Raw genomic sequence first — 547,570 nt, forward strand, 5'->3', positions numbered from 1 at the left:
AATGAAAGGTAGATTTGTCCAACAGGAAGAGATGTTCTGTGATGGTTATGGCTCCCAACAGGTACGGGCAACTATATGATCCCCTGGTGAGGCCATCAAGGAGAGTTCTTCTTAAAGCATGTATATGGGATAAAAAAGTGTCTTTATTTTAAAATAAAGAGAATGTACTTTAAGACAACGTTGTCCTATACTGATATTCATGGTTGCCAAATATATATTGTATGTAATAATGTAAAATGCAAGAAGTATATTATATATGTATATATACCCCTCCTTATACCCAATATACCCAAATTTCTGACTGACAGAAAATTGAATAGAATTTTCCTCTTTAACTGCAACATACGAGCAAGTAGATTTTGGTAATATACACTCTGAGTTATGACCAGCCTGGGCAGGGAATGAGACAGACCACACCACTCTATTTCTATACATGTGATTTTTTTACCTCTATGTTTGCTTCTTAAGAACACCTTCTCTGTTTTCTTGGGTTTGGCAGCCAGCATCTTTATATCACTTTATAGTACTTATATCTGGAGGTGGGCTGAGGGCTGGAGGAGACTGAGGACTTTTTCTAACATACAGGGGGTCAGAGGTGACCAGAGGACCTGAGATTACTTATTTTAGGCTACTCTTAGTAGTGAGTGGCTGAGATGTCTGTGGTAGTGAGTAACGGCCTCTCAGAGATCTCCATGTCCTAATTCCTTGAACCTGGAAATGTCACCTGATGTGGCAAAAGAGACTTTGCATTTGTGATTCAGTCGAGAATCTTGAGATGGAGAAATTATTTTGGATTATCTTAGTGGGCCCTAAATGTAATCACCAGGATCCTTAAAAAGGGACACAGAAGATCAGAGTCAGTAGTAGGACATGTGAGGAAGGAAGCAAGGGATCCAAGCGGTGGGGGCTGGAGACAAGAAGGCAGGCAGTCTCGAGAAGTTGGAAGGGCCAGATTCTCCCCTGGAGCCTCCGGAAGAAACAAGCCCTTCCAACACCTGACTTCAGTCCTGTTAAGTCTCATTTTGGATTTCTGTCCTCCAGAACACTCAGAGAATAACTTTGCTGTATTTTAAGTCACTACATTTATGGCAATTCATTACAGTGGCAACAGGAAACTAACAGTATTTTGTATGTTTTCTATTAATTTAACTTCTTTCTATAAATCTAGCCTAAGAACATTTGTTTCTGTGTCAGATATTCCTGGGGTGCTGTGAGAGGGAGGCAGATTGAGGGCGTTTACATTCAACCATGCAGTAGTACATGAAACTAAATTGTATCAGTCAAGGTCTGTTAATTGCAAGGTTCAGAAAACAACTCTGACAGATTAAAGCAGAAAACGAATTTACTGAGAGGCTGTTGGGAACATTACTGACTATAGGATTTGAAAAATAAATAGGAATCAGGGCGCCAGGCATGAGCCAGGACCAGGCTGAGAGCATGCCCTAAACGAGCCCTGTGGAGACACTGCTGCTACCGTGGCTGGCACCGACCGTCCAAGCGCACGGCAGCTCACCAAGGCGCCACAACCCAAGCACCACCCTGCTGGGCTGTCCCCGGTGTCTCTGGAAACCAAATGTTTTTGCTACTCTTGCCAATCCCTGCCAATGGAGTGGAGTTTGTACGGCTCCTGCATTTGGATCACTAATTCCTGTTCAGTCTAAGTTGGGTCAATCTGATTGATCAATTCTGGATCACAAAGCCTTTGTGAAGGAAGCTGGGAAATGACATTTGGCGGTTTCATCTTCATCAGAGAGGTTGCTCTGTTCCTCATGACTGGTAGCATATGAATTCCCAAAATGTAGGGAAGAGTTTCAAATGATGAGTGGCTTAAAAAAGTACACATGCTCATGACCTAAGTGTTAAGGGAGATTGGTATAAAATGCACTGATACATGAAGAAGAAAATGAACATAAGAATATAGTAAAATACCCATAATAAACATGATATTTAAAATGTGGGGGAGAGTGAGCTTAAAACAAAAAAACCCTAACCAACCAACCAAACAAAACCACAAATAGAAAAGTATCATTAACCAAAAGTAATAGTAATAGCTAATATTTATTAAGTGCTTGTTATATGCCAAGCACTGTTCTAATTCTATTAATCCTTTTAGGAAAGCATTTACCTCATTTGTAGGTAAATAAGTGAAGGCATCAGGTATTTAAATGAGACACCCAAGGTCACACATCTCAAAGTAGCAGACCCAAGCTACAAACTCAGCGGTCTGATCCACAGCTGTAATCATGAGTTTGTTGACTCCTGAGAAAAAGACCTGCTTCTTTAAAAGAAACAAATAAACAATAAACCTTTAATGGTTTTTTAATTTAAAAAGTCAGGCATGATTATCATGGAAACAACAAGCAATAGAGATGTTTATTTGGAGCAGAAAGTAATAATGCTCTTCCCCCTTTCCCCATAAATTCCACACCACAGATGGACATTTATTTGTGTAGTGCAGATGCTTAAGGTCTCCAAGTTGAGTGTGAGGCTGCCACTGTATTGTATAAAATCCTCTGACACTGAGCCTTGTTAACCTCAGAAGACAATCTGAACAAGGATAAAAGGAGAGAGAAACTTCAGTATTTCTGATACAGAAAGCTTCTGTTGGGTTTTTATTCTATCCGTTTTCTTCCTGAGCCCTGTCTTACAGACTTGGGTTTTGGATAGCCTTTATTTGAGCTCAGGTAATGAGCCAGTGACAGCGATACAGTGCAATTAAATTATACTCCCATAGTTTTTGTTTGTAGAGGTGGGGAGCTTCAAGGCGGTCTAGTGAATTTGCTGACTCTAGCCTAATGAATTAAATGATAATTGAGGACTATAATAGAAGAATCTCAGATTAAGACTATAAATCTTGCCCTCAGATCTTAGGTTAAGGAATGGAGTTGGTGAGCTCTCAGTCTGCACTACCATGTTGGAATCATTAACCCTCTTCCTTCAGGTAAGTCTCCTACTTCTTTGAGGATCTTGTAGTAAAATGTGCTTTTGGTGTCATCTGTAGATGTTGTCAACATTCTTTCTCTTTCATCCTCTGTTCTCATCCCCTTCCAGGACCCAGGGGAACATCAACATCTCTGGATGAAGAGATCCAGATTTGTCCCATCCTTCAGGTGCCTCATCCATACTGACATCTTCACCTTCTCAGTCACTCATTTCTATTGCTATATTCTGGACCAGATCATCACTCAGAACTGGTCCAATCTATCACCTCAACTTTTAGTCCTTCCACCTACCTCACTCAGTGTATCAGTCAGGAATCTTTACTGTAAACAAAATAATCTGGTCTGGATAGTTTAAACATGAAAAAAAAAATTAAAGTATACTGGTTTGCTTAAGGAAGCCATACAGCATGTCTAAATGCCGGAAACCAGGGATGGTGTTTGATCCCATTAGGGGCTGCTCTGGTGAAAATATCCCTGCTGCCAATATTCAGTGCTACCAGTGTTGCTGGTACCAGTGATGCCACTGGTGGCATTGGATGCTCGAAGCTCCCAGCCAGTTCTCCTGAAGAACCGGGTATCTTTATTGATATAGTTATTGGGAAGTGAATCCCTCTGACCTGTTTTCCCACATTGCACACATCTTAAAGTTGATGTCGTAGCATGATGGACCTGGTTGTTGTTCACATGCCGTACTGCTGTAGAATAGATTTTTCAGGGAAGTTTCTTGGTTTCTACCTTGGCTAAACAGGACTCAGAAGGCAGAAACTACTCAAATATTATACAGGTGTTCAAAAGGTTCCTTGAAGCCAAAAAATACTACAAATAACCAATGTATTAATTACTTCTTTTCCATTGGTTCTGCCTTATCAGGAATTCTTATACAGATGCCTCTACCTTATTTACACATTTTCCATTTTCATATCATCTCCAAGCTAGGTTAGATTTCATGATGCAGTTTTTAGTCAATCCCTTACATGTATGCTGAGCTCCTTTGACCCATTATTTTGTCACACAGACTAACCCAACATTGAACAAATCTAGCTGTTTCCTTTTTTTATGTCTGCATAGGGGCTGTGCAGTATTGTTGGAAGTAATTACACAATCAAGCAGATAATTGTCACTACATATTTAGGTCCTGGGGACCTTACTAACCATGCCCTTAAGGTTATCCAGGAATTCTACTGTTACCTCTGTCAGTCTCCCTTTCTCCACAGGCACCATTTCAAATGTTCTATTGTATTCTTAAACCTCTCATTCTACATTCCTATTAAACCCCCTCATATTTTGGGCAAATAATCTTGACTGTTACTTCCTAAAGAAGATAGATCCATCAAACAGAACATTTTCAGTATGTTGCATAAGAACTATAAACCTAATTATGTATATTGATACCAACTTTTTTTTTTCTTTTCTACCTAATAAAACGAGACAACTCTTTGGAGTTTATCCTCTTCCATCAGGGTTTAAACACACTCATATAACTTCTTATTAAATTAATTTAAGACATTAAAAACCAAGTAAACAATTATGTAAATAACCACACCCACTCTATGCCAGCAACTATGCCATTGTCTTTATCCTTCACAGGAAACCTTCTTGATTTCTGCCTTAACTTTCCACCAAAACAGCTTTTATAAGGTTACTTATTACCTACTTCTCTTTTTCTCTGTTTATTTCTTTCCTCTTTTCTTCCTTCCTTCCTTTTTTTTCTTTTCTTCCACTTTCCCTCCTGCATCCTTCCTTCCCTCCTTCCTCCCTCCCTCCCTCCCTTTTTTTCTTTCTTTCTTGTGAATGCAGGATTTTCTGACCTTATCTTACATAACTTCTGTAGGTCCTTAAAAATATGACTTCTTCCTACTTCAACCTCATTATCTGGGACCATGGGAAATAGTATTATTATCTTGGATTTGTTCTTAGAAAAATGACATCTGGTAGATTCAGGATTAAAACTCAAGCATGTTTGAATCCGAAAATGTATTACAAATTCTGACAAGGTTACACTCCTCGAGTCCTTCTATCATAGTCTGAAGAGTCTGGTTGCAAGGAACAGGAACCCACTAAAATTAGCTTAAATAAAATTGGGAAAATATTGGAAGTATTCATTGTTGCTTTGTGGGACTGACCAGCTGGAAGTGCAGATGGTCCTCAGGAGGGCCTGGAGCCAGGAGCTGGACAGCGATGGCCTGGTGTTCCTTGCTCCATCTCTCAGGGTCGTGAGGTCTCTCTTGGTGGTTTTTTCAAGCAGGTCAGCTTCGTTGCCTATAGATTGCCTTTTTCTGCTTCTCAGTGCACATGGACAGCTGACTTTGGATTTTCATGTTATATACATTAGAAATATGTCTTAGAGATTTCTTGGTTTCCAAGGAAGCAGGCTTTTTTCTAAGTCTGGTATCATCTATTCATCCTAGTTACGAATTATTTTCCAATCTCTTGAGCTCTTAAATCAGTATTTCACTTGTATTTTACTCTGGACTTAGAAATCTTGCTCACTTGGCCCCTCTTTTTCTTCCTGCTCTAAATTTATTACACCATATCTTGGCTGATGAATGCATTCAGGTGTTTTTGTGACCTTGAACAAGCTCTCTTATCTCCTTTCCAGTTTCTTCAGGCATTCTGCTCTCCATTTTTCTAAAATATTCTCTTCTTTACCCTTCACATATTTTTCACTTTTATTTTTTAAACAATTCTCAAAAATTTTTTTATCCTCCTATAATCCTCTTAATAAAACATATCCCAGGAACCATAACTTTAAAAATGAAGTGATTATTTTTATAGTCAGTAAACATCTTTTAAATGCATACCATGTATTATATGATGTGTTAGGCTCTGAGGAAATAGAATGCATGAAATTTACTTCTTGTCATCCATCTTCTACCATTCTCCATCTTGGCCAAAATATTAGCAACATTATCACTATTATTTCATAAATGAAACATTTAGTCTTGGAGAGTGTAAGCAATATTTGCCCCAGGTCCCATGGTTATAAATGTAGAGGCAGGATTCAAACTCACATCTGAATCTTCAGAATCTGTGTCAAATGCATACGGAAATCTTCAATGGTGGCAGATCTCCATCTTTTTTGTTTGATGGAGAATTAGATTCAGTGGAGGCTCCCAAAAGTTATTTGCACCCAAAAGCAATAAGAAAGATGTTTTACTAGATTGATATGTATGATAATCACAATGTGAATATAAAATTATAGTTTTTAAATTTTGTTCTCAGAACTTGTATAAAGGCAATTGCACAAAAAGTTCCAAAAATATTTTGACTAACTGACAGCTTCCCTGGAATGAGTATATATTATAGTTTTTCAGGGTGAAGGATACTCTGAAAGATAATTTTTAATTATATGTACATGCTGTTTGGTTTCAAAAGGTATTTTATTAGTTTATCACTAATTAATTTATTCTGGAAGACTTTCAAAGGAGAAAATAACTTACTTCAACATCCACTATTTACCATCACAGGCCAATTAACTTATAGTATCAATTTCTGTTACTTACACAACCCGGGGGAATGAGAGGACAAAGACTATTCAAATACTAAGCAAAAGACATTCTGAAACAATAGGTTCTACCATAAAGTTGATGTAAATGTGTTTGTGTGATTGGGCTAGTAAAAAGGTTAAGATCTGTAGCATCTCAAAATGTGTATTTCCTATACTTTGATTTAGGCTTTGAGTCAACCTTCTTTAGATTATAGTGTTTTTAATTGAACGCAAATGTACTCTTTCCTTTTGTAGCACATACGTTTTACTTATCCTCATTGTTGACTCACCATGTTATTCTAAAGGCAGTTTTCTAGCCTTTCATATCTTTCTGGGTACCACTTCAAATACAGTAAATAAGCATCTCTTCATTCTTGTTCACAAATGCAGACAAATGCCATCTGTTCCTTGAATTGTTCCAGGTACAGTGACCACCTACCGCTCTCCATCTGTCAGATGTACATTTATCCACGTCGGCCTTGCTGCCAGTGGAGTGTACACTTTAATATGATGGCGATAGATTTTTGCATCTCATTTTATGTTTGGTAGAATGTGGGATGTTGATTTACAAATGAAATATGAAACTATAAAACAGGTGACTTGCAAGAACATTTCAAAGGAGAATTTCCAAATGTGGTTGCAGCAGCACTGGTGTATGTGCATAGCCTTTAAAGAGAATTATTTGATAATGGCACCTACGTGGATGTTTACTGTGTGGTAAGTGAAACTATGAAAATATATCTTTCTATTTTATTATCATGACTGACACAAGTAAATATTATAATAACAGCTATATTAAATAAACTTAAATAAAGGTAGGCACTTAAGTAACAAAACATTAGCATTTCCCTCCAATTTTAAGTAGTTTTTATTGTAACAAAAATTGTAATTTTAGCAACATTTACATTGAATAGTTTTGCCTCAAAATTTAAGTTAAATGTAGAGGAGAACCCCACAAATCATAAGGCATTTGACCACAATTACTAGTCTTTTAATTATACATTAAAATAATTCTATCTATTTTGTCTTTATAGTTGAAGTTAGTAGGAATGTAAAAAAATTTGTAAAATATACTCATAGGAGGAGTTCACGAAATGAAGGGCCCTCAAAAATGGCAGAATAAGAAATCTTGGCCCTCATTACCCCAAAGCAGCACCAATTTAACAATGATGTGTGGACCAGAATAACTTTATGAGAAGTCCAGAATCTAGTTAAAAATTTGATATACCTTAGACAGGCATAACACCACCACCAACTCCAGTGAAATGAGTCAGAACAGCAATCTCACTTTACCCGCATCAGCCCCTCCTCACGACAGCACAGCTCAGCCCTTGGGAGGAAGGAGAGAGTGGAACTGGTGGTTTGGTGCGCTGTGCTAGAGGTCAATTTCTGTCTCACCTCACGTGGAGAACTGATGGAACTGACATGGTTCAGATGTCTAGGTTCAGTTAAGAACAAAGCATACCATATGGTATTTTTCTTTCTCTTCCTGGCTTACTTCACTTAGAATGACAATCTCCAGGTAAACTGACACAATATTGTAAACTGACTCAACTTCAGTAAAAATACATGCATACAAAGAAAAAAAAGAACGAAGGAAAAAGAGCAGGTGACTTATTGTGGCTGACATGACTGTATAAGATGGAGATGAGGCACAGAACCTGAGGCTTCCTCCCCAGGAGGCAAGGAGAGCTGTGGAGCATGTCCCCTCCATCCTCGTCTTTCAGTTCATTGCAAATGATGTATCTGACAAGGCGCTAATATCTAAACCATACAAAGAATTCACACAACTCAATATAAAACATAAACAATCTGATTAAAAAATGAGCAGAGGATCTGAACACTTTTCCAAAAATACATACAGACAGCCAACAGACACATGAAAAGATGCTCAGAATCACTAATCATCAGAGAAATGTTAGACTCACAACAAGATACCGCTTCACACCTGTCTGAGTGGCTGTTATCAAAAAGTCAACAAATAAAAAGTATTGGAGAGGGTGTTCAGAAAAGGGGACCCTTGTGCAATGTTGGTGAAAATGTAGATTGGTGCAGTCACTGGAAAACAATATGGAGTTTCCTCAAAAATTTTATAATAGAACTGCCATATGATCCAACACTTCTACTTCTGGGTGTTTATCTGAAGAAAATGAAAACACTAATTTGAAAAGATACAAATACTCTTATGTTCATTGCAGCATTACTTTCAATAGCCAAGATATAGAAGCAATCTGAGTATCCATTAATGGATGAAGGGATAAAGATGTAGTGTATATGTATGTGTGTATACTACTACTCAGCCACAAAAACGAGTAAAATCGTGCCATTTTTGACAGCATGGTTGGGCCTAAGAGTATTTTTCTAAGTGTGATAAGTTAGAGGGAGAAAGCAAACACCATATGATTTCACTTATATGTAGACTGTAAAGAGCAAAACAAAGAAACAAACAGATGAAACAGAAACAGACTCATAGAGAACAAGCTGGTGGTCACTGGAGGGAAGGGTGGCAGGGGGTTGGGAGAAACAGATGAAGGGGATTAAGAGGTACAAAACTCAAGTTCTAAATAAATAATTCATGAGGATGGAATGCACACCACAGGGAGTATAGTCAATAATGTTTTAATAACTTTGTACAGTGACAGATGTTTGCTAGACTTATCATGGAGATCAATTCATAGTGAATTTAAATGTCGAATTGCTGGGTTCTGCTCCTGAAACTAATGTGATATTGTATGATAACTTCACTTCAATAATAAAATAAAAAGGAAATAAAAGCAGGCAAAATGACGCAAAACTATCAAAAGGGAGAAAGAAGGTCATTATATAATCATAAAGGGGTCAATTTACCAGGAAGACATTAACAATTATAAATACACATGCACCCAGCATCAAAATACTCAAATATATGAAGCACACATTGTCAGCACTGAGAGAGAAATAGACTGTAACAAAATAATAGAAGATTTCAATATCAAACTTTCAATAACAGATAGAACATCCAGACAGAAAATCAATATGGAAACGGAAGACTTGTACAACTTGAGATTAGTAACTTTATATAGATTTGCTGGAATTTTTAAAAGCTTGAAATGACCGCATTTATATTTCTCCTTTGTTTACTGTCATTTTCCACAACTCTCCATCCAATCTGCTTTAGTCTTATACAGGAAAAGTTGTATCTCACTCTTGCTGGTGAAAGTTAAGTGTATTATAAATAATAGTGAATCAGAGTACACACAGCTCAAGAAGGATTTTTATTCCACAAGTGATTTACTCTATTGAGAGTTAAAACAAAGAATTCTTACCAAAGACTTCAATATTAGGGCACAGATTATCCAATTTGAAATGAAACTCTATTGACCTCATAACAGCAGGAGCTGCAGTATAAAAGACGTTGGGTGTAAACAGACAGTAACAGTATACTGAGAAATGTCTTGTCCCCCTGTAATACAGAATTAAAAGGAAATTCTTTCTATAATGCAGGCCTAGGATGAAATTAAAACCCCAGGGAATCTCAATTTGGTTTCGATATCTTTAAAGAATTATTTTTTTATTAAAAAAACATGTATTTCTTTGGGTCTTATCTTTAAGCACTAAGTGAACCCTTGTTACTTCTCCCAGAAATATTAAATTTAAATAAAACCATTATCTTTCTATTATGAAATCTAGAAAACAAATTCTTTTTCTATGGATAGGCAAAGGACACTAGTAAACTTAAAAACAGATGTCTTTTTCTTTAAATTTCCTGTTTTCTGTAATAAGTTTAAAGTCAAAATCAGGCTCTCAGTTGGCTATGAAAGAGCAGGCCAATGTTCCAGTTAATGAGTCTGCTTCAGACTTCTGTTCTTAAGCCCGTGAAAAACATTTTTAAAGGCATAAAACACCATTGAGGTATAAAATACCATTGCCGGCAGGATGCTAACTTATCTAAATATTATATTCATTTGTTTAAAAATGAAGTTGCTGCCCCATCTTCCTCAATTTATGATCTCCAATCTCAGCATGGGAGGACTAGGAAGACAAGTCTAAGCAGTTAAAAAAAAATGGGTTGAGGATATTAAATGTCATCACAAAGAAAACATAGGATATTACAAATATAGTCTGAAACACTATATATAGAAAGCTCACATTTCACTATTAATAATGCTTTCCAAGAGGCAACTTAACCACTTTTAAATCTTATAACTATTACTTCTCTGGTTGTCTTTATATCTCTAAATAATATCCTCATATTTATATGCCTCATATTTTGATTTCACGCTATGCTGGCTTATCTGCACTATCTCATCCCCCTTTCTCATTTATTTATTGAAGAAATATTCACTGTGTGCGTCCTGTGGGTCCAGTCGTGGGGTTACTACAATTAGTGAGACAGATGAGGTCCCTGCTCTCAAAGAGCGTATAGTCTTGTGTGGAGAGAGATCAGCATGTAAATAAATTAATGAGAAAATTCAAATGTTAATGAAGTGAAATGAAGACCATAAAGCCTGGTGGCGGTAAGGAAAAATGTGGTCGGAACCACAGCGGTACATGGACGTGTCTGGGAAGGCTCTCTGGGGAAGAGATCTTGCACTGGGACCCGAGTAGAGGGATTCCCCTCGTGGTCAGTACATTCCAGACAGTCAGAAAAACAAAGCAAAGGCCTTAAGGTGGGAATTTCCTATCAAGCTTAGAGTTACCTATTACATGCAGTTTAACACATTTATATATTTAAGCAATTGTTTTGCTCCATTTATATTAGGCAGCGTATCTTTATTTTTCAAATATGAGATAAGGTTTTCAAATTTCCCTTTCATCTTTTCCATTTAGGGTTTGTCATCTAAGCTTTTGAATTCTTAATGTTAATAATATCTATATTATGCTCTGTAACCAAAGCTACATTGTTTGATTTTCCACAAGTGCATTTAAAAAATTCAGAAGGAAAGCAGTGTTTACATTATTGTGAATGGTAAAATCTAGCTATTTACAGAACCAGTGGTTTACCATGAACTTTTCTTCTTTTGTGTACAGTTTTTTACCTTTCCTTAAGTTTCTCTTGCTTTTTCCTTTTTCCCTGTACTATTTGGTTTATCATATTTTCATTTTTTAATTCACTAATAAAGCATTCAAGTAACTTCTCTTTTTCCTTAGAGGCTCTTTTTCTAATTTTTTTCTGGTCTTGCTTGCCATCTAGACCTAGTATATAACTATTATCTTGAGACTTCCTCTAGTTTTCATATTTTATCCCACAATTTCCTGAGTCTTACACCTTTTTCTTTGTATCACTAGAATAATTTGGATCACAAGTAACAAATCCACACCTAGGTGACTTAAGTCATGACAAAAATCATCACCCTACACAGAAGAAGGCTTGAGATATAGTGATTCTAGGGTTGTTTTATTCAACAATTAAATGAAAACAAGGATATAATCGCTTTCCATCTTTTTTCTCTGCCACCCTCAGTGCATCATGTTTGTGCAGGTGTCTTGCTGCTGTCAGTATGACCACATGGATGCCACAGCTCTAAGCATCACACATAGGTGTGCAAGTATCCAGTCTCATTATTTCTCTATTTTAGGGTTAAGAAAACCTTTCCTAGAAGCCATTGTGCAGACTTCTGCTCTTGTCTCATTCCTAAATGAATTATTGGCAAGGACAATGGAATTAGTATGATTGGTTTAAATAATCAAAATTTGCTTATAAGGTAGGAACTAGGATCTCCATTCCAAGATCATCTGGGAGAAGGGTAGACACCTGCCCGTCCCCAGCCCTAACCTCAAAAAAACAAAACAAAACAAAACAACAACAACAACAACAACAAAGGGAAGAATGGAAAGATTGTCTATGGAAATGTGTCTGCTGCGTTGGTTTTTTTTTTTTTTTTTTTTTTTGGCTGAGACCTTTATTGATCGGGACCACATTGCCTTAAAGAGTATCCTAAGGAAAAGAATCTGGAGGTAAATTTTTGGGTCCCTGCATGTGTGAAAATGTCTCAATTTTATCTTCAAAAAGATTGATAATTACTAACTTTTGGACTCCTGGAATGAAAAAATGGTTTCCCCAGAACTTGGAAGGGTTTGCTCTATGCCAACCAGGTTTCAGTGATGAGGAATTTTCATACAGAACTTTGTAAGTGATCAGCTTAATCCCTTGGAAGTTTTTAGGATATGCTCTTTATTTTTGGGATGCTACAGTTTCATAATGCAATGCTGTTTTTGTTTTATAATTCATTGCTGTTCACCTTTGAAGTCTAGCATCTTTTGTCTTACTTCCACTGTGATGTTTGGTTTCATTGTTTAAAAGACAATTTCCTCCCTTTTCTTTTCTTCAGTCTCTCCTTCGAATTTCTATTAATTACATGTTTGATGGCATAAATTAGTCTTCTAAGGGTTTTTTCTCATTTTTTTATCTTTGCTCTTATATTTTCATCTCTTCTTAATTGTTATGATTTCTGGGAGGTGATTGCCATTTTATCATCTAATCGTCAGCTTAATTTTTATTTTGGTAATCACAGTTTTAAATTTTCATGATCTTTTTTATTTATTCCCATTATTCCTTTCTTATTGCAGAGTGTTCTGTTTCAGTTATAGACACAACATCTCCTTCAGTCTAAACTGCGTTTATACTGAAATCAGCTTCTCTCATTGTTTACTACTAACAGACAGATAATGTATTTCCAAACTGACAAAAGGATTGAGGGGAGACTTTAATGGCTCTATTTCTATACAGAGATATTGGCTTTATAAAGCCATTACTCCTCAGCTGACAAGACTAATTCAGGCAGAGCGGAGAATGATATATGCAAGGACCAACAACATATGACAGCTGGGATGCTGATCTCAGTGGTGTGATCTTGGGGACACCATCAAGACTTGCCATTGTCAAAGCTGCAAAGATGCCGGATTTGTGTTGAGTGTTCACTCAGTTCTTTTTCCTGTTTTAAATTGGCATTTTCCCAATTTTCTCCATCCCCAAATTGGTCACAGCTTTCACATTGCCCACTCTGAGACTCTGCTGAAGTCTGTCTTTCCCCAAAGTACGTCTAGTTTACTTATACTATTCATTTATTAAATCTGCTAATCTGTAACATTTCAAAATTAGCTGATTAGTTCATGCTTAGATGAGAATGATAAATGATCTAAAGAGTGATCTTGAAAACTCAATAATCTTTGATTGGCATAACTGAGAAGGAAGAATATTTTTGAGAGCCTTTCCAGGGTCTGTCATTTCCTCTAGGCAGACTTTCAAAAGCTCTATACCAGACACTTTAAAACAGTAATGAGTACTTTAATATCTTAATCCTGAAAGAGTTTTCTTGTATAAAAATGATTTGTAAATGTATTCACTTGATATAAATCTACATACACATTATATAGATCATCATAACCATCCTCTGTTTTTAGGCAGAAGAGCGTATCTGTCTTTGCATGTTTTTCAAGATCCAATGCAAAGTATAGCCAATCTCAACGCAATAAAGTCTTCAGAGAAAGTGAACAGATAGTTATTATACCTGGTATCTTCCTTCTCAAAAACATCCAGTATTTTGACTGTAACCTGAAGTCCTTTCTTACATGGAATAAAGGAATTAGCTAAAGATAAATGAGAGTGTTGCACTTGTTGTTATGTACTGATTACTGACTTAGGAATGCAATTAGAAGCATATAACTGTTCAGGCTGTTTACTGTAAACAAGTTTGCAATATATGAACCACAGCTACACTGAAGAATAAAAGTTAGTTGCATGGCCAGAACAGAGCGAGGTAACTAGCAAGATACATAAGTATGCACACCCCAAAACTAAAGGGTTTCCTTTAGTTGAACTACCCTCAGTTAACTCATCATCATGGAATCACAACATATCCCAGTGAGAAAATGGGCCCAGGAATCTGTGTCTGTCAGGTCAAGGTCTCTGCTATATTCATGCTGGATGTGCTGATTCGCTGGTCATACCTGTTGTGAATCATCAGTAAAGCCTGGTGCTGGATAAGACTTGTGCTTTGAAACAGTCTATTTGATGTTCTCAGCCTTTGTGATCATGCAGTCTGTGTAAGCACAAACAAGTACTATTCATAGTGTCTTTTAAAGAAAAAATATGTTCAGGAAAAGACACACATCCCAGACTATATTTGAATACAAGCACAAAAGAGGAACAATTGTATAATTTAAAGAATAAGGACTTTGGAGTTGGACCTAAGCTTGAATCCCATTTTGATAATTAACTAGTGTGTACATTTTAGCAAGTTGCTCACCTCTCTGAATTTCAGTTTCCTCATTAGCAAGAAGAGGACGTATTAGTAATCTTAATAGACTGTGGCCATTCAATGATACAATTTATTGACTGGTACTTTGGTCTTGTCAGATAGTGGAATCTTAAAAAACCTAATTTTCTCCTTCTCTTTATTTCTCACAGGTCACATTTAGACACTAGTCTTTTCTGGCACATCTGTTACACTGCTGCACATGCATGTATAGATCAGTGTACCCAGTTATGCACATATCCAGGTATGCACTTAGATTTACTGAGGGGGGGTTTGGTGAGTGTAAATAATGATGCCCGAATAGTTAAGAAGACAGAAAAAGAAAATTTTCTTCACAATGTGAGAATCAGTAGTAAGCAGTATCAAATATCCAAACCAAATATCCAAGGCTGAATATTAAATAAAGAACCAAGCTTTTGTATTACAATACAGGTGTCACAGGCATGTGCTTTGAAAAAAATCTAGGTTTTTATTTTGGAATTTTTTTGTATTTTATTAATTTTTCTCCATTATATAAGTTACAAGTGTTCAATACAGTGATTCATAATTTTTAAAGGTTATATTCCATTTATAGTTATTTAAAAATATAGCCTATATTCCCCACATTATACAATATAACCTTGTAGCTTATTTTGTACCTAATAGTTTATACCTTTTAATTCCTTATTCCTATATTGTCTCTCTCCCTCTCCTGTCTCCACTGGTGACCACTAGTTTGTTCTCTGTATCTGTGAGTCTGCTTCTCTTTTGTTATATTCACTAGTTTGTTATATTTTTTAGATTCCACATAATTGGTATCATGCAGTATTTGTCTTCCTCTGTCTGACTTATTTCACTTAGTATAATGCCCTCCAAGTCCATTCATGCTGCCCCAAATGGCAGAATTTAATTCCTTTATGGCTGAATAGTTTTCCATTGTGTATGTGTATATGTATGTGTATGTGTATGTGTATGTGTATGTCTATGTCTATGTATGTCACATCTTCTTTATCCATTCATCTGTTGATGGATAGCTTCTAACCTCGCATGTTATGCATTTCCATACATAACCTATTTGCAGGTTATGTGTTAATCTCATGTCTCTGTCCCTCTCTGTGTAACCTGGGACAACCCATTGCCTATAATGGCGTTTAAGTGCCTATCATACAACTATAGCATGAGAGATTTTGATGAAGAAATTTGTTGGTTGCTAGTCACAAGCATCAGGAAACGTCAGTAAAAGATAGAAAGAGTATTTGTTGTTAGTATCATTGAAATAATACTGATGTTATTGATGTTTTTTGAAAAAGTTTTCTTGACATCACTTCCAGAAAGATATAAATCTAAAAATTATAAATATAAATGGTTATATATTATATAGCCTAGTGCCTAGAGGTGTATAATATTTATAACTTTACATGTATGAATATATTTAAATATTTAATCATTTCCAATTACAATTTTATCAATATTGTGTGTGTTTAACAATTTTCTGGTAACTCTGATAACATTTTTAAAAATCCAGTTTAATTAACTTAATGAGGTTTTGATTTTGACTGATATAATGGGAATTCTAGCTTAAGCTCAAACAATATTCATATCTAGGAATCAGACATATATGGACATTTCTGGAGAACTGGTGGGACAATCATTTGGAAATCCATTTTTATGGAACACAATTAATCCTAAGAAGAAGGAACAATGCACAAAAAAGGCTTAGTACAAAACTTAAAAGCAAGGGTGAATTCTTCTTTGTGTAACATCAGATTATATGGAATGTTGGCATTTTGAAGATGCAGTGCACCTCCTTTGGTGGATACAAAGTGGAGATTAGATACTTTAAGACAGCAGGAAAGACCTTGAGTGCTCATGTTAATTTAGAAGCACTGGTGAAACAAAAACTTGAGTGGAGCACAGCTGGCATGATATGGAATGGAATGATAATGGATAATTCAGACCTTAGGAATGAATTTTAATTGGTTCTTTACATGGATTGAACTCAGTAGGGTACAACCAGGAAACAGATTTTCTCCTAACACCACTACTCGAACACAGTCTCCAGGATCAATCTTTCCTCCCTCTTCTTGGTATTTTGGAAATATTTCAGTTTTCAGTCATTTTCAAATGTTGAAAAATGAAGTCTAATGTAAATCAAAATTCTAATTTTACCTGCAATTTAAGGCTTCTCCCATTTCCTTAGCTCCAGCCTAACTCAAGAACAGGGATGGAAAGGAGAACCAGAGAAAGAAAGAGAGAGAGAATGAACATTACCTAAGCAAGCACCCGAGGTGAGGTGATGATTTAGGAAAGAACCTCCTATCGGTGCAGAAAAATCTCCCTTTAGAATGACAACAGTGATATTTACAACATAGTTTAAAAAATTGTCCAGACTTTTCTGCATCATAAAATGCAGCTGAAATACATTTTATTTCTTCTCAAACCATTTCTCTTGTGGCATTGTGCAAAACGATTTAAATGACTGATAATGAGAGCAGGGGTTTTCATAGCATCTCAAATATTTAGAATGTATGTGTGAAAACATAAATAAATATACCCTCATCCCTGCAAAATCAAAGTGTGGAAACTGAGAGCTTGGAGTGTTGATATAGATTGAGGGTACCCTGGAGAGAAGTAAGACATGCTAATAAATATTTATGTTCTCAATAAGTAGTGAAGAATTTCAACTATGGATATATATAGCTGAAATTGCAGTACCAAACTCACGTTAGAGGCAACAAAGAATTTAAACATCTGAATGTGTTCACCATTCAATTGGAAATAGCTGTTTTATATGCACTCTGATGAGCAGTTCCTTTCAAAAAATAATTTAATGTTGATGTCATGATGCATATATATTTAAACTTCTGTGATTTACTGGTAAAACTTTGAATTAAAAGTTATTTATTTTTCTGCTTTTAAAAATTATACATAATTATGTACATTATATTAAATTAGAAAGAATTTTAAAAAAAAATTTAAAAATTAACACCTGAAAATCTACCATCTAGAAATAACAGCTACTGCTAAATGTTTGATGTCTCTAGTTTCTTTTTCTATGCAAATATAAATTTATATACATAGTTTACAAACATGGCATATGGAACATATTTTTAATTTGAATGTTTTTAATCACATGCTTTTTAAAATAAGTTAATGTCATAAAATTTTTGCTGTTATAAATAGTGCTACAATAAAGATCCTTGCACATATGTTGGGTACTGCTATGGTCTGAATGTTTGTGCCCCGCCCCATGCCCAGAGTGGTATGCTGAAATCCTGACACTCAATGTGATGTTGTTAGGATGTGGCACTAGTGGGAGGTGCTTCAGTCATAAGGGTGGAGCTAGGGGTGGAACCCTCATGTATGGAATTAGTGCCCTTATCAAACTCCCTCGCTCTGTCTGCCATGGAAGATACAACAAGAAGTCAGCAACCTGGAAGAGGGCTCTTATCCAATCATGCTGGCACCCTGATCTCATGCATCCAGCCTCCAGAACAGTGAGAAATAAATGTTTGTTTTTCATAAGCCATCCAGGCTATGATATTCTTTGATAGCAACCTGAAGGACTGACCTTCAAGTTCATCACATATGTATGAATTTTGCCACAACTTATATTTTGTCTAAAATGAACATACTACCTCAGCTTTCTTTTGATTAGTTTTTGCAAAATATATCTTCTCCCATCCTTTTTCGCCCAATATGTGTATATGTGTATAAGTTTGTATGTTTGTGTATGTGGGTTAGTGTTTTAGATGTTTCTCTTGTCAGCACTGTAGAGCTGGATTTCTTTCAAAAGTCAAACCCGAACAGTTTTTAATAGCTGGATTTAATTCATTTACATGTATTGGAGCAAATGATTAAAATGAATGGTTAACAATATGGGTTTATTTTTGCAATTTATCTTGTGTTTTCTGCTTTTTATATTATTTTCTTTTCTTATTTTTCTGCTTCCCTGCCTTCTTCCAGATTGTTCCTTTATATTCCTCTGTTGTTTTAGAAATTTCATTCAGTTCAGTATTAATTTGGTGTTTTATATTTTATATATATTAAGTGAATTATATATTAACTAATTCTTTCAAATATTTCCATGAGTTATGCATCATTAGTATGTTGATTTTATGGGTAAAGCAAAGTGAGCCTTAGAGAGATAAAATAATTAGCCTGAAGTTACACTCAGTAAGTAAAAGAATGAGAATTCAACCCAAATGTTTTTTCTCCAGACTCTGTGCTCTTTCCAACCACTGGGATAAATCAAAGCCATGGAGAAAAATATATATAGAGTTTTGGACAAGGCTGTGGGATATTTTGTGACCATATTACATACCATAGCAGTAAATAGCATAGTAAGAAAGCCTTCATTCAAAAGGTGATATTTGAGCAAAGGCTTGAAGGGGCAAGGAAACAAGTTATACAGATATCTGAAGAAAGACAATTCTAGGTAGAAACAAATACGAAGCTCTGTGGTGGTGGCCACAGACGAGGAGTCCTTGTGTCTGTGAGCAAGCAGGGATTGAATTATGACAGTGAGCAAAACAGAGGCTAGGTCATGTAGTGCCCTGTGGGTTACAGGAGAAAACTCCTGTTTTATTGGAACATAGACACACCCATTCATTTGTGTGTTGTGGAGCCGCAGCACAGAATGATTCCAGCAGTGACTACCTGGGCTGCAAAGCATCAGACATGTACTGTCTGGCTCCTTCCAAAAAAAGTGTGCTGACCTCTGTTCTACTTCAGAAATGTTTGTTGAATGAATGAACACATTGTTGAATGAACTTAATGCTGGTGCTTTCTCATAAAATTATATTATCATGGACTCCATAATGTATATTATATACTATACACTGGATGTATATTAAATACATATATGGAATATATATTTACTCATGCAAATATATATGTAAATATAATATTCATGTTACATATATTAGATGTATATTAAAAGTATGTTATATATTATATAAATAATATGTAATAGCATACCTTTATATGCTATACAATTCTATATAACTATATAACAATATATAACAGTAGCTTTGTATAACTTAAACATACATGTATGTGTGTATATTAAAAAATATGTTTACAACTTTTATTCCCCTTCCCCAGCTAAATTCTAAAATAGGAACTATGCCTTATAATTTCTTTATTACTATGTTCCCAATTTAGCCTGGTGCTAAAGTGTTTAATAAATACTTGAGTTGGCATAAAATTGTTTTAGTTATATTAATTCTTAACCTACTGACCTCTTATAATTGTTTGCTCTTAAATTGGAAGCTTATGTGAGAGATCTAGAAAAAAAGATGTGAAATGGATAAAAGAAGTGATTCAAATATAAATCAGTAATTTATTACTGGAGCAATTATATGTATGCAGGGTAAGTACACTGTCCTCTTGAGTTGTGAATAAGTAAACTCACGGAGTTAATGAACTTCTAAAAGTACTCTATGCTACAAATAGTTATACATGAAGGGTAGCTAGCTTGATGTACTATTGAATCAGAACTTTCTGTGTTAGATTTGTATCCTTCTTTTCCACAGGGGTTTTGGTCCATTTGAAAAGCTATGGACATTGATGGGTTAAAAAGTAACATGGCCAATGTGGCTTGAAACCATGTAGTCCCAAATTGTATGCTTCATTGCAACAGCTTAAAGTAGTGTAACTCTAGTTTAAAAAGAAAATGTAAGTAGGAGAAATGAAAACAACTTGGAAGAAGCTAAATCCACAGGTGAAGGGCAGTGATGTGTGCTAAGTTGGGAAAAGATGCCTTTGATAATGTGTTCTGAGAGCAAACATCTATAGTAGAGTTATTTTAGAGCTAGCTGTCTCTTCAATTATCATTTGTCACTAGCTACGTGGAAGTTTTAAAGTATTATAAATACTGCCTGACAATGCACAAAATTAAAAATCTCTTTGTTACACAATGGACACTATTTGTATCAGTGTCACTTATCCAATGACTCTGTAAAGGATATAAATGATATAGTTCATAACTGCACAAATCTTTCACAAGGGAACATGAAACAGCAAACTTTTATTGGGTCAGTTTAAATATGTTCTAGCTAATTACATGGCATAGTGTCCATCTGATTGATACTCTGAGATCTCTGAAAAAGATGGAAATTTAAATCACAAGTTACAGATTAGACTTTACTGAACCAGTTGATTACTTGAGCTACCAACAGTAATATGCAGACCCTTAGGTCTCCCACTCCTTTTCATGTGCATTTATATATTTTTGGCTGCGTAAAACTCAGTGGTCTCCTCCAGTGCCTGCAGAGCTAATGCATTTCTCCTTTGCTTTTATGGAAAAAATACTGCTTAAACACAGTCTGTAGAGTTTGGTGAGGAAACACTCTTTCTGGTCTTTGACTTCGAACGTGACCTGTCAGCTCTGGATCCTGTGTCCTATACTCTGATTTTTATTACACAATAAACAACAGTTCTCTCAAGTGTGTAAATTTAAAATTGTGTAGGAAAATTTTGGCTGAGGCATGAGGGTGGGAATTGATAAGGGATTTGTACTAATCTTGTTACTGGGAACAAAAGACAAAAAAAAAATCTTTCTTTGAGGAGGAATTGTGCTCTTTTCTTCTGGGAACCATGTGAGATTTATTTGTTTTCACCTTGGGAAGCAAGAAACAGAAACCACTTTCCTTAATAAGTCTAAAGGTCTGTGGAGAAAGAAATGCTGGTTCTCAGCATACGAGAAAGGAGAGAAAACTAAGAGTTATTGAGAATTAAATGTGCCTGACACTGCGGTAGAAGCTTTACAAACATTATTACATTTAATTATGACAAGAACTTTACAAGTCAGAGAACTGAGCTTGAGAGATATTAATGACATTTTCCAATTCATCCCATTATGCTTTGGTCTGCATCTATCAGAATTTATGATAATAAGGACTCACATTGCATAAAATCCAAAGCTAAAGGTGAGTGAGCTTCAGTGCTGACTGATTAACTGAACCAAATATGCTATCAAGGACTCAGTTTCCTTTGGTCTCTGTGCAGCCAAAAAAGTTTGGGTTTCAACCCAAGGCCGGTCCTTTCATGGCCATAAGATGCCTGCCAATAGCAATTGAGTTTCATGCTTCCTTGTTCACATGACAGTGGAGTGAGAGAGAATACCGCTTTCAGAGGCTCTCTCAGAAGAGGAAGGCTGACTTGCCCAGAACCTTCTGACAACAGCAAACTTTCCCTCATGTAATCTCATTATCACGAAACACAACTAATCTCACCACTAGTAAATAGCTGAGATGATCTTTACTGGAATCAGGCCCACCTCCAGGGGCTGGTGGCAGAGTCAGTTCCCTTGAAAGTCAGGGGCTGAATGGGGTAGAGAGAATAAAATATTAAAACTGAGTTCTGTTAGAGTCAGATGGTGGAATAGGAAACCGCAAACCTTCCTTCCCCCATGGAGACTGAACAACAATACACAGACTAATTCTCTTTGTGAGAAATCAAGAAACCAGTTAAGAAGTTCCTGTGCTCCAGGCAAGTGTTTAATCAACTACATCAAAGTTGGTAGAAAACGTCCTGGCACTCATTCACCACAGTCCACCCCCTCCTCCCTGCACAACACAGGGTGAGTGGGAGGAAACTCTAAGCGCCTTGCTTCTTCCTAGGGAGAGAAAGACCAGGCTGAGACACATGCCTAGCATTCAGATTTTTCAGGTCCTGTCCATGGGGCTGGGTTTTGTCTTGTTTGAATATACGCATTGACAGATAAGGGCACCAGGTTGAGGGCCTCTGAGAATAAACACGACAGTTAGACTAGCACACACTCGCTTGCCATAACCCCTCTCCTCAGCTCACTGTGGGATAAGCAAAAGAAAACCCTTACATCCTGGCTTCTCCTTGGAGAAAGGAAGAGTTGGAACATGCATATAATGTTCCAGATTTTTAGGGGGTTGCCCAAGAGAATGATTTCTGTCTTTCTTGTCTTGGAGTCCTGACAGGACTTGCATATTTAAGATGCCTGGGGGGTGGGGAGGGATTCTGAGAATTAAAGTGATTTTACTGGCTTGCTGCTCCTCAAGAGGACTTGCAGTACAGGAGACAGGGGCTGGTACTGCTTGGTGGACCGTCCTTGGGGATGAGTGGGAAAGAGGGGGAGAATACAAGAGCGGACTGTGCATCTAAATTTCCAGCTTTTTGGGGGTCTGTCCAAGGGACTAGTTTCTTTCTTGCCTGACTTGGCATGCTGACAGAATCTGGCATACTCTAGAAGCCTGGAGGCCACTGAAAACAAAAGAGGGTGGCTTGTAGCAGCTTCAGAGAATCTGCAATATTACAGACAGACAGCAGAGGAAGCAAGAGATTATGAGGTGCTGAAAAAACTAACTGGCAAAATTCTGGGGGTATTCACCTACACAAGTCCAGAGAAGATGCATCAACAGGAAAGTTTTGAGAGGTTACCAGAATCTATAGCTAGCTAATTGGTGAAGGTTTTTATGAAGCCAGTTCATAAAGACTGGGAGAGATGGCTGTCAAATGTGTGGATCCCAACACAAAGTTACAAAGCATATGACAAAACAGGAAAAATTTGCCCAGTCAATGGAAAAAAAAATCTCCAGAAGTTGACCCTAAAGAAATGGAGGTACAGAGAATTTAAAATAACTACCATAAAGTTATTTTAATGCATAAAGAAAATAGAATAACAATAGAGAAAGAAAATATTAAAAAAAACAAAATTTAAAATGAGAATATAATAACTGAATTGAAAAATTCACTGGAGTGAAAAATTCACTTGCTCAGCAAACTTGATCAAGCAGAAGAAAGAGTCGGCAAGCTCAAAGATAGATCATTTAAAATTATCAAGTCAGAGGAGCAAAAATAATTTAAAAAGAATGAAAACAGCTTATAAGACTTATGGGAAACAAAGTAAACCAATATGTACATTACAGGTATTGCAAAATGAGAGAGAAAATTCAGAAAGTTTATTTGGGGAAGTAGTGCCAACAAAAAATCCCCCAATCTACTGAAGAAAATGGATGTCCAGATTAAAGAAGCCCAATAGAATTCAATTAGAATGATCCAAAAATAGCTACACTGAATGACATTATAATCAAGTTGTCAAAAGTCAAAGAGAATTTTGAAAGCAGCAAGATAAAAGGAATTTTTCAAGTACAAGAAACCCCTCATAAGACAGCAGATTTCTCAACAGAAACCTTTCAGGGTAGAAGGGAGTGACATGATATATTGAAAATGCTGAAGGAAAAAGGCTTTCAAATATTATATCTACTAAAACTGTTCTTCAAAATTAAAGAAATAAAATTTTTCCCAGATACACAAAAGAAGAGGGAGTTTATTACCACTAGACTTGCTTTACACAGAATGCTAAAGAGAGTCCTTCAAGTTGAAATAAAAGGATTCTAGATAGCAACATAAAAACATATGAAAGTATAAAGCTTGCTAGTAAAGATAAAAATAAAAACATACATAGAATATCGTAATGCTGTAATGGTGGCAGATAAATCATTTTTATTCTGGTATAGACTTTAAAAGGCAAAAGTATAAAAATAACGATAACTCTAAAAATATGTTAATAGATTTAAAAATAAAATGTGTGATGTCAGTAACATATAACATGTATATAGAGGGGTGAGAAATAGAAGAGAAGGGTTTTTGTATGTAAATGAATTTGTTAAGAGCTAAAAATAGATTGTTATAACTATAAAATATTTTATGTAAGCCCATGACAGTACAAAGAAAATGCCTACAAAAATACACAGAATAAAATGGAAAGAATTCAAATCATGTCACTAAAAAATATCACAAAACACAAAGAAAAGAGCGAGAGAGGAAAAGAGAGACAGCAAATATATAAGATAGACAGAAAACAATTACTAAAATTGCTAGCGAGTTCTTCCCTATCCATAGTTATTTTGAATGTAGATAGATTGAACTCTTCTATCAAAAGATATAGCGTGGCTAAATGCATTAAACAAAAACAGATCTAACTATATGTTGTCTACAAGACATTCACTTTAGATTTAAGGATACATACAGGCAAAAATTAAAAGGATGGAAAAAGATATTCCATGTAAATAGTCACCAAAAGCGAGTAGGAATTGCCATAGCTGTATCAGACAAAATAGACTGTAAGTCAAAAACCATCATAAGAGACAAAGAAAACATGTTATGATAAAAGGGTCAATTCACCAGAAAGGTGTAACAGCTAATAAACTGCACCCAACTTCAGAGCATTCAAATATATGAAGTAATTATTGACAGGACTGAAGGGAGAAATAGACAGCAACACAAAAGTAGTGGAAGATTTCAATACCCCACTTTCCATAATGGACAGAAGACCCAGACATTGGATAGATCAATAAGGAAACAGAGAAGTTGGATGACACTAGAGACCAAATGAATCTGACAGATATAAAAAACATCCCACCCGTATACATTCTTCTCAAGCACACTTGGACTTTTCCAGGATAAATCTCATATTAGGGCACAAAACAAGTCTTAATAAATACACGAAGAGGGAACTCATACCCACTATCCTTTCGACCACAGCTGAATGAAACTGGAAATGAACAGCAGAAGGAGAACCAGAAGATACACAGATGTGTGGAAATTAGACAATACACTCTTAAACAATAAATGGATTAAGGAAGAAATCAAAAGGGAAATTAGAAAATATCTTGAGACAAATGAAAATGAGAAGATAACATATCAAAACTATGGAACACAGCAAAAGCAGTACTATGAGGGGAGTTCATAGCAATAAATGCCTCCATTCAAAAAGAACAATGATTTCAAATAAGCAAACTAACTTTATACCCTGAAGGATTTAAACAAGAAAGACAAACTAAACACTGAATTAGCAGAAGGGAGGAAATAATAAAGATTAGAGCAAAAATACTAAAATAAATAAATTAGAGAATAGGAAAACAATTGAAAAAATCAATAAAACTGATTTGTTTTTTGGAAAGATCAGCAGAATTGACAAACCTTTAGCTAGACTAAGAAAAAACAGAGAGAAGACTCAAGTAAATGAAATCAGAAATGAAACAGGAGATATTACAACTGATGCAACAGAAATAAAAGGCATTTATAAGACTTCTATGAAGAATTATTTGCCAACATACTACATAACCTAGAAGAAATAGATTAATGTGACCTACAAATACTGACGCATGAAGAAATAGAAAATCTGAACAAATCTATAGCTAGTAAGGAGATTGAATCAGTAATCAAAAACTTTCCATGAACGAACAAATGCCAATCCTTCTCAAAATCTTCACAACATTAATGGAACAAAGGATCAAAATCACACAGTCAATCGATGAAGAAAAAAACATTTAACAAAATTCAACACACTTTTATAAAAAGCATCAACAAACCAGGAATGGAAAGATTTATGTCAGTATAGTAAAGGCCATGTTATAAAAACACACAGCTAACATCATTTCAATGATGAAAATAGAAAGGTTTTCCTCTAATAATGGAACTTGAGGACATTATGCTAAGTGAAATAAGCCAGTCACAGAAGGATAAACACTGTGTGATTCCACTTGCATGAGGGGTCTAGAGTAGTCAAGCCCGCAGAGGCGGGAGGTAGACTGGTAGATGCCTGGGCCTGGGCATGGGGGTGAGGGGGAGTCGCTAGTCAGTGGGTACGGTTTCAGTCATGCAAGATGAAAAAATTCTAGGGATTTGCTGCACAACAATGTGCGTATGGTTAACAATACTGTACTGTATGCTTAAATATTTGTTAAAAGGGTAGATTTCATTTGATAAGTTTCATTTACTACAATAAAAACAAATGCAAAACTATTGAGTTCTGTTAAGAAGGAAGAACAGAGTTAGATTCTGGGGAAGTAAACAATATACTCCATTAAAACAGGATCTTTGATTCCTGAGGAATCAAGACTGTATTTTGGCATCAGAGGCTGGGATGTGTTGGCCTATGACCAACCAATTTTCTTTTAAAATAGAAAATTCATTTTGGGGAAAAGGAATGTATGTTATATTGAGCATAATATTATTAACTACAATTTCTTCAGTGCATGTCAAATACTTATCTAAGCTCTTTATATGTGTTACCTAAATTAACCCTCACAACAATCTTATTAATGTAGGTACGATTATGTCCATTTACCGATATGAAAATTAAGAGCAGAGAATTTAAGCGACTAGCTCCTGCTAAGTAAGGTGTAGAAGAAGAATTCAGACGCAAGCAGCATAATTGCAGAGTCCACTCCCTTAAAACGTGTGAGAGAAAATCCAAAGAGGGGTTTATTATGAGGAAATCAATGTTGGAGTTAACCTGCCTCACATGATTGACAAAATCACTATAGCCTCTCAAAATCTACAAAAATATTAACGTTGATTCACAGCACCTTCTGTGATCGCTTGAAGATAAAGGGAAGAACTAGGTTCATTAATAACGTCCATATTTTGTCTCTTCTGACGTGACCCTAATGTATACTATTCTCCTTCACCGTTTATGTGTGTTACACCCTTGACTTTCTGACATAAAAATGTGAATTTTATTGGCCTTAGTTAATGCAGAAACAATTAGAGACAATATTTCCATCCATTTCTTTTAACATCTGCCTATTTTGATAGACACAAAATACAATTAAATACTCAAAGAAGTGATCATAAATCATTAAGTTAATTAGGTATGCACCACAGAAAATTCAGCTCTGTATCTCCTTAGAAGAAATTGGGAAAATTGTCTTGAGTGACTAGGATAGCAGATTCTTCAGGGGACTTATAATCTCTTGTGCTAAATGTTGCTTGTGTCACTAGGAGTAGGAGCAAGCCGGATGTTTTTTCATCTCCATCTTTACTTTTACATTTTTATTTTATATTCCTTTCCCTTCACAGGTGGCATGTTGAGGGCTGTCACACCTATACTGGGGTGCAATCATAAAAAATCTAGAGTCATTTTCCTGCGTCACCTTTCCTTACAGTGCTGTAGAAGGGTCTCAGAGCAAAGTAGTTGTCCAGCATCATGATTTTCAAGGTCAAACTTGTCATTTTTCTTCTCAACACTGTATTAAATGTGTACGTATTCTCAGTTTTATTCTTGAATTATTTAAAACAATATTCTCTAAGTTCCATTAAAAGATCTTAAATTCAGTGTGCCAAGTCATAGTATATAGAATTTGAAAATAATATATTCAAATTGTATTTTCTTATTTCCCCTCTCCACATAGTTCTTTCTCACCCCTTGTCCTGAGAAGGAATTTAAATTTGTGTTTTATATGCATAATTTGCCCTTGGACTGTTTGGTTAGCCCATGGAATAATTTGAATAATCAGTGAACATTTTGAAAAGTGGAAGTTTTGTTTATTAAAAGGGGATAAATTTCAGTAAACTATCCAGGTCTAACACTCTAAGAATTGTAATCTTGGACTTTCTCCAAAATTATCCTCTTGTCAGCATCATAAGGAACAATTCGCTTGAATAATTTACCATCTATGCTCCCAAGTGTGTGTTTCAAAGTCCCCTTTATTTTTCTTTAACTTTTCACTATGAGGATTTTCAAACATACACAAAATTAGAGAGAATAGTGCAACAAAACCCCTTATATCCATAACTCAGCTTTGACGATTGTCAACTTTATCCCAATTGCTTTTAAATTTTCTATTACTCTCCATTTCTTTTTCCTAGCATGTTTTAAAGTTAAATCCCAGACGTCATGTTATTTCACCTGTAAATAATTTCATTTGCATGGAGCTCTTGTTAAAGGGTAGGAATTGTGTAAGAAAGACATTCAAATGAATGTGAAACTCGCAGTTGTCCCTCGAGATACGCTCAAGTAGCAGAGAGTGAAAAGGAGCCTGGCCGGCTTGTAGTTCCCCTGAGCCACACTCCTGACTCAGGCACATATTAACAACAAGATCTCTGCCATGCGTCCTCATCTTCGTGTCCCCAGTTCTCATTTCTAAAGTGGAAAACTTAAAATGTCTTTTACTTTAGAGACAAACACTGGGTTGTTAAAAAAGATGCAATACACAAAGACTGCAAATTGACTTTGTATACCTCAGATACAAAGGCACCTTTTGTAGAACCTTGAGCATAAAAGCACAAATAAATATGAGTTAGATGGAAGAACAAATATGTAAAAAATGAATTAAAGACATTATCTGTACAATGTCAGATTGTTGTATGGAATGTGTAAGGTCGAGTCACTTCACAAATGTTTCGCTCAGCTAGTGCTGAGTGGGTGGCTCTTTAGTAACAGTGATTGAATATATAGTGTACAGAACAGATACCTTTAGACCATTTGACGTTTCAGTCTTTTGTCAATAAAACCCCATATAGTTGACAGATGTTTTCATTCTTCATTTATTATTATGTAGTAATAGTAAGAAAAACGCTATATTTGGCACATTACTGTTTATGTTAAATGTCAGGTCTTTTCATCTAGTTTGCAACCTGTGAGTTTAGGGCCTCTTGCTGCCTAATGTGGTGACTATGTAGATCTTCTCACATGAAACCTTGTTGACCATTAGTTGCTCACGGTGACCACAGTGATTTACTGTTTGCAGGGAATTATGATTTTCCCTAAGTGATTTTTAAAAAGTAAGAATATTTTGGAGGGGTTAAATTAAACTCAGCTCAATTAGACACAGAAATACTGAGTTTTGTCTGCTTAGAGAGTACCATACGTTGTGGCTGTGAGGAATGCAAAATGAAAAAGCCATGGGCACTGTCTTTTGAGAGCTGGGAATTCTGTCGTAGAGAAAAATATGCAAAAAACCCACTGCTGCTGGACAGAATAACACATATACTGTAATAGAGGGTCGGATAAGCAAGAACAGAAGAAGGAGCAATTAAAACTAGAGGAAAAGAAGAGTGGGAAAGAAACAAAATGTTGGACAGGTAGGTTGCAGTTTGTAAAGAGCCTAAAAAAAATCAAATATAAGGTAATATATTTTCTTAATCCAAGAGACCACTAAAAAAATGCAAGAAATAAGTGTGAAGTCTAAAGAAATCAAGATAGGTTTTTCCTTTCGTCTTTTTATCTACAGCCTCAAAGGAAGGTTCATAATATGTAGAGGATTTGTAATTGAGAATAGAAAAAAAAAAAAAGAGAAAAGAGGATTATAATCAGCAGTTTTTAAAAAATATACTGTATAACGTTGTAGAATTAAATAGTTTCTGTGGAAAAAAGGTGGCGTAGAATTACGGTAAGCTTTTTAATCAGAGCAGCTGCTCTCGTGATTGTGTGAGATTTACTGAATTCTCACTGCCCAGGGAGGTTTTTCAGGCACCGCAGCGTTTGCTCTTGTCCCATCACACCACAATGCTCAACTGTCGGCATAAACCGTAAGAGGTTGACAGCATCGAATAAATGGAGCTGATGAGATTTACGGCCGTTGCTCTCACCACTCTAGTGTTACGTAACAAACTGTGTAGAACCTGAGAACTTATTTTTTCTGTTTTAAAAAATGCTTCGGGGGGAATCTTTAAGTGTATCATAGCCCATAAGGAGGACGGGTTGTGGCGTCCCTATTGCTGTGACAGGCGGTGAGGGATACATCGACACAACTCTTCAAAGGCACGTAGATAAGCTTTTGTCCTGAGGAATGCGCACTACCTGGCTATAATGGGAAAGGGGGTCTCTTCTGCTCTGCACCTAGATGCTCCCCAAGTGCAGTCTTCTTCCATGGAGAAGCCTTGGATCTCCCTGGGACCCGCACCGCACAGAGTTCCCTCTACAGTACCCTCCTTAGGCCAGCTGGCACCTAAGTGGACTGGGGCATGAATGTGGGCTCTGTTTCTCCCTTAGCTGTACATTCTTTGAAACCATCCACAGCTTTCTTGAACTTCACTGCAGTGCCATGTGACTTACCAATATAGCCCATCTCTCTCCCCAGCCATCTTCATAACTCCGCCGTCCTAGACAGTGAAGGGGGAATCTTGCTTATCACACAGATAGACTCGATTGATTTTCATTCAGTGTGAATCATGTTTGCTTTAACTGGTACATAATCAATGTCCATTCTACTAAGAGAGTCAGGATGCTCTTTGATGAATTGCTTTTAATTTTGCTCTGACAGTTTCTGGTAGATTCTCAAAAGTGAGATTACCTTATTCATTTAAAACTGGAAATTCTCGATCTATAGCCACATAACAACATACTGACATTAAATCACCCTCATTGGAAAGAGTGTATTACTAACGCTTTGTATTCTCTGTGCCAGCTTCCATATTGCTCTAAGCAAAGAAGGTAATGCATTAAAGATACTAATAAAAGACACAGAGTCAGAGAAAAAAAGACTATTCAATTGAAAAGTGAATTTCTATCTAAGATTGAATCCTTGTGACATGAATTGAATTACTAAGAGTAAATTTAAGAGTGGGTTTTAAGATACCATTTATAGTTGAGACAAATTCATTTTCCACTTCAATTTTATTTAAGAATTAAAATTTTCATTCAGTAGCAAAATCACAAAACAAACCAATTTATAAAGAGAATGTAAAAGGTATTTAATCAAGTTATAAAGATAAATACTATTTCATTTATTCCCTTTTTACACAACTGAATAGAACTAAACAAACCATATTGCTAGCTGTATAATCTGCGAAGCATTTGCACTTCACATAGATTCTACCTACATTTAATGTTATTATCTGAGTAGAGGATTTTAAATTTAAAAGAAATGTTAGAAATCATCTGACTGAACACTTTTACTTTATAAGTAAGAAAAAGTGGTTAAGGGAACTTAAATAGCCTAACCTACTTGTACAGCAAGTAAGAAAGACATAATTAATGTCTGGTCTCTTGACTTTGACACATGTAATTTCTACCGTATAGTTCATAAAGCTTTTAAAAATCTGTTTTAAATTACTGCTATCATAATATTTTATTTGATATATTTATTTGAATTTTTGAATCCATTGATAAACCTGGTATATTCTTTAAACCAGAAAACCATATGGTGTTATTTATTAATTCAACATGCATTTATCACATGCCTACAAGACAAAGCCCTAACTTTACAGAACTTACACATACTAGGGAAGAGGATAAACAAGGAGAAAGCAGGTCCTTACACTGGAGCATGATATGTGATACAGTAAGGTTATCGTGCAGTGTTATAAGTACAGAGAAGGAGCATGGGCCAATCTTGGACGGAGGTGGGTGAGTCATATGATGAGGTTGATTTAAAGTTAAGCCCTGAGTGATTAGTAGTTGTTACCTCCACAATGAAGAAGGATAGAAGTACATTCCAGGATTAGGGAGCAGGGAATGGATCAGAGTGTGGAACAGAGTGTGAAAAGGCTCAGAAGCGAGACTGTGTGGTACTTTTACTTTCAACGATGTGCTAGGAGACTGATTTTACTGAAGCTGAGTGAATGATGAAAGAAATGAGTAGAGAAGTATGCAAGGGTCAGATAATACTCGGACTTTAAACTGAGAGAAATAGAGATCTGCTGAAGGGGCTTGGGAAAGAAATACAAAGTTCACTGTCAATGCAGGGCAGGGACTGGCACCACTGTGGCTAGGGCAGTTGTCTTCCTCTGTGACTTTCCTGCTTTCAAGCGTGTAATGGCTTCCATTCTCCTTAAGACAGAGTCCAATCTTATACAGTTTACAGGGATCTGCCTCTTGTTTTTTCTACCTTGGTGTCAAATTTCAGCCACCCTGGAACAGAATGACTCATGATAAGAAAACTGGCTTATGGGACATTGAAAATGGTGCTTCTTACCTGGAGCACTCCTCCTCTTCCTCTTTGTTCAGGCAGCACCTACTCGTAAGTTAGGTTTCAGCTCAAATGTTACTTCTTCCACGAAGCCTTTCCTGAAATCACCCAGCCCTACTCTAAGCTGATTTGCATCTATTCTGTGTTCAAGACCAACCATACTGTAACTGCCATATCATTGTCATCCATGATACAGTTGCATGAAAATGCTTGTGTTCCTAAAAAATATTGAATGTGAATAACATGTATGTGATACAACATGAAATAAGAATAATACAGCTGACAATGCTGGAAAGATAGTTTGTGATTGTAAATTTACTTATCTTTCTCCTCACTGGCTAATAACCTCTGCTCAATAAATGCTTATTGAACAAATAAATTGGTATAAAGCTGGGGCAATGAGACTAATATGAGGTGGTTAGAGACGTGATACGATGTAACCAAGGGAATGGCAATGACAGTGGAAGGAAGTGGGTGGTCTCTAGAGCTATGAAGGAGGTAAAGGGGAAGAACTGACTGGATCAAGGGGTCAGTTGTGAAGGATGATGGCAGCACAGTGGTTGACCTTCAGGTTTGCCTTATGCTATGGCTTGATGAGGGTACCAGTCACGGAAATAGGAAGCATCAAGGCAGAGTACTTAGGGAAGTTCAGGATGAAGACTTCAGTTTTATGCATATTGTATTTTTAGACTTGAAGGATCTGCAAGGAGAAATATGCTCAAGACTGTGGTAGGTGGCTCTGGAGATCTTCAGGGAAATTTGGCTAGACGGGTGTGAGTCACTGGCATAGGAGTGGCAGCAGAAGTGTATAGAGCAACAGGAAAGAGCTGAAAATGCAACTCCGCAGAACACAAACATTTTAGGATTGGGAGAAGAAAGAATAATGAAACTACGAAGATGCAGAGCAATGATAATTATAGTTAACATTTATTACGGGCTTACCACATACCATAGACAGTGCCAAGTGCTTTATCATTTAGTTAATCTGACAATACAATAAACTATATTATATCCCTATTTCTCACTTTTTCTTCTTATTTTATAGCTAGCAAAATATATGTGCTTTTACAAAATTCACAATGATATAAACGCACAATTTAGAAGGTAACTGTAGTATATAATCCATCCTACAAAATAATTTTTAGTAAAGTTTAGTGCATATTCCTCTAATTTTTTCTATTCTGTGTATATTGATATTGCTGCTGATAATTCTTTTTTTTTAAAAAAAGACCGTATTACTTTTGTGCAACCTAATTTTTCTAGATGATCACAACTGATTTACTTTATATTTTAAAATAGCTGCCAGGTATTTCATTGTCTGGATACAATAAGCAGTCTGAGTAATGCTGCAGTGAGTAATCTTTACAGTGAAGAAAATTAGACTTATAGGTAAAAATGGGCTTAGAGTAAAATTGTCAAGGGAAATGGCTAATATGTAGTGGAAACAAGACTCAGAAGAGGGAAGCCAAATGAATATCAGTTCACAAAAGCCCAGAGATGGGTTGGTATGACAAGAAATGCGGGGATATTAGTAGTGCAAATGTTACAGAGATTAAGTAATAGTTGGGCAAGAATTTGTTCATGACAACCACTAATGCATGATGAATACAATTTTAATGAAGCAAGTCAGAGGGCATGGTTGGGGGTGAATGGAGGGTGACTAAAAGGAGATGGTGACTTTAAACAGCCTTTTAAAAAAGTTTAAAGGAGAGGAGAGAAAAGAGGTAGGGTGGTGGTTAGAGAGGTTTATGAGGTTGAAGAACCCCATAACCAATATCATTTTAAAAGTCCAAAGCCATTTTGATAGCTCATCAAAATATTTTTCTTTGATTTGCAATTGGATAAATACAGAAACTTCAAAGAGGATGGGTGACTATGTACCTAAAGACAAAATCATACTAAATAAATGTGCATCACACACCTTGACCTATTGATACAAGTCACTAAAGTATGTCTGTGATTGAAGCAACTCTGATTTCTCCTTTCCTAAAAGCTTATTGTGTAGAAAGAAAAATATCATATGATATCACTCATGTGGAATCTAAGGAAAAAAAAAAGGACACCATAAACTCATCTACAAAACAGAAAAAGACTTGCAGACTTAGTAAACAATCTTACGGTTACAGGGGAAAGGGGGTGGGAAGGGATAAATTTGGGAGTTTGAGATTTACAAATGTTACCCACTATATATAAAAATAGGTTTAAAAAAGTTTCTTTTGTCTAGCACAGGGAACTATGTTCAACATCTTGTAATAATCTTTAATGGAAAAAATATGAAAATGGATATATGTATGTGTATGCGTGACTGGAACATTGTGCTGTACACCAGAAATGGACACATTGTAATTGACTGTGCTTCAATAAAAAAAGCTTATTGTGAAACATTTAAGATAGAAATAGATAGAAAGTATATTATGAGGTAACCCTTAGCCACTTGTACATTAAAAATAAAATAGTGCCAAATTACTTAAAGCCCCACTGTATTCCTCTTTGGTTTTATTTTCCTGACTTTACATGAACAGTTACTAATATTATGAATTTGGTGACTCCTCTGCAGGAGGTAAACTAAGAATACATTCTCATTTTGTCATTTTCATAGAAGTAAGATGGCAGCTAATGGGGATTAGCAGAATGCTGATCTATTATTGGACACTACAAGAAATTCTCAATTTTGAAAAATTTTAAAGTATATTTTTATGCAAACAGTCAAATGAACTTTAGAAGGTGGTTTAAGCCACATCAGCTAAGTAAATTTTCATGTAAACCAGACAGTCTGGGCATTATAGTGAAAGATAAAGCTTTTGAGCTCAATTCTAAAGCTTTTGCTTTGACTGATGTTCTTATTTCATGCCATTTCCTTATTCTCATGGTGTCTAATATGATATTTTATGCTCAAAATGATTTTTTCTCAGGGTTAAGCCTCTTAGGCTGAAACACCAGTCTTCCTTGTGAATTATGCAGCTCGTTGAGTGGAAAGGCTGTGCTGTTTGTACAAGTGGGTCTCTCAGCAGTACAGGTCAAGACACTGGCTAGTGGTGTGAGACGAAAGGGGTTAAGACAGGACATATTTCCTGAAGCACATCACCAGATATTGATAAAGTTCATTGCTACTCCACATGGTACTCCTTGCCCATCTAGTAACTTAAATCTTGGTCTCATTAAAATCACCCTGTCACCAGAGTACAGCTAATCATTTCCTATAAGACAGTATATGGTCTTGTGCAGAGATAGCTTCAGTAATTTTTAGTGTTCAAACAAAGTAAAATATTTCAGCTTTATATTAATGAAGAGATGTAATTATTTTTACCAGATTACTTTTCCCCCTCTTTTTGAAAGTCTCAACTACATTTTGATTTATTGATCATTTTTGAAACAAATATATAGTTCTTGATGCTCTGAAAGTCCCATTGCTTGTCTTTGGAGAAAAATAATTTTCAGTTTCATAATCACAAAATATCAAGACGACATACACATCCAGAGCAGCTCCTCTGAGACACGCAAACATCAGGTGTTGGGAAATCAATATAAATATGATTCGATCCTTTTCTTCTTCCAGAAGCCCATCCTTGTGGATACAAGCAGACACAGTTGTGCCTGTTGTTTTCAGGCCCTTTAAATCACGGCACATTTCAAAGGCTGCGATTACACTCAAAGACACATTTAACTCAAACATTCACTGAGTTTCTGTGAACTTCAACTGCCCAATGTCCCCGTTCCTTTGCATGAGACAGAGCAATGTCCCGGAGTCTCTGCCCTCCCTTTAAGAGTCCAGGCAGTCAGGTAAGGCAGACCAGATGAAGCAAATGGCTGGCTTCCCAGGCTGCAGACACCCTTAGTGACATCCAACGGAAAGTACCTCCTGCATCCACTGCTCCTGTTTCCCTTCACGGCCACCCCACACTCCTGCAGCCAACTCTCCTGCAGACTTTTGATCCCCTGACCTGATGGGTGTGGTGCCATCAGCATGAGTCTAGTCTTACCAGCTCCTTCCCCTATTTCTTCCCTGTTTTTCCCATTTCTGGTATTGATGAAATAGGCCCTGTCTCTTCCTGTTAAAGTTTCTTTCTTCCCCTCTGTAAGCAAGAGGCTTCCCAACTAAGCCTGCCAGATAAAATATAGGCTATCCAGTTAGATTTAGATTTAATTAATCTTTTTTTTTTTTAGCATAAGTGCATCTCAAGTATTTCATGGGGCATATGTCTGCTAAACATTTTTATTTCTTGTTTATCTGAAAATCAAATTTATCTGAACATCTTTTGTTTTGTTTTTTCTAAATCAGGCTACCCTACTTACAACCGGCTTTAGATAGCCCAGACCCCAAGTGACCACTGTGCTTTTGGCCCCTGGATGTTGGTGGAGATCTATCACGTCTGCGGCTCCCTCTGCTGGGAAGACAGACCGCCTCTTTGACTCCATCTCCACTCTGAGGCTGCCAGCAAGGAGTAAGGGTGGCACTAGAAGAAAGTGTATAAAAATTAAAGGGATAGTAAGTAAGTCCATTTACATGGAACAGAGGGTATTTTGAAGATTTGGGCGGTAAATCATTTTTTTCCCTCAGTTGTTTATATTTTAGGAATTCTTTATGAAGTCACTTATTCTTTAATTAATTTTATTCTATTTTCACCAGTATTTTATTTCTTCTGCTCCACAATGAGTATACATCAGACTCTTTTAATATTCCCTTGTGACTTGGGTCCCAGGAAACTTGCAACTATCTTTGTCTCTTCTGAAGGGCTGCAGGATCAGAAGATGGAAGTGGAATATTATTTTCAGTGATTAGTGTTCTAGCAGTAGACAATCTGAAATCCCTAACTGGAGAAGATTGCTACTAACAGTTTTCTTAATCATTATGCTGTTATTTTCTTATTATATTTTGCCTCCTTGTGAGAGTTCAAATCTTTTTCCATAGTAACTCGATTGGCCCTTTTGCTGCAAAGTTGCTCAGGTGTGGGCAAGTATTCATAGTAAATGTGTCTTTTCACCTTTGCAACCAAGTAGTGTGAAAATGGACAGCTAGCGCTCTGAGCCAAAAGCCAGTATTACAGGGCAGAGTATCCTGGATATTATAGATGGCTTGCCATCTGCTGGTCAACACCAAGCTCCTCATCACTTTCTTGAAATGTGAGAAGAAACTTGCAGAATCCAGTGAGTGGGAAACAGAAGGCCTATTCTGCCTTATTCAAGGTATGTTCTCCCTTGACTGGTAATTTTGATAGACTCAGGAACAATGTTGGTTGGATGAAAAGAAACATGGAGCCAGAAAATCCACTCTCTGAGATGCTGCTGGCTCCAGGGCTTCTCCAGAGGGACCTGTGTCTTTTCCACACAGTGATGGAGAAGAGACATGCTCTGGACCGTGATTCTGGAAGCAGTAGGTCTGAGGGTCTGGCTGTGTGTTCAGGCAGTCAAGGTGCAGCCTCCCGTGCTGAGAATGCTGGGACACCATTCATAAGTCAGAGAGCTCATGGTCAACTTCTGGAGAAATTGTCTACTGAGGACTGATGCCTGGTTTCAGATACAAGGCAATGTTCCAGCCACAAGGAGCACGGCCAGAACCAGCAAAGCAGAACAGCAGATGGTGAGTCAGTGTGGGAGCATCTGAGATCTGCTTCAAAGCTCAGTCCTGTGGACTGGGGCCACCTGTGGGTCAAACACAAGGGAGTTCTGAAGGGCTGTGACTTGGGGAATGTACAGGAGTGAGCTTCTTGGACACCATGTCCCAGGAACTTTGGCTGTTAAAGCTGAGGTGGGGGGAAGATCAGTGGGGCAATGCAACTTGAAGTGGCAGCAGTCCACAAAAGCTCAGGTTTGAAGCACGATAGAAGAATAACTTAGGCAAAAAATATTAGCTTATGTCAAGAGATGAGAACTGGCAGCCCAGCAGGTGTTTTGGAGGCTTGCACAGTGTGGAAAGACATCAGAAGTTCTGGAAGTTTAATATGGTCTCAAATTTGCCACAGTTACCAACACTCCCTGTGGCCTTACACAGGCTGCTCCACATTTTAAGATACCCAGCTGCTGGGTCCCTGATGACATTTGAATTTGGAAACTCTGGTTGACACCTTACTTTTGTTTTGATTGGTCTAGGAAGCTGAGAAAGGCCAGAATCTCCAGAAGCAGCTAACATTGGATTCAGCTGTGAGAAGCTGGATCAACCAGAGGCAGAGAAGTTAAGGTAGCTGCTGACATCGCTAAAGAGAAAACTGTCATCAAAAGTACTATCAAAGACATCTAATTATTCAGACACAGAAACTAGCTAAGCTTCACTTGCATTGAGGAATCCAAGGCCAGTCACAGGGAGCCAAAAAATGCTCTCTGTAAGGATTCCAGGTGGTATTCTCAAGTAACTCACTCGTATTTTATGTTAGACTTATTTAAGTGGAAGAAAACTAGATAAGCAAGATTTCCGGGGATTGCACAACACGCAAAGGTACATCTTATCTATAAGTTCATGGAACAATATCTAAAACATGTTGAGAAAACCTGAGTTAAGAAAAATTTAGCTGCTCCTAAAGAGATGCTATAAGGTTGTTCTTTTGGTTACGGTATCAATTTGAAAAGTCACAGTATCACTGGTAGCGATCATTATCCTGGAGGACCCTGTTTGGGTTTATAGATCTGTACTCGTCCTAAACTAGAAAACATGACCTTAGCAACACAAGCCTAAAAATGGGGCTTTTGCAAAATAATCCTCTAACAGTCCAGGCAGCTACAGTACATTCCACAGCGCTGAGCTGAAAATGAAGCAGAAGGATCTACATCATAATTGATAATAAATATTTGGTGAAAGAATAAATGAATTTGTAAAGAACTGAAACTCCATCCCCAACTTTAAAAAACACTTTTTTTTTTTCGAACTTCATCTGAGGATCAGTCCATGACTTACCAGAATGATTTTTTAATGCAATCTTTGTATCACTAAGAATGTCATTTTAGTAATCCATCAACACATATCCAGCTGGACAGTTTCAGGCTTTTTTCTACCTCATAATCCTCGTTAGTAAGCCAGAAGATAAACAGTTTGGGAAAAGCTCCTGAATGTCTGTAACTGCAGCCTGGGAGGAATTGAACCAATGGAAACCTAAGGAAAGCACTTTCAAAGGATGATTTAACTGAACCACAAAAGAAATCCTAGAAAACCAATTTATAGCATCCAGTCAAATGTCAAAGACAACTGCTTTCAAGTATCTAAAATATTTCACTTGTATATGATGTGAACTATTTTCACTTTAAAAAACTGGCCTATAGACGAAACATGCAGGGATTTTTTTTTTAACCTTACAAATCTTACTTACCTTCCACTTGTTTTCAGGTGGCCTTTTTGAGCGTTTAATGTACACTGAGCACTGGGGCTGTAAGCAAGGCAAACATACATATGGTTTATGTGCTTGTTGTGCAAAATCTTTTTCAAACTTTCATGATGTTTAGCTAGTTATGTTATATTAGAACAAACCCAGGTCCTGTTTGATGATTATTAACAGATACGATGCAGTAATAGGATTGTCAGTATTTTGGAGAACAAAAATGAAAGAGATTCAAGTTTGAGCAGTTGGTGTGAAAATATGTTATAACTGAAATTATATGCCTCAAAATAAGAGCAATGAGGCAGAACTGGATTTGTTCTTATCTACTGATGAGACCCCACCAACAGGGTGACATTTTGTCACAGGCATGTTCACTGCCACTGACAAGTCTGGATACATCTGTGTTTATTTAAGAAATGACAATTCTGGGAAATTCAGCAAAATGTAGTTTTCCACCTGTTTTTCTTTTGAAGTATCTTCACCCTGACAGACTCTTCGGTATCACAAATTGGAGGACTCATTTTAATGGGGATTTAGTGTTGCTTGTAACAAACTCCTGCCTAGGGAGTGAGTACCCAGTGGCTGATTGTGTTAAAAATAGCTAAGGTTCATTTACATCCATCCAGACCTTCACCCCTTTTAATTTTCATACACGCTTGCATGCGTACGCACACAGACAGCCTCTTAAACCTTTTAAGGAGTGTGTTTCCTTGAGGTGGCCCTTAATGATTATTCTAATCTAGTTTCACCTGCACGGATATATTGAATACATATATATTGGCACATAGAATTAAGTGACCCAGACAAATTGTTTTAGGAAAGCCTTCAGTAAAAGTAGAGAGCAACTTCGCAAAATAAAATAAAATAACTAAAAAATTAACCTAATAGATATCTCTGATATGAAGTAATATTAAAATAGTCAAATGTAATACGCATATCAATTTAATACAGCTTGTCAGGCTGATAAGATTTAATGTAAGCACCTCCTTGACTACATTTACTTCTCTGAAAGAAGGGAGAGCAGTACAGTCACCTTCACGACATCAAACAGGGTCTCTGGGAAGCATCTGTATTGTCAGGGGAATAGCTGGATCAGTGTCCTATCACTGGTTTCTGTGAAGGTGTGATATCACTGGTAATGCATTACTAAGATGAAACGAGAATTTGTCCACTCCATCTGCAGCACCTAGTCTGGGCGGTGCTTTTAAAGGCCATACCCATATTTCAATTTTTAACTTATCTGATGTACTGCCCAGATATGAAAAAACCAAAATAAACCTCTGGAGGAAAGAATTTCGCCTATTAACTACCTATAATGGAGACAGTAAACTATCATTGTGACAAAGGACATCGTAAAAATATTATTTCAAAGTTCTTTTAATGCTTCCGTGTGTTGATGAGGACTACTCATTCTGAGTGCTCTGATTTGGAAGGAAGAAAACTCTAAAGTCTTTGGTGCACTTAGATATATTAGGGGCCCTGGTCTTTGGAGTTAGGGTTATGGAGTTCTCATAGAAGTGGGTGTGGCTGTAAAAGGGCAACATGAGGCATCCTTGAGGTGACTGAAATGTTCTGTACTTGACTGTATTGATATCAATATCCTGACTGTGATGTTACCATTGTGAGAAACTGGTGCTAAGGGTGCATGGGACTTCTCTGTATGATTTCATGAAACTGCATATGAATCTAAAATTATCTTGAAATCAAAAATTAAATAAATTTCCCAATTTTAAATTTTAATTAAATCAAAATTTAAACCTATACTTTTGGGATCAGCTATCACTTGCCTGTGAGTGAAATTTACAGATGATGAAGTAAATATGCACTTAAGAAATAAATACTAAAGGGAAAATTCAGACATATGTTCTAATGCTTAAGTAAATTTTTGTTTTTTCAAATGAACATATGAGGTCCTAGGAGTGAATTAATAATGCATATACGATTCCTGCTGGTAAAATAAGTTCACATATCTCTTAATTATACACTACAGATATAGATATGAAATTATGACTTCCAGCATTAAAAAGTTGTCTACCAGTAACAGAAAATTTGGAAACAAGTTTAAATTATCCTGTCTTCTCTTAAGAAAAAAAGACTCAGTTTAGGTATTTTGGAGATCAGGTACTCCTGCTGAGGACGTCTAAAAGTAACAAGAAACAAAAACAAACCTTGCCTGAAGATCTCAGACACAATAATATAGGATCAGAGGGAAGTCAAAGGAGGTAAATCCAGTATTAGGGGTCTTTTTTCCCTCGGGGCACTTTATGATTAAAGAGAGAAGGGCTTAGAGTTTGAGAGTCTGACCAGTAGTTCTGACTGCTTTGAAAGTCTAGGGAATAGTGTTGGTGTCCAGGATCCCCAAAGGGAAGTATGTACTTGCCCTCATTGAGACTGCTGTTCAGTTGCAAATAATCGCATCCCCTGAAACAGGATTACATTGATCTGCAGTTCTAGTGCCCAGTGGTCCATAAATGTTAGTGTCCCCATGTGACTGATAGAAGCCAATGTAAAAACTCTTTGTAGTAAGATAGTATCATCCTAGGCCTTAATTTACTCCTGTAAGTAGTTTTTTAAGTGCAAGGACCAGGATGTAATGTCTGTAAAGCCAGATTCTTGAGGAGATAAAACAATATAAATGAAAGCCAGCAGAAACAATAGATAAAAATAATGGATACTAGAGAAAATTCACCAGGGACCCAGATGCTGGAATTATCAATTTTAAAATCACTGTATGTGTAATATTCAAGGAGATAAAAACTGAGATGAGTAATTATAACTAACTGACACATGTGTGAGTATGTCATCTGTGTGTGTATTACGTAGAAATCCTAGAACTAGAAAATACAAAATTAAGGAGTCAAAGAAGAAGAGAGTCAAGAGACAGAACAGCAGATTAAAAAGAACTGAAGAGTGATTTAATGAATTGAAAGCAGGTTAGACAAAAAATATCCAAAATGAAAGATGAAGAGGAAAAAGAGTGAAAAACGCAGAGGTTACAGTAAGAGATAGAAAGGAAACAATGAGGAGACACAACATATATAGAACTGGAATTCCTGATGCAGAGGAGAAAGAAAATGAAGCTGTGTATTTGAAGACATGACTTAGATCATTTCAAAATAGATCAGCACCATTAAGATAAAGCCATATAAACTCCAAGCAGGATTTAAAAAAAAATGTATAAAGTAATATAAGAATAAAACAGTGGTAGAAGAGCAAAACGATAAAAAAGATTAATGTTGTTGAAAACTAAAAACAGGAAGAAGAAATAAAATCTAGAAAAAAACAGAGATTAGTTTCAAAGTAATAACAAAAAGACTAATAGCTAACTTTACACAGAAATAATACAAACCAGAAAAAAATGGGTCAATACATTGAAAGTGCTGAAAGAAAACAGCTGCTAATCTAGAATCTGATACTTAGCAAAATATTCTTCAAGGCTGAAGGTAAAATAAAGCGACTTTCAGGTAAACAAGCAATTCATAACCCTCAGGTCTATAATAAAGGACATATGAAAGGGTGCTCTTCAGATAAAAGGAAAACAATTCTATATGGAAACTCAGCGATATAAGAAGACATAAAAAATAACGAAAAGGATAAATATATGTGTGAATCTAGAGTAACAATTCTCAAACTTTAGTGTAAAGTAGAACCACTGGGAATGCTGGCTGTGGGATCCCTCACAAGGATTTCTGATTCAGCGTGTCAGGGCTGGGAATTTACATTATTAACAAGTTCCCAAGTGATGCTAATGCTACTTACTGGTCTGGGGCTTACACTTAGAGAACCACTGAGAAATACTGGTTGTATAAAACAATGATGTCTTGTGGTGCTTAAAATTTATATTGATTTAAAATCCATGCACATATGGACAGTTATTTTATGAAAATGGTAGCATGAAAATGGTAGCCCTTCTGTTCAGTAGGAAAAAAAGATAGTCTTTTCAATAAAGAGTCTCAATAAATGGCGCTGAATCAGTTGGATATTCATATAGGAAAAAGCAATACTTGATCTCTCTCTCACACAGTGCACTAAACCCAGTCTCAGGTCTAAATGTGAAAGTCAAAGACAGTAAAACTCCTAGGAGGTAATATCAGCGACTGTCTCAGTGATCTGTCGAAATATTCTTGAAGAGGATGTAATAAACACTATTCATATGGGAGAAGTTAAATTACATTAAATTTTAAATTATGTTAATTAAAAGACACTATTAAGAGAGTGAAAAAGCAAGCGACAGACTGGAAGAAGATAGTTGTAACACGTGTAACTGACAAGGGGCTCATATGCAGAATCTATAAAGAACCTACAAGTCAATAATAAACAATCGACTACAAAAATGGGCAAAATTCTTCAAATGACACTTCACAAAAAAGGTTATACAAATGACCAAAAAACATGAAAAGCTGCTTAACCTCATTAGTAATCATGGAAATGCATATGAAAGACACCATGTTCAAAATCAGAACGGACACAGTTAAAATGATGGACAATAATAACTTATGAGCATGTGGCACAGTGAGAAACCTCGTAGATTGCTGGGGGGAGGCTGAAATGGCACAATCATTTGGAAAACAGTTTGGCATTATTTACTGAGTTTGAAGATGCATATCCCATACAATGCAGAAGTTTCATTTCTAGGTATATCCATGTGCACTGAAAGACTTGTTCCAGAATAGTCATACATCATGATTTATAGCAGCCCCAAATAGAAAACAACCCGAATTTCCATTAACAGAAGAATGAATAACTATGTTGTTTATAAAATGGAATTCTACACATCATCCCTGGTTATGGATGAACTAACTATACGCAACAATATGGATGACTCTTACAAGCATAATATTGAATGCAAGTGGCCAATCACAAAATTACATATGAATGGTTACATTTATTTCAGTTAAAAAACAAAAAACTAATTTGTAGTGCATGGTTACTTAGTTTGTAAAATTTTAAAGAAAAACTAGGAAGTGATTACTTTCAAAACTAAGACAGGATGGTTTTCTTTGTTGGAAAGAGAGGTCAGTAGTTATGAGGGGAAGAGATGGGGGCTTTTTGAGTATCTCCAATGATCAGCTCCTTAACCTGGGTGGGTATTTCCACATGTGTTTGCTTTGTAATATATCACTGAATTGTATATCTTGTTTTGTGCCCCTCTTGGTATATATATTTTATTGAACAATAAATGGGATAAATTGGTTTTAAAACATAAAGCCTTCAGTCTATCCATTTTTAAATATAGCAGTAAACCAAATAGTCCTTTCAGGTTGCTTGAAAACACCTGAAGTCTTTGATTTAATTATTTTTCAATAATACTTTAATTAATCCTTTTGTTTGGTTAATTTATTTTCATCTTTTAGTTCCTACATTACTTTGCATTAATTTGGCAAAGTGAGTTAATACTGACTGAGAATCAAATGCTCTGGTGTCATCTGGATAAATACCTTGTTTAATTCTTATGGCTTTGCATATTTATTTGGGTTTCATAACTGATTTAAAATGTACAAGGAAGAAAGAATAAAAGTACAATCATTGAAGGACTTAATAGTTTGTAAATATAACTAACGGACGTACTCCAACAATGCTACTGCATGATAGAGGCTATTTAGATCATATATTGATATATTAAAATGAACCTTATTTGAGGCAATTCTATTATTGATATATAATGAAAATACCGTCACTAAATATAGGTCACACCATGCCAATGACTAACAAGTTTAATTTTAATAACTCCTTTCTAAAAATACAATCTAATATTTCTTTCTCAGAGAACAAAATGAAGCAATTGTATTTTAAGCACCTTGAAGGGTTTCAGATTTAACCCTACTTGCAAGCTAACAAGTTAGCTGGCCACTGTTTGATGGATGAAAAACCCCTGGATTAGAGACGAAAGACTCAGGTGCAGCAAGCATTCAGAGCATCTGCATATTTTGGGCTGGTTTCCTGAGCCCTGGTTCCCACAAGCCTAAGAGAAGAGGCTCAGGTTATATTTACACACAGTAGGTGGGTTACAGGAGAGTAGCTCTGAGTTGAAGGAAGCCAAATAAGCCTACTTGCCCTTTGTTCAGGAGAGAGACAGTATCTCTATCTTCCAAAGCTCTAAGCAAACCTACCTTTGTTCAGATGGAGATACCATCTCCGGCTTCCAAGGTTCTTGCAAGGCTGTTCACTAGTCACACAGCCTTGACAAGATAGTCTTGAAAAACAGGACAGCTAGTGCCTTGCTTATAAGACATACAGAAAAACAAGCAATCTGTGTAGAACTATCTCCATGTTGCTGATGGCTAAAACCTCTCTATACAGTTGATATGAAACATTGTCTTCAATTTCTAGAATACTGGCCTAAATGGAATTTTTCAAAATTTTTTTTCAAAATGGGAACCAAATTATTTAAATGGTTCCCACTGGATTCAAAATGATTTTGAGAGTCATAATCACTTAAAGTTCTGGAAGGACCTTAAATATATGTAGTGTGTGTGTGTGTATATAAAATACATGTACACATATCTATATGGTTTGTTTTCTGCCTCTCCCATTTAAAAATGTAAATTCCTTGAGGATAATGACTTTGTGTGTGTGTGTAATTTACTTGCTTATTCTGGTTCCTACATTATCTTGTGTTAATTTAATAAAGTGGTAGAGAGCTGCCATCCCTCTTCTTCCTCTTTGTCAACACCATCATCATAACAACAACAACAACAACAAAAAGTGTGTGCCTGTAATGTGAGAGTTCTAATAACATCATTCAATATGACAGTGTTTTCTTACCTTCAAGACCACCTACCCACGGATCTGGGACAACAGCCCACACATAGTGGCGCTCAGTTAATATTTGTTGCATTGAATTGACTTGAATTCAGGACCCTGCTCCACAGTTTGGAAGCCAAAAGTTGCTCTTAGTGACATGCTCAGTAATACATGCTGTGCTTTGAAAATAGAAAACAATTCCTTTTCCTCAAACCCATAGACAGTCATCTTAAGCTCGAAGACTTTGGTTCATGTATGATGATTCTAGCATACGGATGGATAAAACTGAGGGAACCACCATACGCGTGGTCTCCAATAATACGTGCTTTATTAGGAGATGGGAAGAAAGTTAAGGAGTACCTATTTTTCCTTCCTCTGAGAACTAGTCTCCCCCACTCCCACCTCGTGCTGATTTTCATCCTCTTCAGTAGGAATTTAGCAGCTAGAGTTTATGGTTGAAATACTATGCATATAAGTTCCTCCGGAGGCTTAATCACCAACGCAGCGGTTTGAAACCACTCTGGTCTTTTATAAATTCAACATTTCTGTCAGCAACAAATGGTGAAAGTACAAAATGTTTCCGTACTCCTTCCACATCAAAATTACCTCCTACAGGAACTAGAAAATGTGTGTCAACGTGAATTACCATCTACAACAGCTACTCCCCTGGCCGCTCTGGGGTCTTGCACACAAAGGGTGAGAGAGAGGCGTGGGGAGGCTGCAAGGCGTCGTGCCCGCCTGGCCAGGTGATGCTGGCCCGAGTAACCAGCCCAGGAGTGGGGACGAGAAACAGGCTAAACTAGGGGCTCAGGATATTTCAACGCCACCGAAATTGCAGTCCTACCCAAATGAGTCTGGGAGACAGGAGCGGAGTGCGTGCGCGAGCTGAGCGAGTGCTTACGTCGCAGCGAGATCTGTGCTGGGATAATTAGAGAGGAGTTGGGCTGAGCCGAGTCCTCTTTTAGCAGCGGCAGCCGGAGCTGCAGCAGCGGCAGCAGCCCAGAGGGGCGCGCCTGACTCCGGCGGCCGGGAGCGCACGGGGTGAGGCCCGCGCCCCCAGGCAGCCGCCCCGCCGAGCCCACGGCCCCGGCGGCTCCGGGCGCACAAAGGCGGCGGCTGCTCGCGTGGCCTTCTCCACCCCGGCGTTCGATTCCCGCTCCCTTCCTTCTCTCCCGAAGGCGAGAATGGCAGGGCCGGGCGAGGACCTGGGACGGCAGCGGTCCTAGCTCTGCTCCCCCCACGCCTCCTGCGGGGAGAGGTAGCGGGCTGCTCGCGGACGATGCGGTGGCGGCTGCTCCCCAGCGCGTCTTCCGCCCGGGGCCCGGCTGCCGCCTCTCTTCTCCACTCGCTTCATCCCACGGGGAGTAGTTGATGCTGCTCATCGCCGCCGCCGCCGCCACGGAAGCCGCGGCTGACGGATGCCAGGGAGTGCCGCATTGCTTAGGGTCCCCGCCTCCGGGTTTGCTGGTAGGAGCGGCTGCTCTTTCTTCTCTCTTGCTTTGCGGTTTTATAGAAAAGGTAGAGACATTTTAATTTTATTTTCTGCTCCTTTTTTCCACCCTCTCCTACCCCAACCCCGCGTTTGAAATGTACCTTCCCGGAGAGATCCCTCCCCCCACCCCCTCTCCGCAGCAAGTCCGTTGAAATAAAGGGCTAGAGGAAGGCAGAAGTTGGGGGTGGGGTTGGGGGAGCCCACGCTGGTGCCAACGCCACCAAAATCCCTTCTGGTGTCTTATGAGATCACGGCACATCCAGGAAGGGAGGAGGGAAGGTGCGCTATATGCAGAGTCTCCACCTAATTGGACCCTAATCGTTTTAAATAAAATCCCACAAATGTCTTTTAGAAATAGTATCTTTGAATAAGCAGAAAGAGAAATAAGCTCCGTTCCCCCTCTTTCTCTTTCTCTCTTTTTCCTTCTGGCAAAGACGCTCTCTCCCCGCCCTGAGCTCAGCGCTGAAGAGCCACCTTATTATTAATCAGAATTTCCATCGTTATCCCTGGCAGGAGCATCCTTCATTAGGGACCGCAGAAGCATCCCAGTGCCGGGGCTGAGATGTGCGTGGGGGTTGTTTTTGTTACATCTTGGAAGAGAAGAGGACAGTGCCAAGATGAGCACCACCCGTGCCGGGTGCAGTTAGGGGTGTTTTGTTAGGAGGCAGAAAGGACAAAAAGGGGAGTGCTGGGCCGCCAGAGGTCCACGTCCCTTTGAAGGAAAGGGGAGAGGGGACCAAAGTGGGAAGTTGTTTTTAGGGAGTGGGGAAAGAAGTTTATACCCTTCATAGAAAAGGTGTGGGAAAGCAGGAGCAACAGGGTGCTGATTGGCCACCAAGACAAATCATTTCCTGTGAAGAAGAGGAAGCAGGCAGCAGTGGGGTCTGGAGGCCAGAGTGCAGTGGTGGCAGGTGGAAGAGTCAGCAAGAGAAAGGCAAGGCTCAGGAACAAGCAGAACAATGACTCATTTACAAGCAGGTCTCTCTCCTGAGACCCTGGAGAAAGCCCGCCTGGAGCTCAACGAGAACCCAGACACCCTGCACCAGGACATCCAGGAGGTGAGGGACATGGTCATCACCAGGCCGGACATTGGCTTTCTCCGCACAGACGATGCCTTCATCTTACGCTTCTTGCGGGCCCGGAAGTTTCATCACTTTGAGGCCTTCCGCCTCCTGGCCCAGTACTTTGAATACCGGCAGCAGAACCTGGACATGTTCAAAAGCTTCAAAGCCACTGACCCTGGCATCAAGCAGGCACTGAAGGATGGCTTCCCTGGGGGCCTGGCCAACCTGGACCACTATGGCAGGAAGATTCTAGTCCTTTTCGCTGCCAACTGGGATCAGAGCAGGTAAATCCACTACTAGGGATTCTTTTACTCGCCCATTTTCCAGCGTTTATCTTGAGTGGTGTCATCGTTTTACAGCTGTGATGTTTTTGTTTATTTGGCTGGGGCAAAAAGAGAAACAAACACTAAGAAATGGGTTTTTGGTAGGCACCTTGGGGGGACGGCAGGAGAGGGCCTTTATTTTTACCTTTGAAACTTTTACTTCACTCCACCCATTTTCTCCTGCAGCTTTAAGTACTTTCTAAACCTTGTTATTGCACTTAATCTAAATCATTCAACTTATAAATAAAACTGCTGAATTTTTCAGCTTCTGAGTAAGTTTACTGCTCTGTGGAGAAAGGAGTATGAGAATGGGCATAACTTATCCTCCTTCTTCCTAAAGAAATTCTTTTTTTTTTCTAAAGAAATTCTTAAACTAGATTCTTCTTCTTCATCATCATCATCATCATCATCGTCGTCGTCATCATCATCTCCCTATTTAGTTCTGTGGTTTTATTTATTTATTTATTTATTTACTTATTTATTTATTTACTTATTTACTTATTTATGAATAGCCTGGCATTCAATCAAGATCAAGGAGTTTTATTGCTTGGGAACTTTTCTGCTTGGTGACGTGTAGATGAAGGAATAATATGATGTGTGTCACTTCAGTAAAGAGGAAGAGTTGGACCCTCAGTCGCTGAGCGTGCCTGCCTGCCGACGCTGAAAATAAAGGCTGACTGGTGTGCCTGTTCTGCACCTGTTACTAATCTAAAGGGTGTGTTTCCTGTCTGTTGGGATTTTTCATCTTTTGGAAGGAAGGGAGAGATGTCCAGATATGTCAGTTGGTAGACTTTTTGAGCTCTCTTGCTTCTTAAAGGAGGAGAAATAATATTCTTATCTCATCTATATTACAATAGAAAAATACAGACAGTGACTTTTCTACTTCCTCAATTGGAATTATTTTCTCAGATTGAAAGGTTCAAGAAATTATAAAAGACTCTTGTGTAAGGTAATTTCAATTAAGTTCAAAGTGAAATATATTTTGTGGAGCTTAAAAAAATTACCAAAATTATGAATCATAAGAAGCTTGTTAAAACATCTGTGTATTTTCAGTTCTGTGAATGTTGATTTTTGATGCATCTGGTTAGTTTAAACCATCTCTGGAACAATTTTAAAAGACTTTTACAGTTACTGAGAACTCTTATAAATCTCCAGATAGGCTTCTCAGAGTCTTGAGATTTTAGAATACAAATTAATATCTTTAACAGGGTTTTAACCCTTCAGCTCATCACCTTTTCCCTGTAGTTCTAAGTTGAGAAGTACTCTGATTATTTTTTAGGTGAATGTAAAGATAAACTATTGCCTGAAGAATCATAAAGCTGAAAAACTCATTTGAGTTAGCCGTTGAAGGGGAATGGAATTCTGTTTCTGTTGCTTACTTTAGTTAGTTGGTTAGAGAGATTTTATTCCACTTTCCATAAGGTAGCAGAGTTTAAAAGGATCATGAAATGCCATCCTTTGATCACTATCTCTTTAAAAAGTTTTTATCTAAGAAGTACATTGTACAGTCATGCAAATCAATTATTGAGTATGTCAAAGTTGAAAAATGTTATTCAAGAAAGAACCTAATATTTCATATGTCAGTTAGATGGGAACTTTGTTTATTTAGCTACCATGAAATGAGAACGATGGAAATTGTATATTTAAATATGTCTCAAAGTCTGCTGGGGACATCATAAGGGAGACAGATTGCACTTAGAGAGACATGAATATACATCAGACCTATTTTCATTTATTTCTGTAAATGAGCTAATATTCACGTTGATTTATGAACCTAATTAAGATGAAAGTCACTCATAGTTCTCATGTATTTGGGAAGGTGATTATTCTGGATTTACTAAAGATACTATGTTTTAGTTATCCATCTTATGATTTCATATAAAGGAAAGGTTACTAGTCATCAAAATATATCTCCATAGAAATTTACAATGGGAGGGGATTTATTAATTGATACACAGAACTATTTATTTAAATCTGCACAAAATCTTACATATTAAAATTTTGTACATGCAACATTAAAAATGAAAAGCTACATCCTATAAACACACTTTATCTGGCCCTATAGACTAATAATTGTGAATTCTATTTCTATGGTTAGAAATGAACAGGAATAATCAAGAAGTTATAGTACATCTAGGTCGAAAGGCATACAACTTATTTACAGCTTGTTTAAAATTCGGTTGAGTTTCCTCCTTTTATATGCTTTAAAAAAATCACTCTCTCCTTCTCCCCGCTTGTCCCCCATCCCAGATCTAAATATACATATACAAGGACTATTGGATGAATAGTTTCATCTTCTTGGCATCCTCTGTAAACCTTAGTCAGTGGGAGATGTGCTTAGGAGCTGTCTTTGCCCTGCTCTGAAACCTGCAGGACAGCTGCCTTTCGTCTCTTTTCCTCCCTTTGGCCTGAATTTCTTTCTTTCCTCCACTCTACAGTTTCAAGGCTTACCTGACTTGATCCCTGCAGAAGTCTCTGCCACCTTCCCTGGGTGTTTACCTCACCAGTGCTCTGTTAGGTGGATATGCTGCAGGCCAAACTCTGTTGCTCACCATCCCTCCCCTGTTCTGTAAGTCAGGTGTTCTCACCTTCCTGCTGATCCTACCAGTCCAGACAACCTGGGTCCCTGGAGAAGACTGCATATCTGAATATAATTCTGACCATCTTCCTTGAGTTGTTCAGGGAATTACCTGGCTTTCAACAACTTTTTAAAAAAGTAACATTTTAAAAAGAAATGAAATAACATTGTTTTAAAGAAAGAATAGGTGGGAATTGTCCAGGGTTAAACAGGGAAAATCTAGAAATGAGGTAGAAAAAAAATGTTGATTTGAAAGACAGATTATTTCCAACTTCCCAAAGGGAAAATCAAGATTTCTTTTGTGACTTTTGAAAAACTTTGTAAAGACTCCTGGAATAATTGATCTGTATAACAAAAAAGACTGTCTCATGTTATTATAACAGCACCTGAACTAAATTAATGTTCAATAAATATTTGTTAAGTTGAATTAAGTTACGCATTTTAAAAAATTCTAAGTAGGAAGTTATCTGATATATCCTTTCTCCTATATTAAATTTTCAGGACAGTTTTTTGTGCTTCTCAGTTGACTGGAAACAGTAAATGTGTGTGAAATGGTGACTATAAATAAAATAGTATCTTTTTCTACTGCAATATAGTGCAGGTCAGCACCAGGTTATTGCAAATAACTAGACTATTTCCAAAGCCTTTACAAGAAATATGGAATCTTCAGGAAGACTTCAGAAAAGTAAAATAATTTACAGTGTACCCACCTTCTAATAAATCTGAAAAATAATTGAAATACTGAAATGTCAGTATGACTTTCGTTGTGATCCGTGGTTCTTTTAAAAAAAAGGTAGAATAGGTCCAGATGATTTATGACATTTATTGAGCAGGCTATCCTTGGAAAAGATTCACACAGTTTTATCTCCTTTCTTCCAAATTGTCCAACATAATTTCTAAAAACAAAAGTAAATTCCACAAAATTAAAAACAATTGGATTGTTACACTGCCGCCCTTTGATGCACTAGCCCTCCATGCGTTACGTGCTGTATTTCTTACCTGACAGTGCCCTGCTTAGGACTCAGCAGATACCTTCACACTGTCCACCTGATTTCATCAACAGAGTGTGATGCCAAAGTACTAAGAAGTCAGAATAGATTACATTACCTTAAGAAAAGGAAGTTTGGAATGCAAGTACGTTGTGCTCTAGACCCTAGGGCATGAGAGCAGGTATCTGAGATGTCCAGATTCGCTGGCACGTAATTATTGGGAATATTCATGAATAAGTTTTGTCACCTGAAACGTAATGACGAGGTGTATTCTGATAGTTGGCCTGTAATTTAAAAGTCAGTTAGCCTGCAAGTAGTATTTTACCTCCTTAGACTTAAAAAGTAGTTCTCTATGCTTAGTTCAACAAACAACCATTTATCTGGAATCTGGTTAATAACCACCAGAAAAACAATGAAATACAGTGGAACTAAAATAATTCTAATACAGTGGAAACTCGGAAAGCACTGATCCTCTTGTACTGAGTTTGGCTGGTCATAATGGACATTGGTTATCACTTACAGTCCAGAGACTCTGGGAGGGCTAGAAGACTGACTGGTGAGACAGTGCTATGATCCTCTAACTTACCCTGGAATTTGCCTAAAAATGTGTTATTGTCTGTTCCTATTTTGTAGCTTTTTCATGAAAAGGAAAATAGTATACAAATGGCCAGCTATTGGAAGCCTCAGTTTGAGTTATGATTATGCTCTCATTTATTAAAATAATGTGGCCTATTTTCAAAACAAGAGAAGGTTATGAAGATGGTAGCTTAAAATTTAAAAAATAGCCATTGACTATATGCTTTTGCTTTATTCCCAGCCACAAAACTTTACTCTTTGGTGGAAGTGCACTAAAATAAAATAAATAAAATATAAAATAAAATGACTAGAAATAGATTAAAACAGACAAGGGTAATTAACTAGATAATTAAGGAGAAACACTCTTACTTGGCAATTTTAAAAACAAGAAACAGGCCAAAAAAAAAAAAAGAGGCTTAATTTTTGGACTGACTTTTCAAGACTTCTTGGCTCTATCTATTAAAATATTTAAATATTTCTTAACTTTTTGTTTCATATATTCTGGTAGGGTCAGGAATCCTTTTGTGCAAAATCCTGGAGGCACTCCTGGGCTGTATTATGGCTGATTTTGAGATTAGGTCAATGCTAGACATGGCAGGTGTGGATTCCATGGGGCCTCTGTCCCAGCAGAAATTTTGTGTTGTTTCCTTATAGAGATACTCTTTAAACAAATACTCTCGGAACTGCAGTTTATTCCAAACTATACCCTTGGTTCATATAATGGAAAATGAGAGAGAAAAAAATGATCCTGAGAAATATTAGCAGAATACTGGAACAAATCTCTGAAAAAAACAAGACGGTCTCTAAAAACTAGGACAATTATGCAGTAATTAGTGAAATAATCCTGAAATAACAGCAGTGACCAAGAGTCCCAACCTTCAGTTGGACGTTGATTAGGTCTGGCTCAAGGCAGGCTATGTTTATGTTTCAAATATGCAACTTTAAACAAAGTTTGAAAGAAGCAAAGGATTTGATGTTACTACAGTGCCCTGAAAGGATGTCTCAAAAGAAATGTTTAAAGATATTTTAAAACATGAGCCAACAGTTAGTAAATTAATAAATTATCTGTAGTAAGTTAACGTATTTCCTCCATTCTGGGAAGAAGATTGAACTCTTTTACATCACTGAAGGCAGGTACCTAACACAGGAAGCAGCACTATTGACATAGTAATGTTGGTTGGGTCCTTGTAACATCAAATAAACTGAGTGAATAGTACTTGATTCAAATCAATATTTTAAAAAGTACACTTTCATCCAGCACTTGCTACATATGTAGAAATATGATAGGTGGTAGGGGCAAAAAAGACACATAGTACATTCTTTGTACCGTCAAGGGACATACAGCCTCCCGAGGAGGAAAAAACATGAAAAGCTAAATAGCTACCAGAGAGGTGGTAAGTGCTTATTGAGCGTACTGTTTGCCAGTGCTGGAAGTTCAGGGCAGGGGGCGGCGGCAGGCTGCTCAGTGTTGTGTAGAAAGAGCATTGCCTGGTCAGGTAAGGTGATTCAAACTCTATTTTTTCATTTTAATTAATTCATTTAAAAACGCTTTTATAGCATATGCTGTGTGTTAGGCACTATTCTACGCACGTTACAAACACTTTATTAAAACTTTGTCACAATTATATGAGGTAGGTCCTGTTAATATCCATATTTTGCAGGTGAGGAAACTGAGGCACAGAGTGGTTAAGTATTTCACCCATAACCACACAACCAGGAAGTGCATTGGACAAAATTTTTTGTGTGTGTAGACAGTTCAGTAACATAAATCTGGGTGAAAACAATTAAATATAATTATGTCAAAAAAGCAAGCTCTGATAATTAAAAAAATTCATCTATGGTTTAGAAAATCTTGATTAAACATCAGAATATAGACAACTAGGCACAGAAAGTTAAGTTGATAGAATAAATATTCGGAAGGCAAAGACTGTACTAAGAAGCTAAGCAAACACTTGCTTACAGTATTCTGCCCTGAGGAAGAGTTGTCTTTCTGATGTTTGTATTTTTCCAGCACAACTTTTATTTTATTTTATTTTATTTTATTTTATTTTATTTTATTTTATTTTATTTTATTTTATTTTATTTTATTTTATTTATTTTACTGGCAGTATGTGCACATTTTTAAACCTTTTTTTTCAAAGAAAGACATTTTTCCTCTAGATATTTCCTTTCCAGTGATTCTCTTGTTCTCACTCACCTACATTTCCATAGCAGTAGAATTACAGCAAAGCTGAGGCAGCTAATCTGTGCTTAGTGATACAAACGAGACGCAAGGATATTTTGGAGATCATATTTCCTCCAAGATTTATAGACTTGGTCATTTTGCATCCTGGCTTCTATGAATGTCTGGTATGCTTTTCCTCTACCGAAGTCCCCTGCTGGGACCAGGCTGGAGCTGCCCTTGTACCTGGCCTGGGGCCATGTTCCTACTGACTTTCTGATCCATCTTCTGACACACATTCTGCTGCTGAGATGTGAGAAAGGAGAACAGCTATTTCTCAGACTCTGTTCTAGGCCTAGGTGCTGTAAGGAGTGGAGGGCAATATGGGGTCAGAAAAGACCCGGCTTCTTATCTAGGCTTCCTGTCTTAGTCCCATAGTGATTTTGGACAAACTGTCTAGATTCTCTGAGACGCTGTGTCTTTATCTTTAAAATTCTTTGAGACCTCATCTGTGTCCTCATCTCCAAAATAATAGGAGCTAAGCCAAGCACACAGACTTTGGGCTTATTCTGAGATTAGGATGATGCATTTGAAATTGCTTTGGAAATCTTAAACGATTACACAGATAGAGATATTATTATTACAGCTCAGTAATATAAAATACGTTGATGAATTCATCAACTTTAGCACTAATGATACCCGAAGGCATTAATAAATGTAATTCTTCCCCTTTGTCTCTCCCCCTAGTACCTTTCTAACACAAAGTGCTTCAGACATTAGAAAATGTGGCTTAATGAAAACTGAGGGTTAGGGGCAGCCTTAATGAAGAATTTAATAATGGCTGATTGATTTCGTGACGAAAGGAAACTGCTGGCTGTTGTGATGCACAATGTGATGCCAAGATGCCAGTTTTTCCTTGTCAGGCTAAAAGAAAGAGAGAGAGTAGGAAGGAAATGGCCTGCTTGTGGTTTAGTTTGCTCTTTGCACTGACTGTAGGCTGTAGTAAAGGATGAGATGTTATGAACCCCAGGAGAGAAGCGCAGGCCAGGTAGCTCCCCAAAACCTTGCAAGGCTGGAGACAGAAGAGGAAGCCTCCTGGCTCTTGATTGCACAGGTAGTAAATAGGAAAAATTTTAAAACTGTGCAGCAGATTTAGTTTCTCTCAAGAGTGGTGGTCTACATAGTCTGCGGTCCTTATTTCATCCTCTCTAAGTTGATTTCAGATTTTGGCTTTACTGGATGCTACTTTGGGAACACAATCCAGAGTCAAGAGCTGCATTAATGTGCTAGTTTGTTGTTGATGGCTTTCTCTCAACATAGAAGGGAGAAATGGCAATGGTTGAGCTACTGTAATTAGGTTGTAAACCCCAAACGTGAACTTGTGAAATACTTATTGTAGTGACCTCTGATTTGTAAAATATAGCAGTTAAAAATAATTTCAAAGGGAAAAAGGAAAGTAGGATTCCTGAAGACAGAAAATTCATATAATGCACCATTTCTTTGGAAGATATTTCAGAGACTTTGGCAAGATCTCATGAAGTAATGTTCTGCTTAGGAATACCTGCTGAGCTGCTAATGGTAGTAACGTGACGTGTTTGAGAACAGAGGATTGTAGTGTCAGGAGTGGCTTTGACCTGTCCTTTGAATGCAGTTAGCTAGGATGCTTTTATGTTTCTCATTATTAAACTTATACATTAATATAATTTATATAAAGATCATTTTATTCTCTTTTTTGAAGAAAATATTAAATTAAAAAAAAAACCCCTTGGTTAGATTTACTCTTGAAAACTTTGCAAACCTGCTTTTCTTCATTGGTAATCCTGGGATTTGCCTTATTTTATTTCCTTTGGAATAATGACATGTATGTAAGTTTTTCTCTTGCTTTGACACAGGTTTGGAAAACCATACCTAAAATGCATTACTTAAACCAACTCGCCACTTGTTTTCAGCCCTTACTGGTGTCAGTTTATTCTTACTACATACAATGTGTCATCCTTCCAAAATTGGTTTCAGATTCAAGTTTTACTTAATGCTATTTTGGTATTAGTGCTATCTGGTATTCTTATAGGTAACATAAGAATGATCATAAAGGTAGGAAAGTTCTAAGTTGGCTTGTTCTAATTTTAAATTTTCTTAACCATGACTTTATTGTGAATTTCAGAAATTAAAGTGAATTTTTTTTAGAGGGGTTCTAAATTTTAACCAGAAATACAACCTTCTGCTCCAACTTTCCAGTCTGTGCGGGTTTATAGACTTTTGATCATAGTACTGTTAGGCTATTATATTTAAAAAGGAAATGAGTCTGCCATGAAGTGATAGATAAAGGAATTCAGCTATACACAGATTGCACAGATTTAAAGACATGTAAGTAACAGAGTTCTACAAAAAGTTTTATCTTATGTATTTATGTAGTATTTTGGGCTGCCATATCCTTAGGCCTATAAAGAGCCTGTATACTTTCCAGAGATTTAAAAATAATCTCTTGATCCTTGCCTTTCACAGTATTAATAAGCTATCTAAAGCTCATCATTCATTTTTAAGTAAAATTTACAAACAGATATTCTTTAGTTCTGATGATACCCTGCCTAGTATACTGGGTCTATGGTCAGCATTATAATGAAAAGTATGCTGTGTGTGTATTGCAGCCCTCATGTACTGAACTCATGCTGTATACCTAGCATTGTGCAAATGCTTTTACCTGATCCGTGTCTTTATTTTCCTTCCCTTTCCCCCTCCTCCCATCTCGCCGTTGCCAGTGAGATACAGGTGAGATAATCATAGGTACTATCATTGTTTCATGTGAGGGAACTAAGCCTCAGAATTACAATAGTCAAGGCATGGAAACAACCTAAATGTCCATCGACAGATGGCTGGACAAAGAAGCTGTGGTGTATTTATACAATAGAATACTACTCGGCCATAAAAAAGAATAAAATAATGCCATTTGCAGCAACATGGTTGGAGCTGGAGAATGTCATTCTAAGTGAAGTAAGACAGAAAGAAAAATATCATATGATATCACTCATATGTGAAATCTAAAAAAAAAAAGACAGAAATGAACTTATTTACAAAATAGAAACAATCACAGACATAGAAAACAAACTTATGGTTATGGGGGAAAAGGGGTGGGAAAGGATAAATTGGGAGTTTGAGATTTGCAGATGCTAACTACTATATATAAAATATATAAACAACGAGTTTATACTGTATAGCACAAGGAACTATATTCAATATCTTATAGTAACCTATAGTGAAAAAGAATATGAAAATGAATATATGTATGCTTATGTATGACTGAAACACTGTGCTGTACACCAGAAATTGACACGTCATTGTAAGCTGAATATACTACAATAAAAAAAAAAAAAAAAGAAAAACACCAGTAGATGTGTTTTTGAGGAAGCATTCAATTCACTGTGATGATGACAATGATTTCTCTGAGCAATAAAATAAAATTCATCAGGAAAAAAGAAAAAGAAAAATCATTGGCACGTCCAGGGCCACACAGCTAATGAGGGACAAGGAAGAGTCCCATCTTAAAGTCTTCTGACATCATACCCTTTGCTTGAGTGATGCTGGGACCCAAAAGAGATTCTATTCCAAACTACTGATGTCACAGATGAGGAAATGAGGTCCAGAGAAAGTGAGGAATTGCCCAAAGTTTCACTCTTAATTATTCCTTCCTTTCTGAACTACTACGCTTTCTCCATGTGCCTCCAAATGTTTTTAAAAGTAAAAATAGAACAACTCTCTCATATGTTCTCACTGTCTCATACTGTCTTCCTGGTGAGCCCATTGCTTCCACAAAATACCAATGATTTCTACTCCTAATCCATCACCCTCCCCTCCCCACCTCTTCCCTAAGGTCAGGATTTGTTTCTCTAGCTTTTCCTGGACATCTCCACCTGAATGTCTGAGCAGAAAAATAAACTTGAAATGCAGGCTGCTAAAAATGGAAAGTTGTTAACATCTTCCATAAATTTACTGATTCTTCTTGAAACGCTGGGATTCTCTCCTCAAATAACCGTCTCCTTTTCCTCTTAGCTCTGACGGGCATTAATCACCTCTCTCACTCCCTGGAACTTAGGAGCTGTATGCTTCTGATTCTGCAGTTCTCACCCTTGGCTCTCTCCTGAGTTTGGGATTTACTTTTTCAAGATGTTTACTTGATATGTCTTTCTGGGTGTACTACATGTTTCTCAAATATGACAGATTCTGTTCCAGATTCTGCATTTCCAGCTGTCCTCAACTGTATCCTCTTTTTGCGTTATTGATTTTGATGAAAGATTTTACCTTTTACTCAGGCTCCGAAGTTAAAATCTGTGTCATCTTTTACTCTTCCCTCAAACTCTTAGTCCTCACATCTAATAAAGGATTAAATTTTGACAAGTTTACCTCTAAAATACTTCTCAAATTTGGCATCTTTCCTTTGTTCTTACTTTCATTGCCATAGCTGAGGCAGTGTCTTCATCTGGACTTGGTGTCTTTGCACTAGACTTGTAGCCTAGTTCCATTTTATAGGAAAGTGAAGCACATTTATTGGGTTTCTACATGTGCCAGGCATGCTAAGTTGCAAGGCAGAAAAACATAAAGACTCAGCCCCTAAACCTTGATGCCCTAAATTATAACAGGCAGGCACATTTTCCTCGTATTTTCATTGATCTCCCTTTCTTTCTGTCCATCCTGCCTTTCCTTTTTTCCTTTCTTCTGCCTTTATGATATAAACTCAATACAAGTAATTAAAATCTGTGGACACTTTTAACCGTAGTTGTTTACATACACAGTGTTGTTGTTTATTGATGAAACCCCTTCTTATCTCATTCTTAACTTTTCCATATGTGAAGATATGAAACGTCAGTACTGCTGAGAGCTTTCTTGAGCTAGTTTCAAAGTACCATGCCGAGTCTTTAGGGCTGTTGAAATGAGATTTTATAAAATCATAGGAAGGCCTGGCAGTAAAGGAAATGGTTGTAAAATATGAAACAAGCTGTAGTGTTTTCAAAAGCACTGCAGTTTGTTTTGGTAGAATGCATGTTAAATTCTAATACATCCCCTGAGTATAACAAATACAGTAAATGTCATCTTAAAAGAAGATTTTTAAACCAAAACATCTTCTTAACGTTCCTGAGGTATTCTAAAGGGAATTTTTAGGATGCTAAAAACTTTCTCTAGTTTTTACAAAAGTGGCCATCAGATTTAATGCAGTGCTTTTCTGTGGCTGACAGGTACACACTGGTGGATATTTTGCGTGCCATCTTACTTTCTTTAGAAGCCATGATTGAAGATCCTGAGCTTCAAGTGAATGGATTTGTTTTGATCATAGACTGGAGTAACTTCACCTTCAAGCAAGCCTCTAAACTTACACCAAGCATGCTGCGATTGGCTATTGAAGGCCTTCAGGTAATGATTTACAAAGTACCCCGCTTCTCAGCCTCCCATGTTTGACTTCTCTTACATGCGATAGAATAACAAAATGTCTTCCTTAAGGAATAATAAAGACACATTTAAAAAATAGTTTTCAAGCACAAACACTAAAACACTAACTGGACAAAGGATTATAGAGGAAAAGCTAAAACGAATGAATGGGCGTTTGTGATACTTGGCACCAGCCCTTGCTATGTCTAGATGTAAATGCCAGCTATGATCTGGGGTTTTTATCTTGATAATCAGAACAAGCAACATTTTCTGGATTTTAATTATCAGCTATTTGGACTTCTGTTTGTTTGTCTGTTTCCTTTTCCTTTTCTGTGTGTATTTGTTAATTAGTTAAATATTTGCTTCATTATTCCACTTAACCTGGTGAATTTGGGATATGATTAGCAATATCTTCATTTTGCCCAACAACGGTTGGAAAGGGAATCAATCAATATGTTTTTTGGTATTTAAGATATTGAATCATTGTTCTGAATTACTTCTTTAGATGTAATTGGGAGTTTTGTTGCTTTTTTTTTTTTTTTTTGTGGAAGGGCCATCATATAAAATTGACATAGGAATGGTGCATCTTCCAATGAATGACATTTAATTGGTTGGGAATTATAAAATGAAAAAATCAGTTATTTAGTGACATGTCATAAATCTAATATTGACAATTTCTTTTTAACTTCTAGGAGGTTCTTCTGCTCTATTTTGCTTTCTACTACTTTATATACAATATTCATGGAACAAAATTTAAATTGTTAAGAAGATTTGCAAATTTGAACATTCTCGTTATGTTCAACATGCATTTTAGAAGTTTGCAACAGTTAATTTTTATAACTTTTACCACTGAAAAGATCACAAAAATAACTAGTTTTATCTTTGTCATTCTTTAGACCAGGATGTTCAATTTTTTTTTTAAGTTGAATAGCCAAAATTTTCTAGATCTATGCTTCATGGTAATTTCTGACTGTGTCTATAGGCACCTAAATTGATGGCTCATGACCCCCTAAAAAAGGGTCACTTCTCCAAGCAGCAGGACATTGTCACCAAATTGAATTCACAGTTTGGGTTTTGCCTTTGGAGTGACTAAGACACATTGATCCTTTTCTCTGAATAGATTTTTATTTTTTTGATGCAGGTTTCCTGACTTGCTCTTGGTGAGTCAGCTTTGTGCCTATCATATCTTGAATAATACTTTTTTTTAAACTCCATAGAGACAGATAATAAGGGTTGGGAGAGGGCAGGGGGCAACGCAGTGTTTAGATGTGTATATAATGTAGAATCAGTACTAACTCTGCCCTACTGCCAGCAGCGTGTAAAATGTTCTTCACTTTGTGGAGAAAATTGGTTCCCAAGCCATGTTACTTAGCACAGAATGGTAACAGCCTATAATAATTGTGATCCCTATTTAACCAGCATGAGGGATAGGCTGGGCCTTCAGCACACGAAGGACTGGAGAATTCATGTTATTTCAAAAAAAGCTGAAAAAGAACACCTCAAGGATAGACTCAGTATCTTGCTATTTGCCAATTTACTCACTTTATGGAGTCATTTAATAGCAATGTGGTAAGTCATTACTGGAGGCAAAAACCAACCCCTCGGGCATGTTTGGGAGCTTCCCCACTACCCATGGCCATGATCAGAACTTTTTTTAAGTTCTGAGAGTCAGCGCAACAGGAACTACAGTCAGATTAAACCTCTGTGCTTGTGTTAGAGAGGGAAATTGTCCCCCCTGCCTGCAAGAACCATGCTGAACTTCCCAGTCTCTATTCCAATCTCATCAATGTCTCAGTCCCCTTTCCTTTCTCCCAGGACCCAGACTGAGTAAGCAGGGTTGGTTTTTCCTAGTTACTAATTGGGAAGTCACTTAAAAGAAGGGAGCTTTTCCTAGGAATAAATTTGACATGTTACTAACTTTTAAACTCAACTTTTCTCTAGTTCCAATTGATTTTTTAAATGCCTTGTGTCTACATCCGTGTCTATGTCTATACTGACATCTGAAAACAATGGTGATTTTGAATAGGAATATAAGAAGGGCTAAAAATGTTCTATTGTGACGTGCGGAACTTCATATTTAGTCTTATGCTGAAGTAACATCTTCTGACTTTTCTAATCAAGACTTTTTAATTTTGCATTATTTGCATTGTGAGAAATATTGTGTGTTGATACATGTTTCATGCAGAGCATGAATAAGCTTTTTTTTTGAGATTAACATAAGACCAGAAAATTTTTGAACTACAGATATATATGCATAATTTTAGGCTGTTAAACACAACTACAGCCATCACCTAGACCACCACCACCACAGTAATAAACCCCTTCCAGTTAACCCAGTCAGGGAAATTAAGAGGTGAGAATATTTTTAATAACTCAGTATGATTTATATCATTCCATCATCCTGCTATAATATGTTCCTTTTAGTTTGACAAACATAAAAAATATTCTAGGAGATTGTATCAAAAGTAAGGAAAGCTACCAATGAGTCTAGGGCCAGAGAGGACACTTCCTTTAATGATGTGTATTATTAATGGGATGTCACTGTTTTTTGAAGACGACCCGTGTTGCTTCCTTTTGAGGTGACTGTATAACCTGTCTGTCCACACACAACAATCCCCCTTTTCCTCAAGTGAAAGAGTATTTTGAGTGAACTAGCTAGAGATAGTACCTCATACTTTGGATAAAGACACCTAGACCATGGCTCTGAGACCCACCACAGTACAAGGGCAATAGAGAGATGGTGTTGAAGGGTGGAACCAGAATGGGCTATAGAGGCAGACAGATCTGGGTTTGGGTTTGGATGGCAACTCTGCCATATATCAAACATTTGGGCAGATTACTTCACTTGTTTGGGTGTCAGTCTATCCATTTATACCAATTTTAAACCATTATTTTAGAACCGATATATCTTGAGCATAGCAGGTAATATTAATGATGAAAGTAATTGATGTGGATAAGCTCATTTTTCAGGTGGCATGTTTTTTCTGTATCTGTGCTGGTTTCTCACAATTCGGTGACTACTTAGACTGTGAAGACTTAAAGATGATTGACTTTGGGAATCTGAATAATATCCTATTTTGCTTTTAGTGCTCAGATTATAGATACCCAGATGGCATTTTTTAAAAAATCACTTCACTTTGCTGTTAAATAGCATCTAGATATTTGCATGTTAGATGCAAAAGAAAAAATGAAATTGTTTCACCTGGTAAAAATTAATCTTTGCTTCCTTTGGGAGAAGCTCCAGGCTCATTTGAAAAGGAGGTGATTATGGAGATAGCCTTGGCCTTGAGGGATGAGCAAGTGTTTGCTAAGTGGAAAAGGACAGGAAGAACGTTTTGGCAGGAAATCTTTGGGGAGGTGATTTGAACAAACATACAGCTATAAAGGGTTGAAAAATATGTTCTAGACCTGTTTTGATATGGCTGGAGCGAGAAATGAATTGAAGCAAATGACCAGAGACGATCTGGGAAAGGTCAGCTGACCCCTGGCTCTAGGGGATGGAGGGTGACATGCTAAGTGGCTTGGGGCCTGTGTTCTCCAGACGTGAGGATATTTGGGACAGGAAAGTGACCCGGTCACTCCTCTGCTTTGGAAAGATCTCTTGGGAAGAAGAATTGACTTGGGTCAAAGGAGGAGGGATTCGGTATAGAGAATTCCCAGACCACCTTGGAGATAGTTATATTGATCCCATTTTGTAGGACAGATGATGAAACTCCAGGGAGTTTAAGACACTTACCTGAGTTTCTCAACTGACATCACATCAAGGCTTGCGGCCAGGTTGTATGATTCCATAGACCAATATCTTTCTTAAATCTTGTTTCTAATCTATTTTTAAATTAAAATTTTAAAAAAATTTTCATGGAATTTTTAAAGGTTACTTTTTATTTATAGTTATTATAAAATATTGGCTATATTCCCTGTTTGTACAGTATATCCTTGAGCCGATCTTACACCCAATAGTTGGTGCCTCCCACTCTCCCTGCCTTGTTGTTTCCAGGGCTGTGCCTAAGAAAAAGTGGGTAGGCTCAGGTTAGTAACTTCCCTCTCCCACACCAAAGCCCTCTCACATTAATACAGGTGCAATTTCTTTATTGGGATAGTGCAATACTAACATAGTCATAAATGGCTGGCCTTGTACTTTTTTTTTGACACTGACTGGCAGAACCACATTCTTCTTCCCACTGAGTGGTCTCCTTGAGTGACTACCAACCCCCCAATTCCCCGTGATGAAGGCCAAGGGCAAGGCGCTTCTCTGATATCCAAAGAGAACTTTTATCAACACAACCACTGCTTGGTAAGCCATTCATTATATCAATCCAAGGCAATTCTGTATGCTTTCTCTGTACAGAATCTTCAAACATTTTTTAAAAATGAAAGGCAGAAAATATTTTTACCAACACAGTGCAGTTCCTTGATAGATAAGAGGCAACGTCAGATATTTTTGTGGGCATAAAGTATTCAAGCTTCGTTGGAAAGAAAAGAGAAGAATTGTCTTGCTTCTTACAAGGACTTAATTGATTAGGGTCGTCATAGTCGCAGGAAGCATCTTAGAAAATCAATACAAGATTAAGTGGCTGTGACTTGTTGACTCTAAGGTATCTGCCTGGGAATCCAATTAAAACATGAAATGTTTGAAAATACCTGGAACAGCTTAGACTATTTGAATTTACAATGAAGAGATATGCTTTTAATATTTTTTGGTTGCTATTGCTCTATTTTTTCTTGTAAAATATTACCATTCTTAAACTCTTTAGTAATAAGAAACTCAAACTCTCTTATACATCCATAATCTCTTATTTGTGATTAAAAACAAAACAAAACAAAACATATCCTGACCCTCCTGGGTTGTTCGTGTCCCTTTGGATGTATTTACTTGTCATTCCCCCTTAGCTATGTCCTGCTGAGTCTCTGTGCTTTTGCCTTCACAGTCTCACAGGCATCCCCAAACTTCATCTGCTGAAAAGTACATAATGTTGTCAAGATGTAGCTTGCTGGCAGAGGGTTTGACTGTAATAATGAATTGAACGGCTCTCTGAATCGCTACATGAGACTCAGACGTTGGGCCATCACAAAGTACCGTAATCAGTGCCAGATATTGTAAGAGCCCTTAATAAATAGGACTTGTGAACGAATAAAGAAAATGTAATCAATTCCCAGTAGTACTTAATCTGGCCCTTTCTTTTGACTCAAGGGTCCAGTGTTACGAGCAGCCACCAGCCGGCTGGCTCTGAGAGCTCTGGCCATTCACGTGGAAGGCAGAAAGTGCTGCCACTACAGATTCCAGCTTTGACTGTTTGGACGCCTTGTCCTACCTAGGGATCTTGCCAAAAACAGAGGCGATGCTAATGACTTGGAACATCCCTGTCCAGGGCCAGTGGGTGAGGAGCTCCATTACGCAATCTAGCATTAGCTTCTTCAGTCCTCCAGTCCCACAGTATCTGCTAGCTTTGAAACTGCATGTGTGTGTGTATGCATGTGCATATATGTACGATGGTTATGGGAGAACATTAAATAATAATTCCATGAGCAAATTAGGGGTTCATAATAAAACAAAATGATCCTGTTTTGCAACAGTGTTCTTTGCAATGGTTGTTAACCTGCCAATAGTTTTCAGGCTCATAATGCTTGGGACAATAGCAGAAACCTCTTGCCTGCAAGCTACCTTGTAAATTTAAGGCAGCATGATGGTGCATTGATGGCAGGGGCCTGAAACAATGCCTATCTTTTTTTGAAAATGAACACACGGACTCATGAAATATATTCATTCAGACAGTCTGGAGGTGGGAGCATTTATTTCCACATTTTGTATGCACAGGCAGAACCATATTGAGAAACAGTGACAAGGGCAGTGTAAAAAAAGTGACATTTTGTTCATCACATGCATAGCTGTCTGAGCTAAGTGTGCTTCCTTTTGGTTGCTACTTAACCTAAAACAAAATGAGTGAAAGCCCTAAAGTTGCTTTATTTCATGGCATGAGAATGTGGCTTGGCTGAGAGGTTTAGTCCCCAGAAGTAGGACATTAGAAGTCTTTTAAAAGCTGACAATAGGCATTTAAAAGCCATATATAATATTCAGTTCAGCAAGCAGGCTAGGGATTATATAAACTGTACTAACAGGCTAGATTAATTCTGCATATGTATATACGTGTTTACACATACACACAACACATATATGTACCTACATATGTGTCTATATGTATATATCTGTCACCATCTTTTCTTGCATGAAAACTGTTGGGTTTTTTTGATTAAGGGATAAATCCATTTAAAATGTCTAGTTATACGATGTAGCTATCAACCTTGACAAAAATGAAGACATGGATGTCCTAGACTTACTTAACATGCATGTACTGAATTACAGAGTATCAGTAATTGTCAATAAAATTTAGTACCTCTACACTTTCAACCACTGAAAAAGAGACTAGTTATCATTTTTGTTCATATAGTCAAATAATTTAAGCAACACAAGAGAAAGAAGCAAATAATCTTTCAGTTTGAGTCATCGAGATAATGATAAATGGATAGAAAGTAATTATGTGTAATGGAAAACTGAACAAACCGTATGAGCTCTTCCACATTTCATTTTATTGGCTATGTTTAGACAAGTGCTTAACTAGAGAACAAAAAAGATGAGTAACTGCAAGTTCTCTTTTATTCTTTTTAGTAGCAATGTAAATGCATCTTGATATATTCTTCTCTCCCAGCAGAACTTTGTTTTTTTTGACTCCATATCAAAGCTGCAAAATGTGAACGTTCATTTATTTATTTTTTTTAAATTAGTTTAGATACAGCCTTTAAAAAAGAAAGAAATCCTGCCATTTGCAACAATATGGATGAACCTGGAAGACATTATGCTAAGCGAAGTAAGCCAGGCACAGAAAGACAAATACTGCATGATCTTACTTATATGCAGGATCTAAAAAAGTCGAATTCATAGTAACAGGGAGTAGAATGGCGGTCACCCAGAACTGGGAGGTGGGGGAAATGGGGAGATGCTGGTCAAAGGGTGCAACAGTTCAGTTATATAAGATGAATAAATTCTGGAGACCTAATGGACAACATGGTGACTCTAATAATAACGTATTGTATACTTCAAATTTGCTAAGAGAGTTGATCTCAAATGTTTTTACCACACACACACACACACACACACACACACATATACAAAGGTAACTACGTGAGGTGATAAGTATGTTAGTTAGCCTGATTATGGCAGTCATTTTACAATGCATGTATATACCAAAACATCATGCTGTGTACCTTAAATATATACAATTTTATTTGTCAACCATATCTTAATTAAACCAGAAAAATTAAAGACCCCTGTGCCATCAGATTTTTCTACAGATGTTGATAAAATTGACATGGTTATCTTTCAAATGTTTAGTCATTTTACCTTCATAAATGTAACTTTATGGACATCTAAATCAAAATCTTTTGAAATCTCAAATTAAGGTGTCATTTTTGTTTTCTTAAATTTTAAAAATTCTGGTACCATATTGCCAGAATCTTGGAGGTGAATGATTCTTCTCTCTCATCCATGGGTAACAATCTTATTATATTGTCTTAAGACTGATCTGCACATTAAAATACTCTTTATTCTTCATTACAACTATTCTGAGGATCTGTTTTTAATGGGCTTAATTTTCTTCATATCTATTGTGATCATAAGAGGAATGCCTTCTTGGATTTATCCTGGGCTACCATTTGATGCACTATTAATAATAGTGTGCTTCTACGGCTTAAAGTGAACTGCATTTTGAAAGGCTCAATCAGTTGCAATTTTAAGATGAGAGTGAGTGTGAGGTAGTCATATGAGGTAATGATAGCTGCTGTAACAAGCAAATTGAAATGTGTGCATTAGCTCAACCATCTCACTGCAGAGTCAAATATGATGCTTTAATCAATGTATGGTGCTTCTTCCAGTGAGTCAGTAACCCACATTCCTTCTACCTTGTTGCCCTACCATTCTCTGTGTGGGGTTTCCAAGGTTACTTTGCTCAACTTCATTCCATTTCCCTGTAAGGTGAAAAGGCCTGGAAGATCATATGATACATTTCTCTAGGCCAAACCTGAAAAGAGTGTACATCACTTTTTTTTGAATTCTGTTGGCTAGAAAAGTCAGTCAAATTGACGCTCATAGCTACAACGGAGGCGAAGAGATGTAGTCTGTGATCCTAGGAAGAAGAGGAGCGGTGGGCATCTCGTCTCCTTCACAATGCTGACTCCTAAAATAGCTTTGATGACTCTTCAATCGGCTGTTTATAGCATGTTTGCTTATGTTCTCTGAAAGGAAGAGGTGATAATTAGGTGGTGTTTCAAGGAAGTTTAGTTCCTACATTCAAGCACAAAGGAATAAATGCATCTTTCGTACAGTTCATTCTATGCACTGTTGCAATCTGTACCTGACTAGTTTTGCCTAGGTAGGGGTGCTGGCAGTTTCTATGTACCTGGGCCACTATAGCTATATCCTGTAACAAAGGTAACAGAGCTGTGATTCAATCAATTCAACTTTCCTAAGATAAGTATTTCCAAACATCCTGAATTTAAAAGGAGAAAAAAGTATATTGTTCCTGTAGTGTCTTAAGACTGTGTGTAAGACAACTATAGTAATGTGTTGTTGTTTTACCTTGAAGTTAGAAATCACCTGAATTGAGGATTTATTTTTCATAAAGTGAGAATATGATATTTTAAAAATTTGAGATGACCTAACTTGAGAAACTCCTCAAACAGAATACTCGGTGCTAAGACATGGAAAGGATTTCACTATAGAGTCCTGTCGCATAGGCTTAGAGACCAAAGTCACTGTCAGACGTTAGGATGCAGAGTCCACCAGCTTTCACCATTTTGTCAATAGCTATCAAGTGCTCTAAAAACAACTGGAGTTTTACTTATTGTTTAGTTATCTAGTGAAAACATGCGTAAGTCAATATAATTTTAGTCAGTACAGAAATTAATAAGATAAAGGTGGTATTATCAGTACCTAATTTTTCAATCATATTTTGTACTGTAAAGAATCCACTTTCCTCTTGAAAGTATTCTAGGAGCTCTTTATTTCTTTTTAAGATTTTTACCTCTTGTTTATTAGGTCTATTTTAGAGCTGTCATTATAGAAAATGTTTAAATTTTACTGCTGGTATATTTGCTGTTTCTTGGATTTCTTTCCTCAAGTCCTTGAATTCTTTTCTCTTTTTTTGGTTTTCTTTTGATATACTTATTTTTTTTTTCAACCTGAAAGATACAAGGGAGGTAAAATTGCAGAGTACTTGCATTCTCTCAAGTGTGTTTGCTTTGTTTTCACATTGGTTGATATTTTTGTCTAGATATAGAAATATAGATTCAAAATAATTTCCCTTAGTACTTTGTAATCATTATTTTATAGTTGTTAGGCATCCATTATTTCTGATAAGAAGCATAGCTTCAGACAAATTTTGTGACTTTATAGGTACCTGTACTTTGTCAGTAAAAGATTTTAGGATCTTTTTATCATCTTTGGTGTTTGCAAGCACGCATCTGGGATCAGATCTTTTTTATGTGTCAGCTAGACCTTATTGAATCCTTCAGTTAAAAAAAGAAACATTTTTATTATTCTTTCCTTTTAATTTTTCTCTGATTCCTTTTCTGGTATTCCTATAGTATGGACATTGTATTTGTGGTCTTAATCCTCTGTGTATCATAATGTTTCTTTTTCACATATATTTTTAATTAAACTTCAAATTTTGATTTTGAGTTTACTATAGATTCATATGGAGTTGTAAGAAATAGCACAGAGATTTTATATATATTTTCCTCAGTGGTAACATTTTTCAAAAATATTGTACAACCTCATAACCAAGATATTAACATTGATATAACAGGGATGAAAGTCCTGGCTACCCACTCAGTCTTCTCTTACATCATATTGTGGGGGGTGGGGTACCTCATAACAACTTGGTGTGGGTGCATCTCTCATCCTTTGCTGGTGTGGGTGGAAGTGAGGTCACATGTTTGTTTGTTTGCTTGTTTTCCTTTTTCTCTTGTGTTCTGCTGGAGTAGAGTAGTTATTGCCTGAAAGTTTTATGTGTTGCTAGTTTGCACTTTTCCTGGTCCTTTGTTCAGTGAGAACAATCTTTAGCTAGGGCTTTTTTTTCTTTCTTTTTTTTTTTTTTTTTGCCTGTGACTGTTGGAGTTTCCAGTTGTCAGTTTCCTGAGTAATAATTCTGAGATATATGAGGCAAAATCAAACCCAGGGAATTTGCTAGCATTTCAGTCATTGGGTCCTAAAGTTTCTTCTCGTCACCTTCCATAGTCTTCTTATGTTTGTTTTATGTTTAATGCCCAGGCTTCTTAGTTTTACCTAATGGGAAGATCAGGGAGAAGTATAATTATTCCATCTTCCTGGAAGTGAAAGTTAGAACCACATGTGTTTTTCATCTTGTAAAAATCTTATCAAATATCTGATTTAATTAAGTTACTCTGCCACATTTAATTTTCATTGCTGTTGTAAATTTATTATAGTTTTTATTCTTTACTGTTATATAAATTTATGGAGGAAGTAAGGAATTGTGTCTGTTCAGTCTGCCATATTGACTTGGAAGCTCCCTAACTCCTTAAAGCCAGCCATTATCTAGTTTATGATCACAAGATGATAGAAATTAAGGTCATGGGCCATCATTTCTACCTTTATATAAGGATCTAGGTGAAAAATTCTTCTTCTATGTAGTAATAACTTTTTATTACTATTATATTTGTTGACTCTCCAGAGACATTTTTCTAAGGTAAAATATGAGGTACATTTATTTTCAGAAATAAAAATTCCTAGAGATACACTAATAATTCTTTGTGAATCAGTACAGGCTTGCTTGAGCTAAGACTCTAAAACTTAGAAAACCAGGTTTATTTGCATGTGAGAAGTAATTCAGGCAGATAGGCAATTTTATCATTTGGTTTTAAAAGAGGACCTCAAAGAGATGCTCCCAGTCATCCCTTTGATAATAATCTCTCCTCAGATGGCCAAGAAAAGCTAATTCTACCCCACACAGGACAATGGTAGGTTGCTACAGAGCCCTTAAACAAACTACCTTTAGTGGTATTTGAGGCCTGCTGTCTCAACAGCACCTTAGTAATTTACTACTGTATGCTAAGCTTAGAGACAATTTAATCAGTGAAAGGAGAGTAAAATTACTCTGCTGTAAATCATAGCAGTCTGTCTCCTAGTTTCATAAATATTTGGATCTGGAAAGCACCTTAACTCAAAAAAGAGCTAATGTGGCTTCAATAGAAACCATCAAGCAAGGCTTGGGTTGATTGAGCAGCACCACGGAGAGCTCCCAGAAAGTCCACTGCTGTGGTTTCTCTTTTCTGCTTTGCAGTTCTGATTTTCTCTGGTCTCTGCCTCTAAAGTAAGCCCCTCTACCTCGTAGAATAGGTCACAACCCTCACAGAAGTAGAGATTTCCTCCATTATCCCTGAGTCTCATAGTCTATGTGTTTGAGTCAGGCTACGTTTTTATTTTCAAATGGCCCAAATTTTTCTTTCAAAGGCTTCTTTTCCTATATTATTTAGTTCCTGTTTTCGGAATTGTTTATTGGAAACTCATGTATAGGCATTGGAATTAGAATTATCTTCTCTCTTTCTTTTCCTCTGGAATCTCCCTGTAAGTTATTTTATATCTTAATTTTTAAAAACATAAAACATCCCTAAATTGGATATATGGTAAGAGAAACGACGCTGTGATTTGTGTTTCATCATAAAGCCACATAAGGAAGAAAGAAATTGCGTTCTTTTACCCAAGAAAATTGCTGAGAAAGTCATGTTTTGATTATCTGCTTTCTTCATAAAGAGTTACTTGGAAAAAAATTATATAGGACATAGTCAAAAATAAAATTGTCTCTCCACCTGATAACTACTAGAATAGGTCAAACTTTAGAATCAGCCTTTCTGGCTTAAATCTTGCCTTAGCCACATCCAGATTTCAATTTTAGATAGGCTACTTAACTGATCCCACTCTTTGTTATCACATATAAAAATGGGGTTAATACCTTCCACCAGGTGTTATTATGAGGACTAAACAAGATAACATATATGAAAGAGATTGTCATGATTCCTAGTCAGAGAAGTCACTTGGTTACAGTCAGAACTATCCATGCACTCTTCCCTGCCCTGTGCTCAAGAAGATAATCTAGATAAATTATGTAACAAGAAGACTACTTCTTTAGAACAAAATACAGCTGTTATGTAATATAATCAATCAGCCTAACTTGGCGGATCATACAAAACTCACCAACTGAAGTTAGGGGGGAAGAAATTTCTCCCACCCCCATTTTCTGCAAATGATGCACCTTTTAAGAAATTAAGTAGGTAATTTTATCTCAGAAGTTTATAGTTCCTGCCTTTGTTTTTCCTAGTTTTAAAATAATGGTTAAATGCAATTATAGTAAGTATTATGCTTTATAACATGTGGAGCTCATTGGTTTGTTCCTAGGATGTAAGACCTTTGGGATTTTTACACTTGGGGATATCACAGATATTTTCTGTTGAAATACGTGAAGAGACTTGTGTGGACATTATTAATATGCACGTCTCTCCTCACTGTTCTCCACTAGATAGTGAGTTCCTCAATGGCAAGAAAACATTCAGTTTGGTTAGATAACTCACCAGCTGGCTGGCAAGGAGGATCATATCACTGGTCCTGGGTGGACAAAAGGCATGTTACAGACCTTCTTAAATTTTTCACCTGTGGTGAAATGGTATGGGATACTTGGAGAGCATACATTGGAGGTTGCAATACCTCAGACATTGAAAAGACTCAGGGGAATTAATAATCAAAAGGACTATGATAAAGAAATCTGATATATCAGAGAAAGTCAGTGAAAGGATTTCCTGAGCAATGGGATGACAGGATTCAGAAATACCACCAGCCAGGTGATGGCATTTAAACACCAGAAGTATGCTTGGCGCAATTATTATAATGATTGGCAAGGCTGGAGTGGCAACCATAAGGGCCTGGTCCTTAGGGAGCTATGGAAATTGTTATTAATCATGGTGTTCCTATGGGAAAGATAGATGGGAAGACAATAAGTGTTACTTAAAACATTAACCAAAAGAAAGAAGAAGAATGAAGTCAGCTATCCCAGTATATAATTAGAATAGCATGCCTAGTTTCCTGACCTGAGACAGTTTTCAGATTCATAATCCATGAACTGAAGGAGAAAATAGATTCCCATGAAGAAAAACCCTGCAACACCAAGTAGTTTCTATGATGGATGGTCTTTCAACTGCTGGGAGTAATGTTTGCAAAGAGTTTGCAATAATATGGGCAATAGTTACGTGTAATGTTAAGTGTATGTGATAGACATGAATGTAAAATACAATCACATTTATGTCGATAACGTTAAACAAAGAGGAGAAGACAATGCATTGGAATGTAAACAGAGATTATATGAGAGTGGTGGGACTATGGTGAAATCTTTTTTTCCCTACTTTCTGCATTTTACACATTTTACCATTGGGAAAATAGCATTTTTATCATTAAAAAATTTTATTTCAAACAGGCATGATATACAATAGAAAATAAAGAAAATTATTTAACAAATAAATATACAATGTGCCATGTTAAAAAGGTTAGCTTCTATTTTAAAGTGATATTAACATAATCTGATGAGAAAATTAATGAAATCAGCCAGCTGCAGCTGCTCATCCTAAGAAAACTATGCAGTCCTAACACATATAGCTCTGATGGGTCACATTTGGGGACCAAAAAGGAAGTTTACAGTAAGACCTAGGAAAGCAAAGTCAGTGGAAATGTAAATATGCGTTGGAGTTAAAGATCAGACATGCTTAAAAAAGCATGTTGTATAAAGTTACCAGGCTGATATATAATTCAAAAGATTATGCTAACATACCTGGTATGTACTAACCAGTTTTTGGTAGGAGCAAAGAAGGAAGTTAAATTATTAAACAGCCATCAACAAGCCCTATTTAAAATATTTTAATGCAAATCTGAATAAAATAGCCATGGATGAATGAATTAAAAGACAAAAAAGTGGACATAAATTACACCTTATAAAGAAAATCATGCTTTTAAACAGTACATCTTATTTCTGCCTGTCAGCCATATCCTTATATTAATTAAAATCAGGTTTATAAATGACAAATTTTACAGATAGAAATTGTTTAATAATTCAGAAGACGGGATTGCAGTGTGTGGACCAAAATGCTGGACAGGTTTTATGGAAGTTAAAAATTGAGCTATATCTTCAAGGGTGATATGATTTGGCATGTAAAGAGACATAGGGAGGGAAATAGCAGAGGTCAGTATAGGGTGAAAATTAATATATTGCATTCTGGTTATGTAATAAGTCTAGGGGGTCTGATGTGAAGTGTTGATGAAAGGTAGGCAAGAAGGATGTGCTGAAGACATCTGATAGGTTAGGGTCAAAATGGGATGGACTTTAAACTATATTTTATGAAGACTGGAGAATCAATGAGTATTTGAGTATTTTGAGTCAGAGAACGAATTGTGGAAAATGGACAATAGAAAAACTAATGTGACATAATTCATTTGTTCATGATTTCAGCCCACACATATCTATTGAGTGGAATAATTTTAAAGAAAGAAGTTGGAAAAGAGGGAAGTGAAGAGACTTTAATAGCGATCCAGCCCAGGGTTGCTATAAGTCCACATTAGTGCAGGCCAAGTGATAATGAAAAAGAACGAGGGTACTTTTTGTCTGTGTTCTTTCCTATTCACATTTTTTTCTGTCTTCATTTAAATCTTTGTTACCTCTTACCTTGGTTATCTCAAAAGACAAATCAGTGGCCCTGCCTCCAACTGGCCCCTGCCCAGTGCCTCCGCAACATGGTGATCACAATTGTCTTTATAAAACATGATCTTGTCACCAGATGCTCTCCCCTGCCCTACGTCTTTGCTCACATTATTCTCTTTGCACAGACAAAAAGTAAGGGCTCTGTCATGCTGTATAGACCCAGAGCTTGTCAGAAAGACGTACCTTAGGTGGAACAAACCAAAGGTTTTGGCAAGGCAACAGTTTGGGATCTAAATTAGAACGCCATTTAAAGATACTCTTGAAAAACATTAAATCAGTTGTTATGCATGGTAAAGTATTTCGTGAAAAAGATTTCCTTGAAAAGCTTTAGACTTGCATTTTCTCAAGAGCTGATGATAAATTGTACATAAGATATTAATGTTACCAGGCATTTACAGAGAAATACATTCTGTTTTTTAAGAATTTTTAATGAAACTAATTTTCTTCTAAAATCTGATCAAATGTTGGCCAAGTATAAACAACTATTTGCGTACTTCAAATATTTAAGGGTTGCAGATTCACTATTGGATTCTTTTTTCCTTACATTTTCTAGACTAATACCTAAGTGCAAGTGAATGGAATATTGAGAATTAAAATATCAAGAGCATCCTCATGTGATCTCTCTAATCCAATAGGGATGCTATTTCTTGGCATTTTATGTGATTCTAAAATGGGCTCATGAGCACTCTGTGTAGATCTAAATTGGTTTTAGAGGTGCAAGACATAGGAGCATATTGTCAGATGCTGCTGTGAAAAGCTTAGAGTAGACATGTCTAGGCTCTTAGAATCTTAGCACTTGAAGGACACATAGAAGTCACACAGGCCATTTTATGTAAGAATTACTTCTGTGGTAGTCTTAAAAGATGATTCTGCAGCTTCTGTTCATACACATTCAGAGCCTGCTAGTGTAGCATCATAAAAGGCAGTCCTTTTCTTCTCTAAGAGTTTGGTAACAAAGCTCTTTCTTAAATTCAGCTAAAATCTGCTTCTTAATCGTGTACCCATTGATCCTTACACCAACTCGTGATGACAAGATCAGCATTACTGCAATTGGTACCTAGCCTTTTACATACCAAGATTTCAAAAACACAGAGTGTCTGTTACTTTGAACATTTGGAGCTATCTGATATTTTTTCATTTTATGAGTTTATTTTCCAAATACATATGGCCTGTTCCTCCATCCCTTTCTCTCATAACAAAGTTTCTAAATAGTGTATCATTAGTTGTCTTCTTCTAAATTCAAAACGTTTTTTTTCAGTTTATCCCCAGGTGAAAAAATAATTACTCCACATGTGTTTGGGTCAGTGTGGCATATATTCAAATATTTATCGTTATTAGCAAAGTATATTATTAAATAGCCAAAAGTGATGTTAACTTAAAATCACAAATGCCCTGTAAAAATGCCAAAGAGGAAGAAAGAAAAAGGCAATTATATTTTATCTAAGGATATGGTAAAGAAAAAAATGTATCCATGTAAATAAAGCCTTGGAAAGATTTTGACAGAAGGGAGATGCATAGTTAAAATCATTATATGCTGAGGAACACTTGGTGGCAAAAACAGGTGAATATGTACATGATGTACATGATGGGTATTAGCAAGTAGATTAATTTAATTGTATCTTAGCATTCATGAAAAAGTAAAGTAGGAAATAAGGCTGCAAAAGTTAGTTAATACCTAATAGTAGAAAGTCATGAATGCCACTCTAAGGTTTGAATGTTTTCTGTGGATGAGCAGTCAAGTTTTTGACTTACCAGCGTAAGTGAATTTAAATAGAAAGATCTAGTGGACCTGTGATAAAGGATGAATTAAACAGAGGGAAACATTGTAACAGTTACGACATGCTGTTGGTTCACTTAAGCATATTATCAACCATATTTGTAGCAAATACTGTCTGATGATAGAATTCACAGGCAGCAAAGGAACCTGTGTATTAAAACACAGATTGTTGAGGCAGTTTTTGTTCAAAACACTGTGAGAGTAGTTCTCATGCATTATCTTACATGGAGAATGCTGTCAGATCTGAAGATGCACACTTTCACTTGGTGAATGCTCATAACCTCTGCACACCAGACCTTCAGCAAGCCACGCAGAGAGCAGAGTCAAAGCTCTGCCACAGCTCTGCAATGCTGACTGTCAAAAAAAGGCAGGAAGTTACAGTTTATCACCATCACAGGGTTGCCTTATAATATCCCAATGTCTCCTTTTATATCATTTTTTCTTGTATCTTTGAAATAGGCTTTAAAGTTGGTTGTTAATAAAAGCGTGTGAATTTAGTTCTTTACTTGTTCAATTCTGTCTGTCTGATCTTTGATCTCATCTCTGGTCCTCTGGAGCTATTAGAAGAGACAGATAAGAGACTGGATTCTTGAATTCATTGGGTAATGTTTAATCTTCAGTGGAGTCCCAGTTCTCCATGAACCTTATCTCCTGTTCTGTTTTAATGTTCTCAGTGCTACTGGCGTGAGAAACAGGAATGAGTCATGTTGAAGTCAGGCTTTGTACCACCAAAAGTATATGTTGTTCACACTCATATGACTACTTGGAGAATTGCTCGCTCCTTGCTGGCTAAGCATAAAGGTCAGCCCTATCTTCAGAAGCATTTTCTTTAGATCTGCTTCGCTTTATTTTTTTCCATAGCCCCAACCTGGACTTTGCTGTCCAGGTAGTATTGGAGTGGAACCAAGGTGTGCAGGTCCAAATGACATCACATACTTTCTTCTCCACGTTAGTATCTGAGACTAAAACTTGCTCTGCCAAACTACATGGAGTAAATCCTAGGGCCTTAAATGCTACTATATCTGTTATGTGTTAGGATGGGGTTGAAATAATTTTGTAAGGAGAATCTTAATCCTGCCTGAAAGGTTATCATTCAGCTCGTCACAGAGTAGAGGAAGGATGAACTTCTGTTGTGCTAGGTGTCTCTATTAGGCCACCTTTGTTTTCACAGGAAAATGCCACGTCTTACTCCAGCTCACATATCTGCTAAAGAATCTGATGAACTTTTCAGTGACTGTTTCCAGAAGATTGTCAGGGAGTACAGTTCCAAATTCTGCTACTAAAACACCCAGGGATGTATCTGTAGTCTGCTAGCAGTGCATTTTTTTTTTATTGTATTAGTCTTATTATTGAGCATCTTGGCCTTATTTTTCCTTATTTTACACTTAACTCTGCTTTAAAAATATTATATCTAGTAAGATACTTACTTCTTAATAATAAATAAAATATGAGAGCTTATAACTAAAAGTAAAAGACCTTTCCCCACTATTTCCTTCCAGTATCTTATATCATCTTTTCATAGTGTTTACTCATGAAATTCTTCTTATTCTTTTAAAAATTATTTTTACTTTAGCCCAGTCATTTCTTTTCTAATTTGTCTAATTGCTTTCTAGTCTTGATATGTGGCTGCCATCCTGGATTGTTTTTTAGTGGATTACTGGTTGAAAGACACCATTTCTTATTTAAAATCTCTACTTCTTTCTTCTTGTTTCATGCTTATATTTTTTCTGTTTTATTCATTAGACTCTTACATCCTTTTACTATTCTAAAAATGCTTTGAAATAATTTATGCAATCATTTTTTTCCTCCCTCCACTTCTCTGCCTATTTATGGCTTCATTTCCTTAAAAATTCCTTTCCCATCAGTTTAACGACGTCTTGGGAACAATGGAGACAAACACACGTGATGTCTGTCATTTTAAATCAGAAAATACTCATCTGCTTTTAAATAGTTTAATATATCAGAGTAAGCCACCAAAATGCTCTCTGGTAAAAGAGTATAAAATTTTTATTTCAACTAAATGACAAAATCCATGGGTGGCAGGGATGGTATCTTACTCACCATCCCTAAGGGAATGGCAAAAATGGGGCTTAACGAATGTTCCTTGAATGAATATATCATCAATAAAATATGATGTGCTTTTTTTGCCTAAACCAAGAACATGATAAGGGTGGGTGCTGGTTGTAGAGTGACTGAAGCAGTGTCACTCCTGCAGGAGTTGGGCAGTGTTTTCTTTGTATGATACTTGACTCTAATATTCAAATTTTGATTCCTTTTTCACTTACTAATGAATAAAAAAATAGAGCCGAGTGGACTAAGAAGTAGATTTGAGACTATGGTAGGTCCATGCTTACCTAGACTAACAACAGCTTGGTGAAAACTTCAATCCTTTAAGAACTTACACTTTCTGTACCTCAGTTCTCTCAGTTTTAAAATTGAGATCATGCAATGACAGGCTGGTTCAAGAGACTATGGACTTCTGTAAATCGTAAACTACCAAAAGTTTATATGCTGTCTATTGTTTCTTTATCTATGTCGTATGTTAAAAAAACATTATTTCTTAGTTGTGTCTTTTTTCTAGTAATTTTTCTCAGTCTTTAGATATGTATTTTTGTGGTTTATCTTTTTCATGTTGGCATATTAATCTTTTTTTTTTTTTTTTTTTTTTTTGCTTTAACAGAAACATTTTGAATTAATACTTGGATCATGAAATTGAAAGGTTTAAAATGGCAAGTTAATTTTCAGCTTTTCTAGGGAAGGAATTGTTTTCTTAAAAATCAACTTTTATTTCTCTTTCAGAGAACAACATAGGGTTATATTTGGAAAATACTTTTAATTTACATCTTTAGAAGCAGTAGATTTTGTTCTTTTTGGTGTCAAGTCTATATATCCACAATAATATTAGGTAGAAGTGTTAGAATGTTGAACTGTTAGAGGGATAAACACACAGGGAAATGGAGCAGAATAGAGAACCCAGAAATAGTCTTACACAAATATGTCCTGATTTTTTACAAAGATGTAAGGCTATTCAATGGAGGACATATAGCTTTTTCAACAAATGGTGTAAGAATTAATTGGACATCCATGGATGAAATAATGAATCCCAACTTAAACCTCAAAATTTATGCAAAAATTAACTCAAAATGGATTATGGAATTAAATGTAGAACCTACAACTATAGCTTTAAAAAAAATTGAAGAAAATCTTTAGGATCAAAGGCTAGGCAAAAGTTTCTTAGGCTGGACGCTGAAAGCACAATCTATAAAAGAAAAAACCAAATAAATTGAACCTTGTCGAAATTAAAGAAATGTTTACTCTGTGAAACATCCTGTTTTAAGGATAAAAAGGCAAGCTGCAAATAGGAGAAACTATACCACATATCTGAGAAAGAATTTTTATCTAGGAAATATAAACAATCTTTAAAAACTCAACATTAAAAAAAACCCTCCAATGATGAAATGAGCAAAATAAATGAACAGATACTTCACTGAAGATATACAGATGACAAATAAGCACATGAAAGGTGTTCAGCATCTTTGCCATTAGGGAAACGCAATTAAAGCCACAATGAGATATCACCACATAACTATCAAAATGGCTAAGATAAAAAGAAAAACAGTGAAAATACTAAATGATGGTAAAGAGGCAGAGAAACCAGATCTCTTACACATTGCTTGTGGGAATGTAAAATGCTGCAGCAATTCTGAAAAAAATAAGTGGCAGTTTTTTTTTTTTTAAATAAAACTAAGCATGCAACCATATGACCCAGCAATGTCACTCTGGAGCATTTATTGCAGAGAAATGAAAACTTATGATCACACAAAACCTACACACAAATATTCTTAGCATAATAGCCTCAAACTGGGACCAACCCAAATGCCTTACAATGAGTGAATGGTTAAAACTGTGGTACATCCATATCATGGCATATGACTTAGTGATAAAAAGGGGAAAAACGACCATTGATGTACCCAACAATTCTGATTTACATCAGTGACTTAAGTCCAGGAAGCACAGAGAGTTCCACACAGGATCAACCCAAAGAGGAACACACTGAGGCACATAGTAATCAAACTGACAAAAATTAAGGATAAGGAGAAAACATTAAAATCAGCAAGAGAAAAGCAACAAATAACATACAGGGGAACTCCCATAATGTTAGCAGCTGATTTTTCAGCAGAAACTACAGGCCAGAAGGGAGTGGCATGATGTATTTAAAGTGATGTATGTCAAGGGCATTATGTAAATGAGAAAAGCCAGTCTCTAAAGGTTGTACACTGTATGATTCTACTTATATGAAATTCTCAAAGTAACACAATTATACAGATGGAAACAGATTCATGATTAGGCTTAGGGATACGGATCAGATAGGTTGAGTGTGACCCTGAAGGGGTAGCAGGAGGGGGGCTTGTGGTGATAGATCATTTCTGTATCTTGAATGTGGTGATGGTTACACAAAACTACACAGATGATAAAATTGCACAGAAGTACATACATACAAACTCACAGATGTGTATGTACTTGTAAAACTGGTGTCATCTGAATGGCTCTATGGATGGTACCAATATCAACTTCCTGGTTTTGACTGTTTATTCTAGTAAAGCAGTATCCCATTGGGAGAGGCTGGAGAGTGGTACAGGGGGTCTCCCTTCAATTTTGCAGCTTCCTGAGTCTTTACTTATTTCAAAACTTAAAAATCAAGGAGTCAATAGAGAGATACAAGTACCTCCTGAATGATGAGAAAAGTGAAAATACGGAGTCAGTCCTGCCACCAGCATCCTGCAAATATATAGTTAAAACAACAAACACTTGAGAATTGAATGAGAAATAAACACTTTTATTATCTCTTTTGAAGAACACCGTAAGATAACATTCAGAAAAGCACTTTTATTTTGCGTCATTAAAAGCAGTAGAATATTTTTTGCTATTTTGTTTTGTTTTTGATCAGATCTATATGATGGAGACTATTCGAGAGAGAAAAGCAAAACTCTTTCAAGTAAAATCCATCCCTTTGGTAATATTTATTTGTAAAGGAATTTTTTGATGACTTTACCTAAATGTGGGGATTATTTTTCCAGAGTTAATATATAAACCTTCATATGAAATTTTCCTTCAAATACACAAATACGTATTTGCTTGAACACAGGTAAGACCCATGTTGAAGGAATAGTAAGTGGATGGTCGGAAAAAAGCATTACCATCAAGACCTGATCCAATGACAAACTATGTGGTTGGGGTGGGGAGAGTGTTGAGGTTGGAAAAAGGGTGTAGCTCTCTGTGTTTTGTCTCCAAACTCTCTGGAATCCACCTAAATTGTAACTCACAGTAGAGCTGTGATCTATTCTAAAGAGTAGTGAGTGAGTTTTTAAAAATTGCATACATCAAAATAGCAGCCTAAATATGTCTCATACTTCAATTTTTAAAATGATATACATTGCCCCAGTCAGATTTACCCATTATGTAAAATGGATGTTTACCAGCTTTGCCACTAGTTCAGAATTGTTGTGTTCACTTAGGTTTCAAGGGCAGGTGAAGGGCAAGGAATCTAATCTCCTCTTACTTCTACTCATGAATTGCAAGGGGGAGGCTGAAGGGAGGGAGCTCCCTTAAACACACAAGCATACATCCATACACACAGCAATAACTAGAAATAACATTTCTTTATTCAGAAAAATCTGTGCTTCCTTGAGATTTTATGCAACTTTATGTGGTGAGGCTGGATACTTTTTTTTTTTTTTTTTTTTAGTGTACATGCTGTAACCTGCAACAGATTATGGAAAGAAAGACTTTGGGTGTGTGTGGTTGCCCTGATATGGATGCTTGGACAAGTGGTGGTGCTTGCATATCTTATTCATGCAAATCAACAGACCAAAGGCTAATAATATGAACTCTCCAGTCCCATTGCAGGATTCAAGAGTGAATGGAGACCTTGAGAGTGTAGGAATGCTATTGGGGGCGGGGACAGAAAGTGCTAATCATTGGAATCTACACTCTGACGCGACGAAGTGCACCATGGTTCAAGGTCGTGTTGAATATGACTTCCTGTGGGGCTTTCTGTGTAGGATGACTTTGCAGTAATGTGAAGGGAAAGTTCCAGGTAATGGCTTTGGGTGATTACTATTGCTAATAAAATCACAGGGGTAAAGCAAAAGGAAGAAGAATCCTACATGGGCCACGTGAATTTCCTGGTGGTTTGATTAGAATTTTCTCAAATTAGCCGAAATTGATAAGTATCTTTGATTTTGTAATACATGCAAGAAAAGCACTGTGAAGTCTCTGAAGCATTGAATTAGAATTTCTTTTCTTTTCTTTTTTTTTTTTTAAAGAGATAAATTTGTTAAGTGTTTTTGGATTTTGGAGGTGGGTTATCATCCCAAGCTGAACCCTTGCCTCCTTTCTGTTGTGAAACTTACAGGTAAGAGAAAGTAAATGTTCCCAGATTAGACAAATGCAGGCATCCTCCTCCTTCCTCCTGGCCTTGCCGGAGCCGTTCAGAGACTGCCTGGGAGTTCTTCATCGGCAGTGGCAGGAGGAGGGGCTGCCTCCACCCCGATCCTCCTCTGCCGCGCTGTCTGTCACGTGTGCTTCTCTGAAGGACACGTGCCTGAACATCTTTAGTCCCTCTCAAGCTATCTTTATAACCCAGTGCCTCACTGTCCATATGGACACCACACAGTCTTGGAAGGAGCTGGTGGAGCTAAAAGTGTTCTGGAGAATGATTAGAAAACATTACTCTGGCTTCAGTGACCTTTCCTTTCCAACTCCTTACTCAAGCCAGCAACGTGATATTGGTCAAAAGCTTAAATTAGGGAGACAAATGGGTGTTATTATTATTATTTAAAAATGTACAGATGTCTGTAGCATTTTAAAATGTTTTTCCATGTATTCATGAATCTCAGTTTTTTTGCTCTGTTTCTGCTTTTCTATGTCTCTACTCGGAGCTATCCAAACTTGGGGACTTCTCCACATGGCCTACTGCCACTTGAAATTCGACATCACACATTTCCCCTCAGATACAATCTTTTTTCTATTTCAGTTTCTGGTTCAATTAGTGGTCTCTCAACTAACCAGGATTAAAGTGTGCCAGCCTACTTCCCGCCGTTCTCCTGTATGCTCTCTCTGCATCCAGTCATAAGTGATATAACCTCTGTCTTTCTCATATTCCTAACATGTGTACCTTGTTTTCCTTTTATAGTTAACATCTTAATATGACTCAGATTCAGCTCTAGTTGTCTGCATCATGCTAATAGCCTTGACCTCATGTCTCCATCTTCACTTTCTCCCTACTTGAAATCAAATAAGGTAGGACATTTTGCAAGGCTTCATCAAGTGAACCAGGCAGTTCAAAACATAAAATCACTATTTTTTATTCCAAGAAATGTGCACCAGAGACACCCATGGCCCTTACTGCACCCTTACCTCCATTAGTTCGCAAATTTTACTCCAGCCCTGTCCCATCCCTCACCCTCACCGCTTTATCCCCGCTGTCCAGTGGTGGGTGAACCTGATGGGAGGACTTGGTGGATGGATGTCTGTGTCACACATTACTTAGTCCTTAAAAAACAAAACTAAAACTCTAGTTGTTTTTTATTTTTAACCTGAGACAGAATGTCTCCACATTAAAGCGGTTGTACTAAAACATAAATATTAAAATGTCAGATTTCCGTAACACACTACACACCCCTACTTGTGTCATGTTCCCATAGCACAGCTACAACAAGCGACTTCTCGAGAAGGCTCAGTGCTAAGATACGCACAGACTCTTCTGCAAGACGACTTGGATGGTCCAGCAGACTTCAAGACCATCATCCCGGCACTTGCTGCCACCACTTCTTCACCCTTACCTTCAGCTCCAGATGAACAGTCTTGACACCCGTGTCCTACAGGTGGCCCAGCGTCCCCATCTTTGGTCCTACTGCTCCTTCTCTCTGAGACACTCTCTTCTACTCCCTCCATTGCCCCATCTCCTCATCCACAGTGACCAGATTCTCATGACACCTCAAGATTTATTCCAAATACTACCTCTTTCGGGAATTCTTTCCTCATTATTCCAACTTCTGTTCCATCCATCAGTCTTTCTCTCTTTTAAACCTCATAACACCTCGTGGACATTATCTTTCCTTGTTTTACATTACTTATTCTCTTTACCAGGATATAAATTCCTTCAAAGTAAGGACTCTGCTTCACTTATATTCCCCTTACGGTTCTCAGGCTTGAGTAGTTTTCAGTAAACACTTTCTAGAATTAATCAATGCTCACAGTTCTATTTTTTGTCTTTGTGGTTTTTTTTTTTTTAAATATTTCTAAGTGTGTATGCAAAGGTGTGTGTGTGTGTGTCTGTGTCTGTGGTATGTGGTCATTTCAGAATATTTGAAAAACATAAAATATACAAAGAATAAAATGAAAGTCATCTATTATTCTATTATACAGAGTTAACCAGGCCAATATTTGATGTATATTTCCAAATCTTTTATTTTTGGTAAAATAAGTTGCTTTTATAGTTGGTAAAAATAAGTTAAAAGTTTTTCCTGATTTGTTTACCTAATATTATATTTAGATTATTTTCTGCCATTAAGAATTATTTGAAAATGCCACTTTAATGGCTCTTTAGTATTATACACTGTAAATACATTATTCATTTATTCACTCTTTTGTTGACATAAATTTAAATTGATTCCAGTATTTTCCTCATTACAAAATATGTACAGAACATTCTTGTACATAAAATTTCGCCTCAATTAATGACAAAGTTCCTTATAATTGATTTCTAGAATTGGCATAAAGGGGACATAAAGTATTTATTTTGAGGTGTCTTTCAGGAATGTTTCACCAGTTTGTATTCCTTCAGCAGAATGTGACAGGCCCTTGCAGCATTGAGTTTCACCTTTAAAAACAATCTTGGCTCTTTTCACCTGCCTGATGAAAGCAGGAGTGTCCTGAAATATCCATTTAAGGACTCTGCCTAATACTTGTTATAATTTGCTCTTCTCAGTTCCTCTAGCTGTGGTTCTGCTGTTTCACTCCCTGTTGGTGATTTTGAATATGAGAATGTCAGCCCTTCTGGATGTGTGTTACTGAGGTAGTTTAAAAGTCAAGTGGGAGACCTAATTCATTATTGACGTACTGGCTGGGGTAAAAGCAGGGCTGTCTTGCTATAGCTAACACAGAGAGGACTCAAGACACAGGTCATAGAAAATTACTATATATTCTGTTTTAATTAGAAATGGCACAATTATTTGTTCCTTTTGCTTTGCATTTAGTTTTAATAAAGGAACCTGAGTTAGGAACGTGATAATGTAGTGTTTTTATAAGGTGGTAGTTTTCACTTTGCCTTCTCTCCTGCTGTTACACTTGATTGAAATTGGTGCTTCGTGGATTGTGAAGAGGTGTGAGACTGGCTTTGTTTCCTGTTCTCCAGGCTGTCTCACCCGTGGGTACCAGGCGCACACCAGCAGCGCCTAACTTAAATAAGCCTTGTGTCTTTGTATTAAGGCTCTGTGGCTGTGATTTGTTTTAATCCGTTTGCAACCTCCTCTGACAGAGAAGTAGCTGGGGAGAATACCAACTTATTTTGCTCATGAAAGAGAGATCTTCTTGCTCATTCAGTTATGTGATGACTGAACATGTTACAAATTAACTTTCAGAGTTGATTTTACTTTAAGAAATATTTTTAGCTAGGTAGCACTCTTTCGAGGAGGAATATTTTATATAATATCCCATTTTAAGTTGTCTATATTTATACTCAAGATTCAGACATTCCCTTCTGTATGGAAAGTTGATGTCACTGTGTCACCTGTGTTATTTGAGAGTTTTATCTAGGTATTGGGGTTTATCCTTACTAATACACTAACATCCTGTTCCAGGGTCCCTCACAGTATGGGAAGGGCTGTATTTGAAGCTAAGTTAACCAGCACCAAGTGCTCAACGATAGGCATAGGAAAGCATTAATAAAATAATGATTTGTCTGGAATTAGAGTTTACCTGGGATTTTGAGAACTATTAGTCAGTTCCAGACCACAAGTTTCAGAGACCCTGATCATACAGCCATAATGGACTCCTGTAGATTTCTCTCCATAGTAATCCCTCTGGTCTGCTTAGCAATTCTGTCTATGTGGCTGGGAGGGAAGGGCAAGGATGCTTGTTGCTGATGGAGGCACATTGATCTAATAGGTAAGTGGATTTATCCCTGAAACCTAGAAGCTGAGAGTGTTATGGATTACTTCAATACCTGTGTTTGAAACCTAGCAGAAATAGGGAAAAAAAATGGAATAACATTTGTGTTTTTTCCTGTGGAATCAATATATAGCCATTATTTACAAGAGATAATTTACTGGTGAGAGATGAAAGGAGGTTGTTCTCTGTAGACTGAAGCAAGCCAACACTACTGTTACTTAAGATTTTTAAAACAAAATTAAAAATTAAGAAATGGTGGTCTAAATGAAGATAACAATGATAAAAACATCACAAAATTCTCATTTTCCTGTGAGCTGATGATAATCATACGCCTTCTTGGATGAGGAGAGTCTCGCTCCTTCCCTTTCGCTGGTCTTGTACTCCATGAGCTGGAGCAGCCCTTGGCCACCGCTGTGTTCTGAGGGTCCCACAGAAGATCCCACCTAGTCCTTCTGAGTAGAAGATGAAAGACTCTCTCAGCTCAACTAGTCACCAAAGCAATGCAGTCAGATCCCTCTGTCTTCAAAACACTGGCGTGAGACCTGTTCTCCCACAGCACGTGTCCTTGCACAGTTTAAAGGACATGATGATTTAACTCCTTAGAATCCTATGGCGTTGAGAAGATATAGCCCTCCAGTAAGTCCTTCTGAGCTTTCTTTTCTGTTCCCCAGAAAGGGGAATATCAGGCCACATCATTGCACTTGCGCATCATTTCTAATTAACTTAAAAAACTTCCAGAGGGCACCCTCAGACAAGACTGAAAAAGAACAAAGCTAGCATATCTCTGTAATGGGAACTGAACTTTATAAAAGGAGAGTGACAAGGCAGAAGAGAGATTTCTTAGGAGTCATAGTGTCATAAAGTCTTCTTTAGCCAAATGTCGATGCATATAGGATGAGGGAAAGTGACTATTTTTTAAATAGAAATGTCAGAAATGATATGCACTTGCCTTTGGGTAGAGCACATTCTGTTGGTCACCCTTAAGAGAAATACATGCTGACACACTTGTATTCATGATAGATGGTTTAGACAATAGCTGACATTTTGCCAGAGGTGTTAAAACAAACAGATGCTGTGAAGTATGCAAATGCAAATCTAAAAAATTTTCAAATGTAAACATTTAACATAAAAAGTTATCTATATTTTAATGCATGTTTGTACTTAAGATTTTAACCTTTAGGACAAAATCATTTCAAAACGTATTCATATCTCAAAAAATTTTAATTCTAAAAAGAATTTTACCTACAATGCCACATATTAATGGGAAATTAATGTATCCTATTCATCACTCTTTTAAATGATCCATCATGGTTAATCCATGTTGCTTAAAACACTTACTGAAATTAAGACATTGTTTTCTGAGGAATCATAAGAATTTAACTCTGTAATTTACATGTGTTTTGTTTCAGAAACTGCTTATCAAATAAAAAGCTGTGCTAAGTGCATATTTTGAAATACCATGTGATGTACCTTTGAAGGCTGACTTGTTTTCTGTAACAGGAATTGACTAGTCGTTTTTTCAACCATTCAATTATTTTTTTTTCTCTTTAATGACAAACTCCTAAGTGTAAATAAACTGGTTGTAGAAAATGTTAATCATTATTGTTTCCCTATAAATCAGAGTAATTACTTTTTTGGTGAAATTTTGTTTCTACATAATTCTTTGCATCTAACCAAGTTCCTTTATTGTATGCGTACCTGAATAGCATGACTTTAATGGGCAGTTAGAGGTTAAGAGGATAGAAGTGAAGCATCCTCCAGCATGTGTACAATTCTGTACCAGGGTCAAGAGCCTTTGTTTTCAATATGTTATTTGCATTCATCTACATATGGCTTATTACCAGTTGAGACCAGCACAGAAATACATTCTAATTAGCTGGTAATTGAATACTTCCTGTCTGTCTTCTATTTGGCAGAAGACACTAGTTAGAATGTTTTGGTAAAAAATTTTTTTTCCCTCAAGAAAGCAATTGAGTAACCTTCCTGGATCTGTCTGCCCACTATTGATGACGCTAAATATATGGAATCATAACTGCAGTTCCATTCTTTTTGGTTCCAGACACTTTTTGCACTGTCTTAACTATGATTTGGTGCCGGCCAGGTCTTCTGTATCTAAAGGTGTATCCAGGAAATCCCATGGCATCGTGTGTAAGTTGTGTGTCTACATGTGCATATTCTTTTATTTTCAGAATAGAAGAAGCATGACATTCAGATTATTCTCAAAGTGTAAAAATCACTGAGCTAAGATTTTTGGCTTAATAACCTGGTAGCTGGTGCCCATTCAGTTTTGTCGTAGAGATCAAATGCTCACTGGGAGTCTATTTTTAAAGCATATTAAGTAGTTCTGCTTTGGGTAGTGCTGTAGGTTAAAAATTCCTAAAGCTCTGCCTGCTGTGAAACACCAAGGTGTTGGATAAATCACAATGAAAATATTTCTGGATGCTTTACTGAACCCTGGGGGACATAAGACAAGTGCCCCTCAGAGTCAAGCACACAGAGTGTAGTGGAAAACAACAGGAGAATATGTGAAGCTTGTGTGGTTCTGGAGGTAAGTGTTCACTGCAGGAACCTAAAGTTTTAAAGCATAATGATTGCCTGGGGTGCAGGATGGGCAGGAGCAGAGATGAGGCTTGCACACACTGAGGGCAAGTGGGGGACTGGATGTGAGAACCTGCATTCCTCCAGGTGCTATCTACTTAGGGAAGGCTTGTGCTAGGAAAATCCCTGCTGGCCAGAAAAGCTTTAAAGAAACCTCTCTGCCTCTCCCATATCCAGGTAGAAAAATAATAATAGCAATAATAATATTAGTATTAATAATCATGATGACAGTAGTCTTCCCTGATAATCTGAGGTCATAATTGTCTCATAAATTCTGAGATTTGAATATACACTGCAGAGTCAGAGAAACCCCCAGATAAGAAATTAAATTAAAGCCAAACCTGGTTGATAGCACCTGGTAGGAAGTGATACAGATCTTGTCTGGAGAAAGGCATCCTCAAACTAGCTTTTTCAGGATTCCCAGTGATTAATATTAGCCAAATGTGAGCTCACAGTAAACAAGATAGAATGAGCAAGATCAGCAGAGACAGCAAATTTAGGCACTTAAGGGCTCAGAAGTAAAATACCTCTGTGTAAAATGGTTATGTTGTCAGTGTTATTAATGATGGAATTAAAATAAGCAAAAACCAAGCAACTAGCAAATTTAAGCGTCATGAGAATCTATTTTATGCCCACTAAATTGGCAGAAACTAGAAAAATTGACAATACCAAGTGTGCTATGCAGAACAGCCAGAGCTTTCCTGCATTACTGAGGGAAGGAAGAGTATAAATTGGTACAATTTCTCTTACCAATTTTGTAAAGTTGAGCTACACACACACTGTGACTCAACATTAACGCTTTTGGATGGATACCGTGTACAGACACTCGAACGTGCGCAAGAGACGTATCTAAGAATGAGGTCTGCAGAGCAGCTGTGCTGATGATAGCAAGATGAACACAAAATTTGGAAAACAACGTGCACGGACAGAAGGAAATAAATTAACTGTGGTGTATCATGCCATCATATACTGCACAACAGTGACAACTTGTTTAAACCTCAAACACAACCTCTAAAACATTTTGTGACCACACTTACTGTGATAACATTTTTATTAAGTTTAAGTATTTAAAAAACTTAACAGTATTTTTTAAGAGGGATATGTATACATATGTATATGGCAGAAATATAAAATTTAAAAATAAATAAGTAAAATATAAAATAATATAATATTTATGTATTTATAATGTTTATAAAATAAAACATAAAATAAAAGCAAGGGAAATGCTTATATTTGAATTATAGTATGAAATTTTCAAATGTAAGAGAAGTGAAAGAATGTATAAATAGTGAACCTTAAGGTTATAAATCATATTCTATTTCTTAAGTTGAGTAGGGGGCATTTCTTAGTATTCTCTTTATTGTATATACATTGTTTGTCTTCTTTTTATGTATGCAAATGTCATGATTTTAAAGCATACTATTTCTGCATTTCTATCTGATTCACTTCTATTTTGTAATAATCTCTTAATGAATGAAAACTACAAATTTATAAAAAAAGTAAGACTGACAAAAGAACACAGATTTTACCAACTTATTTATTATTTGAAGTATTGTGGGTTTTGTGTGTGTGTGTGTGTGTGTGTGTGTGTGTTATTCTCAGAGATAGAAATTACTTTGCAAAAAGAATTCTGTTGACTCTGAAAATCAGTATATAAAATCCCTAATTAGTTTCTAACGCTCATGTGTCCCCTAAAAAACAAAATAGTTTAATGGGGTTATACTGTACATGTTTTTAAATCTTTTGAATCTTGTTCAAGAGAAAATTTAAATTCAGAAAATGCATCTATAGTTATTTCAGTTTTTAAACTTTTCTTTTGTTCCTGTTCATGCTCTAAGTAGAATCCAGAAGTATGCCAATTATTATGATGCCATTCAAGAGACACTTCTAGTGGTACAGATTTTTAAGGAAGACTTTTGTCAGGTCAGTGTGGAATTTTGAACTGGTAGTGAGAACTCAGCCCATTTATATGGAATCCATTGCACTGTCAAATGTTGCAATTTATTTGGTTTAAGGATTTCCTTCATATTTTGGGGTGGACTTGAGATGCACCTTTTTATTCAGAGACAGGAAGAACACGCCTCTCTACATCATTTCAGATGCAAACCATACTCAGGTGAGTTCTTGCTGAAGAAGAGGATGGCTTTGCAATAGCTGCATTTTCCTCCTGTGGGGTGAGCTCAGAGGGTCTGGCTTTCATTTAACCTGCAAATTTCTTACATGGTAATTCCAGGTTTCTTTTTTGCTTAAGAACATTTCCTTTTTTAAATAATTGGAATAAGGAAAGGACAGTGTTTATGGTAAAGTTGATAATAAGATAAAGAGAATAAAGTGAGTTTTGATATGTGACAGTTCTCACATTACAGATGACTACAGTGAAATTTAATAAACCACTTTCAATACACTTTAATATACACTTATCTAACATAGATTCATTATTTGACAAATTTCTAATATCTTTTAGTTATGTTTCTTGGCCTGAAATGACTGTTAGCAGTTTGCAGGCTTAAAATGTGGCACTCCTAAACATGCTGAAACTCTTATCAACAATCTATTCTTGACAAAGATGTGCTTTATTACATATTGTTTCAGTTTCTGTATGAAAGTTACAATGTTTAAGGCAGTAAGATTCTTTTTCTCTTTTTCTCCTTAGGTGTACAGATAATCTCATTTAAGTGTGTGGAATAACATGTTTGTATACCATATGACCTTCCCTAAACCTTCTCAATGTTTTAAAGCACGTTTTGATTTTTTTTTGCCTCCGTGTTACTCCAGGATAGCTTCCCAGCACGATTTGGAGGAATTCATTTTGTCAACCAACCATGGTATATCCATGCCTTGTATACCGTGATCCGGCCTTTCCTAAAGGAGAAGACTCGGAAAAGGGTATTTGTTTGTTTTTGTTTCTGTTTTAAATCTCCTTTCTCCTCCCCCATTCAATAAATTATGATGTATACTGTGTATGTAACACTAGCTATGGTAAAATGTGCTACTATATTGAATGTAACCATTCAAGATAAAAGAGATCTTACAAAATTTAAAGATGTTGTGATTAATTCTGAGCAGTGTTATCTGTGGAAGAAAAACAGAAAAGCTATGTCTCTTGCTTTCCCACAAATGGGGAGAACATTTTAACACATTCATTATATATTAAAGCCTCTGTTTAAAGTAAAAAAAAACCAAAAAAACAAAAAACCCACGTTACTGTATTGTTATTGGTACACTTAATTTCAAGTAACGTTAAAAGAGCAGTTATAACTTTATATGTTGATAAATGGGTGTTAATTATCTCACAGTACGTGTTACATTGAGTATAGTGAATTTTGTGGTATTTAATATAATTTTGTGGTGACTGTCATGATCAGTCACATTTCAGAAAGAATGCTGATGTGTAGGAAATTTAATGTTTCTTTAAATTACAAGTTATTTGAATTCTAAGATTCAGTTTTATCTAAATAATGAGGACATTAAAAATATGTACCAAATTAATCATTTTTTCTGAGAATAAGATAATTTATATAAGTCATTTAAAACAGTTCATGGCACATGGTAAATACTGAACACATTTATCACTTTTAATAAAAAAAGATTTAAAAATGCACTTTAATGTACATCATTCCATTTTATCCTCCAAACACATCTGAAAAGTAAGCTTTGTAAGCATCAACTCCTGTTTCAAAGCTGAGGAAAGTAAGTCTTGGGATGGATAAATAACTTGCTTACTCATTTTCACAGCTGTAAAGTTGTAGAGTTAACATTTGAATCCAAATAGCTCCACATTTAGAGATATTTTTACCACTGTGCTGTGGCCAATTTCCAAATGATTAGTTCCACAGTAAAATATAGTTACTTCTAAATCCACACGGAAGATAATTTTCCATGTGTCTCAGTGAAGGAGAAGGCACTTCTGGTATTTCAGGGCCATAAAATCCCTATTGTGAGTGTGAAAGTGAAATCATTGTCAAGTATGTGTTTGTGTCAAACATTTGTGAAGTTTTCTGTTTGTGAATTTTGTTAAAAACGTTTCAGTGGTTGAGGAAGAAGAATTCTGTAAATAATTATAACTTATATTAGGAATTGTCTACCACCAAGAATCAAAGTAATGTACATTTTATAATTCAGAAAAATGTATGGACGTACCTGAGCAATAACACTTTTAAGCATTGTCTTATGAAGGGATGATCAGGAGAGCCAAAACACCTGCTGGGGCTTTTAGTACAAATTACCCTAGTGAATGCTTGGTGGTGTTCACTCTCCGCCACATGCTGTTCTAAGTACTTTCAGTACGTTAACTCATTTCCTCCTCATAATAAGGCTTTAGGGTAGGCATTGCTGTTTTTCTCCGTTTTAGATGGGAACACGAGGCACGGAAGGTGAAGCCGTTTGCTGCAAGTCACAGCTAGGAAGTAGTGCGGCGGGATGCCGAGATTTACCGGAAAGACTGCTCCAGGCAGAGGGACTAGCAAAGGTGACTGGGCTTAGGTAGAAACAGGCCTGGGATGTGTGACAACCAGCAAGGAGGCCAGAAATCTGGGGCCCAATGAGCTACTGGGGAGAGTAGTAGTACTAGATTGGGGGAAACATGGGGTGTCAGCTCTTAGGAGGCCATGTACACTGTTGTAAAAATCTGGGCTTTCAGTCAGACTGAAGTGAGAAGCACTTGAAAGACTTCGAGGGTAGGGGTGATATTGTGACATGACTTAAACACGACTCTGCTCTGTTGAAAAAGACCAAAGAGAATCAAGTCTAGAATACAAAGAAAACCCCTGATCTGGGGGTTGTTTGATTGAACTGGATGATTTTGACAATGCCTGCAAGAATTCATTGCGAGCACTATTCCAGATAGAAGTGAGGCATCTGAATCTTACCATTTTAATTAAAACAATATGATGTGGCAATTTGCATATGAGAAAATAAAGATGAAAACACTTAACATCTACTTACATAATCAATGCACAGTGCAAAGCTATTGTATTTCCTTACTGGTGTCCCAGGTGATTCAGTGTTACATTACTCAAATGCCTTATAATACAGATGCTATAAATCTATGTTCTAAAACTGGTAAAAGAAAACCTAAGGAGTAGTTGTGTATCTTCTTTCACAATAAATATTTAGTTTTTCATTTTCTTAAATTAAATTAAATCAGCTTTGACTCTCCAACATGCTGGGCTGGTGGGAAAGTCAACTGTAGGTGTTATTGAGGTCTATTCCTCTCAAAATTTCACAATTATCTGAAATTTTTCATGCAGAGCCTAACTGCCTATCACAGCCACTTTTCACATGCTCATTGTCCAGACTAGTATTAATTTCTTGAATTGAGGTTTCTTGCTTCCAAGCATCTTTACTGAAGCTAGAACCCCATGGCTAGGCTTTAATCCACTACCCCAGGGCACTCTTCAGCTGGTCCGTGGATGTGGTCCTGTTACTCCCCAAGAGCTGATAGGAAACAGGTTTCCCTGCTTGTTGGCACAAATTTCTACTTCTTCCTTAGCATGAAGGACTCTCTCTTCTACTCCTTGCTAATTCTTAAAAATATTTCACCATCTTCCTACCGTAATTATGGGGCACCTACCATAATCTTTTTAATGGCACAGTTTAGGAAAATAAAATTAAAAAATTGAAGTATTAGCCAGGATAATTAAAACTGTAAGGTAATCTGAGGCAAAGGGGCCCAAAAGGACCAGATTTCTTGTGTGAAATGGAGGGAGGAAAATATATAAGGGAAAGAATATAATAAAACTTCAATAAATGAGGTTACTACACAGAACTAGAGAAAACAAAAATCTAAGTGCAAAAATTTAATAGTTGGTTAATTGTAATGCATTCTTATTGCCTGGTCCAGAGGTTCAATCTCATTTAAGAATTCTAAAAAGGAATCTTCATGTAATATAGGCTTTTCAACAAATCTTAGATTTAGAGAAATGATGGTATTATATTTTATACATCCTCAAGCACTATATGCAAAATGTAACTAAGTAAATTATATAATATTTTAGAGAGTGAGAGCTACTGTAAAGAAACATGATGTAGGAAAAGTGGACAGGGCTTTCCAGGTTGAGCAAGGTTGCAGTGTTTAACAGGCTCACCAGGGGTGGCCTTCCTGAAAGGGGACTTTTAAGCAAAGGCTTGCAGAATGTGGGAGAATAAGCCATGGGAAGATCTGGAGACAGAATTCTCCAGGCAGAAGATACATCCACCGCAAGTGTCCTGAGACAAATGTGCGCATGGCATGTTTCAGCAGGGAGTAAGCAGTAGGAGATTTTTTTCAAAGAAGGAGTTCACAGAAGATCTTAGAGGATTTACTCTAAGAGAAAAGGGCGCTAATGGGGCATTGTAGGCAGACTAATACAATCTGCCTGATGCTTGACATGGTCATTCTGGCTGCTGTGTTGAGAACAGAGTGTTGGTGGCAATAGTGGAAGTCAGGAGAGCAGTTAAGAGGCTAGTGCAGTAATACAGCTTGAAGGATGATGGTTACTGAGTTAAGGTTGTAGGGGTAGAGTTGGTCAGATGTTTGAATTCAGAAGAGATTTTGAAGGTATTACCAAAAGAATTTACTGACAGCTTAGATTATGAGAGAGGTAAAAGATGAGGCAAAGGTTTTGGCCTGAGAAACTAAAAGTATATTTTTATCACTAACTTACATTGAAAATAGGGAGGAGTTGATTTTGGGGAGAAAATTATGAATTCAACTTTGGATACATTAAGTTAGAGGTGTCCATTGACCATTTAAGGGCAAATGTGACCTAGAGAATGGGAGTACCAATGCGGAGCTCCAAAGAGAGGGCTGGATTCAAGGTATGCATTTTCAGTGTATGGACAATATTTAAAGTCACTAGACTGAATGACATCACTAGGGAGTGAGTATAGTTAGAGAAGAGAATAGATCCAAGAACTGAAGCCTGGAGCTCTCTGATGTTCAGATGTTGGGGAGATGAGGAGTAACCAGCAAAAGAGACTGAAAAAAGCATCTACCAAAGATAGGAAACCAAGAGAGCCTGGGAGAAAATGTTTCACTGAAGAGAGTCATCTACTACATCCAGTGCTGCTGAGGGCTTAAGAAAAATGAGGACTGAGAATTGGACACTGAATTTAGCAGTGAGAAGGATCTTGACAAGAGCTATTTTCATGCAGTGGTGGGAGGCAACGCTCATTTGGATTGGATTCAGGAAAAATGGGACACAAGTACTTGGACAATGGATACAGATAACTCCTTTGACGAGTTTTGTGATAAAAGGAAAGAGAAAAATAGGATAATAACGAGGTGGAAGTAGGGTCAAGAGAGGTTTTAAGAATCTGTATAGGAGTGGGAGGGAAGGGTAGAGTCGGGAGGTTTATTCTCCGATGGAAAAGCTCCAGAAGAGAGAGGAAATTTGATGAGACAAGAGAGACAAGAGAGAATTGCTTGGAAAATATAACTGAGTGGAAGAGAGGATGAATTCTAGTGAGCAGGTGGAGAGGTTGGCCTTTGTAGAGTTTATTCTTCCATTGTGCTAACAGCAAAGGCAAAGCATATGGACACAGATGCTAGTGGGTGGGTTTCATCTGGTTGCCCTATTTTTTCAGGGAAAGAGGAAACAAGGCCAAAGCTGAAAGTGATGTTGAGGGAGGAGGTGACAGAGCACTAGTGAAAAGAGAGGAAGCAGTGTGAATTGCATTTACTTTTCTAAGGATTTATTACCATATTTCTTGCATGACTAGAGAGAGAAGTTTTCTTACATGAAGTAACACTTCTGATAAAATAAAGATTGTATTTATGCAGTAATGAAATAAAGTAAGGATTTCAGGTGCTAGCATTTAATTTTTCCAGGAAAATTCTAGGGTGTGTGTGTGTGTGTGGTGTGTGTGTGGTGTGTGTGTGTATGTGTTTCTGGGTTGCTGTGTTCTCCAGACAGGAGTGGCCAGGTGTAAAGTTTGCAATTAACTTGATGTAACTCGGGGCAGACAGTATCTTCCACCTCTGTAGACCCTACATTCTGTGTTCCAGGCAGCCACTTGCTGTGATTAATTTGGCTGGTGACCTGCTCTCATGTCCTTTTTATCTTCCACAATTTGTGGAAATTACTTGTTGACTGGTGACTCCCATCCCTCTCATTTTATCTAGTACAGGCTAGTCTTTCTTTGTTTTCCTGTATGTTTACTTCATCAGACTTTAAACATATGGAAAGCAAGATGAATATCATAGTCTGTTCATCTTGACTCTGAAGTATGAGATTATTTCTATGCCATTTATAAACTGTAATGTTTAATTAAATACATAAATTTATGTGAGATGACAACAGTGCTTTATCAGAGAGGACCGATCTGCAGTTTTGAGATTCAAATGAAAGAAGAGGAAAGAGGTAGCAATTTATGGAGGAACAAGTCTTGAGTATGTAGCTGAAACAATTCTCCAGTTTAACAAAAAGCTCTATGTAGACAGTAATAACAATAATTAACATACACATGCAGCTTTACAGTTCCAACTCATTATTCCATTTCCTATTTGAATGATAAGCATGGAAATCTCTAGCAGAGAAGATGCTGGCAACATTACAGAAAATGAGTCCTTTGGGATGTGAACCTTCTCTCAACCTTTCATTATGATGATGGTAATCTACTTTTATTTACATCACATGCTTTGCCTTATAAAGCAGTAATTTAGCGGTTACAGTATTCTTATTTTTATTGATGATAAAGAGAAAGCCATCCTGGTGACAGCTTTTGGGTTTAATGACCTGAATGGGCTCTGCAGTTGATGAGTCCCTGAAGAGAAGGGTCTGTTTCAACAGCATTCATTATGCACAGCATCAGCTTTGCACAACTAACACCAGGATAATGTACAGATAAACATGCATCTTAGCTTTTCATGTTCCCAGCAATGAAGCAGGAAACCGAATTTCTGGTTCCAGCTCTTTAACCCAGTAACTATCTGACCTTCTAGAAACTTTTTAAAATCCCTGAGCCACAGGAGGTTTATATGAAATAGGATTACAGTACCAGCCTTCTAATTTCACAGAGTGGATGAGGGGCTTCAATATTTTCAGAGACATAGAAAACTCTATTTTCACTCTTCCTATCCTCGGTGCCCCCACAACCTGCCACCATCCTTGGGATTTGGGTGATATTTATTCTCCTCTGTGTGTTTTCCCTCACCCTCTTCTTGTATTTGTAGATATTTTTGCACGGTAACAACCTGAATAGTCTACACCAACTAATTCATCCTGAGATTCTGCCCTCTGAGTTTGGAGGAATGCTTCCCCCTTATGATATGGGCACCTGGGCGAGAACACTGCTGGACCACGAGTATGACGATGACAGTGAGTACAACGTGGACTCCTACAGCATGCCTGTGAAGGAAGTAGAGAAGGAACTCTCCCCCAAGTCCATGAAGAGGTGTGTTGGAGGTAACTGGGAAGTGGGCGGGGCCAGGGTGTGGACACGGCAGATACAACTCCAGATTTTATGTTTTTCTGAAGTAGATATTTGGTAGGATTTTAAAGGCATTCATGCTCCTGTGATTGGATGTCTAGGAGTTTTAAGTCGAAGATAAAGCCACTCAAGGCAACCTCAAGTCAATGCACTTCACATTCACCGACAGTCTAGCTGAGACCTTGGAAGTCACCAAGTCCAGTGGTTTTTCAAACTTTAAGGCTGGTAGAGTGCTTCAGGGCAAGCAGGTGGGGTGGGGACAGTGCCCATCTCCTCCTCTGTGGTGAGAATGTCTCTTCTTTTTTTTTTTTTTAAATAATGCTCTACCATTTATGTTTGGTATATACATATTTTACAATTTATTTAATTAATTAATTTGGTTTTGAGGAGGAGGTAATTAGGCTTTATTTTGTTTATTTATTTAGTTTTTAATGGAGGCACTGGGAATTGAACCTAGAACCTCCTGCCTGCTAGGCATGCGCTCTACCACTGAGCTACACTCTCCCCTCCAATGACTCTTCTTCTGTGTAGGCAATTTATTAGGCTTCTGTTTAAGATTTCATTTGAAGGAAGGACTCCACAGCAAACACACACACACACACACGCATACACATACATCAAACACCAACATTCAAAGCTTTTTTTCTTTTTTCAGTATCTTTGCCAAGTTTCTGTTTAAGAGTTTCTCTAGTCATTCTTGGGGAAAAACATTCTATTTCTCTATAGCTTTAATCTTTACAGAATTCATTGTTGAGTCAGAATCTGATTCCTTGCTTTGACTCTCATGGTAATTGTATGCCTGTTTTCTTTCAATCCATGTGTATATATTGAACACATGCTCTGTAATGGGAGCTTTCCTAGGCGTTTTGGATCCAATGTGAATAAGACTATGGCTGTGTATGTCCAGCGATAGTCTAATGGTGATGGAGGGCAGGGGACTTGCCACACACAGACAAATTCATAACTACCTCTGAGTTTGCATTCTGTAGCAAACCAGAAGACATCTAATTCTCATGCTACCCCAGGCCATACCAGCCTAGGATTCATTTGGATAATGGTAACAAATATTATTTCTTTTCTCATTTCCTATGTCAGAAATATAGGAGACAGACAGCTCCTGCAAGTCTCTCTTCACCTAGCTCAGGGAGGACCCAGGGGCATCTCACATGTCATCCCAAACACTGTCTTGCATCCTTCTCTATAAAAGCCTTATGGTCCTTTGGTCACCGCTCTGACTCATAATGGTGCCCCTGTGCTCTGAGACTGACCTCGTTTTTGCTGCTGCTGCTGTTGCTAGTGTTGGTGTCTGTGTAACGCCCTTCTCTCCCCAGACTGCTCTGCAACTCCTTGGAGAGAACAGAAAGGCCAGTGACATCTCCAGCTTTAATTTCTCCACCAATCAACAAGCTTATGTTTAAATCAAGTTCAGGCTTCTCAACTCCCTTCTCTTAAAAGAGGGCTTCCTAATTTGAGTTCTGTGCCCTCCTAACCCAAGGAGTTCATTAATGGGCTCTCAAAGGGGTCTGTCAAGTGCTAAAAGCTGTATTCAAAACTGTGTGTGTCCATGCAGGAATGTACATAGATAGAGTCCATTTTTCTGGAGAGAAGGCATATAGTTATCAAATTCTCAAAGTTTTCTAAGACAAAAATGGTTAAAGGCCATTGTCTAAGAATAGGTTCCTTCTGATAAAAATAATAATCCTAATAATGATAGTTATTATAATCCCCCATTTATTATATGCTTCCCACAAGTTAGGAAACCTGTTTTTGGGTAACATTTATTTTTTTAATCCTCACAGCAATCCTGTTAAACAGATATTTGTATCCACAGAGTCACATAGTCTATATGTAATGGAACAGAGTTCCAATCCAGGAGGTACAGTCCTTCATGTTGTTGAAATAAACCTTGTCTGCTCCTCTCTGACGGCATGACTCAGAGGGCCCTGGCTCTATCAATGAGCTGTGGAAGGATTTGGAGACAGCTTTCTTGGGTCTCCCCCAGTCCTTTCCTTTGCTAGATAACTGTGTGCATTTCCTTCAGCCCCTCCTTCAGTGACTTGTTAACCAGTGTTGTCCCCTCCTTTGAGCACATCTTTCCATGTTCTCTACAGCCTTAGCTGCAGCCCCGTCACCTCCACTCCCTCCAAAACTTCCTACCTTCTCTCTCTGCTTCTGCCCTTACCTTGCTCCCCTACCCTCTATTCATTATCCATGTGTCAATTGAAAAGATATTTTTAAAATATGATTCAGATCATTTTACTTTTCTGCTTTGAATTTTTAAATGACTGCTGAATATACAATGAATATAATCCATTCCATAGCGTGGCTTACAATATGCTGCACAATCTGATCCTGCCCCTGGCTCTTCTCTAAGAATATTTACCTTCTCTCTCCTCCTCTACCTCTCAGACGCAGCATCCTTCTTTATTCTCCTTCGGCCTCTCCAGCTTGCTCTCATCTATGGGTCCTTATACTTGTGACCTCTGGCTGGAATGCTCTTTTCCTACATCTTCCAATGGCTCATCCCAATCAAAGGTCCTCTTCTCAAGGGGGTCTTTTTGGTCTTAATCAGCTCTATTTCCTCCTCATTCTAGTCAACTCCCTATCAATCACCTCCTCTATGTTCTTCATGGCTCATCATTAATCAGTGAAATGACTGACCTTATTTAATTGTATATCTCCCCCACCCTGCCATGTAAGCTTCATGGAGATTTTAGTGGCTTTGTCTGTCCTTTTCTTCTGAATCCTCAGTGCCTGGAGTAGAGCCCGGCACGCAGAGTACTCACTAGGTCCAGTTAAGTGAATGAAGGAGTTGTCTGTCAGTGTCCCCTTTTAAGTGCTGAGTACTGCAGAGGTGCCACCCGACTCCCGCTGCCTGCGTGGGGGTTCCCGAGCTCTGGCTCTGCAGGGTGACCTCTCTGGCTTCCTCTGGCTGCTGCTGTTGTCATGATGCTGTCGTTCAGGCAGCCAGAGCACAGTGCTGACTCACACTGAGCTCCTTAAGACACTGATCGCTTTGCTCGCAGACCCTTATCCTCATAATTCTCTATTTCTGTGCTTAGCTTTTCCCTCCAAGCACATTATTTTAATTGATTGACATCATCTTGTTAGATTTGGCTCAGGCAATCCACCTTTTGAAGTCATTTTTGGATCCTGACTTTCTTCTGCAGTTAATTAGGCCATTTTGTCCCCTGCAGACTTGGCTCACAGCACGATGACTTCCCCAGCCCTGAGTTGCTTGCTTCCGATGTGGGCCGATTAGAATTTCAGACTTCCTTTGTTTGATGTAGATTTTGTATCATATGAAGCTTATATTGGGTCTATTTGAAAACTCCTGAAGAATGAGATTAAGAAAGTTGTTTCACTTGATTCTCATCCTCTCTGTGGCAGGGAATGGCAGTTCCCCAACAAGAATGGGCGAAAATCGTTCTGAGGTTCCACCGTTCCTCCATTTCCTCTTCCAGTTTCCTGTCGTCCTTAGATTGAGAGGGGAAAAGTCATCCCTTCACCAAAGATTTGTAGTTAACTGTACTTTTGGGAGAATTTAACTACATGTATAGGAAGAGGACTTTGTTCCCTTGTGTAAACTTGTGGAGGGACAGCACAGGCATGTGAAAGAATACAGCACTTGCTAGCTGGTGGTTTTCTCAGACTGGTGGAGTGCCTTTTACCTTACGTCTCTATTACCTAGGATAGTGCCTGGCACATAACAGTTGAAGTGAGCATCAATACTAAGGTTGTTTTGGCAATATAAGCTCCCATTTGATTAAAGAATATTCAAAATCTATTGTTACTACATGGTAAATCCTATCTAATGCTTTGTATATATTGACTCTTTGCTTCTCTAAACAACTAATAAGGTAATACTATACCCATCTTGATGAGGAGATTCAGATACAGAGAAGGTAAGAAACTTGTACATGTCACATAGCTACAAGGCAGCAATGCTTATATTATTAGCAGGCAGTAGTGTTCTGTAAGTCATTTCCTTAGCCTCTGCCATTTACTGCCTACCACAATCAGCACCGGGGGTTATGCATGCGTTATGGTACTTGGTCCTCAATACGTCTATATGATGTACGTGTTATGTTCCCCATATGACAGATAATGAAACAAAACCTTAGTTTAAATAGCCTCTCCTTGGTCACAGAGCTAGTAATAAACAGCAGAACAGGAATTGAAATCCATTTCTTTCCAAAATCTAGTCTCTTAAACACTAGGGTAGATGCATAATTGCATAATGAATGAATAAATGATACCTGAATAGTTAAATTTAAATCACAGGTTTTCATGGAAAAGTTACTCATTGCAAAGACAGTAGAATCTGGAGACTGCTGTGATGTGCTGTGAGTTAATGACAGATAACTTCTACTGCAGCTGAAACAGACCAGTTCATTAACAGTTATGATCCTACACAAATAACCGTGTTGTTTTGTCTAAGAGGGCACAAGGACAATCTGGACTGAAATACCGTACCCTTATGGCAATTAAGTTTCAAAAAAAAAAACCCCTCTTAAACGGAAATTGTTTCTGCCTGGCTTGCCTTATTGGAGACTTGGTCTGCATCTGGAGCCAGCTTTCATCATTCCACAATTCTGACATCTGTAGTGCGTGATAAAAGCAAACTAGGAACTTAACCCCAGGTTGAATAGTGCACTATAATTTATAATATTTTATTAAAATTACCATATTCTCTAATAAGTTCTAAAAAACAGTCAAGGAACAAAGACTTTGAAGATTGTGTGTGTGACTTTGTTTATCTATTTTATATATAGTAGTTAGTATCTCATTGTAAATCCACTATACTTCAATTAAAAAATAATAATAAAAAGAAGAAAGTGGTTGAGCCAAGAGATGAGATAGTAAAACTCTTTGCAAAGGGGAGAAATAAAGATTATGTGTGCACATGCACGATGTGTGTTTATTTAATAGAACATTATTGCAAATGCTTAAAGTGTGTACTCTGTGCCGCCTGAAGAGCTTTGGTGTGTACCCAATGAATATTATTAGGATGTGTCTCAACGCTTATGTAATATTTAACTTTGTGAGAATTTTAAAATAAGCTTTTTGCTAAGAGTTTCTTTCTTCACAGGATAAATGGCTTTATCTTCATTACTCTGGTTTGAATGCTTAATAACCAACTTCTTTCAGTATGGAAACCATTGAGTAAAAGTTAAGACATTGAAATCTTGCTGTGTAACAGACTCTGTGATGCAAATTGTGTTCACAGCAAGGAGAGCTCCTGCCCATGGAACTTACAGTCTAGTGGGTACTAGTTGTCAAATTAATGCTTTAAAGCAGGACATTGAATGAACTGTATATTTTAGCGTGTATTCTTGGGAAACGAGTTATTTTAGTTGAGTCTAAGAAAAGCATTGTTATAGGTCTAATTATTAAAGTGCTTTATGCAGTTGTCAATCGTGTTAAAATATATTTTATTCATGTACTTTTTCTGAGATAAATTATCATTGCTTCTTCTTCTCTCTCTCCATCTCTCTCTCTCTCTGTCTCTCTCTGTCTCTTGCTCTCTCTCATGCACACACACACACAACCCATACACACCACATTTACCTGTAGTCAGTCTCCATTCTGATATAGGCACCTATTATTGAGGTAAAACAGGGAAATGACTCAGGAAATAAACCTCCCTATTTTAATGTTCCAACCTTCTTTTTCATTCCCTCTTTAGACAGGAATTTAAGTTCATTTCAATGAAGGACTCAGTTTATCAGTTAACCCTGTAATTATTTTTGCTTTGATAATGAGTTCTGTTGGTGTTCTTTTTCATCAGCATGTACGGCTGTATTTTAGTTTATAGTCTTTCTGCTTGAAAGTTAATGAAGTCTGCTAAGAGGCATATTGCCACAGCAATAGCCAAATAGCTGGGATGCAGCAGCAGGGGAAAAATTCATTACCGAAGAGAAATTTAAAAGGGCAGCTGCTTCTTTAATGCCATAGCCATTAAGATGGCAGCTTCCTGCCACATTGACTTCCCTCCTTCCCGGTTTCATGTTGTTTCCTAGTGATAAATTGAGATATAATTCCCACCTGCTATCAAATGCATGTGTAAGGGGTTTGCACATTATTTGCTTTACTAATGATAAAGGACATCTGCCTAAACAAGAGGGATTTGTGCTTTTTAAAAAAGTTTTAAAACATTTCATGGATTTTCAAGAGTAAGATTGATTTTATTTGGAAGTTCTAGTGGAAAAATTTAATAAAACTCACATTGAAATATTGAGTTTTCCCTAATGTGCTCATTAACTATAAACAATGATAGTTAAAAATGCACATTTCTGTCATTTTATAGAGCCCTTTAACACAGGGATCAAGGCTTCTATCATTTCCACTTCATTTCTCATAACAATAAGTTCACTATGCAGCTTCCCCATTTGGTGATGTTCTCTTGGAATACATCTGTCCTGAACTAGAAATTCTCAGTCTCAAAGAAAAGTCTCTTGCTCGATTGTAAAGAAGAGAACTTAAGCCTATTATTGTGTATTTAGAATCCTCTGCTGTGCATTATTCTGTTTAGAGGCCAGAGGGGATTGTTTCCTCTGATACAAAACATCCCCGTAAGTGTATCTCTCTCCAAATGTGCAGCATTCTCAGTTCACAAATCCCTTGATGTAGGAGAAGTTAATCCACATCCATCAGAGAAATAATAAAGGAAAAAAGGCAGAGAAGAGAACGTGATGATTTGGCAGTAACTCACTGACACTGGCTTTATTGTTCCCAGATCCCAATCGGTAGTGGATCCTACAGTGCTAAAACGCATGGATAAAAACGAAGAAGAAAACATGCAACCTTTGCTCTCTCTGGACTGATAACTTCTCTACCCTCCCCATGGATTAGAAATGGAAGGTACTTGTTTTCAGGACCAGGGCCAGCACCGTGGAAGAATTACCAGCTGGACACTTATTTATTCATGTTTATGTAGCATAATACATAATACAAGGCATCAGGCTTTCCTATTTGCCTGAACCATGGGTGCCCTGGTCTGGATTTTTAAAAAGTCAATAATTTATTCTGTAAGTGCCAAGTTCTTTGTAAATACAATGTAATCTTTATGTCAAGTTTGTAAATTTTGGTAGTAACTTAATTTGGAAGATTGGCTCATGAGTCCATCCCAGTGATATGAACTATAACAAAAACAGAAGAGACACATAAATAATCAAAGCTAATTAAATGTAGCCCTGTTTCCTATGAAGCCATATTTCAGCTATCATAGTGATTGTTTCATTGTTTTTCTCTGAAACTCTGTCACATTCAAATGTACGTTTAATGGGCACAAGGGACTAGATGATTCTAGGAAACTATTATGATAAATGTATTTCCTGTCTAGTGATTTTCAGTTCACAGAAAATGTGTTCTAGTGACTATCACCGGCCTTGCATTTGGGAGGCAAGAAATGGCAGATGAGCTGGTAAATGCAACACTCAAACTCTTCTGTTGTTTAATTCCTGGAGTCTTGTGAAAAAATATGTTCCCCAAATTAAGATGTGAAATTCTGAAAGAGAGTGGATTGTTTTTAAACTGCTGTCTTCACAATGTGTCCTTTATTCTAGACCCCGCTATATCCCTGTCTGAGGTACTTTAAGAACCTTTCCCCCCAGAACTCTTTGACCAAGAGAACTCATCTGTAAATAGGGTTTGACAGCTAATTTTGAACATAAAATTTGCCAAGTACCAATAAGGGGCTAATTTCTAATTCCTAATTCTTGTGCACTGGTTGAAAAAATTATATATATTCACACACACATATATATTTTTACTGAGCTCTAATAAGTACTTGATGTGACAGGCTTATAAAATAAATCATACATATTCAATTCGCTTAGAGATGTTATAGATTATTATATGAGATGCTAACTCTGGAAAACCACCTCCACTAAAGTTAATGAAAATGAAGTACAATGAAACAGACTTTCAGTGAACATTTTTAAGGAAACTCAGTTTCATTTGTAGCGCAATATTGAATCTGTGCCATTTTAGTGAAATATACTTTTTCTTTAAAAAATACCAAACAGTCTCAACCTAGCATGGGCAGTTTCAGGTGATGGAGAATGATATTGTTTTTCTCAAATTCAAGTTAATTATCCTAATGGTCCTGTAAGTACACATTTTCTTCTCAGAAAAGATTTTAAGAACATGTCGCATTCAGGAGACATAATGAAAGCATCTGAGGACATCTGAGATAGTATATTACAGTTTAAATCTAGATTTGGAATCCTTATGTTAAAGTTTTCATTTCATAAAAATTTCGCAATGTTAGTACATTTAAAAATTTTAACTTTAAATTTCAAATTCTAGTGTGAAAAAGCGAGTTTTTTTTTTACCACCCTTTCAGAGTGGTAATTTTTGAGATTGAGGATTTACCATTGAAATATTCTTTTGAAAGAAAAATATCTCAAGGAACTTTTGGAAACCAAGAGAAATAAAGGCATGTAGCAGCCTTTATATACTTTTTTAGCCAAAAGCTTAAAAAATTCCAGTTACCAACCAAGAATCTTAAAATCAAGGTCAGTACGCCATTCTGCAGTATCACCAATGGAATGTCTAGTATTTGTAAAAATAAACAAATATACATAAATAATATGAATCAAAGATATCTTAAAAATGCTGGCCTCCAATTGAGTGCAGAAAAATAAGGACTGTCAGGTATTCTGCTCCACCCATAAATGTTATAGAGGTTGAAATGAACTGGAAGAAAAAGCCACAGCAACGCTTACCTTCTTAAGAACTCTAACCAATGGTGTTCTTATGTTTTTGCCTACCTGACCTACATTTTATAGCCTGGGGCTTTATATACTACATAAGCAAGTATTAAGCAACATGATGCATTGGAATAAAATAGAAACAAAGTACAGAAGGCCAGTCAACTTTTCATTTCCACGAATTTCTTTTGATATGCACCATTCATTGCCAATTTTCAGAATTCTACCAACTTCAGATGTCAACCAGCATTGCCAGCTTTTTTCCCCTGTCATAGACTAGTGTCATATATAAAAATAACTCGGAAGGCATATTTTATGTGTATACCTAACTAATTATAAGTATCATTCACACTGTCTCCCTATCCAATGTTTGGAAACTGAATTGGCATTAGATGCTCAACTACTCTTCCTCAAATGAGCAATTGAGAGTTGGCTAGATTGTGTAAAATATTTTTAAATGAATGAGCAAATTACAACAATGATGTCTTTTGAAATTGCTGTATCTAGTTCAGTCTGCCTGTATCTGTTCAGTCTGGAAAAAATTTATTTTCCGGTAACGTTTCTGAAGCTGCTTTGTCAGGGGATATTTGATCACTTTATGAATTTTCCCCTCAGCACCAGCTAACTAACATCATTAAGAAGTTTTCTTTTTCCTCATGTGGTTTGCTGTGTCGTACAGCTATGTCTACTGTTACATAATTTAGTAAATAAGCTCCCTTCTATTCTTTTGACTCTATTGCGATGCTACACTCCACTCACACATCCACACAAACACCAGGCTCTTTGCCCTAATGATTTGCCTTTCTGTTTTGGGAGCTACGCTTTTGTTTTTCAGTTGTCTTGTTTCTTAACACCTGTAGACATCAAAGAATGGTCACATTTAATTTGGAAGAGGCCAGGAGTTCATTTACTTTCCTTACCCAGCCCGTCTTCTCTTCTGTTTCTCGTGTCATTTCTTTTCTCCAATATTTCAGGGGCAGCTGCTTCCAAATTTGGTTTTAAAATAAGTAACTTCCCTTATGGTGTCAGTGATATTTGCACATACTTTTGACTGATATTTTAAAAGGAGGAGATTATCATAAAAATAGAATCTAAGAACTGTGAAGAAGTGCCTCTTTAAAATGGAATAAAGCAGTGATACTAGAATATGGGGTCTATTCTCTCTTCCAAGAAGTAAATACATGCACCTATGTTATAAGGGTGAGATACACCTATCATTTGAAGGAGGAACCTGAGGCCTTGCTGTGAGCATTCTCATACAGTATTACATCTTTATTGTGTAAGTTCAATGCAGTATTTTGAACACATGTTATTGACAAACCTGGTACTATGCTTAACAGTGTACAAGTATTAAATTGAGTTCTGCAAGCAAGTTTTTGAAGTGAGCTTGCATGATTACTTTTATTTCAATAGTAGTTTGCATAAGTGTAGGCAGAAACATTCCTTAAGTGTTTTCATATAAAATGCTTGTTTACTTTACAGAACTGAAAATTTATACATTCATAAGCAGGAAAGCCAAGGAGCTGGGTTCTCTTTAATATTAACTAGGTCACATTTGACATTTCTGTGATATTCTTGAGGGAACAGGGGTCCCTCTAATGCATCAAGAAAATGCAGAGTTGTTTTAGAAATCAGGAAATATGTTTACTACTCTTCACATAAAGAAACTTTTAGAGCCATGGCAGTGTGTCTTCAGGAACAGACTTCCTTCCCTTCTACAACCCCAAAGCTTATGGGTGTGTGGATGGTCCTTTAGAGAAGTTACAAAAAGAAAACCTGCTGAAAGGTTGTACAGTCTTTTCTTTTCTTTCTTTTTTTTTTTTATATCTAAGCATCTAACTGGTCTGTTTGGATAAGAATATCTCTTTTGCTTCTTATTTGGTGTGTATTTATTAATGATTACTTGAAAAATTGCCATCAGCCATATGGACATTTCAGAATGACTTGCAACACACAAAACAAAAGGAGCAGAGCTCTGGCACGATATGGGAACCTTCAGGTATAGTACTTACATTTTCACATCAATAAGCTAATAGTCAAATGTTCCATTTTATATGTGCTATATAGACATACAGCCTATCAAACAGTGATGCAGTTTAAATTTATGAGGCTAGTAGATCATGTAAGAACCAGCAGATTACATAAAATATATTGGAACAAACACAGTAGATTGGCTAAATATCCAGGGTGTGTAATTATCTTTGGTAGTGAAAAGGATTTGCTTTTTGTTTTTATTTTTGTTTTAGTTGCAAAAACTACTTTCCCATATGCTGTTGGAAACATTTAGCACTATTACTATCTGAAAGGGAAAAATAATAAATACAAAAGAAGGCTTGGCTTTGAAACATTATTATGTCACAACCTTAATGGCTTAAAGAATATAATTTTTTCATGAATTCAGGTTTTTATTCTGTAGACATCTATAGGTTAGCCCTGCACATGGAGATAATATTATAGAATCTATTCTGTACTAAGTGTGGGAATTTATTCCCCTGGACTATAGGAAAAAAATATAAGATAGCAATTCACTGGATTGAAACACTCAAGTTGTACTATTTTTTTTAAGAGTGCAGATGATACTGTTGAAATAACAACATTATTTAGAAACCAAATAAGTATAGGATTTAGATACAATAAATGCACTTTTGTAATAAATAGTGAGCACTGTTACAGTTTAGAAGGTATTTGGTCAGTATTTGACTTAGTTTCAAGTTTCATGCAAATATTTTTGTCCTTAATGGTATCAATGCATTTATTCTGTCAAAATTACTTTTTGCGGTGAATGAGAGGGTCCTAGATGAAAATCAAAATAAATTTTAACTATTAAGAGGGAACAAATTCTAAACTATATTGAAAAATTGCAATGGATTAATTTGTTTACATATAATAGAGGTTCAATGCATTGTCTTGTTTCTAATTCAGTTTTTCAGTTTTCATACTTGTTTAAAAAATGAATAAAACTCCAAAAACCAAGCAATTTTTTTTTCAAAACTCTCCAGATTAAGCAAGATGTCTAGTAAGTAATTATACAAATCCTTGATTAGAATGTCTAAGCAAACTGCTTACTATTTGGCTCAACTACCTTTGACCTTTTGAGGGAGTTGCTTATTCCAATTCAATATTATAAATGGTATAACATAATTTTGAATAAATATGCATTTCTGCTTTTAAAAAAGCCTTTATTTTGCGTATGTTGAATTTGGTAATACTGGATCTGTTGCATCTGTGACATGGAGATTTATAAAATGTCATCTGAAAATGGACAACAATAACTTTATTTTGAGAGAAATTGTAATTAGGTATTTAGTGAGGATACCTGAAATTTTTCTAATATTTGAATGTTTGGGGCTTAAAGCGGTAAACACATAACTCATTTCATCAAAGTTACATTTGCAGTATTCTGTAATGTCTAGGCATGCTTTCAAAGGATACCTTGAGTGAGGAAGTAAGTTAATTTTTATGTTGCATATAGCAATGGGAATGATCAATACACGAAATAACCTGCACTTTCACATTTTCTTGTAAAGTTATTGGATTAGACAAGTGACAAAATTCAGAAATTTGAATTAGGAAAAAAACAATGATTTAAATAAATCATAAAATAATCTCAGTTCAAAATATTAAGTAAAATAAAAATATTCATCCTGACTTGAAAAAAAAAACTTACTCAGTAAATACACATTTGTATCTTCTGTGAATTTCCCTCATTTATTCTACTCTTGTGGGTGAAAACTCATCTAATGAAAAGAGACATTTAACTAGAATTCTCTATGATTTTCTTCACGACTTTCTTTAGGTCAAATGCAGATGATTTTCTGGTGGATGGCATCCAAGATTATCAAGGCTCATTACTGCCACCTCTTCCTAAAGCCCTGTCAGGAGGAACCCATGTTTCTAGTAGCTACTGTAGAAGCTTCTTGAGGGGGAAGAGACCCAGGGCAACCAGAGAATACACAAAAAGAGCCAGAGATATGGTCTCCACTTCTTGTCACTTAAAAGTGCATTCAACTTTATTACTAATTATAAATACAGAAAAGTATTTCACAATGTCAAGTGTTTCTGATAATCAAGAGTTCAATACTTAGCCAATAAGAAGCAGCCATGGGGATGTGATGGTCAGGGCTCTGATGTGTGTAGTCTGCCTTCACACAGCAGCAGCACCCAAACCCCTTCTATATGAGTATCACTTTTCTCTAAAAATAAAAATAAGGATGCTCTTATTCCCCTTTCCCTAACTGGAAACATATAAGGATCAGTTAGAAACCATAAATACTTTGTTATCTTTTAAGAAAAAAATGCTACATTATACACACACAAACACAATTCTACAATTCACTCAGATGCATAAAACTGAAATATTTGCATGCTGATTTATAAATTCTTCCCAAAAGTTTTAAAACATATATAATTAGATTTTAGTGCTAGAAAATTATTAAATGTTTTTGTACCTAGAATTCATGGAGAAGACTGGTAATATCCTTTCCGCTGAATTCATATATCTAAACATTTTACATGGACATTCAATGGACACCTCATGTTTAACATTTATAAAACCAAACTTCTCTTCTTTCACCCTGAACATGTTTCTCCTTCATAGCCTTTCCATCTCACTGAGAATCAACTCTGACCTTCCAATTTCTAGGGCTTAGGTTTTAGAGTTGTCCTCTCTCTCTCCTCTTTATCTCAGAACCACATCCAATCTGCTAGCTCATACTGTTAGCCCTTTTTCAAATTATGGTATCCACACTCTGACCACTTCTCTAAATTTCATCATCACTACCTTGGTCCAAGACTTCAACATTTTCCACCTGGAATAGTTTAATAATCTGAAAACTAGTCTCCCTGCTTTTGCCCTTGGCCCCTAGCATCCGTTTACAACACATTAGCAAAGGTGAGCTCAGATCACGTCATTCTTCTCAAAACCCTCTGCGAGATTAAAAACCAAAGTCCTTCTCTTGACGTTTGAGGAGGATTAATATGAAGTTTGTAAGCACCAGTATAGCAGAATAACATATTTTCTGATTGGAGCTGCATTTTTGCCAGCACAATGGAATTGCAATTGTTAAATAGTTTCTTGCTTCTAAAGTCCTAGACAGTGTACTCTCACCCTAGTCCATGATTTTCCTTAGATCATCTTTTCAGAATCTTTCCTCTACTCTATTGTCTTGACAAATTGGCTTCCTTGCTGTTCTAGGAACGTGCTATGCATTCCTCCACCTCAGAACTTCTACATTCTGTTCCTTCTGCCTCTTTCCCCAGATATCCACATGATTTATTCCTTCATCTTCTTCGGATCTTTGCTCAAATGTCACCTTAGAACTCTCAAGATTTCCCTATAAAACTACATGGCCCTGTAGTTCCTTATATAATTTTTTCTGCTCTATTTCTTCTCCATAGCTTTTATCACCTTCTGATACACAATAGAGCTTATTTATTGTGTCCACTTTACATTTTCCCCAATGGAATATGAACTCCACACAGGCAGGGACTTTTGTCAGTCTTGTTTACTATTGCATGACTAGCACCTTGAATAGTGCCTGGAATTTAGTAGCAAATCCAAAAAGATTGCATGAATGTCTTCAGTTGTTTCAGCAAGTTATATATTATCCAGTAGTATGCATTTTAGGGCAGTCCTCTTTTCCTTAATAAGAAACATTTTTTAAAAATCATCATCAAAGGGGGAATTTTTACCTCTCTGATGATGATGGAATCATGAGCCAAGGATTATATTCCCCTTCCTCCCAAATCTGGTCTCTACCCAGGGTCGAAGGTTTTCATCAACATTTGAGCTTTATCTTTGGAAGCTATGATCAATAGATGCTGTGTCCATTTATTCATAGCTTATATTTACTCCTAGAGAAACTACAAGAAAGCTCAGATGAAACATAATTTTGAGCTCAAAACCATAGTAAATTTTTCTTCATTGATTATCCTAGTTAATTCCAATTTATAAAAAATTGTAGGAAGTTAGTAGATCACAATTCCTCCAATATTGGAAGCCAGATTAAGAGAATATGGCCATATACTTACTTTTCCTGGAAAGGAGAAGGAAAAGAGGCTGAGGAAAGAAATTATGATCACCTTTTCTCTGAAACAGTTATGAGACGAATGGGGAAGTTTATTGTGTTTCAAAGATCTTCCCATGATCTAGAAATCTATATATTACAACCTCTCAGTCTATGCACCCTCTTAACAGAAGTCTTATATCAATTGGGTTTTATATCTGATATCTTTACATACTTCTTATTTTGAAAATTTATAGTTCTGGCACCACATGATGGGATCATGCTCATATTCTAACTGGCTTTCCAACCTGCTCCTTTCTCCTCTGTTTTTTACTTGAATCTATCATTTTCTGAAATTTACAATTACATTTTTTGTCCTTCACTCTCCCCATACTTTTGTTTTCTTTTTGGACTGACTTCTACGTAATTTTAGTAAGCAGATATCTTAGATATTGGTTCTTGGTGTGACAAGTTTCCGATTTTTATCCTTTGCAGTTTATATTTTCATTCCTACTAAACCTGTGCTGTTCCTTTTCCCTTGCTATACTTCTGTGCCTTTCCCTACATTTAATAATTCAACCCTTCACTTTTATAATATCCTACCAGGACTTCTCTTAAGAAGACATTGAAAATAAAGGATTGGCAGATGGTATTGAAGAAGGAACTAAACCTGAAAAATAAGGAGAGAAATGTTTCCAGAAGACAACCAGTCTTTAGTGGATTGTGACAGATACTGTGTAGCACGTTGATAATCAATATTGATCATGTTTCTTGTCAATTACATAAATACTGGCAATCAGGGTTAATGGATAATTCAGAAAACCTTCTTTTATAGAGAAGAGATTAAATGGTTCTTGTTCAGAAACAAGGCAGAATTTTCTTGTTTCTTACTATTTGATCCTTGACAGCCTATCCCTTGGAATCCATTTGCCTCTGTGGCACCCTTTTATTTTTTTTTGCCAGTCTTCAAGAATGTGTTTAGCACCACTTCAGAAATAAAAGGTTTAAGCTCAAGTATGCACAGTACATAGAAGATTCTGTAGTTCATGTTACCTTCTACTCAATTTTATTTTTTTCATGAATTATTTTTATGACTGAATCTTAAGAATATGTTCTTTGATAAATTTTATTAATCATATACACTTTTTAATGGATTTAGAAATTTTACAAAACAGGGCACTATTTGTTATATTCTTAAACCCACAGTATTAATATTTCATTTACTGTCTAGATTATTTCTTGTCTTTGTTGAGTTCTGAGGACAAATGGAGTTCTATTAAGTAAAATGTTGCTAAAAATGAAATTTCAGATTAAGAAATGTGGATGTGCGTATATGCCCTTTCAGTCTTTTCACCATAAACTAAAATCCTGTAAATTTAGAAGATGCATTATATCGAAGAGCTATGAATAAATTTGTCATTAAAATATGGAGACATGACATTGGTATTAGTATTTGGAAATATAAAATACTTTTAAAGGGACTGTAAACATGTGTGGGCATATTGTATTTTGAATTTACTGTTGACTTAATCAAATACAACTGATAAAATTGTTATAAACAACAAATCACTAGAAAGAATTTCCTGAATTCCAGAATGATGAGATAGAGATCCAAGCCAATGCTAGTTATAAAGTCCTCCCCTTGAAGCAGTGAAGTGGATTGGATGATGATTTCAGTTTACTTCATTTTTTGACATTAAGGGACATTTATTGAGCACCTACTCTGTCCCAGGCACTGTTCTAGGTTCCAGGGGTACAGGAGTAAACAAAACAAAGCCTGGGTCCTTCCAAAAGTCTCATTCTGATGATGACAGATAAAAAGCAGATAAGCAAAATCAAATACTGTCAGGTAGTGATGTAAATTTACTAGTTTAATTTGTATGACCTCTGGCACTGTTTCTTCATCGGTAAGATGGGGCAATAATTGCACCAGCAATATCAGCTAGGCTTTGTTATATACCTTATTGATAACCTGGTCCCTTACTTTTCATGGAAAAATGCAATATACTCTTTCCACATCCATGCTTTTTGGGGATGGCTATCAGGATTTTTTGGTTCCTTCCTTTCTGCTCAGCCTTGACAGTGGTTGCCAAGGCTGCAGATGCTCATGGAAAGTGCATCTCACAATCTGCCTTTTTGGATCATCCAGAGGTGCCAACTCTCACCCAGTTTTGTCCCCTTTAAGGTAAATTCCATGCTACTTTAAGACATTGTAACTGAAAAATAAACATTGATATTCATCAGAAAAGGAGACAAAAAAGAACCAAAGAGAGATGAACCCTGATAGACTGCACAGTTTAATCTTTCCATTTAATCTGTTATTTTCCCTTATCCACAGGGAGAACCACAAGCCCATGGTTTTCCTGAATAGGTTTGGGTATATTCTATGTGCTACAGTTAAAGGGAGCTCTGACCATGTCGATCCAGAGGTATTAATTTAGGTAGTTTAACAGGATTACTTCCTGCTGGGGTGTGAAAATTAATGAGTTTTGCTTCTTATGAAGTGGTCATATAAAATACTTTGAGAAACTTATGGGAAAGTCTGGAAGTATGCAGAGTAGAGCATGAATATTGATTATAACTCATCTAGGAGGAGCTGTGAGCAAATAAAAATGTTTCTTATGAAACACAGAAAAAACAACAAACAACTTCCATCTTAGGGAAACATGAGGCTTCTCTATTTCTGTTCCTACAGAAAAATCACTAAAGGAAAGTGCCTACATTAGGGCAGGCTCGATGTTGTGAACAGGAAAGTTGAGTCTTCTTTAACATACTGACTTTCATAAAGGAATATTTCAGACCATCAACAATTGATACATTAAGTTTATGAAAAAAACAGATAATCTACTATGGTCATAATAAACCATCTTGTTTTTGAAACCAGGAAAGTATAAGAATCTTTCAGATTGCCTTTTTTGTGAACTGATGTGTTTCTGAAGTCTTAATAAATTTATTTTCCTCATTGATTATCCTAAAGATTTTAGCCAGTTTTTAGGGAAAAATGGTGATTTTTACACAACTTATATACTAAAAGGTATCTGAAAGCAACTTTTCTAGATCAAAGAATTTTAAACATTTTGCCACAGTTGCTCTTTTGTCATTTAATGGCCATTATAAGCATGTTTTAAAAAAATGTTCTCAATAGTAAAACAAATTATAGATCTAATTAAAGACTTTTTAAAAAATCTAAGGATATGTAAGCGGACATATTTTTAACTTAGAATAATTATGAGGATATTTGTTAATTATTCATGTAATTAATGGAGACAGACAAAGAGACAATTATCAACACCTGAGTAGAAAAGCAAAAAAAGAAGCTTTCTTATTATTCCTTAGACATGGCCTCCCTCACCACTACCAAAAACTACCTTTCTTTTTTGCTTTGCTTGAGAATCATAGATGCTACTTCTAGAAGATTCCTTAGAGATTAAGTAATCCAATTTGCTCATCTTGTTAGTATACAAATGGAGACCTGTAAGGTCTGTCTTCCTAGAAGTCACAAACCTAATTAAGGGAGATGTCAGTATTAGAAGCAAGAGTCAACCAATTTGGTGGTGTTGTTGTGCCTTTTAATAACCTCTTCCTTGCTCTCCTAACCCTTTTTGATTTAACTCTGTTCTTCCTGCATATGACCCCGTTTCATTTTCTCCATACCACTTACTGTGCTTGGAATTCTCCACCTGTATCATATTAGGTAAACACCTACCAACGCAAAGAGCATGATGCTCAGGGATATTTAAATTAGAAACAGACTCTATGTATCCACTATTCCCAGCCTTTCAAAGGATCGTGGCCATCAGTAGAGGTGGCATGAGCCCAGTCTTGCAGGAAGATGAAATTTATCAGACCTATGTCTAAAAGTAACAACAGTCACCCAGTGAAGCTAACTATCTTGCATTTAGAAGCATGTGCTCCGTGATTTCAAGAACATGGGATGGGGAGCATCTTGGCACAACTGCTAAACTTAACTCTTGACTATCTTTTCTACATTTGCCAATGATTTAGGGCATGTCAAAGTCCAGGATGTTGATGACTTTTCCTATTATGAAGGCTGCCAATCAACTCTGTTATCAACGAGAGCTGTGGTACTGTGTGGGAGAGAGCTTCCCATAGGCTGACTCAGGCCTTTTCCCTTACAGTGTCAACTTAGTGGCATGCTTTCCTCATAGGATGTACTACATGAATTTTATGGGCTGGAATCTTTAATAGATTGAATTTTCTCAAATCTTAAGAAAAAACTGGAGGGAACTGTGGATCATAATAAATTGATTAATCTAAGTACACAAAAATATATAATTCAGTTTACTGAAAAGGAGTAGACAGCTCTGCATCAGGTTTTACCTGAGATGACCTCAGCATTGCTGTCGTTGGGTTTGGAAAAGGGTGGCTTTGAAGTTACTTGGCCACTATCATTTTACTTGACTTTTTAACTGTTTTTTTTTTTTTTTCCAATGGCTTTTAAATTAATATGTATGTGAAAACATTGTGTTGGACCCATACTGAGAATATAAATGTTACACAGAGTCAGCTATCTTAAAATAATGCATTTTAAAAACCAAAGTATTTATAATACTACTGTATTCTAGGTTGAGAGTAATCTAATTTAAACATGATTTCTCTTTGGGAAACAAAATTATGATTAAAAACAGCATGGCTTCATACATCATACCACATATGATAAGCTTCAAATGCAAGTTGTTTGAAAATCACAAGACAAATGACAATTGGGGAAAATTTTCAACTTAAATCACATAGAGCTAAGTTCTCTAATACATTAAAAGTCTTCTAGAAATTGATAAGAAAAGGAAAAACCCAATAGAAAAATGGGCAGTTGATATAAACAGATGGTTCACAGAAAAGAAAATAAAGCATCTCTAAAAGTATGAAAATATGCTGTACCATATTCAAAATGAGAGAAGTAAAAATTCAGTAGAGTATCTGATAGCACACTCTCTCTGAGATGAGGGAAATAGGTTCTTCCTTACACTACTTTTAGGATGGATGACAGTTTGGCAATATCTATCAAAACTACAAATGGAAGTGTACTTTGACTCAGCCATTCTACTTCTGGGAAGTTATCCTTCAAACATACTTGCACATGTGAGAAATATTTTATAGGATGTATTCACATATATTTCCAGGAATATTCATAGGATAATTGTTTACAGGAATGAAAAAGTAGAAGAAAAATGTTTAAAAATATACGCTTTATCCATAGAAAAGATACAATACAAATCTGCTTAAATAAGCCAGAATACCAAATAAACCTAAAAAATGAGGAAACACTTTATGTACTAAAATAGAAAGATCTCTAAGATACATTGTTCACAAAAACAACAAGGTACAGAATATTGAACAGAATATGTTATGTTTAATGTAAAAAAGTGGGAGAAGGGAATAAAAATAAATATACACATTTGTTGTATATTAAGGAAATGCAGAAGAACAAAAAGAATAACATTGGGTGTCTGCTGAGGGAGTTGGAAATTGGGTGGGTTGAGCAAGGGTGGGAAGGAAATTTTCACCTTTCTCCTTTTTACATTTTTAAAATTGAACTTTGTGCATGTTTTATTTATTGAAAGATCAAATAAAACCTTAAATTGTTATTGGCTAAAACTATTTGACATTGCTAATAGTTAGAGATTTTGTTCTATACATAGAGCATAACAGAAGGAGTACCCATATGTCCACACCCCAGCCCAGGATACAGGCCATCACTGATAGCGTTAAATCTTCCTTTATGTCTCTAAAGGATGCTCGCTGATTCCACTTAAAGGTAACCATCCCAAATTATTTTGATTATTAATTTTGTTTTCTCTATAACTTTACCACTTATGAATATATCTATTGAAAAAAATACAGCATTGTGAAGAGCAAGATTGGATCTTCTCTTCTTTGAATGGTGAACTCAGTTAAAATTCCCCAAGACTGGTATTTTTCCTTATGTAAGTATTTATACTCTTAATAGCATATCCTCAGTGAGTTTAGGACTATTGCAATTTTCAGTTTCTGGTTGAGTTAGTTTAGGCTATTGTGCAGGCATTCCTCGTTTTATTGTGCTTTGCAGATATTGCAGGGTTTTGGTTTTTCTTTCTTTCTTTCTTTCTTTTTTTTTTTTTTTAATTAAAGGTTTATGTTAACCCTGCTTTGAGCCAGCCTATTGGCTCCATTTTTCCAACAGCACTTTCTCACTTCATGTCTCTGTGTCACATTTTGGTAGTTCTTGCTATATTTCAAACTTTTCATTACTATTATATTTGTTATGGTGATCTGTGATCAGTGATCTTTGATGATGCTACTATGACTCACTGAAGGCTCAGATAATAGCATCTTTTTAAGCAGTGAAGTATTTTTAAATGAAGGTATGTGCATTTTTTTCTTTAGACATAATGCTATTGCACGCTTCATAGATTATGGTACAGCATAAACATAACTTTTCTATGCACTGAGGAAAGCTAAAAATTTGTGTGACTCTCTATATTGCAGTACTCTATTGCGATGGTCTGAAACCCAACCCACACTATGTTCGAGGCATGCCTGTATTTCTTTTTCTAGGAATTTGATCATTTTCAATAAACTTTCAAACTGATTTACATACATTTTATAGTAATCTCTGTTTTTAAAAATACATTTGCTGCATTTGTATTCACTTTCCCTTTCTGCTCCTCATATTATTGATGTCTTTTTTATTAGAATTGCCATAGGGATTCTTTATATAGCTCAGTCAAAACGGTACTGTGCTTTGGCTTCCTCTTGCACTAACTCTACTACATTATTTTTTATCTGTCTCTGTCTTTGTCTTAAATTTTGTGGCTCTTATTTTTAAAAAATATGAATTCTTAATTTGGGCTCTAAACTGTTAATTTTAAATCTTTTTTTATTTTCTAATAGTAAATTTTTTTGCGTGCATTTTCTCTTTAGAAAATACTTTTTTTCCTCTTCTTATCAAAATATTTTACATTTTTGTCTCTCGCATTTAATCCTTGATCTGTGTGGAATTGATGTTTGTATGTAGTGAATGGTGGAGATCAAATACCCTCTCCCCATCAAGCATCCAACCTTAGTCTTGATTGCATTTACTGTTGTGTGTTTCACATGCTCTAGCCTTGTACAGGGTCCCTGCTTTATCTCCTGTACTTTCAGTAGCTTTTCAAATTGAAACTTTAGATGAAACAGGAACAGCAAAAAAATCCCAGGTCAACAGCCATTATCAGTCTTTGAAATCCTTCCTGGGATTCCCACACCCGTCTTGTGTTTATTACCTAAAGATTTCCCTTAACTTCTTGCCAGTTTGGCATTATTTACATAGTTTTTTTAAATATAGCATTTCTTTTTGTTTTGTAGAGGAAGGAATTGTCACAGTATCTACCTGTCAATAGTGCAAGAAGTCTTTCAAGTTGACTGCCATTTTAAGAACTTTTAACTCCAACAGAATAAAAGCATTGGAATAATAAGCCTAATTTAGTTTTTAAGAAATATATATTCTAGGAACTTTGCTATTCCCATTGTGATGTGTTTTTTTTTTCTGCCAGCACTTTTGACATGTGCCTCAACACAATGTGTTCCAATATTGTACATTAAAAGAAAGTATTATCTCTGTAGGAAGCTGAATACCCACTGATTTAAGAATAAATGCTCTACGCACTGTAGATGCGCATTAAGTCAGGCATTCTATATTGATTGGAGTTGACAGGAAGTTTTCTTGGAATCACAATTCTTAGTCATTTATTTTTCTCTTGCATACAATTTGCGTATCGGTCTAGGCAAAATCAGATTTCACCTGCTGCCTATGTACTTTTCCGTAAATTTAGACAGAGTTTTCTGAGGTCATGGATATACAGAAAGTAGTCAACAAGGGGTCTGTCATTTCCCATGAATTTCTTCTGTTTAAATAATCACCTGGCAAAGATGAAATTCTTTCAGGATTTAAAAAGGCAGTGTTATGGTAAGCAAAATACTCAAATGGGATTCTTTCTGTCTCGAACTTTTCAAGTGTTCAGAACCACCAGGTTGTTTCTAAAACCGTTTCTTAGCAAAATCATTTTATACCTTTTGGAGCAAGTATTCCAGAATCAGAGGTGATTTCTTATGCCTTGTCATTTGTGAACCAACAAGAAATCTATCACAAGTTACTAAAACTAAAGTCACTTTTAAATTCCTAAATACCCTCTACAATTACCCGGTAAAAAGATTCAAAGTGAGTATTAATACTATAGATAGATTAAAACAACTCATACATATTAAAAAAAATCTGGGAAAAACACAAATAGCCATGTGAGCCATGACACCCTAGAATAATGGTTAACCTTGTGGCCCCTCAGGTCAGATGCTTTAGTTTTAAGTCTTTCATGTAAGTTTGCTAGCGCTTCCTTATCAAAATACAATAGTCTGGGTAACAACAGAAATGTATTTTCTTATCACCATGGAGGCTGCAAGTTCAAGATCGAGGTGTCTGCATGTTTGGTTTCTCCTGAGGCTTCTCTTCTTCACTTGGCGATGGCTGCCTTCTCACTGTGCCCTTACACAGCCATTCCTCTGTGCACTGGCACCCCTGGTGTTTCTCCATGTCCAAATTTCCCTTTCTTTTAAGGGTATGAGTCAGACTGGATTTGAACTCACCCTAACAGCCTTATTTTAATTTAATTGCTTTTAAGACCCTATCTCCAAATGCAGTCATGTTTTAGGTACTGGGGGTTAGGGCTTCCAAATATGAATTGGCAGGATGCAGAGCAGGGGAGGATACAATTCAGACTGTAACATCCTTGTTTGTCATTCACCAGCTGTGAGACATCAGGCTAGTTTTTTTTTGTTGTTGTTGTTTTAAATCTTTTTGTACTTATTACAATGCTGTGACTAGTAAAGAATAAGAAACATGCAAATCACTTAGGATAATGTCCGTAAATAGCAAATGTTAACTATTAGTGTTAATTATGATAGAACGGAAACTTTACACTTCTACATTTAGTAAAAAATTATAAATATAAAAAGCTCTGAAGATACCAAGTAAGTATCATGGGTTAGTGTTCATGTACTCTATTTCCTTGTTGATCGCCTGTCTAGTTGTTCTATCCATTTTTGAAAATAGAGTTTTGAAGACCCCAACCATTATTGTTGAATTGTCTATTTCTTTCTTTAATTCTGTCAGTTTTTTGGGGGGGCTTTACTATTATGTACATGAAGGTTTATAATTGGTATGGCTTCAATGGATTGACCCCCAAATCATTATAAACTGACCTTAGTGTTAAGGAGAAGAACATCCATAACAGGAAGTCATAAACTCTTTTTACCTCTTTTGCTCCAAATTCCTTCACCTTTCATGTTTATATGTATAGTAGCCTTTTCCTGGCCTTGGAGCCCCATTTGAAGAGAGAGGAAACTACTGCAGTGCTTTTGTCCGGTGTCTCCTGCCACATCCATCCATACGTGCTCTTACCTCTAGGAACTCAGGCCCATCAATGGCGAATGCATCTGATCAAGGCAAGCGGGGAGGTGGAAAATAGTGAATGTCATGAAACTGAACTGGAAGCCAGAGGAGACCAAGGCTTCTCAGTTTGACTTGAGTGTTATTAAGCAACATTGAAAATCACGACAAAGAAAAGTCTCAAAATACTGATGAATATTGAAATAATATTGGTCATTATGTTCACTATCAATATTGTCAGCAGTACAGACAGTGAAATGATTATTGATTGATTGATTACTAAAATCACTAAAGACAATCCATTATATTACTTTACCTTATTTATACCTTAATACATAGATTATTAATTAATTAAGAACTCGTTAAATGTTCTTAATAAACATGGAGAAGAGAGAACATATTATGTGCCAAGTACTTTTTTTAATGAAAAGAAGCTGTTTTTAATTCATACTTCACTTTGATGAATAAAGATTTTGTGAAGATGAGTCAGAGTAATAAGTGGAAGAAGCATGATTTGAAAACACGGTTATCTAATGCTCAAGTTATTTCTACTTCAACATTCTGCTAAAGACATCTTGACATTACCCCAAATTCGTTTAGCCATGGAATTCTGCTTTTTAGAATTCTAATTAATAGAAATTTTGTAACTTAACATGTGTTATAATATGAAGTATATCAGGCATGTCATATGTAACATGTATTGTGTAATCTAAACAATTAGATTGTTTAAGTGTTAGTGAAACTGGTTTTGTCATTTTATAGTAATAAAAAACTCCTTTCTATTGTGTTTATTTGGTGCAATGACACCATTCACCATTGACACATTTGCAAAATGTGTCAATAAAAAGAAGATCAGAGACACACAGAAAGTCTCATGAAACAGAATTATCCACATATGTTGACATAATTTTAGTACAAGGTAGTAACATATGATGTTAAAGTTCTGGTGGGCAAATGTCACTATTGTCAAAGGCAAAGCTAAGTGAAAAATAGGAGTTGAAAATAAAGATGGACATTCTCATAAAGGAGATTCATGTATGTTATTTCAACATGTGTATATTATCTCAAGCTACTTGGAAATGATCTTCAAGAAATGGCTTCTAATGTTCTTAATAACAGAGGAAGTGTGGCATGTGTTACATATGTTAGAGCTTTTTAAAGATTTGTTTTTAAGCGGAAGTATTTTATAAAAGAAGAAAAACATGAGGAATCTAACCTCTAATGACTTACTATTCATGAATAAGCGAGTTACCTAAGATATAATGATCTCCATGGAGTACAGAGTGGAGACATTGGGAGGGTCTCTTAATCTCTTCTTTCACAGGTCAGGTTTGTTGAGTGAAAAGAAAGTCATGTGAGACGCACTCAAGTGCTTACTCTTATCCTTGTCTCCTCTAATTGTAGAGAACCACTTACTTGACTCTCTATGTCTGGTCCTATTGTATTACTCATTCCTTGAGATGATGTAGTTAAAAAAAAAAAAAGATGTTGAACAGATTTCTGGGAAAACTAATACTTGAAATAAAACTTAACTTGTTTGATTCTACTAACCATATGGCATCTACCAGTTTCTCAAGAGAAAACGAGAACAGAGGTTTTGAAAAGAAAAAAAGGAGCAAAAATAGAGACATGAGATATATAAAAACATTTTGGCTGATTTTTAAATTTTTTTCCTGGATGGTCTCTCTGGAATAAGAAGTGAGAAATTACATAGACTGAATCATCTGGTTCTGTCTGTAGCTAAATAAGTGATATTAGGAGAGGATCAGCTGGAAAACGGCCTAGAAAGATGTTGTGTAGGGGACACAAAAGCATCATTGACATAAACTGGAAAAATCTAAATTGTCCCTGCTCCCACTTCCAAGTAGTGGAGATGGGGAACATTTTTTGTTAACACAATATCTCAGTTGAGTATTTTTTTTTTTTTTTTTTTTTGCGATTTACATGACAGCAGAAATTTGGCAGCCAGTCACTGTAAGTTGAAATTCTGAAAATAAATAATTCATAACGAAGTGCTGTTTATGGGAAATTAATCTGAATTTTAAACCCTTTGTTATGCCTCCCAAGTGATTTCTGAATAGAAAAAAATGCATTAAAATGCTGAAAAGAAAATAGAAACTGAAGAGCAGAAAGCTATTTATTAATTTTTTTAGACTGTAAATCCTGCTTGATCCAATTAAAGTGAATCAGTAAGTGAATCTATTTGATATACAATACATACAAATAGAAAAGCAGGTCATCCACTTATAACAATACTTATAAGCAACAAAATAACTAGAATGATTATAATGTTTTTTAACCTTTTAGAATGCATAGCTGAGCAAGCAAAAAAATAACTGAAACATTCAAGAAAGTAACGTATCAAAGCCCTTGAACCATACTGGGTGGTGGGTTTGTGGAATGGAGGGGTGGGAAGTATGTGGAGAATGTTGCTATTCTATTTTTCTTGGTTTATCAAAGTTTCATGAGGATTGGGTCCAGGGAAGGGGTGATGAATCGGAAATCAGATCCTGCAGGAAGCTAGCCCTCCACCTCAAGGGTTATATTCTAGTTAAAAAAATGGAATAGCTACTCCATCAGGAAACTTACCCTTATAAGGAAATTTGTAAGTAGCAGTCTGGACCATGGTGGGAAAAAAAATAAGTGTCTCCCCTGAGAATTCATAACTATGTGGATTTGGGCTTCCAATTTATTCTAAATGAGTGATCCAGAAAACCATCATCAGAAATACACTTAAATAGTCTTAAATAGAGGTATCCCTAGAGTGCCTGGCCAGAGCAAAATTACAACCACTCACAAGCCAAACCCGTATTTCCTAGGTCTTCAAAGGAATCTTGAAGATAAATTGATAATACAAAATTTAAAATTCATAAAGAACAAATTTACCATGAGCAGAAATCACCAGATATAACAAACAGCAGAAAGGATATCAGTTCCCTTATAATTGCAGATATTGGAACTACCAGGTAAAGATGATAAAATTAGCAAGCATGCCTACAAATTTATTTATTCAGTATTCTTAGTAGAGTAATACACCTTTTTTTTTTTTTGGCATTCAGTAGGTTAAGAATTCAAATGTGAAAATGAAACTTAAAAATTTTAGAAGACAATAGGTGTGAATATCTTGATGACAGGATAGGGAAGGAGATTTAAATCCCCTCTCCCAAAAACTGTGAAGGAAAAGAGAGATATATTTGATTATACTAAAATTTCTCTGTACAGCAAAAGGTAAACTTAACTATAAACTGTAAACAGATTTATTTATGATGAGCTAGAGACTAGAAAATTCAATTTGCAATGAATATATCCAACAAAGGATTTGAGACTAGAATATACAGATAACTTGTCAAAATTGATAAGGTAGATAATGAGATAAGGTAGGAAAATGAGAGAAGGATTTAAGAGAAAAAGAAGCCTGAACTGCCAATAAATACATACAAGATGCTCACCAGAGCGCCGGAAATATGAGTTAATATGATGCTAACATCACATACCCAAAGACTGAAAAAAATGAGAATATTTTTAAATTAAAAAAAACCATTTTTTTTGGATGGGGAAAGTAATTAGGTTTACTTACTTATGTACACATGTATGTATGTATGTATGTATGTATGTATGTATAAATGTATGTACTTAATGGAAGTACTGGGGATAGAACCTAGGACCTCATGAATGCTAAACATGCACTCTACCACTGAGCTATACTCACCTCCTGAAAATATTTTATAATACCAAATTTTGGTGAAGTTATTGGGGGAAATACAAGTGCCACCATTTTGGAGGGTGATTTGGCAATATTTTGTAAAGCTGGAGATATGAGAACCCTTCACTTTTAGCGGCATATTCTTTTTTTTAATTGAAGTATAGTCATTTATAATGTCTCAGTTTCTGGTGTACAGCATAATGTTTCAGGCAGACATATACATACATATACTCGTTTTCTAGGGGAATACTCTTGATGGGGTTCAGGACATGCTGAACATGGCATCTTAGCGTACTGACTATTGAGAGAATTTGAGAAAACAGCAGAAGAAGGAAGGTCACTATGATCTTCCCCCTATTCTGGAACAGGTCAAAAAGCTCTCATGTGAGAGGTGCCCTCCCTATACTCAAGGAAAAGGAGCATCCTTTTCTCTGAAGACAAAGGCACACCAAGAAGACTCTTAACACGGTCCTTGCTGAGTTTTCCCTTTTGCTACACTTACCTCATACTCCTTGACCTATCAGGTTTCTCCACAACTGTCCACTCTATTAAACCCAGCATAAACTACTCAGCTTTAATCACTTCTTTGGGGGACTCTTCATTTCCTTATGAAGGCTCCCGTGTCACATAAAACTTATATTAAATAAATTTGTGTGCTTTTCTCTTATTAATCTGTCTTTGTCAGTTTAGTTTTCAGACCCATCCAGGAACCCTAAGGGAGTCAAGGAAAACTTATTTCTCCCCTAGAGTTTCTAGAGAAATTTTGAAAGGCACACGAGATAGATGTAAAAAATCCTTCATCAGTGTTGTTTGTAACAGTCAACAAATTGACAACAATTGAAATGTCCATCAAGAGAAGAATGAATATTTACACTGTGATATAGTCTGCTCTAGAATGCTATACAGCAATTAAAATAAAATAGCTGGAGCTACACTTATAAAAGGAAATTTGGGATTGATACTTATATTATGACGCCATTTACCTGATATTTAATAATAAGAAAAGCAAGTAAACAAAAGCCGCCACCACAATCAGGTCTTGAGTAGGCCTCGCGTTCAATCAATTAAAAAAAGTTAGTGTTTGAGTTTTTAAAATAATATTAAAGTAATACAAAATGACTGTCTTTTCTCAGACATGAGTAAAGTTTTGTCTTTATTCTTTTTTTTGGATGATTAGATTGTTTGAACTGAAAGTTAAAATGTGGTATCAAGGTTTAGCCTGAGGAGAGTTGAGCCAAAGGAATGACTAAATAAAAAGAAATGAATGATGGTAGTGACAGCTAAAAGAACATTGAATTACTGTGGAAACAGGCAATGAATATAATACTCTTAATAATATCTCCCAGCTTTTGAACACTTATGCTGCACCTGGCTCTGTTTTGCCTTTCATACACCGTATTCCATTTAATCCTTAAAACCACCTTAAGGGGTGGATACTAAGATTGACCAAAATTCTCAGATGGGAGACTGTGGTTAGTGACATTTAACCTGCCCAAAGACACGTAGCTAGTAAGTGTCAGGATCTGAATCCAGTTCTGTCTGATTCATAAATCTGTATCTTTAACTGCCACAACATACAAAAACATAAAACATACAAGGACAGAGATTACTTTTAAGGAATGATGAAAGTCAAGGCAAAGGGTTACATTCAAAATTTCTTGTGCTTTGTCAGCAGCCAGAAGAGAACGAAGCTGAAGACTGACTGTTTTGCCACGCAGCATTTCAGGACACTTTGTACTCCGACTCATGTTTGTTGATGACTCAGGGTGGCTGACCTTTCTGTAACACACCAATTAGAGCAGAGCAGCAGGGCTCTCTTCAAGCCGAAGCTGGCCCTCAAGGTAGTGTAGGCCAATCAGACCTAGACTTAGAGGACTCCATAATCAGATCTGGGAAGTCTGGAAGGAGGCCAGGCATCCTATTCAGCAGGAGTGGGCTGAGATTCAGATGTGAATAGAAGAGAAAGTCTGCTGTGGCAGTGGAAAATAAAATCCTGCAGCCCAGGATGGCCGATTTAGCATAAATGCAGCAATGATTCATCTCTGGGTTGATAAACATGTTTTCCAAAGTGAAAGGCAGACAGGATGTGTTTCCCAGCTAGGAGGGCTTCATTACTGGTTTAGTGGCTTCTAGAGAGAAACCACTCGGCCCACACCTCCATGATGCTGGAAATGGATTGGGGCATTGGTGCTAGGGGCACAGCTTTTTTTTTCCCCAGTAAAATGCAGACAAAGGGGGAATTCTAGCAGTTTGTCATACAATAGCTTGAGGTGGGTCTTCAGCCCTTTTTTTTATTATAGTTCATATAGCGATGCAGCCCAGCATCGTATCTCGGGCTCACACTGACAATAGGCATGTAGGAAATGCTCACTGACTCACTGATGTGGTCCCCAATGTGTTTCCAGTCCTGGGAGAGAATAAAAAGGACCACAGATTCAGAATTTGAAAATGTGTCTGGCATTGTTTACTGTGGATCTACATGTAGAAAAACGAGGCACACAGCTACTAGGTAGATGCAGGAGCACCACCAGCCATGACACTTACTTTATAGCTTCTCTTTCACATGTTAGTTCAACTCAAGCTCACCACCACTGCCACCCCCAGGCTTTCAAGAATTACTGTATAATTCACAGGAAAGAAAGAACCTTGTGCTCACAAGTAAACACATTTCCAAAGTCTGTTTGAAAGAGAACCCTGGTAATGAGCGTTTGAAAGGAGTTCAGTTACATTTGAAAATAAGAGTATTGGAATTTGTAACCAACTGATTACGCATGAGCTAATTGCCTTTTTATTATCTAACAGTGTCAGGCAGATTGAAGGAACATCATTAAGTTTTAAATAAATATACAATTGAACAGTGAAATATCCAAATGGTATATGATTTAGGCATTTGGCTATTGGTTTAGACTTAGAAGTTGTGATAGAAATATAAATCTGGTTTATATTCATGATTTAAAAGGAATAGGAAGATATAGGTACTTAAAGAATGAAGATAGATTCAAATATGTAGATGGCCTAGATCTGAGCCCTACATAATTTCAGTATTTAATGATCTGGTAGTGGAGGAGTTGGCAAGCATCACTGGAAGGGACTGCCAGAGAAATAGGAAGAAAAATAAGAAAGTGTTCTGTTAAAGAGGAAAAGAAAAAGAGGATGTTTCAAGAATAGGAAATTGTTTGTTGGCTTGTGAATCTGGCTGAAAAATCAAACCAGTTGTCCTGTGATTTAGCTATTTGAGTGGCATTGATCTCGTTTACAAGAGCAATGTTCTAGAGTGGTAGGGCCAGAATCCAGACTGGAGTAAACTGAAGAGTCAGGCGAAAGTGAAGAACTGGAGAAAAAATTCTAGAAAGCTCTTTTAAGAGAGGGTTTATTGTTAGATTCATCTAGAGCTGAGATTTTCTCATTTGGGTGTAGTGATAAAGGAAAGGACAGGGAATTAGTTTCATCTGTAACAGGGTAATAGAAATAAATGTCTATGGAACTGAACCTGTGTAGGCAAAGACTTTAAAAACCGAAAGGCTGTTTGATATAGTAAAAATGGTAAGGCTAATGGACTGCCGATCTCAATGAGCTACATGAATAACTGCTTCAGGGGATACAGGGAGGTACCTGGCAAGCGGCTGGGGGAATGGAATGCTGTGGCCAGAGTGGGATGTCTGATGTGGGTACTTTGGGAGTGGCTGAGTTTCCTGAGATGGCAAAGTTCAAGTTGTGATGGAGGGAGCACATGGCTGAGGGAAAGTGAAGGAGATCATTAGGAAGTTCATTAAATACAGAATCAAGATGTTGGATGGTTTGTCCATATGGCTATTTTTGTATTTACCTGGATGATTACAGAAGCTAAGGTGACAATGAAGATTGTGCTAAAGTCTTCACGGAGGGCTTGGAGGTTGAAGTAGGGGAGAGGACTGAAGCTGGAGGATATGAGTCTCACAAAGTCCCAGAACAGGGGGATTTGGATGCAGCTTTTGGAAACCAGGAGGACACAATCCCCCTGCTTAGCCCAATGCTTAAGCATTGGAGGTGTGGGAGGGAAAAGAAACAAACAGATAGTAAAATAAATACACTTTGCCTGAGTAGAATAGAGAGGAAATTGTGTTTTCTGGGAACGTCTAGGTTTCAGTTAAGGTAATTTTTGAATAACACATAATTCAGGGCAATGTCAGTGGTCACTGTGGAAGGTTTGAGAGAGGTTAGAGTGAGATGTTAGAGAAAACGTGTTTACAGAACAGTGGGGATGAGAGTTGAAGAGCTGATTGATCTGAAAGGCTCAGACTCTGGGCAGTGACTATATAAACAGGGAAGACAGGTATCATATCCTCGGTTCTGACTGTGTGCTGCAGGCTGGTGATCTTATGAACTGGTGGAATCAGCTGCAGTCTGGAAGCAGGGCCTGGCAATTGCTGTGCAGGACCAGGGTTCAAGTGGCTGACCGTTGTCAGCGGCAGTGGGCATAACAATGCCGGCAGCAGCTGTCAGTGATGCTTCACTGGGAGTCAAGTGATTCTTAATGAGGGGCAGCTTGGGGTTATATGTTGGCAGCAAGTCTAAGTGGGTCCAGCAAAATTTCTATATTGTGTGGACATCCCAAAGAATTGATCGGAATTCTCCATGGCTTTCAAATGGCTGGGACCAAATACTCCTTGAGGCAGCCTCTGGGGTCCCACCACATCCACCTGTGATGGTTGTCACCTTGGATCTCCAGGTGAGAGTAAGGTTTTGGCAAACACTGGCTTAGCCATATGATAAAATATCCCTTTAATTTTACGTACTGCAAAACAAGATTTTTGTTATATACTGAATATAAATTGGAGAGATTTTTTGTTGAAATAGCAAAAACAGCTGGACAGCAGTCCCTTTTATCATGGCTACATGGGCTTGTGACTTCACTCACAATGATCTGACTTCTCATTTTTCCCACTGAATTAGTAACGCCATAAAATGCAGCCATAAAATGCAACAGGAAGTTTTCTCTACTGAAAATTAGGGTCATTATTTCAAATGTATATCATAATAGTACTTAAACAGATTTCTAAACTAGTCTTTTTGAGTGAAGAAATAGTATTTCACCTTCTACTAACAAACTAGAATTGCCTAAAACAGTTGTCCCTCAACGTCTATAGGGGATTGGTTCCAGGACCACCCACCAGTACCAAAATCCACTGATGCTCAAGTCCCTGAACATAAAATTGCTGGTACAACTGACCCTATATAACATAGAAGACAACCTTATGATTGCCAAAGGGGAAAGGGTGGGGGAGGGATAAGTTAGGAGTTTGAGATTAACAGATACACACTACGATGTATAAAATAGATACACAATAAGGATCTACCGTATAGCACAGGGAACCATATCTAGTATCTTGTAATAGACTATAATGGAAAATAATCTGTACAAGAATAGATATATATGTATAACTGTTTCACTTTGCTATACACCCAAAACTAACACAACACAGTAAATCAACTATACTTCAATTCAGAAAATTAGAAACAAAAAACCCAACAAAACAACAAAAACAATTGACCCTCTGTATCTGCAGGTTACACAGCCACAGATATGGAGGACCAGCTCTAACAGCTAAAAGCAACTGCTTCTTGAGATCTTCTCTGGAGAGGTCAGTATGAGGAAGTGGTAGCATTTCATTGCTTAAGATTTCTCTTGAAAGATATGCTTATTTCAGTTTATAACAACTTACCTTTTTTTGATGTCAATATTTGAACACTGGGTCTGTCAGACTGATGTGTTATTAAACTAAGAGGAAAAGAATTAGAAGACAACCCTTCAAAATTCAAATTTTACTGAGTTGTGTTGTATTTATGTTCTATATTAAAATAAGGAATTAGGCAGTTTAAAAAAAATATAGGTCTGGCCTGTCTCCCAAACCCTATCACATCCAAGGAAAACCACCTAGAAAATTAAATCCAAAGTTAAGATTCAGACATAAGTAAGTAAGTGGTGCTCCATAGCATTTGAGGTATGGAAACAACGTGTAGCTGTATTACCCCTGGAGGTATTAGAAGGCCCTGAAAGACTTTTTCTCCAGACTTTGATAAAAATTAGTCGAGATTTATCCAGGGCATTATGTAATCATAGCAGAATTTCGTTTACATTGTCTGAATAGATATTAGCCAGGAGTGGCACAGAGGGGCATGTGGTTTATCCTTTTTTCTGTGAGTCTTTAGAGTTTACGATGCTTGACCTTGAAATGTAAGAAATATTTATTTCTTCCTCTCATCCTAAGAAGGTGTTAATTTTTTGTGATGTCTTGCATGTCACTCCAAGTTTTGATTAAAAACAATTTTTGTTTTATACAATAATTCTAAAAAAATTTTTACATATTGCATTATAATAACATCAGTTCTTTGCTGATAACTATCAAGTTATTTAAAATGATGTATTACCCTAATTTAAACGATTTGGGCCATGAGTAATTAAAGAGCTCAAAGCTAGTGCCTCAGCTATTGTAAGTCTGTACTCAGTAACTATTTGTTATATGAAAAAAAATAGGTTGTAATAATGATTACATCATTATTATTTAAAAATTTGCTCTTTAATTGCAAGTACTTTTTAAAAAGTTATTTTATCAAATTGCAAGTCACAATACTAAACACGTAAAAGGAAACACATCTAGGTAGCTTGCATGCCCACTCTTGCTCTTGCTTCTGTAGAAGAACAAGATTATTATAGGGCTAGACTCTTTTGGCCTCCTTTGTAATTCTTATAGATTGTTGCATGATTGATTGCTCTGTAGGTTATCTAAATAAATAAAACCCAAGGGCATGGAGAACTCAGTTTCCTGTGACAAGCTTTCATTTCAATTCAACTCAGCAGATGCATATTGGGCATCTAACATTTAGTGGATCCCATCCAGTTGCTAGGATATGAATATGAATAAGAAACAGTTTTTATCTTTGAGGGTCTTATAATCCAGCAAGGGAGGCAGTTGCACAAGCACCGGTGAGTGTCGTGCAGCATGAAAAGTGGTAGAGTTGTATAACGGAAGCACTGATAAGGATGCAATTTTTTTTGAGTAAGATTCGAGAGTTGGGAGTAAAAACAGGATTACAGATAGCTGCAGAGATAAGATAATGTTGTGCCAGTTTTTGAAGCCTGCAAAATCATTTTCCAGGTGGGCAAATGGAGAAAGACATTCTAGGCCCAGGGAAAAGCCTGGTCAAAGTCATGAACAGAGGACCTGTGTCTGATATATTTTAGCAATGGTGACTCACTTGGAATGTCTATAAAGTGAGTTTTGGTGGGGATAGTGTGGAGGCGAGACTGGGAAAGCAAACTGTGACCAGGCTGTAGGGTAAAAGGGGCAGGTGGTGGGTGGGGCTGGAGAGGTGAGCAGCAGTGGGGGGTACCTGCCCTTCCTGCTCTGGAAGGTGGAAAACAAGCAAAGGTTTTTAAATCAGAAGCAGATAGGATCTGAGTTCAGATGCAGACAAAGCATCTCAATCTATTTATTCTTCCTTTCATTACATTCTTTTGTATTTTCTCGTAGAGAAACCTGCTTTTCATCTGGCTATATTTTACTCAAAAGAGCACTTACCTGGCAGTACTCTCAGTCAGAGACTAAACATGGGACAATGGGAAATCAGGGGAGTAATTTATATAACCAGGAATTAAAGGGAACATTGAAAGGTCATTGTTCTGTCCTTTGTCTCTTGAGGCTGGCAAGTGTAGGCACAAAGAATCAGAGCTGACACTTCTAGCCTTAAGGACCGTGATATCAAGATTCTTTCACAGCACACCCTGCGCATCCCAGGGCTGCTTGGCAGACAAGTCTCAGCCTTTGGTCCTCCTGTGTATGGACCCTGCACTTCAGTCCTTCAGAATGAATTGCAAGACTTAGAATTCACTGAGGTTTCTTTCTTCTAGGCCTTTTCATATACCAATCATTAAAGTTGTCTTTCCTCTAAAGCTCCCCCACCCCCACAATGGATAGTAATTATTTATTCTTTAAAATTCAGCTCAGTTATAATCTGCTCCAGGAAGCCTTTCTTGTATGTTTTGAATCTGGGTTAGACCTCCCCTTATGTGCCCCAGTGCCATCCTGTATATGTTTTGATATCACCACTTTTCCATTGTATTAAAGTTGTTTAACTTTTCCTACATGAAACTGCAAGCTTTTGGTCAGCAGCTACTCTAACTTCCTTCTATATTCTTGATGGCATATGCTTAGAAGATCCCCCAAACGTTTGCCAAACCTAAGGAAACAGAATGGAATGAAAGAAATGAATAGATTAATTGAACTTGATTTTTTTAAATGAAACCTATATAATAATTTAATATTACTTATTGTTCGATGCTACAGTTTTCTCACTCTTTCTCTCTCTCCCTCCCTCTCTCCTCTCTCTCTCTTCGTTCCTTACTTTCTTCCTCTCTTCCTTCCTCTCATTCTTTCTTTCTTTCTCTCTCTCTCCCTTCCTTCCTTCCTTTCTTTCCTACTTTCTTCCTTTCTTTCTTCCTCTTTCCTTTTACCTTGACTCTTATACAAAGAAAAGTAAGCTAAAGTACTCCTCCATAACTAAGACCAAAATGTTTCTGGGCCAATAAATTTGGGTGAAGCATAAAGGAGGCAGGTTTCCCAGGCAGTTTCAGATTCAAATATACACAAGTGCACATACAGGAAATGCGCACAATACATGATATGTGTACATATATGTATATGTTTCCAAAAAGGGAGAATATTTAAAGGTTAGGTGTAGGTAGTGCCTGTAAGAGCCTAAGACAAATGTCACTGTCATTCCATATCCTAGTTTCCACTCCCCTCAATTTTGGGATTGGACATAAAATGTAAGCCCTAAGTCCCTGCATATTCTGGGCCTCAGCAGCTCCTGCCCACCCTCCCTGCATGACACACACTGTTACCACTACCCGCTCTCATCTCTGCTGTAGTGCCTCCATAAACTGCTGCTGCTTTTCCTTACTGCTCTCTTCACCTGCATGTTCAGAACTTCTTTGTGGGTTTTCTATTGTTGTGTAATGAATTACTGCAAATTTAGCTTCAAATAATTTCCAAAGATCTGGAGTCTGGGCACAGTTTAGCTGAGTGTTCTGCTTAGAATCTCACAAGGCTGCAATAAGGTTTTAAGTTTGGGATATGCCCTCATCTAAGGCTCAGGGTGCACTTCCAGCCTCACTGCTTGTTGGCAGAATTCAGTTTCTTGTGGCTGTAGGACTGAATCACCCGGTTCTGAGAAGTTGCCCACCACTGCCTGCCACATGGTGCTGTCCAAAGCATGGCACTTTGCTTCTTCAAGGCCAGCAGGAGGCTATCTCTGCTGCTTCCAGTCTCTGAACTTTGGATCCTTTCTAAAGGTGCTGACCTGATCAGCACAAGCCCACCCAGGGAAAACTCCCTTTTGACTAATTTGAAGATAACTGATTAGGGACTTCAATTATAGCTGCAAAATCCCTTTACCTTTGCCACATAGATTAACCTAATCAAGGGAGTGACATCCTATCATGGTCACACTCAGGAGAGGGGGTTTACCAGGGTGTAACTCTTTGGTGGTCATCTTAGAATTCTGCAGACCTTACTTTGATGTGTAATTTCATTTGTGATAGTATTACCTGATCCTAACACTTATTAAAACTGTAACCCAATCAAGGATGTAACTCAAATGCCTACAGTGCCTGACAGCCTTTGCTAATGAATAAAGTGACAGTTGGGAGTGGTAGAGAATGTGTGGGGTCAGAGAGCATCTAGCCATCTAAACAGCCCATCTCTCCTCAGCTCAAGCCAGTCATTGTCTTGCAAAAATTCTGGCCCAGTGAGTCATATCTGTCTTTTAAGTTAGGAGACCAAATTTCTGTACGTGTATGTGTATGTGCCTGTGTATGTCTGAGTAGGCGATCTTCTGGTTCATAAATATTGCTACATAATTCAAATAATAAAAAAGCTCTCCAGGCTATGCAGAATAAATAAATGTAAATGCATACACTATTTATTTATTTATAGTATATTTATATGTGCTATTACTTTGCAAATTTTGTCTTATGTGATTATTTGTGCAATGTTTTTTTAATATGTCTGACCCCTCTAGATCATAAGTGTCTGAGGTCCTGGATTATGTCTGTCTCATTCATTCACATACTTTAGCACCTAGCACAGTGCATGACACATAATATATGATCAATTCATATTCATTGAATGGATGAATAAATGAGAACATTGTGAGCTCTCTCCGCAAGGTAGACCTGGGTTAAAAATTTGACTCACCAACTGGGCTACTTAATCCTTGACAAATTGCTTAACATTTCTGAGCTTTAATTTCGTCATTTCTAAAATGAGGTTACTCATAACAACAGTTGTGAAGACTAACGAGAATACCGACTATAAATTGTTTAGCACAGAGGTTGCTCATAGTAAGATAATTTTCTTATGAATGGCTCATGGTTGTGAGTACCATCTACATTTGTATAGTTTCTATGTTTACATTGGTGGGTGGACTTGATCAAATTCACATGTTATATAGAAAGCATATGTATATTAGTGCACATACCTGGAAGACATATAAATGTGAATAATTGATGTACATATATGTGTGTGTGTATACATGTGTGTATATATGTACATATTTATTCACGTGTTAAAGGCTGATGTGTCTTGGTTAAGGGAAGAGAAATGGAAGAGGGCATTTCATGGATCCTTGGCAGGAAGAGCAGGGAGCAGGGAAAGGTATTTGCCACAAGGAGAATGAAGGCAAAATGATGTATGCAGAGCCCTTCCTCTGCTCCCACATAAAAACTGTGGAAAAGGAGCTTCTCCTTATTACTAGTAAATATTTTAAAAGGAAATGAAACCCAATTTGTTCTTAAGTGCTTTATTACACAAATGCTAACAAGAACTGAAATCTGTATTGCTCATGGTGAGTGAATTAAATTATGGATTTTAGTATTATATTTTTTCCAGGGATAGTTATAAGCATTCTTTGTAAGTGGACAATTATAGATAGCTTATCACTCATTATTAAAGGGTGATAGAATGGTGGCATAAAATAGAAAACTTATGTCCTCCTTTAAAATAATGACTGCTTTTGTTAAAATGATCAGATAAACACACAGTAGCAAAGAAAAAAAAAAAAGCTACAAGAAGCAGCCCTGCAGAAAGAACCTTTCCAGAATTTATAAATATCCAATGTTATTGTCCTTATTTCATTTTTAAGCTTCTATTGTGTCTGCAATGAAAGCTATTTTATTTTGCTGTACCGCAGATGGAGATGAGAATGTGCTTAAAGGAATTTGACCGAATTAGTATTACACTGCTGACCTTTAGTAAAGGATACATCACATGAATTGAAGAGTAGGACTGAAATGGGTAGCTTATACATTGCATGTATTCTAAAGGATCAAAAGTGTAAAAAAATTTACTTTGTGATTACAAGCAAGTGCATTATAAGATTTTACCATCTGAATTGTTCATAGCTGTCGGGCATCATTTCAAGAAGCTCTCCTTAGGGGAGAAATACAGTCAAATGAAGCTGAACCATGTAACAAAATTAACAATATGCATTTGGTAAATGACTTCCTTCTAAATGTATTAGTAGCACCAGGGCTTATCTCTCCTACTGTCTGCAGAAGATAAAGCCTAGAAGAATAAATTATTTCCACAGTTGTTCAATTTGCATTATTACAAAACTTGCAAAATTATTTTATAAATCACTTCATAAGATGTTATCTTCATAGTCATTAAAATTGTTACATGGCAATCTGGTGTACTTTTTAAGGTGAAATATTAAGTGTAGATGAAGGGAAAAAAATCTGGCTACAAAAATAGAGCCAAATAAATTTCTGCTTTTTCTTTTACTCAGGGTCATCATAATTCAATTTCTACCCCTTGGGAGTACGGCACTAGAACTAGGCCATGAAACATAATTTTGGGTACATAAAATAGAGCAGATTTTGAATTAAGAGATGGAGAGTTTAACACAGGTGGACCTCATTTTACACAGTAAAATGCATTTCCAAAACTATACATGGTTGTGAACCAAGCAGGGAATGATTGATGCATATAAGCAATAGTTGAACTGGTAAGTGCCAGGGAATATTTGTATCCATCCTGGCTCCAAGGGAGATGTCCACATTGATCCCTTAGTCAATGTAAGAAGGTGTATCTACAGTGGCCCTTGCTTCACTCATAGGAAATATTTTTGGCTGCTCACAACACGGTATTTTGGAATCAAACTCAGGTGATAAGTTTATGAAGTAATTTCTAGGGGGTGGCCTGTCTGATTTTCACTTCTGCTCCAGTGGCTTGAAATGTGGCACTTAACTCATTCCCCAGTGTCTTTGGATCAGATCATTCACACTCTTAACACCTTTCCATGTGTGTTGTAGATCCTGGCTTCTGTTGCCCTACTCAAGGACTTCACTCCAGAAGTTTTACTTCTTTTTGCATCACTGTCTTTTCCTCTTTGTTGGATCATTCACATCGGCAAACATATATGCTACAGCTTCCCTATCTTTAAAACACAACAATCAAAAATCATTTGGCCTCACATTCCCTTCCATATGCTGTGCAATTCTTTATTCTCCTCTACAGCAAATCTCTATAAATCTCTTTAAAAAGAAATTCTAAAGTGGGCTCCACTTCTTTACCTTATCTCTTTGATTCTTTCTGTTTTTTTTTTTTTTTAAATCTCTACCTCTTTACAAAAGTTACTCCTGTCAAGGTCACCCATAACCTCCATAGTTATAAATCCAAACTCTAGTCTTCATCTTCCTAGACTTTTCAGCAACGTTTGAAATAGTCTCTCTCTCTGGTTTTAACATTGTCGTGTTTCGTCTTCTAGGATAGCAGTCTTCAGTGGCTTTTCCTGGATCTGATTCATCTTCCCCTCAGCTAAACATGGCTTGCTCCAGGCTCAGTTCTCAGTTGTCTTCTCTCCTGAGCTGCATTTATTCTCCTTCATTCTCACGACCTTAATGTCATTTCTATGCTGATGTCTCTCACATTTATATCTTCCCTGACTTCTCTTCTAAGCTACATTATTTGTCTCTCCAAATCCCAACCTGATAGAAAATAATTATCCCAAATTAGCATATCTTAGAACAAATACTTGATCTGCTTTGAATCTAGTCCTTGTTTATTCAAAAGCTATAGATCTCAACTGGGGATAATTTTGTGCCAAAGGGGACATTTAGCAATGTCTGAAGACAGTTTTGGGTGTCACAGCTGGGTGATGTATGCTACTGGCATCTACAATGCTTAGGCTAGTCTCTCACACAAAATCTCTAGTTTAAAATGTCAACCTTCATCTTCTCCTGCTCTCATCTTCATATCCAAATGATCATCACATCTTGTCAAATACTTTCAAAATATATCTGGAATTTCTCATCAGTTCCAGAGCTACTTCCACAGACTGGGCCATCATTACTTCTCACCCAGAATAGCTTACCTCTTATCCCAGATCATCTGTCCCTTTCTATTAGTACAGATGAAAATGCTACACGTTAGCTACAGTGATCCTTTTGAAACAAAACTAGGGGCCCCAAAGTCTTTTTATCTACCTTATAATAAAATCCAAAGCTTTTCGTTTTATCTGTAGCTTATTTTGTGTTTGTTTGTTTTTTTATCTGTCTCTCTTGGCTAAAGTATAAGCTCTGGAAGAGTAGTGATTCAGTTTTGTTTGCTGCAGTAATCCAGAGCCTAGAACATATTGTACATAGTATGCACCCATATGGATTGAATGAATGATCTCAAGGTTAGTCTTGCCTGATAACCCAACAGCCAGTAAGAATCTTTCAAGCACCAATGTGTGGACAACATTAACTACAGAGTAGGTAATGAATGAGGTTGTATCAGAGCATAACTTTTAAATATCCTTCCCAAGCTAAATAAAATATTAGTATATATCTCTTCCATTAAAAAATATTATGAGTGGCTTATGAAATAAAATTCTCGAAAAACTAGTACAGATTATTCTTGATCTTATTATTCCCATTTTGTCTTCTACCACACTAAATTAGGAAGAAATTATTTCCTGTCTGAATTACTTCAAGATCCTCCTGGCAAGTCATAAGTTCCCATCTCTTTTTATTAAATTCACCCTTCCCTGCATAAAAATCATTTGGTTTGCTTATTGTTTGTCAAATATAGGCAGATTCTCTTTTTTGATACTGGTGTTATTAGGTTCAAGTGATTTTTCTAGTTTTAGTTTTAACTATTCCTTCACACAGATTCTAAATTTCAGCCACTAAGCAATTCTATGTTAGCTTTTAAGTCCATTTCCCTAACTCCATGTCTTAGGTTATCATGTTCTCTCTAGGTGGGGTGGTAGAATTTCTCCCTCGATCACCGCAACATCCCACACTTTGATATTTTCCTCAGTCCTTGAAGTCCATCTCAAGTGGCATTTTCCCTTATAAATCCCTCCCTTTCTGCCCTGAGAATAATTTTTTCTTCCCTTGAATGCCATAGAACTCTCTTAGTACCTCCTTTGTGCTCTTATCTTCCTCTAAAAGGTTGTTGAAGGAGATCATGAAGAGGATGTGACCACTGGTTGATCTGAGAGCTGGACCGGGCAACAGGAGGATCCTCACCCGCTCCTCTGTCCTTGAAATTTACTTCTGTCCACCATTTCTACAGTGGAAGTCATTTTTAAGGATGCAGCCCTGATAGAGTAATGTGTTGCTGAGATCATCTGGACAGTGTATGTGACTGAACCCCGGTAAGGTCTCTGCCAGCAGACTGCTTTCTGACTCGAACTGCAGTTCCTGTCTGGCTCTCTAGCCTGACAGCCTACCCTACGGATTCTGGAATTGCCAGTCTCCACAACTGCATAAGCCAATTCCCTAAAATGTCTCTCTCTCTTTATATAGGTATAGATTATAGATATAAGTGTAGGTATAGGTATAGCTATAGACATACACACGTCCTATTGGTCCTGTTTCTCTGGAGAATGCTCTCTAACACAGTCCCTTCCTTGCTTCTCAAATTGCTTCACTATGGCTGTTAGCGATCTCCTCTTTACTTACTCTTTTCAGACTGTTTGAAATTTCTGCTACCCTTTAAATATTTCTAGACTTTGTTATCCTTTGACTTTATATGTTTTCCATCAAGTCTCATGACTTCAGCTGACACATGCATATGGACAGTTCTAAGAGCCATCTTGGATCTCTGTCCTCAAACATATATGTCTACTTCTATGCCTTGGTGTCAAAAACTGAGCGTGAATCAACTTTCTCTCTTCTTGTTCTTTCTACTTCAGGGAATCCTCTCCCCATTTACTCCAAAACTGATGTGGGAAAACTGTGAGACCCCAACAGCCCTTCACCAACTTCCACCACCAATCAGATAAGAAAGTCACTCAATTTTAGTAGTGTGTGCATTGGTAGAATTCTAGATAGAATTCCCACCTCTAAAGATGATATTCCATTATTTTATGGCTTCTATTATTTCTGTTGAATGGGCAACTTCCATTCTTATTATTTCTCTTAAAATATTCAATAATTCTCAGGCTACTTCGAAGACCTTTTTTTTTATCTTCAGTTTTAAGCAGTTTTCCTCTGATTATTTTTAAATATAAGTTCTTTTTGTTTTTTCAATACTGTCAGTTTTGAAAAATGTTAGGTCCTTTTTAAGTGATTCATCTACCTCATTTTCTTTCTCCTACAACCCATTAACATGTATCTGACATTTTCATGAAATCATGTGTCTTTTAGACTTTTTTGATATATTTTCGTTGTTTCCTCTTCATGCTTCAATTTGAATGTTTTTTACTGACCTATTTTCCAATTGAGTATTCCATGAGTAACAGGCTATTCAACTTGCCTACTGAATCCTGAATTTCTGTTATTGTATTTTTTGTTTGTTTTAGAATTTTACTGCACCTTTAGTTACTTGAATATATTAATCACACTTATTTTAAAGTTTATGTCTAATTACTCTAAATATTTATCACTTTTGGTTCTTGTTCTGTTGCCTAGTCTTATCCTCCTGTTTTTCTTAACTTAGTTTTACTGGCAATACATTTTACTGATTTACACGTGATTTTCTTTTAATTCTGTAAGAAAGACTAGATTACATTAATCCGATCTTAGAATGAAATGATTAAATTCTATGTTTTCTGTTTTTGTGTAGATTTATCTCTTTCCAGTTTTCCTTGCTTCTATAGTGTATCCTTTCAGGTGACCCTATTGATAGTTTAAGTTTTATATTTTATGTCAGGAAACTTTTATATTAAAACAAGTTTCTTTAAACAACTTAGATGAGTGATGGTAGAAGATGGCGTTCAGAATGATAAGTTGAGATTGGCTGTAATGACTATGAATGCCTTCTTTGAAGAAGACAGCAGTGACTGCAAATAATGGTGTTAGCTAAAGAATCAAGTAGGGGTATTAAGTCAAAAAGGCTTATATTTATTTTCTCCTAAGTATAAGTAAGATTATGTGGTGTACTGAACAGAAGAGAACTCAGAGGAGAAGATTTGATGTAAAATTTAAGTGCAGACTAGAGATGAAGATGATAACCTTTATATCAAAAACTGGACTATCACTATATCTCCCTGAGACACCAAGAAAGCAAACCTGAGATTTTTTTTCTTCCTTTCACTGCTAGAACAGTCCCAGAAAAACAAATGCCTTACACTGCATTATGTCAGAAGCAGTACAGAGATATCTCTTGGCCTTATAGAGCAAGAAGCAGCTTGTTTACAGGGTATGTCTCCTCTAAATATGGGCGGGTTTTCTTTCATAGAAGCATATGTACACGTGTGTGTGTGTGTGTGTGTGTGTGTGCTTTATCTGTTCAGGGTGGAAAGTAAGCTAAACATGTGAAAAACGATAGTATTAGACTTGGCTTTATCAGTACATAGTATCTGTCCTGTAGAATTTCAGTTACACTAAGAAAATTTCTTTGCCCCCAAATAAACACACAAGAACTCATGATAGTGCTAACTTGCACTTCTAGAAATGTTCTTCGGGAACTGAAGATTCTTTTGGTCAGCAAGAATCATTATAATACTCCTGGGAGATATTACTATTGGACAGTTGATATTTTAAAGGGAATTATCTTGCTTCCTCAATTAGTGACAGTTAAGAGAGCCTGTTCTATCGGGACTAGAAAGAAATATGCCTCAGGTGAGGAGTAGACTTACTAGGAAGGACGGTGAAATTAGCAAAGATAACTTGATCTATTTCACAGTTTTGCTTAGGGCTGGCTCTGGAAAATGGCCTGTTGCTGACACACTATAATTCTTTAATTTTAAATGACAGTTTTAGGGAGAAGACCACATCCAAGAAAGCACCGTTCCTATATTTACACAGCAGAGACGGAGAGCAGGGCCTGTCCTCTATTCTGTGATAAGTTAGGGCCCATCTTCTCCAAGCCTTTGAATCTCATATTCCTCATGCTTCTCACAGAAGGAATGATTCCCTAGTAAAAGACTATGCTGCCAAGAAACTTGCCATAATTCCTCTACATTTTGTATAAGAAAAGGGGGTGAATATTAAAGTGACTGAGATAGTCAACGCTTCTTGAGTTCAGTAAATACCACCTGTACTGTAATTGACTTGGTACTTTTTTCTGATTTGATCTTAAGTTGACTCAATTTCTTTACATAGTCTTACCCTAAGAATTGAGGACTAAGTGATTTCTATAAAATTATTGTGGCCAGCCACATATAACATGACCAGAGACAATTAAATACATTAAAATATGTAAACTCTCAAATGATCTCCTTTGAAAGTAAAGGACATGTCATACTGCCCTTCAGCAAACTGTGCTACAGCACAATACCTTTAAAATATTTTGAATTTTTTCATACTCTAAACTTTTAGAAGATTTACGTTTTCCTTAAGTGCTGTGTTGCTTTTGACTGCTATTTGTGGATTATTTAGCTAAAAATCAATTAGTAGTTGAAGCTGTGCATTCAAGCAATTGGCATTTCTGGATGTAGCCCCACCAATCTCCACCATTTTTTCCAACATTTTATTTAGCACCAAAGACACTATTCCAAACCCTTTCAATGCTTTCCAATATTATTTATTACTACATATTGCATATTATTTAATCTGTGTGATGATCTTAAGGTATAGGTCATATACCCCCCTATTTTAAAGATGAGGAAGATGAGGCCCAGAGGGGTGAAGTAAATGGCCCAAGGTCACACAGATAATCAAAAGCAGAGTTGTATTTCTAATCCAGGTTTGTCTAACTCCAAGGCTCATTCTCTTTATACTCTCTTTTTCACTGTATTACTCAAATGAGTACCAAATAATTCCTTTGGTTTTTTTGTACATGCAAGGGACCTGTTGTTCATCACACAGGGAATAATTTCAAAATAGTGTGAAAAAGCTTCTCTCACAACTATAAAGAGATGAAGAGAAATTATTAAAGCATATTTTCTTAACTAGAATTGTTTTGGTTTGGCAGAATGAACTAATAGCCACAATTACTGACTTAGGAAAACAAAAGCGGGTGAAGTAGAGAGTAACTTGTAAAGTGGTATTTTCACCAGCAAAGGTGGTCTCTTCTCTTCAGCACACTTAATTATTTTCACTTAATTTTACGGAGAAAAGCAATTTCATGAGTTTAGTGCTCTGTAATTAAGGGCCCATATTTTTCTCAAGGTGCTAATTTTCCATTAATGAGCAGGTGCTCTGTTTGATTTGCTTTAAATTGAACTGTATACTTTTAAATTAGTTAAAATGTCTGATTGCAATTGTAGCAGAAGTTAACATTAGACACCTAATGAAATGATCTATTGTTTTCTTTATTAAACACAATTATATTGCTTGATAATATGTACTAGTCATCAAGAGTTCTACTCACAAACGAAATCTTGGGGCTCATAGATGGCTTCTTGTTGCTAAGTATGCTCTTTGAAAATCAATAGATTTTTCAATGTGGAGTTTAAATGTAATGAGGCTGGTTTTCATGTGTTCTTTTATGCTAAAAATTAGTTTAGATATTTTTGGAAAATATTTCTGTATTATGTTCAAGCACTGGAAAACATAAATTACAACTGCAATCATGTCTGCTATATTAGAACATGAAGCAAAGTTAATTTCCTAATTTAATATTTCCTTCCAGATGGAGCTACTGCCCTGACTTGCATCAGCATTTCCGTTTAGTGAGGCTGAAAGTAATAGTGACCAAATCACTAATAATCACTAATAGAGGTTATAGGAGTCTCAAGTTCATCCTTCAAAGGAGATCCCATCTAAGTTGAAACGTGATTAACTCCCCCTGGCCCAAGTCTGTCTCAACGTGATGGTGCTCAATTTTCAAAGGTTTCTTCTTTCCACTTAGAAACATGATGGTGGACCGTAATGATATGTTACAGGAGTATGCCCTCTTTTTTATTGAGGTATAGTTGCTTTACAGTGTTGTGATAGTTTCAGGTGTACTGCAGAGGGATTCAATTATATATACATATATATATTCTTTTTCAGATTCTTTTCCACTATAGGTTATTACAAGATATACATAGTTCCCTGTGCTATACAGTAGGTCCTTATTGTTTATCTATTTTATATGTAGTAGTATGTATATGTTAATCCCAGACTCCTAATTTATCCCCCACCTTTTCCCCTTTGGTAACCATAGTTTGTTTTTTATTTCTGTGAGTCCGTTTCTGATTGTAAATAAGTTCATTTGTATCACTTTTTTAAGATTCTACATAGAAGTGCTATTGTATGATATTTGTCTTTTTCTGTTCGACTAACTACCTAATATGATAATTTCTAGGTCTACCCATGTTGCTGCAAATGGCATTATTCCATTCTTTTTTATGGCTGAGTAATATTCCACTCTGTGTGTGTGTGTGTGTGTGTGTGTGTGTGTGTGTGTGTGTGTGTGTGTGTGTGTATGCCATATCTTCATTATCCATTCATCTGTCAATGGACATTTACTTTGTTTTCATCTTGGCTATTGTAAATAGTGCTGCTATGAACATTGGGGTGCATATATCTTTTCTAGCTATAGTTTTATCTGAATATATGCCTAGAAGTGAGATTGCTGGATCATATGGTAACTCTATTCTTAGTTTTTAAAGGAACTTCCATAGTGGTTGCACCAATTTGCATTCCCACCAATAGTGTAGGATTATGTTAATCCCAAACTGTCATCTTGTATAAGTGATTCATCTTAATAGACCTGAAGCTTCAATTCTATCTCTACACTAGTATTAAAACCTCATAGCATTTATCAAATCCAGGAACAGTATGGGCACAGAATGTCATGTCTATCACTACTGTTGTTTCCCTCTTTACTTCTGGCATCTGGTGATGCTTCTTTCTTGCCCTAGACCTAGGTTACTTACAGTGTTAAAATGTTTATTTGTTTCTTTGTTTATATAAGTATTTACAGTGGGGCTTGTTATGGGGAAAGAGAGGATTCTCACATTTTCTAATGAACAGAATTGCTTTGCTTCTGTATTTATTCATCAAAGTCTTAAAAACATATTCTATGAAAGTCTCTGAGACTAAGGAAACATTTCCTAGTCTGCAACTCATAATAGTGTGCAAGAAAATCATAATAACCACAAAAATATGATGTGATAGGTGCTATGACAGAGGATGGTAAAGCTTTCTACATAGCAGGGCTGCCTGGGTCACGCTGAAGAGTATGACAAGACTGACTTCCTAGAACAAGTAAGCCAATTAATTTTGAATTGAGGACAGTGATATCATTTTCCAAGGAATAGAGAAGTAAGAGAAGGCATGAGGCAGAAAATGATAGGCTCCTTTTCGGGTGTGTTACCCTTGAAGCCTTTCCTGTGTTTTACTGTTCTTTTAAAAATCATGCTTAATTTTAATTATTTTTTTCTTCCTAATGGTAATATATGTACAGTATAAAAATTATTTGAATATAAAGTAACATGTAAGGAAGAAACTTGTTCAGCCATGATCAGAACCAAAATTGTCATTGTGACTATTATATTTGACTCCATGTTCTTTATAACTATATCTCTGGTTCCTAAACCTTGAGACTCCTCATAAATTTCCAAACATGACTCATCATAAGAATGTTCTATCAGATAATATTTTCCCTTGCAGTTCACAGGAAATCATTTGTGAACTCACTTCTCAAGATTTTGAACTAACAGATCTGACAGTAGGGCTTGACTGTCTGTCTGTGTACGTATCTCTATAGTTGAATCTTATGTACACTCGGTTGGGACTTTAACTTCCTTGAAGAATTTATGCTTCAAATTAGTTTTTAAAATACATTACATGAGTTTATAGTAGCATTTCCTTCTAAGTGTATCTCTTGGATCATTGGTTCTCTGGGATATAGTCTTTCAATCAGTATGTATATATTGCATCTTCTGTGTGACAAAGCACTGAGGATTTGGAGATGAAAAACACAAATAATGGTCCTTGCCTTCATGCAGCTTTTGAACACACATACATAACATACTGTGATAAAGGCTGTGATAAAAATGCATATTATTGTGCAGAGAGTGGTAAAGAAGGCTTACTTTGGGGTATGGGTCAAAAATTATTAATGAGCTAGTTCATCATTCACTTGTGAGCAAAAGAGGATCTACCCTTTGCCTGGTTAGTTTCTTCCTTCCACACCCTTGAGAGTTTTGACTTCATAGACTGATTCTTAGTGTTTCCATGGGCAAAATGCTAGAATGGAGAGATGGTGACAAAATGAGAGAGATGAGTAAAAAAGAAGTAACTAAAACTTAGAGGTTAAATTGATCTGCATAATGGAGTGGGAGAGAAGTAGGGAAGAGGGAGTGATTTGTTCAGGTGGTGATGATGACTGAGGTTTTTCCAATGTTTCTGAGAATCTGGAGTGCAGCTGCAGGATGTAGAAAAAATAAATAAAATACAAAAAGAAATGTGCATTATATATTTAAGTCCCCTTTAATATTTTGAGCCATATGAATAATAAATTAAATTTCTTTAAGTTAGTTTTGTTTGTTTAAATATGCATCTTGAATATAGCATTCTTGGACACAAAACTACATAGGTCTCTGATTTAAAGGAGTTATATTTTTCGGGGCTTATATATTTGAAGGGACTTTTCTGGAATTGTGGACCTAACATAACCAGCTTTCTTGATTAAAATCATCTTTTCTGCTAAGATCATATTTTCACATAATCACCTGAATATGGGAGCAGTGGTGCAATGTGGCAAAGATTAATCAGATCTGATCACAGATAGCCACTGAAATGTGTGTGTTGACTTAGACACTGTTAAAATGACTCTAAGACCAGAAAATTGTTAGTTCTAGGAAAATGCACTGTTCAGGGCTAGATGTAATATCAGGTGGGTCAAATCTATGCAGCGCTGTGTAAATTTATCAAATTGAGTAAGACTAAAACACTCTCCTAACATGATGAGCTGAAAATTTAGTTCTTCCTGCATTCAGTCAACTGCCCCATATCAATATTTCTTTAGATAGTGTAGTATTTTTTTGCACAGAGAGAGGAAATTTATATCTGATTTGCTACTGTGAGTTTTAGGTTTTTACTTAGATTTATAAGCCATTGCTAACTGTAGGAATTTGGCTCTGGTGTGGGACTCACAATTAATTTTAGAACTCCTAGAAATTGCTAGATGCTACCAATATCCTGATATATTTTCAGAAAATAATGTACCAAATTCCATCATAAGTGTGTTGAATTGGTCCTAGGGCATGTCACATTATTGATGGTGTAAGGATGGATAGGCTCAAGTTCAGAACATTATTGATATTTATAGGTGATTTTGCAAGAAGGAACCTACTCTCAAAGTTATTATTGGAATTAAAGGCAAAACGGTAGACACTACTGCCTGCATTAGAGTGAATGTATGGCAGGGTAGTTAGTGACTACAACTTTAGTGTTAAATCCTTAACCACAGTCAGGATCCAAGGGATCATGCCGTTTCAATAGTCCTTCTGATGACTGGACAGAAGGGGGATATTCTCTGTTGTAATTTGAACAATCTTCATAGCACCTTCACCAGGAATAGATTCCATCTCAAGAAACCACTTTCTTTGTTCATCCACAAGAAGCAACTCTTCATCCTTTCAAGTTTTATAACATTTTGAAGCAATTGAATCTCATCTTTGGGCTCCACTTCTAATTTTACTTGTCTTGCTATTTCCATGATATTTGCAGCTATTCACTCCACTGAAGTCTTGAACCCCTTAAAGCCATCCTTGAAGATTGGAATCAGTTCTTCCAAACTCTTGGTAATGTTGATATTCTGATTACTTTCCATGAACCACAAATGTTCTTATTGACATCTAGAATACTAAATCCTTTTTAGAAGATTTTCAATTGACTTTGTTCAGATCCATCAGAGGAATTACTCTCTAGGCCAGCCATAATATTACAAAATGCAATTCTTAAGCCATGATTTGTAAGTTAAAATGATACCATGATACATGGGCTATAGGATGGTTGCTGTGTTAGCAGGCATGAATACAATACTAAATTCATTGGACATCTCCATCAGAGCTCTTGGGTGACCAGGTACATTGTCAATGAATAGTATTATTTTGAAAGAAATCTTTTGTAGGTATTTCAAAAGAGGCCATTGTACGGTTATTAATTGATTTAATTTCAGTACTGTTGTGTCTCAGGAAATAAGGAGGCCTGAGGAAAGGAAAAGAGATGGGAGAATGGCCAGTCTATGGATCAGTCAGAACATACATGACATCTGTTGATTAAGCTTGCTGTCTTATGGGCACAGTTTATGATGCCCCAAAGCAATTACAATAGTAATATCAAAGATCACTGATCACAGATCACCATAACAAATATAATAACAATAAAAATTTAAAATATTGTGAGAATTATAAAAATGTGACACAGAGACACAAAATGAGCAAATTCTGAGGGAAAAATGGCACCATAAGACTTCTTCAACATAGAGTTGCACAAACCTTCAATTTGTAAACAATGCAGTATCTGTGAAGCACAATAAAGTGAAGCTCAAATAATACATTGCTGGTGGGAATGTAGTTTGGTGCAGCCACTGTGGAAAACAGTATGGAGATTCCTTAAAAGACTAGGAATAGACTTACCATATGACCCAGGAATCCCGCTCCTGGGCATAATCCAGAATGAACCCTACTTCAGGATGACACCTGCACCCCAATGTTCATAGCAGCACTATTTACAATAGCCAAGACATGGAGACAGCCTAAATGTCCATCAACAGATGACTGGATAAAGAAGAGGTGGTATATTTATACAATGGAATACTACTCAGCCATAAAAACTTACAACACAATGCCATTTGCAGCAACATGGATGCTCTTGGAGAATGTCATTCTAAGTGAAGTAAGCCAGAAAGAGAAAGAAAAATACCATATGAGATCACTCATACGTGGAATCTAAAAAAACCCAAAACCAAACCAAACAAACAAAGCATAAATACAAAACAGAAACAGACTCATAGACATAGAATACAAACTTGTGTCTGCCAAGAGGGCGGAGGGTGGGAAGGGATAGAAGGGATTTCAAAATTGTAGAATAGATAAGCAAGATTATACTGTATAGCACAGGGAAATATACACAAGATCTTATGGTAGCTCACGGAGAAAAAAATGTGACGATGAATATATATATGTTCATGTATAACTGAAAAATTGTGCTCTACACTGGAATTTGACACAACATTGTAAAATGATTATAAATTAATAAAAAATGTTAATAAAAAATAAAAATAAAAGGTATGCCTGTATGTAACTGTGTCAGGTTACATTTTCCAAATACTGCTACAAATTCTCACATCTTACATGCTTTTCTGAAATGTGAGTTTAACATACCGCATCGAGCAGGAGAGATATGTTCACTCCTGTGGAATTTGGTCAGGCTTGTATATGCTGTCTGACCAACAGAGTACAATGGAAGAGATGCTATGTGACTTCTGAAGCTAGGTCAGAAAAGACTAGGTAACTTCCACCTGTTCTTCTTGGGACACCTGCTTAGAACCCAGTTGCTCCCTCTCAGAACACTGCTGCCATGTTATGAGAAACCCATAGAGAGGTAGCAACTTGGGGTGCCAGTCAATAACTAAGACTTTGAGTTATTCCATCCCACATATCAGAAATGAGAAAGGAAAAGCTTCTAGCTCAAAGCTAGCTGAAGTTCCAGTCATTACAGAGCAGACACAGCCATCCTTATTTAACTCCACTTGAATTCCTTGCCCAGAAATCTGTATTCATAATGAAATGACTAATTTTTATGCCGCTGATCTTGAGGTGGTTTATTATGCAACAATAGATAACAGAAGCAGTAATGCTGTACATTAATATTCTTGTAATGATCTTGATGAGATTTAGTAAAAATAGAATTATCATTTAATTACATCTGGCTGTTGAACAGATCTTATGGAAAGTTTTGTAGCTTAGAGACTGCACCATCCGGGCTGGATATTAATGTAGTGAACTTCAATTTCAGTTCAGCTCAACTACCATTTGTTTAACGATATGCATGTAGAAAACACTCTCCAAACACTCTAATCTTGATATTATCATCTGTTCAAATTGCCAGACTCTACCCAAGTAATGTTATTCACATAATGGTCCTTAAAGGGTCACCTTGGAGTTTAAAATTTTAATTTATAGAAAAAAATTCTTTATGATCATTCAGATATTCTTTTGATGTAAACTCATTACCAAAGCTTGTGACATATTGTGATCAAAGAATTATGGTAAATATGCCTTAGGAAACTAAAAACTTTTGATCTCTCCATTATGTGTGGAAGTGTGATTTGTGAAAATTCAATTTACTATGAAAATGCATCTTACATTTTTGTGCAAATGTTGAACTTTTATTAAAATTCATTTGTGATATTAACAATTATTTTCATGTTAATTCTCAAATTTTATTATGCAAGTTTTTTCTTCCACAAATTGCTGTTCAAACTTTGTAGCAGTTGATCTGCTGTTTCTCATTAAACCTCCAGAGGTGGGCTTTTATTGTCTTCCATGAGAAGGTTGTCATCCATATCTAATGGAACTCTGATTGAGGAAGATTGTTCTGATTATAGAACCAAAGTGGGCTTTATTCTTCCAGAAAATCAGAGGGCACTGGCATGTCACAATAAATTCTGAAAGTCTTGTTAGACCCCAGGGCCTCATAAATAAAATTTCCAATAGTATGCTCAAAGAACAGATGGTATACACTTTAATATAGCCCCCAACAGGCACATCAAGAACTAAATATGAAATCACTCTATTCTGCATGAGAACATCAAGATGAATCAGAAACCAGTCTTATCTGACTTTGGAAGCCATTAAAGAATGTTTTTTCTTCAAATGAAAACATATTTCTTATCTGTACAGTAAAGTCAAATATTCTGAGTTAGTGTTAAAACAGACAATTCAGTCACTCTGGAAAAGAGGCTTTTAGTGGGCAAATTTTGACAGAGCATCAAGACAAAAAATAATTAATGTCAATTGAAACATTCCCAGTATATAAAATAAGCTATAGTGTTAAAACAAAAATGTAAATTTTCATATAAAGTATGTGCTAAAACCTAGTTATTTTGCCCACATGAATTTCCAATATTGTCTCCAAAAGTACAAGAATGACCAACACAAATTATATGGGTTCAAAAGTAGAGTTGTGATCAACCTCTTAGATATATAATATATAAAAGTGTTTTTTTTAATACAACAAAAAAGAAGACATTTACATAGGCATGTAGGGGCAATGTTGTGTGTATCTGACTTTGTTGTGTTATTCCTACTGGATCTCTGGTGGCCCACCTAGGCTTTTATTTGTAGACTACTGTAGAACTTGTATTTTGATTGCTTGGTCAGTGGTACATGGAAAATCATGAGCTACAGACTAGATTGCCTGTGATAAAATGAAAAAGAAAAGAAAAGAAACTGAGTTGGGATCAAGTTTGGGAAACTGAACACAAGCCATACATGTTAAACCATGAGGTAATACATGCAGAGCCTAACTTGCCCCCATTTCTGTTATTTCCTAGATAGAATTTGAGGCAGGGTGTGCTTTGGTTGGAAGTACTGCCCCAGGCTGTGTGGACATGAACCAAAGTGTATTTTAATTGTAATGGAGCATAGAATTGAGTTAACTCAGAGGGACAGTGAATTAGCCATTAAATAGATACTCTCATGATCACTTGGGCACTACAGCTTTGGAAGAGGAGGGCAGGTTAGCAATTTGATTAAAAAAATGCAATGGAGATGGTGTGGAAAAAAGGGAACCCTCCTGCACTGTTGGTGGGAATGTAGTTTGTTGCAGGAGCCAGTATGGAAAACGGTATGGAGATTCCTCAAAAGACTAAACATAGACTTACCATATAATCCAGCAACCCCAATTCTGGGCACATATCCAGAAGGAACCTTAATTCAAAAAGTTACATGCACTGCAATGTTCATAGCAGCACTATTTACAATAGCCAAGACATGGAAACAACCTAAATGTCCATCAACAGATGACTGGATAAAGAAGTTGTGATATATTTATACAATGGAATACTACTCAGCCATAAAAATAATAAAATAATGCCATTGCAGTAACATGGATGGACCTGGAGAATGTCATTCTAAATGAAGTAAGCCAGAAAGAGAAACAAAAATACCATATAATATCACTTGTATGTGGAATCTTAAAAAAAAAAAAGACAAACAAACTTATTTACAAAACAGAAATGGTCTCACAAACATAGAAAACAAACTTAAGGTTACTAGTGGGGGGAGGGGGTGGGAAGGGATAAATTGCGAGTTCAAGATTTGTAGATATTAACTAATATATATAAAATAGATAAACAAGAAGTTCATACTGTATAGCACAGGGAACTATGTTCAATATCTTATAGTAACTTATGGTAAAAAAGAATATGAAAATGAATGTATATATGTTCCTACATGACTGAAGCATCGCGCTGTACACCAGAAATTGACACAACATTGTAAACTGACTATACTTCAATAAAAACATGTTAAAAAAAGAAAAAATGTCTTATAGTAACCTATAATGTAAAAGAATATGAAAATGAATGTATGTATATATATGTATGACTGAAACATTATGCTGTATACATAACATTGTAAACTGGCTATACTTCAATAAAAAGAATGCAAATTAAAAAAAATACAGTCTCATCCTTCTGGAGTTTATTTGGCTGGGAAGTTAAGACTTATATCTAAGGAAAATGTTAAACCAGCATATTTAAATTTTCTAATTCACACAATTTGTAAATGTTTAGAAGGAAAAATGAGCATTTATTAATTAGAATATACGTTCTATAACGACAGGGGTTTTCTGTGTATTTATTGCTGTTCCCTAACATCTAGAACAGTGCCAAGCATAAACTGGTCAACGAGTGCATGTTTGTTAAAGAAATTAAATTACATAAAACCACGTAAAATAATGAAAATTCTTAAATAAAAAAGTTTCCAGATGTAAAGCTGAATAAAGTAGTAACAGAAAGTGGGAAAAATTGCCTCATTAATCCCATTATATTAGAGGCAGTCAAGGAATAACACTACCAGCTGAATGATTACAGCATTTTGTTTTATTCTCTGTGAAATATGCCACTAGAAGAATTCAAAATGACAGAGAATTTTATCATTTTAAAAACAAAGTATATTCAAAGTAGTCCTCAAGGGAGCCCTAAAGGCACCATGTCTAAGCATTAAAATAATGTTTATCCTTCCACATTCTAAATTAAATTAATTGTTTACTCTTTTTTATAAGTAGCATGGGTCTAAATTGTCACTTTAGCTGAACGAAAGACTTCAGCATTCTGGCTATATCCAACATCAAACTTTGGTGGAAAATTTAAGTCCACTGTGCTCTATTCTAAGAAGTGGTTGAGATTTCTTTTCTGTATTTGTAAAAGTATAAATCGAAGATGTGTTAATTTGTGCTAAATAGAAAGGGAATTATCAAATCCTAATAGTGAAATTCTTAAAGATTGTCTACTTCTATCCATTTTTATTTATCTTATCAATGGGGAAGCTGTGGCCTGGAAAAGCCTAGATGACTCACAGAGACTTTAAAATCAGAAGGACTCGTATATGAATCAGTTCTGAACATTTCCTGGGAGATCCTGAGGAAGTTCCCTTGGCTTCGGTTTTCCCATCTATAAAGTGGAAATAATATCTTCCTCTTAAGAGTTTTGGAATAAAATACAATAATATATGTAGCATACTCAGCACTGTGCTGTAGATATGTAATCCTTCAATAAATGTTAACTATCCCACATAGCGCTAATATTAATTACTATTGTTGGTAGCAGCAATGTTCAAAGCGACACACCTTACATTGAATGACTGGTACAGTTGGAAGTTGCCCCTGAGTTAACAACTCAATTCTTAATCCACTCATTTTTTTCATTGATTAATGGTTATAACAAAGTATTTACAAGTGAATAAATAATAACACATACTGATCAAAAACAAAACATTTACATTACTATATAGTACATATTTCTAGGGAAAAATTATAAAATTTTAGTATTGAGTACTCTCTCTAACTTTGACCTTAAGCCATACATATAAATCTCAAAATACTGGACCAATATTTCTACTTTCTTCTTTTGTTCCATTAAAAAAATTGCTGGCTTCTGCTTGTTGTCCTAGCATAATTATTAATAATGCCTCCTATTATCACAAAATATTCCAGTTAAATAATACATTTTAAAATCATCCTAGGCTTAAAGCAAATATATGCTGTCTAACACACAAGGTTTATTTTTTAAAAAATTCTAATCAGAGGCATGTCACAAGGAAGAAGGTGCATTAATATGGCCTTATTATGAATTATAAAATTTGATCGATTACATTAACCCACTTTAGAGGCCAAATCTCCATTGAATTGAAAAAGTTTAATATTAAAAAAAGTCTTCAACAACAAGCTATGGGAGGTTTATTAATGATGACTAACAAGCTGAACCATCAAAGCTTAAGTGATAACATCCTTGCATAAAAAGAAGCCTTCAAAAGAGATGGTTTATTGGTATGTAGGCATCATGAGCCCCAAAGTCAACTAGACAAGGATATTTATTTCCTTTTAAATGAGAGTTTACCAGTTATATATTAATACCAACTGAAAGCTACAGAATTTGCATAGATACACCTTAGGAATATAAGCTATTAAATGAAGTGCTGTCAAACCAAAACAGCCCGCCTGTCATTATCAAGCTGGCTTTTTGAAATAGTTGGCTGCTTATAATAAATCAATGGCCAGGTAGATAAAGGCATTTTTCTAAGAGGTTAGAGCCCTGCATCCTAGTACCAAATGTATTGTTAGCTAAGGACTTGTTCACAATTTTAAACAATTCCAGTTTTCTTTTGTATGTGGAAAGTGAATATATATTTGAGGAAATGCTTTGGAGAGATTTTGTGCTAATCATTATTCTGTTTCATGTTTAGCTTTTTAAAACTATCTTAAAGAAAACTTTCACCAACAGCCTTCAAATGATTCTTTTTCAATAGCAACTTTACCCTGTGAAACTAGATGTTAATAGAATAAACTGTAAATAGGCATATTTTACATGCAGAAAAAAAAATCAAGAAAAATAGCCTAGAAAATGGGTGATCTTCTTTCTTTTTTTTAAACAGGAAAGCAAATTTCTGTGTTATGTAGTTAACAATAGTAATCATAATAATAATACTATCACAGGCTAGATGCTGGAAGAGCACTGCATTACTGCAGAGGTCGTCACAGCAAGCAGTCATTTCTTACAAAATCTTAAGCAGTGGTTTAGCACTAACAATTTAATTCTCTAGCAGAGGCTGAAGCTCACAGGCACAGAGCAATAAAGGAGCAGACCAACGTCATAACTCTCAGCCCTACACTGGGCTCCCTGGATATCTGGTGAAGGTCCTTCCTCGTTCTCTCTCCATCACCAACTAGAGTAAGCCTACTTTGTCACATCTAAGAGTTGTGCAGCTGTATTTCCAAACTCTTTGCAAAATATCAAAGCTTTCTATGTCTGTAAGTTTCCTAGTCCCCTTTGTTTATGTAGGCTTCTATGCCTCCCAGCAGAGCTGTCAGAAGTCAGTTTTTAAAAGATTACACATAAATGGGAAAGCAAGAAGCCAGAGCAATCAAGTTACCATCATTTTTTTATTCAACCACGTAAAGAGTGATACTGTTAAGGATCTTAGAATATGTTGACTAGAAAAAGAGAAAGAAAAGTGTTAGCTTCTGCTAAATAGCTGTAAAAAAGAAGGCATTCCTTCTTCTTCCTGCTAAGGGATTCATCTATACATGTTTTATAACCAGACTTGGTCTTGCAAAGACAGATTTTTTTTTTCCAGGTTTTGCATGGCTTGAAGTTTTTATGTTTTAGGAGCCTCTCATTTTTATTTTTTTTAGATAAATTTAGATAAATTTAGCATAGATATATGTGTGCACACACATATATTTCATCTTCTTTAACCATTCATTTATGAATGAACACTTAGGTTGCTTCCATGTCTTGGTTGTTGAAATAATGCTGCAATAAACATTGGAGTGGATTAATCTCTTTGAATTAGTGTAGTGTTTTTATCTTCTTCAGCTAAATACTCAAAAGAAAAATTGCTGGATCATATGGCAGTTCTACTTTTAATTTTTTTGAGGAAACTCCATACTGTTTTCTATAGTGGCTGCACCAATTACAATCCTACCAACGATGCTTGAGGGTTCCCTTTTCTTCACTATCACACAAACACTTGCTATTTGTCATCTTTTTGATAATAGTCAATCTGGCAGGTGTGAGGTGGTATCTCATTGTGGTTTTGATTTGCATTTTTTTGATGATTAGTGATGTTGAGCATCTTTTAACGTGTCTGTTGGCCATCTGTATGCCTTCCTTAAAAAATGTCTATTTAGGTTCTCTGCCTGTGTTTTAATTGGGCTGGTTTTTTTTTTTGGATGTTGAGTTGTATAAGTGCTTTGTATATTTTGAATATTAACCCCTTTCAGAAATATCATTTGCAAATCTCTTCTCCCATTCAGTAGGCTGACTTTTCATTTTGTTGATACTTTCCAGCACTTTGCAAAGCTTTTTAATTTGATCTGAGTTATGGCAGCATCTGGAATCTTGTCTTCTTGATAATAGCCATTCTAACAGGTAAGAGGTTCTATTGCATTGTGGTTTTTATTTGCTGTTCCCTGATACCTACTAGTGATGTTGAACCTATTATCTGTACCTGTTGGCCATGTTGATGCCCAATTTGAAAAAATGTCTATTTAGTTTTTCTGTCTGTTTTTAATCAGATTTTTTGTTATTAAGCTGTGTAAGTTCTTTATGTACTTTGGGTATTAACCTTTATCTAATATATGGTTTGCAAAAATTTTCTCCATTCTATCGACTGTCTTTTCATTTTGTTAACTGTCTCCCTTGCTGTATAGAGGGTCTTGAGTTTGATGTAGTCCCATTTATTGATTTTTGCTTTTGTTAGTATTTTTGCCCTCATGTCCAACATATCACTGCCATGACCAGTATCAACGAGCTTCTTCACTACATTACCTTACAGAAGTTTTATGGTATCAGGTCTTATATTTAAGACTTTGATTCATTTGAGTTAATTTTTGTGTGTGATATAGGAGTCCATTTCATTGTCTGCGTGTGTTTCTTCAGTTTTCTCATCACCATATATTAAAGAGACTATTTTTCTCCATTCAGTGTTCTTGGTTCCTTTCTCAATGACAGATTTTTTTTAGAAGACAGTGTGTAATTCAATGATGTGCCTTGTAAAAATGATGACTTTAAGTATACATTCATAGTTTGAGAATTCTCTTATTAAATTCTATGTGCTGTGTGCCAACTGATCCTTGTAGTTGCTTGTTTTGCTTTTGCATTCCTCTCTTTTTTACTTTTCACTCTTATCTTTGGCACTGCTGTTTTTATTCTTATTTCTCTCTGATCGGAATCATTCCTTAATCATAGGAAAGGTCAGCTAGACCCAGCTCACATTTAGGAGCTGTCCTTGAAGTGTCAACTTCCTAATCAAAGAGGGTTGATGAGAGCATTTCAGCGAATTCTCCCAAGGAGAACAAGCAGTATGCAAACCTCTTCTTTTTGAAGTCTTCCCTGACTTCCCCAGCTTCCTTTAGGTGGTCACTTTCAAAGACTCCCAGGACATAGCCCTGTTACAGCACTTTTTGTATAATATTGCAATAGGTTGTTTACTTATCCCTCTTCCTATTAATTAGATTTATGCTCCATGAGTGTAGGGATTATATATTTTCTTCACTAGAATATTTGAAATCTTGATTTGAGAAATATTATTTTCAATGAAAATATATTTGAAATCTGTGCTAAACACATAGTAGACTTTTATAAATGCTTGTTGAATAAAGAAATTAAAATATTGATTAATTAGCTAACTAATAAGCTACTGGAGATAGTACTTCTGATACCTCTTTCCTCTCCTGAAATATGGGGACTAGTTGAAACTAGTATTGTTAATAGTTTCTATATTACTATATGATTTCATTTGTTTATTGACATCTCAATGTATAACATTCCATTGTATATTGATAATGAAAGATATTTATTGAATACCTACCATGTATCAGGAATTATTTTAGGTACCAGGGTAAGAATGGTCAACAAAACAGACGAAATTCTGTCTTCAGAAGCCCAAGAAGTGATATAGAAAAAGAAAATCAGGATAATAGTGTCGAGAATGACAGAAAATGCTATTTTGGATTGTAAGTTAAGAGGAGGTATCTCAGAATAGATAATCATTTGAACAGAGCATGAAACTCAGGGATGGACTGTGTGGATACCTAGGGAAAGAGAGTTCTTAGCTTTCATTCAGAGCAAGATAGGAAATGATTGCAATTTTGAGTAGAAGACTACTGTGATTTAAATTTCATGTAAAAGGGTTATTCTGAATATGCTGTAGAGAACAGATGGTTGTGGAGCAAGAGCAGAGTCAAGAAGACCTCTAGAAGATACATGACAGTGGCTTGGAATAAGACAGCCAGTGGTGGGGGTAGCAAAATGTTGTCAGATTTGAAATACATTTTGAGGAAAGAACCAACAAAATGGACAGGGTATACAGTGTGAAAAAAAGTGAAGAGTCAATGTTGCCTCTAATTCCCCTACCCCACCTCCCTACCCACCCCCCACATGCTGAGCAACTGGGTGAATGGAGGTGGTATTTATCATGATGGGGAATGCTGAGAAAATAGGAGTCTGGTTACTTTCTGGTCAAGTCTGAGGTGACTATCAGACATCATAGTAGAGATGTTGACTATGAGACTGAAGTTAAAAGCTTAAACATCTGGCCTGGAGGTATAATTCCTAGTATCATCAGTATATCCATGTTATTGGACCAGAAAGATCACCACCTGGAAAATGAGTATACAGAGAGAAGAAGTCAAAATACTGAGGACTGAAGTCATATACATGGTATTCTTTTTCTCGTGGTCATTCTAACCTCCAATTAAATATTCTATTTTGTTTTGGATTTTTTCATTTTTTTCTTGGTGCTAGTCCCCCCCTAAATCCCACTTATTCTTAATCTCAAATTAAGTAAATGTCATTTTCTTATGGAAGACTTTCCTGACCTTCTACATGGATCAAACACAATTTCTGTAACTCCAATACCACTCTTATTACTACTTAGCCTTGTATAATACAATCACCTTTCTATAATTTGACAACTGATATTATACTTCATGACCCCTGAGGTCAGGTATTGTATTTGTCTTATTTTTAGTGTATCCAGTTTTTAATCCAGTGTAAGCATATAATGGTTTCTCAATATCTTATTTGTTAAACTCAATTGAATTGTTAACCAGAATCCAAGCTCTTCTGAGTTTTGAGTAAGTGGTCCATTATGTCACTAGATTATTATCAAATAGTAGTAACTGCAGAACTAATGTCTGAGTCTTTAACAGAAACTGCAGTTCTCTGCATTCACATTTCCATTCCACTGCCATTCCATTCCATTGCCATCCTGACTGAACAGTGCAATTACATAGAGTGTTAATTGTCTGCTAATAGGAGGAATAATGATAAAATTGCATAGTACATTTATGTAATAACACTCAAATTACTGTTTTAGATTTCTTCCCAATTTATAACCAAGTTCAGTGATACTGATCCAATTTTTCACAAGCACATTAGCAAACAGTGTTGATATATACAAAGTATTTTATTAAAATTCTAAGTGTAAAATATATACTAGAATTCAGTGAAGTAGCAGGAGACAAAGTCGACACACAAAAATCAGTTGCATCTCTATACACTAACAGTGAAGAGTCTGAAAAGGAAATAAAAACAATTCCACTTACAACAGCATTGAAAAGATAAAATATTTTGGAATAAACTAAGGAGATGAAAGATTGTACAAATAAAACCACAGAAAGTTCTGAATGAAATTAAAGAAGACAGATAGAAAGACGGATTCCATGTTCATGGATTGGAAAATTTAATATTGTAAACATTCCAATACTACCCCAAGAGGTCTATTGAGTTAATGCAATCTCAATAAAAATTCCAGTGATTTTTTTTTTCATAGAAATAGAATAACCCATCCTAAAACTCATACAGAATCTCAAGGGACCCCAAATAGCCAAAACAATAGCTAGAGGATACTCATTTACTGATTTAAAAATTTACTACAAAGCTATAGTAATCCAAATAATGTGATACTGGCATAAAGACAAACACATAGAGCAATAGAATAGACTAGGGTACAGAAATAAATCCTCATAACTATGGGTCAAGATATTTTTGACAGGGTATCAAAACCATTCAATGGGGAAAAAGTACAGTCTTCAAAAATGATACTTGGAAAACTGGATATCCATATGCAAAAGAATGAAGTTGGACCTACTTAACACTATATACAAAAATTAACTCAAAATAAATTTATGACCTGAATGTAAAGCCTAAACTGTAAAACTCTTAGATGAAAACATAAGGCAGAAGCGTCATGACATTGAATTTGGCAAAAAAAAATTTCTTGGATATACTCCAAAGGCACAAGCAAAAAAAGAAAAAAATTGACAAATTATACTTAATAAAAATTTTTAAAAATTGCACATCAAATGACACTATTACAATAAAAAGGCAACCCACAGAATGGGAGAAAAATATTTCCATATTTTAATATTTAGAATGTATAAAGAACTCCTAAAACTCAACAAAAACAACCACTTCAAAAATGGACAAAGGACTCGAAAAGACATTTCTTTAAAAAACATACAGTAGGCCCTCTGTTATCTACAGGTTTGGCATTTGTGGATTCAACCAACCACAGAGAAAAAATATTTGATAAAAAGAAATTCCATAATGTTCCAAAAAGCAAAACTTGAATTTGCTGCATGATGGCAGCTTAGTTACATGACACTTATATCTTATTTACAACTATTTATATTGTACTAGGTATTATAAGTAATCTAGAGATGATTTGAAGTACACAGGAGGATGTGTATAGGTTATATTCAATGACTACCCCATTTTATTTTAAGGATTTGAACATCCAATGGATTTTGGTATCTGCTGGGGTCTGTAACCAATCCTCCCACAGATACTGGGAATAAATGTATACAAATGGTCAATAAACACTTGAAAACATTCTCAATAACATTAGTAATCAGGAAAATGTAAATCAAAACTACAGTGAGATACAACCTCACACTCATTAGGATGGCTACTATCAAAAAAATGCAGAAAATAAATATTGGTCAGGATGTGGAGAAACTGGAGCTCTTGCACTGTTGGTGAGAATTGTAATGGTACAGCAACTTGAAAAACAGTATGACGGTTTCTCAGAAAAATTAAGAACAGAATTACCATGTGATCCAGCAATTTCGCTTTTGGGTATACATGCAAAATAATTGAAAGCAGGGTCTTGAAGAGATAGTTGCACACTCACATTCATAGCAACATCATACACAATAGCTAAAATGTAAAAGTATGAATGGATAAGACAAATGTGGCACACACATACAATGGAGCATTATTCAGCCTAAACAAGAAAAGAAAATCTGACACGAGCTACAATATGGATGAACCCTGAGGACATTATGCTAAGTGAAGTAAGCCTAACACAAAAGACAAATACTGTGTGATTCTACTTAGAGGTGCTTAGAAGTAGTCAAAATCATGGAGACAGAAAGTGGAATGGTCCCAGGGGCTGAGGGAGGGAGAATGGGGAATTATGTTAAATGGTTATAGCATTTCAGTTTGGCAAGATGAAAGGAGTTCTGGAGACAGATGGTGGTAATGATTGCACAACGAATATAAATGTGTTTAAGCCACTGAACTGTACACTTAAAAATGGTTAAGATAGTAAATTTCATGTTATATGTAGTTTATCACAATAAAAGATAGGAAAAATATGCATACTGGACTTGAATTTGGGCATGATTTGGAAACAGGGAGAATTCAGTTGCACATTTTTAAATCTTCATTTTAAATAGCTTTTGTAAGCATTAAAGATAGGATTTGTTATTGGATTGGATATGACATGTGGCAGAAATTTTTCCCCAAATTGTTTACGTGTGAGTATTCTCTAGATGCAAATGGACTTTTCAGTGTAAAAAGTGGTGGAGCAGGGATACTGAAGTTAATTTAGTTGTTGGACACCAATGTATATATCCTAGTGTTCTTCTGGTTTTTATACCAGAGCCATCTTATTTTGACAATGCATGCTATTTATATTTCTTCTCCCTACTTTTAAATATTCTAGAAATCTAACCTTCTTACAGTATTCCTCAGTGGTATGTAACAATTCAATGTACCTCATGCTATTAAACTGTAAATAATTCAAGTACGTATTCATTTTTGCCTACAATCAAGTAATCCTTTTAAAACAACACTGATATCTGCTCTCTTCAGAAATGTCTCTTTTTATCCGCTACTAATGGATACAGATTGAGCATTTCAGCCTGTATTCAAGGCCCTTCACAGTCTGAATTTTGCTCCAGTCTTTCTTTCTACCTTAATTTCTCACTATTTCCAAACTTAAACTGCTTAAACATCATCTCACAAAAACAGACACATCCAATTTTCTCCCAAACACACTGGTCCTAAACCTTACTCTGTACTTTTACTCATGCTAATCCCTCAGCCTAGAGTTTCTTTCTTTCTCAAATTCAAATTTCCAAGCCCTCTAGGATGAAAATTATGAAGCTATTCCCACACATTCCCTCTTGTACCTGTGTCTTCAGTCACTGTGCTACCAGAGGGTTTGCTATTTTAATGACTGTTTTTATTCATTCCATGCATATTTATTGACCTGTCCAGTTCAATTCAAAATTTATTGATTATGTTTTGTGGGTACTTTGAAAATAGGGATCACATATTATTTTTTCCCTCACAACGTCCATAGAATTTGTTCATTCCCTCAATAAATACTTGATGAATGAACAGATGAATTAATGTACATTTATAGATTTTGTTCTGATTCAGAAGATTGGTGCAGTGGATACCATTCGTATCCTGACTGGTAACCTACTATCCACTTAGCAAGTGCCCAGGATAGTGACTAATGTCTGACATATGTGATCCTTGCCTAGACTGGCCCTTGACCGATGGGTACAACCTCATCTGGAGAAGCCTGGAGACTAACCATGGTCCCCTCTGGCTAGTGGTTGTCTGATAAGGTGGCCCAAAATCCCAACAGCACTTTCTCTAAAGTGAAACACATCTGTAGAACAATGTACAGTTGAGAGCCTTTTCTTGTCACTATGCTGCCCATCATCAGGTCAAGGCGAGACTCTACTTGGGACCACATTTTTTACTTGGTTCTTCCCCCTCGCTCCTTACAGGTTCATCTTGAAGCACACTTCCTTAATAAATCATGTACATGCAAGTCCCTCTCTTAGATTCTGCACTAAAAAGTCCAAATAAAATTTCTGGGCAACCCAGCCCATTTGTTACAGTTTGGACCATTTTGTTCATATTTCAGAGGCCTAAGTGGGGAGTGATGCTGAGAACTACACTGAGGCAATGTAGTCTTGAGAACACCAAAGTTTGTTGTTCGTCTTTGATTTTGTTTGTTTAAATAATGTAGCCATTGAAAATTTTTGAGATGGGCGAGGTTTAGCTACTCCTTCAAAAGCCTCCCTATTAAGTTATAATTAAAGGTCAATCTAAATTCTACCATCTATATGACTAAACATACTGATGTTTAGCATTAAATGAACATGGATTAGTAAACACACACACACACACAGAAAACCTGGAAAAATAAAATATTTGTGAAAACTGTAAAAGTGTTCAATGATTTAACAAATGATAGAATAAATAAGAAGTGAAAATATTGACTTATTTGATTGCCTGAAGAGTAGTATCTTCTGGCTCATCAGGATAAAAGTGGCAATACTTAATAAATTTGAATATATGGACAGAGAAGCTGTATTAGGGAACTATGATGAGTTCAACAGTGTATCCTTGGACTTCCAGCATATCATTGGAAACATATAGTGCTTAGCTCAGTCCAGGATTATGAAAGTGGTGAATGTTTCTGGACTGAAATATCTTATCCCAACTTGAGGCTCTGTGAGCTTAGCTAGGTAGAGTGTGTGAAATGAGTAAGGGAGATTAAACCCAGGTAAATATTAATATTATGGGACTGGGTGAGCATGAGGAGCCACAAAGAAGATTGATAAAGGGCAGGTTCTCAAGCTAGATGGAAGATGTGTAGAGAAAAGTGAGACAGACGTTAACAGAGAAAAGATTGAAGGCTGAAGGCTGAAGGCTGAACCCTGACGGCTGCACAGACCATGAAGATCGTGCTCTGGGACCAACGAGGAGAAGCCTTTCCACTTCTAGAGGCACCGAAACTGTGACAGGACTCAAGGGATTGAGGTCACTGCCTCAGCTTAGAAGATGTCTTTTTACCTACATATTTCACAGTGATAATTAACACAACAATGATTTCAGTTTTCAGCACTGCAATTTTACAGCTAATATAAACTTGGGGAACATATAGTGGCATAAAAAAATAAAACTGGCAAAATGTCTTAGAAGAAAGTACCACGGAGAAATATACTCATTAATCATTTCCACAAATGAAATTAACTAGAATGGAACAATCACCCATTAGAGACTCTTGAAAATTCTGATGCATTTATCTTGAGATTACAAATACCATACAGGAATAATGCAGAAAACAGGAGGCCAAGTACAAAAAATGACCATAAAAGATGTTGGGCTTCCTGCTGGTGTGTGTATAATTTAGTTCCTCAAATTACTTTCCTCACAATGCAACATGCAGAGCAGGAGTTACTTTTAAAAAGCAGACTTTGCATATCCTATGTTCCATTGACCCAGTTGGTAAGAACTTTTTGTATGAATTTCTGAACAGTCAAAAATAAATGAATTAAAAAGTGGCAAATAAGGAAAAAGCAAAGGCAGGGCTGAATTATGCAAACACAAATAAGCTTATACACAAAATACAAGCCATGAAGTGTATATTCTTGTGAAGGATGGTCCCCAAATTTAATTACAAGTTTTCTAGCAGTGAGAGTAAGGAGAGAAAGACTTCCAGCTATGCAGTGCAAGGTGATCAAAAGATGAAAACCGTCCTATTTCTTCAGAGAAGTACAACTATCATTATACAATACACAGGGAAATTTCTTACAGGGATCGTCGTAGAAAAGATGTTGTATAAACTAGCATAAAAATCTAAACGTCATTTTTATAAGTGGCATTTATATTAGCAAAATGACTTCACATTTCACATCAAGGAATGTAGAAATTGTATTAAGTTTGGTCTTTTATTGGCCTGCTTCAAAGATATTTAGTGTACTGGAAGCCACTTTGAACATTTATCATGAGAGCAAATGCAAGGTGATTGTGAAACATGTAGCCTTTAAAACCCTGAAATATCATAGCCCAGACAGATGTCACTGCTCCGTGATGACTGCAAAAATGCCAGAACAGGTTCTTGATTTTGTTATGAAAATAAAATTTCATAACAATGACAATGACAATGACAATCACTGCTGGTGAGAATGCCTTTTTTGGGGTTCTCTTCAGTGGTCGTGGAATCTAGTGCGTCAACTTTAGAAATTCAACAGAATTTTTTTTTTAACACAAGCAGGCTTACTATTCTCTTGCTTTACAGAAGAATGAAATAAAAGAGCAGGCTGTCTAGCATTTTAAACATACAGCCTGCCTGGTTCTATGTACTCTTGTTGCTTATCAGTCATCTTCTTTCTGTCTCCCTCCCTCCCTCTCCCTCTCTCTCCCTGCCCCCTTTCCCTCCCTCCCTCCCTCCATCCCTTCCTTCCTTCCCTCCCTTCTTCCATCCCACATCATTCAGTTAACACGATTTGAGTGCTTAGCTTGTGCTAAGTAAGTCTTTAGAAAAGTAAGCAATTTAATAGCAAGTGTTATGAGCTAAAAACACAGTTATATTTTGTGAAGAATGGAAAGTGGGATTTTCTAGCTTTTTCTGGGACCGTCAAGAAAGACATGACAGATGCATCTTCAGGGATAAATAATGGCTCACCAGAAAAATCAGATAGAAGAAACAGGATGTGACAACTCAAGAGGTTTGAAAGAGCACATGATGTGCCGGGAACTGCAAGTGTTTGCAGTGTCTAGAGAACAACAGGCATATGTGTGATTGCAAATGATGAAGCATTATTTCCATATTGCTGACCTTCAAATTTGGTTTATTGATAATTGGGGGTGATTAAAATGCTTAAAGCAGGGTGTTGGCATCATTTTATATATATTTTATATATATATACACACATATATATACATATATACATGTATATATATATATATTTTGATGGTGGCAAGGTGTAGGAAAATTAGCAGGATCAAGCCTGAAGGAAGGAAATTTCGATAAGAAACCAACATAAAAATGGAGTATGATGGAGTGGAAAGAGTATGGGCCTTAAAGCAGATGCTTAATTATAAATCCACTAGATAAAAATAATAACTAAGGTTGCCATGGTACTTCATAAATTATCAAATATTTTACATATATTATCTTATTTAATTAAATTATTTAACTATGTTTAAGAGGCTCTTAGCATCTCTGGAATGTGTTAAAATCCAGCTACTATCTTCAGTATACTGCAAAATTCTATGGTCTAGCCAAGCAATATTCTCTAGCAGAATTTTCTGTTTCTTAGTAATTCAACCTGGAAAGGGTATTAGCTTTACCCTCTTGAACAAGAATAAAAATATCAATATGATGAATAAAAATCATTTCTCTTTCACGTAGCGTACAAATATGTGAAAAATAACAAATGTAGAGTTTAGCCTTTTTATGTTATAAGATAGATGAAGATCTTTATATACTCCCTAGAATATTAGTTACTTCTTAAAAGTAACAACATCCTTGAAAACCTGATGTACAGGTGTAGGAGTTATCCAAGGGAAGGTAAGTTATACCAGAAGTCTCCTTAGTGAGAAAGAAATACAATCAGGGGAAAAAATTTTATGCTTCAATTATTTAATGTTTTAATTTTCACATAAGATTTGATTTTTCATGTAATTTGAATAGAATAGATTTTAAATACATAATTTAGGAAAAAAGTCCAAGAATTTGAAGTTAAAGCTAGGGTCCCCAGTGACCTTTCAATTTTAGAACTGATCTATTGGTGAAGAATGGCTTTGTTGTTAAAGAACAAAAAAAAAATCTAGATTTCTGGTTCCAACCAAGATGGAAGAATCTGACCGCATCCTCGCTCTCTCACTGATGGTAATTTAAAATTCTAGAGAAAAAAAAGATAAAAAGAAACTATCTGAGAATTTGGAAAAGTAAGACATAGCAGATAGATTGGTGTGGGAAGGCAAAACTTGAAGAATAACCAATACAGCTGTGAACAGTTTCCTGTTTGTGTATGTTTCCCCTTTTTTATCTCCTGGCTTTGATCCAAGGGTAGGCCAAATTGGGGAACTATGTAGCAAGTACACACAGCAAACTCCAGGAGAAATTTTCTTTCTGGTCAAAGGTCTGGGGGAGTAAAAAGATGCTGTGAACCAGAGAGCATGGGGAGAATTCTTGCTCATTTTTTCTCTATTTTCTTATGTATGCTTGCATTGGGGTCAACTTCAGTTGTCAAACAAAGAGGCTATGTTACTGTAGTGAAAATGTGGGCATCTAAACGACCTTGGAGAAAGCTCTTCCTTCTGGATAAGACCATAATTGTCTATCTTTGAGATTTTACAGGATGTTTTAATATCTGGTAGCTCTTATCCCCTAATACTACTCTTCCCCCTCCTCTTTCCAGGGTTTTCTTGAGTACTCTAGCAAGTATGATTTCCACCTGAAATTTACAACCTACTGTGGAGACAAATGGGGCAGAGGTCAATGTTACTAGAAAAGAATTTTTCTAAAACTAGTGAAAAGAAGGGGAATAAATAGCATGACTTATTCATCATTATTGTGGATTGAATTCCATAATTAACCAATTAAAAGGCAATATGAAATAAGAAGGGATAAATTCGGGGGTTTGAGATTTACAAATGTTAGCCACTATATATAAAAATAGATTTAAAAAAGTTTCTTCTGTCTAGCACAGGGAACTATGTTCAATATCTTGTAATAACCTTTAATGAAAAAGAAAATGAAAATGAATATATGTATGTATATGCATGACTGGGATGTTGTGCTGTACACGAGATTGACACATTGTATGTGACTATACTTCAATAAAAAAATAAATAAAATAAAATAAGTTAACAGTTATTTCATGATTGGATATGCATAGATCTTGGGACTATGTATCAATTACTGTGGTAGGCACTGGAGACATAATTTTTTGAAAAAGATAGTCGTCAAAAATTCACAGTGCAGTGAGAGCAGTTTATCCAGGGAGCTATAGGACTGGCTATCGCGGGGAGTCAATTTACTCATTTTTGAGGATAAGAGAAGGTTTCTTTGAGCATTGAGCTATGAAACTGATTCTTGAAAGATAAATAGGAGTTAAGCCAAAAAAGATCTGGGGAAGATACAGATTGAGGTGTTAGGCTATGCTAGAGGAAGCACGGACGAGTTCTAGCTTTGCAAAAACACAGAGTATGAGAGAATGGTTACAGGCAGTCTGCGCAAGAAGGCTGAACACAGACAGTGAAGGGTGGTGTATTCTCTGATGACTTTGGACTATATTCTAGTGGCAGTGGGAAGCTATCAGTGGGAAACAGCAGTAGAATGACATAATTACACTTTCAGGTAAAAGACTTCACTTTGATGACAGTATGGGATATGGTTTGAGGGGTCAAGACTAGAGGCAGAGAGACACTTAGAACACGGTTATGGTTACCAGGTGATGAATGTAGGTAATTTGAACCGAGGAAATAGAATTGGAGGTGAGAGAAGTGGATGGACACTGGGAAGATAGAATTGTCAGAACTTGGTTTGGGAAGTAGTGACTCAGGAGGAAAGGGAAGGTGATAAGGAACAGCACGTGGACAAAGACAGATTCCTAGCTTGAGAATCAGTATCTTTGCAAATAGTTTTCTTCTGAAGATGTACTTGGAAACTATTAAACCAGATAATGGAAAACTTCAAGGCTTTGAACTGTTCAGCTAAAAAATAGCAAATAGCCCAATGGTGTGAAGTAACAGCATTGTCAAATTAGTACAGCCCATGAATATGTTTGAGAAACTAACATTTACATAAATTATACCTTAGTGGGTTTGCTTTTACTTATTTTTCCAGTCAGTTCAGTTCTGGTTGTGGGAATAGGAGAATGTTTGCATCCCTAGGAACAATTTCCATCAGATACCACTTGCATGCAGTAAATGAAGACAAATTGTCTGCAACACTTAGGAATTATGGAAGGAAACATCACTGAGAATCAAAAGCAATTAATTTGTGTCTGTTTCAGTAGATCATGGTGCAAGTTAGCTTGCATTTCATAATTTAAGTTCACAGTTTGGATAATCAACTAATAGATATTATTGATTCTTTTAAACATTCTGAGTGATGCAATGTAGTCTTCTTCCAAAATTTAGATGGCAATCAATATCTTCTTCCTCAAGAATTTCACACTCAATCACCAAAGCTGAAACCCTGCTACCATTTTTGATTGACTACTTCATGCTCCTCATTTTCTTACCACTCACCCTGTACTTCCACATAGTGCTTCTTGCTGTCCCTTAAAAATGTCATCAAATTTCACATTTCTACAACCTCAAGACTTTGTTGATACTTTTCCCTTCACTGAATTGCCTTCTCCTACCTCACCTTCTACCTTACCACTGTCAGGTCTCCCTTTAAATGTTCGCAATCCCTCCTCTTATGCCACACATGGCAGAATTTAGCATGTTTTCTTCCGGGCTCCCACAACAGATAGTAAGTGACCATTTTATATGTTTCACATCATTGTTTTACGTTTGTTTACAGATTTGTCTCTTCTCCTTGACTTCAGATGCTTGTGGGCAGAAACTACTGCTTACTCATTGGGGTAACCTCAGCCCTGTCATCCATGCTTTGCACCTGGCACACAACTTATGTTCATCAGATGTTTGTAAAATGAATTGATGTGACATTGTTGCCTAGAATTCTTATTGGAAGATCTATAATGTATAATCTCTGAATTTTATTCCCCAGGCAACATGAAAATAACATAGTAAATGTGTATTGGTATCTTTAAAAAGAGAGACAAGGCTTGGCTTTTACTGGTAAATGAAATCGGGTAGCTATTTTGGGACATAATTCTCATAGTTAAAGCCACTAGTTAGGGTTATAACTTTATAGCCCTCTAATTGAAAGACAGGCTGAGTCACAAACTCTTCTATTATGCTGGCTTTCAATTTAGAGAAGATGACTTTAATCAGCCAACCATTAATTCTTTTGTTAGGAACTTTTTTGGCACAGATGAAATTTTCTCCAAAGAAGGGTAAAAAAAGAAAAAAAAAAAAAGGCCTTATCTCTTCTGTGATGATGATTTTTCTTGTTAAGAATGGTTGCAGAGTAATTGGATGCATTTGCTAATTTAATTTAAGTAAACCACTTATCTACCTCATCATTAGCATAATAGAGTTTCCCCACAGCTCTGTAGAAATTGAACCAAATTGGGGGAGGGGGTGTTTCTAGGAGATGGCATCAGAGGTGATGAATTGCAAGAGAGAAGAAACTGGCACGTGCTGATTAAATTACTTTTCTTAAAAAAAATCAGTAGGAAAATGCTTCACCATGGCCCTTGCTTTAGAAAATGCAGCACAGACAAGAGGATGTAGCATCTCCAGAAGTTAAGAGAAAAAGTGAGGGTGCAACACCGAGACTCTAAGATTGAAAGGATAGAAGGATGGGAATGGATTGATTCTCCCAGGGAATTCTTGTGCAAAATGGGAGTATTGATTCTCACCGAAACCTAAAGCCCATTACTATACACTGCTGTAAAAGCTAAAGTCCAAGTAGAAGCATATTGGAGGAAGACATTTTGGATTACTTCATCTTTTGGGGAACAATTTATGAGGTCCAATAAGGATGTGGTTATTTTTTTTGCTGCTCCCTTTTAACATCCCTTTGGTCTTTCACATCAGGAGGTTCTGTCTGTTGCAAAAGCTTAAGTTCTTTATTGGGAACGCTTGCTAGATTCAATGACCTGCTTCCTTGTGACAAGAACATTCAGGAGGAAGCTGAGTGAGAACTGCATAGGTAACATTATTTCTAGAACACAGGTAAGTTACCTGCATTAAAATAATTTATTGTTCCTGGGCTTAATTCTTGGCAGAGTTCCCAATTACTTAGCTCTGGGAAAAAAACACAAATTATCTCTCAGTGAAAATATCCTTCCCATTTTCCTCTTTCAAGTTTGCCAAAGTCGAAACAATAATTGTGGAAGACAGGGGCAGGGAAGGAAAGCGAGATGAGAGCATGAAGGTGAGGCTGTGAGAGCAGATGCGTGGGCAGGCGTAAGCACTGGCCTGTCCCCAAGAAAACCTAAAAGATGATGCTGGATGTTGGGAAACTCATGACGAGCTAAATCCTCATGTTTAGATTCAAATCCAACAAACATTTCTGGATAGTTGATCAAATCATGTTTTTCCCCTGGGCAAGTTTGGTCTAGTGTGCAACCATAAAAGTGGTTTATTACTTAATTTATTATCTCAGGGTTAAAATTGCAGTGACATTATTGAAAAAAAAAACTCAGAAAGTTGTCTCACAAAATTTCATATTCAAACCAATTACTTTTAATATCTATTACACATTAAATTATAATAAAAGCCATTATACTTTTCCTCAGCGTTCTAATTTCTATAAACTTGCCAATTAGGCTATTCCCATTAAGCGAATATGTTTTTAATGAACAATAAATTCATCTCAGGGTGAAGATAGTTATACCCAAGTGACTTTATTTCTAATTTTTTTCTTATAAAGCATATTTTAATATGTTTTCTTTGAGTTTTGTTTCTAGCCTCACTCCTACCCTACAGGAAAACTTCGGGGTGTTAGATGAATGAAAATCTTTTTTTATCTCTTATTTCACTCTTATACCTTCAAAATTTGCATAGGCTCAGCCTGAAAAACAGGGTACCTTGGCTCCTCCTCTAGCTCTCATATCTTCTTATACCCAACTTACCTACCACTCTCTTTCTTGACCCTGTTAACCAAGTCATTTCCCTTCTGAGATGGTTCATAGGGCTATGATGAAAAAAAATTAGACCCAAAGAGGCTGGGCTGACAGTGCTGATAGACATTCTGTAAAAGACATTCTGTAAAAAGTTTGAGTGGGTTTTGGGATATCCACTTCCAAACATAGTGGAGTAACTGGTAGCTACTTGCTCTTGCACCACAGGCAACTAGGAAACTAATAAACATAGATGGTGTCACTGTCTTTGAAACTGGGGAAAAAGGCTTAGCAGAACACTGATTCATGACAGAAAGGAAGCGAATGGTATAAGAACAGTGATTTCCACATTCTTCCTTTGGGAGGGATGTTTTTGAACAATGGTGCATGGAGGGGGAACCAAGCAAAACGTGGGAGGCTTACTGCATTAAGGAGACAAGGACAGGTTCAGATAGACTGAAATGACAGGACTTTGCACAGTAGACTATCAGGAAGAGGTACAAAGAAAAAGAGTTTCAATAAATATGCATGGAGTCAGTTGCTACATACTAATGTATGCTCACCTAGAGTGGAATTCCATAATTCAGGGCATATAACACCTGGAGCATTGTATTCTGAGCAGTTCCCTGAGCATTCTCAGTGCATTCTGACCAGCTAGAGTAGAGACTCCTTGCTGAACACCCAGGACATTTAGTGGAGACTGTAAAGGGTAGAAGACTAAAATAATGGATAATGAAAGATAAGGATAAACCTTAAGAAGAAAAGTGATCATAAATAATGTGGCTGATATCCGGAAAAAAACTGAAACACTCTTTAAAAGAAGACAAAAATTGTAGAGCTCAACAAGGTAAAAAATATCCAGCATCAATTACATTTACTAGACATGCAAAGAATCAGAAAAATATGTCCTGTATCAGTGAATGGAAAAAGATCCAGAAATTACAGAAGTGATGGAATTAGCATAAAATGACTTAAAAATAGCTATTATAAGTGTGATAAAGGATTAAAAAGCACTAGCATAGTGACAAAGTGAAAGATAAAAAATAACAAAAAGGAACATTTAAAGAAGTATAAAAAATGTGAAATGAAAATCCACTGTGTGTGCTTCTCAGCCCATCATATAATATAGAAGAAAAGATCAGTGAACTTGTAGACACAGTGACAGAAAATTTCCAAATGGAAGCATAGTAAGAGAAAAGACCCAAAAGTGATGAGCAGAGCCTCAGTGATGTGTGAGACAACATCAAGTGGTCGAACATATCTGTAATTGGAGTCTCAGAAGGATGAAGGGCAATAAAATATTTGAGGAACTAATGATGGTATGTTTCAAAATTGATCAAAACCATAAATTTACAAATAAATGTCTTCAATGAAACATGAAGCATGATTAAAAAAAAACAAAGCCACCATACCAAGGTATACAAAAGAGATTTTAAAAATGATAGCAAGAAAGTCATAAAGGCAGACAGAAAATACACACTGAATATGAAAAACAAAGTTTGAAGATTCTTCATCAGAAATAGTGCAAGTCAAAAAACAGTAGTATGACATATTTAAAATACTTAAAGAAAAATTCCAAAGTAGAATTCTATATTGCTACAAATTAAGACAGAGAAAATAAATTTTAAAACAAGTAAAAACTGAGACAATTTGTTTCCAGCAGATCAGCAATTAAAGAAAGTTCTCTAGGCAGAGAAAAATAATAAGATGGAAGCTTGGCTGTTTTTTTAACAAAGATAAACTACATTTTATGTATTATGCAGAAATTTCACTTCTAGGTGTTACCTCAAGAGGAATGAAAACATGTCCACTAAAGACTTGCACATGAATGTTCTTGACATTTTTATTCAAAATGTCAAAAACTTTGAGCAACCTAAATGTACATCAAAAGTGAATGGATAAACGAATTGCAATATAATTAAACAATGGAATATTACAATAAAAAAGGAATGGAAGGCTGATAAAATATTATGGAAGAATATGTCAAAAACCAAACATTCCCAAACTTTCTTGTGTCACAGAGCCTGTAGTGTCTGTCATTTTTTCATGACCCTTAGATCAAAAGAAATATGTAAAGGTTTTATTAGATATTTAGGTTGAAGCAACTTATAAATATTTATCTGCTAACAATTTAGTGGCTGTGTGAAAAATAATATACATTAGTTGAAAGAAAATATTTTTTATTTCACTCTTTATAAGACCACAATTATTTACCACTTGGATCTGTGCACTTGTTGGATGCTACATGTCTTACAGATGGAACAGATAGACAAAACATCAATAAAGATACAGAAAATCTGAACAACACTAGCAACAAACTTGTAATTAAAATTTATAAAGGCACTTTGCAAACAACCTCCTTTTCAAGTACACATAGAACATTCACTGAAATAGCCATATTCTGGGCCATGTAAATAACCTTAACAAATTTAAAAAATTGAAATCATAGAAACTATGTTCTCTGACCATTACAGAATTAATATAGAAATAAATAACAGAAAGATGTATGAAAATTTCCAAATATTTAGAAATTAAACTTCTAAACAATCCATGGGCCCACGAATAAATCAAAGGAGTTTTATTCAATTCAGTTGAATAAAATGACAACAGTCATCAGAATTTGTGGGATACATCTAAGGCAGTGCTTAGTGAGAGATTTATAGCATCAAACCCTCATAGTAGAAAATAAGAAAGGTTTTAAATCAGCGACTTAAACTTCCAAATTAGTAAGAGAAAAAAAGAGCAAGTTAAACACAAAATAAGCAGAAGGGAGGAAATTACAAAAGTTGTAGCAAAAAACAATAAAATAAAATATCAAAAAACAATGAAGTCAATGAAATTGAAAACTGCTTGAAAAAAATTTTTTAAATTGATAAACCTCTAACCAGACTGATGAGAGAGAGAGACTAAAGTTACCAATATTTGGGATGTAAAAAGGGTCATCACTACCAATCTTACAATTATTAAAAGAACAGTAAAAAAAATTACAACTTTAGATTCATAAATTCAACACCTTAAATACAGTGGACAAATTACTAGAAAAGCACAAACTACCAAAGCTCCTACAGGAAGGAACCGGCAACCTGAAAAAGCCAGTACCTACCCTAAAGATAGAATTTTTAGTTAAATTCTTTCCAACAATAATAAAACTTACAGCCCAGATAATTTCACTGGCAAATTCTCTGAAACAGTTAAGGAAGACAAATCAGTTCTGCACAAAACTTTTCCAGAACATAGAAGAGAAGGGCCCACTCCTCTACTCATTTTATAAAGCCAGCATAACTCCAATACCAAAATCAAGCAAGGGCATTACAACAAAACAAAACAAAACAAAACAAAACAACAAAAGCTAAAGACCAGTATCTCTCATGACTTTTGATGCAAAATTCTTTAACAAAACCCTAGCAAATCAAATTCAGTGTTGTGTTAGTGTAATGGTAGATATACAGATATCAAGCAAAAAATAAAATGGGTTCCAGAAGGAGATCCATACATGATCAAATAATTTTAGAAAAAGTTACAAAACCAGTTCTCTGTGAAAAAGATAATCTTCTCAACAAATGATAGACTAACTAGCATTCATACTAAAAAATAAACTATGACTCATACCTTGTACCATATACAAAAATTCATTCAAAATGAATCAGAGACTTAGATGTAAAAGTCAAAACTATAAAATTTGTAGAAGAAAACATAGTCAAATATCTTTATGACTTTGGGTAAAGCAATGATTTTTTTTTTGGATATTACTGCAAATGCACTATACATAAAAGACAGTACTGACAAATTGAACATCTGCTCTTTGAAAGGCACTGTCAAAAGAATGAAAAGACAAGATCCAGACAAAAGGAAAATGTTTGAAAAACACTTTTATAGTAAAGGACTTGAATCTAGAATGTATACAGAACACTTAAAAATCACATAAGGAAACAATCCAGTTTTTAAAAGTACAACGTATTTGAATATGTACTTCATCAAAAAATAGACGAGTGACAAATAAACATATGAGAAGGTATTCAATGTCATTAATTACTAGAGAAATTCAAATTAAAAGTACAATGAGATACAACTACATGACTTTTAGAATGGCTAACCATTTTTAAAAGGAAAAAAATCATGATAATACTAATTTCCCAAATGATAGATAAATTTGAGTCACAGGACTGACCCATAAAGCAAAATATTTTCTTCTGTAGATTATAAAGGATAAAGAAATACTGTTAACATGTAAAGTTTAACCCTCTTTCTTTAATGCTAATCACACTAAAAATCTTTGGTCACACACAGTAAAATCAGTATGAAAACATCAATTTAAAAGAGCACTTCTTTTCCAAATGGTGGCATAACCTTTCCTGATTTGGAATGAGTTTCACTGGAACTTGAAGTTTCATCACAAGCAGATTATTGGACAGCATGGCTATCATCCTCACACTCTTTGTCTACTGCAAAACACTGCTTGACTGAGGGCTATTTAAGATTATTTAAGAAAAATGTACAATTTGTGGCCAATAGAGAAACACTACAGGGGTCCTTCTTTTAAAGTTTAAAGAACATATAATTTAACTTATTTAGCAGAAGGAAACATTAAATTTAAAAGAAGAAACTACAGAAATTTTAGAAAGCAGTGGACATCTTAAACAACACATAAATAGTTTTAATAACAAATTTGATAAAACATAGCAAATCTTTAATCATACTCATGTCATTAAATTATTATTATGGAAAATAAGATTAGGTAGATCACCAAATTTTCATTTTGCTAACTATGTACTATCCAAAATCACATCATATTCATCAGTTCTGCTTGGAACAAACTTGTGGTCTTGGGAAAGTCAACAGACTGCTCCGAACTTTAGTTATCCTGTTTGTCAAGTTACTTGTTTGTCTCTTTAAGCTCAAAATTTCTATAATCACAATATTTTTCTCTAGGCATTTAAAGCTATTCATAATTACTTCACTGTTTTTAAAATCAATATGATTTTATAAGTAAGAAATACATGATAAGCAAGTTTCTTAGATATTCTTTTTTTTTTTTTTTACAATTTAATGTAACCAATCATTTCTGATTTCATTTATATGAAGGTCAAAACAGTTAAAACACTTATTTGATGATAAAGTTAGAATAATGGTTATCCAGGGGATATTAGCTGGGTGAGGCATGAATGAGGCTTCTGCAGTGCTGTTAATGTTCTATATCTTGTCCAAAGTGGTGGTTTCATAGATGCTTCTAGCTCCCCACTCAAGATGTGTGCATGAGTTACGTCTATCTACCTTCATCTGTCAATATAAATAGGGAAGCTCCGTATGTACTGGTATAAACATATAAAGATACATTAAGTGAAGAAGTAAGGTACAGAACAATGCTTATGATCCGTAATGTTTGTGCAAGAAAAGTAACAACATGAGAACATGTATTTGTTCACATTTAGATTTTAATAGGATGATACACAGGAATCTGTAAATGTGATCAGCTGTAGGAAGTAAAGGAGTGGATCAGGAACTGAAGCAACAAGGATGGGGTGAGATGACACTTTCCATGTATTACCTTTAATACCGTTTTGACTCTGAACAAAGTTAATACATTCCCAGTTTTAAAAATACTTTTCCATACTCAGATATTTCAAAGATGAAAATAATTACATTATTTACTTGCCACAGTTGTTCCTCAAAATTGCTGGACTTCAGAATTGCCTTGTCTTTTCTATAAAATATTGCCTCCTTTGTAAAGAGTGCACCTTCCATTCATATAATCCCAATTCTGTCTATGATGGTATCAAATACATACAAATATACAAATAATTTGCCATTGAGTTCTTAGTATGAGAGACCATTTCCCTAAGCCAAGACATGTGTTAAATGTTTTAAGATGCAGCAGTATTTATTTTGACACTGCCTTCACTAACTTACATTGCTGAAACACTTTCAGACCTTCTAACAGATGTTCAATTCTACGGTAGTGTCTGGGGTATATGAGTCACCTCAGCTAACCACTGAGAGCACCACTTTTCCACAGATATCTTACAAGTTCTATGGGTTCTCATCCTGTGGTTTGAAGGATATTCTGCTGTCACTGATTTATAGCAACTCTATTAAAATGATACAAAGCAGTGGCTTTTTTTAAAAGCAAAATTGTTTTTGCCAGTGGTGATTTTCCCATTTTTGTGCTTGGCTCATTCAGGTCTGGCTTTCATTTGCTTCTTTGGCTCATGCCACATAGCAGCACTAGGTCTCCAGTTCAGAGCATAGCTGGACCACTTAAAAACAGAACCAGAGGGAACTGGAAAGATCTTGACAACAACATCACTTTACAAGGTACTTTCCCATAACTTTCCTCAGTAAGGATGAATGTCCTTATGCCGTAGGAACATTTATTTTTATTTAGAGATGAAGAACTGAGGGACAAAGGAGATGAATGACCACAAATACTCTTAGAATTAGAATCTGACCTGGGGTGTGAGGACCTTAGACCACGGGGCTCTCCAGCACAGCACACTTGTCCTAAAAACACATCTGGCCTGGAAACTCTACTCAGAGATACAGAGTACACTCCTGAGCTCTTCTTAAGTTACTTAAGAAAACTGGCTGTAGTACGAGGGAAAAAGTAAAACAGCACTCAAGGCCTGATGCAAGCAGCTAGTTCCTGATAAAGGTTCAACATGGAGCACTGACACAAGAATCGTGATCTTGGAGAGGACACACGGCCTGGAGCTGAATAGAGCTGTGTGAGAAACCATGGGTTTCCTTCTTTGCTATTACTCTGTTAACGTGCTTCTTCTAGAATTGGTATGACTCTTAAACACGAATATGCACTAATTCACGTCATCATTTATTCTGAGCTTTCCTTTAGTGTCTAAACATTTTCGTAAGCACATGGTTATTTTGTTAACTTGCATTGATGGATGAGTTGTGATGAATTTAAAGAGAGTTGTTTTCTGTTTTCTTTTTATTTGGGGCAAATATTTGGGGTCATTCAGTGACTTACGTTTTTTTTTTTACAGTCAAATAGTGTGGGGGAAATAAAGCTGTTTATTTTTATTCACAAAGGAAAGCATCCACAGGAATTTCTGAATGTTTTATGGATGCATATGATTAATGAGGGGAAAAGGTACAGGGTAGCAGTGCACAGGCTTGAAAGGAGCAGAGCAAACTGTGTTCTCAGGAGGCCAGTTCCTTTAAAGTTGTGCCAACTTTCCATGTCTTAATGAGTGTGTAAATCATAGAGGCAGCTCATGGCGGTGGAGATGTTATATGGAGTCACACGGGGTGGGGGATATGCAGTGGATTAGAAAACAGAAGATTCTAGTTCTCAGTCTAGTTCTGTTACTAGCTAGCAGTGTGACCCTTTGGCATGTCATGTAACATCTCCAAGATTCAGCTTCTTTCTCTCTGAAGCAAGTGAACGAAATTTGCTCTTAAGATTCTTGTCGGCTGTCATGTAGTCTTTCCATATAGGATTACATTTCTAATACTGATTGTAATTCAGAAAATGAATTTTGAGATGCTGGATAAGTTAGCCAACACTTGTAATAACATCCTGATACCTAGTTAAGGGCATTTGTGATCCAGCAGACTAAGGTTCTAGGCCCGGCTTTGACACAATTGGTGACTTTGGGTAAATTTATGCCTTTCTCTAGGGAATAAGTTCATTTTCTGTATGCGCTGGTTGGGCTAGATGATCCCTGAGTTTTCTATCAGTAGTAATATTGGTTATTCTCTTCACCTTTTTCCAGTAAAATAACTCAAAGAAATAATCTGAGCCCCGCAATACAATTTTAGTTTCCAAAATATTTCCATGAGAAGTTTTGACAGGGATATACCAGAAAAGAACAATATACTGGCATTTTTCATGGGAATTATTCAAAAAAAATCTTGCCCAATTTGAATGATGATTCATTAGGCTTTATGAAAACTAAACATAAATTAAAAACCTCAGGTAGGTAGTTATTTTCTATAGACCTTCATCTATTAAGAGGAGATAAAGTGTAGGGGAAAGTCAAGGGTTCGGGTGGCTAGCTCATACCAACTGGACAAAATGAAGAACTAAAACAATTACTAAATACTTACATGTTCATAACCAATAGGACATGAATTGTGACTGAATACTATTAAAGACAAAGACTTTTAACCAACCATTGATCTTTTCATTTTAAAATGTAAAGCACAAACATGAAAGGGCTAGAAATACTTTATTTGATGGAACCATACGAACAGATGAGAGTTCAGTTAACATTTTTCATATGCTATTATCATTGTAACTTTAAGCAGGTAACTTTAGCAATTATTATCAATATTGTTTACATCATAATTGGTTTGTCTAATTCTAATCACAATAAACTGTCATTTTTTTAATCAAATAGTTTTCATGAGAGTGAAAGAAACAGTAACACAACGGAGGAAAGCACTCAGGCAAAAGTTGTGCCACATCCAAAAGTACTATTTCAGAAAGTAATTTTGATGTCATGTTTGTATTAAGATGTTCTATCAGTCTCCACAGTACGCCTGTGAAGCATCAAGTTGTTTGCCTTGAAATTGCTACTTTACATATAGGGACAGAAGCACAGTGTGCTTAGCAAATTTTCCAAGGCCACATATTGTGTCAGGATGGCACTGGGAATAGAATTTCTCTCTATTTTTCTTACACAGTCCAGTGCCTAACACAGTGCCCTAGAAGGAGTAAATGCTCAATAAATAGTCATTGAATGAAAAGAATTAATGGATAGACCATTCTTTTCTATGAAATTGAAAAAAGCTATCGTATTTCCTCTCTATTCCTTCAGTAATTAAGTTGGACATGCTGGAGGAACAGGTGAGTAATAACTGCCTGCCCACAAACTCTCATTGCTACATGAAGGGGCTTTGCAAGATGGTACCATCTGGTCAGTACTGAAGTTATACACTTTCAGGCCCCACCATAAGGAGTGTCATTAATCTTGGCTCATTGTACCATTGGCTCTTGTGGTGTGAGTTAGGTCCACCAGCCTGTGGCCAAGACTAAATTTTCATGAAAGTCACTGAAAATCCATTATTAATAATGCACATATTATGGATGCCCTAGCCCAATGACATTTTAGTAAAACGGTGTTCTGTATCTTGGACGTAAAGAACTTAGTTGCAGTCCTTGAAAATAAAGCACTTGGCTAGTGTTGGCTCTGGCAATTCAGACTTTGCTGAAGATACTTACAAAGCCAGAAAGAATAACTCAATTTATTTCCTGAGTTAATGTGTCATAAGTTGAATTGCAACTGTAAACATGATAAAGGTCACAGTGACATGACTTTTAGAGTCGATAGAAAAATGTGGTAAAAAAAAAAAAAACACAAGTGTTTATATCACTGGGAGACAAAAGGATGGTAAAACTAATAGTCATTCCCAGTGATGCATCGTCAAGTAAGTGAGATTGTCATCCATTTCATTGGCGCTGGTAACCAATTAACTAAAAAAACAAGTAAGACGTCTTATGAAGCACTTATGGTTAAAATGCATTCCTTCCACTTTGATGACATTCATATTTTTCCATTTTGAGAAATAAAACCTGTTTACCTCCGTAGAATGATCCTATTAAAGTGAAACGAAAATACTTTTGTATCTGTCACCCAAATTAAGTGATTGATCTAAAATTTCACCCAGGTGACATTTTCATTAGGGCACAGTCTGGAGAAATCTGAAAATTCTACATCTCATTTGCTTATATTTAAACAAATGATTCGCCAGACTTGCCTAATTGGATGGTGTATTTCCACTGGAGCGAATGTCCTCATTGTAATTCAAGACAAATCTTAGAGAGAAGATTCATCAAACAATTCTACTCCATCATGTCATGTCTAAAAAGTTCAGAGATATTTTGAGCTCTGAAAGAGCATCACAAAGAACTTAATAATATTCTTTGGTGCAACTGTTACCCATTTTCAGAGCATAGTCACAACTAAAATAGAGATAGGCAGAAATAAAATTAAACCATTAAACACTAACTTATTGGGTAAACTGAGTTTAGATACCCACATGGTGCAAAAGAGCAGCATTTATATAAGCTCCTATACCCTTTAAACTTAAAGCATAGTCTATATTTTCACTTAAAAATAAATATCTAACTGAAGCCAGGAATTTCAGTTTGTAGTTGTGTCAGTTATGTTTAAAAGACTATTATTAAGTAAACTTTAAATTCATTTGCGAACAACTCTACAGTGAGTGGAAATAGAAAAATATAAGCTCTCACACCCAGCAACAAACAAATGACAGATTCTTGACTGCCAGACTCTTCATCTTGTCTGCTTATCATTCAATCCCCTTGCCTGCCCTTTCTCTCTACACCAGGCAGAAGAGTAAAATATTTTTAAAGAAATTCCCCATACTATATGATTTCAACTGCCTGTGCCACTGTGGACAAACAGAGGATCCTATTTTCAAAGTTAAAGTCCTTGAAGGGTCATGCACGTGTATCTACGGTCTTTGTTGTTTCTGTCCTGGAGAACCTGGCTGGCCAGAGCTCTCTCCAGGGCTGTGTGCAGGAGTGACAGGAAACTGAAATCCGTAGCCATTGTATCCATCCAAGTAGACACATTGGAAGAAACTGATGGGGCCTAAGGAGTAGAGCATGAATGTGATCAGGAACAGAGGTAAAGCACAGCGAGGCAAGTACAGCACAATGCGCGCGGACATGGGTTCGCAGTCAGGGACCTCGGCAATGACCAGCAAGTTTCTCACGTGTAAAATCAAGACAAAAACAAAACCCTCATAGAAATGGTGTGGAAATTAAGTAAGTTAATATATGTGAATCACTTGAAATCCTTCTTGGCACATAATAAGCCCTTAATAAAATGCTAATAAAAAAAGCCTGGCATAGAAAGTCAAAGTGCTTAGTTTCTAGGAGTCTATTAATGTGCAGAGTCTTCATAAAAGCTGTTACGTAAGAACAGGTTTCAAAACAGGAGTTTGTCAATATACAAAGTAACTGAAGTGTGTGTGTGTGTGTGTGTGTGTGTGTGTGTGTGTGTTTATAACTCCACAGAGAACTTTGCGGTTTCTGAAGTCCTGCCATTTACTCTGGAGGCAAGCACTCTCCCTAGCTGGCTCAGTTACTCTTTAGGGCAGCATCTCCAGGTAGCAGCTCTGTGGTCGGAGCAGACAGCAGCCCAGGAAAGGAGTTGCAGCCTAGAGAGGCAGTGTGCACGCTGGATACAGCATGAGCTCTGGGCCAGTAAGCCGGGACTCCCAGGGGGCAGCTCTGTTAAGCAATGGCGAGCTGAGCCCCTCCACACAATCCTGGGCCCTGACTGACTCTTCAGCGTCGTCCATTCTACTCGTTTGTGTTCTGTCAACCAGCCACAGACTTTTGCAGATGGCAGAAAGAGATTGACAATTGCAGCTAGTGGTACATGGAATAGGAAACTGGCCAAATCCATATGAGCCCAAGGGCTCAGGAAGTAGCATAAAGCAAAGTGTGGGTAGAGGAAGCTGAGGGAAGCGACAAGGGGTCATTCTGCTTTGATCAGCTGTGGTGTCAGCTGACCTTAATCACTGGGTTCTCAATGATGAAAGGAGTTCAGAAAAATCTGAAATTTAGTTCTTCTCCCATCTCATCCAGAATTATTTTCTATTTTGTCCTAGCCTCAAACAGAGTCAATAACACAAGCTGCCCCTAACCCCCAAGGTTGTAGGAACTTGAGGGGTGGACAGGCAATAAAAAAGGGCCTGCCTTAAGGGGAAATGGCTGCACCAGCACCAAAGGAGAAGAGCCCACCAACAGCAGGCTGCCTTCCAGCTGAACCCTCTCAGACGCGGGTGCTGTTCTGACACATTTATTTTATACACGTTGGATAGGTTATCAATGAAAATATCATTATAGCTGCAAATGTTAAAGTTATACAAAAGGCTCATGAATATCTTACTATAAAGTACAGAATTGCTCTATAGTAAGACGAAAATAGAAAATATTGTTTAGCTACAGTAAGTCCCCCAGATGAATTTAAAATATTTGATATATTTTACTAAAAAATTGCATTGTTTTACTTATTTACTTATTATTTTTTAATTGAAGTATCATCAGTTTACAATGCTGCATCAATTTCCGGCATGCAGCATGATGTTTCAGACATACCTGCACGTACACGTACTCCATTTCATATTCTTTTTCACTATAGGTTACTACAAGATATTGAATATTGCTCCCTGTGCTACACAGTGGGAACTTTTTGTTCATCTATTTTATATATAGTGGTTAGTCTTATGTACTTGTTTTTAATTAAACTTTTTATTTCGAGATAATTGTAGAGCCACATGCAATAGTAAGAAAGAATGCAGAAAGAGCCAATATATCCTTCACCTAGTTTTCCCCAGTGGTGACATCTATGCAAAACTATACTATGATATCCCAACCAGAAAATTGACATTACTATAATCCAGCTGTCGTGTTACATTTTAATATTTATGAAATAAGAGATGTCAACTATTGTGTGATATAGCCACAAATTGTTATAAGTAGGTTAACAATTGGGAAAGCATTGCTATATAAAGGAGAAATCCATGCTCAGATTGACCATTGATTTTGCAACAATATGTAAAAGTACTGTTAAGACTGCTTATTTCCCTATATTTCATACAACCCGATTATAAGAAGGGTTATAATGAGCATCTAAACTGGGACTACTGTGCTTAGAACATAGTAGGCACTTAATATTTGTTCAATTAATCAAGTATTACTACTGAATAGGAAGCATTCACTATTGTAGAGGGCATTTTTGTAATTTCCTTCAGAAATAAGTTTAAGAAACATGTTTAAGAAACACTTCAGAACCCAGAGAACTTTACTGACATCATTTCCTCAGATAAGTGTCTATTCTTTACTTTAAGAGCATTATATGGAGCAAACTTCTGTTATACCCATTTCAAAAATTGCTTCCTTTAGTCTGTCCAGCAATGACTCTTATGCATATGTGAATCCAAGAGGTATTGCTTTACCATCTGAAAAAAAGAAGTCTAATTTGGAAGTACTGGAATAATGAGAATCTTGGACACTGGATTTTATAACCACATATGAATATTGATTTCATTCTAAAATCAATGCTCCCAAAGATTGAATACTAAGAGCCTGCATATATTGAGAAAAATCAAAAAGAACTTTCAATTTTTGAAGTGAGTTTCTAAGCAATTGAATTGCTGAGACCTATTTCTACATTTTTTTCTTTTTGATATAAAAAAATTTCAGCATATCACTTCAGTTTTCTTTTTATAAAGCAGACAGTAACACATATTTAAGCACAGATTCTGTGAGAGTGGTCAGGATCAGAGCTGGGTAGAATGGTTTACAATAAATGCCACTTCAGTCATTACTTTGTAATTCTTCCAAATATGTGCCTTTTTTCCTGACACAAAATGTGAAGGACTTCTCTTTGAAATAGTGACCTACTTTAATGTTCTTCATGTCTGTGCTAAAAGTCTTTTTCTTCTAATATTGGTCTTCTTGAAAGAGTCTAAAGCTTCAATTTATATGTAGCATTTTTAATACAGAATGCCTTAGTTTTAATCTTTTTTCCAAAAACTTACTTTTTTGCTTCTTTGTGGAAGGCACGTCTTCAGCTTCTTCTAGTGGATAAAAAGTATGAAGGTAAATAACTTGTACATTCACTGCTGTTACACAAATAGAAAGGGAACTGAAAATGTCTTAAAAAGGTGCACAATATGAAAGAAACAGGAGCTATTTGCCCTCCTTATAATATGTTCTAGGTTCATATTCAGATTCTGTTCAGTCTTTCACTATAAAATTTAGTAGGTAAAAGCGAGTAATTGAAGAGGAGGCAATTAAAGAAAAGAATGGGAAATGCTACAGGCAATTATTCAGCTAGAAACTGGTCCTGATGTGTTGGATGTTAATGGAGGGCTAGCTGACACCCACTCATTTCTTAGAAGAGGTCTTTGATGCTCAGTTATAATATGGTAAGGATGGAATCTAGCTACAAAACAAACATTTTAGTCAAAATAACTTTAAATTTGTGAGGGACATAACCCTCACAAGAACTCCTTTCCCTAGGTTAGAAGTTCTTTACTGGTGCCCATAGATGAACTTTCACAGGGTTTGCTGTAAACTCTGAAATGTTAAGCTGTAAGTATACGTATGTGTGTGAGAGTGTGTGTGTGTGTGTGTGTGTGTGTGTGTGTGTGTGTGTTCCACCTAAAGCTAGATTTTAGATTTCATCAAATTCTAAATGAGTTCAAGAATTTTCCTTCTCAAAGTGTGCTCTATGGACCAGTAATTTCAGCATCACTCGGGAGACATATAAACCTGGTTCTTGGTCCCCCAATCCTGACTTATTTCATTTTAGCAAAATTGCCCAACGATTTGTGTATAAAATAGTTTGAGAAGCTATCATCTAGAAGTAAACAACAAATTAAGAGTTACTGTTCTTAATAATTCACTAAAAAAAACAAAACCTAAAAGTTTAGTATTCAAAAAATACCTTAAGGCAAGTGTAAATCGTTTCATAAGAATCAGGAACCTATTCTCGGGTGTCTTTTCTCAGAGCACTATTTTCCACACTGTTAATTAATTCCAGGCACTGCCACAGAACTTATATTTTGATGACAAGAACGTCTTCTAGGCAAACTCTCATTGTCCACAGGCAAGTTTAGAAGTAGAACAGAAAATATCTGTCATATAACAAGCCAAACTAGGAAGCCAAGACATCCTTCAGGGAAAAATGCATTAAATTAAATTAGCTGAAAACATTACAATAGAGATGAAGAAATTTAGTCCTGGAAATACTCGCCTAAGATCATGTATCTGGTTGTAGTGAATTTTTCTGAGGTTTGAGGCCTTCCCTCCCTCCTTCATTCCTTCCTTCCTTCCTCCCTTCTTTCCTTCCCTTCCTCCTTCCTTCTTTTCTCTATGCTATTGCTGCTAGTATATGCGAGTTATCTCAATTTTTCTTACTAAACATACATCAGTTTCATATTTAAACATTTATATGGTCCTCCTGCCATCAAATAACATCCCTGTAGTCCTTGGTGAAATGACAATTTTGAAATTTTACTCTTGTAAGCAGATTGGCCAACAAATGCACTTAATAATTGCTTGTAACTAAATCAGTGTCCAATTATTGCCTTCAAATATGGATATATATACTTTTTTCCAAATAATGTACAAAAGCTGTTTGTTTTAAAAAATAAGCCTACCATCAAAACTTTGCCTAGGTAAAGCTGAGAACTAAATCAAGAGTAGTTAAATAAAACAGACAAATGAAATATTACAGCCTTAAGAGAAAACTCACAGTGAACTGAAGATAACAAGCTCACCTTTAGCTGTCTTCGAAGCTGGTACATCTTCAGAATCTCCTAGAGAGTAAAGACAAGACATATCAATTCATGATCTGGTTCCCAGATTTCCCAAGGAGGAAATATATTGTATTTAAAAGTCTTTAAGAGATAGAGGATCTCCTAATCTCTAAACTCAGCATCTAGTTTCTCTACAAACAAGAGCTTTCTGACAAATAAGGCAACTGCTCTGATTCGGATAGAGGGTGGGGAGGAGACAGATTCTGTGCTGGGACTGTGGTCAGCAGGCCAGCAGAGGCTGGCTTAGGGTGAGGAGGGACTTCTGTGACCCTCCCAAACATGCTTCTCCTCCTCTGACTCCTAAAACTGCTTCCCCAAACCACAGTCACTTTGGGAATTTAGGGAATTTGAGGTAAATAAATTCATACACACACAGTCGATCAAGAGGATTGGCCCACCCACATATTTTATTAGCTGACTGACTTCTGACAATTGTAAAGACAATTGAAAGACATTGTGGTTGCCAAGGGGGCAGGAGGTGGGAAGGGACGGACTGGGAGTTCAAAATTTGTAGATACTGACAGGCATATGCAGAATATAGATAAACAAGATTATACTGTATAGCACAGGGAAATATATACAAGCTCTTATGGCAGCTCACAATAAAAAAAATGTGACAATGAATATATGTATGTTCATGAATAACTGAAAAACTGTGCTCTACACTGGAATTTGACACAACATTGTAAAATGGCTATAACTCAATAAAAATACTTTTTTAAAAAGTGAAAAAAAAAGAAAAAAAAAAGAAAGACATAGAAGGTTGAACGGAAGTTTGGATACATAAACGATGACTCAAGGTGCAGTGTGTATATTGTTTGTCTTTTGTGCACTCTACTTAAAAGGTACACAGTGGAATAATGTGGCAGTAATTTTAAGTCAGAGATAATTCAAACACAATATAATTAGATGATCTTTAAATTTTTATATCAACTTTTTAGCACTGGTAACGATCAGAAAGAGGGTCCGTTTTGTATTAATTATTCAGATTTTCCATATCAGCTGTTCATAAATAAATAGAAAAGGGATAAAATAGGTCAGCATGCAAATTTTCTCTAACAGGAAAGAAATGTGACCTTTAGGAGGAGATGTTGTTATGTAAAAGAACAAAATGGGAAAAAGAAACAAAATAACTAGCATTTTAATGGTGAATTATTAAAGTTCCAACCTGATTAGTTTTAAAAGTATTTATACAGTTTTAACTCAATTAAATACTGGATTAAGTGACCATGTTCTTAAACTGCCCCATCAACAGGTATAAATAAAGGAAAGGTATAAATGATTACATGCTATTTTGAAGTAACTTAATATCTAATTTTAAAAAATAATTTCAGAGTTCTTAGAATCAAATAATAACTATATTTAATTGTGTCGTAAAAATCTGCTAATTTCCATGTAGGATGTTTACAGAACTAAAATGATGCAAAGTCCCTGTATGCCAGGAATAGACATTTTATTTTTGTAGATAATAGCCACTTAAAACCAAGGCACCTATTCTCTGGATTTATTTGTTACCCCCGGGGAAATAAACATGGATGAAATAAAAACCTTAGCTTCTCTTCCCCAAATTCTGTATTCTGACCCAGAGTGAACTAGCTACAGGTGTTACAAGCTGGTGAGAACGTCAGTTGCTCAGGCTAACCAGGAGAACAGAGGAACGAGGTAAAGTACAGGCCTAGGGCAGTTGCTGTAGAAATGCAATCTCTGTAGAAGCAACTTAACAGTAACAGAAATGTACTGAACTCGGGATAATTCTGCAATTGTCACTGTTCAAAAAAAAAAAAATAGGAGTCAGGCACTACAGTCGATTTTCTCTTGAACCTTCTGGCTTGATTGAGCAAGTGATGGTTTGGATAAATGACTTGACTCTGAATAGATACAGTCATTATTATAAAATAAGTATCAAACTATGCCAAGGGAATTTTAAGGAGTGACTTGCTTTTTTGAGAAGGGTAGTCGGAGGAAAATGTTTTATATAGGAAGTCTAATTTGAAATGGGCTGTGTAATATTGAGGGAACTTTGACTAAAAGAGATGGCAAGTTTAAAGAGAAGACAGCCATATGAATAAAGACTAGATCCAGCAAAGGACAGAGGCTAAGAGAGGAGCACAGGGAATGCTGAGGAGGGCAGGAGAACCACACCTGGAAAGGTTGGATTAGATTATCATGGGGAAGGTCTTCGTAGGTCAGGCTGAGTAGTCTCTACTTAATGTCCCGGCAAGTGAAGGTTGTTCAAGAGAGAAATAGTAGTTTAGATGTGCTTAGTAAGAATAATAAGACTAGAACATGAGAGAATGGATTCAAAGAAATTAGGAATGCATTTTAATAGTCAACATAGAAACCATGATTTCTGCAACTAGGAGTCACTGAAGGAGTTGAGCATAAAGGCAGCTTTGCAAGTAGAATTGAATAGAATTGAGTACATGTGAATGCAAGAGATTAAGACAACGAGGGATAACGTCACACATTATTTGAGTTTGGAGAAGATAGTGGTACCATTTCCAGCAATGAGGAAAACCTGAGAGGCACTCAGTAGCCAGGGATCATGAAGTTTACTTTTTTATGAGTTCAGTTGCGGTGTTGACTCATCCTGAAATTGCAAATGTCTAACAGGAAGCAAGACAGAAGGCAAGATGTCTGGAAAACTTTAGAAGTGATATGCATTGAGTTAAAGGACAAAACCGGGAGAGCTGAGACATCACTTTTAATGATGGCACTAAGTTAGTACTTCTTAGCACTTACCACCTGCTAGGTCTTATGAAGTCATTTCACATATGTTAGCATATTCAGTCCTGACGACGCCACTATAAGGTGGGTGCTCTTATTTTAAATCTCCTTTATCGATGGAGCAGAGAGGGGTTAAGTGCTGCCCAAGGTCATAAAAACGAGTGAGTGGCAGGGCGAGAGCATGGACCCCAATCTGGGATCAGAGCCACTTGAGTGAGGACTTACATTTATTTCAAAAAGAGCACACCTGCAATGTGCCAGCCACTGTTCCGAGCACAAGTAGTAACACATTCCCCTTCTTCAGCAAACCTGTGAGGAGGGTACTATTACTATTCCCATTTTACAGAAGGGATCATTGAAGCCTGGGAAGTTAAGGTCCCAGAGCCAGTAAGTGGGGAAATCAGGATTCAGACACAGGCATTCAGCTCCAGAGGCTGTGTTGTTAACCACGACGCCGTTTTACCGCTAAAGAATGGCCTCCTAAACTCAGTAACCTCTGCTCTAACCTACGTGCTCCATTGCCTACCAAGTGTTTGCCAGCAGGCAGTCTCGGACAGGCTTGAGTTCTGCACGAGCCACACTCTTGTGCAGAGCAGAGATGAAACAGAGTTCCTCTAAGCATGTTCCTCTGCTCTTCCAACAGTCTGTTCTCCTTCAGGGGGATGAATAGAAGAGTTACCTAATTGTCTTTGGAAATGGTAATGACAATGCAAGAGGAAAGTGTAAAATCTGTTCTATTAATCAAATCACTATAAGAAATTCAGCAATCATGTTCCAAACAATGAAAACTAGAAATATACTGTCTTGACTTTCAGACTGTAGACCCCATCCTGTACTTACATAGAAACTTGGATTCCAAAGGAATGTAAGTACCAGTGGGTCCTCCCATCCAAAGCAGACTCGTCCACCATAACAGAGTCACTGAGCAGATAGGAGTTCTTGTCTGCGCGGCTCCCTTTTCGATATTTTAAACATGTTGATGTTAAAGTCTGGCTTTTGCACAACTCTTTGTACTCACTGAATTGGAGCTACTGACACAAGGGTTCTTTAAGGGCTATTAGTTTATGAAAACAATAAACGATCATGATAGAGAGGCCTAGGTTTTGTATTTTTAAGTGGTGTTTGTGTCTTCTCATTAACCGAGAATTTATCCTTTTTCCAATTTCACAATCTGCCTCATCTCACATAAGTGCCAATTCCAACACCTAAATGTGTGTGTGTGTGTGTGTGTGTGTGTGTGTGTGTGGTGTTATTTTGTGATCAAGTAGAATGTACTAAAAAAAAATACAACCCAGTTCTTTCTGTCCTTTGCCTGAAAGTTGTTGCTGAGCTTCAAGCCTGATTTCCAGCCATGGATCAAAAAGAGAAAGCAAGATGGATTTCAGAAAGGTTCAGGTGGTATGTCTTTGTCTGCATGGAGACCAACAATGCTGAATGCATCGCAGAGGTTGAGAATGGGGGAGAAGTGAGAGAAGGTAGCTAAGCTTTGCAGTTTGGAAGTCTGGGTTGAGCCATTAGAGCACTATTTCAGGGAAGTGTCAGGGTTAATATTCAGACTGCATGGGGTTAAATCCTGAAGAGGTGACAAAGAATTGGTGGGAAACTTAGTTCAGAAGTGTGGTTGTACAGACTCATAGACAGGAAAAACAAACTTATGGTTACTGGGGAGGAGAGGTAGTGGGAAGGAATAAATTGGGAGATGTGCAGATACACACTGCTATATATAAAACAGATAAACAACAAGTTTCTTCGGTATAGCACAGGGAATGATATTCAATATTTTGTAGTAAGCTATAATGAAAAAGAATATGAAAACAAGTATATGTATGTTCATGTATGACTGAAACATCACGCTGTACACCAGAAATTGACATAACATTGTAAACTGACTATACTTCAATAAAAAAATAGTGTGGTTGTAAATGAAAGCAGAACAAAAGCACAAGAGCTTCAGGAACAGAAAGGGTCAGGGACATTTCATTTTATACAAGGGAATTGTCTGAAGATGTCTGTGAGCAGAGGGAAGAGGATCTCTCAGAATGAGAACTGAAGATGAGGGACTGAGGGAGCAAGAATCAGAGGAGGCAAGAAAGGATGCGGTCAAGGAGGAGCATGGAGTGATAAATCTTGGGAGGGTAGTGGTGGGTGAAAAGAAAAGAAAATGTGAAAAGTGATTGCTATTTGGAGACAAGGACAATTTTAAAGAATCAGCATTGACGGCATAGAGCGTTAAATTTATTTTTCTTATTTTTACGGATAATAGTTTCCTGCGTAGTGCCCAGTCTGCTCTGCATACTCTTAGCAAACAGGATAAATAAGCAAAACCTACCTAAATAATGCATGTGTGTGTACCAGCAGTTACTGCATGTTTATTTCTACTAGAAGTCTATTCTGATTTGTGCAGTTTCAAGAAATACTCATAGGTAAACATCTGGGCTCCTTAGGTACAGACACAAAAGTCACTTAGCATGGATTTTTGTATTCTTCACTCTTCTTGTTCCATCTAATTCACTGCATCACCTTGTGTCTGCAGTAATATTGAAGGCTACAAATTATTTCCTCAACTGATTTGCTAGATTATGTATAAATAACTTGATGTAACATTATATTCTAAGAGTTTATTTTTTTTAAAGAATCTTTGTTAGTTCAAGGCAACAATTGACAGCCAGTTTATTTTAGCTATCAGGTGTAAAAGCCTCTTCTATACATGCTATTATTTAAAATAGTCACGAGTTTTAAAGAAAATTAACCGCTACACTGAGCAATATCCACGGATTCTTGGAATTGACCGCAGGGAGTAATAAAGTATGCAGAGACAGTTCACATTTGGAATTTTGCACACAGTGAAGCCAAGGGTATTCAGTAAACGTATGCAATCCTTTCTGAGTGTCTGTCCTGTCACTCTAAGGATAAGACACGACTGTCTTGAGGGCAATGTCAGAACAATTTAACATCATCAGTAAATGAATGAGGCCACACGGCTGGTACCCAAAGACTAATAATAAACAGTGACAAACATTTCACCGAATATGCCTTATCCACAGACTTTCTCCGGGGTCCAGCAGAAGGAGTGATCAGAGCGGGTGAGCATAGCAGCTAGCACCTATTTAGAAGGTTTTGGCCATAAAGTAAGTGCTCCGTTTTTTTTTCCTCCTCGTACAAAATCTCCATGAATTTAATCATCCATGTTGTAAAAATGTAGGATTGTTTTAAATCTACCCTATAATAAGTGAGAAGTTCTTTTTTATTATTATTATTTTTGATCTCATTGTTTTATCCTTTTTGACACAAAAGCTTATAAGCAAAACTCATCTCTAACTAGGGAAGTAACATTATCATCATTATCACCATCATCATCCTCCTCACAGGCAGCAATTAATGATCACTCACTATGCACTGATCACTTAGGTACTCTACTGGTTTATCTTACTTAATCTGCCCAAAATTTTGATGAAGTAACATTATTATCATTAATCACATTTAAAAAATAAGGCTTCTAAGCACAAAGATGTTAAGCAGTTTATTTTAAGTCATAATCGGACCCAGTCCATCTGAAGCCAATTTCTGTTACCAGCCACTACCCTATGACGATTGTACTTCTACCATGAATTTGGTGCTGATTTGTTTTTCCTGTTTCTTTGTTTTTATTGAAGTATAGTTAATTTATGTTGTGCAGCATAATGATTCAGTTATTTATATATAATTTTTCATATTCTTTTAAATTATAGGTTAGTGCATGCGATTGAATACAGTTCCCTGTGCTATACAGCAGAACCTTGTTGTTTGGTGCTAATTTGTTTTTAATGGAAACTACACCGATGTTAGTATCCATCAACATTCCATCCCAGTAAATGATCTCCAACAAGAAAAAAGTCAGTCATTTTACCCTGAATTAAGCTTTCATCTATATTCTACAAGAAAGCATGTTTTCTTTTTTTCGAAAGTTTGTTTCTATATGTGTTAACTGAAAATGATTTTGTTTCAAAGATTAAATTTAGGATTCCATGATGAAGAACTATCTAAAATGTTAATAGATTTAGTTTTATATGGTTGCCTGGAACTAAGATATCAGGTACTTTACTTTTTAACTTAGACAAGTAAAGCATGAACCTTGGTTAAAACAAGATTTGTGGGTGACATTAAAAACAACTATTAGACTGCAATACTTATAATATAGACTACAAGGACAACTACAAAATCACACCTTTCATTTGCAGTGCTGGGCTCAGAGGAGGTGAAGGAAACCTCCAAACAGAACCCTCCCTTCTGCCCCAGGAACGGGTTAAAAAACCCTGCCGATACATGAAAAGTAAGGTCATCCTGAGGACAAGGGATCATATTAAAACTGAAATTCAAAAATTAGGTGTGCAAGGAGCAAAGTGGGGGTGCAGGAGCTGAGATCCCTTGTCATGTCAGGGACGGCGGGATGAAAAGAGAACTGTCCCAGGGGATTCTGAGACGCTAGAAGCAACACAGTATTTAAATCTCCTCCAAATCCCCCCATAAAAATAGATAGCAATATTAGCAGTAATAGAAAAGCCATGGACAATATTTATTACAAAATGAAGTGATCGCTAAAACACACGTGGATGGGGACAGTTGAAGAGTCAAAAACCTACCAGGTATTAGTGTTTGTAGAAGAGGAAGCAATGGAGATTCTGAAAGACCCCAAAATAGGGAACCCCACATGGCCAATAGATATTTTCTGAAAAGTGAGCCAGAATGACTTGAGATCATCAGCTGAAGCTGGAAGGGACTTTGCCCAGTCCATTGGCAGGTGAGCATAAAGGGTTCATCAGGAGGACTGAGTGCTGATGCCATCAGGTGCCCTATGACCTCGGGGACCTGATGAGCCAGCACTGACTTCCAGGACAGGGCCTCTCAAGTGGTAAGAAACTGCTAAGAGTGGAACAAAAACTGAGCAGGACAGGGACAACAAAGATAAAGAAAAGTTCAGATAAAAATGAGGGAAAGAAAAAAATATGAACTCGTAAGTTCCACACATGGAAAAGAAAAGTCCATGATGAGTGAAAATCTGAAGAACCAACAAACAACAAATTTATATCACAAAGGACTTCAAGTATTAAAATTTTCATATTCAAAATTTAATATATGAAATGTTTTAATAAATAAAGTATAAATTTATAAATAAGGATGAGCAACAGATTATCAGAATAACCAGTAAGATTTGGAAAATGACTATTATAACAAAAATACAAATTATAAAAATCTCACTAGATGAGTGAAAATTATATAAGGCTCAAGAAATAATTAGTGAATATATGTTAAAATCGATCAAATTACACTAAATATGGCATGGAGACACCAGGAGATGAAAAATGTGAAAGAGATATTAAGAAGATTATACATACCTAACAAATTCCTAATCAGAAGAAGGAAAAAAATGAAGAGATAATATTTGAAGAAATAGTAGCCACAAATCCCTCAAATTGTTAAAAGAAAAAAATAAAGCCATGTGTCCTGAAAGCATTTTACAATAAAAAGCTCTTATTCCAATAAACCATAGAGAAACTGCAGTAGAGCAAAGGCAAAGAGAAAACATTTAAAGAAGCCAGAAAGAAAAGACAGATCACATAGGAAGGGGTGGCAATTCAAGTATAAACAGAAGCCCCCCACCTCAGTGGAAGAAAGGAAAACAAGAATGAGGAATAACATATTGAAAATGCTCAAAGAGCATAGCTGGTGACCTAGATATGTGCCTAGAAGAAGGCTTTTGGGAATGAGGATGATTTAAAGACATTGTCAGATAAATAAAAACCGAGAACATTTTCCACCAATAGGTTTTGCTCAAGGCACTTCTAAAGATGCTGCTGCTGGAAGAAGTATGATGTCAAAACAAAGTCAGAGATGCAAACGAAATGGTAAATAATGACATTGGTAACATGTGGGTAAAGACACACACATTGACTGAAAAAATAGTACTGATGAAAGCTGGCATTCAGAGTTTTTAAAAAAATTAGAAACAAAAATACTGAACAAATTAGCCTGTATATCAGGATTCCAAGGGTAACGAAAGTAATAGAAATAGTATTATTTCAGTAATAGTAATAGAAATAGAAACAGCACTATTTTCAGACCAGTTGAGGCTGAAAAAAGGATAATAAAAATATTTAAAAGGGAAAAGCTCTCAATTTGTACAAGACAATAAATAATATAAAGAAGCATTGAGAGAGTATGAGAAATGTTGAACAAAAAGTAAAACGGTAATAACTAAAACTAAGATATTAAGAATACAACAAATGTAAGTAGTCTAAATTCATCAAATTAAAAGTAAAGGTCACTGTACTGGATGCAGTACAAAAATAAAATTGGAATAATTATAATATCAGACAAGATGCTAATAAGTAAAAATCTCACTATTCACAATCAGATAAAAATGTTATAAGGGATTTAAAAGCTGACATCAGAAGAAGATGTCAAAGTTATCTTTTTCCATTGAATCATCTCACGAAATGTTCTTACTACATCACCCCTTTTAAAATACTCATTTTGAGGGGCAAGACAACCTAACTTTACTTAAATGTTGACTACTAGGAAATAAGATCAAAAGAACTATGGATTTCTATAAAATCTCTTTCCTTGAAAACCCAACAGCCATTGCTATAAATATATTATCAATGTCTCAGCTAAGTCAAGAGTCTTGAAACTCTTCTAGGTACAAGCCTTCCCGTGGCACCTGTTACTTTTTAATAATGTATTCTCTCATCCTTTGTTTCACTTCATGTTTAGCCTTTGGGCAAGTTCCTGGGGAATGATATTATAGGAATTTACAGTTTTCTTTCCAAAGAAAAAGCTTTACAAAGATTTAAAATACTAATATCAGTAAGAAATGGAATGTGAATATTTGTTTTGCTTTTAATTTTTAAGGTAATAAGTCTTAAATATTATAATACAATCTAAGGGATGTCTTCCTCCAAACCAAGTAAAAAGCTAATTATTTGTTATTTTTACCGTATCGGCAAAGAAAAAAGATACAGAATGAAAATTAAGTGACTATTTAGAAATTAAAAAACTATGTCCTTTGAAAAAGCTAACCCACAAACAAACATTGATTAAACCATAATCATCTGTGAAACACGGAAAATTTGATTTAGCAACGTTATTTTCATTGATGTAATAGAGAAATGTTCTTGCATTGCTGATTCTTTTTTATCCCTATAATAAAACCCTAGATATTAGAGAATCCAGTCCCCTGGGATAGTTTCAAGATTCTCAATCAGAGCGAGTCACAAGAATTCAGAAAGAGATACCTACCCTCTCTTTTGCATCAGTCTTTTTCCAAATAGTAACAATATCTACCAATCCTACCAAAAAAAATCTGGGAATGAATTATGGTCTCTGTGCATCCAGCACCAAACCAGAAAACATGACCTCAGAGATGGAGAACCTGGTCCTGCTCAGAAGACAAGTGATACAGGCATTAGGGTAGAGGATGTGGTTGGAAAGAAGCAATGGGCTCAAAGTTGGAGGTATTTTGTGAACCTTCTTTAGTGAAAGACAAATAAATAACTGAAAATAAATTAGAAGTCTGACAAAAAACCCAGCATGTATATAATGTTGAAAAAGATTTCGGAAAAAAATACAGCGATTCCTTAGTTTAAATTATCTTTAGTCTGTTCTATTTGATAAATATCTCAGGCGGGTTTTGATGATTGCCCCTGAAAAGGCATGATTAAACAAAAATATGTGCTATAAAAATATAACTTCATATACTCAGAAACCAACTTGTTAAATGTATCATTTCAGGATGCCCTGAACATTTATTTCATATGATCCATCAAAAGCAATACACTTTTTTCCTCACATCTTTCTCTTTTCAGTTAGTACTCTTATTTAGACTTCCCGACAATTCCTTCACATTCACTCCCTTATGTAAAGCAAAGCATAGCCTTCTGTGGCAGTAAGTCTAAAATCCTTTCTCCTGCAGGTTCTCTGCTTCCTAGTGTCATCCTACAGACCTTACTTCTCACTGCTTTCTTGATCCCCTACTGTGAAATAACGGAAAATACATATATTGGTCTTCGCTCCCGGTTCCTGGCATAGAGCTCTCAGAATTTCCTGGGTGACAGGAGAGTCTTTTGTTCTAATTTTGCAATGCTTGGAGGGCCCCTGGGTAGGGATTTATCATCAGAAGGACCAAGCCATGATTAGGAGCATGGCACTTTCAGCCCCACCCTGCCCCCTCCAGGAATGGGAGAGCGCTAGGGACTGAGTTAATGAGAAGAGCATGATGCTTATGAGATGATTCCTCCATGAAAGTCCCAGAAGTACGCAGTTCAAGGAGCTTCTGGGTTACTGTAACACATCTACATGCTGGGAGCGTGGCGCGCCCTGACTCCATATGGACAGAAGCTCTTGTGCTGGGGACCCTTCCGGATCTTGCCCTGTGATCTCTCTGGCTGTTTATCTGTATCCTTTATCATGTCTTTTATTATAAACAAACTGGTAAACCGAAGTAGCTGTTCCCTTGACTTCTGTGTGCTGTTCTAGCAAATAATTTAATCCAAGAGAGAGGTGTCATGGGAACCTCTAATTTGTAGCCAAGAAGGACAGAAGTTGTGGATAACCCGGGGACCTACTATTTTAGACTGGCATCTGACTTTGAGGTGCCCCGTAGGGCTGAGTCCTTAACCTATGATGTGCTAACTTCAGTTAGTATCAGAATCTAATTGCATTGTAGGACATCCAGCTGGTGTCACAGAGAATCACTTGGTGTGGGGGGAAAAAAAAACCCCTACATTTCTGGTGTCAGAAGTGTTAGGATCATGGTAGTAGTGAGAATAAAGGAGAAACACACAGGAGAAGTGAATTTTTCCTTACACCCTCTTTCTTCTTTTCCCAATTATCCAGTCCTAATCATTCTTCAAGCACAAATTCTGGAAACACCTCCTCCATAAAGTCTGCCCTGACTATCTCTGGCCGTAGGGGAAGGGTACAGAGTGAGATAGTTTCAGAGGGATTTCCAGAGAATCAAATGTAAGTTTTGCTCTTGCATCCGTGAAACAATTCTGTACCCTTGTAATTATTTTCCTATTCAAAAAATGCCTGGAGCAAGTCCACATAGGGCTTTAGTAAGTCTAGTCAAAGAACTTTGAATGAGATACCTCGTGAGAACCACATTTAATGATTGTCTTGTATTGTCCTCAGTACTCACTAAATATTGGGCACAGTAGAAGCACTCAGTAAACACTGAGACTTGCTCAGTCCAGTGCAGTATTCTCTGACCACCTGGGCTGTAGGGGATTAAAATGTGGCTAGTTGAATTGCAGTACAAGTGGAAACTACACACACAATTTCAAAGGCTCAATAAAAAATTATGTAAACTATCAATACATGTCTGTATTGATCATATACTGAAGTAATATTTGTAGATAGTTAAATAACATTATTAAAATTATGTTCACCTGTTTCTTTTTATTCATTTAAGATGTCTATATGAAAATTTAAAACTAGGCAAGTGGCTCACATGATGAGTTTGATAGCACTGATTTAAATGATTTGTTTTCTTAAATCTGGAAATGTGGGGAGGAAAATTGCTATTTCCCAGAATTTTCAGAACTTCTAGGCAAATTTAGAGTTGTATCCTGTATATTTTGAGCTTCTATCAATACCTCGATCTTGATATTTCAGAGAGCGTTTTCTGAGCATTTGATCTGTTTATGATATATGAGACTAAATCCACCCCTCATTATGTATTCTTTTGATATATATAATTTAAGGTTAACGAACATTAGAAAATAGAAGCTAAGAAAACATTGCTCAACCATATGCATTCTAGAGTAAATTTTTAGTGAGTGAGCAGGATTATTTTGTTTTATTGTTTCATATTTTGTTTCAATCACTAAAAAGATTTATGTATTTGAATGCAAGTCACTAACTTCAGGCTTAAGAACATAAGATATTTTTGCTACAAGTTAACATTTCAAATAACTTAGTTTTGTTTTTAAGTTTCAACATAAGATTAAACATTATCAAATTCCTATCAGAGGATTTAGTATGAAATGACTCAATCCCTGAACACATTAAAAAATAAATATTTTATGAATTTCAGCCTGAAATTCATACTGTGTGCCAAAGAGAATTTATCATCAACGCAAGAAGTACTTACCTGACACTCTTGCAGGTTTTTCTGCTAAAAAAAAAAAGAAAAGAAGTTTTGTTTAACTCAGGTAGAATGCAAAGAAATTATACATCAGTAGACTATATAAAAGATCTAATATCTGTTGACTTTCTTCCTTATTGTTTAGGAGTTAGTGAAGAAATGTAGCTCTCTATTGCCTGAGAACATGGGTCTTTGAGTACCTTAATCTCCTTTATGTGAGACATTAAAAAAGTTATTAATCATTACAGGCATCATACACTCTTTCTAAAATCAGCAGGATCCCTGTTAATTTGTTTTGGTTTAACTATAATTATCCTTAACTCCAGTGAAATTACTTTGTATGATGTAATTAATCTAAATATTTGCTTTAAAGTTTCCAAATACCATAAAATGTATTATTGAGAATTATTTTCCTTTCAAAGATGAATAGAGACAAATAGCTACCAATTAGACTGTAAAATATAAATCTTAAAAAACAACATGCAAAAAACAGTTTAATTTTTCATAATTATTTATTTGTTAGTTTCAGTGAGAGACTATATTTCTCCAATATGTTTTCCCATTAAACTGTATGGATATAGGACAAAGATATAAAGTGAATAGTTGTCCCAAATACTAGAGCAGAAATTCTAATTTTCTGAAAAAAAGAGGATTGGTAACATCTATATTTCATTAACATTAGTCTAATTTAAAAGGCTAGGCTTGAAAATATAATTTTTAAGATGTCTGGCTATCGTGTTTTCCTTTGAGACTAGTAGAGTTTCTGATATAACCCTAAGAATTATAAATTTATAAAAATTAGGTTATGGCAACAGAAAGGTTTTTTAAAAACATTTTACTTTGGGATACTTATGCTTTTAGGAATATAACAGCAGCATATCTCATGTATAAAATTGCAAAACAAATAAACTAATTCAGAAAAATGCTTTAGAAAGGCTGATGTGTTATTATTTTTCCTTTAAAAATACTGGCATTGGCTAAAAAGACAAGAACTTAGAAAGGAATAAAACAAACATTTACTGAGATGCAATGAACTATTTGTTGAGTAAAGGATGATTAAGAATGTGCCTGCATTCTCAACTAGCTCTGGGCTGACTCGTGCTTTTACATATAATAATTTTTCTCAGGTGTGTGTTCATAACATGAAGACCTTAGAAACAATGGACTCACAGAAAGGAGTAAAAAGGAATATCCATTCAATGTCTGGATCCAAGAATCCTTTGTACTGCCTTCTAGTCTTAGCTCTAATAGACCACTTCCTTGTGGATGAAGTGGGGTACATTTTATTTGACTGATGGAAAGCTTCCCTTTGCCACTGTGTGATAATATAGTAAAAAGTGGTTGAACTGGCTCAATTGCGTGTTTGGCACCAACTGGCTTGGAGCCAATTCTTAACTCTACCATGTAAATGCTCTGAGATATTAAACTTCCTTTCATCAAACATTAGCTCATCTTTAAACTGGGGATTATAGTTGGTCCTTATTAAGGAGGGAATTGAACTAAAAACTGGATAGGAAATAGCTACGGGTTTTCTAAGTAATCATTTCTTTTCATTCTTCTGGATTATTATCTTAAAATACATCAAGCAATATTTTGGAGAAAGTTTCAATATAAAAATTGCAGTCCTGCATCTTTCTACAAATTTGATTTGCTCTCCTATTTTAAATTTTACCCCTTAATATTACTGATAATTATGCCTAGATTTGTCCTGCCCTTTCAGATATACATATTACAGTAAGCAGCAACAGGGAACCAGTGAAAAACAAGACCACCCTCAACAACACACACACACACACACACACATACACAAGATCTGTGTATTTACTATGAATGAAAATTCTTGCTCAACATGGCATGTTTCCTCAGCAGTTTAGAATTTATCACCCAGATTCCATAATTCAATTGTCCCCTTATAGTTTTTATGATAATATCACCACAATTGGTCATTCTCATTTTAGGTAAAGAACATCTACCTGCCATGTGCATGTTGGCATCTGCCCTCCACTAGCCACTCTGTGTCTTCATTGAATTAAAGGACCAATTTATAAATAATAAAAATATATTCATGACATTAGCTATCTATGTAGTCATAGATAAAATGAATCTCAGCTCCATCTGTTTTTAACCATCCTGTCATTGACTATAGGCTTGCTGCAAAAGCCTTTTGCAATAAAACTTTTCTTCTGCTGTGTACTGGAATACCTTACTGAATGTTTGTGTTGTTACTAGTTCCTGTTTCTCCACATTTCCTAGTTTTTTACTGAAATGTAAGCTTCCTGCTAGACTTCCTACCTCATCACGTCCTCTGCTGTTATCAGAAGTATATACCTGCTAGACTTCTTTGCTTTAAAAAATTTAGTGTTAACATTAAGTGACAACATAATTCAGGCACTTCCACATCAACATAGCATTTAACGTTTACAAAGTTCATGATTACCTTTTGTCACATTGTGTGACTGAAGACTTTCTTTTCTTGTTGGTACTATATATAAATAAAAAGTAAATTGAAATACAAATTTTAAGCAAATTTTCATAAAAATATTGACTTACTTTAACTCTAAGCTTTAGCAACATGAGAATAATTTAAAGTTGTTCATATTTTCTCAGGGTGATTTAAAATATTTTTCTTCTACTAATACCTAACAAATATAAATGTTAGCAGTAGAGATTGTTTTGTTTGCATAAATAAAGATATAACATGAATGCAATGATTACATAGTATTTCAATGATTTAGAATCCATGGGCAGTGGGTCATTCTGATTATCTGAATTTAAGGATTAAACCAGAAAAGAAGTGTCTTCTTTTGTTATTAACAATCTTCTTGACATATCAAAGAATGCTTTCCTCTTGACCCAATAGAGTATTTAATAATTAAGGGCTTTGTAAGATTTTTAGATAACTACATGGAAATCAGTGAGTATCATTTTATATTTATGTAGTTTACTACATAAATAAACACAATATTTTTTTTAAAAAGCAACACTGCAATGCAGCTTTTAACCAGTTGCTCACCAATGACACAACATGAATGCATATGGCAGGAGCGGCCTGCCATCCACTGCTCTTTGACACTGCCATTACCACATAGCCACCTATTATTTACCACGTTTCTTCTTTTAATCATCACATACATAAACAAAAGTTCTGTTTAAAATTGAAATAAACTTTGACTCAAATTATTTTAGCTTCAGGGCTTTTTAATCTTTAAAACATTACCTTTTTCTCCTTTAAGATGTTTCACTTCTGCTTTTTCTATAGAGATAAAATGGTAATTAGAGTCATACATTTATTCGTAGGTCTTCCTAAGGTTTGGAATTACATACTGTGTAGTCAGTATTCACAATCCAGGACTTGTGTGAAAAGAATTCTGTGGTGTTAATTTAGTAATAACAGGTAGAGTTTGCTCTGGGATCTAAATTCCTGTTCCCTTTAAATATCTAATAATCATACAGCACCTATGCCACTTGCATGTATAACTCAACCATGAGCTGCAATTCAAATACATGGTTTAAAATCACTGTCCATATTTTCATGAATTGCTTTTAAGGGACATAATTTGCATAATTACATATTTCTCATTCCTGGTTTTATTGCTAATTTTATATACATGTCTTAAAATGTCTTTACCTTTACTTTCCTTTTCAGATTTTTCAACTTTCGTCTTCACTAGAGGGAAGAAAAATAGTAAGAAACCACCAGGTTAAAAACACATAATTTTCTTACCCAATCTTGGAATAAACATTTGGAGATGAAATTTAATCCCATAAGTATAAAGGGGTCAGGTCTCTGCTTTTTCAAAATGTGAAGAAAAAGTCTCCCTCCCACATGTGAGAACATATATATTTTTTGTTATCTGTAGTAACGTATATATTTTTGTAATCCTTTGTTATCCTCTATAAAGCAGAGCCTCCTCCCTTTGATTTTTGGTTCTGTTTTTTACATGCTTGGACGTAAAGCTAGAGTAAACCATGCATTTATTATGTTTAAACGAGTAACAACAGGAAAAAACATCTAAATTTTATATTGCTATTTTTAGGAAATGAGAATTTTACTGGTGCTACGGATGCTAAATAAATAAACTCTTGGTCAAAAACAATGTAAGAGTCACAACATATCTTCAAACAAAATGTAGACACATGCTTTCCAAAACAGAGTTTTGGTTGATTGATGCCTTCCTTCAACTATAATTATCAGACAAGAGTGAGAAGGGAACCAATATTTAATAAGTGACAACCAAGTATGTAGTAGGGATGTTATGTGTATTATTTTATTTAATACTTATAACCAACCAGCCTTTTGGGAAGTCATTATGCTTGTTCTATAGATGAGGAAACTGGGAATCTGAGCTATTAAAGGATTGTCCCAAATGTTACACAGATAGTCAGGGACTCAAATTTATATGCTGTTCCCATGGATCTATGTTACCTCCCCTGGGAAAGTAAATATTTACCTGACTCTGTAACTTCTGATGTTTCCTCTTTAGGAAAAAAAAAATAGAAATAAAGGGAATAGAAATAAAAGGAAAGAATAATTTTGTTTTTAGTAACAGACAGTCAAACTTCATCTTCAGATATTTCCTATTAAATTCCAATAGTAATGACAACAGACACATACCCAAAGTGGTAAAGAAACATACTGGTAACTAATATTTCTTAAAACTGTAACTAGAATCCATTCTGAAAATAGAACTACTCTACACACTAATCTTAAGCAGTCTGTATATGGTAGAATAAATCAATTTAAAGTTGTTTAGGTGATTTTCTCAGTTACAAATTAGAAGTCTTCATTACACACATTTTTAACATGATCGTCACATGCACATGCATGCATTCATCCATTAAATATTTAAAAAGCAACTTGTGTATGATATTGTATTAAGTGCAATGGATGGGGTTATGAGATGAGATTTAAAAAATCACAAAAATAAACCCAACTCATGGTGATTACAGTCAGAGAAGTGAGACAAGATATAAAAATGTTATTTATCTTTAACCTATAGTAATGTAGACCCAGTCTTTAATTTTGCTCCTTCAGTAAATTCATAGACCAATTATTTTTTAAAAATTTAACTTGGGAGACTTTTAAAAATTTATCTTTCCTCACAAATCAGCTCAAGTAATAACATTCTATAAAAGTGATACATTTAATTGTCTAATATAACTTTTTTTGGAAGCTAATTTCAAAATTCAAGGAAAATTAATTAAAATATTTTATAAGAATAAAGATGTAAAATATTCCATAAACAGAATAGTACTTGCAAGTAATTATGGTGATATTTCATATTAGCATTCTAGTTTTGACTTTCAACTCAATTTTTTGTAATACCATTCGTATTAGTAGCAATAACATAAACTAAATACACGAGAGATTTTTAGGTACAATTTCTAGATACACTCTTGGCTGAAATGCAAATATTTTCCTTCAGGGTAATATCTGGGTCATAATTTAACAGTATTAAATAGACAATTTCATTTTTATGAAATTACATAAAATTTCATAAATTGTTATACTTTTACTATTGTTTGAAATGTCAAAACAAAACAGTGATTCTGAAATAGTAAAACAACTCACCTTTAGCCTTTGAAAGAACATAAAAATAAAAAGCTAATATGTTAAGATTACTATTCTGTGTTCTGAATTTTTTTAACCCAGCAGTGACTATTACAGGGATCTCCATACTGTGTTTACTCAATACATCCTAACAACTGAAAGTATGTAAAAGAGAGATGCAACCATTTTTTTTCGCACAGATATTACTTAGGGTAACTGTGACAGATATGACAACAGAAGTCATTTTAGGCATTCCCTCATATACCCTGGTACAGTGTAATGTATCTAACAGGTGCTCAATAAATACATGTTCAAGGATTAATGAATACAATACGCACAATATTCCTTGTTGATCTGTCAGAACCATCTATATTGGCAATGGCATAATGGCTCCTGCATTAATAAACATACCGTACTTTTTGGGTTTTTTTAGGTTAAGGATATATGGTAATTTTTTGCAACATTCTTGCAACTATTCTCTAAATCTGCAATTGCATCAAAAATGTGAAATTTTTTGTTTGTTTTATTAAGATGCACTTGGAAAAAATAAAGTGTACTAGTTTCCTTGAGCTGCCAAAACAGTATCAAAAATGAGTGGCCTAATAGAAATTTATTGTCTCCCAGTTTTGGAAGCTAGAAGTCTTGTAATGGAATCATTCCTTGCCCATCCCTAGCTTCACGGTTTGATGGCAGTCCTTAAAATTCCTTGGCTTGCAGCTGTGTAACTGCAAACCTTGCCTTCATGGTGTTCTCCCTGGGTGCCTGTCTTCACACTGTCTTCTTATAAAGACATTGATCATATTGGATTAGAAGCCCATCTTAGTCCATCATGACCTTGTCTTACCTAATTACATCTACAATGACCCCATTTCAAATAAGATCACATTCTGAGATCCCAGAAGTTAAGTTCAGCGTATTGGTTTAAGGACACAGTTCAACCCATAACAAACTGTAAAGAACAACTCTTATTGACATGGAGAGAGATTCTCTCTGTAAATATATATTTATGTTGTAGTCAAAGTAAATGTTACAAAAATAAGCGAATTTTTAATGGGTCACACAATAGAATTACAGTATCGAAGATATTTCTGCCTGAGGTCAGACAGCAAGCTCACGGTAGCCAAAGGAGCTTAGGTCTAATCATTCATGGGATGATGCCTCTGGACCTCTGTGTCGTCTATGTCAGAGCCCATGCATGTCTCTCTGTGTTCTCCAGTTTCCACACCATGTTTGTCTCAACAAGTATTATGAATCTAATAAAAACCTACCTACTCCTAAGCTCCAAGTCCTCCTATCTTGATGATTCCTTATGTGTATTATTGTCTCTCTTTGTCTTCAAGGCCCCCTTGTACCACCCAAATCCTTCTTCTCAAAGTTTTCAGGCTCAGGTGTTTTACTGCATGTACAACTTAAAGAAATTATAAGATTAAAATAATTAAATAGTAAATTCTTAAAATTCTAGAACGATTCACTTACTTGAAGTTGGTTTTGGTTTGTCTAAAAAGTAAAAAAAAAAGAAAGACAAGAAAAGAAAATCAGTGATAATTTTCTATCTGTGGGTGAAATATCAGCCCTTTATATTTCCTTATTCTGTTTGAGTTAAATTGGGAATAGGCCCAATTTATATTAAAATGAGCAATAGACAACACACTTTGAGAAATTTTTACATCATATTTCCAATGAATTCCCCAAAGAAGTTGTTGAGCATCAAAGCACAGGAACTTCTTGGTTTCTTCTTTATCTCTATAAAACTTCATCTTTGATTTGAAGCAGTATGAATGCTCATGATAATCTGAACTCCTTACTGTTTCTGAATGGCATAAAATGCATAATTTGCCATTGTCTTTTCAGAATACACATTAATATTAATAAATATTAATTATTTAAATGCTTCCCATCCAGTATTTTGAATGAAGAGGCTGAATTTATGAAATCTCAGGGAGAATAAGAGAATGGTAGGTGAAAAACACAGAACTATAGCATCTAAATACATGATATCATTCTCCAAAATACTTTATCTTCTAACATTAACTAAAAGCATTCATTATGAAGTCTTACATGTAAATATCTATTTATTCATAAAAAACTAGACAGCATTTCCTCATGATTGTGAGGAATTTGAACCATCCAAAAATAGGTCAACTAACTAATTAACAGTGGGAATACAAATCAATACAACTTTTTAAAGAGAACAATTAAAGATGTTTATAAAAATTACATTGAATATATCATTTCACTAAAAGTTTTACTTTAAGGAATTTTACCCCAAAGATAAATTTACAAAACTAGACAAGAACTTATATTTATTATTGTATATCATTAAAGAAAGCTTGTTAGACCACTTAAACATAGGTCAGTCAGAGACTAGTTAACTGTGTACAACTATACAATGGAATATTATTAATAAAGAAATGTTTTATGTGCTGATACAAAAAATCTTCAAAATACGTTCTTAAATGGAAACACTTAGGGACAAAACTGTTTATAGTATGTCATGATTTGTGTAAAAAAAGCAAGAAATATATATGTATGATTTGTGTATAGGCATGTATATATATAATATATGTGTCTATATTTTATATATATTGCTAGAAAGATATATTAAGAAATAGCAGTGATTACTTATTGGGCATTATTAGGTATTTTGGGAATGGGAACTTGTAGAATAAGAACAAAGAGGAGAGGGAGGGATTTTTCTGTTAACCTCCTATATGCCTTAGTATTGAACCATGCCAAATATTATATAGTTTAAAAATTGAATAATATTTTAAAAATATTAAACCTTTATAGAATGGAATAAATTCTATTTTTAGACGATATACCAAGTTGAAATTCATGGTTAGTTTTCAGTGAAATGTAATATGTATAATTTGATAGGATATTTTATAGTACTATCAAGAGTAAATCAACTTTACAGACAACGGTGAAATACTGAATATTTTGGAAGGGTCTTGTGAAGCATAAAAGCAAATACTATTGTCTTACTGCTGCATTACAAAAGCATTTTTGGCAATCCATATATATTGGTTACAATATTTAGCAAAATGCTCGTCAACAGTATCACAGCCCTTGCGTCAGATAAACTAGATTTTACTACAAAACCACAAGACTAAATAGTACAAGGAAATAAAGTGAAAAGCACTTAAATGCTTTGCTTTAATTTTCAAATTTAATAAAAATAGTGATATAAGACAGAATGCAAACCAAAAGGGCAAAAACACCTGTTTTTAGAGATGGAGATTCTTTTTCCTGATGTTCAGCTTTTTCTAGAGAAAGAAACGAAAATTAACTGGCAATTTGTGGATTGTTTGTGTAGCAAGCATTTCTTATTTATATGTTTGCAGGTGATCCTCAGTTTATATGGGAAGCATGCCCCCAAAGTCATTTGCATGTAACTTGAAACACACAAAGCATATTGCCATAGAAACACATTATAAACAAGGTCAGGTTCATTCACAGGGCATCCTGTAGCATACTACAAAGGTGCTAGGCCTCTTGGGGCCATGTGGTATAAGAAGATGAGAACAGAATATGACAAAGAGGAGAATAATAATAAGAGGATTTTTCTTTCTTTGCTGAAGGTTAAGTTATTCTTTGGGGATGTTTTAAAGCAGATGACGTTTTCCGTTGGCATTTTACAAGCTCCCTTTTTACCTCTCTGACTCTTCCTAGTTTGCTTCTTGCCAGGTCAGAGGCAATTTGGTGCTGGTCATTATTTTCCCGCTGAAAATTTAACCAAGACCTCCCTTATTCCAGAAAGTACCACCCCTTGGATTTCCATTTTTCTGGACCACCCTCTCTTCAGGTCCAGTTAGAACTCTCACGGATGACTCTCAGCTGAATCTAGGACATGACAAATGGAATCAAAATGTGTAATTGATATTCCTCTTAGCCCTCTGGAAAATATTTGAATTAGAATAAGTTTTAGGAGATCTCTCTCTCTCTTTCATCAAAAGTGGAATTTCAAATAAAGCCATGTAGGGTTGGATATTTTCAATGGAATTGAGAATATTTAGAAATAGAGCAGATCACTGCTGAGTGTTAACTCTTACTAATCACCTCCAGGTTTAGTTCTCCTGAACCGTTCTCGTTTGTCTGTCCCTTCCTTCTTTCCTCCTGAGTTTAGAGGTTCTCTGAAAGGGCTCCTACTTTCTCCATCATCTTGCACCAACAGTGAAGTAGGTGGGGAGATGTAGGGTCTATGTTGTCGTAAGACTTAATTGGATATTTAAAAATTAGGAATTGATGGCATTCAAGGATGAACTTCCATGAGCCTAAATTGTGTAAGTTTTAATGTTAAATAAGCATGCAGAATAAAAAAAGCCAATATTCAAGTTATTACACTATCACAATAATAGCACTGCACAAGCATAATAAATTAAAGTAAAAATAATAATATAAAACATATACTCAAACTACATGCAATAGGTTCTAGGAGGTGACTATGTTCTATTTAGATTTTGTGTATTTTGCCATATCTCCTGGATCATCAATATGGCCTCCTAACTGGTCTCACCCAATTCATCTTTGGATCTAGTCGATCCATTTTTCATACAGGAGCAAGAGACTATTTGACAAGCAGCCACTCATACCTTCATCTAAGCCTCTGTTTCAAAACATATATCATTCAAGAACCAACATCACAATTTTGACACAATTTGGACATATTTACTACCTGTGTGACAACGGGCAAGTGTTCACAATTTTCTGAGTCTAACAGTCACCTTTTAAACTCTCTACGACCATAACATATGTGTCACCCCTGAACAATAAAATGGATGGTCTTTAAAAGCTACAGTCATGAGAATTCCATGATTTGAATAAACAAATAGCAAAATGTTTATAATTCATAAAATTATGAGGATCATAACACTAAGATTACCTATAGTATAATTTTTGCTGTTTAAAGCAAATAAATTGAAAACAGTATGTGGCTCATAACACCAAAAATAGTATATCATTTTATTTTCCTTTGTTATTCGTTATGTACGTTTAAAAGATTCCCCATATATATTGTATTACCCAATAATAGCAGTACAACTTCCAGAAACTTCATTTGTGTAATTATGGTGTATTATTAATTAGTAGTGAAAGACGAAGATGTCAAATCAAAGCCATAGCAATGACATTAACTTATCACCTACAGAGGTACTTCAGCCTTAGACAATACTAAAAAAAAAAAAAAAGTGTTAAAAAAAGCAAGCATATTGTTAGAGTTGAAATGGCCAAGCGATACTTTTCAGATTTTATTTTCATCTCTTACTTGCTGGTTTGGGTTTGACTGTGGAGAATGAAAGAAAGTAAACAGCATATGATAAATACAAATCACGGAAAAAATAACACTTCAGCATTTGTACTTATTTCTTCTTAATTTTAAATTCTCTTCTTATCTTCAGCTTAATGCATTCTCTCTGTGAGCACTATCATTTCACTGTCAGCAAATATATTAATCACACTGTTCACTGAAAAACTAAGACACACAAAGTTGTATATAAAACTTGAAACAATCTGTATATTTGGGGAACAAATACATTGGGCTAGTTTCTTCATAATCTCCAAATACCCATATAATTAAATGAGATACTTGGGGGTCATATTAACACCTTAGGGTCCAAATTAGATGAATGTTAACTAAAATTATGAGCCTAGTCAATAGTTAGAATACAGTACAATGGTCCAGTGGGGTAATGTGAAAGTAGCCTTATGAGGTTTCTTTCTCATGAAATAATAGCCCATAATTTCTATAAATAACCAGTTCTCTCCTGAATTCTATTATATTTTCCCCTAAGAACTGTATTTAAATCCTGATTATCATGATTATCTCAGCTAAAAGAAAGAAATTACTTGACAAGCCTTTTCTTTTGGAATGATTTAAGAAATGGGGCTCTATTCATGGCCAAGGTGGGTAGGATTTCCATCTTGGGATCAAATGGAGGAGATTTAGTATTACAAGATGTCATTTGAGATGAAGACTTAATTTTGTTCATCCTTGTAAGAAAGAACTTCAGGATTACAAGAGCGTACACTCCTTTTTTTCTCACATGAAATAATGCTTTGATATTATATGTTCTATCAATCATTCTTTAAAGCAGATTTTTAAAAGTTATACAATCACATAACTCTCTGTGGAGCTCTCATGAATGGAAATTATTTCATCTAATACATGAACAGCAGACAGATTCAGATTTCTGTGATTTTAATATTTGAAGAAATGTGGTTTGAAAATTAGATTAAACACCTACTAGGACATGATAATCAATGCATGACATGAATTTCTCCGTAAGTGTTATGTAAGTTTAGGTCAATCACACTTTAAAAAAATAGTTATGTCACTCTAGTTTTCCACTGTTAATTTTTAATGAGTGTATCTTTTAGTTATTTACAAGAATCCAGAATCTTAGAATTTATGGCACTAAAAGTGAACACACTTCAATGAACTGCGTGTGTGTGTGTGTGTGTAGGGGGTGGTGGTGTGTGTATGTGTGTTTGGACCAAAAGATAAAACTGACACACAGAAGAAAAATATGAAGTATCTTATTTACCTGTTTTTTCTATTGTGGTAGCTTTTACCTGCTTGGCAACTTTTTCATCTGTGATAGGAAAAAATGTTAACACAAGTGGAAATTGTAAATGCCTCAGCATAAAATAGTCACATATTTCAACCCTGATACTCTTCGAGTTAACACCAATACTGAGAAAAACTTAGCCGTTTGTTCAATAAGACAGCAAGTGATGTCTTTTATTCAAATCGGATGGGAGCACAAAGAAAATACGTTCAGCTGCACATATCTTTGCATCCATCTTGCCGTAGAAGTGCTCCTGATCTGAATGGTCCCCTAACTTGCCAACGCACACTCTACCCTTTGCCTTCCCTGTGTGTCACTGTATTGATCTAGACAGAAGTACATGTGAAACATGTATTCCTTTTTCCTCACTGAAGAAGAATGGGAAGAAACAATTTTTGATCTTTCCTGAGCAAGACCCCTCCCTGAGAACTGAGGGTTCCCTTGGAAACCCTAGTTTTTTATGGTATAAGCTGGGAAGGGCAAAAGTGGTACATTTATGGGATGTCTTCTGTGCTCTGTGTCTTTATAAACACAGTCAAAGGAATGTGGGCCAAAGTAGAAGGATTATCATAATGATTCTGTATAAAATTAAACCTTTTGAGTATTCAGCAGTGGACATGAATCAGTTAGTCAAACATCCTAATTAGAAAGTTTCACCAGGAAACAGAATTTGGAGTATGAAGGTTATCACTGAAATTAAAGGAAGGTGTGGCTGGAGGGCAGTGCATTTGTTACACGCTTGGAGACTAAGCTCTCTCATTCTCTCAGTATTTCACCACAAAAAAATTGTCGACATTTGGGACAGTGAAGAAAGTAACAGTGTTTATTATTCATTCTATTAGAAGGTTCTAAAAGTTGTTTCTAAGGTTTTGCTTATGTCAATACAGACATCTGTTCTCACCTCCCCACAATTAGCTCTGCTTTCTCTATTTTTACAGTTTCTGTAAAACAGAAACAGGAGGGGAGAAATGTTGATTTTTTTCTTAGGATTTTTGGAATCTAAGATGATCATGTTTGAAAGAGCCATTATGAATTACAAGTCTTTTAGGAATATCTTGCCCCAAACAGAACAAAACAAAACAAAATATGAAGCCCATTCACCTGAATGCTGGCAATGATGGTCTTTGTGCTAAGCTGTCTCTGATGGAAGAGATCACGAGCTATCTAGATACACTGGGCAGGTCCAGTTCTCATCTCAAAAAAACACTGTGAAGATGACTAAAATTAAAGATGTTCTAGGAGCTGAATGACTTAAGACGTGAATCAACCCTAACAATTTTAGATTTAACTCTAAGCTCCTCATTCTGCTAACACTAGAACATTGAGAGATAATTTGATACTACAGTACCACCTGCAAAATACCTGGTTTACCCTGAGAAACAGCCTTTTCTGGTTTCACCATTTCTTGTTCTGAAAATAATAACAAGAAAATTTTTTCAGATATTTAGAAGCTTTATAAATTAACACATAGTGAATTTTCTCTGTGACTTGTTCCAGTGATTTGTTAAGCAGAAAACAACTGACAGATTTTAACAAATGTGCTCATGAAGAAAAGCTGCTCCTAACTTTTCATGTCATCCTCATTTAAATAAAAACTTAAAAGATTTTGGTTGCATAAAAACAGCATATCAATAATTCTTATTCACATTCAAACACCGATAATTTCCAAAGCACGGGCTGAAATAAAGCATAAATACAAAGGCACAGATTGTAAATATATTATTGAAAATATTTAAAATATTTTGTAAAAGTTCTATACAAGTTTTATGATTGAAATAATATACATACTGTGTATTTGAGCTTTTTCCGATAAAGCTAGAAAAGAAACATTTTAAATTATTAAAAAATTCAATTAAATTGCCTGTAAAATTATAGTATGTAACAATAATAAATAAAAATTTTAAATAGTACTCGGCTAAGTTTTAAATGGTATTGGGCTTCTGGTAAAGAAAAAAAGGGGTAAAATGCAAAATGTTTATATCTGGTAACGTATACTCATCTGCAGCAAATAAATATAGTCAGAAAAATAAATCATAATGCAACAGGCATTTTTAAGCCTTGATACATTAAAAAGATATAATTATTAGGGAAATTAGACTCAAGCTTATGATCAGTCACTAGGTGAGCTCTGCTGAGAATTAAAGGCATAAGATTGTATTGTATATACATCTAGAGTTGGATTCCTGAATTTGTTGTTATTTAAGAATCTTGCTACATAATTTTTGATAATGAAGAAGTAGGATTCACAGAGCCTGAGGATTTTTTTTAACCTGCCTCAGGTGAGTAGCTGGTTGGCACCAGAGCCAGGACTTACACACTAAATAGCAATGCAAACTTGGAAAGATTGCCCTGATTTTAGGTCAATGTTGCCTCATAATAAAATGATCATTAGTCTGGGACAGTCTCTTAGTGAGAGCACCCAGGGTTTTGAGTAAATTAGACATGGGCTCCAACATTTAACTTGAAAATCTTGGAAAAATAACTTTCTACACTTGCTCTATTGAACTGTTTCCACAGATATTAAATATGGATAATAATTATCATGTTGCTTGTCTCTCAGTGATATGATAAAAACTAAAATCCTGTGCTATTTCTTAGCTCATAGCAGATGCTTTATAAGCTCTTGTCCCCTTTTCCCATCAAATCCCAGTAGTCTATGATTTTGTGAATTTATAACTCTGGTGTGTTATCAGAAATAAACCCACAAACTGAATATGATTATACTAGGCTTTGAAGAACCACAAGAAATGTTTCCTGAAACCTGGAGTCTCTGCTGAGGTCCATTTAAAACCATATTCTAGATGTTTTTGTCTCTGGAATAGCCCCACTCTCACGTAATCCAGTACTGTAAAACCATGGTGAGCAACGGAGTAAGGAAAGAACAAGGATCTAGAAAACGCTAGTGAATCCTTGGTGGTGGGTGGGAGGTACGCCTCTTGTAGTTCTAAGATGAAGGCAAAATCAGCTCTGTAACTATTTAGGAATAAAAGTATTATTACCTGGTTTTGCTTCCTTTTTAACTTGTGACTCTGAAGGGAAAACAAAAGACAGGATTTTTGTATCTGAAAAAATAAACTAGAGCACAAATTCATTTTGGGAAGTTATTTTACTTGATTTACCATAATTTGAAAAAGCAGAATTTAGTAAAAATTATTTCAGTTCCCTGCTGGCTTTTCACTACCAGACAATCTTAAACACACAGTAGTTAGAATCATAACATGCATTTGTCTGCCATTAAATTGTTGCTACTGTTAATTGATTTCAAACTGAATTTTCTGTTTTCTCAAGATTATTGTTGTGTCTCTTACTGTTGTTCCAGTGTCAACATAAGATAAATGATTTGACGACAGGAGTTGGATGAGTCTTTTTGAAATGTATTTAATTGGGTTTGATGTGATTTAGAAATTTAGACCAAGTTATGGCTTGAATTGTGTCCCACAGAAGATTTGTTGAAGTCCTAACTCACTGTAACTCAGAATGTGACCTTATTTGGAAATAGAATTTTTTTAAGATGTGATTAGTTAAGGTAAAATGGGGCCACACTGTAGAGTAGAGTGGAGCCTTAATCCAATATTACTGGTGTCCTTATAAAATGAAGAAAAAAGACACAGAGATAGAGACACACTGGAGAAGACAGCTATGTAATGATGGAGGCAGATTGGGGTGAGCCAACTCCACGCCAAGGAACAAGGACTGTTGGCAAACACCAGAAGCTAGAAGAGACAAGGAAACATTATCCTCTACAGGCTTCAAAGAGAGTGTGGCTCTGCTCACACCTTGACTTTGGACTTTCAGCCTCTAGAACTGTGAAAACAAATCAAATTATTTTTTTTAAGCTACCCAGTTTGTGATACTTTATTCCAACCACCCAGGGTAAATAATAGCTTTTGGTACTGGGAAATAGGGTGCTGCTGTAAAAAATACACATAAATGTATAAGTGGCTTTGGAATTTGATAATGGGTAGGAGCTGGAAGATTTTTTGAGGCACTTGATTGAAAAAAAAACCTAGATTGCCTTGAAAAGACGATTGGCAGAAATACTGACGTTGAAGGCTATTCTGGGGAGAAGTCAGAAAGAATTGAGGACAGGCGTAAATGAAGCCTCTGTTATCTTAGAGAAAACATATATTGTCAGGAGTAGATGTTGCTAGAAATGGAAATGTTAAATGTGCTTATGGTGAGGTCTCAGAGGGAAAAGAGGAACATGTTATTGGACACTGGATGAAGGGTGATCTTTGCTATAAAGTGTCAGAGGACTTGGCTAAATTGTGTTCTTCTGTTGGGCGGAAGGTAGAACTTGTAAGCAAAGAACACGGATATTTAGCTAAGGAAATCCAAGTAGAAGGTACAGCCTGGTTTCTCTTTGTTGCTTATTTAAAAATGTGAAAGAGAAGATAAATTGAGGAGTAAACTGTTACGCAAAACCAGCACTTGATGGTTTAAAAAATTCTCAACCCACCTAGATAGTGTACCTTTGTGTCTGGACAAACTCATAAATCCAACCTACCACCTCTGCAGAAGGCAGAAATAGAAATGTGATTATCCAGAAAGATCTGAGGAAGACCCTCTTGTCCTAAGGCTTGGACCTCCATGAACTGGATTCAAAACTAGTCATGGTTTTGAAAAATGTGTACAAGTAAAAATAATGCTGGCCTGGACAGAAATGTACAGAGACAGGATGAAATGCAGGAGTAACAACTCTCAGGGCAGAGTCACAGATTCAAAGTCCTGGGCTTAATGGACCTCCTTGGGTAGAGAGAGCAGGACTGCCACCCCAGTGGACCTAGAAGGCAGAGAGTTATCCTGCCAGCTCCAGAGGACACAGCACTGAGCTGAAGGGGACAGTCTCAGGTCTGCACACCCATGGACATCCATGGGATTTTCCCTGCTATGGTTTGGATTTACCTGGGACGTGTAACCCTTTTATTCCCCCCAATTTCTTCCTTTTGGAATGGAAATGTCTATCTTAGCCTGTACAACAATTTTATTTTGGAAACAGGTAATTTTTTTCTGGTTTCACAAGTTCACAGATGGAGAGGAATTTTATGCAGGAAGAATCATATCCCAAGTTTCACCCATAACTGATTTAGATAATGAGATTTGGGACTTTGATGAAATTTTGGACTTGGTTGACAGTAAAACAGTTAAGACTTTTAGGGTTGTTGGATTGGGGTGAATGTATTTTGCTACATGTGAAGGACATGAACTTTGGGGGGCCAGAAGATGGACCTTTTAAGTTTGAATTGTGATGTCCCAAGAGATGTGCTGCAGTCCTAACCCCCAGTACCTCAGAAAGTGACCTTATTTGGAAATAGGACAATTGCAGATGTAATTAGTTAAGATGTGGTTATATGGGAGTAGGGTGAGTTCTTAATCCAGTAACTGGTTTCCTTATAGGAAGAGGAGAAAAAAAGAGAAAGATAAAGATACACTGGGAGGAAATGTTCACGTGATGACAGAGGCTGAGATTGGAGTGATGTATCTCCAAATCAAGGGACACCAAGGATTGCTTGCAAATACCAGAAGGCAGAAGAGGTAAGGAAGGAACCCTCCCTACATGGTACAAGGAAACTTGCCTTGCTGACACCTTGATTTCAAACTTCTAGTTTTCAGAACTGTGAGAGAATAATTTCTGTTGTTTCTAGCCCCTAGTTTGTGGCATTTTATTATAGCAGCCCTGTAACACTAATATAGTTAGGAGATGAATACAAATTTTAAAAGTCAGACTGCTTTGTTCTCTTTTTAAAAAGTTGCTGCTGCCTCTTGCAGCCCTCAGAAATGTTCATCTGACTCAGGAGCACCCTCCTCCCCTGCAAAAAATAGAAGAGTGAAAGCAGCTACTTTTCTGACAGGATGTCTGTGTCCTAATCAGCAAAAATAGTCAGTCAGTCAGTAGTTTCTTTTGAACTATGTACATTTCTCAGTGGCTTCATCTTTGTAAATAGGATTTTTTTTCTAGGAACAGGTAGTGTAGATAAAAATGTTTGTTTTATTTTAAAAAGTTGATCAAGAATAAAATTTTGGTATAATATTTGCAGTAGGACACAACATTTGCAAAAAGGTATGCTATTTATTATAAATACGGAATGTAAGTATGAATCTACATATGAAATATACATACCTGGCTTATCTTCTTTTTTTACTTGTGGCTCTAAAAACGTGGGCAAACATGAGTAATGATGATTATACAAAAATTTATTTCCTGTACTCATGTATATTTCTGTTATATACTACTCATTTTTAATCTTCCATATTAATTTTCTTCTTATGATTGCAGCATATTAATACAAACACAAGCAAAGGTTCCCGTTATCAATTACAATAAAATTATTTTAAGAAAAATGGAAATGGGAACTAAAATTTTTAATGAGAAGTTAATGAAAGATATTGGCTTGTACATCCAGGGAATAAAGGATGAAGGAAATTTTCAGCATAGGAAGTTCTCAGAAATACAAGTAAGATAATCAGCACATTGTCTGCACAAGATAGCTAAGCCTTTGACTTTATGCAAAACACTCAACAACAGAATCAGAGGATGAGTAAAGCATGCTTTTAAGATTTTTTTTTTTTTTTTGGCATGCACATAACATACGTGGAGACTTGGGCTTGACTTCTTTGCCTGGAAAATGTTTAAAGATTATTAAAAAAATAATTCATTCCACTGTTATTGAATCAACATTGTATATGATAGAATATTATATATTTGGAAATCAAAATCAAACACTGTAGACCCCAACTATCTTTTTGATTGAAATTTTTCCAGGATATGTAATTTAATGTTCAAGTCATTACTAACTGAAAAAATATTTTAAATAATAAAACGGTTTAATTACATTGCACCATTAAAATATAATTTGCTTACAAAGTCTTGTGTGCAATGTTAACTGTTTAATCTAATATTAAGATAGAACATGTAATTTTATTTTGAGAAATTACTTTTATCCTTTCATTATCCAAGAAGAAAAATTCAAGACTACTGTTTTCATTTCCATTAACAATAGCAATATGTAACCTGTCCCAGAATAATATATTAATAAGTGATTGTTCCTGACTCTGGAATTCTTGATGACTGGAAATGCACTATATGTGTTTATTGCATATTGGATTCCTAGTGCAGGGGTTGGTAAATTTTATGTGAAAGATCAGATATATATTTTTAACTTTTGGACCATATGATCTCTTTCACAGCTATTCAACTCTGTTGTTATAGCACACAAGCAACCATAAGCATTATGTAAATGAATAGAAATGGCTGCATTCCACTAAAACTTTATTTACAGAAACCGGTTGCCAGTCTGCAGGTCCTCCAGCTTTCTTCTTTTTCTTCAGTTTTGTGTTGGCTATTCTGGGTTTTTTCCCAATCCATATAAACTTTAGAATCTCTTAGTAAATATCCACAAAATAACTTGCTGAGATTTTGATGGAGATTGCACTGAATTTGTAGGTCATCTGGTGAGGTCCATGGGCAGGTTTGATGCTGGAGTTTGGGGGCAGGCAGATCTGGTGGCTGGGTCAGCAGGTGGGCAGGCCTTGTGTGTAGGTCCACAGGACTAGCTTGGTGCCTAGGTGCATGTGGACCAACCAGGTGCTAAGGGCCATCAGGTTGGGTCTGGCATCTAGGTCTTTGGAGCTGCCCCAGTGCTGGAACAGTTTGGGAGTCTGGTTTCACAGAAGCCAGCACAGAGGTCTGAGCCATGGGGGCTGGCTTGGTGCCAGGGCAGGCCAATAGCCTGAGTCTGTGGGAGCCAGCTATCGGCTGGGGCCTCAGTGGCTGTCCTGGAGGTTGGATCTGCATTGCGGCAGGCCAGGAGCGTGGGTTCACAGAGTCCACTTGGAACCTGGGGCTACTGGGGCCAGTTTGATTCTGGATTATGCTGGAAATCTCAGTCTGTGGGAGCCTGCCTGAAGCTTGAGGCTGTAGGTGCTGGCCTAGCACTGAGGCATGCTGGGAACCTGAAGTCTATGAAAGCCAGCAAGTGCTGGGATGGGCTAGGAGCCCCAGTTTGTAGAACCTGCTAGAAATCTGGTGTCTGAGGCTGTGGGAGCTGGTAGGTGCCAGGATGGGCCAGGAACCTGGGTCCATGGGAGCCCTCTGGGATCCTAGTACCCTGGGACCCACCTTGGGTCATCCTGGTGCTAAGACAGGCCAGCTCTGGGGTCTGTTAAGTTGGGTGTTCACTTCACTCCCCTCCTCCCATGAGGATGGTGTCTCTTTCTGAGCTGGGCTGCCCAGGCTTGGGGAAGGGGATTGGGAATATAATAGATTCATTTTTTCTGCTCTCCTCATTGTGTCTTTTCTCATTTCTTTGCTTCATCCAGGTGTTTTATTCCTTCACATGGAATACTTGGCTCTTGTGTAGATATTTTCATGCACAGAGAATAGTTTAAATTGATGTTTCTCGGAAGAAATGAACACTAGAAATTCCTGTAACACTGTCTTGCTAATGTTAATCCTAAATATACTTTAGTTCTTTTACATTCCTAGTTTCATGATCTCATACATTCAGTTATGAGAGTATATCATACCAGTTTAAAAGCTGATGAAACCTCACAGGCAAATACATCTGCAGATATATGAATGAATAAAGTACATGTAAATGTATTTTTATACATGGTCTAAGCTTATATATCCCCAAGGTCCAAATTTAGGCAGCAATAAGTGTAGAAACAAGTATAGAATGTTTATTAGAGGAGAATTCTGTTAAGGAAGTGGTTGTCAGACAGCAATATCATCTAGCAACTTAGAAATATAAATTCTTAGTTGCACCCCTGATCTTCAGAATCATTAACTCTAGGTGTGGGCCATCCTGCCAGGTATATCTGACACATGCTGAAGTTTGAGAACCACTGTTTGGTAACCATGGCTACATTTGTTAATAGCATTTATGTAACAAAAAATCTAGGACTATTTTTTACAATTCTGAGTTCCAGCTAATTGCATATGACATATTTTAGCAAATCTGGCTTAATTAGAATCAGAGAAAGCTTTCGATCTTCTGAGACATAAATGGATAAAGCTAAAAACAGAACATGCTTATGTTGATTATAGTGTGTCAACTTTTCAACATAGATGACAGTAATATTCTATTCAGATGTTTGTGACTGAGATCTGTAAAGGATGTGATGTGAAATCAAATTCATATAACACAAGATTGTTTTAGTTTTACAAAGGAAACCAAATCTTTGTAATCTTGATGGTCTCATGGAAGTAGTAATGGGTTCCATATTACGGAATATATTTCAAATAGTAAGTAGTAATATAGTAAGTATATTCATACATACATATATTTTTTTTACTTATAGGGATATTAGTTTTTATGTTTCTATTATAGCTTTTATATTTTATGTATTTTCTAAACATCTTGAATTGTATTAAGACAAATAAAATATAAATGCAGTATTTTCCATTTCTATCCTTCCTATGCATAGACCAAAAAAAGTCATATTCAGTAAGTAAAAAAAGAAAAAGGAAAACAATTAAGAGTTAAAATATTCTAAAATGTTAGACACATGAATGATAAAAATCATAGCAGTCTAAAATTATATACATAAAATAAAAGCCTGTCTACATCTATGTATATTCAAGAGTTTTGAAAATAATATCTGACAAAATTAGTAAAATTTTGACCCAGTACAATCAGAAACTATTTATCATGTAATACACTGAAACAAGCAATAGATAGATATCTTCAGTGTTGGGTCTAATATCATTCAGACACTCATTTACTGTGCAACCTTGACATGGCTATTTAACTTGTCCAGTTCTTCCAAAAAGAAAAGAAAGGAAGGAAGTTAGATTAGATGATTTCTAAGATCTCATTCAGATCTAAAATAACATATTTACACTAAATATTAATTTAGATTTAAATAGTAAATCATTTAAAAGGGAGACAGTTTAGATAACCAACCTGAAATGTTGCAGCATTAATTCCTTTTAGGTTTATTATTTTAGTAAGACTGTTTATTCAGTTCCTGATAGATTTTTCTGCTGTGGAAGCATGTTTAAGTCTAAAACAGATTAATAAGCCTTGTTCTTAAGACCAGTTAGTCTGATCCAAATATAACATATCTATATACACAGCTATGTAGTACAGAGCAAAAGTTGGCTATGTTGTAGGTACATATCTTGACCAGAAAGAACTAACAGGCACTTTACTTTTTAAATCAACTTATAGGTTAATATCTATGCTTTGTGCTATATATATATTGAATAAGCAAGCTATTTGGAGGAGGCAAGAAAACATCATAAGAACTTTTATGGGATGATTGAATCAGTTCAAAGATCGTATTACATTTTGCTAGAGGCCGTTACTACAAAGCTACAGGTTTTATGAAATTGTCTAATCTTTTATTTCTCAGAATTAAAATGGAAAAAGTATAAATGTTAAATATGTAAAACATATTATAAAACTCTAAAGGAAAATGTTTTCTGATTTGTACATGAATTTGGGTACAAATGTTCTTTTCCTTCTTTTTTCTATTTTAAAAGCTGCAATACTTGGCAGTATATTAAGATTGTGTTTGGAAAGTTCTTTAAGGTCTACTGTGGTCATGTGGCTTCCTGGATCCGTGAACCCAGTGAAATTTGTATACAGAAATGAGTTTTTCACTGGTTTTGCATCCTGCTAAGTTTTCTAGACACAAATTATTTTGTTAAGCTTCTTGAGGCTGTACTACAATATATTTTTATGGACTATTTTTAGTTATTCAAGTATCCTACCTTTGACCATTCTGTTCTCACAATCCCTCTCAGACAATTATCTTATATTTTGCCTCAAATGTCTGGTGAGGAACACTTTGGGTCCTAGTTCCTGATGTTCAAAAGGAATTAAAGTGATGTTGATGTTTAGCAGCAAATGTTTTGTTTGCACCATGACCAGGTATGAGAGATTAGAAGTTAAGAGAAGCAATAGAAAGATAGAAGAGGCTAATAAGAACCATTACTTTGGAGTCTTTTTTTTTTTTTTTTTTGGTACAGAACTTGATCTAGCCTTGACAGTACACCATCATTACCAAACTATTCAATCATTCATTCAGCAAGTGTTGACTCAGCCTTTAGTACATGCTAAGCACTTTGGTTTCCCAAGAATATTTAGCTTATACAGTTTACCTAGTAACTAAAACTGAATTATTATGGACAAGTTTAATTCTGGTGACAGTCATAGAAATTCGATTTGGTTGAAATACTTATGCTGGGTTCATTTCTTTCAAAGGGTATAGAAAAGTATATCCCTTCCAGATATGATACATATCCTTTGAAAAGTTGGATAAGAATAGAAATATTTCCATGTATAAATATCATTGTGTTAATCTACTAAATTGAAAAACAAAAATATCTTATCTAAGAGTATTGTTTTAAAAACTGGACAGTATATTGAGTGTTACAATAGTATAAAATTATCTTATAGAAGTACAAAAATATTATTCATATAAGAAAGAAAAAAAGGAGATTGAGAATAAGTTCAAGAAATTAATAAATTCAGCATATTTTAGAACAGCAAAAAAGATATAAACTAAGCAATATGTTAACAATGGGGGAAACTGGATTTTTGTAAATCTTGTAGTGTTCTGTCAGAGTAGCCCACATATTAGCTTGGAAACAGAAACCTTTCTAATAGAGTTGACTTCTTAACAGGCAAGTGTCTAAAAAGCTCCTGAGGTTTTTTTTTTTTTTTTTTTAATTTAGAAGAGTCAGATCAACTTCCTCTGTAGTAAGTAATAAAGTCTTCATTAGTGAATTGCTTTTGCCACCTTGAAAGCTCTCAATTCAAATCTCATTACTACCTCCTTCCTCAATTAGTGTTTTGGAGTGGGTTGAAATTGGGAAGGAGGATTTTCAGTGAAAATTTTATGTAAAGGGCAAGAAAAGAGCATTTAAAAAATTCTCATTAATTACAGAAGGAAGAAAATCTTTCTGAGAAAAATCTTAAAACTAAAAATTATGACTTTTGAAGGAGTCTACCATATACATCACTGAGGAAGTATCCAAAGAAGACGAAATCTCTATTTAGTGGTTCTTTGTTTACACTAACGCGTAAGTGGAGTTTAGTAGTTTTAAATGAGATATCTTTATTCTTCCTTTTTCTCTTAATAGAGAGGACTTTCCTAGGATCCAGAGGGCTTGCATCTTTCCTTTCAATCAACTGAGAAAAACTGTCCCCATCAGAGATTGATTCAGAAGTTACTAATGGGACCGTGCTTGACTGATTCAATTGGCTAAGAAATATGTCATCTCCCAATCTCTAGCAGATACATTTCATCAGAGAAACTTTTAAGCCTACAGTCCTCAAGTCATTATTATAAATAAAAAAGGGAAAATTTTAGTACAGAAGTGGTCAACATTCCAAGGTTAAGCAGGAAAAGGGTTATATCTTTTTTCTACAAAATAAAAATTGCTTTCATTTCTGTAAACCCAAAGGCTATTGATTTCATTTCTTTCAGATTTTGAAAGACTATACCAAATTTTAATTCTGGAGAGTTATCTCATGTACTTATTAGCATACTTTATAGCTAACACACTAAATGTTTCTTCTGTGCCCAGAACCATGCTAAGCATTTTAAATAAAATACTTTAACAGTTATAGTAACCCTTAGGTCAATTTCTCATTTTAGCAAAATAAGAAACCCAGCTTCCAGGTCCATTTGGTAGAATAACTAAACTCTTACTACATTTGTTCATTCAGAGACCTTTACTGAGCTTTTACTGTGTGCTAGGAACTGTTTTAGGTGCAAGTAAAGAATGAAGTAAAGCAACAAAAATACCACTGTAAAGAACATGTAATCTACTGCCATGATTTGTTATTAGTATCATCTCGATTTATCTAAGGATTACTTAAGGCTTCCAATTCAAAATATATGAACCATCATGCCAACAGTTTGTTTGTTTGTTTGTTTATTTATTTTGCTTTCCACCCCTGCCCTTATCATCTCTATTTATATTTTTCTGAAAATAGAATAATAGTATATCTGAGGTTTTAAATTTGGCAGTAAACTACATCTGTGACATGTTGGCAAGAGGAATGTAGATTACATTTTATGTTACCTTGAAGTCAAAGAGAACGACACATGACATTGTCTTAGAAATCAAGTTGAGTATATGAGTGTGGTCATTGATATGTTGAAAGAAGCTAGATCATCCCACCTATGAATTTTCTAACCTGGGAATTCATTTCATCTTTATTTCAGCTTCCTTGCCTGTAACTTGGGGAAAATAATGAAACCTAAATGACAAGATTATAATAAGACCAAATTATATATGTATGTGAATAAATCCTCTTAATTAATTGATTAATTGCTCCACCAATATTGGTTATTTTTTCATTTTCCAGACTTTGGATTAGTTAGCATTCAATAAATGTTCTTACTACATAGTAAAAATAATTTGAATTTTCTCGATTTACTTTAGGCTTCCTTGTGGTAATAAGCCCTCTCAGCATATTATAATGACACATACCTCGTAACTACTCAGTAAACATTAGTCTATAATAGAAATAGTGGTTGACCTTCTGAATTGACATGGCTGTCTGTAGGGAAACTTATGAAGTATTCATCACCAACGCCACTTGCTAGCAACTACACAATTTTTCATGTCAGCCTAATTTTAGTAAATTTTTTTGTCCTGAAAGAGAATGATTGCTCTACTCTTCAAGAATTTACAGTAGAATTTTTTGTCTACTTTTTTATGGGAAAAATAAAATGAAATTTTGAGATAGCAATGACTGGGTATGAATTTATTATTCATGCAAGGATATCCTCATCATTCTAATTGCAATATAATCAGACATTGTTTCTAGTCTTCCTCATTTAGCTTTTCTTCTTTGTTAGACATGTATAGTCACTCATTTTAAAAATTTTATTATCTTTGCTCAACTGCTTTGCTATTGGATAACAGAAAAGATTCTATGTTGAATAAATTTGAGAAACACTGAGAGAAAAAAAGTTCAGCAGGTCAGACTGTTAGACTTCCATAATGGGTTTATAAATATGATGAACTCCAAGGGCTTTTCCTAGATTTATTTAACTTTAAAACTCTTTTATGTACCAATAATCATGACTAGTCCTCTATGCAAAACACTTTGCAAAATACAAGTGCAAGAAACAGCTTACTTAACTGCCCAACATCCTCCCCTCTTTACAGTTAGAAAGAAAAACTCTGTAACAATAATGGTATTGATTTTTATTCTTAGCTGAACTGTATAAAATTATATGGTTTTTAGAGGAAGATGGACTTAGTTCAAGGTTTTAAAATTAAAAATGGTATCATGTGAACTACTGGGGAAATACAACACAAGTGAGATTGAGTAATGAATGAGGAAATCTGAATTGAAAAGGAAATGGTTTGATCTCCGTGGTGATTAAACAAAATAAAATCCTTTTAGGCATTATAAAAATAAATCCTTTATCTCTCAGGCCTTTAAAAATGGAATTTGTGTATGCCTTAGTTTTTAGCATATTTACATGTATTATTGCCTTTTATAGATATGGCAATGCTGTAAAATTGTAAAGACAGTTGCTGTTAAATCTCTGATAGATTAGAAACCATTTCAACTACAGTTTTCTTGGTATTACTTCGCCCTCTTTTTACACTGCCAAGCTGTTTTCCTAGATAAACGCACTCTCTTTTTGCCTTTTCAGACAAGATTTTAAAATAATAGCCTACAAGTTACACAAATTATACAATGTATATTTTCTGGCCCCAATTCCTGACTTCTAATCAAAGGTCTCAAAATACAGTAATTTGGTTTTCCCCCTCCCAGCACCACGGAAACTGCTCACAAGATCATCAATGACTCGGTATTATATATTCCAATGAATACTTTTCAGTCTTTGTCTTACTGTAAATTTCTGCTACGGTTGACACTTTGACAGCTTCCTCCTCCTTGAAATTCTTTCCTCTCTAGCTTCTGAGACGCTATTTTGAGCTTCTAAGAGAATGTTTTTAACTTCTTCAGAGCATCCTTCTCCCCCTCCATCCACTTCTCACATACCAGTGTCCTTCCTGGTTTGCTCCTTCAGTCCTCGCTCCTTCTCCTGCATCACATTCCCCTTGATAGATGTCAATAACTCATTGTTTAAGCCAGCACATCTTTGTTGGAAACTTCCAAATCGACTACTGTGTTTTCTCCCCAGGTGCCTGGTAAACACTCCTAAATGCATATCCCACTTCTAATTCAACATGTCTCTCTCTCTCCCTCATCCCTTCCCCAATTAGATGATAAGGTCTAGGAGGACAGGAACTGGACTGTGTTTACCAATGTATGTTTGCACTTACCATATCGCGTATCATATAATAACTGCTCAACAAAATTTGTATAATAAACATGTCAATAACTTACTTAAATCTGCCACTTCTTTTGGAAATTCCAATCACACAAAATAACATTATTCCAAGACAGAAACATGGGAATTATCCTGGATTTTTTCAACACCCTCTTTCCATAGTATGGCAATTTTACTTCCTAAATACTTCTATAATAACCTTCTTCCTTCCTACCAATGCTCTGTAAAGATCTGATAACCTAGAGGCATCAGTGCGATAGTGTCATTCCCCAGAAAATTGATTTCCTGAAACTACTGTCCTGAAACATCCTCTTTATCTTCAATCTCTGTAATTAGCCAGAATGAGCAATTCAAAACTCTAATTTAAGCTGTATCTCATTTTGCTTAAACCTTTGTAGTTGTTCCCAATTCTCCCTAGGAAAAAGGACACAACCCTTACTTGGAACACAACTGTTTCTCTCAAGCCTCACCTAATCCTACCCTCCAATCAGACCTTATGCTGAGGGGAGGGTGAAATCCTTGTAGCTCTCAACGTCCCTCACTGCCTCCAGCCTCTCCTGGGGCTTGTGCTGTCCTCCTGTCTGGAATGTCCTCCCCAGGCTTTCTTCACCTGGCTAATGTCTACCCATCCTGTGAGACTACTCTTTCTCTTACCAGATTTTGTGAAGAACCTTCTTGCCTTTTGAAGTAAGAGATGTTCTGCCAAAGTTCAGCAGGGGTTCTGAGCTAGTGGGTGGGTCTGTAGATGTATCCCTTGGTGCATTCATGGGAGAGGGTGAGCTCAGTGTCCTTCTGCTCTACCACCTTGGCACTCCCCCTAGAGACCACTCCTGTATTCTCTCCTTGGGGAATTTTTCTCTGAACCAATGGTCTGGAAAAATAAAACTTTCCTCTGTTTAGAAAGCTCACTCTGAATATCTTTTTCTTGTTTGTTTGATTTTAATTACATATTCCCTTTTTGTTAATATGAGCTCTTTATTTACTGATCTCTGCCTGGATACAATATATTTCTTGAGAGTTTAAGTTATTCATCTTTATATCCCTAAAACCTAGCAAAGTATTTAATGAATGGTAGAAATTCTGTAAATACTCATTAAACTAAACTTAGCTGTTGATCCTACCATAACTTAGTTTTAATTAATGAAATTTAGATTTAATTATCTCTACAATTTATAGGAGCCCTACATATTCAAATATCCAATGTTTTCTAGTTAACTTAAAGTTTTATATAAAGTATGTAAGTGGTTTGTGTGCACATGAGCACATGCACATGTGTGAGAGAGACAGAGAGACAGAGAGAGAGATAGAGAATGTAAATTCTCCTATCTATTCTGTCAAAAGATTCAGTTAATAAAATTTACATATATATATATATATATATAGGATCACTATGGTAACTTTTGAATAGATATTGAAATATATTTATTTTACATGATGATAGACATAAATTGAATAAAGTAACCAATTGGAAGTAAGTTCTTTAAAAGATATAAACCAGAGATCCTTTGACGACTGATAGCTATGAGAACATACTGTTCTTCGCTGACTAAGTCATTTACCCATGGTGTCAATATCATAGCCAGCTGGTAAAATACGAAGACAGGTAACCCTGGACATACATGTTCTTCAAGCAAAGTATAAGTTTATTTATTCCTCCCAAGATCAAGTGAATTCATACCCAGAACCCATTTGCCTATGCTATGTCAGGAGAAAGGAATGGCTCAGTCATTTCCTGGATGACCAAAGTCCAGAAATCGCCCAGCAAATGAGGCAGTGGATGGATAGTGCCCGCCAGTGCTCATTAAGTGTGAGAACCTCTCTGCTAGTTAGAAAGCAACCATTTGAAAGCACATGTGCATTTTAAATTAGCCAAGTTTATAAAGAGAAGCTTGATATTATTCTTTCCTGTAGATATGGGCAACAGTAGATGTTTATGAATTCTCTGATAATCTTTTTTATTCTTTCCTGTAGATATGGGCAACAGTAGATGTTTATGAATTCTCTGATAATCTTTTTTATTCTTTCCTGTAGATAGGGCAACAGTAGATGTTTATGAATTCTCTGATAATCTTTCTCAAATTTTAATGTGCATAGTAATGACTGGGGGTCTTGATAAAATCCAAATACTTATTCAACAGTTACTAATGGGACCTAAGATTCTGCATTTCTAGTAAGCAACCAGGTGATGCTGATGTTGTTCTGTGGACCACCCTTGGAACAGCAAGAATATGGATGATAACCTTTTTATATTTTTCTGCTTTCATAGCTCATGAAAGCACTTTAACATACATTATATCACATGATTTTCACAATAAGTGTTAGAGTAGCAGAGAATATATTGTCAACAGTAATCCTACTTTACAGGTAGAGTTAGGGATATGCAGAACTTAGGTGATTTGTTGTAGGTCACTCTGTATCTATAGGGCTCCTCCCTCTATACCACTCTGCCTCTGTTGAACTTTTACATTTAAAAAACTAGCTCTACGTGTGCTATATCATAAAGCCAAGGCACATGTCAAAAATAGACATTTTAAAATAATTACTAACCAATGTCACCCTTTCCATAAGGATAATTTTATTGACCTGTTGTGGCTATGGTGGCTTTTGAGTGATTTTCTGTCTTAGAAGTTAGAGAAGAATGCACAGCTCACAGCAGCAATAATACCTGAGCTGAGACACAAAGTTAGAAGAAACCCATTCAACAAACACAGGTATTACATGATATGCTACAGGAAAACATATGCAAATAGACCAAGGCTGGTGAACTAATGGTGTGTGTTTATAGACAGAGAACAAAGGCTGGGTGGGAAAATAAGTTGCCAAGATAGCTAGCAAGGTAGACAGGGGGAGATGCTTTTGATACTGACCTGACTTGAATGGAAAGTTTTAAAAAGTCACTAAATAGATGAAAATCCACAGAATTGGTGATCTTTTTAAAATGTCTGTGTGCTGGGGAGACAGATTGTGGTGGTGGATTAAACAAATGGAAACCACATGAAGAAATAAGTTAGGGGAAGTATAATGGAGTGGCAGTGAACCTAACATTGTTTCCCTACAGATATCCATTTAGAAAATATAGCTGGTATAGGCTTATGGTAGATCTTTGAAGAGGAGATGGAAATAAGATGATCAAGTCATGGGTTTGTATATTTATTCAGGCAAGAGAGGATGAAAACTAGAACTAGGGTCTCACCAGGAGGGGAAAAAAAAAGGAGAGATCAAATTTGGGAGACACATAACTTGGTTCTTACTTGGACATGGGGCTCTAAAAGAGAAGGGGAAGCTGTAAATGAGGGAGACGCTTAAATCAATGTAACTGAATGCTGAGTCATGAGTTCCATTTTTTGAGATAAGACACAAAAGAAAAAAGAATGTAAGGAATATTGAGTTCAATTTTAAACAAAGTGAGGTGCTGGCAGAATAATCATGTGAAGATGTTGATTAAGCAATTAGAAACACAGTTATAAAACTCTGAAGATTTTATTTGTGAGTGTTAATTTTCTTAATAAAGAAGAAAAATAAATTATTGCTTATTACTTATGCACAAATCTTTTTTGTTTTTAATCACATTACTACTTAAAATTAATGTCCGTTGCTTCCCGAAAAGAACACTTAGCTATTCTTCAATTACCTAATGAAATGCATTTCCTGTTTGCCATCATTTTCACTGAAGGTAAAAAAACAAAGAATTTAGTGGCTAATAATATGGCATGCTAAAATAGACGATTGCTACAATGTGGCTTCAGTATTTTAAAATGTAGTCAGCTTTTATTGTTGTTTTATTATTAACACTGTGGGTTAAATGATTCAGTTTCTGCCAAAGAAAAATTTTTTTGAGAAATAAGAGATGGTGAACATGGTCAAATATTATCTAGAGGTCGCATAATACGAAGCAAGAAAACTGCCTCCGGGATTTGACAATGGACGTATTAGCGGTCATCTTCCCGGAAGAGATTTTAGGAGGAGGTCGCTCAACAGGAGTGGCTTCATACCCACTCAGCTTTATTTTAATCTATTCTTTCATTATTTTCTCAAAGCTTGGGGGAATTTTTTTCCGCTTCGTAATTAAGCTGACTCCCTCCGTCTATAGTGTGTGTCCCGACATGTCATCTCTGGGGCAGTTCTGTCTGAATTAAATCTCCCTCTGAGATCCTCCTCTCCCTGGGATGCTCCACCCTGTCACACGAACAACACCTGGTTCCTTGACTCCTCCTGCTGGGATGTAGCATTTTACCTCCCCTTAATGACAAACTGCTGAAGAATGTAGCTTGTGTGCTGCCTCCACTTATTACTGATAAACTCTTTTATTAATTCCTATAAGCTTTCTACTTTCACCAATTTCCTCTCCAAGAGGTCACAAGATGACAGATTTTTGTCAAAGATAATGGTTTTTCTCAGTCATCACTTCCCTGGACTTTCCTAAGACATTGTTACTGCTGATTTTTCTACTTTGTCTTGGAAGTGTCTCCTCTTTGGGATGCTGATAAACTGTGTGTCCTGATTTCCCAGTCCTTTTACTTTTCCAAAAAGCTGCCCTTCATTTCCTTCTCTATTTTTTTTTTTTCCTCCATGTTCCTTTTTCTTGAAGAAATTCTTTTTTCCTTTGGCTTCTAACTCTAAACTTCTAAACCCATGAATACAAAACCTAGTCTGAGGATTCAAAGTGATTGTTTCCAATTTCCAAGTGTCTCTAGGACACCTCTATGTGGATGTCCCACCAGCATCCACCCCACCTGCTTTTCCTTTGCAACTTCTACATTTGATCACTTTCTTCATCCTTTCATGCTTGAGACCTTGCAGTTATACGTAGCTAATGTCATCAATTTCTTGCCTTTTCCTGTGAAACAGCTTGATAATTACAAAAGCAGTGATAGTATAGAGACTATGATCATATTTTTAAATTGTATGTATTCATATACTGAAAGGATATATAACAAGATGTTATTAGTATTTTTCAATGGGTTGCTAGGTCCTGTGATGGTGATTTTTAAAAACTTAATTCCTAATAATTCCACACAGAACATTAGGATGGCTATAAATAATCTTTAAACAAAATTCACTTCCTTATTGCTGCCTCTCTGTACCTCCAGGTATCAATTTCTCCCATCTCTACTTTATCATACTTAGATTACTATAAAAGTTCTTGTGTCAAATCTCCAATTCAAAATTCTTTCTATAGGATTTCACCCTGCATAACATTATAAGACTCATGATACCACTTTCTTCTCAGTCACCTTTTAAGACTCCTAAATTTTTCATTCTGGCTTCCTAAGCCCCCTTTCCTAGATTCCCAGAACCACGCTCACAGGGCTACACATCACTACTGCAGTCATACCATCTTCTGAACTCATGTGACCCCTGGAATCTCCTTTGGCCCTTGGTCCTCTCCTCACTGTCCTCTGCTTACGCCATGAGCATCCCTACCTCCGGCTTAGCTCCTAAATACAGCTACCATTTACAGAAGTTGAACCCCTTGGCAAACAACAACCCTATTTTTTTATAACCTCCCTATCAGGTGGGTATGATGACCTTTATTTAATAGAGAAGAAAACTGAAGCTCAGAAATGTTAAGTAAAGTTACACCCCTGGCAAGTGGCAAAGAGAATGAAATTCATGTCTTTCTACTATAAAGCTAGTACTTCTTCCACCATGCTTTATAATCACCTACCTGTCTCAGATGCTTTTGCGTGTCCTTAAAATCCCAGCTTAAGCCATTGTGTCCCTGAAGTTTTCACTGACTACAGGAATGCCCCCCTCCCTAGACAACTCGAGCACTCTTCGCTAATATAGCTAATTGCCTTGTAGCCATCTTTCAATAGGTCATGTCCAGGAACTTGATCATACTCTCTTGGGATGGAAATAGTAGCTTATCACCTGTTTCTAAATTTTGTGTCACCAAACACAATTCTTGACATACAGCAGTGATTTTAGCATAATATGTTTTCAATAAATTGTAAATTATTTGTATTTTATAGTAAAAGCTACCTTTAATGCTGATTTTTCTTTCTTTATAGGAAGACTAAAAATAAACATAAATGTTTAATGTAAACTAATAATAGGACATTTATAGTGCATGCATTACTCTTTCCAATATATACCCACAGTAAAGTAAAGTATAAAATACAATGTTATCCTTACAGAAAGGGGCAACACCATGCATCTTTTTTTACCTGATCAGCAGTCCCTCCCTGACTCTGGTAAGAGTGCTAACAACCGTGTAGAGCAATTTTTATACATCGTTTTTCCTTCTCTGCTGATATATCTAAAGCTCAATTATAACTTTTGTTATATGTCATTTTGTCAATATCATATATTTTTCCTACTGTTTAAAATTGCTCATTTTTCCATTTATCTTTCAGAGAATGCATACTTTCAGATTTTATTAAGTCACTTAAAATGACTATGTTCATTTACGAAAAGTAAGAAAACACTTGAACAATTCCTTTTGATATGTTGGCAGTAATTTCAGTAGAAGTGACAATAATTCACATTAATATTTAACTGTACATAAAAGGGTAAAACAAGAATTAATTAAATATATGTTAAAATCTGTAAAAATGACTATATGCAAATATCTTAAGACCAATGATATGAGTATCTGGTATAGATACAATTCTTCTTTTGCATATGTAGACATAGACATATAAATATACAAAATATTTGGGATAGTATCAGCCCTAGAAAGATTGTAATTAATTGGAATTTTCCTCAGGAATTTTAATCTTTTTTTCTGCACTTTATTCTGTGATATTTCTTTTTCTAATTTTTAACACCTGTCTTAAGAGTGACCAGCTAATCGCATCTTCCTTTCTTATAGAAATTGTTTTCAGGAAATCTCTTTTAAAAGTATTCCAATTTTCAGATTAATTGTCAATAAGACCATGGATTACCCCTCCAAAGAATATCCGGATATTTAATTAGTGGGAAAGAAAATGGTTGAATCTGTTATGTTGAACCACATTAAACTGCTGTTTTTAAGGTAAAAGATGGTTGAGTATAGGTGATTTCATAAGGTTCAACAATTATAAGAATAAGGTGTAGGCATTTGTCACAATCTGGCTAATTCCTCTGAAATTCAGATTGTTCCCTTAGCACATTGTAAACAGTGTTCAATTGCCCAGTAGATAAATAAGGAGCAGCGTATGCTAACAGTTTTAATGCTTTGACAAACTTACCCAAAATTTGCTACCAGAAAACAGAATCTATATTAATTTTAGCATACATTTGTTTACTGCTTATTACAATTAAAATACTTGGGGTGGGTGGGAACACAAGTATTTTTTCAATGTTTTCAGCATCTCAAGGCCTTACACAGTCCTGATTATAAAACAAATCCTGTTCATTACAAACAGAATACATATTTGTATGTAAATCTTACAAAGTGTTCTTACCTGCTTTGGACATCTTTTCTTCTTTTTTAATTTCAGGTTCTGGGGTAAAACATTTACATGTACACACACAAACAAACAAATAAGAAAAAAATAAGCACGTAAGGAAAACAGTGGAACAATAGGCAAGTTTACTAGATTTTTTTCATTTGTCTTCAATTTCAATCATAGTTACACACTTTAATCAGTATACAATGGAACATGTTATTTGTAGCAAACTTTTTAAAGTAACTTAAGCGAAAGAACTTTGATTTAAAATCCAGTTTGCTAAAAAAGTGTTTCACTAATCAAGGAATTTGGCATTTTGTCTTTAATAAGAGCCCATTTCTTATGATTAATAAATTCCCTAAGTGTTGCAAATAAGGAAATGAACCTAAACTGCTCAGGAAAAAAAGTATTGTAATTTTTCCTAATTTGCCCAATTTAAGCAATTTTCTATTTTTGACTACATACATTAAGTTCATGGAGCGCCATCTGGTGGTTAATTTAATCACTTCAAATTTGTATATTTGTTTATTCTAGTATTCGTTATTAATCTTGTAAAATAAATTAAATTGGCTTAACTTCAGTATGATAATATAAACACATTAAAATCAAGTATTTTGCTTTATTAGTGTCCTAGGACAATAGCTTTTGTCCAGAAACTCTGCATTCTAACTTCATATCAGTATAGGATAAGTACATAGTTTTTTGAGCTATCCAAGGAATATTCATAACGCTATCCCAACCACCGTAATAATTGACTATATCTTCATGTCCCCAAGTCCTTCCTCTTCTTTAAATAATTTTGCCTTGGCCTCATAGCTCCTCTCTCTTGGCATAAAGTCCTGTTTTGATTAATGGGAAGGCTCTGGTACATTACAATTTTTCCTTCCTTCAAACAGCAGAAAAACTGATCTCATGGTTAGGATATCACTGAGTGCAGACTTTGTGTCAGGAACAGTGCTGACCAGCTTTATTTGGGTTTTAGCCTAATAGAGTCTCAATTTCCAGAGTTACAATAAGGAAAAATAAAAGCTCATTTGCTTAACTGTAGAATTTTATATAATAAAGAGTTACATAGCCCTTCACAGTCTGCTTCTTGTAATGCTTGAATGCACATCCTGTACAAAGGGATTTATCTGCACTATTATTGCACTTCCACTCTCCCTGGCACATCTCTCTCTCTCTTTTTAGTTAACACAGTCTACTTAACTGGGTAGGATGTAAGCTCTTTTAATGATTTCTATGTGCCTTAATGCTATATAAAATTTTGGTCTACAATTTTATTTAATTTTTATTTATTGTCTGTATCCCCTCTTTAGATTTAAGTTCCATAAGGACAAGAGCTGGGTCTTGTTTACTACTCAAATATCAGCATTCGGTCAAATATCTAACACATGGTATACAATCAATAAATATTGCAGAATGAATGGGTGAGTGAACAAAACACTGAGTGTAGAAAGAGGAAATGCCCCCTCTTGTGTATCTGCAGTCCTAGGAGAAATTGATTCATCTCATGCCTCTAGAATTAGAGATAAAAATTCAGTGCCCTCGGATGGGGTCCGTAGGCATTTTGCTCACCACGAAGAGCTGTCTATTTGAAAGAGCTTTGCCCCTCACTCTGCACCTGGTTCCCTCCCTTGTCAATCACACTGCCACTGTAATCTTGACGTGGAATCATTTTACCCTTAATGTTTGTCAAAAGATCTTTTGTAAAAAGTAAAAGCTATAGGGAATATTTTTTATCAGCTATGAGCACAATACAATCAGAAGCGACTTCTGCCTTGTTCATAGAATTTTATAACCACTCTTATTCAACATGCACATGGCTGTGGACCCTCTCACAATGATAGACCTATTACCTATTTGGTGTTACGTGAACAACACTAACAAGATAACCTCACAAGTTACGAGTTCCTAGACAGTGTGTAAAGGAGGCTCTTGGATCACAAAATCTGACTTTAAAAGCAAGCTTGTTTTCTTAGTTCTGTGACTGTGGGTGCTATTTAAAACTTCAAGTCTCAATTTTGTCACTGATGAAATGGAGAAAACAATATTGTAAAATTGATGTGAGAATTATGTATGAAAAGAGCTTACCTATGTTAAAATAATGCTCATAAACTTAAATGATCTCTCAATGTAATTTTCTTTTCTTTTTATAGAATTGGGGCTTTACTCTTGAATATGCAAAGCAGGAATTGATATATGAGGATTTCTAAAGTGAAATCTCTCTTATTAGTCTATTTGGTCACTAAGAACTCAGTGCCCTCATTTTGCAGATGACTTTTCTACTGAAGTTTAAGTCCTTAATTTTTGAGTCATATCTGGATGCCTGTTCTTAGTTATATAAAAACAACATCTATATATACATCCGCATGTATATATAGAGATACATATATACATTTTTAAAGTTAAGTCAAAAGGCTTCATTGAGAAGTTTCAGGAAAACTAAAAACAATGATAAATGCTGAAGGTTGAGACCTGGAGGCCAGAAAGAAGGATTGGGAACATATTTTCAGCCAAACTATACTGTTTAACATTTTTATCATTGATTATTATTGTGTAATTTTAAAAAAATCTCGTTTCTGTAAACATTTTTCACTTGAGCCCTTCATTTTTGGCTCCACACACAAGAACTGCAGAACCATGGAATCAAGCAACCCCCATGCTGAGTGGTTGGGGCAGGCGGCCTGCCATTTCCTATGCAGCGCTGACTCTTCCAGGCTGTTGATTTCACTTATGAAACGTACATTGCTGATGGGCCTGGGGAGGGGAGATTCATCAAGGATTTTTCAATGTCATCAACACTATGGTCTCAAGGAAAGCAGGCCAAGCAAAACTTCAGCACGCACGTGCTGGAGCCAGAGGAGCGCAGCAGTGGAGATCAACTCTGTTTAGGAGTCTCTGCTGTGTCTTCATAAAATGAGAAGAAAGAAATCTACGCAACATACAAATTCCAAGAATATGCATTCTTTTAAGAATGTCTCCATTTTAAATACTTTGCAAGGTAGATGCTGAATGCCACTGCTTTTTCTTTTCCCAATCTTTTTTGTTCTCATTATCACATTCGCTTCTTCAGCACAGCCTTATATGTGCAATAAAATATAATAATAATTATTATTGATTTTGTAACTAGCGATGTTTTGTACTTTCTGCATATACTAAGTGTATATCTGCATCATCTAGAATTTATTTATAGAATATTAAATATTCATGTGTTTGTTAGCTCTCTAACCCCAGTAGAATATCAACTGCTTGAGTCCTGGGATGAATTTTCATTTTCTCTGCTGTATGGTAGTGCCTAGATCAGTGCTTTACACAGACTAGGGATCAATAAATATTTGTTGCACAAATGACCAATTACCTTATATAATCCTCGTTTACCACTCCTATTAAGTAAATACTAGTATTATACCCACTTTACAGATAACAATACTGAGGCTTAATACTCATCTAAGTGTGTACTCCCTACGAAATGGAAAAACTGGTATTTGAATGCTGATTTTTTCCAACTCCAAAACTTTAAGCACTTCTAAGCACACCGCTATAACCACCGGTTGATAGAGATAGAATGAAAGCATTTAAACATTTTGTTCATAAAAACTACATAGTAAGCCACGTACTACATCTTATAGGTACAAACTACTAACAGAGTCATTAAGATTGTGATTGACATGAGCAATTAAGTCACTGAGGTTGCTGATTTTTTTCAGCCAGTCATTAAATCATGAATCATATAAACAGTTTCCTAAATCAAGCCAGTTAAATTAGATAAATTGGATACTGATAGCTGTCTCACTCAGTCCTGGAGTAGTACTCGATATTTAAAGGCATGAGAAATTTCACATTTAAAAGCAGATCACCAAACCTACTTTTGTAAAATATACAAAGGAACTTCAGCATTGTTATCCCTAGCCAACTGTATGTGAGTTTTGGTCCTATGGGATCTGGAAAGCTTGGTGGCAAAGGAAGCAGGTCACATTGCCAGGCATGAGTTCCAAATCCACCTCAGCTGGCTGTGTGACCTGGGCAAATCACTTCCAGTGCTTCAATTTTCACAATAATAAAAAAAAAGAATTGCTGTGAAAATTAAATTGAACACGACATGTGAAGGACTTAGAAGAGAGTCAGATACAAAGCAGTGTATGTTAGTCTCTTTACTGATAATTAAAATTATTTTTCTTATATTTTTCTACCATCATGTTAAATAAAATACATTTAAATATAAATATTTTTTTAAAAAACAAAGCTATATTAAAGTAATATTTATAAACTTCTTCTAAACCCATGAGTCTGACATCATTTCAGTAACCATTTGCATTTTTTGATGAAAATCTGCTACCACTGCTATTACATACACATGAGCACATACACAACTTTACTGTGTCCTCCTTATATTATTTAACAACAAATGGTATGCAGAACACACCACACACACACACACACACACACACACACACACATCCCCTTTCACATTTTGTCTTCTGCTTGAGGCATTATTGCATGGGTCAAAGAACTGTCACAGCAATCAGCCTGGCTACAAAATTTGGGAGTTGGGAGAATCCTCATTGAACTCATATTTCTTCTTAACCATGTCTTAAGAAGAATTTGCAACTATGAGGTCTGTTTTAATAGGGAGCATTTGATTTCATCTGCTGTGAACACATTACTCTGTGATCCGGGTAAAGACAACAGTGAGAAAGACAAGACCTGACCACCTTTCAGTTTGATCTGGAACTTCTTCAGTTCATAGACTTCCAAAAGAAAAACCTGTCCTGTGAGGTCATGCAAAGAATCAACATCTGACACTCTCTACTCCACAACCTTCCATCTTATTTCTGTCTTCCTCTCCTTCAGTAGTCCGTGGAATGTTAGTATTTCCCCTTCCTCTTATTTAACCATGTTCATATGGTTATGAAGCCTCATGTATTCCCTATGCTTTATTTTTCCTGCTTGAGTTTCTAAATCAGTGTTAGCCTTGGTTGGAACGGAGGAACGCCTTCATGCATGATAAAGGGGCGAGGTGACAGCGTGCTCAAGTATCGCCCAGCCTCATCCAAATCAAGGAGTTGCAGAGATCATTTTTGCACTGCAGTTGGAGAAAAATAGACACAAACCAGCTGAACAAGAAATTCCTCAGTTTAAAAATGTATCTCCCTATTTATTAACCAAACGATCTAATGTAAGACATCTAAACGCTCTAAACTTTAATTTTCTCATCTTATGAAATGCGAACAATGATAATTAGCTGGTGTATCTGTGGCTATGATTAGACTGAATAATTTAACAAATATTTCCTGAGTCCTCATGTACTAATACCTAAATCATAGGTATCCACGGATTGGATAAAACCATTACTATGTCTCGTCTGAGGCATCATTGGAGGCCACTCCACTTTTACTCTTTCTTGGCTCTCTTTTTTAAGTATTGTGAAATCTTTGAGGACAGGGATTTTGTCTTGTTCATCTCTGGAGCCTCAGGGCCTAAGACACCCCTAGAATATTATACTAACACTCAAAAATTGTTACTGATACAAAACAATTTAAAATGTGGTTTCAAAATGCCAAGAACATCAGACTTAGAAGCTTCCCTTCTAGATGGTGTAGACCAATATATAAAGTGGAATCCCCGTTGCATTAACCAAAACTTTACCTGGATGGAAAAGCCCGTTAGAACGAACCCACTAGGACACTTGACACTGCTGTATATTATCTGCAGATTTTCATATTTAATTTGTTCCAGTCAGCTATAACTAGCCAGAGTAACTAAGTGAATTAACTAGTTTGTAACCGGTAATTTCAAAGCTGAAGCCAGAGTCTCAAATAACTGGGCACAGTGCTTTTTCCATAACACATATGCACACACACAAATACCCTCCCTCAACACACGCTCTCTCTGTGCATTTGTGTCTGTGTGTGTCTGTCAGTCTCTCACCTCTCATTCCCATTAGGTCAACAAGAAAAACCAGTTACGCTTTACAAGCTGCTATAGGTATAGTTTTAAAATAGCTCTAGTTTGTAATATAAGCGCTTAATGCATGACTCAATACTTTCTGCCTAAGACCTGATTCTGCAAACCTTTCTTGGCAAAATTCCCATAGGACTTTGATGCTTACAGGGAAAGTTTGCTGAGCGGACACTAAAAACACAAAATGAGCCAGAGGGCATTCTCTCTTTGCAGTGCAGAATAAATGCATACATTTTCCCTGCCTCATTCTGTTATCATTTCATTTTCATGCTCCTTTGTCTTTGGTATGTGCTAAATACAATGTACCGCGGTCCTGATCATGTCACTCTGCCTTTATCTAATCTTCCTTTTATGTCTTGCTATGCGTGCCTCATTATTCTCTCCTTCCCTGAAGCTTCCCAACATGAAGAGTGTGCACTGAAATAAGTAAGAAATAATTGGAGGAGGCTGAACATATTTTAGGTCACACAAAGAAGAGTCAGTCAGAACAAGGTCCTGTGATGTTATTTGAAGGTGGCAGGAGAGCTGGTTGGATACATTTCAGGTAATGAGCCAGTTGACTTTAAACCAGTCAAATGACTCAGAAACTTGTGCAAAAATCACTTGCCAAGGTAAATAAGAAGACATTCTTTTTTTTTTTTTTTATCAAGGAGGAGTCAGTTTTAAACTAGGTTCTTACTTATTTCTCTGAGCATCTGCATTCATTTTCTTTAATTTGAAGTGAGAATAATCAGTTATGTTAATAAAAGGTCAAAGGTCACAAGTATGGCTCATCCTGTATCTGATTAAACAAATGAAAATAATTTCAAATGACCTTATTTGAAAAATAACACATTTCAAGCTTTTTAAAGTGTGAACAAGAGAAGTAAAAATAAAAGTAAATTAATAAATAAAATGCTATGACATTTTTAAAAACTTCCCATCAAGGAGAGAAGCACACTAGAATATTTACATAAGGTGGCTTGGAGTGACAAGAAAAATGGACATGCAGAGTGACAGTGAGTCATTCTCTTTCCACTCTGTCCCTCTTAATGAAGGGTGAAAAGGAAAGCACGCCAAGCAGGAATATTGGGGCTTTTCACTTATAATCGTCCATATATCTCACATATATATTGCTATTACATATAATATTGCTATACATTGATTTTTTTTTTTTTGGATGAAGGAAATAAAAAACCCCAGTGCTTGGATACATTAATTTTGTAAAGCCAATGATTATAGAGAGAATTCTGGCAGTCTCAACTGCTTTTCTTACCAATGCATAACCCTTTTCCATTCCAAAATTCTATCAACTTGGCATTTGGACAAAATGGGCCCAAGAGGACAAGCGTCACACTGTCAGTCGCTGCTTTAGAGTAAAAGTGCTGCTGGTACTGGCACAGTTTTTGCTTAAACAATTCTTCAGGAAAAAATTGTCAGTCATTCTTTAAGTGTTTGGTAAAATTCACTAATGAAGCCTTCTGGTTCTGGACTTCTTTTTTTCCCTTAAGAGGTTTTTGATTATATTCTTACTTGTTATTAGTCTGTCCAGATTTTCTTTATGATTTAGTCTTGGCTATTGTATGTTTTCTAGATATTTATTCATTTCTTCTAGATTGTCCAACTTGTTGGCATAAAAATATTTGTAGTAGTCTTTTATGATCGTTTTAAAATTTCTGTAGCACCAGTTATAATGTGTCCTCTTTCAACTCTTATTTATTTGGCTCTTCACTCTTTCTTTTTTTTTTTTTTTAACTTAACCAAAGTTTTGTGCGTTTTGTTGGTCTTTTTAAAAAACACCTCTTGTTTTGTTGATTTTTCTATTCTCTACTTTATGTCTGCTGTAATCTTTATTTCTTTCCTCCTGATAACTTTGGGCTTAATTTCTTCTTTTTTTCCCCCAGTTCCTGGAAGTATAAAGTCAGGTTGTTTATTTGAAATTTTTCTCCCTTTTTACTGTAGACGTTTATTACTATGTACTTCTTAGAACTGCTTTTTTTTTGCATCCCCTAAGTTTGGTATGTTGTATTTTCAATTTCTTTTGTCTAAGGATATTTTCCAATGTCCCTTTTGATTTATTCCTTGACACGTTAGGTTTTCAAGAATATGTTGTTAAATTTCTATGTATTTGTGAGTTTTCTCATTTAAGTGTGAATGATGTTACCGTTCTGTCTGATGCTCCTTTAGTGGACATTAAATGAAGCCTTTTAAGAATCCCTTTGTTTGCTTAAAGAAGAGATGTTAAACATTTAATCGAACAAGATTTCTTTTAAAATTGATTTCTGTTTTAGCAAGGAGTCTTTGAATTGTAGCTGTTCTGATCTATGTGAGATGACGCTGACCCCCTTTAAGGAAAGAAAGCCTAATGTGACCCCACTGGTCACAGGTGAAAAGTGAAAGTCTTTGCATATCATGGCTACACTTTCTGTCAAAATGTGCAAGGCCTGTCATTCACATTTAGCGCCACAGGCCTGAATTTTGGTTGTTTGGAGAAAAACAAATGATGAAATTCCTTGCATAAAATTTCAAAGCTCCAGTGATATTCTAGCACATTTCTAACAGAGGTCATGGTCACTTTAAATGGCAAAATAAAAAGGCTAATTAAATATACTCAAGTGGTTATTTGGAGCCTCAATTTCTAAAAGAAATAATAGAGCAATATTGACAATAGCAGTCTGGGTGGGCATTTAATTGATGCTTTATGCAAACTGTTGTCGACACATACTTGCCATTAAAAAATTAGGAATTAGGAAGAAAATGGTACGGTAACATAGAAAATTCAGTATTACTGGAACGAAAATGTAACTTTAAAAATGCGTCTTTTCCAAAATGCTGCCTTCCCCACCACCATTATCTGTGACCATCACTGGCTGGTACTACACTGACCTCCTGGGATCGATGATAAAAAAACAATACCTGGAAAGATGGAAGGAAGAAGAGAGAGGAAATCCTTTCCAGTGTTTAAAGACTCAAATTAGCATCGTGTGTTTTTAGGGGAAATCTAAATTATTATTTTTTTGTATATATATTCCACATACATTTCTATTGGGGGAAAACCCTTTGCACTGCAATTCTTTTATAAAAAATGTGGAAATTTATAATATTCCTATCTGTTCTTCAATTTTGATATTTCTATCTTGGATTGGCAAAGAATTACAACATTATTGAACGACTGAATTACTTGATGGCATCAAATCTATTCAATTTAGACTTTTACCTAAATTTCTATTGCAATCAACAATCTGATGATGTTAAAGAACTCTAGAGTTATTGTAAAGAAATAAATTAGTGCTTAACTAAATCCAAAGAAATTTCATTAGTCTTCACAATTGATTCATCCTTTAAATAACACAGTGTAATAATGTTTTGCTGCTTATTGGACATTTTGCATAGTATGAAAGAATTCTCTTGTGAGCAAAATACCCTAATTTACATATTTTGCCAGAATAACATAAAATTGCATAAACACCAAGATAACTATTACATATGTGACAATAAAAATAAAATTGGGGATATGATGATATTTTTATAAAGTGAAACATAAATGCCTTAATGGGTTTAGAGTCTCTGTTGCTTTAAACATTTGCTTTAAAAAATCAAGTACCTATGTGGGCTGAGAAAAAAATCATGTTTTGCTCTTGTGTTTCATTAAATAATAATTTTGTTTAATTTAAAATTAGTTGCAAAATTAAGAAAGTATGACTTAAGGGTATTTTTTTTTACATGGCTACACTGTCTAATGGAGCCTCTCCACACATCCTTCATTTCTCTTATTGAGTCTTCCGTCAGCTTCCCCTCCCACTGCTCTTCCACAGCTCTCCCAGCTCCAACACATGCTTACACAAGTTCACCAAAAGTCTTTTTTTTTTGAAGAAGAAAAACTCAGTAAATTGGAATTTTTACCACTAAGTTCCTATATATTAGTTAATAGTTAATGCAGCTCATCTCTTCAGGGTAAATGTAGAAACAGGCTCTATTTTTAACAGTCACTATTGCAGGTACATTTCATGGTTTCACTGGTTCATTAACATGGTCATTTTGACAACAAGAAATATTGGACAATTGGGATTATGTTACCATGCCCACAGAAAGTACTGGGATATTATGTTGGACTTAACAAACTTCCTGATATTTTGGGGAACATAACTTGGTGCACGTAATATCAGAATCCACATGACTCTGAGCCTCGTATAATAGGAAGGCTGGAGGTGCCATAAGATGCATTAGCAAGATCACAGGCTTGATTTAGGAGATCAGAGTTCTAATGCTGGTCTGCTGCAAATTACACTACCTTTGAGAGGTTTGACTATTTCAGTTTTATTTATCTATAAGATGAGAGCTTTGGACAATAGTTTATCTCTAAGTTCCTCCTAGCTATACAATTTGTTTAGGATTTTACTGTATCTGAACTTACAGAATGGCAAGCTATCACTGAGAAAGTTTATTTCTTAGTATCTTAAATCTTTGGTTTCCACGGCTATCCCTAATAGGATTCACCTTGGGATATTTATAAAATGTAGTTTTCCACTACAGACTGTGGAATCAGAACAGCACATACATTTTAAAAGTTTTCTTAGCATTTCTGACACAGCTACACTTTCCTTTGTTGTTTCATAGTACAATTTAGAATTTTATAATAGGAAACAAGTTATTTTTCCTTAGCTCAAGAGCCTAGAAGTGCATATGAAAGTTATAGTTTTGAAAGTATGAAAAATAAATGATGTATTATTTATTGCAAATTACTGCATATGCTACAGGCAGATCAATGTGTTTTCACATTTCATTATAGAGTAATACCTTTTTCCTTTAGGGAAGCTGGAACTTTCACTTCTTTCCCCTTAACAGGTTCTGGAAAGAAATATTGAACATTTATTTAAAACCAAGATCAAAAGATTTGAGAACACATATATAATGGAGTCAATGAGCTATAGTAAGGCGAACCTGGATGGAAATAATATGGTGCTTTCTTTCAGAAAGCAATTTTAATCATACAGAGACAAAGAAAGAACAGTACAGAGTACAACAAGCTGTCCTCTAACCATTTTTATTTAAAAGAAATGTAAATTGTTGAATGGGTATCAATCTATATGTTCATTTAAGAAGATGAGTATTTGGATGGGTAGGAACTTGCTTTATCTGTAATTTTAAAAAGTACATGACTTCAGCATCCAAGTCTTCCAAAACTGTTAAAATCAGCACTTAGTTTATCTCTTTCAGGCTATGTTTTTTTTTTTTCAAGAAAAATAAACAATCAAGTGGAAACTCTGCATATATCATGTAAATGTGGTGTTTTAGTCATCAGACTTAAGTCAAACAAATTTCAAGGATAAGGCTAAAGTAAATTTTGAGACAGTTTCATCTATGAATTCCCAATGTCTTAAATATGTGGTCCTTAGTTAAAGTAAGTCAAGCAAAACTTCATTTATCCTACTAGGTTCAAATACAAAATGATCCTGATCATATTATAGGTTTCAGACATACATATGAGCAATGACATGAACATTATACTTCCTCAACAACCTATAAAAATTAATGATAAAAACAGTTTTGTGCCTTTTCTGCAACATTAAATCTCAGTATCTATTTTTCTAACAAAAATGACATACAATGCAGTGAGAAAGGAAGGAAAGGAAGAAATCAATCCTTCCAGCCATTTTTTCTACTCCTACCTATGGTTTGGGGTGGAATGCAGAAAATATGGTAGGATACTTGTAAATGGATAAGCTACTCAAGCAATCACTTAGAATTCACTGAGTCCAGGTGAGTTTGGATTGTGTCAGGAATGGATTTCCAGGCTCTATGGAAAGGACTGTGCTCCTCAAAGCAAGATTTTTTCGGTAGCTAAATTATAGCCTTACATATCCATATGCTTGTAGAATTTTGAAAAATGGCTTTGGTGGCAAAGAAATGTCTGTGTTGCCATTTATTGTGTTAAGAATAAATAGGGTCAATTTTTTTCTATATTTCAGCATGTGAAGATGAAATCAAGAGCCATGAATTGAATAAACACACTGAGAAGCTTCGTTAACTTTTTCCCCCCAAGCCAATGGGGGTAATTTACTGCTTTGCATTTCCTGGCTAAACCAAAAATAATTAATGTATTGTGAAATGAGAAGTGATGGTGGGGACAGATGCCCAGTGGTGGGAAAGCATAATGCCTGGAACTTCAGAATTCAAGATTCAGCATGTTGATTTAAATGGGTGTCTGTATAAGATTCTATGAGGGTAAAGTAGTTTTAAAGTACAAGACCAAAGCAGAGGGCACACAGACTGCTTTGATTTTGGTGGAGAAGGAAAGAAAGGGTGGAAAACCAGAAATATTTTATAGGGTATTTTAAGGTCATAAATCCACCACTTTAAATTTGGAGAAAGTCTTCATAAAATAGAAATGATTTTTATTTCCAAATTTGCTAATGGGAAGATGCTTTTTCTCCCAAGCTGGGTCATCTCCTACACCAGCTTCCTTGCATTTCGTTTCTTCTCAGTGTCCTTTTTGACTTCGAAGGGTTTGACCTATTTAAGAAGTATGCAGGCTGGTCTGAGCAGCCCCTAACTACCCAAGGATATCAAATATGACCTAAAATGTGGAGAGTGTTATATGGGAATTCTGCACTTCTGTATTAAGAAGGATAGATACACCACTGTTTTGGGTCAACTATTGGTGCATTTTTCAACTCATCTGTCTTATTTATCAAGAGCAAAGCACTGGAGAGCACATTTCGTGCATGTGTTGTTTTTACAAATATGGTAGTTTCTTTGCCTTTGATCAAGAGCCCCCAGGAAAGCTCATGAAGCTTGATTTTCAGATCTGGAACATGTGTAAAGTTGCTGGGACATAGCTTGGAACTCTCGAAATAACCCGGCAGGGAGGTTGAGATGGAGAAGTTCACAAAGGAATAGGAAGATCATTTCAGGTTTCCCTTCCCCTACATCACCCCCAGTGACAAGGGCAGTAATGAAAATGTGAGTGTTCATGACAAATAAATTATTGAGGATCAGCTTCAAAGTCCTAGCTATTTTTTGATGAGCGGGAATGGCTAACAGGAAGTATGGTGAAGACAAATAGAAGCCGGGGTGCATGGTCCTGAGTGTCAGAATATGAAAGAAGGTAAGGTTTGCCGAGACTCCTCTGGCATTAGATTCAAGTGTACAAAAGCCTGAGTCATAAAACTGGTCAGTAATTCTAATGTCCATCATATGACCCCAATACCAAAGGAACTTAAGGGCACTATTGTTGCATTTTCAGTGGAAGAGAATTAATCTCCTTGTTGTCTTATTTGGGTTTGGTTTGCAGCTCCTTCATCCATGGGTGAATCTTGCAACCTCACTTAAGTCAGACCAGCTTAAGAAGCAAGAGGCAATAGGATAGGGGTGGATGCCAGAAGGAATATAACCATAACAGGGGTGGCTAATAGGGTTCACTAGTTTCTGGGTGGTCTCAGTCACATAAGCAGGGCTCTGCCCTCTTTTGAGTGTGTTGAGAGGGCCTCTGTGAGTCCAGGAAGGTTAGTAGCTGAACCAGCAGCAAAAGTCAGCGAGATGTGTCTTTCTCTTGCTTTTTTTCTTTGGAATAACCATCCCCAGATCTCTCTCTACCTCCTTAAACAAAGGGACAAGCCTAATGATGTTTCTCTAAATGCCTAATTTACTCATAGTTATCACATCTCCAGTAAATGTGGCCCCAGGTGATTTCTGTGTAATAATTCTGACTTTAGAAATATAGCATTGCTTCAGTACAGGTTCTAATGTGTACATGCAAGTGGAATCCATGAGAGGCCAGCTAAGGTAGGCGACCTCTGAGCTGCTCCAGTGAAATAAAACCGCTGCATTCTGATTCTGCCACAGCCCAGCAGCGGGCTTCCAAGAACCTCTCTAGAAATAATAATACTGCAGAGGTTAAAGTCCCTGAAATGTTATAGGTAATACGGTACTTTTTACTTTAATTTTTTTATGTAATGAAAAATTATATTCAGAGAACAAAGGGAAAGCGGCAATACAACTCTCCTAAAATAGTACCTAACTTATATATAACAAATATATTTGAGGGCATGACCGTAGCTTGAATTAAAAAAGAGGTGCATTTTAAACAGCTCTAAATCAATAATCACATGCAGTAGACCTTTATATACATGAATTTCTACTGATTGTGGAGACATCTTGCAAATAGTAGAGAATTTAACACTGAGGAAAAAGTTTTCCCTAGGAAATTGCCTGCAATTGCACTTTAATAACAATAACAACAATAACAGAGATTCCAGGAGCCTACTTAGCAAAGTGGTCCACGTGGATTTAAATCTCCCCAGATAATGTTTTCTGAGACAAATGTTTACAACCACCATTTCCAACCAGTTTAGGCTTCAGCAAAAGTGAAGTCTTTAAGTAGTAGTATAAATTTTTGATAATCATCTGTGCCTGAAAGGTAATTTTAGAGGTAAGACTCAACTTTTCTGCTGTGTTGTTTCCATGGTGAACAATAATATATGGTCCACGTATTCTTATAAGTGCTCACCAAAATAAGTGCATTTCATACTACGCTGAAAGGAGGGAAGGTTTAGATTTTGCATGTATATATTCATGTTCCTGGTAGTGTCTTTCAATAATACCTTTAGTTCTCACACAAGCAAGGGCAATGTTTTTGCTAGCTATCAGATAAATTGAGAGTGGAGGATAAGAAGGAGTCTGTCTGTAAGAACAGATAATCACTGGAGAAAAATGGACTGAGCCCCTCTGTGGAAATTAAGGGAAGTCACCCCAACAGTAGAAGGTCTAAGACTACTTTCCACAACACACAGCCAGTGTGTCAATATCAAATGGATTTTCAAACTTATGTAATGAGTTCTACACTCAAAGCAAAAGTGCTCTGAAGTATACAAATACAAAAGTCCTATTACAAGGAGCAAGGAGAACCTGTGTTAAAATGAAATAAATGGGCATTAAAGTCCGACAGACTTGACTTTGATTCTTGCCTTTTCCTCTTACCCATGGTTTGACACCGACACCAAGTAATTTAAATTATTTATACCTTGGCTTCTTTGTTTATTAGGATAGAGATACCAAGCAAAACTCGCAGAAACAAAATAAATTAAGTAGGTTTCAGTGTGTTTGGCAAAGAGCAGAAGCCCTGCTGCCGTGCTTGTCCCGGACAGCCCTCACGCCTTTGCCTGGCTAACTCCTCGTCTTTCATGCTTGAATTTAGTACACTGCAGGAAAGCCTTCTCTGATTCCCCAGACTTGATTAGGGAGTCGATAGAGAAAGCTTGACGCTTAATATGGACATTATTCTTAGAAAGAGGCCCGAAATTTGGACAGACAGAGAGGAAATTCAGTCCATTCAGGAGACTGAAATAAAAAATTCAAATAAGAATGTCATGCTTTTTCAGAGCAACAAGGAACCTGACAAGACTGAGCAGACAGAATATGATGAAGAGTCTGAAAACAACAGAATTCAGATCTCCAATCCCCAAGTCTTCCTCCCACTGTTCTTAGCTTCGCCATCTTTGTTTCGCCAGTGACTAGCAAGTGCTTGGAAACATTACACACTAAATACATGTTTAATGAATGGGTAGAAAGGAGAAAAACAGAGGGCATGGAAGCAAGTCCTTTCTATTTTCCTTTTATTCTTTTCTTTCCTTCTAACCTTTTTTAAAAAACCTTTTTATTCTTTAAAAAAATCTTTTTTTCTTTTTTTTTCCTTTCTTTTGGAAATGATAATCAGAGCAGTTTAAGGTCATGAAGAACTGAAAGAAATTTGAGGGACAGGTAAATAAACACAAGTTTTCAAATATATGTGGGTGACCTGTGCAATTTTGACCTGCAAATCTGTAAAGGAGATAATGCTAATTTACTGTGGACTCATTCAGATGTTTTTGCTAATAAATTTCTTATGTTATGTTAAATTGATTCTATTACCTTTAGCCTTCAGAACTGAAGAAGTCTTCCCAGATCTTTCTTTTCTGATTTCTGCAAGAAGAATTATAGGGGAAAAAAGGTTATAAGGAATAACAGAGAAAAAAATGGCAAGGTTTTATGTGTTTTGTTCACTGAGGCATAAAGAATCAGAGGGGCTCTGAACTCATATTCAAGATACAGGTGTCTAATGGGCTAAATTGCCTGTAACGTATTGAGCTAAATATGCAGAAGACAGAGAATAAGCCCACAAATTATTGTTACAAGGGGAAGGCTATGGTAGACACAGAAACGCACAAATAAAATGCTATGGGCTTTGGAGAAAGACGATATAAGAATAATAGCTAACATTGTCTACTTACTATATGTCACAGGAAATGTTCTGTACTGGTTGGTCATTCAACGTGCAAAATAACCCTGTAGGGTACGTAGGTCCTGTTCTTATTCCTGCTTTTCACATAAAGGGATTAAATAACCTTCCCGAGGGCATGTAGGTCTTAAATGGGAAACCTGGGATTTGAACTAGTCTCTCTGAAATCAACCACAAAGGCATTGGCTCTGGTAGCTCAACGATGGAATCCAGAAAGGCTTTGGCAGGTGATACTGAAGCAGAGCTTGAAAGATGGAAAGGAATTAGACCTAGAGAAAAGAACTGAAAGGATATTTTAGGAGGACAGAAGAGAGAATGGGGAGGCATGGGCTGGGCAGTCTGTCAGTTTGGCTGTGTGAGTCACTTGTGACCAACAGGATACAGTGGAAGTACCGTTGTGGACTTCCTCAGCTAAATCAGGAAAAAGCATGTGATTTCTTTCTACTTCACTAAGGACACTAGCTCTGGGGGAAGCCGGCTGCCATGTAAGTACTCCAGCTGTCCCTGCCATGCTGGCAAGATGACATATAGGCCATCCAGTCAACAGCTCCAGCTAAGCTCCCAGGCAAGAGCTAGCATCACCTGCTAGCCATCTAAGGGAGCCGTCCTGGACATCCAGAAGTCAGGGAGTTTAGATGTCTGCAGCCCAAGCCTGCATCTACTACAATCACACGAGATATCCCAGTGAAAACTGCTCGGTTGATCACTCCTGACTTTCAGATCCTCTAAATCATGAACGAGGTAAAATCAGCTGTAGTTTTATACCACTAAGTTTTGGAGTGGTTTGTACACAGAAACAGTGCAGGAAACAGATAATAAACAGCAAAATATTGCACCATGCACAATATAAATTCTCCAGTAGATCTGCACAAGTAACAGAGAAATGATTAATTCTATTTTTAAAACTGGGGAAGGTTTTCACTGAGAACATGCTGTTTCAGTTTAGGCTCCTAAATTGACTGTAATCTCACTGGCCAGGAAATGCTAATTTAATAGTATATCCGGGTGTAGGGTGTAAGTCAGATTTTTTTTTTTTTTTAATTTAAAGCTGAGGATCAGATGAAAAAAGAACTCCTGGAGTTCTTCCTTGGTTTACAGAAGGATACTCTACCATCAATTGAAGTATGGAATATAGGGATCAGAGTTCTTTGGAAGAAGATACTACCTTTGTTTTGAATATATTGTGTTTCAAGTGTCAACAAGATACCCAAAAAGGAAATGTCTAGCAAGCAGTGGAAAATACAGATGAAGTGCAGATTACATGAAAGCACTTCACAAGCAAGGCAGACTGAATTCCCATTTGTTAATGGCAAATATCAATATGCCCAGTAACATGATTTTTCTAAATGCCCCAAACAAACCTTATTTCCTTTGTTCATATAGATAGACTTGGTCTAGTGAATAAACTAGGTATACAAAGGCAAAATAAACCAGAAAGTTAAAAGTTATTTTCTTAATAACATATGCAATTAAAAAAAACTGACATCCTGTTACTTTTTACCTGCATGTTTTAAATCCAAGCTCATATAATTTGCCTATATTGATATATAATCATATACTGGTAGTAAAAAACTTAATTTTACAAATTTTGCTGTTGCCAGGTGTTTAAAAATGAATTGCACACACAAACTGAGATCAAAATAGCAATGCAAGCTAAATTTTTAAATAAATTATTGGATAAAAACTATTCATTTTAGGAGAAAAATACTCAATTTCAATAAATCCAGGATTCTTTAAACTTAGGGGCCTGAATATATCTAACTAAGAAAAATAAATAGAAAATAGCATTTGCTTTTTCTTCTAACATTTTCCTGTAAAAGAGAAAATGTACATATAACAATAGCATTTCCTTCTACAAGATTTTTTTTTTAAAGCCCATGAAACAGACAAAGTAAAAAACTGAAATAATGGACAATCTTGTAACAAAAGAAATCAGCACTAGAGTTCTTCCTCAGCACATAAATATTTTGAACCTCATACAATGTGTTTAAAGGAAATGGTAGTAATTAATAATATCTTTGATTTGGCTATTATTTATTATTCATTGCTCTGAAAGATCAAATTCATTGTCAATTTATTATTAGTGCCATTAGGATATTACAAAAATATTTCTGTTGAAATATTTTGGCTTTGTCAATGTCAAGTATAGCTAGATTGTAAAAAAGAAATTGGAACTGGAAGGTTTAAAATATTCTAACAGAAACATCAGGCAGTCCAGATCTCTTGGCTGTGTGAAGAATCAAACTCAAAATTCTTAACTATTCTTACTCAGCTCGTTCTACTGAAGTGCTCAAAAATATCATTTCAAAAACCTTCTTTCTTTCCTCTTTTGAAGATACATAATTTGCCTGCTGATTTGAGATATTGTTCCATGAGCATAATGAATAAAATCAAAATATCAGTTTTTTGGTTTGTGTTTTGATGGAAAGAATAATTTTAAAGAACCATACAGAGAGCTCTCTGTAAGTTCAATGGTATGAGATAATTTCTCAGATCATGACTATTAATGTGCATCACATGGCACCAAGAATGTTAAAATTGTTTTATAACATCTCTATTGCTTCCTAAAGTGATACTATATTGCCCCCAAAGTGATTTAATTGTGATTATTTGCATTATTTTTAAATGTTTAATATGTGAATGCCCTACATGCATCTGTCATTCTTTTATGTTCATTTGGACATAATTTTTGAGAATCAGCGATATTTTAGAAAAGATATTTTACAGCATTTTTATATCTTTTCCAAACTCCAAAATATAAATTTTATAAAAAAAATACAGAGAAAAGAATTTTTAAAGTGTCTAAATGGTTTAAAACACTATGCTTATCATCCCCATAACGAAAAATATAATGTATGGATGTTTATGCAATACTAATTTTGAATACTAGTCAAATGTTGTCAGAGTTTAATTTTACTCAGGACACTGTCCATTAGGTTTGTAATTAAGTATGACTTAGTTGGGAAGCCATCTTTAACTTTTTTTGTGTGTTAATGATACATTTAATCATTCCCTATTCTATAAGCTAAAGACTGGCACACACATATTTAAACATTTTAAAATATTTTCCTCTAAAAAATCTGTTTAAAAATCTTAATTTAAAACATTTCCAATTCAATTATATTTGTAATTTGGTGTCTTTCTTTTAATCTTGGAAACTTCAATGAGTATTTTTTTTAATTAAAAAATGAATATAATTTTGTAAACTACATTATCTTCTATCTCTGGACAATCTAAGTAAAAAGTATAATATAAAATTTGCTTGAATGACATTTGAATAGTGTTGTTGGTACTTGAAGACTATGGTGAGTTAGTCCTCAAGAAATTGTAAATATGTGAAATCAGATTGTTCTCTGACAGTCACACGGATAATCAATACAGAATAAGGAGAGTTAGTGAGTCTGAAAACACCAACTATATAATACTATCTAACACCTTGTATGTACATCTCTGAAAAGCTTCCTTCTATTTTTCAAGCACTGTGTAGTTCCAGCAAGCTGGGCTATGTTAGCATGTTAAAGTTGTGAATTCAAAACAACTAACAAATACAGAACATGCTTAATGCGTATCTTGCCATCACCATGGGGGCGGAAGTCTTGTCCAGTGGACTAAGTATTCCAGTTCTTTTGACAAACAATTTCGTATAATAATATAGTTCTTCAAATTATCTTAACTGAGGGACTCCCTGAAATCATCTAAATATTCTTTTCCTTCCATTGAACTCTGATCAAACTTTATAATTATGATGCTTTGAAGCTGCATAGCTTGGCTGCAAGAAGAGAATGCTAATCAGAATTGTGGAGTGTACCTCAGTGGGGTGCATTTTACTTTATCTCTGCCCAACTCTTTTAGAAAAATCAGCAATATGCAATTACTCAAAAGAAATTAAAATGAGCACTCCTTTATATATTTAGGAAGTGAGATAAACTAGGACACCCTATAATTAGCTTTCTGAGCACTAAAGATTTTTGTTTTTAAAAGAAAATGTTGCTAGCTGTGAAATTTTCCTCATGTAATCATGTTCAATTTAAGATGTCAAAGTTCCCACGGTTTTTCAAGAAAAATATCTTTATTACAAAACTGTGATTCCCTTGAGGGCAGGCAAAGCTAGGCCTTGGTCATTCCTGCATTCACATATAATGATGAAGTGTTGTTTTGTATGGCTAGGTACTTTTACATAAAATCTTGCTATGAATAGTATGTTTGGGTCAGCCCAGAATTCACACATTGAAGCCTAATACCCAATGTGACAGTATTTGGAGGTGGGGCTTTTGTGAGGTGATCAGGTTATGGGGGTGAAGCCCTCATGGGTGGAATTTTCGCTCTCCCTCCTTCCCTTTCTCTCTCTCTCTCTCTCCCCAACCCCTCACTATAACAGGATATAGTAAGAAGACATCTGTTTGCAGACCAGGAAGCAAACTGGCTGGCACCTTGATATTGGACATCTGAGCCTCCAAAACTGTTATAAATAAATTTCTGCTCTTCAAGTCACCTAGTCTATGATATTTTTGTTTTAGCAGCCCAAGCTGACTGAGGCATCTCTTTAACTCCTCACCAGTTCCAGTGAGGCAGGTATTATCTAGATTTTATAATATGATAGTAGCTAAGAGAGGTAAAAAACTTGCCCACCATCGCAGCTACTATATAGTAGTGGGAAATTTGAATCTAGACCATCAAAATAAAAGTTAGAGCTGAACTACCACAGTAAGTGCTGGGAGCACAGTGGATTATACAGTCAACAGCACCACAGATGCCTCCTAGAAGTGACCAGTGAGCACACTTGCATCACCACCTTATATCAGTGTTCTTCATAACTGCCAGCCTGCCATAGCTTATCAAATACTTTTTCTGAAGCAGAGACCATGTTGTCTGGCACATACTAGGAAGTCGATAACTGTTTTTTTGCCATATTTGTGCTGAATCTTAGGAAACTTATTTTTCAGGAAACTTATTTTTGAATCGCCTAATAATCATATAATCACCTTTCATGGTTAGTTATTCCCCAAATTTGCAATCCCAACCTGGCTAAGGTATCAAAGTAAAATCAAATTGCCAGTATTTGACAATGTTCATGGATAAAAAAACAAAAATGTATGTATTTCAACCTAAAATTTACCTAGCATTTTGCTTTTTGTTATCTAAGAAATTTTGGATGATGAATTTTCAGTGTTTAATAATCTCACACACCTATATTTATATACTTAATTTTAACTTTTTTTTTTGTAAAAATCTCTAATCATCCATTGATTTTAAATGTAACACATTCTCCTTTTTTATGACAATCATGTTTATTGTACATATTCTATATTGTCTTTTGAACTTCTTTTCTTAATTAGAAATCATCTATAAACACATTTATGTGGGATCTGAGAATAAGTCTCATATAGTCTAAGTGTTTAAACATGAAACTTACTTTATGAGAGGATATACATAGAAAACTTGAAGAAATATAATCAGATATAAGAAAATTTTATGGTAAAAATAAATAGGATTTTAAAAATAAATTCTTCTGTTATTCATAGTATAAAATCTCAAAATATAGTACTTTGAAATTCACTTAGTGGATTAATTCTTTGAGATTTCCATACAATTTTTTTAAATTAATAAACTTGAATAATTTTAGAGCAGATTAAAGTTTACAGCAAAATTGAATGGAAAGTTCAGAGGTTTCCCACATATGCCCTCCCCAAACATACCCCATCTTCCCTATCATCAAATCCCTAACTAATGTTGTACATTTGTTACAATTGGTGAACCAATACTGATACATCATTATCCACCAAAGTCCACAGTTTACATTAAGATTCATTCTTAGTTTTGTTCATTCTATGGATTTTGACAAATATATAATGACATACATATACCATTACAGTATGATATAGAATAGTTTCACTGCCCTAAAAATCTCCTGTGCTCTATCTATTCCCCTCTCTTCCTCCCAAATCCCTGGAAACCACTGAACTTTTTATTATCTCCATAGTTTTGCGTTTGCCAGAAAGTCATGTAGTTGGAGTTTCATAATATGTAGAATTTTCAGATTGGCTTATTTCACTTAGCAATAGAATTTAATATTCTATATCTTTTCATGGCTTGATAGCTCACACATTTTTAACACTGAAGAAAAATTCTTTTGTATGGATGTACCAGAATTTATTTATCCATTCATATATTGAAGAATATATTTGTTGGTTCCAAGTTTAGCAACATGATTAAAACTGCAGCATTTGTGTGCAGGACATAAGTGTACATAAGTTTTCAACTCACTTGGATAAATACTAAAGAGCATGATTCCTCGACCATATGCTAAGAGAGCACTAAACTATCTTCCAAAATGGTTGTATAATTTGCATTCCCTCCAGCAATGCATGAGAGCTCCTGCTGCTCAACATCCTCCCCAACATTTGATGTTTTCAATGTTTTGGAGTTTAGTCATTCTAATAAATGTGTAGTGGTATCTCATCGTTTCAATTTGCAATTTCCTAATGATGTATGATGTTGAACATCTTTTCATATGCTTATTTCCCCTCTGTATATCTTCTTTTATGAGGTATCTGTTCAGACTTTCTCCCAATTTTTAAAATGAGTTGTTCATTTTCCTATTGTTGAGTTTTAAGAGTTCTTTGTGTACTCTGGATAACAGTTATTTATCAGATATGTACTTTACAAATATATTCTCTTATTCTGTGTCTTGTCTTTAAATATTTTTGATAATGTCTTTTGCAGAGCAGAAGTTTTTAATTTTTCATTCATGGGCTACGCTAAAACATCATCTCCGCATCCAAGATGACCTATATTTCTCTTATGTTATATTCTAGAAGTTTTATAGTTTCATGTTTTACATTAGTTCTATGATCCATTTTGAGTTAATATTTTGAGAATGATGTAGAGTTTGTGCCAGGATTCTTTTTCTTTTTTGCTATGAGTGTCCATTTGTTCTATTACCACTTGCTGAAAAGACTATCCCTTCTGCATTGAATTGCTTTTGCTCCTTTGTCAAATATCAGTTGACTGTATCTTTGTGGGTCCATTTCTAGGCTCTTCATTTTGTTCCATCAGTCTATCTGTTGAGTCCTTCACCAATACCACACTGTGTTGATTACTGTGACTTTATAATAAGTCTTGAAGTCCAGTAGTGTCAGTCCTCTGATTTTGTTCTCCTTTAATGTTGTATTGGCTATTCTGGCTCTTTTATTTTATTTATTTATTTATTTATTTATTTATTTATTTATTTATTTATTTATTTATTTAGGCTGTTATTCACAGTATCAGTTTGCCAATATCCTCCGGGATTTTTTATCATGATTTCATTGTAATCTATAGGTCCTTTTGGGAAGAACTGAGATTTTAACAATTTTGAGTCTGCCTACCCATGAACATGCGATATCTCTCAATTATTTAATACTTTTATTTTTTTCATCAAAGTTTCTTAGTTTCCGTCATGTAGATCTTATATATATTTTGTTAGATTTATATTTAAGTATTTCTTTTTCTCATGTTAATGCAAATGTTATTGCTTTTTTTTTTTTTACTATGTTCATTCCAATTTTTCATTGCTGTTACATAGGAGAGCAATTGGCTTTTGCATATTAACTTTGTGTCCTGCAACCTTGCTATAATCATGAATTCATTCTAGGATGTTTCTTGATTCCTTTGAATTTTCTAAAGAGATGATCATCCCATCATTTGCAAACAAAAACAATTTTATTTCTTTCTTCCCAATTGCTATATCTTTTCTTTCCTTTTCAAGTCTTATTGCATTAACTAGTATTTCCAGTACAATGTTGAATAAGTGTGCTCAGAGGGGACATCCTTGCCTTGTTTTTTTTATCATAGTAAGAAAGCTTCTAGTGTCTCATCATTAAGTATAATGTTAACAGTGGGTTTTATTTTAGATGCTCTTTATCAGGTTGAGGAAGTTTCCCTCTCTTTCTAGTTTGCTGAAAATTTTTATCATAAATGGATGTTGGATTTTGCAAAATAATTTTTATATCTGTTGAGATGATTGTGGTTCTTATTTATTTTGTTGATGTAATGAATTACATTGATTTATTTTCAAATATTAAACCAGTTTTGCATACCTAGAATGAATCATACTTGGGCGTGGTATATAATTCTTTTCATACATTGTTAATTTGATTTGCTAATGCTTTAGACTTCCATGAAATTTTTCAGATATTTTTAACAGTACATTAAACTTTGTGATGAATATGTACATGCAAAAGAAAACTGAGACTCTCAAAATGTCTTTCGTTGGAGAACAAAACAAAGCTAATGTCATTTTAATAAAATAGAAATTATCTTTCCTACAGTACTAAGTAATGTGACAAAGTGATCTCCCTGCAGAACAAGAACCCCAGGTCTGTTTCAGTTCCTTCACTTGGGAACAATATTTTAAAAGAAGAATACATTTTTGTATTTTAAAAAAGTAAACTTGATCTATTCAATGGATATTTATTTGGCGTCTCTTTTGTGTTGGGAGCTGGAAAAACAAGATGGTTGCATGGAGTTGGGTCAATACTGGAATGCATCCACATATACAGATTAAGTACAATGGTAGAAACACATACACAGGGCTCGGGGCCCATAGCAGAAGGACTGACAAACTCTACCTGATGCAATGAGAAAAGACCCCATAGAAGCACCAGCATTTATGGGCAGTTCTGAAACTGAATATAAAAGTTGTCATCAAAGAATTGGAAACAGATCTCCAACATAAAGAATGGTGTAAGAAAACAAGGAGTGTGAATGTTGATGTGGCTGTTTCGCTGGATGTACAAATCAGGGGAGAAGAACGTGAGCAAAGGCTGAAAAATCACACTGAGGATTGTTGGTGGAGAACCCCACAGTCCCCTACTAGAGAATTTAAATTTACTTCTTTCCAGTGATGAGGAGTCTTTAAAGATCCTAAATCCAAACATTTTTTCTGTCATCCTATAAATGTAATTAACAAAGTTGTGCTCATAAGAGAACATGATGCATGCTGAACTGATGGGTAATACTTAGAAAGTCATTGCTATTTTGTTTGGAAATAGCCCCAAACTGAAACCACCATTCACTCATAGTTGTATTATCCACATTCACCTGTCTCCTGAGGCAACAGCTTCTTCTGTTTCATTCTTTATAGATTCTTTGTGTGTATGTGTCATGGGCCTAATTTCTACATCTTGTGTGCCATTATTACTGATTCTTATGGCTAAATTAATAATTAGAGAAAGTCAGTAAGAAAGGGAAAAAAAAAATCTCCAAAGAACAATCTTTGCTCTGACCACTTAGCTTTGTAACATAGCAGCTTACAATATACTTTCTATTAAAAATCCCTAAGGGGAAAAAAAGAATAAACCTGTATGTGGTTTCAGGATAACAGCCAGAATAGAAGTGAATACTAATAGAAAAAAAAAGACATAATTAGCAGCTTAATGTTCCTGAGCTTGTAGGGAGGTGTTTTCTTGGTGTGTTACATGGTAAACACTACAGTGCATTTCCACAGTCTTATATAATTCAGTGTTAAAGAAGAAAATGAAAGTCAATTTTTCTCTCTGGAGAACAAAATTGTAATCTTCAAATATTTATATTAAATAATTAAAATTGTTTTTACATGCCAAATTCTGGTGATGGTGATCAAAATTCTATATGAGGAAAAATAAGATTTGTAAGAGAATTTTCATTATAAAGAGAATGAAAATGGTCTTTTATAGATTTAAGGATGTCTTAAAGAACCATCCTAATATTATGATGTAGACCATGAGCAAAAATATACACTTTACATTGCTTTAAAGTTATTAAATTATATGAAATATTGTTGAAAGAAATAGGAAGTGCATTGTCATTGAGTTCAGAAATCATATGACAATTTTTCTTCATATTTACAATTTGATTGACTATGCTTTAAGGAATGGTTTATCATTGCATTCTTAGTTTTACATAAAGATTGTTGGAAGTTAAATCAAGACAGTTTTAAGATTATAAGATAGGAGAGCGAGAGCACACACTTGATGTAAAAATTTGTTGCTTTTAAGAACCTAAAACATGGATAACATTTCCTTTAAGAAACTACTTTGATGAATCACGGAGAGGGTAGAAGGTGGGCAGTGCAGGAATCACACATTGCTCCTAGGTATGAAGTCTGTTCTGGTAACATCAGGTAACTTAATTTAGCCCATCTACCAACCAGTTCCTCTGAGTCAAAAGTTACTGAGGTCAATCTGATGGTAAAAGTGATGAGCCCAATGCGAAGGGCAGTGGGAGGTTCCTGGGTAATCTTATAGTTTAAGTGTACTTCTTTGTGAAATGCCCAGAGTCTGTGAAAAGGAAAGAAAAGACAGCCACAGAGACCACAATAGGTAGAGGAGTGGTTCATTTTTATGATAATTGAAAGGCAGAACATTGCATGGAATATGGGCATTATAATTGTCTGTCTGTGTGACTCGTACTTGCCTATCCTGCTTTAAGTAAGAGTGATCAAGTTACATATTAACTTGTTAGAGAAAAAGGATCATTAATACAAAGAACCATTAACTTCTGAGGGAAAAGTGGAGTATGAATGTATGTCTTATAGTATTACCTCCTAATCTTGTCAACGTCATTGGCACACACTGCCCCTTTTCTGGGCTGAAATATGTAACATTGAACGACATTCCTACCAATAAATGTTTGAATCACAGGAACTAAGTGTTGCATGACTGGACGTGGCACCCTGCAGGAGATCAATGCAACAATACAAACTTTTCAAACGTGTTTTTCAGCTGTGTTACTTAGCATTTAGATCTGTCTGTTTATTAAAAGGATGAAGGAAATGGGGAGGAACATGGTGAGAAAGGAGAGACTAGAAAGAAATTTCCATACATGAGATTAGAAGATTGTGAGAATATTCTAAAAGTATTAAAGACTAAGAAGTAGAGAGATGTGTTATGTGAGCAAGTGAGACAGTGGAAAATTGCTAACGGTTCTCCTAAAAACATATAAAATATATAAGCAAGCAGAGTACGCTCATTTTTACGGGTGTTGCATGGGCTCTGTTTGTAGACCATCTTCCTCTCCGAAGCCCACGCCAGGCTCCTCACAGCCAGTCCCAGCGCCTAGTCTGTTGTGGGCGCTCAATAAATATTAAACAACCAAAGCACAAACTATTGTCAAAAAGTTTGGAATTCACAGGAATCAATAATATGGTTATTATCATTTAACATTTATTGAGGGTCAACAGCATGACTTAGTCCACATGACTTAGTCATCATCACATATTAAGCAAATAATTAAATACAATATGTATCAACTAAACTTTCAATTTCACTCCATTGATCTTAAATGTAAAATTGTTTCTCTCTTTTTTTATAATGTTGACACATCACGAATTATAAACATTATTATTTAAATAAATAAGTTTCCCTTAGAGTAATCATTACTCTTAGATATTATTAACATTCACTTGAAAGTATGGATCAATCTACAATGCGTACACATCACAGATTCTAAACAGACCAGTGCATGTACAAAGAACAGAAGAATCTGATAAGTGTATCAAGACAGTGACAAATACACAAAGCATATAATAGTGACTGGGTTTCACTTGCTGTTGTGACAATTGAAAACACTAATACAATTAAGTAGGGTACCATTGTTTACAAAAGAGCAACAAAGGCAAAGAAAGACAGAAACTCTTTAAATGGACACAAATTAGTGCACAGATGAATTTAGAAATAGTTCTTCTTTTAAAGCAAAATAGAATTTTTTATTATCGTAAGTGAACTGCATTATGATACATTTATGATCCACATGCTCCAATTTTACCCTTAATAAAATGATTACTAATTGTGTTCAAATTTATTCTCAGTGGTTAACAGGCACTCAAATTCTATTTAATCTTTTTTCATGAATATTTTTTCTGTCAGGTTTGTACTTAAGTGGATCTTAAAGTGGTTTTTAATTTTTGTTAAGAGGATGGAAAGCTATACTTAATGTTTCTGTAATGAAACTTTCAGTGTAATTTTGGGATACTAAAATATCCAAGTTTATAAAGCATATTTTCCCTTAGCATTTAAATCTTAGAATCTTAGAAATGAAAACTTTCTAGATCTGCCTTCTTCCTAAAAAGGGAATAGCTTTTGTATTCTGACGTGAGGAACATACTACTTAAAAACGTCACAGAATAAAATTTTTTTTTATGATTCAAAGGAGTAGAAGATCACCTAATTTAGGCCTATAATTGTAAAACTAAGAAAAATTGGGGATAAGGTCTATATGTATATGTATATTTCTATATTAGACTTACATGTTGGCCTAATCAGGCAATTGTTAAATTTTCTCTTCCATTTTAAGTTTTTTTTTAAAAAAAATCATAATATAATAGTTGTAATTACTAAAATTTAATTTAGTCAATATCTTTAACAGTTCACCACACCCAGTTTTGTTTATGTAAGAGCACCAATTACAAAGATCATAACAATAATGATGTAATTAATGACTAGTGCATATTTAGTAATTTCCTTCACTATTTTACTTTAAAATGGAGGGGGGGGGTCGTTAAATAATTTAATCACTTATCTTCTGGTTTCTGAAATATTTGGCAACTTTTGATATCAGAAATCACATTTTGATTTACTAAAATAGTATCTTAATTGTACAGTGTTTAGAAGCACAGATCACTGAAATCTGGATCACCCAATATTCTTTTCTCCAACATTTCTTCAATGTTTTTATGCAATCCACAAATATTTATTGAATATCCTCATGCCAGCACTGTTACAGGCCCCTAGAACAAACTCTTAAAGAAAGCTTTAATCGATGCCATGCACAGATGTGAACGAAAGAAAAAGAAAGGTGATATGCAAGTGATTTAACTTATCACTATTTTCTTCACCTTTTCACTGTGGGATTTAAATCACTCTGAAGGAAGAAATTAGAAACAAGGAGATGCTGGACTTTTAACTCAGATCGTTAAAGTTAGCTGTCTTGACTGGTCTCCTTTCCTGTTTCCTTCACTGCCCAGCAAGTACGAAGCCACTGGATGCTCCCCCAGAAGGACCATTTTGATCCTCTGACTATTAACAAGCAAATATTATCAAAGATTTTCTTCTGAGAGAAAGCAAGATTGAAAAAGAGAGGGGGGAATTGAATTTAGGGGAGCAGGTCAATTTTTAAAAGGAATGCCAAAGAGGAAAAAGTACACTAAATATGGAAAATTAAATATTAACAAATAAATAAACTAGGCTTCATGAAATGTAAGGTACTCTTTCCAGGTACAATACACAAACAGGTAAAGATGAATCCTCATGCAGTGGCACGTGTTGCAATGTTTTATCTTTGGCATTCCTTGGCCCTCACTATAAGAACAGCAACGTGTTGTGGAAAATATTTGTGTCTCCTGATGCTTCTAGGCAATTGCTTTTTAAATAAGGAGAAATAGTTAATGTGTGAGTGTGTGTGTGTGTGTGTATGTATGTCTTTAAAGTGGAGAAATTTATAGAGTTTCTAAATACTCAAAATTCTGGTCTTGCCAATTTAAGATCTTCATGAGCAGAATAACTAAAAAACATATGAACCATCATGAGTTAGAGATAAAATAGAGGTACATTTTTGGACTTTTGCAGAAGTTAGGTTAAATAATTTCTACTTCTTACATGATTTGAGGCCTAGTTTATTAAATTACATTAACATAAAATTTATTCGGCCTTTCACTAAATGAATTTTCCATAATGTGAAATTTAGCTTACTCAAAGTTTTCCAATTACAATGCAGACTAGGTTTAGAGGTTCAATATACACAATTTTACATAGATCACAAAGTTTGTTTGAAATCTATTTAAGGATTATGAAAATCATAAAGATTTTCCTCAGTACAAGTCCATAAGATCAAACTTAAATAAACGAAAATAACTTTGTAAACTAATTATACCACAATGCCTTATGAATTAGTTTTATATTATAAAAGGACACAGCTTTATAATATTTAAAACTGAAATGATTTACTAAGTCAATATAAAAAAGCCATTGAAAGAATCTTGTATTGTTTGTACCTAAGCCAAGAGCCTAAGTATTTATAAAATAAACGGCATTTTTAATAAAAGAATGAATTTTAAAATCATTTGAAGGGGTAAATTCACATCTCTAAGAGCCATTCCTGGTCTTCTATCTACCTGAGCCAACATGATAGAATTAATGAAACTGATGCCAACATGCAGGTAAGAAGAAAAAAAAAAATCTGTGCTCACATCGGTTACATGTTAGGTACTATTATTAGTGTGGGCATTTTGTATTCTAGTCAATCTTCTCTTAATTTGCTGTGGCTATCAAAATAATCTGCAAATGCCATAGGTGAGTAATCAATGCCTTTATCCTAGAGGGAAGAAAAACTATGAAGCTTAGTGAAATCAAAGTGATTTAATAGTTTATCTCATCTATATTGATGCTGATTTTATAAGGAAATATGCCTAAGTAAATGCTAGATACTTATTTAGGAATTTATAATTGCTCATATCCTTTCACATGTGTTTTCTTCTTTGAATTCCACATCTTGTTAGACAGGCAGGTCAGGTATAATTAACTCCATTTTTTAGAGGAGAAATTTAGGCTCAGAATTTTGCCCAAGTAAACAAGTTGAAATTGGGATCCTGTCATCCTACTCCCCTACTTTATATTTTAGAGGCTAAAGTACCCTCTTCAAAAAGAAATTGACAGAAACATTCTATTGCATTCCAAAATTCCAGGTAGCCCCCAGAAGCCAAAGGAATTTGAAAATTTTTTCAATATGATTTACTGTGATTTTTATTTTGAAAAGGCCAGGGAAATAAATCCTTGACTAATTTTTAACTTAACTGAAACTTTAACCTTAGTTTACCTATCTGAAATGTGAAGGATTGAAGGATTTTCTTGATGTATTTATATAAAGTATCTAAATTTCTGATACTATGAACTTAATTGAGTATCAAATTTAAAAGGGGCAATTGTTTTGATTTCATTCTTGACAAAATTATTGCTAGTTCTGATTTTATGTATTTATTATAACAAATAATAAATATTATAATATATAAAAAGCAGAAGAGTGAGTGGAGCAATAAAAATTATTAGCACTCTGAGCTCTAACAGAAGACCCAACATCACTTCCAATGTTTTTACTCTACTGTACTGTAGCACTTTTCTCAAGCATATTCTGGAGTGACATATTAATATTAAAATAGCTGCAAAAATAAAAATGCATTATTTATAGCATTATGATTTGTAACTCTGAAATTTTAGACCTCTTGGGAGAATCAATTGCTGAAGTCGTCATATAAATTCAAATAATTTACTTTTACTGCTGTTTTTTTGCTTTGTTTTAAAATTTACATATTTCTTTTCAAGCAATAAAAATAGCTTTTGCATAAATAGAGTTGTGTCATCTTTATTCTTTAAACTATGGTCAGTCAAGTGGTATTAAAACCACAAATCAGACAGAAAAGAGGTCTGCAAATTGCCCTGGATGATTTCCGTATTCCCAACAATCTTCAGCATTTTTCTTCATGTAATGAAGCAGTCTGTGGAGTTTTCCTGTTCTGAACTTACACTCAAAGTTAAGTTATACAAAACAAGGACACCTCAGATTGCCACCTCACATTCTCCCTGGCACAGAAAAACATGCAAGGACAGGGACAGGGAGCAACAGATTTAAAGGTTATTGTCTTCCGCCTGTCTGAAGCCAGTGCTTTCCTCCTCATGTTGTTGTCTTTCTAAAGAAGATAATGTCAACCTCCTTCATTTTTTTTTACCTTGCTCCACTGTCTTGCTTGTTTTCTCTTCCTTCTTTCCAGGTACAGCTGCAAGGCAGAGATAAGGTTCAAATAAAAGTTCCGGATGGAAATGCTGCTTCTGCTCAAAATGGCATCTTGTAACTCATTCAAATGCCAAACATTTCTTCTAAACAAGCCTATTTTAAAGCTTTTTCAACATTTCTCATTTCTCTATAATCCAACTGAAACCTACTATCATAACTCTAATCTTAAAGAATTAGAGAAAAAAAAAAAAACCCTTGTTGCCTCTTTACTAGTTTTTGCACATCGTTTTCTAACTTATCCTTCTATACTCTGCTTTAATAAGCAAGCTCTACAAAGAATTCCACTTGACAGGATTGTGATTAATCAACTTACATCCCAGGTTATTGCTGTAGCCACTTAGCTGAAAATGTCAACTAGACACTCCTTTAAAATTCAAGCTTAATATCACTTAATCAACTGAAAGGACAGTTTAGTCATGCTTGAGGTTCATTTAAATATTAAATGAACGCATCTCAAATCACCAGTAGCCAAAAGAGAAATAAGATTATCACGTAGGTGCTGTTTCCCCTGACCAAAACTTTTCTGAAATTTTACTGCTCTAAGTGGAGCATTAGTTGCTTACCTGTTTATTCATCAAAGCAATAGAAAGGATTCACACAAAAATCAGTGTACCCCACTGAAATAACTGATTCCAGGAAGGATCTTCAGAGGATACTAGCAACTATCAGATGAAGGATGAATGGGGAATGAATATTCCCATCACATCTAAGTATCACCCCACAGAGTTGCATGGGGAAAAGTGTAACTTTGAAAGGAAGAAATGTGGTTGTCACCAGCCTAACCCACTGATGAAATTTAGAACCATTCACTCATAATAGGACATCCCGACTTTCTGTGCTTCCTAATGACACGCAGCGTGGTTTACACAGTATGACCTCTGACGTATTCTTGCCAAGCATCCAACTGGAATCAAGCTAAGCCAAAGACTCAGCTTTCAGTTTAATCAAATACAAGATACAGAGAACATATTAAATAATATTCTGAAGAAACAATCATAGAAATCAAAAGTGTCTACAGTGTGACTGACCATGATCTTTTCAAAAAGTTAATGCCATGGACTAGAGAGAAAAAGGAAAAAAGCCTTTTCTTTAACATTAAACTTGCTAAATTCACTCAGTTATAGTAGTTTATCTGTAGATTCTTTTGAATTTTTCAAGTAGATAATTTCATCTGTGAATAAAGCTTTGGTTTTTTGCTTTTCTATTTTTGCATCTATTACTTCTTTTTCTCACCTATTGCACTGGCTAGGATATTTAGTACAATGGGTAATAGAGGTGCTTTGAGCAGACATCCTTGTTGTAATTCTCAGGGAGAAATTTTTCCCTTTTTCTTCATTGAGTATGATATTTGCTAATGGATTTTGTGTATATCTTATAGACTAGAGACATTTCTTTTACTCTAATATGAAACATATCAAATGCATCTACTATGATAAGTATATTTTCCCTTTATTTTGTTATTCTGGTTAATTACACTGATTTTTTTTGAAATTGCATTCCAGAAATAAAACCAACTTGGTTACTTTTTATCTTTCACATATATTATCAGACTGGATCTAATATTTTATTTATATCTGTGCCTCTATGTTCACAAGAGAAGTTCCCTGTATGATTCCTACTTTTTGTTTCTTGCTAGGTTTTTGAATAAAGGTTATTTAGCTCCATAAAATGAGTGAATGTTTCCTTTTACTCTGTTCCTGGGAGGTTTGGTGCAAGACTGGTGCGAAGTTTTCCTTAAATATTTGAAAGAATTCACCAGTGAAGCCATCTTAGCTAGAATTTTCTTTGGGAAAAATTATAATTATGGATTCAGAATGTCAATTTTATTAACATTTTCAAATTTATTGGAACTGTTTTTATTTTTTAATTATCTGTAGAATCTGTAGTGTTGCCTACTTTTTATTTTCTGATAATGTTTTGTGTCTTCTCTTTTTTCTTAATAAATTTATACAGAGGTCTACCAGCTTTATCAGTTTTTATAGAGGTCTAATTTTGACTTTTTGCTTTCTCTATTGTGCTGTTTAATTTCTATTTCATTAGCTTCTGCTTTTACATTTAAAAATTTCTCTTCCTTCTGCTTTCTTTGGATTTCATCGAAAAATTAAATTAAAAAAAAATTTCTTCCTGAATATTTGTTTTTCAGCCTTTCTTCTTTTCTAATGAATATTTTTAAAGAGTAGAAATTTCACATAAACACTGTTTAGGAACATATTTCCAAAATTCCACTGTCATTTTTTTCTTTGACCTATTTGGAAATGTTTTGCTTTTGTTTCTCACAGCATCTAGCATTATTTCAGACATAGCAAGTGATCAATACATAATTGCTTGATGACTAAGTGTATTAATTGAAACCCAAACCTTCTAATGCAGTATATTGAATTTGAATGCTCTCCAGATGACTCAGATTCTGTTGAGCTTAAACAGCTGCATTTCTTCAGTTTTTCAACACTAACTTAACCATCAAGCTATAATCACTAGTTTTAGTTTACGGCCCTAAAGGAACAAAACTATTGGCATTAGAGCACTGAAGACAAAGCCCTGTTAACACAGATATTACAACTCTTGTTCAAAATGAGTTTGTTTCCATATCAGTGAAATAGTAAAACCAATAAACAGAGCTCTTCTATAAGCACTAAACAGTATGTTAAGTGAGAAACCTTAGCGTAAAGAAGCTATAGTCATGACATCTTTTTCTTTCAGCTGTATTTACCTTTTTTAGTTGAGGCAGCACCAACCTCTTCTTTGGCTCGTTCAGTTTCTGTAAATTCAGACATTAAAGAACGAGAAATGGATATCAGACAAGCCAGGTCGGTATCTTAGGGTATTCTAAGTCAGACAAGATGAAAACTGCCCAAAGGCTAAACTATACGTGGCATCTGAGAGCAAAGCAAGCAGCAGAAATCCACGCCATAATGTGCTTGTATTTTTTTAACTTATGAGCTTTCTTAAGTAACAATAGAGAAACTCTTGCAAGATACAACCCTGTGGTGTTAAATTTTATGCTTATATTACTTATGCTTGTAAGTAATGACCATAAAAGAAGGTGGCTTATTCCACAAAATCACACTGGAACACTAATTTATTAGATTATAATCAAATCTTAAATGATGCATGAGTTGTGGGGAAGAACACTTGATAGGCCTTCTTTGTTTGTTTAGCCTTTAACTACAGGAATGGCCAGCCATATTTGGCCTCAATCAATCACCTTATAGTATAAAATATTAGCCATAATGTTACAGAAAATTCCATTTGAATATTGCTTTGGGGGGGGGGACAGATTAAAAAAAGGCCAAAATGGCTTCTTGGAGTTTTTCTGAGCACCTAGGGTGGAAGATAGGGGAACTCTCCTGAAAACATGATCTGAAATGTGCATCCTAGTACAAAATGTTACACCTCAAATTAAGGCTAATTAAAGTTGAAGTTTTCTTTGATCCACAGGAAAATAGAAAATGACAATGAGCTGGTAAATTTTTACAAAGTTTAGTTACTCATTTTGTTAACTTTATTGTTTGAGGCTGTTGCCCTTGGACACCTGTATTTGTATTTTTACTTTTATTCTTCTTTGCATGTGTATATAACCCTGTTACTCATTTTACAGTCAGTGGCTAAGGCTCTAGAAACAATCAAAAAAAGGGTCTTCATGCCCCTTTGACTTCCCTGTGCCATAGATCTTGGGCTGTGAGAGAGATCAAATGTCAGGAATAGACTTTCACATCGCTTTCAAGTTTTAATTCCACAGTATTAGATACCACACACTTCATAATTTGAGCCCAGACAAGAAGCCCTGGAAATATCCTCTTCTCCAGGCTGTTTCAGGATCCTGAGCTCCAGGACTAAGCAGATCCTTGGATGTTATACAGCTTTGAGGAAAGACTAGACCAGTGGCTCTCAAATTCGGCATGCATCAGTCACCCAGGAGAGCTGTTCAAACACAGATCCTGGACCTGATTCAGTAGGTCTGGGCATGCCCTAAGAATCTACATTTCTAACCAGTTCCCAGGTGATGCTTATGTTGCTGGTCTTGGCAATATTTTGGAAACTAATTACCACACTTCCCCTAAGACACAAGAGGACTGGTCCCCCTGGAATCGTCAACCTTCACTTCAGGTACTATCATGAACCTAGGCTTTGTATTTCTCCTAAAAACAGACTCTTTTCCAAAGTCTTTCCACTGTGACATCTCTCTATCACAGCTCGGCTCCCTATATCCTCAGCTTCTTCTCAAAATGTGCACTTTGCTTTCTTCCTTTAACCAAACTCTAGTTCCCTAAGGACATTGCATCCTCTGTAGTCTTCTAAAATTGGGAAAGTTTTTTTTCCATCTCTTACTTACCAAAGTGCTTACTTCTGCTTTTTAACTAATGTATTAAATTCTGTTTACAACTTCTCTTTACTTCTTATTACCTCTAATATGACCTCTTCGCTTCCTCCAAATCCCGCCTGTTTTGAAGTCCATGCTATCAGGTTGCACCCGGCTCTATCCTGCTCTGTTGTTGCCCTTAACCGACCTCGTGCCTGTGCCCTATTACTTACCCATTTCTACACATAGTTATCCTCTCTGCTATCACTATTGTGACTTTTCATTAAGAACTACTCTCAGTTCAAGCCTCACACTAGACTAAGCTGGGGAGTTTTTATAAATCTATGAGATTAAAACATAGTGGATCCGGGGTGGGCTTCTGATTCTGAGTTAATGAGTCTGGGATGAAGCCTGGCCATTTGTCTATTTGTAAGCTTGTTTCTGTCATACATTTACATGCATATATTCTTTTTCATTATAGGTTACTCTAAGATATTGAATATAGTTCCTTGTGCTACACAGTATAAACGTGTTGTTTATCTACTTTGTATATAGTAGTTAGTATTAATTCTTGTAATTTTCTTCCTTCAAATCATGTGCTGAGATGCAGTGTTAAAATAGTTAAGCCAGACAGCCCTTAGACTTGGATAGCATTAGTGCTTTTGGTGGTCTACATAAACAAAACAAAAGCAGTCAACTAGATTGAGTCAACTAAATTTTTCTTGAATCAAGAAAATGATACTCAAGAGCTACTATCATAACAGCCAAATAATGAAATTTTCCCAAATAAGGCAATATATGTTATAGCCAATATGTTTTGGTTTTTTTTCCTTCACTTCCATGTCACCTCTATAACTTTTGACCTAGCTCCCACTGGTGGAATGCTCTCAATCTTTTTCAGTTTTTTCACTGCCCTACTTGTTTCACTGTTTACTCAAATAAGCTGTTTAACTTTTTACATAAGCAATGCTGATATGAGGAGCTGTGGTTGATTGATTGAGCTGCTGTATAGTATTTCACTGAACACATATTCAAATTCTAAATTATGCATCCATTCTCCTGCAATGAACACTAGGTTATGTCCAATTTTGTGTTATTATAAATAAAAACTTTACTTTTTCCATGGACTTGCTCTAATCCTGTCTATCTCACCATTCTTTTTTAATTCAATACCACGAAATTGTATCACATAAATAATTTATGTTAATTAAACTATATATCTGCTCTCTCATTTCCTCTCATAATTTAAGATAATGTAAAATTATATCATGAATATTCAGGTTATATACACAAAATTGTGTGCCTCATACTATATGGGTGACTGAAGGAATTTTTCGAGAGTATTTGTAATGATATGCAATTTTCACCTTAGGCATTAACTTTATAAATAGCTTACTGTATATGGAAGTTATGTAAAACTTCTTCTGCTGTATGGTTTCAAGACCAAAAGAAAAAAAAAACAGTTTTTAGTTGGGGAAATGGATGGTCATATTGTTAGCAGAGATTTTAAACAACTTATGAGTTATCTCTAATTAACTTTTATATTGCGAGATAATGCCTTGTTAAGTTCAAACCTTTCAACCATATAAGGAGTTGAGTATTAATTCTTCTGAAACTTTTATATTGGGTCTAAGATGATTTGGCAACTAAATTTGCTAATTTCCTGCAAAAGATGCTGATCTCTTAAAAACTTGATTGGATAGTGTGTTTCATAGACAGCAGAACTTACAGGGTTTTTTTTTTTTTTTTTTTGCAAATGAATATTTTTATCTAAATGTCACATTTTTCTAGGAAGAAATGTTCATTTTCAGAGTAATCTCCAATCTAAAGTTCTCTACCAGTACTGCAAAATTATCAGTTTTGTTTTATATATTTTCTTGATTATGCATTCTACAGACTAAGTATTAGCATACTAAATACTCCATAATAAGAAGTTCTAATCAGTTTTGTATTCAACTAAAATTTTTCATGAAAATATAAATGGAATTTTAGATTTATGTTACCATCTCTCCTCCATAATGTCTTTGGAAACATGTTCAACTGTAATTTTTTAAAAGACATTCCCACCAAGCTACTTGGTATTATATTTTCCAATTTTTCTCTACTATATTCACCAATGATATACTCTGTCTCAAAAATCTGGCAGCAAATAAAGAAAGCTTGCATTTGCGTTTTGTATTAGTACCATCATTAATACTTATGCAGCTCTAAATCGAAAGGAAAATATAAACATAATTACATTGTGCATAGAAATGAGGTTTGATCATAAATCTTATATACAAAGTTTAAAGAAGCTACAATAATATTTTTCTAAACTTAAATACACACCATTATACCTAAAATAATTTTCATTAATGGCAATTTATTAGGTATTTCATCAAATTGAAAAATACCAACAAAGAAATATGCATTTACCTTTAAGCATATTGTCAAAGCTACTAGTGATGCAAATGCCATGGTATATTATAATTATCAGTCAATATTCATAATCTGAGGATAAAAGCCTTAAAAGGAAATTATGATATCGCAGGAGCAGTAGTTAATAAAATTGTTGGGGGTTTCATTTCATTAAAAACACAATAGCTTTCACTGGTAGACAAATTATGTTGCCTTTTGGTCTGATCAAGTGATTAATCTTTAGGAAAATTAAGTTTAATTGTTTAATAAACTGAAAGATCACTTATCACCTGCAAAATGGAAAACAAAAATAAAAACAACTCAAAAAGGGGTTATGATCTGGACAAATTAACAGTTACAAACGAAAGTTTGATATAAAAGAAAAGGTTGGGTAATTATGCATGTTATTTGAATACAACAAATAACCATAGCAAGAAACATTTGGTAAGCCAGCCTCAAAAATTAGCATTAGCATCGTCAATAGCAGAAATTTAAATGAGTAAGCTGCTGAAATACACTTTTTGTTTTTTCAAGTTTTATTCAACATACTTGCTTTAACTTGTTTTTCACTTGGAGCTGTTAAGAACAAGAAATAACAAGATCTAAATCAATTATAAGTTTACTTATGTCTCTCTAAGTAGTTTTAAGGTTATTTTCATTTTTTTAAAAGACTATATTATAAACCTGGAAACTAAGGAAAAAAGGAGGTCTGAGAAAGAAAATACAATGCTGTGCTGTTTTCTTTGCTATACTTTAAATATATGCCATGAACCCAACACAGAATGCTCATTCACGACCGATTCATTTTGTTTTCCATTTTAGATTATCTAAGAATCTGATTGTTTTAAATAGAAGTCAACGCAGTTTCCTTAAAGTCTACAAAATTATATGAAAAGAAGGGAGTGAATTGGTAAATTATCCAATGGTTTCAATTCTAAAAATACAGCTAATTACTGCTAAGTTGCTATACTGTAATAACATCCTGGAATGAACAGGATGACTTTAAGAAATCTGAATTATTGGGTTTTGTCAGGTTTAATCTTGGATAATAACTTTTAGCTATTGAAACTCTCAAAATTGATTATACCAATGGTCATTCTTTATGTCTCTCCATGCTTATATGTATCTGTGATCTATGCTGTATTTCAGCTTTCTGCATATGTACATACATGAGACTATGTGTTATGGCCCAACTGTGGAAATGTTAGCCCCAAACACATAATCTGTTCCCTGTAAGGTAGATAAAAACATTCATTCCTTCCCAAAGGATAAGTAATATCAGTGTAAATGTGAAGTAGTGAAATGTGTTATTATGTCATATAGTAAATTATTTAAAAGTCATTCATATTTAAATTTTTAAAAATTATGATTATTCTATTTGATGTTTCTCTTTTCATCCAATCAAATGTTATCAAGTGCCCAAAATGTTTCTGACATTATAATAGGCACTCAGGGGATAAAGATATAAAAAACAATCTTCGTTTTCTAATTTCTGACTGTTTAAAGTGGAAAAAATAAAAGGTAATTATGATTACAACAGTATATTAAGTGTTTTTATAAAAGAAAGAAAACGATGCTATTGGAACTAGTTGGAGAGACATCTAAATGGATTTGGGTCTTCTGAGGAAGTCTTATAAACCTGGAAGAAGAGTAAGAAACTGTGGCTTCGAACCTGTGGTTTGCTATGGTCTGTGATGGGGTGGGCGTCTAGTTGAGCTATATTTGCATGGTTATTTATGTAATATTATAATTGCTATTTTAATGCATTGCCAATGTAAAAACTATTTCCATTTAAATACAAAAAATGGGAGGAGTGCCCACTAGACATTATATGAGGCTATGACCACCTACACACACACACACACACACACACACACACACACACACACACATACACACACGCAATCAGTAAAGTTCCTTGAGCAGAAGTTTGCCAGATAAAACCACAAGTGATGTTTTGAAACCAGGTCAATAAAAAATGTTTTCAGAAACTTGCATTTATTTTCATTTGAAACAACAAATAGGGCAAGTAAGTTAAATGCCAGAAACTTTTAAGAAAATCATTTGATATCTGTACTGACTACATTCTTAATTTTTGTTTGTATGTGTGTTATTCTGATTGTACTATTCTTCATTCAATTTTGTCTCTCATTTGAATGTAAATATATTGAGGACAAATTCTACCTCTACTTCCATTGCAACTCCCCTGAATACTCAAGATGTGTCATTAAATAACATTTTGAATAGGGAAAGAATATTTGCTGTAACCAAGTAGTTAGCATATTTTAAAAACAAAGAAATATCAGATGCATTTACAGAAAGGGTTTTGTTTTTATTTTTGTTTCTGTAAAACAGTGTTCCTCAAACACCGCTTTGACAAATTAACTGGGGATCTCAGGAAGTTGAAAATTCTGATTCAGTAGGTCTGGGGTGACACCAGAGATTCTGTATTTCTAACAACCACTCAGGTGATCCTACTGCGGCTGGTTCACAGAAAACACACTGAGTAGCAAGAGTGTAATGTATTATTTGGCTTCCATTTGCAGAAATTGCATTGCTGTTGACTCTATGTCAAGAACTTGGGAAAAAAAGACATCTCATAAGAGGGAAGAATCCCCTGCCCTTCCCTGCCATGGCCCTTACCCCTGTCTGAGGCTGCAGCACTAATAAATCTTGGACATCAAGTAGAGAGACTCCAGCAACACCAGTCTGACTCACCTGAATGTTCCTTCTTTGGCAACTTTGCTGTATCAGACAAGAGAAGAAAAAAAGTCAACATTCCATGCCGTTTGATCATAATTCAATATTCAATTGCAGGCTGGTATCTTGAAATTAAGAGGATAGAGGAATTTAAAAAGTTACCTGGTTCCACATGTTTTTCTTTCTTTTCCTGTTCTGAAACATTATTTTTTGTTATTATTATCATTATTATTCCAATTTTATATGTCACAACTTAATTGTTTTAAGATAAAGAAACATGTATATGCTAATGCTGGATTGCAGCCATGAAAAGACTAATATTGTATATTTAAAACAAGTTTTTCCATTCCCCCTCAGATTTCCCTCACAGAATAGCAATAAAAATATTCTGAATATTAGAGGCATTAAAATTTTTCATGGATAATAAACCAGAAAAATAAAGTAGGGTCTGTAAAGGATGAAAAAAATTAAATCTGCTTTCTCATAAGATCAACATGAAGTAAATTTGGGATCAAAAGCTAGCACAAAGGATAAGTATTGCAGCTGCTTGAAAATAATTCTCAGATAATGATGAACACATTTCCCATAGACTTCCTCTTCTAAGGTGAAATTTTCTTATACTGAGCAGGTATTTGTGTAGCTAAGACAAAGGCTTTGCTGAGGCAGATTTAAGACACTAAAAATAGATTAATAATTTTCAGGGGGAAGCAAAACACATGTTCCTTGTTTGTAGGAGAAATGCTCCTTATAGAGCCCTTTTCAGGTAGTGTTTCTTTATAAGAAGTCATTTTTGCTAATATTATATGAGACAAAGCATTATTCTGGCTTCAAGATTAAGCTGACATTTATATTGTAATAAGCACTAATTTTATATGAAGTGCTATTATCTACATTTCTATTCTTATTTATTTAGCCTTGACAAGCTTGTCAAATTAATTCAAATGAAGATTTTCAAGAAATGCTTTAACATAGACACATTATCTTCTGATTTAAAAAAAATAATGAAGAGATGTCTTCAAGTTTCATTTAATGAATACATTTCAGTGACTAGCAGAGTTTTATGCTCAAAGAATTCTAGGAACTATATTTTAGAAACAGAGTGTCATCAAATCTTCTATGGTTATCTCAATAATCTCTCAAGTGCACAATTTTCTTTACTAGGCTTGTAGTTGTGAAGATATAATGAGCCATTTATTTACTCCCAAGATAGCAGGAAGGCAGTAAAACAAATAAAACAAATGGTTTGAACAAGTATTACAAGTCAAACAGAAGTAGTACAGGTGCCTTAGCTGAAATTAAACACAGTTAAGAACATTAATAAAAGTTGCCTGGAAAACATGGAGTAATCAAATGCATTGTTAAATTTATTGCCGAGCCGAAGCACTAATCATAAAAACATTTCTAAGAAATTTGTAAAGTGATGACAATAAAAAAAATACTGGAAGTTGATTTGGGTATGCATCAAAATCAAATTCTAGCTATATGTGAAGTTTCTGAGTTAAAATAAGGGCCTTTCAATCGTATCAGAAAGTCATTATATAAGCAGAAAAATACCTGTGCTAATTTGGAACAATATACAAGAAAAGGTTGTCAAGAGCATTTACTGTATGGAACAGTTCAGGATCTAATTATTGAATTACCTAAATAAATATAAATTAATTTACCCTTTAATTCTACAGGGACAAATCATACTTATGATGATTTTTTTTTTTACTTTTTATTCTGAAAAAATTACAGATCACAAAAATTTGCAAAAATATGTATAGGAAAGTTGCATGTACTCTTCCCGCTTGTTCCCCCATCATGATTTGTTTTAAACTGGAAAAAAAAAAAAAAAAAAAAAAACCCTTTAAGTTGTGATAACTAGAAAAGGAGAAGAAAAATAAGAATATAGGGTTGGAGACGTATAATTGAATAAAGCAATCTTAAAGTTACAAAAACCCCAAAACTGAGTTCAACAAATTCAAAAATATGACCATAACAATAGTAATAGCAAATCCAGATGATAAACTAGAGCAAATATGTTAATTTGAAAAGAATTAGTCATAGTTTAGAAGAAAACTCTTTTTTCTTCTCCCTATTATTGCCCAAGGACAATCCACAGAACTTCCCAATGAGGGAAGCAGTTAGGGTGTAAATGAATGTCTGGGAAGGCGTATTTATTTACCAAATATATCAATGCCCTGAAAATTGCCAAGGAGCCACAGTGTGTCTGTGAGAACTTTTAAATCACATAGACTGTAATAAAGTGAGGGCCTTCAGGTTATATATATATTATTTAATACCATTTTTCAGATCTCCAGTTGCCCTCTATTTCCCTGCTGGTGCAATGGTTTATAGAGTGGTTTGTGTATCCGTGTGCCAGCGCTCGCCAGCCGCTGTGCACCCACGTAAATCTGGGACTGAAGGATCACGTACTCTCTATGGATAGATTGCTCCCCCTGGCTGAGCCGTAGTACAACTTCATGATTCTCTCCCTGGGTCATCTTAGCGCACTTTTATGACAGAGAACGTCTCCATGTCCTAAACTTGCAGGACCAAAACACACATAAGTCTTTTTCTTTTTAATTGGTATATATTTTAAAACTTGTTTTTAATATCACTAGGACTTTTTAAAGCTCTACATACCTGGGAATTTGATGATTTTTAATAGCTAGTTGAGTAGGGTTAAGTTGGTATTTTTTTTGTTTGTTTGTTCAATATATCCCATTTCTTCAAAGAAGAGTATATATTTGCAAAAAACACAACTTCAAAGCATCAAGCTTTACTGAATTGTTAGCAAACAGCTTTAATAATATGTGTTAAAGCAACAGTGAATGCTTCCTAAGATCTGAATCCCAAGCAATGCTATTTCAACAGAGCTCATAGTGCTTGTAGGGAAAAAGAATCATGAATCATGAGAACACGCCAAAATATTAATGAATTACAAGAGGAAAACAGAAAAGAGATTGTAAAACTAGCTTGCAAAAGAACTTCTGTTCTATTTTCTAAGTACAGAACTAACCAGATTAAAGAGACTAGATTTACACTAATATAATACAGTTTTGGTTAATGGAATGCAGTTATATTTTTCAGTTATGAGACTGCAGATAATAATATTAGATGATTGCATGAATTTGAAAAAAAGACTCTAAGACAGATAGCCACGCTTTTCAGTCCACTCTGACCATGCTCCTCCTCAGGTTGTCTATTCCTTCATTCTGACAAAAATATAGAATTCACGTGCGTACAACATAGAAAAGAGAGATTCAAAACCACAAGTTTATCAGCAGGCCAATGGTAGTAGTGAGAAAAAATATGCACTCTGCATGCATTTCCTTACTTTTTCCCTTGTGTGGTTCTGTTGAAAGAAATATAAACAGAAAACCATTGCTCATAAAACCTTTAAGGATAAAATTTACTCCCTCAGCACTTGGTTAGACTGTAATTGTTCCAATCCCTCTCCCCTGCCCCCAATTCTCTCCCCTTAAATTTCACAGTGAGTGTTGCTCTGAGGTATTGCTGCTTATCATAGGTGTTTCCATAAGCCGATTGTAAAACATTATTCAACAGTGAATTAACCTAGGATTATACTGTTTAACCATTTTAATGATTTATATCTTACAGTCTTCTTAAATGCATATGAGTGCAGAAACACATTGTACACATAAACACATATGAACAAATACAGAAGAACAGGTATAGCTGCCACATGATTTATGATTCTATTCAAGACTTAAAGGAACAATTCAGTTCCACTGATGCTGGTGTGTCTAAGATTAATTAAACTTATGCTTTCCAGCAAAATAAATGCTCTATACTGAACATTGTTCAATTCCTTGTCAAGCAAGTATTTCTTTATGAGAAAATAATTACTATGAAAGGTAAACATAAGCAGCTTTTGTTTTTCATTACTGCCAAGTAGTTCTCATAGCATTATTGTCAGAAAAAATTCTACACTCTCTTTTTTTCTCACTCCTTGTCAATATTTTTCTCTCTCTTCTTTATCCGACATATAGTTTTTTTTTTTTCCTATGTGAATCCTTCAAAAAGGAATGATGGTTGGGAGTTTATCAAATAAAAGACAGAAAAAGGAAATATGCCTAATACCTTCTGCAGGTGTTTTTGTTTTCTTGGAATCTGAAAGCACAAAAATAAATTATTGATAAAACAGGCAAGAAAAATCAAAACCTGATGAGCTCACAAAAACATGTCCATATACGCTGAAATCATTTTCAATGAAATGGATTGATTACATGATGCATTTCTAGAATATGGGGCTTCAGGAGAAGTTATTCTGTTTTTGAGAGGATAAGTATCAGATTGAGGCAGAAAGGGAGAAACTTTTGACGGACAAAATATAGAAAAATATGAAGGAAAATATCCACATCTAATTTGGAAACATAGATTCTTACAGCACAACAGTTGAAAGTGTGAAGTGGAGAGTTCAATGGCCTGCACAAGTTATCAATTAACTTGACTCCAGTATAACTAGGATAGGATTTCTGCCTGCCCAAGAGGTCATGTGATCTTTTGAGCCCAGAATACAGCCAATATAGAAAACATAGAAACATTATGGTGGACATATAATCATTCAGGAATATAATTGAAAATAAAGCTTGGGAAGAACAGCTGAACAGTGAGAGGATGAAATGTGGCAGATTAGGACAAGATTATTTTCCAACCCCTCTGTTCTTCACCTAGATCCTGGAATGGGTTAGGGGTGAAAAACTAAATACATTGTAAATTTAGGAGTTCTGTTGTTTTTAATCTGTTTTTCTTTTCCCTAGTAATAAGAATTGATAATGTATTATATTAGACATCAATTGTTCTGAAACAAAAGAATAAAAAATAATGCAAAGTCCAAGGTCAAGTAAAGTACATCACTTATTGAGATAAAGAAAAATATTTCACAAAGTAGAAATGTAAAAAATAGCAAGCCATGATCTAATCAAGTAGGTCTTTTAAAAAGTTAAATATATTTTCAGTAAGAGCTGGGAGCTATAGTGAAATATACTTAAATGCCATCATAACTTCCTGTCTTTTGGTTAGGAGTCAACAGAGCAGCAGACTTACAAAGGTAAAAAACCCAAGCAACCAAAAAATACAATGGTTGTAATTGAAAGATCACATCCTGACCCTGAAGAGCTATTAGTACCAGTCCTTAATACTCATGCTATTAAATTTCATTATGCCCTCTTAGCACTCTGCTGCAATGGCTTAAAAATAGTCTAAAGGTTTAGTTGGTGAATATACTTCCCTAAAGACCATCTTCCCAATAATCTGAACAGTCTTTTATTAAGAAAATGGAGACCCACAGCAGCTGTGATTTAAAATCAGTGATGTGTTTGCAATCTGCTCATCACTCACTCATCTTTAGCAATGTATCAGGTATGGTCTATTATGTTCATAAATGATGCCAGAGGAAAATGAAATCCCAAGTAATACTGAAGGTAAAAATGAACTCCTGATAGTCTAATAAATCAAGTAATGAAATACGCCATTTTTGTGTGTGTGGAACTTGCCCAATTGACATCCTTATTCAATTACAATACCAGATGTTTTGCTTTGTTTTTCAGCATGATTCCTCTTCAAAGCTCAATGATGAAGCCCTAAAATTTAAGACTAATTCTCACATGCGTTCAACTCGAATTGTTCTTGCCCTAGTTATAGTAAATAATAAATCTCATCTGGCTGATTCTCAATGGAGCTGTATCCTTCAGAAGATAACCTGTGTTGAAATACCCACAGGCTTTCCAGCCCCTAGAACTTCATCAATGAACCCAAGATTAGATGAATGAGATCCAGGTAGATCTTCCAGTGAAACTCAAGTAGCTGCTAGTGATCATATACACCTAAGATGAAGTTGTCAAGAATTGGCTATAATTTCCCTGACCTAAAAATCTCACTGTAATGTAACTCCCAATTAAAAAAAAAAATCCTTCTTTGCTTGTGACATAGAAAATTGAGTACCTACTCATATTTCTTATGGCTATAATATTTATCCTAAGAGTCCAAGATATTCCTGATTCATTCAATATTTGTTGAGCAGTATGCAAACTAAGGAAATGTGTTAGTCCTTCTAGAGGATAAAAGTGAATTAGACACGGTCCCTTTAGTCAAAAGTCTTAAAGTCAATTAGAAGGAAAATGATGCAAGTAACACGAAGTACAAGGTGGCATGAAATAAGCAACAGTAAAGAGGTATACATAAATTCTGAAGGGAGATTATAAATGAATGAGAGAAAAAAGAACAGAGTAAGATCTATCACAGTAACAGCAGGAACAACGGCAAGACAGCTCATTGTATATGCAAAATTGAGGCAGGCTTAGTACAGATAAAATATGTAACACATAAAGGACAAAAGTGGGTGGGACTATAGGTACAGGCTCCACCACAGTGCCTTGGTGGCCTTGAACTGTCCACATATTACATTCAGACAGAGGTTTCAACCATAGCTAATTCTGAGTCTGGCAGGATGCCTTGCGATCCACATGAGGATGGGCAGTCTGTGAGGACTTGCTGTGAGGCTATCTTCCATATGCCTCTCTGCCTCTCCTGGGAGACCATTGTGAGATAACGTCTCATCACCTCTGGGTTCTCCTGACTAGAACCCTTTGACTATAGAGCTGCAGACCACAAAATCATTCAGCTGTTGTCTAGATTTGAGTCTTCAGCAATAAAGTTTCCCTAACTTGTGTTGCATTATCTGGCCATCACTTTTGGCGTGTAGGACAAAGACCATGAAGAGTTGGCACCTTTAGATACTCTTGCTTTTGCTGGCCATAAAAGTAATAAATTGTCTCAATCTCGAAAGAGATCATTGTATCTTTACTGGTGGAATTTTCCAGTCCTTGGCTTTGACTTTGCCTTGATGTATGCTTGATAAGAGGTCAGGAAAACAGTCTGTGGGGACTTGAATCACAGGCTAACGCCTGTAGACTATGTTCTATGGTCAGTGTGGAATATTTTAAATGGATAACGACATGAAGCATTTCATGAAGTCTGTTCAATACTTTGGAAGAAAATATTTAGAGAAAATATTAGGTCAGAGATTCTCATACTTTTTCATCTCAAGACTTTAAATTCCTGACAATTGTAAAGGACACCAAATAGCTTTTTATTTATTTAGGTTCTATCTATGACATTTATAATTTAAAAAATTAAGGTGATGAATTAAAAAAATATGTATTTATTTATCTAAAAAATTAAAAACCCGTTACATGTTAATATGAGCATATTTTTACAGCAAATATGTTTTCCAATATCCAAAAAATGGTAAGATGAGGAACTTTGTTTTACACTTTTGTGAATCACCTTAATGTTTGGCAAAGGTAACTTTCTTCTTAAGTATTCAATCTGTTTAAATATTGTACGTTTATGTAGCTTCTGGAAAACTACAGCACACACTCATGAGAGAATAAAAGTGACTAAAATTATGAAAAAATTAAAAAAATTCATATTTTTACAAAAATATCTTTGACCTGGCAGAACTACAGAAAGGGTCCTCAGGGACTTCCAGGAGTCCTTGGCCACATCTTGAGAACCTCTGATTTTTGAGGTCATTGTCCTGGTTTAGATGAGAGGTTAGTAAGATGAATGTGAGATCACAGTGAGGGTGTGAGGTCACAACTGGAGGACTAGAGGTTGTGAGTGAAGATTAGTTTTTCTAATCATTTTTGGAGGGTATAGCTCAGTGGTAGAGTGTATGCTTAGCATGCATGAGATCCCGGGTTCAATTCCTGGTACCTCCACCAAAAAAAAATTAAAATAAAATAAATAAATAAACCTAGTTACCTACTCACACCTTCCAAAAAAAGCTTTAAAAACTTCTCCAAACAAGAGATGAGAGATAATTTATGAAACTCTTTGGAAGTGATAATTTAATATCAATAATGATTACAATATTAATATTAAGAAATAGTCCAGAGTATATGGTTTATATGTGCTATCACTGGTGATGGACACTGGTTTACTTGAATCTCCATGGGCAAAGCTCTGCTCAGGCTCCCAAAGCTCTTTCAAAACCTGTACACTGAATATGGACAATTTCTCCAAAAGAGAAAAGTGAAAAAAGCCACATAATCTAGGAAAACCAGAACCAAGCATAGCAATGAGGGGAAAAAAGCACACATAAAACTTATAATGTGTTATAATTTGACTACTGTTTCATGTACCCAAAAGTTTTTAATACATCAGATTGAATGTCAATGAATGGATAAATAACTGTTCATATTACTCCTTTACTTAAACTGAATGGTAAATTATTCTTTATTCAGAAGAAAGAAGGGTGGAGGAAAGATAAACATTTCTGAGGGCTTACTGTCAGAAACTGTGCCAGGAACTTATCTCTTTTTTCTTGTAAGGTCTCTGTATTCTCACCACAGTGTTGATCACATAAACAACATGCTTTTCAAAATACACTGAAATATTTGCTGTGTGTATATGGGGAATTAATACTTCTATGTCTTGACAATAAACTAATTGATATGTACTAGTTGATTTTAGTACTATGGGTTTTTTCTCTTTAAATAATAACCAACTAAAATATTTTCTCCCTCTCATATCTGTTGACTCTTAGGTTCCTGCTTAACAGAGGCAGAATGTGACTCCCAAGATTTTACGCCTGTGTAAAATTCTGATGATACTAAATATAAAATATAATATTTGTTTTCTTATTTTTTTCTCAGATCATTAGAATATAATAAATATAATCATTTTCAAAGTTAGAGGTGATTGCTTATGTTTATATGCTATTTTTACTGAGAAAATAAGCCTAGATGAATACACAGTGGTGATATCTAGAGACCTTGTCTAAGTGGAGTCAGATGTGCATTAGAAACACCTCTAAACAGAATCACAGTGACCGAGAGGACCTGAACGTTCCTCTCAGCTTCAATAAACTTTACCCAGGTTTCTTCTTAATTATAGGCTCCTGACCTCCATTTTAACAGAGCATTTACTTTAGAAAACTTGCAGCTGTAAATTCTTTCTCTGTCCCTTTGAAGCACAAATCTTCCAGAAATATCTTTCTCAAGACCTGTAAGATGTCTATTTGAAATGTAATCATCGAAGGAGCTAGCAACTCTATATCCAAATTTCTGTGGAAAGGCAGGCACCTAACTTCATAAGCAACAATTAGCCAGCACCGATGGCCTCAACAGGAATTATTTTTTAGTCAGCTTCCACCCCACATCCAGCAACATCCTCCAGTACTTTTCTGCTAGATCACCCAAGAACTTAAAAACTTTCATTTCTGCTTCAGTGGAGTTGAGTTCAATTTCTCTTATTGTAAATGGACTTGACCTCATTGCAGCAGTCTTGAATAAAGTCTTTCTTGCCTATTTAAGTTTTTTAAGGTGAGATCTTTCTTTGACAGCAGGGAATAAATGACTCTACTTCAGGACATCCTGACAAAAGTAGGTGGTGCACAAGGGATGGACTGATTTATTTGCAACTGAATAGAACAAGTTAACATAAGCTGCTTGTCGGTGTCAGAGATGTAAGTAGCTAATATAAGAAAATGAGCCTGTATTTTGCATATTTTTGAAATTTGATAAAACTGCTAATGGAATAGGAGACCTGATATTTTGAGAGGCTGTGTTTTATCCCCTATATGTTGAGAAAGATTAGATTAAAATTATCTTTAGAAATATATTTCACCCTTTTGTGTGAGATGAAGTAAGAAAAAAAACACATTCATGCAAAATGTAGTCACATAATAGAGCCAAAGTGAATACAGACAAGCTGGCAGTCAAAACTCAACTATGATAATGCTAAATTGTTCACACAAAAAGCATAGTGAAACTTTGCATAAAACATACCTTCCTTCTTTTCATCTTTTTTAGTTGCTGCTGAAATAAGGGAAAGAAAATAGTGTTAAAACTATTAAATAATCATTCCTCAGAAAACCGGGAATATGAGAATGTAGTGCATGTCTTCATAAATTTAGTGGTTATCTTTGCACAGATTAATCCATCCAAATCTGAAATAAGAGAATAAATTGAAAATATTATCTCATACAAAGTGTTTTTTTATTCAAATATGCACATAAAGCAAAAAAGAGAATAAAAAATATCATTCCATAAGCAAGAAGTCAAATTGATAAGTATGTGTTTAGGATAAGTTCATTTTAGGTTTGAAATTGTTCTATCTGAGCAAACCACACTCACTTCTAAAATAATAGGACTAGATCTACGCAGGAAATAAATGGAGGTGACAGCCCATAAATTATCTGTGCATAGTTACTGAAGAATTACAGTAATAGTGTATAAAACGTGTCATTTCGCAGAGTTAATGAAAATCCCACCCTCCTTTTAACAAGTGTATACCATCGCTTACATAGAGAAAAGGAATGGCCCACTTCAATTACCTTTGAGTTCTGACCTCTTCCGTGGTGGAATTCATCTAACCCTAGATCACGAATCTAAACCGGGATCCAACTTGTAGCTTATGTGTGTGACTGGAAGCATTTGGGGGAGGTATTCAGTCAGCTTGGAATTGTTCTAAGTAAGGTGACCCTTGGTTCTGTGTAAAGTTCATTCAGGAGCCAAACCTATTCAGAGATGTCTTTAAGGCACACTAGTTGAATCAGAGATTGTGCACATCCCCTACAGGTAATACCTTCTGAGTGTATGTGAATTCAGGGACCACTTACAGTCAACATCACAGACCACATTGGGCCTATACTCTGTGCTCCAGTTGCCACAACACTTTCATGTACGTCCTCTCATTTGGTCTTTATAACAACTTTTAAGAAAGAAAGCCCAGAGCAAGAAACTAAGGCTTAGAGACATCAAATGATTTGCACGTGCTCATGCAGACAGCGAGTAGCAGTACTGAGTCTAAAAATCAGGAACAAAGGACTGAAAGGGAATATATTTAAATTATTATTTTAATGTATTACAAGACATTTTTCTCTCTTTTCTAAATGTTATTAACATTCTATTATTTTGCAGTAAAAAAGTATATTTATTTATAAGCAAATTAGTTCTACTTGTGATATTTGGTTTTTTTAATGGAGTTTTAATTAATAATATACAAAATGTGTGAAGGATCTATATCCATAGTGTTTTTAAGTTAAGAAATGTGTCTATTCCAATGATACAATGAAAAGCGTCACAAATATAACTAAAATGAATTCAAGGCTATGGACACTGCCTGATAGATTTCAAAGTCACCAGGCATTTCGGCAAGCCCTTTGAATTTGACTCAATAGAATTACTTATATTTCTTTGCTTTACAAATAAGGATTTTCTTCAAGAAGTTTCATAATTCAGCAAAGTTTCAGGATACAAAATCAATCTACAGAAATCTGTTGCCTTTCTATACACTAATAATGAACTATCAGACAGACAAAGCAAGAAAACAATCCCATTTAAAATTACATCAGCGGGGAGGGGATAGCTCAGTGGTAGAATGAATGCTGAGCATGCAAAAGGTCCTGGGTTCAATCCCCCGTACCTCCATTAAAAACAAATAAATAAGAAAAAACTTCAAAAAATCATATCAAAAAGAATAAAACACCTAGGAATAAACTTAACCAAAGAGATGAAAGACCTATACTCTGAAATCTACAGAACATTTTGATGAAGGAATTCGAAAATGATACAAAGAAATGGGAAGATATCCTGTGCTCTTGAATTGGAAGAGTTGATACTGTTGGCATTTCATTAAGTAAAATTATAAAGAGTTAGTGATAACTATGAAAGATTGTTGTCATTATCGAGATATGAGATGATAATCTCAACTAGGATGGTGCCAAAGACTTTAGAAAAATGCAAATAAGATGAACATTTTGAAGACATATTATTTGATAAATTGTACAGAATGAAAAAAAGAAGGGAATAAGGATGGTACTGAGCTTCTGAGCGCTGGTGAATAGGATGATTATAATTGTCATAGTGGTAAGTCCCATAGAAAGGAAACAGCTGTAAATGAAAGAAGAGGATTCACTTTTGGTCAAGTTTATGTTGAGCAAATGGAGGGTCATCCAGGCAATGATTTTTCCGTAGCCAGTTAGAACCTAGACGGGAGGTCAATCTAGTTAACAGATACTACGTGGTAAATTGTTCTGCAGAAATGGAATATAGACCAAAATGGGAAAGGGAGGAGAGAAATATGGAATTACTTTTGAGTTAAGTGCAACAGCTGGGCAGACACCTATTTGAGAATGAAATGCCTGAGAGAGGACAGAAGCCATAAGAAACTCACCTTAAAAGATGAGTCTATATGAACCTATGTATTTCCTGAGTATTTTTTTCCTTTTGGACTCCTAAAGCAAGCTTTAAAAGTCTCCCATATATTATAGAAAAAAGAAAGAGAACAAAATAACTAAAATAAATTACCCATTGCAATCTCAAGTGTGCTTTGGCAATTTGGAGTCTTTTGTGGTTCCATAAAAATTTAGGATTATTTGTTCTACTTCTGTGAAAAATGTCATGGGTATTTTGATAGGGATTGCACCAAATCTGTAGATTGCTTTGGGTAGTATGGATATTTTAACACTATTAATTCTTCCAATTCAAGAGTACAGGATATCTTTCCATTCCTTTGTATCATTTTCAAATTCCATTCATCAATGTTTTATACTTTTCAAAGTATGTCTTTCACCTCCTTGGCCATGCTACAAACCCAAGTCAAGTCACTCTTCACCCATGAGGAAACCTTCTTACTTAAAATCACTTTGTCTTAATTCTTTAGCATTTATTATCTCTGCAGTTCAATTAAGCACTGCAAGATATTTATGTTATTACTTAAAGTTCTCATATCTCCAATCTGTAATCTCCTGTAGTGTAGAGACATTTATTTCAGTCTTCTCAGTGCCTTAAAACTTTTTGTTAGAAAAAACTTAAATGTACTTCCAAAAAAGCATGCTAAATCTTAATTATAATTAAATATGTACACATACACACAGAATTTATATAAAACTCAGTCTTAAATATTTTGTTATAAAAAGTAAAAAAAAAAAAAAAAACAGATACATTCTAACCTTTTAACCATACTACAGACATGGCTGTTCATTTTGTCACTTTATCCATCAAAAATATCAGTCTTTGCTACAACAATATTGCCATTTTGTTTAAGCTGTCTTCACATGGAGTATTTGCAAATATTAATTACTTCCATGCATAATTTAATTATGCAGCTGTGGTGTTACGAAACCTGTCTACGAAAGATCTACTGAGTGTGTACACAATGCAAGTGACATTTATTCTTGTTTGGTGTGTCCCTGCTTCGATGTGTCATTACAATTTAGAGAACATGTATTTATAAGCCCCTAACTCTTGCCTTGTACACTGTGCTAAATCAACACTCTCACCTAATCTCCATAAAGGACAGTTCTAACAAGACTTTGAAACTCTAAGTTAGCATTCACTCAATAATAAATCCTTTCTTCTGAAAGAATAAGTTCTGAGGCTGCCTTATCTGAGGTACTTGGAATGTAAAGGAGAAGAGCCCACGGCCCCAGGCTTGACTTTGAACACTAAATTCCTGCCTCGAGAGTCATAGCTCTACATCTACCATGACCCTCCAAAGCCTCAGTTAAAACAGAAGTGTCTTAAGGCAATTGTGCTTTTTTATCAGAACATATATGCATTAACTGAAATAATTCTTGAACAGTAATCATTTACGTGGCGAACTCACTCTGAGCTTCATTTTCATAAATAGAAAACCTAAGAGTGATAATATTTGCCCTGCTTTTCTACCTCCCATTGTTACATTCCTTATCAGAACTCTTCTAAAGAAGAATCAGTTTTGTTGAATAATCTGATGATCAAATGAAAACTAAAAGATGTATCACAGTATGACCATTCTAGCATGTATACCTTATGAACAACATCATTGGGTTAAATGGCATCTACTCAACCCATGTTACCGATATTTACCTGGATGTTTCTGTATACAGATGGGTCCAGGATTAAATGTAACAGAAAATTTTAGATCAGATGCAGTCATGTCATGTGCTGAGAAGTCTGCTACAAGGGCCTTCTGCCCAGAAACAACAGTAGCACCCCCTAAATACATCTCCTTCAGGGGTCAATATTGTATAATGTAGCATGGGAAAGAAAATAAAGATTTTCTCCAAAAATATTTCACTTTTTCCTCCCTAAGAGAGTTCAATAAAATTTTTACAGATGACAAAGGCAGAACACTTGTACCACTTGTACCTTTTTCTTATGCTTTCATCAATTTACTCCTCATGGTTTGAGAATAAAGGTCCCATAACTCATAGTATTCCATTCTGTGGACTTGGGAACACTGGAGTTAGAATAGCTTTCTCAAAGGATGTGACTCCAGGTGATAGTTAAAAAATAACTTAATAGGAAAATTATTTTAAAGAAGTACTTTCCCCAAACTGATGACTTAAAAAATCAATATTTTTTCTGAAGTTCTCTTAAAGAAAACCGCATTTGATGCCCCAGGATATTAGTGAGTGATGAAATAAACTTTGGGGGATGATTCATAAAAGCTAAGGTGATTATTTTGTCAGTCATACCTGATTTTTGCAGTCTTGGTATACAGATCAAGTAATATTAGTTTAATAACATTCTGACCCAATTTTCTATTATGACACAAATTACAATGTATAACTGAAAACATTGGGAAATTTGCATATGTGCATATATCTATCAATCAATTTATTTATCTATATATCTATCATTGTCATCTATCTGTCTATCAATTTCTGGTTTATTTTTGGAAATATAAGTAAAAGCTCAATGACTAAAACTTGGAGTCAAGATAATAATTCTTGGGTCATTCAGTGTCTCTTCTGCAAATGTAACTTTATTCTAAGTCACACTTTCTCCATTTACTAAATGAATACTTGAAACGTGCATTTTTATGCAATAACAAATGCTTTCTATAATAACCCAGCAGATGGTGCTGTTCTGCAATAAACAGCTTTGGTTTTTGTCAATAAAGTGCTATGTAAGTTAATAAAAAAAAAAAAAAGCAATAGAATTTTTAACTGTTTTATTGCTTACCTTGTGCTGCAACTTTTATTGTCCCTTGTTTGGTTTCTGGGGCTTTGCCAGGCTCTTATTTAAAAAAAAAAGAGAGAGAGAGAGAAATAAATTACTATAAAGTATTACTTCAGAAAGATATATAATAACAGAAAAGGGAAAAATTATAAAAACAAAAATAAACATAAGAAAACACTGCTCTTGGCATTCAGAATTTTTGTTAAGAAATGAACACTATTAACAGGAGACTTGAGAGTCAGGCTTACTGAGACAAAAATAAAATAACTGAACCAAATAAAAGCACAAAATGAAGTTTTCCAAAAACTGTTTTTTTCACTGTTAACTGACCATAAATGATTCGTATTAGTTTAGCACCTGAATTTGAAAATCTCAGACTTCTCTGTAATTATTTCTGTATGATCAGCTCTCTGAAATGCTTGGAGCACTTAGACATGTGGCTCACTGAAGGTCTCTAAGTGACTAATAAGAGAACAAAGCCCAGAACAACCAAATTCCAGCTCCAGCCTTTGACCCAAGATGTCATTCCCTATATTGCTGTGGTGCCTGTCAACAGTTGCCATGGCCCCGGGCAACAATATGGGTTGGCAGAGAATGAGCAAGCTTCATTTGCAATCTTTCTTCCCTCTAGTCCTTCTTGGTTGTTTTTTGTTGTTGTTGTTCAGAAAATTCTCTTTAAAGAAACAGAGTACCGAAAAAACACTTATTTGATAAATATTTAAACACATTATTTACTTAATTAGCATGGAAAATAAAGGGAAAGCAAAGATGTCAAAAAGCAGTGGATCATTTCACATTTCACTAAGTAATTGTTTCGTGATTATCTTTGCTGAGTTTTCAATAGTTGAATTGTCACTTAACGATATGGAAAGGAAGATTTGGTTATTTGTTTTGGATAATCAATCTTTATTCATTCATCACGTATTTATTTAGGACCTATAATGTGTATATACCACGCTAGGTGTAAATGTAGTAGGTGATACACACATAAATTTAATCATTCATTTAATTGTCATCAAATGTTGATTACAGATTGTTTAATATGACAATTCTATTTAGAGTTATAAAATGACAAGATTGCATCATAAGCAATGGTCAAGAATCATAAGCAAAGAATCCATGTTTCTTTGACCAAAAAAAAGAAGTTTAATCTCTAATTCATGTTACCTCTTGTTGATGATTATTCATTTATACTATAATCATGATTATTAAAATGATAATTTTTTCATTCTGTTTTTATATAAAAGAAATATTATGTGATTCACATATATGGGTTACATTATTCCTGTGTTTATTTCTTAAAACAAATATCTTTTGCCAAAATTAAATTGAGTCCATTCTACCTATGATCACTTTATTATTAATATCTTTTTTCCCTGGAGGAAAAGTCCGTGCCAGCTATCATGCTAGTGCCACCTTTGTCACATCTAGAAAAGACTGTCTCAAATCAGAATTAATCAAGATTTACATATAGATAGTGAATCCTTAACTAATGTATTTCTAAGTATTACTCTACCCTATAACTAGCTTTAGTAGGCACTTAATAAATAATGAATGAATGAAGAGGTAGAGGAAAGAATGAAAGAATACATAGGAAAAATCATAAAAATACCCTAGACTTCCCAGATGTTTGAATACTTAAGGATCTCAACATATCAGAGAATTGTAGAGTAGTTCTTGATTTAAAAGAAAAAAAAAAGATTTTTAAAATCACTGTCAGTGAAGTATCTTAGCATTTCCATACTTGACTTTCCACCTAGCTTCTCTCTCACTTTTTACAATTTCCTCTTAGATCACTGATCCTAAACCATCTCTCCACAACTAAGATTCTATTGGACCACCCAGCATAACCAGTTGTGAATTATGGAGAGCTTTTCTTAGGGCCCTGTTAATAACTTCTCCTATTGGTCATTCGGTTCCTCAGTTGCTGCCTTCCTCAGCGGTCAGGGTTCAGATTGTGTTCCCGTGTGTTCAGCATCCTATATTTGAATATCCTAACAAGGTGACAGACTGGTCATCTCTCAACAGGGTCACAACCTCACTAACCTTACCCTGTATCTATTTGGCTGTGTGCCTTGAGTGGGTGTGTTTGAAGGGTTCCTACCCTATGAACTCTTTTTTCTGCTATGCCTTGGTTCCCTCACCTCCCTGCTCACGTGCACACAGAAAGCTCACCAATCCACTAATGCACACTGATGCATTAAAGATACTCTTCCAGATTAAAGATGTTATTTTAAAGTGTTAATTCTGCAGACAATGTCCAAATGCAAAAGAATGATTGTAATGGAGCTGACTTTCAGGATCACAGCTGTCAGATGTTTTGTCCCTCACAATTCCATCTATTTATCTCTAATCTCACACTTTTAAGTCAGTTTGTATGAATTCACAAACTCTTACATGAACAACATCTCAGTAGAAATTAACAGTTTTAAATCAAATGTTTTTCAGTAAGTCTATCACTTGCATTCACCGCACAACAATATCAGTCTCAAATCTATTGAAGACACACACAGAGGTGGTCAGATTTGACATCTGCTTGTGTACAGCATTTCAGTTTTCAAAACCTCAAGGATTAAAGGAGGAAACGACTCTTGATATAAATGTACAACATTAAGAAAGACACACCACAAATTTCATGGGTGTGAAAACACATTAAATCCTCATAAATTTTTATTATAAATAATTTTTCTCTCTCCTTTTGATTACTGACAACTGCAATTGAAACCAACCTTTTACTAGAAAAAATTTCAATTACATACAAAAGTAAAGAAGAAAGTATAATGAGCTCCATTCTCATCGGTGTTCTCAATACCCATTCAAAAATTATTGGGTGATGGCCAGTCCTATTTCCTCTGTATTACTCACTACCTCCACTACACACATCCCAAATGAAAATTTTATTATATCAAATAATTTGTATCTTTCTCCAAGCTTTTATTCAATAATTTTCATTGTTATATTTTTGAATTAAAATACAGTAATTTAAATAAAAACACAGGAGCATAAGAAAATTCAACTAAAATTTATAATAATTCTGAAATCAAGAAATAATATTTTGGAGTTCAAAATCAGAGACAGGATGGACCGTAAGTTTAAAGATCAGTATAATTCTCTTAGGAATGTTTTAGCAGTAAATTAACAGAATAGTTGGTATTCTCAGTTTCCTGAAACATGTTGTATTTATATAAACAAATTGTCATGAATCAGATTAGCCAAACGTTTTAGTGTCTTCTGATTCTTAGGCATGAAACAGTCTGATTTAACAAACTGAAAAAAAATATTGTGAGTCTACAAATATTTTGTTGAGAAATCAATTTTTGCATATAGGCTTAAATATTAGTTCAATATCATGAACTTTGTATCTACAGGATGACTCTGTTTATACTGACTTCTTTTAATGTGAAGTGGGAAGCCATCGAGTTTTCAAATATAAGATTCACACAACTTCAACAGCAAATGGATTGCTTCACTGTGAGTCCAGTATTGGTCTGACTAACGGACTAACAGACAGTAGATGAATGTCAGTAGTATTATGGAGGATCATACTTAACATTTAAAATATTTTCTAAGCAATCCTCTACTCCCCACCCCCCTAAAAATCACTGCATTTATAATGTTTTTATTTTTCAGAGTAAGTTGAGGGAGGTCATTTGCTTTTAAAAAGTAGCAGCGAACAATCCCTGAATAACATATACGTTCCTTCACTTCAGCAAATAACAGCAAAATAAATAAGCAAGATGTACCCCCAAATGAAGGAATGTGTCCGCTAGAGACAGGGTAGCTGACAGAGGCCAGAGGACTATCAGGGAGTAAGTAGGTGACGGGTTCTGATGACTCAGTCCTCACACTGGTCATTTCTCCGTACCCAGCTCAGTGGACGAGGCAGTACAGATTTCTGTTTCAATATGCAATCATATTCTAATTGTTCACCTACACAGCTATACCTTCTTACTAATCTAAAAACTCCCTGAGTTCATTTGATGCTACGTATTCAACTTCATAACCCTAGCACCTTGCAAAATGATGAGAAAATTGTCTCTAATAAACATGTAAGGTTGCACAAAAATCTAATTATGAAAGTGACAAAAAATCAAACTGATCAGTTTGAAATGAGACATTAAATTTAAGAAACTGCTTCATCTTTAAGACGACACAAAATTAATTCGAACTTTCTTTTTCTCTTTGATCATTCATCCTCTATTATGCAGAGAGTGTTTTAATTGTAAATTTCAGTATTTGATTTTCACTGGGATATACTATGTTCCTGATTGCACCTGGGGATTTGCAGAATTTCACAATTTCAAGCAGATTTCTAATTAATTTTCATGGGTTAGGAAATCGAGGAATTCTGTTTTAAAGGTATGACAGGAACTAAATGTTTCTTCAGGACTCAAATTATGAATCATCTTTTTAATTAATTTTCTTAAAAGGAAATGGAAACATTTTTTATAAGCCATCTGTTGCTAATTCTGCAATAGCACAAGGCATTTAGACTGTTCTTAGGTGAGAAAACTAAACATAATAAGTTAAATGCCTCTTCTGCAAATCAGGAGAGAAATTAATATTTAGTGGTTCAGTAGCTAAACTTATATAAACTTCTTTGATCTTTCAGAAGTATACATCTATTTTAAATAAGATACTAGAAACTAACAACACATTTTCCTGCAATCCAATAAACTGCTAAATCAAGATCTAAATTATTGTTTTCTATTCTTATAAAATCCTGTGTTATTTTTAGATACACACACTCCCCAAGTAGAGAGAAGTTAACAATTAAGCTATAAGTTACTATATGCCTAAAAGCTCTCAAGCTAACTAAGCCTCTCGTGCTTGTAGCTCCAGGAAAGCATATTTCAGGGCATAGCTTCCTTTCAGTATGATAATTACCCCATTGAGATGAAATTAATCATGAAGCAGCCTTCAGCCATCCTGTCTGACCAAGGGGACTGAAACCTGAAAGGAGGGCCTACTTGCTGCCAGATATGCAAATCACAAAAGGTGCACAATGCAGAAATATGAATAATTTATCAAAATAATCTGTTATTGCTAGAGGTTAAAAATCTAAATAAGTCAGCAGCGTCATTTACAATAGGTAGCATAATTTAGCTAGACTATTTTTTCCAGATAATCTTCATCTGATCAAGCAATGTATTTTGGTTTAGAATCTAAATAACTTTTAACTTAATATCTTAGCATTATAGAGTTTAATTAAAAAATGATTATTCAAGTTTTGCCAAAATATTCTTTTTGATTTTTTCTTAATCTTTAAGAACACAGACTATCTTTTTCATAAAAACTATCCTAAGTATTTCTTCATTTGAAAAAATAATAATTTTGATGTTTTAATTCAATATGTCAAAAACACAGTTTCTACAGATGGGATCAGATTTTTCCTATATTATTTGAAGAGAAGTAAGCTTAGGGAAAAAAAAACTGAGAAATATCAGAGAGAATATGCACAATTATGAGTCATGGGAATTTTCCCCTCATGGTATCATCTAGTTTCTGGATACAATGTGTAAGAATGACAGGTTTTTTAAACATTGAACAATACAGAATTTAAAGTTGAAGACTAAGGTATAGATTTATTTAAATAATTAAAAGAAGGAAACTTTTCTGTAATAAAAAGGAAAGTTATGAATGAGCCCCAGATCATTGGCCTTTCACTTTAAAAAACATTTGACATGTTAGGGGGAAGGCTAATTCTATTTAGATTAAGAAAGAACCTTTTGATATGTATGACTGAAACATTATGCAGTACACCAGAAACTGAGACAACATTATAAACTGACTCTACTTTAATAAAAAAAAGAATGCAAATGAAATTTTAAAAATTAAAAAATTAAAAAAGAGGAAGAGCCTTCTGCCATATAGACAATCAAACAATAAAAGTGATACCATGAGCAGATGTGAGGCCCCACTCCTGGGGGTGTGAATGTAGACACCTGTCTTAGAGGCGTCCTCGATGTATCTGCTTAAAACATGGAGGCAGCCCTAGATGACCACCCCAAGTCCCTTTCTACCTCTATAACACCGTTCTGAAAGTAATGACTATGAATAAAGATAAGTGTATTTGAAAAAATTACCTGTATTATGGTTTGATGACAAATTTCCTGATTACTTTTAAATTTTTATTATTGAGGCTTACCTTGGTAGCCCTCTCTTACCATAAAATACTTTCCCCCCTTTCTTTGATAATATTTTTAAAGCAAGCATTTTGCCTAAAAAACTAGACTGATTCTCTTAGAGGAAATATATACTTCCTAGAACAATTAAGACTCAAGTAGAAGTTTGACTCTTTTACTGAAATAAGCCTTAAGATTTTGAAAAATGTGCCCAATATAAATGATTTATACCCTTAGATAAGGTTTATTTGGCCTTTTTAAGGAAAATAAAACAAAACAAAATTTAAGAAGAGACAAGAGTTTATTTTAGAAAACAAGCTATTTTATTATATATATTATTATATATACATACCAAGAAAACAAAACTTCTGACTGTTCAGCCATGGTTTTCAGGTAAAATTTCAGTCTTAAAAATTAAGTGATATTCTCTTGGTAGGTCCCCTAACCCAGAACTTATACATAGAATGGGGAATGGTTTCTTCATTAAATGATATCATAGAATAGTATGATCTACATTTAGCCCTTAAAAAACCACCAGCCCCTAATGTTCTAATATTAGCAAACAGTGTCTGTGTATATTACCATCCTGTTTTTCACTTTTCTAGAAAATAAGAAATACACACATGGCTTTTATCCCATTACTCAATTTGGGAAGTTTATAAACAAACAGAATTGTTAACTGTAGATGTAACCCTATAAAAATGCAAAAAAAAAATATTTTTTTAATAAAATAAAGTAAGGAGAGTGGAAGGAAAAACTGAGAGTAAAGACTAGATTATTCTTCAGTGTCTAACACAGTTCTTGGCACTAACAAGACATTCAGTCAATATTTTTGCATGGCTAAATGAATAATGATTAGGAGACAAGATGTTTAAAAAAATCATTGTTCTATGCCTGAAATTTTAAACCAAGTAGGTAGCAATTATCCTCATAAAACTGCTCAGACTCACTGAGTCTTTTTTTTCTCTATAATACCACAGATGTCAAAATCTGAAGATGTTATAATCAGCTTCAAAGAGAATCTATGTTTCTTATCAAAATGGCAGAGTTTATAAAATGCAGAATTTTTACACTGGGAAATTTAGCATGATTTCCAAAAAGAAGGAATCCTTAACAGACAGTCCTAAATCAAGCAATCTGAAGAAGAACTCAGAGGTGTATTTTCAAGGAAACGCTTTCTGCTAAACTTTGTCCTCCGGTTGAACAGGCAGTTTAGGGTTGAACAACTCCCAACTTGATATTGAATGAGAAAACACTTCTCCAAATAATTCCTGAGTTCCGTCACTCACTCTTGTTTCAGTATTTATTGTATGCATGCTTACTGGGAGCAGGCACCACATTACCTAAATACAAGGGCTAGTTCCCCCGCAGTCTGGCTAGGGACACTACATGAAAAATGCTAAATAAAGGGTATAGTGATCTGAGTTTTGGATATTGGCAATTTTTAAGGAGGCAGGAAATAGGTAAAGTTTGAAGGAGAGTAAACAGCCACAAGGAGAGGAGGGAAAGAAAGCTACAAAAGCAGTGACTGACTAAGTATCCCCATGGATTATGGATGAATCTGGCTGGGGCAGAAGGGTCTCATTTGTGTTAATGGGAAGTAAAAATAAAAATTTAAAAATTGTTTAAAAGTAAGTTATGGTCAAAATAATTAACCTTTAAATCTCAGCAAATGAGATGTACTTTTTTCTTAGAACATTAAGAGCGATTACATTGTTGAGCAAGGGCGTTAGGACACAGCAATGTTTTGAAGAGATAAAACTCTCTGATTGTCAGGAGAAAGGGTTTATCCTGGTAGCATCGAAGCCAGGTCACTGAAATACCCTAGTTGTAAGACAATAACATCCTAGACTAAGCAAATGTTCATGGAAATGGAAAGAAAATAATGTTAGACATTTAAAAGAAGATATTAATAAAATATTTAGACTTGGCATGTACTGAAAGGGAAGAAGGCTGTTTATTCAACTATGACAGGTTTGGGACCCAATAAACAGAATTGGTTTTAGCATGATTTAATTAAGATCTAAAGAACAAAAACATACTGAGTTTGAGAAAATGGTGGAACTGCAAGTGAGAATATTGAGGAGACGCTGGGAAAAAATACAGCCTTTGAAGAGATATGGAGATTCTAATATCATCCACACAGAGGTTAAATTACATTATGAGAATGAGAGTGAACAGTTTTTCCAAGGGTCAAACAGAAGGTCTCAAATTGCCTTGAGAAAAATATTGGTTAATAAGGTATAAGAACAATTCAAATGTTAATTTTAACAAGGTCAAGGAAAGAGGATTTTTTTTAAATGAATGAATAAACTTCAGGATTAAATAAAAAGACTGTGTTTTGATATCTACAGAGTCCTGGGCAACATTTGTGAATCTGATTTTGGAACCGGGATGCAAATAGGAGAAAGCTGATTGTTTTGTGCTGGTCTCAGCCTCTCAATAACCAGTGTTGTGTCTAGACAGGTCCTTGTAGTTCTTACAGTTGCAAGACACCCTCAGCAATAACCATCAGGATACTTTGGATAAAAAAAGATTTGTTACTTACAGGTCCTGGAAATTACACAGCACTCCTGGGGGGGGGGGGGTCACACAACAAGTTATTGGGGGTTAGAGGAGCGGGGGAGATATGTAGGGCTGGAGTTCTGCTCTTGTTGGGGTTGAGGGTAGGGCCTAGGATTTTGTGGGCTCACTCTCAGTGAATATACAACATAAGAGTGGAAATTTAAAGCCTGGGAAGAGAAAAAAACAAGTGGTCTAGATGGTTGATTATCAAAATCAACCAAGACTTCTAAAAACAGGAGCCTGGAGTGTGGAAGGTGCCAGGATAAGATGACTATTGGAGTTTGCCATCTTGGAAGTGGCCAACTCTTTGAAGTGAATGACTCTGCAAGGCTTAAATCAGGCACTTGCATTAAAAAAAAGTGGCTTGAAAGTAGCAAGAGAATCAAGCAAACTGTTTTCAAAATAGGAGACTCCTATCTTATTTGAAGAAAGCAGAGAAATACCTAATAGAGGGGAAAATATTAAAAAGTCTTGGAAGTGGGAAAGATATTCAGGCAAGATCTCAGGAAGTGAGAGAGGGAATAGTAAAAAGCACAGGCAGAACGAAGGACAACTCTTCCTCTGGAAATCAGTGTTACCCCATTGAAATACTAACAATGCCCATTATTTCCAATATTGTGATCAATGATGAGTACAAGGAAGACATCCAAATTCAAAGTACATTCACTTTAACTGAAAATGGAATTTCACTAAATAAAGGAAAAATTTGAGAGTCAGAGAAAGGGGTTAAGAGAAAAAACTATTAGAAGAATTGAAAAAATATAAATACAAGCAGAAAATAGTGATATAAAAGATGACAGTTGAGAGGAAAATAGAAAAACATGTTTGATGTTCAATTCATTATAGAAGTGACTTGGGTTTTCTAATGCATACAATTGCATTATTAAACATTATATGTGGGTATCCTAATATATCAAGGTTATAGGACAATCTTTCTTCTCAAACTAAAGAGGCCCTTTTGCCAAATAGTTAGTAGGTCTTTAAGAAAGACAGAAAGCAATATTTGATTATTTTCTTCTTTCTAATATCAAGATTTCAATCTTCTCCTTGGGCCTTTACTAACACTCATGAAGAACAAAATACTTCGATGAAATGGCACCTAATTTTTGTAGCTATGTCCTAAGATAGATGCAACATGTTTGAGGTTTTCCCTCCATCTAATATGTAAAGTACACGATTAAATATTTGTTTAAACACGGAGATAATTTTATTTGCTGTTTATCTCTGGGATGTGTGGGAAAATATGCACTACACATTTACGATGAAATGTCACTGAATGAATCGTAGATAACAGTCCATAATTATTTCTAACTTTGGAGACTGTAGACGTTATAATGTGTGATGCTCTGTTCTTTAGCACACATTTGTGTCACAGCTCTAAGAGTTCAAATGCTTTAGCTGTCAGTTCACACACGACTGACCTAGAGAAATAAATGGGCTTCGCAATGCTGTCCTCCTGAGGATACTTCACCACTCCGTGTTCTCCTTCCCATCAATGTTAAAGGGAATTACATACACCTCTCGGGAACAGTATTTCCCAGTGTCAAGCATGCAGATTCAAACTTAAATGGATATTTAACAGGAAGTCTAGAGGTTCTCTTAATAGCAAAATGACAAGCTGAGGTTACAGAGGATTGACATTCCTCTGGAGCCCACCTTTTCACATATTGCAGCAAATGTACCGCTTTCCCTGCGGACCATCCATTGAAACATAATGGGGTACTTTAGCAGCCGGTCTCTACCTTTGAATATTCAAAACCCATGCTTATGCACAAATAAGGGAGTTAATATTCAATTACTGGAGCAATGTGCATAGAAACATTTGAAAGTAAGTGAGTGAGTGCTAGTACATGAAAACACTCCCCTGCATACTTCGGTAAAAGGCAAGATATTAATCTTCTAACAAATGACTAAACTGAAACCCACTCTTCGAGCTATAAGGCTTCCAAGTAGCCCATCCCCAGCAATCCCACAGATGGTCTGGATTTCAAACAACCCACTTGAAGTCAGTGGAAATTTTATAAGTATGAATTACTATATATATCTGAGTTCAGGAACCAAAGAAGAGTTTGGAAAAATCTATGTTAAAAGTGAAATTATAATTGACTCTGTGGAGCATGAAATATTTTTGAGGACTCTAACATTGGTGAGAAACAGAATGAGTTCCTGTACTCTACGACGGGGCTAGAGGGAGGAGGCCAGAAGTAAAGATGCAGTAGAGGTGACCATGTTAAATCCTCAGACCAAAGGCTTCGTAAATAATCAAATCTCTCTCCACCAAGCTCACATGACAATGGAAAGTCTTAGAAGTCAATTAAATTTCAAAATCAGACTGGTATTCATGACAGACAAATCACTGCAAAATACTATCAAAGGAGGGTTGAACAGTCCACCAATGTTCCATCTTAATTACAATCCTCATATGTAGCTAACTGATACAGCCAGAGAACCCCCAGGAGATGACTAATATCAAGAAAGTGTTCTATCTCTTGAACATTAAGCAGAAACTTAATGGTGGGCCCTTAATATTTTGTAGTGAAATGTTTAACATGTTTAAAATATCAATATATCTTGAGACCAGCCTTGATTCTCTACATCAATCCCTGAAATATGTCTACTCAAATTTCTAACAATGGTACTGATTCCTCATCCTTCATTTATCGAATTCTCTAGAAAGTCAGATAGACACAAGTGTGCAGATTAAAAATTTAATCAGAAATTTTTAAGCCAAGTAAAAAATCAAAATAGAATAATGGAAGACAAAAAATAAAATCAAAATCTGTAAATCATCTTGCATATTATACTCAACAAAAGTGGATTTCACAGACATCAAAATTAAATAACACATTAAGTTCTAGAAAGTGCTCTTCAACATACTGAAAAGCTTATTCTAAACTATTCTGTCTTTGAATAAAATTTTAAATTTGAATGCATTGATAGAATTTACAGAGTCTTTTGCATAATTATTTCACTTGATCTGTGTGATAACCCTATTAGACAGGCAGGCAGTCTTCAGCTAAATCACAAATATTCTGATTCCCAGTCTACCACATTTTTAATATAGAAAGACTTAACAAGTTTTTTCAAAATAATGTCCTTTTTTCTTGCAGTTTTAAACTGTGAATATTAATATAAAGTTTAAAACTTTATGGTACATGTTAGTGTGTATTACATTTATTTTATATTATATTCAAATATACTGAAGAGCAGATAAATAATTTCTAAAAGGCTTGCTATGAATCATTTTGATAGCCATATATAAACATAGGCAAACCTTTTAACACAGAGTTTTGGCTTTAAAAAAAGTAACAATAACAGTGGCAAAACTAACAGCCAATTCCTATAGGGCAACTTATAAAATCCCAAATTATTTGACTTAAACATGAAAGAAATGCATTATTAACAAGAAGTCCAAAACAGAAGGATTTCAAGGCTGTCCTTTAATTACTTATCTCACTGGGCATAGAAGTAGTATTAATATTACAGTACCATGGTAAATTGATGTATTGAAATAATATTAATTATGAACAAGGTGAAGTTGACAGAGCAAAGATATATTTACCCCAAAAAACTTTAAATATTTAAAATATCAACCTTTATAAAAATATTCAAATAATGGCAACAAGTACATTAACCAAACATAGAAGAATAAAATCTAATTCTACTCATTTTGGTTAATTTTGGATTTATAATCTACTTACTTTTATTGAGTCTGGTTGCCTTTACATGAATTTAATCTTTGAATTGTTCCCAGATTTTTTCTTTTTTAATCATTTAAAGTCTATGATGTATTTTAGGAATTTTGGAATCAGATCATTTAAAGACAATTTTTTAAACGTAGATTTTGTTGTATGTTAGAATATTGTCAAAATAGTGAAACAAATTAATTGGTCTATGAAAAATCATTTCATATGATTTACATTCAGTGTTATAAACTTCTGTCTCAGTTAAAAGGGAATTTGTCGAGCTCAAAAACAGGAACAGAATTTTTCAGTCTCTCCTGAGATCTAACACTTTAGAAAAATCTGAAAAAAGAGCATGAGTTTCTCTTGTGTATTAAGGACAACAGTGTCTTTGAATTTAATAAATGGCAAATAACAAAGAAATGTATAAAGAAGCAGCATGATATGCACACAAATGTTCATAAGTTGTCCTACAATTGGGACCATATAGTGGATTTTAGATTAAGATCTTAAAAAAGCATTCGATTTAGATATGAAACAGATCTGAAGGTAGTACTACGTGTATTTGACGTTTGGAGAATTTAACCTATGGCATTCCCAATCCCATCTGAGTAGGCGCTGGCATTCTTTTCTAAAAGTTAAATTACATGGTTTGGGATGGTAGTTAACCCCTATGTCCCTGATTGCTCCTCAAGTTAAAATTTATATATTCCTTTACATAAAAAAGATAAAATGACAAAAGGCACAATCCTAAAAATACCATGCATTTGTTTAAATTACATGAAAATTTTATACTGAAAATTTTAGTGTTAGAGCTATTTAACAAATAACTTGTTCACAAGTTAACAAAATAACTTGTCAATGGTATAACTCACCTTTGGTGTGCAAACCTAATATTTAAATCCCTACATATGAATATGTAATATAACTGATAGTATTTTGAAAAAAAATCCAAAACAAAGGTATGCGATACTAACTGAAAACAGTGAATCTATTCAATCAAAATCTGTTAACACTACTCCAGATGTTACTAGTACTATTAATACCAATATCACATGTTCTACTGCTCTGGGTGGACATATCCCTGTTGTCTTACTTCAACACACTAAAAAAATGGACAGTGTTATGCCATTGTTAATTCTGGGGTAACTTCCTTCAATGACTCTGGAGAGAAACTTACAACATCTTGCTTATTGAGAAGTTCAAATATATCTATATAAAACCATTACTACTTTTTAATTTCCTTTTCTAATTTCTTTACCTCATTGGGAATTGAAAAGAGCTTTTTCCCTCAACATAGCAAAATTTGGAATTGTGAGATTAATCTAAAGAGTCTTGAGGACAGATAAACCTTTTTATAAATCATCTACTGTCACATATAATTTAAATAAACAAAGCTTAAAATAGTATCAGATCTGTTTTATAATCTAAATGAAGAATTTCTGAATTTTCTAAATGTACAGATATCAGTACATTTTAAATTTATCAGGTATGTTTGAAATATGATATGCATCATATATAGAGTGAAGGGGATAGTGTTTTTTCACTACAGAAATAAGTTTCAAATTAATGGAATATAATTTTATGTACAACTAATTAATAATCAAGTCACACAAAACATATATGTTAATTAAGTAAAATAGGCTAATAACATCAAAACTGATCTATTACAAGATCCACAATAAATAGATTTTCACTTTTTTTCTACTGGAAAAGAGGTGATTTATAGATTTATCAATTTATAGATTTCAGTCACCAATTAAGATGACTTTATCATTATTTCAGTCAATTTTTAGATATTATTCTCTTCCTTGATGAACTTGTATTGTTACATGTCCATAATCAGGATCAAACTTTTGCATAAACAGTACATAATTTTTGTTTGTATGTCTCATGAATGAGATACCAGACATACACTTTTAAAAACAGATTTACATGAGAAGCTAAAAACAAACATCAGGTAGTCACAGCAAACAGGTTAATCTTCCAATCCAAGAAGATACTATATTTATGAGTATGGAAGGGCACTTATGACACAGACCATATTATATATTTATTTAAGAAACTCCTGAGCATTGTATTCAAAGTTCTGAAAAATCGTATTTGCCACTAAACAAATATTCACCAAAAAACAATTCACTATTATAAGTGACTCCTTCACTGGGAAAATATAAACATTTTTGGAGTTATCACTAGGCTATATTTTTTGCACTCTCAGAAAAAGCGAGAGAGGATTGTGGTATTTCTCCTTTACCTTAAATCATGTTGGAGACCTTCAGAAATCTTGATATATGTTCCCTGAAAGGGAGGCTGAGGGGATAGAGTTTCATACATTGGTACCTGTCTCACACCTGGAGAGGTCTGAAGTGAGACGTTGTCCCTTAAGTGGTCCATAGCAGCAAACAAAGATGTTGGAGATGAGAACAGGTTGAGGAGAGTGAAGGTTTTAAGCAACTAGCTACAAGAGGACTCCCACAACCATGGAACAACAATCACGTTGCTCCAGTGGAGGGATTTCAAAGAATCCAAAAGAGTGCTTCCTGAGAGAAGGCATCCATCAGTTTTGGACATCTGACATAGACAGAAGGCACCAAATTCAGATAGTTGAGTGAGATTGTGCCCCTCATCTCTGCTCCCTCCTCTTTGCTGTTCCAAGAGAGGAGAAGGGCTGGGATGTGGCAATCAGCTGCCTGGTAAAAGAGTGAAGAAAAGGGACGGGAGCCCAGGGCACCTTTCCCACTCACAGGCTTCCAAGCTCAGGGCAAGGGGAACTTTTAACTGGGATGGATGTTGGGAGCTTTGATATTACACTGGATTTGGATGTTTTAAATGCTTAGGGGGAAAAGACCCCTGTTTTATTATCTGAACATGACCAGGCAAGCTACAGGGTCTTTTCCTGATTTCATCCAAGGGGTGGAGAAAAGCAAGCCTAGAGAGAGGGGTTTACAGTGTAGTCACTGAAAGAACAAAGTTGCTTTCTGCTTATACCGAACTGAACACAGCACGTCTTAGTAACTGCCAACATACGCAAATGGCCCTGAGGCTTCTCCTCCATGCCCTTATTTGTACTTGTCAAATTTTCTCTTTATCTTCACATCCAACCACTCTTTTTTATTCAACCTCAAATACTGTCACTTCCTGGAAACTTCCCTGATTCTCGAAGTGCAAGTCCTCTCTACTTCCTTTAAGCCGGTGTGGCACTTCACCAGGGCTTTTCTTAAGGCATCCATCTACACCGTCTATGCAAGCTTTTGTTGTTCACATGTTTCTATCTCTCCCCCTAATCTACACATGCCATGAGGACAGACTTCAAATGGATCATTTTTCTTCCCTCATGCCATCCCCCCTCTATGGATACACACAATACATCCCCTCACCTCAATCTAAATGATGAGCTAAAACAATAAGCCTATTGAATAAAATGGTTTGTTATTTTAAAGGATGAAAGAACTTGGGGAGAAGCATGATAAAGTATTAATTCTTTGGTAAAAATGAATCTTAAGGAGGGTAAAAGTAAGACTGTTGTCTTTTGTAATTATTTCTTTCAAAATTGCTATAAATCTTGAAAACTATAGCCATACAAGAAACACTTTGTAAAAAGAAGTTCGTTTTTCAACAGTTAGGAAGTGGCAATATTATATCATACAGGGGTTAATAACAGAAGTCCTAGAAGCATATGACCTGATTTCAAATCCCATCCCAACCAAATTTTAGTTGTGTGACATTGGGAAATAATTCAATAGTTCTCTTGTTTGGTTTCCTTATCTTTAAAATATATTAACAATCGTACCTGGTTTCACATTGCTAAGACATGAGTTAACACTTCGAAAATGTTTAGAAGAGGCTAAGGAAGATACTAAGTGTTTAATACCTGTGTACTCCACACTGTTTATCTAGTTCACCACAACACTGTATGCACAATATTCAGTATGCATACTGATTAAGCACTGGAATGAGAAGTTATATTTTATATTTTTTTAAACATTTTTTATTGAGTTATAGTCACTTTACAAGGTTGTGTCAAATTCCAGTGTTGAGCACAATTTTTCAGTTATACATGAACATACATATATTCATTGTCACATTTTTTTTTCGCTGTGAGCTACCACAAGATCTTGTATATATTTCTCTGTGCTGTACAGTGTAATCTTGTTTATCTATTCTACATATGCCTGTCAGTATCTACAAATTTTGAAAAGTTATATTTTATATCTGCTAATATAAACTGGGAAGTTCTCATATCTATTTCTTAGAGAAGTAACTTAATATTAATAAGAGTTATTTTGCAACCCACATATATAAATTAATTTCCACATTTCAAAATCTCAGAAGTAGCCATCCAGAGTCCTTGTTTGAATTTACATGACAGAACACATTTTTAAGAGTAATAACCTCTGATGAGTAATTTTATAACTAATTTACAAGTGGGATTCATAGTATTCTAGTTCTGACAGATGCTCTTCTCCACAAAAAGAGTCCAAAGTCAAAGAACTCTTGAAAGCATGCAGACAAGATATTACCTTTCTAGGATTTTAAAATGACTTATATTCCATGCTGAAACTCAATAGTAGAGAAACCTATTTAAATTAACTCATTATTTCCTAAACATTTCTGATAATAAACTTCTCTAATATAATACCCATCAATGAGGAACAGACATTGGGTGATGTTACTCCTAAAAATAAAAATAATAAATATTTTTTGCCTCTCTAACACTAATGACATTATTAATACTATATAGTCATTCAGCTATCTATTCAATAAGTGCTTATTGAATACCCATAACTCCCCGTATCCATGTAGAATATTTACAATTTACAAGGCACTTGAATGTCTATCCCTGAAATCAGCCAACAAGATGGATAGTAGTCAGCAATTCAGCTTTCATAGACCCTCAATAGCAATGTGAACTAGGTGAAAAGAACATAAATATACTCAAAAAGGTCAAGCTTTGAATCCCAGTTCTGCCGTTTACTGTTTTAGATCCTTGAGCATGATTAGGTTTTCAAAGGCTCACATTGTTGTGAGGATTAAATGAGGTGACATATGTAAAGTACTGAGCACAATTTTTAACATAATAGACACTTGCACAGTGTCTGCTTTCCCCCTAGTCACTTTTGAATGCCAGCAGAGAACCACGATCTTCTAGTTATGGAGAGCATTTATTAATTCTCCTTAATTTTGAACAGGGGCAAGTTATTCATTTACATTGTACCTTGCTCATCAGTTAAAGCAGAGAAAGGGATTTAAAAAAACAGGGGAGGGAAATAGCTCAGTGGTAGAGCGCATGCTTAGCATGCATGAGGTCCTGGGTTCAATCCCCAGTATCTTCATTAAATAAAAATATTTTTAAAACTTTTTTTAATAAAAAAAAGACTCAGATCAAGTGAAAAACAATTAAATACCTAGTATTACATGCTATGTTCCATTATAAGAGATGGATACTTAATGGGAACTCTTGGAACAGAACACCAGTCTATCCAGAGGGGCAGGAAGGGGTGAAATTTTATGGAAATGATAACTGGATATTTTAATGTAAGTAAGAGTTACACAAAACAGAAGAGATAGAGAGGTGAGGACAAGTGTTCAAACAAAGAAAGAACTTAAAGTGTAATGGAGAATGGAATGACTAAGTGGTCGGATAGAATTTTGTGTGGGAAAGCAGTTATCAAGAAATGAAACTGGAAACAGAGCAGGAGCAGCATTGAAATCCTTAAATTTGGACTTTATCTTAAGGACAAAGCAAAGCTTCAGCAGGTTTTAAGTAGAAAGTAAAATAACCCAATATGCAATCTATAAATCCATACACTACAAAATATGTGGGTGCAAATTACGGGCTATGAAGAACCAGCCAAGAAAGATAAAACAATATTCCAGACAGGTACAGGTAATGGCTCCCTGGACTAGAACTAGAGGCCATGGAGCAGTGGGCAGGCGTGAGCAATGGACTTGATGAGCCATGTTGCTGTCTAAGTGTATGAAGTAACACAGAACACTGTGCATTCCCTCTTCTGCCACAGGCACCTAGCATCAGGGCGATAAACTATTGCTGATGTACTTGCAAAGATTACCCAACAATATTACAGTAAAAACTGAAAGAATGATCAAGTGAGGAAACAAAATAAGCCAAAATATACTATTACACATAACTACAATGTTGACTGTATTTTTCATTTATTGTAGTTTCTCATTCATTGAAACCAAAAGTGTTTACATATTTACTGTGCGCCCACAACATACAGCTAGGGTATTTATAACAGAAACAACACATAAATACAGGTCAAAGGAAAGGTATGCTGTGTTTATTAATTAAAAGTACAATTATTTACACATAACCTTGCTAAAATGATAATGGATTATATCATTGTCTCTACATATCGGAGGGTCATAAGTGTCATGATTGAAAAGGCTTTGGGGGCAGAATAGGAAGTGTAGTTAGGAGGAATAGATGAGATAAAGAAATGAAAAGCTTAATCTTTCTGAAGATCACATACTTTATTTCTTCCCCTTAATGTTTCTAAATAACTCTAAATTTTGCTTAAAATACATGTAATGAAATGACATCTATCGACTGCCGACATATTTCAGCACTGTGCTAGGAACTTTGACAATTATTACACCCAATACTAATGTAATAGATGGCCAGATTTGATATTTACAACCTGAAAAGTACCTGGCACGTAATCAGTGTTCAATAAATATTGTTGAACTTATGAATAATTGCTTTATAAGGAAGGGTGATCCTGGTAAAGAGAGGGACCTTTAAGCAAAGTAATGAGTTTGGATATTAAAAGGAGAGTCTAGGAGAAGAGACTAGAAAGGACTGAATTGCTTTTAATGACTTAATGAGGACTTTTGGAATTCCTGGGGACAATCCAAAAGTGACAGACGAGGAAAGGAGAAAGGCAGAGAGGAGTCTGATAGAAGACCTGAGGTTGGCGACTATCTGAAAAAGGGCAATAGACATTACCCAGAGGACATTAAATAGCAGAGATAGACAATATTTAATCCACATTTATTACCATTGCTTGGTAATAAGCACACACGTGCACACACACACACTCTACCATCCATAAACTCCTTTTTAAAATTCAACTCTTCACATAAATAGTTTGTGTGAATGGATTTTGCAGAAATTAAAGAAAAGCACTGGTGAGAAAAAGGGACAGAGGATCATGAGGATTAAGACGCCAGCCTACTAACTGAACCAATTAAGTAAGAACAAAGCTCACAGCCAGAGGTGATCTTAAGCACACAAAGCTCTGGGGCTTTGAAGAAAACACAGGAGGGCTTTGGACTTTCACAGGGCAAAGGTATATTGGAGACAGTTGATACAAACTTGTGAGAGCCACCAGTCAAATTTTCAAAAATTTCTCCAGCTGGTTGATTGTACGTTGGTAGATTCAAATTGGCCGTGGTGGGATTGTTTACACCATGGAAATGAGCAAATGCTAACTCAGTGTTACACTTTCCTCCCCAAGAGCAAGATTACCAGCACACTATGGAAACTTACCCAGTTCTTAGGAGGCACAGGAATCCTAACTGACCTCTCTGTTAAGTAAAACTACAATTTATTTCCTGTGTCTGTGTTCTCAGATAAATAAAGGAGTGGAGAGGGAGCAAAGGAAGGGCATAGGGAATTTTAAAAAGTAGGCTGTGCTGGGGGCACCACCAGCCACATCTGACTATTCAAATATGATATTAAGTAAAATTAAAAATTCAGCTTCTCAATAGCACTAGTCTTATTTCAAAAGTTAAAAAGCTCATGTGACTAGTAGCTAACACTTTCAACATTAGAGATACAGAACATTTCTATCAACACACAAAATTTAACTGGACCATGCTAATAGATCATCTAATTTGAGTAGCGTCACATTTTTCTTTCTAGGTTTCTGAATCTCCCAGTCATTGTGGTATGGCTGCAGTTGTAAACATCTTTCTTAGTCTCCTAATATTATTTAAGCAAAATACTTGTTCATTATTGATTACACCTCTTTACCAGCAGATTATGTACAGTTTTTAAAAGGGTTCAGCCAGAAACTAACAAAATTCTAACATGTAGCTTTTAATAACTTCCATGAATAGAAATTTTGAGTAAAAATTTTAGGAATTTAAGTAAAACAATATCATTTTTTTTTAAAGTTCAACTATAATAATACATCAGAAAAATTTTTTAAATTTTATATAATGTGAAAAACATAAGAAATAAAGAAAGAAAATAGCTATGATATTAGTAAGTAGCTAACGTAAGGTTTGACTGCTTCCAATAGCTTGGAATGCAAAAAAATGTCTAAAATGTTCAATCATTCTCTGAGTTCAAACAGCATTACCTATGTTGACTTGATGGGGAGTGGGGTTGGGGAATGAAAAACACATTACGTAGAAAATAGCACAGAAAAAAAGGGTAAGAGAATGCAATATGAGAAATCAAGAGACAACAAATAGTATTTTGCAGTGGAACTTGATTTAAAAGATAAAAATTTTTAGAAAGTTTAGAACCTGGGTAGTGAGACTCTGTGAAAACATCATTTTAAGGGCTTCATCAATAGTGTTCACAAATTCTCAGTGCTAAGGGCACTGATGGAAGTCATGGCAATCACGTAAGTGCCCTAGACTCCTAAATCAGGGGTCCTGGAGTAAGGACTGAGGGAGGGAGAGGTGTGCTGAGCTGAAGCTTGGACACATTATCCTATATTTTTTCCAAAAGGGATTATCAGAAATGCCTCAAGTGTAGAGACAGTACTTGACATGAAACCATCAAATCATGGGCACCACTCTGATTGGGACTATATCTGAAATAATACCTTGGTGAAGTACCAGACAATATTGGTTATAAAAAAATAAGAGAACTTCTTTTTAAGAGTAAAATGCTGTGACTTGAAATTACTTAGGAGTAACTAAAGCACTCAGGGAGAAGCATTAATTCTTCCTGGTGAGATTGAATTGATGACTTCACTGCCTTGGAAAAAAAAATTGTAAATTCTACAGGAGTAACTAGGGCATTGTAAGGAAAGCACTCAACAACAGACAGAGTGGTGTCTGATATAGCCAGCTGGCAAGTGAATAGAGATCCCAGCAAGCATTCTTCCACATAAAATTGGTACAAATGTTATTGACTTTGAAGATGTGCTGGCCTATTATGATAGCAAATGTGTCATAAACCGTTGATGAGTCATGAGTGAGTCTCCTACAAATAAAGAGATACTTAATAGTGCCACAAGTCAATCTTTTTTTATCAAGGATGACTAAATCCGGAAAGTCTCAGGAAATGGTGCAGGTCTCTACACACCATTAGAGAGCTCTGCTCAGGTTGAGCATTGTTTATTATTGCGTTGGTGAGTAAAAGTCCAGGGGATCACTAGTCCCTTGTATCCAGCCCATTCTCTCCCTTTTAATCACATATCACAAGGCACCTTTTCAAAAGCTTGGCTACACGTGCATGAAGTGCACATAATCTCTCTGATCTTCTCGTTTCGTTATCAGATAAAGAATTAAGGTTAATTCTACATGCCTTATTTGATTTTGGTGAACCCATGCTGGGTCTTTGTGATTAGCACTTCCCCTAGGTCCCAATAAATAATCCTTTACTAATACTCTCTGAAATATTGATCAAGGTTAACATTAAGGTTACAAGATCCTTTTTATTCAGAGTTTAAAAAAATTCTAGGGACCACTGAAGCATGATTAAAATGCAGAAGTACTATATAAGAAATCACTCTATAGGATCTACAGGAATACTTGGAAAAACATATGAGTAAGAGAATAAAACTTTTCACATTGCTCTGATATTCTGAAGTTCATTGTTTGAAAGAGGACTTCTGTGGACGTATAATATTAGCAAGTAGTTGACTCTGTCCCGAGATCTTTTAATAGATGGTAAATGTATATATGCAAATATTAGCTTTCTTTTAAGTCTCAGAAAGTTAAATCCTTGAGTCCATATGTTGTGGAGATGGGTTTTGTCTGAATAGAAAATAGGAATGTATATATGTGAGTTACCTTTTAATATGCAGGTACGTATTAGGGAAAAAGCCAGTATATACAAATTTAGTAATTTGTGTAATAATTGTACCAAAATTCCTCTCTTTAATAATCCTGCTCTCAATTAGTAATGCAAGAATCTTTGATTATTGCTGAAAAATCAGTACCTCTGGATAGCATTAATACTGACAACATTCTCCTAGGTAAAAATATCCTGATAATAATATGATTTTGAGTATCATTCCCATTTGGCATACATCTACATACAAGAAACTTTCATTTATATCAAGTTTCTTTCCTTATAGTTATGTGGCTAGGAGGTAAAACTAGATAATTTAAATAGGTACGGAGTCCTTTTTGATTCATTTATTCAGCAAACATTTATTAAGCATCTGCTGTGCGCCAGATGCCACTTGAGGCTCCGGAAACACAATGATTAAACACCCAAAGGTTTGCCTTCATGGAGTTTTCAATACTTCTTAGTAAAGTTCAGGTCTGCTGGGCATGCCCAAACAGTGCTTACTATAGACAAGGCATTCAATCAAACGCTTATTGAATGATCGGACTATCATTAGGAACTACTTGTTTTTTTCTTATGTAACTTTTCCATGAAACATAATTGACCTTTAGACTATCAAGCAGGATAAACAAAACCCATAATAATGGTAAAAATAAGGATTACGTATTGACTACGTATAATAAGCCAGACTCTGCACCTAGGCAACCTACCTACGTTTTCTCATTTAATCTTTACAACGACCTTACGAGGTGAGGACTGTTAGTGTCTTTCCAGGTCAGAAAACTAAGTTTGATCCACAAGCTTGAAAGGCAACTGAGCCAAGACTCAAAACTAGGCAACCTGAGCCTGCAGCCTTTGAGGGAAACTTCTATGGAACATTAAAACATAGTTCCTTCTTTCCTATGACTTTATTTATATTAACTAGTGAATACCATGTAAAAGAAGTCAGTGTGCTAGCCAAGTATCACACGACAACGATAACTACTGCAGTAGACAGAATATGACGTAATCCCTCTCTAGATTCAAGGGGATTAGAGTCATGTACTTAGGAAAGGTAGACAATATGTCATTGATGAATATACATTAGATTCATTTCAGCTGAACAACAATTTAATACCCACTATATAGATGGAATTACATATACAGACAAAAATATCTGGGGGACTAAACTAAAAGATTGCACATAGCACAGAAGAGTATCAGCTAGTATCTTAGCAGAGTTTCTAAATCCGTCCTAGTTTTCTATGTACTCAAGAGATACATTTACCTGGGTTGATGAGTATTACTGAAAGCTTCATTACCTTGAATGCTTTCATTTTTGCAAATACGCTAAGACAGAGACTGGTGTTCACAAGTGTGGCCATCAGATGGCACTAGCCATTTCCTTTTCTGAAAAGAAGAGTTTTGTATGCAAAATTCAGCTACAGTGTCACTAGAAGCAAGGGGACAGAGCAAGAGGCAAGTTAAACAACTTCTGTAGCCGACAGAGGACACAAGGAATTTTTGTTATCATTCCTTCTAATTTTTTTTTTCACTTTTGTCATTGCTTAACCTGGTCTGTACTCAGATCAAATGGAAAACTCCTCATATGATTTGGAATAAAATCTTTTATGATCCAGATCTCTACAACTCAGCCATCTTACCCCTTACCTCTCCCTCCATGCTCATGCCATTCCAGGCACTCTGGCTCCTTTTCTGTCCCTTGATCCTTAGGGCAGTCACATTTACTCGTTCTTTTATGTGGATATTGTTCCACTGCCCTGTGCTCAACTCGATCTCTCACTGCATTCAAATCTCTGCTTGGATAACAGTTCCTTAGAGTGACCTTCCCAGACCACCCGGAAGAAAATGGTACCTTCCTCATCCCTATTCCCTTACCCTCATAATTCTTCCTAGCACTTCTCACTCCTGGATGTTATGTTACATAACTTTTATTGTTTGTTTCCTTCACTCGACTGTCAAGTTCTATAAGGGCAGCTACCTGGCCTTTCCACCAATAGTCCTTAGCACCTAGAAGACTGACTCCCATGGTAAGACTCATTCAGTGAACAAATGAATAAATGAATGATTAAACATCTAGGGAAAATTAGAGAATTTACTAATTCAACATAAATCATTTGTCAAGAAAGCAGATTTGTATCGCACCAACGCCATTCTCAGTTTTGCATTTCTTTTTATACCTGTTTCATAAGATTATTACATTATGATCTCTTAAAATTTGAAATTTTCTCAATTAACCTGAGGTAAGCATGTTAAGCCTACCTTTCAGATTCAAGTTTATTGGCCTAAACTCATTTATCATTTTTAAACATATTTCTTTAGACATTGTTTTTTTCTGACCCCATCACCAGTATCACTGAATGCAATTCGATTTTACTTGCAGCTGAGACAGGAATAGTTATCTTTATGGATGAAAATTATTCTTTATATTCTAATGCATGAAGGTTAGAAGCAGTGTATATAAATAACATTGTATGAGGAGTTATTTTTGTGATTGTTTTGAAGATCGGAAATATGGTCATAGGGGCTCTTTTAATGTCTATATAAAGCAGAACCAAAAGGTCAACCAATGAGAAGGGAGAAGAATTTTTTCCCTCATTCCCCCATGTATCTTTGCCCTTTTGTACTGTAAATTGCACAGGCTGGCATTTCAATGCACAATGTCAAAGGCAAAGCACTTGCCTTCAACCTATGCTAAAAGACAGCTGGCAAGGGGCAGAAGGAAAAACACTGCCAAATGCTTTCCACGCAGAACTGCCTATTGCACATACCACTTCTCCAGTCTCTCAGATTACACAGCTTGCCCTGTGGACAAAGGAGAAGTCGCCAGAGGAGCACTTTTCTTCCAACAGAGCAACAGCTCTATTCCACTGCCGAGACCAATAACCCCTCCTGGACGCCTCTGTTAAGCAAAGACACCAGGGACAATGATCTGAACCATTTTAGCCCTTAAATCACGTTTGTAACAGCAGCTATTTTTGTCCCAGGCTATTTCTGCATTTTGCTTATTTGGCTCTCACGAGTAAAATTACTCATCCAGGACTGGGTAGGTGTAATGCACAAATGCAAGTGGAATTCAGACACTAATAAGGACATGCTGTAATACTTTCGACCAGAGGCAGCTTCTCATAATGGCTAGGGTAAGTGTGACACTTATTTCTCTGGTTTAGGAATACGAGCCAGCTGGCAAGGGAGGGTGGATGTTCACACTATTGTCCTCCGGCAACTCAGTAGGAAAGAGACTGAAAAAATCAGTTTGTGCTCACATCATCAAATATGTCTGTTGTTCCACAGATTGTGTGTGTCATTTGTGTGTGGGTAGTCAAACCAAGTAGCTGACAGACAAGTTATTTAATCAAGTGGTGGCTAAATCCCATCATAAGGTTTTTTGGTTTTTTTTTTTAAAGTTTAAATTTAGAAAGAGAAATTAAGGATCAGCTACTCAAGTTCTCAGCTTTTCCTTTCTCCTGCCCCAAGGTAAGCAACAATGGTGACGTTCTTCCATCACCAACACTTGCGCTCTAAAAGCAGCAATGGTCAAAGGGAACGTCTTTCACATGTGTCCAAATTCCATGGTAGTGCCTACTGGAATCTCATGTAGTTGACCAAGTGTCCTCTCCCAAGACATTCCTTTCCCCAGGCCTGACCCCCACCAGCCGCAGCAGAGAGCCACTGATGCTATTGCAACTCCTGGGTTTAGGAAAAGCAGGAGCCTGGAATGATGAGGGACTTGCTCAAGGTCATGCAGCCAGTAGCAGGATTAGACCTCGCATTCAGGCTTCTGACTCCCTGCAGAGTATTCTGTTCCACTGCTCCAGGCAGCTTCCTTCATGGGGCTTAATGAGTGTTTTCTTTATTTGGTGTTATGGACAGATGCTTCCGTTCTCCCCCCACCCACCACATTCATATGTTGAAGCTCTAACCCCAATGTGTTGATATCTGGAAATGGGGCCTTAGGGAGGTAATCAAGGCTAAATGAGGTCATGAGGGTGGGGCTCTGGTCTGACAGAGTGAGTGCCCTTATGAGAAGAGACAGCAGAGAGCTGTCTTCATGCATCCACGCCAAGGAAAGGCCACGTGAGTGCACTGTGGGATGGTGGCTGCCTGCAAGCCAGGAAAAGCAGCCTCCGAATGAAATCTACCTTGCTGGCACCTTGATCTTAGACCTCATGGCCTCCAGAACTCTGGGAAATAAATTTCTAGTGTTAAGCCATCTGATCTATGGTATTTTGTTATGGCAACCCAAGCAGAGTAGTAGATCTGGCAACACAAGACTCACTCCAGGATCATTTTTAAAAAGCAGATCGGCAGGCCTCACCCCAGAATCACAATGTTTGAGAGGGTGATAGAGTCTGGTGTTTGAAATACCTAAATCGCTAGGAAAGTATGATTTTAAAAGCTGCCCAGATGGGGGTGCAATTGTCTATACTGGATCTATACTTCGAGAATGAAAGGGAGTGTGATTAATAACTAGACCAGTCCAACAGATGCCAAACTGGTATGTATGTCACCTTGATCTTGGGTGATCCTGCTGCACTCCTTGCCTCCCAGTTGCCAATGATTGCTGAAGATTTGACCCTGGCTTTGGAACCAGAAAGAATAGAATTCAAGTGCTGATTCCTTCTTGTATAAGCAGTAGGAACTTTTACTCTTGGGAAAAAAAAAGTGAATCTGTGGTCCTTTTTGCTCACCTGTGAAATGTGGGTGGTACTTTCTGTCAATTTATCTTTAGTACCTGAGTGGTTAAAACATTGTAAGTAGAAACGAACATTGGCATGAATGGGTGAATCTCATTTAAAGCAGATCTTGAAGTTTCAAGGCAATGATGCAAGCATATACAATGGACAGAGATAAATATTTGTTCCTTTCCCCTGATGGCTTTAATATATAAAATTACAACTATCTCAAGCAACCTAATTTCTATTGTGCTGCTTTTGGATAGAAATCATTTTAAAAGCAGATGTTACAGTTGTAAGAAAAGAAACGGTTTCCCTAAAGTTTAAAGTGACTCTCCTGTCATGTAATAATGGTGGAAGATGGCAGCTTGGATACCAGCGTCCTTTCAAGGCTTCTTTCTGGTTCTACTGTTTTCCTGGAAGAGACGCCATGACTTTTCTAAAGGCAAAACTGTCTATTATTCTCTCAAAACAATTAACACAAAAACTTTTGAATTCAGTGAAGGTCAGAGGATTAATAGGTTTTATCTGCAATGTGTTTGAAAAGCTAATTAAGACTCCACATACAGCGGAGGAGACTGGGAATACAATATTTAGTTTCTCTCTACATGACTACAGTGAGCAAAAGTGAATAGTGAAAGACAAAGTGGATGTGGAAACTTCACTGACAGGAGGCAACTCCTTTTTAAAGGAAATAAAACTGAAAATACTTCTCCTTTGACAGAAGATGCTTCCTTTATTAATTCAACAAATGTATTCAGCAGCTGCTTTATACCGGCATTATTCTAGGTGCTAGATATTCAGTGCTGAACAAAACAGATATGGTCTTTATTCTTTTTTCTTTTTTCTTTTTTTAGCCTAGAGACAACCTGATTAACAAAGAAATCACATTAAAAACTAATGAAAATAATTTTTAGTTGTTGTTAACAAATGGGAAAAGGGAAATTCTCTTTGATTCCCCAAAACATTATTTAACTTAAACATTGACATGAAAGCAAACATGTTATTTAAAGTCATCATAACAAGAAGAAATCCATTTTCCTATAATCCTTTTATATTCACTTATTATAGCATTCTTCTTCCAGTTAAAAGAGAGGAAACAGCAGAGATCTCAATATTCTCTGGGAAACTTTATCTTTCAAAACCCATTAAATGAGTACTAATGTATGTTTTCTTTGCCTTGCTCTGGACCCCAGTTGCCATACACTGTGTCATTTTCCTTTATAATGTTTTGAATGGCTATCTTCTCTGGATACATCGTATTGGGTCAGGCCCTCCTTATTTCTCACAAGCACTATTTTAATAGATTTGAACTGTAGAGCATTTATTAAAATAGCTTTCCAACTAGTATTTCTCTTGGTCTTTCCCCCTTGACAAAATATTGGCAGGTTAATATTTATGTTATACACACACACCCATACACATGACTGATGAAGTCCCCATGATCTGCACATGGAGATTATAATGGCAAATCATTATTGCTCACAATTTACACGAGGAGTAATTTAAAATAGTTGCATAAAATTGTGCAAGGTTATGTAACATGACTTAGACCTAACAAAAGAAGCATTTGATGTTTTCAGTACTTACTGCCTAAGGCTAAATTCTAGATTACAAGCCTCTTATTTCCTGTGTTTATCTCAACATGGCAATTATCATAGGTTTTAAAACCTCCTGGATCTCTGATAGATATTGCAGATTGTAACAGAGAGGATATGTGTTTTCAAGGGTCTGTTAGATGGAAAAAAATTAGCTAAAAGATGTAACAGGACTAAAGCACGGGTTACCATGTAACAAAGGATAGAGAGCTCTTTCTAACTACAGTTACTCGGGAAGCTAATAAATGTAACAGCATTATGGGGTGCTGTATTCTCTAATTTGTCTCGGGCTGACTCACTGTGTTTATTAATAGTTTGGAGAGATAAACAGGTTGTTAATTTTATACTCTAGCTATAAAATGCCATCTTTTCAAATTGAAAGGCAACACGAAAGTCAAGTTTAAACTCAGAATAAAATTAAAAGCATCATTTGGGTTTTGTTTTCTATTTTATTTACAAAATAAAACAAATGAGAGTCACCCCTGCTTTTAATCATAAAAAATTTTAATTACCTTAACATAATGTTTTCTGGCCAGCAAGGGCTGAATTGACAAATATAGTTTCTTTTCTAAGTCTGATTAAATAAATACATGTGTATATATATATATATACACATATATGTATTTTTTTCACTCTCTAAAGCAGACTACCATACAACAAGCACTATGAACAAATATCAGAGAATTATTTTCCTCTTATAAAAATTCCTGCAGCTACACAAGATCCAACAAACACAAAATCCTTAATATAATTTATCTACCTGCATGATTTGATAGTTTTTAAATAGTTACAGCTATTCTAAACCTGTATGGAAATGTCATTTGGTGATGAACATTCAGGTTGGCAATGGCAGGATCCCAGCATAAACTACTTTGGACAAATAGAGGAATTAACTAAATGATGTAACCGAACGGCAGGAGGTCAGGGGATGGTTATTTCCAGGGATACCGGGATCGTAGGCTCGAAATACCATTAAAATTCTGCCTTCATCCTTTGGTCTATGTGTCAGCATTATTTTCAAGATTGGCTATCACAAAAGGGGTGTAAGCATAACCAATGACATTTCCTGGACTTGTACGACCTAATTTCACCACCTTAAAAGAAGAGACCATCTCTCTTTTGTCCTTTTAAAAAAGTTCATGGACAAGACCCTGGCCCAGCTTGGGTCATGCGACCACACTGTTGGGCAGAGTGGCAGGTGCATCAGTGATGTTCACTCGCTTCCCCATCTGAGCTACAGGACTGGACTTAAGGAGGAGAGCTAGTCACCAAGTGGGCGGGATGCGAAGAAGAGAGAAGTGTGAGAGGGAAAAATTTTAAATGCCTACTGTCAGTTTTTGTTGATACAATTTTTCATCAGGCAAGAATAAAAGAGTTTTTGGTTCATCATGTTTATATACTCTACCTAACTGGATTCAATGGCACACAAGCATACTTTATGCCCAGTGCTACCAATGCATCAGACTGAATGAAAATTGTCTCTCAATCTACCGTCTTTAATTCCTTCCTGCCTTACAGCTTCTTCTCATTCCTAATTGGTTATTCTGGCCTACTTCTTTCATGCTGACTTTTACACACTTATGCCTTCTTACCAGGACTAAATCCTTTCATAGCAACCATTTTATAACAAAGTTGAAACCATGGCTTTTTTCAAGTGGATTATATTTTTATAGGCTCTCTACAAACAAGGAAGGATAACTCATGCATTAATTAGCTTTCTGCCTGTGATTTTATGAAAACCACTTACTAGCTAAAGACCTCACATGTTGATTGTAACTGTCATGCTGATAAAAAAAATTGGGTGAAGCTGAAATTCAATTGAGACAGCATTTTAAAATTTGCACATACTTGTGAAATGCAAATGCTGAGACTGTGGGCTCTTTTGGAAATGAAAGACATTTGCTCAAAAAGCAAATGGTTAGAAATGGTAAGAACACGTGGTTAGAACCTTAGGTTAATGACCTCGGCGCACAAAGGCGCTGCCCTGGAGTTATCTGCAGCTATCGGTTCATGAAGCCTTTGCATCATCGTGGGGACTTCAGATTTCCTCTGAGTGAGATGGAAATCTCTGTAAAGGTAGAAGAAGATGGAGGTACGTTCTCCATCGGCCTGGCTGCCACATCAGCTATAATAAGCAGAGTCCATTTTTAACATGTAGTAGAAACAAGAAATAAACTTTGTCAAAGTTGCTGACATTTTTAGGTTTTCTGTTGTTATGGTTGTTACAGTATAACTTTGCCAAGGGAAGTAAGAGGTGATGGTACCTAAATGAGTGTGGTTCTAAAAGATGATTGGAAGGGGCTCTATGTCAAAGATGAAGGCAACAGGATTTTTTTTCTTTTTCAAAAATTTAATCCTGTGGATTTTTTTCTTTGTTTTTTGTATTTTTGCATTCTTTTTTAATTTTTAAATCTTTACTTATTTATTTTTTAATTGAAATATATAGTCAGTTACTTCAATGTGTCAATTTCCAGTGTACAACATAGTGTTTCAGCCATACATATACATACATATATTCGTTTTCATATTCTTTTTCATTATAAATTACTACTAGATATTGAATATAGTTCCCTGTGCTATATAGAAGAAGTTTTTAAAAACCTATTTTATATATAGTAGTTAATATCTGCGAATCTCAAACTCCCAATTTATCCCTTCCCACCCCCCTTTCCGCTGGGTAACCACAGGTTTGTTTACTATGTCTCTGAGTCTGTTTCTGTAGTGCCCTTGACAAGAACTGTGTGGGTTCAAAAGCCTGAAAGTAGTGGGTACATGAAAGTCTTAGAGAAGAGAGTAGACAACCCATAAAGAGTTTAGTTCTAAAGGGTCTTTGAGGAGTGGAAAAATAATCCGAGAGAAATTAACCATCAATGACAGGACATTTGTTTTAATGTATAAGAGAGGTTATAGCATGTTGTATGCTGCTGGGAACGACCAGAAGTTAAGATGAATTTTCAGGGGAAGGGGTTGCTGGAGAGACATTCCTGAGTTAGCAGAGGACAATAGCATATTGTGCACAAGAGCAAAAGTTGTTCCTATAAGTATGAACCTTTTAACGTATTGTATTGCATTGCATTGTACTGTATTGTCTTGTCTTGTCTTGTCTTGTACTGTATTGTATTGTATTACATTGCATTGTACTGTACTGTATTGTATTGTATTGTATTGTATTGTATTGTATTGTATGGTATTCAGTCAAGGAGGCAGAGGACATAAGGAGAGGAGTAACGTGTGTTAGTGGATTCCATCGTTAGAGCTCATGAGACCTGTCTTCTAATTTTTATTTTCTAAGGGAACTAGGAAGCAAGGTATTCAGCTGACAGAGAAGAAGGGTGAACAAGTAAAGAAGAATTGAAAAAAAAAAAGAAAAGCTTGGAAACAATAGTTTCAGAAAAGAGAGTGAACTGCTAAGTTTTCATTCCTAATAGGTTATAGAATCACTTGGCAGCATCATTTCAAAAGACTCAGTGTTTACTTGAAAAATGTCCACAGAGCCACTGCATGTGAGGCACAATGGAGCAATAATAAGACTTAGTATGAATTTCTAGCAATATGAACATAAATGTAAATTTAGTGAATATACTTATTTCTAAGGCAGGGAGGGCCCAACAATTTCATCTGTTCATTTGATAGACTTATTACACATGTTCAATACCATGGTGCTTTTTTCTTTGTCCTTTAATTTGTATAGCTTGAGTATGTACCCATCTCTACATCAGCACAGTATCTTTCAGGACAATTATATATGCCTCTGCTTCTGATGTATTTTAGTGTTAGTCTTTTCATATGTTCATCTTTTTGATTTTATATTCTAAGATTAATTTAGCTAACAGGACTATCCTTGACTAAGATAATTGCTACATTTTTTTTCCTTGAGACTGAAATTCTTTTGGAAAAAAAAAATTCTTTTTAATTACAGAAGAATTATATATGCTCCTCCATGCCTCCTTCTTAAGTAACAGGCAAACTTCCTCAAACATAATCATAATTCTACTTTCCAGTCTGAAAATTCTGTTGTCTGAAACTTTTTTCCCTGTCTTTTGCATCATAAGTAATTGCTATATTGTCCCTTTTACCCAAAGCTTATTGTCATTGGAGATTCCCCTTCTGAAATATCTCAAGATATTTCTTTACCCTGAGGGCAATTAACCATTTCTCCATATATGTTATGCATTTTATTTCCTTTTTTTCATAGTGTCCTTGGTTTAGGCAGACATTAATAAAACATGCTCTGATTAGATTCAGAATAATGCTTTATGTATGGTAGACAGACAGGAGAAAGAGGATCAATTTAGGTTATACACAGTGAGCAACAGTGAACATTTACTATGATCTCACTTCTGGAACCAACTCTTGACCATTTTTTTAAATAATAATCAGCTAAGATTTTGACATATGGCCAAATTTAGAACCATGATAATAAAAATATCTTCATTTCAAAATTAAATAATATAGATATCAGTTTCATTTAACCTATTTAATTTTAGAAAAATACAATCTTCTTAGCATCCTTAAATTTAATATAATCATTCTTTCTATAGGATTAATCTCCATGAATCCCAGAGAGATACCCACTCTCCTGCTTGAACAGCTGCAATGGTAGACTTCACTGGCTGAAAAGGTTCCCTGTATAATCTTGAACATCCCATATTGTCATCTGTTAAGTTCAACTATTGAGTCCTAACGCTCGGGGGTAATAGAGAGTAAGTTCACCTAAATAGGAGAGCACATCAAAGTTAAACACATATTGATGCTCTCACTGGTTTCTCGCTTCCACGTTAAACATCACGTTTCCAAAGTACTCCTTTCTGAATACAGTCTGGTTTGTTCAAAAAAAATTTGTTAAAATTAAAGACACTTATCCAAGTGAGATTCTAATACTACAAGGTACAGTGGAAGGATTTCACTCTTCACTCTAGACATAACCTTTTGATTAATTAAAATCTGAAATTTCATTTGCCTTTTGAGGACTGCATTATATTACATTACATTATCATATGTTGAGTTGCTTTTCTAAAAAACTTACATATTCTCTCCATGGATGGTAGCTTTAAAAGTTGTCCTTTACTTTACTCTGTATATAAATTAAAAAAATAAAACCATCCTTATTTCTACTATCTAGAAATAACTTATCGAAAAGAATCTTCATGTTGTTGGGTTTTTCCCCCATGTAGTAATTATTCCACTTTATTGTGTGTGTGTGTGTGTGTGTGTTTTAATACTTACTTAGCTTTGAGGGACTCAACCTCTTGCTTCCAATTTCAGTCCAAATATCCTGGACAAAGTTTATTTCATTGCTCTGCTTAAGGGATAGGACCTATGGCCTAAGCTAAGACAATCAGATTATTCCTTCACTCTCACCACAAAGGTTAGTTCAAGAATGGGCCCTTAAGGACCAATATGACTCAATTCAGATGTTCTGTTTGCGTTCTCAGGAAGCCGATCTACTCTTCTTTCCAGAGGACATAAATAAGAGAGGATATAGGGCAGGCAGTAACTGATAGCAGCCAATTTGCAATCAAATGGGCCAATACCAAGGAAACAGAGTCTAAAAATGAAGAGAGATAAACCTCATTCTAATGATATCATTTGAACCCTGGGTCAAGCTGAACTTGAAGACAGTTTATTGTATTAGAACTGTATTTGAATAAAGCAATAAATTCCTTATTTTAGATTGTCTGCCACTGTGAGAGCAAATATCTTCACTAATAAACCACCATTAAAATTTTGAGCTCCAGTCTCCAGCTTGTTTAAAAATATGTTAAATGCATCTAGATCAAGCGACAGGTTACATAAGTCTGTGGCTTGGCCTCGTTCTAAATCTCTAACAGGCACCCGCCTACCAGAGAAGAGACACAATTTCTATACTCATGCCTTAATCTTAGTGTGAACTCTTTTATCTGCCCTATTGTGATAGTGCTCACAGTATATTATGAAGTCTATTTGCCTCTTTTCTAAGGTCTTTGAGAACAAGAACCATGTGATTTACCCAGATTGATCTCCAATATTTAGCAGATTTCCTTGCAGATGTTATGCACTTACTCAATATTTGTTTGGTGAAGAAAGGAAAACATAATTTCTACAAGGAAAAAGAATCAGACTCATAGTATATTTTATTTCTTTCCCTCATCCTTATGCCTGTCTGCAATATGATCTCAAAGAATTAGGGAAAAAAGAAGAGGGGAAAAAAAAGAAAGAAAAGAAAAAGACACTAAAGCCACTTACAAGCAGCACTTCCTGGAATTGGAAAAAATGTTTGCAGGTTGTTAAAGACCATAAGTTTTATTTAGTGAACTTCTTACTGTCTTGTCTCCATTACTAACTGGTAACCATAGCCAAGATACTTAGCTGCTCCAATCCTGGACTTCCCTTTCTATAAAATGAGCATTATAATATCTACCTCATGCGTTGTTATAAGGATTAAATGAGATGGCAAATAAATTTAACTGTTATTACTATTACGTTAAGACGCTCTTCATAAAAAGAACTCATACTGGCACAGTTTGCTAAGTTAATTCTGAGAATTTGTTTTTGAAATCCCAAGAGAGGCTAGAATTGAGGGAAATATCATTTTGAAAAATGTTCAAGCTTTCTTCAGTGGAAGAAAAATCATGTAGACTTTTAAGATATATAATAATTTTCTTCCTGGGATATTTTACATCCGTATGCTTAAACGTATTATTTCAGATCACAAGGGAACTCAGGCTATGTTATTACCCAACAGATTGGTCAAAATCCTCCCATATTTTTAAATTTAAAAAAACATGTTTCTAACTGATATCACTTACTCCACTCTGTGTAATCGTCTCATTAAAATTTAATTTGTGAAGTTTCCAAGAGAGCATTTTGTTTTAATGTTAGGTTACTTTGTTTCTGTTTTTTTTTTTCAGAAAATAATTCATTCTGAATATAAACTGCAATTAAAAATAATTTATCTAATATGAGTATAAGAAATACTTAAGATATCATCATGCAAATACATACAGGGAAGAAATTGTCATAGTCTACTTATTTTTCCTCTTATGTATTTCAATGCTCCTCATTGAAAGTATTTCATAAAACATAACACAGCTTCCTCACGTTCAAGTTTATGGCAGATTTTGTTTGTCTTCAGTGTGAGGTAGTCTAGATTTTCCATAAGCACTCAAAACATTTAAAAGAATCACTTTCTATGCTAGTTTATTTTTTTAGGTTTGAATAATTTTTGAATATGAATCTTTTCCCTTTCTGAGTTTTAAAATGTTTAAAAAAATTATTTTAAACCGAAATGCCTTTTCATCCTTTTGCATTGGGACCAAACACACTTTTGTATTGTTCAAACCCCGAGCTAGAACATGCGGGATTATCTCAGGGAGCCCACAGCATGTCATGACGCTAAATCCTTCCTACCGTCTCTGAAGCATTGTAGCTTCTCTCCAGCTAATCCAGATGTGATATAAGATGTACTCAAGCATCTTATTAGGCAACAAGCTGGCAGACTTTCCTGTATTGTTCCACTACAAATTCTTTTACCCTCAAGAGAATCGGCAACTATTGTTTTACATGATTTTTATGATTACAAAAAACTTGAAAATAGATTCTCTTGCCTTCAAAGTAATTCGAGCATTGTAAATGTTTTTAATATAGTCGAGCTGCCATCATCTGAACTCAGACGTACAACCTAATCTATCTGGGAGCTAACAGCACACTTGAAAGCTCTCTACTGTTGTCCTGTAATTACGTAGCACCCCAAAGTCAAGGCTAGGAATTACTCATTAGATCAGGTTCTATTTCTGCCAGATTTCCAACTGTTTACCTGTGTGAACTTTTTTTAAAAATAATTTTATCTAGAACATACATTAGAATAATTGCCCAGTATCACTCAAAAGTGTGTGAAGTATCTGTATTTTATAACTTGATATCAATAAAATACCTAGAATCCTAAAAAAATTATTCTAGATTTAGAAGTGTCTAAAAAATTATAAGCTGATAACTTTGTCAAATCTTACCCAAATGATTATGTGTAAAATACAAAAGTCAGATCTGAGCTAACTTTCTCCAATCAAATAGAAAAAGATGGGATGAGCATGAAAAGTTATAATCTCAAAATACAAGTCTGGAAAACAGAAGTTTCCTTTTTCCAACAAACTTAACAGTGAACGCATATGAAGGATACTATAATGTTATCTTGCCAGTTGTACCTGTACACATAAATATTTCAAGGAAGTTACTTTTAATTACAAGTAAATGTATTTTCATGGTCTGAAATCTGCCATGTAAATTATTTTGAGCTCCAGTAGTTAGAAGAACTTGTTACAAAAGATTCATAAAATAAAACATGATAGACTATGACTGGAAGGCATAAAATTTAATGATATATACTAAGCTACAAGCTTCTATAAAGAAGTCTTTGCAATTTCTCAATGGGAAAAGCAGATCTTATGTAGAGAAATCAAATAGCCAAAGGTTTTAGTCATTTGCCCGTATAGAAGCCCCTCTGCTTACATTAACTAGAGTGGTTTGTATATCTAGCATTGGAAGATGTTTTTAAAAAGGTTTTATTTCCTTTCTTGATTTTTTTGGTAGCATTTATTCAGGGTGAAACATACTTTATAACATTATAAAACTATCCTGGTGATTATTTTTTCATCTCTCTTGATTTTTTTTATTGAAATATAGTCAATTTAGTTTGTGGTGTACTGCATAGTGATTCAGTTATATGTATATATATTCCTTTTCATATTATTTTTCATTATAGGCTATTACAAGATATTGAATATAGTTCCTTGTGTTATACAGTAGGATCTTGTTGTTTATTTTATACATAGTAGTTAGTACCTGCAAATCCCCAACTCTCGATTTATCCCTCTCCTACTCTTTCATACCTGGTAACCATAAGTTTATTTTCTATGTCTGTGTGTCTCTGAGTCTGTTTCTGTTCTGTAAATAAATTAATTTGTGTCATTTTTGGATTCTACATATAAGTGATATATGGTATTTGTCTTTCTCTTTCTGGCTTACTTCACATAGTATGACAATTTTCAATATTATTTAGTGACATTTGTTTGTTTTTTTTCCACCATGAACTATTCCAAATGTATTGATAAGAATAAGAAATTATTATAAAAAATAAGAAATTATTATAATGAATCCCACTGTATCAGTTACCTAATTCCAACCATTATTAATTCATGGACTGGCAATTTTGTATCCTATAAAACCCCACCCACATTTTCCCTAACAGATTATTAACAAAGTGTGATTTACCAGTTTCATGCAGTAGAGGCTCATTTACCAAACAATAGAATTTAAGCCTTAGGCTCATTTGCATCTATATAATAATAAAATATAAATGTAACAAAATAGAATAACAATATAACATATAAGTACACTGTATCATTACATTATTAATCATAAATAATATAAAAGTTAATATAAATATAATAACATACCATGATAAAATTTTTATATTAAATAAGCATCTGAACATATTTTATGCCTTGTAAACTTGCTACTACTTGGGACTAGAGTAGTAATATCAGCTGTTCTGCCAAATTCCTCTGACTATTTTAGGAAGAAATAACATACGTGTCACAGCTCTTCAAGATTTCAGGTTATTCTCAATTTCTCTCATTATCTCTGGAAATTTTTACTACTTTCATAGTAAGTTTCAAAATGGCTGTTTTTAAAGTATGTTGCTCTCACATGAAAATATGGTCGGAGAATTAAACTCTAAAAAGAAACATGAGCTAGAAATCAACACTAATGAATCTCTGTCTCTGTCTGTCTGTCTCTCTCACACACATACACCTCACACATACAATTTTGAGTATTTGGAAGTTAAGAGCTTGCCAACAAGTAATTTACACATATTTTAATTAAGCAGCTGAACTGACTTGTAAGAGCCAATGGTCTTTTGTGTAATCAAAAGTAAAATGGCAAACAAACCAAAAACTGGTTCCAAGAAGGAAGACCTGTTTTTCGACACTTGCTGAGCAGCCTTCCCCGGAGGTGCTGCGCCATCACCCAGGCCAGTGTCTGCACCAGTGGATGAGCACCCGCCTTGCGGGAAGGGATATTGGCGTAATCAGTCCTCCTGCCAGTGGCGCACAGTCTAACTCTGACATGACTGCTGGGCTAATAACACAGGTCTCCTGGGAGCATAAAAGCATCAGATTTTCCCAGCACTCACAGAACAGAAAAGTGTGGTGCCTTTCCCCTCGAAAACAAAAGCCCAGTCAAAACAACCACCACACACACCACTGAGCTTTGCCAAAAGCCTTTTTTGTGATTTTGCTTTCGTTATGTTCACACCTACGGGAAATACTTTGACAATTACAATTCAGAGCTTTCTTCTGTAAATACTTTAATAAAATGGATGGCTCAGGAAGAACCTTGTTTCTCTTTAGCACTCAATCATACAGCTGTCACAGATACACTGACTCAAGCAACCAGTTTCTCAGTATCAACATATGCTCAGAATTGTGTTTTTCCTTTCTTATGATAAGATATATATTTCACCAGAAAAACAAAGAATGTTTCAAATAAAACAAAATAAATGAACATTCAATAATAAAATTAATAATAATAATAATTCAAATGCAAAGCAATTGTCAATCAAGTCCCAAACTCAGAGAACACATGGCCATCTCTTCCTGGACAGTTTGTGAGCCAGGCAATCGTGCAACTCAGTGTTTTACAATAGTTTTACCCCATTTACAGAATGATGTAGGGTTTTTCATAATTCCTATTTGCTACTTACTAAGACTGATCAATGTCTAGTTTGCTATCTTATGATCTTTCCCAGAGTCCTTCACCATCACATTTTTTTTCCAACCTACATCATTACTTCCTGGGAAGAGAAGGGTTCTCACTAATGGCGCACAGCCCAGCCTGCTCACCCCGCACCATGTCCTGCCTTGAAATTCTCTCTTCAACTCACCTTCATTTAAGTTTACCTACTGACTCATTTTCTACAGCATTGTTTTTAGCTCATTATCACACAGGGATGATCTGGAAGTCTCATTCACTTTAAATGTTGGTAGTGGAGAGGAATTTGTTTGTCATCCCATGCACACAGACCCTAGGAGATTTGCATTTTAATAGAGGACAATTCTTTCATAACTCAAAGGAATGGAGTATCTCTAATGGTGGAATTTCAAGCATCACTGATACTAGTGAAGGAAATATTTGGGGTGAAAACACTTATCACCAAACCATAATACTTGAGATGACTCTCTTTTTCACCTAGACTTTTAACCTGAAAAAAAGCCAATATTCCTGTTTGAACAAGAATGAAAGCAGAACTAAATTAAAGCAAAAATCTAAGCTGTTGAACAACACTGTTTCTTAGTGGAATGTATTATTATCTTTGCAATCTTTGCTTCTTTGCAAAGTGAAGTTATTGTACAATGTAGCTCTTCTCAATTTCATTATGTCTTGATCAAGTTGGCCTCAAAGTTCTCAGCTTCACTAAACTTAGACAGGTATCTTCCTGACCTTAGACTCCCAATCTCCTCTTCTTAGACCACATTAGAGAACTTGTAATTGTAAATTTTTCCTCTGCTCTTTCAAGATATAAATCTTCTTAAAAACCTCTTTCCAGTTTTTCCAGCCCATGAGTGCCATCCCTTTGAAATGTAATCCTCAAGAAAGATAGTACCTCCATCTCCCACTTTCTGTAGGAGGGTAAGAACTTAACTCCCTTGGGTGCCTTGCTCCATGCTGTAAAACTACACTGCTGACATGAAAATAAAAGAAAATTTACTCCCTTTTTGAGATGAAGATGGTCTACAATCCCCCAACACACACCAGCTCTTAAAAACTTTCCTGTTTGTGGTTTCAGTGAAATTGAGTTCAGAATGGCTTCTGGTCTCTCTCTCTTATTGCAATAGCCTTGAATAACTTCTTTCCTTGTTTAATTCTGTCCAGTGCAATTTTTGCTTTGACAGCCTGTTCATGGACAGATTTATGTACCTAGATTCAATTTGTTTACATTGCCCCCAAGATTCCTTCATTAAACAAATATCCTGAACACAATCTGACTAAGGAAGCAAAGAAAGTAAGGACAATACCTTTTTTCTTCACATCCACGACAGTTTCCTTCTCAGGTTTCTTTTTGACATCTTCTTTTTCTGTTGGTAAAATGAGAAAACTATAAGCATCTGTTTAATTCTCATATTTCAGGGCACATATGACTGCCATTAACATCCAACTCATCTTGTATAGAGTGATCCTAAATCTGAGCCGTGGTCCTGTCAAATATGAGTGAACCAGCACTTCTGTAACAGACCTGTAGTTTTTGTGTGCTTTGTCTTCAGGAAGAAAGCAAGTTTTTGCTAAGGTCAAAAAACTCTCATGACAAAGCGACATTAGATGGCATTATTAATTATGGTATAATTCAATCATTTTTCTAAAGGACATTAAAAATAATATATGTTCCCTGGGCTATCAGCTCACTGCAAACATGTCAGAAGCTCAGAAATCTCCTGGGCTTACTTGGGACTTCAAATGCACTATTTGAAAACAACCAACTAAACAGAACAAAACAGCAAACCAATCAGCCAGTTTCTTTCCCATACATTCAATAATTTACTCTTTTGATAGACAATTTTATTAAACTAAATTAATTGGATAGTAACCTTCATATTCATATATGTAATCAAATAAATAATTAATTAGAAAGAATTGAGCACCACTCCTAAGAAAGAAAAAAAAATAATCAGTAACAAATTTTTTTAAATGTTTAGGCTTGAATTGTCTTTTAAAAATTCATCAATTTCAAGTTGATTTGGAATATTTATAAATCTCAAGACTGTTTGTTAATAACAATAACAATAAAATTATTAAGGGACTTTCCGTCCTAGAAAAAAACAGCTTTACCAGTAGCGCTATGAAAGGATGCTAATTGATTTATGTGTTAGTTTTTAAATTTCTTACCTTTCTTTTTCATTTCAGGAGTCACTTTCTTCTCAGCTTTCTGCTTTTCTCCTTCTTTTTCTAGAAAAGAAGTTTAAAATATTTCCTTTAGCAAAATTTAGTATAAAAGGAAAATCAAGTTTTGAATGAAGGATTACTGTTAAGTCAATTCTGCCTTCAGACAGTTTTGTGACTTTGAGCAAGTGATTTAATCTCACTAAGCCTTATTCTTCTCATTTATAAAATAATAGTACTTCCTTCAAAATTAGATTGTGTTTATCAAACATTCTGCATGGTGCCTGGCTCACAATTAGTACATAACATTGTGGGCTGTTAATATTGTTTACAAATAATAAACAAGATAGTTTGAGCTTTTTGAAACAATTGTTTGTCTAGTGCCTAAAGTAAGATACTAAAACAGAAAATTAAAATATAATTTCTAAAGAAAGATACTACAGGTAAGCTAGAAGAATTATTTTTGGTTTTCTTTCCATATGTTCAGTTTCATTAGAAATAATACACTAAGCCATTAACAATATCTAATTTGATTTAGCTGTTTTTCAAATCTGCTTCTTGTCAACAGACATTTGGAGTCTGGTGACATTTGTCTGGCATGCATTGAGAACATAATTTCCATGCCCTTTTTGAGTGGTTGTATCAACCAGCATGCTCAAGCTATCTCTGCATTCAGAGGTTGCTGTAAGTCTGGATGACACTTAGAGCAGTTTGTGGTGCCTCTAGACTTCTTTCTGGAAGATTTCTGTTTCAGAGATCTGAGAACCTTGGTCTAAGAAACAGAGGGAACCTCAAATGCTGCCCAGCCATAGCCATGTACAATTAGACATCCCTGGACGCTTTTCTGGTAAGTGTTCTCATTTTAAGTAACAAAGTCGTGTAGAAGTACACAGTGGATGAAATGGGATATTCAGTACTTTCAGATCTGAGAAAGCTATAGGTACAGTTAATGTTGGAAATCAATTGATTTTTAATCTTCAAAGAGAAAGGTATTTCCAATATAAGTTACCAATGTAAGTTACCTTATATTGGAAATACTTTTCTCAGTCATTTGTCTCTCCATTTCAAGTATAGATGAAAAACATTCAAAGATGTTCATCACCCAGAACTAGTATGAGATTGTTACTATGCTGAAGAAATTCAATGTGTAGCTCTAGTATGAACGCTTAAGTTGCCTACTAATGACTGCATCTTATTAAATATTGGAATTAATTCATTCCCTTAGGTATAGAGATTTTTTACCTACAAGATCAAAGACAACACTTTCTTTCAGTGTTGGAAGTGTGATTTATAAAGAACTGCTATTCATGACTCTTAGAGACAAGCTATTGTCAGTAGGGAGAAATATATTCACACTCTGTCCAGATGCGTCTACAGTGTACTGTTATAGCTCATCCAATCAGAAGGAGAAAGTCAAGACGTCAGATTTTGATAATTTCAGAGTTAGAAATAAACCAATTGAATTCTCCTTTGCCATTTCCTAAAGGTTTATACATATTAAATATGCAAATCATGTTTAAAATTCTGAATAAAGATACTTTTGATTTAAGTTTCATTACTTTCAACTTCTCTGGAAGAAATTTTACAGAGCAGAGAATTTTTCCATCTTATCTGAATAAATGCATATGGCAGACAATTGAATTGGCATTTGCTAAACATCACCATCTGATATTACGTGCCAGACAAGGAGTTCATTAAAATACAAATTACTTGTAAATATTTCCTAGTCTATATTAACAAAAATGGCTTAGTCACGATAAGATCACAACCTAGTATCCAAGTTTCTAAGTTTCATAACATACATGAATAAGTATTTCATTTAAAAGTTTGTGCCAATTATAATGTTAATCTTATACCAAGTTTCAGAATGAAAGTAGGTATTTGAGGACATAAGATGGAAGACAATCTTTTTTTTAAAGAGAATTGTCTTGTGCAATAAATTCTACCCTTTATATTAATATAGCTGGGATTTTATTGTGGTGATACAGCATTCTTGCCTTAGTTCAGATTGATTAATGCTCCCATTATACACTCTGCCAGTGATTATGGCCATACACTGAAAGAGTCATGAATAAGAACAGAAATCCACAAAAAGCAGGTATAAATAATGTACTTGAATAACATTTTTATGAATTAGACCTTTAAACTGTCATTACGGGACTTACTTTATTCATGTTTAATTCATTTAAAACATCACCTTCTGAAGATCCCTGCATTTCTCCAAGCCTGTTGTCTCTGTTCTGTAGGTGATTTGGCAGCAGTGAAATTAGGTTTTTCATTTACAAAAGACGCAGCAATTTAATTATATCCTACTTGGATTTAAAAGTAACCCATATTTCCTGTATGAAAACTCTGCTTCCCTTGACTTTTTTTCTCCTTCGACAGTCAACAGTACTCCCCTTTCCACCTGACTTTGCACCCACGTATTCAATTTCTTCTTCATCTTCTCCTCCAGTTTGGTTGCTGTTTTGTTTGTAACATCTGAAGAGGAGTTAGAACATTTTATACCATGAGTTTTCAGACAGTTTGCAGTTAAGTGTGTCTATAGCACGTGATCTTATCAGCATATTGCCTTTCTCTGAGAAAGTGTCATGAGCCCAGAGATGATGACTCTGTCTGGCAGGGATCACTGGAAAGCCTGGCTGAGAGAGAAACCCTCTCCACAATGAACAGCTCAGAGCCACAAATATGCTATTAGCTTCCGCATAAATTAACATCAGATGAAAGAAAAATTAAATGACTTACTTTTTACTTTCTAAGCCCTTACAGTGGGCTTTTCTCTTGCTTTTAAATGTTTCTATGCCATCTCAAAGCCAGAGAATGCACAATAGTTAATTATAATTGTAATGCTTTTCAAGATGCCTGTTCCCAGCAAAACGAGCAAACAAATGCAAATGCTTCGCTTTCATCTTAGATTCTGTTCCTCCCCTTCTGCTTTGCTAGCGTAGAGATTACCCAAATTTGGCATGTCGGATGGAGGCTTTTCTTCTAACTCTTTATGGCCAGGACTGATGTATTCTTGGTCCCAGTCAAGAAAATAGAGATGTGTTTCTTTCATAACAATGCATTCCAACATACCTTGTCACTGTCACCTTGTTTCTTTAGAGTGGCGGAGGTTGGCCTGGAACCCCAGTCACAGTATGATCGTGGAAAATTTCACATAGACAGATAAGTTCAATTATAACAGTGATTGTTGGCGTTCTCCGTTGTTATCTACAGAGGGGAATGGGGCAAGAGGGAAAGCACGGGTCTAGCACGGGTGACCTTGTCTGAATTCTGTCTCTGACTCCTTCTGTTTGTGTGACATTGGCGATGAGCTGTGACACTCTGAATTTCGTTTTTCTCATTTGAAAAATGGAACTAGTAAAATCTACCTTGCTGGTTTATTGTGAGGAATGAAGAAACTGAGCTAAATTGCCTGAACCAGAGTGGATGTTCAAAAAACTAAGATAGCAACCACTAGCTATTACCATATTCTAAAAACAATAAAACTCTGACCACATGTAATCTTCAGTGATTTGCCTAAGTGTGATGTTTATTGATCTGAGTAAATGCACATTCAGTCTTATTTTTCTACATTGAAGGAGGCTGTATCAGAAATATTTTATATTGTGAAACTTTAAGAAAAAATACTCAAGTAGGAATTAACATGTTATGAAGGGGCACGGTGCTGGAATGAAGGAGCACAGTCCAGTTTCAGTTTTGCTATAATTAGTAGTTTTTGCCTCCTGCAACTCTAAAGCAAATCGCCTGTCTTCAACCATAAAAGGCAGGGGAATGAGTAGAATGTATTTAAGTTCCCCTTCACCTGTCTGTTCCTTCATTCCAAAGGAAGTATGCAACAGCTTGCATTTATTTCCTAATTTTGCTGGGAAACTTTAACTTAAAAAGCTTTAAATTTGTAAATGGCTGTTATATGTTCTCTGGCTTTGCTAGGGCTTAAAAGCTTTGAAAGCCAGAGAAAGGTTCATTTTTATCTTAAAAATGAATATGTATATATGTATATGTGTTCATGGACACATGAATGTGTATATATGTGTATATAATGTCAGGTGATGATAAGGTTGGGGGGGTGGGAAGAAAGCTTGATTTAGAGGATTAAAGTATGGGGAGATGGGGAGTGGCAATTTTTTTTTTTAAGGTGGAACAGGGGTAAATCTTTTTGAATGTGTAACATTTGAAAAGATCCTTGGAAAAAAGTAGAAGAGCTTTAGGTTCTTGAGGAGAAGAATTTTCCTGCAGAGGAGAAATATCTGCCAAGTCCTTGAAACAGGAGCATTCTAGATATATTCAAAGAAAAGTGTGGAGACCAATGTGGCTGGAGCAGAGGGTGCAGAAGGAGCCTGGTTAAGAGCTGTGGACAGAGATGTAGCGGGGGTGGATCACAGAGAATCTCTCTGTGGCAAGAATTGTCCATTTTACCGTAAGACAGGAGGCCACTGAGAGGTCTCAGGCAGGGAAATTATATTAAGATAAGTTATGTTTTCAGAGGGGCTTTGGCTGCTGCTGGGTGGTCGCTGTCAAGTGCTGCACTGGATTTTGCGATCATATTGCAACAATGCAGAAGACTAAGAAAGTACAAGGATCCAGTGCAAATATTTTCCTTAGTTTTTTTAATCCTCCCCTCCCCCAACAATTTCCTCTAAATTTTAACTGGGACTCTTGAAGGAATGAAACATTATAGGAACATGATCGGAGTACATCATTTTACATGGCAATGAAGTTACTACACCAGCAATGCTCTTTCAGTGAAGGATTTCACTTGAATTATCCGGCATAACCCAACTGGCCTATCAGAATCTGAATCCACTTGTCTTTGCCTTGACTTTTCCTTTAGTGGTTGCTGAATTAGTCTTAGAAGCCAACTTGTCTCTTATCAGCTACTAATAATTCACAACCAGCAAGCAATTTATAGCATCTTTCAGCAACTATTCAGACTCCTACATAAACAGTTTATTCACGTAATCAACAAATGTTTATTATGTTAAACCCTTTGCCAGGGTCTAGAGAGAACTTTAGGTATGAGAGTAAGAGGGGATAAAGTTTACAATTATGATACAGACTTGGGGCATTAGGAGCAATTCTTAAGGAGGAAGCAAAGAGGCCCAAACCCAAGAGCACCAAGTGGAAGCGTGGCAGCTGCTCCACGGAAAAACGGTATGTGAATTCTGAACTGAGTACGGCAAGTGTTACTCTCGATGCTAGCTGAAGGAAACGAGGTGCCTGCTGAGTGCCCGCTCCTGTCCTGCAGATAAAAGCTGTCAACTCTGAGTGATACAACACCATTCTCAAAGTCAATGTTCCAAAGGACTGCAGATCAAGTCAGTGTAAATCCAGACTTTTTCAAGATACCAGATTACATATAATTCTTCTTTAAGCTTCAGAAATGATTGTGGAGAAGTGATCTTCACAATCATATAAACAATTATATGGTCAGAACAAGGTAAAAAAAAGTAAGTTTGGATGAGTTGAACCACACTGATTTCCAGGTATTAAGAAATTATACTATAATAGAATTCTATAATAGAATAAAGGACACGATCTTACATGCATTAGCATAAACTTAGTTCTCATACTAAAGTCTACGCATCCTTTAATCCATGAGCAAATGGTCCTAGGAAAGATGAGTAACCTCCCCCAAGTTCACAAATCACCTAAATGACAGAACAAGGATTTAAAACTAAGCAAACTCTGTCCTTTCCTCTGCAATATGGAATAGGAAGCTTGAGGCAGACTTATTTTATCAAAAACTTTCAAATCAACCAGGGCATGAACAGAAAAGTAGTGTCAACTTCTACCTCATCTTTGTGAAACTTATCTTTCGGCTCCCTCACAGCCAACATTCCCTGACATATGACAATTTTTTTTTTCTGTTTCTGAATTTAGTATGCAAAAGGGAACTCACAGAGAAAGATTATTTAATACATTTCAAGTTGCAAAAAAATTTCTTATGTTAATTAAACTTCATATTTAAAATGGATAAGGTAGATTTCACAAAAATCTTTCAAAAATGATGAAAGTTTTTTAGATAAGTGATTGCATTACTTTTGGATGGACCACATTTATATAGATGAAGGTTGTCACATCTGTCCTTTTTTGCTCTGGTATTTATTTTTCTTTCAAGGCTTTTGCATTTCAGAAAACAAATGCTCAATTAAAGTTGATTGGCTTTTACTCAAGTGAGAAGCTCCCATCCACATACACTCATCTCTGGATAGCTCCAAAGAGTGCAGTTGCATTTTATTTTGTTTTTCTTGGATTTTTTTTTTTTTTTTTTTTTTGGTGAAGCAGCCATTTGGAGATTTTTTAAAACCTCATTTAACTCTTAAAATTTATTTTTATGCAGAATCATTGCTTGCTCAAGATCTTTTATTATAAACTTTTCTAATGGGTCTTTCTCCAAGAGTCAGGAAAACAAAATATTTTTTCCTAATAGCTGTTCATTTTCAAAGTGACTATTATATATGATTCCTTTTTCTATATTTTAAGCTATTTTTTTTCTACATTTGTCTGTAGTTGGAAATGTATTGCAAACGTTCTTTGTTACATTTAAAATGTCAAGAATGCTTACAAAAATCAGAAAATTGAGCTTTCTTTTTGTGACTAAATTACTGATAATTAGAGAAAAAGTTGTTTATCATTCAAAATCAAAATATGTATTACTCTGAAGTACCATTTCAAAGATACTGCTATTTATATAACAGGTCCTTAGAATTGAGGGCTTGATTTACTAAATAATTAGAAAAACTCAATAGTTATTTTCAAATACAATTTACTTTAAAATTACCAAAAGTTATTGGTATATGTATAAATCTGACTTTTATTGAAGCCTTTTAAATTTTTAAAAACATGCCTAATGGATATCAATATTTATAAAGGAAATAAGTGCCCATTCAAAGAATACAACTTTTCTAGTTGTAGTTGTTTTAATATACTGAATTTTGGTTTATTTCAAATGATGGACTATATAAATTTCATCATCTTTAATAGAATATATCAAACCAGTAACAAAATTTTTGTCTTTTTTCTAATATAAGGTCTATTCTAGTAGATTAAATATTTTTTACACAAAATCCTCACATAATTGAAGCAAACATCCCTCACCGCGTATTATGTGAACAAATTGCCAAGACACCTTACTCCATTTGGGTAAAACAGACCTGGCTTTAAAGATGCAGCCACTTTTCTCGTCAGTTCTAGATAGGATGACTAATTTCATTTAGAATGCTAATAAGCTTATATACTAGAAAGAAACATGTAGGTCAAGTTGACACAATGAGCAAATTAATGATTCATAAAGAAAAACTGTAAACTGGAACTTTGGAGGGATCTGGTTCTTTCTTATAAACTGCTTTATGAGAAAAAATTTCTGGCCCAAGAGGATTCTTAGTGGACTTTCATAATAAGAAAGTGATTAAAAATCACATTCACACTTATTCACAAAGCTTCTCAACCTTAACTCTCTCTTTGGTCAAAACATACGGGAAAAACTAATTCTTGATATTAGCATAAAAGTTGTGAAAGATCTCTGAGGCAAGAAGCTGGCTCTGATCAACAGAAAGCTCCTTACCTTTCCCTGATTCTTGGATGTCACCTCCTGATCTCTAGAATAAAAACTTACTGCTACTGGACAGTCAAATTAGACAGACACCCCTTGCCATATTATCAGATGTATAGGGGAAGGAAAACAAAACTTTCTCTTATTATGGGGAAAAAAGTTAATTGTTTTCACAAAAAAATATTTTTAATAGTCAAGAATGGGAAATCAAGAGAGAAAACATGAGAGAAAAATTCTAAGTTTAGAGATGCCAATTTCTTATGAAATATATTTAAAGTCTACTAAAATGTATTTATCATTCATAATCCATGGAATATATTTCTTTACACTTTCCTTTTCCTTTTTCTTGACACTTTTCTACTTATTTGTTTTTGTTTCTTTTTTTTTTTCTTTAATTTACTCAACTGCCTGACCTACTTTTCCATGATACTAAACTGAATGGCACTTGTTCTAACAGATTAACTCAAATATAACTGTGTTACCTCATGCCCAGCTCTTGCACAGTGCTGCAGTCAAAAGAAATGGGAGTCTAAAATTCCAGGAAGGTTGGAAGATAAATTTAAATCTTTATTGAAGTCTCTCAAATAGCATATGACCAAAGCAAAACGTTCTACAGACTCTCTCCTTACAGGGGCTTCCAAATCCTCTGTCATCAGCACATCTCCTCCAAAACCTTTTCTCTCACCCGAAGGCACACTAAAAATTTCCTCCAGTCCATGCTGACTCTCCTATTAACTTCTCTTGACCCCTTTTTGCCCTGTCCAAGTCTTATATTCTCTTCCGGGAATAACTTTCTTGTTTCAGCATGAATTAATTCAGTTCCTTGGGCTCCTTCCAATTCTTTGTCTCACACAGTGTATCCTGAGTCCTGAGCAGAAAACACCCACCCAGGAGATGACCAGGCAAATTTACAATATTCCTTAGACGTTAAGTTGGGGAAGAAAAGCTGCGAATACTTATGTTAATATGTGTGTTCCCATCACACATGTAAGTGATGATTAAAAAAAAATCTTTCACAAAGCACTGAAAAGTGAAAGTCAAATACAGTCTATAGTTTAGTTAATGGCATTTGTTGTACTAGCGTTAGTTTCTCAGTCTTGAAAGATGAACTATGATTATGTAAAATGTTTATAACAGAGGAAGCTTGCTGAAGAATGTATATTACCTTTACAACTCTTCTGTAAGTCTAAAATCATTTGAAAATTAAGAAGTTGAAAAACAACAGCAAAATATTAAAAAAAATTGTTAAAACTCTAAAATAGAGGATTCATTTTTCCCTTAGAGGTAGTAATTAGCTCCTGTGTCACACAAGGGAAATGAAATAAATGTGTAGAGGGGAGAGAATGAATGAAATAAAAGCCTCAAGCTTGATAAAATTGTGGAGATGGAACATACTTTTAAGATCATTTACTTCGAAACTATAACTTAACAGATGAGGAAGGTGAGTCTCAGAGAGGTTAAGAAACTAATGTGAACAACTGGGCCTCTAGTTCAGACTCTTGATTGCTATACCCTCCTTTATATATGGCAGAGAGAAAATTTAGAAAATTTAGAAGTTCCCATGATCTTCTAATTGACAAATCTGAAGGTCCCTGACCAGTCTTTTTCTTATCCATCTCCCTGGAGCTCATGGCCCGATTGTACCCTTTCTTCCCTCATTACCTTTTCATCCTTGGCTTTCTAGTCTGTCTTCTGGTGATGTTTTTGATGACTAGTTTTATGTGATGATTTTGTGATGGTTACTTTTGGCTAGGCTAGGGTAACAGTTACTTGGTCAAAGATCAGTCCAGATGTTACCATAAGATACATTTAGATGTGGTTAACATTTAAATCAGTAGACTTCGAGTAAAGTAGATTACCTTTCATAATGTGTTTGGGCCTCATCCAATCAGTTGAAGGCACTAAGAGAAAAGACTGAGATCCTCTGAGGAAGAAGGAATTCAGCCTCCAGACTTCCTTTGGACTTTAGATAATACAATAAAAACACTTCACTGAGTCTCCAGACTCTAGCATACTCTATAGACTTTAGACTTCCCAGTCCCTGAAATCGCATGATCACATGAGCCAATTCCTTAAAATAACTCTCTCTCCTTCCACCCTACACCCCATGTGGGTGTGGGTGTATGTGTGTATGTACACATATCCTATTGATTCTGTTTCTCTGGAGAACCCTGACTAAAACAACGTTGTTCCCTACATTTTCCTTCTTGGGTGCACTAAACAACCTCACTCACCCCCATGACTTAACTGCTTTTTAGTTATATTCAAAACTGAATAATATTTGTATGATGCAGGGTATTTTTAAGCTCACTATTTCCTTAGAAGCTCAATAAATATTAATGGGAATGAAAATATTTCAGTGACCAAAAAAGTGAGCATCAATGAGTTAAAAAAGTTTTTTTTGGGGGGGGTAGAGAATTTTATGGCTCTTTTAACATACTGGTAGACATTGTGAATCTCCAGAAAGGAAATATCCATATTATGCAGACTCAAAATATTTTGTCATGAAATTTTTTTTCACCAAGAATATAAAAGGACTAGAATTCTCCATAACATACTTCAGGAAATATGCTAGGATTAAGCTTATGACTTCAACCTATGTATCTCTCTCATTTATAAATTCTAGACTCCTATCTTTAGTGGTCCCCTGGAGATACCACTTGTGGGAACCCTGCTCGACATGATGCCCAATATGTGGTAGTCTTCATTTTCTCTCTAGGTCCAATCTACACCCTGACCTTTATGGACTGTGTTAACCAAGCCCCTTGCCCTCTGGATTTAGGTGAGTTTGGCTTATGAGAGAAACAGCAAGAGGTAATAGAGCAGGAGAAAAAGAGAGAGATGGGCATTTATTCTCCAACTTCCTCCCTGGCTCACTGAGAATATTACCTACATTATTTCACAGAGTGTTGATGGTGTGTTCTTCTACTGAAGGACATAGTTCTAACTGAGCATCTCTCTACTAGAGTTACAAAGCTTTTGAGTTTGTAAACCACTCCATTCCCTGCCTTTTCAGGCTTACAGTTGATAAAGTCTCCCTGCTTTGGCTAGCCTTGGGATTCTTCACCATAATTCAGCTCAAAACTTTATAAATACTACATTCATTAAAACCCTCTTAGTCCCTCATGTTGAATGTGCCAGGGATCCCGATGTACCTAGCAAGCCTAAAACTGAACTCATTATCATCTCCCCAAACCTGTTCTTATTCTTAATGCCATTCATCTACCCAGGTCAGATAAGATTTTAGCAATTATGCCCTAACTTTTAATTGCTAGCCTAAGATAATAGAAATAGGCTGATCCTGGATATGAGATATTTGGCTTCCAATTCCAATTATATAGAACTGTGTTATCTTAGGCAATTTACTTGATTCCTCTGATCTTCCCTGTAAAATGATATAAGTCATATTTAATGCTTGGAACTGTTTTGAGGGTTAAATGTGATTGTTTAAAAAAAATTGCATAATTTTCCCCCATGAACAGTAGCTTCCGAAATTTGTCTTATCTCCAAACACCCAAGCCCCACCCTTCACCATCCACCCTTTCTAAAGCTGATACAATGATCTAAAGTACAAATCTAATCATTATACTCTGCTCAATTGCTTTAGCAGGCTCATGCAGTCTGTGAGGAGATGTAGAAGGTTTAGTTGTATGTACAAATTTCTTTAGGATATGACCTGGTTCTTACATTAAAACATTATAAAGAGCTTCATGTTTACTCACTAATGCCATTAATGTTATTACTATATTATCTTCTATAGCTACTAATAAAAAAACTACCATAAAAATTAATGGTTTACTATACATATAAGAGAAATTTCCTGATAGGAAAATTATAGTGATAATAGTGACTAAGGGCTGAGTACCTAACTATGCTTAGAAAATGTACTAAATTGTTATATACATTATTTCATTCAGCCTTCTTAGCAACTTTATAAGTTGAATAGGTACTAAAATTAGTGTGATTTATATATTATATCAAAACTTATAGCTAAAGGTCAATCCTATTAAAAGTCACCCAAAGATATGAGTTTATTTCACCTCAAACAAAGAAAAATATTATGTTGCCCTAAAGTTCCATAAGATTTACTATGTCATAGAGTTAATGGAATAAGAACCCAGGCCAAATTTCTGTTTTATCATTTTATGCTTTTTGCTTCTCAGGATATATCTCAATGAAGAGCTGAGGTGATAAAGTTCTCAGTTTAATAGAATTGTAAATAAAATGATACTAGCTCCTGTAGAACACTGTCCTTGAATGCATCCTATGGCAAGAAATTATCTTATAATAAGTTTCCTATATTGCTCCTTCTCCTCTATACAACTCCTACCAACTTACTCTTTATGGCCCAATGCGAGGCTTGTGATTTTACTGCATAGCTTTGCCTCACTCATATCTCATCTTCTTCCTAACTTTTACAGCCTTTGTGACCTGCACAACTCACTTTTGTACTTCAAAAAATAATGCTTCATAGTATTACCCATTGCATAGAGACATGCCTGGCTGCCCCAACAGGTTTGATACCTCTATCCAGGCCACAGCCACACCTTACATATCTATGGTAGCAATTTAATGTTACACTGTGCCAAGCTATGGAGTCTTCACTCTGCTCTTAAATCAGCTTACTACCAACCCACCAGCCTGAAAAAGATAAGCTTGAAACCTCTGGGTGTAAAAGCAGAAAAAGTCTCTAAAACCATTTAGGTTTAGTCCCCAAAGTTGACAGGTGAAAAAAATGGAGGCCCTAAAAAGTCTGTTGATTTGTCAAAGATAATACAACTGATTAGTATCAAAGCTGCTCTTGGAAGCTGGGACCTTGGTCTTATCTCTAGAGTTCTCTTGCCCACATTTGGGAGATGACATTTATAATATTATTCACAATGCTTATATTGCAATATTAAGTGAGTACCAGTTGCATGTTTATTCAAGAAGATGACAGAGTATACAGTATTTATTCACCTCACTTTGTTTGGCTTCATCAATGTAAATTGTATCTTTGTAATGGAATATTAAAAGTAATTTAAGTATAAAATATATACCTAATGAGAGATCACATAACATCTTCTTTACACACCTTTGCCACAGTAGAGGAGTTGTGGTCCTTTTATATTAAAAGTCCAGTAATTACAAGTGGCTGGAAGTCTTTAATTCTTCAGGAATCAAAGATAAACATGGTGTTTGGTAGTGGGGTGGGGGCAAGCGGGAGCTTTGGGTTGAGTAGGGGAAAAGCAAAAAACATTTCCAGTATTGTCGATAAAAGAATAATAGGATTATAGCTGGTAACTGTAATTACACAAAGATTTTATGAAGCAGCTTTTTTATGCTTGGGGAGAGGATGGAAAATTTTGCCTGAAGCCATGTTGTTTAGTCACTGAGGATTCTTTCATAGCAGTAAGTGACTAATCCCTCCTAAGAATACAGTTCTGAAAACATTTGATGATAAATGGGCTCTCATGCTAAGAGTTAAACCACTTGTAATGTCAATATAATAAGGCATCATTTGATGAAGGAGACGGGGTACTCACATAGGTCAGTCCCATTTGTAGAATACATGGATAATCACAGTGGCTCTTGAACTTGTAGGCCTTTCAGCCCCAGTGAGAGCTCCCAATAGACATAAGAATTCATTCATCACCAAATTTAACACTTTTTTTGAAAGATCATGAGAATTAATATACTGAAAGTGAGATTTCTGTTTAAGTTAGTTCCAGTTACATCCATAATTAAATGCAAATTGACAACAATAACCAAAATGATTGTATTAGGTGGTCATTATATAAGATATTTCAATGCTATTGTAGGAAATTTCCCTGGCTAAAGGCCAAAAATATTCTACATATATAGTAAGAGTCAAAGAAATGACTGATTTAATATATAATTAGTCTTTAAGCCAAAGATTCAAAGCAATGAAATTTTATTATGAGCCATTATATCCCCAAAAAACAGAAGACACATTCTTCTTAAGTGCACATGGAACATACTCTAGGATTTACCACACACTAGGACACAAAATGAGCTTCAAAAAATTTAAGAGGATAGAAATTATTCCAAGCAGTCTTTTCTGACTGCAATGGCATGAAACTAGAAATTAACCACAAAAAGAGAAACAAACAAACAAACAAACAAACAAAAGATTACATGGAGATTAAAGAACATGCTACTCAAAAACCAATGGGTCAATGCTGAAATCAAAGAGGAAATTTAAAAATATGTTGAGATAAACAACAATGAAAACACAACTATACAAAATCTATGGGATGTAGTGAAAGCAATTCTTAGAGGGAAGTTCATAGTGATATAGGCCTTTCTCAAAACACAAGAAAAGTCTCAAATAAATAACCTAAACTACCACCTAAAATAATTAGAAAAAGAAGAATGAACAAAACCTAAAGTTAGTGAAGGAAGGAAATAATGAAGATAAGAGAGGAAGTAAATAAAATGGAGATTTAAAAAATAGAAAAAAAAGTCAATAAAACCAAGATCTGGTTCTTGGAAAGGGTAAACAAAATTGACAAATGCTGGCTAGGGTCACCAAGAAGAAGAGAGAGAGGACTAAAATAAACAAAATAAGAAATGAAAGAGGAGAATAACAACCAGTACTGCAGAAATACAAAAAGAGAGAGAGAAAGAGAATACTATGAATAATTATAAGGCAACAAATTGGCCAACCTAGAAGAAATGACAAGTTTCTATCCAGCCCACTAAAACTGAATCAAGAAGAAATAGATAATTTGAACAGACCAATCACTAGAAGTGAAATAAAACCTATTGGGGGAGTGGGAGGGGAACTCCTTGCAAACAAAAGTCCAGGACCAAATGGCTTACTGGGGAATTCTACCAAACATGCAAAGAAGAGCTTGTACCAATCCTTCTCAAAGTCTTCCAAAAGACCTGAAGTGGAGAGAACCATCCCAAACTCATTCTATGAAGCCACAATCACCCTGATACCAAAACCAGATGAGACACTACCAAAAAAATTACAGGCTGATATCTTTGAAGAATATAGATGCAAACATTTTCAATAAAATATTAGCAAACCAAATCCAACAACACATAAAAAGATCATACACCATGATCAAGTTGGATTCATCCCAGAGTCACAAGGATGGTTTCAACATATGCACATCAATCAACATAACACTCAACAGTAACAAGCTGAAAGCCTACCCACTAAAATCTGGAACAAGACAAGGATGCCCACTCTCACCAATTCTGTTCAGCATAGAATTGGAAACCACAGCGATCAGACAAGAAAAAGAAATATAAGGGATCCAAACTGAAAGAGAAGAGGTAAAACTGTCATTAAATGCAGATGACTTGATACAATATATAGACATCCCTAAAGACTCCACACAAAAACTGCTAGAACTGATAAATGAATTCAGCAAGGTAGCAGGATACAAGATTGACATACAGAGATCTGTTGCTGTACTTTATACTAATGATGAAATATCAAAAAGGGAAAGTAAAAAAAATCTCTTTTAAAATCTCATCAAAAAAACAAAAATACTTAGGAACAAAATTGACCAATTGGTGAAAGAGTTTTATGCTGAGAACTGTAAATCATTGATAAAGGAAATAGAAGATGATTCAAAGAAATGGAAAGGTATCCCATGCTCTTGGATTGGAAGAACTGATATTGTTAAAGTGGCCATACTACCCAAAGCAATCTACAAATTTAATGTGTTCCCAATCAAATTATACATGACATTTTTCACAGAACTAGAACAAATGATCCTAAAATTTATATGGAGCCATAAAAGACCCAGAATTGCCAAAATAATCTTCAAGAAAAAGAACAAAACATAACTCTCTCAGATTTCAGACAATACTACAAGGCTACAATAACCAAAACAGCATGGTATTGGCACAAAAACAGACATATAGATCAATGAGACAGAATAGAGAGCCCAGAAATAAACCCATACATTTATGGTCAATCTTTGACAAAAGAGGCAAGAATATACAATGGTGAAAAGACAGTCTCTTTGTCAAGTCATGTTGGAAAAGCTGGACAGCCATGTGTAAATCATTGAAGTCAGAACACTCCTTCACACTATACACAAAACTAAACTCAAAATTGCTTAAAAACTTAAACATAAGGCATGACACTGTAAAACTTCTAGAAGAGAACATAGGCAAAACATTCTCTGACATAAATCATAGCAATGTTTTCTTAGGTCAGTCTCCCAAGGCAACAGAAATAAAAGCAAAAATAAACATTTGGGACCTAATAAAACATAAGCCTTTGCACGGCCAAGGAAACCATAAACAAACAAAAAAAACCTACAGAATGGGAGAAAATATTTGCAAATAATGCGACTGACAAGGGCTTAACTTCCAAAATATACAAACAGCTCATACAACTCAATAACAAAAAAGAACAACCCAATCAAAAAACGAGCAGAAGAAGTAAATAGACATTTCTCCAAAGAAGACATACAGATGGCAAATAGCCACATGCAAAGATGCTCAACATTGCTCGTTATTAGAGAAATGCAAATTAAAACTACAGTGAAGTCAGAATGGCTATCACCAAAAAGCCTACAAATAATAAATGCTGGAGAGTGTGTGGAGAAAAGGGAACCCTCTTACACTGTTGGTGGGAATGTAAATTGGTGTAGCTACTACAGAAAACAGTATGGAAGTTCTTTAAAATATTAAAAATATAGTTGCCATATCATTCAGCAACGCCATTTCCAGGCATATATCCATAGAAAACTATAATTTGAAAAAATACATGCACCCTAATGTTCATAGCAACACTATTTACAATAGCCAAGACATGAAAACAATCTAAATGTCCATCAACAGATATTTGGATAAAGAAGATCTGGTGTGTGTATGTGTGTGTGTGTGTATATACATACACATTATATACATATACAATAGAATACTACTCAGCCATAAAAAAGAATAAATTAATGCCATTTTCAGCAACATGAATGGACATAGAAATTATCATACTGAGTCAGAAAGAGAAAGAGAAATATATGATATCACTTATATGTGGGATTTAAAATATGACACAAATGAAGTTATTTATGAAACAGAAACAGACTGGCAGACAGAAACCAAACATGGTTACTAAAGGGGAAAGTGGTTGGGAGAGGGATAAATTAGAAGTTTGAGAAAAGCTGATACAAGCTACTATATATATAAAAAATAGATAAACAACAAGATCTTTCTGTACAGCACAGGGAACTATATTCAATATACTATAATAAAAATAATGGAAAAGAATATGGAAAAGAATACCCGTATATTTATATATATATAAACTGAATCACTATGTTGTGCATCAGAAAGTTACACAACATCGTGAATCAACTATATTTCAATAAAAAAAAGTTTCATTATGGTGTACAAAGTGTGTGGTGTGGAGAGAGGGGTAAAATTCAAGAAAGGCCAGACACAGCTAACCTCCAGGCATTAGACAAGTGGCCTGAGATTCGAAGTGCACAGATACTTTGCAAAATGGAGCAAGTGTTGTGAGAAACTTACATTTCTCAAGTGCCATGAAAGCGCAAAGGAAGCTTTTAAGGGCTTCACAGATGTGTAGAGTGCTGCTACCCATAATGAGGTCCATGATTCTTTGAGATTTCTACTGATAAAATCCTAAATTGTTTCCAGTCTCCTGTGAGCAAACATAATAATCCAGTCTACATGCAAGCCCTACTTTTTTAAACATTAAAATGCAAAATATGTTTAAGTTCCTACATTTTGACTTGTTACTGTTTTCCTCAAATCAAAGAGCATACTTCAGTGCTACATGTAAGTTCCCTTTTACATAATGCCATTTTCTTGCAACTTGGTCCTTTGGTCCTAAGGAAGTTCCAGACTAAAGTAGTGCATCAAGGACTGCATAATCAGCCTCACTAAAAACAGCTTGATTAATACTAAATACATCCTAGTTCCTAATCAATTATGTTAATGAAGCCACAGGCGGCACATCTGCGAGCCCTGACAAAGCCCATGATCTCAGCACCGCCTGATAAGGTGGACTCCTTGGGAAGCTGCTCAGTGTTAGCTTCCTCAGTGCAAAGGAATTAAGTGCATTTCTGGGAATTAAGAGTGGACACTACTAACAAGCCTGCCTTGTCATCCTGCAACACTGTTAGGTTGTTCACTTACACTGCAGTATTGGGCTCCAGGATGAAATGTCAAATTAAATTGCTCTTTAAATGTAACAATAGAACCGAAGTGTCCCACTTAACAAATGACCCATTCTTTTCCAAGTGACAGACTGATAGGCAAAGCATTTGCTACAGGGTGGTTCAGGAACCTCTTCTTGGAGATAAGCTAGAGTCAAACAGTTTAAGCAATCTGACTATCAAAATCTGCCTCAAACTGGAGGCATTGGAGTCCCTTACTTTATGTCCATCTTGCAACAACAGAATTAGAATCTGATGAAACTGAAAATGTGACTATTATTTATAGGCTTCTCTTGTTCTGTGAACGTTTGGACAGTGAGATGGTCACTTGTCAGGTTTTTGATGAATTATCTCAAGTCACATAAGCTACTATAGTCCAAATGCCAAAAGGAATATAACTGGTCTCTCTCTCAATTCCTCCTTCTGACTATAATTTTTTTCTAAGTCTTTTGTTTCCTAGCTAGGTAAATGATACACATCAGTAGCCGGTGATGAGATTACTTAGAGTTTTCATTGTTTTATTACCTTCACATAAACTCATTTATATTTGAGTTCAATTAAGAAAAAAATTTAAAATACTTAACTCCTGTCAGTTATAAGCATGTGCAGAAGATGATGTAAGTTGGGAATTCATGGTTTTGGAAAACCATGTATGATAGAAATGAAAAAGGCAAAGTCATTGATTACTCAAAAAGAAATATTTAAACAACTTACTAAACATATTACATAAAATAAACATTTAAGCTGCTTTATTTATTTATTAACTAAGCATAGAGGTTCCCAAGTGCTGTGGACTGACATGTGTCCTTCCAAAATTCTCATGCTGAAGCCCTAACCCCCATGTAACTGGATTGGGGATAAGGCCTTTAGAAACTGACGTTTAAGTGAGATTGTAAGGGCAGAGTCCTGATCCAAGAGAACTGGTGCCCTGCTAAGAAGAGGAAGAGACACCAGAGCTCCCTCTCTGCCACCTCTCTGCCATGTGAGGGTTCAGCAAGAAGGTGGCCCTACACGCCAGGAAATAGGCTCTCACTAGAATCCAACCATGTTAGCACCCTGACCTCAGACTCCCAGCCTGCAGAACAGTGAAAAAATAACTATCTGTTGTTTAAGACATCCAACCTGCGGTATTTTGCAAAGGCAGCCTTAGCAGATTTTGAAACCAAAGTTGATCAAGAATTTAAGAAATTATTATACCAAGAAGAAATTCTCTTCACATAATTGTCACACATACAGAAGAAGTCTGGACCCAATGGAGTGAACAGGAGAAGGAGGCATGAGAGTCACTGGAGACAGTGGGAAGCTTACACTACCCAAGATGATCGATCACTTTCAAAAAATAATAAATAAAAGATATGTGTGGGCTAAATACTACGTGTCTGTAGCTGACTTGGGTGGGAGACAACAGTGTTAAAACTTGGACTAAATCTGGGCTGTTCTCTAAATATTCAAGAAGTATTGTTGATTTGGACTCTTAGAGGGAGACTTTCCATGAACTTTTCATTAAATCATGGTCCCTATTAATCAAACAAACTCTTTTCTTCAGGTGGTATTGACACAGTCCTGACTTACAGATTGTATGGGATTCTTACTTGAAATTTGCAACTGCTAATTCATTCAATTTGTAGCTGGCCAAATCAAAATATTTTGCATACTATATAATAGGTTGTTATAATTTACAAGTATAATGTAACATTTCCCCCTATTCCCAATGGCATTTCTCTTGCTCTCTTTTGAGAATTTCTATAATGCTTAGGTATTTGGCTTGAAACCTTTTGCTTTTTCCCTGACAACAAGCAGTCAGAATTTCTTTATTTGTGTCATTCCAGCCATTTTGAAGGACATTTGGCAACTTATAGGTCATCTAGATGACTAATACTAAATTACAAGCATTTTTAGAAATATTCAACTGTTCTCTCCACCTCCCTCCTAAATCACCTAGGGATTTACTTCTCAGATGAGGTCCTGGACCAGTAGCATCAGCAGTACTTGGGAGCTTGGTAAAAATGAAAAATCTCAGGCCCCACCCTGCATTCTAAATCAGAGTCTGCATTCTAAAGCACAAAACTTTGTCTTCATTTTCCCAAAGTTGTTGATGTCTCAGAAAACATGAAGACTGACTCCTCAGACTCCAATGACTGCATGATAATATGATAGAAAGATCTCTGGGCATGGAACTAGAAATTCAGGGCTGGAATCCCAGTCCTGCTGTCTACTAATTTAGCACAAATAAATAAACTCCAAGTCTACGTTTGTTAATCATAAATAACTATTGTCCAACTTACAGAGATTTGGAATATCAAATGTAAAATGCATTTAAGTGTAGCAAACAGTATTTCTATAGAAATGTGAATTGAAGAGAACATAGCCAAAGGCATGATTTGGTCAGAATCTGGCCAGAAAAGTACATAGAACATGCTGGTATTATAACACAAACTTAGGAAAATCACCTGCTCAGCTACTCAGATTCTTCCCTGGCTATTGGCTGTGTGAAACACAAATGTATAGCCAAAATGACTGTTGGGTCTGTGGTGAATTGGACAATGCATCTCTTGCAAAAGCATTCAGATTTAACTAAAAAGTAAAAATAAATAAAAGACTATCTAAACAGGCTACCAAATTCAGATATTTGATGTAAAACAATTGGTTGGATTTGTAAGATTTTTTACACATCAACATTTTGTTTGCATTGACACATATGCATTTTTTTAAATAATGGTAATCTACAAACTATTCTTCGTAGAAAGTTGTGTTAAGCCAATAAAATGCAGTCAAAGAACTTCCTATGTTCATCTATATCAAACACAATAATAAAAATTGCAATTATTATAGTTTTATTCTGTCTTTAAAACACTTCTCTGTGGTAGATATTATGAGTATCAGTATTTTACTAATAAAGAGTCTAAAAGTTTAGGTATCACATTTAAGGTCATCCAGGTAGAAAAGAGCAGAGCCAGAATTTGGACCCAGATCTGTGTGATTCCTGAGCACAGGGTGTTTATTATTGTATTATTTCCCATGACACAGAGTTCCCACTACCTTTCTAATCAACAGGAAATAATCAACAGAGCCCGGGTCACCTTTATAGGAGGGGTCTCAGGATACATGAGGTGGACTGAAATTCTCAGACGTTTCCTCATCATTATTGGAGATTCATTTGGGGGTGGGGTTTGAAAGGGAGAAGATAAGCAAGATGTAAAAGAGAGGACAGGTTATATGAGGGTATAATTCCTTATAACAATCATATAATATTTTCTTGAGTTCCACGTCCAATTTAGAATGGTCTGCTCAGTAATTCTACCTAGATGTTCCCTGGAAAACTCTCATATCCTTTCTGAACCCATTATCTCCTTGCTTCTCCTCACTAGACCTGTTTCATTTCAGTGGTTTCCCATATTAGTTAATGTGGCCACTGTCCACTTGGATATCTAATTCAGGAAGCCTAGAGTCATTCTCATTTCTTGTTCCATCTAAGCACCTATGCAAATCAGAACACTGGACCAGTTGATTCTCTTCCCAAGCATCTTTCTGATCTATCCACTTTTCTCCATCCACTACACCTCTGTGTAGTTCAGGCTTTGGACTATTCTGTTTGGACCGTTCTGTTCCCAAGTGCCCTCAATCAATCTTAAACCAGGTCTAGCCCAGCAGACTGACAGCCAGGTTGATCTTTCTAAATGACAACTCTATACCATCCATGGAAAATTTCCCATCTTCCTAAGAAAAAAAACTTTTAGCTAAAGAGGAAATATTTGTGTCTGCACACGCACAAAATATCTCTGGAAGATTCTACAAGCAACTAATATTGTTTGCCTATATGGAGAACTGGGTAGTTGGTGGATAGGGCCAAGAGGGAGACTTTTTACCTTATGTAATTTTTAAAACTTTTCAATTTTGAACCATGTAAATGTGTCAAAAATTTAAAAAAAAATTCTTGAAATAGGTGAAATAAGATGAAATAGGATGATGTCAGAGATTTGCAAAACAAACAAAACCATGATCAGAGAAAAAAAAAAGGAAGGAAAGAAAGGTTAGATAATTAAAGACAGAAAATGTTGATAAATCTATCTGCAGGCTGAGTATATTGTAGGTTTATTAGCCTACAAAGTACTTCATGATCTGCCCTCCACATGCCTTTCTATCAACTAACCTAATATCTCTTCACGCCTCTTCCTTCTCTCCATGCTGAACTATTTATACTACTCTGAACCAAACTTATTTTTTCCTCATCTCCATGCCTTTGCATATGCCAATCATGGTATTGGCAATGCTCTTGCCTTCCTTGTTGCTTTATAATCACCTATTCTTGAGATTTAAGCTCCACAGTCATCTCTGCAGAGAAGCCTTTCCTGGGACCCTCCTTATCTCTTCCAAACAGAGCTATGCCCTCTCTTCTCTAAGCTTTCACAGTACTCTGTACTGACTTATTATTCACGCTGGTTTTATCACGCTGTGGTAAATCAGCACACCTCTTAGAATCAGGAACCAGGGCCCCTCCCGGAGGCTCTGTGCTTTATGTGCTCTCCTGGGCCCTCCTCTGGCTGTACCCACCCCAGACCTAGGAATCTATGAGGTTGACAGGGTGTGGTTACAGAATCTCTTCTCTCTTATACTCCACATCCTGGGGTCTTGATTTTTTTTTTTCCCCTCCACACAGCCCTATTTCTGATGCCAGTGGCTTCATGGGTCTCTTCTTGAAAGAATCATCGTAACTGTGGTCACCTCTAGTCTCAAGGGGTGAACAAAGTCAACAGGGAGCTGTTGGACAGAGTGGACAGAAGGCAAGTAAGCAGGCTGGTGTCCACCAGGGTCCCCAGAGGTCCCTTTAAGTGTGGGAGAGAGCTGGGGGGAGGTGGGGAGGAATGCTGCTATGATCTGGAGGGGACCTCCATTTGTACTCTTGCAGAAAATTAGTGGCATACTTGGCTTTTGCTACTTGTGTTTTAGATTCAGATCTTCTTTAATTACCTTTAATTTTGTATCTGAAAACTGCATTTTGGTATGGCAGGAGCTATTTTTACATTAATCTCTGAATCCCAGTACTTTGGACAACACCTGACATGAGCCCATGGTTGGAATTTAACAAATTTTAGTTGAAGAAATGAATGAATGAAGACTTTGGGAAATGATTCGGAATGTCTGGCAAAACTGATTATGATGATACTTCCTTCTTCTAATTTTGCTCATCTGGGAACATCATATTTTAAAGAACTAATTAATAATAGTATTAACTGCTAATTTCATAAAGCACTTATAAGCAGGTACACACACACACACACAGAGCATTCCCTCTTCACTATAACTCTATGAGATTAGTACTATTTTTGTCCATCTTAGAAATGACAAAATTCATAGAGAGTAAATTGAAGTAATTTTCCGAATTTACACCGCTAGTAAGAGGTGAAACTCAGATTCAAACCCAGGAAGTCTGGCACCAGAGTCTCAATTCACCAAGTCGTCAAACTGCAAGACTCCCAGGGCGTATCCTTGTCCATTGGTCCCTACGCCCTCTAGCTTGATTTCAAGGGTATAAAGCCGTTCATTCCTCTGGAAGCTGATGGTTACTGATACAAAATCTTAGGAGGAAATGTTTGGTGTTTAAAAAAGGAGCATATTGTGATTTTGGGAAAAGTAAACTGCAGCTGAGGCATACTAAAACTACCCAAGAAAACACGGCTTTTGTTGTTGCTGCTGTCACTGTTTCACTTTGTTTCTCTACATTCTGTTTTGGCTACGATAGAGACGATCTTTGGAAAATAAAATGAAATACTTGCCTTCAAGAGTGGGTGATGCCGGAGGGGGTCGGGAAGCTTGCTGTGTTGGTAATGGAGGTGGTATGGCTGGGCTTTGTCCTGTGCACACAGTGCCGCAGTAGGTATTGGAAAAAAAAGTATTAACAAATTTAATATCCACAACTAAAATAGCTACATCCATCCCCCACATGCATAATTCATAGTCTGAAGTATAAATCCATATTATTATGCAAGAAGAAAAATTGTTATTAGGTGAGATCTTTAGGTGGATACAAACACAGATTCACTTATCTTCAGAGCCATTTCTGAATATATTACTTTTCTTAGGTGTATATAACAATGTCAAATATATCTACTGGACTTCATTAATGGAAAATCCACATGCAATCAAATAAAGCAATTTATTTTCAATATGCACTTCAAATTATGGAAACGAAAATCACAGAAGCTGAGAGGAATCCTACTATAGAGCAAAATCACCATTTTTTTCATTTAACTAAAAATTCTCAAATGATATAATAAGGCAATAAAAGAAGGTTAAAATTCATAGGCCTTTTGATATTGAACAGGTACATTTTCTCCTGCCAAAATAAATGACCTGCAGTTAAGTAAATAATGGGCCAAAGGGAAAATATATTCAGTTTTATAGAACCTTGAAAGCCTCCCTCAAGTCTCTGGGCTTATTATGAACTGTATAAGCGCCCACAATCGTTTCTGAGTGCTTCCTTATCCCAAGTGATTTCTTTAATTAACCAAAACCATCCGGGCCACGAACTGTAAACATTAACTAACATATGATCCTGCATGAAATCCTTATAAAATGTTTTATCATTAATTTTCAGTCCATCAGCTCCTGCTGTGGGTTTCTTTTAAATCCAACAATCAACGTGGGCACATGCACCTTCTAAAATCTCACCAACAACTAGATATTATCAAATGTCAGCAGACCTGCCTGCTTAGGATAAATTGGGAGTTCAAGGTTTGCAGATACTGATATATATAAAATAGATAAACAACAAGTTCATACAGTATAGCACAGGGAACTATATTCAATATCTTGTAGTAACTTATGGTGAAAAAGAATATGAAAACAAATATATGTATGTTCCTATATGACTGAAACATTGTGCTGTACACCAGAAATTGACATAACATTGTAAACTGACTATACTTCAATAAAAATACATAAAAAAAAAAAAAAAGAATTTGTCACAACTAGTTTGCTCTGGTGAATAGAGGATTAGCCATTGGAGCCACACACACACCACCTTCTGCGCTGGTGAGAAGAGAGGAATCCCAGGCCCTCAAGCCACATAGAAGGGGTTAGTCTTCATTCATCACAGGACTTGCTACTAGTTGTTAGACCCACCCAGGTTGATTCTTGAGCGTGTTCAAGTATATGAACAAGAGCAAAGCAAATGATTTCATGCCATGCAGGCCATAAATCTAGGAAAGTATCAACCCATGTTATTAATAAAATTTTTTACTCATGAGAGCAAAGATTTGATGGAAACATAACACAAGGTGGAAGTCCCTTTTTCAGTAAGCAAACAAAAGGTAAGGCTGAGCACACTAAGAAAGGAGTTTGATCCCTAGCTAATGTTTGTATAGAAAAAGTGTTTTTCTTCCCTAGCTAACGTGTATATAGTGCTTACTAAAATGCCTAAAAACACAGTGCCTAAAATGATCCCAAACAGTTGTGATCTATTAAGTCTACAATCTTCCCAAGATCCTTAGGATGTAGGTATAATTTTCATTTTGTAGTTTGAAACTGAGTTGAACAGGGATTCAGGTTCTCAGCTCCTAAGCAGATTTGAGGTGTTTAGAGCTCCTCTCAGACTCCCTTAGGCAGGCAGCGGGTCATCACACGTAAGGGGTTCTGCAACTGGAAAGAGACAGAGGAGTGAAGCTTTCAACCTGAGTTTCCACCTTCTTTGTAGACTGAAGGAATGTATCCTTGGAAAGATTCACTTCCAAGTCTTACTAGAGAGCTCATCTTGAAAAAAATGTTTCTAAGGTAGGATGATATTTTGTAGTTTTTAAAATCTAGGGAGAATCTAGATTGAGGAAGGAGTCAATTAAATATCTAAAGCTTAAAATACAAGAGACCATAAATATACATAAATCAGTTATTTCTTAAATGCCAAGATTTTCAAAAATATCTTCATAGAATCCTGCCGTTCATACTAAACTGCTTTCTCTCCTGTCGTGTACTTTATTGAAAAGTAGTGATGTATAATCATAATCTTTTAAAGTCTTGATAAGCTCTTTGATAACTGATTTTTAAGTATATTCAGTTCTTTCCCCAGAGAATAATTCATAGTTCACATGACAAAATATTCTTATACTTTCCTGGAGGAACTCTGAAGTCACTATTTTATTTAAAAGAAAAATTTAGTGAACACTTATCAGTTCCCAGCACTGAAGAACCATTAAACCCCAATGCTGCCAGCACAAAGTTCCCAACAATGGCTAAAACAGACTTAGAGACAGATCATTATAATAGACTGTAATGATGGGAAACAATATAAACAGAGTAGATGTCCCAGAAATATTTCTGGAGGGGATTCATTGCAACACCCTTTAAATGTGTAAAAAGAATTTCCCAAGGAAAGAAAGGAGGAGGAGAAGGAGGTTCTAGACAGAGAGTGTCTACTGAAAAACAGGCCTGGATGCCAAACTATGTAGAACTATTAAAACAGACAAACTGGTGCTTCTGCAGCACAAAGTGCTATCGGGTTTATATCAGAAATTCTCCACGACTGTAATCGACTGTACTGCATGCTCTAACCTGGTTGACTGCATGACTGTGAAGCAAGTGCTTGCCGTGGGGAAGCAGGACCACAGAAAAAGAGGAAGAAAACACCTGATGTCCTTTTGCCTCCACAGTGACAGCGCTAGGTAGCCCTGGCAGTGGAATTATTAGCTCAGGACAACTTTTTGTCATGCTAGGGGACACCAAAACAAATCAGGTGCATCATACTTGATAATAACACCTGACTCTTTAGTACTGACTTACAGAAAGTCTTCTTTTATGCTCAAATAACGTCAGAGAACACTATTGAAATTAGAGACCATTTTGCTGTATGCATGTATTATATGCAATGTTATATAATAAATTATATGAGTATAATGTTATATTAATAAAAAAATTTTTGTAATGAAAGCAATGTTGTGTAGTATAGAGAGACCATAGGCTTGGAGTCAAATAGATGTGAGAGTTGCAGCTCCATCACTTAAAACAGTCCGTGTGAATTTGGAAATTTCATGAAGTAGCTAAGCCTCACAGTCTTTATAAAATGAAGAAAGTTTTCAGGGCCGTGACGAGGATTAAGTGATGGAGCATCCAACACATAGTAAATACTCAAAATATTCTTTTTCCTATAATATGTTTACAATTTATATCCCACCTAATTACACAAGGGGACTTGAAACAGACTTTTGAAGTAAGAAAACAAAGACACAACAACAGATAAAATTAAATATGACAGACATAGTGGAACTCATTTACAGCAAAGAGGCTTATCATTTTATTAGGAATCTATTTCTTTGGAATTCTTGAAGATTGTTACTCTTTGAAGGAAAAATTTAGATTGTTGAAATTTACCTTGGAATTCTAAAGGTGCCCCTCATTTTACAAGCTACTGCCTGAAAATCCCTCTGACATTCAAACGTAGTGAATTAGCTTTATTTTTTTGTTCCTTGAGTGATTTTGGCTGGCTGATTTCCATAATACCTGAATTGCATGTTTGTAAGCTGCCAATATTTTATTGTTCTGAGTTTTTCCTCACCCACTGTCGATTTGATTGCTTTCAGTTTAGTGGAATTCCACTGGGGATGGAATACAGTGTGCATTCCTTCTAATGATGTAAGTTACTGCTGTTTTCTTTACTTTGCTAGAAATGACGAATGGAATTACTCAGAATCTCAAGTCAAGTAGGAGGCTACGAGCTGAATTCAGATGATGTGAAGGAGAAAGCAATTCACAAAACTTAAGTTTAATTTACCTAGTTTCTTTATTAAAGTAGACTTCCTGGTTCTAAACCATTTCTGGACAACTAAAGCGTATCCCCTAAACCTTGAAACAAATTTTAAGGAAATTTTTTTCTCCAATGTCTGTTAGATATTTTTCCCTTGGGTCCCCACTGCATCTTCCTGGAGGTACTGAGTACACCCAGAAGACTACAAACCCTTTGAAAGTCTTCCTGTGCTGCAAACAATGAAAGCTGATAGATCTTGGGACAGAGAAGGTGTCACTCTGTTAAATGACCACTGAATTAACATTCATTTACATCTTTAAAAAGTACAAAGTATGAATGTTACAAATTCTTATCTCAATTCATTCTTTCACCATCATGAAAAGCAGTTGTGAATCTCTGTGAACTAAACATAAAATGGGAAGATCTGAATTTTGTAAAAAAAAAAAAAAAGATTGTCATTTAAATGTATTAAAGCAATATTTTTATTTATATATGTTGTCACAAGGTTCCTAGACTATTTTTATAACACATAGAATAATATTTATAAAGTTTAGAATTGAACAAATACTAAAATTAAATGAAAATATAGTTTACATTTTAGGCTAAGATGTGTGATTGGATTGTGCTAGTGTCTTTTATTAAAACAGGGAAACAGTGATTGACCTTCATGTTTCCTTACTGAGTGTCTCCTTCTCTGTCTTGTACTTTTGGAACAGTCACAAAACGGAGAGAAGAAACCAGAGAGACTTAGAGTGTTGGCCACTCCTCTCTTTACAACACTATTTATTTAAAATAAAAAACTTGACACTACTCATGTAATAATCCCAGACTCATGAGTTTGCCTATGAATGAGGAACTTACCAATAAGGAATCAATAAGGAATCTGAGGAAATTCAGTAGTTTGTACGGGGTGGGTAGATCAAGGTATTTACTCCAGTCATAAGTACGTTTCTAACTCTAGGTGTGTATTGCTAAGTTCTACACATGTAATTTGCATCCTTTGTACTCAGTTTTATGGGGGAACAAATAAATGGGCAATTATCACTTGACTTGGGTCTCATTTGTTTCAAGGTAAAATGAGAACAATAATGTCTCCTCCAGCTGGGTTGTTGTAAGTATTCCTGGGCATAACAGTACCCACAAGTCAGTTGAGGGACCACAGTGAAGACACAGAAGAACCCTGTTGTTATGGAGCTTACAAAAGCGATGGATGGTGACAGGCAATAGAAAACAAGACATAATTTTAGATCTCAGAAATGCAGGGACATCAAAACAGAGTGGAGAGTCAGACAACAACTGAGGGAAAGAGATCACACTAAATCAGCTCAAAAAGCAAGAATGGTGTTTGTGCAAATTAGAAAAGCGTCTTCTTTCTTAGTGTGCACAGTCCGTGGTGGCAAGATTTGACCAGGAGGACCTGCTTAGTGCAAAATTAAGAGGCAGCTCTTCCCCTGGTCAGTGGTGGCTCCAGTCCAAGGTATGCTGTCTCGAGGGGGGAGAAGAGCAGGGAGCCTTTGTGTGAGGATTCTAACTGCAGGACAAGTGTATAATGTATGAATTGGCTCTCTCTCCAAGGGGGAGACACATGAGTTCTAACTTGAATACAAGGGGGGCAGCCTCGGAAGAGGTCTGATGAAAGGATGCCCCAATAGGCAAAGACAAGTCAGGCAGCCTGAGTGAGGCACCGGCCCGGCTTGCTTAAAGGCCCCTGGTGCTGGAGAGCTGAGACAGGCTCCAAGCAGAGCATTCTCAGCTGCTCCAGTGAGTTTGGATTTGTGCTAAGGGCAGTGCTAAGCTTTTGAAGTGTTTGAGGATGACATGCAGGTTTTTAAAAGATCACTGGCTGCTGTGTGAACAAAAACAATGTTTTCAGACAAAAGAATATGAGAGGCAGCAGCAGATCAGTTGCAGATGATGGAAACAACCCAGGTGAGAGGCCACGTGGGCTGGGAATGGAGATTCAGTTGTTCGTGCAACAGATACTTGAGTGCCTACTCAGTACGAGGCGCTTTCCTAGGAGATGGAGTTGTAGCCGTGAATAATACAGACAGAATCACCTATTTCATGGAGCTGAGATTCTACAGGGCAGAGAGGAAAAAGAGCAACTAAATAAGTAAAACGGAAATAAATATCCTATTAAAAAATGTATCAAGGGAGGGTAATAAGGAATACTATTTAGAGTAATAAGTGGCAAGTTTAAAGATATGGCCAATGAAAAATAAAGACATTGAGGTAAGTGGATGGATTCAGAGTACATTTTGACACAGACCCAATGGGATTTTTAAATGAATTTGATATGGTAAGTGAAGGAAAGAAAGTAAGGCCGACTGACAATTTGGCTTGAGCATCTGGGAACAAATGAGAAATATAATACTCAGATAAAGGCGGGCGACTTTCTGTTATACTCAGCTAGATGCTGTTTATGGACTAACTGCTTAGTCATTGTTGTCACTTGAATTATATAGTTTTCAGTTTTGCCAGAGGACTTACATAGAAAACACTGAAGGAGAAGCCACGTGACCTTACTGGTAATCCCAATTATATACTTTATCAGTAATTAATTTTCAAGATTTTTTTCATGATTTTAGAAAATTTTTAAGCAAATGGGTTATTTAGTATAAACTGGCTGTGCTACCCTACTATAAGGGTGTTTAAGACACCAAAAGCTTCAGCTTCTTAGATCAAAGAGCATCCTCCAGGCCAAAATGTTTCTACTGGAAAGGTTTCTCTGCATCCTGATAAAAAGCTTCCCTAATATTTCCAATGTATTATTATATATTTGCATATTCACTTTGATGGAAAGCAAGGAATAGTAGCCAAATACATATTTCATACTTTCTTTGGATTAAAAATGATAAAGGTCATATTAGTGTTGTTTCTTCTTCATCTCCAATTTATAATGTAGAAATAATTTTTCTATGGAAAAGCCAACTAAAGAAAGGAAATAAGATTGATTCACTGCCATATCATTGTTCCATTTATCCTTGTACCTCGATTACGACAGAATACCCCAGGTCTGGGACCTAACACAAATAGGTGCACAGAAACATAATCACAGAGTTTGGGTGTGTGGAAGAGACTTCAAAATCAGCTATTCCGACACCCTGAGTTTTCAGATGGACAAAAATGGTCTCTGGAAGGAAAAGTGATTGAATCAAGGTCATGCAAAACAGAGAAGACCCAATTTAAGATAAAGATTTTTCCCTCCATTTAATTTTTCTGTTTATTTAGTCTATTGGGAAGATCAAGACAATTGCCAATTACTGTCATAAATGACTCAGAGGATCTAAGACTCATAACTCTTAGACTCATAAATGACTCATGACTCTTAGAGGATCTAAATATATATATATATCTCATTTCCTAAGATAAAAATTTTCATAGTCTTCTTTAGTAGTCATGTTCTGTTTAACCTTGATTAGATACTAAATTGACCTCATGGAGCCCATTTCTTACCTTTTCTCATTTCCACAGTTCTAGATAGACTGTCAACTGGGACGTTTTCAAAGCTGTCAGAATTATTCTATCTTCACTTTTGTTAAATAGTTTCTCCTAGCTTTCTGAACAATATCTCTTTCAAGCCTGGAGTAAATCATATTTATACCCAAGGCGAGGCAAGAGGCAGACAGGAAAGATGGGAGAAACAGACAAATAGGTAATATGAATTGTATGTTCTTCTTTGAATACAAAGTCTGAATTGGTATGAAAAGAGATTAATGAAGCATGTTAGATGGATGGCAGTCTCAATTTACAAAAATAAAAATAAAAACGATCTCATGTACTTAGAATGAAAATATCCTACTTGTCATGGAGTCACCCAATGAAAGGTCAAATATCTATGGGGGTATACACCCCTAGTGATGAGAACTAGAACATGGCCTCTTCTAGTCATTCCTCAAAGCTCAGCTCTTTAATCTCTTCCTTGATTCCCTTCTACCCACTCCCTTCTCAACTCTTTATGCTCCCAGAATACTGTACACTTGATCCTCTGATTCTCAATACAAGTGTTTATTTACAAGCCTGGGCTGTTTTTGTTATTGTTATTTTCGTTTTTTTAATCCTCACTAGACTATGAGCAACTTGAGTTCAGAATCTGGAATATTAACACATATTTGGTAAGGGAACATGAATAATTAAAGGAGAAAATGCATGATTACCAGAATAAGTGAATAAATGAATATTGCTCAATGCTGTTCTGTTATACTATTTCCAGAATGTTTGAATATTAAAATATGAATGGTCCATTTAGTTCTCAGTAGAGTAGAAAATACTTCCAACAAATTACATAATGAAATTTATATTTATTTATCTTTTGGGTTTCTACTTTTTGATCATTTATAATTCCAGACTGAAGTAATCATTTTCTTTTATTTTATCCATGGTTAGTGGGAAAAACTGAGCTAAAGCCCAAAGATGAATAGAAGTAGCTTCTATATTAAACAGCCCAAAGAAGATATAACACTTGCAATATAATCTGAATATCTATGGTTCCCCTAACTGGAAAGACTACTGCAAATTATCCTTTATGATGTTTCAGCCTAAAGAATTGCACCCACAGATGTAACATGAATAGTATTTTAGTGCCAGAAGACACCTGAGAATTCACTGAGAACGCTGAAGCCCAAAGGTGAACAAGTTGCTAAATTCACCAAAGTGACTTAAAATTAGGACTCATGAATGCTGATTCCCAATGCAGAGATCTTTGAACAGCAACCTGTTGTCTTTGTGTTTGCATTTACTTTAGAAATAGCATAATGGGACAAGGAATGAACAAAATATATGATAAAACTTAGACTAATGCTAAGCAATTTCAATTCAGGACATGTGTTGTTATATTATGCTTTAACAATTCTATAGTTAATTATATTCATAATAATTAAAAGAAAACAGATCTTAACTGTAACATTCCATATTATGGTGAAATGATTTTTTAATGGACATTTTAACCGTTGTTTCATTTGAAGATGATTTAAAATACAAATAGCACATGTTTTCGACCATTAGTTATGTCAATTCAATTTTCAAGGTTATAATTAATTCAAATTATGTCTCTGAGATGCTGCTCGCCAATGTCAAACATATCTAACATTCTTTATCAAAATGGAGATGCCTATACTCTGAGGAGTGGAGTGGTAGGAGTAGATGGAGTATAACAATGGTTTATATTATTAGAAATTAATGTTTTCCATGACAAATATTTAAAATATTATTTTTATGTTTAAGTTTTCAGGACATAATTGCATAGTATTAAAAATGAATGATTTTTAAGAAAAACGAACAAAAATTCAATAAAATTTTGAGTTAAAAATCTGCAGTTTTATCTATTTCCCCAGGCATGCCCCTTTCCCCCCATGTTAACTTACTGACTAATGAATAATGGGCTATTACTCATTTAATTTAATTGATCATTGCTACTAAAACAGAAGTATCAGTTCTAATAAGGTTTTTGTTTACCAACCAGGGCATTATAACGTGGAATATTCCTAAATATGAGTACATTTAATGCGTCATAGCTCTCAAGTTAAAATGTAATAGTTCACGGTTTACATTCAGAATGACTTTTCAGACATTCAATATACTTTAGTGATTTACTGAAAGGCTGAAAATCAGGGCACACCAAATTATTGATCTGTGAGAATATGCGTAGCAAACAAAGGTGAGGAAATAAGAGAAAAGATAGCTCACAAAACAAAATCATTACATTTACAAATGTATTAAAATAATTTACAAGCAGAATAACAAACTCCCTTTCTAAGAGGTAGGAGGCTTGACATTTTTGCAAAGTATCTAAACATGGAGAATCAATATGCCTCCTTCTGTCTCGTATCTTTTCTGGTTGTTTGACTTGAGGATTCTACCAAAGAGGTTATTGACAGAGAACAGCTGGCACAGTGGATTGCTAAATCAATTCCTAAACTGCTAGAATCTGTTGTTTTCATCCTCATTAACTTCCAGACCGACCAACAACCTTAGGGAGAAATTTACTCTGTTCTCTTCCATCTCAATTTGCTGCCACTGTAACCACAAAGAACAAAATTTATTTAAACTCTAATGATGGAACTGGGTGATATTTTATCAGGCCTTATGGCCAGCTTAATAGATATCTAGGAAGTTTAAAAGTAAACCGTACCAAGATTCCTCCAGTAATTTTGGTGAGAAGCTATTTGTGCTCTCGAGTATGGAAGGAAAGTGCTTCTGCTGTCGATATCCAGACTCCTTTCCCTGACAAGCCAGCAAGGGCAGCTAAAAGTTATCTGCTGATGGCCTCCTTTCTGCGGCAACTCTATGGGCAAGATTTAGGAGTACATGTCAAATTTGCATTATGAGGGAAACAGAGATTATGAGTTTGTTTTAAATTATACCACTCAATACAGAGTGAAGAAAAGAGAAAAAAAAAAAAAAAAGAAAACCTAAGAGGCAGTAATCCCCTTTCCAGAGAAATATTTATAATTCTCCCCACAGTGCTGGAGATAATATCCAGCGATCTGAGCAAATTCTGCAGCTTCCTCTAGGTTCAATTTCCTAATTGATGAGGTGGAGGAGTTATAAGCCACCTCCTAGTGTTTGGTGAGAGTTCAGTGAGATGATCCATGTGTAGCACTTAGCACAGTGCCTGGTACACTGCTAGTGCTCGGTGACTGGTAAATCTTTTCATCAGCATCATCAATGTTATCATCATCATCTCTGATAGGCCTCAAAAATCTTTAAAGGGTTGATGTAGAATAACGTCTGGATGACTACCTAAGTTTTCCTCCAGTTCTAGGTAAGCCATGTTATCCGAGGCTCATTGTGAATTTCCTTTACCTTTATCCTCAAATACAGGGAGATAATTTTTAAAGCTATTGAACGGCATTTGTGAAATAGTTTTGCTTCTCTTTTATACAGGGATCTCATTCTACAAAATATAATCAGTCTGACACATTTCAGCCACCCCCAAAGCTATTTTCACACCACGCAGGACTTGGCAAAGGGAAGAGATGCTGCAATTGACCTATCCTTTTTATTCACCTGCAGGAAAATTTCTTTCCTTTTTTTTTTTTTCAGATTGTCTCTAACCCATGAAAATATTCCATATTTACAAGCAATTCAAAGAGATATGAAAAGCTTAAAAAAGAACCATAGAACCAACTAATAAAGAATCTTCTGGTTTTGGAATTGATCTCAGAAAGACAAAAAAAGGACTCGTTATTTTAATGGAGAATTTTCTACCTGGTGCTTTAATACAGATGATAAAACATCCGTATCTTTTCAACTACAGGCAGATCACACAAACATAAACATTCAATGCTAGTACTTAATAGGTAAAGGATAAAATGGAAACATGTTAATAATTATTATTTAATAGGCTTAACACCACAATTAAATTCACAAATATACTCTCACTTGAATGACACATTTGGAAACCATACAACTTCTCTTCCTGTTTTAAATTGTGTATAATTCATATTATTTTGTCATTTAAAACAATACACACTGCTTATCCAGTTTCTGCCAGGAGGCTATTTATAATTTACACACCAAAAATATTCTTTTGGGGAGAAAAAAAGCAATTATTAATGTAACCATTGCCATGAATATTAGAAAATGGGGAAGGTTTACCTCTTATGCAATCTCCATGTAAGAGAAGATTAAATCATCAGTTTGTTTTCACCAGATGTTTCGATATGACAATATTAGTGCTTTTTCTATGTCTATTTTCCTCACTTTGTCTAAGAGATGCCAATTGTTACAAACCTTGTCTATTAAACATGTGCTCATTACCTAAACAATGTAAGCGGTTGCAAAAAAAAAAGTGGTTTGTAGGCGACAGTTTTTTTTAATAAAAGAGTGGCAGAGATTTGAGAAAAGTAGTAATAAATGATTAAGTTTGCATGACAAAGGACAGGCACAAAAGTATAACAGGGTCTGATTTGAAAGGACACACTGTGGTAAAGATAACATCAGTATGGTGAGATGTTACTTTGTTCAGTATTCAGCCTGCATTGATCTCTCACTTGGTATTGTAAATTAAAAAGTACATTTAATTATTCCACTATATTTTCCCCCTTGGGTTGAAAAAACTGGTCACTTAAATAAGGATAAATAAACTCATTGTAAGCAACTAATAATAACAACCACTGTAAAACTGAAGATGATCATTGACAAAATATTAGCCTGTCCTAGTCTCTGTGGCTCTTTCCTCTCTAGGTGGTTATAATGAGTATAACCTGCATCATATGATTTAGTCCTTAATTAGTATGTTCTGCTTTTCTCTCCCAGCTTCTTTGTACCATTCATTGTTTTATTTGCAATAATTTCTGGCTAGACTGTGACCTCCTTCTGCTTTGAAATTCACGTTACTCAGTACATACTGGGGCTCCAGTAACTGCTGGGAGACTGATGGACAACCTGACTTTGAGTCTATCAACCTGGATGTCGATGAGGAGATAAGCAAGCAAAACACACTGTCTTCAAACGTGGAATGATTATGACTACTATGTGGGAACAACCGTATCATTGCCTCAACATAGAATATTTTAGAAAACCAAAATGTAAAATATTTTGGGCTGCATGGCAGTCCTAGAACTGATCCAAAAATCTGAGCAACTGGTTGAACAGCCTCCAACTGGTAACATTAATGTTAATATTGCAAAACTCAGTATTATCTTCATCGTGAACAAACACCCTGTACAGGAATAAAAGCTATGGACAAAGCATGTTTGTTTATCACATAGGTCGCTGGGAAAGTGGCTATATCAGTCTACTTAGTTTGTAGTTACATCAGAATAGGAAGGGGGTGTCTTTATTTCTGTTTAAAATAGAGGCTTAAAAATAATAAATTAAAATAAAATAAATTAAAATAAAATAAAACAAGACTTGGTTAAGAAAAGGGATTAGAAAATATGCCTGTATTTGAACCATTAGCAAGCCCTAGATTCCCTATTGTTTATCTGCTGGGCCATCCAAATGAACCTTAGAACGGCACCAGAGGAATATGTTCACGTAATTACTAGAATGCTTTTTTAATCTGCGCTCTTGCATATAAACTGACAGATAAGATTATTACAAGACATGGCACATTAATAACTAACACCTAATTAGTTTGATAATTCTTTGATTAAGCCCTAATTTTCCTTGCTTCTCATGCAGCAATTCAAATTACTCTGTATTATTTGCTCCTTTTCAGACTCTTTTAGAACATGCTTTGAATAGTCCCAGGAGGCTACCTGAGAAGGAATTTATTCTTGTCTGACAGCAGGTCCATGCCATTAATAGTGACAAGGCTGGACCGAAACTGACACGGTAATGAGAGTTCCTCCACAGCAAAGAGATTCCTCTAGAATTTGACACCTCTTTCAAAAAGGGTAGGAGGCAGAATTCTGAGAACGTGAGGAAAATGAAATGTTAGGTCTTCAGGTTGTTCTCCATAAAGAGAAAGTAAACTCGTATGGCCATTATATCGCAGAGGGGAGAAATCTTCTCATTTACTGCCCTTCTGCCCAAACCAAATGCCTTTCATCACCACGAAGCTGAGAGAGTCAGAGCAGCAGCAGAGGAATCACAGCCACTCACGAGTGCTTGGATCTATTTCTGGACATCCTAGCTATTTCTAATGACTAGAATGTTTAATGGGCTGATAGAGACAAATACGAAAATCGAACACATTTATCCCGAACAGCTTCCCCCTACTTCAAATAATCAGAAGGCAATTCTCCTGGGGCCCCGCCAAGTCCAGGAACTATGCTCGCCCATAATAAAGTGGAAGTTCTCTCTCCTCTTTCTCTCATTTCTGTCTAATTCTATATGCTGCCTGCAGTTTACTGATGCACACAGCAAACCTGGCTTTGTTAATTCTGAGCCTCTGTCTCTGGGGACACCACCAATAACTCCTTTAAGAATCTTTACACAGGGCCTATTTGCAATGCTTGAAAACCTGTCATCTTTTTAAATAACAAGATTATTTCCAGGAATGAATAAAGAGGGCTGCTCTGGGATGATCATCAATAATTTTTTTCATTGAGATAAATGTTGCACATCATGAATTCAATTCAATAAACATAGCATGTATCTGGCAAGATATGAGGCAATAGGGATTTAAAGGTAAAAGTTTCTTGAAGGTGTATATAAGGCAGTAAAGAAACGAAGATTCTTTCCTCTGCTTGGGAGAGAATAATATGTGATAATTAAATCAGAGAGCTCATAAGAAGTGCTCAGTAGGAAACCATAATTTTGCTGTATTTGGGCACCACTGCTACCACTAGACATTTAAATAGTACATAGTATAGTCAAGTATGTTCTGAGTGTATGTGGATGATGGATTATTCCATACCCTAACCCTGTGAAGTAATACCCATTATCCTGTTTTAAAGACGTAGGTATCATGTATATTTGTTCACTGCTGTATCTATAGAATCTAACCCAGTTCTTAGAACTCATCTCGAAGACACATAAACCAAACTCATTAATGCACAGAATGTAGGATTTTTTCATATGATCCCCAATATCACATTATAAGTTATGTATTATCACCCACTTTATACAGATAGGAGAACCTAGGCTAGAAAACATCAGATGACTGGAATGGGCAAAATTGGTCTAGTGTGTTATTTGTTCATGTGGTTCTTAAAAAAATTGTTTTTCTATCTCTATCGAACGTTTGCTTCTAACAATCCTTAGATATGTGTTCAATTTGTGAAAAGCCAACACTCGGAAAGTTTTGGACCCTCAGTGTACTTTGACCCTCTGCTTGTGCATTCTGCAACCAGCAGTCCTACAGTCAGCCTCATTTGACAGGGGAGGAAATGAAGGTTTAAAGAGATTTATTAACTTGACTAAACTTACAATTTCCAGCAAGTGGCACGGCCTGGATTTGAAACCATGCAGTCTGGCTCTGGAGTCTGTGCGCCTGACTACCTGTTCTCACTGCCTGTAACGTCCATGCATTAAACGGCCACCAGTGAAGAATTAAAATAAAACAATCAAAATAACAGAAATCAGCCAGAGAAGGAAAGGAAGCTGTTGTTCTCTTTTAGGTTATGAACTGGTCCAGTTCCAGCACTTTCCTTACTACACTGTGTTTTTGGCAAATAGTCACCCATATTTCGTTTTTCTTGTTTACATCTAGACCTCATTTAAGTTTCTACCACTTGTGTGAACTTAAACTGTCAAGACAGTTTGGAGCATTTTGAGTTGCAATATTAGGTCACTTATATGTAGTTCCCAGCATCACCCCTGTGTAAAATGGCTTGTGGAATGTGCCTTCTTTCCTTCTAAACCATGTTTTAGACTCAACAGCTTTAGCAAAATTCCACAAATTTTCTCCTGTTTCCAACCTCTTAAGCAAAGAGCTGCCTGATCACCTTCTCTGAAATGCCGGTTTCACGTCATTGCTCTACTTTAAATCTTTCAAAGATTCTCTTCCATTCCAAATTATCTCCTGTGCCTGATTGATCAAGTGTCTGTAATTTGTCACCACGAACATCACTTCTTATGCTCCAGTATTTCCTAATCTTAAATTATTGTCTTGCCAGGCTGATACCCTCATTGTCATATAAGCACATCAATTTCACATGTACTGCTATGTCCTCCTTCATTTTCTGTTTCATTTTTATACAAAGCAAGTCCCATGTATTCTTCCACAGTTAGTCAGATATTATCTTTCAAATTCTAGATGCACATTATATCCTCTAACACCAGAAATCACAGATATCTTTCCTCTGAAACTCCTAACATGTAGTGTCTCCTATTATACAATCTCTCAAGTTTAATCTTTTTCTATTATTTATTAGTTCCTTTTTTCTCAGTCAAAAAATCATCCACTCCACTTGTTAAAACAGAGATCACCTTTTAGGATTCTTACACGCTTTACCACGCTCAGTTTGGGACTGTTGAGCACGCAGAACATACTGTTTATACTCTGACTTACTTCGCTTACTCTCCTCGCAACCCCGTCTTCACTGCCTACCTGTCCCCAAAACTCCACATTTGATTCTTTAACTGCCCACTTCAGAGTTTGCTATGAGAATTAAATGAGGAAAAAATGGGAAAGTGCCCAGAATGAATCTTAATATTTAGCAGATGTTTATCAAATGACATTTGGATTGAAATTTTCACTTATTCCCCTTTTGCAACTGAATACCATTTGTGGCTTTAAGCCTAGATGAGTTCAGAGTCTCCTATTTCTCTAGCCCTGCCCACTTCAGTGGGCACTTTCTTCCTCTGCTTTCTATTTAGAGCATTGTTTGGGATTTTCAGGACAACAATCTCCAAATAAGCTTTTACTTTCTTTTCCTGTGGTTTCAGTACTAATGAATCCCATGAATCTACCATTGTGACGTTTCTAAAATCATCTTATCTATCTTCATATCACCTCCTAAGGTCAAGCTTTATTTTCTGTCCTTGGACTTACCCTAACTGGTCTTCATTTTCTCACCAAACAATCTTGTACAACATTTCCAATTTTGTTTCTCTTTCTAGATCACTGAGTGCCAACCAAAGTGAACCATTGGCAGTTCCTTGTCTATGTCTGAGAAGCAGAGAGATTGGTCTTAATCCTAATGGTTTTAGAAATCAAACCTGGGTTTGATCCTCTGTCCAAGTTGTATGTGACCTAGACAAAACACTTGAACTCTCTGTGCCTCAATTCTCTCATCTATAAAATAGGGATGATAACACACTCTTCTCAAGTTTTTGTAAGGATTAAAAAAGATTATTTTAAGAGTCTTGCAAAAAGGAAATACTCAACAATTAACAGTCACAAAAGAACATTTCAAGATATTGTGATTTGTGCCTTAGTTATGATCCCTTCAGCCGTAAACGTCTTTATCCCTAACTTCACGTAGGCTATCCTCTAGTTTCTCAAGGCTCATTTCAGTTTTTGCTTCTTCATTAAGATTTTCTCCAATCTTTCACAGCAGAAACATTATCTTTTTACAGTAAACTCTCATAGTAAGAGAGAAAGCAAAAAAAATTCAGGGGAGGACGTGTGCATATATTGTTTTAGTTTATCATTTTAACAATCTTAAGAAATATGTTTTATAAAGAAACTGAGAATTAAAAAAAAAAAAAAAAAAACACAAGCAAAGTATTTAAATCCTGGCTTGTGTGACCCCACCTTTATAGTCTCTCCATTGGATTGGTTCCCAGAGTACTATCAGGGTCCATTAAAGACAATCTTAAATTTTTGTTTCTTTTTTGAGCTATTCTCACTATTGTAGAGACTGATATTTTTTGTCTTATTTTTATTTATAGCTCTTCCAAGGAACAAAGAAAAAATTAATTAATTTTTACATAATAGAACTTTTTCTATCTTGTAATTACCATGTAGCACCACTGGTATTTTAAAAATCTGGGACACATTATAGGATTTTCATGATCTTATTTTTTCTATATTTTGAACATTTTCTATTTTATTAACTTAGAAATTATTTCATCATCACTCATCAGTTATTCTCAGCTGTATTAGAAAGAAAAAAATAAAATAAATTGCCTAGAATGATGATGTAATTGTAAAATAGATCATCGTAATCTCATCATTTGGTTTTTTCGTTGTGTTGACTAAGGTTTTACATTATCATTCAAGAAGATATAAAAGGCGGGAGACATTCATGGTTTACTTTTAGTTTCATTTAATACTGTTTAGAATTTAGAATTTTTATTTTCCATTCCTTTCTGCAAAGAGAAGAATATCGACACAGGAAGATATATTTAGGATATTGGGTGAATCAAAAGATGAACATAAAAAGACAGATAGCAGTACACTAAACTTTAATGATTAGGATGAAATTTAAACTGATTGTTCAAGTGAAATTTCAGACTGAATCTTCAGATGACAATGAATTTTCTTAAACTCAAGAATCAATGAATGAACAATACATTCCAAAGGACAAAAAGGGAATATGCTATTCTTATCCAATTAGTTCTTCAGCTAGGACTTTACCATGCAATATTTTGTGGTAAGAACCTGAAACATCTCATTTTGTTAAAAGGTTATGTTACAGTACTCTTTCATCTTTGACAAAACCTGTGTGCCAAAATTTATGTTTTTTAAGTGTACAGATGCTGAAGAAATCAGAAGGCAATTAATAATGTATAAATTTAAAATGACTGGATTTATCATTCTAATTAATGCTCATAAATCTTAAAATAAGAAATATTTTACAGATATGAAATGAAGATGATATCCTCGTCAACAAAATCATAAGCTATCAAAATTTTCAAAAATTAAATTGTTACATTTTGATGATGCAAGTTCTGAAAGAAGTGGAAATAATAATACCCTAGAGTCGATTAAAGATGTGTTTGAAATCTGGAACTGGTATTTACAAGGTGGATACATTGCAGGTTTATACACGATAGTTGTTGAGTAGTTTTGTTCCTTTTAAAAATGTTTCCAATTTAGAGAATATACACCTTCAAAACCAGGGAATTGATGAAATAAACATTTCACTTTGTTTAAGTTTTTATCACAGTTTTCACTATTCCTTTAATCTTACTTCTGTAAATAGTTTTAAACAATAAAAACTATTAAAAAAACATGAAAAGGTCCAAATGATAAGTGGAGATAACTATTTATTCCTAGTATACTGAGATTAGCATGTACGTTTTCTGAACCTTTATTGCATACCTATCAAGTTATTCTTAGTTATAAAATTATTTATACTACATCTTATCTCTTTTCTGGATTATCAGCTTACAGAGGGGATTCAACAAATGCTTATTGAGTAAACATCAAAACTCCCAAAGCTTTTGTGAAAATAATTAGATGTTTGGAACTAAAGTGAGTATGTTTTTTAGAAGCAGGATTTTGAGGGGGAAGAGTAAAGCAAGACTAAATTTTACCTAGTCTTCTCCAATATGGCCGATTGAGCTCTGAAATACATTAGATTAAACCATTAAATAACAGTGACTATAATGCAATTACATTTGACCTCTTCTCAGCAGGATCAAACCAAAAATGCAGTTAGGCACCACTGAAGTTCAAGAAAAGGATCTTAATAAAATAAGAGTACTAATTTACTCCTTGAGGCTTTTTCTAGCTATGGACATAAAACCCATAGAATTGGAATATTGGCTGCCAAAGTATACCTTATTATAGTCAGAGGTTTTGATAGGTGAATACCTTCAATTTTAAGAGAATAAATGACACAGAAGGTAGAATAAATTACCTTGACATAAATTCTTGGCTCAAGTAAAAGTCAGAGAGTAACTGGAATTTCAATGGTGGGATAACGTCTAAGGGATAAACTTTAACTTGTATTGAAGTTTAATCATAATGGCTACACAGACTGAAAAGCTGAAAAAAAAGTGTTAAAATTACTAAGCAAAATCACACTAGCCCTGGTCCTGGTACTGGACACTTAAATTGATTTCCATATCTAGTGAGTATAAAGAGCTCTGTGAGCCATGTGGATTTCTTACTTACAGAAATGTGTCTCTTGCTTAACTCGGTTGACTCTGCCCAGCACTGCATGCAATTTATTTGGCCCAAGTGGAACTTGATGAAGAGGGAGTATGAAAATGCCTAGCAAGATGATGATGTTTCTTTTAAAGAGTCTGCCTAAATGAATGAAACCATCGGTAGGCTGTCGCTTAAGAAAAATGTGCTTAGCCACAAAGTATGGAAAAGGAAATTGGAGTTACTGGAAGGGTGATAAAGATGAATAAATCTAAAGGGTTCTATCCTGACCATCTGTACTATCAATTTCTACAAACAAACAAAAACCCCACAAAACACTGTAAATTGAGTCTCAGTGTTGCAACAAATGTTGACTTTAACCAATTTTCATAATTCTCTTATAAGAAAATGACAACTAGACTACTTTAGCCCCAGGGGAAAAGTGAGGGTCACCAGCTTCAGGATGCCCTGCATGGGAAGACAAGATCTCACTCCTTTTCTCTCTTTCTTTCTCCATCTCTCTCTCCCTCATCCCCTCCCTTTTTCCCTCCTTCCTCCCTAAAGTAGGTCTGGGGGTATTTAAAATGCATCCTATTACACTGACTATCTACACACTGAGGCGATGTAATGGTGGGATTATTAGGTCATCGAATGGCAGCAGAGAAAGTATTTCTTGAAGAAAGGAGCTCTTCAGTGTCTATAATATCCCTAAAATTACACATGGTAGACATACGTCTACTCCAGTTGCTCATAGCTCTAGTCAGCAGCATACACTAACTTTCTAGGATTGAATAGAATTTTCTCATTTTTTTGACTTAATATAGAAGTGAATCAATATAAGACAGTTTTGGCTGGATACAACAAATTAATCTGATCCTTATAGTTTATGCTCCCTAGTTAAGATGGTCTCTGTAATTGAGGTGGACATCGTTACTAACCATAGGAGTGTGCATGTTCGTTCATCTTCAGACAGCTAAAAAAATTAAGGCTATTTTAGTTAGAAGTATTTTATGTGATAGGATAAAAAGGCAAAACATCAGCCTTATGCTATGGTGTCAGCACACTTAACAATATTTTTCAAATTTGAACTGTAATTTGGGTTATATTTGAGGGTGGGACAATACTATACAGAAGAAAACACTTTATCCCAGAGGAAAAAGTCAAACTGTAGTTTTAAAAACTCATTACCAATAATTAATAATGAACTCTAACTAAACAATAACAGGTGTTCCACTAATCCCAAACAGAAACAGATGGAGGCACAAATGTTTTCTAAATACTGGATACACGCAGAGCAATAAACTTGGCAGGAATTGTTTTCTTCTGCAATTGTCAGTCAGAGTCAAAGTCTTATCACTTGCATTTTCTCTAAATTAATATGCCCAGATTAAATCTTGTTTCTCCTTTGTTATTTTTCAAAATGCAAGCCATATTTAGTGCTTTTATCACTTTATCATCTGTATTGTCTTTGGTGGCAAAGATAATATTATTAATTTTCCTTCTGTACACTTAGGAAGCTTTCTATGATTTATTACATGAAACAATGGACATACCATTACTGGTTTCCATTCTCCAACTTCTTCCATTCCACCCCCGAGACAGGAAATACCAATCTACATATTCTTCAATTTCTTATATATTAAAGCAACAAACCTTCAAAATCATCATTATAGGTAGATGAAATAAATTACAAATAAATTATGAAATCAACTAGAAAGTCACTAAATGGTATTAAGAAATCTAATCCTAAGGCACTGGGGAATTATTTTCAAGAGTTTGAATATCACATAATGCTACAGATTTGAACTCATGACTGTTCAGAGAACATTTACCTATGACTTAAGGGCTCTTCCTGTATGGCTAAAAGTGTCAGGGTTCAGAACATGACTCCCCAAGATGTGCCATTTTGGCACGTGGATTATTTGGAGCTAAAGTCAGTCAAGACTACAAGCTCAAGAGAAAAGACTGCCCTACCCTTAATGACCTACAAGGATTGAAATTGAGGATTTTTCCCAGAAAAGGAGTTGTTGTAAGAGATAATTTTTATCTAAGTGTCCTGATCTGCATGACAGAGCAAACATTTACTTACCAAATACCTGCTTCTCTTTTTATTGTCCTGTGAATTACGCCCCTGACCTTGAGAGCCCCAACCCTATTCCACTCCCTAGCTCAGGAAAGCAATACATAGCTCATTTTTACCTCTCATGTCTGTGAAGTCTCTGACCCTCTTGTGTGTGTGGGAATTCCCATATGTATGAAATTAAATTTGACTTTTCCCTGTTAATCTGTCTTCTGTCAATTGAATTCTTAGAACCTAGAAGAGTAGAGGAACGTTTTCTCCCTCCCTGACAGCTGGTGTAGTTGGTGAGATAAACTTCCCTGGCTGGACTCCGCTCCCCCTGAGGCTGCTACAGCTGAGCGATACTGGGACATCTGACAAGTGGTAAGAGTCTTCTATTTTTTTCTCTTTTTAAAAAAATTTAGATAGCAGGAGAAAATATTTGGAGAGCTAGTTCCTTAGACTTAGTGACTCTGGCCAATTTGGCAGAATACTCTTGGCTTTAGTGAGCCATTTCCTCCCAGAGATGGTCACTGTTTTTCCTTGTCTGTCTCCTTTTATCTTGTTCTCTGTCCTGAAAGCTTGTTTGGCTTTATGACCAGTGAGAATATTCTCTCTCGTGTTTGCCATCTACAAGATCTGTGTACCCACATGCACTTACCAGTCAGTCAAATAGACTAGGATTTAGAGCAGCTGTAGCCAGTTGGTCCTAAGTACAGGTAACAACCCGAGCTTCTGACTGGCACCACTGCCCAGGCATGCCAGTTCTCAGGGGGGTTTGTCATAAAGGTCTAAGTCCATAAGGGACCTTTTTCAGCTTAACCTTTGTTGCTTTGTTAGTGCTGGCAGCACATCATCTTTATTGTCAGTGCAACAAAGTTTGCTGCTTTCTTAAACTATTTTTAGGGGTGAACTTTTTGGCTCTTTATGAAGGCTGCATCTTTTTGTATTCTCCTTTGGAGACCGTTTTTGTACCTACGGTTAAGCCATAGAAAGGTTGATTGCCAATGACCAGATGATGGGTCCTTGGAAATGGAAAAACTAAATTAGTACATTTTAGAGAGCTGTCATCTTAAACAGATGTTTTATTGGTACCTATGTAAAGACCAAATTAAAAAAATGGATGCAAAGAAATATAACAACTAGTCTTAACTCCCCTAATTAAAAAAAAAAAGTTTCAGGAAGCAGTCTCAGCTTTCCCTCATGGGTCTTACAGATGCTACTAAAAACATTAGGTTAATTAACAAGATAATGAGAAGAGGTTGCTGGTAGAGTCAAGGGACTCTTCGCAACAAGGTGAAATTTTTTAAAGGGTTATTAAGAAATAAGGTAAATAAAGCAAGTATTGAAAGAGGTGGAACAAAGAGGAATCAAAAGGGAAGAGCCTCGGGACTCATTCCAGCAGGATGGAAATCTTTAGATGGTTATGAAAAATGGGATGAATGAAACAGACATGGATGGGGTTACAACACGGTTTTAATATAGTATTACCAAAGGCTGGTCTGAGCTAGGGCAATAGAGACGCCACAGGCTCAGGGAAACTATGTCCCCTTCCTTAACTACCTACAAGGGTTTAAACTGGGGACTTACCTCAGAAAAAGTGTTACTACCAGAATTTAATTTAAATGGCCTCATCTGTATGGCAGGGCAGACATCTAATTACTCAGTACCTGTTCTTTTGAAACTGTCCTGTGAATCATCTTCCTGTCTTGAGAGTCTCAGGCCCCTGCCCATTCCTTAGCTCAGGATAGCAATACATATACCTCCTTTACCTTTCTGTCTCTGACCCTCCCCTGAATGTAGGGGTCCAAGGCTTACGAAATTAAATTTGATTTTTTTCCTGTTAAACTGTCTCATGTCAATTCAATTCTTACACCAGCCAGAAGAACCTAGGAGGGCAGAGGAAAGTTTTCTTCCTCCCCAAAACAGCAAAATTCTCTTTTAACTGGTGCAGAGATGGTTTTACTGCTCTTTTTGACCTTAATCCATTGTTGAATTTTCAGAAAGAAACAAATGGCATTGTGACTGTGAAACTGTTAACATCCCTCACTGACTTTGACAATGCACACTTCTCTGTGTCCTGTGGTTTTCTTAGAAGTTGTATTTTACAATCAATTAGTAGCTACTGTGAATAAGTTAAGTGGCACAAAGAACACATTATTTTCTTCAGATGATGGAATTTAAAAACTCATGCTCATCAACAATATAGATTCATCCTGTGTCTAAATAGTTAAATGCTGTCTTCAAGATTTGATCTCTTAAAAATGTAAAATATGTGTCGAGTATAACTTTCTTAAACTATCACAGCTGAACCAAAATGGGCAACAACCTGCTACCTAAAACTTGAGTTAATGGTGCACAGAGACAGGGATTCGTCCAAGTAGACAGGTTCCCTTTATGTGGGAGGCTCGCCCAGACAGGCTATGGTGAAATGAATGAATTAAAGAATAAAGCCATAATAGCATTTTTTGTTCATCTAGTAGATGCTTTATTAACAACTTTGTTAGTTTGTTACTATGATCCCAATTGTGAATGTATGAGCACTGAAGATCAGACAGAGTTCAATGATGTGCTGAAGGTCCAATGCTAGAAAGGGATGGAGTCAAGAACCGTATCTGTATTTGTGTCCAAAGCCCTGTCTTTTCACTGTATTAAACTACCTTCCTCAATGCTTCCACCGAATTTTACTGCAATACTACATGCATGTGTTTAACATTAATCATTTTCTCCAAGTGAGTAGCTGTATTTTACAGCTTTTTTCTCCTCAATTCACTTTCTAACTCAATAAGAAAGTTTAAAAAGAAGAATAAGAAAATAAAGAAGCAAAAGAGGAGGAAATTAATGTGAATATGTTACTAAAATTAACTAAGTTTTCCTGAGAGTCAAAGTTTTCATGATCTTCCAGTCTTCTAAGACTAGATATGTTATGTGTTTATTTTAGATATTGCATGCCTGTTTGCCAATATACGCATGAATTACAATTGTACACTTTAGAAAGATTTCCATAAAAATAGTTAAAGAAAACAAAATATAGTTTGATTTAAACAATCAGCCTCATTTATTCTAATGTAAATTAGTTCTCTCCTTAACAATATCTTCTTAGAAATATTTCCCCAGACATAAACATAGAACTGTCAGTTTTTAAATCTGCAAAAGGCAGAGTACAAGAAACCAAGTTACTAACTCTTAATTAAGATGTTATTGAAGAATCCCCTGTTACACTCTGGGCGACATTTAAAGACAGGAGAGGTGACAGATAAAGTCCTCTAAGTAAAAATACTTCCCCATTGTGTCGACTATTAACTCCAAGGTTGACTGTTTCCATCAATAGTACTTCTCTAGAGTGGTAACCCAAATTCACTGGTAAGTGGGAAAATCAAAAAGTTTTGAGGAAAAAAAAAGATTTAATATTTGAAATGCAATGGATTTTAATATGAATTTTGTTCACTACTGAAAAAGAAGAATGCTTTCATTGTCACGGTCTTTTATTCTAAGTTTACCAAGAATGAAATAAGACAATTCACCTCTTCACTTCAAGATATTATTAAAGATATTAGCATTTTTTGTATATAAAGATATTAGCATATTTTTAGCTTTCAACTGATTTCATTTGCAACAGGCCATGCAGTCATAGAAAGTAAAATTAAAGGCTCTAATGCCAGTTATTACTTCTGCTTTTTACTGGTTTTATTCTAGATCTACACATGCATTATGTAATTTTTCAAAAATGATAATAACAGTTTAGTACATAAAAAGCAGACAATCTTAGAAATGAAGACTTTCAAAGCAGACACATACAAGGATTGTTTGGAATACCTGGTTTTAAATCCCCATGGACAAATATGTCAATCATATACCGACAGAATGCATACTGATCTGACAAAAGTAGAAAGAAAAAAAGCAATGAAAAAAAATGTCATCAACATCTTTCTTTTTTCCTAGGGGAAAAATGACTTAACAAAATAAACACAATGGCATGATTCTATATTGGTTACTACAGTATCTTCTGTGAAGGAATAATTTACACACATAAGAACACACAAGGGGAAAAATTACATAAAGAACATGTTTCCATTTATTCTATATAAAAAGAATAACCTTAAAAACTGAACAGACTAGTTTGGAGTGATATTATAGTGGTTGTTTTTTAAAAATCAAAACCTTCTTCATGCAATTTTTTTCATTGTCCATCTATACATACTTCCAATAATAAAATACAACTTTTACAGGAGGAAATTGTTTCCCACTTGCAACATTTTACCACACACTCACTCCCAGCCCTTCAGCTGATTGTCTGAATGAAGCTGAAGGAGGAAGAGTAAAATGGCCGCATTAGGCTAACAGATTGCTTATTCTTATGCTTGTCCTTACAACGGTCAACTACCCTGGCTGACCAGTTACTACTCGCAGCTTCAGGCCCATCGTTAAAATAAAGCTATTAATTTGGCATTTACAAGATAAAGAGATTGAAAGAGGGACAACCACTAGCCTCTACAGAATCGGTCACCTGGAGACCCCAAGATGCCACTCTGAGTCTTATGAGGAAAAAAAGAAAAACAATTCTGTTGATTGTTATCGATGCTTTATTGTTTGAGCTATGGCTGTATAATCACCCCTGCCCCATCCCCAAGATGGGTTCACAGTTTTGCAGGCACTAGCCGGCTGTGAGTCCCCTTTGCCCGGCAAAGCAATAAAGCTGCCTCTTTTCTTTTAAGCTCCAAGACCTGGGCTCTGAGTTATTTGGCTCATCAGGGACGGAGGCTGATCTTTCCGCAACAAAGCTGCAGCAAGTTTCTTGAAAATGCAAGCAAGAGGGCTAACCCCTCCGCAACCTGTCAGAGATCTTCTGCATGAAGATTCTCTTCAATTAGAAGAGTAAATCCAGAAGAATAGACCAAATATCATTACTAAGCTAATGGACTGAGTAATCTGTATTAGAAGATCATCTTCTGATCTAGTTTATGGTCCATGGAAAAGTTTTTTTTTTTAAAGCATTAAATTTGAGTGGTTTGGACAGACTTAGTCAAAGATGATTTTAGTTCTTTTTTTTTTTTCTTTTCCCTCTAAATTAAAGACATTGCACTGAAATTTAAATTTTCAAGTAACTTTGGATTCTGCTGAGGTCATTCCAATTCTAATTCCAGTTGATGAATCATTCTGTAAGTTTGACCACATCTTCTTTAAAGCTTGTGGATGATTAAATGAATCTTGTTCGAAATGATTTACATTTTCATGTTCCTAAATAGGCATCTTGTTAATTCAAAAATCCATACAGCTTTAGGACCAAGAGTGTTTACTGAATTTATACAACACGACATACCCTTAAGTGCTCTAAATTATGTATATCAAACCTGCAAAATAACAAGACTTGTTACTATATAAATACACATACAAGGACTTTTGTAAGCCTCATTGATTTTAGAGTAGTTATAGTATTTTTAGGGTAATCCATTTTATTATGAGACTCTGCCAGACCTTTGAAAAAAAATAGATACAGTTATTGCAGATGTGAAAATAATTCTTTTCATTTGTACCTAAATGAGTAGGCAAAGACTCACAAAATTTTCAAAAATTTGCATGGATTTTGATTGTTGAATTGGAACACATTTTCCCACGAGTGAGGTAGGGAGTGGGAGGGAAGTTAGTTCTCTGATCAGTTCAAGGATCTATTTGCTCCTGGATGTACTGTTAGTAATAATGGGGGTTTCTGACCCCAGGACCTGGGAGTTCTATGATGCAGAAGAGATTAAGGTAGAGATTTTTTTCCCTTTTCTGGACATAAACTTTGTCCTGAGCAAAATTGTGGAATGAGCCATTTAGCTCTAAGATAAAGCAAGATGAAAAAGTGCATTTCTCTGAGGTGGCAAATTTGAAATTGAGCAATGTGAGAACTTGCTAAAACTGGCAGGCTCTCTCCTTTGTTTCAGTAGCTAACGTGACTGATCACTTTAGATGTGCCCTTCCTACAATACAAGAAATAGTTATTAAAGGGCAATTTAAATATCAAAAGGTGAGGAATTTGTTAAAATGCAGATGTATTGGTCCAGTCATCCAAAAAACCTATAATTTGATGGACCCTAGGAATATGCATTTTTAACAGACTCCCTGAGGAATCAGATTAGACCATACTTTCACCATCACTGATCTAAAAATAGCTCAAAATTTTTTTTTCACAATTATTTCTAGTGGTACTATTGCAGTGGAGAAAATATGTACATTAGAAGTTTAGCATGCAGGGACTATTTAGAATTTGAAGTGTTTGGACAACCCCCCAAAATGAAACACTGTGCTCTGCCCCAAGTTGTGATGGGATGTTTATGCACAACATGTGGAACAGTTTACTGAATTAACTAAGATCTTCATGCTCCAGAGAGTCTTCTTTAACTGAATGTTGATAGTGAAATGAAACTATATGTTAAATTATTACCAAAGTAACATGCTTATATTTTTTATACCAGTATTTTCTGAATCCAAATGTCATTTGTTTAGTTAATGCACCAGTAGTCCCATAAGCTTCCAACTTAAAAAGAGAATCTCTTATGCACTCAAAGAACATCTATTTTTTCAATCTAGAAAATTGAGTTATAACACTTAGGAAGTTTCTGTTATGTTTAAATGATACTCTGATGTTGCATTCTGATGGCATCAACATTTCAATAGGAAGATGAGAGAGTATTTTTACATACTTAAAGCTAAGAATTTTTAAATGTTTCTAATCAGGATGCCCATTTCCACTTATCCTGGGTGCTGACTTTGATAATGTGTAACAATTCTAGGCATGTGTATGTTGGGCAGTCCCCAGTGTGTCTGCTTCACCTGTCTAAGGATAAAGCAAACCAAACCTCCTTGATTTTGAAAAATCCATTTTATAAAGATGTTTCTTTAAATTCAACTCTAATATTAAAAGAGGAAATTTTTCCTAAAGAAAATCTGAACAATTCTATCATTCTTTCATTGTTATGTGACAATAATTCACATAAGGTAACTTCGTATCTTGTTACCACTTCTTAGGATTTTTTTTTTCCCCTCAAATGAACACACTTCTAGGAATAACACATGCTGTCCATTTCTCCCTTTCCTGATCCTCAGGGAGCAGTGATGGATGTCACTCAGTTGCTGCCTTGTCGGTGTTCCCTGTGGAGTAGCAGCTGCGAGAAAGTGCATTCAGGGTGCAGAAATGTGAACAGAAAAGAACTTTTAAGAAACCTCTAATGAGAATGGGGCATATGTGGTCTGGTGCTCAGTGGCAGGTTCACATTAGCTACAATTTTCTCTGCCTGCCACAAAGATTTAGATAGTTGTTAAAAAAAAAAAAGAGAGAGAAGAAGAAAGAAAGAAAAGAAAGAATGAACATGGCAGTGGGGAGGTTTGAATTTTTCCTTCCCCACAAATTTGCCATAGACCATCAGGAAATTAGAGAGCAATGCTTAATCATGCTGCTCCTTCTTTAAAGAGATTAAGATTGGTCCATAAAAACTTATACACATAGAAGTGTACGAGTAAGTTTGCAGGAAGCATGTATGGATATCTGAATCTTATTTTTGAGTAAGTAGGAATATATTGTATATATAATACATATTGTATGTATACAGTTGTATATATTTATATACACAATACTTAGAATAAGCACATGTGAATATATATGCACGTGTACTATATAATTAAATAATTGCCACTAAGCGTATGTGCTCCATGTAAAAATCTGTTTCCAGTGATTAAAAATCTGTAGTCCCTATTCATTTAAAAAGAACTGTTAGAAATCTGTATGAAAAGAATGACTCAGACTCACTAGGTCTATTTTATGCTAAGCAAATAAATAATCCGTTGCCCAAAAGAGAAAGAACTCAATAATTTACTGTCATCAATACAGGAGTCTCAAAATTGAAGCCATCTTACAGGTAGATTATTTTAAAAGTACTATGTCTTTATCATGTCTGGGTTAAAACTGTAATGTGATTAGGCTTTTTATAAACAAATTGCTCTTAAATCATTGCTTAATTTTTTTAAATGACATATTTATGTGTCTGATCAGTTATCAGAGGTCAAGTTTTCATTATTTACCTAATAATACATTTATCTAATTGATGGTAGCTCTTCTCAACGGAGAGCCTTCATTTAGCAAATGCATTTGTTTAGCTGATAAGATCACATTTGTGCTTTTGTTTCTATCTCTAAGTGATATTTGAATGTCCATTTAATAGATAAATAGCCCTTGATGTGAAAATGAAAATAGTAGACTGAAAATGGAAATGGTAATATAATACTATCTTCAATAATTCTGATTACTGATAGGAATAAAATACAATACAGGTGATCCAGAAAATAGACATGATTTGGAAATATTCTAGTAGTGTGCCTTCATCAATAAAATATGGCCCCAAAATAATGAAGATACTAAAAATGAACATCAAAAAGTATTTTCATATTTCTAGTTGCTAGATACGTATTTTTGGTACTCTCATATATAACCGGAATGAATTTTTACATACTGTATTTATGGATAAAAATAAAAATATGCTTGGTACATTTCAACTGGTTTCATGTGATTATTTTCTATTTTAAAAGGCAATTTAAAGTGCTCAGTATTTTAGGATCTTGATAATCATTTTAAATAAGTATGTCAGTGAATAGAAGATTAATTTTCCTGTCTTCTATCACAATGAAGTAGTCCATTCAAAATATTTTCTCTTTACTTACTGTATTTTCTACCTAAAATGTTTTATAAATAATATACAGCTTTATGAGATGTTATAATTAATATTTTAATAGATTGAAGGCAACATAATCATCTTTAAAATTTTTAAAAAAGGTTTTTGGGCTCCAAAGTTTTAATTCCACTCACATCTTTAAAAATTACTTTGAAATAAATGAAAATTACCTAAATTAGAAATTTCATGTCCTTAAAAAAGAATCTTTTCTTCTTTACTTCCTTCTTTCCTTTTTTAAAATACGTTTTCAGAAAACATACCTTTTTATCAAATAAATAAAAGTAGGAATTCAGGGGAAAAAGTAATTCAAGGATAAAACGCAAGAGTGTGTTGCGAAGACAAATACCATATGATTTCACTTGAATGTGGAATCTAAAACAAAAAAAGTGTGGATTGTAAATTTCATATCTTGTAACTTACAATAGGCAAAATTACTTTTAGTTTCACTGTCCAAGTATCTTACTCAGTAACAAATGTGTTTAAATGTTTTAATGAAAATCTCATAGAAACCATTCCTTACTTTTAGTCCTCAAATAAAATGATTAAAACCAGCAGAATAAGGAAAACTTTTATTTTGCCACATTCCTAAAACACATGTATGGGAATAGTCCGTACAGAGCAGAGTCCACATTCTGTATAGAGAGGCTCAAGGCTGTGTAGCAACCTGGGGCCAGGAGTGGATTCAGGGAAGGAAAGATTCAAGAAGGGCTAGACATGTGGGACAATAAGGCCCTCAGCTGACCTCTGAAAACACCACCCTTTTCCGTTTCCCTAACACCTTTCCTTAAAGACTTTCTTACATTCTGTCTCCATGTAAATGCTCTATTTCTGTGAAGTAGGGATGGAAGTTGGACATCACTCTTATTGAAGAGCTGTACGGTACATCAGATACGGAGCTTTCAAAGTCATAAGTTTAGTCATTGGACAAACTTAATTTAATAATTTGATGTATATTATAAATTATGTAACCTTGCCGAGGTACAGGAATGTATGGATAGTTTTTATGACACTTATTCTATATGATTGGAACATGCAACCCTTAATAAACTCCTTGAGAATTGTCACTTTTTCTGGTTTGCTGTTCTCTAAAGAGTAGGACACATACAATTTTTGTTCCGCTTAACAGAAATCTCAAGAACTCAACATTTGTCCTCAACTTTTAAATAACTTCAGATACTAACAAATCTTCTCTTTAAAATACTTTAAAATTCATAGTAGATATGTGAACACATTGATTTATTTCTATCGATAAATTTCAATTCCCAAATTATCATATTTCCTTTCAGGTAGATTCACTCATACAAGTCTTTTACTCCCATTGGAAGTCTGATCTCGTGGCAGTTTTTAATTTCACTGCATCTGCTTCTTGCCCAACATTCTCTTAGAACCTCTGGCCACCTCCTCTGCATGTTTACCTTTCTGCTCGTGCCTGGACAGAGCCACAGCGTCTTTCTCCTTCTCTTTGGGTTTCGGAGATGCTTCTTTTACTTTTGCAGCTGTTTGCTTCACCTTCTCCTGTTTTGTGCCTTTCACTTCCTTTTTAGTCTTTTCATCAGTCTTTTCTTTAGTCTTAGCTTTCTTCTCTTCTGTATGGCATTAAATAAAAGTTGAATTATTTTTGTTTTGTTTCTTTTTTTTTTTTTTTAGCAATGTAGCATTTCATCTCTCACTGGTTATTAAGAACAATTTTCAAAGAAAGGGAAAAGAAAAATAATTAAAGTACAGTGTCTCTGACATAAATACTTGTGACTATTATTTGATTTTTATATAGTTTATAATGTGGCCTGTTAGAGTACTAAGAAAATGAAGCTCATTTGTAAATTGGGCTCTTTCTTAATTTGTTCATGAAAATATTCTTTTTAGGTAGTCAGGAACTTAGTATACCAACAAGGAGGCATTTGGACTCTGCAGGGGATGTATGTGCTGGTATGTTCAGTGCAAGGCAATGCCCATACCCAAAAGCCCAATGAAACTGACCTTTTAAAAGGATATGATCAGTTTGTTCCACAACTGAAATATCTTAAAAGTCATTCAAGAAACTGAATCATTAATACAGTATTTTTTAAAGATAACCATTAGGAATGCAAATGCAAAATTACTTCCACTGGTAATGATCAACAGAAACCAAACAATAAAATCCACTAAAGGATCAGAGACATAGTCTCCTACAATTTGACTTTAAAGAGATGGAAAAGAGAGCCGAAATTGAGATGTTGCCTCCTATTTAACTTAAGTCAAAAATAATAATTCTAGTGACTCTCAAAGCCCTTAAATATATCCTAGTAAATAGAAAAGGATATAAATTAGAATATATATGAACATATATGAATTACATGTATATATGTATACATTCTGTACATACACATTCTTAATTTGATATTATGATGTGTTTTATGGGAAGGGAATTGGGAATGTGAACTAATCAGTCTGTGAATCTTTAAAATGTTTAAACAAAGTGATAATATTACATAGGACACATTTGTGAAATGTGGTTATAATAACGGCTGCATGTTAGACATTATTTATTCCACGGGATCACATGTAATCACTAGACATCAGAGTAAGTCTACTACAGTGTTGGACCCTCTCATGTCATTTGCCCACGTAATGGGTAGCCTTTATTGTCACTCATGCTGAAGAATTTGATGAAAATACTATAATCAAGTTTCTTGATTTTAGTACACTAAGCAGTGATTTGAGACTAAGTCATGATAATATTATGAAGTCCTGTAAAGAGAAGAATGAAAGTGATAATGTCTGATGCCTGCAAAACAAAAATCATCTGTGGAACTGCATTTAAGTGAATGGACTGACACCTCCCAAAGCACTGTTCTCAGAAACTTTGCAGGGAGCTGTTGATGCTGTCTTAGCGGTCGGGGGATATTTCTATGATCAAATACATTCAGAAACACGAAGCTAAACTGGTTTCTTGACTGTCGAATTTCTCAAAGCTAAAATGTGTTCAGAATCTTCAAGGAGAGAGATTATGCTATTCACCATTTCCCAAAGTTACCTGACCATAAAACTCCCATAGAAAAAAATCACCCTATTACTCCACAAACTTCCAACATCTTTGTGGCTTCTGCGACTACAATCAATTAGGGATGTTCTTCTGCTCCCTTTAAACATTTTCTAAGTCTCCTTCGCTGCTTTCTGCTCTTTCCTACAAGAGATCCATTCATTTCTATGACTGAAACCATCAGCTCTCTGCAAATGACTTTAAATCAACATCATTCCCAGATGCCACACCAAAATATTTATTAGTTTCTGCCTGGAGAGAAAGTTCCTCTGAGATGGTCAACGGCATCTCAGACTCACACAACTCATACACGTTCACCTAGCAAACCCTCCCATAGACCCAGTCATGGCCTAGGCTCAGGGCAGGTTGCTGGAGCTCTGAAGATTGGCAGGATAGTATTCTTATCTGAAGAATGTTAAGTATAGCATTTTAAAACCCTATAATATTGTTTAAAAAAACAACAACAAAAATACCCTGTGATACCTGGCTTTATCTTCTCTCTTCTTGTAGCATCTTTCCAAAAGTTTCTTCCTCCAATAGATTACTTTCCTTTTTTAAAAAATCTCATATATTTTCCAGATGTCAAATATTGCCAAGCTATATTGTCTATGTTTTTCATATTTTCCAGATGTATAAATCCATTTGTATAACAAATGGTTCTGCCACTGAAATTAATCATTTATTCACCTGAGCTTAGATTTGTCTCAGCCTTCACTAAAGCACACGTGTTATTCCCTCCCATGTATCTTGTACCACAGATGGCAGTTCACATAACTGTCTCCCCTACCAGACTGAGAGCAAATTGAGGAGAACTATATTATTCATTTTTGTAGCAACATAATGTCTAGCACAGAGCTTTTTTCAGAGAAAACAGGAAATTAATGTTTATGAATTAGTTTTGATCAAGAAAACAGTATATATTTTACTATATGTATTTCACTCTATTTAGATCATGTGTACAATATAGTGACATATAGATTACATACGTAAATATGTGTTTAGAAATGGACTTGACAAAATCTGGAAAATTTATCAACTGTTTTTGTTTGTTTGTTTATACTGTTTTATGTGTGAAATTGCTACTTGGTTACCCTAAGTGACACCTACCCACTTCTTGCAGGTAGCAATTGATTTAACCTTCACTTTGTACTATGAAATTAAATATCTGTGAAATTGAGATCTACTTTTAGTGCCATTATAATTTATAAACGAATAAAGGTAATTTTCTTAAACACAAGACTACACCTAAAACAAACTTGTTTTTATCAGTGGTTTTAAGTATAAAAATGAAAAAAAAAGTCTCCTATCTATTTCAGACATTTTTAGTGATCTTCATCTTTGAAATATATAAAGTTGCCTCACATTTAAAACAAAAATGAATGAGAACTCAACAACAATGTGGATATAATGCAGAAAATACCACAAAACTAAACAACACTCAACTCCTATTTATTTTTATCGAACTGGGTAGGTGTTTAAAATTTTGTGTGAAAATACTTCTCCTGACTTTTCTCAAAAAGATTTTAAGTGACACTTAAGTGCACTTAGGAGTTTATTAAGGAATAAAAAAAGCAAAAAATATTGTCATATTATGTTCAAACCACCCAGCTCAATTTAGGAAGACAATTTATGACTTCTGTGAAATGGAAAACAAAATGGTTTAATCAAAAGAATGACATCAGCATATTTGATTTAATTTTGGAATTAGCATTACTCATTAGCATCTGTATCAGAATCAAAATCCTTAAGTCAAAGTGAGGAAATCACATTACCCAATAAACATACTACCATACCGTACATTTTTGTAGTTAAGAAATGACCCATTTCAACTTTCATTCATTAAAGAATTGCCAACTATTTAACTTTCTCTCTTTCTTACTTATATTCTTATTAAGTATTCATAATTTTTGGCAGACGAGGCTGACTCAAGATGGCAACCCCAGTGATCCCCACCTTCTGGTATTCATACCCTTGGATAATCCTCTCCCCGTGAACACAGGCTGGCCTAGGAATTTGCTGTTACCCAATAGTATGTGACTTCCATGATTAGTTTACATAAGACGGTTATTTCTATCTTGCTAGCTGATTCTCTCTTGTTATGTTTGATGAAACAAGCAATCATATTAGTGAAACTCATGTGGCAAGAACTGAGGATGGCTTCCTGCCAATTGCCAGAAAGAACCGAGACCCTCATTCAATAGACTTTGAGGAATTGAATCTTGCCAACAATCATTTAAATGAACTTGGAAGTAGTCTTTCCCCAGCTGAGCCTTCAAATGGGACTGCAGCCCGGTCTAACTCTTGATTGCAGTCTTGTGAGAGACTATAAAGCAGAAGACTGAACTAAATCATGTCCAGATTCTTGGCCCACAGAACCCGTGAGATAATAAATGTGTATTGATTTAAGCCTCTAAATTTGCAGTAATTTTTTATGCATCAAGAAATAACTAATACAGTATTAAATAAATATTTTGAAGAAATAATTGCTGCTTGAAGAACTTTATTTAATTAACTTTGGAAAGAATGCTTGATTTATACTCACTTCACTTGGGGTTTTGGCTTAGTTCAATTACATACTAGTTTTATAATCTGGCCAAGTTGTAATCTGGCCAAATCTGGCCAAATATTTTTCTCTCCCTGGAGGTAAGTTTCTTCATCTGTTAAGTCAGGTAGTTAATTGGGATAATCACTAACATCCTTACTAGCTTTAAATTTCCATTCATCTATCTTAATTCAGTAAAATGATATTTGGTTATCTCATGGAACAATTTAGCAAAAAAAAATCTGCCTCAAATATCTAACTATTTTACATTGTGTAAACACAAACATTTTTGAAAATAGATTCCAATTTTTATCAAAATGCTTAGTCCCTTGAAAATATTAGATTGAGTTTCTAAAATATAGCGATGACATAAAACCTGAATTTTAAAATGTGAGGAGGGAGGAGGAGATAAAATGGCAGGGAAAGAGGATGCAGAGCTCACCTCCTCCCAAGAACACATCAAAAATACATCTGCATGTGGAGCAATTCCCACTGAAAATAATCTGGTAGAAAGACTCCTTTTACAACCAAGGCTCCAAGAAAGAGACACATGAAATCAGGTAGGAAGGGAAGAGAAGCAATTAGGTCAGACCTGCATCCCTAGGAGGGGACACGGAAAAAGAGCAGGATTACACAGGCTGGCAGATGCCCTCCTTGGGGAGGAGAAGTTTGAAACACATATTTGTCATCCTAGTCTTGGGATCTGACACCAGGAGCATGAGTCCTCTTAGCTTTGAAAACCAGTGGGACTGACAGGAGGCTGTAAGAAACCTAGACTGTGCTGGAGAAAAGCACACACATGCTTGCTGACTCCTGAAACAAAGCAGAGGATGCGGACTGCACTGACTGGGATTCTAGCTGGTTTCCAGTGACCACCCTGCTCATGCCCAGCCTGAACTGAGCATCCACTCTGGTCATGCTGCTCTGCGGTGCAGTTCCACACTAGGGCAAAGGCTGCCCAGCTGAGGAGAGTGCATGGTTGTAAAGGATAGGAGCCAACTCGTCTTCATGGGGTGAGAGCTGCCCTGACTGGCACTGATGGAGGCAGCAGATAAGGAGCGGACCAGACTTCTAACTGGTACCAGGGCTACCCCAGCCCACACCCTGAGCAGTGCTGAGTGCACACTCCAGCCCCTCTTGCTCAGCACTGCTCTGCTTGGGGCTGGAGGTGCCGGTGCCCAGAGAGGGGAGTGCACACACTTAGAAGGAACAGAGCCAGCTGAGTCCCAAACACATTTCTAGATATTCTATTTTAAATGTAAGTCAAGATTAATTTTATGCAAAGGAAATGCTGAATGCTGAAAATCATCTAGTTATCTGTTACCCGAAATGTAATCCTTTAAAGTAAAAAGTATAGTTTACCTTTTGCCACTGTCTTTGTTTCTGGTTTTTCTTTTTTCTCAATTTTTTCCTTGTGAGTTGCTAAAAAAAGAAAATTTTATATTAGCACAAACTTTTAACAGATTTCAAGCACAAGCTTTTTTTTTTAACCTCAGTTGTATAGCCACCAAAATAATTAACTAATTTGAAGATTGATGGCATTAATGAGCCTAATTTGGGAATAAAAATTACCGATTTAATAGTAAGTAAATAAACTTTAAAAAACTTGGTATTAAGACTTAGAAAGCATTTTGAAAGCTAGTCTCACTCTCCTGTTTAAAGTTATCATTCTAAGTAGAATTTTAGAATAATAGTTTTCAGGAAAGACAAACAGATTTTATAAGAATTTGTTGAAAAACGTATCATTTTATCAGGAGGAAACACTGTCTTTACAATTAAAGGAAACAACTAGGTCAGGACTAGAGCTTTGCTTAAGAAGAGTGTTTCTCAACAAGGACACAACTGACATTTAGGGAGAAACAATTTCTTAGTATGAGGGAATGTCTTATGCATTGAACAAGTGCTGAGGTTCCCTGGTCCCTGCTTACCAAATGCCCTCCACTTCAATGACACTTTAACAACCAAAATTTTTCCAAATACTCCCTAAGCGATAGCTTCGTCGGTTGAGAGCCACCAATGGGATTTAAGGTAATCATCAAAGATTGCTGGTTGAGTGCAGCTTCTTCATTGAACAGTATTTGACATGATACCTGAAACATTATACCTTCTCACTGTTTATGTAATAAGTTAATAAATCAATATGAATGGATTTTATTGACTTGGATTTTACTTACATTGACTAGTAAAATCTTGTGTCTCTGAGTGGTTTAAGTAAAGGCGTTCTGAGAAGCACAACAGCATGGGCAGGATATTCTCATATTTCAAATATATTAAACTGTGTGATTTAGTAGTTTCTCAAATCACCATACATTTTTCAACAGTTACATATTATTTATTAGAGAATAATAATGAGAGTTAAAGAAATTATAGGAAATAAAGTGATAAAATAAGAAATTTTAATTAAAACAGTTGGATTAAGGAAAGAGCCAAATTATTAGACTGAAAAATTGGAGCCCAGATTATTTTCATTTCTCCAGCTATATAAGAATATGAATGTCCATCAGCTTTACTTGTATTATAAAAGGGGAAAAAGTGCTTAAAATATGTATCTTACATTATTTTTTAAAAATATAGTCTATGAATGATTTCCCCAGAATTTTGGAGATGATACAAGCCTTGTAGAAAGCTTAGAGTATAATGTCCAGCTGAAGACTTGGCAGCTGCAGAGTTATTGAGAGAACAGGTGCCTTCTCCTCCAGGGTTTCAGCCTTTCCACCTCTCAGCCTGCCACCCAGTCATCCCCACCACCCTTTGGGGTTCTGAGTGACAGCCTGGACAACGTTAGCTGAAGGAGCACTACGCCAAGCTAAGCAGGACACGGTATACTCAAGGTCATCGGGCTATAGTATAATAATTTATAAAAAGCAAACTCCTTTAATTAGTATGCACTAACAAAAGGACACAAGCATTTTGTTTCTGCTTTTCAATTTGGACAAACTTCCTGCAAGTTTATACTTTAGGAACAAGAAACTCTTAATTATTTTTTAACAAGAAGTATTCAGTTACTGCAAAGGTTGAAAAAAATCACAAGAAATATGAGATTATTGCATTTAGTCAGAGTTACACTGAACCTGATGCCAACAATTCCATATAAGTCAATAGCAGGTGGGAAATGGACACCTGTTTCTAGAACAGAGAAGATGGCTGTATTGAAGTTCATGACTATTATCAGAAAGTAAACATTAATAAAAGAACAACTATTTAATTCAAATTTTCATATGTGAGTTTAGAATAAAGAAGAATGAAGCATGTTTCAACCAATCTGATTCCTAAGCTTTGTAAAACACTCTAGCTAAACAGAATGTTTCACAAAGTAAGAGAGCTCAGTAGGCTATGTGCATTGTGGACACATAAGTCAGCTGAGATCTAGCCTAGATATTCTAGACATGATCCATTCTAAAACAAGAGTAAAAAATTAAATTAGAATTTTGTTTATCATACATTAAAATGGATTCTTGATGAATAAATTTAAATGTGAAATAGGGAACTAATATTTTAAGCTTGAAGAAACATCAGTAGTTCTTGAATTAGTCTTTGGATGAAGACTCAAGAGCAAAAATACCAAAATAAAATATCAATATACGTAGCCATATTAAAAACTAAAGAATGTAGACACACACATGCATATCACATATATGCACGCACATGCCTATTTACATAGACAGAAACTCTTACATTAACTACAAAACTGAGAAATGTATTTGTAAAAGTGACGTATACCCAAATGACACATATCATCAGGCAAAATGGGCAGTGAGTGTGAACAGTTACACAGGAAATAAACATAAAAAACTATAAATTATATTTAAATCCTTCAATCTACAAATAACAAGCAATGAAAAGATACAGTGAAAGAAAATATCTCCACTTAAGTACTATGCAGCTTTTTAAAAAGAATGAGGGAAATATCTATTTACTGATACAGCAAGATCTCTAGGGTATATTGTTACATTATAAAGCCAGAATATAAGATCTGTTGAATTTTGTGTAGACATAGGGAGAAACAATAATGTGTACTGTCTTATAAATACAAAGTGAAGTTATAAAAAGATGCACATAAAGCTCATAGAAGTGATTTACTGTGTGTGGGGGGAGGTTTAGATGGAACAGGATGAGAAGGTGGGAACAAAGCAGAAAGAAGCTTTTCACAAGGCACCTTCATGAGTTAAACAGTGAGTTGTGTTGCCTATTCTCAGGAAATAAATAAAAACCAAAGAAAGTGAAAATTTTAAAAGTCCAATCTAATAGGTAACCAAACAATGCAGGTTAAAACAATGAAGTACACTTTCTTACCTATCAAATTGGCAATTATTTTCTGAAATAATATCCTCATTGTTGGCTAAAGCAGTCTCAAAACTGCCAGGGGAAAAATTGATACATTTGTAGAAAGGAAATCGGTAACAGAGTTACAAGAGAGTCTTTAAGCGTTTTACTTCCTTCAACTTAGAAACTGTTCTTGACCCATTCAATTCTAAGGAAAATTAACATAACATAACTAAAAAAAATAAATATCTGGTCATCTAAAATCTGACATAAAGAAGACAGGTCGAACAGGGAGGGACCAGCATGTAAAAAACAGCAGTAAGAATAATCCCATACCTTTTTTTTCAGGTTTTTCTTTTACTTTTTCTTTGTCTTTTTCTTTTTCTCTGTGTGTAACTGGAAAGAAACAAACAATATTTTTCACTTTAATGAAACGAATAAATGATGAGACGATTGCACAGCAGTCTCTGATGTTAAAAATATCTACTGCCTTTGGAAATCTTTCTTTAACTGGCATGGGGTTTTACATACTTAGAGGTTTAAATGTTAATTATACATATTTTCAATTTCTATTTTTTAACTTCATATCCAAGGAAAAAGTCTTACCAAAACTGTCTGATTATTGCAAAGAATACCCCTCAGCTTTTTTAAATCTTTAACTTTAATTTAATGAATTGGAAATTTAAAAAAAAAGTATCATGCTATATGCCAAAGAAGCCCAGTTCAGTACTAGAGGAACACCAGAAATATAAGGGCGAAAATACAGAGATAATCTGAACCTGAAGCAAAGAATACTCAATGAAGATAGCATATGTTAATCTTCTACAGAATAAGCTCACGCTAGAAGTGTTTAAAATATACTGGGATGAGACTAGTATGACACCAAATCCTTTCAAAGAAAACAAAACTTAATTCAATATGAGCTATGATTCAATTAATTAATATAGTAGGGCTCAAATTTAAGTCATCATCTTCCCCACAATTTAATTATAACTCTTATTAATAGTGCCTCCGATTATCCAAGCTGGGAGCTTGGGACTCATCCAAGATTCATCTTTTATTTTTCATTTTTGTTCATTTGCCAAGCTTCTTCAATCCTGCCTTTTTAATATTCCTCTTACCCATCTTCTTTTATCCAATATTACATTCCCTACCTATCATTTACACAAAAATATAGAAAGAGCACCTGCTGTGTGCTAAAGACTTGGCTAGGCAAGACAGACTTTATCCCTGTTATCATGAGGTCAACAAGCTAATGGATGATGGATGCTACAGGAATAATTACACAGGTAATTATGCTGCTAGAATAATTGCTGTGAAGAAAATATTCAGGGTGGTGTGTCAGTGTATAAAAAGCAAGACCTAATCTAGTCTGTGTGCTTGGGGAAGGTCTGTTGGTAGAAATGACACTTAAGGATGTGAAAGATGAGAAGAAATTAACCTAGTAAGGGAATGAGAAGGAGAAAGGGGAAAGAGATCATTTCAAAAGTTGGACTATGATGTCCTTCTTGGGCATATTATTATTATAAATATTATTACAATAATATCCCGAATAGTGTGTTGAACCCTTAGAGTTAGATTATTCTCTGAGTCTCAGAATAGCCTCCTAACATGAAAATCTGATTATACCGTTGACCTGATACCAGTATTAATATCTCTCTCATTGCTTAGCATGATTATCTGTCACATGGTAGGCACTATATCAAATATAAAAATATTTTATTGTTCTAGTGATCTGACATTTGCTTATCAATCCAATCTTATCTACTAGGCATTTCTCTTTGAACTTTATATTCCAGTTACAACAAATGCTTGGCTCTCCATAAACGCACCATGGGCCCTCCTAATGCCTTGTACCCTTGCCTGCTTGTGCCCTCCACCTAGAAGTCCCACACCCACGTTTCCTCTATTCCCTGCACTCTTTCCGCCCTGGCTCAAACACCTCTTCCTCTACGAAGTGCTCTTTGATTTCTACTTATTCCCTATGCCAGCTGCACCATGTGCATAATTCTATTTTATCAGTTAAGTAACAATATAGCAGCTGTTCATAAATCTGACTCCCCAGTAGGTAAACTCTCTTTTACGGGCTATCCCGTATTATTTTATTTCTGTATCCTGGCTCATCACATGGTGTCTGTCACATAGTGGACACTTCATAGATTATTCTTTTTTTAAAAAAAAATGTTTTATTGAAGTTTAGTGGATTTACAATGTTAGTTTCAAGTGTACAACAAAGTGATTCAGTTATACACATACATACACATACATACATTCTTTTCAGATTCTTTTCCATTATATGTTATTAGAAGAAATTGAATATAGTTCCCTGTGCTACACAGTAGGTCCTTGGTGTTTATCTATTTTATATATAGCAATGTGTGTCTGTTAATCCTCAATCCCTAATCTTCCCTTCCCCACCCTTTCCCCTTTGGTAACCACAGTTTGTTTCCTATGTCTGTGAGTCTGTTTTCAGTCTGTAAACGGAATTTGTATTTTTTTTTTTAGATTCCACATATAAGTGATATCATATGATAGTTGTCTTTCTCTGTCTGACTTACTTCACTTAATATGGTTATCTCTAGGTCCATCAATGTTAATAGATATTCTCGAACAAGTGAAATTCTAAAATATTATAAGAAGAGCTGTTTTCATCCTCTAGTACAATTCTACTTATTGATGATGTAGTATAAATATAATATGCACTGCTTGCTTCCAGCCATTTAAAATTTTTGCAATTTGTTAAAATTTCTTAAATAATTGAATCCCAGTGAGAAACAGAAGGAAAAAAAAAAAAAACAGAGATCATCTGGACATTATTTTTCCTTTCGACATTCAATGGCTCTTTTGGGTGTTTCTAAGTCACTAAGTTCAGTATAAAAAGTTCACAAAATTAGAGGAGAATTCCAGCACTCACATATGACCACAAATAGCTTATTTTGGTTCCTTTGGATCACTATTAATTAAGCTGAAAACCAAAAGAAAATCTTGGCAAAAACAAAGCCCATTTTAAAGTTTCTCTAGGGGAAAGGAAGTTTGCATGAGATAAGCTGTGTTTTCAGAACCCTGATTGGCAAGACCCCCAGGAGAAAACCTAATCTGTGTTTCTGCCTCCATGGAGGACCAGACCTCAGCCACCTCGGACAGCTGCTTGTCCCTTCCACTAAAGGATTTTCCAATTGATGTGTGCATGAGCATAAACGGGAAAATTGATACAAAATCAAAAGAGCAAGGGGGCTGAATTCAGACTCAAATTAGCATATTAATGCCTTGTTTCTGGTACCCTGAGGAAAAACCCTGTTCCTCGCAATGTAAGTTTTGATTTACAGACACAGTCCAGTATGCTGGAATTTTATTGCCCGCCTCAGAAATAGACCATAACACTGCTTAGTGAAGCAGCTGGAACCACGTGCTCTAGGGAGCTGTTCAAAATGGCAGATGGTCCCTGAAGCTTCTTGGATGGAAACTCCAAACTTTGGCAAGACTGAGCCCAAACACCAAGTTTTGAAATTGCTTTTATCAAAAAAATGCAACTATCAATAACTGCCTTAATAATCACTCTAAAATTTAAAAAAAATTGCAGCAACAACTGCATTTACTCATGCATCTCTTTACTTGGAACCCACAGAAGTTCTCATACGAAAGAAGAAAAAAATACCTTCCTCTGTCACCAGCTCTGTTTGGCAAGTTACATCTTAGCTAGGACAGTTTTAGCTCAGGACAAAATAAGCTTGGTGCACCTGCTAGAGCTTAATTTGTTTGTCATCCTTATTTACAAGAAACAAAAGTCCCTTCGGCACGCTGATAATTAAAAACAAATGGGATACACCAGTTGGAATGGCCCTGATGTTTGGCATCTGAGTTGGCATGGCCCTGCTGTTCCTGCACTTGCCCAGACTCTGACCTTTCCCTGACCAGAACATTCAGCTCAACTCAACTCCAAAGCGCGTCTCTCACCCTCCCCATATGTTCCCTCTCCAGGACTCTGCCAGCTGTGCTCTGTGCTTTTCCAGTTCTTGGCCCTGGCAACCCTCCAGGCAAGCTCTGTGTCCTTTTCTGAAGCCTATCAGAGCTCACAGGGCGCCTGACCCTGGGTTCTTAACGGGCAAAACACTCCCCTAGGGGAAGCAGCAGGCATTCAGGGCCAGGTTGCCAGAATCCTTTGCTGATCTCTCTGCTCTTAGTTCAAAAATCAAAAGTTTTGGCATCCCAAGTTTTAAAGTCCTGATTTGTATAAGCTACTATATTCTTCAATTTGATGGTTAGCAAGAAAATTTAATTAACCAAACTCTGGACCACATTCCTGACTTCAGAGATATTGGACAGGACTAATCTTGCATGCCTAAATCCAAAGTACTCACACAGACAAGCAAGTAACCATTACCCCTTTGTGTTATAAAAGACTTTGGGGAGCACAGGTTTCACTGGTTTTATTTTGAATTACTTTCCCCAGGTCTCAGATTTCTGGTACTTCTGTTGTGGGAGGTGTTAGCCTGAAGCGGTCTATAAATTTTAGATAGGTCAACGCTTTAAACAACTTCATAAAACTCATATGCATCCATGTTTCAATTCGTCGTTTTTTATGACAGAGCAAGACACACATTTATTTTAAAACCGTTTCAAAAAATTCCGCTTTAGCCACCATTAAACAAAAATGCCAGATGTACTCCTGGTTAGTGTATGTCTTTGTATGTGTAACCCTTCCTTCCTTCCTTCCTTCCTTCTTTCCTTCCTTCGTCCCTTTCTTTCTTTCTTTCTTCTTTGTAATTTTACCTTGTCAAATTTCCATTCTGTCCTAAGACAAAATGATCTAAACACTTTAAATGATAATGATGAACTCAGTAGAAAAGCATTCTTGAGAAGAGAAATTTCTCAAAGATTGTATTATTCATTCTTCTTAAAGGAAGGATTTATCATTTTTATTTTAATATCAGCACATAATTTTAGAGCTGGTAGGAACCTAAGAGATCAGTTAGCCTGAACTTCTTTGTCCATAGACAAGAAAATACAGCCTCATAAGCGTCCATGGTTAGTACAAAAGGATATAATTATTAGATTGCTGAACTAGTACCCCTTCCCCAAGGTCATGCTGCCTTCTCCATCCCTGGTCCTGTGCAGACGATAAACTTGTTCTTATGAGACAAAATGGGCTGACTGTATTCTCCAAGCATGTTATCTACAATCTATCCTACAATAATGCAGACACTTCTTTTTCATAATAAAATTTTATTTGTTTATGTATAAAAGTGAAGATTAGGCAAATTACCTAAAGTTACGAAGCCCATCTGATACATATGCTTTCAATCCCCAAATAGATTTTTTTCAGTCTAAATGATTTGTTTTACACTCAAATCTGATTTAATTGTACGGGTAATTTCCCCTTCGCCTGCGGCTGCACGGCCGTAGTCAGAACCGCGATCACTTCCTCACCAGTGAACAATCACGGGGGAGGAGGAGACGCATAGCTTCCCGGAGGGCCTTCTGTTCTCATTGTCCAGGTTTATCTTTCACAGCAGCCAAAGAGGAAAAGAAAATGCATTTTGTACTTTAAGGAGTCAATTAAGTACAGCTGAGAGAAGGCAAGAGTACGTTTATACAATACAGGCTGACTAAATTAATCTGTGAGCTTAGAGAGCATTTTCATAAAGAGCTCCAGGATATTTAGATCCATTTCACTGTCCCGTCCACTTTGGCTTTTAAGCAGCATCTTCAGCCAAATCCCTTGCCAGCCTATGACTTCAGTCCTATAATTTGTTTCTCAGAAACAATCCTAAACCAGTCAAGCAGGATGACTGGTCTCTATTAACCCTTTTAAAAAATGTTCCCCTGACTTTGTGCATGTGATGCCGTCATGGATTTAATTGTGACCTCGAAGAGATATGCCGAAGTCCTAAACTCCAGTGCCTCAGAATGTGACCTTATATGGAAATAAGGTGTTCACAGTGGTAATCACGTTAAAAATGAGGTCACTAGGATAGGTCCTAAACCAAGGTAACTGGTGTCCTTATGAAGAGGAGAGATTTGGACACAGAGACAAATGCACACAGCAAGAAGAGACAGAGACATGGAGAACAGCACTAGGGGCTGAGGACAGAGACCAGAGTGATGCAGCTACAAGCTGATGAATACCAGTAAACCCCCCAAAGCTGGGAAAAGCCTGGAACAGACTCTGCCTCACAGCCCTCCAAAGGAACCAGTCTTCTTGAAACCTTGACTTTGGATGTCGAGCCTCTGTAATAACTATGAGACAATCCATTCCTGTTACTTTAAGTCACCCAGTTTCTGGTACTTTGTTACAGCAACTCTAGGAAACTAATCCTAATACTAATCACTGGGCTTCTCTTGTGCTCTTTTAGCCAAGTTCCCACCTGGTTCCTTGGGGACTGACCCCTGACCTCTGTGATGGCTTCCATCCTAGGTTCCAGAGTGCACACCCAGATCCCAAACTAAGGGATAAACCAAAAGTAATAGGATTATTCTGACCAGTTCTTGTCGCCTAAATGATGAAATCTTAAATGTTCCCCCTAATATCGAATCCCCTGCATTTCCTTACAGTAATAATTTTACATCTTACTTTTGCTGTGCTGATGTGTGAAAATTTAGAAAGATGTTTATGGCAATGGTGCTACAGTAAATTTGGCAAACTTTGCCATTCTGTAGTTCCTACCTTTAAATACTTATATTTTGTAATTAGCCATCAGTCTCCCTGCAGTCTGACTGGCTTGCACTTGTGTTAAAGAGCAGCTCAGTGAGGTAGTTGAAATAATGCCCCCTCACATATGTTCACAACCTAATCTCTGGCATCGGTAAATGTTGTAATATACAGCAAAGCAAGACTTTGCGATATGATTAAGTCATGAATCTTGAGATTGGAGGTTTGTCTTGCATTATCCAAGTGGGTCCTAAATGCACTTCTACGTATCCTTATAATAGGGAGGCAGAGGGAGATTTGAAGACAGAAGAGAAGGCATTGTGACCACAGAGACAGAGAATGGTGTTACTATATTAATTCAATATAAGGTCACAAGTATATACATTACTCTGATCATATTTATAAAATAAATAATTTCTTCTTTGATGTAGGGAAAAAAACAAGGTTAATTCAAACATAACATTAACTAACATGTCAGAACTGATACCTTAAATCCAAAATAAGTACTCGTTCCCATTAAAGGGCTTACTCTTTGGTTCCATGGAACTATTGCATTTTGCTCTAATGAAAACCATCAGACAAAATAAAGAACAAATAGGAATATCAGTTATCTTGTCCTCATGAATTAAAACCTGCTAGGTAATATGGATGAATACAATAAATGCCTAATTTTCTATGAAAAAGAGTTGGAATTGAAACTCATTTGTTCTTTGATACTTCAAAAATGAATTAGCATACCTATAGGGGATTATTTTGGAGATGTATATCCTCTGGGACTACATATTCTGTGGTTTTCTGTATTCTAGTTGATGAGTAAATCATCAAGATGTAGCCTTCCAGAAAAAAATAGAGATAATAGGGTAAGATCTAGCTTCTATCATTATCAAATATTTTATCTCCTCCTGGAATACACCAGCTTCTGCATAATAGATCTCTTCAGACTCAGAAATTTGCTGGCTTGTCTATAATCGTTGCAGACTACTATTACCTTGGATATATTGTATCTTTTCTCATAAGAGTTCAAAATGCTTTGATAACAATTAAAATTCTTAATTATCCATCATACATAACCACCACTGACACGGAATGGGGCATACTGAAAACATATTTATCTGGACGTATGAAGGGTTAAAAAACTACATTTATTTTCACTGAACTACTTGGGAAAAAAAACAACCATTATTCTATTCTACCTGGATAAGGAAACTAAACAGTAAAATGAAATCTTTTGTTCTTATTCACATACACACACACACAAAAAAAAATTGTGGAAAAAGAGAAACTGTCTCTGAAGTCCACTTCACAGTTGAATAGCTGAAGCTCCATTTTCTCTTTTTGAGGAACATTCACTTTCCTAAAATATATTTGATCTGTTCAAGAAATATATTCAGGTAATACTAATCTCTAGCCCAGACCTTGCGAAATTTATTTTAAACTTCAGCCAAATTCACTGTTTTAATTATGCAAGACTTGCTAGTTTAATAAACCCACTCTACAGCCCACTGCTCAAAGTCTTTAACAGCGGGATTCTAATAGAGTCAGGTCCAAAATGCAAATGGTACCATCTGCATCGCCACATCCACTCCAGCAGCACTGCTGTTAAATTAGCAGTGCAGTCTGCAAGATAAAACAGCAGAAACCCCAATCACGTGGAACCAGATGAGTTTCTGTTTAACCTCCAGCAGACAGAATCACATAACCAGTTCAATCACAGCTAGCTTAGTCAATCCATACCCAAGAGCTGTGTTCAATTTCCCTGACCAAAGGAATTACAAAACAAAAAGGGAAAGGGAGCAGTGAGAAGACATTAGTTCCCTAAGTACCACTATAAATAGGTTTCAGTTGAGTAAACTTCATTGTTTCTGGTTGTGTAAGGATTAGTTGACCAACCTGGAACTGATTCACACTTTGGGATTCAAGACATAATAACTGCAGAATGATCTGAGCTCTTCACAGAAAGGAAGTATGTGAAATAGATATGTTAAATGGCATTTTAATGTAGATTTACATATTGGTATAGTTTCAGGTTAATTAGAATTTCTATTATTTGAAACCACTACTTGCAACTTTGATATTTACAGCAGGTAATTTTGTATTAGTCCAGTTTTGACATAATCTAAACTACTAGACAACATTCAACTTTTATCACAGGAAAATTATTTCTTTTTCAATCCGTATCACACAAATAGTAATAATGAGATTTTTATTCCTGCCCCAACTCACCCAGTATCATATGAGACTGACCACTGGGGAAAGAGCATATTTAGAGATATATCCCTTTGGATGTTTTTATTTCCTATAAGTTTCTTTAAAGTCTTATGACTGTCGGGTCCACTGCTAGAAAAATGATGGTTGTAAGATGATCAAGTCAATGCTGGCTATTATTAATACGCCTTTAATGCAAGATTCAGTTACTAGATTCAGTTTAATTGAAAGGGAGATTAATCATCACATAGTCATTGTCCATCTCCCCCTGGAAGCTGTAGAAGTAAGCTCTGGGGCCATCACAGGCTTCAGTGAGTAGTATCATGACTGTATTTCTACACTAAAGATTTTAAAGGCATTGCATGGCTTAGAAAAATTCAGGGTTAAAAAAAAGTGAACTCTGATTTATTATATTCACTTATTAAAGAAGGAAAAATGTTTGCTAATAAGTCAAAAAATATGTTTGCAGTATTGTCTTAATAAGCAAAAACCAGTTGTAAATAACTTAGACTGTCACACATTTTGAAGTTACTTTGATTCCAATAATTAAATACTATATATTTATGTCTGAAGTTAACTAAAAAGTAAATGTACGTATTTAGACAACATCAAAAATTCAAACAAAGGAACACTAAATATGGAAACTTTCTTTTCTCCTATATAAATATGCAAAGTATACATCCTAAAAAAAATAAGAATAAAGACAAAATTCAACACTTACCTTTAGGTTGTATTTTCCTTTCAGGTTTCCCTTTCTTTTCAGTCTTTTCTTTTTGTATTTCTAGGGGAAAAAATGGAATTTATCTTTAAAAACTCTTCTTGAAAATGTGCAAAATATAAATCATAGCTGTAACTTAAATGTTATAATTCTACCGTGAAGTCTAAATTATTCTATCCAACAAACTTATAGGTGTCTAAAAGGAAAGCATCTTTATAACATATTGCCACATAAATCCCTCATTTATTGAAACTAGGAAAAAAGTGTTACCTCAAAATTAGAATTATTTGAAAAAGCTTAAAAACTTACATTTAATAGAGATATGTTGTCACCATTTTTAGTGCTAAAACTGATCACAAATTATAATTATGTTTTATTTCAATTACCCTCAATACAAATTAAGACTCCTTAGTAAAAATGTCATCTAGATTTAGGAAGATTTAGCTTTTACATATTAAATTAAGAATTTGTGAAATGAACTGTAACAACTATCTAATAGGAAATATATCTCAGAAGTATTAACTCTAAGCTGTGTTTATAACCAGAATTTGGCGTTGCATTTCACCAATAATTACTGCATGCAGACATTTCATAGAATAAGTTAGTTGTTACATTTTTTTCCTAAATATCAGGTTTTAACAAATATATTCAATTTGCTGCCAGCTTCAGTATACATACATTGCCAAGGCGTAGAAAATGAAGTTAATTCTGAATCTGCAGTTAATTTGGATAGAAGTAAATCTGAGATTAGAGTTTACAAATATGATTACTACCTCTGAAAAGTGACTTAATCTTAAATACCATGGTTTTTCTTAGAAAAATGCTAATGAGGTTTACTTATTTATTTATCACAACTTTATTCCACAGATGGTCTGAGATGGTACTAATTATTGTACACATTCTAAATTCTCCATTTGAATTTGCATTTTTATAATTTTTCAAGAAGTCTAAAATCAAGACCAACTATAGGAAAATCCCAAATATCTTCAGAAAAGAGAGTTACTGACTTTCATTTACCAGTTAAAGAGATAATCACATTTGTGAAGATTTCCTCCCCTCACTTTCCCCATCAATCAGCCATACTATTTACAAGACCACTCTTCTACCCTTATCCTATCCATGACCTTGAAAATGGCCAGGGAGATACAAAAGAGTTAAGAAATTCAATTATATTTTTGAAGAAAAAGTCTTCAAAGTATAAAGAAAGATTTCCAAAGGGCATAGGAAACATCTGTCTTCCAGCTTCTTGCATTATTATTATTTTTTTAATCTCCTTGCTGCGTCTCCAAATTCTGCTCCAAAGCATCATTTCTCATCTTAGAATTAGTGATTTTTTGGATTGGGAAAATCATTATTTGGAGTTGGAGTGGGACTACTCTGTGCACTGTAGGGTATTCTGCAGCATCCCTGGCCTCTACCTGTTAGGTGCTTGTAGCCCCATCCCTATCTCCAGTCATGACTATAAAAAATGTCTTTAGACATTGTCTAATGACCCCTGTTGAGAACTTGTATCCTTAGAACTGTTCTAAAGATACAAAATAAACAGCCCAGTCACTTTTTGTCACTGTCTAGAGCTATAGTGTCCAATGCAGTGGCCACTAGACATGTGTACATATAAAGGATGCAATATGAGTTTAGTTCAAATTGAGATGTGCTTATAAGTGTAAGTACATGATTGATTATGACGACTTAATATAAAAAGGATGTAAAGTGTTTCATGAATGATTTTTATATGAATTACATATTGGAATGACATTATTTTGGACATATTGAGTGTGATGGCTTTATTTATGTGTCAGCTTGACTAGGCTACTGTCCCAAGTCATTCAAATGAACACTAATCTAGAAGTTGCTGTACAGGTAGTTTGCAGATGTAATTAAAAATCCCTGGTCAATTGATTTTAAGTCAGATGATTCTGAATCATCTGGATGGGCTTGTCCGATTCCATTGGAAGTGCTTAAAAACAGGCTTGAAGTTTCCCAGGAGAGGGAGGAAATGCTCTGTGTGGACAACAGCTTTGGTCCACACTCATGTGCTCAAGCTTGCCTGTGATCTTCACTTCCTGTTTGTCCTATAGCTTCTGATTTGCTAATTAGCCAGTCCTCATAATCACATAGACCAATTCCTTGTCATAAATGTCTTAATATACAGATATAGTATAAACATAGCTGCATAATCTCCTACTGATTCTGCTTCTTTGATTGAGCCTTGACTGATACAATGGGTTAAATAAGACATATTAAAATTAATTTCATATTTTTCTTTTTACTTTTTTTAATGTGGCTACTACCAAATTTTAAATTACATAGGTAGCTCAAATTATATTACTTTTGGACAGTACTAGAACAGTACTAGTCCTAGGGGTGGGCAAATGACTTTTTTTAAAACCCTCTGTTCATCTTAAATCTACAAGTGACTTGAAAAAACAAACACAAAATTCTTCCCTGCCAGTACCATTCTGCTTCCTCCCTCCTATTTAACCCAACAGAAGCTATGGAGTGCCTTGTATAACTCAGCCTGATGAAGTAAGTAAAATGTCAAAGAATTAGAGTGGTCTTCAAATGTGCCGAAGGACTCATCTTTAAGAGATAATTTCTTCCTCCCAATAGGGATTAATCTGAATACAGAAATGGGACAAAATTTTCTAAATAAAAATTTTATATGAAATGCTACATCTATTGTGATATGAAAAGGCCTTAAATCTGTCACTTAGAATAATATTTTTCCCTAAGAGGTATGTGTGCTTGTTTGTAATCCACAGACATCCACTGTCTACTCACAAGAATAAAAGATTCTAGAATTCACATGAAGGATCAGACACAAGAATCCTTCGCAGGATTAGGTTTGAAAAGCCGTTCTTCCCAGGTAATCCTGTCAGAGCCTCCTAGCCTAACTTCACTGGGGAAATACGGTGTTCAGACAGAACAGGGCTTCATGGAGCTAGACAGTCCATGTTGGCTCGTGGCGGGGTTTCCTGAAAGCTAGGTGAAAGCTTGCACATGAGGACAGAAGAAATACAGTAGCAGAAGCAATCTTGGCTTCCCTTAGCTTTAGTTCTTGTGTCCCCAGCAGCAGCCCTTCAAAAGGGACTGAGCTCTAAATTGAAACCGGAATTGGAATGAGCTGGGATCCACCCTGGAGAAGGGAATAAAATAAAGTGAAAGAAGGTGAATCTCAAGAAGATTGGGATGCAGGACATCACTCAGGATAAGGCAGGAGGCAAACCCTCCACTCTTCCCAAAAACAAGGAAGGGAGCTAAGCTTAAAGTGGAAGATAAGCCCTGGCCTGTTGGATATATTTCATAAAATGTTTTATTTGAGCAAAAATAAAAATAAATGAAAGTAAAGGAGAATTAGACTTAAAAATAATGACAATACATTTCAAAGAATTTATTCTTTACTCTGTGTAAATGGAGTGGACACTTCTGCAACTCAGACCAGTTGTTACCAAACCAAAATTGAGTCAGCTAGGCCAATGCGCAGTAAAGCCAATATACCGAGACCGCGTTGTGGTGAAGAAATTACAGCATTTATTACAGGGCGTGAAGCAAATAGAATAGGCAGCTTATGCTCAAAATACCTAAACTCCCTGATGGCTTTTAGGGAAGGGTTTTGAAAGTCACCGTTAGGGGAGAGGGCTGCAGGGTGTGTGATCGACTCTTGACTTTTGATTGGGTTGGTGGCGAGGGAACAAGGCGATGTTTTGGGGATCTTAATCATCAACTTTCTGGTTCCAACCAGTTTGGGGTCTATTTGTTTGTGGTCAGCATGTAGTCACCATCCTCCACCTGGGTGGGGGGCAGTCTTAGTTTCTGCAGAGCAACTCAAAGATATATGTCAGATTGTTACATGTATCCCTTGAAGAAGAGGAACTAGTGCGCTGTTTTATCACTGAACTGTCATTTAAAATATCATTACTTTTCTTACTTGACTGCTTTTCCTTTGTTTATGTGTCTCCTCACTTCCCTAATTAGTAACTGCTTGAGTCTACTCTTTGGAACTCAGGGGAGGCCTCGAAGACTAAAGCTTTTTTGTCTACCAACAAGAAACGGGGTCCTGCTCGATTTTTGTAATCTCAAGGATAAAGCCCCAGCTTTTATTTTCCTGACTCTGCACTTCAGCTTTATGTAAACTAAGACAGCACCGCTGTTCTGGGCAGATGTACTCAGATTTCTTGTGAGAGTCAGATTAAAACACACACACCCAGGCACACATACATACACACACACACAAATCTCTACAATGATATATAATGACTTAGGAAGACTTTTTTTTTTTTTGCAGGAACATCAACTATTTTTTAACTGATGACCACTTTGAAGACTTTTAGTATTTCTATAGAAGTAAGTGTGGACAAGCACAGCTAACCTTGTAAAGGCACACAAACACACATTTCTTTGCTCACAGAGGACAAAAGATATTTATTTCTGATGATTCTGAGGGGAGCAGATTTTGCGACCCCAAAATATGTCTCTTTGGTGCAAGGATTATTTTTGAGCTAAAAGGCAACCAAAGCCCAGCAGATTCAGGAAAGGCTCTTTATCCTCCCTTCAACTGCCTAAATTGACATTGGAAAGGGAGCCTGTACCAAGAAGAGAGCTATTACTAGCAATATCAAGAAACTTAATGCGTAACAGGACATCTCCTTTTCCTTCCTATGAATGGTCTTCCTTCCCTTTGTGCCCTCAGATCCCTACCCCTTTCCTCAGCTTAGGATGTTATAAGTCTCAATTACCTAGCTGCCCTTTGGATTTCATATTTTCATGGGGCTCCTGTGTGTGTGAAATTTGTTTGTCTTTCTCCTCTTAATCTGTCTTATATCAATTTAATTATTAGACCAGCCAAAGAACTTGGAAGAGAAGAAGGAAAATTTGTCTGCCCCTATAATGCAAACTGAAGGATAAATTAAAAGTCTTTCTGCATGTTTTATTGCAACATTACATTTTTGGAGGGGACTGTGTTACATCACCAGGGTCACTGTCTGTGGCTATCAGATGTCCCAAGAATCCAATGTAGCCTGCACACAGTGTGCCAGTTCTGTCTCCTTACACTTTAGCCAGGAAATAATGACCATTCAGGCTCCTGCCCAGTTGAGTAACAACATGCTACCAATTTAGACTTCAGGAGGGTATTTTTCTCATAAGCAGATGATGCCTAATTTCTTACTCTCAATTGCTCTTGCCAGCTAAGAACTATTTGTATAAGAATGGAAAATTAAATTTGAAAGATTCAAGTCAGTAAAGTAGAAATTTATTGCCCTATGGTTTTCAGCAAACTTCAAAGAAAAATAAAATTTCTTATATTAATACTAGCTTCTATTTATTAAATAATTTCCATAAACAGGTGAATGCCTCTATTTTTACAACATAGTAATGTATGGTAGCATAAAGTTTCATTTAACCTTTTGACACTATTTAAGAACAGTTCACTTAAACCTGAACCAATTCTGGATACAAGGGACAGAGAAAAAGGCCAAAGTAGTCATTATTTACCTACAACGTATGTGCTTTGCAATTAGGTTAGAGTCCAATGTCTCTGAGAACATGATACGTCTCAGCATTAGATTCTGGTTAGAATGATGAACCAATCTGGTAACAGTAAACCTCAAAGATGGCTCTGTGGCTTAGAAGGCACAGAGGTCAAAGCATCTCAGTCCAGGCGTGAAGCTGCCAATAGGTCCTTCAAGGTACAAGTTTCAGTTTGAATTTTGATAATTGGAGAAGGGAAAAATAACAGAGAGAAAGAATGACAGTTACCTCAATGTGTCGGGAAGCAACAAAGGGGGTCTCTTTGTTTTACTGAGTTATCGGTTACCTTACCTAACAGGAATCAGTTCTCCATTAATGTTTACTGTGTCAGTAAGGAAGTGAGGATCACTCGAGAGTAGGGAGAGTTGCTTCTACAGAAGATGGGACACGTATTCCGACTTCTTCCACTAGTCCCAATCTCCCCTACCACTTTTCCCACTATCTGTCAGGTAGTGTGTGTAAATATGAGAAGTGAAGAAAAGAGTAGATGTCTCCTTTCAGATTCTTATTTTTATTCATGTCCGCATTCTAAAACCAAATACTTTATCATGCTAGGCTTTAGATGCATTTGGAAATTTCTGTTAAAGGAACGCAAAGAATTTTAACTCTGGCTTTCATGCTTTATAACTCAACGGAGATAACATATATATATATATATATATATATATATATACCCTCCTAGGTCGGGCTGTTTTTCTAAAGTCTAATGCCAAATTAACAGTTGGGTCAGGGTCCAGTGTCTCAGTACCATACTTGTGAAGTGCTGGGAACCAAGAGAAGCAGATATAATAATTTATTATGTTGTGGAGAAGAAATAAAAATTAGTATTATTTGGAGTATTTATTATTTCTGGATTGCAATGATCATTAAATAATTATGAATAATTATCAGATAAAAGATGGCTTTAATCAATAATACTCTAATGTAATTTACATGGATTTTGTTAGGAAAATCTAGACACAGAAAAGCTATTGAAAGGTCTATACAAAAATATGGTCATCGCTGGCATGTATTAAAATGCAACTTAGTGTTTAAGGTAATTAATGCTTGAATAAGTCTGCTCCATTCAAATCCTAGCTGTGTGAACTTCATTTCCTCATCTATAAATGATGCTAATAATAGGATCTACCACATGGGTTTACATGGGGATTAAAATAAGTTAAAATGTAAAGGATTTAGCACTGCACCTGATAGCAAATAAACATGCAAATATTGGCTATTATTACTACTTGTCTCCCTCACTAAATTCTAAATTTGATGAGGGCAACAACTATGTCTATTTTATTCCACATTAAATCTTCAATAATAATTGGTATATACTAACCACTAGATAAATATACACTCAGAAGGTAAGTGTTTAAACATGATTATGAGCTGTCAACATCTGCACAATAATGTCGTGGGAGACCCTATCTCACCTGTTTCTGATGACACAACTCTCAATTTAAGTACTAAAGAGTGTGGTTGAAAATTTTGAGACAGTAAAATGTTGCATTTCTTAACTTTTTTACTTCCTATTAGGAATGCTGGAGAAAGTTGCAGAATTTTACTATTTGTGGAAATTTAAAAATGTATGTGAAAGGTATTATAAACTGCAACACTTGTACAAAAGTTAGGGGGTTTTTTATACTGTTTTTCTGGCACACTCAAATGCTAAATCATCAAATTAAAGAGCATTTTTTTAATACTTTGCCTTAACTTATCCATAGATGTTTATTAAAATATGTCAATGATGAACTGACATATATAATTGACAATTATACCTAGAATAAAGCATTGATAATCAAATAGTATGCTCATATCAACAGAAAAAAATTGGAACAGGATTTTAAAATGGGATCTGCTATTCCACCTAACTTAAAGGAAGGGGTTCAAAATTTCCATTTCCTTTGTTCTTCATGTTTGTTACTATCACAGTTTAGTACTTCCTATTTATGATTAAGGTATTTCAGTGATAATCTGCATTCTTTTTTGTCTCATAACACTTGCTTATATATTTATGGTATTTTCTACATAGAAATAATGACATTTTGGCATTTGTTGTCTATTTTTTATTTTGGACATCTGAGAGGACAAGTATAGATTTTCGTGATCCTCCTAGTGGCTCAAATAAGAACTGCGAGGTACAATGGGGAATTTTCTGGTTCTTACACAATAGACAAAATCTTTAGTACTTTCCCAAATCAGAAGTGAAAGTTTGTTTCATGGGCTAGGCTCTCCTTCTTCCTCCTTAGGCTATTTAATTCTATCAAAATGTACTCCTCTGAGCTCTGTCCCTCATGATGCCTGTGCTCATAATGGACCAACCCATTTCCCCAAGGCTCTCTGAGATCCACTTCCACATGTAACTTGGGGAGAGAGGCTATGGGTACAAAAAACAGATGGGAAGTTTGAATGCAGCAGCAACCAATCAGATCAAAATTAGTGAAAACAGATTGTGCTAAATGAGTCCTAAGAATGAGCTTATTGTAGTAAAGTCTTTCTGAGTTATTTTGTTCTATTACATGTATTTTACTTATAATAAACTGTTTTTATCTACTTACAATCATAGCATAGCTTATTGTGGAGTAGTCTATAATTTTGTTTAAGTCTTACATGGCTAGTTTTTAAAGCATACCATTTTTTTCTATTTATATGACACACTGTTATTAAATTTAAAATATTATCAATTCAAGATTTTAAAATGACAGACTCAAGAAATTAAAAGGATAATCTCTGTCACCAAGGCAACCATCCTGATTCTTTTAGATGACAATGCAGTTTATTAAATTATTATGAGAGTTGTGAATTTCAAAGAATGTCTTTTATCATTCTGCTTTCTCCGTATATCTCACAAGTGCTAGACAATATAAAATGTCTTCTTACAATTTTTCTCATTTTAATATCAAAACTCAAATTATATATTCATTTGAACATAGAATTTTTATTTGTAAGATTCTGCCAGTTGTTATTAGAACACAAAAGTTTAATTACGATAAATAACTGAGCAAATCTAGTTATCTATTTAGTGGCTAATAAGGGATGTTACGGGAAAATATTTTATTGAATTATCAATATTTTAAATAAAGACACCAAACAATGTGTAGGTATTTGCATTTTCTATAATTTTCTCATATTTTTTCTGTTACACTAATCAATGAAAATTTGGGGGAAAGTGCACTACTGACCATTAATGAAGAGTATAAAAAAGAATACTTTCTCCTCCTCAATGCATCTGGTGTTTGTGACCAAGTGAGCGTACACTCCAGATACAGTGCTAGGCAAATACTGAGGACAGTTTCCTTCAAGAATGTTGAAGCCCATAAACATAAACATCTTTGGGACCTTTATTTCGTTATGTTTGATTACCTGGTAAGATTTCATAAAGTAAGCAAAACTTTTTCAAGAAAAATAATAGTCCAGGCATTGCATACTATTGACCATTACAAAAATTTTAAAATAAATATATCTGGCTAATCTCATTTTTTCCATAAACCCAGTAATCTCTGGTTAGTCCATTTTTCCTCTCTGGATTTTACTTTCTCCATTGGAAAAATGAGATACTATTTCTCATGTGTTCATGAACCAGAAAGAGGTGGAAATGATTATAAATAATACTTTGTATAAGATAATTGCTGGTGGAGTTTACAGATTTGGATGAGATTTGGGCTGTGTTAGTGTGTGTGTTTCATATCTGATGATATACTAGACAAAATCAACCTGGCTGTACATCAGAATCATCTGGGGAAGTTTTAAAACATATTCCTGAGCTGCAGCCCAAACTTATCAATTAGTTTTTCATGGTGAGAAACCTTTTAGGGAATCTCCAATTTAAGTAAGTTCTCAGGTAGTTTCAGAACCACAGTCAGAAGTAGAACCTACTGTCGAAACCAATGTTGCTCAAATTTTAGTGGACATATGAAGAGCCTGGGGAATCTTCTTAACTTGCAGATTCTGACTTATTTCATCTAGATGGAACCTGGTTTTGCATTTTTTAATCACTCCCAGATGATACTAAAGTTGCTGTTCCACGAACTTTGCAACTTTAGTTCAGATGAAACTCGTGGTAAAATTATTGACATATGACAGCACAATTCAATCATAGAATCATAAAATAGCATAGTGGAAAGGACCTTGACATCAGTAAATCTAGCATCTTTGTTTTACAGATGTGAAAGCTGAGAGCCAGTGCGGTTAACTGACTTAACCATAGTAGGTTAAGAGCAGAAAGGGAACGAACAGAATACCAGCTCAGCTTACTTCCAGATAGGAACGCAGCAACACTGAGATTATTCTTGCTGCAACAGGAATGACTTAAAATGATTGGGCTGGAGCTGAGTTGTCTCAAACTTTTTATTCTCCATAATGTTAGTACTGAAATCCCTTGCCCTCTTTGGCCAGCTCCTCCAGGCTCCCATGTTCCCACTATTATCGTCCTGGTTCCAGTCTGCTTGCCTTGATGCAGACAAGCTCTTTTGGACCCAAAGATCCTACAGCTGCAACTCCTTGGAGAACTGAATCTCTGGATCATCCACCAGTTCTCCCTTCACCTCAGCCTCCTCAGTCTTTTTCGTTCTGAGCCCATCTCCAAGCCTACTGTCTGCTCTCTCTGGGTTTTGCCTCCTGTTGTCACAGGTCTGATCAATATTGGGAAAGACAAACAGAAGATAAAACAGTGAGTTCCTCGTGCAGCCTGAGGGCAATGTGCAATAGCACAGTTAGGGAGCCAAGTTTTGATCTAGACTTGACTTAGAGGAGCGGTCCCAAGATAAATGTAACAGTGCTACCAGGACCAAGCTGGTAACCAGTATTCTGAGGCTATGAATTTTAACAAGTTGAGTCACCTTTCCATTCTCCGTCCTTTTTCCACTTACAGTATTTTTCAGACAATGTTCAGCCTGGTGTAAGCCACTGAAGCTGCCAGCAGAGATGGATGCAATGAAATCTCTGGCCCAGAAACCTGTCCATCCATCTTACTCCCGGTGACGTGATACAACCTTCTGAATGGCCTGATCCTAAAGTCTTGAATATTTATGATGCTCAAATTTTCCTGGCTCTTCCTTATTCAACCTGACTGCAAAGAGCTATTGTGGATTTCAATAAAGTGAGAAAGATACACAATGAAAGTGCTGAGTTTAAATTTACTGGGCTCTTTTCAACCCCAGGAGCTTTAGGGAAATTTTAAAACACGATTCTAAGGAGAATGTAGTTTGTTTTGCTCTAAGCAAAGAAGAGCCTCTTCCTCTGCCACTGACATGCATGAGGAATAGCCTCACACAGTGTCAGCCTTCATATCTGGGTCCTGTTCAAACTTCAAGATGGTTCCCTAGCTCAAAGAGCAAGTAGTTAGGAAACAAGGAAATTCAACATAATGTGTAGAGGGGATTTTGGTTCTTTCCACTAAGGCAGGTGATGATTTATCTCACAAGGCTACCATGTCGCTAGAATTGAAGACCAGTGTTTCCTTCCCAAAAAAAGAATGGCTAAAACTATTCTTTCTTAACTTTAAAGCTAGATGTTAGGAAATAACATTATTAAATGTAATTTCTTATTATGAGAATATTATTTTCTCCTCAAATTACCATTTCAAAGAACATATGTGCTGTAATAATTATTTCTATATACAGACTTATTATAGACTAAGATTTAAGTAAGAATAAACTATAAAAAGAGATAGGTATGTCCATTGTTTCATTTAGAAATGTTACTACAAAAAAATTAAAAAGCTATATCTCCAGTAAAAATTATATTTTCTATGGATGTATATGTAATATGTAATATGATTATATTAACTTTGTTTTAAAAATACTATCTGTTTAACTCTTCTGCCCATTTTTTAATAGGGTTGTTTGGTTTTTTGTTGTTTCTGCTTTGTTTTGTTTGTTAGTTTGTTTTGTTTTTTAGATTCCAATAGATACAGAAAACAAATGGTGATTGCCAGGGAGTGAGGAGGGTCAGACCAAATAGATGAAGGGCATTAAGAGGTACAAGCGTCCAGCTATAAAATAAGTAATCACAGGAATGTAATGTACATATAGGGAATTCAGTCAGTAATATTGTAACAACTTTGTATAGTAATGGATGATGACTGGTTTTCATGCATTTTCATAATGTATAAAAATATTGAATCACTATGTTGTACACTTGAAACTAATATAATACTGTATATTAATTACAACTTAATAAAAAATTGTAAAATGTCATAATTTGGATTAAATGATACTGCTTTGTGTTTCAAATGTATTTCTTGCTTTAGGTGTATTTCATCTAAACTTTGGTCCTGCTGCTCACTTAATTTATGGAAAATGCTTGCTGTGTTACCTAATGGGCAAAAGCCAGCCTTTGTTTTCAAATTTCTTACTCAAATCAAACATACTCTCTGTCAAAAAAATATAACTTTGCTTTTCAAATCAAAAATAATTTTAGTGTGTATTTTGAGGAATCTGTACATTTACATATACATATTTATTGAGCAGCAAGCTAGCATATGGGGTTTTTTTTTGTTAATACGAAGTAGAAAATACATATAATATACATATAATGAATAAATGATACATAATATATTATGTATATATACACCTACATACATTTGTATATATATTTACATACACATAGTGAATTGGTCTGCAAATAATATATAATTTAATTTTTATCAGTAGGAGGTACAAAATATTAAACATTTTATATTAGATGAAATAAGCTAAGGTTTGACTTCAATTAGATAAAATGTTTCATAATATAATTACATAAAGTAGGTTTAAATTTATTTTTGAACAATATGGAATTAATTTGAAATGAATCACAGAAATGTGGCATCCGTGGGTTTATTCAATGCATCTTTAACAATGTGTGGTTGCCTTAGAAAATATTCCAGTTATATTTAAAAGAATCAGTGTCACTAAGCTACACTGCTTTGGTTGTTTCAAATTTCTTTCTTTCAAACCAGTGACACTTCCTAGGAAGAAGTATTGAGAATAACTGAAAATAATTGCTTACATTTAAATTTTTAAAAGCCGTTTTTAGCTTTCAGCATTTCCTATGGATGCTCTTTTTGCTTGGCTCTCATGGGACTCTCCCTCGAGAGCACTGTACTTTTTCACATTATTCAGCTAAATAAAAGGCAAAGTCGTTAAATGAAACTTGCCGTTGTTCTCATCTCCCCACTCTGCCTTACCTCTGACTTCAGAATAACCCCTCACGACACAGAACACCTGAGTGGCAGCACCATACTCCTGCTTTAGCAGACGTAGGCAAGACAGGGCAGGAGTAGCCTATTGGTCTCTTTCGTTGGCATTCTAGCAATTTGAGGATGGGTGAAAGATGGTTCTTTATCTCATAACTTAGAAGAAGTACTATGATACCTTGGATCCATTCTACAGCAGATCATTTTAAGAAAGCATACAAATGTATTTGATTCCTTTGACACTATCTGTAGCCCTCTATCCTCTGGAAAGTGTCGATTTAACATATCCATGATGTGTACCCTGGTGTGAATGCCATTAACAACAGGATGATTCCAGATAAACAAAGCACACGCACCATACACAGCACAGAATTGTTTCAGGATATGTGATTTACAATGGTATTCGCTTTTGTAGTTACAAGTTTTAAATAACTGCACAATAAAATTTAGTATTTTATGATGATCAGTGCCTTGATCATCATCATGGAGTGTTCAGTAATAGAATTTAATATTTTAAAATTTTGGCAAACTGAAAATTAAATATGAGTAAAGAATATAAAGACACTAGGTACTACATCTAATACCCTAAAGCTAAATATATATATCTCTAAGCTACAGAAGAGCAGATTCAAAAACTTCATCCATATTAATAATCTGTTTAATAATCAATCCTGCAGCCATGAGCTTATTTAACTGGACCACAATTCCACATTAAATTAGAACTGCAAACTCCATCCATAAGCAACAAGGTGGCTGAATTTTTACTTTGGTAAAAATAGCAGTAACTGTACAAATTTGGTGAATGGAAGAATTTCTTGAATTCTTGGGTTCTCATCATGGGTTTGTGAGTAGGGAAACCCATCATTTCTCCTCTTAATAACTTCATAAACACTTTTATCTCTGGATGGCATTCCCACATTTGAGTTTCACTACTTTATCTCTCTTTTATTGGGCAATTCAAGTTAGCAGTTCAAATTTTCTGACCTAACATACACTAAGTGGATTTTATCCCAGACAGTAAGGGGGTCATCTTCTGCTCAAGCAAGGCTGAGGCTCCAAATTTGGATCCCACTGTTTGCATCCATGGTAGGTCTGGGGAGATAGCAACAGAAGCCAGCAAGTTCTCCTCTGGACTAAATACTTCCAAGTGCTGTTACTGAGCATGTGCAGCAAAAACTGAAACATCACAGTTGTATTAAGGTTGGCTTTTATATTTCTCTTGCATACCAAGTATACCTCAGGATGGTATCCATTGCTCCCTATTATTCTTTCTAGACATATTCCTTCTCCTTCCTGTAAAATCCTTGCCTCTCTGAGGCTTTTGCACCATAGCTATAACCTCCTTTTCCCAGCCATATTGCTCCCATCTTTTGGATTTCTGACCATCCCGTTCAGTTACTGAAGACCTTGGTTATTCCTTTAAGGAATCCCTGTACACCACATCCAAGCACACGCAGGTGACTCTACTGCTTTGAGATGAAATGTGATACACACGCCTGTGCCTCCATGATTATTATCCTGCATGCTACCTCAGTCACCCTGTTCCAGAGTTGTCACTTAAAACTGAAAAATAACACTGACAATAACATAAGAAGAAAAAGAGTAAAAACCCAAAATCAGTAAATCTAGCCACCGTAAGAATAAAGATCACGGGCATCAGCATCTTATGGGCCATTTAGAAAACCATAGGATTGACCCTTCATTATTGCAGTTCCAGTTCACATTGATCTGCATGTAAATGGACTCGAGCATCCACCGAAGAAGGCACTAATCAAATAATCACCTGAAAAATGGTGGGATTAGCTTCACTGGAAAGAGTTGAGTATTTCTTTTCCTAACTATAAATCTTAATCTAACCATTAAGCAAAAGCTCTGCATTAAAAATAAATTGTCTACAACAAAGTAAAATATATTTGAGTTGTCCTGAAAATCAACATTATCATAAAAGAAAAATAATTTTTTCAAAAGTGAAAATAACTAACCTTTTTTTTTCAAAGGAGGCTCCTCTATCTCTCCTAAACCAAGACAAAAAACAGTAAATTAGAAAAACTTCCAGTATAACATAATATAGTCTCTCTATTTTCCCATTTTCTTCTGTTTACTTTTTAAAAATCTATTAGTTTGGCAATAGGAGTCTGTATATTACTTTGCCTCCCAAATTCCAGTTTTTAAGTATAAACTTTGCTTAGGTACATTTATTTGAGATAGTTCCACTCTTATGAGTTCAATAAAATTGTGGCAGTGTTCCAAATTATACATTATAGTTCGTATATCATGTTCATTTCAGTTCTTTATTGTTCATCCCAGTCTCTTATGGGGCCAAACAAATACAAATTCAGACAAAGTCATAAAAAGGGCTAAAATAATAAAAGAGTTCCTGGTAGTCAAGGCTGAATATGTAATTTCTGCTGAGTAAGGCTGATCTTAAAAAATATCATCTAAAAGGCAGAATCACAGTGCTTTGTTCTTTTCACATCCACTCAAGAGCAGTTTGTGTGTGCTTTGAGTTTATTTCCTTTCGTTCATTAACATATATGAGAGAGTACATAGATTAGTTACATAATGGGTGTGACATTTAGGGTTTGTCTCTTCATTCTACACCTCCATTTGATTCAATAAATTTACTTTTGATTGTGATTTTAGTAGGATTGTTTTCTGCTATTTGACTATGAATATTAATTATATGTAAAACATATTTAAAAATATATTTAGTTTGACTGTTGTTACTTCAATCTTTCTAAGGGCAAACTTGGGAAATAGCTATCATTTTCTCCCAAAGAAGCATATAAATGTGAGTTTCTATTATGGTTTTGTGGATTGCATAAGGCCCTCATCTACTTTAATGCTACTCTAACGTAGCATTTAATTTTGACATTTTGCCATAATGGCAGATAAGCTATCAGATGAAAGCCATATAGAGACCAATTTACTGAGTTTGGCAGCCTGTTGAGTGGTGATTAGCACTCAGAAGTGTATTCATTTTGGTTTAGCCTGACCCAAGTCCTCATTTGTGCTTAAACTTCGGCCAACTACTATAATGCATATCTAATATCGGTCCTAGCAGTTAGATGCATCTCTATGCCCCTTGTACCTTTATCAGTGTCCTCCTCTCCATCATCATCATCTTCATCTTCAGACGAGAGGATGTCAGACAACATAGAAAAGAAGCCATAGACCCAGTCCGTGGTTTCCTCCACAGCATCGTGAACAAGTTTTAGAGGATCTGAGCCAATCTTGGAAATAGAGCTTGCTACAACAATTAAAAACAAAGAAAAGTTTTACAATCAATCCCGAAGAAACTAAGAAAAGCTGTTTTTCCTGATTTATTCTTTTGACACAACTGAATATGCTGATTTCATGAATTTAAGTATCTCTTAGCTACAATTTGTTTTGCTCAGAAATAGAAACTACATTTTGTCATAGTGTGCATGTGTGTTCAATTAAAAAGAAAAATTATTGAGTACATCTGGTATCAAACATTATGGGGTTACCCTTGAGAATTTTACAGTCTGAGTAAGAGTTCAGCACAGGGAAAAATTAAGAATGAATTAAAGTAATGTATATTATGTTACCCAAATTGTAGTAACCCTGAGTTACAGATGTTCTGGAGAAGAAGAAATCATTGTTGGTCTGTATTGTACTGGAAAGCATCACGGAGAAGATGGCTCTGTAAATTTTCAGACAAACCATAAGTTTCAAGTTGACTTAGGTAGCTGTGACTAACGCAAAACTGATAGGTCCATTTATTATAATTTGTGATACATCAGGAAAACTCTGGAATTGTCAAGGCGGTAATCATATCAAGTTCCAGCTAGATTCAATTCGTTTATCTTTGTTAGACATCCCAGCATCTGAAAATAAAGTATTTGAACTTCTAGTAACTTCGGTGGATAGAATTAGGAAAAACTGAAGCCTATAAATCTTCCCTTTCTTATATCCTAGGAGATATAAACTGCTCATGGAGTGAAAGATTAAAGAATAAAAATGCAAGCAAATAGATATAATAGGGATTTTTGACATGTTATTCTCATTCTAGTTACATAAAAATTGCTCTGAAGTGATAAGAGTAGCCTTTAATACCTGATTGAAGAAGTTATCAACCTAGAAATATGGTCTAAGTGGCACCTGATTTTTCACCAGTCTGTAATTAAATTTTAGGTTTATGTTTTCCTTAATTTTAAAAACTATTTAAGCTTTTCGGGGATTCTTCTCCCTTTGATATCATAAGAGACTACAATTATATCAACATATTATATTATTTAAAGGTTAAATACTCCAGAATTAGGCTTTTACTCTGATTGAGATAGAAAGTCACTGGAAGGTCTGAGCAGAGGAATGAAGTGATTTGATTTATGTAATTTTGTTTGCCGTGTTGAGGACTGAAAGAATGCCAGGTTGGAAACAGGGAGATGAGTAAGGAGCCAAATGAAATGATCCATGATCCAAGAGAAAGAGAATGGTGACTTCTATACAGGCGGTAACACTGTGTGTGGTGAGATGTGATTGAGTTTTTTTTCAGATTTTGAATGTATTTGAAAGATAGAATTAATAGTATAGACTTAACAGTATGGCTGTTGGATGTGAGAGAAAGAGAAGGATGCCAAATAACTTCACGGTTTCTAGTGTGAGAAACTAGAAGGATAGAAATGTGCTTACCAAAATGGAGAGGACTGGAGAGAAACAGGGTTCGCTGGAGAGTATATATGCAGCTGAGTTTTACACTTGTCCAACTCGAGTTGTCTATTAGACCTCTATGTGGCGGTGTAGACATATGTAGAGCTCAATATAATTCATGAAAAATGAAATCCTAGCTGAAGATGGAAACTTGGAGGTTCAATAGTGACTACAAAGTATTCAAAGTCATGACACTGAATGTGATCACTAGAACAATGGACCCACGAACATTCCAACATTTGAAGACAGGCAGATAAGTCAGAAAGAGAAGGAGGACCAGCAGCAGAGTCTGAGAAGGAAAGATGAGAGACAGAGAGACACAGAGAGAGAGACTGAGAGGCAAGGGGGAAAAAGAGAGCATAATATACTAGATATCAAGTCAAGAAAAATTATTTCAGTGCGGATAAAGTGATCAACTGGCAAATGCTGATAGGTCAAGAAAGATGAAGACTGAGAATAGACCTTTAGATTTAATGATGAGGTTGTTACTGGCGACCTTCAAAGGTCAGTTTCAGTGAAATACATTCAAGACCAAATGGGAAGAATTTCGAGGCAGTAAGTATATTTGATCGTAAAGTAAATGAAAGAGATAAGGAAATAGTTGAAGAACTAGAATCGTAGTGGTTTTTCTATTGTTTATATTGTTCAAGTGGGAACAATATTACATTTTTATGCCAATGGATAAGATACTACAGAGAGAGGAAAGTAATATGAGAGGATTTCTGGGGAAATTTTTAATTTTACATTCTATTTAGGGGGATTCACAGCCCATCACAAGGATGCCAACGTACAAAATACTAGTCTCAGGTAAACCTACCTCCATAATTCAGTGACAGTGTAACATTACTCCTTGGAACTTATCACATTGCATTCTGGAGAGTTTCCTGTGAGCAAGATATGGTAATGTAAAAGGTGAGATTAAACCTTAGAGAAAGGAAATGAAATGGAATTTTATAATTGCAATTGAGAATTTTAAAAGAATTATGTGTAAGAAATTGGATTGTACTGGCACCATTAAAGGCATTTTTAGCACTAGTATATTTTATATCTAATGGAAGAATATTGCAAATGGGATTTTTATGATATGAATAGATTGAGACCATTTGACCATTCCTCTTCTAAGTGTTCATTGAGGAACTTAACAATAAAATCCAACAAAATAGATATCAGTTTAATTATCTTTATGGTTAAATGTACTATATATACTCCGCAGAAATGTATATTGCCTGGTTCTAAAATAGTCAATCCAGGCTATTTTCATGAAGAAAATGTGGCTGGCTTGAGACCAGCTTCTGCTTTTCAGCCATATGGACAACAACTTTAAAAACATATAAATATAGATATGGATATAGATATATCATAAACAAGGTAGTAGTCCTCAAGTTAATTCTTACTCCTTCTCTCAGACATCATATTCAAATTATATCAATGGGAATAATATTATACAATGCAACTAAGCCTTTTATTGATGTCTTCTTTTTAAATTGTGCTTTCCTTGTGTTTCCATGAGTTAAATCGCATACACTACAGGGAGGATCATCATAAAAATGGTAGTAGCTAACATCTACAGGGTGTCTATTACCTGCCAGATACCATTCTAAGAACTTGATGTGTATGAACTCACTTTTCCTTTCAAAAATCCAGTGAGGTAGGCATCTCTATTTCAAAAATAAGAAAACTGAGACAGAGGAAATTTAAATAAGAGGGAATAAGGACTCTGCATGATAAGATAAAGCCTGGAGCAGCTATAGCGTCTTTTTTTCTTTTTCTTTTTTCTTCAGTTCTGGGTGTTTTTATTGCTTTATTCATTAATCTTTTAAAAAGAATTACCATTTTAAAAAATCAGGTATAATTGACAAACAATAAAATACACAGATTTTAAGTGTTCAATTTGGTGAGTTTCAGCAACTGTAAACCCCCAGATTATCAAAACCCAAAACAAGATATAAAACATTTCCATCGCCCCGTAAAGTTGTCATGTGTCCCTTCCATTCAATAACCACCCACCCACTCCTGCTGCCATTACTGTTCTGGTTTCTATTACCACAATCATATCGTATTAATATTTTGTGTTATACCATCTTATAACCTTGAGGACAATCGCTGACTCACTGAGGAAGGCAAAGGCTAAAAATTAAAGAACTTTCTGAGGCACTGAATTATCCGATCTTTGAATAATCACCCTACTTCCGGAGCTTCTGCTGTATGAGATAAGAAATGTTTCTTAATGTTCAAGTCACTCTTAATTGTCTCTTACGTATCTTACAGAAAAATATAGCACCGGATGCAGGGAAACTGCTTTAGGCCCCTTACGATCAGTAATTGGATTCTTGGCACTGATAAGAGTGCCAAGAGATGCAAGAGAGGCAAGCCAAAGTTTAAAGTTAAATAGGTTTTTTATTTGTCTTCTGTCTTTGAAGTCAAACTATATGGACACTTAATTTCTGAATGAGAACATACATAGGAAATTAAATTAGTCATTTTCTCTGCTTTCCTCTTAAAGAGTAAAGTACATGGTTTCACCATTATGTTTGACCATCAGTCTTACATACTCTTACTTTCTTATTTCTCTTTCAGATTCTGAGAAACAACAGCAAACACCTTTTACAAGCATGGGCCCTCGGCTCAGAATGATAGCATTCAAGTTCAGCCCTCCTAAGGAGTGCTGAACCACGCCATATTGGTGCCAGGGACAAAAGGAAAACTCAGTGATAATGCTTCTGTCTTTAAGATTTTGATATTTTGTTCATCACAGAAGTTTGCACTCATTTTTAAATGTTAAAGACTGTATTAAAATATTATGTATAGTAATTACTGAGTTTTTTGGAGCCTCTTATATTTGGCACCCAAGGTGAATGCTGTTATCTCTATATTCAGCCTTCTCATGTCCCAGTTTATAATGTGTCCAGTTGTGGCAGACAGTATCTTACAGTGTGATACAAAACCAAAGTACTCTATGCTTCATTTTGCTGGACTGCAAAATGACAATAAGAGTAATACTCCTTACATCACAAGGTCATCATCAGTATTACATGAGATAATATGTTCAGGTCACAAAGGACAGTGCCTGGTGATGAATAAATGTCAATGTGGAGAAACAAGCAGGACTGACTTTGAATCTTGAATGACCCTGAGGCTCTTCCCAGTTTGCTAGCCGGGACCAGTGGCTTCCCCGCCCCTCAGCGGCAGGCTCTGCGTATGATCTCACCTACTCTCCAAGCTGGAAATGACGCACAATGTGATTTCCAGTATCCGCTTGGATGTTTGGGATCTTAGTTCTGACTGTATGGTATCCATTCCCAACTATAAGTCTGCCCTCATGCATTCCTTAATAAGGAAAGAGCCACTCAGAGGTGACATCTCTAGACCGGTCCGACTGCCTCGATCTGAGCCACTCCACAGGACGGCAAGAGAACAGGGGTCCCAGGCATCTTCTGACCCTTCTGCCCACGGGTCTCTGCCTGTACTAGACGGTGCTTATTAAGCGTCACGGAACCACATGGTACATAAACTCCTTGGCATAAAGTGCTAAAGCAGAGTAAAGGATACAGTGAATGTTAGCTAATTATTAATTCAACTTTCAGATTCATTTAACCCAAACGTATGGTACTGCTCCAGAAAAGTAGGCTGCTGTAAATATTACCCTGTGATCACTTAGTCACTATGTCCTCACAGACAGTGTGGTCAGCGGCTGTGAAATACAAACACTGCTTTCATCAGGCCTCGTGAAACAACTAGTGTTTGCCCCTTACCCCTCAGAAAATATTCACACCTAAATATTTGGATCTACACTGAGCTAAGGATGCTTTTAAGTGTCGTAAGTGCTACCTAAGTTAGGAAAAACTCAACTGTATATATGTTGATGTGTGTTTCTTGCGCACAGTAGTACTCAGTATGGAGTTGATGAAAGATATATAGATTCTTCTTCCAAGATAATTATTTAGCACTTATGTTAAGTGTGATGTAATTAACCTAGGGTTGCCACTTATGGGTCTGCTATCTAGGTGTTTCTACTTCTGATATGCAAGGGATGCTGTTTCAAAATACATACTAGTGATTTTCCAGACTTAAGAATATTATTTTAAGTGACCATTTTCCTCCTTTTTGTTGCTGATAAGCATTAAATACTTTTGTTTCTGTTGATGAAATTTTGATCAAGTTAAGGAGAAGATTAGCAAACTATGCATCATTTAGTATGATCTGAGTCACATGACAATTCTTGCTTGAAGTACTTGTTTGAAATTACTTAGCCTTTGTTCAGGGCAAACAGAATTCCCTAGAATATTACCAGTGTCAGAGCTACCGATGTGTTTCCCCATCCTCATGCCACCCACCAGGATGGGAAGAAAGAACACACACGTAGGAAAGATAAGACAAAAAAAATAAAAAGATCTAAATGCTGTGTTAGAAAACAATGGTTGTCTCCACTGTGTTAGTAGGTTTCCTGTACTCAACAATGTAACTGAGAGAATGCAAATTCTTATTAAACAGTTTAGACTTGAGATTTGGCATCATTTATAATAGTGAACTATTTCCTAAGGATAAAGGTCAAAAGGCTGATTTAGTTTCGTATATTTTTAACCACGACACATTTGAAATAAAAAGCGCTCACAGTGAATTTAATAGCACTCTGAGTCTTTGGGCCAGCATTGACAATACTAGGCACAGATATTAAAGAAATAACAAACACAGATAGGTGCTTTCACATCTACTATAAAGGTCAACGTCTTCATCAAAGTGATGTTTACTCAAGACATCATACTGTAAAGTGTTTTAGGTCCAGGCTGAAGTAACTTCCAATTTCTCATATGTTAGAACTTGAACAAACCTGGCTGAACTCAGTGATGCCAGAACTGTCATCTTTAATTGCTCTCATCACAGTGGAGATTCTTTCAATCTCTTATAGTCTCTTACATGCCTTTTTTTCTCCCACGAATTTATTGCTTTCATATTCTTGATTTTATTTCAAATTGAAGGTAATGCCAATAGAAATGAAATAGGAAGTAACACATCCAAGGAAGTTAAGAATTCTAGAAATGTTTGCTGCAGCAACATTATTCCTCCATATTTAACTTCTAAGGTGTATTTACATCCTGCCAATAAAAGTTTGTAAAAGGCACACTAATTGGAATTACAAAATCTTCCCATGATTTTCTCTTGAGAAATTCATGGAAGATAGCTATATTTTTGTAAGATTTCTTCAGTTCCAGAGACAACACCTAATACTTTGGTGTCTGATAAGCCAATTTTGTCATAACCAGAATGGTGATAAATTGTGGCCCCAAAATAGCTTTTCTAAATATAGCCTTTCCACCTAAGAAACATTTTGAGAGGCTCATTTTTAATATCCTCTTTTAAATCCACGTAGAGTAGCCCTTTAAAATGATTTATAGTAAAGAGTTAATAGGAGTGGACCTGGCTAACTGATAGGGATTTGGGAGCAGCAAAGGTAAAAATAATATGAAAATGGAGTGGAGGCCAACGGAAATTAAGTGCAGCTGCTTTGCATTAAATAATTTTGTATGCAGTATATGATATTATTTCCAGGATTCTCACATGGACAAAAATATAGAACTTAAGCTCTGTTGCAATGTTTCTTTGGAACTGAATATGTAGATTAAAATGATTTTTTGTATTTGTTGAATTTACACTTTGTGATTTAGCAAGAAACATAAATATTAGGTCAGTTCATTTTAGACCTGGTAATTAAGTCATGAATAATTTGTGAGATGCTTCTATAGAGCACCTTTCAGATGTTTCTACAGAGAAAAGGATGATAAAACCTCATTTTGAAATATTTAAATGCCTTCTTTTACAAATGAGTGTGTATCATGATATTAGCCTGCTCAATGATAGATGCTGTAATTTAAAATATAAAAAGTTCTTTTAAAAGTTGTGTGTAATCACCTGCCCTGAATTACAAATATGATTTAACTTCAAAACCAATTGTCACTGAATAGATATTCCTTCAACTAGATTTTTAACATAGACCATATACAAAAGTTGAAATTCACTATAATCTGTTATCCTCATCCTCAATGAACAATCCTCAGAATATGGTAAAATAAAAAGTTGGATTCATGAAATTCCCATGGTACTTCTAATATTAACCAAACTATGAAAGATTTTTACTTATGCATGTAATGTTGGGGCCTGAGGGCAGAATAAGAAGCACTTGGGAAGGAAAAATAAAGTAAAGTAAAAGTAAGGAGAGCTATGAAATCCGGAGCCTGTGAGGGATGGGAGAGCACATTGGAATGGTATGGGTCCCATGACCTCCAAACCTCCCTCCTCAAAGAGAGGAAGCCGTTGCCCTTCTCAAGGAGCTAAATATGCACCCAGGCCAGGAGTGGCAGAAGCCAAAGGAGGCCTGGCAGGAGCTGGCGTTGCTGCAGGAGCAGCTGCTGTCCCATTCCCCCAAGGTGAGCCAAGGGATCAGTGACAACAGGTGTGCCCACCTGCGCCTACTTCCCTGCAACGATCTTCTTGGTCCTGCAGTGCCTCTGGCTTGCAAATGTCACACACAGTGATTCTGCTGGCTCACACAAACCCACAACTACTCAGAGGAGGGAATTCTGGAAAATGCAGAATTCTATTTTAGCAGAGGGGATACAATACAAATCCACCACACCTAGCTCCAATATTATCAACGTTTTACCAACCTTGTTTCTACTTCTCCTTTATCCACATTTATCTTTTCTTTTTCTCTAATTTGCTAAATATTTGAAAGCAAATCATATAGACTTAAATTCTTAATCCCAGATCCGTAAGTACTTCAGTATGCATGTCTGTTCTATAATCACTGGTCTGATATTTTCTTGCCCGAAGCTCAAAAAATGCCCAAAGTAAGGACAGTCAGAATTGGATATTTTAAAGTTATTTGAAGGAATTATTATCTCTGGCTATACAAATAACTTGATATGGAGTTAGGTTCATTTGCTTCAGTGTGTTTTCAATTTTTAGTGATGACTTTTATTTATTTAAAATGTTTTTAATTATAAAAAAAATTTACAAGTTCCATAAGTCAAAACCCTTTAAGAGCACACATTTAGAAAAGTTCTGTTGCTATACTATGCTCTTCTTTTGAAAGCTACCTAATTTTGTTAATTTTGGTTTATCTTTTCATTATTTCATACATTTACTTCATATACATATTTATATTTGAAGGAAAACATCTAAACATTTAAACATAGAAATAATAAAATAAGATTTACAATTTGTGGTGATCTGGCCTCAGAATGAGAAAGGAGGACAGAGGCAAGACTAGAAGCAAAGAAAAAAATATATGGCTACTACAACAATTGAGGGGGAAACCAAGACAGGTGTTCTGGAGACAAGGCAGAGTACAGAACAGAATCAGGAGATGTTTACAAAGTCTAATGAGTCCTTTCTGATCACTATATGTTCATGGGTAGTGGGGAAAGAGTTAAAATAAGCTTGTAAGGAATCCTATGTTTCTGACTTAAGAAATTGGAAAATAAACTAGATTTGGAATCCAGGAGGCAGGCCTGGAAAGAAATAGAACCAGTTCCGTTACTCAGTTAGGAATTTTGAGTTTGATACTCCAACTGAACATCTCCGTGCAATTAGAAAAACTGGAGAGGGATTAGGGTTAAAGATGTGGACTGGGAAGTCATTATGTGTGAAGGTCAGTTATAAGCAAAATTCTGGGCAAGTAGGTCAATTAAGGGGAAAATAAAAATGCTGATGAGCTGATTTTTTTTTCACAATAAAAATAGCTTACTGAATCTCATGGTGGGAGGAATGCGTTTTCTTAAAACTTATCTTACACACTTTAATTGTTAAGAACCGTGTCACTGCTCTTAGCCTTTAAATCTAACTATCTAGCCATTTTAGAGAAGGGTAATCTTGTTATTAGATTCAGAGCTATATATTAAAGATAAGCAGGCTAAATATGATGGCAGCTTACTCATCACTTGTATGGGCAACACAAAGTCATCGCAGCTGAAGCAATGAAATAAGGTGATACTGTCTAACAGGGGCAAGAAGCTAATGGTGCAAAAAAAGAGTTATGAAAGTCATAAGACGATAGGGTTTTAATAAGGAAGTGCCAGTCAACAATTCTAGTGCTGCAAGGTTTAACCAAGATGAAAATGTTAAATACGCGATTTGATCTTTTGTTCATTTGTTCAATTTTTCATTAAGAAGTTAAGCGTGTATTTGAGACATTTCAGCAGAATCACAGTGTCAGATCATCTCTTAGTTGAGGCGCTTGGCTAGAGGGACAGAAACAGAAAGGCTTGTAGCTAAGCAGGGATATAGGGAGGTGAGGGAAGTTTGTTGGTTTTTCCAAGTTAGAAAACACATAAACATAGCTAGAAAGGAAGGAGGGAATAGAAGGGAGATTGTGAAGATACACGAAAGAGATGCCATTTAAATCCAGCAACATTTAAATGTAGCAACATTGAAAACATACCTTCCTGAGGCTCTTTCCTCTCATACACACCCAGACACACACATTTCTTTAAGAGTAATAAGAAGCCCCCTTAGAGGGCAAGATCTTCCTGAAGCAATACTTGTACTTTCCATTGAAATTAATTAAACATGGAAACCATTACACTGAGGTGGTTTTAACGCCTTAGTAGCCTTTGTAAGCAAACAAAATCTAAGCCTTTAAGGGTCTCAAGGTTAAGAAATCAGACCTACGCACAACCAGTCACTAAGAGCCAACTAAGCCTTTCCCACGTAAGGCAAACCCTCAGGCTGTAACCAATCAAATTATTTCCTTGCTTTGTTTCCACCTCTTCTCTATAAAAGTCTTTCCCTGGCTCCTGCCAGTGGAGTGTTTCTGACCTCTTTGGGTTTGGTGCTGCCCAATACAAATTAATTTTTGCTCATATTCTTAAAATTCTGAATATGCCTCAGTTTCTCATTTAACATTCCAGATAAACACATACTCCCAAACCACTGTCATTTTCCCTTTCCCTCCCTTCCTCTCTCCATTTCTCTCATCATCCTCTTCCTCTCTCTCCTCCCTCGGATCTCTGGATGCTACCCATATTAGATGACAATTATCAGGCTTCTCCAGAGTGAACACAAAACTCTTGACGTACATCAGACTCTAAAAGATAAAACCCATTTGAATTCCAACTTTGAAAAATGAAAATACTTGCAGATGTTAGCTATTTAGATGTGTTTAAACCAAAGAAAAAACTAGGATCCTGATTTAAAAGCAGTTTCAGTGAGCTAGTTGTTTTATCGACTGCACAAGGAAATGACTATCACTTTTCTAATCTACATGTGAATAGTCACAGTGTAGCTCCAATCCTTGCCATGCAACATCTGAGGCATGGGCATTTTCCTTCTGATTTTTAACATTTTCTCAGCTGAAAATTTCCCATACTCATCTTTATCTATTAACTAACGTCAGTATTTTGAGATGTGTTCTTGTATGGAAACCTAATGAAACTGAACACAAGCATCTTTAGTTAAAATGGTCTGATTATTTCAATATTTAATTGTTTCAAGATATATCTCTAAGTTGTCCTTTGGTGTTTCTCAACTGTTACTTTTTGAGAACAGTCAAAATATAACAGTACTCCAATTAGATGACTTACTTGGATCATTATGTTACAAACTTAGCAGGCCAGTGGAGAAGAGAGAGATTAATTTTGGGGTTAATATAATAATTAGCATATCCTGACTAATTATTTAATAACCATGCATTTCATCAACTCAAGATTTGGTTTTGGAAACTCTTGACTGTATTATATATTCTTTTTAGCTATTCTATTGCTCAGTGTTAGTGGAAGACATAATTTTGAAGTTCTTTTCACCATATTAAAATGTAGCATGCAGGGCCATGAATTTTGTGCTTACTGTATCATAAAAGAATAACAAACCATTTCAAAATGGCTAGAACATCTCCTCAATGTTAAAAAAAAAAAAGAATAATTTAATCATTGGATTTCTATTGTATAATTGGTAGAATCTATGTATATTTAAGTGATATTTAAAATTGGAAATCATGTAGTCAATTCATCTTTTTGAAATATGCCTATTCATCTTTTTGAAACATTGAAATATGCTAAAGTCATGAAGAAAAAATTAAAATAATACTAACTACAATTTAATCTAACAATTACTATTTGCCATTCAAAATTACAAGTATTTCATGTATATTAACATCCACTGCTCACAGAACCATATGAAGCAGACACTAGTATTCCCTTCAGAGAATGAAGCAGGCACAGAGGAGTAATTTTCCCAAGCTTACACAGAAGTCAGAACTCTAACTCAGTACTCTAGCTCCCAAAGCCTGCATTCAGCTACTTATTCTGGTCTCCAAGTTCATGTGTTCTTTTGTTATTATTGTTATATTTTTTTGCTTATTTGCTTGCTATATGTGCTTAGCAAATAACTTCTGTTAAGATCATACAAATTGTATTTAACAACATGTGTCAGACAGTAAGTAGGTTAACAAGAATACTGAGATAAATAACACAGTCCTTACCTTTGGGATGCTTAAAATCCAATCAGGGAAACAGAGATTTAAAAAGTGAAACCTAACACTATCAAAATCATTGCAAACTATAAAGAAATACTATGTTCATTACTTAGCATTCAGAGTTTAAGATACATCACCACCTCTTCCTTTGTTTTTTTACTTATTTATTCATCCTTTCACTTCAACAGTCATTCAAGTGCGCTCACAGTGCTAAATAAACACTCCTAACCACTGAAAAAATCAAGTAAAAAAAAATAAACAAAGCCATTTTCCTTAGAAACGTAACAGATCAGTGGAGAACAGAGGGATTAAATCAATAACCATACCAGATTAAATATATACAACGTGTAAGTCCTATGAGTAAAGAGTAAATAATATAATGCGGAACTATGATAGAGTGACTTGCTTTACGTTGAAAGTTCAGAAAGTTTCCTCTAAGGAACTGAATTTAAGCGCAGCACTAAAAGAGGTGTCGTAGCTGGGCCATCAGAAAGTGGGCTGCTAACATACAGTATGGTCTTAATTGTATCCATCTAGACACATTCATAAATATAAAGTCTCATTTGCTAAGGTTTAAGTGAGTGGTAAAGAGCATTGGCATCAAACTTTGGGAATTTTTGACCTTGAAATCCACCACCAGCAAAAACCTGGGGCTCATTATCGAACAGCCAACTTTTTATTTTGTAAAAAAAATGTCATTTAAAAACTATGACAGAAAGAATCCCTGTCAGTACCATCATTTCAAAGAGAATTTTGAGACCAAAACTGTGGGATCAGTAGAACTAAAGACACCTCTTTAAAGTGAATACATTTTTGTTTTTCCTCTTTTTTTTTTTTTTTTTTTTTTGGTGGGGGGAAGTAATTAGGTTTATTTATTTATTTATTTTTAAAGGAGGCACTAGGGATTGAACCCAGGACCTCCTACGTGTTACTTCAGCTACACTCTCCCCTCAAAAGTGAGTACATTTTTCTTTACCTTTTTCCTCATTTCATGATGAATCAACAAACTTTGATCAAGATCTGGGACTCATTGGACTATAAAAACTTCTGCTTCCTTGAGGTATTTATAAGTAGACTGGAGTCAAGTAATGAAATGCATCCTTTAAATGTAGTGGCCAAGAGGACCGAATAGGTCTGGGACATTGAACAGAAAATGTGGGATTTGAGATAAGACTTGAATCAGCATAAGAAGCACACAAAATGTCAACTATTCTTGAAAACTCAGTACGCATGAAAACTGATAAAGTCCAAAATGTTGCATTTAGCGTCTCAGTCTTCCAAGTCTCCTGAAATAGTAATAACATATACATATATATGCAGTCATACAGACAGCTCTACACACACACATATATATATAACTATCAAATGTTAAATTTATATTTTCTGATTGACTTTGGGTATTCCCTGAATCACTTTACTCCTCTAAACTCAGGGCCTGACAAACAGTGCACCTGCTTAACTGGGCTAAGTGCCAAGGGAAAAAAAATCAGGGAAATTAATTTTCAAGAGCAGTAGATAAATGGCACACCTCATTAGAAAATCTATTTAAAAGGCGCATCAGGAGATGTCTGCAAGACTTTCATAAGAAATTGATGCTTCCTACCATCATGTCCTTGCTGGCTCTCTTCTCAGATTACTGATCTTACTTCCTGGTAATAAGATTCAAATTCAAGTTACATTTAATGAGTGCCTCCTATGTGCTAAGCAGGTTTGTTTTGCATAGATTATCTTTTTTAATTCCTACAAAATTGTTTTGAAATAAGTATATTTTGTGAAATGCCTGCAAAAGTTACCAAATCTATTTTCAGACCCCCTGGGACAGCCATACAATGATTTTTCCTTCTTATGGATGAGGGTGCTATACAGTTATGACTCTTGTTCTTAACATAAGAAAAGCCACAAATTACTACAGTTTGTACCTGTACATTCTGACCTAGGGGAAAATCCTTAACACCCACTAATGCCTAAGTTTGTAGCCATTTCTTCAGAAATTCTATTTGTTTGCATTTATTGTTTGGAGAGAAAGTTGCCTCTTTGTAAATAAGGCAAAGAAGTTTGTAGGGAATGCCAACCAAAGACCACGAATTCTGATCCTGAAAGAGTTATTAAATTGTCAGGGCACCCCTCTGCTTTCTGGAAGTACTTCCTGGCTGACTGTGGAAGCTTGGGGGCAAGGCTGCTAGCAGCCTTTGTGACCCCCTAAACTCAGTTACTAAGAAAGCAACAGTGACTTCCCCTCGACCCCAGCTTGGATTTTCTGAAGACATTCATCTTCCAGGAGAAAACTAAGGCAGGGTGGATAATATCCGAGTAATCAGATGCCTTGGTTTGTGCCTGTTGTCCTGAGGTAACTATTATTAGCTCTCCATTTCACTCTCACAAGTGTCCTGTTTTGGATGATAAATTATATAGTCACCCTATGGGGTGGCTCTGTGTGCTGTCAAATCGCTAAACTGGAACTACATTTCCCAGAATTCCCTTACATGTATGGTTCAGGTTAACAGTTGGGTACAAGAGAAATGTGCACAAGCTTTGGAAGGCAAAAAAAAAAAAAAAAAAAGAACAGCCGTTGTTTATTCTCTGAAAGTTGGTGAAGGGCAGGTGCTGTCACCTCTCAGGCACATTCTCACAGATAGGCTGGCTGACCTTGACCTGTGACAGCAGCTGGCAGCATCTCTGCCAGTTCCCACTCTGCCTCCTCCTTCAGCATCTCCAAACCCTGGTCCCATGTGTTTGTGCTCCCGAGGTAGAAGGCACCTGCTTATCCTGCAAGCTCATCCACACCAATGTAATTTGAGGTGGTGAGAGTCAAATGAGGGTTCCAGTTTGTCCTCAGTCACCTCTGTTCTGTTTCCATCTGCCCTTTTCAGTGATGGGGTTCAGGACATGCTACCTCAAAATATGGCACGTTGAATATTTTCAATTGAAGGAACCAGAGAAATAGCAGGTGCAAGAAGAACTTTCGACCTTCCCTTGAAGCAGGTCAGGAGCCCTCCCTATGCCTGGAGGAAAGAAATGTTCTCATCTCCAAATGCCCAGAGGACTCTGAATGAACAGGGCTTACTCTGTCCCCCAATTTACTACACTTAGCTCAGACCTTTTTTTTTTCGTCCTGTCACATTTTTTCACCACTTCCCACTTTTCATCAAACCTAGCATTAAACAGTCAGGTTTAACCGCTTCTTAAGGTCTTCATTTCCTTATGAGTGCTCCTGTGTCACATAAAACTTATACTAAATAAATCCAAATGCTTTTCTCACATTAATTTGTCTTTTGTTAGAGAGGCCCCAGCCAAGAATTTAGAAAGAAAGAGGAGAAAGATATTTTTTCTACTCTACACCAACTTCGACTGTGCTGACTGCTGACCCTGTGCCAGAGAAATGACAATAGCCTCACCTAGACTGCTTAATCAGCTCCCTTGGGCAGGATAAGCCATATGAAATAAAGTCCCTGTCTTCCATCACTCATGGTCACTCTACACTGATCAAACTCAGACAGATAGACCGTAGTATTGTATGAAAAGTGTTTGGACATTATACTTAGTAAGAAATTAAGGACAGGTGAAATAAAGGACAGATGAATACTAGAATTTCTTTCTTGAAAAAATTCATATTTTTGAGCGAGATGGACAAGTAAACAGATACTTATAATATAATGTGTTAACTGCTGATAACACAAGTGCCCAGAAGGCACTAAGGGAATGAAGAATGGCACAGTGAATTTTTCTTAGGAAGTCTAGGCATGTTTCACAAAAAAAGGGATGAATTCACCCAAGAAAATTGAGGAATGCATCTCTTACTAGTGATATTAAAATTTATACAGTTCTGTTCTAAATACTTCAAACATATTCACTTATATAATTCTCTTAACAATCTTATTACAAAGGTAATATTATTATCCCCACTGTATAGATATGAAACTGAAGCAAAGAGAGGCTACGTGACTTTCCCGGTATCACAACAGCTAGAAAGTGGTAAGATCTGCATTTAATAGCATGGAAATCCAGCACCAGTGTTCATGTTCTTTACTGCTTTACTATACTTCATGCTATACTGGACAGGAGGGTGGGGGAAGGGCAGAATGAGCCGAGACAGGGAGGAATGAGAGTATATATTTTCCTAGGGAAAGAAAACAGGGAGGAGCAGGAGGAAGTGTGGCTGGAAAATGGGCTGCATGAGCTGAACTACAAGATGAAAATAAAGAACAAAGCTGGGGATTTGAATTATGTGCCAAGGAATTTGTACTTGGCAAAAATAACCAATGAAATTTGTGTTTTAAGAAGATACCCTGGGAGCACTGTTAAAGAGGAGAGACTGAATGAGAGAGACAAGAAGAAACTGCATTAGTCTCCTCAAAAGAGAATGAAGGTCTGAAGTGTAGTAATGGAGATCGTGGTAATAAAAGAAAATTTATGAGACATATTGTGGGTTGGCTGGCAGAGTATGGTAACTGATCAGGTGCCCAGCAGATTTAAAAGATGACTTGCAGGTTTCTCTTTGCAGGGAATGGATAGATGGTGAGTTCATTAATAAAAATAGAGAACTGGAGGAGAGGTCTTGACAAAGAAGATGGACTTGACAAGCACTTCTTGAAAGAAATGAAGTAGTAGTAACACAGAGGTTATGTTTTTCCTTATCAGACAAAATGCCAGTCATGTAAGCATTATCCATAGCACCTAATTCCAGTGGTCCAAGGTAGTTCTACCGTGGATTGTGTGTCTCACATTTAAGTAATCTAGTCTGAAAGTCTAATTATAGGTAGCGGCTCATTTTATAAAATAATCAAGAACACATTCAACAGTAATTTCTGTAGTGCACTTATTAAATTATTAACTATACAAATATTAGATTTACTTGCAATTCTTAAAATATATTTACTGTAAATATCGAAGAACTATATTTTATGACCATATTTGGTTCTAAAATCTAAATGAATGAAGTTCTAAAAAAGAAAAGAACAGATGAAATGTCAGAGTCAACACAGGCTCAAGGGAAATGAAATCCCCTAGAGTAATGCAATCAACTGCTTTTCACTTAAAGTTTGGAGTCATATTTTATATTATAGGCATTTCAATTGTGTTTTAAGAGCCTGCATTACACAATAAACCAAAACTATTGCCTATTTAAAGCAGAGGTTTAAGGTTCTGGATAAATAGCCCTTTTGCTTTGAATGACATCATGGGACTTATCTCTACCTGTTAGGTGATGCTCACTTCAGCCCAGCTAGCCAGCTAGCAACGGTACACAGGGCAGAGTCATCTCAATCACATCTCCATGTCAATAAACCCAAATTATACAGTTTTATGACATTGGGCTATCTATACTTGCATTTCTTTTAACACAGCCATTTCCTGGCACATATAGTAGATACTTGATGAGTAATTGTTGAAGGAGTAAAATGGCATAATGAGAATAGAGGATCCTTCAGGATAGAGAATGCAACTCACAGTATTTATCATTTCTGGGTCCTACTGATTCTGCTCCTACTGAAGAAGGAACAAGGGAATCGAGGGGTGGGTGTGCACTGCAACTATGGAGCACATTAAGAGGTTAATAAAATGTTTTTGCTTGTGATACAAAGTCATAAGTATAAACTCATTCATCTATTAATTTAATAGTTATTGAGCACCTGACTGATTCTTTACTTCGAGGAACTCACAGTCAGTAGAGCATGTCAGATGTGGAAATAGACAAATATAATTTTAAAAATACAAAAAGACCTTGAACAAAGAGATGAATGACATACTGAAAGATTAAATAGGCCATAATGAAAATCTAAATTTCCTCACTGATGTTACTCCTATTTTACTCAAAATCCATAAGAAAAACATGGCTACTTAAGATGTAGTATCTTATTACAATTCTTGGAAAATCTTTTTAACACCCCTTATTTTCAGGAATTCAAAATAGGATGTTTTAATGGAAGGGCAACAAGAATGGGAAGGAATTTTGGAGCCAGATGGTAGAGGGACTTAAAAATACTTAACACAACTTTCCATTTGTCCAGGAGTATTTCACTTGGTTTGGTTTGGTTTGGTTTTATACTGCCAAATGTAAAACCTACAAATTATTCTTTATTAATGGTTGATAAAGTCCCTATTCCCAAACCAAGTATCCACCAAGCTTTGGAATCATTATCTTCATGAAACTATAACATTCAGCTTTTGTTCGTCTCTTCAAACAAGGAAATCGGTTGCAATCGAATTCAACAAGGATGACAAGCAAAGAAGGGTGGGAAAGATGAAGGTGGAAGCTGGACTTCAGTAGTGACCCTCGAGCATGTTTGCAGGATGCTTTGCTTATTTGCAGGGCGAGAAACAAAGCCAGAACCGAGGGGAATATCGTTTCTTTTCATTTAAAATCAAATATCATGGATCTTACCTGACAAGTTTTTGTAATCCACTAAGTCAAACATAACAACAGCCACAGCCGACCATGTGATGATCAGAGCAATGACCAGAAGCCAGGCTGCTGGGGAGCTGAATGTCGTCACTATGTCTTCAGTGACTGTCCTCTTCAGCACTTTTCCAGGGGATTTGGGCACAGATCCATTTTTGCTGTCTATCACAGTTGTGGTAGTAGATGCATTTCCTAATCAAACATGGAGAAAGGAGAATTACAATTTAGAATTTCACATCAAACATTGATGACAAAAAAAGAAAAACACAAAACCCAGACTATATAAGTGTACGTAGCTTGTTGACAGCATTTTCTATAGCAGAATACACCTCTTCAGTGGCATATACCTCCCCACCCACTACCACATTTTCACTTCCTCAGTGTTTACCCTCCATCCTGATACCCACAGGCCCTCGTAATCAGCATTCTTCCTCTCCCAAGTTCCATAAATACTGCCATCCAGGCCACAAACTTTGTCATCCCCTTCAATCATTTTTACATCTTCCTTACCACCTTCTATATCCACTACCATCAAGGGCAATGGCTTTTTTGGTCAAGTTGCTTTTTAGCACCTCTTTCTTTTATTTAGGCTCTTACGTCAGTTCTAAATGGAAGCGAAAATATCTCCTCTGGGAGAGAAACAAAATCAGTGATAAAATAGTTCAAATGGATGAAATTCCTCTTGGATATCCTGGTTTAACAGCATAGTTGACCCTCTATTGAGGCCATTCATTTTTATTTGTGAAAGGGGCCCAGAAGATCAAAGAGATTAATGTTGGAAAAATCTCATTATACCCAGAAACATTTTTATTTCTGCTTTCAAAAGTCTGTATATTCATGAGTGAAAACTCAAAACAATATTTTAAATTAGCAAAATAAATAGATAATTGTTTGTTTTTCTTAATTGAACTACAGCTGATTTACAATAGATACTTATTTGTAATCTCACCACCCCAAAACAACTGTGGACATATTGTTATATTTATACCTACTTTTCTGGACATGCAATATAAATATATAAATATGATTTATTTGTTTCTGACAAGTCATGATCACATTATCCGTTCTGTCTTTTTACTAGGCAATATATAATAAACTTTTTTTTGCCATACGTATTCCATAAAATACCACTTAAGTGGCTGCATGACAAGTCATTCCGTGGCTATGCATAATTTAGGCAAACAGCTTTCTACCCTGGGACATGGCAGAAGGTTTCTCAGCACACATTAATGATTTTTTCCATTAGGAGAATTTCCTAAATATAGAATTTCTGGGACAAATAATATAATCATTTCTGGATCTTTTGAGAATATATGTATATATTTGTCTGCATGTTTCTTTTGGGGGGGAGGTAATTAGGTTTATTTATTTAATTGATTAATTAATTTTTTTAATGGAGCTACTGGGGATTGAACCCAGGACCTCGTGCACGATAAGCATGTGCTCTACCACTAAGCTATATCCTCCCGCTCCATGTATTTGTTTGAAAATTAGTCTATTTTTAAAAATTGTCTATGCCAGCATTCTCTTTCCTTATCCTTGACAATCCTGGGTATTGCCAGTGTTCAAAATATGTGCAGTCACATAGGAGGAAAATTCTACTTCATTTGCAATTCTTTGATTACCAGAGATCAGCTTTTTTGTGTTAATTTTTCATGTATATTTCTTATCCTGTGAAATTTTTCATTCATTTTTCTGTAAACCTCTTTTTCATGGTTCATAAAATTGTGTACACATATGCATATATGCATAATCTATATGTATGTATCTTATATATGTATATGTGTATGTACATATATACATGAGTTTACATGTGTATATACTTATATATATGCGTGCGTGTTTATGAATAAGCACACACACACAGAATAGCACCACTTTATCTGACCTTACGCTGCAATGTTTTCCTTTAACTGTGTACTTTTTCTTGTTATGGTATTTTTACGTACAAAGTGAACATTTAAAATGTTTGTAGCTCTTTCATTTTTCTCCTGTAAAGTTGCTGCCTTTGCATGGCTAGAAAGCCCCCCTCAATGGAGAGCAGGCATATATGATTATATCGACAACCCTTGGCCCATAGAAAGTTCTCTCTAGAGGAAACTCAGAGGTCATCTGAAGCAAATACATCATGTTACAATTAAGAACAACTGAAGACCAACCAGAAATTATACAGATGTGTAGCAAATAACTGAATACTAAAGAGAAAAAAATATCCCTAACAATCCAAATATTTTTGCCAAAATCATAGCTTAACAACATATTTCATGTTTTTTAAATATGAGCTACATTGTCTATAATAAATAAAGAATCACACATCAAGATAGAAATTTTTGATTAATCATATTCTAACATACATATGTAAATATTTTCAATTTTACTATCTACTTCTAAATTATATTTCCAAATTAAAAAAAAAAGACTCCAATTTTCAAACTTCTTTTGACACTTTTTACAAAAAAATTTCACGTAAATGAAAAGGCTAATTGTAGTTATTCTTAGAATAATCCTCATAATAGTCATCATAACCATCAACATTACTTTTACCCCACTTCCACAGCTGGGACTACAACCCTACCATCATTATAAGGAAAGGCTTAGAAACAAAATTTGAGGGAGTGACTTCTCAATAAATGCAGGCATTTGTTTCCACTTAATAAGCATATACATTAGGCTAAGACATTTGCAGGGAACCAAAAAAGGATGCTGTGACTCCCTCAGTGTCTTTCCTAGTCAATTAATTTATTTCTTGTAATACAGGAAAAGAGGGACATACTGTAGTTTACTCATATTAATGGAGGCTGGTTTGCCCCATTAACAATATTGAGAGATGATCTGTAACAAATAAACTTATTTTGTTGTAGTACAAGTGTTATCAGTGTAACTGAATTTTGTAACATAGAAAAATAAAGGTTGAACCTTCAAAAGATGTATACACAGGGTACTTAGTTTAGAAACCCAGTTTATAAGTCAATTTTGAGTTGTTGGCAGAAGGAATAAAAATAATACATGCAAAATTAAGTACTCTAGTTAATAAAGTTTCACTCTTTTTGTTTCTTTTCCCATAAAATGGTATTTTCCTCCTCTGTTAAAAATAAAATAAATAACATAAAATAAATAGACTGATTAGGGAAAATAAAATCAAATTCATTCACATGTACATATTAGTAAGTACTAATAATAACCAAACACCCTAGTACAACTGTGTTTCAGATGACAATGGCAAAAATCTAGGCACATATTTTTAAGAGTAAAAAACTGACGAGGAACATCACAGGTAAAATTATTTAATTAAGATTTTAAAACAACTTTAGCTAGAATTTGACAATGAATCTCTTTTCTTTTCTGAAAAACTATGTGCATACATATCCCAAGTTCATGAACTCAATTTAGTTGAACTGATACCAAGACGGAAAAATTCCTTTAAAAAACAGATTTCACAGATTGTACTTGAGATAGTGCTCAAAGAAGGAAAAATTAGAAAGAACTCATGTTGTATCCTCTCGTTGATTCTGGTGCCAAATTCCCATCACTTCTAATGGCAGTTTTGAACATGGAAGAAAGATAGGAATGCTTTGAAATACGATTTAAGACCCAAGTGGGGCTACAAGTGAATCAAATCTTTGGAATTATGATTTGCAGGAGAGTCAGTGAATTGTAAGTGTTTAGGAGAGGCCCACGTGAAAGCTGATACATTGCTAATCTCCAGTTCTTAACCTCTGGAAGGCTTCCTAGTACGGCTCTATGGAGAACTCGGGAAGAATTGCTTTTGCTCTTCAGATTCACTTCAGTGAACTGTGTGTTAGAGAGCATCTCTGCAGACAGTATCATACACACCTGCTTGGTATCTTGAAACTGAATGAATAAACTTACTGAGATTTGATACAAAATGAATTGAATCATAGTCACATTTTTAAAAAATAGAAAAGATTTAAAGGCACAAGAATGTCATTTTTTTTCCTTTTTTATCAGAAAAATAAGACACTATATAGATTCAGAAAGTTACACAAGTTTAGAATTACAATATGCCTCAGTTTTTTAAAGAACTGGTATTAATATAAATTCCAAAATTTATTTCACCTTACAGTCCTGCCAGAACAATTATGGTACAATAGTTTAAATAGATGAAAATGATAAAGTTAAAACTGAATGATTTAAAAAATTGTTTCTATCTTTTCATCTTTACATCCTTGAAAGTCACTCTTAAGAATTAATCAAGACTCAAAGATGATGAAAATATATTCTGAGTATCTAACTGCAAAAACATAAGCAATTTGAAAGTAATCTGAAGGTTATCCTGCTTAAGGAAAATGATGTGTTGCCTTTGTTATGGAAACACACTAAGCTGTACCTTTCAAATTCCATTGAAATTTACTTGCAGAAGCCACACACAGCCAAGAGGAATAAAATTAAGGGAAAATAAATTGCCTTCCGTGACAGCTGGTTAAGATAAATGCAAAGAACAGAGTGTGTAATCTGAGATTATTTAATGTTTGAGAAGCACTTTGAAGATGACAAGAGCTAGTTATTGATATGGTGGAAAAAATGAGAGGTAAATATTACTGAGCAATTTGACATGGGTGATGCTTCTTGAAAGTTGGCAGTCTCAGAATTGGAGCAGAGCAGCAAGGATATGTGACAGTATTTTCCATGCCTACCTTTTAATTCCTTTCCTTTTGATTTCACACAAATTATCTTCATTGCCAGATAGCCAGAATCAGCTTCAAAAGAAGTGGAATCTGGCTGAAAGGCCAAGTGACTGGCTTATGAAGTAAAATTAGAGGCTGCTCATGCAGTGGTTCTAAAGACTAGCTTCCCATCAGGTTATGCATCAAAAAATAAATCATAAGCTTCCTGAAAGAATTCACTTAACCTCATCATGCCTTACTAATCAGATGAGGAAACTGCCAGATACACTTGCCCAATATTATTCCTATTGGACACTAGCAACACAATTTCTTCCAGGATGCTCAAGGACGACAACTACATTCTCGAATGGTATAAGTAAACTACTGCATCCTCATCACATAAAAGCATAAGTTAAGAATCTTGCATTTTACTATGTGATATGATTTGTGGAATATTCTAACACTAAATTTTTTCTTCAAGAATTAGAAAGCAAAGGAGAGAGGAGTATATAATATCAATGACATTATCAAAATGTATGTTATTCCAAAATCATATTAAGAAAGTAATTCCTAATCACAAGAATGACCTTTGCTGTATTTTTACATGTTTAAGAAAACATGCACATAGGTAAGAATTTCAAAGAAACTCTACGGAAAAGATCTTTCAGCAAGTAAAGTTGAAAAATGAAGAATTTTTCTTTTAAGATGCCTATTTTATCATTCTTAGTATGTCTGTATGAAGTATGTCTGTGTATCATATACATAGATATCTGTGACAATTAAATGATGCTTTTCTACAAGTATATACAAACTGAATGAAAATCGATTCTGAGAGGCAAGATAAATCATGACAATAATAATTCACAAAAACAATCCTGGATATTCTAATTGATATATATGTAATACTGGTAAACCGTAAGAAATAACCTAGAGTTATTTTTAGAAGAATCCAGATTCTAAGTACTTAAAAAAAAAAAAAAAAAAACTGCTCGCTCTCTTTCAAGGTAAAAATTGCTTTTGTCTTAAACCAGAAACCGATTCCCTGCCAATTTCAATGAAAGCCCTATATTGCCACATTTCTCCCAAGATTTGGAGTATGTGATTACTGTGATATTTCAAAGGATGATTTGGCCACTTATTCTACCTGTGGTGGTAGAGAGATACATGCCTATATTTTACTCTATCTGGCACTCCTTCCTACCCACCCACTCCCTCCACTCTTCTAGCAAGTGAATTTCTTTTTGCAGGGCTGGGATTAGAAAGGGAACCCTCCTCTAACCCCCAGCCAGAGGAACGGGCCTTCCTGAATAGGACCGGACCATTCAGAACATGCCTTCTTGCCTGGGACTATGAAGGGATGGGACAATCAGAGTCCTCCTCATTTTCTGTGGAACTTCTGGGGGATGCTCTCTGCTGGGGTTGCCAAGTTGGTAGTGTCTACCAGTGACCCTCTAGCCCACCAACTGAAGAATCTGCTGCAAGATGGAAAGAGCCAGGGTCCAGACACCACTGTGTAGGTTCATGCAGCTAGCGGTGTGGAGAATCAGATTTTTCTCTGGATGTTCCAGTTATATGACCATATATAAACTCCTTTAATGACCAGCCATCAGGACTTCTCACTGATTCTCTTGCTTCTGCTGGGAATGTAAAGAATTACTTCTCCGTCATCTGCTTGTGTCAAGAGGATCTGTCATAATGATCTAAATATCCAGCTTCTTTTGTGAAAAATCATTTTCATTTTTGAAAGAACATCTCAAATTTCACTCTTATTTTTTGAGGGGCTGTGTTGTCATGGTCCTAAGCAAAATGAGGACTTTTGGGGCTTTCAAGGTCAAAGTCTAGTATTGAAGTGCTCTTTCTAGGAAGATTTCGCTTGTGTTCTGGGTGAGTGAGAGGCAGGATCTCCCTCCGTGGGCAGCAGTCCCTCGCTGTGACCTGCCAGCCCACTTCCCAGTGCTCATTACTGCCAAAAATAAATGTCTCTTCTTGTACTAGCTCTGTAAGCCTAGCTTCCCCCTACCTTTTGAACTTTTCATTTTCAACTTAGCAGTTACTTTTTTATTCAAAATACTTGATTTCCTACAAAGAGGTAAACTGAATTTAAAGGTGAAAAGCAATGCTGAGTATATAACTAGAATTCACTGTTTGAAACAAAATGTATTGAACTCTTAACACATTACAGGTAAAATGCATTGTGCTTTACCAATCTGAAGTAGGCAGGGATTTCTGATGCATTCTTTTTTTTTTTTTTCTACTGAAAAAAAAATGGTCTTAGTGAAATTCTTCAAATCCCAAATTCTCCACTGATAACTCCTTGATCTTTTGAAGCAGACACTACTGTTCTTACCCATGATTCTATAACTTTTTTTGATTAATACAGTGACATAGATAACATTATCCTGACTTTCATGTAGTTCTTTGTTTTCAGCAAAGCTTCAGATTGGGAGCTAGTCATCTACCTTTTCGTAGCTCTTAGCCAGGCACTTCTGTACACAGTGAGGCCCCAGTAAACACTGATTAAATGTGAAAAACTTCTTAAGTTTTGCTAAGGGAATCAGCCAAGGAAAGTGTCCTGTTAAATAACTTCAATCTTTCTGCATCTAGAAGGATGTGCGATATGCAAGGACTTCTATCCAGAGAAATAAATACAAACCAAAATACACTTTTATGACATAAGAAAGTATTGAAATGAGAGACACAGTTACTGAGAGAAGTGAAAGCATATCTGTTCAGAAACTTTGCCATTTGCAGCAACATGGATGGACTTGGTGGGCATTATGCTAAGTGAAATAAGTCAGTCAGAGAAGCATAAATACTGTGTGGTATCACTTAGATGAGAATATAAAAAATACAACAAACTAGTAAATATAACATAAAAGAAGCAGACTCACAGATACTGAGAGCAAACTAGTGATTACAGACTGGGGTGGGTATAGGGGTAGGGGTGTGGGAGGCACAAACTATTGGGTGTGAGATAGGCTCAGGGATGTACTGTGTACCATGGGGAAACACAGCCAATATTTTGTAACAACTGTAAATGGAAAGTAACCTTTAAAAGTTGTATAAACATTTTAAAAAGTTAAAAAAACAGCCTATCGGTTCGGGTGCATCTTATAAGAAATGGGAGGTTGAGCTGGTCAAAATAATTAAGGCTTCTCTAGAGGAGGAAAGACTAGTGGGGTAGAGAAAAAGATGTGCAATCTCTTCGACTTAAAAAAAAAAAAAGCATATATTTACTAAATAATGTCAATAATTAAGCAAAGACACTCCGTTCTAATGAGGCAATTAAAACTAGCATCTTGAACGTTATTAAGGTTGTTAAATCTCCGAAAGGTGCAACATCTGGGAGAGGTTTCTACAACCAGATTAGGCAGAATAAACTTGCAGAATAAAAGGGCTGAGGATGAATTTACAGAAGTGTGATGGTGCATTTTCACAGTCATTTGGGGCTGCTGTCACAATATACCACAGACTGGGTGTCTTAAACAACAAAATTTTATTTTCTCATAGTTTTGGAGGCTGGAAGTCTTAGATCAGGGTCGGATTCTGGTGCAGACTCTCTTCCTGGCTTGCAGACCACTGCCTTCTCATTGTGTCCTCACAAGGCAAAGACAGGACAAGCTAGCTCTCTACTGTCTCATGGGATAAAGGAACTAATTCCACCATGTGGGCTCTGTCCCCTTGACCTCATCTAAATCTAATTACCTCCCAAAGACCTCATCTCCAAATACTATCACACTGAGGAATAGGGCTTCAACATGTGAGACTGGAGGGACACAATTCAGTCCTTAGCATGCGTGTTTCTGTTTGATTATTTTAAAATATTAAATAATGTTTTATTTATTAATATTTGTATTGAAAATAGTAAATATTTTGAGCAATTATTTTAAAATTTCTCAAAAGAATACGAATAGATTTAGGCTTAATAAGCATCGCTATCTTAATAGAGATGTATATTTCATATTAAAATAAAGGAAATCATGGCCATGGTCCCTTCCGAGCAGTGCAAGCTCAGGTAGCCCAGATCAGACAGTCAGTGTGTGCTACACATAGAGGGGTGGTTTAGGGATGGAAATCAATCAGCAAGACCCATGATGGGATTTTTTATGACAATGATTTTGACAGATTCAGTCAGATTCCTTTCAGGAGAACAATCCAACCTAACCTCATGACCCCAGAGAGGGTCATGCAAGAGGTTAGGTTACTTTAGGTCCTGTCTGATTTTCTGAATTTGAAGTTGGAGGATGGAATCGACAGAAAATCTCCCAAATTCTGTGGATTCAATTTGAGACAAAGAAAAGTCTGACTCTGGTTCCTACCAAATATGACTTGAATAGGACAGACATAAGATCCATGAACTATATTCAGTTCTTTTGAGGAATTAGCTTTCTAGTATTTTACGTTTGGGTTGACACATATTCTTCCTGTGCCAAATATGCATAATTGAAATGCTTTACCTAGCCCCAGCAGCCCTCCCACTAAATTGCCCCATTGTCACTGAATTACCAACCCACTGAAATAGAAAAGGCTTGAGTAAAGACCTGCTATTTCGATTTGGAAAAATTTCTAAATTCAATGCTTCAGCATCCTTAGCTTTCCGTGATTTGTTGACTCTAATGGGTGTTTTTTACTTCCTTTTTCTTAGACATTTTCATGGAAATCAACTCTTCCTTAAGAATTAATCATCTCCTGCCGCTTTCACCCCACAGGGAGTCATGATGTTACCAGTGTGGTGTCACAACAGCTTCCACGTTATTTCCATCGGAGGAGTGTTAATAGCCGCCCTCACCTTAGAGTATTCACACTCTTTTCATGCAAATGTCCTCGGTAGCAACAATAAGGACTCCAGGTAATGCTTCTGCTTATAAAAGGATGCATTTCTCACATTGCCATCAACTATTTTCAGGGAATTTAAGGAAATGCAAGAACTAAGCCCTAAATTTCTCTCAAGTTTACTTCTCTGGATGAGTTTTCAGGCAATGGTTCATGAATCAAACTTTTTTAAAAAATATATTTAAATATAAATAAAGCTAGCCTGTGTTTTCTAAGAAAACTTGTATCCTTTTGTTGGAAAAGTAGTCCTAATTTAATGATTTACTATTCTCATATGTACATGCATGTGAATAAGGATATTTTAGCATATATAACCATTAACTAAGGACATGACTCATTCTATTGAGAACCCAGAGGCTTTTAAAATAACCCTTATGACGAAGTACCTTTATTTTCACACATCTTTAATTATTAGTAATATAAATAGACACATTCTATAGTCACTCCAAAGTTAATACTATTGCTGTAATTGGATTAAAAGCCGATACATAGAAATTTTAAATCTCTAATGAAGTAAAACATTTTCGGATTTTTGTGATAAAAAATATAAGCTTAGAATTGGGCACCATTATAACAGATATTACTCTATTTTGTTTAACTTGAACCCAAAACTTTATTAAGCTATTGGAAAGGTTTAGAACAGATCAGAATAGTCTAGCCCAAACCCTCAACTTTTTGGACTGAGTCCACATATCGCATGAAGAAGATACACATATTGCATGAAGAAAATGTTGCCTGAACATTTGTTGTGTGTTTTTTAAAATCATTTAATCTAGAGGGAAAAAAAGCAGCTTCCTGTGCCTTTCAAAGGACTTCTAAATGAGCTTGAAGCTCCTTTATGCATTTCTGAAAAGAACATTAAGGTATCCGTGCCCAAATTTCAAAAATGCAAGCAATTAGGTAAACACAAGTAATACTTTATACAAATCTTTCTTCTAAGAAGCTCATAGAGTTTTAGAAACAGCTGATAAAGCTGTACATGATATGAAAGGAAACTGAAAGAGAGGAGTTAAAGATAGCCAGTTTTCTGAAATCTACTCATTATCCAAGTTTTCAAAGCATTATGTATTGCTTAGTCCCTAACATTCTCATCCTCTAAACTGTCTGTCCAAACAGACCTAAAATTGATCTTAAATTGTGTGTAAGGAAGATTCCACTCATTGGCAACTAATAAAAGACTCTTTCTCTGGGCAATTAAAGTTCTGATACAAAACAATTTTTAAAAGCAAAGAGATAAACAGAATAATGAGGGTTGAACTTTTTCCTTCCAGCCCCTTCACACCCATCAACCTTTCAGCTTTTACTGAGCAGAAGTGTAGTCATTTTATTGAGTATTCTGGTGATAAAATTATATCCTCAGCACCTCAAGGAGTAAGAAATAAATGGAAAATTAGGAGTTTGTTCTCTAAGAACTTACTTGGTATTTACTGTCGGATAGACTCGGATAGACCTGACTTTGGTATCGGTGTTCGGAACTGGGAGGGAGGGGCCCCTTTCCTCAGGGTCAATCCAGGGTCAGCTCCAGGTGGTGGGACTGTCAGTATTTTGTGGCACAGTGCAATTCCCTATCCCATCATTTCAGAAGCTTATCTGAATAGGATTTTACTATTGACAGACCCACATTTCTGACATTAGGTCACTCAGAGCAGTGATTTCTATGGAGTGAACATCTTCATAGGCTTTATTTGACTAAGCTTATTCAAGCATTACAGCTGTATTAGTATTACCAAGCCATAGCGAATTCAGGAAAATCAGCTTTATAAAACTGTGGTTGCCCTATAGCATGTGCTTTTAGAAAACACTAAGCAGCTTTCCCTTGAGTAACATAGCTCTAAGTTATGCTCTACGAGATGTTTGCCATCCAATGTCTCTATCTTACATGAGAAGAGAAATAGGAAACAATTTAGGAGTCATTTTCCTTGCATAAGAAATCACTTTCCTTTTAAATTTTATAACAAAAGGGAAATGCATTAAATATTCAAATATGAATATTAAACTCTTTGATCCAGTATTAGAGGAGGTTCTTCAAAGATGGCATCAATTCTTTTCTGCATCTTAACTGCAGATGAAATGTGCCTCCTATAAAGACTCCACAGATTGTAAAAAGAATCAGATCATAAAAAATTTTTGCTAAGGCAATTTTCAGGAGAAAATCATAATGGTTAATATCTTAGTTTTAAAACTTATCATAATTATATTGCTTTAGGCTTATATAGCATCTCTGCCCCAGGGAAACTAAAGATAATCACACAAGCCAGATTATATATATATATATATATATATATATATATATATATATATACATATGTATATATATGATACATATATCATATATATATTTGTCTATCCATATGTATATAATATATATGCATATAATTTTCCTGGGAAAAACTGAGTCATTTCACTGAAGCCACAGTGACACATAAAGAGCACTTGGGTAATAAATGAAGGACATCACATGAGTAAGGTTTGTCAAAATGTAATGTTGTAAAAGGCTGCTTCATCCTTTGGCAAAAAGTTAAACACTATATAACTTTTCTAGGGCTACCGTAATGAAGAACCATAAATTGAGTGACTTAAACAACAGAAACGTATTGCTTCACAGTCCAGTAGCCAGAAGTCCAAAATCAAAGTGTTGGCAGGGTTGGCTCCTTCTGTGGGCCATGAGGGAGAATCCGTTCCAGGCCTCACTCCTTGGCTCATAGATGGCTGCGTTCGTATTCACATGGCATTCTCCCTTATGCATGTCCATCTCCAAATTTTCCCCTTTCTATATGGATACTAGTTAGACTGCTATTGACATACTATTGACCTAATTTTAATTTGATTACTTCTGTGAAGACCCTGTCTCCAAATAAGGTCACATTCTGAGGTAGTGGGAGTCAGGACTTTGACATTGGAATGGAGGGCAGGTTTTGGGGACACAATCAAACCCACAGCAAATACCATATGGTCTCTTTTCAATATCATAAAATTATCTGTTGAGAAATTAAGTTTAATTTATTCTAAGGCATTACCATTAATGACTTGTATAAAAATGAAGCCTTGAATTAATCAAATTGTCAAGGAAATTTGTGATTTCTTCTTATCCCAAAGAAACTGTGAAATTATTTAAGTGATGGCTTCTGGTAATAATGCTCTTGATTATTTTCCTTCTGTTATAGAAGCATTAAATTATAAAATATATGTATGTAAGTGTATGTATTTTAAAACGTACGCACACATAAATACACACACACGCAAACATAGTAGGTTAGACAGGTATATGTCATCAACATATTTTAATGAAATGATAGAATATCAAAACCCAAAGTAACTGCAATTTGGTCAGACATTTAACACTGCGACTTGTCCAAATTACTCGTTTTTTACTAAATTGAAATATTAGATCCTCTTAACCAGATATTTAACATTTAATTAATCTTATCCTTTAATGCCTTAATCTATAAACTACAATATAAATAAAGACCACACATTTGTCAAAGGAATAAACATTTATGGATATTATGTTTTCAGAGAAAATTTTGTTATAGATTATAGCCTTTGTGTGACTGAATCATAATGTCATAAAAACGTAATGATTGCTATATTAAAACATGCACAATAAAAATGTTTCTTCAAAGAATACCTGCTTCCTTAATTCATCCCAGAAAAAGAAATTCCTTCTAAAAATTAAGAAATACCTAAAGCATGAATCCAATTAAACAGAATAAAATCCTGGCTATAATAGTGATTGATTAATCCTAAGAAAATTTACTCAACAAAATCTCCTATTCTTAACCCTTAAAACACAGAGATCTCCTTGGGGTTAACAAACAACTTAAAAGTCATAATGTGAAATGTCAAAAATTAGATTTGAACTTTTTTATAGTATTATTAGATGATATATCTTTGGTGCTAAAAATTAAGCTTTTCAAGTTCATCACTCAATCCTGAGGAATTCTCAGTCACCAAATGACCAGATCTCATGCTCTAACACAAAGGCCTAATAATTGCAAAAACAAAACCAAAAACAAACAAGCAAGCAAAATAAGTCTAGAATATGATCCCAGCCCAGAATATGGCTCTGCATTATAAAAACAGTGCTACATGGCCTGTGAGAACCACACTGCTTTAGTCATAAAAATGACCATTTTTGAATCCACAGACTCCACCATATTGCTGAGATGCTTGTAGCAGAATAGCAACATTTCCTAGTGCCCTAAAAACTGTTTCTCATGAGATTTAAACAGAGAATAATCTATAAAATTTAAGTCTTAATTATGCAAAGCAGAACATTTTCATGAAATCACTTATTAATTTATTCCATTGTTCATTTGTACTTCTCAGAGACCTTATGAATAAAAGTCCTTTTAAAACACATTATTCTAGTAGTACCTCTTGTGAAACAGTATTTTATGATGTTTCATATGGCACCTTCTATAGTCACATCCCCCTCAGATTCTATGACCTGTAAAGCAAGCCATTAGTGAAGGGGACAAAACCAATTTGCCCTGCAATGGATCCTGATGAAAGACTGAATGAATAGCTGCTAAGTGGACTTTCCATAAATAGATTTGCAAACCCAAATGAGAAATTAAAAAGCACTCAAGTATTCTTTTTATCTTCTTTTAAAGATGGCTTTGGTTCTTCTGAAAGGAAAGAGTAATCAGAAAAGAACTTGTCAGATTATTGCTTTAAAAAGACATTAAGAACATGCCACAGGTCAATAGCAAAAGGTTGGAGACAGAGCAGTGAACTGGGAGCTGGAGCAGAGGTGACTAAGGGACCTCTTAGCTGTCACTTCACCTCTCCCTAAGCCAGTCAGTCTCTGCAAATGTAAATCAGAGACTGCCCCTCCCTTCCTACAATGACCATGGCCAACTGAGAATGAAAACTTGATATTCTTCATGGAAAACCACAGTGCTCAGTTAAGTGCCATTAAGGGAGTGTGATCTATAGCAAAGGTCCTAGGTGCAATAGAAAAGCTTTTATGTAGGTGATACAAAACCAACAGATCACATCACTGTCACCCCCACCTTTGAGACTCTGTTATCTACCCAGACCTAACCCCACCCATGACAAAAAGAATGAGCACAAAGAATTGCACACACCGAGTCTCAGGCAACCCTGGCTCCCATCACTCATCCCTTCCAATTAGATACTCCAGCCAACCCCAAATGTCAGTGATTCCTGGGACACACTGTGCCCTCTCTCCTCTGTGAATGTGAGAAATCTGCAGCCTAAGTCTGAAATGACTTCCCCCAGGTGTCCACCTTACCTCTTACCCTCTCCTCAGGATTCAACTCTATTGGGACACTACCACATCCCTGTTTTTTTTATTGTGCTTTGTCTATTTCTATGCTTTCGTGCTAAGGGAGCAGAGTGGAGTAGTTGTAACCTGGCCCATTTGGCCCATCAAATTGAAAATATTTACTATCTGGCCCTTTATAGAAAAACTTTGCCAATTCCTGCTCTGTGAGGAGAGTAACTAGCAGAGCAGGAACTTTAAAATATTTGTTAAGTGGTTTTAGAATCAGGAAATAATTTAAGCTAACATTTTTAAAACATTAATCAGGCCTAGGGGAGGCATATGACACTATGACATAAGAGTAGGGTTTCAATGGAACAGTACTGGGTTTGAATCCAGCTTTGCTTTTTACTAGTAACTGTACTTTAGGATTTACTTATAGCACTGAGATGATTAAAACTACCTTAGAGGTTTATTAAGAAGCACAGCATTAGGCACAATTTGCTCCTTTTTATTACCAACATTCCCCACTTTAATATATTGTTGATAATAATGATAAACAAGCTTCCATATAAGTATGGCTTCTTAAAATGTCTCTCTTAGGGGGAAATTACTTCAGCTCCATCCATTCATTCTTTCAGCTCTGTCCGTGGCATTCTGAAGCACAGAGATTAAACCGCTTTTTCATGTCTATGCTAATTGGGGTTATACGACTGAGAATGTAAGCCCTGGAGGCTTAGAAGTTCATTTCTTTGAAGAGACTTTACATTGCAAAGTATACAACTGATGTTCAACTCATTCATAACTACTGGTATAATAAAGCCAAGAGATGTAAACAATTCAGAAATGTATTTCTCCAATCAATGTTTAGAAAGCATAATGGGAAAAATCATGCATTTTCATTCATATGAAAAACTCATAATGTTTTTAATGCCTTCACCACCAATTACAAAAAGCACAGTATTGCCATTTTTGTTAATCTTTGCTGCAATTTGGTGCTATTCTTTATTCTAAACAGGCATTAGGTCCCGAAGGATTTTTTTCATAAAGTGGTTATTTGGAGCACAAATGTATTTCCCCATTTTAATTAAAGAATGTTAGGAAGGTTGGTTATGGTCTCAGTATGCCCATCAAAAGCCTTTTAATATTATGCAACTGAATTGTTACACAAATAAAACCGCCGACATCCTCATGCTTTTTAATGTGTTTGTATGTTATCTTCATGAGGGATGGGAGCAAGGCCTCGGCAGCTTAGGCCTCGGTTGGCTCTTTCAGGAAGCCTTAGATATAAACCTCCAGGTTGACAGTGTCCCTCCTGGATGCTTCCAGACCACCCTCCTTGTACATTTATCTTAGACTTATCATATTATATTGCAATTGCCTGTTTTTGTTTCTGGGTCTCCAACTAGAATGTAAGCTCCTTGACGCTTCTCATTTCATTTATCTACTTCTGGCGCCCAGAGCAATGCCTGGCCCTAGGTGAGTGTTAGTGAATTGGTGTGCAGACCAGAATAGTGAATGCCTCACAGTACCTTCTATGGAGCAGATGCTCCAAACTTGGGTGCTATGTGAGAGAAGGAACCCCTCTGTGTCCTTTGTGTCCTCAGTCCCAGGCTGTTGTTCCAGGGGCACGTTCTGCATCTGCTGCTTTATCAGATTATCAGTGTCTGAAGCCTCGTTGCCGTGTGAGGACATGGTGGCACCCCTTTCCCTGAGCCCACAGAGGGTCTGCAGGTGGAACACAGCTGAATCTCAGCTACTGCCTTCAGCTCCCCAGAAAAGAGCAAGGAGAGAATGGTGGAGAGCTCCTCTGGGAAGGGCACCTGGGCTGGGTGTGTGAAGGGAAGGCATTTAGGATCAGAAAGGAGGGCTGATTGGGTCAATTTTAGTACTAAGGTCATGATTAAAAATTACATGCAAATATTTAATATTCATCATCTCAAATGTGATTATTCTATACTTTAAATAGCTTTTCTTGGCCAGCCCTGTATACTAATGCAAAGAAACTTGTCAAGTGCAAGTTTAGTTGAGGGAGTGAGGAAAGGATAACAACTCAAGTGGATGCAGCAGTGGGGGCTAAGGAGACAGCAAGGAGGTTTTGTCATGGGAATATGGGGGAGAGGTGGGAACAAAGTCTGGGGGGACAGCAAGGGCCTGGCTTTTCTGGGTGTTTAGTCTTGTTTACGTGGAGACATAACAGGGATGTGCAGACTTCAGAGTTTTGTGTTAAAGAATATTAATAACTCTGGTTATAGGTGGTAGAGGAAGACAGCTGAGGAAAGAGAGCAACCACCATCACGTACCTTGGAAAGCAGGTTTCATCAGGACAAAGACTATGTTTCTCTAACACTAAATCAGGTGTAACAGAGAATCAAAAGATGGTCGTCTTGGCCAGGACCCCAGCTACTGTAAATGACTGTGCTAAGCACTAGATGTGTCCCTTCTTATAAGCCATCACAATTGTTTCACCAGAGCTCAGGGCACATTGAGCAGAGAACATGCTAGATTTGTACTGTGAAAGGGAAGTTAAAATGGAGTTGGCGTTGGTAAGAAAGCTCTATAAAATGGAGCCAGGAGGCCATTCTGGAAGTGTGAATTATGCACACCTCAGCCTGGATGGAATCTGCACTTTGTCCACTTGTGGTCTTAAGGCAGGCATCCGGAACATCTGCCCAATGTTCCAATACTTATTGGACACTTATCCTAAATCACTGATGACAACCTACTTCTTAAGGACAAAGGTTTCCTTTCCTGCATCAGCATCAATCGTAATTCTTGTCGGACAACTTTAACAACCTCGTGGCTTTTGCCTTTATAAGCCCCTGACACTTTCTCTTCCTTGGGACAATCTTTTGGCTTTACCGAATTTGTGTCTCCTGAATTGCAATTCCTAAGACCCCAAATAAACTCTTTTCTTATTGCAGCCTCTGCGTTTCTTGGTTGACAATACCCTGTCCTGCTTCTTAGACCAGGCATTCTTCTGCAGGGTACAACCTGTGGCAACCACAGTCTTGGTCAATACAAACAGGGGAATTGTGGGTCAGCAGGTAATAAATAACCATTGAAAAAGTTTTTATTTAATTGCTTGTTTGGCTAACAATATCATATATTTGTGTAATACTTCAGAATGTGTAATGTCAAATTCACATGTATCATATCAACTGATCTTCCTGAGGTAGATAGGAAGCTAATTCCATTCTCACTTTAGAGAAGAGAAAATTGATGTTCAGAGAGATTATGTGATAAGGTCTGGAAAAATAGTGGTACCAAGACTAGAATCCAGATAGTTAGCCTTAGTTAATTTTATCAGCTTGAACTAGAACATCAAGAAAAATAGCAAATACCTGCTGAGGTAACTATTTGTCAGGCACTGTTCTGAGGGCTGGGAATATAGTCCCTACTCTCATGTAGTCTATGTTCTAGTGAAGTGAAAGTATATTTGAATATGGTTTCAAGGTGAGTTTGAATAAAAAGAAGAGGTTCAGTTTTAACTAAACCTATTGCCTTCCCAATGCAACTAACTCCAGGAATTACCGTATTTCAATCTATTTCCAAATACTGGCAACAAAGAGAGACTGAGTTCCATAAAAATTGTAATGCTTACCATAAACTTCCACCACCCTGCACTTACGAAAGTAGACTTTGGAAAGGGCAGCTTTCAAAACAAGACTCTCCTGATTTCCATATGCCCTATGGACTGACAGCAATAGCCCAGGATAAAAATCTCAAAATAGCAACACAGACAAAACTTAATCATGATGTTATCCCCCCATAACAATGACTTCATATTATTACTTTAAGCCAAACAATAGTGATTATATTTAAAATAAGCATGCAATTTTGATTTATAAAATTATATAACAATACAAAATTAAAGTTTGGCTTTGGAAGGTATTGTTCAATCTAGCATCAGTTCTTATTTAAATTTCAGACATTTGGAACTCAGATCCTTTTTATTCCAAAGGCTAATGTATAACATAATGGATAGATCATGGGGCTATTGAAATCCAATCACAACCATAATCCTATTCATTTTGACATTTTTTCCATATGGTGGCTTTTAGAAATAATCAGCACAAAAGAAATTAGAAAGGTATTATAGAAAAGAACCATGCTTGTGTTTCTGTCCAAGTTGGATTTTTCATGAATTGTAAACATAATCTAAGCTAAGATCACAGATACACAGTTGGAACTAGGAATGCACTGCTTGATTTAGTCTTATTTGTAAGGCCATTAGGAAAAATGTGAACACTGAGTTTTGTCTTTCTAACCAAACTCAATCCACATCTGATCTTTTACTAAATTTTAGTACAATAAATTATGTTTAGAGTTATTTCCCTTTCTTCTAAAGTTACTTTTTTTAATACCTCTTTTCTTTCTGTATTAAGGTCTGTCATGATTTGTTAATCTATCTTACTTTGATACAATATTTGGTTCCTTTTGCCCCACAGTTTAGTCTTATAATATAAGCTCAATTCACTCATTCATTTAATTATTCCCCCAATATTCATGTGCTTATTCATTCGTACCATACATTCATTTATCAAATGTTTGTTGATCACTTAACTTTGTTCCAGCATTGTTTTATGTTACAACAATGAAAAAGATGGACCTAGACCCTGCTCTCCCTAATTCTTAAAGATTTGAGATTCTTTATACTTTTCTTACTGCCATTGTCCATCGTCCACAGATCCTAAACTCTCTGCTGAGATAGTAAATGAAAACTCCCTTGTATATCTACTTTGCAACATTTTTTAAAAATTTGGATCTTTTCAGAAATCTTTACCTTGAAGCATGCATTTCTGAAAGTACCATTGGGGATGAACTCAAGTTATCAATTCAAATGCATCTAGTAGTTTTTCTTAAATGCATCAATTGTAATAATGTACCCACTCCTACTGATATTCTTCTATATCTTATTAAAGCAAATGAGACTAAAGTTGACACTTTGATCAAAAGAAGTAAACACTGTAGCTATCTGAAATAAATCTCAAACATTGCAAAGTTTTTAGAAACAGTCACCAGTGGTTTCTTAAAAACAAACTAGTTTCAGTTAAATAGTATCATTAGACAATTGTATTAATTAGGGATTACTTTATTGATTCATTTTCGTAAATTATTTCTTAAGGGATTTCTGCTTCTATTGTAAGGTATGTGGTTTCAAATCCTGCTAATTTGGAAATCAGAAAATGAATACGGTTAATAGACTAAGTCAACTAGACTTATAAAAGGAGCACCCGTGCAGGATGGACATAAATTCACTATTGTTGGGAAAGCTAAATTAGGTTGTAAATGTTGATATATGTCTGTGGAGAAACTCAGAAGGAACCTCAAAAAAGATTCAAAAATTGCCATCATATTCTTGCTCTCTATATGCAAGTTACATTAATTCATAAGATTACTGTGTCTTAACATATAAGGAATATATTTTCAGGATAAGGCCCCTTGTTATGTCAAGCAAGCATTAGGTTGTCTCGCACAGAGCCTGCCATGAATTGTGTTTGAATTCACAAATAACGTTATTTGTCTTTTTCAGCAAGATTTTCAGAAATATTCACATGATTCCCATGTAGAAATAGCTTATGAATGATGTTTATTTGCCAATATCATAAGTTCTGATTTGCAATCTGAAAATATTTTTACTTTTTAAGAAATCATTGAATCCTTTCTTGTTACTGATACTTCGCTCCATGACGTCACAGCCTGGTACGCTCTAAACATCTAACCTCATTAGGAACATATTCAGGTCCACGCTTTCAAAATAGCTTTTACTATAAAGAGGAAAGTGCCCATATGATGCCAAAATATATCCTCAAATTTACTGACTGCAAGTGAAAATAATGATGCTGAACTTAGAAGCCTGAGATAAATGTAGTATTTAAGAGCACACAATTTTCCCACTTAGGCAAATCATTTCAGCTCTGTGATGTTCATGTTTCTGGTGTGTAAATGAGATAATAATAGTAGCTATCTTACAGAGTTGTCACAAGGATTAAAGGAGACAATATCCAGCAAGTTATTAGCAAAGCATTAGGTATATCATAAATGCTAAAAACATGATTATTATTATGATCATTTACTGAGTCAGACATTTAACTAATCTGAGCTTCAGTCTTCTTGCCTGTAAAAAAAAAATCAAGAAAAAAATACTCATTCTATCTTACTAGTTTGTTTCATGTACCATCAAAAATGACCTTATATGAAAATGTCAGGGAAAGCCCTGAAGTGCCATAGAAACACATACACCATTATGTTAGGCCCATCACTAAATACCAATGAGTCCATGGGAGAGCACCGCCCAGTGGTGATCCACTAGATCAGGACGTTAAGACTTCATTGCTTTCATGATTGAAGCATTTAGTGAACGGCCATCTCCCTATACTTCTATTTTTACAATTCTAAATATGCGTAAACATTACCTATGGACTGATGCTCAGAAATAACGTTTCTAATATTCCATCTTCCTTAACACAGCTGGTATTTAGTGTATGTAATTATCACAGAATAATGAAGAATAAAGTATTTTTTTAAACATGCAAATTTGAATAGCTTTAGGAAACTTCTCAGAGATAGCTCCAAGGTAGCAAGCTTGGAGAAAAAAATATATTTTAAAAATTAGTCTTTTAAAGACCTAAATGTAAGACCTGAAACCATAAAACTCCTAGAAGAGAATACAGGCAGAATACTATGATGTAAATTATAGCAGTATGTTTTTGAATCTGTCTCCTAAGGCAAAAGAAATAAAAGCAAAAATGAACAAATGGGACCTAATTAAACCTAAGATATTGCACAGCAAAAGAAATCATTGACAAAACAAAAAGACGACCTACAGAATGGGAAAAAATGTTTGCAAATGCTATGACAGACAAGGAGTTAATATCCAAAATACAAAAATGGCTCATATAACTCAATATCAAAAAAACCCCCAACCCAATCAAAAAATGGACAGCAGAGATGAATAGACATTTTTCCAAAGAAGACAAACAGTTGGCTAACAGGTGCATGAAAAGATGCTCAACATCACTAATTATCAGAGAACTGCAAATCAAAACAATGAAATATCACCTCACACATGTCAGAATGGCTATCATCCAAAAGTTAGTTACAAATAACAAACGTTGGAGAGGAGGTGGAGAAAAGGAACCCTTGTACACTGTTGGTGGGAATATAAATTGGTGCAGCCACTATGGAAAATAGTATGGAGGCTCCTTGAAAACTAAAAAATAGAACTACCATATGACCTAGCAATTCCACTCTTAGATGTATATCTGGAAAAAGAAAACGTTAATTCAAAAAGATACATGCACCCCAATGGTCACAGCAGCACTATTTACAACAGCCAAGACATGGAAGCAACACAAGTCCTTGTCAATGGAAAAAATGGATGAAGAAGATGTGATATATACATACATATATATATAATGGAATATTACTCAGCCATAAAAAATGAAATTCTGCCACTTGCAAAAACATGAATGGACCTAGAGGGTATTATACTTAGTGAAATAAGTCAGACAAAGACAGATACTATATGTTATCACTTACATGTACTAAAAAATAAAACAAATGAATATAACAAAACAGAAATAGACTCACATATATAGAAACAAACTAGTGGTTACCAGAGAGGGGAGGGAAGGAGGTGCAATTTAGGGGTATGGGATTAAGAGATACAAACTACTATGTTTAAACAAGACAAGCAACAAGGACATATTATATAGCACAGTAAATTATAGCCATTATCTAGTAATAACTTTTAATAGAGTATAATCTGTAAAAGTAGTGAATCACTATGCTGTACACCTGAAACATAGAATATTATAAATCAACTATACTTCAACTACAAAAAATTAACTGGAAAAGCATTAGAACTAATAAAATATTTCATTAAAATGATGGGATGAGAAATAAATCTACAAAACCATAGTTTCCCTCAAAAAATAAAATAAAATAAAATTGGAGCTTTTTTTTAGGAAAATATATCAATATATTGCTTAAAATCACATGCCTTTGAATAGGTACTTTAAATTTTTACAGAGGAATTAATTATGCTGAGCAAAGATATGACCATTTCCTTATTATTTATAATAATGAAAAAAAGAAAGCAATTTAAATACCCAACTTAAAATGATTGGCTAAATAAATAATGTATTGAAACAAAATACAGCCAAGCAAATGCTGACAAAAATTTACAATTACTGAAAGAAAAAGATGCTCAGGAAATTTTTATAGGGGGGTGTGAACGGACAGATTGGGAGCTCAAAATTTGTAGATACTGACAGGCATATGCAGAATAGATAAACAAGATTGTACTATGTAGTGCAGGGAAATATATACAAGATCATGTGGTAGCTCACAGCAGAAAAAAATGTGACAATGAATACATATATGTTCATGTATAACTGAAAAATTGTGCTCTACACTAGAATTTGACACAACATTGTAAAATGACTATAACTCAATAAAAATGTTTAAAAAATAAAAATAAAACATAAAAACAAAAAAAGAAATTTTTATAAAAGAAATCAAATTACAAAACATTATTCAAAATAGTATCTGTATTTTTTATATATCTGTATTACTTGTATATTTAAACAATTTCAAAGTAACTGACACTTTAATTACTAACTACATTCAAGGATTGAAAAAATTGATGAGACATAGATGAGGCAAAATTGGGAAATCAATCACTTTTCCCTTTGTTCTTCTCCCAGCTGACTTGTAATTGGTTCTTTAAAATTTCCTCAAGTATCTCCCCTAAATTCAGTCCTTTCCTGGACATGTTCCCATGTTGGTCTCTGGCTATGCTATGGGCTGGTACCCCATTTATATACTATCATCATATTGTATGCATAACTCTTAACTGTTCTTCTGTAAAGTTCATAGTTCTTATTATACTACTTTAAGGTTCTTGTTTTTTCTCCCCAATACAGTATCACTATCACATTCTACAATACCTAGAAAAAGTGAGAGAGTGAGAGACGAATCAGAGACATACAACTCCTCCTTTCACTTGAACACTTAGAGGCTATTGTAGGCTTATTAACTGGCACAATTTCAATATTTTTGTGTCTCAGGGAATAGGGAGGCCTGAGGAGAGGTAGAGAGACAGGGAAACGATTGATCAGCAGCAGCAGTCCGAACACACACATTTTACAATTAAGTTCACCGTCTTATATGGCTGCTGTTGGTGGTGCCCAAAATAATTACAATAGTGACATCAAAGATCACTGAATCACAGATCACCATAACAAATATAGTAATGATGAAAAAGTTTGAAATATTGCAAAAAGTACCAAAATGTGACACAGAGACAAGACATGAGCAAATGCTGTTGGTAGAATGGTTCTGACAGACTTGTTCGATGCAGGGTTGTCCCAAACCTTCAATTTGTAAAAAAAAAAAAAAATGCAAATTTGTGAAAGGCATTATAGCGAAGCTCAGTAAAACAAGGTATACCTGTATACACCCTTGAACTGTCATTATAAACCTTCTGTTGTAGATAAGAAAACTCCATTTCAGAAAGATAACGTGAGTCACGTGAGCACAGGGAAAAGCAAGAGTTTAAATCTATGACTCTGATCTTAAATAGTTTTTTCACCAAACATTCTCAGTACACAGAGCTAGCAGTTAGTAACCACAAACACAGCATCGAGGTTGACTTTCCTTCTGATTTGTTTAAATGTTAGCGCCTTTGCTTTATCTATAAATAAGTGTTTGAAATATCACATCTACACCTTCTCAACACTATTAATTGAAATTTACAAGTTAGAAATCAATATTACTAAAAGGCTGAAAAATAATGTACAGCATATGGAGAAACATCTTTTTTTCTTCTTGGCTCTTTCAACTTGTTAAGTAAAAAGCCAAGAACAATGTAAAATCAATGTTCTAAAAGATAATGAGTAACTAGGAAGAGAATGGTGACCTGCTATTTTCAAGTTCAAAAATACAAGAGGAAATTGTGTTAAATCTTAACAGGAGAGATTTAGGTGGGGACATCTTGACATGAGTATTATTATAAAAATAGCTTTCTAAGGAAAATGTTGAGTACCTTTGCATGGAAATATTTAACCATAAGACAGATATTCATTTTCTTTGACATTTCTTATAGTATAAGTATATTTCTGCTTAGGGACAGGAGAAAGACTAGAAGTAGTTTCCAGGCACATAATTTTACAACATAAATTACTCTTGTATTTTAACATGAAATTGCTTGAAGTGACCTTGAAACCTGTTCCAACTCTCCTTTCTTACAATTCTAATGATTTTATTATTATGATATTTCTTTCACATTATAGAAATAAAATCAATCACTGAATCCAGCATAAGGGTAAAATTAGATGCTATGAATAACCAGGAAAAGTGGTACTTCTGGTGAATAATGACCTCAAATAAGTACAAAGGCAATTGCATCACCCTCCACTTGCAAAGGTATTAGAAATGTCAGTTACTGAGCAAATCTAAGGCTCATATGGTGCCAACATGTGTGCTAGAAAAAAGACTCATGATTTGGGAATGGTCAGCTGATGCCAGGGTTTACATGAGCAAAACCTTAACCTACATTTATACCAGGAAACATTTCTAGTTCTAAATGAATTTAGAGATTTGCTAGCAGTTGAATGAATAAATGTATTTAAATACATATTTGCAAGTTTTATGTGTCTTAATTATTATAAGGAATTCAAAATCTGTCATCTTCAGGAGAGAATATAACCTCTTCCAGCACCAATCAATTAACATCATCAACATTATCAATTAATCAACTATTTTATTCTGCTTAATACCTCATTTATTCAGCTTGATTGAAACCCTTTTAAAGTTAAGCGTAGAGACAGCTGACAGTGCATTGTAGAGATATGTGTCCAATCATTTAAAAAGCGTGACACCTAATACCAAATGCCCAATGATAGTCAGTTAGCATAAATAGATAATAATTGTTAAGTTTTACATGTTAAAAAGCATCTAAATAAAAATTCATGCAATTTGTAACCCTTTGTAAAATCTAAGTCTTCATAAACAAACAGAATTTTCTTTAAAGAGTGAAAAAATTCTTCCTAAGATTTCTCAGGATTGAAACTATTTGGCACTATATGCAGGTAATAAATAATGAACTGGAAAAAAACTAATGAGTTGGACGGCATGCAAGTAACCCAGCATTATGAACCCAGATTCTTATAAAGACTCATGCACACTCTTTAAAGAGTCAAGTAAAAAATAAACTTGGGAAAACTCTTCCTCCTTCTTGTCCTGTCTTACAGGGTATCCATCAGTTCATTAATTTCAGCTGAAAATTAGATATTAAAACAAAAAGCAGAATTTGTCTCTAACCATCCCTTAAAATACTCCAGATCTTCGTATGCAAAGGGAGGCCCATGCCCCAACACATACTCATCACCTGGAGCTTGTTAGACATGCAGATTCCTAGGCCTCACCCTGGCCTGACTGAGTCAGAGTCAGCCTCCTAACGAGATCCTAAAATGATTCACACACACATCGCAGTTTGAGAGGCGCTGGCTTCAGTACACGTAAATCACTTCCTACTTTCAACTCTCCACCATTCGAAGAACAGAAGAATGTTACCATGGGACAATACCTAGATATTTTTTAAAATAACCTCAAATTGATCCTTTTAGTATTAATTCAAAGATAAATTAAAAAAATTAGAAAAATAAGATATACTTATAAAACTATTCTAAAATAAAAATATTACTTACTGCTGACCGTAAAGTATGATTATATTTAATATAAATGTTTTAAATACATTTATCAAAGAATATCTCTCATAACAAAATTAATTACAACATTTTGTGATAATGGTAAGAAAATATTTTCTCTTAATGCTGCATGCACAGTGTCTCTTGGACTAGGAACTCAATATTTATTAACATTAAAACTTTAAATTTACATTTTATTCTATTTATCACAAGATAACTATATATATACTTCACATTTATTCATACGCATTTATATTGTATAAATGCTATAAAAGTATTATGCATTTATGGTTTCTTGCCACTTGTAATTTTGCTCTGTTGCTTTGTTTCCTTTCTAAAAATTGCCCTTTAATATTCACCAACAGAGCATTCTGCCCTTTAATGGATATTCAATATCTTCAAGTCAAACTAAGGAAACTTTGTTTTCCTTCAAATCTAACTTTGTGTTTACTTAATTCCAAGTTTTATCTTTCTAACTTTTATTACTTCAACAATTTTAATTAGCTCATTTGTCACTATATTCTTGACTCCTACCATCTGATCACCTTTTTTCTTTAATGAGTTTCATTTGGAAAGTATTTCAGCACAAAGATCGTGTCGGTAGTTTAATATCTGCAGAAACTTTATGCAAGGATACTTTAGAAGTCTTAAACGAAAGAAGGAAAGTTTCAAAATCCAAATATAAAAAGGAAGACATATTTATTTTAGTTTGAACAGCAAGCAGAGTGATCACACATCCTTCACCTACCTCAAACAGATCAGGTTTAGCTGACATGACTGTGGGTTCCATGAAATTAATCTCTGACCTGATTTTTTTTTAACTGCAGCAGGGTCAGCTTTCTATTACTAGGCTATTATCCAGCGGAAAATGTCCATAGCTTCCTGGTGTGTGCAAACCTAGGGAGGTGAAGGAGACCCATTCCAAAGAAGGACAAGTGTCCTGGTTAAAGAACCAAGAGAACCTTTTAAAGAAGTTCAATGTATAATCTTCAAGGCAGTGTGGACAATATGTATTAGATGTTGTGTGGAGGTGATGTAATAAACATATATGCAGATACTATTGATTATAGAACAAGTCACAGTTCATATTTCAGAAATGGTCATAGAATTGAATGGAAGCAGACTAATTGTGGAGATGTTAAGAAGAAATAAATAAATTCCTAAGATTTCCAATTATTCATTCCTGAAAAACATAAACCAAAATGAAGTGTCTCTCTAAATTTGTTGATTATTAGAGGGAAAAGGTTACTTACTAGAAAACTCCATTTATTGGAAGGAAATACAGCATACAATTCTATAGAAAGAATAACCCAGATAATCATTAATGTATTACTAATGGTCCCACTAGTGAGCTCTGTGACCTTGAAAAGAGGGCTCATTTTTAGCCTCAGATTTTTTATACAAGAGAGAGACCTATTTATTTTATTTAAAAAGTGACTTTTTGTAAAAAAAAATTTGGTGGAAAAATTGGCCATTCTTCTATGAGTTTTATCTGAGCTCTCTGAAAATTTGTCACTTGGTGCATTAGACAGTTACAGTTATCAGATAAACACTGGTATATTAGGTTTCTACTGCTGCCATAACAAATTACCACAAATGCAGTGGCTTAAAATAACACAAATTTATTATCTTAGGGTTCTGTGGCTCAGAAGTCCAATGAGTCTCCAGGGCCTAAAATCCAGGTATCTACAGGGCTATGTTCCTCTTTGGAAGCTTTGGGGAAGAATTCATCTTCTTGCCCTTTCTGGATTCTACAGGCAACGAAACTCCTTGGCTCTTCCTCCATCTTGAAAGCCAGTAGTGGCTGGTCGTGTCCTGACATCACATCTCCCTCTGACCACAAACAGGAAAGGTTCTCCACAACAGACATTTTGTGAGCACTCCTCTATGCAAAGTGATGCTTAGGCCTCCCCAGTAAGCAAAGTATTGTGTGGGGACCTTAAACATTGAAAGTGGTTAAATTCCCTGGCACACAACCAGGACATCTTTTAAGCACACTAACTAAAAAATACCCACTCCCATTTGCAAATTCTCTGACTGGGGTGATAATTGAGAATCTGCTTCAGTGAGTCTGTTAACAGCAGGAATTTCTTCTCCTCCTTCTCCTCCTTCTCATTTTCTTCTTCCTTTTGTCCATGAACATATCACCATAACCAGAAGATATTATTATAATAGTTAACATTCCTTAAATGTTTTTGAATAAAGGAATGAATATGTGGATAAATAAATGATAAAGTTGGAGAAGCACAACAATTGTACAATTGCCTAACATCATGTTGAATCTGGCTGAAGCAATTGTGCACTGAATGTGTTATCCTTATTCAACAGGTGGTATACTATTATTGATTTAATTTTGTAGTCAAATGTAAGATGTGTTAGAGATCAGATTACATAGATGCTTATTTAGTGTACCAGTTATCTGTTGCTGTGTAACAAAATATCCAATAGAACTGGCCTAGAACTGCTATAACTATTTATTTTTCTCAGAAATCTGCAGTTTGGTTAGGGTTCAGCAGGTATGTCTTGCCTCTGTTCCACAAGTATCACTTAGGGTGGCTCATCTGGAGACTGGAGAACCCATTTTCAAGATGGCTCAATTTCATGGCTAGAAAGTTAGTGCTGGTTTTGTCTGGAAGCTCAGTTGGGTTTATTGGTCACAGCCTTGTTTCTCTCATTATGGACCTCTCTTCCTAGGGTGCTTGAACTTTTTTATAACATGATTTCAAAAGTAAATATCCCAAGAAAGTAAGATAGACATGCCTGGCACTTTTACGATCTATCCCTGGGAGGCATATAGCATCACTTTCATTGTATTCCATTTGTTGAGGCTGTCACACAGGTCTGTTTAGGTTCAAGAGGAGGGAAAGTAGATCTCACTTCTCAGGTGGAAGAAGTATCAAGATCACGTTATAAGAAAAGCATGTAAGGTGGGAAATAATGTCACTGCCACTTGTGAAAAATACAATGGGACGCATATAGGAGTCCAAGTATGAAATGATGGGAGCTTAAATTAAAGCAGGAACAATGGGAATAAAGAGGAAAGTATGGAATCAAGAACTGAAGAATCCAAAGGTTAAAGACTGAACCTTTGAGAAAAAGACAGAACTCTTTTGGGTCAGAGGAAGAGCTGATTGGGAAAAAAGTTATTAGGTTTCAGTACACGTATATTGAACTCTTAGTCTCCATACACCTTCACTCTCTTACAGGCAAACAGCTCTAACTTTCTTTGACTTTTTTCTCTAGCTCCATTCATCAGATTTCCATAACCCACAGAAAGAATCTTATTATTGCACATAAACATAAATTTATCATAAAAGAATCCTCAACTATAGAGTGTTAACTTTAAGCCTCTGTATTACATGCATGACTTAGGTATTTATCTCTAACACAACTGGAACTAGTGAGGACATGTTTAAAAGTCTATATGTAATTAACTAGGGTGGCATTTTCAAGCTTTAGCATGTGTCAGAATCATCAGAAAGGATTATTAGAACACAGATTGCAAGGTTCCACTCACAGTTTATGATCCAAAAAGTCTGGGGTGCATACTAGTTAGTAACCTAATTAGAAAGGTAGATAGCGCTGATGCTGCTGGTCTGGTGACCACACTTTGAGAACCACTGATTTAGGAGATTGCAACTTACTTGGAATTTTTCCAAACTTATGTCCACAAAGCTCATATGCACTCTTATATCCTGATTCAAAATAAACTGAAAAGAATTGTCTATTGCACGCATGAACTTAATAATTTTTCACAAACAGAATTTTTCTCTGTTTCATTTTTAAAAGTAGTAAAATACTAGTTAAGGCAGAATAAAGTCTCTCCTAATCCGTTCTTTTCTCACCCACCGAGGCAGTGTGGCTTTCCACACCAATAAAATCTGCTTCCATTAAATTGGAAATAGGATCATTTTTGAGAGTTTCCACTGGCAAAAATGAACATGAAACGGATAAGGTTAAATTTCTGAGGCAGTCTCCTTCTAAAGACAGGAGGTCCTGATCTAAAAGCAGGAAGAGAACTGGAAACCTAAGTCTTACCTGAATGTGAGCAATAACAATATTCTAATAAATGTCAGTACATCTAATTAAAGCCTGTGTCCATTGAACAGGAATGTACTAGGAAACCTGGAAAAAGCCCAACCAGCAAGAATTTAGTCATACTCCTCGGTGCTGGTGAGGAGCTCAACATGCGGAACCTGGTGAGAACGAGTATTCCAGTCATCAGATAGACATTTTCTACATCAGCATAAACTCTGTGAAAACAGGGACTAGTTTTGCTGTTACTGGCCCAGCTCCAAGCACAACGGTCAGCAATGAGGAGGCATGATATTCAATAAACACTTGTTAAATAACCTATTTTTATGCCAGACTATTTGTTAAATAATCTAATTTTATGCCAAAAATAATTTATTTTTATGAGCTAATAATTTAGGTCTAAATTTCAATTTTTGATTTTCTGCTTAAACAGTCTCAGATATATTGGGGATTACTCTTTATTTCTGAGAAGTCCTTATATTCTATTTATTCTCTCCCTGCTCCTCCAAATACCCGTCTTATATATTTCATGGGGCTAGGTCGATTTCTTCTGAAAAAAAAAAAAAAAAAAAAAACCAAAAACTGGGGCATTTCTAGTAGATAGCCAGTGAAGTCATCCTTCATCCATGTTTTTCAATTAGATAATAATTGAATTAGATAATTTAAATGATAATATACATAGTATCCAATCTGAGTGAACAGGTTATCTTCTTCATGCCTAATGCACCTTCTTACCACAAAGCATAGTGCCATGAAATAAATATACATTAATGGTAGAGCCATAGCATATTAAAACTAAAGAGGAATGATCATAGCAGTATTGTTCACAATAGCCCTCAATTTAAAAAATCTTCCATTGGATAAATTGTGACACTCATACAATTGTATACTGTGCAGCAGGAAGAATAACATAAACTACAGCTCCATACAACAAAACAGATGAGTCATATTAACAGTGTCAAATTAATGCAGTAAGACATAGAATAATACACGCGGTTCCATTTATGCAAAGAACAAAGGTGGTAGAACTAGACGATACTGTTTACAGGTGTGGATGTTGTAAAACTATAAAGCAAAGCAAGCAGATTGTTACTGAGTCAGAATAGTTGTTCCTTGTAGGGGAAGGGCTGGAGAAATAGGAGACTTGATTGAGACGCAAAATGAGTGAGAGTCATTTGGTGAGTGGGCAGATGGGAACAGGCTTCAGAGATGGTGGAAGTGTCCCCTGACGTGGGTGTTGGTTATGTGCATGTCAACTCCATTAATGGTTAATACACGTTATGTAAGTATATATGATTTATGCAGCTTTTCATGTCTATCTTTCACAAAACAATTTTAAAGAAAAATATTAAAACCATGATGGCTCATAATATTTCTTTTAACTTTGAACTGATGAGATGGCTGGACTTTTGAAAACAAAGTGGAACAGGATTATTCAGAAATGACCCCAGCTATCTAAGTGTTGTTGACCTGTAGATAGTGTTCTCATGCATTTTGGCTTCTAGATCAGTGTTATGTAACCACTTAATTTTGAGTGAGTTACTACGTCATTAGAAAATACATTTGTCATCCTGGTAGTGCAGAAAAGGATTGAAAAAAAAAATCCACTGGTCCCTAAGCAGACACGTAGAACTCAGCATGCCACAATGGGGGGTGACTATCGGTAAAGAAGTGTAATCCACCCTCGTTTATTATTTAGCTTCTGTAAGACTATATGAGGCAATTTTGCAAAGTACTGACTTTCAGTTTATCCATCAGAGCTGCTTCCACCTGTGCCTCTCCTCAAATTATGCTGTCACTTCTCAGCTCATTAGCTCAAGGACACAAAAAATAAGCCATCACCTTTCACTGATTTTTCTCAAGGGGAAACTGTATTATTGCATTTAGCTTGTGAATTGCTTTGCCCCACACTGCCTTAAAATGATTGTGTTTTTGTCTTTTGACTATAGAATTATAAACAGCAAATCGAGGCAGCCATTCTCTTTCATTCTCTTTCAGTAGGGATTTCATTCTATCCCAAAAAACTTTCTAATCATTGAACTAAATGGCTATCTTTATTACAATATCTCTTAGTTGGTAACTGACTAAAGAATATTAAGGAAACTTTCCTTCCAATCCAAATCCCCTACATTGACCTAAAAAGAATCTTCAGTATAAAATTGGAAGATAACTAAGCCAGGAGTTTCTCATAGTTGAGGACTTCATTCCTACCACCTTCACCGCCATTAGCACTTTTGCTCACCTTTGTCTTAGGTTCCTGTTGGTTGTTAACTGGGGTAGAGTTTAGCATCTCTACAGGAAGATGTTTTGGGTTGTTTATGCAGCTAAAATTATGGTCCTACGGTATGCTAATTATCCCGCCCATGTCTGGGAAAGACTTTTCCCACCCCACATGCCAGTAGAGTGTATCTTCTCCAGCTTTGATTCCCCAGCATACAGCAAGAGGCCAAGATATTAATTTAATGAAAATATACCAAATAATTATTTGTTAAATAAATTAATCAGGAGCTTTTAGGGTCAATAGATGTTAGTAAAAAACTTAATTATTTGCTTTTTTTTTTAATGTTCTTGTCCTTTCATTTAGAAATATCATTCAAATTTTAGTTAAATTCTACTCCTTTTCAACAGTCCCTGGTCAACCAAGTCCATTTATTCTCCTGCTTCTAGAGATTTCCTTAATAATTGTATCTCATAACCCTGATTTGTTTATTTGTTATATATTAGTTTATTCTCTAGTTGTTTCATACATATAAATGTGGTCGACTTTAAATCTAAATGACAAGAAACCCAAAAAATCTATCTCATAAGTTTTATTTTTATGATTTTATCTGTATTTCCTTTAGTCAACTAAGAACTGCCAACCTGGTATCATATAGTTATTTACACAATTATTTCATCTTTTCTTGAGGACCAGATCTGTATCTACATCATATTTCATCCTGAGACCTAACAAAAGTAACTGGCAAAAGCAAATATCCCAAATTTCTACAAGTAAGTACTTAATAAGAGAATGAATAACTTTCAGGATGTCAGAAGTTACTTATCCCTCAGTATCCACAGGCAAAGGACAGAGTGATGGGACAACGATAAGATACCCTGTTCCAAAACACTGGGTACCGAAAGCCTGTGTCACTCAAAGGTAGGGACACATCTAGAGTCATTCTAGTCAAGACCTATAAGATACTTCAAATCCAGAGAGACTGGGCTGAAACTGAGTAGGTAAATCTGTGTACTTAATTCAAGAGATAGCCAAAATGTTCTGGCAACTTTCAAAACTATTATTTCTAATATTACTCTTTCAGTCACTATGAACAAATTTTCTAGGAGTTCCTGCTAACTTATCACATTGCTCTAGTCATTTCTGCTATACTAGGTTCCTCCTGGTCACATCTTCTGAACCTTGGACTAAGAACCATGTTTCTTCATCTTTTTCTTGATAAACGCTTTTCTCTAGTATCTTTAAAACCATCTTGCCTTGCTGCAATGCCTTTATAAGACACCTTGACAAGACAACTGGCCAATAACACTAGCTTTCACAATAGTTAGAACAACACTGACCATGGAATTCATTTTAACAGCTGACTTCTCATTATTAACCTGAAGAAACTTAGTAAGTTTAATCTGACAATATTATTTCATTATTTCTTCATGAATTGGAAATAGTGCTCCATAAATACAAGCTAAGCTCAGAGTAGAGTATTCAAGGGTCAAAAGCAGCAATGGAAACACAAACCGTGAGTGAGCACTTAACATAGGAGGGAGAAAAAAAATGGAGATCTTAATAAACAGTTCAAAATAAATCAGGCATGTGAACCATCCAACTTTTTCAATATTACAGCAGTAAAGTGCCTTAGTAAAAGCAGGGGAACTTTACCACATTTCTTAGCCAGGAAACTCTGTACCTTGGTCATCCTAGGGCTTCAACCCACAGACCACTAATTCTCACTTACTGCCCGTTTCTTCTCTCTTCATCTCTACATTGATCAGACCTACTCTTGATCTCCTTACCCCTTGGCCAGCCAGCTCACCTCCCCTACAGTGGCGTGTGCACTGCAAATGATCAGAGTCAAGGCTAGGACACTATCACTCTAAAGATATTTTCAGCAAGTTTCAGGGTACACTCACTAATCATAAGATATATCAGCAATAACATGACTTTGTTCAACTAAATTAAACACTTCTCATTCATATATCCAAACTGAAATCATATGCTTTTAAATCTGTCCAGTCTTCATTCTCATGATTAGTTTTTGCTGTTTCCTGCTTGTTTTTCAATCTACTATATTAAGAGTCAGAGACGTTGTGTTATTCATCATCACGTCCCCGTTGTCGGGCATTCAGCCTGGGACATAATAGGTGCTAAAATACTGACTACAATTGAACTTCTGACATGACCTACTACTGTATATATCTACTTATAGGTTGGTAATTAATACCATAGAGTCTAAAATTTTGTTATATTTCAAATGAATGTATTTTGTTTGTTTGCTTTTCTCTAAATGCAACACCTAACACTTCTGCAGATTTAAACTTACAAGCTTGGCATTTTACAGTGCTGTGATAACTTACAGATATTATAGACAATACAGTATACTCCTTTTCCCACAGGCAATTATATATAAGTTAAGTAAGAAAAACCACAGACAGAAATAACAGCTCTAGCACTGAATGTCAAAGAGTGTCACTTTATATTTTCCATTTTTGTCTTGACATTGTATCAAATGTCTACCACAAACAGAGAACTCTCCTAATCACATGAGGACTTTATTTTAAAAGGCAACAATAAATTTTCCAGGGAAACCTTGCTAAAAATGTATTTTGAAGGTAGTAGCATAAATAAGTGGAAACTGATTGTCTCACATCCACAAGCTCATCAATGCCCTGGAATGTTTTTAAAATAAAGTTTTAAATATTAAGAGCTCTTTCTTTTGTTTCTCTCAACATTTCAGTAACCTTCCCGGAGAGGAGAAGGAGGCAGCAAATGAGCAGCAAGGACACAATCAGTCTATCACAGGAGTTCTAGCCTCATGCTGTCTGAATAAAACCAGACTTCCCCTGTACAAAGCAGGTTGCTGAACATTAATTACTTTTGTTCTCCTAAGTTAAATGATTGTATCTGTAACTTGTTTAAGTAAAGACCACATGCCTCAGCCCCTGCCACAGATACCAAGTTAGAAAATATCTAAAGTGTATATATTTAAATGTAATATTTAAGTACTTTATAAGAGATGGACTCTGTGGTTTACGAGGAAACAGCTCATTTACATACCAAAGGATCTCTCAAAATCATAAATGTCATGCGCCTTTGACAGCTTGACTTCGGGCAGGGAGGTGTGGAGATGTTTGATGTTTAGAGAGCGTAACTTGTACAGAGAGAAGCAGGACTTCATTCATTACACATTTGCCAAGGATATTCTTTTTAACTTCCTTTGAAGATGGGAAATACTATCTTTTGGGACCAGGAAGTTCATCTATCTCTGCATAGCCCTCACTTGGGGCAATATGTGTTTATGTGACACTCAAACAAGGACTTCCTATCAGAAATTATGCATGTTGCCCATACTGTCCAGAGAAAATGGGAAATAGAGCAGAACACTTGACTTTGATGGGTCTTCCTAGGACTTTAAGTTGAACAGAACCTAAACTCCATCAACTTGGAATTATTGTATGACGTTAATACATAATTACCAGATAAGGGATTTTTTCCCCCTAGTTTGCTCTTTTTAAATGTGTTACTTTAGATAATATGCATTTTTAAAATATATTAAGCACGTCCCCAAAGGGTGTCTTTTTATTTGAAGAAAAAAAAAGAACATAATAATGTTTTAAACTCCATAACTGTAAAACCAAAAGCTTAGCTGGAAAATCTAAACCATCTATGCATTCTCTTTCAAATTGATATATTCAACCCAAAGGTCAATGTAGACGATTTAAAACTGCTTAGTTGCACCATTTTAGGTTTCTCTTATATTAAATATTGTTAACTGATTAAAAATTAATGCAAACAGCATTGGTGGTTTAGGTCTCTAAGGATTTCCAAGCATTTAGAATAATAGCTGAGTAGCCTCAATTCATTTTTGCAATGTAAAAGTAGCATGATTTGTAAATTTAGTCACAATGATGACTAAAAATAAGTAGGAAAAAAAAAAGAAGTATTTAAGTTGACAAACAGAACATTTTCCATGGGTCCTGGGTGCTCAAGGGTGAGAGGAGAAAAAAGTCAGTATAACAAATAAAAAAAGCTACAAGGAATAGTGTCTTCATAAAACCCAATTAGGATTGACACTACAAAGATATGTTTTCTGTCCACTTTCATGACCAGTTTTGCAGATTTTGCATCACAGATGCTTTGAACAACTGAAAATATATATCTAATTTGTCAATTAGTGCAATCCTGTAAAACGTTGAAAAATTTCCTTTGGCTAGATTACTCCCAACCAATGTTCACCTGTTAGTTTGTGGACCCTCCCGGGGGGGTCCCTCATCCTCCCAGACCACCTATGGTTAAGTAGTGGAGCTCATGCTCAAACTGGATTTCTGAATTGAAACTCCACACATGACCTCCTCTATCACACCGCCTTTAATCATTTGAACGCTGCCTCCCCTCAGCTCTGCCCTACTTTTTCCCTCTGATGCTCAATGAACTGTCTAGGCCACTGGTTTCCACACTCTGCTTTTCTTCTCTTTTCTAAATTTGACTTGAGCAGTGAAGAAGACAGAGATGTCAGACTGATCAGGTTTATGTGATATCTGCCTTTCAGCCTTTCAGAACTTCTGTGATATTTAAAAGGAATATTCATGCAAGACTTTGGCACTTAATACCCGGACAATAAACATGACGTTCCTGAACATAGCATTTTTGAGAACTATTTTTTCTTGCATTATATTGACTCCTTAGGTTTCTAATTTCTTCTCAGGTTTTCACATGGACCATCTCAAAAATTATCTGTTGCTAATTAATGTCTCTCAATGTCACTAATAATTTTGAGGAATGACATGAAACTAAGCAACAAATTCCCACATTGTAATAAGCATATTTGAAAATTATTATTTCCTAGTCTGCTGTTACAAATATAAAGTAGATTTCTGGACCCTGCTGTCTAATACAAACATATTTGGTTTCCATTTCAATAGCAACAGGCTGTTCAATTAAGGAGTAATTTGCACTTAGGAATAAATTTGGTGGCCAGGAGATTCACTGACTTTATACATATTACAAAAACATTTTTCCTTAAAATTATTTACTTTAATAAAAAACATAAACTCTGTTCTTTTTTTTTCTCTTTATTATGGAGAAGCTTGAATATTCAAAAAAGTAGACAATATTATAATGAAACTCCATATGCCCATCATCAGTAAAATGTAATCAACACAGTGCCAATCCTACCCCACTCATACCTCATCTACTTTCTTCTCTGGCATATTATGTAGAAGCAAATTCCAAACATCATATCATTTCATCCATATTTGAATATGAGTATCTCCAAGTAATAAAATAGTTTTAAAATATAACCACAAACTTATTATCCCAGCATAAATATGATAATTCGCTAATATCATCTAACATCCAGGGTCTATCAAATTTCCAATTATTTCATCAAGTATTTTTGTTTGAATCATGATCTAACAATTCTACACATTGTGATAGGTTGTCTATTTTTACACTTCTTATAATCTGTATGATTCCTTGGCATCTCTTTATGTTCCTAATAACTGATTTGAAGGAACTGGATTGTTTGTACTATAGAAGTTCCTGTAGCCTGGATTTTGCTAACTGCATACTATGGTGTAGGTTTAACATATTCTTCATTCCTCTATTTCTTGAAAATTCAAGACTGTTATTTTTTCTTTCATTGCTTTTCTTTTCTTTCTATTTTGCTTTCTCTTTTTTCCTGATTTTTTTTTTTTTTTTTGAGTCAGTTCTGTCAGAAGAGTAAGTTCTAGCAATCATTTTGATTGCTGGTTAAGTTTTGCCTTATATTTAACTGACAATTTGCCTTTTTATGGCTTCCAGACTTTTATCCATGGGTTTTTGCATTACCCTCTAGTCCTCCATAATGAGAAAATCCAGTCTTCAATGAAAGAACCTGAGTACAAGTCTTTTCATTTCACTGGGCCTCTGACCATCATGGCCCTCCTCCCCCAAATGTACTGGCTTGTCAATGTCAATTTTAAAATGTGTCCCTGGAGCTCAAAGGGATATTCTGTATGTGGTCCATTGCTTCTCTTGATCCAGAGAGCATAACCCCAAAGCAACTAAGCTTTGAATCTAGCCTTTCATCCTCTTCCTCCTCCCCCATCCCCAAGTCATCTCCACTTAGGACACAATAGTCACTCATGGTTTTGGCAAGATAAACACAGTTACTAGGATGGATCTCCTTCTTCTCTTTATTTCACTGTCTGTTGCTCTAGGTGATATTAGTTGTGTGCATAGTTGTTAAGCATTCTGACTGTGAATTCTTGATTTTTTTTTTTCCTTGAGAGCAACAATGGGTGCTCTTCTGCTATAATCTGTCAAAACAGTGCAGTGCATAAAATAAATGACCATTGTTGCTCTCAGTTTTGAATATCAAATCCTCTCATAGGTTTGTGACCTCCGTGAGATATGATTACAATACATAGTACAATAACCTTTCCAAATCCTTACATTATGTAACAGTTTAGAATTTTAAAAGTTGACATAACCTCCTCCAACTTAAAAAAAAAAAATTACTTTTTTTTAACTAAGTGTCCTAGAAAAAGCTAAGTTACTTATATATAGGATCTCTACCAACTTGAATCGATGACACAAAGATTTGCATTTTCCATTATTTTGGAGACCCTTGGACCCAGAGAACACTTATATATAAATATTATTGTAAAATATATTTGACTGTATATTAGTTAATTGACAATTTGAAAGTAATACATATTTTCCCACCTCTTGCAAAAGATTCCATCTGATTAAGAATTAACTAAGCTTTACTTTCTTATCAAAATTACTCCAAAGGGTTTTTGCATAGTGATAGATACATGCTGTCAAATAAATGCTGAAATTGGTGGTTGAAAGTTTATATGAACCTCAGAAGGGGGAGCTAACTTGGCACTTGTCTAGGAATAACTGTGACTCTGGAAAGAAGACAGTAGGTTATTTATAGTCCTAGACCTTAGTGTTGTTTGAGTCTGATCCTGTCTGGGGTCTGTGATAACCTACCCAACATGGCATGGGCTAAACCAGCACAGGGGCCTAGTATAGGTTCCATCAACCTCTGAATTAACACCAGACTAAGAATTAATCTTACACAAGAAGAGGAAGTATTCAACATGACTCTGGAGACAGAGATCTGGCTGTGAATCCTAGCTACTCTATCTACAGCTGTATGAATTCAGGCAAACTTCTAGCCTCTCTAAACCTCAGTTTCCTATTCTATAAACAGCAATAATAAAAGTACCTATCTCATTTGGCTGTCCTGAGGATTAAATGGTCATATAACAAGCTTAACATTCGACATACAATGTCTTCGGAATGAATATGAGCTGTTATCATTATTATCTTTATTAAATTATCATAGCCAGAATCAAAGGTGTTGTTTCTCTTAGACACTTCAGAGTTCAACTTTGTTTTAGTTCATCTGTTGCTCGGTATCTGAAACACAATTCCATATCTAGCATTATTTCCTTTCTTCTGTCAGATGATGTAATCGAGCCTGGAACATGCAGTGGAAATCTATGTGAAGAACTCAGTAGATAAGGCATGCGTTATAGTTGAATAAGCACTGGGATAATCTACAAGAAACATGAACTCTATCCTCAGAACTCCCCCAACTATTGATTTGCACTACATGTTCTAAATATTCAAGTTAGCAGCCAAAAATATTGTTAGATATTTTTTAGTAAAATTCTGGCTGCTCCGTCAGCCATTATTACAAACTAACAATCAGTAAGACATATTCTGTATTTGTCTATGAACAAAATAGCTTCATCCACACTGAATTTCAGAACACAGAAAGATTCAGAAGGCAAGGAGAGAAGTTTTTGGATGATTTTTGGTTTCCACCAAAAAAATCATTAAAGAAAACAAAATTGTAATTATTTTAAGATCATACTATATTATCTTGTTCAGTGCCAATTTGTGTTTTTTAGAGTAATGAGGAGAGATATAAATGGAGGTAAGTAGCTACTTATCACCATTCACCTATTTCTCAAGGACTAGAAATATTTGAGAGAAAGTGAAGTTTAAGGATGGCTTCTCAAGATCTTCTGTTTCTTAATTTACAGATGTGAACAGCTTGTACTTGAATAATCTATACCTCAATTGGTGTTAAATAGAAATAAGATAATAAGAAGAGCTTTGTACAATATAATATGCTTTAACAGAGTGGGAGTAAATTTACGGGATATCTAATTAGGATAGAAAGTGCTCTTTAGTTGGACCATGAGAGAGTCATACAATCTCTGTGAGCCTCAGTTTCATGAAAATTGAGGTGAGGACAGTGGACTTGAGCTTTCTAAGGGGCTACTCCAGCTGTCTTAAGTGCTACAAGGTGTTTGCTTACTTTTTGACCAATGGATGAGAAGAGTGATCAGTAGATGTCAGAAGGCTACTGATGCAATGCTTACATTTCAATAATGTGTCCAAAAGTGGTGGCAAAAGAAATATAACAGATGAGAGGAAAGAATACTCCAGGTGGAGGAAACAACTTCTACCAAGGCTCTGCATGAAAGTACATCTCCTACAGAAGACTGAAAGAAGGCTATTGTAGCTGGGACACAAGAAATGAGAATCAGGAAGACAACGTGAAAGGTGTGTAGCAGAGCATTACGTGGGAAACTCTGGAAGACCACAGAGAATGACTATGGTACGGACCTTAAAAGTCAAGCGCATCTGAGTTGTCAGTCTAATTTTCATTTGAGAAATGTGATTAATAAAGCATTCCAGAAAGGGGAAAAAGTACATAATTGATGTCCTGTTCAAATGATACAGATCCTATGAACTGTTAAGGCCAGGGATAGGAAATGCCCACCACCTAGGAACTAGATGTTGTTTTTACATTTTCAATTTCTTACTAATTCAACGATTTTTTTATGGGTGACTCCAAGAGGTCTTCCAAGAACCCTTTAAATTCCCCACGAGAAGAAGACAGAAATAAAAGTGCTATCTCATAATCAGGAATTATCTTGTAAAAAGTTTTATGAATCAAGTGCAAATATCTACACAGAATAGTCCACAGGCAAGTGAAAAATGTCTTGGCCAAGTTACTTTGAATCAACTGGTAGCCTGCACCCCATGCAGAGGTAAGGAATCATATTTATAGGTTTCTTAAGGACTTGTGCGGGGCTAGGCAAGACGTTATAGATAGCTCTCCTTAAGACAAACTAAAGGCCAAATGACACAGAATATCTAAGGAATAGGAAAAAATGCTATTTATATTTGGTTAGCAAATTCTGAACTAAAATTGGTAAAGAGTAAACCTGATACCCTCTTGTAGAAAAGAAAAAACACCAACTAGATTTAAGGGAGCTGGCTTCTCATCTTGGCAATGCTGTGGTTTTGAGTAAGTCTCCAAACATCTGAGTTAGAGTTTCTATTTCTGCAAAACAGAGATAATAATGCCAACTTAATTGAATTGTGTGAGGTATAAATAAATAAATCCATATAAAGTCCTGAGCCAAATACCTAATACATAGAAATATCTCAGTAATTCTTTTTATTAATTTGGAGTGCTAGGCTAAATTTTAGTGGAAGCTGCAAGCAAGACAATTCTTATAAATACTGACTGAAAATCTTACACTCTGAAATCACTGTGTGCTCCATAATATTGTATATCCAAAGAGCCAAAACCACGCATTCTCTTCTTCAGTTGTCTGATTAAAACAAACCAGCTCAGCGTTAGACTTGGAAACTGGGGACAGCACCACCTGTCTGATTTTCTTACAGCTGTCAGAGCAAATTTTAGATCCACCTCCTAAATTTTTACCCAAACTAGAACTGGATTGTGTCTGTATTCAAAACACTTCAGTTGCTTTAAGTAATCGTTTTATTCTAAGAAAAATATATATATATATACATATAATTACATATGTACATATACTTTACATATATTATATTTAGGTGAAATGATTGCTATTGACAAATAATAAAAATATGTTTTAAGTTGTGGTATATACTTTTTCAGAATAAACATTAAAACAGAAAACATTTACTTTAATATAAAGATAGAATTCATCATGTAGAGGTAAAAGACACATGAGTATGTGAAAAGAATCACAATCGAATGCTTAATTGCTTTATTTTTAAAATCATACTGATTTTACAGTGATTCTGTACAATTCCAAACCTTGTCTCTGAATATCCAGCCATGTACATACAAATTTCGTAGATCTATAAATCTTATATAAGTGTGTGTGCATATTTATATACTTACGTTAAAAAGGAAAAACAAATTTAAAATCTCCAATTTTAAGTATCATAAAGCAAGAATGCTCAAAATCATTTCTCTAAGTTTAAACATTAAATGCAACATTTTAAGTTCATCATGATCTCCAGCCTTGCATGAAAGACTTGTAATGTTTGCTAGGTAAGATATCAGCCCTAACGTTACATGACCATAGCTATTTATAGAGGTGTGGGTGACAGCTGTAAACTAGTGGGGACTATGGCATCGCAAAGAACAGCTTCCCCATGCAAAATTTCAGAGAAATCTCTTTCCACTCCCCCAACACACAGATCTGCCAAGCTCTCAGCTCCCAGATTCACGTCTCTCACCCCATATAGAATTATTGATCAAGATATTGATTTAAAAGCAACATTTCAAGAGGACACATTGACCATCAATGGGACTGTCAATTTCCACCTTTTGTTTTTTTCCTAGTTGATACTATCGGAAAATGGTAGCGGTACCTTCAGCCGTGATCTCAGTCATGGTGGTTGGAGAAAGGAAAAAGCAGGCGAAAAGTTCCGGTCAAGTGGCACTTTGCAGAATACTTTAGGATTGGAGAACTCTGATAGGGGGCTCGGTGTGAAAGCGTGAGGGCTTTTCGTTTTCCTGGCTGTTTCTGCTGCTCCTTTGTTGTCCTGTTGAACTTTGTCTCTTCTCTGCAGAGTTCTTCCCCCCTGGAAACAACCTGAGCCCTTTCCAGGCAGTACTTGTGGCTCAGGCAGAAGTATCAGCTTCGAATAAAAATAGCTTCATCTCCCTAGGACTCTTCAGCACTTTTTTTTTTTTTTTTTTTTTTTGGCACTCTAGGGGAACACACAGTCTTACACACACACACACACACACACACACACACACACACACACACACACACGGAAACACACACCAGTTCTCCAGCCCCAAAGAGAGAGAGGCCAAAAGAAAAGAAAAAAAGGCAAAGGAACTAAAAAGCACTGCCTAAGCCCCCACAGCTTCCCTAAGATAATTACAGATCTTGGGGGTCTATGTCAGAAAACATGAAATAAAGAGTTGAAAGTAATCTTATCCGTGATGGCTCAGATTTATTCTTAGTGCCCTGAACGCTCAGAACATTCCTCTTCCCCTTATTTGGTGTGGGGAGGGTCCTGTAACGTCTACCAGAGGCAAAGGGGAGGGGAGGCTTGTCATTTTCTCCGGGTTGATTCCCTATTGGTCTAGATCCACTTAGCAAGTATAGTTATATATATAGGGCTACACTTAAAGTTGCAACTATCAAATCCTGAAGCTTGCCTGTAGAAGATGAAGATTTTCCAACACTGGACAATGAGAAATAGGTAATGTGAAGTTATATTGACACTTGAGAACTGATGAATTACTAGATTTCTCATTCTCTTTAATTCCTTACTGAAAACAAAAACTCCGAATTTATGCAGTGAAAGAAAGGGAAGGTGGCCTAAAGTTTCGAAGTCCACAGCTCACATTTCAGTACAAGATTTCAACTTTCCCTACCTCAACTTCAAAAAAATAAAAAATATAAAAAGGATCAGAGCAGCGAACAATTAGCCAAATGGGCTGATTAGCATTTCACCTTCCCACTCCTAGTCAGGTGTTAATGAGCAGAGAAATATTCAATAGTTGGCAGTTAGAAGGAGAAGGAGAATCAAAGGGCATTGATAATCACAAACTCAAGCCAATCTGTGAATAATCAGGGGTTGACTACACTTATCTTTCATTTCATTCTCATATTCAACCTAACGAACATTTGTGGTTTAAACTTTTAGCCTTCACTTGCTGCCTTCAATTGTTAGAACCTCTTGTATGGCACTTCTGAGATCAGAAAGCAAAGTCACACGTGTTATTTTAATATTTGAGACCCAGAAGAGCACTACAACTATTTCCTTTACCTCTGTGTCTGCAGCTCTGTATTTGCTGCCCCAATTCCTTGAACAATAGGAAGTTTTCATATACCAGCCGAATACATGGATTAGGAAGTACGTGCTCTTTAAAAGAGGAAATAATTCTGGGTAACACTCGTGATTTCATACAAGATCCTACACCTAGGACTGGGCCTGATGCTTTTGACTACAAGTTTGATGCGGTTCCCAAGAGGTTAGACTGTTGCAGACACTGACATTTGCAGGTAAAGGGAACCATGGCAAACTAGGTTCACCAGGGGATGGAAAGATACGAACTCCTCGCAGCCCCTCCCCCTCCCCCATGAGGCACTAGGTTAGTGTCTACTTTCTAAGGTGAGGAAGAGGTAGCCTAAAAGCAGAGGTCCCCTCACTTTGCTCCTAAGGGCATCTCCACTCAGTATCACCACAGTGCTTCCAATTTGAAGAAAACATTGTGCTTCAAATCTCTTTGTCAGTCACTTTCATAGTATTTCACTGTAGTTAACTGAAGAAATAGTAATTCCTTATGCAACTCATTAAGAATGTACATGGGTCAGGGCCTAAATAAAATTAATTAATTTGGAGGAGGGGAAAAACACATTTTCAAACATTTATTTAATAAAAAGTTGAAATAAGACTAGGCACCGAGAATATTCCCAGTGATTGACATTACTCTCAAATTCCCAATCACTAAGTTCATGTTTTACATACTAGAAACAAAGAGTAAACAATATTCTAGCTAAACATGTTTGGAAGATAATAAGGTTTTTTAACCCATTTATTGGATGAGTTGATGAATTTCCTTAGACATTAAGAAATCAGTATATTTCTTATTTTGAAAAGTTACTGGGACTCTTTCAAATTATTTGAAATCTAATTCATGAAGTATGTCTTTGAGTCTCAAATGGAACTCTGTGAAGCTTTTCAAAACCAAGCAACTGACATTCTTCTAAGGGTATACATCCCATTCTTCAGGACATTCAAAGAATGAAATATTACAGAGAATACACTTGCCTTTCTTCATTTTTTTTGCTCTTCTTCATTTTTAAGAGAGATTCAGTTTAAAGAGACCTCATTGAGGTCTTTCAATATGACCTGAAGGTGGCAGTTTTCTCTTCTCACTAATAGCTTCTGATGTTCTTTCACATTCCCCATCTCTATAGGATCAGCATAGGGAGACTTATCCTGGTGTTATACACGGAAACACTGGTTGCTGTATGCATTATTAACTGACTTGGTCTTAATATGTCAATGACAACCATTGAAGTTTGTTCTCCTAGTAAATGTTTCATTTAATCCAAGCTGCTTCTCCAACCTGATTATACTGGTCATTACCCCTTGTGATTTTCACCAGGTGTTCTAAATATTCAAGTTAGCAGCCAAAATATTCTTAGACAATTTTTTTCTAATTATGGCTGCTCTGTCACCATTATCATAAACTAACAATCAGTAAGACATATTCTGTATTTGTTTATGAACAAAATAGCTTCGTCCACACTGAATTTCAGACCATAGAAAGATTCAGAAGGGAAGGAGTAAAGTTTTTCGATGACTTTTGGTTTCCACCAAAAAAAATCATAAAAGAAAACAAAATTATAATTATTTTAAGATCATACTATATTATCTTGTTCAGTGCCAATTTGTGTTTTTTATAGAGTAGTGAGGAGAGACATAAATGTAAGTAAATAGCTACTTATCACCATTCACCTATTTCTCAAGGACAAGAAACATTTAAGAGACAGTGAAGTTTAAGGATGACTTCTCAAGATCTGTTTCTTAATTTACATGACATGAAGTAACCTATACCTCAATTGGTGTTAAATAGAAATAAAATAATAAAGTAGCTTTATACAATATAATATGCTTAAACAGAGTAGAAATAAATTTATGGAATATCTAATTAGGATAGAAAGTGCTCTTTACTTGGATCTTAAAATAATGATGGGTGTAACTTTCATGTGTGCCTAAGTTTTCAGGTTCATTTTAATAGAAGACAAAAATAAATAACCAACTAGAATGCTTTGAAAAAAAGGGGGGAGCTGGAGGACAGAATGTCATAATATGAGAAAGTTTTATACATGAGCTAACAAAATGTAAGCTATTGCTGAGCTGCCTTGGTTGAAGTAGTTTACAGGGGAAATATACAGAAGAGAAATGTTTTACTTTTTAGCTTTGTAGGTGAAGACAAACTAGATACAGGAAGTATAAATATTGGCTTATTAAAGTTTAGAGTGAAGAAATTTAGAAGAAACTAGGAACACTGAAAGTGAACTTGGGGACCATTTGATTGTATTTGCTTTCACCTGACCTTGAAATCCCATCACATGACCTAGAAATTCCTCTGAAGCTCATTTGATAAACTTAGTCTTCAGAATCACAAGAAAAGCCTCACTTGAACTATTAGTTCATTAATCTTACTTCATCTCAGCATTGCTGCTCACTTTATTTTAAACTGTTTTGTGTTCTATTTGTGTAATGGAAAATCTCATTCTGTCCTCATTACTTGCTCTAAATGGCCTGTGCTCATTTCTTTAACCAAAGTTTGAAAGTCATTCCATAGGTTTGACTTACCAAATGATCATTTAGAAACCAAGCAATATGGCTCGTTTCAAATGACAGAAGGCATTCCAGTGCAGTTAAAAACTTTCCTCTCTCTAACTCTGACTCATGAATTGCTGAGTCTCCAATATCAGGCTTCACACACATTTGACACTGTCAAACTTTCTTTCAGAAATTTGCCTACGTCAATCCAGTCTTCAATTAACAATGATTCCATTCTAGTTGGCTTCTGCTCAGTGCCACTGTCCTGTCTTCTTTATAAGGATTGGCAGTATCCTGTAGTGGGTGGCCCCTGTGGAGTCCATAATTCAGATTACTGCTCTCTGCTGTGCAGTCTGTCACATATGACCTTCAGTCTGTGGTCCTGGTTGCTACCCAAAAACAGTTGATGATTTATGTTTTTTAATTTTCTTATAAAAGCATAAATCCCTTTCTTATAAAAGATAAATTATTTGCTGTCCAGTTCTTAATTACAAATTTCTTTTTCTCTAAAAATAACATAAATGCCTATTTCTATTTGCTAATTTTGAAAAATTTACAATGTCAGTATCTTGTTCTTTATATTTTGATGTTTTGCATTATCAATTATATAATTTGTTATACCTGTTTATCATAACTGAATACCAACTAGAGTCACTAACTTTGTGAGATTACTTATAAGTAAGGAAATAACATGCTCAATAAATATGTATTTCTAAATAAATAAATTATATATATATATACATATATATACATATATGCTCTTTACTCTGCCCTCAGCACTAAGCTAGGTTCCAGTGATGCTAAGGTAAATAAGACAAGGTTTTGTCTTCAAGGAACTCATAATCTAGCAGGAGAGTAAAAAAGTTATGCCAAAAATTATAATGCAGCATGATAAATTCTAGAGTACAGTAAACACTATGCATTAGGTGAGAGAAAAGGAGGTTTAAAGGAACAGGAAAGGCTTTTAAGAGGAAGAAATACTAGAGTTGATTCTTAAAGTATAAGAAATTATTCAAATAAATGATTGATTAAGGTCATATTTCCCAAGTAGAGGAAACAACTCTAAAAAAGTTATAAAGGTTTAAACATAATGAACTTTAACAGTTCAGTAAGATTTGGTCACAAGGTACTCGGAAGGAAGCTGCACAAGAATAAGAGAATAAAAAAGATCCAGATACTTCAGTGTCTTATAAGCCATACTGAGATTTTTGGACTTAAGTCTAATTTACAATGACACTGAAGTGTTTTAAGCAAGAACATGAAATAATCAAATTTACCTTTAAAAAATACTGGATTCAACAACAAAGTGATGATTATAGTTTCCTTAAGATAATCTCAAGTGAGCCTTGGAAATAGAAGCCAGATTACAGAATGCAGGGTAAATGAGACATAAAATGAAGTGAGAATCTAAAATATATTTCACAAAAGCTTATATGAAAAGTAAAGGAGTGAGATGGATTAAGAATTAGAGGTACAGTAGGGAAAGTTTTTAAGATCAAAGAATCTTGATCACTTTTTCCTTTAAAGGAAGGAATACAGGAATAAGAGGAGAGAGATTAATGATCTAGGAGAGAGGAAAGATAAGGAATATAGAGAAAGCTTCAAGCAAATGGAAAGGTATAGGCTACAGCTCATGTGGAGAGTACATTATAAGAGAAGTTAAATTCTTAGTAAAGTAAAAAAGAATTAAGATGGGACAAACATGGATAAGTTTTGAGTTGTGAAAGGGGAAAATGAAAGGAATTCATGCCTTTTGATTGACATTGGGACTATTTTTCTGCGAATCAATGTCATCTGCTGAGAAACCAAGAGTTAGGGGTTAGAATGACATCTTGAAGAAAGTTCTAAAAGTTTCAAAAGCTACAGAAATAAAGAGACAGGCAGCTTCTTAAGAAGTGCTACTGAGAGCTCTACTGAGAGTCTGGCTAGGCTTACAGACCGTAAGTTTATAGTAACAAACCCAGACACATTAGTTAGGGGAATCGAAGAGGCAAAGCTGAAAAGACCTCAAAATACACTTTCCTCAAAACAAAAATGAAAAGGTATCCCTCTCAGGTTAATAGTTCCAGGTTGGTTGGCAGCTGTTCTCTTGGGGCCATTTAGTGATTCAGGATAATGGCCACTCCATCACCTTTATCTGGCTTCCACAACTGTCTGGTCATTACCACTCCAGCTGGCAAAGACAGAAAAGGCTCGCAAGGCTACATGGGTCAGGCCTGGAAGTGGCATGGAGCACTGCTGCTTCTAGTCCGTGATGAGAACCTAATTCTTGGTCATACCTAACTACAAGATGGTAGAATTGGGGCTGGTCATGCCACCCTTCTAAAACTCTATTCCTAGGATTGGGTCTCCATCACAGAAGTATGTTTGAGTTCTCCATAGCCATGTTAATAGGCTGAGCATTGGAGCAGAGAAGTAGATAGCTGGACTGCGATCTCTGGGCAAGTGTGGCCTTCCAGAAAGATTTCAGCTAAAGTTAAACCAAGGCAAGGCTTATGGGAAAAGCAGTACAGAGACGACAGTTTGGGAGAAAATGCATGATTGAAAAGGCTTTAATTTTGAGTGGTGTCTAAGGATTACAGTACATATTTATAAATCAATCTTTTTGCATTCAGAATGTGGATTACCCTTAACTGCTAAACACATGAAGAGTTGTGACACACTATGAATATTCATGTGAATGAATAACAAAGACATACCTACCAAGAATTAAATCATTTCAAATGATTGGATATCAGGCCATTTGACTTCCATTTTTATAACCAGTGCTTAAGCATTTGTTCATCCACATCTCTCCTCTCTCTCTCCTTTTATTTGGGAAGAGGAGAGTGCCACCACCAGAATGTGCCCCTGCAGACTATTTCATCAATTCAAATTAAAGATGTATTTTACAGTTGTCACTGATATATGACTTTGAGAATATGAACTGCTGTATAAATGTTAAATGTTCCCATCCTCATGAAAAACACATTTCACCTCAGAGCTGTGTCTGGTTTTGCTATTCATTATTCATTTCAAGTCAGAGTTTTCCATTTCCAATGTTATAATTAATTTGAATATTATTAAATGTTGTCACAAATAGCAGATTGTCAGCTTTCCTTGACCACCTAACATGCATTCACTCTCCTTTTAAGTACTTTATTTTTATTCTTAATCTCCTTCAAAACAAAACAGAACCATTTGCTCTGCATCTCTAAAAATTCCTTTTAACAAACAGATCCATTCCTCTGTCTTCACTCCTTACCCTTTTATTTAATAGGAGTTATTTTCTGTCTTATACGCCCCCAACAGTGTCAGCTTGACTACCTGAAAGCCAACGCATGTAGCATTTGCATTAGGGAAAAGTATGTATTTTGTCAACTTTACATCCCACACAGAAGTCGTGGGCTCTAAGTTTAGAATAGAATTTCAAACCAATATAAGTGGTATTTCATGCTGGGAACAAATTGGAGTTGTGAAAGACACTGGGGATATAAATTCATGCTGTCTTGGCAGAGTCAGTAGTTGAATATATGGTTGGATATGAAAAATAATGTAGAAAGTAACCTAGTCCCAAAATGTATTGCCCAGTAGGGAAGCCTGTTACATACAAATCAAAGGCTCAGTTCTATCATTTAAAATTGAATTTGAAAGTTTTCTATTAAAAGGCAAATAACATTTGGAATACAAAATTAAGTTAGCAATTGGATGGCACATAGCAATCATAGTCAGAAAGGCCACATCTTTTGATCACTGTGCCATTTTGTAGACACTGCTTATTAATCTATCATAACACCCTTTTCCTGGAGCCTGGATCCAGTCTTGAAGCCCTCTCCAATACAGCATTCCATGCAGCCACTACAGTTTATCCTAGTTGGCCCTGATGAGGAACTTGATAGGCAGGCCATGAGCTTGGGAAGGGATTCAGAGGGATCGACTGAGAGGGTTGAGACCCCACTGAAAGGGCAAATAGGGGTATTTCCAATGTCAAACTTCAAGAACCTCTACATTCAGTGTAGGGGTTTCTGTGTCTCTGTGTACATCAGTGCTCAGCATTATAATCTTCAGGGACAATCACTTCTGAAAATTCACTATTTCATTGGAACTATAAAAATCAGCAGTTACTTCAGCTGGTTCAAATTAGAAGGATATATAATTTTGTTTTTGCTTTGGAAATGTTGTGGACTACAGGCACGTTTGATTTAGTCGCTGATTACATTTACATTCTACTGGATTAATCTAGTAGCTTCATACTTTTTAAACAGAAAGCTTAAAAGCAAAGGAAAGGGGAAAAATCGTTATTATAAGAAAAAAATAACTAAGCACCTATTCACAAGTGGGACACTTCTTTCAAAGTGTGATTAGTTTGGAAGTGTCCAGGACAGGTAGACACATTCATAGTTTTAAAGATGCTGGAGCCAGTTGAAGCTAATATTTTGTCATTTTGCAGAGGAGAGAACTGAATGTTGGAAAGGCTAAGTGGACTTGTCCACATTTACATATATTATTATTGAAAACTTGAACTAGAATCCAGTTGTCCTGACTCTCAGCTCACAGTTACTTACAATATTCTTTATCAAATTTTTTTCTTTATCTAATCTTTTGGGATTTGAACAGGAACTCCATTTATCATAAATCCCAATTCCTTCTGTCTATTCTGAATTCTGAAAGGAGGTGGGTGGTTTTATATATCCTTGAATCCAGGAACAGTATCACCAGTATCTTCTCCATGTTTCAGTCCTGTTCTTATTTACGTATTTGCTTAATTCTCTCCCACTTTATAAATACATTTTCCACGTGATCACAGGATTTTCTGTGTGGGTATGGCTATAGATGGACTCCAGCTCATTCAGATCACTCAAGGTTATGACTCCAGAAGAAAGGCACAGTTGTTTTTTCCCACTGTGTGTACATAAAATTATAGAGAAGAACCCTTACTGATCTGGCTTAAATCACATGCACATTCCGAATCAATCTCTGTGACCAGGAGAATGGGGCACTTTGATTGGCCCAAGTCAAGCTTTTGTGGCTGGAGTGGCTCAGTACAATAATTGGCAGCCTCATCAAAAACTTCCAGAATAAAGGAGGGAGGAGAATGGGAGGAGGTGTTGCCCAGGGAAAAGGGTGCTACTGACAGAAGATGGTGAAAAGGAGTACAAGCTGACCAAAATAGATGTCTCCTCTTGACTGCATATGTGAGTTTAAATACACACACACACACACACACACACACACACACACACACAAATACACACAATAATCATACATACTTCCTCCCAGATAAGGATACCAATACAGCTATCCCATATACAATTAAAAACACACCCACTTTTTTCTCAAAGGACCTAAACAAAAAATCATGTTAGTTGATTTACCTTTGGGTGATGAGAAATACTCCTGACCTAGTCTCTATGTGCTTTTTAAAAAAAATAATTATGAATCTAGAGTTAAATAATAAATTTAAATAATCTATACTTAAAATATAATGATGAGAAGAGAATAATCTCCTTAAAACAAAACAAGAAAGTAACATGTGGTAGTTGTCCCTGGTCCAGAATATCACACAGTTTGGAAGGGAGCAAGGACTAATTTGTAGTTTCCATTTTCCTTGAAAATAACACATGAATGGTGTCATCATACCATCTTAAATGAGTAGTCTCTCCTTAGCAAAATCCTCAATCTCTTCTCTGGGTTCCCTTTACCTTTGCGCCTTCCAGAAGATTGGTTTTCCTTTGGACACATTTTCTTACACAGACTGTCAAGTAGGAGCAGTATTTTCTCTTGGACCTCAAAGCTTGGAAGAATTGGGGGTGTCCTTCTTACTCCTAGTGTATGTTCCGGAAGACTTTTCCTCCTTTCTCCAAAGTGCATGCTTTTACGATACCCCTTCTTGTCATTACCATCATTTATGTCCCAGTAAGCTTCCTCAATGATAACACATAAATCCCCTCATGGCCTAATCTATTTGCACACCATTGCCCACATGAATCCACCCAGTAGGAGATGCAGGCCCTCAGAGGCCTCAGAACTATAGGCTGCTTGAAAATAAGTGTATGTATTAATAGAAATGTGTTTGAACATGTATTATACAGCAGGAAATGTGCTAAGCACTTTTCACAGATTATCTCACTTCATCCTAGGTGTCTTCCCCACTTTCCTCTAAGCTTCCTTAGAGCAGGAGTTCTGTCTCTTGCACACACAGTCATATTATATCTCTAATACCTACCATAGTGTCAGGCCCTTGGTATGGGTTATAATGGAAATAATATAGAAATAGAACTGAAAGTGAACTTGGGTGAAAAATATAAAATGACATCTCTTTCCCAATATTTACTTGAACCCTTTAAGACTGAATTATTTTCAATGGTTTTATGTTTGTAAAAAGGCTTTCCTAATTGAATTAGAATATTACTGTTAAACAGACATGCCTCAAGAAATTGGATTCAGTTTCAGTGTTTTTTCCTTATCTGGTATAATGGGTTTATATATGAAAAGTAATTCCACTTCTGGTTATGTCAGATGAGGTAATTTGTACCAATTCTCCCACCAAAGGCAACAAGAAAAGCTAGACCAAATATTTTTAAAAGCCTATATTTTAGAACTAATAAAATGATGAAGATTGGGATGATCCAGTGGGGAGGGGAGCTCAGGTTATGAACTTCTCTTCCTTGAGTTTGTATGTTACTTCAGAAGGGGCAACTGAAGGTTGGGCTGAATTGCACTTTTGCCAGTCTTCCAGCACGAGGAGAATGGAGATTTGGAGCACAGGCTCTCACAAAAGAAAAGAGATTTAATGAACACCCCTCACTGAAAGGCAGTACCTGTGAATCCAAAATTCATCAAAGGGTGGATCTAAAAGAGGCTCCCACAGAGACTGCAGCTCAGCCTCATGTAATATTAAATATAAAAATTATATCAAGATAATTCTGAAAAGCTATTTCCCCAAGATACCTGGCCAAAGTACTACTACTACTAATAATAATAATACATAATAATAATAATAGCAATTATATATATATATATATATAATATATACACACACACAGACACATATATATATATAAAGTCCTCTCTGGAGGAAGGTAATATCCTCGGCCATAGATTGTTTCTACTAAGTGTTTGCAAAGAGAGTTTGAAGGAACAGTTAAAAACGCCCAGGCACAAAGACAGAAGACAACATGAACCAGGAGAAGCAGAAACAGTGGGCATCAGTAAAAGACTTCAAAATCAGAATATCAGATAGTTGACTTTAAGATAATTACACTTACTATGTTCAAGGAGATAAGAGACAAGAGGGAGAATTTTGAAGGAGAACAAATAACTGTAATAAAGTGAGACATCTAGAACTGGAAAAAAAAAAAAACCCAATAACTGAAATTAAGGATTCATTTGATAGTTTTAGAGCAGATTAGGCATGGCTAAAGACTGCAGTCTGGAGAAAAGACTGGAAAATACAAATGAAAAAAATACTAGACAAAAAATGATTGAATGTCTATTAGGTGTACAATTGGAATTTTCAAAAGATAGGTAATATTTTAAGAAATGATGAGTAATGACTTTCCAAATTTGAAGAATGTTTTCAACTCATAGATTCAGGAAGCATGAGGAACCACAGGCAGAATGAATGCAGAGAAACCACTGCCAGACACATCAGTAAAACTGAGATTAAGATGGGGCGGGGGAGCTCTAAACACAGCAAGAGATAACTAGAAAGGTTACCTTGAAAGATGCACCAGCTGAGACTAACTGCTGAATCTTATGCAGGAAAATATAAACCAGAAGACAAAGAGATTATATCTTTAAAATCTTGGAAGAAAATAACTGCCAACTTAGAATTCTATTCCTACCTACAAATATCTTTCAAAAGTGGAGGTAAAATAAAGACATTTTTAGAAACACAAATTGTGGACCCTTAATCATGAGTTTACCTGCACAGGAAAAAAAAAAAATTCTAGAGGTCACTGTTTAATCAGGTAAAGTGAAAACTATAGGAAAAAAATTAGGGAGCAAAAAAGGTAAGCATATGAGACTATTTTAGTGAATACTGGTCATATGAAACACTAATTCAATACATTTAAAATGGCATAAAGTTTTCTAAAATCCTTGAGTCATTCAGAAGTAGGGTGAAAATAACAATTAGTATGAAGCTTTGGTAAATGAAGAATAATGTTTTTTCTAGAGACCACTAAAAGAATCTTAAGAGGGCATAATATCAAGAGGAGAAAAAGGAATATTTTTAAAATATTGGATTTAGAGCTCACCTAGTTAATCCAGGATGGCCTTTTCTCAAGATCTTTCACTTAATTACACCTACAAAGACCCTTTTTCCAAATAAGGTCACATCCACAGGTTCTGGGGGATAGGATTTGGACGTATCTTTTTGGTGGCCACCCAGTGTAAATCTGATTCAACCCATTACAATTCTACTCACTACAATGGCAATAAGATTCAAAAAGTATATGAAATGATAAACCTTTAGAAAAATACAAATGAGCAAAACTAACCAAAAAGATACAGAAAACATAAACAGTATGGAGAAGAAATTGAATCCATTAATTTAAATTCTCCTCAAAGGAAAACCTCCAAACCTAGATATCTTCTCTGGTGAATTCTACCAAATGCTTAAGCATAAATGAATGTCAGTGTTAACACAAAATCTCCCACAGAGTGGATAAATCAGTCTCACTCAAAAATAGGTTTTAATGTTCATGATAACCAAGATATCAAACCAGACGTGAACATTACAAGAAAGAAAAATTACAAGTTAGCAAATTCTTTATATAGACATGAAAATCCTAAACAAAAATTAGTAGACCACCCCAGTAATATATAAAAGGATACTACATCTATATCCAATTTAAATTGGTTCCAGGAATATAAATTTGGTTTAACATTAGAAAGTCATTAATATAATTTATAACCAAATTAAGGAGAAAAAATTATATGATCCATCTCAATAAATATAGAAAAATTATTTGATATAAGACAATATTCTTTGATGCATGTGTGGGTGTTTAGAATATTAAGAATCTAATTTAACAAATCGCCATTACACAAAACCTAGAGAAAACAACTTCTCTAATTGTCAAATGTTGAACGTTTTCCTTGCAAAAGTGCGAATAAAGCACAGATATGTCTATTTAATATTGTTCTGGAGATTACAATACATAATAAAGAAATAAATATTAAAATGTTGAAAGATTGGAAAAGAAGAAATATAATTGTCATTAAACATAATTGACATGATTGTGCATGAAGAAAATACAAAATAATCTCCATATAAACTATTAGAATTAACAAGTCAGTTTAATAGGTAAAAACCAGTAAAATCACTTTGGAAAAACATTATTAATACTAATTCTACTCTGAAGCACATACTCAATATAAATGCAAACACATGTACCATATGTGCTACAAGAGATTTGTGTAAAAGTGGTCCTAGCAGCATTGTTAGTAATAGCCAAACACTGAAAACAAACCCCATACTCGTGAACAGCAGAATGGAAAAAACTGTGGTATATTTCTACAACGGATTACTATTCAGTAAGGAAACTGAACCAACTACAACAATGTGCAACAACATGGATAAATCTCACAAGCCTAATGTTGAGTTAAAGAAGATAGACAGAAAAGACTATATCATGTATGGTCATCATTCTATGTGTATAAATTTTCAAAATAGTCAACTGTAGGTTATAATATTTGAGAAGGCATGCTTGCATGGACAACTATCAAATAAATCAAGGAAGCAATTACCATTTACAAGGAGTCAGCCTTTTAGAAGAGAAAAGGATTATTTGGACAGATTGGGGGAGGGATATGAGATACTGGAGCTGTTCTATCTTTTGATCTGGGTGGTCATTGCATAAGCATTTATTTGCTTTGTGTTAAATCACCTAGATACGTATTTTTAAAAATATTTTAAAAAATGAAGTGAATAAGAATTTTGCAGATTGGACCACAGGCATCGAGAAAGCTAGCAATGGTAATGATTTAAGGACAGGGCCAGGATTAGGATGCGATGTGCAAGGTACTCATCTTGGGTTCAGACTTTAAGGGAGGGCAAAAAGACTCACTAACCATAAGCAAATCATCTTTTAGTGGACTATATTTTAAAAATCAATATTAATGCTAAAAATTTAGGATAAATGAAATATCAAAAGGGTTGAACAAACAACAAATATGAAGATAGGATCAATACAGACCAGGCACTGTTTTGAGCTTTTACTGATAAAAACTGATTTAATCCACTCAGAACCCTATGAGGGAGACTCTATAATTATCCCTTATTTTAGTAATAAGGAACCTGTGGCACAGAGGAAGGTATTTATTTTCCCAAGGTTATTCAGCCAATCCATGGCAAAGCCTGAGTTCCAACCCAGTTCAAACTCAGAGCCCAGGCTCTTAGAGAGAGAACAACTCTCTATCTGCCCATTTGCAATAGCAGCAAAAGCTGTCAGGTCATGACAGCCAGTGATCTCCTGAGATATTAACTCTGATTCCTTCTACTGAGCATATGCCCTCCACATCCTATGTTTGTAAGTGATTATTGTATCCAGAGGACAGATAAAATTGAAGGAAGACGATCAGGGTAAAATCTCTTTTTTCTCAAGTGTGATTCCCAGGGTGTGGGATGTATCAAGGAGCCAATAAAATCTCCTAGAGTTCTCCTAGTCAAATGATGCTGACTCACTACTGTAATTTATGCTACTCAAGGACTCCTGTGAGAGTTAGATGGAGTGAGCTTAATATCAGATCAACCTAGTTGAATAAAAAATACAGATGTTTATTAATTAATTTGAAAATTATACCACAGTACCTTGCTACATTGTAAAAGCCGTTTAGAACAATAAAAATTCTCAAGTCTTTTTTGTAAGGATGAGGTTCTGGGTAGGGAGTACATGGCCTCAGGTTTTATTTACCTTCTGAAAGGCTAACTCATTAGCCAAATGTCATCATTTCGACTGTCGTCTTCTGTTGGACTAAGCCCAGTATGTGTCAGAGAAAACCAGTCACAGAACCAGTTTGGTAAAGTGCACAAAGCAGCTTAAATCTCAAAGGTAGCTCAAACAGTAATGACTCTGAGTTCCCACAAGGTGCAACAGCATGCTTTGAGAATAGAAAAGGAAACAGAAAAAAAAATTGGGGAACTAAATAATTCCAATGAATATTAATGAAAGATGGGCACTTTTCAGGGATAGCTTCATAGGTAGAAAGGAAATAGAATGTGTGTGAGGGTAAATTGCAATAAACAGTTATTTATAGATACGAGGAAATGAGTTCTGCTGAGTTTCAATCCTTCTTAAGCTGTGACAATGTCCATTTTTTCAAACAAGTCAAACTTTTCGAGAAATCAAGCTTGCTATATAGGCTGCCAATATATCTCACTAGAACATAAAAAATTCCATTAAACAACCACTTTAAAAAAATCTTTTCTAAATAGTCAGTTTGATGGTTTCACAGAAATATAACTCTGAGCTACATCCAGAGTCTTAAAAACTGCCAAGTCTTTAGCCATCCTACTTTCTGTTTTAATCAAACTATGGCATAAAGCATCCTTGCAAAAAATAAAAAATAAAAAGAGAGAGAGAGAGAGTTCTGCTGCAGGAATACTCTGTAGGTGATAGTAATGGAAGTGAAGTTGAGAAAGTGAAACTGAAGAGCTGAGCTGGAACTCGGCACTGCATCTGGAAAGGTGGTGATAGAGTTAAGGTAAGACTCAGGGTATCAATCACAGTAGGAAAAATAGGAAAAATTAGAATTAAATGTTATAAAGTGCCATTGTGAGAAAGTCACAGTTTTCTATTCCAAACTTAAATTAGCTACCTGTGAAGCAAATTTCTCTGAGGCTCATTTTGAAAAATTTTAGAATGAAAATTAATAGACAAAATGTCAGGTCCAAAACTTTAGAAAAATCTTTGTGATACTCAGTTGGGCCCCAAAGCCTTTCAATTCATCTCCTCCTCATTATTTTTTGTAACAAAAGGAGTTATTTTTTGACTGTTAGTGTTTCTACGCAACCATCTTTGACTGTTAAAGCCGGAGATGGATCTGTCAGAGCTGTCAATATCTTTCTGTGTTTGGGATTTCAGCCTTTCATCCATCTGAACGTATAAACGTAGAGCTTTTGTGCTTTGCAGTTTTGCTTTTTCATGAGCATAAATGCAAAAGACACCAAGCTAAGAATGGCAGCCACAACTCTTCTGATAAAAAAAAAAAAGATCTAATGCAAAAGGGGCCAATTTTTAAAAGAGGGAAAATGTTGGAGGCCTAAGAAGTTTTGTGACTGGAGCAATATGTTTCTCTTTTCCAAATTGTAACTCATTACTGTCAATCACCACCCAACCCTAGAATGCTAGATCCTGGCACTTGCTTTTCCAAGTGCAAATGAAAAACACTATGCCATTTAAATCCAATCTTCAAGTTCACTTTAGTTTTGGGATTTTTATTTTTCCTTTCCCTGCACTAGGATCTAAGTAAATACAAGCAATAGAGAGTGCTCACACAGTTACGGTTCAAGAAATGGAAGCTCAATTCTTCCAAGAAGATAGGGTAATTTGTCCTGAATATCGGGAGACTGCAGTGAGCTGTGCACCACTCCTTCCAGGAAATGGGTGATGGTCACTGGGGCTATAAATATATACCAACCATGAAGAGCCAACCATCCTATGGAGAGACATTAAAATTTCCATTCTACCTCCATAGATTCTCCTGCCTTCAACAGCTATTGAGTCTTATCCAGGTACTGGGCTAGACCTGGGGAGAAAATGGTGAACATTTCCAGCTTCAAACAGATGAGGGTCTGTGAAGGAGCACTAGACGAAGCCTGGTCAAACCCAGTGAGGTTCTCTGTGCCATCACCCCACGTTCACTCCTAGAAGGCAGAGGGGTCTACTGACATACAAAAAAACAGAGTCAGTTTTCAAGAAGCAAGTAGAAATTCCAAGAAGCTTTGTGTTTTCGCTGTTTCCTTCTAAAGGCCCTGAAAAACTTAGAGCTATACCCACACATGGACTATCTGGGAGAGGATAGTGGGTAAGGACATGTAGTCCCCTTACCTCATAAAAACGAATGAACTAGGTCAAACAAGATTCCTGTCCAGCCCAAACCCCTCAATGATTACTTACTGCAACTGGAATAAAATCCAAACTTCCTCCCTGCCTATGAAGCTCTGCATGACATAGCCTGAGTACCTCTCTGAACTCCTCTTTTTTTATCCCTCTGAATAATGCTGCTGTTACGAGACTCTCACTTCTGCCTTCACATATGCCTGCCTTGTTCTCATGCCAAGATACTAGTATGTTCTTTTCGTTGGAAATTCTCTTCCTCCAGATCATTGCATGGCTGTCCTCTCCTCACCATTCAGGCCTCAATGCACGATTCTCTAAACTAAAATAGCACCCTCTCTTCCCTCCACCCCTCAGACTCCAGTTAATCTGCCAGATTTTTTGTTTGACTGCTTCTCGCATTTAACTGTATCTGAAATTATGTACATGTTTGTGTGTTTATTGAGTGTCTCATAATCCTCTGAGCATTCCATCTTCTTCACTTTTCTATTCCTAAGAGCCTCAAGTATTTGCTGACTGATGCAGTGACTCATTTCTGATAGAAGTATGGGCAGGAGAGTTCCTTTGGGTAAAGTGTTGGGTGGAAACAAGAAAGGTGCATTAATGTCACTATACCTTTATTGTAAACAGACTAAAGAAACTCGGGTTATGACTTACACAATTCAATATGATGCATGCTATAAAGAGAGTAAGGTCAAAATTGGAGAGGTGAGAAGTATCCAGGAAGAAATGACACCTTAGCTGAAACTGCAAAGCTAAGTTTGATATAGCCAGATTTGGAAAGAATAAGAGTGAAAGGGGAAAGACCAATCTACAAACAAACAACAAATAAATTGTATGTACAAAGCTCAAAGAGGTTTGACGCCTTCCAAGAAAAAAAATCAAAGACAGTGAAACACAGAATAATTGTATCGTATTTGCATGAATTATGAAGGGGAGGGTTGAGACTGATAGCAAGGAACTGAGTTAGAGAGAGCAGAGGGATCATAGCATTCTTCAACTGGGGTAGACCCACGGGGCATGGATGGGACTGGATAAATGAAGACATTTGAAAGTGTTATAGAATCAGTAGGACTTGGTTATTAAGTGTGAGTATGAACAAAGGGAATATTTTTTATCCAATTTTCCTTACTAAGCATTTGTATGCATGGTGGCTCTAGTAACTGACATAGAAGACCTTGGAGGAGAGGCACGTTTCAATGGACAGGATGACACTCTTGTTAAGCTTAAGTTGTCAGAGGGACAGCCAATTGGAGTTATCCAAGAGGCTACTGGATACACATGTCTGGGAAGAAGCATTTGTGAGTTATCAGACTAGAAATAATAATTAGAGTCACGGGAGTTAATGAGGTCTTATAGCAATAGTAAACAAAGGGAGAAAAGAATGCAAACTTAGAGGGACCCCTGTAAAACACCAGTATGTAATACCTTTAAAGGCAGGGAAAAGGGCCAGCCATGCTGTTTACTCAGAGCAGTCAGGAAGCTAGGAGGGAGACAAACTGTGTGAATTACCAAAGCCAGTGAAGGAGAACATGTCAGTAACAATAACTATTCTACAGTGTTAAGTGTAGGAAAATCTCAGATTAGATGAGGTTTCCAAAGTGCCCATGAGATTTAGTAAAGTTGCCGGTTGCAATCGCAAGAAAGTTTTAATGGAGTGGTGAAAATGAAATGGGTTCCACAAAGCAGATTCCGGAAACCTGATAGGAAATGGGAGGCACAATATGGCCATGAAGAGTGGAGAAAAGTCCTTTAAAGAAATTTGGCCAATGTTATGAGGCAAGTGAAAGATTGGAGTAGAAAGAAAGATGGTGAAATATTGTGTTTATGATGGAAAGTAACTTAGAATATTTAAATACTGATGCAAAAGTGCCAGTGGGGAGGGTGGTTTTGATGATACAGGAAAAAGATAATTGATGGGGTAAGATTACTAAAAAGGTGGAAGAAATGGCTATACAGGACTGAGATAGATACGTTATAAGAAAGGACACTTCTTACACATGAAAGGATTGTGAAAGGAAAGCATATGTGTAGGCCATGTAATTATAGATGTGTGGAAGAGGAGAGATAAGTAACTCGAAGTACACAGGGGGAATGACAGATGGTATTGATGATATGAATTTTTAAAGGCACCCATCTATGTAAGTCTGTGATTTCCTTCAGTAAGTCTCATCTGCTTGAATATAGAAATAAAAAGATGGCAGCTATATTGGACAAGATTTGGGGAGTTTTTGAGTATTCAAACGAAAAAGCAAGATAGCAAGCTAATTAAAACTGATTGGAAACTGTGATCATCTGATGTAGAATGGACTGAAAATAGAATAAGGAATAAAGTAAATGTTAATGTAAAGCAGAAGGCAGTTAACAGGCTGGCAAGATTCCAAAGAGTGGAACATTCTGACTTATCTTACTTCTCATTCTCTCTTTTTAATTCCTTCCAATAAAGTTTCATCTCCACCACTCCATAAATTTTTTTCCTGTGAAAGCATTCATGATTTACATCTTGCCAAGTATCCATGAATAATTCTCAGTCCTCATGTTCCTTCATTTCCTCAGCAGTACTTGACACATGTTGATCACTCTCTCTTTCTTGAACTTATTTTTTTTACTTGCTTTTACTTTTTGTTTTTTACTTGCTTTTTTTTTTTTTTCTTCCAGAGCACCACACATCTTTGGAGTTGTTCCTACCCTATCAGCCACTCCACAGTTATTACTTTCCCATTCTATCCTCCCTTTTTGTTTTTGTTTGTTTGCTTGCTTGCTTGGTTGTTTTTTGTGGGGGTTTTTTTCTTTATTTATTTTTTAAATTGAAGTACAGTCAGTTTACAATGTGTCAATTTCTGGTGTACAGTCATACATATACATACATATATTCGTTTCCATATTCCTTTTCATTATAGGTTACTACAAGATATTGAATATAGTTCCCTGTGCTGTACAGAAGAAACTTACTGTTTATCTATTTTATCTGTAGTCGTTAGTTATCTGCAAATCTAGAACTCCCAATGTACCCCTTCCCATTCCCCTTTCCCACTAGTAACCATGAGATTGTTTACTATGTCTACATAACCTCTTTTAGAATAATAATTTTGGAAGTATCCAGAGCTTAATCTTTAAACTTCTTCTCCTTCCTCATTGCTTAAGTGATGTCATCAAATCTTAAAGCTTTAGATACTACCTGTTTTCTAATAGCTTCCAAATTTACATCTTTAGCACCAATTTATTTTGTTTGCACTCTCCCAACACTTGAAACCCACTTAGGTGTCCAAAAAGCATCTCAAACCTAAGCTATGTAAAACAAATCCTCAGTCCTTACCACTAATTCCTCCATTAGTTTTTCCCATTTAATAATTGGCACACCAATTACCAAGTCACTCACACTAAAAACTTAGCATATTATCTTTGAATCTTCTCTTTCTGTCATATCTCATATCCAGACCATCATCCCATAATATTGGTCTTTTCAGCAATATGTATTGAGAATTCTACTCCCTATCACCTCTGTGATTAACAGCCTAGTATAAATCATTATATCCTCTCCCTAATGTGTCTGCAAAAAATCTCTTAACTAATTGCCCTCTTTTTATTTTTACTTCCTTTTCCTAAAGTAAATTCCTCATCTAGCTACAGAGGATCTTTTAGAAACAGAAATTTCATCACAACTATTTCCTGTTCAGAACTTTCCAAGGGCTCTTCAATGCCCTTAAAACAGAATACAAAGTTCTTGCATGGACTTGAAGGTTGGCAATAATTCTGACATTAAACACCTATTAACTTTATATTCTACTACTCTTCCTGTAGCTCACTCCACATCTACCACACCAAATTGCTGTCTTTTACAACTTGTCCCTACTTCTAAGTCTTTATGCTTGCTGTTCCCACTACCTGGCATGTTCTACTCTCAGTTATTCACATTATTTACCTAATGCAAGTCTTGAATGGAATATCAAAGAAATTTTCTCCTTTCACTCAAAGTGGTAGATTGAATAATTGGTCTCAACTCTTCAAGCTGCTGTATTAATTTTATACAACTACAACTTTGCAAGGCCTTATGGTGGGCAGAATGTATTTCTCTGTCCCTTAATTTTGTGTCTGACCATGTGACTTGCTTTGGTCAAGGGGATATTAGCAAACTGGAATAAATAACAGTGTTCAGAATATAATTGCCCGATTGGTCTTTCCTTTATATTCCTACCTTTTGCTATAAAAAGTGCATGCATGGGTAGCTGCTGATTTAGGAGACTGAGAAACATGGAGAAGAACTGGACCCAACCTGAAGCATGGACCCGAGTCTACCCAGCCCAGCCTAGACCAACAAACCATAGCCTAAGCTTGAAGATACTTGTGCTATGAGCCACTGAAATTTCGAAGTTACTTTGTTTTTCAGCAATATTGTGGCAAGAGCTAATTATTACCCTCTATTTAAGAGTGTAAGTAATAGCTGCAGTACAGGAATCATGTGGTGTCTGTCTGAGATGCCAGATATTATTAGGTGAGTTTATTTTTGTATGATTAAGCTGTTCTCAAAATAAAGAGTTTAGATGTCCATAACCTGGTGTTAACCATATGAATTTGTCCCATAGTGGGGAATGGTAACCCCTAAAAGATAAGATGTGACGCTTTTCAATTCTGGTTTAGTTCTTTCCTGAGATTGTGATAACCTTAGGAGAAAACAAATATTGATGTCCAGAGTCATTTAAGGTTTGGTTGATGGGCAAATTCATGTGGGTTCCAAATAGCGACACCTGCAGTTTCTAAAGTTTACTGACATTTCATTCCTCTAAAGTAAAGTATTCTAAACAGAACCAGTTGGATCCTTGTAGTGGAGATATCCACCAAGGTAACCCAGAAGTACTGGATTGGGTAGTTGTCCACAAATCTAACAATCAGATTCATTTTTTAAATTAAAAGATGATTGTACCCATAGGAGAAAAACATTTGAATCAAAAGTATTGGTATGTGGAAAGAGGCAAATAAAACAGAGGATTATACAGTCTTGGTCCCAAATCTTGGGAAAGTTGTCCCAAGCAGATGTTTCCTGCTTCATTATCTGGGCTTTTGTCTGGTTCATTTTAGTTTCGGGTCTCTAGATGATTGTGAAACCCAGGCAGAAGGTAGTGCCTTCTTTAAATGAAAAATATGAATCCATGAGGCAACACTCTCAAGTTTAGTAGTGCAAGGGTTAGTTAACAATACCTAGTAAGGTCCTTTTTAACAAGGTTTTATGAAGATGTTTCCAACAGACATAGTCTCCAGGTTGGAAACCTTGATGCTGTATGTCTTTGTCTCCCAGGAAGACAGTGTGAAAAGATTGCTCTATGAGCTGTGAGTTAGCTTTTAAGGCCTTATTAAGTTCCAATACAGTAGGGTAAGAGATTTACTTTTAACAGAGCAGGTTCATAGGCACCATTATCTAATCTCATGGGTCTGCCAGTAATCATTTCAAATGGTGATAACCTAATGTTTCCAAAGGGAGAAGATCTCAGGTTAAGCAAGACTAAAGGCATTGCTCCAGGCCAAGGCAGCTAAATGACTTGACAAATTTAGCTAACAAGTGTTACAATTCCATTAGTGCATTCCACCAATCCTGATGACTGGAGACAGTAGGCACAATGGAAATGTTGTAAAAATAGACCAAATTTTACAGATTGAATCACTTGTTCAAGTAAAAATGCAAACTCCTGTGATTGTGGAGTTCAGAGGATATGCCTCAAGTGGGAATAACTTTTCCCAGCAGGACTTTACTTACTGTTGTGACCATGGCTTTGTGACAAGGAAAAGCTTCCACCCAACGAGAGAACATACAAATCATTACCAATACATATTTATAAACCTGAGACGGTAGCAACTAGATAAAACCCATTTGCCACACCTCAAAATGTCTGGAGGATAAGGAAAAATGACCCATGGAAGTTTGGATGGGTTTTCCCGGGTTATGTTTAGGACAAAGTGACAACTTTGGTATATTGGTGAGCTATTTTAAGAGATGGTTTCCAATAATATTGTTTTCCATATTGAACCATATCAGTATTCCAGAGAATCAGATTACGCATATATTCTAAGGTATATTTTTATAAACATTCAGGGAATACAGGTCTACGATTTGGTCCTAACCAAAGGTTTCTTTTGGAGTCGTGTGCAAAATCTTCTCTGAGCCAACTTTTTCAGTCTCTCTAAAGGGAAAGTTGTTTTGCTTCTAATATTTTAGTAATTAATTCAGATTCTGAATTTACAGGTAGACAGGGTCCTTCTAGTATGATTTTGAACTTTTGGAAGGCTGTTGTCTTAGCATCAGTGTCAGCCGAATGGTTTCCTTTACTTTCCTCCATGTCTGTTGAGTTTTAATTTTTAAAACTGTCCTTGAGTTTTAATTATTGCCAAGGATTTAAGCAGTTGCACTGCATCTGAGAGTCCTACCACATAAGAACTGTTTTGATTTTCTGTCCTGAGGAAGTCAAAAACCCTCTTTCTTTCCCAAAGTAGCCAAAGTCATGAGCAACATCAAAAGTTTACTTACTGTCAGTAGGTATATTAACAACTTCATCTGTTGCCAAAAAGCAGACTCCAATTAATGCAAAAAACTCTACTTGTTGAGCAGAAGCAGCTTCTGATATGGTGTCAGCCTCAATGATTTCAGTTAAAGGTACTAAAGCGTTGCTGGCTTACTAGCAGCCAGACTCATCTTTCAATTAGGAACCATCAGTAAATCAGAACAGTTCAGTGTTTTCCAGAGGCTTCCCCTACATGTAGTTTCGAGGGGTTAGGAGTTGGTCAGTCAGTGTCAGTCATGAGGGGCTTTTGAGTGTAGAAGGATGACAGGATTTAGGGTGATGCAGTGGGACATAGTCACATAAGGAGACAGAATTTCAGAGAGGTTAGTCTGCTAGTGGAAAGATGCTGAATATGGCAAGAATTAAGCCAGCTTTCCACGGAATGGGGTGTGTAAATGGTCAGTGGAGACCCCAGTGCAATCTCTTCTACATGTAATAAATTGGCAGTGGCCAAAATAGCTCTCATGCAAGGCAGAAGACCTTTGGCTACTGGGTCTATTTGTTGACTGTAATATCCTGTAGGTCTCTGTTGGTCTTCATGGCATTGAGTAAGTACACCAAGGGCATTTCCTTTCCTTTCATGGGAAGAGAGAAAAGGGCAGTTTATCATTAGGGTGACCTCAGGCAGGTGGGTAATGAAGGCTGCCTTTAATAAGGGTGAAAACTCCTTGAATTTCCTTTGTACAAATAAAGAGGTTTGGTCTGATCAGTAATAGGAAGGGAGTATAAGTGCTGGACCATGGCAGAAAAATTGGGGATCCAGTTTCTACTATATCCTGCCAGTCCTTGGGGAAAAAAAAAAAAAAGCCCTCTGAGTTGTCTTTTTATTTCTGGGCAAGGAGAAGTTCAAATACTCTGAATCATATCTGGATCTGAAAGGAGACTTAATTACCATGCTCGGTAATTAAACAGTCTAAATATTTGACTTCAGATTTACAAAATTGGAGTTTTTCCTTTGATACTTTATGTCCTTTTATTCACTAGTTCTCAGAGGAAATGGAGGCTATCCTCCAAGGAGAGGATATCCTCTGAAGGAGAGCAGGGAAGATCATACACATATTGTAAAAGGGAAGAATTTTGAGGGAAGGTGACATCAGCGATATCAGCCTTTAAATTTTGCAAAAAATAATTTAGCCTAGCCTTGAGGCATAACACTCCAAGCGAACTGTTGGTTTTCCCAGGTAAAGGCAAACCAAGTATGACTCTCGGGGTCAACAGGGGAAATGAAGTAGGCACTACAGAGGTCTGTCATGGTAAAGGCTGTGCTTTTTGGAGGTATGATTGAAAGTAGGGTATGGGAATTTGGCACAACGGGGTGCTGGAGTGTAACTATGTTGTTAATGTCCCTTAAGTCTTGGACAAACCTCCATCCTCTTCCATGCAGCTTCCACAAAGAGAGGATGAGAGTGGTTCAGGGGCTTGTACATGGAACAATCAAAACTTGTTTAATATATTCAATTATAAGTGTGATCCTCTGCATTCAGGGGATGTCGGTATCAGAGGCTTTCTTTCATCTACCTGAATCTTTATGGGTGATAACAGAGTAAATGCGACAAATGTCAGTAGCATTCTTAGACCAGAGTTCATCAAAGATGGTACCTAAGAGAGGCTTAGAATCAGCCATTGAGACTGAAAAAACTGGAGTCGGTAATAGATGAATCTCCTGGAGAACTGTGAGAATCAGTGTCTCTTTCAAGATGTAAAAAGATTTCCTTCTTTTGAAAGAAAGAAACATAGGCTTTACGAGCCTCTAGAGAATTTCTCCCAAATAGGTGGATGGGGGCAGAAGGGCCTAAGAGGAATGGATGAATCCCTTCAATGAGCCCTAATCAAAAAGGGACTGGAAGATACTTGAAAACAGTCATAGGCTGGTTAGATACTCCTGTCATTTGAATGGTTTCAGTACTCTGAGGAAGGGGGACAGAGAAGCTAGGTGGGTGGTGGTTAAAGAACTGACAGGGTGGCCGTTGCATCTATTAGGGTCTGAGTAACCTCACTCCAACAGTTAGTCAATTTCTCCCAGAGAATTCGACAGGAGCATGGGAAAAATATCCCCTCTGCCCTGTAAGAAGCCCTATTGTTGACACCAGCCAGGTTAGAACTTGTGAGTATGGCTGTCACTTTTAGACTACTGATTTTCCAGTAATTGTTTAAGTTTAAAACAGCCTCTTTTCCAGTGGCTGAGCCTTTTACAGTAATTTCAAACCTCTTTTATTTGTCATTTATCTTGGGGACTGTGAGGGTTTGATTTAACAGAAAATTGTAGTTGTAAAAGGTATTACTTGGGTTGCCTGAACCTGAGCATTTAAAGCTTGTTCAACTGCTTGTATCTTTCTCAATAGCTTGGGAGAGCTGTTCAGCATAGTTTACTAAATCATGAGGTTGCATGGTGGCCCAATTAAGGCACAATTTCTTAATTTGCTGTCCAAGTTCTCCCTGTAAACCTTCAACAAGGGTAGAATTTAAGTTTTGAGGTTTTATCACTAATTTTGTCTATACCAGAATACTGTTTAAAGTCTTTCTCAAATTTGTCATAAAAATCAAAGACAGATTCATTAGGTTTTTAAATACATTTTTAGATTTTTTTTCCCAGTCAATAATTCAAGAAAAAGCCCCCAGAATTTTATCAGGAAGTCATTTTGCTAATTTAAAGGAATGATGCATGGCCGTTTGTCCCTTATAGGTAAAAATCTTTGTCATCCCAACCACCTAACATCATCCATTCTTTAGCAAGACCTTCCCTGACTAACATGGATAAATTGATAAATTGTTTGAATTTGAGGGTTTTGGGAAGGAGTAATTAGGTTTTAATTTATGTATTTATTTTTTAACAGAGGTACTAGAGTTTTTAACCCAGGACCCCGTGCATGCTAAGCACACACTCTACCACTGAGCTATATCCTCCCCCCCATGCCCCAGATAAGTTGATAAAAGATCAGAAAATCCTGGCTTCTAAGTCTGAACTGTAAGCAGGAATCCCTGTGCAAAATCTACGGGCTCTTCCTTGGGGTTTGGGAAGTCCTTAGCAATTGTATGGAATTCAGCTTTAGTCCAGGTGCTGTAGGAAACAGCTGGTTAGGGCTGTAGGCTGCCTTGAATTTACAAGGTGCTATGAGGGCAGGAAGGTCCAGAGTGGCTTCAGAATCATCTGGATAGGAGTTTAAAAAGGGAAGTTTGGCAAGAGTAGGTTCGTGGAGGGAGGGTCTGAGAGGAGCAGAGCAGGTCCAGCACCAGCTGGGGAAGAGGGCTGCAGCAGGGGAGCATCAGGAGAACTGTTGAGAACTTTAGGTTTAGTTCATCTCTGAGACAATTCAGAATTAGCCTTAGGTAATCTGGAATTAACATCCTGGAGGGAAGCAATTTTGGAATCACTAACATTCTGAGGCCTCAAAATGCCAATTGAAATAAGCTTTCCATTGGGGCTGCTTCATCTTACACCTTTTTTCTAATTAACTGTGTGGATAAACTAATTTAGGAACTTCAAGGAGGCCTAAGTTGACCAATTTAATTGTAAATCTTCCTGGGTAATTTGGTCCAATGAGACAAATACTTGCAGGGGGAGGGCCCATAGTTCTTACACATAAAACCAGAAGTTCCAGAAGGAGACTGCTCTGCAGCCTTACCGTTAGTGAGGGAACTTCCTACAATTCCAAGAGTAATTGTAATAGGGAAGAACAAATCTGACTCCATATTAGATCTGTTCCTTTAGCTCTAACCCTGTGCTTTATTTCCTGTGCTTAGTCATCCTGGTTCTATACCTTTTGGAAAAGAATATTGCCTATAGCCTCAAATATGCAGGATAGCCCATTCTCAAGGCTCTGATCTTTATAGGTATAACATTTTTCCATACATATAGAGAGAAAAACTTGCAGAACAGAGAATAACATTTATCTTGTTGGAGGTTTACAGGAACATCATGACCTGACCTACATGGACAGCTGCAAGAACAAAGTATCCAACACTAAGAAGTTTGCAATAACCAGCCACAACCCCTCCCCTTTTTAGTATAAAAGGAGCCTGAATTCTGACTGGGGTTAGACAGTTCTCCAGGACTTTAGTCTGCCATTTTCTTGGTCAGCTGGCTTTCTGAATAAAGTCATTATTCCTTGCCCTGACACCTCATCTCCTGATTTATTGGCCTGTCATGTGTTGAACAGAATAACTTCGGACTTTATAACATAACCACCAGACAAAATGGGAAACAAAGTTCCAAAAACAGAAGTTGGCACAGAGGACACCCAAATAAAGTAGAACCTCTACAAAGACAGGGGGTTCAGGTACAGTAGGTCCACGATCTGGGACCACCAAAGAGACTGTAGAGAACAATGGATTCTTGTAGATGTCTTACTTATATCCGTGGAGATGCCAGAGGTCAGGTGTGTGGAGGTGCAGGTGGAGACCACATAGGTTGCTTTGTATCCCACTTCTGACACAAGGTATTGGCAACCCCAAAATGCAGAAAACAGTTAATTAGAAAAAAAAGTTTATTTGTGGTCTTAAGAATTGCAATTCAGGAGAGACCAATACAATCATCAATTCAAATGTCCTCTGAGGGAAGTAGAAAATGGCAGAGGTTTATAAAGACAGCAAAGATATTCCAGAGAAGTTACATAGGTTATATTTACAGAATTACAATTGGCAGATTGGTTGCTAAGCTGCAATTTCTAGGCAGTAAAGAAAATGGGCTTCAGGTGGCCCAAGGATGGCCAAATCAAAGTTTATATTGCATCCACTTGTGGATATGTATAAATTTCATCTCCCTAATGGCCTTCCAGCTCCATTTTTGATCCCTTTAACATGTGACTCCATTTTGTTATTTATAGTCCACAATAGGCAGAAAAAAACTGTTTTCAAAATATTAAAGACACCACAAATAGATAGCCAACATAACAGGTAAGTTGGGAAACTGTTTTTTCAGAGAAAGGGAGCACTTGAAACTATGAGTCATCCTCAAATTATTGGAATTTGTCCATTAATGTTAACAAGTAGTTTGAGTGTGAGTAAAACTTCCTCTTCTTATCTATTAATGTTTTACAAAGTTACCACCTCAGAACATCTGTTTGCAATAATGGGTCTTTCCAGTGTTCTTGAAACAAAATGTCAATTGGCAGGAAATATTTAACATTTTTTAAATGCCTTGAAACTAGGGATTTACTAATTATGTCTCCATTTTTCTGTGTTGTTACTATTTTCCTCTTTAAACAGTTCATTCTCCTAAAGGCTAATTAATGGTCAGGCATTGAATATATGCTTAGCATTAGAGTGGTATAAAATCTGTAATTCTGACAGTAACTCCCTAACAATTTTATGCCAGTGGCTATTGAAAGCCAGATGCCTGAACTTTGGTTAGAATGTGTTTCAACTTTTTTCATATGCTTGTGTCTCTCCAATCAAGAGTTGATGTCACAGAATACAAGTGCCAATTGTCCAAGTTTTGATTAGTTGTCCACCATGCTCAGAAAGAATAGGGCACAGATTTCTTACAACAGAGAAAAGTTGCCAAAATTACATGATGCTGCTGCTCCTGAAAGAAGGGAGATGGCTGCTGCATGATCAAAGACAATGAATGTTCACTAGTCTCATGGAACTCTCAGTCCTTGTTAATTAGTCAATTGTCATAACACACCAGTCTTCACAGGGTGCAACTTATTACTCACTCTGGCTATCAGAATCTTGATTTTTCCTCACTGAAACCCACTTTCAAGCAGTTCAATTCTCAGATATAACAAGGCTTAGTATATTTCCTTAACTTGTAGTTTTCATAAAAATGGCAAATTTAATGTCTTCATAATGAGTGAAACAAAACTCTACTTTTTTTTAAGCAAAGGAAATTATGGAGCTGTGTGTGTATATACACATATAATTCTGTATATAAATATTTTACAAAATTATGCATCTATAAATCAGTGTAAATATTCTTTAATGGAATTCTGATATAAATTTCCATTCTTTTTCACTGATAATTGGATGGTAGTTCTTAACCAGAGTGCATTAGGGTTCTCTACTCTGGTTCAATTTAGACTCAGTCCTTTTCCTTTGCCTTTGTTTGCTGGTCATTTTAAATTTACTGTCATCATTGAGACCCCTTCCATTTTGCAATTAGATATCATTCTTTTCTAAGGCCAGTTGTTAAGATCAGTCTTTCCTCGTGATTTATTTTAAATCCTGGATCATTATGAATTGAAGTGCATGAAAAGATTTCCTTCTTTCCAGGCTCCTATGAATTGCTAGGTATTTGCCTTATTTCCTAGCAAAACTGGATCTGTGATGCTACAGCTCTTTCTCTCTAGCCTGAGCAACCTGTGGTCAATATTTCAACATGCTCAACAGTACAGATAAATCACGTAACACCGTTTTTTAGGAGAACATCCATTTCCATGTGAGTCCCAGGTTTAAAAGTAAACGTATCACTTGGCAGTACCATAGTACTTCCAACAATTGCCTTCAAATACTTTCCTGATCACAGTACTCAGTGGTGGTATTGGTTACTTAATTCCCAATGTTGAATGCCCTATATGTTGTTTATTATCAAATACTACTGAAATTATTTAACATATAAAAAGGATGTTAGGCACTACTTGGATTCTCTCCAATTTTGCTCATGCAACTTTCCTTTTGACAGTCCATAAGCCTGTCAAAGCTAACCTATATAGCAATTAAATTCAAGATATTCAGTTTGTAACTACACAATAAAATGGATTTGATTGAATCATCTTTTCCAAGAAACAAAAGAGAGGGGGTAAGCCATACTTAGGTGCTAGGATTCTAATATCAATTTAATTTTACATGTGCAGTCATTTATTTTGTTATCATATGCAGTCTCAATGTTTCATGTATAAACTGTAACCAGGTTGGTTTAGATGTGTTGTGATTTGCCATATTTTTAGCCTTTTGTTTTAAGTAATCTGCTATTGACAAAAGATTCATTTTAATTGTAGAACATAATTATTCTTATCTTTTTACTTTGCAAACATTAGGGTGTCTAATCAGTAGGATCTTAAAGCCTACCATAAATTGTACCAGATGACAGCATTTGACACTTATTGGTAAGGGAATAAACATTTTTAAATATAAAAATAAGTAGAAACCCATGCCAAATTTTGCAAATGTTCAGGATGGCATGGTTTTCAAGAAAACAGTAAACATAACAGTGGTCTAAAATAGATACAAATTTTCCTAGGATTAGATAATATAAGACAAAGGATTCTGATATGCACATTCCCAATTTTTAACAAACAAAAGCTTGCTAGGAAAAAAAAAACTATAGGTGAAGCAGTTGAGAGCAAGGTATCTTATGTTGACAGTTTTTCATGTACAATGATGTTTTTGCAGCAATACTAGATTTGCACCAGATAAATTCCACAACTATAAGCATCTGTAGAACTGAACCTTTAAGAACTTTCAATAATGTGGTATAGAAAAGATAATATGAGAAATCATTCACAAGTATATTAAGTGAAAAAAGCACGATTAAAACGATTTGTACACAACCAATATTTATTAAATAGATTATACATTTACATAGAAACAAAGACTGATGGAAAATACATTAAGTAATTAAAATAATAAAAATAAATATGTATCTGTGAAAGGGATAAGATTTTCATTTCATTTCTAATATTGTTCTATATTTTCCTAATTTTCTACGTGGATGTAGATTGCTGATATGAAAACTATGGGGGACATTATAAAGCAAATAAATTCTTACAATTTTAATTCCTGAATGTTATACCTGTATAATAAAGTTTACACAGAGAACAATAAAATGTATTAGAATAATTTTTTAAAATAAACTTAGTTCTAAAACAATTCTATATTTTATATTAGATTTTATTATATTTTATATTAGATTTCCCTTATGACACAAAACCTTTCATTACACTCAAAACTAATATCAATGTGAGCACTTCTAAATCCACTCCCTCTCAGAAAACTAGGTGAGAATACCATTCATTATCTGCTTTCAACCCATTAAAACGTACTAAAACCAAATATATACCTGTAAATTTCCTTAATAAGAATTAGGCAGCAGAAAAATCCTCTAAGGTATCTTTAGACATATTATTAATTTTTTGTTAAAGCAGTTTAAAACAGAATGTAGAATTTCTCAAGATTGCTGGCAAGAGGAAATTATTTTTATAGTTCTTTAAAATAAATATGTCTTCTCCAAACTATAATTGTTTCAATCTGGGATCATTTAGATGCAAGCAACAAGAACCCTGCACAGCTTGAAAGAGTCGTGTTTATCCGAAGGATTCCAAGCCACTTTCTGAGAGTCTCGAGCAGAAAACAGAGGCCAGCTAAGGTGGGAGGAAAAGGCGAGTAGGGAGGCCCTCAGCCCTTTTTTGCTTCGCCAAAGCCTTTGATCCCTGGTTCCCTCTGCACATCCACCTCCTGATTCTTTCTCTGCCAGCAGAATGATGGTATCTGTTTTACTAAGTACGATAGCCCCAAAGGGGCCAATGTGTTCTGAGATTTTAAATTCACATTTGTACTCACACTCATGTGCAAAGCAGTTCTTCAACAAAATAGGTGGACCACGCAGAGATGCACACAGAATATTTTTTTTGACATTTGCTATGAAATGATCAGTGGGCAAAAGTAGATACAATAAATATATTATGTGTATGTGTGTGGATACATATAAAAATGCATATATAATTTATAGTTTATTATTGACAAGAACAAGACCAACTCGTGTAATACTTACGTATCTTATATGCCAAAGCACCAAAAATTAATATAAACCACACTTCATAATAATTGAAAATAATAAAATTTATTTTTCTAAATTTTTACTCTAAAATAGTACTTGCAAAGATTTTGGAGTTAAGAAGAGCAGTTACAGTGTGTTTCTAAAGTTACACTGCCAAAGTTGGAATCCATTCGCTACCATTAATATGCTGAATAAACTTTAAATTATTTAATCTTTCTGCCCCTCAATTTTCTCATCTGCTAAAGGTGGGTAATGATAGTCATAGGATTGTCCTGAGGATTAAACAAGTGACTATATGAAATACTTAGACTCTTGAACCTGGCACATCGGAATTTTGTACATCTTAACTATTAAAATTTTGCTGTATGTTTTGTTTTCAGGTGCCTGAGAACTCAACTTTCCTTAGACATGGACTACTAAAATAACCATTGTTTGTGGTTATAAAGCTGATTTTCTGGAAGTTGCTTCATAAAATAAATTCTGTAATAATTTTCTGTCTCAATATAAATATTAATTGTAAAGCAAGTATATTTCTAGAAATTTACAGTACAAATGTAACTAAATTATTAATTAAATGCTTTACTGACTCATAATTTGACTCTAAAGTACATACAAATTTTAGATAATTTGAGAAATAATATATAATTAAGAAGCAGAGCAGGTCACTGATATTCTCAATCCTCAGAGAACTACTATTACATTTTTCCATTTAGTCTTTTATCTATACATATTTATAGTTTAGTTGAAATCATTTGTACATATAAATTTGTCTCTTACATTTTCATTTAATGTTAATAATGATTTAATAAAATGATTCATGTAATTACTTTATAATCATATTTTTCATGGATTTGTAAATAGTCCAATTTATGAGTTGTTTAGTATCTAGGCACTTTCTAGGCTGCCATAGCCACTTTAAGGGTTCATAAAAGTAATGAAAATCTTTATTTATTACAATTATTTATTCAGTACCTAATCCAGAGAGCCTATAAGACAACTTTATGCTACCAGACTTGGCTTATTCACATTCTCAGAAGTTCCCCAAGACTTCTGTATGAAATATTCCTCACCCCTCCTACTGCCTCCTGACCTTCTAAGCCATTATTACACATATTTTGTAAACAGAACACTGATTTTTCTCCTCCAATGAATTCTTGCACACATATTAATTTTACACATACTCAGTTATCCCAGGATACTCCTGTGTGGGTTGATTAGAAAAGTAAAAATCTTCCTATTAAGGACTTTACTCTTACATAAGTTGCATTAGTTTCCTACTTTGCTATAACAAATTAGTACAAACTTGGAGCTTTAAAATAACAAAAATTCATTCTTTTACCATTTTGGGGGACAGAATTCCAAAATCAGTTCTTTGGGGGAAAAAGCCAAGATGTGAGTAGGACTGGCTCCTTCTGGCAGGTCTGAGAGAAGAATCTGTTTCCTTACCTTTTCCAGCTTCTAGCAGCTGTCTGTAATCCTGGACTTGGGGTCCTCCATCTCCAAAGCATGTCATTCTAATCATTGCTTTTGTCACCCCGTATCTTCTTCTCTGACTCTCACTCCTTTCTCATCCCTCTTAGAATGATCTCTGTGATTAGACTGGTCCACCTGCATAACCCAGGATAACCCCTCATCTCAAAACCCTTCAATTAAGGTGACTTTCAGGAGGCAGAAATATTTGAGGGCCGTTATTTAACCAACCACACGTTTAGTGACTTACTCTCTTAGCTTATCAGTATGGCATATTATGGACTCTTTCTTGTATTAATATATTGATTTCTCTTTTGGTAATATCCATATCTTTACCTCAAATACTCATTCTATTCTGCCAAATGCAAATTTTTAATCAAACACCACACCCAACAACTACCAAAATAAAAAAGAGAGAGAGAGAGAATGAGAATGTAATACACCACAACTATCTCGCCATTGTGGAATGCATAAAGTTGTTTCCAAAGTTCTAATATGTCAAATAACAGTAATAAATGTCTTAAGCAAAAAGCATCCATATTTTAAATTATTCTCTTAGGAGAGATTTGTAGAAGTAAAATTATTGGGTCAAAGGTGTAAATATTTTATTACTCTTAAGAACTATTGCCAAATAACTTTCCAAATATGTTGTTCTAAATGATAGTCCCATAAGTGGAGCATGAGAGAGCTTATCTCATGACACACTTGCTGTCACTGAGTCTTTGCAAGTAAAACAAAAAATTATAGCTAACTTGCTAGGAAAAATTAGAATGTTTTAGTTTATGTTTTATTGAAGAATAATTAGTGATTATTTATTTCATTTCTGTTTCTTTTTTCCCCAAGTTACATATTTACGCTTTTTTAAATTGTTATCAATTTCTTAACTTTTTTTTCTCATTTAAAATAAAATCATCTGACAATTCCTAGGAAAATATTTTGTTCATGTATAATTATTCTTGTAGTAAACCAATTAATCTTATTTAGTAGCACTTTATTTTGAAGTTTCTGTATTTGTGGATGCAGTAAATATTCTGGTATGTAATTGGATTTTTGTATTTCTTTTCTCATCCATTATTCCATATCAATCACTTCTTCTTCAATATATTTAAAGATGGTCTGAACCAAAGCAAAGATTTATATCCAAATTTTTCAGATTATTTGTGGTTATGGGTGATAAAAGCTGAATGAAATTTTACTCTGGTGTTATTCAGTTTCACATTTTTACTCTGACATATTTTTCTTTAAATACTTTAATAATTATCAACTTACCTCACCAAATATTATTTTGTATAATTTTTCAAAAAGTGATGTATTCTCTATAAATGTTTTTTTCCTATATAACCGAAGAAGTTATGATGAATGATAAATTAAATATCACATTGTCCAGGCCAATTTATGTAATTTTATAGTAGATTCTAATAGCTATGTGACTATTTTGAAAGGGTTATTCCTATATTGCTAATGAATCGCATTTTGGTACATTTTAATCTTATCTGTCTATTTTCTTGTTCATTTCTCTATCTGACTGGCAAAGAGGGTTTCAGAAAGAAAATTCTAAGTAACAGAAGATTGCCTTCAGAAATCTAATTAGTAAAATATGAAATTATATATTTATTATATGATATTTTGATAGATGACAAGCTTATTAGTTTCCTGAAGCTGCAGTAACAAGTTACCACCAACTGGGTGACCTGAAATGATGGGAACTTATTCTCTCACCATTCTGAAGGATAAAAGCCCTAATCAGCTTCACTGGACTAAAACCAGTGTCAGCAGGGCAGGCTCCTTCTGGAGGCTCTGCTGCTGCTGGTGGATGCCCACGTTCTTTGACTTATGGTTGCATCACTCCACTCACTGCCTCCACCTTCACCTCACCTTCTCTTCCCTGTCAACCTCCCTCTGCCCCACTTTTAGGAAACATGTCATTCCATTTAGAGTCCACCTGGGTAATCCATAAAACTCATCTCAAAATCCTTAATTTAATCATATATGCAAAAGCGGATATTACTGTATCAGGAAACAATCACAGGTTCCGGGGATTAGAATCTGGCATCCATGGGGGATATCTTTCAACCCACTACAACCACATCCCAAACGGCTTTTCAGTAGATTCCAATCTCCAATTACTCTTGAGTCAAGCAAGAAGGAATCCAGCAATTATCTCAAAAATGCTTTTCTATGCTTGAAAATAAAAGCAAACTATTTTCATCTAGGTATTCGATTACCTTGTATCATAAAGTAAAATTTCTAAAATTAGCTTAGTCTCCATTTCTGTAATCTCATTCTTTCCATATTTTATTATTTTTAAAAAGCTTATTATGAAGGAATATTTATCCTTTTTTGCATATATATGTAATGCCCTCCATATGTTTATATAACTCATGGAGCTGTAGTGTTTATAAGAAATGTAATCACCTCTCTCAAAGGCCTGTCGTTTGGGTATCTCAGTAGTCCATAATAGTTACAAAAGAGCTTGTTGAAATCTGTCAAGACCACCTTCTCAAACACTACAGTAATTTTTTTTTGTATGCCAAAACTTATGCCAAAAAAGTGACATGTTAAACACATAATAGCCTGTGTCTAAGATAATGAGATTGTGACATACTGACAAAGGCAGGGCAATTTGAACAAGTGAGTACTTCTAGCTTTTCCCCCTTCTTCCAGATATACTGGTGTCACAGGGAGTGTGTTGAGAAACTTTATGGAGTATATGTGACATAATAGTTGGGCAAGGTCTTGGGGATGCTTTGGTTTGGGACTTTATTTCTGCCAAATTTTCCAATGTTTGTGCATAATTTTAATCCTAATAAAAGAGTAAACCAATCATAAGTGTTTCTTGATACAACTCTGGCTATTAATATTCAGATTCAACTTAGAGACATTTTCCCCACCACAGGCAGCCATTTGCTGACATTTCAACTCAGAGATTTGCAATTGCAGACAATTGGTATCTAAATGAGTTGTGACAGCAGGAGAAAAACTACTGTTTTAAAATTTTCTTTTATATGTCAAATCATTTCATTACTTAATTTTCAATGATACACTTAATGGCATTTTTCATTCTGATAAAAGTAATACAATCCAGAAACTGGTCTTTTGACATGCAATGTATTTTGACATGCAATGTATTTTGACATAAATCAAAAAACCTATTAAATTTTTAAATCACACCACACTGGGTCTCTAGTTCATTGTTTATGATTGGATATCTACAACATATAAAGTCTATTCAAAATATTGGAAAACACTCCGACCTTTCTAAGACAATATGTTTGATGGTTATTTATTTTGTAAATAGATTGAGAAAAGTTTACTCACTGGAATTCCCTGGAGATGAGTGAGAAATGTGGACATTTGAGAAATTCCTCTGGCTGCCTGTGTGTCTCTAGGGGGAAATCAATTGCAGGGCATGGTTCTATGACAAATTCTAGTATTACGTATAGCAAGGAGGGTTCCATATCAGGAGTGGGGTTTTCCGTTTTTTAATAGAGGCACTGGGGATTGAACCCAGGACGTCATGAACGCTAAGCATGTGATTTACTACCCAGCTATACCCACTCCCCACCCACCTAGGAGTGGGGCTACTGAATGGTTATGGAACTATCCAAATCAGGAGGAGGAGACCTGCCACAGTGGACAGAGGAAGCAAAGTTGAAGTCAGCTAGAGGAAGGAGTCAATACACTTTGTCAGATGCTATGAAACAAGGAATGTTGCCCACCACCTGGTTCTACAAGGATTAAGTCATTATCTACCGCTGGCACTGACCTACACTATACCCTAAAAGGAATTCCGGGTGAAGGACGGGATGAGGTGCTCTGTGCTTCAGGAAAACAGGCAAAATAGGCCTCTTAGATAGTTAGAGAAATTTCAGGAAAAAAATTTGTGATCCTGGATTCTTGGATCTTGTCATAGAAAGAAAAGTACTAAAATTATGAACCAAGTTACCTGTTCCTCATGACTAACAGTAACTTTCTATTGAGATGTATGCTTGACTACATGTATTCCTTAGCTAAAATCAGATATAAATTCATATATATATATACACATACACACACACACACACACACACACACACACACACACACACACATATATGTATATGTATATACTGGCCTCTCCCCAGGGGCCTCTTCAGCACAAGCCCCTCAGAACTACTAAGAGGCATTTCCTGGGCTATAGCCCTCAGTCAGGTCCCCAAATAAAACTGAAACTCACAACTCTCAAGTTGTGTATGTGTTTTAATTTTTGTCTACATGCTCTGTCTGCTATCATTTCTTGCAAATAGTCAATCTCAAAATCACAATGTGTTTGAGACAGTGTTTTTGCCGAGCTTAGCAAGAGGTAGATCTAGTTGGTCTATTTGAACTCAGGGATGGAGATACTTGGGAAGCTTGGAAAGTAAGATGAAATTAGGGGATTTAAATAAGCCACCACAGAGTCTTTTCTCAGTGGAGAAATGAAACCATATCTGATTAACAATTAATCTGCTTTTCAAATCATACAAAGCTGCTGAATTTAAGAATCATAGAATACAAAAACCATGGAAGGAAACAAAGATTTACATTTAAGAACTTAAGAAAAAAATTAATACAGTGTTTGGAAGGGGAGAGGAAAAAGGCACACCAAAAACCATCAGATGCTTAAGAGCAATAAATTTTAATTTTCAGGTTAAAAACATTACTTTGGTATACTATTTAGGAGGAAAAAATACATATCTGTGGCACAAAATGCAAACTGAAAAATAAATAATAACAACATGAGATGCCCAGTAGTTCAGGAGTCAAATATCCCTTTCATGGTGGGTGTGGAGCACTTCCCCACATTACAATGGTATTCCCGCAGTTCTCTTGTTTTTAAAAAATTATGAAAGTAAATAACAAATAGGAATGAGATTCATTCATGAGAAGACCTTCAGAAACTACTCAATATCACTAGATTAAGGTCTTCTGAAACAGAACAGAATCACTAGATTTATTATTTACTGATTAAGAAAAGGGATCGCCATTTCTTTTGCTCTATTTGCATTTTTCTTAATTGGAACACCTGAAATACGCACAGCTGAGAATGCGTTGCGTTCATACCCAAATAAGCAGATAAACCATATCTTCCTCATCCAATACTCATTCTATTCCTTTATTGACTCCTCATTCTAAATAGCAGGTCACATTAGTATCTTTTTCCCTTACACAAAAGAAAGGCATTAGAAATTTACTGCTGATCCATAACCCCCGTGATCTGAAAACAGAGCCCTGGTAACGCTTAGGTGGTTTACACCTGCCTCTAATTTAATCGCCTACTGTGACTGTTGCTCAACACCAAAATAACTCAAGTAGTCTTCATCTGCCAGGAAAAAAAAGGAATTTTTAAAAAGGAAGCTTACTAAGAGAATTTCAACTACTCTGACACATCTCTAAGAAAAAAAAGAAAACGTAAAAGCTATTTTTCAAGTGATTAACATTGATTAATTCACAACTAAAAAGGTCATTTGCATAATTTTAGAATATATAATTGACTCCATGATTTGTCTGAACACTTCAGATATAAAGAGTTGAGTTTTTCGAGGTTTTTTCCCTCCTGAATCAATTTACTATTTATACTCATACTTAATGTAGCTGAATCAAGGTGCTAGTGGTCTGAGCAAAGCTGTGGAGAGGGAGCTTGGAGAGAACAAAGGTTAGATCAAGGGCCTTGGGGTCACAGATCTGAGTTCCAATCTTAACGCTACCATCTACTCTGTGACTTTGGACAAGTTATATAATCTCTCCAAGATGTTGTTTCCTTAGCTGCAAATTGGGAATAAAATTCCAAACTCACAAGGTTTTATAATTATCAAATGACATAATGTAAGTTATACACTTAGTCTATGACTGCTTCGATAATCCATTTCTGGTATAATTATTGTCATCATGATTTTCAATATTTTTACCATGGAAGTTTTACAGATTTCAAGGTCATGCTAAATTCATAGAACACTAAGTACAGTATTCAATATCACAAATGGTAGACTGCAGAAGCAGTGAGGGGTGAAATGAGAAAGCAACCAGAGGACCTATTTCTCCAGGATGTCTGCTCACTTCTCAAAAGCACATGCCTGCTGATAGCAGTGATAAAAATTCGTATGTTTTGTACTTCACATTTGACAAGGCCTTTTATGCGTGTGTAACCCAGTGTACAGCTAGGAGAGTCTTATGGAGAAAATTGGGTAAACAAAAAAATCAAAGTGTGTGGAGCTGGCAAACAAGCAGCAGAAAAGGGAGAGTATCTGGGAAGTTACAACTTCAGCACAAACAAGCTCCATGAATGTTATAATAAGTAGTAAGTGGGATTATTATAATAGTAAGTGGATGCTTACAATAGTAAGAGCCAACATTTACTGAACACCTAGCTGAGGCAGATCCAGGCTTAGTGAAGCCAAAAACGTGCATGATGTGTAGGGTCACGTGTGAGAGAAGGAATGCTAAAGTATACATACAGGTTTAGGGCCAGAGCTTTGAACGGTGTCCATGCAACTGAGAGGTCCTGAAGCTTAGCTTTATTTATCCACTTCTTCCTGCTTCCTATCTGCCCAGCCCTATACTGGGGCAATGAGGAAGATGCGGCAGCAAGTGACAGGAAACCCGACAGCCTCAGTCTATGCCCTGGCTCTGTCCGTGAGCCATCTCATTCTGGGCAAGTTTCGTTTCCGCTTGAGCCTAATTTCTTTCTTTCACAGTGATGCTCAGGTAACTCTGCTATTGGGAGGTTGAAAATAAATTCATACACATATACATATATATACATATACATACACATAGTAATTGATAAACAAGCTTAATCATGACTATTTGTATTAACAGCTTTTATCATTTTACTTACAAGCAAGGAAAATTTTGAAATTTGACAACAATCCATAAAAGTAGTAAGTAAAAACAAAAATTTTCAATAATTTTTGAAATCTAGTGCAATTAAAATAATTACAAACCTGGAAAAAAAAAAAAAGAAGAAGAAGTAAAACAGATGCAGTCCCCGATTTGGCTGCAAATTCCATGCTCCTAATCATGATACAAACTCTACTCTCTTCAGAACTCAGAGTGGAACTGGATCTTTGAAAGTATCTAAAACTGTAAAGAGGAATCAAAAAAAAGTATTTTTTAGCACTCTCCTTTTTTATGTGTAAATAGTTTCAAAGAAGAACTAAACCCTAAGAAGATACTACCAATTTGCACTCCCAATTCATGAACTAAAGCAATTCTAAATACCAAGAAGATACGGCTGTAGATATGCTTAGTGAAAATTCAGATACTGCACTGCTACTGAGGAAGTTTTCTTGGATCTCTATGTATTCATAAATTTCAGTGAGGTCCAGGACATTTCTTTTTCAGCCTTTTTCCATTAAAAAAGATTGTTTTATTTCTAAATAAGCTTTCTTAGAAAATTGGCATAAAAGGTTTTATTTTTAATTTACAATTTCTATTGTAAACATGGTAAAACTTTAAGATGCCTCCAGCTTAGGAGTGATGCAGAAAAAGTGTGAGAACGTATATGGCTGTTGTATAATGGAAGACTCCTTACTCAGATCAAATCCAATATAGAATTTTGTATTCCTAAACTTCAATATTTTCAAATGGGCCAAAGGTAAACACGTGCTCATAAAACTTATGAGACCTATTACAAAGGAAAGACTGACTTTCACAGAGCATGGAGGGTTTCACAAAGCTTGTGATACTTGTAACAGCCAGAAGCTTACCTTGAAATCTGTACATTAAAATAGTTCAGAAGCATACATTTTATGTGACTTGTTTCTCTATGCAGATTAACCTTATTTCTGAAATCAGATGACATTTTTGAATACACAGATCACCAACACGAAAGTACCAGAATATTAGTCAGTAAAAGAACTATCAGTAAATCTAAAGAAAACCCCAGCATGAGGCCTATTTCCATCATCTGAAGAGGTGACCTAGCAAGGCACGTAGTAGCATGGAGCCTTGGACATTTGGGGGGTTCAAATCTGGACTCCATACTCGTCAACCTAATTTCCCCCTTACTAGCTGTGTGGATTGATGAGTTGTTTGATGTCTCGTTGTACTTTGGTTCTCCAAAATGGAGTTCACAATAAATTGAACTCATTGGCTTATTCTGAGTTAAGTTATGCAAAGTGATTAGAGCAGTATCTGGCATGGGGAGGGCGCACTCAATAACTCTAAGTTATAGTGTCCATCTTGCTACTTTAAATGTACTGTTCCTTCCATGTACTACCTTAAAATAAACACACAGTTTTATGATCAATGCTCCAGATATTTGCTTGAGATGGTTCTGTTTATCCTCTCTGTGGCTTCTTACTTGCTTCTTGGTTCTCAGGGCCTCTACCCCACTTCCATCTTCTTTGATGGGACATTTGGCTCCTGTTCTTGGTTTCCAACAACTCTAGTTGTACACTTTTGTCCAGTCTTGTTTTTCTCCATTTTTTTTAAGGAATTCTGATAGCATAGACCACAAGGTGATGTCCAAGATGTTCTAACTCTTATCAAGTCTCTGTCCATCAATTGTATTCATTATCTCTAACCAGGAGAAGAACTTTAGTATGTTTCCCATTGCTACTACACTTAGACCACACCCCAGAATGCTTAGACATGCTGTAGGAATCACCAGGCATATAGCAGGGTGGTGGCAGAGAAAGTCTGAACAGCTATATATTAGGAACAAACTGTGACAAGCTAGAGCATTCCAAACTTGGAACAAGGGGGCCTATATAAAATTAATATTTAAAAGAAATTATATATAGATTATATGTATTTTTTCCATCTGTAGTGTCACTTTGACTATTTCTAGTAGTGATTTTTATTTTATAAAATACTGATTTACATAGATGTCTGGATCTGATGGACTTACCCCAACTGCCCAGGTGAAATCAAGAATATAATGGTCAAAACGGTGAGACCAGACGAGCAGTACACCTTGCAGAATCCCGTCTGAAGCTGACTTACTCCTATCTAGTTCTGGTCCAGCTTCACATTTCATCAGTGAGCAATTTTTCTCCGCCTTCACTTACAGAGCACTCGTTCTTCTGGGTTAAAGTTATTTTCCAAGTCTTTGGAAAATTCCATTTTCAGTAGGATTAAACTAGATTTATCAGTTTACTATTACTGCAAGGTTCTATATTTGCAATGAAAACACACCAACACAAAACAAAAGCCACTCAATCAAAGAAAGTTCCATAGAACAAAATTATGAGATGACAAATAGGAAAGATCAGTCATGTGGAAAGAAAACATACACATCAGAGTGGATGAAAGGCAAAAATAAAACAGGGCTCTTGATGAATGAATCATGGAAAAAGATAGAACATGTATTGTTTCTATGGTTTTCCCTCTTCAGAACAATGATTTCCTACTTTTATATCATTTTATGCTACTGTGGCTTTGTATTTAAAGAACCATTCAAGTTTCTCATTACGAGAGTTAATATGAATGGGAAAACAAAACAAAGAAATAACCCTATTCTCATAGATGTTTTTACATCAAAGTTCTTGGCTTCAAAACATTCCTGAACTATTATCTTATCAATTAAACACAGTATCCTTTAAGTATGATTATTTGAAACTGGGTGAAAGTGATCTGGGCTCCTCTAATTCTCTACTGATACAGCACATTGTTTTGGAAAGTGCATGGGGACTCAGATGTATGTAAAAGTGCTCATTTTAGCTCTGAAGGTCATTACCTGCATGACTCTAGGCAAGCTCATGTTTTTTGAATCCCGTTCACGATACCAGGATAATACTACACATATTATGAGAGCTGTTGTGAAATGTCAAGGTGGTAACATACCAAAAGTATACCAGTGTCACCTCCTACACCCAGAACTCAGAATTATGTTTTTAGAATATTTGTTGAGGCGTTTTTATGCTAGAGTATTAGAATAAACTCAGTGTTTAGAGGCACCTGGAAAGCCAGCATGTACAGTTACCTATATTATCTGTTACCAGAGGTCAGTGGGCACCTGGGCTATTTTCTCGTGTCTCAGAGATGAAGAGGCTGTGTTGCCCGTCTCCTCATTAGAGAGGGCGTAGAAATAGCAGCCATTCTCTCCACTTTCTACAACTGCAGCAAGGCGAGGAGAGGGCCAGGCCCCAGAGCCGGCTGCCCGGACTACCAGCTCTACCGTGTGTCAACTCTGTGACTATGGGCAAGTTTCTCCACCTCAGTGCCTCAGTTTCTCATCTCTGAAATACATCACAGGATGGTTTGGGGTTAAATTAGTTAACATACATAAAGCATGAAGAGGCACGCCAGGCCCAAAGCAGGCACGCAAAATACAATCGCCGTTATTATTCCTCTTGTAGTTTTCTTAGCCTCAAGCCAACAATTAGCTTTCACTTGAAAAAGGAATGTAATATCCTATCTCCAATCTTGATACTAGAAATGTCGATGTAGACAGAAGATGCTAAGTGTGCGACCGTTCTGTCCTCAAGCTTCGCTACTCCTTCAGTACAGGGGACGAGGGCCAAAATCGGCTTTCGAGGGGAAAACATGCTGATAAACACAAATGATTTTCTTTGTTGTGACAGTATGAAAAGCACTTTTTTTTTTTTAAATTTGTGGGGGGTTTTTTGTTTGTTTCTTTTCAGTTTTGAGTTCTGTACTGTGATGTTCCAAAACAAAGCTAAGAGGACAGGCCATGGAACCAGTTAGAGAAGAACTGAAAAGTGGGGAGGGAGGGGAGGAAGAGCTGCTCCTTTGTAACAATGTCACAGTTCGGGGAAAAAAAGTGAGAAATGAATGAGGTGAGTAGTTTTGATTCTTTCCTCCTACACTCTATTTTCCACCCACCAGTATGTCCTGTCGGCCCTTTCTCTGAATATCTTCCAAATACACAGCTTCTCACTATCTTTGCTCGTGTTTCTCTCTCTGGTCCAAACCCTCATCAGTTCTCCCTGCATTTCGCACCACGTAACTGTTTATTATTCGGACTATTCTTGCCCCCAGGTATACCCACCACACAGGAGCCTGAATGATCTTTCTCAAATGTGAGTTGTATTAGTTTGTTACTCTTTTTACAAGCTGCAGTGGCTACCAGTTACTATTAAATAAAAATCTGAACTTCATGTTCTACAAGGTCCTGTGCCACCTTCCTCTTCCCTTTTTTCCTGGCCTCATGTCCGTCCACTCTCTCCCGCATGCCCTGCTCTCCAGCCGTCATCCCTGGAACACATCCTGCTGCTTCCTGGATCAGGGCTTTTGCACTCGCTGGTCTTCCCACCTGGAATTCTCTCCCCGAGATCTTCACCCCGCTGCCCATTTTTCATGGTTCAATTCTGAGTTGAAACGTACTTTGTCGGAGAGGCCATTTCTGATCACCCTAAAGTGTCATTCTCTACTATTATTTATCATTTTCATAACACTTTTCAGTATCTGAAATCATCTTTTCTATTTTCACGTTCACTGTCTGTTCCCTTCAATTAGTTAAGCAGCTTGGAAGGAGGGTTCAGTCTGTTTTATTTCTGCATCTCCAACACCTAGACATGATACACACTTGTAACCTGACTGGTCCACTCCGGGTACCAAGAGCCTGGGACCAGTGGCAGCTCACAACTGCTGCTATTACATCATTGAAGCCCAGCCTCCGTCTGACCTTTAGCATCTCTTCTGCCCTTACACATACTTTTTAAAATAATTATTTGGTTATTATTTAGTAAGAGAAGTGAAAAATACTGTATGTTCTCTTAAAAGTTATACAAAAGTCTGTAACACAAACCAGAAGGATCTCAATGATTCTGTGTCCCTGACCTAACAAGTTACCTCCGTTCTTGGCTAAAAGCTTATGTCAAAGAAATGCAACTAAGTGTTAAAATGAAAACCCAAGAATTGATTGTATAAAAATAATTCAGACTGTGTGGGGAAATACACTGTTAGAAAACGAGAAATTTCTCTGGGAAAAAAACGACACCAGCAGACCAACGGGAGGAAACTGATTAGAAGCAAGCAGCTGCACCTTCCATCTGCGCCCTCACAAGAGGAAGCTCTAAAACCTACATTGCAGCGGATTTCTTTCACCTCTCAATTATGAACACAAGAAAAGCAAATCCTGCTTCTGTAGTTGGTTTGTAAGAATCATTCTTTCTGATTTTAATGAGGATTTTAGGAAGGAAGGATCAGACATTTAATACAATTTAGCAAGGACCCCAAGGGACGGAGGGATTTTCTGCAGGTACATATTGACGACAGCACTGGCAGTGAGCCTTCGATAATAAAGATCCCAGAAGTTTAGATACAATTATTAAAATGAAGCAATAGAAGGTGGATATTCCAATAATGAAATGAAGAAAACACAAGTAAAATGGTATATAATCTGCTTAGAGATATAAATATGGTATTTGTTATGCAAATATAATCTAATGTGCTTATGAATGGAATTGTAGGATTTACTGAAATTAAAAGTAAACAAAGAAAGTGATTAGGTAGCCTGGATTACTTAAAATTTTTCTTCTTATCCCAGGGACTGTACCATATTTTGAGTGGTGAAGTAGTGCACAAGACAAAGTTCATAGCTTCTGGTTGCTAGCACCAAACTGATAGGACAGAATAGTGTGCCCTCGGTCGAAGTGAAGCGGAAGGAAAGATGTTTAAAAATGTCATGATACAAGTTTGATGGAATGACACAACAAGGTGATGCAATACTGAAGAGCCCCTCTCAGCTAATCAGTATTGCCCTAAGTCAGAGAGAAGTTTTGGTAGAAATGAGGTGGTTTGTTACAGATATTTTTAGTTAGAGGTGTCAGTGAAGATTTCAAACTATTTGTCCAGAAAGAGCTGGAAATGAACATCCATAGAACAAAACCGCAAGTAAATATTTTTAATAAAGATTCTGGATTGCTTTGCATATTAAGCATAACATAGCTGTAATACATATGAGCACAGGATAGATAGGAAGCCAATTTCACATTCTTCTATCATCACAAGCATCCTATAATTTAAGTATTTTCCTCATGTCACAGACCAAACTGGGACAGACTGAAATGAAGAGTCCTTCCCTTACTCACACAACAGCACCTAGAGTTAAATCAGGTCTTTCCCTTCCAGTTTCCTGCTCCTTCATTTGTGCTACAGTTGATGGGGACAAAGAATGAACAGAAAGAAAGGGAGGTCAAGGAGAAAACATGGACAAATTCATGACTGAGAATTAAGTTAGCATGAATTTTTAGTCAGCATAATTTTGAGAGTTTGTCCAGCCAAGCCTGGCGACTTGGGAATAAAATCCGAAAAACAGAGGAGTGATTCACTACTGAAGATCAGCAAGTTGACATAATGCAAGGTTAAATATTCAAGGGTTTTTTTAAGGTGGTAATGAGTGCATCACTGGACAGTTAGTCTGTGTTTGCATAGAGGAAGGTGAATCTAGAAGGTGACTGATAGGCCAAGAATTTTTAAAGCCTTGACTGTCTCCCTCCCACTATCGAAGCTCAGAATATCAGATTGTTATTTTCTCAGCCTCTTTGGATTGGAGATGCATTGGAGATTTCTGACACTGGTTTTGCAGGATTTAGGGCAATTCTGCAAGCTTCCTAATACCCTCTCAATGGATTTCACTTCAGTTAAATTAATCAGAGGTTTTTGGTTTTGTTTCCTTTTTCTTCTTGACTAATACAATATCTGATCAATTTTGGGTTTATTTTTTTCTGCCCTCCCTCACATCTTAATCCCTTAGAATTACAGAAAGCATTTACAATCAATAAAGGATACAAGCAACATCAAAGAAATTAGGAAAAACTCTTAAGAGATAGAAAATAAATGGCACATAAGCTTAAAAGATGCTCAGGAGGAGACCATAAGGAAGATCCAGAGGAAGAGCACGTTCAAAGATGTTCATAGTTAAGAGTACAAATGGAAGGAGAACTGGTTTCAGAGTACAATCATCTGGGCAACTAACAACTGCATTACCCACAACACAACTGGCAGGCCAAGCAGGACCTTCTCTCCTTCCTCACATGAGGAACACTGGCTATGAAGAGCTGCATTCATCCCCATGCTAAAAAATCAGGCCCCCAGTCTAAAGAGAGTAAACTCCGTCTTTAGAGAGGGCTACTTAGGCATGCAAGGGACTGGGAGGGGAACAGAGAGGCAGAACACTGGATCTCCTTGGAGGGAAATTACAGACTCAAGTAGAATCAAGGCACAGCAAGAAGATAGCTCTTCCGTTTCCTCCACTCTGTCTCCTGAAGGTGAAGCTGGACTGTCAACATTCCCCATTCAGGTTCTCAGAGTCAGCTGTCAGGTCTTCATCTCACCTAGAACATCAGTCTGGCTATTTAAGCTAATCCACTTAGCCAAAACGCAAATCCAAAGACAGCATGACAGGTCTTTACAGTGTTTGTATGTCCTTACTCCACTTTAAACTGAATCATTCAGAAAATAATTTGAAACCAGTTATCTGTATTTTATATCTAACTACTGAATGACTTTGAAAAAAAGAATTTCTGACATTATAAAACAGGTTTAAATCTATTTAATGTTCAGAGGGATCTTCCGAAACCTTTTGAAATAGCCCAAGATCAATTGTTTTCTAGATTTCTCTTATCAATGTAATCACCTATGGAAATTGTGGGGACACACATGGATGGACACACACACACACACACACACACACACACACTCCTGGACCCCACTCCAGATCTACTGCATCAAAATTTTTGTTTTGAGCCCATTGAGGGACTCAGAAATCTAAACTGTTAACAAATGGTCCAGATAACCTGTGATTTCACATATTTGGGAAATACCACAAAATATGGGACTAGGTACAACCACAAGCAAACCCATTCACTTGCCCCTGCATACCAACACATGCAGAATTTCTGCTTTGTAGAGACCATCCTTCAATGATTTTTTTCATGTTTGTAGTTTATCAATAGCATAAATTGTTTTAAAAGTAGGCATAACTTCTAGTGGGATTTGTCGATTCTTTTGTTAACCAGTATTATTGTTCTCAAACTTCAGGAGGCATAGAATTATCTCAAAATGATTACAGTAGAGATGCCCAGGGCCCCCACGGGGTCTCTGATCCGGTCGCTGGGAACGGGCAGGAATCTGCTTATGTGACAAGCAGCCCTAGGTGATGTCGTCACTTTAAGGCACACTTGCATCCTCCTCTTATTTTCTCTCTCAGCCTTCTCCTCCTTTCACTTACTGACCTTTTTTCATCTTCATTTTTCTGCTTTTCCTGCTAATCAACAGACAGGAAATATGATGTAATTCCTAAGCATCATATCTGCTTCCGTGCAGAGTATCAGTGTTGATACGGTTTTATCACTAGCAAACTAAAAAGCACTACAAGGATATCCTCAATGATTTCTCTGTCTTGAAGCAGGAAGGGCAGAAAACAAATTCACTGAGAATAGTAGATCAATGGTTCTCATTCCCATTTGCACATTAAAATCATCGGAGAGGCTTTTAAATGGACCCCTGGAGATTCAGATTTATTTGGCTGGGTATGGTACCAGAAGTTGGTACATTCTTTTAGGTTCCCAGGTAATGCCAACATGCAGGAAGAGTTTAGAACTCCCAAATTAGACTAGAGGAAGCCTATGCAAAGGTAATGACAGGAAAGATAAACCTCGGAGATCTAAAAACAATGGAGGGGAAAAGGGACCTTAATGAAAAGAAGGGAAAAAAGGAGATAAATTATATATAACTGATGGAGGGGAAAATGGAGAGAAAGAAGCATTGTCAGGGCAGAGAGGGAAAGAAATCACTGAAAATGAACAGTCCTTCCTTAATACCTGCTAAAAAATAAGGAGAGCTTAAGTGCAATTGAGGGTAAAGTATTTTAGATGGATTACAAACAGAGGAGGTAAAAGGAACATTTATTGCTTCCCACTCCAAAAATAATGGAAGGATTAGAGTCCATTTCTCACTCCAGCCTAAGACCCAGAGAGAAAAAGAGCAGAAGTCATAGCACAAGAGACGTTTTTATGAATGCCTAGGCAAAGAGTGAGGGCAAGTGACCAGCAGACGGATAAATACTTTGCAGTAATAAACCTTGAAGCTCAGAGCAGAGAGGGACAAACTAAACCAAAGTCAAGAGCACAATTAAGGGTAAGAAAAATCACTGCCAACAGTATTAAGCCTGAGGGGCTTCTAGAAAAGGTCAGTAGAAGGTTTACATTAAACATAATCAGAAACAAAACAAGAGGAGAAAATGAATAGAAAGGTTTGCATTGCCAGAGTGATGGGGGATTAGAGACTATTGTTTTGGAAGGACATGCGGAAAGGACATTGCACTAATATCCTTTGTTTCAACAACAGAGATAATTCTAAATTGGTGAAAGTTATTCAATATAAAAAGATGGAGAAAGGAGAAATATTGTTTAAAATCTGCAAAAAAAAAAAAAAAAAACAAATCCAAAACAAAACAGAAAGAAGCAAACCTCATTCTTAGGAAAAAATGCAGTTAGGAGGAGCCATGAAGCCAGATAAATCAAATTATTTGGTCTTATGCAGGAAGGCAAGGTGACTAATTTTAAATTCACTAGTAAGAGAGGACACTGAGGACAAATATTGACTCTTCAATACTGAAAAGTCAACTCTTCTGAACAGGTACATTTGAGATGACTCTCCCAGAATAGAACTTTTAATTCTAAATTAATTACACTCCTCAGTGCTATGAAACAGCAATGCGCAAGCCCGTGCGCCCACACACCCCTTTGCCCACTGGTTTAAAGCCTTTAACTTTCCTGGTCTTCACCACCCCCTGTCCTATATTCAGTCTGACATTTTGGAAAGAGAGTATTTGTAACTGTATGAAATGTAATAAAACATAAAATTTGACAGTAAATTAGATCAGCTGAATAAATTGTGATACATAAGTTATAGTTCCATTTGTCACGTGACTTTAAAAATTTTTCATCAAGCTAAAAGCATAAGAAAAAAATAAAAAATGAAACACCATTATCACATATAGCTTTTTTTAAACATTTTTTATTGAGTTATAGTCATTTTACAATGTTGTGTCAAATTCCAGTGCACAGCACAATTTTTCAGTTATACATGAACATACATACATTCATTGTCACAGTCTCTTCTGCTGTAAGCCACCACAAGATCCTGTATATATTTCCCTGTGTTACACAGTACAATCTTGTTTATCTATTCTACATTTTAAAATCCCAGTCCCTTCCCACCCCTGTCCCTCTGGCAACCACAAGTTTGTATTCTATGTCTATGAGTCTGTTTTGTATTTGTTGTTTTGTTTTTTTAAGATTCTGCATATAAGCGATCTCCTATGTCATTTTTCTTTCTCTATCTGGCTGACTTCACTTAGAATGACATTCTCCAGTAACATCCATGCTGCTGCAAATGGCATTATGTTGTCGGTTTTTATGGCTGAATAGTATTCCATTGTATAAATATACCAGTTCTTCTTTATCCAGTCTTCTGTTGGACATTTAGGCTGTTTCCATGTCTTGGCTATTGTAAGTAGTGCTGCTATGAACTTTGGGGTGCAGGTCTCATTCTGAAGTAGGGTCCCTCCTGGATATATGCCCAGGAGTGGGATTCCTGGGATACCACATATAGTTTTATTCCTCCAAATATGTTTTTGTTTGAGACATCAAACATATGGGATGAGCATGTGTTAAAGTGCTTGTTTTGAATTCCTTAATGTGTCTAATATGCCTTTCCAGGCTTTGTTCTCCATTTCCTTTGTTGTCTGGGTTGGGAAAATCCATTGCTTCATTTTAAGTCCACATTTTACTTCACTCAGTGACTATTTGACATTACGAACCACCCCATACACTTTACTTTCCTATCTTTCATGGCATGTCTCTACCTTGATACCCATTTTTCTCCTCTGGTCATTCTTTTTCAGTATCCTTCCTGATACTTCTAATTTTACATTCTGTGGGAAATCTCATTTACATCAACAAATTTCAATACCACTAATGATCATCAAATCTCTGTCTCCATCCTAGGCCTCTCTTCTGATCTCCAGACCCATATATCCAGCTCTCTATTAAACATCAGTACCTGATGTGAAATTCAGTAATATTCCTTTGAGCACACTCTTTCTTCCCACATTGGCTCTATTTAAAGCATATCTCAACCATGTTAATGACTGCAACCCAGTTTATTTATATACATTTCTCAGGTGTAAATGTTATTTACCTGAATCTCTACTGCTTTACACACTACGTACAACATGCAATAATTATGAGACACACACAAAAAAACAAGGGGTAAAAATAACAGCCAATGTTAAGACATACAGCAATCCAAAGAACCAGACTCAAAGATGACCTGGGTGTTGGAACTGTAAGACAGGGATTTTAACATATTATTCATAATCAAGGAGCGAAACAAGAAAAATGTCTACCAACAAATAAACAGATAAACTGATTATGGAACTCACATAATGGAAGCTACTGAGCAATGGAAAGGAAGGAATCTCTGATATGGATGAATATATCAAATGCATTTGTCAAAAATTCCTAGACAGTCAACATAAAAGTGTGAATTTTATAACATGTACATTTTATCTCAAAAAAAAGAGCTGAATTTGAATATAAAATCAGGAAAACAACGCTCTGCCTTTTCTTTCTGGCTCTACAATTTATTAGCTATACAACCTTGATCAGTTTACTTAGCCTTTATCTGCCTGCTTTCCTACAGTGATAAAACAAGAGCAACAATAAAAAACATGTACCTGCCTCACAGAGTTGTAAAGCGTTAAAACATGTAACAAACATAGAACCACCTACCCCATTAACATTTGCTATTAATTTTCCAAACTCATCTCCCACCAACGCCACACGGGAGCACAAATCTAGACATTCTGAACTATTGAAGATGCCTCTAATTCACCTTAGCTTCATATCATGTCTTTGTACTTGTTGCTTTACCTTGCTGGATGCCCTTCTGCATCTTACCCACAATTCCCAGCAGTAGCAAACGTCTCATCCTTAAAGACAGAATTTGCGTGTCTCCTCTGCAGGCCTTCTCTACCACTTTCCACTGCTCTCCGAGTGAAGGAGATTAATTCCCCCCTCCTTCTTTAATACGTATCTCCATCTTTGCACCAATCACAGTGTTGTAACTATTTCCTGAATATTTTTCTTATCTAATATTATGACATTGAATAGAAGCCAAGTTGTATTTAACATTCTGCCCCAGGTCTTAGTTCAGGGCATGACATATGTATGATAGATGCTCAATAAATATTTGAATGACTGAACAGATAAAGGAATCTATTGTGGTTCGCTTCAATCTTGGTTACCTGATAGCACTGAAAAAAGCCCTTGGCTGGTAACTACTACAATACCAGGACCAAAGGAGCATCACAGGAAGAAGTTACCTAGAGAAGTCAATCAGTAAAACAGGACGTGCTCCTCTTAGAAGCTGGGATCTGCAGGAGGCCAGGGATTTAAATGACGGATTAGTGATCATGTGAGTGTGAGTGTCACAGCAGGCAGAAGACAAGACTCACGTAAAAGGCAACTGAACAGAATCTAGCATATCAGAAGCAGGCCATAAAAAGGCCTTGTGGGACTGTTTCCATACGCCTGCTGAGTAACCCAGGCTCCCAGCCTTACTAGCTTTGTTAACTAGGTCTAAGTCAGATTTGGTCAACTTAAGGCTTGACAGATTGATTTGCCTCTTTCTTGGAAAATTCTGATTGGTTCTTATCATGAATGTGTATAGTGCCCAGATCTACCTACACCTGGGATTCACTCTCTAGGCATGATCTTATTTTGTATTTCTGAAGATTTGCAGGAGGCCTAGGAGGTAACTGCCCGTGGAGGCTAGTGGTGGGTCATCTGAGAGCATGGTGCAATGCTATGGCGCAGGTGCAAAACCGGGAAATAGTGAGTGCGATGAAATAGAGTAGAGTGCTCAACAAAATAATAAATAGACTGAAGTCAAGTACCAAACTGGCAAAGAATTACTGCAGCCATAAGATGAATGTCAAAATCAAATTCCAAGATAAAACCTGGGTTTGAAGCCAATCCCAGCTGATCAAAAGGCAAAGATAGGGAAGTTCACAGAAACACTCATGGACAGATGTTACTTTTATTCTTTCTTTCTTTTTTTTTTCATAGACCTTGTCCCCAAGAGCAAATCTTTCTCAATTTCGAATGCAAGGTCTTCTAAACCAAGCATCTCATAAACATACTTGAACAAAATTCACCTAATTAACATATATTTTCTGATTGTATATAATGCATTAAGATAGGCAATCATGCTTCATGATAAGCTTCCAATTGGATAAAACTCAAAATCACACGCTATCCTTAAAAGAAATCATTTCGATTGGGTAATAAGTGCTCACAATAAGCAGTTTTCCATGATTGCCAAAAAAAAAAAAAAAAAAAAAGTTCTGATTGGGAAAATACGCTTACTATAGCAAGCTCTGTGTAGCAGTTACATAAAATTGTCCTTCATTTTTTCATCCAATAATATACAAAATTGTTAACTATACTTTTTACGTGATTGCATGTCCTTCTCTGAAGGGTCACATGGCCTGAGTAACACAGCACAGGTAAAGGCAGAAACAACCATGCTGAAAACCAGGCAGTTACTCTCCTTAGGTCTCTTCTAGCTATTAGAAAGCTCTAGAATGTCTGGGATTAAGCACAATATTAGTTTCCTGAGGATAAATCCATTTTATATTCATTTCTTCTTCCCCATTCCTTGCCTGGTATGAGGCTGATTTTCAATAAATGTGGTTAAATGAATAACAGATACAACTGGTAATCAGAAAGTGAAAGCATCTGAAAGGGGGAAAAGAGACAAAACCGAGGGAAGAATACTGAGATTAATAAATATATTTTGTAGTAGAAGCAAAAGAAAAATGTATGATAAGTGTGTATAACAAAAGGTTCTGGTACGGAAGGAAGAGAAACCATTAAAACTGAGTAAAGGTTAACTCATTGCTGAAAATAATGGTAAAGATTTAAAAGAGCGATGTTCAATTTCAGCACGCTATTTATTACCTCGTCTTTTCTCCTTCAATGCCATTACCTACTCCTTCCTCCCCATATCACATTGAACTAAACAAAGAGATGAGCCAAAATTTAAGATAATTATCTGCAGGAGCAGCAGAAACTACAAAGGTCTCTTCAACAGGCCTGAAGTTTTGATTAATTTCTGGGAGATGTGAGGCTTGTCAGCCTTATAAGATAAGATTGTTGTGCTGCCGGCTCATTACACAACTTGAGCAAAAGCTGCTCAGTAGCAAAGTGGGCAATTTTCACCTAGTGAGTGTGCTTGTCGGGGTCTTGTCAGAAGCAAGCTTTGAGAGAAAATGGGGAGGGAGCCAAGAGAGGCAGGGGGAGGCATCAGATCAGGATTCAAACCTGACCTGGCTGAAGGAGGACAACAGGAAAGATGCAATGGGGGGTGGGGGGGGGAACATCTTAGATTTAAGTTCAAAGGAAAATCCGGTTCCTCAGGGCCATGGGGGGGGGGGGGGGGCCAAAGGCTGTCGTCCCAGGTTCCAGCTTCTCCAAGGAATAGGCCTGACTTTGAATCCCTGCCACAATCACTCACTCACTGGCAGGGGCAGCCTGTGGGCAGTGTGGCTTCACCAAAATGTGGCAACAGCTGGAGCTCCCCCTGAACTCTGATGACCTCCCCAGTCACCCTCACTCCTCTCCGCACAGATACAAGGAAATCTCCTCTGTGGTTCCCACACGCCTCTCTCCCTCAGGGAAACTGCAAACAATGTCAGTAACTTGAATTTTGAATAGGAGGTTGGAGAGAAGAACAGACAGCCCCAGGCTCCATAGCTGATAAGCGGGACTGCCATTGTTCCTCCCTCTCGCCCTCCTCCACTGTGTTTCAAATTCCCCTCCTCAGGCTATCACCTTGTCATTTACCTAGGGTGTGACCCAAACCTTCATCTCTGAATGATAATGCTTCTCTTGGTCAGGGTTGCTGCACTTGCCCATTCTTAGTTACATCTGTAAGAGCAGCCCTCCCTCCCCATGGGATCCGTGCAGGTTGGTTTCTCATGGTGGTGACTCCGCCTCCTGCCTCCTGGTCCTTGGGAGTGAAGAGTCCACAGTGCCCAGCAGCAACCACAGCTTGTGCCTCGATGGTACCCACGGTATACACCTGCCATGGGGCAGCCTCCTAAAAGCACAGCATCTCCCCAGTCAGAACCCATTGCTTCTTGCTAGATGAGACAACAATTTCTGGTGTGATAACAAGTATTACTTCTGTGATATCTTCCTGACTTTCTCTTTTTAGTTGGAATCCTAATGCCATAAAATCACTTTGGAATAAACTATATCTCTTCCCTGCAACCAGTGCACACTCACATAGTTGAAAGAAGTACTGAAATAAGGAGTGCAAGAGATTAATGCAGTGCTTGGCACAATGTAGGACTAAATAAATATTGAATCTTTATCCAACCCTTTCCCAATGATAAGCTATAATAGATCTATAATGAACATTGTATTTAATATTGCTATTAAAGCACCAGCTTTTCACTTAACACACAGTAACTGAAAGCCAATTTGTGTCATACACAGCACAAGGCGTGGGCATGAATAAGACGGGGTTGCCTTTAAAATACTTGGCATTGAACTCTGTGCTCTCACGTCTCTCTTTTATCCTCAGTCTATAAACATGCCATGGTGGCTCACGTCTTACACAAATAACTTAGACTTCACCACATAACAAGATGTTAAAATATCCTTGAACATTTAAACATATTATTGAAATGATGGCATTTTTTTTTCAGGGAAAATTACAAAAAGAAAAAAAACATTATCCCAGTCATTTTATTATATTGCTTGTAGTTTGGTAAGTAGCACAATTTTCAATTAGTTCATAATGGATGTTTAAATTTATATCTAGATATTATCTATATTTTGGATGTTTAATAAAGCAAACAGGTATTCATCTTGAAATTTTCTATATAAATCTGAGTTTTTTTTTTTTAATTTTAGTGGCAGATTAAAACTTTTCACTTTATATCCTTCGTGGTTTACACTGTCTGATATTAATTAGCAAGAAAAATTCATTAAAAAGGACTGCACAGTGTATCTCAGTGAAAAATCAGTACCATTAGTAACACCAAATTTTCATTCCCCAGGAGCAAAAAAACACTGCATTTTTTTCTTTGGTCTCTTTTTTGGTCCTATCACAATATCTTGAATATTTTGCTTTAAACAATGTTCCTATCATGGAGTTTTGTACAATTACAGTAAAAGCTCTATTCTTATAAAAAAAATCAGCTTTGTAGTGGTGGTTAATTTACTGAAAAAAAAAACTATTTGAGCAATGAACAACTTCCTTTAAACAACAGTAACACCAATTTAAGAAAAAAATAACAAGTATCTTAAATCTTCATAGTGAAAAAGTCAGACAAGCAAGGCGAGTCAGAAAAGAAGGCTAAAAGAATGGGTAAGGGAACAAACAAAAAGAAATCAAGAACATAATTACCATGAGATATACAATTTAGAGGATATTTTCAAAGAATTTTTATTCCATGTTATAGTTCAAACTTAGCATATAAATAGCAAGTTCCAAAAATGGAACTTCAAAGCATTTTCTCAATTACTGGTTTGTAGTTTGGAAGGGATGCAGTTCTGAGATTGTTCCTACTGACTACAACATCGAAGGGGACAGGACAAAAGGTTTTTGGAGGCTGACTCTGAAGTATTTTTAAACCTTTTTTGGTCACTTTTGAAATGGATAGTTTTGTTATCATTATTATGAATAATGTACTCTCCTCTTCCAGAAATATCAGAAGAATTAATTTATTTTCTTTCACTTTGTACATTATTATTTTCAGGATAGAAAGGTACTGCTCAATTTTCATGACCACAAAATAAGACATTGATTTATATTACACTACACAGGATTGGGACCAGCTCTGGGGACAGAGCAAAGAGGGCAGGTTTTAATGGATGCTCTAAGCAGAAAGGCTCCAAAATCTTTCTAATGAACATATTTCTGGCCATGGGACCTGAAATTCTAAGTAGAGCCATAGTTCAAGTGAAGGATTTCAGAAAGCCTCAGTAATAATGCAAATGTTTCACCAGCAGTGAAAATACCATTCTATTATCACTAATTTTAAAAATGATAAACAGCTAGCTGCCACTTCTTAAAATACGTGAATTACCAAAAAGACATGACAGGGAAATGCAAAAAGAATGTATCCTGTCAGGTGTGAACTCAGAATACTCACACAGCTTCTGAGCCTGAGAAAGTGTAACAAAACTGTTGGGTATTGCCATCTGGCACCTCAGTGGAATGTTCCACTCTCTTCCTATTTTATGCTCTCACCCTCTGTATCACAAAGGCTGTACAGTTAAAACTCCATTTCCCAGATGCCCTTGCGACTAGTTTTCTGCATGAGATTAGCTTCTACCATTGAGATGTACTCATTTGAGTTTAGAAAGTGAGAGGTGAGGGTCATTCTTTGTTATTTAGTGGAGCAGGCTGATAAGCAGAATGCAGCAGATGTTCCATGGTCTAAGACCTTCCTGTCTGTCCACATCACTGAAATCAGGTGAAAGGCCTCTGTGATGTTGGTAGTAGTATAGCATTTTTCTTACCGCTAGGTGGCAGTAGTGTTTCTTGACCTCTAACGTCTCACTCTAGACAATTGTGTAAGTACCTTAATCCTGCTATTGAATTCCTTTCTGCTTAAAAACATTGATTCCACTTTCTGCCATCAATACTGACAAACAAGGAGTCAGGAATTAGGAATACTAAAGAAGTAACAAAGAATGAAGGAAAATAGATGCAAAGCTCCACAGCAATGATAGCTAACAAAGAGTTGCCTCAACCAGGAATTCATACGCAACGCTTTATAGGAAAGTAGCCGATGCCCAGAAAACACAATTAGAAACCTCTGGACACAGTAAGGCATGTAATAGGGAAGCTACAAGTACAAGGTGCTTGAGAAAAGCAGGCTTTATCTTAGTTCTGAATCTGAAGTGCCACCTGGGGCTGCAGACCGAGGTGGAACAGAACAATGACCTACAGAAGGAGAGAACAAGGAGTACGTGACTCACTCGCTCCACATGGAGTGTGTGGCTTGCTTGGAGAATATTAGAAAAGTTTGGTGCTGGCTAAGATTTTCCATTCATATAAATGTGCTTTAACAATTCAACATTTTATAGCACAGACTGACAGCAGCGGCAAGATTCTCCCTCAAACTTATAAAGGTAGGAAGGTTTTTATTAAGAAAAAAAGAAGGAAGAAAAACTTGGTATGAAATTGAGGCCTAAATGGCTCCCTACACATATTTATTAGTCCATTTAAGCTACAGAGCTCTCTGTGAGGTTGGTCAAAACTCATACTGGCCTGCATTACAGCTTGACTTCTCTCTCTGCTCAATCCTGCTTCCTTCCTCTGCCTTCCACAGGTGTGGATTCCAAGAATACGTCCTAATAAAATACCATGAATGGTAAACTCCATCCCAGAGTCTGTTTTCCAGCAAATGCTACCTATGATTGTTGGGACCAGAAGTGGGCCTTCAGAGCAAGTCAACAGCCATAGCCTGGCTAGCAGTAAGGGCCTCATCACTAACTGTAAGTGGAGAACAGATTAATACTGGTAGCAGCCTCACTGATAAAATTTCCATCTATGTGGAACTGGAGTTGTACACTTGAGTAAGGGAATTCACTAGCTGGCATTTTCCAGGTATTTGACAAGTATGTGGGAAACTGAAATTATAAGGAATTGTATGAATTAACACTCTCAAAAAAAAAAGAAAGATAGAGAAAAGTTTACAGTGATTAATATGCAATTGAAAATTAAGTTATGAAAGCCAGGGGGCCTTCCTGGTAGCACACAAACATGCTCTTATCTCCTGTGGGAGGAATCCAAAATTCCTGTTGAATTTTGTCAAATGCTTTTTCTGCATGTATTCGGATGATCATAGGATTTTTATTTTTATCTTTTCTTTTATTAATAATGTAATGGCCATTGAACCATTTTTGCATCCTGGGGATGAATCCCACTTGATCATGGTGTATGACATTTTAATGCACTGTTGAATTCAATTTGCTAATATTTTGATGAGAATTTTTTTGCATCTATGTTCACCAGGGACATTGGCCTACAGCTTTCATTTCCGGTAATATTCTTATCTGGTTTTGGTGTCAGGGTGATGCAGACCTCATAAAGTGAATTCGAAAGGGGTCCCTCTCTTCAAACTTTTGGAAGAGTTTGAGGATTGGTGCTAATTTTTCTTTAAATGTTTGGTTGATTTCACCAGTAAAGCCACCCAGTCCTGGGACAGAAAGAATTTAATGTGATCTGTAAGAGGATCTGAGTAGTACAGAGGGATTATAATGGATGCTAGTGATGCTATTTGGTATCCTGCCCAAATACTCCTTAAGGTGAAGAGTACATATTCCCCAGCTGATTCGCATGTTGGCTGAGAACAACTCACACCTGCTCCCCTATCTGGAGAATTCCCCTCAGCCAAACAGAAGCCAATTTGACTGGGAGGCTATCTTCCAGTCCCATCCAATCTCCCCGGGGTAGAACTTGGCTAAAGACTTTCAACTGACTGCTCCATCTGCCTCCTAGCTAGTCTAAATTTATGCAGTTCCCTAAAAACTTCACCGTGAGATTAGACTAGGCACTCTCAGGACCAAATTCTTTTTTCTCCACCATCTCCTGCTTCCTTTACTCTCTCCTGAGAGCATTCCCACAGTAAACATAGGTGTAAGAATCCCTCTATCAAGCTTTGCTTCTAGGGAATGTGACCTGAAAGTCTTGGGAACCAAACCAACATAATAGGAACTTAAGTAAACACAGAACCGATGGAGTAGAGTGACTGCACAGAGAGGGAAAGCAAATTTTCTCTACTCAACAATTTTCCATGGGTTTACTCTAAACACATTAGTGTCAGTGCCACTGGACATATGTATGACAAAAGTATACAAAAATTACTGAAGAAATTAGTTAATTATAAATATAGAAACAAGCTACTATAAAAGTAACATAGACACCTCAGTTATCTTAAATAATTTATGCATCAGAATGCTGTTGAGAAATCTCAGAACAATCTCTTATGGTTTCCAGCTACTGATTAGTTTATCACAGTTTCCATGAGTCGTTGAATTAAAACCCGTTTTAAATTCGAATTCAAGTCTCTGCTCTCCCAGGTTTGTTCCCTACAAAATGTTATACCTCAGTTCTTTCCCACCCACCTTCAATAAACAACTCAAGTAGTATTTAGAAAATGTTTATATACTGGTTTTTCCAAAAAAAATTTTTTAACAATTTTCTAATTGTTTTAGGAAGCTGTGAGGGCTAGCTATACTTCAGCAGGGCCAGGCTATAGTATCTGTTGGCTGCACCCCGTGGGCCTACAAGCCCGGTACTTGGTCCACTTCAAGACGGTAGAAATAGCCCAAAGTCAGCGACAGAAACATCAATGGCTTAATGCACACAGGGAGCTTACCAATCTGAAGCAGGGTCCTGGAGTGACTCCCCACTACG

General features: G+C 35.7%; 2 protein-coding genes, 1 long non-coding RNA gene and 1 other non-coding gene across 8 annotated transcripts; 1 reads left to right on the forward strand and 3 right to left on the reverse strand.

The window, feature by feature from the left end:
* Nucleotides 1–47,729: 47,729 nt before the first annotated feature.
* CLVS2 (clavesin 2) lies at nucleotides 47,730–107,271 on the forward strand. 5 transcript variants are annotated; one of them, XM_032484808.1, is made up of 5 exons: nucleotides 47,730–47,838; nucleotides 48,298–49,211; nucleotides 60,780–60,954; nucleotides 93,100–93,210; nucleotides 99,479–99,877. In XM_032484808.1, exons 2-5 carry the CDS (start codon nucleotides 48,823–48,825, stop codon nucleotides 99,794–99,796), a joined length of 993 nt encoding a protein of 330 aa, XP_032340699.1. In that variant the 5' UTR covers nucleotides 47,730–47,838; nucleotides 48,298–48,822; the 3' UTR covers nucleotides 99,797–99,877. The 5 variants fall into 5 exon arrangements, with proteins under 5 accessions (XP_032340699.1, XP_032340698.1, XP_006189633.1 ...); XM_032484807.1 differs by having other exon boundaries at nucleotides 47,788–47,889; XM_006189571.3 differs by lacking the exon at nucleotides 47,730–47,838 and adding an exon at nucleotides 106,475–107,271 and having other exon boundaries at nucleotides 48,259–49,211; nucleotides 99,479–99,699.
* LOC116665367 lies at nucleotides 102,716–123,065 on the reverse strand. The gene is made up of 3 exons (XR_004321957.1): nucleotides 122,855–123,065; nucleotides 112,620–112,624; nucleotides 102,716–102,725 (listed from the first exon to the last, which is right to left on the reverse strand). It is a non-coding gene; the product is annotated as an uncharacterized LOC116665367 (long non-coding RNA).
* Nucleotides 123,066–183,145: 60,080 nt separating this feature from the next.
* Nucleotides 183,146–486,898, reverse strand: TRDN (triadin). The gene is made up of 41 exons (XM_006189572.3): nucleotides 486,396–486,898; nucleotides 443,058–443,267; nucleotides 424,628–424,786; nucleotides 423,519–423,551; nucleotides 408,849–408,908; nucleotides 399,610–399,669; nucleotides 396,373–396,432; nucleotides 390,865–391,035; nucleotides 384,558–384,617; nucleotides 359,348–359,425; nucleotides 335,868–335,927; nucleotides 335,003–335,062; nucleotides 294,306–294,359; nucleotides 289,140–289,169; nucleotides 283,426–283,455; nucleotides 282,659–282,676; nucleotides 279,499–279,531; nucleotides 279,355–279,381; nucleotides 277,186–277,212; nucleotides 272,650–272,697; nucleotides 269,875–269,922; nucleotides 253,772–253,822; nucleotides 248,660–248,710; nucleotides 237,938–237,976; nucleotides 221,860–221,886; nucleotides 221,389–221,418; nucleotides 218,267–218,296; nucleotides 217,056–217,082; nucleotides 216,630–216,677; nucleotides 215,244–215,291; nucleotides 213,965–213,982; nucleotides 211,923–211,967; nucleotides 210,178–210,198; nucleotides 207,602–207,628; nucleotides 206,779–206,817; nucleotides 206,368–206,403; nucleotides 205,588–205,632; nucleotides 203,157–203,180; nucleotides 190,262–190,300; nucleotides 188,516–188,554; nucleotides 183,146–185,553 (listed from the first exon to the last, which is right to left on the reverse strand). Exons 1-41 carry the CDS (start codon nucleotides 486,415–486,417, stop codon nucleotides 185,414–185,416), a joined length of 2,172 nt encoding a protein of 723 aa, XP_006189634.2. The 5' UTR covers nucleotides 486,418–486,898; the 3' UTR covers nucleotides 183,146–185,413.
* On the reverse strand, nucleotides 444,470–444,541 carry TRNAD-AUC. The gene has a single exon. It is a non-coding gene; the product is annotated as a tRNA-Asp (tRNA).
* Nucleotides 486,899–547,570: the final 60,672 nt, after the last annotated feature.

The sequence above is a fragment of the Camelus ferus genome, chromosome 8 (assembly GCF_009834535.1).
Source record: "Camelus ferus isolate YT-003-E chromosome 8, BCGSAC_Cfer_1.0, whole genome shotgun sequence".
Taxonomy (NCBI): domain Eukaryota; kingdom Metazoa; phylum Chordata; class Mammalia; order Artiodactyla; family Camelidae; genus Camelus; species Camelus ferus.

Coding starts and splice junctions, on each gene's coding strand:
- CLVS2 (XM_032484808.1), top strand. CDS start 48,823: ATGACTCATTTACAAGCAGGTCTCTCTCCTGAGACCCTGGAGAAAGCC. Junction 49,212..60,779: donor GCCAACTGGGATCAGAGCAG/GTAAATCCACTA, acceptor TGTGGCTGACAG/GTACACACTGGTGGATATTT. Junction 93,211..99,478: donor AGGAGAAGACTCGGAAAAGG/GTATTTGTTTGT, acceptor TTGTATTTGTAG/ATATTTTTGCACGGTAACAA.
- TRDN (XM_006189572.3), bottom strand. CDS start 486,417: ATGACTGAGATCACGGCTGAAG. Junction 443,268..486,395: donor GACTGAGATCACGGCTGAAG/GTACCGCTACCA, acceptor ATGTTTGATTAG/GAAATGCATCTACTACCACA. Junction 396,433..399,609: donor AGAAAAACCTGAAAAAAAAG/GTATGGGATTAT, acceptor TTCTTTTTTTAG/CAACTCACAAGGAAAAAATT.